A 572,429-nucleotide genomic window follows, 5' to 3' on the forward strand; every position below is an offset into this window, starting at 1 on the left:
GGATTACAAATTCGTAGTCCTGGTAATATATAAAAATGAAACCTTCATCAATCTGCATACAATTCACCATAATGTTCCAAAAGAGGACTTAAAAACGTTCGGTTCAAGGCACATGAGGATGCCTCTGATAATGCGCCCCAGCCTCTGGTCCTGCACCCCACAGGTATTAGACTCTACTTTTGAAATCATTGTCTAGGCAGCCTTTCCTCCTTCGGCTAGGGCTTTTTTCCTTTCCTAGCTCAAGCAGACTGGAGATACGCATTTGAATTTATGAAATGCTCAGATTGTTATTTTAAAATGTGAAAGGAGTTCTTTTTAATACCCAGGGTAATACAATATCCAAGATATAACATTAAGTGATAAAAAACAATGTGTATGACAGTATATATGACATCCTACTTATATTTTTTAAAGCCCGCAGATTTTATATGTATGTTTGTGCTTTACATGCCTAGAGTATCTCTGGCAGTGTGTTTAAGAAATGGATCAAAACAGTTGCCTCCAGGGAGAGGTAATGGGTGCCGGAGGAGAGAGGGAGGCTTAGGTTTTCCACTAGATACCTATTTGCGCTTTTTAAATTTTGCACCATGTATGTATTAACCATTAAAAATAACTGAGTTTAAATTAACAGAAAAGAAAACAAAACCCAGTGAGCCTATAAAGTGTTGATTCTCATTTTGGTTTCTTTTTTTCTTTTTTTTAAAGATGAAGATTAAGTTTGTTTTATTTATTGTTGATTCCTCTTTTGCCTTTCAAAGTCATGGTCATATATTAAGTAGGAGATTCCAGAGTCCAAAGTAAAATATCGAAATGAGATAACAGCATTAGAAAACCAGGCCCAGGACCTGGGATTCTGGGCTGAGACAAAGAACTCAATCCCAAAACACAATTTTCTGATAAATTAGAACTGTTATTTAAAAACTTTCCTAGTGTTCCAATGTATTATCATACTGTGTATATGTAAAATACAAAAGGAGCACTCTTAGTAAGGACACTTGTACATTTGTAACTTGAATATAAGAAAAAAAGACCAAAAAAGAGACAAAATTTATAAAGCAAAGCATGTTTAAATGAATGTATTCCTCTTACTTCATCCTGCTTCAGTATTGCTCAAGAAAATGAAGCAATTATTTATCTTGATTTGCTACCAGGAATTTTTTAAAAAGCAAAAGAAATATTACACTATTTAGTGTTTCCTAATAAAAAATAAAATTTCACTAATTATGTAAAAAATTGTATTCTTTTACATAGATCAACACAAAACAGTACATTGCCTTTGTATGTTAAATGCTCATTATGCTGAGTGACAATTCTAAGAGCAAAAACATGTAGTTATCTAAATTTTATGGGTCCTGAATTACTGCAGATAGACAGTACAGTAAGAGACAGTACAGTAAGAAATAAAAAGGCTGAAAGGAATGTTTTGGACACTATAGGAGGCCTAACTTTGGGTGGTGTAGATACAGATCAAAATGAGTTTCTCAAACCAGAGATGGGCTTTGTGGAATGGGCCTAAAGTAGTGACAAGGTAGTCACAGACTTCTGGAGGAGGGTACTTGGGCTGGTGTCTACCTGGCATATTTAGGAACATTCCATAAGGAGATGTAATATCAGCACAATTGATTATTTAGCCCAAGGTCTCAGTCAGTTGATGGCTACAAGTGTTAAGTACCACAAGCCCCACCTCTATCTCTATATGTTTAGAGTGCAAATATTTTCCCCATGCTTCTCGTCCCCTAGTCACTGCCCACCCCCCTCCACCCCTTCCCTATTCTTGCAGGACCTAGCAGGCTGGCACACTAGAGCTGTGTCTTTCAAAGTCAAGTTCACATAGAGGAGATACAAGTAACCACAAGCCCTTGAGTAACCCATGCAAAGAAACTGCTTGGCTTTGGTCTAAATGACTTACATTTTTCCTCGCCTGAATTAGCCGGTAATTACATGTGGGCAGACTTAGCCAGAATAGTCTAAATGATCAATTAGAAGGCAAAAAGAAGTTCCTTTCTTTAAAGTTCAAGGGTCCCTGTTGAAGAGCCCCACTTCCAAAGCGATGCTCACATGGGCCCGTGCCCAGCTCTCTGCGGTGCCTGAGCATATTGTACATTTGCTTAACGATAATGAATTTAGTACTTATTTTGCGGGAAAATATAGGGCATTTCCATTACATGCAATCAAGCAAAAAGGCTGCAAAGTGTGCCACTCCATTAATTCTAAACAGAATCCTTCCCAAATGTCACCCTGAAACCAAAGTACAGAGTTATTATAAATCTGAAGGAATTAAGAGTAATTTTCATTTGTACAAAGGATGTGAGGGACATGACTCCTGCCACACACACACTATTAATTGGGTTAAATGCAATTTGCCAATTTCAGTGTGAATCACTAAGCTCTGACCTAGCTTGCCCCAGTGGTGAGATCAGTGGGTTCTCGTCTTTTTGGCTCAGGTGTACATGTGCACGTGCTCAGATGTGCACACATATATACAACTTTAGAACATGCAAAGAACATAATGTAATTGGGTTGTTATAAACATGTTGTACTGTCTACTATTGAGGAATGCATACTTAGGTATAAAGAAAAGCAAAACCTTGACGATTGGACTCAGAATAGTGGTTACCTTTAGGGAGAAGGGAGAGGTTATGTTCAAAGAGGGAAAAAATGCCAACTTCTGGCAAGTCATTTAACCTCCAAGCCTTAGTTTCCTCATCTGTAAAAGGGGAATGAAACACCTACTTCAATGGGAGTCCTGAAGATTAATGGCCTTGAGTATATCAGAGCAGAGCACTTAGTGTGGGGCCTGACACACAGTTGGCACCCTTTGAATGGTAACTAGGATCTTTATTTTCATCTTGTGGGGACTCTTTTGCCTAAGCTGGTTCCCAAATCATGGAGGGAAATCTGGACCTGGCACCGGGATGGGAACAACCTTCCCAACCTTCATTGCTAGGTTGGTCCCCAGGGCCTGGGAGGGATGGGTCAGCCCACTGAGTTATTAATGATTTCCTTCCTAATTTCGGTTTCCACTATCTCTGGGTTGCAGCGGACTTGTGGGAGAGCACAGTGCAAGAGACAGGAATAAGCAGGGTAAGGCAGTTCGGAGGATGGTCCAGTACGCCAACAGCAAGAACTCCTGGGCAGTGGGGGGCCCAGGGCAGCCCCTCACTCTACGTTGCGGTACTTGGTGAAGAGGTTGTACAACACTCGTAGTGTAGATTTCAGGTCACAGTTGACTATGTCTGCGTAGAAAACAAAAAACACCAATTGTTTCCGTGGGGCCACGTGTTCCAAAACTGGCATACACTGCCCCTCCCTTCCACCCACCACCCAATCCTGTGTACCCAGCATGTTCGGGGCGGATGGGTAGAGTGGGCAGCGAGATTTCAGAGCAGGGGGCAGTGAGGGTAGAGGTGCTGGGGCACAGCATCTCCAGATAAGAAGGCCTGACCCTCCCCACAATCCCCACCTGTCCCAGGGGCTCTTTGCCCACTGCCTCCAACCTCCATCATAGCACCAACCATGTGTGGTGGAAAGGAGGGGAAGGCCTGGGGCTACAGTGGAAGACCAGGGGGTGAGTTAGGACTCAAGCTGCCTCACAGAAGCGTGCCTAGCAGGGAAGGGGGACTTGCAAGGAGTACTCAGGAAATAGGTGTCATGGGGGACAGACAGGTTCCGACTAAGAATACAGCATGGCAGAAGGGTTTGAGGTGCTAAAACTTCAGCTGAAGGTTCCTCAGCTTCTATGCCACCATTCCCTCTCTCGCTCACTTCCTCCCTCCCTCCCTCCCTCCCTCCCTCCCTCCCTCTAATCCTCCCATCCTCCCTCCTTTCCTCTGATCCTCCCATCCTTCCCTCCCTCTATTCCTCCCTTCTTCCGTCCCCCCAGATCTTCCCATCCTCCCTCTTTGCCTTCCTTCCTTTGCAATAGGAGCTTTCCAGGTACAGAAGTGGGCAAAGAATTCCATGTGGAAAGTTTAGTGTATCTTACTAAACCCAGCTATGTTGGAGAACTCCCAATAGGCTAGCATGGCTAGAGAGGTTGGGGTGTACGGGGCTGGATCCCAAAAGGCCTTGAATTCCAAGTTACAGAGCTTGCATGATTTTGTAGGCTAGAGGCTGGAAACTGGCAGGCTAGCTATGACTCACTGACACACTGTGCTTAGCCCTTCCTCCCTTCATCCATCTATTTACTGGTCACCACTTTCTCTGGCTGTTCCTCTAACCCTCTGCTGGCTCCTCTACCTTCTTCCTTCTACCAACAAGACCCCCTATCTGCTCTTGTCCCTCTGCTGTCACTCTCCTAGAGAGCCAACCTTTGAAGAGTGGGAGAAGAGAAAACAAACAAAAAAATGGAACTCTGTCTACTATTGAGGAATGCATACTTAGGTAATAAAATTACAAAGAAAAGCAAAAACAAAGCAAAACCTTGATGATTGGACTCAGAATAGTGGTTACCTTTAGGGAGAAGGGAGAGGTTATGTTCAAAAAGGATGCAGGGCAAGTTGGAGGGAGCCCTTGGGAGCCGGCATTACTTTTTTCTTTGTCCTGGGTGGTGGCTGCGTGGTGGCTCGCTTGGTAAAAGTTCACTAACCTGTACATTTATGTTTCATGCACCTTTCTGTATATGTGATATTTTTTCACAATAAAAATGATTAAAAAACAATTGTATGGGAGGTCAGATGAAGTAAGTGATTAAGAGAAGGTAATAAATGCCCTGGGATTCAAAGATGGGAGAAATTACACCAAGCCATTGGGAAAGAAGGGGTAGGGGAAGGTGTCAGGATTCTAGCAATGCTCTGGTCAATACCCACAGGGATCCTTCAAGAGTAGGCAGAGTGGGGAGCCAGGGGCTCCCAGGTCTTAGCCTTGGGACTTTTAAAAAAAAGATCTTATTTTTTATTTCAGTAGCTTTTGGGGTACAGTGGTTTTCTGTTACATGAATGAATTATATAGCAGTGAATTCTGAGATTTTAGTGTGCCCATCACCCAAGTACTGCACATTGTACCTAACATGTATTAGTTCCTTTATCCCTGTGCCCGCTCCTGCCTGTGCCATTCTCAGTCTCTAAAGTCCATTATATCACTCTGTATTTAGCCTTGGGATTCTTGCAACTGGGACTGCCACAGCCTGGCATGCTCAGGCCCCAAGCTCCAGGCCTAGGGCCCAGGGCTGGGGGGAACCTCCTTAGGTTCCCCCCACCCCAGGGCCCTTCCTGCCTGCTCCCTCCAGGCCTTATCCTGGTTATAGACCAACTCTGCTCCACCTAGCTGGGCCCAAGGTCTCCTACTGATAGACCAGGGGCTTCCAGAGACCCGTGGAGAGGCCTGGAGTGGCCTGGAGCTCACAGCTTCCGTTTCTGCTCCCATGGTGCTTCATCACATATCTGAGCCTCTACCTGGGGCCCTGGCCTGAGGCTGAGCCCTGCTACCTTGCCTTGCTAATGCTGAGCCAGGAGTCCCACCCTGAATCACCTTCTGCCAGATGGAATCCCATGCCCTCTAGGCCGATTCCTGTCCTCCCCTGACTGCTTGGTGTTGAGTGTTTCTTAAATTCCACTCAAGTCAAATACTAGGAAGTTACTCCAGGGAGGAACTGCTAGAAAGGCAGAGAGGCGCAAAGGTGAGCTTGCCAAGGGAGTGGGTGTAAAGGGGAAGGTAAAGTGGGCCTGGAGCCACTGCAACAGGCTCCTAATGAGCTCCCCTTACCCTCTCCAAACCATTCTACCTACTGGAGCCTGACTATGATAGGCCTCCAGGTATGGCTGTGCAGGATGTGCACTGCACAACTCCAAGGCACATCATTCACACTTCCAGGGCACCACTGTCATGAACTGCAAGGTAAACAGAGCCCCTTGGAGCTGTGTAGCTCACAGCTTGTATGGCCCTACAACTATTTCACTTAGAAGGTCCAAAATCCTAAATCATGGCTTTGTAAGGCATAACCTGACCCGACCTGCCTACCTTCCCACTCTCATTTGGTGCCACACTGCCTCCCTCACTATGTGTCACAGTCACTGTGGCTTCCTTTCACTACCCTCCCCATGGGCCATGCTTGGCCTCTGCCCATGCTGTTACAACATCTAGATCACTCTTCCCAAATAGCTGGCTCTAGGTCCTCCTGCAGACCTCAGCTCAAAGCACAGGCTCCTGGAGGGAGGCCTTCCTGACCCCGGCCTGGGCGCAGGGGTCCTGTTTTATGTTCTCAAAGCTCCCACATGCTTCCTTCATAGTACTCACTCCATGTGTTAAATCAGTGACTTGTATGCTTATTGATTAACATCTGCCTCTGCCCTGGACTCTAGGTTCCTTGAACACAGAGAGCACGGACCCTCCAAGTATATTAACAAATCCATGAATGAATGGTTGCCCAGTGTCTTGGAAGCCAAGGAAAAAAATTCCAGAGAGGGCGGACAAGAGGGCCACGTGCTCCCAAGAGGGTGAGGAGGTTAAGGACTGAAAAGAGTTCCCAGGGAACATAGGTCCAGCAGGTGACTTGGGAGAGAGCAAGGCCAAGAGCAGGTGGAGCTAAAATGTTAACAACAGCATATGGGCAGATCAGAAGTGGAGGCATGAGCACGGGTCACAAACAAGGAACTTGGGGGCCTGGTGAAGGACAGATACTGATGGAGGCAGGGGGATTTGTTTTCCCTTTTGAAAGGTGGGTGAGTTCTGAGGTTTCTAGAAAAAGAAAATGTCCAATATGGGAGAATGTTTTAAACTGGCCATTTTAATGGTTACTAAGTGACATTTTTATGTTCACAGAAGTTTGAAGTCCATCCCCACTACAGCTGTGTGGCCCTGGCAGTCACTTAAATTCTCTGGATCAGTTTTCTCACTGGTAAAATTGGGCAATACCTTTATGAAAAACACCCAAAATATATTAAGGGTCCCCTAAATGGTAGTTTTCTTTCTGTTTTCCCATCTTTGCCCATTAGCAGAGCTGCTATGTATAGCCATGCAGTCTGTGCACTGCACAATGCCTGCACCATTCACATGGACTAAGCCCTGCTCCTTGGAAAACTGAGTTGCTTCTTCACCACCTTCACCACTAACGCCAACAGATGGGCCGGGTGAATAGGGGAGACAGCAGTCAGAGACACTGCCTATCACTTATCTTAGGCAGTGATACCTGTTCTTATCAAGAAAGCTAAGACCTGGGCCCCCAGGTAGTCCCAGGCAGACTAGCAGGCCAGCAGGAGACTGGACTATCTCAGCCAGGAGAAGGGCTGTGGATTCCTGGGAATATATTGTAACTTCATGCCATATAAACAGAGCCACTTTAAAGCCCTGATCTCATAAATTGTATGATTAGCAACTCAGTTCAGTTCTGACAGCCTCTGTGTGCTGGCCCAGGGCCCCTCTCTGGAGGCAGACGGCCAGGACTATGGGGCTCCTGGTCAGATACACCAGAACAGAGGCTGTCTGACAGCCTGGGGCCAAGGAAGAGGCGGCTCTAGAGATAAAACAGCTTCTGGCCAAGGGGAAAGGAGCTCATTGTTTGCTCCTCCCACCCAGAGGTATTAGTGACTCTTTCCATCAGGAGAGGACCATCCAAAATGAGTTCATGAATCTCTAAATGATGCAGAGGCCAAAGGAAAGAGAGGAACTCTCTTCCCAGCAGAAACTGTCTTTGCACAAAGAGACAAAGCCCTCTGTGGCCATTTGTGACACCACAGTTTCCTTCATCCCAAGGCACTGCTGAAGGCCCTGCTCCGAAGCCTTTCCCCGCGGTCTCTGAACCTCTTGACCAAGGTGGGAGGCCCCTGCTGGCTCAGGGCTGGCAGCTGGTGGGGGCTGGAATCAGTTAGGTGGCCACTAGGTGGTTACTTATGCTCTAGCCCCCAGCCCACCTCCCGGCGCCTCTATCTCATCCTGCCTTGCGTCTCTACCTGCTCTCTATTCCCCACTGGGGCAGGATCCATGCTGTACAGATGCTCCTTTTCGTGGTGACCTACTGCCCTATCTGGTGGTGAGTTTGCCATTTGCTTTATTTATTTTTAAAAACTTTTAAGTCATTAAAAAGTTTTTTTTTAATATGACATACATCCAGGAAAAAAACCATGCAACATATATGTACTGTTTTAAATATTTGAAAATGAACTCCTGCCCATGTCAAAAATAGAACATTGTCAGTACCCTAGAAGCATCCCCTTCCCTTCTACATTCTCTCTCTCATTCCCCAAATATAACCACTGTGCTGACACTTACGATTACTTCCTTGCTTTTCTTACTAGTCCTAGCATCAACATACGTGCCCTGGAACAGCAGATTCGAATGTTGCCTCTTTTTGTATTTCACAGGATTCATCTATGTTGTTACATGAGCTGTCTGTTTTTTTAACAGTTTTACTGAGGTATAGCTATAATTATCCAACTATAATTCTATAATTGTTCAAGAATAAAGCTTCTTGGCCGGGCAGGGTGGCTCACGCCTGTAATCCCAGCACTTTGGGAAGCCGAGGCAGGCGGATCACCTGAGGTCAGGAGTTCAAGACCAGCCTGGCCAACATGGTGAAACTCCGTCTCTACTAAAAATACAAAAATTAGCCGGGTGTGGTGGTGGCAGCCTGTGATTCCAGCTACTTGGGAGGCTGAGGCAGGAGAATCTCTTGAACCTGGGAGGGGAAGGTTCCAGTGAGCTGAGACCGTGCCATTGCACTCCAGCCTGGAGAGTGAAACTCCGTCTTAAGAAAGAAAGAAAAAAAAAGAATAAAGCTTCTTGATTTGTTGTCTACCTCTGGTAGATTTTCAGTGCTTCAAAATCATTGTTTTGATCATTTTTGTCCAGTTTTACACTTGCTTTTTAGCAGAGAATAGTCACTGATCTCTTCAGGCTACAGTAACTAGAAGTTCTTCCCCTGACTTCTCAGTTCAGTCTTTTTTATCGTCATGGTTGTATCATAATCCATGATATGAATATGCTCCAATTTATGTAGTTAGTCTACTGGGAGGTACACTCCAGCCTATGCTATCATGGGTATTCTTGGGCTTGTCTCCTGGTGTATGGACATACGTACCTATGAATGGAATTGCTAAGTCAAGGAGTTAGCTAATTTCCTATTACTGCTGTAGTAAATTAGCACACATTTGGTGGCCTAATAACAACATAAATGTATTATCTCTGAATTCTAGAAATCAAAAGCCCCAAATCCATCTCACTGAGATAAAATCACAGTGTCGGCACAGCTGCATTTTTTTCTGTAGGCTCTAATGGAGATCCTTACACTTGTTCTTTCCAAGTGGGGGATGGAATAAGTTAGGTGGCCATAAGGCAGTTACTCATGTTCTAACCCTCTGGGGTTGCCTGCATTCTCTGGCTTATAGCCCTCTTCCATCCCCAAAGCCAGCAATGGTTGGGCGAGCCTTTCTTATGCTACATCACCCTCACACTCCTGCCTCCCACTTCGACTTATAATAAGGACCCTGTGATGACATTGGGACCACCTAGATAATGTCATCATCTCAAGACCCTAAATTTCATCACATCTGCAAAGTCCCTTTTGCCACGTAAGATAACACATGAACAAGTACTGAGGATTAGGACCTGGACATTTTTGGCCAGGGGTGGAGACCACATGATTTTGGCAGGGGGTGTCCACCACATTATTTTATAGCGTATTACAAATCTTCAACTATGTTAGATGAGAACAAACTGTTTTCTACTTTCAGCTAAATAAGGACTGAATAAAAATAAAATGGTTCTAGCAATTTAGAACACCAGCAGTTTTTGTTGCTCTACATCCTTGCTAACACTTGGTATGATTAGAGTTTTAAATGTTTGTCACTGTTGGCTTCTGTACACTATCTCCTAGGGGAATGGGGGAGTTGAACATTTTCCATGTTATCAGCCACTGACCAAGTCGTCCCCAAATGAAGTGATCACCTGGAACTAAGCTGCCATCACCTGCTTGGTTTTTCAGCATTGCTTGCCATCTGGTCCCAGGTATGAGACTCCTTAAATTTTAGATATTTAGTCCTACGGACTTCAATCCTGCCTGGTACTAGATGTCTTCTGAGTCCCTGCCTGCCTGTTATTCTGGAGTCTTAACCATAATTGATGATGAGTCTACTTGAAGGGTGATAACAGGGTGGACATGTGCATTTGAAGACATGTGGCACAGTGCCCTCAATAAAAAGCTGCCAGCTGCACAACAATATTTCTTTTTCTTTCCTTTTCTCTTTTCTTTGAGACAGGGTCTCACTTTGTTGCCCAGGCTGGAGTGCAGTGGTGCAACTTCCGCCTCTCAGGCTCAAGCGATCCCTTCCACCTCAGCCTCCTGAGGAGTTGGGACCACAGGCATGCACCACTACACCTGGCTATTTTTTTTGTATTTTTTGTACAGATGGGGTCTCACTATGTTGCCCAGGCTGGTCTCAAACTCCTGAGCTCAAGCCATCTGCCCACCTTGGCCTCCCAAAGTGTTGGGATTACAGGTGTGAGCTTCCACGCCTGGCCATTATTTCAACTGTTCCACTGGTTATTAACTTGATGCTAACCCTTGGCTTACACTAACTCAGGCACTAAACGGTCATGAAACCTGGGCAGCAAGTCATCTCAGATACAAACCCAGTTTCTAGGCGATTTCAAGGCACAAATGAGCTTTGAGTGTTAAACAGCACAGCGGAGAATGCATTTTCCTGACCTTAAAAACATGTTGCCATGAAAAATGCCTCCACCACAACCAGTTTGATTTTGAAATGCCCTCAAACAATTACCCACATTGGCACCCTTTGAAATGTCTGCATCATTTACTTCTGAATCTCGCTTTCCAGGTAGAAGCACAAAAACCAGACGGAATGCTGGGATTCACTTCTTTCAAAGTACGGTTTCATAAAATGCTATTTCCATTCCCCTTTACGTACTGGAAATTTGCAGCATGGGCATAATGCCCTGTGTCATAACAAATAAAACATGTGTTTTTCCATCCGCATCGGTGAGTTAGTTTCATATTCAGCAAGTTCATAATTGCATAAAAATATCACCTATATTCCAAAATATTCCTATAGATTGATTTATATTGGGAAAATTATCTGTCCCAAGGGAAAGAAATATCCCAATTCTAAAATATCAGAAGTACTTGCAATCTGTAACCAGGAAGTTTCATATTAAGCGGTTCAAGAAAATGGAAGCAAAATGATGGTCAGAACTTTCTCACTGTGTCTGTCCTCCGAGAAGCAGGGTGCTCATCATCTGCCCACAGAACAAGAAGAGTCCATTCCTAATGGCATTAGGAAGGCTGGAGTGGCCTTGCCAAAGAGAGAGCCCCAGAGGGACACCAGCCTTGCTAGAGGACCCCCCCAGGTCTCAGTTGACCAGGGGCTTAGGACAAGGTGGTAATAAATGAGAACAGGAGTTGACCTTTGTTGGCTAGAGTCAATAGATAACGAGTCTGGAAGGAGTCATGAGACAGGGTCCCCATTCTTCCCCAGGGGGGACTTTTGCTCATGCTGTCATTCTGTCTGGCATGCACACACTTCTCTCCCAGTCTCCACACACCGAAGCCCTACCTGGTCCTTATGGTTGAGCCCCACTGTCACCATCTCCATCAAACTGTTCCTCCCCCAAGACAGAAGTGGTATCACCTCCTCAGTCCTCACAGACTCTTCCTTGTACCTGTTTCATAACAGTTCCCATGACTGTCATTTCATTTTGCTAACTGGCTGCAACTTTTCTCTTCCCTAGTTGGCTACACGTACCTTGAGGTTCAGGAAGGTCTTACCCCTCTTGTTATATCATGGTCTACAGGGTCTCAAGCCCACTAGACCAGGGCATGGCCCCCACTAGGCGGGGGTTTGGATAGAGGAGCTCAGAGCAGAGGCAGGAAGGGGGCATGAAAGCCCACCATTCCTACTCTCATCCACTTGCCTATAAACTACCAGAAAAGTGCAAGCAAAAGGGCCACAACTGGCATTCTCAATGTTCCCAGGGGACATATGCAGAAGATGATCTGCAACACAGTGGTGACTTGCCAGCTCTGGTGAAATGGAATACTTCAGTCAGTAAGGGGCAGAAAGCAAACATCCGTACCAAGACTACTAAGAGAAGCGTGCCTCCTCTGCTCACGAATGCATGTGTGCACTCCTAGCATGAGTATGCAAGGGCTGCAGGAGCACTTGTTCCTTCTGTCTTTCCCCTCAGACTTATATTTACAACCCAAACCCCACAAATCATGGCCTGTCCTCAGACGGAGTCTGAGCAGGCAGAACTCCGCATCTGTCAGGAGAAGCAGTTTTGCTCAGCCCAGAACTGTCTGTGCTGCACCTTCACTCCGACTGGCAGGGACACAGCTCTTTGGCAGGTTAGCACCCTGTGCAGGGACAGGAAAACCTGGAAATTGGGCACAGGGCAGTTCCTGCAGCAGCACTTCTGCTCGGGCCCTGATCCCCGTGATCCCATGCATGGCATGTGCGGGATTTCAGATTCTTTTCTTCCCCTGGCTGTGCAGCTGGCAGCTCACAAAGGGTCTCTGGGACTGAGCAGCTGCACCGAGTCCCACCTTCCCCAGCAATGAAGTCTTCAGAAAATGCATCCCTCTGCTACAAAATCTGAGTACTCATGTGTAGGGAGAGGGTCTCACTCTGTTGTCACAAACCCAGGAAAGAGCAAAGTACCTTCTGGCCGCGGTTTTGGCTTTTCCAACCCTCCATCTTGCATGAGCTCAAAGGCAAAGGAGACATTCAAGACCTGGCAAGAGAGATGCAGACAGCATGTACCATTGCACACCCAGGAGCCCCGGGACCTGGCCCTGGGAAGTGAAGGAGCCCAGCACTGTAGCCAGAGGGACAGAGGCTGAACTAATTTCAAGGAGAAATATGGCTACCAAAATGGGCAGGCCACTTGGAGCGTGAGCTAGCTGATCCTAGCTTGCTGTTGGAGAAGCACTCCTGGAGAAGCACAAAACTCCCTTCATATCCTACTCTGTTCCTGTGTAAACTGCCAGGACTTCAAATTGGGGGTGTCAGTGCACACATCTGGAAGAATCAGATGGCAGGACATGTTCAACAGGCGGAGCAGGCTTTCTGCTGTGGACCAAATGCCTTTGTGTAGCGAGCAGGATGTGGCAGCCTACAAGAGGCCATCAGAACCAGGCTAAGCATGCGCCTCAAGTCTGACCAGCTTCACAGTCACTTTCCTTGTCACCTCTGGGGAGAGAGGAGGCTGGGCTGGGGCACTTGACAGGAACACAGGGCAGGGGACCAGGGCCAGGCTTCAGGGGAAGGGAAAGGCATTCAGGGATGCCCAGTGGTCTGCAGGTAGCTCCTTCCCAGCTCAGCTCTTATAATGGGTCCCACCTCCAGGCACTGAAGACCTTGAGCAGAGGGGAAGCTTCTGTCTTTTTTCTGGATAGCCCCAGCATGGGTGTGGGCACATGAGTCAGGGGATATGGGCTAGGGGGCCTCCCTTGATGTCCCTTCTCCTTACCTTCTGTTCAAAGCTGTCCGGGGTCAGGAAGAAGCTGTGAAGGGGCACAAAGTAGCCCTCCAGGAGCCCCATGAGCAGCACCAGGTACACCCCATCTGCAAACTGCAGGAAGAGCCAGGTGATGGCACTGGCCCCTGAGCCTCCCAGCCAATCCCCATCCAGGGGGCCCATCAACTTCTGTGCTATGCCACCTGAAGCCTACCACCCCAGGCAGGCTGCTAGCTGGGGAGTAGGGGCAGTGGCTCGAGACAAGGAGTCTGCTCTGCCCCACGTCTGGCTGGCACAGGAGCCATAAGCCCAGGCCCTGATCTCAGCTGACCCAGCATTTACTGAACAGAGGCTGTGTACCAACTCCTGGTCTAGGCATGGGGACCAGATGTCGGGGGGGTGGGGCTCAGTGTGGCTCCTGCCCTGGAGGAGTGCACAGTCTAATAGGGAAACTGGTGTGGGGGCAAGGCACAGCTGCTCTGATGGAAGGAAGCTCGCTGGCCTGAGTGAGGTTGAGAAAGGTCGCCCACAAGCACTGAAGGCATCAGAGGAGTCTTCTGGAGGGGACAGAGCCTGAGTGGAGAGCTGAGGATAAGCAGGATTGGCTAGAGTGGGGCAGAGGGAGGAGGGGGAGGTGATGTCCAAGGTGAATGGCATGAGGCTCCTGGGGTGATCTGTGCTTTCTGAACAGAGAAAGGACTAGTGTCACACAGGCCTGGGCATTCTTTCTCCCATCTCTCTTCAGTATTACAGCAGCAGAGTGCAGCTGTTATGAATGTGGGCTCTGGGGCCAGGCCTCCCAGGTGCAAATTCCAGCTCTCTCACCTACTAGCTATATGCCTTGGGCAAGTTATGTCACTTCTCTGTATCATGTGTCTTATCTGTGAAACAGGGATGGTAATAGAACAGTATCTACGTCACAGAGTTATCATGAGGACTAAGCCAGTTAAATATGCAGAGAGGGCCTGTAAACTGCTAGGCATGTAGCATTGAATAAATATTAAATATTGCTATTACTGTCTGGGAAAACAACAAAGCAATCAGGACATGACTTACTTGCTCTTGCTGGCAAAAGCAGAACTATGTGCTGAGGGCCCTGGCAGGAGGCTTGCAGCCCGGTCCCTTCCTAGGCAGAAGAGGCCAGATTGGTTGGGAAACCAGGCCCAAGGGACAGGAGAGTCCCTCGGCTAAGTGCGGAGGCTGCTGGTCTTCTGCTCAGGGCTGGGTGAAGTTAGCATACACTGAGCGCTCAGGACAGGCTTGTGGAGGCTGTGGAGGCCGGGGATGATGGACCTTGGGAGGAGTAGGGGTTCCAGGTAGGGGGGATGGCCTAGCAAAGACATAGAGGTCAGATGTACATCCGACATTCTAGAACCCTTTCAAAGGAGGCTGGGCCACCAAATGTTTATAAGTGTATATAGCTGCTGGGGTTTACAGAAGGCCACACTTCTTGGAATCACCTTAGGAGCCCAGAGTCTGCTCAGAGAGCTTTCCAGGTAGCCAGCTGGCCGGCCTGTGGCTCAGCCGTCATTAAGGGCATAAGACCCTGAGCTTGGGCTTGCCTTAAAGGCAGCTCCTGGCCAAGTGCGGTGGCTCATGCCTGTAATTGCAGCCCTTTGGGAGGCTGAGGCGGGCGGATCGCTTGAGCTCAGGAGTTCAAGACTGGCCTGGGCAACATGGTGAAACCCTGTCTGTACTAAAAATACAAAAAAATTAACCAGGTATGGTGGTGCATGCCTGTAGTCCCAGCTGCTCAGGAGACTGGGGTGGGAGGATCACCTGAGCCTGGGAAGTTGAGGATGCAGTAAGCCGTGATCGTGCCACTGCACTCTAGCCTGCATGACAGGAGTAAGATCCTGTCTCAAAAACAAAAGGGTAGCTCCTCCCAGCTTCCATCCATCAGGCCTGCAACTCAGGTGGGAACGGCCTGAGCATGACTCACCCTAGGTGGACACGGGAGAGCAGACCCCAGAGTCTGTCAAAATCAAGGCCCTTCTGGTGGGAGCTGAGCAACTGGGCTTCATTCAAGCTGTGGTGAGAAGGAGTTAGGAGTAAAAGAATCCGATCTGTGAGCTCAGGGGTGACCTTGGGTTAGGGTTGGGGTCATTCACAGCTCTGAGTGCCAGGCTTAGACTGCTGCTCACCTCCCATGGCTGGTTCCACTGACTTGGTAGGAATAGTAGATAAAACTGTAGAGACCCAAAGTGCTTGGTAGTGACCCCTGTCATAGCACTCCCTGCCCTTGAAAATGGAGCTGATCATTCCAGGGCCCGTTCTAGCTCACTCAAGGAAGCGTCACTTTTCCAGAACGTTCCTTATTTCCTACAAGAGTACATGAAGCTCATTTCACACAGTCTAGACACACTCAGGTGGAGCTCAGTGACAGGCTGGCATTTGCCTTTAAAATAAAAGGAGGTACCCAGATGACTGAAAGGGAAGTATAAGGCAGAAGCTCACCAAGAATGAAAGGAGGTGGGGAAACAGGATTCATCAGGCTCAAAATATCTCCCCAATAAAGATTAGTTAAGTATAAAGAGAGGAAAAATAACTTTATAATAGGGAAATCCGGTGAACACCACCCTAACCAAATAATCCAAGTTATCACTAGCAGTGGGACTAATGGACACAGTGCCTCCTCCTGGGATGCCCCGGGAAGAACACAGCTTTACCTGGGGAGTGCTGTTAATGAAAATGCATGACCTGAATCTAATATGCGCAGAAAAGACAGTCTATAAACCAACTGGCCTGAACACTTCAAGAAGCGTCAATGCCACGACAAGAAAGGCCGAGGAGTTGTTCTATGTTAAAAAGAGACTAAAGAGACGTGACAAGTAAATGCAGCATGTGAGCAAACTGGACACCTGGCAAAATCTGAACAGAGTGTTTTTTCCAACCACATGATGTTGCCATTTTAGTAGGTTAAAAACAGTCGGCCAGGCACAGTGGCTTATGCCTATAATCCCAGCACTTTGGGCAGCCAAGGTGGGTGGATCACCTGAGGTCAGGAGTTTGAGACCAGCCTGACCAACATGGTGAAACCCCGTCTTTACTAAATACAAAAAATTAGCCAGGCGTGGTGGCGCATGCCTGTAATCCCAGCTATTTGGCAGGCTGAGGCAGGAGAATTGCTTGAACCTGGGAGGCAGAGGTTGCAGTCAGCCGAGATCTTGCCACTGCACTCCAGCCTGGGCAACAAGAGTGAAACTCTATCTCAAAAAACAAAACAAAACAAAACAAAAAACAAAAACAGTCGAATGTCAGCAATTTCATATAATTCAATCTAAACAGATTAATGTATTATGTTAAAACTGCCTGCCTTTGATAATTGTGTTGTGGTTACCTAAGAGAATGTGCTTGTTCTTGAGAGATATATGCTCTCAAGAGTGAGAGCAGAGAAAGGGGTGCAGAGAAAGAGAGAGAGGTGTGGCCAAATATTAACAATCGGTGCATCCCAGTGAAGGGTATATGAGTATTCATTCTTGTAATTTTCACAATAAAAAGTTGGAAAAAATCCACAGAGACTCAGTCTACCCCTCAGAGTAGGACAGATTCCCATGCCCTCATCCCCCTTAGCTGGGAAAGCCTTCCTGGCCAAGTGTGGTGGGCCACTTGGAACAGGGGCTGTAGGGCAGGGCCCTGCCTCTACCTGTGCTGGGGTCTGTCACCCACCTGGGTTTCCAGTTCTGTGACCTCCAGGTTCAGTTTATTCAGGTGCTTGTTCACGAAAGTGATGAGTGTCTAAAAGAGAAGCAAAGCAGGCCCTGAGCTGGGGACTCGCAGTAATGCAGGAGCCTGCGGCTGCTCCGTGACTCCCGTGAGGGCGAGGGTGAGGGTGAAAGCAGGGTATCAGGCCCAGCCAAGAGCCCTGGGCCCAGGAGCTCTCTCTGCAAAGGCCCTTGAGTGCACAGGGAGGGCCACAGGCTCGACTTTGCAGTCCCATACAACTCAGGGTGTGTAAGGAACAAGGAGGTCCCAAGAGGCAGAATGATAGGTGGAGTGTCTGAGCCAGTGTCTGGGTGGGGGAACTGAGATAAAATGATTCCACTGGATCTCTCCTTCCTGTCCCTTCTTCGGCACAGGTGCCTAGGCCAGGAAGACAGGGAATTCTGTGAGGAGCGGGGAAGGCTGAGATTGCTGGGGTTAGCTTGGGTGGGAAGACAGGCTGCTCATGCTGATGGAGGAGAAAAGGCCCGGGTGCAACATCCAGTGAGGAACAGACAGGTACATGGATGGCAAGGGATGGCAAGGGAAAGCCCTGTGTGTGCAGAGGTTAGGTGATGCCACCAGTTCTGGCAGGAAGCTCGCGAGCTGCAGGGATGGGTTTTCCCAATGTTCTGTTGCATCTCGCTTCCCTTTCTCCATCCCAGGCACCCCTTTCCCACCTTTTTCACCACGTTCAGCTTGTCTGGGGCATGGTCAAACAAGGTGTCAAAGGCATCACGTTCTGAAAAAGAGGGAAACACAATGTGGAGCACAAGAGCTGATCCCTGGCAGGGAAGCCCACCTCGGGTCCCAGAGCCACGCGCCTCTCAAGGTCACAAGGTCAACTACCGATGGGAAGTCTCTGGGTTATAGACTGTGCTGGGAACTCTGGAATGTGATTTGGGGCTAAGATTTGGGGTGATTCTCACCCTGGGAGCCTATGTCTGTGTCCTGCATGTGTACGTTATTGGATTGGGGCAGGCTCAGGGCTCTCTTAGGTAGTGTGACCCGGGATTAGTCATTTCCCTTCATTGTATTCCATTATATCCTGACTTAGCCATTGTTCAGGTGTTTCTGAACCTCTGTAGAGGGAGAATGTTATCCAAATATTAAATCATTTCACCCCCTCCAATTTTCAAAAACAGGAGAACCATGACAAACAAGCTGGCAGAGGGCACAGAGAAGAGGGCTGGGAGCCAGGGAGCTCCAGGATGGGATATGAGCTCTTCCTCTTAAGTGATCTAGGCCACTTCAACTCTTTGTGCCTTAGTTTCCTCTTCTATAAAATGTCATTTTAAAAATAACCCTCCCTCAGGTTTGTCATGAGGATGAAGGGTGAGCACAAGCATGTGCGTGCTCTGTAAACTCTGACATGTTCTCCTAAGTGAATAATTTTTAGCATGATTGAAATATTTCAAAATATTACCCACAGTAAATATCAGGATCATAGAAAATAGCAAAGCCATGCTCCCTGCAGGGATTCTCCTTGCTGCAGCCTCCGTGTTCTCAGAACCAAGAGGTGACACAGTGGAAGGGATCTGACTCAGGAAAGGAGAAGGGTCTCCAAGGTGAACCTGGGGCTGGGAGGGTGCGAGGCCCTGAGGCCTGCCTTTTCCAACTCTGGCACCAGTGGGTAAGTCTGAGACTACCAGGAAGGGGATGGTGATCCCTAACATTCATGGACTTCATAAACAAACAAACCCAGTCATGATAAATGGAAGAGATAAGAGCTGCGATGAGGGAAGAAAGAGAAGACAGTCTCTAGAAGGACAGAGTGGGGAGAGGGGACAGTCCTTGTGTTCGTGCATGTCTTCCTTTATTTCCACGAGACAATTAGAGCAAAACTGCCCTGAAAATGCCCAGGATCCATCCAGAAGCCTCAGGTAAGCTAATGAATCTTTCTAGGCTACAGGTCTCTCATCTCTAAAATGAGGATAATTGCAGTAAATATTTCAGTGGGATGTTATGAGCATTAGATGATTTAATATATAGAAATATTTTAGCATACTTCCTAGGACATAGTAAGTGCTCAAAACACTTTTTTCTGAGGACACTTTTGGTTCTTTTTGATTGTTATATTGGTTTATCCATCTGCACACCTATCACCCACTAAATAAGCACTTGCAAGTAGTGCACTGGAAAGAATAATAAACTCGGAGTTAAGTGCTGGATAAACCAAGATCATAATCTCCTCCTTCACCCTTGGGCTGTGGGGTCCCAGGGGGTGTAATCGTGGCTTCACGTGTTTACTGTGGACATCAATAGCTACAAAAGTGCTTCGTAAATGGCAAGGTCAACGTCCTGATAACTTTCAGGATTACTGTGCAGGTGTAGGTAGTCTTCTTCCCGCCAGTAAGCTGTCCCTTCCAACCCAATTGGCCATGTCACCCAGGCTGGTGAAGACATACATCCAGGTGACAAGCTGAGAGCCTGTTCTTCCCAGCTGATGCAGAATTAACTAAAGCCCCAGTGCAGCCACCACTGCCAGGGGACAATCTTATGTGACTTACCATGCCTCCCGGAAAGAGCCCTGGAGGAAAGAGAGAAAGAAAATAGTGTGACTCTTCTCTTGTCCCTTACAAGAGGCCAATCCTCTGGAAGGACACTCCATCACTGCTGGAAGCCCACCCCATGCTGTCTGCCACCCACCTGCCCTTGGTTGAGGAGCTCAAAAAGCCTCCTTCCATTGGCATTTTATTCTGCACGGCCTCCAATTATTGAGACTTTACCACATTACCACCCATTTTTCCCCCCTCTGTTACACCCATATAGTGGTGTAATGCAAAGACTGGCATAGTGATGCCTAAAGGATCACTTTTTGCCTTAAATAAAATCATATTATTGCTTGCAGTTAAAGAATACTGGACTCAGGAGCTGAAGATTTCCAACCAGAAAATCTTAGGATTCTTACGAGTGAGCTCAAGCAACCCCTCAATGCAGAATTTTACTGCCTAGGTTGCTGTGGGCAGGTCAGCTTTGTCTCTCTCCTGTCCACCCTGTAGTACCCACCAAGATGCACCTGCCATTGACCCAGGGTAGATTTTCTCAAAGAGTGCAGGAACTGGAACCACACTCATCGCAGAGAAGCAGCATAGTATCAAGAGCACAGGCTTTAAAGACAGATCATTGAGGTTTAAATTGCACTGAGTGATTTTTTTGCTGTGTGACTGATATGGTTTGGCTGTGTCCCTACCCAAATCTCAACTTGAACTGTATCTCCCAGAATTCCCACGTGTTGTGGGAGGGACCCAGGGGGAGGTAACTGAATCATGGGGCTGGTCTTTCCCATGCTATTCTCATGATAGTGAATAAGTCTCATGAGATCTGATGGGTTTATCAGGGGTTCCTCTTTTGCTTCTTCCTCATTTTCTCTTGCCACCAGCATGTAAGAAGAGCCTTTTGCCTCCTGCCATGATTCTGAGGCCTCCCTGGCCATGTGGAACTGTAAGTCCAATTAAACCATTTTTCATTCCCAGTTTCGGGTATGTCTTTATCAGAAGCGTGAAAAAAAACTCATACAGTGACCTTGGGCAAGCTAATGAACCTTTCTGGGCACCAGGTCTCTCATCTCTAAAATGAAGATAATTATAGTAAATACTTCAATTGGATGTTGTGATTATTAAATGATTTAATATCTAGAAATATTTTAGCATAATTCCTAGTATGTAGTAAATGCTCAAAACGCTTTTTTCCAAATACACTTTTGGTTCTCATAATGATTATTGTATTGGTTTATCCATCAGCACACCTGTCACCCACTAAGTGAGCACTTGCAAGTAGTGCACTGGAAAGAATAATGAACTTGGAGTTAAGTGCTGGATAAACCAAGGGCACAGTCTCCTTCCTCACCCTTGGGCTGTGGGGTTTTAGGGGGTGTAATCATGGCTTCATATGTTTACTATCAACATCAATAGATAGGAAAGCGCCCCATAAATTGTACTGTGTTGTCATTATTAGGACATTGCATCCATGTGTACGTCTTTGTGGCAGAGAGAGGGGCCATAGAAAGCATAACATGCATCCGAGAGATTGTTCAATAATCTGAAACGTCACACTCCCTGGTTTGGGAGTTTCTCCCAGGCCATGCTCCTCTCTGCTCTGTCGTCTTCTTTCTCAAAGGTGAAATAGTGGGCACAGGCAAGCCCAGCATAGGGGAGGGGTGGTGGGCGGTGGGACAGTGAGGAATTCTCCTTTCCCAACAGGCCTGGCTCCTCCCATCCCTCACAGAACCAAGGCCAAGGTGTGCCCTATAGATCAGCTGACCCTTCAGCTACCAAGACTGGCCTCTGAGGTGATACGGAGGCTGCTTGATGGGGTCTCCATAGGCCATAAACAGGGCATCTTGGGAAAGGCCACTTTACATCTCTGGCCCCTAGTCTCAGCCTGGAATGCCCACGCCCCTTAGTCCTTGTGAAGCCATGTACACAATGTGATCTAGACAGGCAGTGCCCCGGACTCTTGTCAGCCATGGCTGGGGAGAGGGCAGAAACCTCCTAGAGACTGGATGGGCTTGGCAGGTACGGGTCAGCTGTGCTGGAGAAAAGCTGGAATAGCAGCTACAGAGGGCAAGGGAACGAAGTCACAGCTGTGACCACAATAAATCCTTCCTACTTCTCTGGGTGGGGAAACTGAGGTCAGAGAGGTTAAGGGACTCACCTGGCGAGTAAGTGGCAGAGCCTGGATTCGAACTCAAGTTGGGTTGGCTTAGCAGCCTCTGCTCTTTGCACTATGCTGCTCTTGTTCAAGGGGGACTCAGAGAAAAGCCTGGGGAGCAGGGGATGCTGAAAGCTAACTGCCTGACTTTGCGTGGGGCCAGGGCTCAGTTCTCATGATCACAAACTCACCCTACACTATCAATTTTTTTTCTGCTTGAGGAGAAAACTCCTGTTCCCCATGGCAAAATTTTGATAGGTTCTGATATCCCAATTTCTAAAAATAAATGAAAAAAAAAAAAAACCACCCCAAACCAAAAGACAAATCTAAGGTAGAGAGGCTTTCTGGGTCACGGCACACGACCAAATCAGATTCAGAAAAGGAAGAAAAACGTCCTTTTGAAGGTTAACAATTTAAATTCAACCCAGTGTTTATGGCATGACGATTTCATGCTGGGTTGGCTTTTTTTGGGCACACTTTTTCCTGGAGTGGCACAAAATTAGAATTTTTCAATCACTGCTAATTCCCTCTCCCTACTTCCCCACCCAAGTTTGTACCTTAAGCATTGAGAGGCATGTTTTGAATGCATGGAAAAGGCTAAACTATAATCATTGGCTGAAGTCTAATCCCTCCTGCAATCCCAATAAATGAAAACTAAATATCAGCAAATGGATGAATTTCGGAGAAACATCTGTGTTCCATTACAGAATCGCTGGCAACAATGGTGTTGACATACTCTGTGTTACCAGTTATTTCCTCTTGGATTTGCCGAGACTGGAGGATTCCTTCTCGTTTCTGAAATGGGGGTGGGGAAAGGGGTTGGGAGGAGAAGAGAAAACTATGCTTTAGAAAAATACAGAAACACTGATGAGCATTCCTGATAATGAGAAAGTTACTGGTGTTTAAGAAATGCACCCGAGATGAGATAATGCTGGAAGTGAAAGGAGGTCCTGATTTTCTGGGACTGGACTGAACCATTAGGACGCAAGTGCAATTAGTGTTTAGTCCAAACAAGTAGGCTGTTTCTTGGATGGTGAATCTTTCCTTTCTTTATTGGAAGACATTCTGCTGGAAGCAAACTGTTTGCCTCCTGGAGTAATCCACAATAAACCAAATGGAAATGAAGGCCGGGGTGTGTCTGCCCTCCAGCTGGGGCGTGTCTGCCCTCCAGCTGGGGCCACAGAGGGAAGCTGAGAAACACATTTAACTGGGGGACTGGGTGGAGGAACTGAGGCCAACTCAGGGAATTCAGACAAGAGGCAGAGGGTTTTTTTTTTTTTTTTTTTTTCAACTGATAAATATGGGAGCTTTTAAATAAGTAGTAAGTCCTCACTCAGGTAACTAGCTTATTCTCTGAGAAAAGGTTAAGCATGTTAGAAACTCATCCGTCCGTCTGTCCATCTATCCATCCATCTGTCCACCCTTCTCCCATCAACTTATCCTCTTTCTTGTTTATTTCATTAATCAGTGCCTTCTATGTACAAGGCCCTGTGCTGGAGTTAGAACAAATACTATGGAGTATATGATATAGTTTCTGCCCTTGAGGAGCTTAAAGTCAATCGGGATAGATGAAGCAGACACCTGAGAATGGTTTCCCCAAAACAGTCCTGGTTTATCCCTGATGTCCCAGCATATTAGTAAGATTCCCTTTCATCTCAAAAGTTTCATGAATAATAGATTACGTGGTCACCCTTGGCAGAAAGTGTTGAACACAGGCCAGGAGCAAGCACTTTTAGCTAGAATGGTCAGAGAAACCTTCCAAGGGGAGGGGGCCCTGGAGCTGGACACTGAGAAGGGGTTATTTCAATGGGAGGAATGGCCCCAGCCAAGAGGCAGAGGCAGGACGCACAAATGTGTTCCAGAGGCCATCCAGGGGAAGGCATCTGCCATCAGTCAGGGGGCAGCTCTGAGTGCCAGTTTGGAGGGTTTAAACAGCACTGTGTGGGCATGGGAGCTGACGAAGGAGGTAATGTTGGGGTGCAGGAAGACTTTCTGATGGGTGTGAGGAGGGAGATTCATTCTACTACGTCCCTCCACCACCAGCACCAGACACCTGGAGGATGCTGTGACATAGCAAGTGATTGACCAAGCAAATGCATCTTCCCCAAGGCTGAGATGAGTGTGAAGAAGGAAGGAGCCTCTGAACATGGGTGGCTCATCTGAGCCCTGCCTTCTCGAGCCTCCTGCCCAAAGTTCCACAAAGTTCCACAAACACCACAGAACCCAGCGTCCTTGCAAAATACTTTTACAGAAGAAAGGAAGAGCTGGATAAGGCCAAGAGTCTATCTGGCGTAGATTAAGAATGGACTAATCAAAACAAAAAAGGAGGTAAAAGAAAAAAAAAATCTATCATTTAAAGAGGACCAGGTGAAGATAAATCAGGACTTCTTTCCACATGCAGTTTCAACACAGGCAGTGTTTTCATGTGGGGCTAATGGAATCTGTGTCCTTGTCCTGCATGGCCATTCATAGACATAAAACCTCATCTCCAACTTTATGCAAAATTAAATGCTTCTGCATAGAATGGAAAAGAAATCTGGGTTAAATAACCCCTCACACAGCATCCTGATTCACCTCCCCCCATTATGTGTTCCCTAAAGAGTTCTCCCTGTGGTTCAGTCTGTGACTCACCACCAATTCTGAGTCTTGCTTCTGTGCCTGTTCAACTTGATAAAGCAAAAACACCCCATAAAACCTGATGTGCATTAATGCCATTTTATGAAACATGTCCTCTTTTCTCCCTCATGCTAACAAAACAGCCTACAGGAGAAATTAAACCGACAACAGGCTTCTGATGGCCTATAATTGAGCTCAAAATAAGGCAGGAGACACAGGCTTGCAATGACCATTGTTTCAAAATAGAAGCCTCCTCTCTCCTGCTCACATTTTCAGTCGTCGTTCAGTCTGTAGTAATTCCAACAGGCAGATTTTATTATTTCTGTTAGAGGGCTGTTTATTCTAGCTGATAAGAAAAGTCTTAAGATGTTCAACAAATTCATGCACAAAGAACTGGACTGGATTTGTCACAAAAGAGAAGATAAAGAAGGGCAATTTAAATAAAAGTATTTATCTCCTCTAGTGATGAGAGCTATTATAAATGAATATAACAACTGTAGGTTTACTTATGAAAATAATTTTTAAAAATTTCAATGTTAGTGATATGTGGTCACTTTTAAAGCACTCTTTCATGAACTGTTCCAGGAACCAAGATAAAAAAAAAAAGACTCTCTTTTCCAGAGCAGTCTGAGGTTCACAGCAAAATTGAGAGGAAGGTACAGACATTTCCAGAGATTTCCTATATATTCCCTGCCCTGACACATACTTGTCAGGGTGCACTTTCAATATCCTACACCAGAATGATACACCTTTAACAACTGATGAGCTTATAATTGATACTCTCACTATCACCCAAAGTCTATAGTTGACATTTAGGGTCCACTTTTGGTGCTGTCCATTCTATGGGTTTTGACAAATGTATAGTGACATGTACCAAAAAATCCTCTGTGCTCCCACCTATGGGAAACATGTCCACCTATTCATCCCTGCCTCCCTAATTGTAGTTTTTAAAAACATAAAGAATTGTATTCACACATTATTGACTGGTAAAAATAACATGATAGAGATGACCTGGACTCACTAGGAAGATGCTTGAACCTGAGTAGTCTGAGTTAGCCACATATCCATAGCAGACATAAAATGCTTAGTGCCATGTTTGATACAAGTGAAGAGCTCGATAAGGAGGACATTTAGGACCTTTTGGCCAGTGGCACTTGGTATCTGACCACACACATTCCCATTTTCTATGAGCCCTCTCTGCTTTTTATTTGTAGTCCTATCTCGTCAGCAGGCAGGGCCGAGGTGTCACATTCCTGTTATACCTTCTTGATGCTTAGTGGAGTTAAGTACCCAGAGGTGTGGAAGAAATAGTTTTTCACTGGGGCACAACTGATCAGTTGATTAGGAGGACCATTTCCTCGTCTCCTCCTGTTGACAGCTGATGTTTGAAAGTTCAACTCAAAGTCCTTTTGTCTTGGAAACTGGCCTGGTCTCATCAGGCAAAGTCTACCAGCCCTCAAGGCTTTTTCTCATCAAGGGATGGCAGAGCCACTGTTATCATTCCCTATTCCAGAGCCTGGATCGCCAGGGAGCTGCTTAGATGGCGAGCTCTCCCTTGCTGCATGGAAAAGAACAGAAACAAGCAAACAAAAGGATGACCTTTTGCTAAATGGGTATAAAGTTGGAAAATAAAATTGAATTTGGGTATTTAATGGGGTTAGGAGTGGAGTGAGATAGTCACAGGGAGAGAGCACACCCTCATTGTGGAAATTACACAGCCATATGTGAATGGAAATTCCATCCAACAATCTGGAAAAGATGACTTGAGATCCCAGCTGTGCTTCTGTGGGTGGGTGAACAGTGGCAGTGCCTTCAATACAGACATGGCCAGTTGGGGTCTCTCTCAAATGCATGCACATGTACACACACATTCCCTTATATGCACAGATATCGTTCTCCCCATACTTAAGTATCATTTGTTTAACCAAAATATTATGGTTCTCCATGGTTTGCAGGGCACCTGTACACTCCTGTACACAAACTCACACACACATCCCCCTTTCCTCCTGACCCCATGACACACAGCTCACATACATACCACACACCCTCATCTACACATTACACAGAAAACTCAGACAAAAACACATAAACCATAGGCACATACCCCACACAAAGCTATCTATACACAAGCACATGCTCTTCCATCTTGTGTACACTTACCAGGGAAGCCAACATGCAACAGAAAGCTCACTCAGTGCCTCCCAATATACTGCACACCCAGGCTCAACATTCATGCAGCCATCCTTCTAATGATCTACTTGACGCACCATAGGAACTGAACCTCCATGACTCTTTAAAGACACAGATGTTTGTAGTGTTATCTGTCTTACCTGGACCACAACCACTTGGATGGAAACGTGGTCTGGGAGTCGAATTGGTGCCCGGAAATACTGAGACAGAGCAACGAGCAGGTGTAAGATGGCCACCAGGCTCTTGGCATGAACAGCTGAAATGAAAGAAGATTGAAAAATTACAGCATCTTCTTCCAGGTTCTAGGCAATATAAGCAGATGTTCAAAGTGTAGTAGTACCCCACTGATAGAGTTTGGATATTTGTCCCTGCCCAAATCTCATGCTGAAATGTAATCCCTGGTGTTGGAGGTGGGGCCTGGTGGGAGGTATCTGGATTGTGGGGGTGGATCCCTCATGAACGGCTTAGTGCCATCCCCTTGGTGATAGTACACTCGAGCTCTCACATGTGATCTGGTGGTTGAAAAGTACATGGCACCTTCGTGTCGCCCACTCTCTCTCTTGCTCCTGCTTTTGTCATATGAAGTGCCTGTTCCCACTTTGCCTTCTGCCATGAGTAAAAGGTCCCTGAGGCCTCCCTGGAAGCCAGGCAGATGCTGGCCAATTAAACTTCTTTTATTTATAAATTACCCAGCCTCAAGCCTTTCTTAATGGCTATGCATGAACAGCCTAATATATCCACCCAATGTCCCTTTATACCATGCCTGAGGGTCGGGACACCTGTGGTCATCACAGGCCTCACTCTGGGCCCCCTCAAATCTTTCTTTTTTTTGAAGCAGGATCTTGCTCTGTTGCTTAGGCTGGAGTACAGTGGCACAATCCTAGCTCACTGCAGCCTCGAACTCCTAGGCTCAAGCAATCCTCCCACCTTGGCCTCTGTGGAGTAGCTGGGACTACAGGGATGTGCCACCACGCCTGGCCCCCTCAGTTCTTTGCCAGGTCCCATGGGGCTCCTTCTTGGGTCATATTATTGCCAGATTTCCAATGTGGCACCTCTCTAATCCCAGGTTCCCATCAGGATCCTGACAACTGCTGAGCTCTGAGCTCAGATCAGCTCTCTCTCAGTCCCACGTCCCTGCCCACTCTACTCCAATCACCATGAGCATGTCTGCTCTGCACTCCCTCTCCCTTCCCACTTAACCATGAACTCTGGATTATCACTACTACCCTTGTCTCAAGACTGCACACAAAGCACGCCCTTAATAAATAAACACTGAGTCAGGAACACTAGGTCTCTTCCTTGGTTCAGGGCTTTAAGATCCCTGGAAGAAGGCATGAGAAAGACATTCAAAGGGCTATGTTACTTGCTTGAGTGTCACTATGGTCACTGTAGGCAATGCCCTTTAAGGAGCAGCTGGGACGGGATGTTACTGAGCCAGGGGCTGCCAAAGCTGCTGAGTCATGTGCTCAAAGTCAAGCTATTTACACCAGAGAAGGCTGGGTCACACTGGGTTGTAGTTTTCTCACTAGATGAGGAGAAAAAGACTCAGTGAGGTGCACGGAGGGTCAGGCAGACTGGAGCCTGAATTCTAACTTTATAATCTACCACTTATTTACTGGCTACATGGCCTTGGATAGGGTAGGCCACCGAAGGCCTCTGAGCCTTAATTTGCTCATCTTTACAAATGGAGGTAACAGAACCTATGTGGATGTACAGGTTGTAAAGATTCCCCAAAAGACTTCATTAAAAAAAGAAAATAGTTACACTAGAGTGGATAGTCTTTTTTTCCTATTTCAAAATATTCTTTAGAATAAAAATCTGCCATCTTTTCAATTAAAACAAATTCTAGCCACTGTTGAACATTTGTGTGCCCCTATCATTCCTGCCTCTCAACATGTCTCCTGGGAGTTTTCTCTCTGATGCTCCTGGAACACAGCAGGTGCCCAGGAATGGCTGATTTTTTTTTTTATTGTTATACCTTATGTGAAATTACCTGGCACCTAGGCAACTAAAACATGCCAGCTTTCTTCCCTTTCTTTCTCATCAAAGGGAAGAGTCACCAGATATTTTGCCTACCTTCACAGTCCTACCAGTTTCATGGCTGTTTATTACAGGGGGCATTTAAGGGAATAACAAAAAAATGCCTATTTTGTGTACTTCACATGCACTAGGCCCATTATTAGGATGCCATTCTGTCTTCCCTGGGATCAGTGAGTCTGATTTAGCAGAAGCTTTGAGAAATCACCAAGAAAAGAGAATGATTCAGACATTCCTTTGTAACTCATTAGGGTTTCTGGTTATCACTGCTACTTCAAAGAAGGTTTTCTACTGATTATGAACAGCAGCTCACCATCACCACAAACAGAAGCTGAACTGCTCTGAACTCCTAGCCTTCCAGAAGGTTTCAATTTTGGGCTTTCGGGCCTTGTTAACTAAGTTTTACCCAGACTTACAGCCTCAAAAAAAGATCCTGATGTGGCACTGACCCACTGTGACCCACTGACATGGTATGGTCACCATCAGAGGCAAATCCAGGTTTGCTCTTCTGGTCAGAACTACCGGCCTACCACCTGGCATCACTGAGGGTTGTAAGAACATTTGCTACCCCTCTCCCCTTTAATAGCAAAATATAATGCTAGAAAAGTTGTGATCAAACAAGTTGTTCTTATACCTTGGTGACATTGTACACCATCTCCATTGTCTTGGTGAGCAATGCAGAGCTATACCGTAAGCATCATATAGATGTCAGACTCATTCAATGAATGCTCTATCCTCCTGGGATTTTTTTTTAGAAAGAAATTGTAGTCTCACACACATACATACTACACTACATGTACAAAGATGTTACTGTGTAATATACTATGATGTTTTAAAACCCTGGAAAACACTATGTCCAATAACAAGATGATGGTTTAGATCAGCATTTTTCAAACTTTTAAATATTAAGCATGGAAATCCTTTGTTCTAAAAGCTGATAGTTAAAACTCATGAAAAAAGTACAACTGCTCTGGTTAAAGTCAGGATTCTGGAGTCCTAACTGCACCCTACCTATGACTTCTTGTCTTCTCCTTGGTGATGCTAGAGTTTCTCCTTGCAAATCCCTAGTTTTGGACCAACCATAGTTGAATAACCACTGCTTTAAGAAGTTATGGTATATACACATAATGAATAGTTTGCATGCATTGAAAATCATAGTTAAGATAGTATAGCTATATATATGTGTATATGTGTATATATCTATATACACGTGTATATGTGTGTAATATACATGGCTATAAATATACATTTATGGATATATGCATACATAAAAGCATATACATATGTATGTATATCTACATATACACACACAAACATGTGCTTGTGGCCAACATTTGGAAAGGAATATATTTAAAAAAATGAAAATAGTTATGCTAGAGTGGAAAGATAGTTTGTTTTTTTTTTTGAGATGGAGTTTTGCTCTTGTCACCCAGGTTGGAGTGCAATGACTGGATCTCGTCTCACTGCAACCACCTCCTGGGTTCAAGTGATTCTCCTGACTCAGCCTCCCGAGTAGCTGGGATTATAGGTGCGTGCCACCATACCTGGCTAATTTTTGTGCTTTTAGTAGAGAGGAGTTTCACCATGTTGGCCAGGCTGGTATCAAACTCCTGACCTCAGGTGATCCACCCACCTTGGCCTCCCAAAGTGCTGGGATTACAGTTGTGAGCCACCGCGCCCAGCCGGATAGGTTTTTTTTCCCCCTTTTTTCTTTTTTCTTTTTTCTGAGATGGAGTCTCACTCTGTCGCCCAGGCTGGAGTGCATTGGTGCAATCTTGGCTCACTGCAAGGTCTGCCTCCTGGGTTCAAGCGAATCTCCTGCCTCAGCCTCCCGAGTAGTTGGGATTACAGGCATGTGCCACCATGCTGGGCTAATTTTTGTATTTTTTAGTAGAGATGGGGTTTTGCCATGTTGGCCAGGCTGGTCTCAAAGTCCTGACCTCAGGTGATCCACCCACCTTGGCCTTCCAAAGTGCTGGGATTACAGGTGTGAGCCACAGCGCCCAGCCTTTTTTCCTATTTTGAAATATTCTTTAGAAGAAAAATATGCCATTTTTTCAATTAAAACAGATTCTACCCACTGTTGAACATTTGTGCACCCTCATCATTGCTGCCTCTCAACACGTCTCCTGGGAATTTTCTCCCTGGTGCTCAACAGAAGCTGAGGCCAACATGTGCCCGCAGTCAAGTCAGGAGGGAACATATGGGATAAGAGTAAGCACTCAGGCCTCACTGTGCAAGACAGGAACCGCAGCTGCAAGGCTAAGAGTGTCACTCTAGGGCTGGAAAGCAGTATTTAAAACAGGGCTGCTGAGTTAGAAATAGTCTTCCAAACATGTCCTTTGGTGGAAACAAATTGGTGTAATTTTTCTGGAGGTAATTTAACATTATGTATTATGACCTTAAAAATGCTCTCACCCTTTAGCCCTAACATACACTCTTGGGTATTTATCCTAAAGAAGTAATTATGGCTACAAGCAGGGAGAATGCATCCAGCTGTATTGATATCAGTGGGAAAACAGAGAACAATCTGAAAATCCATTATCAGTTAAATAAATTATGGTAGATCCATAGAATGTCACATCATATAGTATTAAAAGTGACATACAGAAGAATATTTAATGATTTGTCAATATATACATCTTCCAAACAACATAAACAGGTTGATCTCATTTTTGCTAAAAGTTTTTTATATATACATATATGAAATATTATACACTACTTATTACACACGTATAGACACACACAGAACTTGAAGAACACAGCACAATGTTCGTGGTTCTTGTCTCTAGGTGGGCAGTGAAAAGACAAAAGTCCCTGCCCTCAATGAAGTTTACCTTCATAGTTTCTTAACCTCTCTATGCTCCGATTTTCCCATCTGTAACATGGGAATAAAAGAATTCTTACTTCAGATGAGTGAGTGAAGATTACAAAGATTAAAATACATAAAGTGTTTAGAAGAGTACAAGACATACAATAAGCATAATAAATATGTTAAATGTTAATATTTAAATTTATTTTATCTGCACTTTGTAAATTTTCAATAATGAAAATTACTGTTGTGAATTAGAAAAAAAAAAAGAAGAAATCCCTAAAGCCCCAGATCAAGGACCTTGGTAACTCAGCAGCCTGTCCCTACCACCCTCATCCTGAGCGGAGAGGTGCCACAGTGTCCTCAGGTTTACATCCAGGAAAGGTAACTGAGACAGGAGACAAAGCTTTTCCCCCAGGAGCTGAGCCTGCCACATTCCTTATGGAACAAGCCACTGTGACTTTGTAAATAAGCCCAGCTCTTCAAAAGCCCCAAGGCATCACAGGGAGCTAGCCACCGAGATGAGATAATTATTCCCTCTGACCTAGTAATCCATCTCAGTTCTGGAAATTTATCTAAGGGAAGTAATTCAAGAGAAGCAAAAAGAGGCACAAGCTAAGACATTCAGTTTGGTGCTATCTGATATTAGAAATAGGTTGGGAAACATCCTAAAAGGATAGGCATCAACCTAGGGTTTAAGTTAACTGTGGGATATCTACCCTATGAAATAGAAACAGCTATCAAAAATTTTACCTACAAAGACCACGAGGGAATGTAGAAAATACGTGTGCTGTAAGATCAAGAGAAAAATAACAAAACACAAAAGTGTATATGACTTGGGCCAGGCGCAGTGGCTCATGCCTGTAATCCTGGCACTTTGGGAGGCTGAGGCGGGCAGATCACCTGAAGTCAGGACTTTGAAACCAGCCTGGCCATGGCGAATTCCCGTCTCTACTAAAAATACGAAAGTTAGGTGGGCGTGGTGGGGCATTCCTGTAATCCCAGCTACTCAGGAGGCTGAGGCAGGAGAGTTGCTTGAACCCAGGAGGCGAAGGTTGCAGTGAGCCAAGATCATGCCACTTCACTTCAGCCTGGGCAACAGAGAGAGACTCCATTTCAAAAAAAAAAAAAAAGAAAAAAAAAGTGTATATGACCTGACCAAGCAAAATGATGCAGTGATGTAACTAGTAACGAAACAAGTGAAATGAAACAAACAAATGAAAACAGCTAGATTAGCATGGTAATAAATGATGATTTTTCTTGCACACATTTCCCTATAAGAAATTAAAGCAAGCATAAACCAAACAAATCATTCAAAGCCGCTGGAGACACTGTTCTTGATGTGGCTTTAAAAGACCCTGTTCTAGGCTGGGCACAGTGGCTTGTGCCTGTAATTTAGCACTTTGGGAGGCCGAGGTGGGTGGACTGCCTGAGCTCAGGAGTTCGAGACTGGCCTGGGCAACATGGTGAAACCCTGTCTCTAGTAAAATACAAAAGAAATTAGCTGGGCTTGGTGGCACACGCCTGTAATCCCAGTTACTCGGGAGGCTGAGGCATGAGAATCGCTTGAACCTGGGAGGCGGAGGTTGCAGTGAGCTGAGATCGCGCCACTGCCCTCCAGCCTGGGCAACAGAGTGAGACTCTGTCTCTCCAAAAAAAAATAATAATAATAATAAAAGACTCTGTTCTTCTATCTCAGCCTTTCCCAAATTGGGTGCCAGGATAAGTTAAATATGTTTGACTTGTTTTTTTTGGAGGGGTACAGGGAGGTGGTCCATATTCAAAGGAGTGGGAGATAGGACCAAACTAAACAGCAGTCTTCATTAGAGGACTTCTCAAATGTTTACGACTATTGTAGATTTTTAAAATGCAGATACATTTCCCAAATTAGTCATCAACCTCCCTGCCCTGCCTTGTTCTCCCCCATTGACAATACTAGCATTCCTGGAACACACTGAAACAGAGCCCCTCTCCTTGATAGCATCTAGGGCCCAGGGCACAGCCTCCCCTCCTCCTGCCCTCAGGTGTCTCCCTCTGCGGGCAGAGAATGCCTTGTGCCCTGTTCCCAGCGTCACTGCTGTGCAAAGCAGCTGATCACGCTGTGCACAAAAATGTGTAATTATGCTGAGGAGGCACTTGGTGTCTCAGCCCCAATGTCAGATGTTAGAGACCTGCTGGAGAGATTGTGACTGGCAGTTACTGGGTTTCTAACTTTAGAGGTGAAGACTCCATTTTCTTTCCTAAGTTTGAAAAGTATTTTTTTTTTGTAGGGGGCTGTTGATTTTAAGTTGTGTAAGTTAGACGCAATAAAGCATAGTACTTAACCCCTTAATACTTAAAGGCAAAACACAGTCTAATCTAATCTTTTATTAATCTAAATTCATATTTTTATCTATTACAATAAACTTTGGAATCCAGTTGTTACTGCTAGATTCATCTAATCCCCTGATTAATTCTGATAGGGACTCATTAAGTCTATATTAGACACCGGGCCTTTGGAGCAGCAAATGAACTAATAATTTATAAACTAATAATTATTATAAACTAATAATTTATGCTTTCTGAGGTCTCTGAGCTATGCTAGCTGTAAAAAGCTGAATTTTAACATCTTGTTTCAGTGCTTATGATCTCAGCCATATCTTTGCTCTTTCTAGAAAATGAAAGGGGATTGGAAGGGCGTCGGCTTTGGAATAGACAGAACTGAATCCTTGCTCCGTGCTTCTCAGCTGTGTGAATGTGGGGACCTCAGCTTCCCAAGCCTCTCCAAGCTGCAGACAACAGCTTTCTCAAAAGGCTGTGCTGGGACTTAGAAGAAGTAGCTAAGTGAATGAGTTTCCTTCCCTTCCCCATTTCACATGAGGTTTCTATGGAAAGCCTTTTACAGAAGAGGAACGTGAGATTTTAACATTCTGTTATTTTTCCCCAAGGGTATGGATGGAACTTCTTCGAAGTTCTAAGGAAGCGGGGCATCTTGTTCAAAGATAAATGAGTTTGACCCCCCTCCCCTGAAGCCTGCCAAGCTTATGGATGGTTTCTTGGGGAAGCCCCATGGCAGGGACCACAGGCATTGTTTAATGGTGCCACTTTCCTTTGTTCAACTCACAATCCACATTCCACTTGATGCTCCTGGGAGGAAGTTTCAGGGTTTCATTGATCTTCTCCAGGACAGTCTGCAGTTTTTGCTTCTGAGCAATCTCTGACTGGGTGACCTCAGCCACATTTAGCTTCTCACTCTCCAGTTTCTCTGAGGGTGACAAGGGAAAAGAGAACAACTGTTATGCTGGGCCCTAGACAACCCTACTGCACGCACTTACTCAGTTATTCGGTCTCTCATGCACTCATGCATGCATGCACTCTCACAACAATAGATACTGGATGCCTACCAGCAGAGGGACACGGCTGTCCCCTCATCACCTTATGGTGGCACCAGCAGCATCAGTACTGTGAGAGCCTCGTGATCATGACTTGAATCCCCAGATCCCAGGGGCATTTAACCTAGCCTGTCATATTTGAACTCTATCATTCTGGAGTTTTCTCCTTCTTTTCAATTCTACCTTCTCCAAGGACATCTCTGTGCTCCGACTGGAAAGCCTTCTCTGTAGAGTTAGTCAAGGCATTTTGTACATTCCTGTAGTACAGTCTGTGTCAGGTCCAATCATATTTATCTGTTTTAAGTACCTTCTTTCCTTTTAAACCCACCTGGAAGGCCACTTACTTAATGTGTCATATTTAATCAATTCTAAGGCATATATTTTTCACATTTTAACATCCTTAAAGTCAGGTTGTGTCTTACTGGCATCCTACAATGGCTGCCAGCTAGGTGGAAGGTCTAAGAGTTATCATTGTCTCCACGGGCTTGAACTTGCTTGTAGCTCTTCACAGTATGATTACTTACATGTCTCAATAAGCCTACATGAGCACCTTCAAAAAGTATAAAATAAAAATTCTCAGCAACAAGAAAGCATTCAGTAACAGCTTAAAGTGATCTTTCTCTTTCTGAGTGGTTCTTATATAATGGTGTGTTTTAAAATCAATGGTTTTTTTATGCAATGACATAACACCTTAATACTTAAAAAAAAGGAAAAACTCAGTCTAATCATTTTATTAATCTAAATTCATATTTTAATCTATTACAAAGAAAAAAACAACTTTGGACTCCTTAACAGGAAATTGGTTGCCTACCACTGGAACTCACCTAATCAGTTCTAATTAATTTAAGATTGACAGAACTGCACACATTTAAAATATCTTTTCTCCTAATTTTTAAGGGCTGCTATACAAGTTAAATTTTACTATGTATCAATATTTTCCCTAATGCTTAATTATTTATTTTTGAGTAACTGTGGTTTATCTAAGCCAAATGCCCCCTTGAGTCATTCTTTGAAGATAAAGTTGCCCAATGGAGAATTTATGCAGGTTCTGTGGATTTGTGAATTTTTTTAAGCACCTCAGTAAGATAATCTCAAGCTATTCTTACCTGTGATGGCCTGAAATGTTCTCTTTAGTTGTTTCAAGCCATTTTTATCTCTAAAGTTCAGAGATTTAACAAGAATATATCTAAATGTCTTCTTCTTACATCCTGAAGAGACCTTGTGTGTGCCTTATCCATTTTTAGGCTGAATTCTTATCTTGGATCCTCTCCTACTGAAAAAATGACAAGTTATTTTCTTTCACTTTTTCCCATTATTTTCAGATGTAATTGTCTCTATAGAAGCAAATTATTTTAATCTTACTTTGCAACTACAAGCATTGGATAGAGGCTGCCCAAAATGCTAGGTTAAGAACCCTCTGGTCTTATCTTGGCTCAGAGGAAAAGATTGCAGGCGAAGATTACTGATGACTGTTGTGAGAGAGGGTTGGGTGGGGAGGAGAGGAGTAAGGAGGAGCCACTTATTTGCTAGCTCTGCTGTGTTACATCATTGTCTATAAATTTTCATATTTAAAATCTGGCATTGAACAGATTTTCAGCTTAGGTCTCTGATTCTGTTTTCTAGGTCAACAACTTTTTCTTGCACAGTTGTCTAGTTCATTCTTATTTTTTTTAAAATGGTGTGACATAAGAAGAAATATACATCTTGTCTCCTTGATCTCCCTTCCTAGCACAGAGCTTCTAAAAACCTTGCAACTTTCTGAAAGATGATAGTGGCATCTTTTGTTATAATATTTTGGTTTTGTCCCCAGTTCCTGAAAAAGCTCTGAAATGATGAAGGTAAAAGGAACATCTTTTGTTATTCATAACAAGCCCCTTTCACCTACATCTGAGTTTATATTAATGAGGCAACTTTTAGAAAGCTGTGAGGTTGGGGAAGCTGATTGCTAGGAGAACCAAGCATATGATTAAAGGATTGGAACATTCTGCCTCATACCCCCCACCCATGAGAAAGGGGAAGGAAGGTGGAGGTCAACTATCAATGGCCAGTGATTTAATCAGTTATGCCTACTTAATGACACTTCATAAAAACCCTGGCCGAAAATGTTCAGAGAGCTTCCTGGTTGGTAAATATATGAAGGTGCTGGAGGGTCGTGCACATGAGAAGGCATGGAAGCTCTGTGCCTCTCCCGCAAACCATGCCCTATGCATCTCTTCCTTTTGGCTGATTTTGAGTTTTATCCTTTATAATAGACTAGTAAACCTAAGTGCCTTCCTGAGTTCTGTGTGCCATTCTAGCAAATGATCATATCTGAGGAAGGGGTTTTGGAAACCCCTGATCTATTATAGCTAGTTGGTCAGAAGTACCGGAGGTCTGAACTTGGCGAATGCCAACTGAAGTGGGGACACTCTTGTGGCACTGAGCCCTTAACCTGCGAGGGCTGTGCTAACTTTGGGCCAGTAGTATCAAAATTAAATTGCAGGACACCCTGTTGGTGTCCATAGAGAACTGGAAAGTTGCTTAGTGTGGAAAACCCACACATTTGGTGTCAGAAGTGTTAAGAGTATAGAGAAATGTGTTTTCCATTATTGGATTTCACACCTTACTTACTAAAGCATCCATTGTTTTTCTGTTTCCACTAATATATTTAACTAGTCTATGATACTAAAATTGTAGTGCATTCTTCCTAAAATTAAATTTTTTCCTTTTTTTTTTTTTAGCATCTGGTATTTCTTATTTAGGAGAAGCATTTTTGTGGCTTTGTTTTGTGTTGCAAATGTTTTATAAAATGTAATTCTGCTTTACTTCTTTCCATTTTAGTCATTATGCTTTGGGTTTATATTCTTGCTTTTAATTTTTGCTGTTGGATATTTTAGTCTAGGCATTGATATTGGTATTAAATGGATTTGCATAAAAATATATCTCGAAGTAATCCTTATTGTGTGTGTGTTAATATTCTCTTTTTTTTTTTTTTGAGATGGGGTCTCATTCTGTTGCCCAAGCTGGAGTGCAGTGGCACAATCTCAGCTTACTGAAACCTCTGCCTCCTGGGTTCAAGTGATTCTCCTGTCTCAGCCTCCTAAGTAGCTGGGATTACAGGCATGCGCCACCACGCCCAGCTAATTTTTGTATTTTTAGTAGAGATGGGGTTTCACTATGTTGGTCAGGCTAGTCTCGAACTCCTGGACTCAAGAGATCCACCCACCTCAGCCTCCTAAAGTGCTGGGATTACAGGCATGAGCCACTACACCCAGCCTTCTCTTTCTTTTTTAATAAAAATGAGATTATATTATATATATTTTTTGCTATTGGCTTTTTTCCCACTCATATATATATCATAAGTCTTTTTAGGTCAATATATGAATATAACTCATTCTTTTTCAAAACTGCATATTGCATTATATGACTTATAACTTGACATACAGCCAGGTTATAACCCACATTTTCCCTATTGGTAATAAAGTTGCAATAAACATCTTGTGTGTGTGTGTATGTATTACTAGTTGATTACTGCTGGTAAACATGAAAGCTATTACCTTACAGATTTTTTCCTTGTATGTTGTCATCTTACCAAATCCATTTATTAGTCCTATTGCGGTTTGAGTCTTCAGCATTCTCTGGGTATGCAAATAAAACATCATTATCTCTATTTTGCAGGCTTATGTGACATATTTTAATTTTCTAACATTTAAATAAAAGATTAATTTGAGAACTTCTTCTGCTATTCCTACCCCCTCCTTTATCTTTAAGGTATTCAACTCTTAAAATATAAGAGGCCCACTCAAATAATATTTCTATAGCTTAATAGTAATTTACTCAACATTACTAAGGATTTAAAGATAATGTTCTTTTGTGGGCTAATTTCAGCTAGTTCCATAAAGTTTTCTATTGCTGAAGTTTTATTCTTCCAGGAAACTATTTCTCTCATGTTTCCATAGTTACACAAATTGTTCATAACTAGTTTAACTCTTCATAAGTATTAGGCATGATTTTGAAATTGATAGGATGTGATTTAGAAAATTTTCTCAGGTGGATTATTTTGTGAATCTTTGAGTTGTTTTTGAAGGTATTACCCAAATTTGCTTTTGGAGAGATTAAATATAGAAAACAATGAAACAGTATTCAGAAGTTCCGACGCATAAAGACAAGGCAGAATAAACTCAATTACCCTGAATGGTGGGAGAATTGAGATGTTCTAACAAACACAGTTGTCATATATACCACACTATATTAATGTAACCACCCTTCAAGAACTAAAATATGTAAAATACTCTTTCCAGTATGAACAATTCCTGAGTTGTTTAAAAAATACTTTTGTCTCCAAGTATATTAGGAGAGAAACTTGCGTCAGTCAGAGAATTTGGTCTGTATACTAATTTGTTGAGATTTGCTTTACGGACATAGTCAAATTTCATAAGTGTTCCATGAGCAGTTGAAAAGAATACAGTTTGCGGGGTATCATATGCTATATGCAGATTAGTTAGAGCTGATTAACTGTATTATTCAAATATTCTTTATGAACTTTTTTCTTAATATGTTATTAAGAGAAGTATGTTAAAAACTACCACTGTGATAGGTTTGTCAAATTCTTGAAGTAATGATTATCATTTTAAATTTTTAAATATTTGATATACAAAAGTACATATAAGTTTAAAATTTCTATATTTTCCTAGTGACTTTAATTTCTTATTAATATGTAGTGACTCTCTGTAGTAATGCCTTTTGCCTTAAAGTCTATTTTGTATGATGTAAAATAGTTACCCCAGCTTTAAAAAAATTAGTCCAGTATACATAATTATTTCCACCCTTTTTCTTTCAACCTTTGTGTGTCCCTCATTTATTAAAACTATCTCAGCTGGGCACGGTGGCTCTACGCCTATAATCCCAGCACTTTGGGAAGCTAAGGCAGGAGGACTGCTTGAGGCCATGAGTTGGAGACCAGCCTGGGCAACATAGTGAGACCCTGTCTGCACAAAAAATAAGAAGAAACTTAGCTGGGCATGGTGGCACACACCTGTAGTCCTAACTACTTGGGGGGCTGAGATGGGAGGATTTCTTTTGAGCCCGGGAGGTAGAGGCTACAGTCGGCTGTGATCGTGCCACTGTATTCCAGCCTGGGCAACAGAGCAAGACCCTGTCTCAAAACAAAACAAAACTATCTCTTGTATATAGTATTTGGCAAGAATTTGTTTTGTTATTTAGTCTAATATTGAATTTACCAGTATACTTGGATTCACTTCTACCAGCTTATTCTGAACTTTCTATTTAGTGGGTTTTCCGATTCTTCTCCCCCTTCCAGCCTTGTTTTTTTTTGGATTAATGTTTTTATTCTTTCTCATTCCATTTTCTCCCCATGATTAGTAGGGAGGTTATATACTCTGTTTCTATTATTTCAGTATTTATGATAGAAAATTTATCATTCATATTTAACTTAATAAAGTCTTAAGCTAATTGGTATCTTTACCCATATACTAAACAATACAAAGACCTCAGCACGCTTTGACTCCAATCACATAATTCCTGATTTATGTGCTACGGTTGTATGGGATTCTGATTCTGTCTTGTTTTAATTATCAAATTAGACATTATTGTGATTATTTTATATTCATTTAATTATGGCTTTGATCTACCCACCATGATAATCTTTGTTCACTATTGCATTTTAGATATTTTTGGGGGGTTAATTTTCCTTCCTATTTTACATTCTTTAGAAATTCCTTTGTGGGGGTCTATTGGTAATAAACCCTCTCAGTTTGTGTTTATTGAAAATGCCTTTATTTTCTCTCTTTTTTTTTTTTTTTTTTTTTTTTTTTGAGACATAGTCTCACTGTATCACCCAGGCTGGAGTGCAGTGGCTCGATCTCTGCTCACTGCAACCTCCACCTCCTGGGTTCAAGCGATTCTCCTGCCTCAGCCTCCCAAATAGCTGAGATTACAGGTGTGTGCCACTATTGCCTGGCTAATTTTTGTATTTTTAGTAGAAATGGGGTTTCACCATGTTGATCAGGCTAGTCTTGAACTCCTGAGCTAAGGTGATCCATTCGCCTCAGCCTCCCAAAGTGCTGGGATTACAGGCGTGAGTCACTGAGCCCTGCCTCTCCTAACTTTTTTTTTTTTTTTTTTTTTTTGAGACTGAGTCTCACTCTGTCACCCAGGCTGGAGTGCAGTGGCGCGATCTAGGCTAGCGGCAAGCTCTGCCTCCCCAGTTCACGCCATTCTCCTGCCTCAGCCTCCCGAGTAGCTGGGACTACAGGTGCCTGCCACCACACCCAGCTAATTTTTTGTATTTTTCATAGAGATGGAGTTTCACCATGTTAGCCAGGATGGTCTCAATCTCCTGACCTCGTGACCTGTCTGCCTTGGCCTCCCAAAGTGCTAGGATTATAGGCGTGAGCCACTACACCTGGCTGCCTCTCCTAATTTTTTAAAGCCGCCTCTCCTAACAGTTTTTTTGGCTGTGTATGAACTTATAAGTTGATAATTTTTGTCAGCACTTTAAAGACATCAAAGTGTTTTGATATCGTCAATATTAATATCTTTTGGTTTTTTTTGTTCCTTGTGAAAGACAGCTTTCAGTCTGTTGTTCCTTTATAAATAATGGATTTTTTTCCTCTATGCTTTTAATCATTTGTCTTCAGTGTTCTTAGGTTTCACTGTAGTGTGTAGGTGTAGATTTGTCACTACTTATCCTATTTGGGTTTCACTGAGCTCTCTGAATCATTCTAGAAAATTCTCATTCATTATGTTTTCTTTAAATATTTACTATACTCCATTTTCTTTTCTTCTAGAATTCCAATTAGCTATGTATGTTGGATCTACTTAGAATAACCTCTATGTTTTCAAATTCTCTTTCTCGTTTTCTATTCTGTTGTCTCTCTATACTGGATTCTGGGTAATTTCTCTAGTGCTCTCTTCTGGTTCATTAATTCCTTCTTTAGCTGTGTCTAATCCATTGAGGTTTCTAGTTTCATTATTATTCACACTTTTTCATTTCTAGAAGTTCTATTTGGTTGTTTTTCATATCTACCTGTCCAGTCTTAATAGTTTCTTGTTCTTTTATCATTTTTAAGTCTTTAAAAACATTTATTTTGACATATTAAACATACTTATTTTATATTCTATAACTGAACACTGTTTTTCTTTTTCTTTTTTTTTTTAAACAGAGGTGGGGTCTCACCATATTGCCCATGCTAGTCTTGAACTCCTGGGCTCAAGCAATCCTCCCACCTTGGCTTCCCAAAGTGCTGGGGTTACAGGTATGAGCCACCATGCCCAGTCTATAGCTCAACAGTTTCTAATATTTATAGTATTTGTGGGATGAATCTACAGATTATTGTTTCTGTTAACAGTGCTCATGGTGGCTTACGCTCATGTCTTTGGTGATTTCTAATTTTGAGGTCATATTCCTTGGAATTTTAACTCTGGGAGTTCTTTGTGGTCTGAGTTTAGAGTTCCTTCCTCTTTAAAAGAAGGACATATGTTTGCTTCTGTCTTGGGGCACTAGTGACCTGGGACAACTTGTAACTAAAATTTCAATTTAGATTTTTTAAAGACACATAAGTACTGTGAATCCTAGCCTTAAATCTGTGTGAGTACAGACTTTTGATGAGGAGTTATCTGAAGCAGACTTCTTTTTAGTTGTTCTGTTCACATCCAAGGCTAAGATAATTTATCCTTATTGCCTCTTTCTGTGGGACAAATTTTGTACTCATTGAAAGAGTTGCCCTTTCAAGACCATGGCTCTATTCAGGGGGCTCGAATCCAACCCTCTTTCTTGCTCAGACTCTACCCAAGATTTGTCTCCTGACCCTGTATGTGTGACCCTTTAAACTTCAGGCTATAGGCCATTAGGAATGATAGGTTATTAGGAATTAGCACTTATCCCACTAGATTTATACTTCCTTCTTGTTTTTGGAATCAGAAGAATTTCCTTCCTTTTCACACCAGTTTAGCCATCCCATACAAAGATATGTTCTTAAAGGCTTATCCAGATTTTTAAAGTATGCTGTACCAATAAGATTTATCTGAACATCTAGTCATCAGCCATAATGCTAAAAATGAAAATCTATTTTCTTACTGTTTTAACTAGGACCTCTGAAACACTTGTAATAGTTGTAATAGCCATTATTTCTCATTTGTCCCTAATACCACATCTTTGATATTTCACTATTTAATATGTTCAGTTAGGTTTTATTTAGTGGCCTTTATCATATTTAAGTAGTTTCCTCTTTCTATTTTACTTGAAATGACTGTTCAAATATATATCAAATGTTATTTGATATCTACTGATGGGTTAATTCAGTTTTGCTCCTGAAATTTACATATGCACTCAACCAATTTCAATAAGACTGATAATATACAAACAGAGAAAATTCAAGCTGTGAAAACTGTCTCCTCTCCATGGCAGTCCCAAGTTCCCTAGTCCCATTCATAGAGACAGTTTATTATGACTATTACCAGAAATATTCTATGCATACAAACATTGTATGTGTACCTTGACATACACACACACAGTCGTTCTCTACCATGCCTTTTTCTATGTAGTAAGACATTTTAGAGAGCTTCTCTGTTATTTATAAAGAATAATAATAAACTTTCATCTAACTTTTGAGTTTCTGAGATGAGAAAATGCCTCTTTCAGTTTACGAATAGCAGCATATCTCAACAATCCTAAAATCAGACTATTATAGGAGGAGGATCTTCAAGCAGTGCTGTTCAACAGAACCATCTGGTATGATGGCAATGTTCATTTTTTTAATTGTCCAATATGGTAGCTACTAGCTACATTTGGCTATTGAGCACTTGATATCTAGCTGGTGTAACTGAGAAAATGAATGTTCCATTTTAATTGCTTTTAACAGCTGCATATGGCTATTGGTTGCTGAATTGGATAGCTCAGCCATAGAGCTTTTTAAGGCCACCTTCCTGACCTTACAGGAGAGTGATCGGAGTAGCAGAGGTATGTTTTAGTGGTGAAACCAAGATTGGAACTGAGATCTCCTGTTTCTTCATTCCTGCTTCAATTTTAGCATAGCTGCCACTTCAGCCCAGCATTTTGAGGCATAGAAAAGTGACCCTCAAAGTAAACAAGATCAAACTCGTCAAGATGCATCTCCTCCTGGGGATCATGAAGTCATACCCATTCAACATCCACCACATAGAATCAGCCTGGTTTACTCTGGCTACTCATTCCCTACATCTCTAGGTCCTCTTCAAGCTTTTCCCCATCCAAACTGTCACTCCTCTAGTTTGACACTATCCTTTTCTCATGAGGAGATGCTCTGCTGGAGTTCTTCCACTGTCTTTGAGCAACCCCCATACTGTTCCTATGTTATTTCCTAAAGCCCCATTTCTGACTGTGTTGTTTTGCTCATAAGGCATCACTAGTTGCCGCTACCCAAACAATACAGTCTAAAACTCTTAGTTCACGGTCCTCTAATGTGAGCTTCATCTTCTTCCTTTATTTTATTTATTGTTTTGAGACATAGTCTCACTTTGTCTTCCAGGCCGGAGTGCAGTGGTGCGATCTCAGCTCACTGCAACCTCTGCCTCCTGGGCTCAAGTGATCCTCCCGCCTCAGTCTCCTGAGAAGCTGGGATTACAGGCGCCCACAACCATGCCCCACTAATTTTTGTAGTTTTAGTAGAAATGAGGTTTTACCATGTTGGTTAGGCTGGTCTTGAATTCCTGGCCTCAAGTGATCTGCCTGCCTCGGCCTCCTAAAGTGCGGGGATTACAGGCATGAGCCACCGCGCCCAGCCTTTATTTTATTTTTATTTTTATTTTTGAGACAGAGTTTTGCTCTTGTTGCCCAGGCTGGAGTGCAATGGTGTGATCTTGGCTCACTGCAACCTCCGCCTCCCGGGTTCAAGCGATTCTCCTGCCTCAGCCTCCCAAGTAGCTGGGATTACAGGTATGCGCCACCATGCCTGGCTAATTTTGTATTTTTAGTAGAAACAAGGTTTCTCCATGTTAGTCAGGCTGGTCTCGAACTCCCGACCTCAGGTGATCCACCCACCTCGGCCTCCCAAAGTGCTGAGATTACAGGTGTGAGCCATGGCGCCCGGCTCTTTATTTTAAATAGACTTTTCATTTTAGAATGGTTTTTAGATTTATAGAGAAGTTGCAAACAGTACAGACAGTTCCTATGCACTCCGAACTCAGTTTTCCCTCCTATTGTTAACATCTCACATTACTATGGTACATATGTCACAGCTATTTATGTATGACATTAGTACATGACTGTTAACTCTATATCTTATCTGGATTCACTAGGTTTTTTCTAATGCCCTTTTTCTGTTTCAGGAAACGGTCTAGGATACCACTTCTTTTCTTCATGTCTCCTTAGCCGCCTCTGTTCTGTGATGGTTTTTCACACTTTCATTGTTTTTACCATGACCTTGACAGTCTTGAGAAGTGATGGTCAGGACTGCTTGATTTTTCCTATATTTTTCTCATGGGTAGGCTGGGGAGGAAGACCATAGAAGTGAAGTACCCCTTCATTACACCCTCCCCATACCCTGTCCCCACTTCCACACCCTAATCATGGGAAGCCTGTCACTAAATTCAGCCACTCAAGGATTGTGGAATTAATTGCCACCTTTTTTGAAGGGGTTATATCTACGCAAAGTATTTGAAATTCTATAAGGCAGAGTTGTCTTTTTGTTCCCATTTGTTTATTTGTTCAGTTATTTATTTATATCAGTATCAATTTAAGGATATTTAGACTTTGGGTTATAATCCAATACTACTATTATTAATTTTTCCCCCAAATAATTCCAGCTTTGGCCACTGGGAGCTCCCTCAGGTTGGTTTCGGACATTTTCAATGTGTGGCCCCGTATATATATTTTTTCTTAGCACTTCTTTTTGGCACTGCAAGATGCTCTAGGCTCATTTACGTTCCCTGCCCCAGGTCTAAAATTAGCCATTTCTCCAAGAAGTCCTGGTTTCTCCTGTTGGAAATGGTGCTAAAAACCACGACCTGGGAGCTGGGTCTCATTTTCTTTGTTAGCCTCATATCCCAGTCACCCAACCCTGATGGTCATCTACCCACTGGCTCCTGGACTGTACAGCATTTTCCCTCCATTAGCACCAAAATTAACAGAGGCTTCCTGGAAACTATTTTGTTGTCCTGGCTAAAGTACACTTTCTCCTTCCTCATATGGTTGAGAATCTTTTTCTGTAAGGCCCCATTCAAAATGCCCCCTCTGGCTGGGTGAGGTGGGTCACGCCTTTAATCCTAGCACTTTGGGAGGCCAAGATGGGTGAATCATTTGAGCCCAGTAGTTTGAGACCAGCTTGGGCAACATGGTGAAATCCCATCTCTACAAAACATACCAAAATTAGTTGGGTGTGGTGGCACACACCTGTGATTCCAGCTACCTGGGAGGCTGAGATGGGAAGATCTCCTGAGCTCAGGGAGGTTGAGGCTGCAGTGAGCTATGATTGTGCCACTGCACTCCAGCCTAGGCAATAGAGTGAGGCCCAATCTCAAAAAAAAAAAAGTCAACAAAAATCAAACACCAAAATACCCCCTCTTTCCTGAAACCTTTCCCAAACTCCTACTTGAGCTCTTATGGACCTATATACTACCAGGCTGTGAGTTTCCACAAGACAGCAATATGACACATTTACTTTTATATTCCTAAACTCAGCAGTTAGCATATAGCACACCAAATGGTTTTTGCCTAGTGGATATTATTATCTGACTGATTAAGATCAGTGTAAAATGCACTCTTTTGGGTCTATCAGGGAAAAAGAAAACCACACACACACACACACATACACACACATACACACACACAAAACAAAACAAAACTACCCTCCTGCAGAACTTTATTGCCACAGGGAAACTTTCGGTCTCAAGCCTGAAGAATGATATCCTGTTTCAGTCACATGTTACTGTGAAAACCAGAAGGAAGAGCCCTGGAACCTTATGACTCTCATCCCTGAAAATAGGCCTTTTCTGTTCCCAGCACATGTACATGTTCAAAGATAAGGATCAGTCAAATGAAACATACCATAAGGAAATTCACATAGATATCCCAAGCCAGGAAACCTCAATAAGAAGCAGGCAGTGGACCATGTTCAAATGAAGTGATGAATTATGTTGTGTAGGCATCTTCCTGGAATCGCTTATCCCATCTCTCACTCAGTCATGCCTACCGCCTAGGTGCTGTGAATGTAAATATAACCAGGTGACCATGGACATACCTGCATAACTGAGGTATTGGGAAACGTGTCCCAACTTTGGATGATTCTGTGACTTCTTATTGATGCCACGGAGTAAGAGTATATTCTGGGAGACCTAAGGCTCTTTCCTCCATCAATCACTCTGGAAGGGGGTAATCCTGGACAAGAAATGAGGTGACTTTTTGGCTGGGGTAGGAAGGAACTTCCTCCTCATTCTGGGGTTCAGAAACCTTTGCTCTGAGGTTTGGAAAGGGCTGGGGCTGCTCCCGTGAGAGGACGAAGTGTACGTCATGAAGAGGCAGGCCAGCGTTGCTGGCAGCTAATATTTTCTCGGCAGCAACACCAACAGCGCAGAGAAGTGGCCAGTGTCCCCACAGCGGGGTTGCTGTCCCTGTGGTCTCTCTGGATGACAGCGATGCCCCTTCCCCGAGCTCCTTGGCCCACCTGCATTCATCAGCAGCTACAGACAGCTCCTAGTACACTGATGGCCATCTCTGGCCCCAAGGCTCTCTCCTTCTCTGTCACCACAGGAGCACAACCTGGAAGTTTTTATTTCCTGCACGGGCAACCCTCAAACACAGAGGGAAAGGAGCCATAGGATAAACGCCCTTGCTACCTTACACTGGGAAGGGTGATTCTGAGATGTGTTGTTACGTGGTTTCTCAGAGGGCCCAGCTATAAGCCCTGGTTGAAACAGAGCTGCTGTTCTGATTAACATACTCGTGTTTGGCATTTCTCTCTTCCCCTCTTACATGCCCTACTCCGTTATTTGTACGTTTTAAGGTCACCTTCTATATAAGCTTCCTCCACCCACGTCCTTGTCTTGGCATCTGCTTTTGGGAAAACCTAAACTAAGATCTGCTGCCAGGGCAAGTGGGAAGACCCAGGGAATACAGGCAGCAATGGGGCAGCTGGGTTGGGCAGCTAAGAAAGAAGGACTAGGGAGAGGCTGTTCTGATAGAATCTACCAGAGATGCCTGGGGCCTCTGAGAAGGGTGATTTTCCTGCAAGGAAGGCAGACACTGCTGTGAGCAAGGGGCGTGTGGGCACACAGAGGTGAGCCAGGCATGCTATTGCTCCCCATTGAGCTTACAATTGGAGAACACCCAGCCAGTCCTTGCCAGCCAATGTCACATGGCATCTCAAGGATGCTCACCTGTTCAGGCTTTCACCACAGCAACGAAACATATACAACCCTCTGCCAAGAAGTCCCTGCCTAATACGGTTTGGCTGTGTCCCTACCCAAATCTCACCTTGAACTGTAATAATCCCCATGTGTCAAGGGTGGGGCCAGGTGGACATAACTGAATCATGTGGTAGTGAATAAGTCTCACAATATCTGATGGTTTTATAAATGGGAGTTCCCCTGCACAGGCTTTTTTGCCTGCCGCCATGTAAGACATGACTTTGTTCTTCATTTGCCTTTAGCCATGATTGCGAGGCCTCACCAGCCATGTGGAATCATGAGTCAATTAAACCTCTTTCCTTTTTTTTTTTTTTTTGAGATGGAGACTTGCTCTGTCACCCAGGCTGGAGTGCAATGGTATGATCTTGGCTCACTGCAACCTCTGCCTCCTGGGTTCAAGCGATTCTCCTGCCTCAGCCTCCCAAGTAGCTGGGATTGCAGGTGCCCGCCACCACACCTGCTAATTTTTGTATTTTTAGTAGAGATGGGGGTTTCACCATGTTGATCAGGCTGGTCTCGAACTCCTGACCTCGTGATCCGCCTGCCTTGGCCTCCCAAAGTGTTGGGATTACAGGCGTGAGCCACCACACCCGGCTGGCTTTCCTTTTTAAATTACCCAGCCTTGGGTATATCTTTATGAGCAGTGTGAGAACAGACTAATATACTGCCACACCTTCTCACACACTTCTGCCTCTAGGTTCTGGGTCTTTGCTCCACAATGTAATCAACATGGCTTCCTGGATTCCATGTCCTTTTCTTTTCTTTTTTTTGAGACAGAGTTTCGCCCTTGTTGCCCAGGCTGGAGTGCAATGGCACGATCTTGGCTTGCTGCAACCTCTGCCTCCTGGGTTCAAGTGATTCTCCTGTCTCAGCCTCTCAAGTAGCATGCACCACCATGCCCGGCTAATTTTTTGTATTTAGAAGAGATGGGGTTTCACCATGTTGGTCAGGCTGGTCTCGAACTCCTGACCTCAGATGATCCACCTGCCTCAGTCTCCCAAAGTGCTGGGATTACAGGTGTGAGCCACCACGCCTGGCCCCATATCCTTTTCTTGATGTCAGACGTGTATGCTCCTGGGCTACAAGAGGCCCCTATGCCATTTCCATCATCTTCTAAGTGCTAGTGTTTCATAGTTACTTTACTAATCTCAAACTCAGATCCCTCCAGCTTGCTGCCCAAACAACTCAGTATTAAGGAAGCTCAAGCCCCAGTATGATTAGAAGCTGGATTTCTGGGAACAATCATGCCTGGTTAATACCACCATGTAAGGGCACTGTACCTAGTAGGTACAGATGTTTGGTTATTTATGCTGCAGACAACAAGTTAAAAACATCCACTAATATGCCCAAATCTTGATATCTAAATTCCATTCTCCAATAAAATAAACCAGGGCTCGTTGGAGAAGTGATTGATTTCAGGACTGGAGTAAGAAAAATATAAGATGGTCTTGGAGTATCTTATGATGTGAGAAACAAAGGAAATGCTCAGAAAAAAAAAAAAAAAAATATGGGCAGCTTGTTGAAAGTGTCCAGGAAGCAACCTGAAAGAGCTCCCAATGGCCGAAGCTGGAGGCCAATGAGCAAAAAAGTGAACGATAAAGTAGTACTGGGTTAAACCCAAAGTATAAAATAAATATGTCCATAGTGACATAAATAAATAGAAATGACAGCTCTTCCTTTTAGAATTCCAGTTAATAAATGCAGAAGGAATACAGAGAAGAGACCATCTCTGCTAGAACACTACCATAAGAATTGCGGCAGATGCATTCTAAATGGATGCAAAAACTAGAGGGAGAAGTTTAAGGAGAAACAGGATATTTATATGGTCTCAAAGTATCTCTCCCCACTTAAATTAATTAAAAAGAGAAAAACAGAGGACCCCTGGCCACACTGTCCACCTCTGCCCATCCCGGGCTCTTTCTCGTGTTTCCCCACTTAGTTTTCTGCTTGCTTTCTTCTTCTCCAGCTCCCCATAATCTCCGGAATGAAGAGCAAGCGGTCCAGGCCAGGTGCGGTGGCTCATGTCTGTAATCCTGGCACTTCCGCAGGCCAAGGCAGGAGGATCGCTTCAGCCCATGAGTTCCAGACCAGCCTGGGCAAGATAGCAAGACCCCCCTGTCTCTACAAAAAAAAAAAAAAAGGCAGGGGGTGGGGGGATGGTTAACAAGCTGGGCATGGTGGCACACACCAGTAGTCCCAGCTACTCGGTAGGCTGAGGTGGGAGGATGGCTTGAGCCCAGGATGTCCAGGCTGCAGTGAGCCATGATCACGCCACAGCACTCCAGCCTGAGCAACAGAGTGAGACCCTGTCTGTAAATAAATAAATATTTTTTAAAAAAAGAGAAAAACAGTCACTTTATAATGAAGAAATCTGGCAGATACCACCTTGACAATGTGATTGAGGTTAACATGACCAGTGACACGAAAAATAGCCAGAGGGGAACGTAAGGTCAGAGTGCTCACTCAAAACTCTGCCTCCTTTATACTCATAGGGTCGTTAAAAAAAGAAAACAAACCAAAACATTCCCCAAAATCTCTGCTTCCAGACTGATCCCTCCCAGGAGCTCCTGATGCATATTTTGTTTTTTACCGCAAACTGGTTCCCTCCACCTGAGTATCCTACCTATAGGCTTTGAATGTGTATGCCCTGCCTCAGACCTTTGAGATTAGGGTCTAAACTTAAGTTCACAAAAGAAGCATCACCTCCCTAGTGAATCACCTTTTCAGCATGAAGGGTGAAATGTGAAATGATCTAATCTGCTTGTACGCAATGCCTAACTTGGGGTTGCATAGATGTGATGCTGGATGGTTTTGTAACCATTCCTGGAGGCAAGATTCCTCCACAACCATGTTCCATTACTCTGTGGCCATGTTCTACCTTGCTTTGACAGCCTAGCATAGAACATTTTGGCAGTTTCAGATCCTGACTAGATGTCTGCCGAAGGAGTTAAAAGCTGTAGTCACCGGAAGAGATGCATAGTGAGGCTCCCGGCTTAGCCATGTCTTCATGTGCAGAAGCTTTTTCATTTCCTCTCTGTATTCAGTTGGAGTTTACAAGCCTTTAAATATTAACACTCATTAATACTGATGTCTGAGAACCAAATCAATTTAACTTTCTAGAAATTACATTAGCTATTCATTCATTCAATACATTTTTTTTTTTTTTTTTGAGAGGGAGTCTTGCTCTGTCCCCCATGCTAGAGTGCAATGGCGTGATCTCGGCTCTCTGCAACCTCTGCCTCCCAGGTTCAAGCAATTGTCCTGCCTTGATGTCCCAAGTAGCTGGGATTACAGGCGCCCGCCACCATGACTGGCTAATTTTTGTATTTTTAGTAGAGACAGGGTTTCACCATGTTGACCAGGCTGCTCTTAAACTCCTGACCTCAGGTGATCTGCCTGCCTCGGCCTCCCAAAGTGCTGGGATTACAGGCGTGAGCCACCGCGCCCGGCCTCAATATACATTGATTAAGTGCTAGGCAACCTGATGGTGCTGGAGAAGCCTGGATAAATATATAGGACATGGCTCGTGCCCTTGGGAAGCCTATACACATTTACCTAAACAGCTACAGATGACAGGGAAAGTCTTATAATAAGGCATGTATATATACTTACATGTATGTATACAGATATGTATGTACACATTTGTTTATATCTACATACCTATACATATATGCATATATGTGCAAGTGTATATATAGTCCCTCAGAGAGAGATACATATGTGTGTGTGTGTGCGGGGGAACACACAAAAAAAGAGTATATGACTATCTTTTCTAAATGTGACTATAGGGCCAGGCACAGTGGCTCACTACTATAATCCCAGTACTTTGGGAGGCTGAGGTGGGTTGCTTGAGCCCAGGAGTTTGAGACCAGCCTGGGCAACATGGCAAAACTCCATCTCCAGAAAAAATACAAAAATTAGCTAGGCATGATGGTACATGCCCTGTAGTCCCAGCTACTCAGGAGGCTAAGGCAGGAGGGTCACTTGAACCCTGGAGGTCGAGGCTGCAATAAGCCAAGATCATGCCACTGCACTCCAGCCTGGGTGACAGCAAGAACCTGTCTCAAGAAAAAAAAAGTGACAGTACTGTAAAGGCTGTAATAGGGAGGCACATTTGATTAATTTGATTAATTCTAGAGATCAGAAGGATGAGCAATAATGGTTTGCCCTGGTGGGTAAAGGAGGAAGGCAGGCCTTAGAGGCAGAAGGACTAGCATGATCAAAAGTACAGGCATGTTAATATGTGTGGCATATATAAAAATGCAGCAATGGTATACCAAAAAAATAGTAAAACCAATGATGACAGACATTTATCGAGCATCTACTATGTGTCAGGCACTATCCTAAGCACTTCACACGTATTACCACACAGATGAGCCACATGTGTGGGTGAGACCAAGGAGACAGCTGGGGGTCATTGGATGATGGAATGCTTTGAATGTTGTGCCAAGGGCTTTGGGCTTTGTCCAGCAGGAGAGAGGCACCAAGAGTTATAAATAAGTACAGGCAAGACTGGACTTGTGATTTTAAAAGTTTCCTCTGCTAGCTGTGTAGGGAATGGGTTGGAGGAGATGAGATGGGAAGCAAAAAAGTGAGTTTGGAAGTTTTTTCAATAGTTCAGAGAAAGCAAAATGGCAGAGGATGTATTCAGGAGAGGTAGAAATGGGTCTTGCTGATCCCTGTATACATGGGGGCAGAGGAGGAAGGGAGAGGATTCTATGAACTCAGAGGGGAAGAAACAGTTTTAGAAAAGTGGATGAATTCAGTCTAAAGCAGATTCAGGTAGAGATGCCCAGAGGGCAGCTAAGAATTGAAGTCGAGAATCTGAAGGGACGGTTTGGGCCACAGTTAGATTAGGGACACCTTAACTCCATTTAAGCTGAAATTTGTCCTTTCAACACTAAGATTACCCCTGAATTCTCCTTTCTCTCCCCATTGTCCTTACATTTTCACATGAACAGCTGCAAAGTGACCCAGGGAGGAATACACACACAAGTCCACAGATGACAGAGGAACACACACACATGTATCTGAAGGTGACAGAGGTCTAAAAATGCATACTCATGCCCATGCATGTAAATATACCGACAGAGGCCACACAGGCATGCTTTTCTGGAGAGGCGGAGGTGTGCTTTCCAGTTGTTAATATACAGTGGGGTCTTTTCATCTAGCTGATGATTCTTAGCTGCTAGAAGGAGCAGGCCCACCTAGTCATGGAGACTCCCTCTACAATTCATTCATATGAAACATTCCAAGAGGACATCTAAAGCCTTCACTGAGCTGTTATTCCACGCTCCACACATTTGTAATCCATTTCCAGGTAAGCCACTGTAAACTGAGAATAACTCCTTGTAGCTACAAGTAGGTGATCCAACCACCTGCAATTAAACACACATCCACTGCAGCACTCAACTCTCCTACCGAAAAGCTTCTGCAGGACTTGTCCATCATATAAATCTTCAGCTAGGTCTTTCACAATGATTCTTTCTCCAACCAACACATCATTAATCCAGTCAATTAATACCTACAGAGAGAGAGAGAGGGAATGTGCAATAGTAAGAAAAGAGTTACGGGGTATTTTCTTACAGACCAGCTTTCTTATCCTAAACAATTAAAATCTAAATGAACTTTAGATTTTCAGTTTCATTTTATTTGAGATGGGGTCTCACTATGTTGCCTAGGCTGGACTCAAACTCCTGGACTCACGTGATCTCCCTGCCTCAACCTCCTGCGTAGCTGAGACTTTGGGAGTGTTCCATTGCGCCCCGCTTTGAACTTCAGATTTTAAAAGCAGAACTATCCACATGACCCAGTGTGTGCACAGGTAGCTGCAAGTGTGAGCCCTATTGGCCTTCTTAATTTTCAGATGTATATCCTGCTAGTGCTGGTGGCACCAGTGTCCCTGTTAATATCTATGTCCTGTATTATTCCTTACTCTAATGGCAAGCAACATTCACAATGTATGGCCATAAAAAAAATTTTAGGCTGGGCATGGTGGTTCACACCCGCAATCCCAACACTTTGGGAGGTCAAGGCGGGCAGATCACTTGAGGTCAGGAGTTTGAGACCAGCCTGGCCAACATGGTGAAACCCCGTCTCTACTAAAACTACAAAGATTAGTCAGGCGTGGTGATAAGTGCCTGTAATCCCAGCTACTTGGGTGGCTGAGGTAGGAGAATTGCTTGAACTGGGAGGTCGAGGCTGCAGTAAGCCAAGATCGTGCGACTGCACCCCAGCCTGGGCAACAGAGTGAGACTCTATCTCAAAAAAAAAGAAAAAAGTATACAGTGATACGTTTTGGTCATTGTGCACAGTAGTTTAATCCCCACCACAGTCAAGATACAGAACAGTTCCCTCCCCAGTAGGATGCTTCTGTAGGTTCCTTTGTACTCAATCCTCCTCCCTGACCACAGGCCTGGGGGAATCACTACAGTTTTGACATTTCTCCAATTTCTTATAAGTGGACATCGTCCTTTGTGTTGGACGTCTTTGCCTTAGCATAAATATGCTGCCTTTATAACACAGCAATAGCCAGACAGCATTGCCATCCCTGGGTGGGCTGATGTTGGAGTCTGGAGGCTTTACAGGACATTGTTCTGCTGTCCCAAGGCAGGAGGATGGCAACTGTAATACCTACTGTATACCGGGCACTGCACTGTATCCAGTAAAGTAAGACCCAGCCTCTGTCCTGGAGAGGCTTATGGGGGCAGAAAACCGGTCAACCAAAGGATTATAACATAAAGGGTTCAAATCCTGGGGTGGGGAGGACATGGTGCTATGAGAGAGTAGAGAAGAGGCCCCAACAGGCTGGGAGTAGGCAGGAGAGATCAGGAATGAGGGGAGGCTTCCAGAAAGCCTTGTGTTTGAGGAGACTTTTTTTTTTTTTTCCTTTTGAGGTAGGGTCTTGCTATGTTGCCCAGGCTGGAGTGCAGTGGCTATTCATAGGTGCAATCATAGTGCACTATAGCCTCGAACTTCTGGCCTCAAACCTTCATCTGAAAGTAGCTGGCATTACAGGTACATGCCACCGTGCCCAGCTCCTAAGGAGACTCTTAAAAGAATACTAGGAGTTGACCAGAAAGAGTAGGATTTCAAGGTGGTCAAAGCAGCCTAGATCTAGAAAATTGAACCTCCCTCTGGAAGTACCCTCTGGAACCTCCCTCTGGAAGCTACCTCCCTCTGGAGGTAGCTGTGCCTTTGGTCAGCACCCCAGGGCTCAGGCCTATGTGCATCTCCAATCCTCCACTCCCTCAAACAGGGCCCGAGTGCAGGTCTAGGTCTGGGAGATCAACATTGAAGCCTAAACCATTTGGAGCCCATTCTGACCGTCCTTACCCTTAGAGGTCTCCTGAGCAAGTAGCAGCATACCCATTCTAGCATGGTGAGCGCCCTCTGATAGGAGCAAGCCCAGGGCTAGCCCCTTTCCCCCTACCCTTGCCCATACAGGCCTAGCACCCCAGAGAGGTGCAGCGGCAGGCAGAGCCTACACCTCAACTGTTCCATCTTCTTCCTGAACAGAAAGGTGAGCGCTCAGGGTCTCACTGGGCAGGGGCAGTCATCTGTGGGTGCAGCACAGACTGCATCAGGAAAGGCCAGATACCCAACATGCACAGCCCAGCTGCCTGTGGGGCTCCAGTTGTGATCCAGGGGAGCAAGGGGCTGCATGGTGGCCTAGCCAAGGCTGCCTCCTTTCTCTTGAACTCTGGGGTCAGGGCACAGACTCCCTTCAGCAGACAGAAGGGACATTTATACATCTCCTCTGAGATGACTGCCCTCAGTCCTCCAGTCCCTAGTGAGATGGCCCAACCCTCACATGGGTTTGATTTTACTTCTGAATACTCCTGGCTGACTTTGAAATTCCTACCCATTCATCCACCCACGCTTCCTTTCCTCCATCCATCCTTTAATGTTTATTAAATACCTGCTATATGTGACATTCTGTGCTGGGTCCTTGGGGTACAATGATAGAAAAAAAAGACAGTCTCTAACCCCAAGAAGCTCACCATTTAGTGAAGGAGACAGAGAAGTGCATGAGAGGCTATAATATTACGTGGAGACGACAACAGAACTAAGGACAGGGCCATAGCAGCCGCAGAACAGAACTAAGGACAGGGCTGAGCCATGGCACTAGAGTTTAGAGCAAGCTTCCTGGAGCAAGCAGCCATGCTGAGACTTTCAGATGAGGGGCATGAGAGGCATTCTAGTCAGAGTGGACTGCATTAGCCAGGCTTTGGCGGTGGGGAGCGCCGGGAGCACGCATGGGCTGCTGGGAGCAGCAGTTCTGGCATCCTTGTGTTGCTGGGTAGTGGCTGATCTCAGGTTGAAGAGGCAGCTAGAGCAAGGACTCTAAACACCACCTCTTAGGAGTGGACTGCAACCTGTGGTGGATGAGAAACTCTGATAGGTCTTGCACAGGGGAACCGCGTATTCAGATTTGCATGGGGGAATGAATCACTCTGACATCCAGTGCTTTTTTTTTTTTTTTTTGAGACAGGGTCAGGCTGGAGTGCAGTGGCGTGATCATGGCTCACTGCAACCTCTGCCTCCCAGGTTCAAGCCATCCTCCCACCTCAGCCTCCCGAGTAGCTGGGATTACAGGCATGCGCCACCACACTTGGCTAATTTTTGTATTTTTAGTAGAGATGGTGTTTCACCACATTGCCCAGGCTGGTCTTGAACTCCTGACCTCAAGTGATCCACCCACCAGCTAATTTTTGTACTTTTAGTAGAGATGATGTTTCACCGCATTGCCCAGGCTGGTCTCGAACTCCTGAGCTCAAGTGATCCGCCCATCATGGCCTCTGCAGAGTGCTGGGATGACAGGCGTGAGTGCCTTTTGTCTTAAGTGCAGCTTGGTTAAGCTGAAGAGGAGGAACATAGGACAGGGAATAAGATGCAGGGGAGAAATGAACAGTTTTGAAAGGACAAGCGCACACCAGCCACTGCACAGGTACGTTATGCACATTATGTCACCTCATCTCCTTTATTTCTGCTTGAATTCCATCTCCTTGTTTATGACCACAAATAAAGCATCTGGCTTTTCTGAGACTTGGTTTTGTCATCTGGAAAATGGGGATGAGACTAATTACTGCTCCACTGCCTGCTTTTGAGGGTCCTTGAGAAAATAAGCATTTTGTGCACTCTGGAATCCTGGGCATCATGAGCTTACCTGTACTGAACTGTCTGGTGCTGTGACCAGCACCATTCACTGGGCATTTGTCACATCCCACGCTTACACGATCGGTTACGTTTTCGATGGCCATCTGCTAGACCACTCACTGCCTGAGGCAGGGGCTGCCATGACTTTTTACCTTCTCTGAGGGGCTCGTGGGGTGCCTGAACAGAGCAGGTGGCATATGGACACCTGGTGGGTCAGTGAGGCACCTGAAGCCGCTCCTGATTTCTTCTTACCTTCATCAGTTCTTGAAGCTTGGGGTCACTGCGTGAGTTTGGATCCACCATTGTTCGCACCTCATTCTCCTCTTTAAAAAGAAAAGGAATTCAGTGGGGGTGCTGGCATGGGAAAGCTTAAGCGAATTCAGAGACAAGAGCACAGTTACCCAGCATCGTGTCCTCGGGGTCCAGCTCGAAGGGAATTGGGCTGAGGGGCAGGTTAATGGCGTTCATTCCCTCCTCCTGCAGCTCGGACACTGGAAGGAAAGGAAGAGCAGGGTCACATTTCAGCTGATGGACGGCAGGGGGTTGGAGCTCTGTAACAAGGGTGTTCGATATTGACATTGAGAAAAAAACCCACTAAGGGTAGATTACAGCTGTTACTCAGCCTACGATCAATTCATGGCCTCGCCTGGCTGAAAGGACCTAATTGTCCCCTTAATCTCACCTCTGCCAGCTGTCACTTCACTTGCTTTCCTCAGGGAAGCAGGGAGGTCTCAAAAGCACAGAAATCTCCCTCCTCTCAGAATAGATTTCAGAATGAATGGAAGCGAGGTGGGCACTGACTTCTTTCTGAGTCTGTACCTCCTGCCTGTCCCTTCTTCCAGGACTTCCTGTCTGGTGCCCAGTGACTGTGTGCTGACAGGATGAATGGGGTCATGGGTTTGAGGCTATATGTACGCTGTAAGGCATTTCCACCCTCAGTTCAACCGTCCTCTGACTTCTCACCTCTCCTGGCTTCCCTGAGGTACTCTCCTGATTATCTGCCTTCCCACCTCCACCCAACCCCAGCCACTGCTCAAAATACCTCAGTTCTGGCCCTTCCCTGAGCTCTGGTCCTATCCCTTGAGATGGAACCAGCTGTGGGACCTGAGGCCAGGCACTTCATCTCTCTTGGCCCATTTCCTCAGCTGAAGTTACAGTTTGACTGGATGAACAGTAAGCTCTTTTACAGTCTTCAAATCCTAGAAATCTATAATTCCACCTTCCTCAGAAAGAAAAACAAAAACAGGTAAAAACTACCAAAGATTACCAGCCCACGCTCCTCCAAGTGCCCAGCCCCCACATGGAGCCTTAGTACAAAAAAATTCCTCCCACAAAACCAGTTGTGTGACAGACGTTTGGTGAGTGCTGACCTTGGATTACCCCTCCTAAACTCAGTGACTTAAATCCCCTTGCTTTTTGCCAATTAAGCACAGAAAGGCCATTTTCTCAGAAGGTGTTGGTCACCAAGAGGTTCTTAAAGAGCTAATACAGCAGCTGCAATCAACTTTAATAAAAGCAACGTCCCATCTTTCCATTTTATTTTTTTTATTGACTCTGGCCTCACCAATTGCCAGCACAGACTTGCAAGAAATCCTGAGCACAAGGCAGCCACTTACAAAGAGTTCTTTCACCTCAGTACACTCACTGATAGCTGCAGTTGGACTGATAGGAGACTGAGAAACAAAGGGAGTGGAACACACTCTACGCCCTAAGAGACACAACTTGCATGGCAAGGCTGGTATTTAGTACCTTTGCAGCAGGCCTTTGACATTCACATAGGGTACCAGCCAGTCACCACCTTGATCTCCACATTCACAGACACCTACTATGTCATAGAATTCTCCATAAAACATGACAGAAACACAGAGGGGCTACCTTCAAAGCTTAAATCAAGCTTGTCCAACCCACAGCTCACAGGCTGCAATGGGGCCGAGGATGGCTTTGAATGCAGCCCAACACAAATTCATAAACTTTCTTAAAACATTATGAGATTATCTGGAGTTTTTTAAAAATAGTTCATCAGCTATCATTAGTGTTTAGTGTATTTTATGTGTGGCCTAAGACAATCCTCCTTCTTCCAACGTGGCCCAAGGAAGCCAAAAGATTGGACATCCCTGGCTTAAATGATTCTGTAGGTACAGATTGTGTTTGTTTTCCAGCTAAGCACAACTGTTTCCTTAAAATTCTATAGTTTCTTCTAATATCTCCCCTAGAACTACCAGTTTTCTTTCTTTCTCAGGCTATTTCTCACAAAGAAGCACAATTTTCATTACTTTGTTAACAAGCATTGCTATGCAAGGAGTGAGCAGTGGAAATAAAGTCATGTTTAAGTGTGGCTGCAAGGCTAGGCTTACTGCCCAATAAAGGAACTTGCTCCTGCCTGGGACTTGCTCTCCTGTAGTTACACTGATCTGCACTGTCCAATACAGTAGCTACTAGCCACTTGAGCTATTTAAATTTCAATGAATTAAAAATTCCGCTCCTTAGCTGCACCAACCACATTGCAGAAATAGCACTCAATGGCCACAGGTGGCTGGTACCTACAACACCGGACAGCATGGATGTAGAAAGTTTCCATCACAAGATCATCAAGTGTGTTCTCATGATTTAAGTGAGGACATGCCATATTTGGTTTTCTGCTCCTGTGTTAGTTTGCTAAGGATAATGGCCTCCAGCTCCATCCATGTCACTGCAAATTACGTGATCCTTTCTTTATTCATGGCTGTATAGTGTTCCATGGTGTATATGTACCACATTTTCTTTATCCAGTCTATAGTTGATGGGAAAATAATCCATACAACAAACCCCCAGGACACAAGTTTGCTTATGTAACAAACATGTACCCCTGAACTTAAAGCTAAAAAATAAAATTTTTAAAAGAGATTAAGTGGATAATGTTGTCCTAGGTCATCCCATTCAACTAATGTCCATGTCCACATTTAAATCGCCAGCCTGGAGCTCCAAGCTTATGAATCTAATCGCTTATTCAATGTCTCCTCTTAAGTCTACTAATAGAGATCTCAAATGTACACATCCAAACAGAACTTGTGATTCTCAACACCCTCATACCCACCATACCAGCACTAAAATGAACCTGTTCTTTATTCTTATCCTCTTCAGTGGATGGCACCACTGTTTACACCATGGTTCACACCAAGCTCCGAGGAATCACTCTTAAGTTCTCATTTTCCTCACCTTTTGCATCTGTCCAAAACACTGGCAAATTTTGTGGGCTCCACCTCCAAACCAGGACCCAATTCCAAACACTTCTCACCATCTCCCTGCTCTACCATCCTGACTTGAGCCACCGTTATCTTTTGCCTGGCCTATCAGAACCATCTTCTACCTGGTCTACCACTTTGCTTGCATTTCCCCCACTCTCACCTACTTCCCACCCGCAGCCAGAATGTTCTACAAAAATGTAAATAGGATCATACATTCTCCCACTTCAAGCTTTCTTGTGACTTCCCATCATACTCAGGTCATAGGTAGGAGTTGAGGTTTTATTCTATCAGACTCTGATTAGCACCCCCACCTCCCTCTCATGTTTTATTTTCTCATCATGATCTATTTTCTCATGATGATCAGAAATAATAACTTATATGTCTGTTAACTCTTTCCCTCACCAGAATGTAAGTTTTGTAAGGACTGGCACTATTTCTCTTTTGTTCACTATTAGATCCCCCATGAGGCCAGAGGGCACAGTGGTAGAAGCCAAGCTGCCTACGTTCATATCCAGACTCCACCACTCACCAGCTCTGTGGCCTTGGGCAAGTTCATCAACCTCTCATGCCTTAGATTCCTCACCTGAAAAATGGGAGTGACAGCAATACTGCCAACCTCCAAGGGTTGCTGAGAAGATTAAATGAGTTAATATATGCAAAGTACCCAGAAGCATGCCTAGCAGCTGGTAAGAGCTAGGTAAATATATGCAACTATTATTATTACTTAAAACAACACCTCAAGCATTGTAAGCACTCAAGAAACATTTGTTGAATACATAATCCAAACTGTCAAGACCACCCTTCAACTGCACAGGTTATGAGTTGAGGCAGAATTTGCCAAAGCAGAGAATGGGATGCAAAGGATTTTACCTTTTTCCCAGAAAAACAGAATACATTTCCATTTTAGCTTGACTGTGTGTGTGCACATGTGCGTACGCATGCACGCACATTTCTGGGGCAGCATTTCCAGCTTACATTTTATATGGGAAGTAAAGTCACACCTGTCCCAAGACTTGTTGTATAGCCAAAGTGAGCCAATTTGTAAATAGAGAGGTATTGAAACATCTCTAAAGTGTGACTAGAAACGCAATATTTGAAGCCAGGACTCCTAAAGGTGGGTCTGAACAGGATCTCTTTTTCTGTGCAGATCGTTGTTAAAAATGTTTTCAGATGAAAAATCCCCAGTTAGAAACATTCCCCTCTTCCCTGCCTCTTTAATTCACTCACAGAGACATAACAAATCCAAGAAGAAAGGCCAAGATATGTTTGCAATTGGAAATGTTTTTTTTCAGGAAACGATTTGGTACAGGAACATCATTCCCATTCCATTAACTGCTGACTCTGAGCCAACTGTTTGTAAAAGTGAATATGCAAACTGCCCAGTGCAGGCCTGGCCCTTGCCCCATGGGGCCCCATTAGTGGCCACTTTCCCAAAACAGCCCTCCTGCTTTGGAGGTTTCATTTCTGTTAAACCAAAGCAGGACCCAGCAGAAGCCCCTTGCCAATTCTCACGCACTGAAAGAGAAAGAGCTACAACTGAATTTTCTCAGCACAGAATGGGAATCTGATGTTTATCCCCTGAACCTCCTCTAACAATCTAAAACTAGGTCCGAATGTCTCACAGCGCCATTAAGTCATAACTTAATAAACAGATCCCCTCTCCCTCTCCCTCTCCCCCTCCCTCCTCCCTCCTCCCTCCTCCCTCCTCCCTCCTCCCTCCTCCCTCCTCCCTCCTCCCTCCTCCCTCCTCTTCTCCCTCTCCCTCTCTTCTTTTTTCGGTCTCCCGCTGTTACCAAAGCTGGACTGTACTGCCATGATCCGGCTCGCTGCAACCTCCCTGCCTCGGGCTCCGGTGACTCTCCTGCCTCGGCCTGCCGAGTGCCTGGGATTGCAGGCGCGCGCCGCCACGCCTGAATGGTTTTTGTATTTTTGGTGGAGACGGGGTTTCGCCGTGTTGACCGGGCTGGTCTCCAGCTCCTGGCCTCGAGTGATCTGCCTGCCTCGGCCTCCCGAGGTGCTGGGATTGCAGACGGAGTCTCGCTAACTCAATGCTCAATGGTGCTCAGGCTGGAGTGCAGTGGTGTGATCTCGGCTCGCTGCAACCTCCACCTACCAGCCTCCTGCCTTGGCCTCTTAAAGTGCTAGCATTACAGCCTCTGCCCCGCCGCCACCCCGTCTAGAAAGTGAGGAGCATCTCTGCCTGGCCGCCCATCGTCTGGGATGTGAGGAACCCCTCTGCCCGGCCGCCCTATCTGGGAAGTGAGGAGCGCCTCTGCCCGGCCGCCCATCGTCTGGGATGTGAGGAGCGCCTCTGCCCGGCTGCCACCCCGTCTGGGAGGAAGGGAGGAGCGCCTCTGCCCGGCTGCCCCGTCTGGGAGATGAGGAGCACCTCTGCCCGGCCGCCCCGTCTGGGAGGTGAGGAGCGCCTCTGCCTGGCCACCCCTTCTGGGAGGTGAGGAGCGCCTCTGCCCGGCCGCCACCCCGTCTGGGAGGAAGTGAGGCGCGCCTCTGCCCGGCCGCCCCGTCTGGGAGGTGAGGAGTGCCTCTGCCCGGCCGCCACCCCGTCTGGGAGGAAGTGAGGAGCGCCTCTGCCCGGCTGCCCCGTCTGGGAGATGAGGAGCACCTCTGCCCGGCCGCCCCGTCTGGGAGGTGAGGAGCGCCTCTGCCTGGCCGCCACCCCGTCTGGGAGGAAGTGAGGAGCGCCTCTGCCCGGTTGCCCCATCGGGGAGGTGAGGAGCGCCTCTGCCTGGCCGCCACCCTGTCTGGGAAGTGAGGAGCGCCTCTGCCCGGCTGCCACCCCATATGGGAAGTGAGGAGCGCCTCTGCCCAGCCGCCCCTTCTGGGAGGTGAGGAGCGCCTCTGCCCAGCCGCCCCGTCTGGGAGGTGAGGAGCGCCTCTGCCCGGCCGCCCCGTCTGGGAGGTGAGGAGCGCCTCTGCCTGGCCGCCACCCCGTCTGGGAGGAAGTGAGGAGCACCTCTGCCCAGCTGCCCCATCTGGGAAGTGAGGAGCGCCTCTGCCTGGCTGCCACTCCCTATGGGAAGTGAGGAGCGCCTCTGCCCGGCCGCCCACTCTGGGAAGTGAGGAGCGCCTCTGCCTGGCCGCCCACTCTGGGAGGTGAGGAGCGCCTCTGCCTGGCCACTCCGTCTGGGAAGGGAGGAGCGCCTCTGCCCGGCCACCCCGTCTGGGAGGTGAGGAGCGCCTCTGCCCGGCCGCCACCCCGTCTGGGAGGAAGTGAGGAGCACCTCTGCCCGGCCGCCCCGTCTGGGAAGTGAGGAGCGCCTCTGCCCGGCCGCCACCCCATCTGGGAGGAAGTGAGGAGCGCCTCTGCCCGGCTGCCCCATCTGGGAAGTGAGGAGCGCCTCTGCCCGGCTGCCACCCCGTATGGGAAGTGAGGAGCGCCTCTGTCCGGCCGCCCCGTCTGGGAGGTGAAGAGTGCCTCTGCCCGGCCGTCACCCCGTCTGGGGGGAAGTGAGGAGCACCTCTGCCCGGCCGCCCCGTCTGGGAGATGAGGAGCACCTCTGCCCGGCCGCCCCGTCTGGGAGGTGAGGAGCGCCTCTGCCCAGCCGCCACCCCGTCTGGGAGGAAGTGAGGAGCACCTCTGCCCGGCCGCCCCCTCTGGGAAGTGAGGAGCGCCTCTGCCTGGCCGCCACCCTGTCTGGGGGGAAGTGAGGAGCGCCTCTGCCTGGCTGCCCCATCTGGGAAGGGAGGAGCGCCTCTGCCCAGCCGCCACACCGTCTGGGAAGTGAGGAGCGCCTCTGCCTGGCCACCCCGTCTAGGAGGTGAGGAGCGCCTCTGCCCGGCCGCCCAGTCTGGGAAGTGAGGAGCGCCTCTGCCCGGCCGCCCAGTCTGGGAAGTGAGGAGCGCCTCTGCCCGGCCGCCCAGTCTGGGAAGTGAGGAGCGCCTCTGCCTGGCCGCCACCCCGTCTGGGAGGAAGTGAGGAGCACCTCTGCCCAGCTGCCCCATCTGGGAAGTGAGGAGCACCTCTGCCCGGCTGCCACCCTGTATGGGAAGTGAGGAGCGCCTCTGTCCGGCCGCCCCATCTGGAAGGTGAGGAGTGCCTCTGCCCGGCCGTCACCCCGTCTGGGGGGAAGTGAGGAGCACCTCTGCCCGGCCGCCCCGTCTGGGAGATGAGGAGCACCTCTGCCCGGCCGCCCCGTCTGGGAGGTGAGGAGTGCCTCTGCCCAGCCACCACCCCGTCTGGGAGGAAGTGAGGAGCACCTCTGCCCGGCCGCCCCCTCTGGGAAGTGAGGAGCGCCTCTGCCTGGCCGCCACCCCGTCTGGGAGGGAAGGGAGGAGCGCCTCTGCCCAGCCGCCACACCGTCTGGGAAGTGAGGAGCGCCTCTGCCTGGCCACCCCGTCTAGGAGGAGAGGAGCGCCTCTGCCCGGCCGCCCAGTCTGGGAAGTGAGGAGCGCCTCTGCCCGGCCGCCCAGTCTGGGAAGTGAGGAGCGCCTCTGCCCGGCCGCCCAGTCTGGGAAGTGAGGAGCGCCTCTGACCGGCCGCCCTGTCTGGGAGGTGAGGAGCGCCTCTGCCCGGCCGCCACCCCGTCTGGGAGGAAGTGAGGAGCGTCTCTGCCCGGCCGCCCCATCTGGGAAGTGAGGAGCGCCTCTGCCCGGCCGCCCGGTCTGGGAAGTGAGGAGCGCCTCTGCCCGGCCGCCCCCTCTGGGAAGTGAGGAGCGCCTCTGCCCGGCCGCCCCGTCTGGGAGGTGAGGAGCGCCTCTGCCCGGCTGCCACCCGGTCTGGGAGGAAGTGAGGAGCGCCTCTGCCCGGGCGGCCCGGTCTGGGAAGCGAGGAGCGCCTCTGCCTGGGCGGCCCCGTCTGGGAAGCGAGGAGCGCCTCTGCCCGGCCGCCCCGTCTGGGAGGAGAGGAGCGCCTCTGCCCGGGCGGCCCCGTCTGGGAAGTGAGGAGCGCCTCTGCCCGGGCGGCCCCGTCTGGGAAGCGAGGAGCGCCTCTGCCCGGCCGCCCTGTCTGGGAGGTGTACCCAACAGCTCCGAAGAGACAGCGACCATCGGGAGCTGGCCATGAGGACGATGGCGGTTTTGTTGAAAGGAAGAGGGGGGGAAGTGTGGGGAAAGGAAGGAGAGATCAGATTGTTGCTGTGTCTGTGTAGAAAGGGGTGGGCATAGGAGATTCCATTTTGTTCTGACTAGGAGAAATTCTTCTGCCTTGGGATGCTGTTGATCTATGGCCTTTCCCCCAGCCCCATGCTCTCTGAAACATATGCTGTGTCAACTCAGGGTTAAATGGATTAAGGGCGGTGCAAGATGTACTTTGTTAAACAGATGCTTGAAGGCAGCATGCTCTTTAAGAGTCATCACCACTCCCTAATCTCCAGTACCCAGGGGCACAAACACTGCAGAAGGCCGCAGGGTCCTCTGCCTAGGAAAACCAGAGACCTTTGTTCATGTGTTTATCTCCTGACCTTCTCTCCACTATTATCCTATGACCCTCCCATATCCTCCTCTCCGAGAAACACCCAAGAATCATCAATAAATACTTCATAAATTAAAAAAAAAAAAAAAAAAAAAAAAAGTTAAAAAAAAAAAAAAAAACAGATCAAATGCCCAGCTGAAGGTCGGCCTAGGGAAAGCAGGGAGATTGCCTGAACCCCTGAAGTGCTCACCGTGAGAAAAGGGGCTTTTGTTTCCAGGGATATGTGGTCTGACTCTGGGGCCACATGCGCAGAAGAAAGTACCTGGATGGGCTTTGGCGTGTGGATTTGAACCCTACTTCTATTTTTATCAACTGTGGAACCTTATATAAGTAGGTTAACCTCCCTGAAATTTGGTATAAAACAATTCTGTCCATAACAAGGGTACAGCTGACACTGGTGGTTTGCTCCCCAACATTTATCCGTTTTCCCTGCTGAAAGAACCCTCATTTTGTTCCAGTATACACCCCTCCCTCCTATGCCTCCAGGTAAAGTCACTAGTGGTTTAAACGAATCATGATGATCTTGATCCCTGTAGCAGTGGTTGGCTCAAGCATCATCATGTCAATTCTGGTCAATGAACTGTGACAGGAAATTTCTAGAAGCTTCTGGAATCACTTTCCTTCATTCTAAAGAAAGGCCCAAGGAAGAGAAGGCAACCTTCTCCTTCTAATCATTATTGTGTCAGGGTATTATACCTGGATTTGTTGCAGCCATTTTGTAGCCATGCAGTGAGTAAGCTCAAGGAAGAAGCTAGTGTGTTGAGGTTGGCAGAGAAAAAAATAGAGAAAGATGGGGTTCTTGTTGATACTATTAAGCCACTACCCCTGGAACCACTCAAGCTCTATATGTCTTGTTATAGGAGATACAATAAATTCCCTTATTGTATGAGCCAATTAGAAGAGGTATTTTTCTGGGCCTCAGAGCCCAAATTCCCTAACTGATAACATGGGGATACCAAGATTCTAAAGTCAATGGGTGACTAGAGTAGGTCTGCAATGATTGGTAATTTCCCCTGATTTTTGTTCATGAAGAAAAGAAATGCTATGGCATCTCTTTTACTCCAGAATACATCTAGGGACTCAAAGAATACCAGGGGAAAAGCAAACATGGAGAGAATAGACAGAGGTCTCTAAATATGCAAGGCCAGTAATTTCATTCTTTCAACCGATAAGCATTACTGGGTGCCTCCACTGAAGCAGTCCCCATGCCAGCACTGGTGATACAGGTTTGGGGATTTGACATAGGCCTGCCTCAGTCTGCTCAAGGTGGTGGGAAAGGTAGGCCCATAGATGCAATGCACACGGTGCTACACTCAGAGGTGATAGAGATGTAAGGAGAGAGCCACAGGGGCTCATGTAGAACAAGGCTAACTTTGGATGGAGAAGATTGGGAAGGAGTCCTAGAAAAGGGAACATTTGAACTAGACATTGAAAAGGTAAATTTTCAACCAACACAGGTACACTACAAAAGGCACATCTTGTGTAAAAATAGCAAGATGTGGAAAAACAGGGCAGGTGTTGACGGCGTAGTGATCATGTGTGAGCACAGGGAATGTAAATGTGCACAGGGGAAGGGGGTGAGGAATGGAATAGCAGATAAGTAGGGCGGGGTTCCAGAGTGTTAGGGTCTTGAATTCATCTATTCTCCACACTCCCTGAACCACGCCCACTGTATCTGTACTTGCAAAAAACCATTCTGAGAGAGGGCAAGAAAAGAACCAGGATGTTCTTTCTCCTTCAGGGCCAGTGGCCCCAGTGAGATGTTTAGGCTGCTCTAGATCCTTATCAGAACTCTGATTATTAATTTCTAGTCCTCTTGAAAGTTATTAAAGCTCCCTTAATTTCTAAATAGTTCAAGGGCCTATACAGAAGCTCTTGGCAGCTAAAGACAACTATATTGTCTGGTCAGCAAGTCCCAGCAATGTTTCTCTTTGTGAAAAATCAATCTGAAAGAACATCTACAACAACAACAACAAAAAAATTAAACCCTACAGCCTAACATCATACATTATGGTGAGAAATTGGATGCTTTGCCCCTAAAAATGGGAACAAGTCAAGGATGTCTCCCTTCACCATGCCTATTCAAAATTATACTACAAATCTTAGTACAATAACACAAGAGAAGAAAATAAAAGGTATACAGATTGGGAAGGAAGAAATTGTCTTTGTTTGCAGGTGATATTTCTAAAGAATCAACCATAAAACAAACAAAACACCAATGCTCCTCACCCCTAAAATTCCTAGAATAAGCAATTCTAGCAAGGTTGCAAGATACAAGGCTAATATACAAAAATCAATTGCTTCCTATATACTAGCAATGAATGGTTGAAATTTAAAATTAAAAACACAGTATCATTTATAGTAGCACAAAAAATGCAATACTTGGGTATAAATCTAAAACAATGGGCAAACTATATCTTCTGATATGCAGAAGATTATAAAACCCAGATGACCTAAATAAAGGAAGAGATATTCAGTGTTCATGGACTGGAAAACTTAAGATGTCAATTCTTTCCAACTTCATCTATAGATTCAATGTTAATCTCAGTCAAAATCACAGAAAGCTATTTTGTGGATATTGACAAACTGATTCTAAAGTTTACACAAAAAGGCGAGAGACCTAGAGTAGCCAACAAAATATGGAAGAAAAACGAAGTTGGAGGACGAACACTACCATAATTCAAGACTACTAAAAAGATACAATCATCAATTGTTAAAATGATCACAGACCTAAGTTAAAACACAATACTATAAAACTTCTAGAAAAAAAAACATAGGAGAAAAGCTGTGTGACCTACAGTTTGATAATGAGTTTTTAGATACAACACCAAAAGGATAATCAATGAAAGAAAACTTGGTGAGTTGGGCTTTATTAATACTTCTACTCTACAGGCCAGGCGTGGTAGCTTACGCCTGTAATCTCAGCACTTTGGGAGGCCGAGGCAGGCAGATCACAAGGTCAGGAGTTTGAGACCAGCCTGGCCAACATACTGAAACCCCGTCTCTACTAAAAATACAAAAATTAGCCAGGCATGGTGGCGCATGCCTGTAGTCCCAGCTACTTGGGAGGCTGAGGCAGAAGAATTGATGGAACCCGGGAGGCAGAGGTTGCAGTGAGCTGAGATCAGGCCACTGCACTCCAGCCTGGGCAACAGAGCAAGACTCCGTCTCAAAAAAAAAAAAAAAAAAAAAAAACACTAAATAAATATTTCTACTCTATAAAAGACACTGTTAAGAGAATGAAAAGACAAGGCATAGACTGAGAGAAAATATTTGCAAAATACCTATCTGAGAAGACTTGTATGCAAGTCTGACTCAACTACAAAATGGGCAAAAGATCTGAATAAGCATATCACCAGAGAAGATGTACATATAGCAAAGAGGCATATGAGAAGGTGTTCATTATCCTTTGTGATTAGGGAATGACAAAACACCAATGAGATATCACTAGACATCAATTAGAATGGCTAAAATCCAAAAAAAAACTGACAACACTAAACACTGGCAAGGGGTGTGGAGCAACAGGAACTTTCATTTATTGCTGGTGGGAATGCAAAATAGTAAGAGCCACTTTGGTGTTTTCTTACCAAACTATAATTTTACCATATAATCCAGCAGTCAAGCTCCTCGGTATTTACCCAACTGATTTGAAAACATGTTCACACAAAACCCTGAATGTGAATATTTATAGCAGCTTTATTCATAATCACCCAAAACTGCAAGCAACCAAGATATCCTCTAATAGGTGAGTAGATAAACTGTAGTACATCTATATGAAAATTATTATTCAGTGATAAAAAGAAATGAGCTATAAAGCCATGAGGAGACATGAAAGAACCTTAAATGCATAAAAGAACCTTAAAGAACCTTAAACTTCCTAGACAAAGAAGTTGGTCTAAAAAGGCTACATGCTATACAATTCTAATTATATGACATTCTGGAAAAGGTGAAACTAGAGAGAGTAAAAAGATAAATGGGGGAAAATGCTGAATAGGCAAAGTACAGAAGATTGTTAAGGCAGTGAAAGTGTTCTGTATGATACTGTAATGGCAGACACATGATATTTATAGTATAAGAAATGTCTTAGTCCATTTTCTGTTGCTTATAACAGAATGTCTGAAACTGGGTAATTTATAAAGAAAAAAATATTTCTTACAGTTATGGAGGCTAAGATGTCCAAGGTTGCAGGGCCACATCTAGTGAGGGCCTTTGTGCTGGTGGGGACTCTCTGCAGGGTCCTGAGGCAGCACATGGCAAAGGGGCTGAGTGTGCCAACTCACATCTCTCTTCCTCTTCTTATAAAGCTACCAGTCCTATTCCATAACTCATTAATCCATTAATGGATTAATCCGGGCATCCCCAACCCCCAGGCTATGAACTAGAATGTGGACCAGTACTGGTCCATGGCCTGTTAGGAACTAGGCTGTAGAGCAGGAGGTGAGCAGTGGGTGAGTATTACTGCCTGAGCTCTGCCTCCTGTCAGATCAATGGCTTAGATTCTCATAGGAGCACAAACCCTACTGTGAATTGTGCATGCAAGTGATCTAGGTTGTGTGCTCCTTATGAGAATTTAATGCCTAATGATCTGAGGTGGAACAGTTTCATCCTGAAACTACCCCCGACCCAACCCCATGTCCATGGAAAAAACTGTCTTCCATGAAATTGGTCCCTGATGCCAAAAAGGTTGGGGAATACTGGATTAATCCAGGTAGAGTGCTCATGAGTCAATCACCTCTTAAAGGCCCCACCTTTCGATACTGCCACATTGGGGATTAAGTTTGAACATGAGTTTCAGAGGCGACAGATATTCAAACCCTAACAAGGAGTAAACCTTAATGTAAGCAAATTAAAAAATCATTTAGAAGGTTAGAGGACCCAAGGATGGAATGCAGATTGTGACAATAGAATCTAACTGTATTACAAATGTATGAGATGACCTCAATGAAAGGGGTGATGGGAATGGTACTAACTTAAGTATCTCAGGAAATGAGATGATTCTATAAGACCAAAGCCAAAAGGAACTGCATCTAGGCACTGCACTCTAGTTGATAAAGTTGTTTCCCACAGGGTATGGGTTAACAATGCCGGTACTGTTATATGTGTATACTGGAATTGAACAATTAAGTAAATGCATGGTGGATGGTAGGAGCCAGTTTTCTCACTGGAGTGGGAGGTTATAGATAAACAAGGGGAGAAAGCTAGAATGGTCCACGTGGTCATGCATTGGAGTTAGAGACATTAGTAAGCACTTATGTTTACCTTAATATAGATACAGATGGTTACAAGATATGTGTACATATCTCTAAGTATTTCTATAAATTAGTGCACACACATATATTTCCTTACTGTGTTAACTGAGAGGGCCTAGATGCATCAATACTCCAGTAGCAATGAATGTACATAGAGCCCAGATGTTCGTTTCTAGTCCTGTTCTCCAATAAAAGTAACCAGGGCTCCTTGGAAAAATGGCTGATTCTAGGACTGCAGAGAAAATATATGAGATAAGCTTGGAGCCGGAAAGGAAGGAAGTACTCAGGAAAAAAAAAAAAAAAAAGAGGGATGTCAAAGGCCCACAGGTGCTGATTGAAAGAGCTGGCCAAAGTTGGAACCATTTGAATAACAAAATAAAGTAGTATTGGATTATAATGAAGTGGATTATCATATAAATTGGACTATAATAATCTAAAGCCCACAGATAAAATAAATGTCTGTGAATCCATAGTGATATAAATAATTGAATAAATTAACACATGGAAGAGAAGAAACTAATCTGTGCAGAATTTCAAATTTACATAGATCCTCTGTTCTGAAAGAATGGAGCATAACTCCCCACTCTTTATGTGTGGGCTGCGCCTAGTGACTTCCCTTGAAAGAGTACTGTATAGGAAGGAGGAAAAAAGTATGGCTTTACAGTGGAGAAATGTGACAAACGCCACCTCAGCCAGGAAAACAAGACCAATATCCACAGTCATAAACCATGTTGATGTTATGTACCCTTGATATGATGTGATGAAAATGGCACTTTACCTCTGTGACCTTCCTTCCAGAAACCCATAACTATAGCCTAAGAATGAAAAAATGTCAATTCTAACAGGAGGGCATCCTAAAAAATACTTGACCAGTACTCCTCAAAACTGTTAAAGTCATAAAAAAACAAAGTCTGAGAAACTGTCACAGCCAAGAGAAGCCTAAGGAGACGTGAAGACAAAACGTAATGTGGAACAGATAGAGTATGTTAAGTACAAACTAAAGAAATCTGAATAAACTATGGCTTTAGAAAAAATATAGTAATATCAATAATATAACAAAAGTAATATATCAATAACTGTAAGTTAGTAATAATATATCACTACTGTCCATTAATTTTAAGAATTGTACCATACTAAGATGTTAATAGGAAAGAAAAGTGGGCGTGGGATATACGAAAACTCTGTACTCCCTTTGCAATTTTTTTTTTTTTGGTAGATCTAAAACTATCCTAAAAATATATAGTGTTCATGAAGCGGGGGTGGAAATCCAAGATTTTATGAGACACAAATGTTTCCTCCCATCACCAAGGAGATAGTAGTAACTTATCTGACTAAGCTCTGTAGAAGCAGCATTTGGACAGGGGGCAAAGCCCAAAGATCACTACAGCGCCTGAGAACTCAAAGTTGTTGGTTGTTTCCAGGGCTGAGATGAGAAAATTTAGGAGAAGACAGAGCTTCCTCCTAACTTAGGGATGCCTGGCAGGGTCATTTCTACTTTATTAAAAAGGGGTCTGTCTCACTAGTACAAGTGTCACTGAAAGTTCGGTGGTCTCTTCAATGACTTTTCTCTGGAACTGCATCTATCCATGGTCACCTACGGAGGTCTTTATACCATGGGCTTTTGTATTAGTTCTCTATTGCTGTAGTAGCAAATCACAAACTTCGCGGCTTAACACAATACAAATGTATTATCCTTGCAGACCTGTAAGTTAGAAGACCAACATGGGTCTCACTGGGCTAAAGTCAAAGTGTCAGCAGGGCTGTGTTCCTTTCTACTGGCTTAGGGGGTAATCCATTTTCTTTCCTTTTCTAGCATCTGGAGGCTGCCCTCATTCCTTGGTCTGTGGTCCCTTTCCTCCATCTCAAAGCCAGCAGTGGGGGCAAGGCTCAAATCCCTCTCACTGCATACTCTAAATCTCCTCTTCTACTTTTAAGTTTCCTGTGATTTTATTAAGCCCACCTGAATAATCCAGGCCAATCTCCCTATTTTAGGATCAGCTGATTAGCAACTGAAATTCCCCTTTGCCACATAAAGTAACATATTTACAGATTCTAGGGATTAGGGCATGGATAGCTTTGGGAGAGTGGTTATTCTGCCTACAATAGCTTTTTCTGTTAAGGGAACAAGTTCTGTTCTTAATACCCTTCTCTACAACATATGGGTTCACTTGTTTTCCATGTGAGATTGCCAGAAGAAAATGCAAAATCTGCACCCCCCGACCCAGTCCCTTAAACAAGAGAAGTTTTACTACGTTTAACTAAAAGGATACTTGTTTCAGTGGTTATAATATGTGGCTTCAGGTAAACATGGGAGCCAGCTCTTGGTGGCCTCAGCAGAATGTTGGGGTCTCACCACACTCTCTTGTACTTGACACAGCTGTCTAGTCACCAAGGTTGACATACGGCCCTTGGAGCACAGCCAAAAAAGAGAACTTAGAGGCTGGTGTTGTGATGGGAGCTGACAGCAGGATCTATAGTCCCAAGTCCTACAGTTTCCACCCATCTTTGTTTTGGTCTGTTTCATAGGCTCTGCAGAGTTGGAAGTCTGCCAAGCAAATGGCCCCTAGGCACTTATTCACTGTTCAGCCAACCGTGTGATGCGGCTGTCCTCCAATTGCTCGTAGGCACGGAAGGAGATGGAAGCACCATTGGATGGCTTCAGGCAGTCGAAACAATCTGAGTTGAAATATTATTTGAGGTCTCATGTAAGCCATGGGAGTTAAATTTAAACACAAAACAGGCATACGGGGCCCAGGGAACAATATTCATCACTGTTCTGTCTTTTGCCGTGCCATACCCTGTTATCTTTTTAGATTGAGAATGAGAACCATTTCCTTGGTTTGAAAGTCTGCTCCTACTTAGAGAAGAAGTGCCATGCCTTTGTGCATGGGTGTGCATCTGTGTGTGTCCAGATGCCCTAAGCATTTGTAATGCCCTTGGGGAGAACATAGAACTTGACCTGGTAAGCTGGCTAATTACATAGGAAATGTAAATACAATAAGCCACCTAAACCAAGGACAGCCAGAGTGGAGCTGGCATTACTTACCTCACAGATTCATAAGCATGTATGGGCATCTCTGGTGCTAGGAGATGGGTCAGGAGCTATGAATACAAAGACAAGTACCTGCCTTCCAGAGCTAGTTGGTTCCTGAAGGGCAGCCACCTTGTTGGCCCTCGGAGCCCAGCACAGTGCCAGGTACCTGATAAGCACTTATTAAGTACCTGGAGGATGTTTTAATGTGGGGCGGGGGGGGACACTGCATTCCACAAACTGCAGTGCAATATGAGGGCCCTCACACAGTCCTGAACCAAGTCCTGAGAGCAGCGTACTCTTCCAGGGCAGAGGCAGTAATAGAGGAGTGTTTTGGAGCCACAGGCTGTCAGCAGGATCCTAAGCAAAGGCCATGTGGGCACAAGAGGCACCTGGTGAAGCCTTGTCATCTCACTGGCCTTCATCTTCATGCATCACCTGAGTTAAGTTTCCTCTCTTCATCTCATTCTCTGCGGCTCTTTGACCTTCATGTCTATATCCTTCTTATTTACGAACCCTGAACAGCTAGTCATTTATTTTTGAAGTGGCTCAGTGCTGCTTAAAAAGTGCCACATCAACTACTACTCCACTGAACTCCTAAGAGGTAACCTTGGAAACAGCTCTCAGTGGGGCTAGTAAGCAAACAGACATGCTGTGTTCTGGTTGGATCGATTTGCTGGTGAGTTAATTCTGGGTTTGTCTGAAGAGTCGGTGGTTTACCCTGAAGAGCACTGTTTGTGGAAACTCTCTCCTGTCATCGATGATGATGATGATGGTGAGGGCACACACATTGTATGTCCCTTGTATCAGGTGCATCGATATAACACTTTGTTTTTTACATGTACTAACTCATGTAATCTTTGCAACAATCCAATGAGTAGGTACTATTACTATCCTCATTTTACAGACGAGGAAAATGAGGCCCAGAGAGGTTATATAATCTGAACAAGGCCACACAGCTAGAAAGTGGAGCTAAGGTCTGATCCTGAGCCAGCTGGCTGCAGAGCTCTCACATCCTTAACACTATGCTATATGTTGTCCCAGTTTTATGTAGCAACATTTGCTTTTTATACGAAAATGTTTCGTCCATTAGGTTAGGCAGAGGAAGTGCTCCCCAAACACAATGCATATCTCTAAAAAAGGCCTGAAAATACATATCGCACCATTTTTGCAAACCACATTTGTTGTGAAGGCATGGGAACACAGTCACTTCTGCATTCCCAAGTAAAGCCAGGAGAAAATTTAATGGAGAATAATCTTGCATAAGCTAAGCCCTAGGGGTTGCCTGGTCATTCTATGGAGGCTCAGCCCCTGCAAGGACAGATTAAAAAGGAGGTGATATTTGAGCAGTGTTTTTGTTTGTTTTAAATAATGGTTGATTTTTTTCTGGCTATAAAAGAAAAACATGCTCTTTAAGATAACTTGGAAAATATTTTTAAAAAGAAAATAATCCTACTGCTTAGAGTTAAACTCTGTAACATGTTATATTTTCTCACAAGTGTGTCTATGTTTTATATATAGTTTCAAAACATACTGGGTTCTATAGCCTGCTTTTTTCATGTCATATAATCTTGTTATATTTCTATATGCCATAAAAAATATCACTTTAAGTGGCTTCTCAATCTCTATTGAAGGTACACACCGTACATAACCATTCCGTAACTGTTGAACGTTTAGGTAGTTTTCAGTTTTTGGAAGGGGACAGTTGAGTCATTTCCCAGCTACGAAGGGTGAGTGGGTGCTCACAGGCAGACCAGCAAGGAATGTGGGGCCTCTGGGAACTCGTGCACAGTTCTATATGAGAGTTAGGGCACACGCTATATTCTTTCTTCTTCTTTTTTCTTTCTTCTCTTTTTCTTTTTTTTTTTTTTTTTGAGATAGGGTCTCTCTCTGTTACCCAAGCTGGCCTGCAGTAATACGATCACAGCTCACTGCAGCCTTGACCTCCTGGGCTTAAGTGATCTTCCCACCTTAACCTCCTGAGTAGCTGGGACTATAGGCATATTCCACTATGCCCAGCTAATTTTTATATTTTTTTGTGTGTGTGTGGAGACAGGGTTTCACCATGTTGCCCAGGCTGGTCTCGAACCCTTGGGCTTAAAAAGTGCTGGGATTACAGGCTGAAGCCACCATGCCCAGCTGGCACAGGCTATATCCTTTCTCTTTCATGGGTAAGGAAGCCAACATCCAGAAAACTTCAGTGACTTCCCTGAAAAGATCCCTAACAGGATGATTCTAACAGTGAGTTGTCTCCTTTCTTCACTGTCTTAGTTTGGAGTTGCTTGAAAGCAGGAAAGAAATCCCAGGAAAGGAAAGAAGAACAAAGAAAGTATGACAGACTCAAGAAGAGACAATAAAGGTGAGTTTCTGAGCTGGTCATGTGTGGGTAACTGGGGCTTAATCCCTACTGGGGCTCCCTGAGAAACTGCAGAAAGTGTCTCAAGGAGACTTTCCCACTAGTTGAGGTTACCCCCAGGGAGCTCTCTCTCTCCACACTTCCAGGCTGTGCAGAGTGCAGGCTGAGGGGGCTTCAGAAGCCAAAGCCTTGAGACAGAAAAGGGGAGGTGTGAGAAGCTGCCACCCTGGTCTGCCACTGAGAGGGTGGGATGTGGGGTGCACAAGCATCTGCTGTGCCCATCCAGAGAACTGGGGGCCAGAGTCTTTCTCCCCTTTCCCCAGGAGAGAAATCACAGGAAACTGGCGGGGAGTTAAGAGAGTATATTTTTAGGAGCAAATCTGGGAACAGAACATGCTCTTTTCCTCCAAGGAAGAAGCAACCAAGAATGAGCAGGTTGCAGAATCCTGTTCCTTGTATATGACACTAGGCCAATGCCATGCAAAAACAGACATTTCCTCAGTCCTGACTCTATGGCAAGCCCATGCTGCTGAGATGATCAGGATGTCAGTCCTGTCCCTAGCCTGGCTCAGGTCTGGTCTGAGAAAATGCAGGCCATGCTGGCTGGACAGCTCACTCTCAGTAGGGTATGGCACTGTCCTGAGAAAACTCCTGGGGCCAGGCCCTGCGCCGAGGACTGTCCATTCGTTATTTGATGCTTTACAACTCTTCTGGGAAGAGACACCTTCCTGGGAACGGGGCTGAAGTTTTGGAGCTTGTGCATCATGTTAATACAATCATGATCACAGCACTGGGGAAAGCCAGTGACCCCTTCATCTGATGGAATAGGGACTTGTAAAATGTACTCATTCCTTTCCTCCCAGTCTTACACAACGATTGAGTACCTACTGTATGCCACACACTATTCTAGGAAAGAATGAACCCTGGCCCCAGGAGCTCACAGTCACACATGACCCCAGTCTCGGTGGGCTGAGGGCTGACTCTGGTCTAGCTCCAGTGATGAAGGAGCACCTCCAGGTGAGCCTCACACTGCCAGGGGGAACCAGGGAGGGCTTCATGGCAAAGGCAGTGCCAGACCCTTTTGTGGACAGATCTCTGCTCTTCTATCTCACTCACCACAGTTTGCAATTGTGCATGTGTGTGCATATCTGAAGGACGCCTGTCTCCCCCACTATTTTGAGTGGTCCAAGAGGACTGAGGCCTTGCGCACCACTGTCCTGCCAGGACCTGACACACAACACATGCTAAATACATATTTACTGAATGGATGAGTGGTCTGTCGACGCTGGCCCTGAGCAGTCTTCCCCTTCCAGCAGAGTCCCACATCCAAATACACAGCTCTCCCTTCTACACCACAGCCAGGACGTTAATCATCAGAGGGTCTGGGCTTTAAGAAGAGAAGCTGGAATGGGGAAGGCTGAGGAACTGAGGCAGCAATGGAGGAAGCAGACAGGGCGAGCATGTGCTGGTTCTGAGAGTAGGGGTTCAGGACATTGTCTGTGAAGCATTTTTGCTTATAACTTAGGCCTCTTTAGCGTGAATGACTAAGCCCTGTCAGCAACTGGAAATCTGTGGACTACTGCATTGGAAACAGCAAAACATTGCCAGTCACTGTGCTGCACAGACCCATTGCAGCACCCTGATTTTTTTTCCTAAACCAACAATTCATGTTGACAGCAAATCTGTACAGAGAACCTATTAAAAGAAATTGTAGTAAATCGAAGATGCTTTAACTGCCTATCTGACGTTCTGCTGATTGCATGCCTGACACTTCCACTATAGCTTCCTTTTGTACAACCTTCCATTTGATTCGATTCAATGGATAATTATTCAGTGTTGACTATGGGCAAGGCAACGTGATGAGAGCCTCATTCCAGTTGCAACTTCTAGGCCTAGGGCATAATTTAGCTTGTGCACAAAAATAAATACGCACAATATAAGCATAAAGTGGCAAAGACCATAAGAAACTATAAAAACAATTTCAAAGAAGATAACATTTTACCCATGTGAGCAAGTGTGGGGTAGCTGGTACAGACTCATTCATTTAAATGTGCATTTGACAGCATTGCTGACCAATGTTCCCAGATCAGGCCCTGTGCTGTGTCCTGGGGTAAAAGGAATGAATAAGAACCAGCCCCAGAGTACAGCATAGTACTCTATGGGAGCCCGGGGGTATCACTTAAGTCATCTGAAAGTGGAAACCAGGGAGGGCTTCACGAGGGAGGACATGCTTCAGTTGCTTCTTAAAGGGGATTAGGAGTTCACCAGGTGAAGAGGGAACAAGACATACAAAAGGGCTGGAGACATGAGAACAGGGAACATTTTTGGGAAGGTTTGCTGAAGGGTAATGGAACTGTGGAGTGCTGTTAAAGAGTTAAGTCAAGGCCATACAAGCCAGAACATACCAACTATGACTTTAATCCTGAAAGCAATGGGGAGCCACGAACAAGCAGAGTTTTGCAAGTCTGTAGGCTGGCTGGGAACAGGTTCCCTAATGGATCCATTCAAGCAGAAGTCTTCATAGGGTGTACACTACCCTGATGATACAGTTTGAATTAGCCTGGGCTCTGTAGAAAGGTAGATCTTGGATTAATCCCAGCTCTGCCTATTACTTAACTTGTTCCCCCTCTAAAATGGGAATCATGATACTTAGCTCACAGATTTATAATGAAGCTTAGATGACACAGCACATATAAATGCCCAGCACAGTAGTGCATGCCTTCGTAAGCATCCTCTAACTCTTGGTTTACCCTTTCCCTGCCTTTTCTCAGTACCTGCCAACAACACATACATACTGAGAGGGAGGGAAGGACTGCCCAGTGATGACCTAGTGGAATAAGAATGACTTGGCAAGCCAGCAGAGCTCAAAAACAAAGCTGGAGAAGTCTTTAAGAAATTATCATCTATCTCCTTGTCTTGGGTTTCAAACAGATGCAAAGAGACAGCAAGGTGAAAAAGGGACTAGAAAAGGCCCACACAATGCTTCATGACATTGAAGGACATTTTGGAACAGGTGGAATGGTGAAAGTACCCAGGCAGATTGGAGAAGGAATATTTTACAGGTGTTATGGAGTCTGGAAGCTGGCCACTTGAGGAAAGATGAAGATAGTATGGTGATGGCCTGGGGGCTGTAATGGGTGGCGGTGCTGATAGTGGAAACTGTGTTGAGATGAAGTTTCAGAGGTGGCAAGAAGCAGAAAAAAAATGGTGCTCAATTCTCACAGCACCTGGACTGTGGTCTCTAAATAAATATGAATGCTATTACCCACTAAAAGCAATCAATCAGAGCTCCTTGGAGAAATGGCTGATTTTAGATCTAAAAATATATAGAGCAAAAAATAGATGAGAAGAGCCTGGAACCAGAAACCAGTAAGCAATAGATTTCTATTAGATAGGGTTGTATCAAAGAGGCTTCCAATGGCCAAAGACAGAAAAATTTGAGCATCAATAAGGATATCAACAATGGACCAAAACACATCAAAAATATTTAAATCCATGAGTTAATAATGACACTAGAAAAACAATATATAACACATTGCTAGTCACCTCTGGAGGATGCTAGGAAACCCACTCATTTTGAAAACTGGTAAACAAAGGGAAATAATCTAACATTTATCCTATTTTTCTAAATCGAAATGTATCTCTGGCTGGTCAAATACTTAATGATGAGGAAATGTTTAATAAATGATGATGGAATGCATGAATGAGAGTATTACCACTTGGAAATCCCTAATGGATTAATTATCTAGGCAATGATCATCAATAGCTCCTAACATCACAAAAAGAGAGACAACCAGAAGTAATGCTTCCCCATCTTCCCTGAAGTGACACACCACCATCAGTCCTATATCTACACATCAGTTTTTGGGAAATGCAGGGGTCAGGGGAACGTGACACCATCAAGATACAAGTAGCAAAGTCTAGACTGTGGAAAACTCTACAGGTTTCTTTAATAAATATATTTTATGACAGGATGTCCACCACCTGCAATGCATGGGCCTTATTTCAATCTTGATTCTAACAAACCAGAAAAACAATAAATAATAAGTTGGGCACGTGACTCATGCCTGATGAAACAATCAAAATTATGAGACTAATAGCTGAACATGTTAAGGAATTATTAATTTTTTTACATGAATATAGTTGTGATTTTTAAAAAGGATCCTTAAAGAGCTATAAATACATATGCTAAAATGATATATCTGGTATGTTAGAAGTTTTCCATAGTCAGAAGTTCTTCTTATTTTTTTTTTAAATGATACTTTAGAACTGGATTGTTGGGGGTAAAGCAGAAGTGACACACAGGCTTGTTTTGTAACATAAGGAGGCAGATCAAAGCAAGAAGCTTTTCAGACTCAGAATAATGTCCATCTGAAAAAAATATTCAACTAACGTAGCAAGCACAGATTACTATATTTAATATATAATGACTTTACTGTCAAAATCCATAATGAAAGTCTATCAAAGCCCCTAAGGAAAGTCAACAAATTACATTAAGTGGCAATTTGTGTAAAGAAAAAAATTATGCTATTTAGTCAATATTGGAGAAAATATCCATCTTCACTGGTCTCCACTGAAATGTAGGTGAAACAGTGAAAGGGCTCTTTTCTATGACTAGCAGCCCAGGGTCCTCTCACCACCTTCTTCCCTTCATATCTGCTCCGCCCACTTCCTGGATCCAAGGGCAAACACCGGCTCTGCTGAGGAGCCTCCAGGGGTTGCTTGTGACCTCTGGATCCCTCAAAGTCTGCTGCTTTCCCCCCAAGTTACTGTCTTCTCTGGCTGTGACCTTCAATACAAATGTCCTCCTGGAGTGGGGCAAAGGAGTGGATTTGTGGTTTATACATTCATCCGTTAGGAAGGGGCTGCTAATCTGTGATGACAGCACAAAGGACCCCAGGGAGATGCTGTGTCCCCGCAATACGTCTTCAGGGGAACCAAGAGGGTTCGCTCGCCATGGCCATCGTTGGGCTCCGCTGTGGCTGAAGGTTGCTTAGAGCCACCCTTTTTATTCCTTTATTAGTTATGTGTGTTTTCAGAACCCAATCAATGAGCCCAAACCAATGTAACCTTTAACCTGTCAAAATCTACAGGGAGGCATTTCAGCTCAGCCATCAACCCAAACATATGAATTTTCAAAACCATGTTTAACCTATGGGTGGAAGCTGAATGGAAAATCTTGCCAAAAACTTATGTGCACATCAATAAAACCCACCTCAGTTTCTGTTTTAATCTATTTATTCCAAACTATGTGGGAGAATTGGAAAGGCCTATTAGCCTTTACTGATTAGGAACTCTTACAGTAAGATACTTGTACTTTTCCTATCACCGTCACTAATCAGAACGACAACACCCTCTCTACTCCAGCTACGGAGTGGAGCTCACTGTCAGGTCTTAGGAAAAGCAAGTAGCAGGCTCATAGCTCACAAAGGCCCAAAGCTTCTTTGTATTGTTTCAGAATCCTACCATTATGTAGGAGCACAGAACAGCAAGCAATAATCTTAGGTAGAGCTTTTCTTCCATAAGTCCTTTACCCCTTCATTCCTTTGTTCATCTTCACCCCTTCCCTCCTATCTCTAAATATCAGACACCCCCACCTACCCCCCATAGCTACCTCTAACAACAGAGCCACAATAAGGCAGGTCAGGATGATATAAAAACCCTTCAAATGCAAGAGGAGGAGCACTCACCATCTCAACTCAAACCACAGAGACGAGCTGGGAGGTGGCCAGGGCGCCCCCAACAAAGAATCGCTCCCACCACAGCACGTTCAACTTTGTCCAGGCTCTGACCTACCTTGAGGGCAAAGTGCCCCGCAGCCCATGGTCTAGGATTTCATGGCGATCATGGCATCTTCTGCCCAGAGCTGACCCCCTCCCTGTGGTTTCTACCCTTCCGCTTTCAGACCAACTGGAGGTCTGTGAAGCTATAGGATCTCCTCAAATGCTTCCCGAAGAGAATGCCTCCTGCTCGGCACAACTCTCAGCTCAGTGCGTCAGTTGCAAACAAGTGGCTGCCTATATAATTTAATACGATACCACTGGAGACTCACAGACCTGCTGCAAAGCAAGCAGGATTCTGCCTCTCGCCTCTTGGCAACCTGAAATCTGAAGTGCCGGCTTGTTTCTGCTCATTCGGGGTATAAGTTACCTGTAGAGCAGGGTAGGGGTGAAGGCTGGGCTGGGTACTCAAATGCTGGGGGCTACTGAGAAATAAGTCTCACCTGGGGGATCTGAAATTTCTTAGCTGACTCACAGACTCAAGGTCATGGGGATCTGACAAAGGCAGAGGCAAGTTGTGGGTATAGCTGGGTGACCCCAAAGCCACACTGGACACAGAGTGGCTATGCTGTGCTCTCAAAGCTTTTTCTCAATTGTTGTGGGGAGAGCCTGTCCTATCAGGTGAGATAACCTAAACTAGATCACGAAGATCTAACTACTAGTTTAGGCTGTCTCATATGATAGGACAGGCTCTCCCCACAGGAAAGGAGGGCATTTACATACACTTTTCTAAGCACAAGTGTGTAATCTTAGGCATGTGTTAAGGAAAAGAAGAAAACTTTCTCATTTTTGAGTAGCTGTCATTCTGGCCCTTTGGGTTTGCTGCTTGGTTGGCTTAATGCTAAGCCCTGCCTGGGAGGCAGGCCCTGGAACCGTACACCTGTTTCTGCTTGCAGATAAGGCAGGGAGATGAGCAGCACTGGCCCTGGGCTAAATGGATTGCTTAGGTGCCAGGACCAGTTCATCTGCACCCTGCTGGAGTAGCCCTGCAGGGTGGTGGTGGCAGGAGACTATCTGGGGTACTTCACCCTTTTGGAAAAGGACAAAACTCTAAGTCTCATGCAGCGTTCCCAAGATGCTGGATCTTGGGGGACTCAGCAGATGCCCACCACTGTGGTCTGTCCCCCAGGACTCTGTGCCAAAGTCATCCTGCCGCAGGGGTGGGGAGGGACTGAGCAAGGGCACAAAAGTGGTCTTGCTGAGAATCAGACCTAGGGAGTCACTTTGAAGGAGGCACTGTGGCTAGAATCCAGCAGGGGACTCTTCCTGCTGCGTGTGACCCTCAAGACCAAGGTGTGAAGTGTTGTCAGAGGGCTGCAGAGGTGCTCAAGGACGCTCAAGAGCCCTGGAGCTACAGGTGCATTTTCCAAGGCAAGGTACTTTGTGCACCCAAGTGAAGGGCAGGGTTAGGTCTGGGGGAACTGACACATAGACCTTCCTTGTTTAGTCCTAGGAGATTGATAGCTTCCGATGACAGATGAAGGGTTTGTTTTGTTTTGCTGGAGTGGGGCAAGAGGGTAGTGGTGGCAGGAGACTATCTGGGGTGCTTCACCTTTTTGGAAAAGGACAAAACTCTAAGTCTCCACAGATCCCATAAAAGCCCTAGAAGGAGGAATCCTGAGATGTAATTACTATGCTACCCATGATCATTTGAAAAAGGGGCTCTTTCCATAACCATCGGCTTTATGATGATCATCTAAGAAGCACAATATTCTTCAAGGAGCCAATGGCTAAAAGGTACAGAGTATGCAAATTTAGCTAACATTCTTGGATTAATAACTATTATGTAACTGTTGAGCCTCTTACACACATTATCTCATTTAATCTACAGGATGCAGACTTTGTAAAAATGAATTTGTCATACCTACTGCCTAATGCATTAGAGTATGTAAAAGAGAAATCTAGAAATAGCACTGTAGGACTGAACTAAAAGGTTTTGATTCATGGCAAAGGAAATTTAATTAAAGCATGTAACGTCAATTACTGTCATTCATAATCATATTATACCTCCCCAGAAATAATACAGATATAAAAGTCTAGAGTTACCTGCATGTTTGATATAAATAGGATAAAATTATCTAGGTTCTGAAAATATCCAGATATCAGACAGAGAAAAAAAAAAAAAGCATCTCTACCTAGCCTCATGTGTCATCAAATTTCATTAGGTAGGGACGTGAGCATCCAGCAGCAGGAAAACCCTTCCCTCCTCTGAGAGCAAGTCATAAGGCTTTCGAAGGTGCCTGAAAATCTGGGGTTTAACATACTCATGAGCTTTTAGCTGCTAGAGATGAGATGCTCTCCTTGTTTTGACAAGCCCCAGGAGAAACCAGAGAACTCTCAATAAACTTCCACCAGTTTGGAGACCCTGTATAGTGATAAGGACCAGATCCTCTCATGGGGCAGTTTTGAGGTCTAGTGGAAAGGAGGAGCCACAGGAAAGCATCAGGGCAAGAAAAACACAGCACACTGACCAAGCCACAGCTAGGCCTCAACTGGTCCTTCCAGGGTGTGATGGTTAACACAGAGTGTCAACTTGAATGGGCTGAAGGATGCCTAGATAGCTGGTAAAGTATTGTTTCTGGGTGTGTCTGTGAGGGTGTTGCCAGAGGAGATTAACATTTTGAGTTAGTGGACTAGGAGAGGCAGACCTGCCCTCAGTCTGGGTGGGCACCATCTAAATAAGCTGCCAGCACAGCTAGAATAAAGCAGGCAGGAGAAGATGGAAGAACAGACTTGCTGAGTCTTCCGGCCTTCATCTTTCTCCGGTGCTGGATGCTTTCTGCCCTCAAACATCAGACTCCAGTTCTTCAGCTTTTGGACTCTTGGACTTCCATGAGTGGTTTGCCAGGGGCTCTTGGGCCTTTGGCCACAGACTGAATGTCGTGGGTCTCGGACTGACCCAACACTGGCTTCCTTGCTCCTCAACTTGCAGATGGCCTATCGTGGGACTTTACCTTGCGATCGTGTGAGTCAATTCTCCTTAATAAACTCCCTCTCATGTATGCTTATATCCTATTAGCTCTGTCCCTCTAGAGAACCCTGACTAATACACATGGGCATCCAACACCCTGAGGCTTCATTCTCTTTTCCCTTAATCACTTAGCATATGTAGTATTGGCAGACCCAGAGCTGAATGGTGGGGTTACCACAAGATCCACCAGATCAGCAAGGTCCTTGCATTCTTTGGATTACAGTGCAGTGGGGAAAACAGACATTAATCTAAGAAATACACAAATTAATAAATACAAGCAAAGTTCTACTGAGTCCTAGTTTCTGCATATCTGAAATAGATTTAGAGAATATCTATTCCATGGGGTCGTGGCAAAGATGAAATGAGTCAATATGTACAAAGATCTTGACTTAATAAAAATTCTACTGGTACTACTATTATTCTTATTACTAATGTGTAGCTTCTGCTGTTACCAGATGTGTGACCTTGGGCAAGTTACTTAACTCTCATGTCTCAGTTTTCTCATGTTACAATTTTCCCATAATGATCAGTTTTAGTAAAATGGGATAACAACAATTCTTCCTGAAAAAGATTAAATGAGTAAATATGCAGGAAGGATTTGGAACAATACCTGGCACACGGTAAGAATCTATCTGATCAATGTTAGTTGCTAGTGGTGATTATTATTTTGCAAGAATCTGGGGAGTAGAGTCCTAAGACAATACATCAGCTCATAATATGCTTACAATCTAGCTCAGAGTTTCTCAACAGAGGCACTATTGATCTTAGGACAGGATAATCCCTTGTTGTGAGGGGCTGTTCTGCACACTGTAGAATGTCTAATAGCATCCCTGGCCCCTACCCACTAAATGCCAGTAGCATTCCCCCACTCCCACAGTTGTGACAACCAAAAATATCTCCAGACATTGCTTAGTGTTCCCCAGAGGAGAGGCTGGTGGGAGCAAAGTCACCCCCATGGAGAACAACTGATCTAGCTGGGAAGTACCACATACAGAGAGGAAGAAAGAAGAATGCAGAGCTAGAACCTGTGGTAAAAGAGCAGCAGTAAGTCCATGAAAGGAACTCATTGACAGAAACAGGGAAGGTTCCTTAGAAGACAGGGCCTTAAATGGTGCTTCATGACCATTTTAAATGTATGTCCCGCCAGGTGCTGTGGCTCACACACATGTAATCCCAGCACTTAGGGAGGGTGAGGCAGGCGGATCACTTGAGGCCAGGAGTTTGAAACCAGTCTGTCCAACATGGCAAAACCCTGTCTCTACAAAAACACAAAAATTAGCCAGGCATGGTGGCGCACACCTGTAATCCCAGCTACCCTGGAGGGAGGCTGAGGCGGGAGAATCACTAGAGCCGGAGAGGCAGAGGTTGCAGTGAGGCGAGATTGCGCCACTGCCCTCCAGCCTGGGCGACGGGGAGACTGTCTCCAATAAATATAAAATAAAATATAAATAAATAAATGCCCCTTTTGGTAAACATAAAAATCTTTCTTTTTATTGAGATTGAAATTTCAAAACAAACATCATGCCTAAACCCAAATTAAAGCAACTATAATATAGTGAATATTATTTTCCATTACAAACAGTTCCTTCCTCTCACTAAGATTCTGATAAAGCTTCTTAGCTAAATGTCAACTCACAGTGGTTTAAATAAGCTGGGAAGAGATAAAAGACAGAGAGAAGGGAGAGGGGACAGAGAACCTAGGTCACCCCTGAAGAACTTGAAGAATTTTGGAGCAACGTCTGCTGATATCTCTGGAAATGAGTCTAAATTTTACCCAAGTAGTAGTGAGTCTGGTTTCAAGATAGACGATGATCCCTGGCTTCCAGCTGTTGTATTCCATTCCATCCCCTCCCCATGACAGGGACCAGCTGACCCTCAGCTGTAACTCAGTTCTGCCTCATTTTCTAAGACCCATCTTGACCTGAGGCTGACTTGGGCTCAACGGCATCACTGTCTGATCCCAGGGCACTGCTTCATTCCAATAAATGACAGTTCTAATCCATTACTCAGGTTCTTATCACTGAAGTTCTGCCTTGGTCCCTGTTGATGAATCCCTGTCCAAGAATCTGCTGAGCACCCCATCCTAGAGAATTGCCAAGCACCCTTACCCAATGTCTGGAGCTACAACTCCTGGGTGTCCTAAGCCTGCCTTTCTGGACATCTGAGCATCATCCCATCCAACTGCTGCTGCACTCATCCGCCCATGGAAACATCCTACTACTTTGTCTTGGATCCTTCTGTGTTGCTGTTGAATCTCAGAAGGATCACGGCTGCACCCATGCTGGCCAGGCTGCATCTTCACCATTAGCGTGCAGGCCAGCAATCCTAGTGCAATCCTAGCCTGGCGGAAGGGTCAGATCTCTATGACCCCCCGCCTTCCTCATTCCATTGTAGGTAACTGGCCATGCTGTAACACGACCAAAATCTCTGAGTTTTGGTTATCTCTACTGTAAGGTAGGTTAATCAGACTGCAGCCCTGCAAGTGATTCAATTGTAATATATACACGTTATAAATTGAGCACCTCCTATATGTAAGATACCCTGACAGGTGAGGGAAAGAGAGGAGAACTAATGCTGAAGGTTTATTTTGTACCAGACATTGATTTCTTGCTTTACACAATTATTTTAACTCATAACAAACCCAAGAGGTAGATATATCATCATTAACATTTTCTGTATGAGAAGATTAAGTTCAAAGAGCCAGCAAGGCATCAGGCAGGGCCTCAACAGGGGTCCTACTGACTTCAAACCTCATGTTCATTCCCCAACACTGGGAGTGGTCTTTTTGATGGGTGCCTGGAACCCTACGAGGTTTTTATCTTTTTCTTTCCTCCTTTTATGAATTTTGATAATATATTGGGCATCTACCTTCAGGGTTAGTGACTGTACTCAGAGTATTCATACAAACTGCTCTCAGCATCCTCTCCCAGTTTTTTTCTACTATTAAAATTCAGGTCACAGAGAAGATGAAATGTGGAGTTCTCCAAACTCTCTTAAGGGAGCTGAGTACAAATTAAGTATTATAACTTTATGGGAGCTGCTGTCCCAGCGAGCAAGGCATGAGTGAGACTTGGATTTCCCAGAAGGAAGTCAATGCACCCATACTGAGTGGGACCATTATCTGCAGGGCTTGGGACTCGGCAAGGCGCTCTGGTCCCTCTCTCTCTCTGCTCAAGACATGAGGTATGCCAGGGATTGCCCAGGGTGAGCTACACACCAGCCCTGATGGGCTGCTGTTTATGAAAGGGACACGGGGCAAGGTATTTGAAAACTTCACATTTGCTTAATGAATTATCTCCTTTCCTGACCCCACCCGCACTTTTAAGATGAGCATTTAAGGCTTTAAAAATACGACCAAAAAAAAATACACTAGAGATTATACTGGCTTTTCCCTACAGTGAGGCATGGTGGGGCTGTGTCATTAGATTGACCTTTATATGGGTTGACCTGAGCAATTTTACAGTCAAGTATAAACTGCTACATTACAGGGTTTGAGTAACACATAGATGGAACCTCATCACCTGTTACAGCCAGGTGCCTGGGCATTCTCATCAGTCACATTTAGGACACAGAGAGGAGACAGAGAGCCAAGCATATAACACAGGCCTGGAAGAAGTTACTCATCCTGTATGGGAATTTTTCTAAAGACACAACCAACATTTACCCTGAGACTTAACCTACAGCCTTACAGGAGTCATAGCCATGTTCTTAATTTTCTTTATTTTTATGGAAAACTTGGCTACATTGAGAATGTATGAAACCAACAATCATGAAACAATGGGCCAGAAACCACAGAATACACTTTTACCACAGGAAAGCAATGAACTGCAAAATTTAGACTCATCTGATCCTTATAATTGGACAAGGCTAGCTTTCACATGATGACAATCATTACTGCTATATTATTGTATTTTTGTCAATATTTAAAGTATATCTCTCCTCATACTTATAAAGTGAACCTATTTGATATTTTAATAATATTCATTGATCCTAGCCTATTTTAATATATTTAAGTCATCACACAATTGTTGACCATTGGGTTGTTGCAGTCTAGGTAAAACTCTCTATATAATTTTTTATTACCTTAGGATATATTTCTAAAAGTAGAATTGCTGGATTAGAGTGGAGGACTGATTTGGTTATCTTTTTTGCATATCATCACACTGTTCTTTAGGAAGGAAAAAAAATTATAATGCCTTCTTGAGTGTATGGGTGTTATCTCTGCCCATGTTAGATTTTGTAGGTTTTTTTATTTTTGACATTGTAGTAGGTGGGAGTGGTAACTCACAGTTGTTTTAAACTTGAATTTATTAACTTACCTCCCTAGGATTTGTGTATAGCTGTGTGAATTGTCTACTCATATCCTTTGACCATCCATCCAATGAAGTCTTGATTGGGACCTCTCAGATTTTTCTAAAACTCCCTCAAAGTGTTTGGATATTAAGTTTTTATATGTCATGTTTATTACAACTATTTCCCCAATCTGTTGCTTCTCTTTTTACCTTTTTGTTGATTTTCTTTGTACAAGAAAAGGTATGTATTTTTTTTTTAAAGTAATTGAACCCGTCAAACTTGTCACTGATAATTTCTTCAATTGCTTCAATAGTCAGAAAATTGTCTTTCCTCAACAATTAGGATAAGAATACTATTAAAAAAATTAGCTCTTTAAACCATCTGGCATTTGTTGTGGTATAGGGATACACTGACCATATTTTCTGAATCAAAAATTGGAACATGTGATCTGACAAATGCCAGTGTTCTCATGGGTAAAATGGGACAGAATATTTGAAATTGAGACTTTCCTGGAAAATTAAGGACATATGGCCCCCATATGCATGGAGCAAGCTGTTATTTTAAACGTCCCGCTTTTTTCAGCCCCTATCAACTCTAAGCAACAGAGCTTTTTAGCCTAAGGTTCAGTGTCACCCAAGTCCTGAGCCCAGCCTTACGAGGGCAGGCAGAACGGCAATACAGCCATTCCTACCGGAAGGAAGGATCCAGAATTAGTTATGTTGCAAAGAGCCTGGTATTTGCCCCTCTAGATCCATGCCTTCCCACCTTGTTCCCCACTCCATGTTTCAGTGGGCACACTTGCTGTCTGTCCTCAGCTCCCATTAGATCAATGGGAAGTACCCCAAGAAATCCGGGAGAGAGGGGAGAGACAATCAGGGTATTTATGTCCTGAAACCCCTGCTGTGAGGTCACCATGATCAAAGGTCATAGGCCTTGTCTGTTAGGTGGCCCTCCCCACACCACTTTCTCTATCCTGGAATTTAGTAACCATTCACATCCTTCCCGTTTCAGGCTTAGGCGCGATAACAGCTCCCCACAGTTCCCAGCCCCAGGATAGAGTATACTTAGCCCATTCCTATGTGAACAAATCCTTTATAAAACTGTAGTTATGTTAATCAATTGGAGTGTGCCATGGTGTCCAGCGGGGACCCTTCCTCATATACCCAGTATCCAGGCTGCCTCAGTGAACAAGTACATGTACAATCAGAGTTAGTTTTCCCCAGACCCCATTACAGTTGGTTCTGTGCACTCAAGGGTTAAAAGTCTAGTTCCTCCTAGAAGTACAGCCCTCCCCTAGACCACTGCCTACTTGGCTACTTTGCCAGCCCCTTCTTTATACGACAAGCCCTCTCAACTCCACCTACTGACTGCAGAATTGCTACACTCCAGATAGACCACCAGGCACAGTGATCCAGCTGCTCATGCTAACCTGAAATCCTGAATTCCAATCTTGGTTCTACCCTGTCCTAGCTGCTTTCTTTTCCCCTAGGGCCAAGGCTGAGGTCTCAGCATGCCTCTGGGTTCATCTGTGTAGTAATAACCAGTGACTTCTTCCTTCAGGGGCAACCATAATACCAGAGATTATATAATGCATTTAAGATAAACTGGTTGGGAGGCTGAGGTGGGAGGATCACTTGAGGCCAGGAGTTTGAGACCAGACTGGGCAACAACAAAAAAATTTAAAAAATAGCTGGGTGTGGTGATGCATGCCTGTAGTCCCAGCTACTCAGGAGGCTGAGGTGAGCAGATCACTTGAACCCAGGAGTTCCAGGCTGCAGTGAGTTTTGATCTTGTCACTGCACTCCAGCCTGGGCAACAGAGTGAGACCCTATATCTCTATTAAAAAAAAAAAGAAAAAGAAAAGAAAGATATACTGGGCTGAGTATTATACATAAGGATTGGTTCAGTCATCACCATGAATTAGTGAGTATTAATTGTCTGAGCTGCCTGTTCTGGCCCTCAACAACCCATCTTTATGGGCTATCCATTTCTTCTAGGCCCTTGAATTTCGCTTTTGGTGCTCTTTGGAAGACTTTGCAGTGCCTCTACTGACCCACCTCTTACCAACAGCACTGCCTGATGCCCTCCTGTGTGTTCCCATTAACAACCTGGATTCCGCTTCTGCCAAATCCTTACCATTTGGGGCCAACCTCAACATGCCCCTCTCTGTGAGGAAACCATGAGCAAAGGGATGCTGGGGGGTTAGGGGGTGGGTAGGAAGCTGCAAACCTGCCTCCCTGAAGCCACCACATGGTGTCTGAAGTGAGGACCTCAAGATCCAGCTCAACAAGCATTCATGGAGCCAGGTTCAATACTACAAAGGCACGCTGCAAACAACATGAGGCAAACAGGAATGAGATAGTAAGGCAGTAAAATGGGAGCACAGACAACAAGCAAGTGGTGACAGGACTGGTAAGGCTTTGGAGAAGAAGCAGGGCTCAACCTAGAACTTGAAGGTAGAGGAGAAGAAGCAAGCCCGAATGCAAAGTCTTCAGAGCAGGAATCAGCAATGGTGGCCATATTGCCTAAGGGTACAGGCAACGGAAAACAAAAATTATGCTACATCTGCTTCCATCCAAGCACCTCGTGTTCCCATCTGATACCCACTAAGCTGCATCTCTGAATCCCCAGAGCCTAGAAACATGGTTGAGAAAGTATCAGTAAAATAAAAGCATGAATGAATATTCTTAACTCTGTTATTGCCAAAAGCCAAGAGTTCAGTAGTTCCTTTGAATCCTACATCTGCAGGGGAAACAGGTCACCCAAGAGAAGAAGTGGTGTGTGACAGATGCTTTCAAGAAGTCAAGTGGGCCAGGTGTGGTGGCTCACGCCTGTAATCCCAGCACTTTGGGAGGCCAAGGTGGGCGGATCATGAAGTCAGGAGATCGAGACCATCCTGGCCAACATGGTGAAACCCTGTATCTACTGAAATACAAAAAATTAGCTGGGCATGGTGGCACACACCTGTAGTCCCAGCTACTCAAGAGGCTGAGGCAAGGGAATTGCTTCAACCCAGGATGCAAAGGTTGCAGTGAGCTGAGATTGCACCGCTGCACTCCAACCTGATGACAAAGCGAGACTCTGTCTCAAAAAAAAAAAAAAAGGAGGGGGGGCCGGGCACGGTGGCTCACGCCTGTAATCCCAGCACTTTGGGAGGCCGAGGCGGGCGGATCACAAGGTCAGGAGATCAAGACCATCCTGGCTAACAAAGTGAAACCCCGTCTCTACTAAAAATACAAAAAATTAGCTGGGTATGGTGGCGGGCGCCTGTAGTCCCAGCTACTTGGGAGGCTGAGGCAGGAGAATGGTGTGAACCCGGGAGGTGGAACTTGCAGTGAGCCAAAATCACACCACTGCACTCCAGCCCGGGGGACAGAGTGAGAGTCTGTCTCAAAAAAAAAAAAAAAAAAAAAAAAGGAAGTCAAGTAAGCAAACATTATAAAACACCTTGATATATAGCATCCCAAGTTGCCCCATGGCTTTTGGAAACTGCCCTTATGTCATTTATTTTATGTGTAGCAGCCTCTGCCTTCTACCCTCCTGAAGCTTCGTGGGGAGGCTCTTTTCCCCTTGGTCCTCATGGTGCCTGGATTCTCAGTGGACCTGGTGAATAGATCATAGGGGCTCTGCTCTTAGGCTGCACCCCTAAGAGCTTAGTCGATGTACCTGTGGACAGCCAAGCAATGAGGGCTTTTTGTCTTGTACCTAAGACTTCTGCCCTACCTCTCCTCCACATCTCTCTCTTTAAAGCAGCCTCAAGCTCCTAGTGTCACAGCTATTGACCTTGAAAATGCAGTCTTTTGCTGCACTCCCAACACCTGTCGTGGGCTCCACATACCTTTTCTTCAGGCACTGGCCATCCACCATCCTAGGTTAGAGTCTCACTTTCTTCCTGTTAATAGTATGAATACCATACCTTACATTTGCTTAATGCTTCCCAAAGCTTACATATGCATCTTATTTAACTCTATAGCAATCCTGCTAAGTAGGTATTGTGATCTCCATTTGATGCTGAGGCTCAAAAGAAGTAAGAAGTTTGTTCAGCTGGGCAGCAGTGTCGGGCACTGCCCAGAGGTCCTCCCTGTCCAGGACTCCTTATCCTCAATCACAGTTGCTACCTCGCTACTTCTCACTCGCTCTGAAGAGTATGATTAAGTAGAGCTGCTGGCCTCCTGCCTCCATGCTGCTGAACTGGTCCACGCATCAAGTAAGGTTTGGATTGGTAGGCTACAAGGGGCAAGGCCCCTTCCAACTCTGAGTCCCTCTGACTCTCTAACCCCACAATCCTTTGACCTGTCGGCAATTTTCCACAAAGCAAGCTTCTCCCTTCAACTCCCCCCAACTTACCGCATGCTATTTTTTGACACTCAACTATTACTATACATTTTGTGGAACTAGGCAGTGAACTGGATAGCAATTCCCTATCTCCAATTTCCTACAGCGTTGTGGAAAATTGTGTTACATTGGGCAAATGAAAGAGCTAACAGCAGCAGGGGGAAAAATCATTAAAATGTAGTCGTTTTTGTTTAATCCTGCCTCCCTCAGCAGATTTGGTTGGTGACCTCTCTCTGAGTCATGAAAAGGCTTTAAAACTTGCTCTGATTTACATCTGTAGGAAATAGAGTTTATGTCTTGCGTTTTAATTTTTTTTTTTTCATTCTCAAACCATACTTTATTCCCGTCTATGTGGAATCTCTTGATAATACCTCAGGACAAAAATATACATACATAATAGCTTTTCGGCTTCATGGTGTGGATTAACCAAAACCACTCATTTTAACAAGAGCCTGGAGGCTTTAAGCCAATTACCCCCGAATGTATTCTGTGAGATTTAGCTGGGCGGTCTTCTCTTGGTCAATTAAGTCATGGGAAAAGGCTCAGGATCACCAGTGATCTCACTTGGAGAGTGATCTGCAAGGAAAAGCAATTAAAAAAAAAAAGTTTTCTACCAGAGTATAGAGGCAAAGATTTTCATTATTTTTGGCATCTGAAGCATGGCAGATGGTCTAATCTTTTGCATCTCTATAGTCTGAACTCAATTCCAGAGGAAAAATAAAGAACCACATTTTAGTAGAGGTCAGGAACGCAAACTTTGTAACTTCAGCCCCACCTCCACCCCCAAGGCTGGGGCCTCTGTGGATTACGGGCCATTACTCTTTAGTTGTAAGAAACAGAATCCCCCTCCCCTAAGCTAATTAATTAAAGGAGATTGTTTAAAAATACAGTGGTAGGCAAAATCCTGTGCCTTAAGATTTCCTGCTCCAATCCTGGGACTGTGAATGTGATGAGATATCATGCCCTATGTTAGGTTACCTGATAGAGGGATTATGTAGATGTAATCATGGGTACTAGTTTTGATTTGAGTTACCCTAAAGGAGATGATCTGCGTAAACCTAACCTAACTATTCTTACCCTTTAAAAGCAGTAGCAGAAGAGGAAGTCGGAGAGACTTAGTATGAGAGGGATTCATTGTGTGGGCGATTCTCTGTTGCTGACATGGAGGGGCCCTGTGGCAAGGAGCTGAGAGTGGCCCCTTGGAGGTAAGAACAGTCCCTGGCCAAGGCCAGCAAGGGAATAGGGACTCCAGTCCTACAATGCAAGGAAACAAATTTTGCCAAGAACCTGAATGAGCTTAGAAGCAGATTCTTTTCCAGGGCCACCAGATAAAAACCCTGCCCAGCCAACAACTTGACGTCAGCTTTGTGAGATTCTAAACAGAGAACCCAATTGAACCCACTGGACTTCTGACCTATAGAACTGGGATATAATATATGGATTGTTTTAAGCTGCTAAGTTTGTGATAATTTGTTACGCAGCATTAGAAAACTAATACAGATCCCCAGTTCATGGGCACAGGAACCCAAATGTGGCCAGGCCCCAGTGGGACGGAGAGAAGTCCCAAGGAAGCAAAACCTCTCCACCGGTCAGGGGCCACCTGGACTCTCCCCCTCAGCTTCTCTTTTGATCTTGACCGGCTTCCTACACTTACCTGTGACGACATATGACTGCTGGCCCCAACCCTAACTGAACTCATGGGGCCAGCACCAATCACTGACCAAAAAAGCCACTGTGTCCTTAGTTCAAATTCTGAGAATTTGGAATGAATGGCCAGTTGGTCGTTGGCCATTTATTCATCCAACAAATGTTAACTGAGCATATACAGTGGTTAAGAATTGTTCCAGGTGCTGGGGATACAGCAATAAACAAGATGCCATCCTGCTCACAGGGAGTTTATATTCTAGCAAAGGAGAGAAACAATGGAAACGCAAACAAGGAAACATGCATGCTACGCCAGCAGTGACAGGTTGTAAGAGAAAACAGAACAGGGCGATGGGAATAAAGAGAACCAGGAACTGCTATATTTAAACAGGTGGTCATAGGCCTCTCTAAGAAGGGTTGTGCACAAGGAGGATTTGAACAGAGGCTGGAGTGAAGGAGCCAGTTATGCAAATACATAGGGAACATTCAGGAAGAAGAAACAGGAAGTGCAGAGGCTTTGAAATGTAAATGTACTTTGCTCCTGTAGGGAACAAGGAGGAGGCCAGGGCAGCTGGGGCAGAGAAAGCAGGGGGAGGAGGACAGGAAGTGGGGTGGGAGGAGCAGCATGGGCCAACACAGATAGGGCCAATATGGGAAAACCATCAAGGAGTTTACTGCGAGGTAGTGACATGGATTGCTGGTCTTCAGTCAGGGATCCAAACAAGGTCTCAAACATGGCAACCCAGGCCTGCCCCTTCAGCTGGGCCTCTGGGTGCCATCATTCCCAAAGAATGGGGTGATGAGTGAGTCAGGCTAGACATCTACTTCATGCTCCCATTATCACTAAGAACAACTTTGCTTAATTCAATAATGTCTCAACCGTCTTTGATTCAAGCTGGAGGACTGAATCAAACGGGCAAAGTCCACAGGAGGTAATGGAAGGTCAGTGGTAAATGAAGGGACAGCGTCTATACCAAAGGCTCCTTCCTACAGAGACAGCTGGGCCCTCTTTTCATCTCTCCTGCTGTGTAGTTTGGGGGAAGAATCAGCAGAACCACTGGCCAAGGAGTTGTCCCCTTCCCCATTCACCCTCATATTCCTAGAGAGATGCATCCAATCAAAAGAACAGTCAGCTCAGAAACCATGAGAGGGACTCCAAAAGAATTACTGTTCCTAAAGTGCCCCTGGGATCAGAACTAGTGGTCTCCTCTGCCACTTTCCCGAACGAGTCTACTGTCCATCCCAAACATAGTCTTATTCATGCATCCTCTCTTTCCTGTATCATTAGGCCCTTCTGAAGACATGAGCCATCCCGGGCACTACAGTACCTACCCTAACACCATTTTGCCTCACTCTTCCTCTGAACTGCTGGGCCAATTTTTAATCCAAAAGAGTCTCTTTCTTCCCATCCTGGTTTCCAAATTTTCCTGGAATTGATCCAGCAAATGTTTATTGAGCGCCAACCTTGTGGCATTGTACAAGGCAGGAGGGATTTAAGCCCTGGGTTCAAAACCTAATGCTGCCACTGACTATCTTAATTTGGGCAAATAACTGAACCTCCCTGAGTCTCAACTATGAATGAGAACAATAATACTTACTTTAAGGAGGTGTTTAGGGGTTAGGAACAATAAAAGTCAAGTCTCTAGCATAAAGCTGGAGACAAAGTAGGCCCTTAGTGGATATTTATTGAATAAATGAATAAACTAATGAATGCTATGTTTGAATGTCCCCTTCAAAACTCATGTTGAAATTTAAATGCCATTGTAACAGTATTAAGAGGTGTGGACTTTAAGAGGTGAGTAGGCCATGAGGGCTCAGCCCTTATGATGAAATAAATGCCATTATTGCAAGAGTGAATTAGTTATCCTGGGAGTGGACTCCTGATAAAAAGGATGAGTTTGGCCTGATTTCCTGTCTCTGGTGTGCTTGCTTGCTCTCTCATCATAGGATAAAGTAAGAAGAAGCTCCTCACCAGATGAAGACCCTCAATCTTGTACTTCCTAGACTCTACAACCATGAGCCAAAAACCAGTCTATGTATGGTATTCTTTTTTTTTTTTTTGAGATGCAGTCTCCCTGTGTCACCCAGGCTGAGGTGCACTGGCACGATCTCTGCTCACTGCAAGCTGCGCCTCCCAGGTTCACACCATTCTCCTGCCTCAGCCTCCTGAGTAGCTGGGACTACAGGTGCCTGCCACCACGCCCAGCTAATTTTTTTGTATTTTTAGTAGAGACAGGGTTGCACCGTGTTAGCCAGGATGGTCTTGAGCTCCTGACCTCGTGATCCACCCGCCTCAGCCTCCCAAAGTGCTGGGATTACAGACGTGAGCCACTGCGCCTGGCCTATGTATGGTATTCTTTTATAGAAGCAGAAGACAGACTAAGACAATGAATGACAAGGTTGGAAGTACATTTGATGATTGGATTTTGATGAAACTCCATGATGAATGCTTCAGCAGAGGTACAAAGTCACGGGGTGAATAGGAAGCACCGACCAAGCTGCCACCTTTCCTTTTTACTCTCTCTCTGCCTCCCCTGCACATTCCCCACATGGGCTGCTCAACCTGATTCTGTCTTCAGCTTCAGTGTATTCCCCACACCATCTGATTCCTTCCCAAAGGAGACTTGGACACTAAGCACAGCCTTGATGCTCTTTTATTCCCACCCCCCACCCCAACATAGCATCATCCCTATATCCACTCTCTAAGTCTGCTCTCTTAATTCAATTCATGTGAACAAACCTTCACTGAGCACCTAAGATGTGCAAGACAAAGTGGATATAGAGATGAAGAGGCCATAGTCTTTACTCACAGAGCTCACATTCTAGTGAGAAGACTGCCAAGATGGCCAGTTCATACACTGTGATGATGCTGGCAATAGAAATACGTCCAGGGCACAACAGCACCACAAAGGCTTAGGAGGCTGGGGAGGATGTAGGGAAGAGAAGGCTTCCTGGAAGGAGGGACCCAGGAGTTGGGCTTCACAGAATGAATAGGCACATGCCTGGCAAAGGCAGGGAGAGGATATCCTTCTTGTACCTCACCTCTTCTTTCTGCAGTCCTTTCTTATTCTTCTAGGAGAGGGTTCCTTAAGTTCTCTGAAGTAAAGGACCAGTTTCTTTTATTTTTCTTATTTCCAAATAATTGCAGACTGATACTTTGCAAAAATAAATAAAATAAACTACTATAAAATATTGGATTATAACACAAAATACTAGCATGCCAATCCCATGCTCAGATGTTGCAACAATGTCAAATTGCTGTAAAAGTTTCTCCCTTGGTGTTGATGGTACCATTGAACTGGGCACTTAAAGATGGTGAAAATAGCAAAATTTATGTCATGTATACTTCAACACACAAAAAAGTTTCCCTTTCATTTTCATAGTATCCCCATATTTCAAGTTTCATTGAAGCTTTGGAGTTGTTCTTAAGCCACTTTTGCTCTCATCTCCAATACCAAATTTATCATCAATACCTTTAATCATTTTTTCTTTTGAAATAGTTTGCATTTCCATCCTTTCCTTCCCAATCTAACCCCACACTTCTTCAGATCAGGGTCTGGTTCCAGCAACAACCTGCTGAACACCCTTCCTGCCCCCATCCTCCCAAGCAAAAATGCCTTATATATAAAAGGAAGCTAAATCGATCTTCCCAAAACACTGTTTCTTGGTGCTCTCCCTCAATAATATTCAATGGCTCCCTGTGGCCTCTGGCATCAATTTTAGTTCCCCTAACTTTCACAGAAGCCTTTATCACTCATTACTCACTTTATACAGGCAGCCAAAGGTCCTCCTAGGCCACTTGTCACGTGTCCCTCTACTCTGGCCCACACAGATCTCTCTCCATCTCCAGGACTCTTACTTCCCAAGGCCACTGAGACCTTGATGGGAGACTGTTACTGAATGGGCTCTAATTGTGTTGTGTGTAGTTTCTGTAGTCTGAGACCAGCAATCAGTTCTGCTAATTCTCTCCCTTCAACTCTGATACCAGTGTATGAGACAGGTTAATAAGAAATTTTTGGTGAGTTGTCAAGTTTATAATTAGTCTAAGAGAATTTCACTGTATGGGCTCAATCATCCTACCGAATTAAGTCTAGCAAATAGTATGTTCCTAATATGCACATTATCCCTAATCCTCAGAAGAGGGAAATATTGCTATCTATTTTACAAATAAAAACAGAGGCTGGGTGTGGTGGCTCATACCTGTAATCCCAGCACTTTGAGAGACCGAGGCAGGTGGATCACAAGGTCAGGAGATCGAGACCATCCTGGCTAACACAGTGAAACCCCATCTCTACTAAAAATACAAAAAATTAGCTGGGTGTGGTGGTACGCGCCTGTCGTCCCAGCCACTCAGGAGGCTGAGGCAGTTGAGTCCGGGAACGTGAACCCAGGAAGCAGAGGTTGCAGTGAGCCGAGATCAAGCCACTGCACTCCAGCCTGGGCGACAAAGCAAGACTTCGTCTCAAAAAACAAAACAAAGCAAAACAGAACAAAACAACAACAACAACAAAAAACAGAGATACAGCCAGGAGAAGTCACTTGCCCCAAAATCAGACAACTGTTGAGAGGAGAGAGGGATTCTAAATTTAATGTGTAACTCCAAACCCTACACTGTTTCCACTGCACAGCCCAGCTTTTGAAATGGAAGCTCTTCTCCAGAGTTTAGGAACCACCCATTCATCATTCCTTATGACCTATGAGAGTTTGTACACCCAACATGCAGCTCAAACCCCCCTGTAATTCCACGGGTTTGGCTATTTGGAGCATCAAACACAAGCACTTGCTTCATGACCAAAACAAGAACTCTTCGGTCCTGGGACTTAGAAATAGACCGGAAGATCTGTCACCCATCTGCGTGTTTCACATTTCATCTGCGTTGAATGACAGGGATGTTTTCAGAAGCGGCTTTGGAATGGTCAACCCTCTGTACTTTTCCCCATGTTCTGGAATCAGGATCTTGGCTGGAGTGACAGGAGAAGGGGAAGAGGATGGGAACTAAGGGAAGAATAATTTTTAGGAAGAAAAGGGAAAGTCAGTGGGGAAAATGGAACAAGTGATCAGAGAGAGGGGGGAGCCTTGAGCAACACCTGTCAGCTGAGGAAGAGGAGAGCTTCAAGAAGCAGGCAGCTGAACAGAGAGATCAAGTAAGATTAGGAAAGAAATTCTGGAAATTGGGAAGTCCCAGGTAAACTTTGCCAGAACAGTTTCAATGGGTGTACAAGTCAGACTGCAGTTTGGTGTATGAATGGAAGCAAAAAAGCAGCACCTTATCTATACGTGAGTTTTCAAGACATTTGGTGAATACGGGCAGGAAAGAAGCTGATTGAGAAGGGACTGGTGTGTGGGGTGGCGGACTGAGGACTGGGATAATGTTAGAAGCTGGGGGTTTGTAACCAAGTCACTTAGGCCGACTAAGTGATTATCTTCAGACCTGGAGCAGGCTCAGTAAAAATGCCTTCTGGGTTGATTCAAGTTGGGGACTGCTCAGTTTGAGCAGTAAGAACAAAAGGCATTGGGGATTGGCGGTGGGGGGCACTGAGGATGCTGTGAGTGTGGCTAGAATAATCAACAGATAACCAGGCTGGGTTGGGAGGGTCTGGAAGGATAGAGGCCCAGAAGCTAGAGGCTGAGAGCAAGACTTCATGGGAGTTACAGAGTAGAAGAGACCAGGAGGTGGAGGATTGTGGTCAAGAAGGGGAAGCCCAGAGGGCACTATGTGTTCAGACATAGCATGATCCAAGCCATGAACCATGGGAGCAAAGTCACATGGTTGGGGGCTGTGATAGCCAGAAAAGCTGAGGAGGAACTCCAAGGCTGGGAGACAGGTCAGCAGGGAGACTGTTAAAACTCACCCAGGAAAAAGAAGGCCTGTTAGATAGGGACCAAGCGCCAGAGTCCCTGGTAAGTACGAAAAGTACTGGGGGTCCCAGCAGGCGGGACCTGCAGCTGAGATAGCCATCAAAGCAATGGGAATGCAGAATTTATCCATACTTCTCAGGCTGCAAAATGCCACTCACTGCTCTCCGTCAGGGAGCACAGGGCTGCAAAACTCCTCGGTGTCAGTATGTGGGCCTTGCCCCCCACTGCCTTTCAAAACAGGATGGAAAAACTGCTTACATCGTATGATATTTTAACCAGAGGGCACTTGGAAAATCAGAATTCGAGGGTAGCCTGCACACGAGTCCTAAGGCCAACCTTGGATTTATGAACACGTAGAACATAGTGCTCGCGGTGCTCAGACCTGAGCCATGGAGGTAAGGCAAGCTCGTTCTCGGCTGGCCTCACATTTTTCTCCTTATTTTTATCTGTGGGATCAGGCACATTGGAGAGAAACAGAGAGGCCTGGTAACAACAGCTTCCCCGTCATTCTTGGTTACTTACATCTGTGGTCAATTTTCCACACTTTATTCCATAAAAGGTAAAGGAGGCACGGTACTTGCAACAGGATAATCTAAACAATATGAACCATGTTACTGTTAAAGACCATCTGGCTGATCACGCCCAGGCCCAGACTTTTAACTCCTTGAGGTAAGAAAGATGCCAAACCCAGAGAGGCCGGGGCCTTTTTCTGGGCTCTTACTCCGAGTCTTTTCCTTCCTCTTCAAGTCAGTTAAAACAACAACCTCTAAGGTCTCTGCCAATCCTAATATTCTCTCTGATTCTAGGCCGGCTGCTGGTGAAACTGCGAGCTTTGTGAATGAGCAACTTGCAAAATACTTCTACCAAATGCCTCTTTTATTTCTCTTTAAAAGGAAACATTAGAAGCTTAAAAAAAAAAAAAAAAAAAAAAAAAAAAGCCTTCCACACAACCCAAATTGAAATACTCTCAAGTGCTGGGATTGCTTCCTTCATTGCTGATTCTCTCACTTAAAACTAAGGTATCATTTACATAATTTTAATTTTAAGAAGCAGCTGATACCAGTGAAGAACGAGTGAAGCCCATGCTTTGCTTTTATTTGGGCTTACACATTTTGTGGCCATCTGTTATCCAAGAAAGTTGCAAACTCAAATAAGAGATGGGAAAACTGTAAATCAGATGGTGTTTTTCATCCTTTGGGTGGGGAGCTAATGATAAAAGATTCCGGGAAAGTTTCAGTTGGGTAAGGTCATCGCAAAAATGAAACTTGGCCTCCCTTGTGAGGTGCAGACTTTCCACCTGCAGAAGGAATTTAGCATTTGACCTAGAGGTTCGGGTGTATTTTATTCTTCAAATAGGTCATTAAGAACTCTAGCTTTCCCTAGCTTCCTCTATGGGTATCAAAACGATTCAAAACAATTCAATTTAATATACCTTTTAATTTTTTAAATCGTGTCTGGCAACATTCCATCAAGAAAGCATCTTTCAGTACCATGGCTACGACAGAGCCCTCATTTCTAGCCACCATCTCCTTTGTGTGCAACCACAGGACCTAAGCAATCAGTTTTCTGGGAATGAATTTTCAGAGGTCATGATAGAAAACAGGTTCAAATACAATGGCTATGCCTGGCTTCAACAATGCAGCACCAACTGTGCTAGAACGGCTCTCCACTTTTTAAAATATTCTCGAAAATCTTGATACAGAAAAAAATGACGCAAGAGCCTAAATAACGTACACGTGACAGAACGTGGTTCTTTCTTTGTCAAATTACTTTAAATTGCACAGGCCCAGATAAGCAGTTATTTTTTGGTTTGGTTTGGTTCTGTTGACTTGCCAAACAAACTTCAACATCCTTTCTTCCCCCATCCACCTTGCAAGTTACCTCTTTGGATTCACAAAGACAAGGGGTGAATGGGTTAACGGCAGAGCTGTTGGGAGACAACGCATCATATCCCATGATCATAAATCTCTTTCAAGGCAAGTTAAACTAAATTCTACAGCTCCCAAATTCAGCACTCATCTTCAATTAGATAAAATGACATTCACATCTATTTGTACTCTCTCCATTTCCCAACACATTTATCTCATGAAATAAAAACTGAAAGATACTACTGTCCTAAACATGCACATTATTTTTAAAAAGAGTTAATGAATCAGGCTAATTTAATAGGCCTTTTATTGGAATTCACTTTTAATATAAATTCTTTAACATGTGTGAACAATATTTTTCAAGAGACAGGTGAGAAAGAAAATGAGGAAAAAAAGAGTCACTACTCAACTATAGTAGTAATTTCCCAACCCAAAGCAAAGTAGGAAAAATTTTATGTTAATTGTAAAAAGAATTTTATTTTGATTTTATGATCAGATATTGGGCGTATTATAGCTCCTTTGCAGAGCTCTTCTCTTTTGGAGAAAGGAGTTTCATTTCGTTTATGATTCTGATTCAATGGACAAGCAACTCCAGTGTAAACTAGTATCCTCACCTCTATAAGGACCAAGGCTGCAGCCAGAGTAAGAAAGCTGGGAATTTCCAACAACTGCTAGATTCAAATGGTTGCTTAGATTTAGAAGCCACAGAACAAGATGAGAAAAAAGTCCCAAAGGGCAAGCAAGGCAGTGTGGCTAAGTGTTGATGGTAGCAAAAAGAGTAACATGAGTGAAGGAAGTTGGCAGGGAGTGGGGGGCCCATGGTGGCATTGGCCTCAGGGCCATGCAGATACAGGCATAAGGCCCAGCTGAGCACAGGGTCTGCATTTAGGAGGTCCAATAGATGGTTAGGCCCTAGCATGGGACAGGTGGCCTTTCAGGTCAGGTGAGAGCACACAGGTCCTTTAACCCATTTAAAGGACCTAGGATGTGGGAATGAATGAGTGAAGCCATCTGGGAACATGTCAGGACTGAAAATGTGGGGCAAGAACTTCAGAGAAGGGGCCTTGGGTTCTGCAGACTCTTGCCTGATTCTAAGCTGCTAAGTTCTTCTCTATTGAAAACCCAAAAATCAGATGGGTCCCACAGCCACGTGGTGGGCCTGAGCCTCCTGGTTTGGATTGGAGGCAGGGGCTGAATGCACAGAGTGTTAAGTGGCTCAAGGCCAAGATTGAAAGAATGGAAGCAGGGGTGACAGATATGTAACAATGCGTAACATCCAGGCACTATCCAGTCTGATACCACAGCAGGGTCTGGAAGCACTTGCTGTTGCTAGATTATGGGAGGGTCTGGCAGGCCCCAGTGGGGACGAGGCTGCCTACACAGGATGGGAAACACTGGCAGGGGTATTGGGGGATCAGCTATTTATCAACCACTGCAAAAATAAACTGCTGTGAGTCAGCCCTGGGAGCAGGGGCAGACAGGTTATTCCCGCCTTCCAGTTGGCACTATGTCCACATCTGCGTGAAAGGGATATTGCTTAAGAAAGGAAAATAAGGCTGAGGGTGGAGCCAGGAGGAGCTTGTTTTTGTCAAATTTCTCAAACATTTGCTTTGCTGGTTAGCACAAACAAAAGCTTGTGCTTTTGCAATTAGGAATCGTGTCTCTTTGTTCTTGTGGCATGGTTGAGAGAAAAGAAAGTCATAGACTTCTCCGCCCTGTCAAGCAGGTTTGGATTTCTTTTAGGAGGTGAGATCAGGACGGAACTTTTGAACACTTTAGAGTAACTAATTTGACAGCTGCCCAAGTGATATGTCTATAACTATCCTCTATTATGGCCAGGCATGGGCACTCTTTCTTATTCCTTTTTTTAAGATATAAGGGAAAATAAGTGTGAGATGGAAAGGTATTAGTAAATGCATTAAACGTCATGATTCATGTGAGTAATAAGGCTTAGGCAAGATCCATGTCAAACCCCCCACAGCATCTTGGTATGAGATTCAGGAAAGAAAGGAGCCCCTGTGTGTGGGTTTTCTGCCGGAGGCAGCGTGAGCAACCAAGACCTGTGTGTCCAGGAGGGGCAAGGTGACGAAAGGTACTCACTCACCCAAAGAGGAGACTTTTACCCTCGTTAGGAAAGAGGGCAATGGGTGTGTTGGAACTGGCTCCTACCAGCTCTCAAATGTTAAATTTTCAGGGATTCAGGGAGCCAGTTGTTAAATGCAGTTATTATTAAAATCTAAAATACAAATTTGCAGTTAAGTAAATTATACTTAGAAAGGTAATACTCAAAACTCATCACTTATATTGATGATCTATGTTCTTGAGATGATGTTCTGCATCTGTATGGCAGAAGTACTACTACAAAATGGTGTGCTGCTCTTCCCAATTCCATGTTCAGGGATACCACAAAATTGGCCCTAGTTGGGGTATTTACTTCTTGGAAATCAACCAACATTGCAAATCAGGGTTTGATTTCTCATTCTGTTGATTATCTAGACTTAAGAAAATGATGAAGGAATGTCAATGATGCAGATTAAACTTAAAGTGAGTCTGTAAAATTTACAAGTGTCTGTAGTCATTATATCATGAATAACATTAAAAAAAGGAAAATACTCTTCCAGTATTTAATACTGTTATACGATCAGCAAAGAAGGTGCTCATGCCATTGGTGAATGAAGTTATACTCAGTACTGAAGCTGAAAGAGGTTTCAGTTTATCCCAGTTATGCCTAGTGTTCCATTATTGGAACGCTAAGCTTGTGGGAGTTATTTATATCCTACTGCTCAAGGTCATCGCCAAGGTCTGATTTTTCACAAAAAAATTTGCAACCACTGGCATAAATGGGTTAATAGATGCAAAGATGAAAAATAGTTTAGTGATCACATATCAGATTTAATGACAACAAATTTATTGGGAAAAGGTTAGTGGACTGATGAAATTCCACGCATCAAATCATGGCTAACCATAGGTTAGCTATGGCTACAAGAGCTCAAAGTATCAAAAGTATTCTGTGAGAATGGATTGGCTATATGGAATTTACAATAAACAGTGTTGATATTTTATTATTATTTGTAAACTGTGTGCTATACATCCTTTATATCAATGAAGTTTATAATTAACTTATATATGCATTCGTACACACACTTTTTACTGGAAAGCTGGTTGTTAAACATTTACCAACGTGCAACTTATTGAGGGTGCTGCAAATGCAGGCCTCGGGGAGGGGTTTGTTCTCCCTATTTCTCACTGCTAAAGGGCTAAAGGGTTAGTACTTCTTTTAAAACTTTGAGCCAGGCATGCTGGCTCATGCCTATAATCCCAGGGAGGCAGAGGCAGGAGGACTGTTTGAGGCGAGGAGTTCAAGACCAGCCTTGGCAATGAAGTGAGACCCTGTCTCTACAAAAAATTAAAAAATTAACTGGGCATGGTGATGTGCACCTTTGGTCCCAGCTACTTGGGAAGAAGCTGGGGCAGGAGGATCACGTGAGCCCAGGAGGTCGAGGCTGCAGTGAGCTATGATCGCACTGCTGCACTCCAGCCTAGGCAACAGAGAGAGACTGTGTCTCAAACAAAACAAAACAAACAAAAACTCTGAACCTGATTTGATTCTAGATTAATAATACACATCATGCTTTTACCAACCCACACAATTTACCCTTCCCCCAAATTCCTGAAGCTCCTTCTGTTTTTATTCACTTAGCAAATGATACCCCTGTATTGGCTTTTCAATTTATAACATTTTTAATTTATGTTCTGTCTCGTTTTAGACAAAGGTCAGTCTCAGAAGCTTTCTCCGAGCCTTTTAAAGGTGTCTGCGTGGGGTGAGCACCAAAAAATTGTATTTGCTCAGTTAGTCAATTGGCCAACTTACCATCTTGACCTCTGCACCCGACACTGAGCCAAACCAGGGATTCAGACACGCATGAATATCTCATCATGATGGAGATGATGGTAATGCAATGATGGCCAGAGTTTACGGAGGTCCAAATAGGTGCCAGATACTATGCCAGGGACTCTGTATATACTATCTAGATACAGCGGTAACTGTGAACATGTGGCTAACTAGTCAAAGATAGTGTCTTGAAACTGGGTCTTGGTCATCTCAGTCCTCAGGCCCCAGCCCTGTCCTGGCTTAGTAATGTTGAAGCATACATGTCTGCATGAATGATTGATTGAGTGCCCTACTGTTGGCATTTAGTTATAGATCTGCTCTGTGTCTTCTCTTCTTTCCTCTTATCTTCCTTCCTTCCCTCCTTTCATATGAGTGACTCCATATGGAAAAGGAAGCTGAAGTGGCCTGCACACGATATAGAAAAGCCATACTACTTTCCTAAGACTGGTAATCCGGCAATACCTAATGCAGCACATGGCTAGAGACTCCACATTTGCCCAACTTCTCTGCTCATCATTTGCCACTGCTCTGTAAATTTCCCAGTCCCCTCACAAAAATCACATGGCACCATTTAAAATGGCTGCTCACTCTCTAAGGGAGGTCTCACAGGCTGGTAGTGAGCCCTGTCCCAATAGTGAAGTTCTCCACAAATGGGGTGACTTCTCCCAGGAGGAGGGGAGGCCTGGAGATGGGCATGCAGTGGGCAATGTCAGCTGCCCTCCAGGTTCTGCTGCCCTTTTCCACCCTGGTCAGTATACAAGCTTCGGGGACACACGCCTGGACCAGAAGCAGTTGTGTTACCTAGAAATCGGGAACAGGCTTCCTCATCTCTCAGTTTGAGAACCTGAGGGCAACTGACTTCTAACCACTGTCATTCACCTCTTCTCAAGAGAGTAAAAGTTAGAAACATAGCAGCTGTATTTGATGTTTTTACCTAAAGCTTACAACTTCAATTTGCCAACAGACACTTCATTCTGACTTTATTCAGCCCTGCTGATGACCCATAAGACAAAAGTTTCAAGATAATTGATTTTTTGTATGCCTTTAAAAGTGTCAAAACTTGCTTTAAAAAAAAAGTCTGTTGTAGATGAAAACATTTCTAAAGAAGATTAAGCCCATACTTGCTTCCATCAACAGAGAAGGCTGTACATAATTTAACCTTTGCCTCCACTAATTCAAGGCCATCCTTACTGCTGATAACTGTTGATTTGGGCTAAAATAACCATGTATTCATGTCAATGATTTTCATTTTTCTGTCCTAGGAAGGGATTTGAACAGGGTCATGAAGACTGGTCAGACTTCAACAGGCAGGGAAGGGAGAGGGGAGAAAGTGAAAGGGTAGGCCACGTGCAGGGCAGGAGACTGCATATCAGATTTTATGACAATAAATTGTTGACCAATTTCATTATCTCATGCTATCTAAGTATCTGTTTCAGCTGGGTTAGCTAATTCAGCAAGAGTTATAAATAATATGCCATACATATGACAAATTTCTTTTATAATAATTATATTTCCTTTCTCATTCAGTAGCTCTACTATATTAATTAAAATTTAAAACCCTGTCTTATTAGCCTGAGTTTTACTTCATTTCTGTTCATATTTTTATTTTATTTCTCATGCTATATGCTTTAGCTTACTACTTTGTTTCTTTTCTAGATTCTAAATTCTTTAAAATGAGACTTCAAAGCCTTTTTTTTTGGTCCAAATAAATCATGTCTATTTATTTCAACACATATTTCCCTTTCTCTCCCCCGTCCTCATTCTGCCCCCAGAATATCCATTCCTCTCCAGTCACACTGCATCCCCTGGTCCAAGCTACGGCCTCTCACCTGGACTGCTGAAAGAGCCTCCTAATTTTGCCTGCTCCTATACTTGCCCAATTCCTCCAGCCACACAGTGGCCAAGTAATCTTGTGGGGGTTAGGCAGCGGGCAGAGCTTAGTTAGGCTCTGGAGGCACAAGACAACCTGGTGATACCCTGGCCCCTTTCACAAACATACGATGTGACCCTGGGCTAGTTGCTTAACATCTCTGGGCCTTGGTTTCCTCCACGGAAAATGAGCATATTAAAATCCCATAATTAAAAGAACATATGTCATCTGGATGCTCTCAGTATTAAATGAGAGAATATATTTATTGCTTGGAGCAATAAACTGGCTTTAGGCACTTTGAAACGTCTCTGAAAATATATATCAAACTGCTTAAAACCCACTTCAACCCAAATACTCTTGAAGACCTCATAAGGGTCTTCAAGATCAGGGCCTGCCTCACCCCATGCCACTCCCCCTCCTTACTCACCACGCTCTAGCCACACACTGGCTCCTGGTTGCCTCTCAGGCCTACTAAGCTCTTTCACACCTCAGTGCCTTTGCATATGCTGTTCCCTCAGACAGGCTTCTTTACCCAGCTTCACATGGCTAGTGACCCATCCTTCAGCTCTCAGCTTAAATGTCACTTCCTAATCTGACAGAGGCCCTGCTCAACCACCCAGGCTAACTTTAATGGTCCATGTCATTGTCATTCCTTTATAGTACTTAACAAAATTTGAAGTTATACACTTATTTGTTGGTTGACTTGTTTAATACGTCTCCCCCGGTACTGTGAACACCATGAACCATGTTTGCTTTGCTTGACACTGTCTCCCCAGCACCTGGCACATGGGAGGTACTCAATCATTATCTGTTGAATGAATGGGAGTGGATGGCTGATTAATGAACTTGGAAGATGAGTTTGGTTCTTTGTAGAAACTTTTGCCTTTTTCTCCAAATAGGTTATAATAGTTTACTAAAGCTAATAAAACCTGCCCTTGGTCACAGATTTTACTGGCTCTGCCTGGTAACGAAGTGAGAATTGTTAACGTCTCAACATACTTATTCAATAAGTATTTCTTAATGTCTGCCATATATTTAGCACTGTATAGTGGACTCTGTTTGCTAAACAAAAGAAATAGAAGACTTGAGATCTCCCTCTGCCCCATCCCTATAGGGATATTAGACATATGAGATGTACATAATAACACAGGAGGTAACTAGATAATATGACAAGGCTATGAATAATTATTTGCCAAGATGAATGGCACACTTAAGGGAAACATTAAGATGAGAGCAGAGAGAAATCACTCAGGGAGAATCACAAAGACAGGAACTTTGGGATGAGTGAGAGGTGAAAAGAAAAAGGGCATTCTCTGCAAGAGAACTTTGGTGTTGGGAAGAGGCAATGAGGAGGTCAAGGTATTTTGGGGGTAGGGGCGCAACTAGAAGACTGACCTGGTAAGATTCATGTTGGGGAAACTGCGGGGTGAGGGAAGGCCTTGAGGAATCCAATGAAGAGGTGATATGACCATTCTCATTTCTTTCTGATGGCCAAAACTGTGTTCATCTTATCCTCCAGAATGTTGCCTAGTGTTTCACAGGTGGTTTACATTCAGCAGTGCTTGTTGAACTAATTATGTTGAATAAAAAATTAAAAACACAAACAGACAAATGACAGAGAAACTGTTAGGGAAAGTTCTGTCCTCTCTACACACTCCTAAAGGAAGCCCCTAATGGATTCTCAGAACATCGCAAACTGTTGAAATACCAGTTACATAAATGATTTCAAAATACAGACAAGATTATATGTTATATAAATAAGATCTTGAGCTGAAAAACCTGAGGACAACACCAATTGAAAGAGGGGGAGACAGAGCCCGTGGATTACAGGCCATTTAATTCATAAATATCGTTTAATCACAAATAATATGCTACATACAGAAAAGGGAAATGCTTCAAAAACAAACAAGTATGAGCTATCCTACAAAGACAGAGCTAGCACATAGGGAAATGATTAGGGTAGTTCAAAACTTTGATAGAAAAAAAGGGTTTTACTGTAAGAATTCTTTGGTGGATGCTGAGGCCATCAATAACGTTCAACATTAAATCTTCAAAAGAACTCAAAATCAGAAGAGGAGATTTATTCCTTAGGATAAAACAATGATTACAGACGTAAATCTGGGCTTGAGTGTTATTCTTTATGTGGAAATTCTAGAAAATTGCTATCTATTAGGACTTTCTGCAATGACAGAAATATTTATTTCTGCACTGTCCAGTACAACTGGACAACTAGTATTGGTAGCAACTAGTTATGGATGACTATTGAGACTTCAATGTGGCTAATGTGACTGAAGGACTGAATTTTTTATTTTATTTTTAAATTTATTTAAATTTGAATAGCCAGAAGTGGCTATTAGCTACTGTAATGATGGCACAGTCTTAGAGATTTCACTTTGCAAACACAGGTAGAAGCATAAGATGTTCCTCTCAGCACTCATGTTGGAGGTAATAGGAAATACTGCAGGACAAGATGAAAAATAAATAGAGAATAAATATAGGAAAGATGGGAATAGACATATCACTTGTTTTGCAGATGATAAAAAAGTGTAAATAGAAAAAGCAAGATTAACCAAATGCATACCACTGCGATAAAGTTAGAAAAGGCAATGAAAAATGGTGCTATTCACAATATTAAAAAACATCTGAGAATTTATATATCTAGATAAATATCTAGTGAGATAAAAATAATACAATTATAATGGGAAAAATAAAGGAATACCTAAAGAAACAAAGTTATATCCATTGCTCTTGATTTAGAAAATTTAGAGTAATACCAGTAACATTAATCCATAAAACAAAAAATAGATTAACATAATAACAATTATATTCCTGCAAGAATACTCTAGAATGTGATAAATGACTGGCAAAATTAATAAAGAAAAATAAGTACACAATAATTCCAAAGAAGATTGCAGGAGGATGTAATAATCAAATTTTAAGACATATTATAAAGTGATCTTCATCAAAACTGAATTTTGCTGAATCAAAGCCAAGACAAAGACTCTACTAAAATAGTGATTCCAGAGATGGATTCAAGCACTTATAAGTCCTGAGGACACAGCAAACAAAACAAAACTAAGAATCACGATAATAGATGTCGGAATCACCATTTAATAAATGCTGGGGAACAACCTGATATCAATATGAAGAAAAATATATTATATCCATAACTCACCATATACAATAGTACTTTCTAAATTGGTTAATGAACTAATTAAACATGGAAAGCATTTAAAAGAAAAAAAGGAGAGCATATTTATCCCAGCTATAGCAGAGAGAGAAATTCATGATTAAGAAACTAAATAGTATTATAAGACTGAGGTAGGTGAACTCGAATATCATAAAGTCTATTTAAAGTCTCTTTGCACTTTGGAAGGCCAAGGAAGGCAGACTGCTTGAGCCCAGGAGTTCAAGGTCAGCCTGGGCAACATGGCAAAACCCTGTCTCTACCAAAAACAAACAAACAAAAATTAGCTGGGCATGGTGGTGCATGCCTGTGGTCCCAGCTACTCAGGAGACTGGGGTGGGAGAATGGCTTGAGCCCTGGAGGTCAAGGCTGAAATGAGCTGTGTTCACGCCACTGCAGTCCAGCATGGGTGAGCAAGACCCCATCTCAAAAAAAAAAAAAAAAAAAAAATCTCCTTAATGAAAAGTAACAAAACATCTGGCTGGGCGAGGTGGCTCATGCCTGTGATCCCAGCACTTTGAGAGGCCAAGGTGGACAGATCACCTGAGGCCAGGAGTTCGAGACCAGCCTGGCCAACATGGTGAAAGCCCATCTCTACTAGAAATACAAAACTTAGTTGGGCGTGGTGGCAGGCGCCTGTAATCCCAGCTACTCAGAGGCTGAGGCATGAGAATTGCTTGAACCGGGAGGTGGAGGTTGCAGTGAGCTGAGATTGTGCCACTACACTCCAGCCTGGGCAACAGAGCAAGACTCAGTATCAAATAAACAAATAAGAAAAGTAACAAAACAAATACAAAGGGAGCCCCCCAAAATTTTAAATTATGATAAATATAATGGATAAATATTTATAATCCAAAATAATAATAAAATCTTATAGTGTGAGATAAACATATATTGTCATCAGTAATGAGACTTCATTTGACAAATGGCTAAAGAGTACAGGGCGAAAACAGGAAAGAGAAGGACACTAGCAGGTGGCAGCCCTGTGCCAGGCACTTTATAGGTGCATTACACACACTCGGAAATGTACCCTATAAGCTAACACGGGGAAGGTGTTCAGTCTCACAATTAAAGAAACATGAATGAAAATAACTGTTTACCTACTTGAACACAATAAGAGACACAATGGTAAAATACTGGGTAGAGCTGTTGGACGACAAGCCCACTCAACTACTGCCAGGGGCATTGTACATTACTCCAGTGTTTCTGTCAGGTGTCTAACAATATGGAACTAGAGCTACAAAACCATCCATATTTTTTATCCTTAATTCTCCTTTAGGGACTATATCTTGAAGAAATGCTCAAAAAAGAGACACACAGAAAGAAACGTAACCAATGTGAGCAATGTTTCTAACAGCATATTATTAAGAACTAAAATGGAATCTGTCTAAATATCCAACCACAGAGAAATGGGTTAAGTAAATTCAATATAGCAATTCAGTAGGATTTCTATGACATTATTTAAAACTTTAAGTGATCATGTGAATTGACCTATGGATAGAAATGTAAATACAAAACAATTTTAAGTTAGGAAAAAAACAAGCATAAGAACCCTAAATGCAAAACATTTCAAATTGTACATAGAAGATGATGATTATGAATCAAAGTCCTTTCTTGGCTGGAATATCCTCCAAATGTGGGGAGAAGTCAAGTTAAAGCAGCAATAACTGGCTTAGCCGCCATGGAGGCTCTGAATTCTATCAAAAGATCTTGAACTACTCAATCAAGAATGTTCTAGGCCTGACCTGTTCCATATTTCTAGAACTTAGTTCAACTCCAAAAGAACATAATCAGATAAAGATCTGATCAGCCCCAATATTTGTTGAATGCATCCTTTTGGCTTTTCCTTTTATTATGTGAATTAAGGAATGGAGTGTACAAACTATATTTGCACAATTGCAATTCAAGAATTAAAGCCATTGTTGGCCCCTGAAACACATCAATAACTAAAAACACTACAACTAGACCATTGCTGGTGAGAGCCTGGTTTGTGACAGCCCATGGTATCATCACTGATCTATCCACAGAGCATGGCCTGGACAGCTGTGATACCACCAGGTGGGCAACTGACAGATGCCCCTCTGGCTATCTTAAGACCATGTGAAGTCCACTTCGGCAAAACTGTACTCTGCAATCACTTCAAAGGTATAAGATTTTAAAAGACAGATTAAAGAAAAAAAAATCTCTTGCTGGGATTTTTCTGGAATTTAGACTTCCAGAGGAAGAATCTGATAAATGGTGTTGAGGTTACCATCCTGTACACTCTCTCTAGGAAAGTCCATCCATTCTCATGGCTTAATGGCCACCACCATTGCCCCACAACCTAAAGTCTAGTCTCATGTCTTTACTTGGATTTCCTAAGTATATAATGTAAACACTTCAGTTTTGGGCAGAGATATTTATAATCCCTCTTGGGTACCATGCTTGGATAGCCTCATCTGTGCAACTTTTTGTAGCTGGGTCAGATCCTTAGTTGCCCCTCTTACCAGTCCACCACCTTGTCCATCTCATGCCTAGCAATCCATAATGGCAAGCTCCGAGTCCACCAAGACACACCAAGTAGTAAATCACGGTAGTATCACCTTTAGAGCTGGTACTGATTGAAAAGTACAAAAAAAAAAATTCCTAACATGCTGATATAAACAGATGGTTGACCACCGTTTGAGTGATCATTGAGGGATCCAGGAATTTAAGACCTCTGGCAGCTAACTCCTTCCATTCTCGCTGGGTGGGGTGGTGTGAAGAGGACAGGCTCTGGACTCTACTGCCTGGACCTGAATGCTAGTTATGCCATTTACTAGCTGTGTGAACATGGGCAAACAGCTTCACTGGGCCTCATCTTTTTCATCTATAAATTGAGAATAATGATGGTTCTTGCCCCACAAGATTGGTAAGAAGATTAAGTGATTTAAGACCTGTAAAGTGCTTAGAACAGTGTTTGGCATGTAGTAAGCAATCAATAAATGTTAGCTATTATTATCATTCTCATCATCCACTAAAAACAGGTGTTGGGCTCTGGATCTGAGCCCAAAGGACAATCCTTACTTCCAGGAGCTTACAGAACCATACTACTTATTATTAGGTGGAAACAACCTCAGTGCTTTTAGGTATAGGTATTTTCCATGTGTCTGCTCCAATCTCTCAAGGCTCATTAGCTTCATTGTCCCTCTGTTCTAGATCTTTTCTCTATATTTAAGAATTTGAATACACTGTTTACACTTCCAAACAGAACAAAAGGTTTAAACCTACGTTTCCTCACTCTTGCTTGGTGCACTTGGGAGACATCTCATTCATGAAGTTCCTGTTCAAATTAAACACACAATAATTTGATTTAGTGTTTTTCAAAAAAAACCACAAACCTACATTCTTTGCTGAAATTAGTGCCTCCAAAAGGAATAACAGATGTGTACAATAAATGCCTATTAGGAATTTTTAATGGGTCCACATTAGAAGGTGAGTCTCCCAGAACTAACCCTTTTTTTCTCCTAGAGTCTTCATTCCTGTCTAGAGCCATGAATGCCTGATTTCCTTAGTTTTCTTTATTAGTGGAAACTCAAAGACTTCAAGGAATGCATTTTGAGAACTAGCTACATATGTATTCGGAACATTACTGAACAGAACTTACAATTAATATAGTTGATTTAACATCTGCTAAAAATAATATATTTTCCCCATAATGATGGGAGACATTCTGAACAGCAGTATATATGAATCTTAAAAGTGTTTCCGCCAGCATTTACCTAGGTTTTGCCACCACACCTTCAGCAACAACGTAAGAAGAATTCAGTTTGACATTAACCGCGGTAGGGCTAGACTCTGCTTCATATCCATTAGGATGGTTACTATTAATAACAAAAATAACAATTATAAGTATTGGTGAGGATGTTGGGAAACTGGAACCCTTGTGCCCTGCTGTGGAATGTAAAATGGTGTAACTACTGTGGAAAACAGTATGGCCGTTCCTCAAAAAATTAAACATAGAATTACCTGTAAGATCCAGCAATTTAACTTCTGCATACACTCAAAAGAACTGAAAACACAGTCTTGAAGATATATTTGTACACCCATGTCCAGAGCAGCATTACTCACAATAGTCAAAAGATGGAAGCAACTCAAGTGTCCAACAATGGATAAATGGATAAACAAAATGTGGTATACACATACAATGGAATATCATTCAGCCTCAAACAGAAAGAACATTCTGACACATGCTACAACACGGATATAGCTCTGGACATTATACTGAGTGAAATAAGTCAGTCATAAAAAGGCAAATATCATATGATTCCACTCATAGGAGGTACCCAGAGTACTCAGATTCATTGAGACATAAAACAGGATATTGGCTGCTGGGGCCTGGGGGGTGCGGAGAATGGGGAGTTGTTTAATGGGTATAGGGTTTCAGTTTTGCAAGATGAAAAGGGTTTACACCTTTTTTGTAACACTGTTGGTTACAAAACAGTGTGAATGCACTTTATACTACTGAACTGTACACTTAAAATGGTTAAGAATTTAAGTGATATGTATTTTACTAGAATTTTTTTAAGATGGCTGGAAAGACTTTTTTTAAAACCAAAAAATTTTAAAAAAGCAACTCCTTGGTCAGAGCCTGGTTACTTCATAAATTCAACCACTTAATAACTTCGGCAAGTTATTCAATCTCTTCACAGTTCAATTTACTCATCTGCAAATGGGATTGATTAGTACCTACCTCATAAACCACTGTGAGGATTAAGTAAATTACTACAGGTAAAGTGTTTCTAAGAGTTCCTGGTGCAAAGTATTGTTCAATACACATCAGTTATCACAGCAATAATGGTTATTATTGTTACAGGGTGCAAGGCAGCATTCAAAGTGCTTTCCTATGTTGTGGCATTTAGTCTTCAACCCTCCACCTCCACTCTCAATACAGCTAAATTTTACAGATGAGGACATAGAGGCTCAGAGGCATTCAGTGATCAGTCTAGGTCACAAAGCCGGTGGCGGGGTGGTAATGGGGAGCAGGATAAAGATGGAATTTGGCTCCAGTGAGGTGCAGTTGCCTGACAGAGAATCAAGCAGTCATCACGCTGGCCCAGACCATGAACTGGGTGGGGGAGGCTGTGGCAGGCACGCTGAGAAGCTGGGCTCTGCTCCAAGCCAACAACCCACCCGCTAAAGAATCCCAACTGTCTTCGTCCTCCTCCTACACCCATCCTGCCCCAGGGATGAGACCAGCTGGATCCAACAAAGAGAACACAAGCCCAAAGTGGGAAGCTGGATCCAGAGGTCACCACTACGGCCCTCAAGCAGATGGAAGGGCAAGACCCAAACAGGAAGCCACAAGAGGCCTGTGGGCGGGGCCTGCTGGGCACCATCACCCAGCCCAAACTAAGGGAACAAAACTCACATCACCCACCCAGGGACCGGGAGTGTCTGTCACAGAGTATTAGGCACAGGTAGGTGGCCTGGGCTCCAATGACCCACTTCCACCTCAGACTCTCATTGGGCCCCTTGGCCCATGCTGATTTCCTTAGAAAATTTCTGAAATGTGGCAGGAATTCGGTTCCTGAGTCTTATCTGAGCCAAGATGGGGTGCCAGCAGGAACCTTCCAATGACTTGCAGTTTCAGATGTTTTCTGTTTTTTTCTCTCAAGTGACTTCTCTTCCCCACCCCACTCCAAGCTGGCCTTAGGTGGCCTACAGGCACTCTGCATCAGCATCTGGCACTGCTGGGGTCTCTAATCTGGAGGAAAGGGTGCTTTGCAGGAGGTGCTCCCTGGCCTCGCCCCTGGGAGCTGCCCAGCTAGAAGGGGCTGTTGGCTCCAGAAGAAAACTCAGGTCAGGCCATAAGCAAGAAGGAAGGCTTGGCACCCGGGGGCCCTGAGGACAAAAAAGATCCAGAAACAGGATTTTGACATTTGGGAAAGTTTTTTCCCTTCCCAACATTGGGAGGGACTCTGTAAATACAAACTTAACTTGGGCCTTTCTCTGTGGAAAAACACTTAAATAAATCCTCTTGCATTTTTCACTCTTGCAGAGTGAAAAATCCTCCTCTCCTATTGATTGTTTTTTATATTAGGCAAGTAATACATATTCATGATAGAAATTAGAAAATGCAGACAGAAAAATTAAAATCATTCCAAATCCTAGCTTCCAGATTTAGTCACTGTTAATACTGTAGGTACACATTTCCAGACTTTATTCAATGCAAGTATAAACATATATTTTTACATATATACCCTTACAAATATATATAAATACTCTTTTTAAAAAGTTTCAGTTAATATAGTGTAAAAATTATTCCAAAAAATAATATAGAACTGCAGTATATTTTTAATGTTACAGTATTTTATTATGATACACCATAATTTATTTAACCAATCTTTTCATATTAGACTTATAGATTATTTCAAGTTTTTCACAAGTGTGAGCAATGCTGTTATCTACACAGGATTTATAACCTTGTCCAATTATTTATTAAGAATAAATTCCTACAGGTGGAATTGCTGAATCAAAATGTTTTTGTAATATGCATAAATCTCCCTAATCAGTCGATTTCATTGATATACAAGTTTCCTTACAGTGACAGACCTTGGAATTGTGCTTATAGTCTGAACCAGCCCTTGGCCTTCTCAAACACAGTTCTCCATTACAAGTAGTTCCAACAAAGTGACTCAGGGGCATTTAAAAGATACACAATTTTATTTTGACTTTGGTAATCTAAAGATTACTAGAGACCCACAAGACAGATGTCCCAGGATACTGGCCATACAAAACCCATTTGTGCAAAATTAGACTTAACGACCCACCTTGTGATCAGCCCTCGTGCTCTCACCTTCCATCTCTCTGCCCTCGTGCCCTCCCCTCCTTTCTCCCTCCCTCCCTCCTCTTCCCTTCTTTCTCCCTCCATTGCTTTCTTCCTTCCTTCTCTGCCTCCTTCCTATCTTTCCTCTCTCCTTCTCTCCCTTTCTTTGTAAAATTGCTCTCCTTCTTTCTCTCCATTCCCTTCTTTCTCTTTCTCCCCTGATTTCCTTCCTTCTTTCCTTTTCTTCCTTCCTTCCTGAAGCAGCAGGGACCCTTCATCAGGGCAGATGGCGCTGGAGTTGGCGAAGGTTTCAGCTGTACAGAGAGCCATATAAGCTGTCTGTGAAATCTTCAGGTTTTGGTATTCATTATTTAAGTTCTGTGGAAATGAGTTTGCTTTGAAGTCTACTAACTCATCCTTCTCTTCAACTTCTTATTTCCTGTAAATGATCCATTAGTTTTTGGCAAGATTCATGTCACACAGCATTTCCACCAGAGGGGCTGTTCTCCCGCTTGGGACAGTTTGAACGCTGTCTCTTGAGGTGGAACCAGATGAAAGATGGGGACGTGTAGACTCTGCTCTCTTAAAAGCTGCTTCAACCAGCTCTAACGTTGCCTCGAATTAATAATGTGAAACACATGCTCCATCTGCCTGCTAACGGGTGACAAAGCCATTTATGTTCATAATGGCCAAAATTATTCTACGGATGAAAATTTTTCTAAAACTGGGCTAGTCAATCAGTTTCACCAAGGGGGAAAATTCCTCCTCAATCATTCCACTTTCAACCTCTTTCCCAAAACAGCCAGTTCACCACAGCATTATGATGTTGAAAGGGAAAACAAATGGAGGTTATAAACAGTTCTAAGTTTTCAAACTTTCTGCCCCTAATAAGGCAAGCATAGATTAGTGCCAACAGCTAAGTAGAGAAGGCGCTACGCCTTTTCACCAAGATCCAGGGGGCTATGCGGGACTCTTGTGGGTTTCAGAGGCCAAACAAATCAATTACAAGGCTTCATCTTTAAATAAAATTGGACTGAAAAAGTACTCAGCAAAATGCCTAATCTCTCTCTCTCTCTTTCCTGGCTGGTGGGAGCAGAAAGATATCCCTTTGATATCAGAGCAAATAAAATTTGAATTACTGACTGCTCATGTTAATGCTGAATTTTACTACCACCATATTTCAAAATGAAATTATTCTAACATGTGTGCCTCAAATTAAGATCTGTGATAATATATATTGTAGTCCAGAAAACATCTTAGGCTCAGATGATGTAAAGGCTGATTCCCCTTGAGAGTAAAGTCTGGCCATTGTTTCTCATAGACTAAAGCTCTCCTGGTCCCTCCCAATAAATCTAAGTATTGATGACATCAGGGAGTGCTGCCTGGTTACTGAAGCACACGTTGGGGTGGGGGTGGGGATGGGGAGGGCAAGGCCACGCCACTTCATTGTCAAAGTGGTTGGTATGTCTTAAATGCAGGGTTGTCAACATACGGCTTTCTCCTCTGATTTACAAAAATGAAAGGCCTAGGAGAAAGCTTAGCATATGACACATGAAACTTTGTGTACTCTTATTCTGCCATGCTGGAATCCTAGTTTCAAGTTTCTCATGCCATCTTTGCTCCCATGAGCCTTATAATGTCTTTTGGGGGTATTAACAGATTTCCAGTCCCAAAACACCCATCCGTGTAAGCACAGCCTGCAGCTGACATGTCAAATAAACTCTCTCCCTAAGTCAAGACATTCTCAATATTGCCTTTCCTGCTGTTAACACATCACTTCATCAAGGTGTTGGGATGGGACGGAAAACAAGGGGTTAAGCCAGCCCACCAGTGCCCAGGCTGGTTCCTGACAGCCGACGCTAGGTCCACCCTTATATTCTGCGAAGAACGCTGCCCTTGAGACTGTGGGATGATTCCTCCTTAGGGAGGAAAGATGTCTTCACCTCCCCAAAGCCTTCTTGTCCAAAGGCTTGCCAACTTCCACCAGGCCCACTAATTAGATGTTAGTTCACATCAATCTAGGGCTGGCCGCAACCCACAGAACTCCTGGCCTAGCCCTGCAGATGGCTCCACGCAACTAATGCTGTAAGAATCTAATTCCATGTTTTGAATTACTTTTCACAATTCTTTTCACTTCATATGAAAACAAGATCAAATGTTTATAAGGACTCGTTTGAATATATTTTCACTTTCCAAGCACAAACTTAGAGACAAAAAAAAAATGAAATTTTCAGCAGCCACAAGACAAGGATGCATTTCTCCGGCTACCAAGTCAGATCATGATGCAATAAAAACATCTCCAAATGCTTTCTGATACATTCTCTCATTTAATCTTATAACTCCTTAATGTTCACATTTTAATTGCAGTTTTAGAGCCTTAAGATCCTCCAGCAGTGCTGAAAGATGAAAGAATTTAAAAATTATTTAATACTAACTCAAAGCAAAAGCGAAGGCATTTCAGGCGGCTAACACAAAAGTTTCACATTTAAACCACTCAAACTTCTCAGAATCTGCATAAAACTCAGCAAACTAAGTCTGTTGGATTTTTGACTAAGGAAGTGGGCTGTTGTAAAATGTAAACTCCTAACGGGCATCTCTAGCTCTTTTTGTTTTAATTTAAAAACTGGAGTGTAATTATCTCTTATTTACAAGAGTCACAAACACTGCCGAAGGGAAAATAAACCTCCTCTTTTGGGATGAAGTTGCTGACAAAGGTTTGACAGAGAAAAATAATTAATAGTTCTGTGCTGGCACGGGGAAAGTCCCAGAGCTTGGAGAAGTGAACTTGAAGACGTGCCACGCACGGCTGCCGTGTGGCCCTGGAATCCCAGGGGCCCGGCCAAAGGCAGAGTACACGTCTGGTCCTGAGAATCTGGGCAGCTCTGAGAGGGACTTAGGCTATGGCATGGGACAAAAGTCCAAGAGGTTTGTGAATATCCTTCTTAAGTTACTGTTTTGTGCAGAAACTGCTTTGTTCTCTGGTTACAAACTTTCTCCTGTTCAAGAAACCTGTCCATGGGTGATTAATGTCTTTCAGCTGGGGGCTCGAGTGTTCTCCAAGCTTGGTTCTGGGCTCTGCTGTTTAGAATCCCCATCTTGGGAAATAGAGGCAAGAGAGCCTTCAGGATAGGGAGCCGCCTGTGCCAGCTCCCTGGAGCCTACGGGGCACCTCACCTGACTACTGAGGTTAAAGCAGAGGAAAGGTGCACGTAAGATCATGTGCAACTGGGTCAAAACCCTTGGAAGAAAGGATCTGCTTCTTAAAAATGTGAGTGTACAGTTTCCATCATAACACTGCTTTTAAAGTAAACTACAACAATCTTTTGAATACAAACCATATCACATTCTAGCAGACATCCCGCTGTATTTTCATTTGCCTACATGAATGCTAGGAAGCTCATGGCCCAAAACAGTAAGATATTATCATCCTTTCGTCATTATTATTAATGATGGATGTACTTGTAATGCCTATACATTTCTGCCTCGTGTGATAATCCCTTCCCTTCCCCTGGAGCACAGTCATGTTTTAAGATTGGCAACTATTTTATATCCTTTTGAGGCATGTTTGGGTGATTGGAAAGGGTTCAGGTCTTGAAGCTGGACAGAATCTGATTTCTAGCCTTAACAAATCATGCAATGTTCCCGGGCCTCAATTTCCTCATCTATGAAATGGAGATAATATCTTTGTGGCAGAATGGGCAGGGGTTATGCTGGTCTAATTCCCCTTGTATGCCCAAAGACAAATGCCTGGCACAGGCAGACGCCTGCATCCCAATGCCTGGCACAGAGTTGGCACCCAATGCACAAGAGCTATTGTTATTATTACTGTTAATAACACAAACAACAAAAAAACAAAACAGTGGACATTACTGACCAGAGCAATTTCTAATTCCAGCTTCACTATTTCAAATTAACTCAGCTGTTTTCCCCTCTTCTTATAGAATTCAAAAAAAAAGCCCTGAGATTTTGGCTCCAACTTCTCAGTGATACTTTTGGCCTTAGGAGTATCTATTAAGAGTTTGCGATCCAGGGAGAACTATTAACACTGGCGTGGAAAGGGAAATTAGGAAGTCTGAATGAAGTAAAGGTCTGCTTGCACATATAACAAGACCATTTTTCCTGCAAATATTATTTCTTGGCTCTCAGGATCTTTTGTCCGTTTCTCTGTAGGCTGGGACCTCTGGGGCAAAGGACAGTGAGGGGCCCACACATGTTTGAAGAACAGGCTGGTACATCCTGTCCTTGCTACAGAGCCTGGCACATCAGTAGCAAAACAGACCTCTCTTTTGACACACTTTCTTTGAGGATTCTGCCAGACCCAGGCTTGCTGCTGAAGCCACCACTGAGCCTTCCTCTTGGCCTGGGCTGGTGAACTGCATCCCGGAGCCCCCTGGTGGCCCTTTCCATACTCACACCTCATTCCTACACCCTCTGGGGCAGGGAGAAAACGGCCTTAAAAGATCCACCCAAGGGTTAATCTCTGGTATCCATCATCCACTGGGGCACCCTATTTTCTTAGGACAAAGGCAACATGCTCTGTGTTAAAGCTGGTATAGAAACGGCACCTTTCTCTAACATCAAGAGTCATTCATTAAGTATCTCTTAAGCACCTACTGTGTGCCAGGCTCACGCTGGACATGAGGAATAGAGGATTATGACTCAGCTCCTGCTCTTAAGAAGCTTCCAGTGTACAGGAATAGGCAGACATGAGAGCTGAGAAGGACAATAGAGAGATGTGCCCAGGGAAACCTAGGGACAGTGACAGTCTCTGTGAGGAAAGTGGGAACTGCATCGGGGGGAAGGACAAGTTAAACTGGATCTTAGAGTCTTTGCATACAGACTAGAAAGAAACTAGGCAGGCAGAGAAAGGAGGGAAGGCATTCCTGGGGGATGAGTGGATATGCCTCAATGTCCGGACCTATTAGGGGAAAGCTGAGAAGCTGGGGGTGCCTGCAGCAGGAAGGAGTGATAAAGCAGGCTGGTGATGTGGGCAGGGCTTGGAGTGAGAAGGACCTTGTAGGTCACACCAGGGAGTGTAGACTTGATCTTCTCCAGTGATTTTTCAAACCATGTTTTTAGACTCCCCATAAACATCTGATTCTAATTTCATGGACGCTGAGACCAAGGGAAAACTGGAGTGGTCATCCATAATCCACTAACTTTACATTTCTGTGTTCAATTCCGTCTAACCATGAGAAGAATATCAGATAAATTCTAGTAGAGGAGCATCCTACAAAACACCTGACCAGTACTCCTAAAACGTGTCGAGGCCATCAAAAACAAGGAAAGTAAAAAAGCTATTATAGCCAAGAGGAACCTAGGGAGGCATGACAACCTAATGTACTATGGTACCTTCCCTGGTGGAACCCTGGAACAGAAAAAGAAATCTATTAGGGAAAAACTAAGGAGTTGTGAATAAAGTATGAACTTTAGTTGATGATTATGTATTAATATTGGTTCATTAATTATAATAAATGTACCATACCAATGTACAATGTTGACAATAGGGGAACTGGGTACAGGGCATATGGGAACTTTCTGCACTATCCCACAATTTCTTGTAAATCTAAAACTGTTCTATTAGGTTGGTGCAAAGGTAATTGTGGTTTTTACCATTAAAATGGCAAAGATTGCAATTACCTTTGCAGCAACGTAATAAAAAGTGAAATCTGTTTTTAAAAATCATTTGTTCATCCAAACAGCCAAATTATTGTCACTGATGGGCTTTATAACTGTTATAAGTTAGAACTTAGAAAATTAACTTATGCTCTAGTAACATTAGGTAACATTTATTTGGTAGCTGTACCAGGCCAGGTACTCTGCTAAGTACCACACTTGATCTCCACAACAGCCTCATGAACTAGGGATCGTCAGTATCACACCCCCATTTTACAGCTCAGAAAAGTGAGGTACAGCGAGGTTAGACAGCTTGCCTGAGGTTATACAGGTAAGTGGCAGAGCCTGCATTTGGACCCAGGTCTGTCTGATGCCAGAGTCCAGATGCTTAATGATGAACATTCCATGCGATACTTTATTGAAAAAGAAGGGTCCACACAAGTTTCATTTATTTCTTTCTTTTTAACACTGAAAGCCATAGCTATAGATGGGGTGGGGAGAAGAAGGGATCCTCAGTAGTTTTCCACTGGAGGAGGAACTAGGTCAGAGTTTGGTTTGGGAATGAACATTCTGGCAGCTACAGTGTGAAAGATGGGCTGGCGTAGGCACTGGGCTCCTGCTGCTGAGATTTTCTAGTGATGTCTCCAAAAGGAGGAGGAGAAGCAACCGGAGAGAATGAACTTCCCTAAAAGGATAAAGCAAAAGCCCTCGTATAGCAATCCTTCGGATCTAGCCCCAACCAATCAAACCACAGGCACTGCTGAGCCCCTAAATGTATGCCTGGCACAGGCCTGTCTCCACAGACAGGAGCTGACAGTAAAGAGAAAATAACCACAGCCCAAGAGATGGAGCAGCTGGCCTGGAGTCCCTGCTGGGGGGAAAAGCGGACCTTGGAGGGAATGCTTCCTGTGGCCTAGGGTAGGCAGGGGTGTTCCTGGAGGAGGCCTGTGGGCTGAGGCCTGTGGGCTGAGCCCTGAAGATGAGGAAAGGGCAGATAGGAGGACTTCAAGCAGAGCCCAGGCCAGCACAAGGCAAACCTGATCCCTGCCCTGCAGTCTGGGGGCCTAGGTGGCCCAGCCCAGAGATGCCTAGGGCTGAGAGCCTAATCCCTTACCATGAGCTCTGTAGTCTCTCCTGCCCTCCTGGATCAATTAAAAGTGGGAGTCACTTCACCAGTGTACTTGAGAGGCTACTAAGTGCCACCTAGAGGCACATTTGGAATTTGGTACTCCTAGAGTTTACAGAAAACAATAGCAAGTCCCCTAGATAGTCAACTCTGCAAAAGCAAAGATGCTGTCTCAGACAGCCTGGCATGTAGCAGGTACCAATCGATAGGCAGTGAACTCAAGAAAGAATTAAAACTGCATGGGTCAAGGGTAATACTGGAATGTACTAAACTGGAGTTGACAATGTTTGGTGCAAAAACTTCGTACTTGCTTCCAACTGCGGCTCTAACAAATTACTAAATGCTTAGTGGCTTACAACACTAATGTATCATTTCACAATTCTGGAGGTTAGAAGTCGAGCTAAAATCAACATGTTGGCAGGGCTGCATTCCGTTCTGAGGGCTCTAGGGGAGACTCCATTTCCTTGCCTTTCCCATCTTCTAGCAGCCACCCCTAATTTTTTGGTTTGTGGCCCCTTACTCCATCTTCAAAGCCAGTGATATCACATCTCCATGGCCATTCTTCCATAGTCACACTTCCTTCTGACTCTTTCTTCTGTCCTCTCTTCCACTTTTAAGGACACTTGTGATCACATTCGGTGCATCTGGATAACTCAGGAAACTCCCTATTTTAAGGTCAGCTGATTAGCAACCTTAACTCCATCTGCAACTTTAATTCCCCTTTACCATATAAGATAACATACCTACAAGTTCCAGGGATTAGGACATAGAAACTTTTGGGCTGCCACTATTCAGCCTACCACAACCCCAGATTTTAAGGTCAAACTGTAGGGAGATAATCATTCTGTCTCCAAAATGTGAAAACAATAATTACCTCTTCTGGCATCTCTGTGTACCAGGCACACCACTACATATTTTATATATATAATCTTACTTAATTGTATTTGATGTTTAATGAAGCAGGCACTGTTAAGAAACCAGAACTGGTCACTGACTTGCTAAAATCCTCTAATGACTTTCCATATGTCCTTGGGAAAATTCATAGCCTTCCAGTGGCCCCGCAAGGCCCTGCGGGACCTACCTTTGGCCCAACATCTAGCATCATCCCCCTTGGCCTCTCCCAGGTCCTCCGTGCTTCAGCCATGGGGGCCTCCTTTTGGTTCCTTGAACTCTCGTGGCTGTACCTACTCACCCCTCTTTCTGGAACATTCATTCCCAAGATCATATAGTTAGTCCCACTTCATTATTCCAATCTCCACTGAAATACCCTGTCCTCAGGGAGGCCTTCCTTAGCCATCTGCTCCGAAGTGACCACCCCGCTTCCCACCAAGCCACTATTATCTAAAATTATCATTATTTGTTTTATATTGCCTGTCTGGTCCATGGGGTCAGAAACCTAGTCTACCCTATTCACTGCTATATCCTCCAAACCCTAACATAGGGCTTAGTAAATAGTAAGGTCTTAAGAAATATTTGTTAAGTGAGCAGTTCTGAACTGGATAAATGAAAAAAACTAAGTGATACGGCCAACTTCCCAGAACTAGTTAGCTGGGATTCCAACAAAGGATGTACTCTACACCCCAGCCTCCGAAGGAACCATCCCTGACCTCTTCATCACAGGGTCTGGCTGAGAGGCACAGGGATGAAAACACTGGGTCCAGCTCCCAAGCAGTCCCCAGCTTTGTGAAGTGCGGTGAAACCAAGACAGAGGCCTCCTGAGAGGCTGCTGTGGCCCAAGTAATCGGTGCATCACTAGGTATGGTCTGCAGCTCAGCCAACCAAGAAGGCTAAGAACAGGAGAGGATGTGGTCACCACAAACCAGGAATGCACAATCAAGTTGGGAAAACCAACCCCAAACGTGAAACGGTCAGCGGCACAGGAGGCATATGAGCCTGGGTTCACTGCTGCGACAGGAAAGGCTGCAGGGCCAGACATGTGAGAGACAATGGGGTCACAGTGGCTGGATTTAATAAGTAGGGCCAGGCCGGGGTGGGGGCATGTGGTGACAACAGGGGAATGCCCAAGCAAAGGTGCAGACCTTAGAACTGGCAGGACACATGTGAAAAACAGTCAGTAGAAATTGCTATTATAAAGCAAAGGGAAACAAAGCCAAGTAAGAGCCAGACTCTAGAGTCCTTAAACCTGGACTAAGGAATTTATACTTCCTCTTTAAAAGGATGGGGACTCATTGCAGGTTCCTGAACAAGAGAGAAGCCTGTGTTTTAGGAAGACTTATTTTAGCAATGGAAGGCAGGATGGATCAGATGGCAGGGAGACCTACTCCTTATGAGGTGCAAAAAGGCCTCCAATCACAAAACACCTCTGCACCTCAAAGCCACCTGTCAGAGCTCTGTCCTCATGCTGAGGTCCTTCAAGAGGGCTGAGCCATGCACACCCTGAGGGTGATGCAGGGAGAACCTAATACTTCCAGGCCTTACAGCATCAAACTGCTTTCCTCTGCGCTGGTGATCATTTGAGCAGCTGGGGACATTTAGGGGGGTGTGAGAAGAGACCAACAGGAGAAAAAACTGGACACTGTAACACGTAACTGGAGCCTAAGAAATCCCTTCTCCCATGTCCCCATAGTGAATATTTACAGTTTCCTGATTTCAAAAAGCACCTTTAAAAGCTGGCTGGAAAGAACTGTTTACGGGGCATGTTTTAAATGAAACATTAAAAAACATCCTTTCATAATTTATCTCCTCTATGCTTCAACTCCAAAGAATAGCAGTGTACATGTCTATGGGCTTTCCCTAGCATCAGTTCTATCTATGATGCCTACAGTAGAAAACTAAATTTATCTACTATTTTTCCTTAAGGCACACAAGTTAGAACTGAAACATCAGAAATAAGCCTTAAAAAAGATGGTTCCGGCCTCCCAAGGAATTGATATTTCCAGATGCTAATATATCACAGATATACACATTTTAAACATCAAAACAGTGAATCTGCTTTGATACCGATGATATTGGCCCAAGGATCACACTTTGAGAAGCAACATCCCAGGGAAATGTTAGCAATGTACATCAAAAGCTTAAAATCTTCATACCTTTTGACCCAGTAATTCCATGCTAATGAATACATTCTAGGGTCTAATAAGACATACATAAGAAGAAGATGCACAAAAAGATGTCAATAAGAATGTTTATAATAAAAACCAGATACAGGCCGGGCACGGTGGCTCACGCCTGTAATCCCAGCACTTTGGGAAGCTGAGGCGGGCAGATCATGAGGTCAGGAGATCAAGACGATCCTGGCTAACATGGTGAAACCCCGTCTCTACTAAAAACACAAAAAATTAGCCGGGCATGGTGATGGGTACCTGTAGTCCCAGCTACTCGGGAGGCTGAGGCAGGAGAATGGTGTGAACCTGGGAGGCGGAGCTTGCAGTGAGCCGAGATTGTGCCACTGCATTCCAGCCTGGGCAACAGAGCAAGACTCTGTCTCAAAACAAACAAACAAACAAACAAACAAAAAAAAAAAACCAGATACAACCTAAATAGCTAACAATGTGGAAATTCTAAATAAATCATGAGAAAGCCATTTGATGAAAAGTCAATATAGTCATTAAATATCAAATTCTTGTAGAACGTTTGGTATTACGGGAAAATGTTCATAACATGTAAAGTAAAAAAAAATCAAAATACAAAAGTGGGGTATGCAGCATGTTATATTTTAGCTTTATATGTCACCTTGGCTAGGATACAGTATCCTGTTATTTAATCAACCACTAATCTAGATGTTGCTCTGAAGGTATTTTGTAGATGTGGTTAATGTTCACAATCAGTTGACTTTAAGTAAATGAGGTTATCCTCCATAACGTGGCTGGACCTCATCCAATCAGTTGAAAGCCTTAAGAACAAAAACTGAGATTTCTCAGAGAAAATGGAATTCTATCGTAAAACAATAGAATTAATTAATTCCTGCCTGAGTTTCCAGCCTGCTGGGTTGCTTATGGATTTTGGACTTCCCAGCCTCCACAATCACCTGAGCCAACTCCTTAAAATAAATGTGTGTTTGTGTGTGTGTGTCTCTTCCCTACTGGTTCTGTTTCTCTGGATAACCCTAATACACAGTATGATTTCACTTTTGTAAAAACAAAGCTAAAAACATATACATGTATAAATAACACTGAAAAAGCTTGGGTCTCATAATTGAATATATAGTATGATTCCAATTCTTTTTTCTTTTGAGACAGACTCTCTGTCACCCAGGCTGGAGTGCAGTGGCAGGATCTCAGCTCACAGCAACCTCCACCTCCCAGGTTCAAGCAATTCTCCTGCCTCAGCCTCCCAAGTAGCTGGTATTACAGGCACCTGCCACTGCACCCAGCTAACTTTTGTATTTTTAGTAGAGATGGGGTTTCACCATGTTGGCCAGGCTGGTCTCAAACTCCTGACCTTAAGTGATCCACCCACCTCAACCTCCCAAATTGCTGGGATTACAGGGGTGAGCCACTGTGTCCAGCTCTAATTCTATTATTACAATATTAGATATATGAACAATGAAACAGAAAACATATCCAAATATTAACAGCAAAAAGACTGGTTTAATTTTTGTCTTTATTATTATTTTCTTGAGACAGGGTCTCACTCTGTCACGCAGGCTGGAGTTCAGTGGTGGACTCATGGCTCACTGCAGCCTTGACCTCCAGGGCCCAAGTGATCCTCCCGCTCAGCCTCCCAAAGTGCTGGGATTACAGGCATAAGGCAACACTCCCGGCTTTTCTTTATACTTAATATATTTTTCTAAACTTTTTCCTATACACATGTGTTAAATTTGTAATCAGGGAAAACATAATTACAATGTAATTTGAATTCAATGAAGCAATTTCAATGCCCGCTCAAAGGTATATGGCGCAATTTTAGGCAATCTGAAGAAGACAGCATGCTTCTTTACCATCTCACATCAAAAATCTGATTCCTGGCCTTTCCTCTGGACCTGTCCCAGCCCCACCTTTTTGTTGTTCTTGTTCCTTTCTGCCTTTGGACTCTTTTTTCTTGCCCAGAAGGAAAAAGCCTATTCTCTCAAATGAAAAACCTGTTAGATGGGTCAGGCAGAGACTTTTATTATCTGTTTTATAAATGAGGAAACTGAGGCTAAAAAGGTTTAAATGAGTTGCACCTAGATACCCAGATGGTAGTTGATGCAGCCCAGATTCCTTCCTCTGTAAACTGTAAAACTAGACACATGTGAGTGACTTTCACTACTGCTCCCATATGGACTGTGGGAGAACCATGTCAATTACACTACAGGGTTTTCTCCTTGGCCTTCCACAGCTTTCTTCAGTGACTTCAGACAATGGGTCATTAAGCTCCAGAAAAGATGAGGATGTAAGGATGGCCAGGGTCAGGTGCCAGGACCAAAAGTGCTTTGGGCTATGCCACGTGTCCAAAGCATCTGGCCAGGACCCCTAATGACTCAAGCTCCACAGCTGGAAGTGAACAGGGCCACCCGTGCTACCCTAAATGGGGCCAAATTCAGTGCTTTCTTTCAGTCTCAGCAGCCTCTCCAGTCCCCATCTAATTATTGGCACATGGCCCTGGCCACCTGCCATCCCATGCCCATGAAGGGATAGCCCAACTGCAGAAGATTTAAGATACAAAAGCAACTCCTTCTGCCAGCAACTTCAAATTCTGCTTCTGCGGAGGCTCTGATTGGGTCCCAGCACCAAGGGCCTTCCCTCTTCCCTCCTGGGCCCACCCAGACTGAGCGTACTCTTGAATCCCTTTAGGACTGGACCCTTTTTTGGGGGCCCTCACGCTCTCCTTTGCATCCCCAAGGAACTGGGCCCTGCTCTATCAGCATCCCTGCAACAAATGGACTGATCTCCCCAAATCATAAGCCTTTCGTTCCCAAGCACTGGCACCCTGGAATATCCTGCTATAATCTGCAACCCTAAGACCTGATGGTAATGCAGGCTGGGATAACTTCCAGTATTTGCTGAAAAAATGAATAAATAGACTACACATAGGCCACACTATTGAGGTCCTGGCAAGCCTCCTATCCAAGCATTTCTCAGTGATTAAAAAAAAAGAGCTATATTAAACGGTGAGCCAACTGGGCAGCTGCCTGGGGTGCGAGTTTATAAGAAATGCTGAAATATCCCTAGAATAAATTGGAAATATGGTACCAGTTAACTCAGGTTTCTACATGCTGCTTCTTCCATAACTGGTAAAGTGTAAATTGTTTCCATTTCTGTCAAAGAAGATAGTGCATTTGGTGAGAGAGGGTTAAAAATCACAATTCTCTCTGAGAGCTACTTTGGATGAACATGTTTACACCGCCAAAAGTGCAAGGTGCAAGGTGTAACTCAGGTGCCACCAACCCCAAAACCAGCTGGCTGACAGAACCTGATGTTGGGAGGTGCAGGTCAGCTGAAAGTTTGAAACCAAACTAACCCTAGACATTAGAACTGTTTGGTGGGAATGAGCAATGTATCTTGAGTAGCTAAATTTTAACTCCTTTACTATATTTTCTAAGACGCTGCCTAGTGCAGAAAATGAAATGAAATGAACAAATCTAATCTCTTATTTTGAATATAAAGAAACCGGCTTACTGGCTTTGTTAATGTAATGTCAGTTTCTCCTCATAACTAAACATTGAGCACATACCTCAAGTATTTGACCTGCTACCTTCTGAGTCCCACTGCATCAGAACCTCCCACGCACACAGTGGAAATGCTCAGAGCACTGGCTGGACACAGAGAAGGCTGGGGACCTCCTATCATCACCATGCAAAAGCCTTCAGCTTCCCTAAAGGTTGTGTAGGCTTCCATCACCTGCTAGGGGACTAATCAGGGTACCTGTTGCTCCCCATCCTAGTGACCTCAAAACTAAGGACTCAGGCTGCTCCTGGCAAAACTGGAAAAACAAGAAGATTCCATCTCTCCCTCCTCCTATTATGATAAATAGAAATGGAAGAGGGAGGGGGACAGGAGTGGGTTAAATACAAGGCAGAGTACAGTAGGGGTTTCACAATGAAGCCTTGGGAAAAAGGGAGAGAGAAAGGAGACTGAGAAGAGGGGACAGGCCCTTCGAGCTGCCCTGTGCTGGCCCCTGTGGGGAAGGAGGCAGCGAGGCATGTGCCAGCAGGGCTGATAATATGTGCTTTAGTACCAAGATTTAATGGGCAGGGCTAACCACAGGCTATAGAGAGGGAATAAGAACGACATATTCTCAGCTGTGCCAAGTACATTACAGAAAAGTTACCATCAGCATCAGAAAAATGTATTTGGATTTCTGAGACTCATTTAGGCCCAGAATGGAGACCCAACCACTCTGAGTAAGAAAATGAGAAACTTTCCTCAACTTTCCGACAGAGGGCCAGACCCAGGAGGAAAATAAGCTCCTTCTTACGTATGTGTGCGTAGTCTCTGAAACAAAGCAGAATGTACATGTCAACATCTCTTTGAAACTGTGAAGAAGGGAAACAGCTCACTGCTTCACATTTATTGAGAGCCTACTATGGGTCAGACATTATTTGTTCTATGCGCTTGATGTGTATTAACTCATTATCTTACTTACATCATGGGAATATACTAGTAGTATCTCCTTTAGCAAGACAGAAAAAGCTTAGGCACCATGTGGTTAAGTAATTTTCAATTTTCCAAAAGTTACACATATAGTAATAGCAATCCTATAGAACTTCTTGTGACCAAGGGGGAAAAAGGAAATTAACTGCATAGTACCCATCAACCTTAGTTAACATTTACTATGCTAAATATCCACTTGCCCCTCCAGATCCACTCTGTACTGTGGTTGAGTTTGGCCAACGGATGACGTCAGGAATAATGGATGTTTATTCCCCTGGTTCCTTCCCTGCTGGGCCACACATTGGCAGTTATGGTTTTGCTCTTCTGAGGGCCACAGTTCCTGCTGAGGCCCTCTTCTGTGCCTAAAGCTTTCTCCCCAGCTGCTGGTCAATATCCGGCCCCCTCACCTCTTATCTAAGGGTAGTCACTGCTCCCTGCTGTTGCCTTGGGGCGCTTCACCCTCATTGGCTCCCTTCAAACCCACTCTTTGTAAATGGTCCCTCCACTACTCTCTTCAATCACTCCATAGAGTGTGCAAAGCGTTTCCTCCCAGGGCCTTGACTCATACATGAAGTTATAACACTTTACATGAATTTTTAATCCCTCTATCAACCCTATAAATGGGTGAAATTATTATCTACATTCTCTAGTTGGGGAACTTGAGAATTCTGATGGGTTGACTAACTGCTTAAAGGTAATTAAGTGACAAAGTCTAGATTTGACACAAGCAGTCACACTCCCATGCCTATATTACACCTTAGCTACTGTGCAGTAAGTATTGCACTGGTATTGTAAATTGTATAAAACATCCTAACGTACTAGGCTGTCTGGATTGTTTTAAAAACATTTTTTCATGCCCTGCGATCATGGTTTCCCAATCCTATTGTTCCCTAAATGTTACTGCTCTGTCACTGGACACAAAGGAAAGTTGGGGAACGTGAATGCATTTCAAATCCAGCCCTTTCTAAAGTAGGGACCATCATTCCCACTTCACAGATAATTCTATACTTCAGTACGATGTCCTCAACTTCGTAAGATTCATGACCAAGATAAACATCAATGCCACAGATACTGGGCTGGCACCAGCATGCTCCATTGTCTGTGTGTGCTGCAGAATGGTACTGTGCAAGAGGTTAGTAGGTGCTTTTTGAAAAATAGGATCCCATCGGCAAAAAAAGTTTTGAAAAAACTGCATATTAAATCCCACCTTTGCCTCTTCTTTGGAAATTGAAATAGTGTGTTAAGCCTTAGCAGGAAAAGAAGGCGCTTTAACCTTGTTTTTTCCAAAAATTTGAGCATAATACATTTTTCCTGTAGATATTTATTAACATAGCTTTCCTAAATGTAAAACAGACATCCACATATTTTAGCCACTTATAATTATTTGCCTGTGAGGTCGCTGCAGATTCCAAGTATGCTCTTTTGTCTTGCTTAAAAATATCTACCAGCCCAGGGAAAGGATCCAAGGCTTGTTAAGGTGGGAATCGACCGTGATGGAACACCCTGGTCCCACTACATGCTGCAGTGGCACACACTTTGAAAGTGTGCACTTTGGTGCATACTGAGAAATCACTGTCTTATTGATAACATCTCCTCATGTTATTAAACAACAAATGAGCCCTCAAAAAGTCTTCAAGGGAAATACAGGTCAACATTTATTGCCAGACTGCAGCCCCAACTGCCTACGTTGCTCCTCAGGCCTCCCATTGCCCACACTGCTAGCATAGCACAGATCACATGGGAATACAGTTAAATATTTGTGTTCAGGCATCTAGAAGTTCCTAAAATAACCCAGATTTCAAATATTCTTCTTGCTTTCCCTATAATTAACAAAAATATGTCAGAAATTCCATTGGATGCAAAACAGTTGCAAAAATTCATTAATTCAAACTGGTATGTAATACTTACAAAATAGGCCCAACTCACAATAAAGAGAGGGAAGGAAAGAAAAATTTTTAATAAGGCTGAAGAAATAATTGGAAAAACTCAAGAAAAGTCCCATACACTTGCTACATTATCAATACATAGTATTTGGTATGAATTCAAGTGCATTTTTCTAAAGACAAGGACCATCAACGTCATATAAAAGTACTCCCCAATTCCAAGAGCAGAGAAAAGGAGAAGGATCTAGACAGTGGAGACAAAGTATGTCCATATGCACAGACTTTCTACACACACTGACTTGCCCTCCAATCTGAAATAGTTTGAAATCTACTCAAAGTAATATATTTTTATTTTAGTGCTCAACTGATTATAAAGCAAAAGGAGAAACATAAATGGGTTTATGCACGAAAAACGTTCAACCTCACTGGTAATCATGGAAATTCAAATAAAAACAATTGAAGTTGTTCCCACAAAGCAAATTTAATAAATTAAAACAATAAATGCTAAAATTAATATAGTTAAATAGGCACTGTCATAGACTACGGCTGGGAACGTATGTTGGCACATCCCTTTTAAAAAGTAATTTGAATTTGATCAGGCATATATATCAAGTAATTTTTATTTATTTATGTTTTAATTTTTATTTTTTAATAGAGATTGGGTCTCACTATGTTGCCCAGGCTGGTCTCAAACTCCTGGGCTCAAGTGATCCTTCTGCCATCTATCAAGAAATTTAAAAGCCTTCATAATGTTTGACTCAGTAATTCCATTCTAGGAAATCTACCCTAAAGAAGTAACACTAAATATGGAAAAAATATTTATATAAAACTTAATCAATGTATTTTTATGACAGCAAATAACTGAAAACATACCTAAGCTCCAACAATGAGGGAAAAGGTTGGTAATCTATGGTACATCTTCCAAATGGCTATATTATTTACATTATAGTCATTAAAGAAGATATACAAGAATTATTTGCTGTAACATTGTAATGGGAAATGTAATGAGAAAAAAAATCAAAAAGTATATACAAGCTAAAAACAACAAAATACACACACAAAAAAACTTGGAAATAAATATGATAAAATGCAAACAGTGTTTATCTAGGTCAGTGCTACACAGAGTGTGATCTGCAGACCAGCATCAGCCTGGGAACTGTTTGCTCCCTGTCCATGATAAGACAAGAACTTATAATAAGCATTTAGAAATATTTAGCAATTTGATATTGCTATGACATTCAGGAGGGTGTACCATGGCACTGCCTAGTTGAACAGGGTATAGACCAGCTTGACTGCTGTCCAACTCCAGTGGAGAATTACAGGTTACACAAGCTGTGTAGTAGTCACACACAGTAGGACATCACAGTCCACAAAGGATTGGAAATAAAAAAGAACTGCCCCTCTGCTGTAGGTAGTAGCACTGTGGGAAAATATTGTTATATTTCCATATGTTCAAAAATTTTTATAATGCTTTATAGCTATTACAAGAAAAAACTTTTTTAATGAAAGAAAAAAGAGAAAAGTAAATGTCAGTGGACTGCTATGTTTGGAAAACTTTTCTATAGAAATGTAATATATACTGAGAGGCAGAATGACATCATGGTTAGGAAAATAGATTTTGGAACTGACAATCTTGGTTTGAATCCTGGCTCTACCATTTACTAACTATGGGCTAGTTGCTCAACCTCTCTGTGCCTCAGTTTATTCATGCATAAAATGGGGATAAAAACAGAACCTATCTCATAGTTACGTATAGGGTTTGGCAGGATTAAATAATTCAATAAATACAAGGTGATGGAACACAATAAGGTCTATGTAAGTGCCCACTATTATTATCACAAGTCATGGGCACGGGTGACAGCCACAGTCAGACCATATCTTCCAATGTCTTATTTGCAACATGGGTTAAGAGGAGTGGTATATGTGGTAATAACAGCAAATAATATTAAGTGCTTTATATGAGCCCGGTTCCATGCCAAGCACTTAACATGAATTAGCACCTTAATTATTAACACTAGAGATCTGGTACTGAGTTCTTATGCCCATTTTGTAGATGGGGAAACCAAGATTCAGAGAAACGAACTGACATGCCCAGGGTCACCAAGCTATTAGGTCTGTCTCCCTCCAGGACACTGGGCTAGGCACAGGAAGACAGGGGTCTCTAGAGGCTAGACCGTGAACCCCTTATACAAGTAGAAATGCCCTGTGTCTCATTTCTGCTCTTATAAGGGGTTCACGGTCTAGCCTCTAGGGACCCCTGTCCTCCTGTGCCTACCCCAGTCAGGGCTCTTACAATAGCCAGGGTCACCAGCCTATTCAAAAGACCAGGCCAAAATAAAAATCCAGAACTTGTTTCCAGCCAGGGCCCTCACCTGGTCCCTGTCACGCAGGCCAGCAAACAGCAGCTGGTCTTCCTCCGCAGCCTGGTTGGGGTGTTGTTCTCAGGGAGTGATCTAAGTCCCAAGGAGGGCAGCTCTTGGAATGTAACAGGAGGATGCAGGGGCTCATGAGTCATTCAACACTCCCTCCTCACCATGGCTTTGGATGTAATTTATTATCTTCATCATTTGGGTGTCTGCTCCTAGTTGGCTGGGGGTTGGTGGAGCAGTCATCCCTAAAAGGAAATCAGCCTGTTAACAACTCCCATCTCTCCCTGCCAAATGGACTGGAAGCAGAGGGAAGGACACTGGCAGGGCCCAGCTGTTCTGGGCCTGGAGGAATTCAAGGGGGCAGAGAGGCCCGTGCTGGGCTAGTGGAACACTTAGCAGCCACTGGCTTCAGACCTCCGCATGTGGATGCTCTTCCATGACTTCCTCCTCTAGTCAGAAATCTGGCCCCTCTGCATCCAGAGGAGTGTGAAATCTCTAAGTGTTTACCCTCAAAGTTGAAGAAAAAAAAAAAAAAAAAGACCTTCCCCCAGAAAACGGGGGCAGGGGACTTGGGAGTGGAGAGATGGTTAAGAACACACAGGATTTTGCCTTGAGATCCAGAACACCCTGTCTGAACCAACATGCTGAAGCTAGGAGCCTGAGAATTTGTTGCCTAAAAATGTGTGGCCAAAGAGAAGTATTTCCAATAAGATTAGAGATCGGGATAACTTTTAGTTTCCACCCTCTCTTTTCAAGACTGAATTCTTAACAAGAATAAGAGTTTTACTAAAATGTGTGTAGGTGTTTTTCTTCCCTAGCATTTCCTTTTTGGAGAGCAATGTGGTAAAATCCAGCAAAATCCAAACTTAAAAACATTTTGCCTCAGCAATTCCACCTCTAAGAATTTATTGTGCAGATAAACTGGCATAGAATGTTGTTTGCAAGCATGTTTAATGCAGCATTGTTCAGAGTAGCAAAACACTAAAATAAATTCAAGCTGGGTGCAGTGGCTCATGCCTATAGTCCCAGCTACTGGAGAGGCTGAGGCAGGGGGATTGCTTGAGCCCAAGAGTTCAAGTCCAGCATAGGCAACATAGCAAGATCCCATCTCTAAAAATAATAATAATAAATAAATGAAAGACATGATTAAATAAATTATCTTTCAGCCTATAAAAAAACTTAAATGTTCATCAATAGGGCACTTATTAAACACCTTTATGCATTGAGTGGCACATCTAAGCAATGCATAAAGCTGTTTATAAAAATGAGGTCAATCCCCATGTGAAACATACCCAGGACAAATAGGTATGTGAAAAAGAATAAACCGCTGAACACTCTTAACAATAGTATTGCAGTTGTATATAAACAAAACAAGTACATGAAAGGAAAGGAGAAAGGAAGAAAGTAAGAAAGAACAAAACAAGCATTTCTCACAGGCTACACTACTACAGTCAAAGCCTGAAGTAAGAAAGAGGGGGCCCTTACTTTTCAGTTTATATTTCTACCCTTTAAAAATTCTGTTTTCCCATAAACCTAAACAGTTTTAACTAGGTTAATACACATTGAAGTCATAATACCAACTGGTTAAACGTACTGTGAACAAGAGGAAGTTCCATGAGAGCAAAAACATAGAGCTTGGGCAATGCCTGGCAGGGGATCCTATTTCTGGAATGCCCACTGAGGGCCAGGCCCTGTTTTAAACACTTCACAAATATCAATTCCTTTCATCTTCAAGACAACCTTATGAGACAGCTGCTAGTCGTGCCATTTTGCAGATGAGGAGACTGGAGCTCAGAGAGAATGATGAACCTGTCCCAGGTGACGCAGCCAGTGTGTGCTAGGACCAGACACTTTGCTTCCAGGGCCCAGACACCTCCCTCCCAGGCTTGCCTCGCAATCAACATTTGTTGAACAAATGGACAAACTAGACAAACTGCCAGCATCTTTAAAGACTAGAGAAATGGTAAATTATTAAACAGTTTCTATTGTCACTGTTGATTTATCATTATTAATAATTATTATTGATGAATGAAAAATAAATACTTCAGAAAAGCCAGCTGTGTTATAGTGGGCAAAGAGTTAGACTTTGGTATGAAGAAACCAGTTGAAATCCCTGTTCTACCAATTAATAGCTGAGAGATCTTGGACAAGTCACTTCACTTCTCTGGGCCTCAGTTTCCTCATCTGTAAAATTGGGACCTCCCAGGGTTCCTGTAAGGATTAAATGTGATATCATATATGGAGGTCCCTAGGTGCTTGACATATGTTGGATATGTATACAAATAAAGGGAAAAGATGCTGAAGATAGAATAAACTATGCTCAGAACATTGCCAAGGATAATCTTTCTTTTTCAACCTTCTGAGTTTTAAAAGTGAACTGAAAATCTTATATTCCAATATAAGATATTCCAATGGTCTGAATAGGAAAGCAGGATTTTAATTGTTCTGATTCTGCCTCCAAAATATTGATTTAGGACATTTAATACCATCTCCAAATGCCAGGCTTAATTTGCATTGGGTCAGAAGCTGGGCTGCCAAGTGTTGGCTGTTGATTTTAGGTGGAGAATTGGGAGGTCCTCCTGGCCAGCCATGAGCAAGCTTCACCTGGGACTCAGGAGAACTAGCCAGTGGAAGAGGCCGAGTTTTTGATGGATTTTCACTGTTTAATTAAAGTGCAGCTGGGATCTGGGCTGCACCATACCTTTCAAGCAAGATATGTGTCATGGGTTGAACAACTAACCCAGGCTGAGCCAATCTGGCCAGGGCAGAGCCCAGACTTTGGCCTGGCCTCCCTGTTACCCAGGAAGCCTGTGCTTCTAACTTTTAGAGGCTCCAGGGCTCATCCGCAGCAGCCCGATTGTCGAGGCACTGACCACTACCTCCAGCAGTATCTCAGAATCAGAGTTCAAAAGCTGACCAATGGCTCCCAAACAGAGTCCCTGAAGACCTGTGTAAACCTGTTCTTCAGTAAACACATTCGGTGCTCTTAGTTTACTATCTGGGGACTACAGAAAGTCTACACTCATGATTCATTAAAGTCTTTCTTTAAAATTATACAGTTGACCCTTGAACAACAACAGTTTGAATTGTGAGACCCCCCCCCCACTCATATGTGGACTTTTTTCAACCAAATGTGAATCAAAAATAAACTATTTGCAAGACGCAAAACCCATGGAAAAACTTCCATAGGGCCTTTTCTTTCTTTCTCTCCTTTTTTTTTTTTTTTTTGAGCTGGAGTTTTGCTCTTATTGCCCAGGCTAGAGTGCAATGTCTTGATCTCGGTTCACTGCAAACTCCACCTCCCGGATTCAAGCAATTCTCCTGCCTCCACCTCCCAAGTAGCTGGGATCAAAGGCATAAGCCATCACGCCCGGCTAATTTTGTATTTTTAGTAGAGATGGGGTTTCACCATGTTTGTCAGGCTGGTCTCGAATTCCCGACCACAGGTGATCTGCCCACCTCAGCCTCCCAAAGTGCTGGAATTACAGGCTTGAGCCACCACGCCCAGCCCGTAGGGCCTTTTCATATAGGTGGACTCTGTAGAGCTGACTGCAGGACTTGAGTGTGCTCGGATCTGGGTATACACAGGGGTCCTGGGACCAATCTCGTGTATACACGGGGATGATTGTAATCATAATGGAAAATTTCAGATATACCCAGAGTAGACAGAATACTACAGCAACTCTCCACATACCCACCACCATTCTACAACAAGGAACAACTTGTGCCTACTCTTGATTCCATCTTTACCTTGACCCCTACGCTGCATTATTTGATGCAAATCCTAGACATTTCATCGTGTCATCCACAAACATTTCAGTATGTACCTTGAAAAGATAAGGACATTTTTGGTAAGATAACCAAAACATCATTCTTACACCCAGTAAGTTAACAATGATTCCTTAATATCATCGGATCTCCCATGAGTGTTTACATTTTCTTGATAGTCTCATAAGTGACTTGTAGAAGTTGATTTGTTTGAAGCAGGATTCAAAGCAACTAGCTGGGTTTTGACTTTGAATTGTGTCTCTGGTGGCTTTGGATCTTTCATCTTCTTTCTTCTTCCCTTCAATCCCTTCCTAGCACAGTAGTTGTGTGGGGGCATTCAAAGTCCAGTGATATCTCTTACTAATAATATGGCCTTGGACATGGAACCAAGCTCTCTGCTTCAGCTTCCTCACCTGAAAAATGAAAATAATAATAATTCCCTATCTCACAGGGTTTTGTAAAAATTCAATAAAATAGTAAGTATGAAATGCTTAGAACAGTGCCTGGCATAGGGCAAATACTTGATTAATACTGGTTTTTATTGTTTCTCTTTTTCTAAAAGGCAATGACTTCAACAGCATCCAGGCAACCAAATATAGTTATATGTGGGAAGAAAACTGAGTAAAAACTCGTGCAACCACACATTTTCCCCAGACCTCTGAGCTACTATTCAGAGGAAGGTAGAGAAGTGTGCCACTCAAGAGCAAGCTTCTGGAGCCAGACTGTCTGGGTTCAAATCCATGTCTTCCACTTGCTACCACTGCCAAAATGAAACATGTGTTTGCTCAAGCCCACTTCCTTTCCCCTGGGGCCAAGAACAAAACTATATTTCTCTTGCCCTTAGGTGTGGCCACATAGCTGAGTTCTGGCCAGTGGGAAGTGGCAGATGTGACATACGCCACATTCAGGCTGGTCCCCCAAGACCTCCCACTGAGTCCTTGCTTTCTTTCTCACCCACCAGCTGAGTGATGAGGATTTGAAAAACCTTCAGGAAGGTAGAGCCATAAGATGAAAGGGGCCTGGATCCCTGAATGACCATGTGGAAGACAACTCAATCAAAAACAATGCCACCAGGTTCTGCTGTAAGCAAGAAATAGGCTTATTATGTTAAGCTTCCAAGAACTTGGGGCTTATCTGTTACAGCAGCTAATGTTATCTTAACTAGTACACTAGTTTTGACTTTGGGCAAGTTACCTGGCCTCTCTGTGCCTCAGTTTCCTCATCTGTAAAGGGGCAAAGATGCTAATAACATTAATACCTATTTTGTGAGGTTGTTAGGAAGACCAAATATGTTAACAAATGTAAAGCTACCATATTACCCGGCCCATAATCGCACTTTATAAGTGCTTGTCCCTGATGCATTTACATTATTATTGTTGTTATTAATAGTAGTATTATTTGAAAAATAATGGTACATCATCGAGAATGTCTACATTTCACTTACATGTAAATCTTTGCTACTTTTCTGGGTTTTTTTTTTTTGTTTTTTTTTGTTTTTTTTTTACAGTTTGAGGTTAAAATTGTTTCCAGCCAACAATTTCCAATTTAATAATAAAAGCCAGTGATGTAATGGGATTGTGACAATTTTCTTCACAGGAAATACTTCAGGAGCACAGCCATTCCGCAAGATGAAACACCTAATACAAGATGCAGCATGTCTCTGGTGTCCCAGTCAGGGTTAAAAAATGGATGAAGGAGATCCAGTGTGCACCTTTCGGGGTTAACAGCCAGATATCTCATAAGGCTCAGGACTGAGGAGATGTGCACTGAACTCTGTAAAATTTTAAAATACACTTGAGTGTATACTCCTAGGTATATACCTAAGACAAATAAAAACATGTGTCTACACCAAAACTTGTACATGAAAATTCATAGTCACATTATTCATAATTGCCAAAAAGTATGAATATCCAAGTGTCCATCAACTGATAAACAAAATGTGGCATATTCAAATAATATTTTTTAGTCATAAAAAGGAATGAAGGGTGTGGTGGCTCAAGCCTGTAATCCCAGCACTTTGGGAAGCCAAGGCGGGCAGATCACTTGGGGTCAAGAGTTCGAGATGAGCCTGGCCAACATAGTGAAACTCTGTCTGTACTAAAAATACAAAAATTAGCTGGGCGTCGTGGCAGGTGCCTGTAATCCCAGCCACTTGGGAGGCTGGGGCAAGAGAATCGCTTGAACCCAAGAGGCGGAGGTTGCAGTGAGCTGAGATCGCACCACTGCACTCCCGCCTGAGTGACAGAGCAAGACTCCGTCTCAGGAAAAAAAAAAAAAAAAGGAATGAAGTACAGATACATGCTACAACATAGATGAAACCTTGAAAATATTATGCTAAATGTAAAAGGCCAGTCACAAAACACCATATATTATTCTATTCCATATATTATTCCACATATATTATTCCATTATTATAATAATATACATTATTTCATTTACATGGAATGTCCACAGTATGCAAATTCAGAGAAACAGAAAGTAGATTAGTGATAACTTGGGGTTAGGAAATAGGGAGGGGAGGAGTGACTGCTAATGGGTACAGGGTTGCTTTTTGGGATGATGAAAATGCTCTAAAATTGATTGTGGCAATGGTTGCACAACTATGAATATACTAAAGACGACTGAATTACGCCATTTAAATGGGTGAATTGTATCTCAATAAAGCTGCTATATTAAAAAAGTGCCCACTCCTCCAAATGGATCAGACCACCTCTCCTCTGGACTTGAGCTTCCATCAGAAGGCAGAGCACGTTCCCAGCTCATAAGAAGTCTTTGGGAATTCCGTGCTGTGTGTTAAAATCCAGGTCCATTTCTGTGCGCAAGTGACAATGACATGACACACACATGCTAATGAGTCTGAAGTGAAGATGGGAGGTCATGGCTGGAAGTGTAGCTTGGGGAGTTAGCAGCATATGCAGGAAGGAGATGAAATCGTCATCCACACTCACGTGAAAACTGATAACCCACTGATACCAACCTGCACAAACACAACTTTCCAACCCCAGAGATACAAGCAGGGGTGTTGTTTTTCTTTTTCACACATGAGCATAAGCTAGACCATGAATCACACTTCCCCAGAACCAGTAATACTGAAAGGGCTAGGTAGCTGGGAGCCCAAATTACTTAAATTGATGTCATATCATCTGAAGAGGCGACACTGGGATCTCACAAACTGAACGACAATTGCCATCTAGCCAATTCATGGCCCTGGACTCCTGTTTCCCACCTGCTCCAACACCAATTTAAGCAATTCCGAACTTTGATCTCCACAGCAGAATGTCTCAGATTTATTGAAGCGTCAGGTCCCAATTGTGCTAACATGTACCCTGGCAGGGCCATTACAAGGTGTGAAATCTGGGTGCCCATCACCCCAGCCACGTTCAGCACAGTGACAATCAGAAGGAACAAATCAATCTGCCTCTCTATAGTCATCATGAGAGCCTTGCAATTTGCTGTAATGATGGCCATGGAGGAAATGCAGGCGAAGGGATCATTCTGTTCTCTGGGAACTTGGGCATGTGCTGAAGGAGCTGCTGAGCCCACCAAGAGAGGCCTTGCAACACTCAGCCAAGAGGCAGCTGCTACTCCTTACATGGGGCTATTTCAGGACTTGCCAGTATCCTGAGAGCTGCTTTAAAATGGAATTGTGTTACCCTCCTCCTGTGTTTTGCAAACAGCATCAAAACTGTTGGTTCCTGCTGCCCCAGCTTCTCCCAGCTGTCGTTATTAATTACCTGTCATCTGCAGGTCTGCCTCACCAGGGCTGAGAGCCAGGGAGAGCTCAGCCTCATGGTAAATAGGAAAACCCCTCCCAACAGAGAGGAAAGTTTATTTTCAAGTCTCAAGTGTGGGAGAATGGGGTGAGGGAGGCAAGAACCAGGGTCCCTTTGTGAGCCTCCCCACCGACCTCTACTTTGCAGGGCCAGGAGTTCTGATTCCACATAGAGACTACAGCAGCCTCTGCCCCTTACTTACTCAGCTAGGGTCGTAACCTGCCTGCTACATTCTGCCAGCTTCTGTCCCCAGGACTCTGAATCTGACTGAGACTTCACCCTGGACTCTGAGGAGTCTCCTTGATTCAGGACTCAGGCACTCAAGAGATGCCAAGAATTTTCTGCTCAGAATCTCTGCACCCTGCCATCTCACTGCCCACCTCAACAGACCTGGCATGCCCTGCTTCCTAAAAATGGTGATTAGAACTACAGACCCCTCCTGAATTCCTCTCTCCTTCCCCATCCCCACCAGGGGCTCTCAACACATCCCACAGCCAAAACCATGCTAGCCAAGACAAAAAATGCTTTCAGAATAATCATTTTGAATTGGAAAGTCAATGTAATACTGCAATTGGCAGATTAACGACTGGGCCTATGAATGTTTCCTGGAAAGAAATGAGCACAGAGTCTGCTCCACCTGGGTTTAGGTCACCAAGGGAGGTGAAACAGGCCCCCAGCCATGCCCCTTGGTAGTTCATCATCATCCCCAAGAGATGGGCTGCATTTTCATGAAGAGCCTCATTCACAGCTCCCCAGAGCCAGGCTGCTTTTCAGAGTAGAAGAGGAGCATTGCCTCTGGATTTTAAAAGAGATAAGGGAATGAGCAAACAGAAAAGAGTATGATTCAATGATGAAATAAATGCCCTGACACATCCCTCCCAGGGAGAGCATCCACCTCCTCCAGTGACTCCCCAGAAACACTCCCTGAGGTGTCAGGTGTGATAATGACATGCTCCAACTGGCTCAGATCCATTCTTCAGAGATGCAATGAGATACCTGCCTACTGACTTCTAATGCAGGTAGAGGAAGCTGAGCCCCTGAGGCATCAGCCCAACCCACTCTGTCAAAACCAGCTGAAACTCAGGTTCCCAAAGCCCATCCCTTCTCTTGTTGCCCTTGAGGGGAAATGGGTGGGAGGGGATCCCTTTGCTGGCTTCAAGACCCAGCTTGAAATCACCATGTCTCCTAAGGGTTCCACCTAAATGCTTCTACTGCAGCACTCAGCCCACTATCTTGCAATTACCTCCCATGTGTCTGTAATTGCCAAGTTTGGGGTAAGTCCAAGAACTCAGAAGCTGGGAGGTGGGGAGAAAAGTGTGCAAGAGAAAGAGACTTCTTGACCAGACCTCCACTGGGTCTCACACAGGAGTGGCGAGGGCTCAGAGGGGAAGAGGGGATGGTGGCCGTGCTTCTCAGACAGCTTCAAGGATGGCAGTTCCCAGGGCAGCCACGCTCTGGGCTCTGTCAGAAGGGAGTAGACACTGGGGTGATATACAGGGCCATATATGGATGGAAAGATGGCCATAGAGAACGTTCTCAAATAAAGGCCTGCTTCTGAGCACGTTACTGGCCAGGCTGGAAATCTCCTCTCCCTGACCCATCATCCTCCCATCCTACCCCTTAGGTAACCCGGTCCTGCCAGCCCAAAGCAAATAGAAACTTTCAGCCTCACAATGTTGGTTTTAATTCCAAGCAACCTATCAGAGGGATCTGAGTGATCCCTCTGATAATGATTAATGGCGATCATTTCTTCTTGGCTATCAGTTCTAACCTATTGATGATAAACAAGCTAATTATCACACTCTGGCCCTGTAATTGCACTTTTAGGACTTTACCCAAAGTAAAGTACTCTGAATTTTTTTTAAAAAAGCTTTAAGTTGCATTATTTACAGAAGAAAAAAAAATGAAGACCAAAGTAAACAACAAGATAATAACTCAATGGAGTATTATGTGCCTATAAAATTGTGTTTAATAAGATTTATAACACAAAAATATTTACATTATAATAAATGAAAAAGATAAAAAAAACTTACCTTTACAACATACATAGTATACTCACAATACTAAAAAAGAAAAAAATTATAAAAAAGAAGAATACAAAGAAATGAAGCAAAACACTAATAGCAATTGCCTTTGGGAGCTGGAACTTTGCACAACGGTTTTATCTATTTTTCCATAAATCCCATAAGCATGGGCTAATTTTACAATGGGGAAGGAAAAACTTTTATTAAAAAAAATCAGATGGTAAGTGATTTGGTTCATTCTTCTTTCCCCCAAGAGAGTGTGCAGTCATTAAGAATGTTTCTGTTTAAGCTGATAAAAGTGCACTGCCTCTTCCATCCATGGCCTCTCATTGCCCTAAAGCTGGTTTGAAGCAAAGACAGTGACACTGGTCACGTGTCGGTTCACTAAGGCTTTGGCAGGCTGGCCTGTTCCAAGCAAACAGAATTATCACTTATTAAATGCTAGTAGAACCAGATTATAGGTAAGTCCTATAGTGATCCACACATCAAGCTAACATTTGTCCCAGGCCTGAACAAAAATTAAGCAGCTGCAATTAACTGAGGCTAGGCAAAGCTCACCAAAGGTGTGCCCTCCAGCCATCTTCTCCTCTTGGTGAGTTCTGTCTTTTGGGGGAGGGCTGAAGTGAGGAGACTCTTGTTGAGGAGGAATGATAGTGGCTCTGCATCTGGCTGATTTTCAGTTGCCTTCACTTTGCACTTTAGTGAGGAAATGAAGCTGAGATGGGCAAGAGGGGATGGAATAAGTAGGGGAGGGAGAATGAGACAGACTTTGGGGAATTAAGGGAACTCTGAATCTCTCCTACAGAGTTTTGGCCTGTAAGTCTCTTACGTCTCCTAAATCTTGCTATTGGGCTCTTTTACCTTAGTCCTCCTTCATATAAATATGTACCATGCCATTTCTGAAAAGCAAGCTTTTCTGGATGAAAACAAAGAAGTCAACTGGCCTTCACATTCCATCTGGTCACCCCCTGCACCCGCCCCAACCCCAACCCCCCCAACCGATGGGCCTCCTCCAGGCTCACTGCTGCCACTGGGAAATCAATGCCCATGGACTCTAGGACCCTCTGGTCTCACAGGCCTTTGTCAAATAACAGGATTAACTGACAATGTCTTCTCGCAAAAGGAAAAGAGATTCCTAGGGGTAGGGATGAGGCATTTTCATAAGCTACACACACACACACACACACACACACACACACACACACTCACTCACTCAAAAATAGAGACCTGGATAGAATCTGGGGATCAGAAGAGTCATCCAAGGTTAAAGCAGAGTTTGGGGTAACCTGGGGACTCCCTCTATGGGAATAAGATGCCCAATGACAATTCACACAGTTAGTTAAGAAGCATTTTAGGGAGCATTGGTTAAGTACTAGGTAGTACGCTAGGCACCAAAGATCCAACAACGGCTCCCCTCATGGCATCTGCAGAAAAAACAAAAAAGAAAGGATGCTGCCGAGGGCCTATGCAGGAGGAGGTCTCCTTGTGCTGGTGCTCTGGTCCTCGGACAAAGCCCTCATTGGATTTCCTACTGATTTCAGGCTGTACAACCTATTGAAAACCTAACAGAATGTGTTTACATCTACTTTTTAAAAGTATTTTATTTTTGAAATGATTGTAGGACTTTCCTCAAATGTTGTTCTTTGTTCCATGACAGTGAGTGGAGATTTTAGATGCTTACAAATGTTTACATGAGGATTTCATCTCTTCTCCTGGACTAATGGCTGGAACATAATTATGAACTGTGCTTGTTAACCAAATAGAGATATTCCATGAGACAAGAAGGCTGATTCCTAATATGGAGGTGTCCTTGGGCCGGGGCCCACTTATCCTGGTACCTATCTCCTCCTCCCGACACAGAGGTGCCTTCATTAGTAGAGGAAAGAAAGAGGTCTTTGTGATGATGTAATTCCCAGACCACCCTACACAGACAATAAAACTGAATTTGAGAGAAGCCGGGTGAAATAAGAGCTCAGAAATCATAGAATACCAGTGCAGCAGGGGCCTAAGAGGTTATTTAGTCTAATCTTCTAATGTTAGAAATGAGCAAATAACACCAAAAGGGGAAGAGATCTAAGATTACATGGCCAGTTAACAGTGGGCTATTTTCATCAGGGTAAATATGGGGAAATTCATTCCACAGAAATTCTAATAACTATGTGTTTGATGATATTATGGTAGGCAAGAGGGCTCTCACCATAGTGTGTGACAAGCAGCTGCAATGCAACATGACCAGTGCTAGCACAGAGTATAGACAAGGCACTGTGGGATCACAGAGGAGGAAGCATCTCACTCTTCCTGAGGGCACTGTGGAAGGCTTCATGCAGAAGGGGACTTCTGAGTTGGGTCTTTATGAATGAATAGAAGTTGGTTGTATAGGAAAGGGAAAAGGTCTTTCCAGAATATGGAACAGCATGTAAAGGTATAAACATGTGAAAGAAAATGACATGTTTGGGGGATAAAGAGTGGTTTCCCATGGTAAAAATGGAGATTTATTGGAAGGGAAATAGAGGAGACAGCAAAAAGGTAAGGGAAGGAGTAGCTGTGAAGGCCTTGGATGGCATGCTAAGAAGTTTGTCCTGGAGAGAAGTTATCTTTGTGCTTTAAAAAACAATGTAGTGGCAAAAGGATGAAGAATGGGTTGAACAAAAATGGACCCATGATAGGAAGCCTAGCTGGGTGGATAACACAGTATTTCAGGTGGAAAATAAGAGTAAAAATTTTGAAAATGAACAAACAATCTAGAGCACTTGTGAAGGCTGAATTAAAGCAGTGATATTTAGATATTTAGTGATGGTAGACTCAGCAGGATTTCATATAAGATGATTAGACATGGGGAATAAAATGGAGGATGGGGCAGCAAACTACTGCTCTTGGGTCATGTGCAGGCTGCCATCTATTTTGTACAGCCCGAGTGCTAAGAATGGTTTTTACATTCTCATGTACATGTACATGCTTCCTTCAATAGCTGAGAAGAAACAAAAGAAGCATCTTTCGTAACACATGAAAATCATGGGAAATTCAAATTTCAGTGACCATAACTAAAAATATATGGGAACACAGCCACACTTGTTCATTGACCTATTGTCTCTGGCAGCAAAGGCAGAATTGAATAGTGCAAACCAGGTCATAGGTCTCATAAAGCCTTAGATAGTTACTATTTGGCCCTTTCAGAAAAAGTTGCTGACCTCCTGCAGGATTCTCTGACTCAGTTAAAATCAGTTCATCTTTCTAGTTGCCCAGACCAAAACCTCTGGGGTCATCTTAATTCTACTCTTAGCTGCCATCCGATCTTTCATCAAGATCTGCTGTATTTTAAAAATATATCCAGAATTTGACCCTCACTCCTTCCCTTGCTACCACCCTGTTCCTGACCACTACCATCTCTCAGCTGGGTCATTCTAGTAGCCTTTATTTATTTATTATTTATTGAGACAGGGTCTTGCTCTGTCACATAGACTGGAGTGCAGTGGTGTGATCAAGGCTCACTGCCGTCCCAAACTCCTGGGCTCAAGCGATCCTCCCATGTCAGCCTCCTGAGTAGCTGGGACTACAGGTGTGCACCACCACCCATGGCTAATTTTTTTGTAGAGATGGGGTTTTGCCATGTTGCCCAGGCTGGTCTTGAAGTTTGCCCAGGACAAACTTCTTAGCATGCCATCCAAGGCCTTCACAGCTACTCCTTCCCTTACCTTTTTGCTGTCTCCTCTATTTCCCTTCCAATAAATCTCCATTTTTACCATGGGAAACCACTCTTTATCCCCCAAACATGTCATTTTCTTTCACATGTTTATGCCTTTACATGCTGTTCCATATTCTGGAAAGACCTTTTCCCTTTCCTATACAACCAACTTCTATTCATTCATAAAGACCCAACTCAGAAGTCCCCTTTTGCATGAAGCCTTCCACAGTGCCCCCAGGAAGAGTGAGATGCTTCCTCCTCTGTGATCCCACAGTGCCTTGTCTATATTCTGTGCTAGCACTGGTCATGTTGCATTGCAGCTGCTTGTCACACACTATGGTGAGAGCCCTTTTGCTTGAACTCCTGAGCTCAAGCAATCCACCCACTTGGCCTCCCAAAGTGCTGGGATTACAGGCATGAGCCACCATGCCCAGCCTCATTCTAGAAACCTTTTGCCTCATCTCCCTGCTTCATCTCTGCCTGCTTCAGTCACTTAACACTATCTGAGTGATGGTGTTTTAGCACCATCAGTTAAAACAGAAGTGAGATCACGCCATTCCTCTGCACAAAGTCTTCCCAAGCCTTCCCATCTAACTCTGAGTAAAGGCCCAAGTTTTACAACGGCTTCCAGGGCCCTACAAAACCTGCCTCTGCCCTTTCTCTTGTTAGGCCTGGGACCAACCCCCGTTCCACAATCACGCTCACTCTCTTCTCCAGTCACATCAACCTCCTTCTTGGTCCTCAATAATGTACCAGGTCCACACCTGCCTCAAGGTCTTTGCATCTGTCATTCCTTCCATCTGTAATGTTATTTTCCAAGGTATACATATGGTTCTCTCCCTCACCTCCTTCAGATTGGGACTCAAACCTACCCTTCTTAGTGAGGTCTTATCTAGCCATCTTACTTAATACTGACAACCATCCTCAGACCACAACCCTCCATTTCTCTTTTTCTTGCTTTATTCTGCTCTCTAGCACTTACTACCACTCAAACAAAATACATACGTTACCAATTTATCTTGTTTATTACCTGTCTCCCCTGTTACAATGTAAGCTCCAGGAAGGCAGGAGTTTTTGTTTTGTTTTCCTTTCTAGCACCTAGTACAGTGCATGGTACATGTTAGGCACTCAATAAATAGTTGCTGAAAGAATGGGAATAATGGATCAGAAAGTGACTGGGAGATAAGAAAAGACAAGCAGGTAGAGATAACTCTTTCAAGGCATCTAGTGAGTAGCTAAAGAGGAAACCAGTATCAGGAGATTTTCTCCAAATAGGAAAGACTCAAGCATATTTACAGAACGTCAGGGTGACAGAGTGGCAAAAAAAGATGGGATATGAGAAATAGCATATCTGGCTATGCCAAGTCTGGGAGGAAGCTGAAAGAAATGGAGCATGGAGAGAAGGGACCTTCTTGGAAGGGACTAGGGCAGGTGGGGAGCACAAAAAGACAGTTGCACATATGGGTGGGACTGGCCGGATATGGTAGAAAGGGAACTTGAAGGAGCTCATAGCTGGTCTCAATTTTCTATTTCAAGATCCAGGGAAGGGTTTTAGGGGCTATGGACAACAACATGGGTGCCATTGTTCAAGGCGTGCCCCTTGAACAATGCAGGTTTGAATTTCAAGAGTCCACTTATATGCAAATTTTTAAAATAAATGTATTAGAAACTTTTTTGAAAATTGCAACAATTTGAAAAAATTGCAGATGAATTTTGTGATCTAGAAATATCAAAAAAAATTAAGAAAAAGTTAGATATGCCCAGGAGTTTGAGACTCACCAGGGCAACATAACAAGACTGTGTCTCTACAAAAAAAGATGTACTTTGGAAAAATGAGAATGCACCCTGATTAGAAAAAAAAGGGTAGCTCTGCAGTGCTAAGGGTTCTACTCACTCTCACTCTAGAAACCATAAATTTGTTGCAAGGTTTGTGGATTTTTCTCCAGCAACACTGGGCAGCCAGAGAATCAAGTGGTAAGAACTAGTATTATTAGAAGAATTACGAAATTAAAGCCTTCATTGGATACTTCAGGTCCTGATCAAAATGTAAAACTCTGGGGGATAAAAACTTAAATGAGTGGGTAAACGACAGGAATGACCAGTGCTGCTGGCTAATTCGGGTGCCTTCAGCAGAGAGGTACAAGTTGGTGTTCCTTGAAAGAGCACGTCTTGAGGACAGTTTCAGAGAAAGAAAGTTGAAAAGTGGCCCTCTGGCAAGTAGACTCTGAAAGGGTAGTGAAAGAATCCACACAGGAGGGCCATGTCCAACAGAAATGGAATTGAAAACCCAAAAGAAGAAGAAAAAGATCAACAGAGAAAAACAAAAGCCACTTAAGCTACAACTCATAAGAAGGGGCCCAGATAAAGTGCTGAAATATGTCATCTTGGGAAAAGGGAGGATCTCACTTGCAAAGAAAGATCCCTTAACTCCTAAAGGGACAAAATAGTGTCCCACAGGCTCCATATAGTCATGGGCTACTAGGCTATTTACAGAACCTGAAAAAGCCAGTGCAGCCCATAATAAAAAGACTATTTCAAATTTCAAAGACCAATGAAAATTGAGTTGTCAATTTTAATAGCTACCATTACTTGTGCCATGCAATCCATTTTACATTCTCGATCTCATTTAAACCTCACAACTTCCATGTAAAGAAGGAATTCTTATTCTCATTTTATAGATGAAGACACAGAGGCTTACAGGGGTTAAGTAACTTGTCTTAAGTCACAGAATAAATAAGGGGTTGAACCAGAAATCAAATTGAAATGTGTCTAATCCTAAAGACGATGCTTTTAACCCCTGTTCTCTCTTGGACTCTAACACTGTTTTTTCTTACGAAAACACAGGAGTGATGACTAGTTGAGTGCATTCTTATGAGACTCATAGTCATTCTATGATGTAGGTTTCCTTAGGAGGACATTTTTTACATGAAATAATCAGTTGATCCTTGAACAACACAGGTTTGAACTGCGAAGGTCCACTCATACGCAAATTTTTTCAATAACTATACGTGAAAATATTTTTGGAGATCTGTGACAATTAGAAAAACCTTGAGATGAACCATGTAGCCTAGAAATATAAAAAAAAAAATAAGAAAGTTACTCATGCCACAAATGCATAAAATATACATCGATACTTGTCTGCCTTCTCATTTACTACCATAAAATATAAACAAATCTGTTATAAAAAGTTAAAACTTATCGAAATGTCAAAATGTACACATATACACAAAAACTGTGCGTGATGCCATTTGCAGCTGAGAGAAATGTAGATGTAAAGATTAAATCCTCACTGCACAAAATGAACTGTAGTACATACTGTACTACTGTAATAATTTCACAGCTACCTCCTATTGCTATTGTGGTAAGCTCAAGTGTTGCAAGTATCTGCTTAAAACACCGTGTGATGCTAATCATCTCCACGTGAACAGTTCATGTCTCCAGTAAATTGTGTATAGCAGTTAAAAGTGATCTCTTGAGGTTCTCGCATATTTTTCATGTTTAGTGAAATACCATAAACCTTGACTAACACCATGGGACTCTAACGAAGTGCCACTAGAGATGCTAGAAGTACTCCCAAGTATCAGAGAAAAGTCATGACATTATAAGAAAAGTTGAATTGCTTGATATGTACCATAGGTTGAGGTGTGCAGCTGTGGTTACCCACCATTTCAGTCAGACGACGTAAACTTACAGTATCGATAAATGCAGCACGGTTTTGCAAATGTATTTTCTCTTCCTATGATTTTCTTAGTAACATCTTCTTTTCTCCAGTTTCTTTATTGTAAGAATACAGCATATAATACAAAATATGTGTTGATTCACTATTATCGTAAGGCTTCTGGTCAACGGTAGGCTATTAGCAGTTAAGTTTGGGGGGAGTTAAAAACTATACACAGATTTTTGACTGTACAGGGGGTCAATGTCCATAACCCCCACATAGTTCAAGGGTCAACTGTATTCTAACAAGTATTATATCTTTCCATTTGTTCTGTCCTACAGTGGGGCATAGCAGGTACCAAATGAATGAATGGGAGTCCTTGGGCCTTGAAGAATGCTATACCAAAGCACTGAGATAATCTGTGGACAGACTGATGGCAGTAATCTTGAGGAATGAAGAATGAGAGGTTCAAGAACACCAGAGAGAAAGTGGAAGAAGGCAGATTCTACAGAGCACAAAGCTGTGAGCTTATCCAGGATGCACAGCAAGGCCTGGCCTTATTATTACTGAAGTGATGGTTAACGGGGCCCCACACCTACTAACCATCACTTCAGCACTGATCATTGAGATCCAGCACATACTCACTGAGGACAGTCATTTCAGACCAACCCACCGCCTTCTTTGCCTGGGCTTGCAGAAATACCATATGCCGCAGCAAGCAGCTGGAGCTGGGTGGTGGCTGGCCCTTCAGAAGAGGCTCTGTGTTCTTCCATTCACCCATTTACAGCCCCTGGATTAGCTGACAGACTGAATGATGGAATCAGAACTTTACAGTGAAATATAACAGGGATGAAAATAAGATCTTGCACTTGGTTTCAAAAACCCAACTGAGTAAATCCAAGATAGAGAAGGCTGTGATTTAGGAGCAACAAATATAAAAATGTCTTTGAGTAAGCTGATAGCAAGCTCAATGAGAGATCACAGTGCGACGTGGCTGGCAGAATAGTTAGAAGCAACCTTAGCTGCATTAAAAGAACATTGTGTCTGTGCTAGAATAAGGGAGGTGACAGTCCTAATATGGGGTGGCTGGCTTGCACTACAACTGTACTATGGTGACTTCTGGAGAGCTCACTTTGAGCGGGTCTGGTAACAGGTTGATCTGCTAGGTATTCTCCATTTCCACCATCCCCACTGTGATCTATTCTCTGCACTGCTCTGTGCCCTATGGACGCTGCCCCTATCTATTGCAGATCCCTTTCTCTGATGACTTCCCACTGGGCTCAGCACCAGTAGGTGATGCAAGGGCAAGAAGACTGAGAACATGCAGAATGTGCATTTCTTGTGCCACTCTCTCCTTGCTCTGTCTGCATATTTCTGACAGTAGCTGCATCCCTCTATGACTATAGTTCCAGTCCAGCAGCTCCTCGTCCGTAACCCCAGCTTGTAATAGGTTCCAATTTGCTTCCCTTGTCCCTCAGGCCTCGGAGTGATTAAAAGCTTCCCCCTGTTGCTAGCCCCTAGGGACCTCAGCATCCCTTCTTAGTTCCCTTAACCCTGCCCACAGCTCTGTCAATAGCCCTTTCACTAAATTATTTTCAAAATCTCAACTAAATTGGCCTTCTTTTTCCTGCAGGGACCCTGACTGAAACTAAAGAGACAGGATGCAAAAGTCCTTAAAATTATGTCTGTGAGGAATAGAGGATGTTGGGCCTGGTGGAGAGAAGACTCTAGAAAGCAGGATAGCCTACTTCAGCAAGGTATTAATAAAAGGCCACCCCAGACTCATTCTCTGGCTCCAACAGTGATAGGTACAGAGAGATAAATTTTGGGCTAAATATAAAATAAACCTTTCTACAGAGTAGGTAAAGATGGTTATCCTGGTAGGTCATGAGCTTCAATATTTCTCAGTTGTCCCATCTTAAACTGGATGAGACTATGTCAGGAATGCTGTAAGGAAGAAGTTAGAAACATGGTCTAGAAAAGAGCTTTCCAAGCCAGGGTTTCATGATTTGCCACCAACTGTACACTATTCAATGGGTTACCAAAATAACCAATGTGGGGAAACTTTCGTATGTTTTTGCTGCTTCTCGTTTCAATCTAGGGAACAGAAGTCTAGTTCTTCATCAAGTCTGATAATCCTCAACGCTGAAGATGTTTTTTTACTTTAAGATGACTTACAAACATGAAACATTGCACACAGCATCACAGCTTTCAAAAGATTATTTCCAATTCACGGAGCAATCTATTAAAAACATTTTTTAGGGAGGAAGAGAAGTTGATTAATGGTTACAAATATACCATTTGATATAAGAAGACCTAGTGCTAGATTGGTAAAGTAACTATATTTTACAATAACCTCTTGTATATTTCAAAATATCTAGAATTCCAATGGTCTAGCATAGAGAAAAGACAAATACTTAACGTGATGGATATCCCAAGTACACTGATTTTGTCAGAGGCATGTGAACCAGAGCAACTCCATCTTGAATGGGGCCAGGTAAAACAAATCTGAGTGAGACCTACTGGGCTGCATTTCCAGAAGGTTAAGGCCTTCTAACTTACAGGATGAGATAGGATGTGGACACAAGATACAGGTCATAAAGACCTTGCTGATAAAACAGGTCACAGTAAAGAAGTCGGCTAAAACCCACCAAAACCAAAATGGCGACAAGAGTGACCTCTGGTCGTCCTCACTGATACACTCCCACCAGCGCCAGGACAGTTTACACATGCCATGGCAATGTCCGGAAGTTACCCTATATGGTCTAAAAAGAGGAGACATGAATAATCCACCCCTTGTTTAGCATACCATCAAGAAATAACCATAAAAATGGGCAACCAGCAGCCCCAGGCTGCTCTGTCTATGGAGTGGCCATTCTTTTATTCCTCTACTTTCTTAATAAACTTGCTTTCACTTTACTGTGTGGACTCACCCTGAATTCTTTCTTGCGTGAGATCCAAGAACCCTCTCTTGGGGTCTGGATTGGGACCCCTTTCCTGTGCAATTTGATCTTTACAAATTATATGAATGTATTAAATTATCACATGTGCCCCAAAACTATGTACATCATGCATCAATTAAAAAATGTTTAAAACAAAAATTTTTAACTCAGCAACATCTACACACCAATCACCACAGTGCTTCTTGAGAACTGCCACCTCAGTTTTCAAACCAAAAACCAGGACGCAAAATCTGTCCACGGGGAAAAAAATATTCTACATGCAAACTACCCTGAAAAAAAAAAAAAAAAAAGAATAAGGTCGCCTCAATTCACTCTGGTGGGGAAAAAAACAAAGGTTTTTACAAAAGCCCTGAATGCCTGAGTTCACAGCAGGCCCAGAAATCTGTGTCTCACGCAGGTTTTCTCCTTTGGTGGGAGTTTATTGTGTATTACACCGAGGGCACGCTAGGTTTGCCAGTTTTTCGCTCATTCATTCAACAAACACTCGATGTCCACCTACTCCATTAACAAAGCCCTTCTCGGCCCTCGGGATGGACAAAAGATCCGAGGAGGCCAAAGCCACGACGCCGCTGCCAGAGGACGTCAGCAGGTCCAGGAAACGACCTGATTTTAAGGACCAATGAAGGCAACGATTAAGAGTGACGGCGCCCAGGAAAGTTGCAGCGGAAACTTGGGAAATGCCAGCCTTCGGGCGCAGAGGGCGGGGCAGGGCCTACTGGATCGCGCTGCCTGCGGGCTGGGGCCCCGCCTGGGCTCCGGTCCCGCCGCCTCCGGCCGCCAAGCGGCGCCCGCCCACGGCCCGGCGGGGGCGTCGGCCTGGTCCCCGGCCCAGGAGGGCAGCGCCCGGGCGACCGCGAGCGAGCGGGGTGGCCTGGATGGCCCGCGAGCCCCTGGCTCAGTGTGCGGCGCGCGTCGCTCCTGCCCGACGTACCCGGGAAGCGCGCGCACGCATCGCCGCGCGCCCCACCGCGCCGGGCACCCGCGGCGCGCTCCCACCCGGCCCCAGCGCCGCGGCCCCTCGGCCCCTACGGCACCCCCAGCTCCTACCACCCGCCCGGCCGGCCTGGCCGCACTTACCCTCCTTGGCTTTCTTCCTCCGGGCCAGGGTCCCTCCAAGTTTCCCCAAGAAGGAATCATCTTTCTTGCGGGACGGCGGCGATTTGGGAGTGGGAGACTTGGGGACAGAAGGCGACTTCTGCGGGGAGGTGGCCATGGCGCGGCGCAGGCTGCCGCGGGCCGGTCGGGACGCGGAGCTGGCGCTGGGCGGACGCAGCGGGCGGCGGCGGGACTGAGGCTGCGGCTTTCCAAACGGAAGCGGAATTATTCCAAGCATTTGAGGCAGCTCACGCTCGCCTTTCCCTTCCCTCGCTCCCTCCCTCGCTCCCTCCCTCGCGCCGCCCTCTGCCCTGGAAGGAGCTGCGCTCCCGGGGCCGCGCCCTGCGCCCCTGGGTTGCCCCAAGCAGGGAGGATGCCCCAAAACTGCCCCTTGCAGGACAGGAGACCGTGTGTGCCCAGGTTGGGAGCGGTCGAGCCGGAAAGCTTCATTTACCCAGGCTCTGCACCCACCACACAGCCTGGCGCAAAACAGATCTGAGAACCAACCCAACCCTGCTACTCTCCCAGGGTCTTCCAGCCGGCGGCTGGTGAGCTCGCTCTTCCCCAGCACTACTGCCTGTGGGGTTATCAGGCCCACGTCTTGCGCCCGCAAGACTGCAGCTCCTGGAAGAAATTATTGCAGTGAACCAAAATGTGTCCAGGCCCCACCAATGTGGGCAGAACCAATCACTCCTGAACCTATCCATGACCGTCAACCTCCTCGTCTCTACTCCCATCCAAGACTGAGAAGCTTTGAGTGCACAAGGGTAAAGCCGAGGCTTCTTATTCTTGTGAGACATCCGTGTTTCTAGCAGCTTATACAAAGGAAGATCCCATATGGTGGTGGAAACATGAATGGGAAAATCACAACCATGAGCTCCTACAGGACCTCCCGCAAAATTTATCCTGCCTAAATAAAAGCAAGAGAGTGACAACCAGACTCATTTGAGATAACAGGGGAGTCACACAAAGCACAGTGTTTGAAGGACTCATACTGGAAATGATTAAAAGGCACGTGTTATTGAGCTTGCCCATCTCAAGTTCTCACTCGGGCTCTTTGTCCCTCTGTCTGTCTCTCTCTCTCTCTCACACACAGACTCACAGCACCTTGGCAACTGTGTTTCCTCCTTGTGGCCCCTTCCCTCTAGGCTACAGCTGATTGAACCTGGGTGAACACCTAATCCAAAGGGCGCTACTGCTTTACTGAAGAGCAGCCGATCAGCTAGCCCCAATTAAGACTGCACTAAGCTGGAGAGACTATTGTCAGAAGTTGTGCTCGTGGCTGATGATAATTCGCAGTCAAAACTAGCCACGTGCATGCTGAGGAGTAGGGAAACCAAAGAATGGAGCAAAGAAGTGTGCTCAAGAAGCCACGTGGTCTGAGTAATGGAAACCGTGGGGAGTAGCTGCTTGGACCTTGAATCTTTTCCCAGACTCCACTTGCACTTCCTGCCAGGGCCAGCTGTGCTTCTTCCCAGGAGATGTTACTCAGCCTTTTATTAACCCATCCACCTTTCCTTAGACAAAATAAACTGACAAGCAACAGTTTCTGAGTAGAACTAAAATTTAACAAACAAGATAGTCAACAGATTCTCAACACCGTATAGGTTCATTTTATCTTTTCTTGAGAGTAATAATTTTACCTTTTTTTTGAAAATTCTACTTTAGCTGGTGCCTCTTACCTAACAGCAGAAAAGTCATGATGTCCGCTAGCCTGGGAAGATTACTACAACTCCTCCTAGACAATAAATCTTAAAGGGATGGTGAGAAGCCAAAATATAAGTGTGTTTTGATTACATCATTAATCATTTTTGTTCAGGATATCAAATATAGGACATCTCCAAAAGTGTTATCTCCAGCCCCGGGAGCTCTTGTCAGAGAATTAAGAGACACGTAGCTCAATAGCAGTGTGATCTTGGAAAGGTTTACTCCCTTTTCTGAGTCTCCATTTCCTCATCTACAAAATGAAATGGTTGGTACAGAACAGTGGTTCTCAAACTCAGTCGTGCATCACAGTCCCTTAGAAGTTTGTTGCATTCACAGGCCCCATCTCCAGAAATTCTGATTCAGTAGATCTCAGGTGAAACCAAGGGATAGGTGTTTTTTAAACAGACTACATCAGGTGATTTCGATGTATTAATAGCTGATTCACACCCTGATGTCTTGCCATTTAGGGCTACTTTCAGCTCTAACGGTCTGTGGTTCTTTATTCTTTCAAAAATTGCTAATATCTGTATGCAAGGCTTAGTGCTAAATGTGGCATAATCAAAATTACCCATGGAGATTCCTTCAATTGCCCATGCATGCTTTTGCATATATAATACTCCTCAGTAATTGTTATGTTCATTAAACTTGGAAAACCACTGAGGAAGGCTAAAAGGAGGAGTAAAGTCTTGATTGTTGAATGCTAGCTCCCAGAAAATATCAGCAAAATAAGCTGTGGAAGAAGGCAAAGCTGAATTTTTTGTACACCATGATAAGGAGAGCCCTGCCTTGGCAGAGTCTCAGTAGCATCTTGGAGTAGGGGAAGGGATATTTATAAGGTTTTGGAATCTTGATGAAGACAGGCCTTCCAGTGGGATGGTGCTTGATTAAGTTTGACTAAGGATCATGATATAATAGATAAGGACTGGTAGACCCAAGGTAAAGCTTTCCAAGAGTCTTGGAGAATAAATAAATTTAATGCTATCTATTGAAACGTCTAATGGGTTTATGTTCATTTCAATGAGATTTGGTGGGGAGTTCTTGAAAAGAACAAGAAAGTTATTCATAGCTTTTTATCTTCCTGGGCAAGAAATTTTTGGAAGACAGACAAGGGAACGATAAAGTCCTGTTAATGTATACAGTAACCTGCATTGGTGGGAATGGTTCCCAGGGTCTCAATATTATGCCGATACCTTGTTATTCAGGCATTTCTACTGGTAAGATCATTATCAATCTTTCTGGAAAGGCCAGTGGGAATGGGTGGTGAATTATAAATCAGTGCTACTCACAGTGTAGTCTGCAAACCAGTATTGATCTGGATACCATTATTAGCTGCCAAGACCAGCTTGGTTGGGGAGACCCTAACCCAGCAGCGCTAGAGGAATTAAAGACACACACACAGAAATATAGAGGTGTGAAGTGGGAAATCAGGGGTCTCACAGTCTTCAGAGCTGAAAGCCTCAAACAGAGATTTACCCGCGTATTTATTAACAGCGAGCCAGCCAGTCATTAGCATTGTTTCTATAGATATTAGATTAACTAATAGTATCCCTTATGGGAAATGAAGGGATGGGCCGAAATAAAGGGATGGGTTGGGCTAGTTATCTGCAGCAGAAGCATGTCCTTCAGGCACAGATCGCTCATGCTATTGTTTGTGGTTTAAGAATGGCTTTAAGTGGTTTTCCACCCTGGGCGGGCCAGGTGTTCCTTGCCCTCATTCCGGTAAACCCACAACCTTCCAGTGTGGGCGTTATGGCCATCATGAACATGTCACAGTGCTGCAGAGATTTTGTTTATGGCCAGTTTTGGGGCCAGTTTATGGCCAGATTTTGGGGGGCCTGTTCCCAACAATTAGCCAATGACATAAATGTAGAAATTGAGAGTTTTTAGAAACTTTTATAGCAATTTAACAACACTTTATGTCTGTTTAATCTAATAATAAAAATCAGAAGCTTATATTTTGAATATCTTTTCATTCTATTTTTCTAGTAATTTTTTATTTTTATTTTATTTACAAAAATATTGCTCTATGATGAATTGGTCCTTTAGCAGATTGTTTGAGAAGCACTGTTCTACCTTGCTCTTGTTTACTTACAGAGTTCATCTACTCTCATTTGATATAATGCTTTTAGAATCCTTAAGAATGTGAATTGATCTGGTTTTTGTTTAGAAGAGTAAATGAGATAATCTATGGGAAAGCACCATCTACAGGGCCTGGCACTGAAGTAGGCTGAATCTAAATCTTACTTAGAGACATGCTGCATGCTATTCTTTGATAGGATGAGAAGACCTTGTACCAGCTCCCTCCACTCTAAATTGGTATTTACAATTATGTCCCCACTGAACAGCACCCCCTCTCATGCTCGGTCATTGTTTTCATCTTACCCAAGGGGTTTGATTCTAAGGACAGATCATCAATTAAATGTGTGATATGTAAGACTCTGCTGAATCTCTAGGCTGCCTCTTCTTGAAATTGGGGCCTAGACAAATGCACTGGAAGAGAATAAACTCAGGTTCCAATCTTAGCTTAGCAGCCAGGTGATCTTGGATAAATCTCTTCCCTTTCTGCATTTATTTTTCCCATCATATATAAAATGAAGCCAAGGCAGTACCTACTAAAGCCAACCATCATACATACCTTATGATCAACAATTTCAATTATAGGTTATACCCAACAAAAATGAGTACATGCATACACACAGATATAGGCTCTAGAAAGTTCACAGCAGCACCATTCAACTGCCTGTTAACAGTTGAATTGATTGTGATAACCACAGCAATGAGAGTGAACAATTTGCAACTACAAGCAGCAGCAGGAATGGATCTTACAATATAATGTTGAGCAAAGGAAATCAGACACAAAAGACCACATACAGTATAATTGTATTCATATAAAGTTCACAAACAGGCAAAACTACTCTATAATGTTAGAAGTCAGGATATTGATTAGCCTTGGATGGTGTAGTGACTAGAATGGAGTGGGCGGCATGAGGGAAACCACTGAAGCTGCTAATGTTCTGTTTCCTGATCTGGATACTGGTTACATGGATATATTCACTTTTAAAAATCAATGAGACATACACATAGTACTTTCAGCAGATTTTCTGTATGTATTTTATACTTCAATAAAAATCTACAGCTGGGCATGGTGGCTCATGCCTGTAATCCCAGCACTTTGGGAGGCTGAGCCGGGTGGATTGCTTGAGTTTGGAATTCAAGGCCAGCCTGGACAACATGGCAAAAACCTGTCTCTACAAAAAATACAAAAATTAGCCAGGTATGATGACATGCGCCTGTAGTCCCAGCTACTCAGGAGGCTGAGGTGTAAGGATGGCTTGAGCCAAGGAGGCAAAGGCTGCAGTGAGCCGAGATTGCGCCATTGCACTCCAGGCTGGGCAACAGAGCCAGACCCTGTCTCAAAAAAAAATTATGAATTTATCACAAACATGATTAATTTTTTAAAATGAAGCCATGGGACTATATGCCCTGTAGGGTTTCTTTTATGTCTAGTCTCCTCCAAATTCCTGGGTGGCCCATGTCACTCAAAACTTCACAGTTCCCAAACAAGGCCAGTTCTGTCCCCAGCCTTTTCTTAGGCAATTACATTTCTAGATAAACTTGTCGCTACTCTCAGCCACCCAGCAGCTTTCCTACCCCGGTCCTGTCATCTTCCTTCAAGAATGCCAACAGGCAGGCTGTGTGATGTACAAGAAAGGATCACGTAGTGGTGAAGCATATGGGTTCAAATCACCATTCTGCAGCCAAAGCTGTATAATCCTGTGCAAGTTACTTAACCTTGCTGTTGCCTCACTTTTATCATAAAATGAGTGATTCCTCATGAGGTTGTTGAGAGGACCAAGAGAGTGAGAATAAATAAGCAACTCAGCTCAGTGCCTAGCAGATGATAAATTAATAAATACTGGCTATCAGTATCTCTCTTTTTTTTTCTTTTTTTTTTATTATACTTTAAGTTCTAGGGTACATGAGCACAATGTGCAGGTTTGTTACAAAGGTATACATGTGCCACGTTGGTTTGCTGCATCCATCAACTCATCATTTACATTAGGTATTTCTCCTAATCCTATCCCTCCCCTAGCCCCCCATCCCCCAACAGGCCCCAGTGTGTGATGTTCCCCGCCCTGTGTCCATGTGTCTCATTGTTCAACTCCCACCTATGAGTGAGAACATGTGGTGTTTGGTTTTCTGTCCTTGTGATAGTTTCCTTAGAATGATGGTTTCCAGCTTCATCAAAGTCCCTTCAAAGGACAGGAACTCATCCTTTTTATGGCTGCATAGTATTCCATGGTGTATATGTGCCACATTTTCTTAATCCAGTCTATCATTGATGGGCATTTGGGTTGGTTCCAAGTCTTGGCTATTGTGAATAGTGCCACAATAAACATACGTGTGCATGTGTCTTTATAGTAGCATGATTTATAATCCTTTGGGTATATACCCAGTAATGGGCTAGCTGGGTCAAATGGTATTTCTAGCTCTAGATCCTTGAGGAATCACCACACTGTCCTCCACAGTGGTTGAACTAATTTATACTCCCACCAACAGTGTAAAAGTGTTCCTATTTCTCCACATCCTCTCCAGCATCTGTTGATTCCTGACTTTTTAATGATGGCCATTCTAACTGGCGTGAGATGGTATCTCATTGTGGTTTTGATTTGCATTTCTCTGATGACCAGTGATGATGAGCATTTTTTCATATGTTTGTTGGCTGCATAAACGTCTTCTTTTGAGAAGTGTCTGTTCATATCCTTTGCCCACTTTTTAATGGGATTGTTTTTTTCTTGTAAATTTATTTAAGTTCTTTGTAGATTCTGTATATTAGCCCTTTGTCAGATGGGTAGATTGCAAAGATTCTCTCCTATTCTGTAGGTTGCCTGTTCACTATGATGATAGTTTATTTTGCTGTGCAGAAGCTCTTTAGTTTAATTAGATCCTATATGTCTATTTTGGCTTTTGTTGCCATTGCTTTTGGTGTTTTAGTCATGAAGTCTTTGCCCATGCCTATGTCCTGAATGGTACTGCCTAGGTTTTATCCTAGGGTTTTTATGCTGTTAGGTCTTACATTTAAGTCTTTAATCCATCTTGAGTTAATTTTTGTATATGGTGTAAGGAAGGGATCCAGTTTCAGCTTTCTACATATGGCTAGCCAGTTATCCCAGCACCATTTATTAAATAGGGAATCCTTTCCTCATTGTTTGTTTTTGCCAGGTTTGTCAAAGATCAGATGGTTGTAGATGTGTGGTGTTATTTCTGAGGCCTCTTTTCTGTTCCATTGGTCTGTATATCTGTTTTGGTACCAGTACCATGATGTTTTGGTTACTGTAGCCTTGTAGTATAGTTTGAAGTCAGGTAGTGTGATGTCTCTAGCTTTTTTCTTTTTGCTTAGGATTATCTGGGCTATGTGGGCTCTTTTTTGGTCCCATATGAACTTTAAAGTAGTTTTTTCCAATTCTGTGAAGAAAGTCAGTGGTAGCTTGATGGGGATAGCATTGAATCTATAAATTACTTTGGGCAGTATGGCCATTTTCACAATATTGATTCTTCCTATCCATGAGCATGGAATGTTCTTCCATTTGTTTGTGTTCTCTTTTATTTCGTTGAGCAGTGGTTTGTAGTTCTCCTTGAAGAGGTCCTTCACATCCCTTTTAAGTTGAATTCCTAGGTATTTTATTCTCTTTGTAGCAATTGTGAATGGGAGTTCACTCATGATTTGGAGCTCTGTTTCTCTATTATTGGTGTATAGGAATTCTTGTGATTTTTGCACATTGATTTTGTATCCTGAGACTGCTAAAGTTGCTTATCAGCTTAAGGAGATTTGGGGCTGAGATGATGGGGTTTTCTAAATATACAATCATGTCATCTGCAAAAAGGGACAATTTGACTTCCTCTTTTCCCAATTGAATACCCTTTATTTCTTTCTCTTGCCTGATTGCCCTGACCAGAAATTCCAACACTATGTTGAATAGGAGTGGTGAGAGAGGGCATCCTTGTCTTGTGCCAGTTTTCAAAGGGAATGCTTCCAGTTTTTACCATTGAGTATGTATGATATTGGCTGCGGGTTTGTCATAAGTAGCTCTTATTTTTTTGAGATATGTTCCATTAATACCTAGTTTATTGAGAGATTTTAGCATGAAAGGCTGTTGAATTTTGTCAAAGGCCTTTTCTGCATCTATTGAGATAATCATGTGGTTTTTGTCATTGGTTCTGTTTATGTGATGGATTACGTTTATTGATTTGCATACGTTGAACCAGCCTTGCATCCCAGGGATGAAGCTGACTTGATCATGGTGGATAAGCTTTTTGATGTGCTCCTGGATTCGGTTTGCCAGTATTTTATTGAGGATTATCACATCGATGTTTATCAGGGATATTGACCTAAAATTCTCTTTTTTTGGTGTGTCTCTACCAGGCTAGCCTCATAAAATGAGTTAGAGAGGATTCCCTCTTTTTCTATTGATTGAAATAGTTTCAGAAGGAATGGTACCAGCTCCTCTTTGTACCTCTGATAGAATTCGGCTGTGAATCTGTCTGGTCCTGGACTTTTTTTCATTGGTAGGCTATTAATTATTGCCTCAATTTCAGAACCAGTTATTGGTCTATTCAGAGATTCAACTTCTTCCTGGTTTAGTCTTGGGAGGTTGTATGTGTCCAGGAATTTATCCATTTTTTCTAGATTTTCTAGTTTATTTGCATAGAGTTATTTATAGTATTCTCTGATGGTAGTTTGTATTTCTGTGGGATTGGTGGTGACATCCCCTTTATCATTTTTTATTGTGTCTATTTGATTCTTCTGCCTTTTCTTCTTTATTAGTCTCGCTAGTGGTCTATTTTGTTGATCTTTTCAAAAAACCAGCTCCAGGATTCATTGATTTTTTGAAAGTTTTTGTGTGTCTCTATCTCCTTTAGTTCTGCTCTGATCTTAGTTATTTCTTGCCTTCTGCTAGCTTTTGAATTTGTTTGCTCTTGCTTCTGTAGTTCTTTTAATTGTGATGTTAGGGTGTCAATTTTAGATGTTTCCTGCTTTCTTTTGTGGGCACTTAGTGGTATAAATTTCCCTCTACACAGTGCTTTAAATGTGTCCCAGAGTTTCTGGTATGTTGTGTCTTTGTTCTCGTTGGTTTCAAAGAACATCTTTATTTCTGCCTTCATTTTGTTATTCACCCAGTAGTCAGGAGCAGGTTGCTCAGTTTCCATGTAGTTGTGCAGTTTTGAGTGAATTTCTTAATCCAGAGTTCTAATTTGATTGCACTGTGGTCTGAGAGACAGTTTGTTGTGACTTCTGTTCTTTTACATTTGCTGAGGAGTGTTTTACTACCAATTATGTGGTCAATTTTAGAATAAGTGTGATGTGGTGCTGAGAAGAATGTATATTCTGTTGACTTGGGGTGGAGAGCTCTGTAGATGTCTATTAGGTCTGCTTAGTCCAGAGCTGAGTTCAAGTCCTGGATATCCTTGTTAACCTTCTGTCTCATTGATCTCTCTAATATTGACAGTGGGGTGTTAAAGTCTCCCATTGTTATTCTGTGGGGGTCTAAGTCTATTTGTACGTCTCTAAGGACTTGCTTTATGAATCTGGGTGTTCCTGTATTGGGTGCATATATATTTAGGATAGTTAGCTCTTCTTGGTGAATTGATCCCTTTACCATTATGTAATGGCCTTCTTTGTCTCTTTTGATCTCTGTTGGCTTAAAGTCTGTTTTATCAGAGACTAAGATTGCAACCCCTGCTGTTTTTTTTTTTTTTTTTTTTTTTTTTGCTTTCCATTTGCTTGGTAGATCTTCCTCCATCCCTTTATTTTGAGTCTATGTGAGTCTTTACATGTGAGATGGGTCTCCTGAATATAGCACACTGATGGGTCTTGACTCTTTATCCAGTTTGGCAGTCTGTCTTTTAATTGGGGCACTTAGCCCACTTACATGTAAGATTAATATTGTTATGTTTGAATTTGATCCTGTCATTATGATGTTAGCTGGTTGTTTTGCCCATTAATTGATGCAGTTTCTTTGTAGTGTCAATGGTCTTTACCATTTGGGATGTTTTTGCAGTGGCTGGTACCGATTGTTTCTTTGCATGTTTAGTGTTTCCTTCAGGAGCTCTTATAAGGCAGGCCTGGTGGTTACAAAATCTCTCAGCATTTGCTTGTCTGTAAAGGGTTTTATTTCTCCTTCACTTACGAAGCTTAGTTTGGCTGGATATGAGATTCTGGGTTGAAAATTCTTTTCTTTAAGAATGTTGAATATTGGCCCCCACTCTCTTCTGGCTTGTAGAGTTTCTGCAGAGAGATCAGCTGTTAGTCTGATGGGCCTCCCTTTGTGGGTAACCTGACCTTTCTCTCTGGCTGCCCTTAACATTTTTTCCTTCAATTCAACCTTGGTGAATCTGACAATTATGTGTCTTGGGGTTACTCTTCTCGAGGAGTATCTTTGTGGTGTTCTCTGTATTTCCTGAATTTGAATGTTGGCCTGCCTTGCTAGGTTAGGGAAGTTCTCCTGGATAATATCCTGAAGAATGTTTTCTAACTTGGTTCCATTCTCCCCATCACTTTTCGGTACACCAATCAAACGTATATTTGGTCTATTCACATAGTCCCATATTTCTTGGAGGCTTTGTTCGTTTCTTTTCACTCTTTTCTCTCTAATCTTGTCTTTTTGCTTTATTTAATTAATTTGTTCTTCAATCACTGATATCCTTTCTTCCACTTGATCGAACTGGCTATCGAAGCTTGTGCATGCGTCATGAAGTTCTTGTGCCGTGGTTTTCAGCTCCATCAGGTCATTTAAGTTCTTCTCTACACTGTTTACTCTAGTTAGTCATTTGTCTAACCTTTTTTCAAAGTTTTTAGCTTCCTTGCGATGGTTTTGAATATGCTCCTTTAGCTCAGAGAAGTTTGTTATTACCGACCTTCTGAGGCCTACTTCTGTCAACTCATCAAACTCATTCTCCGTCCAGTTTTGTTCTGTTGCTGGTGAGGAGCTGCGATGCTTTGGAGAAGAGGCACTCTGTTTTTTGGAATTCTCAGCTTTTCTGCTCTGGCTTCTCCCCATCTTTGTGGTTTTTGATCTTTGATGTTGGTGATCTACAGATGGGGTTTTGGTGTGGATGTCCTTTTTGTTGATATTGATGCTATTCCTTTCTGTTTGTTAGTTTTCTTTCTAACAGTCAGACCCCTCAGCTGCATGTCTGTTGGAGTTTGCTGGAGGTCCACTCCAGACACTGTTCACCTGGGTATCACCAGCGGAAGCTGCAGAACAGCAAGTATTGCTACCTGATCCTTCCTCTGGAAGCTTTGTCCCAGAGGGGCACCCGCCTGTTTGAGGTGTCTGTTGGCCCCTAATGGGAGATGTTTCCCAGTCAGGCTACACGGGGGTCAGGAACCCACTTGAGGAGGCAGTCTGTCCGTTCTCGAAGCTCGAACACCATGCTGAGAGAACCACTGCTCTCTTCAGAGCTGTCAGACAGGGATGTTTAAGTCTGCAGAAGCTGTCTGCTGCCTTTTGTTCTACTATGCCCTGCCTTCAGAGGTGGAATCTACAGAGACAGTAGGCCTTGCTAAGCTGCAGTGGGCTCCACCCAATTCGTGCTTCCTGGCCTCTTTGTTTACACTGTGAGCTACTCAAGCCTCAGCAATGGCAGACGCCCCTCCCTCCGCCAATCTGCAGCATCGCAGGTGGATCTCAGACTGCTGTGCTAGCAGTGAGCAAGGCTCCGTGGGCGTGGGACCCACTGAGCCAGGCATGGGAGGGTATCTCCTGGTCTGCCAGTTGCTAAGACTGTGGAGAAAGCACAGTATTTGGTCAAGAGTGTACCGTTTCTCCAGGTACAGTCTGTCATGGCTTCCCTTGGCTAGGAAAGGGAAATCCCCTGACCCCTTGCGCTTCCCGGGTGAGGCAACGCCCTGCCCTGCTTCAGCTCCCCCTCCACGGGCTGCACCCACTGTCCAACCAGTCCCAATGAGAGGAACCAGATACCTCAGCTTGAAATGCAAGAATCACCTGTCTTCTGTGTCGATCTCGCTAGGAGCTGCAGACCGGAGCTGTTCTTATTTGGCCATCTTAAAAGCACCCTTTTTTCTTTTTTTTTTTTTAGACTGAGTCTCATTCTGTTGCCCAGGCTGGAGTGCAGTGGCATGATCTTGGCTCACTGTAACCTCTGCCTCCCAGGTTCAAGCGATTCTCCTGCTTCAGCCTCCTGAGTAGGTGGGATTACAGGCACATGCCACCAAGCCTGGCTAATTTTTGTATTTTTAGTAGACACAGGGTTTCACCATGTTGGTCAGGCTGGTCTCAAACTCCTGACTTCGTGATCTGCCTGCCTTGGCCTCCCAAAATGCTGGGATTACAGGCATGAGCCATTGGGCCCAGCCAAGCTATTAGTATGTCATTTGAGACTCATACATGATATTATCATCACCACCATTTTATAGACAAGTAATTCAAAACCCAGAATTTAAATTATGGGCTAGAGATCACATGTAGCCAATAACTGAGAGACTAATAGTACTAGCAAATCGAATCCAGCAGCACATCAAAAAGCTTATCCACCATGAGAAAAATTATTAATAGTTGATCCAAACAAGAGGAAATACTGAAGTGAATGGCAGAAGGAAAATCATCCCAAGTGAGGGTAAGTACATGGGTAAGCATAAAAGCCTATTCACTATACAAAACAACATAAATAATACAGGATTTAAAAATATAAATCAAAATAAAATACACAAAAGCAGAAGCATTCAAATCGGGAAGTGAATAAATGGAGTTAAGTGTTTTAAGATCCAGGCATTGTCTGGGAAGAAGTAAAAGTAGCAATTTCTATTGGACTCTGATAAATCAAGGATCATGTTGTAATCTCTAGGGTAACCATTAAAGGAATAATAAAATAGTAACTATAAGTACCAAGATAATGGAAAGAAAATTGGAGTCTAGGTGCTCCATTCAGATTTCATAAATTACATGTGATCTATATCTGTCATACAGAAGGAAGCTTTTCTTTTGTATTCTGTTATCTACTTATTTTACTGGGTTGCTTTTTATTGAATAGCTTAAAAACCCAGGATAGAGGTAAACCCATCATACCAAAGCAAATTAAGGCAAAATTCAAGCCCAAAGTGGCTTTCACTAGGAAAAGATATTCTTCCTAAGTGTGAAGGCCATCTGTTATGGGTTGAATTTTGTCCCCTAAAAAGGATACGTTGAAGCTCTAACACCCAGTACTTCAGAATGGGATCCTGGAAGTAGGGTCATTGCCAATGTAATTAGCTGCTAAAAATTGTATTTAGGTCATACTGGAATATGGTGGGCACCTAATCCAATGAGACTTGTATCTTTATGGGAAGAGGAAAATTTGGACACAGACATGCACAGAGGGAATGTGATGCAAAGATACAGGAAGAAGATGGCCATTGGAGTGATGCAGCCACATGCCAAGGGAAGCCTGGGACTTCCAGAAGGTGGAGGAGGCGACAAAGAATCCTCCCCTAGAGTCTCAGAGGGAACATGGCTCAGCAGACACCTTAACTTTGAATTTCTAGCCTCCAGGACTGGGAGATAATAAATTTCTGCTGTTTTAAACCTGCTGTACTTTGTGACAGCAGCCCTAGGAGACACTCGCTCTTCCAGATCACACTGACCTCAGAAAGGACTGGGGACAGGAAAATCAAGAACTTGGTGTCATCTCAGTGGCCTGGGACATGGAACACATACCATCTAAGGGACAAAATGGCATCCCCTGCAGATCAAGATGAGGGTTTTACAAAAGCTCTGGATCCCAACCAATAATCAGAGTTATTTGACTGCAGCAAAGCAAGAGGGGGAAGAGAGAAGCCAGCCAGAGCCTCTTGGGGATCTCTTTGATCACTGCAAGCAAGATGTGCTCTTAGGATGAAAGGAATGCATGAGAAATGAAATGCCTGTGGAGTGGGGGTCTTAAGGGACAAGCCTCATTGCATGTCCCCCTTGGGAACTCTGGAATATTAGTGGTGGCCTTTGAAGGTCAGCCTGCCGGTGAGCATGTCCTCCAGGAGTTCTACCTGTCTGGTAGAACTGTCCAGGTAGAACTGTCTGAAGGCTGTCCAGGTGGCAGGGATGGAGTGGGAGAATAGGAATTCTCTTGGTGGGCAGGGAAGTCACAGGACAGGAGGAAGTTGGACAACCTCAGCCTTAGTTGGTAACATGGTAGACTGAGGGCAGGGCTGTTTTTGAGGACCACATAGGATGATGCCACTCAAATCGCCTCTGATTCAGCCATGGGGGAATGAGTCCAAAGTTCTTTGAGACAGATGACCTGCTCACCTACCCTTCATGGGTAATAATGAACTACAGACAGTGGTGGAGAGATTTTCTCACCTCAGCATGATAGCTGAGGGCCAGCTGCAGAAGTGAAGGCCTAAAATCAGTAGTTCCTCCTTAGGTAATCTAACAGAGGAATGAATAACACACAGGTAAACAAGAGCACAGCAATGCTTTTAAGGGCAGAAAGCAGTAGGTGTGAGCCACTGCAGACTCAGCCAGGCAAGGGGGAATACCTGGGGCCCCAGTGATTATACTGGTGTGTGGTCCATGTCCCAGGCCACTGAGATTATACCCATGGTCTTGATTTTCCTCTCCCCAATTCTTTCCTAGGCCAGTGTGATCTGGAGGAGTGAGAGACCCTGCTTCCATCTTTCTTGGGGGGAGATATTATAGCTATTCATACGTTGGATGTTTCCTCTTAGGGAGGAAGGTTAGAAGTATTATATCTAACAATGAAATGGAACCAAATCACCAAGGCCAGATGTTGTCTGCTGGAAACACTAAAGGGTATACTTGAAGGAGTATTGGCCAAAGAGCTGTGCAAGGGGCTGGACATCTGGTCAGCAGAGGGCAGTCCAAAGAGATGATCCCCAAAGAGATTCCACGAGCACTCTAGTGAGTCAGACGAAATCAGAGAGGTGACAGACTTCTGGGGAGTGAGTTTCCTGGCCTAGTTCACCTGGTAGGTGAGAAGAGCTGAGTTCGCAGTAGCTGTTACCATTATCAGGGGCAGAGGGGCTGGGGGAAGGGTGCTGTGATGTTTGGTTTTGCTTTCTTTTATTTCTAAGTGAACTGGGAGAGGGAGTGAGCATGAAATTACAAAGTGTACCCTGAAGGCTCAGAGATGGTGAGTTGCAGCAATGGCTGAGAGTCTGCAGCTCTGTGAGCATGAGGATGTTAGCTGAACCCCAAGGAAAAACTTGCAAAGTGCCATCAGAGGTGGCTGTTGCTTGCAGCTCTTCACTCCCCACATTAGTGCTGGTAAAACAGGAGCTCTCATCTGCAGTTATGTATATTTGTTGTTGATGCTCAATGGAAAAATAAATCCTTTCAAATATTTGATCAGCAGACAAAAGCTTTCAAACAAACGGGGCACTTTCGTGTGGAATGATGGGAGCTCCTGGGACTCATGGGTTGATTACTGTGATGTGGCAATTCTGGTGTAACCTGCACTCATAGTTTAAGAATATGCATGTGCTGGGGTTAAAAAAAGAGGTAATAAGAACAAACTAAAAGAGTGTGACTTGAAGGAAGGGGCTAGTTCTGCGCAGAAGGAAGCGTTCCTGTTGAGTGAATTAAATAAAAAACCAGGTGAGAGAAAGGTGAGAGAAAGGGAGGGGCTGGGGCTACCATAAGCCTCATCCCTCCCCTTCCCCAGCCTTGAAAACAGCTTTCTTTGTTGAAGGAATACACCTGAGGTGAGGCTTCTTCGCTCCTCCTCCCATTCAAATCCAATTTGCTGGTTAGGTAAGTCCTTCCAGATGCCCCGTGGTAATAAAATCTCCCAGGTTAATTAACAGACTCCCACACAAAATCAAAGCCTTGCCCAGGCTCTTTCACTGAGAAGAAATAAATGAAATGGATGCTGCCCTCAGAGGTGCCAGACCAAGCCCACATGAAAATGTTTTGATTCCTGAGACACAAAACCATTTATTTTCGGTTCATTTCAGTATCTATAGCAGTGCACAAATAACACATTTCCATCCACATGAATAGTTCCCAATTGTTGGAGCAAATTAATCTTTTACAAGCTACTCAGCAGTGAGGTTAGAAGATAAACAGTAGATGAAATCGTACACTTTTCCCCTGTATGTGAACTTTCTTATTACAATAAACTCCTACATTTGAGCTCACCACATCCAATGACTGCCGCTCTCTGTTCATGTGGCGGCCCCGGCTGCCCCCTGCCACCTCTGCCCTGCTGAGGTAGTTCTCTGATCAACCACCTGGGTGGGGCATGCTGCCATTTTCAGTTTGGAAGGAAAAGCCTGTAAATCTGCTTCCTGGGAAGAGAGGCACAGCTGAATTGTCATTTGCCTCCAGAATGCAGAAAACATCAATTTCATTGCAGCTCATCAGGGTTGGAAACACCTGCCACTTCCTTTCTCAGTTGCAATTAACATGGTGCATCTTGGCATTGATTGACTCCAAACAGCCTAACACTGCCAAAGTCAAGGTTTAAATGAACAGTACAACCTGAGATTATTTTTCACAGTTTTAGAAATACAAACTTATTTTTATTGCCCAAGAAGGCCTGTGATAGTGGGGGATATTCTTTATGCTTGAGATAAACGTGAGTAGAATAGAATGATGCTTATAATAAAAATAGCTTTTCATCTTTGTATTTGGGAATGGTACCTATTTCTTGATCTTTGTATTTATTTGGAGGTGGAGTTAAGGACTAATATTCTTTCTGTATCTCAGCATCTGGCACAGGGCTGCAGAACCCCATGGGCATTCAGAGGATGTTAAATAAACAGACCAATAAATCAATGGTTTGGGACAGCAAGCTTAAGAAATGTCCTCTTGGCCCAACTTAGGTACAATTCTGATCTTATAACTATCATAAACATTTTGATTTAACTTAGAAGCTGTGTGAGACTGACTGTGAAATATGACCTGAGGCTAGGCTTTCTGTCCCATTCGGAGTCCTATATAGTTTGGCCTTGATCACATTCACTAGTGCCCTTTTATGGGGCACTGCAGACTCTGTGTTTTCATCATAATCCTACTCATATTGCATACAAAGAAACTGTCTTCAAAATGTACAGTATTTTACATTTTGAGAGTCTTAGAACGTTCTCTCTTGTAAATAAGGAATGGAATCATTTTAGATAGTTCAACAAACACAATATTTGTGTCCATTGGAAATGTTGAAATGGTTTTTATGTACTAGTAAAACAGAAAGACCAGTGTATGTAGAAAACTGTTAAGGATGAAGTTTATGTTTTAACTTAGCCAGATAAAACTGAGCCATAAACCACAGAGCACAGCCTGTGAAAGAAAGTGAACAAATTGCTTCTCTCATCTATTAACAGAATACTAGGGGCCAAATCACCTTCTCTCTTGGCCCTCTTGGGAGACTCATTCTTTGGGATGGAAATATAACAAATGAAAATAGGTGGCAATTAATTCTTTTGCACAATAACAACTCAAACATGACAAACTTGAACATCATCTGTTAAATGTATGCAGGCATCAAAGGATGCACCTTTATGCAACTGACAGAAAAGACTGGGGCCTGAATATTGCTGCACATTCTAGAATGAAAACTGAAGTTATAAATCTTTTTCTTATAATGAGTTGATATTCCTGTGCATCCATAATCTTACCTCTAAATGCCTGATAGCTGAAATCTTTAATACTATACAACTCACTGCCCCAAACATCTGGGTTATTTGTATATTAAATAGCTTATGTACCAATTTCTTAGTGTTAATAGGTCTTCTCCAAATTATAACACCTGAAAACCTGAATTATGAGGAAATGATATTATCAATTCTCACCAATACTCAAATAAATAAAAATAGATAAATATCCAGAAGTGGTACAGTTTTCATAGGTAGGTAGGTAGGTAGGTGCCTCCTCATATTGCCTAATAATAGAATTCAGGCACTGGAAGACCTGATTCTTATTTAAAAAAAAAAAAAAAAAAGGAAGGAAGGAAGGAAAGAAAAGGAAAAAGAACTGCAATCTTTGGAACTTGCTATAACATAGAAAAGTTGTGCTTAAATGTAACCCAAAGCATTGGCTGACTCAGAGGAAATCCAGTTATACATCTAATTTCTGGCTTGTCAGCTGGCCAGATTGGTGTGTGCAGAAAGCGTCTCTGACAGAAGTGGTTCATGGATTGATCTGAGAGAAATTTGGTCTCCAGTCAGAGCCAACTGTTGCAGAGCACCTTTTGTCTAATGACACATTTAAACACTTGCCAAAATGAGAGCGGCCAAATACACAACCAAGAGTTCTTTAGTGTTTCTCTTATCGATAATAGACTAAATCTTCAAAGAATCCCACTGAGCAAAAACAATCAAATGTTTTATGACAACACATCACCATATTAAATCTTCTCTTCTTTGGCCCCCACGGGAACCCTCATAATGCCCCAGGAATTCCAACATGTCAGCACACAAACTCCATCTTCCAGCTGTCTTTTCAAATTGAAATGTCATTAAAAAAATCCGTGACCCAGTTTGGGATTTGGTAAATAGGGTCACTGCATTCAGCCCTCCCTCTAAGTCAGAAGTGGTTTTGTCCTTGCTCTGTAGAGTTCCTGGGGAGAGGGAGAGATACTTCTCTCTTTGAGTCTAAGAAGACCACCAGCAAGAAGCATTCCTTCTCTTGTACCCTAGTGTGTTCAGTTTCAGTAGCAGCACCAACCTCACCAATATTTTATCAACAAATAAAAGAAGTTCCCCCTTTTTTTTTTTTTTTGCCATGATCAACACTTATTTAAAAAGTACTTTAAAATCATTCATTTTCTGAAAATGCTTTTCATTATTTTCCAGGGTCCATAAAAAGCATAGCACGGGGAAGAAAAGCTTTTCTAAGCCAGCAGTGTTTGGTGAACACTAACAATCCCACTGGCATAAAGTTAAAGTTTTATTTCCTTTTTTCTTTTCTTCTTAAAATAAAATTAAGGCTCAAATGTTCTATTAAGCTCTCATTGCTTATGTATATTATATTAAGGCTTATAAATGCACCTGGTAAATTAAATTCACCCTGGATTGAATTAACACCTGCTATATGAGTTATTTGCTTTATGTAATCAGTAATCTCAAGGTTTCTCCTCTTTCTCTGGAAACACAATTTAAATATTAACCTAATCTTTAAACTGCGGCTGCTTCTTTCTGACATTTGGAAACTGGTCATCCATACAAAAAAGGCAAATATGGATATATTAATGAAAAGGCAGCTTCTCAAAATCTTAAAGTATGTAACTCAATGAATTGGGAAGGAAAATGATAAAAGCAGTAGGAAAGTCAAGTCTTTGTGTCACTTCCTAGGGAAAACAATGCTGGTCATCTGCCAACAACACCTCCAGTCTGAGAGCCTGGCTGAAGATGACTGCCAATTGCCAAAGAGTCTTTGGGTTTTCTTCATTATAATCTCTGGAAGGACCTTGGGAAGCTGCCATGCATGCAAGAGAATTTTAATTTTTAAAAATGCAGTAAGGTATAACTTAAGTTCCAGCGATGATAAATCCTGCAGAAAGACCCATGAGGGTGTGCGGTGCACTTGGCCTGATCCGGTCCCAACGCGCAGCCAGGGAGAGGGACTACGGGCCTCCTCAAGTCCTGCTCAGCTGACAGCCTCTGGAGAATACGAAGCTTTCAAAGTGCTGGTCCTCGGCTTTTTCTCTGATGCGTTGTTCCTCTAAGGAATCGACGAGTTTGTCCCTTTGCTCAATCACTTGCATCAGCTCAGTGAATATTTCTTGCTCTTCATTTAGATCCTTCTCATCTTTCTGGCTCTCTAAAGAAAAAAAAGAAAACCATTGGGCTCAGAGAAGATTGGGCCCCAGGAGAGTTCTTGGCATGGACATTCTCGATTGTTATGGACTTGTTCTGCCTTTAATTTTAATGCAGAAAACAAGGAAATGAATTTAACACCAAGGAACTGCCCTTAAAGGGAGAGATGAGAAAGGTGGGTGTGGTGAAGCAGTTCACTCAGTTTTCATCTTGAAGATATGTACAAAGCGACAGGGAAAACCCCTTTGTAAGAAAAGGAATTTAATACCAGCCAAACCCTATCAAGTCCCCCAACCTTCCCTCTGCCCCAAACAGAAGCTAACAAAACAACAAAAAAGGCGGTTTCCATAAACATATCTGAGCCACAGCAAAGAAATCTGTGAGAAGTTTCTAAGTAAACCACCTGCACCAGTGGCTACCGTTTCAATGACCAGAATCTTTTTTCCTTTTTTCTTTTTTTTGAGATGGAGTCTCACTCTGTTGCCCAGGCTGGAGTGCAGTGGCATGATCTCGGCTCACTGCAACCTCTGCCTCCCGGGTTCACGTGATTCTCCTGCCTCAGCCTCCTGAGTAACTGGGATTACAGGTGCCTCCCACCACGCCTGGCCAATTTTTTTGTGTTTTTAGTAGAGACGGAGTTTCACCATGTTGGCCAGGGTGGTCTCAAACTCCTGACCTTGTGATCAGCCCACCTAAGCCTCCCAAAGTGCTGGGATTACAGGCGTGAGCCACAGGGCATGGCCAGAATCTTTTTCATGTGTAGTTAATGACAAACTAGCCTTTTGTGTAGGGACCACAGGGAAGCAAAGTGAGGCTACCACTGTCTGACAGAAAGGTGTTTTCACACTGACTTTGCTTTTCCCTTTGTCTTCTTGAGTACCTGACCTTCTCGATAATTGGCCTGAGGCATTCAGTTGCCCGGGGGAGATAGGATTGTTAGAAAATGAAAGGAGAGAGTAGGAAACAAGTAGTAATGAGCTCTGGACACAGAAAACAGGATTCTGAAGCCAGATTTAAGTCTTGTCAAGCAGACAATTGCCTTGGGAGAAGACCTTCTAAATTCCTAGAGCCCCTGTGTCTAACACACGGAGGACTGGGTGGGGAGCCTCATCCCAGAGTAGAGAGGGTACCACTGTCCCTCATCAGGTTTAGCTCTGAGGTCTGGGCCAGGAAGCAGGTAGGTCTGATGAAAGGGAGACAAAGAAACACCACCCCATTGCACCTCAAGTTTTAAGAAGAAACAAGAGAGGCAGGAGGGACAGAGGGTTAGAGCCCTATGCTCGATCTCTCCATTCTGGGCCTTGGAAGCCCCAAAGGGGACAGGAAATGTCATATCTCATTGGTGGATGGGCAAAGGACTCTTGCCCTGTCCTTGTTCGGAATTCTGGAAAGAAGCCAGCTTAAAGTGCACCCCTATGTATAAACATAGGACAATACTTCATGTCTGGGCAGAGAAGAAGGGTCTGAGTGTGGCCCCCCAGATCTTGGTGTGCTGTATGTGGCATGGGTAGAGCCTAGAAGGGTCTACTTGCCCCACTGTTACCAGAGACAGCTGGCTAGCGGACCTGTCACAGGGTTCCCCCGTGGGGCAAAGTGACCCCACAGGAGAGACTGTCTAGCCGTGCTGAATGGAGGATGTGCTGAGGTGAGGCTGGGTGAGCCAGGAATGCCCGCAGGCTCTCAGGCACCCTGAGAGAGTAGGCAGGCTACGGATGAGACCAGCACACACTTCAGCTGCAGATGCCACCAGAGAGAGTTGCAGCCCAATGATGGGGGATGCCATGAGGGGACTCAATAAGCAGAGCACCCCACACAGAGTCCTAATGCCACCACAAGGTCACACAGACCTGCCTCTTCCCATTACCTGCCAGTCACCCTGGGGAGAGGCGCAGAAGGGAGGGGTGGCATCTTCAAGACTGCACATTTTCATCCCAAAGAGACCAAGCATCTCCTACAAAGACTGTTTAAGTTATTGCATCAGATTAAGTTTACCATGGAGGGATAAAGAGTTCCTATTTTCTTTCCTTGCTAATCAGTGGGAGGATGCGTAGGCAGAAGATGAGCTCAGGTACAGACAGAATAAAGAAACTACATTTTTTGGATACATCTGAGAGGGTTGAGAAAAACCTATGACCTTCACTCCTTAGTAAGAATTTTTTTAAAAAGAATCAAAGGGTGGCAAATATTCCTGAAACAGAACAAATTAAACATTTCAAATCTGATATATAAATCAGATATCAGTTAGAACCTATGGTTTATTAAGTTAGGTATATTCGAGGATTACTATTCATTTAATAAACAGCACAGAAAAATAAAAAAAAAAATCCTCTCTCAGTTTAGGCTTGTTGTAGATGGACCCATCTGAGCCCCTCTGACATATAAAAAATGATTTATACCACTTTAGTCTGTACAGTGCTGCTGCATAAGGATTTTGTTAGAATTCTGTTGCCATAAAGAAACAGTCTGCAAATTACTGCCATATGGGAAAGAACAGGAGACCCTGATCTGTGATCTGTTCCTAAATCTTAGCCCTACCATTCACCTTGAGCATGTGATTTAAATTCTTTGAGACTCAGTTTTCTAATTTGTAAATTGGGTACAAAAATACCTAAATACAAATCAGTAATAACAATGCCTAATATTTGCTCAGTACTTGCCCTATACTGGGCAACCTCATAAGGTAGATGCAGTATTAGATCCCTGAGGTACAGACATTCTTTAAGTTGTTCTTTTAGATCTAGGTCTGAATATAGGAAGGTCATGCATGGATCTGGCACTGCAAACACACAGGCGCAAAACAGAGTGAATATGCCTTTCTGGCGGGAACTAATAAATGCATACAGCAGTATATTGTGTCAGTTGAGTTTATCTCTACTTTCCTTCCTTCCTGGTGGAATCATTTTCTCATGTGTGATGCCCTGGCCCTGCCCACGCTGGGAGGGAATGTTTCCTTTACCAGCTCTAGTGCCTGGCAGCACTAGGTCCGCCTTTCTCTGGGATCCCAAAGCCCTTCTGATGTGGCCTTCATCTCACTGAACTAGCATTACAGGACTGGGGGTGTTAGTCTCCCCAGTGAGACCACAAACTCCTAGAGGGCAGGGCTTGCTCTTCATCATAAACCAGGACCACAGTTCCCAGTAAATGTGTGTTAAATGAATGGGTGGATACGTGAATGAATAAGTGAACATAGGACTTCGTTCCTACTGCCACATGGGATGGGGGAAAGCACTGCCCTCACAGCCCAAGTGAATGAGGCTAAATGGGGCTTGTGGTGCTGCTGGTGGGAGGCAGGCTGGCTTTGCACTTTCCTCTGACTTGCAGGCTGGCAGGCAGGAAGAGCGCCCCACTCTGGGATTTGTGGCACACTCTGCTCAAGAGCCTTTCTGGGGGAAAGTTCTGAACAAGGGCCCAAGACATCAGCATACTCACCCTCCTTGAGCATTTTCTCTCTCAGTTTCTGCTCCAGTCTGCTTTGATGATCTTCTAATTCTAGTTCCTGGGCCCTGGGTGCGAAAATGTTCAAACTTTATAAATACTATAGATTTGTGAGGAAACATTGATGAATAAGCTCATTGAGAGTAGCTACAGCATTCTTTTTTCCTTATTAAAACTGGAGTTTTAGCCTATCTTTATTTTTTATTGTAATTATTTTTTTGAGACCGAGTCTTACTCTGTGGTCTGGGCTGGAGTGCAGTGGCACCAGCTCAGTGCAACCTTCGCCTCCCGGGTTCAAGTGATTCTTCTGCCTCAGCCTCCCAAGTAGCTGGGATTACAGGCATGTACCACCACTCCTGGCTAATTTTTTTTTTTTTTTTTTTTTTGAGGCAGAGTTTGCTCTTGTCACCCAGGCTGGAGTGCAATGGCACGGTATTGGCTCACTGCAACCTCCACCTCCCAGGTTCAAGTGATTTTCCTGCCTCAGCCTCCTGAGTAGCTGGGATTACAGGCATCTGCCACTGGGCTAATTTTTGTCTTTTTAGTAGAGACAGGGTTTCACCCTGTTGGCCAGGCTGGTCTCGAACTCCTGACCTCAGGTGACCTGCCCTCCTCGGCCTCCCAAAGTGCTGGGATTACAGGCATGAGCCACTGCGCCCAGCCTTAGCCTGTCTTTAAACTGAAGGTTCTGCTGCTGCTGGGATCTCTGAAGGTACCTGGAAAGATTGCTGAGATACACTGAACTCAAGAGACCAGGGGGAGCAGCTGAAGGCTGCAATGTGCTCTCAGTAGGCTTCGGAAGGCCATCCAGACCACCCTTTAGGGATGCGGTGGGGGTGAGGAGAATAGTGAAGAAATGACTAGCATAGGCCCGGGAGAAGCAATGCCAATCAAAAGCTTTTCTCTCTTTTAGGAGTAACTTGACTTAGAGCATGAACTCCAATGATGCCCAAGTCTCTGATTGTGGTACATGAGAAAACAAAATAGAGGAAACAAAAGTGAGACATTTTGTATGGGTGGGGTGGGGCCTTAAAACTCAGGCAACTCTCCAGCTGGCTGTAGGAGAGGTGGAAAGAGTCAGTGATGCTTTGGGGTGGTCAGGCTTGAGTGCTGGGGGCTCAGCATTTCCACTGAGAGGAGCAGCAAAGTCAAGAAATGAGGTGAGTCCTCAGTGAAGGCTAGATGGAACTTAAGTTTTCCATGCCAGGGGATGTCCCATTGATATCACCGTGGGTGTGTGAGCTCCCTACAGGCTAGCCCATGTGGTAATGTGGAGGCTCCCAAATGCCACTCTGGAGTTCTCAGGAAAAGGAGGACCACATACAGATGTGGCAGTGGTCAGAGGTGAGAGTTGAAGTTGTGTGATCCCTAAAAGGAAGGCTATAGAGAAACAGTTTGAAGACAGAAGCCTGGAAATACCTACATTTAGAAACCAAACAAAAAAGGTAGCCAGGGAAGAAGCCATCCAAAGGTTGGAAGAACAAAACAAGAAGTGCACCATCACAGAGACAAGCAAGGGATGTTTTGAGAGAAAAGAGAAAGGTCAAAGGTGTTCACTGCAACAGAGACTTGAAGACGGTGAGGGCCGAGACTAGGTTCCTGGGTTTGACCTGGTGGGGCCTCCTCTTCCAGCCTCCATCTGCCATCTGCATGTGTATTACGCATCGCCCCTATGGGTGCTGGGGTCACTTTGTTATACCCGGTTACTGGCGTTATTTTTACTACATCTGCTACTACATGGCCCAAGGTCCCTGCTTCTTGTTATCAACCCTGAACTTCTTGTGGCCCACTGTGGTAGCCAATGGAGATGGACTGGTCAGACCTTCCTTTAAGAGAACTTTCTGAGAGAAGCATAATGAGCTCACTGCTGCTGCAAAATCCACTTCCATGTCATGCAGACTGGGCACAGAGGAGGTGTTGCAGTTGCCCCATTCCTGCCTGTATGGAATTTCTCGATGGGCAGTCTTTGCACTGATGTTCCCATTGGCCTGGCCAAGACTTTCTCAGAGCTGCGCTGCATCTGGGGCTCCTCCTGCCCAATTCTTCTCCCTCTCCACTCTCCTTTTACAGGCATCAGAACGGCAGTGAAGTCTGAAGACTTCTCACTTCCTCCTGCTCCCTCTCCCTTCATAGGCGTTTTCCCCAATAGACCTCTTGTTCTTCGAAGTGTCTTGGCATCCAGTTCCCAAAAGCCTTGAATCAAGATACCAATAAGACATTTCTCCATGCTCATTCAGGGCTTTCTCAAAACTAAAACCCATGCTTTAGCAGAGCTCCTACTAGCCTTTGTCTAGTTCACATGCCAAAGCTTTCCTATTCACCCTCCTTTGGAGAGGAAAGTCCTTCCTACAGCGCATTGACCAGGGAAGCTGCAGTTATGGGACACAGGCAACAGCCGTGCCTCCCTGACTCTCAGGCAGACCCTTCTATCGCCATGGAGCTCTTCTGAGTTTTCTTATCACTACTGTGCTATGCATGTGCCTATGTGTTTCCCTTAAAACTACAAGATCCTAGAAGATAGAGTCTACGACCTTATCCATCTTTATTTCCACAGAACCCAGCATAGTTCCTGGTGCACAGAATGTGCTTGATAAAGTTTTTACACTTTTAAAATAATTTTTACATTTTCGTAATTTATCATTCATACCTGGCCTCAATGCAGACACAGTAGCTACATAAAAAGGGCTTTGTAGTCAGGTAGAGTGGACAAATTACTTAGTTGCCCTGAATCTCAGTATATGCATCAACTTAAAAAGCTGTAATAAGGCTGGGCATGGTGGCTCAGGCCTGTAATTCCAGCACTTTGGGAGGCTGAGGTGGGTGGATCACTTGAGGTCAGGAGTTCAAGACCAACCTGGTCACGAACATGGGGAAACCCTGTCTCTACTAAAAATACAAAAATTAGCTGGGTGTGGTGTGCACCTGTAGTCCCAGCTACTTGGGAGGCTGAGGCAGAAGAATCACTTGAACCCAGGAGGTGGAGGCTGCAGTGAGCCAAGATCACGCCACTGCACTCCAGCCAGGGCGACAGAGCGAGACTCTGTCTCAAAAAAAAAAAAAAAAAAAAAAAAAAAAAGTTATAATAAAACAAATCATCACTAGAGATGACCTCCCTTCTTCCCAATTCCTGGCATTACCTTCCATGTCAATGGAACTCAATGAATGTAACTCCGGGCCACCTCTCCCAACCCTATCCTTCCTCACTCTCACCCCAGGGGAGGTAAATTTGGGAAAAATAGACTATGTGAGCTCAACTCACTCCTCTCTTTCTCTCCCAGGCTCAGCCAGTCTTCAGCAAACATGTGTTCTCAATAAGCCTTGCCATAGTTCTAGGGCAAGGTTTCTCAACCTTGACACTTTTGACATTTTAGGCCAAATAATTATTTTTTGGTGAGAGGAAGGGACTGTCTTGTACTTTGTAGGATGTTTAGTAGCATCCTTGGCCTCTGCTCACTGGATATCAGTAGCACCCCTGCCCCTAGATGTGACAACAAAAATGTCTTCAGACATTGCCAAATATACTCTGAGGTTATTGCCCCTGGCTGAACCCCACTGGTCTAGGATAACAGCCTTGCCCCTAAGGAGCAGGTGAGTCTACTACCTTTTGTGATTAGGTAGGTATATGTCTAATTCTGGGGTTGGTTAGTGTAGTGGGTTGAATGGTGACCCCCTAAAAGATATGTCCACGTCCTACCCATGGAAACTGAATGTGACCTTATTTGTAAAGGGTCTTTGCAGATGCAATTAAGTTAAGGACCTTAAGATAAGAACATTCTGGATTATCTCAGTGGGTCCTAAACCCAATGACCCAAGTGTCTTTATAAGAGCAGAAGAGAAGACCCAGACACACAGGCAAGGCTGTGTGAAGACAGAGGCAGAGACTAGAGTGATGCAGCCACAAACTCAGGAAAGCCTGGAGCCAGGAAAAGTGGAAAGGACAAGGACAGGTCCTTCCTTGTGTTTCTGCAGGAAACATGGCTCCCCCAACACCTTGATTTTGAACTTCTGGCTTCCAGACAGTGAGAGAATAAATTTCTGTTGTAAGCCATCCAGTCCGTGGCAATTTGTTATTGAAGCCTAGGAAATGAATAAAGGTAGCAAGCCAATCTGGGCTGTCATACTTAGCCATGTACAAGCCATTATCATCTAAGCCATTGTTGGTAATAAAGCTAATATTTTGACGTTCCCTCTATTGACTTGGTTGTCTTATTTCTCACCTGGCTCAGAACAGGCAGGGAAGAGTGGTACTATTTATTACACCCCTTCAAAAGCCCTTACAATTACCTCCTGGGGTTGGGGCAAAAATGAAACGAGACAGCATAAATGGAAGCACCCAGCACAACTTGTGGCACTTCAATTGATACTAAATATTACTTTTTTCCCTCTAGAACGATGACAGGTATAGTGACCTTCAGCTTTTTCAGAGTGTGGTGACATCCATCTCCACTGGTCTCCCAATGACGCTGCAACTGCATTCAGAGAGGACAGCCAGACAGATCTCAGTCCTTCATTCTCTTAAAGCCACAGGAAGTGGTCAGGCATATGTCACTGAGTCCTTCCCAAGATTTATACTCGGAGGCCAGACACAGCCTTCCCATTGCAGGTGTGTGATCCCTCTTTTAAGATGGACCCAGGGAACAGGGATGGATTGAAAATGCCTTGTCCAAATGACCTTCAGCTCCTGACCCATTACCCAAAACCTATTTTAGCCACAGGACTCTGCAGAGAGAACAGACAGCTAAAGATTCTTTGCACTAATGCCAGCATGATATGCAAGACATAAAATATCAATTTGCCTCAATCACTATTCTGTATGCACAAGGAGAAAAAGTCCCGAGACTTCGGCCTAGGAGGGTAAGCCACCCTCCTTTGCCCCTTTGCTTTTAGGACTCGCTGGTATCTGTGTTGCCTTACTTACATGATTAGGAGCTCCGACTCATATCGCATTAATTTATTCTTCTCCAGAACCAGCTTAAACCACTCCTGCAAAAGCTGTGCTTCATCCTGTGTGCCTGAATCTGCTTAAGAAATCAACAGCAAATGGGTTAGATTGGCATTTCTCTCCCCATGATCAAACTGCTTTGAGCCACTTTAGCAGGTTATGTTTGTAGTGACAAGGGCTCTGCAGGCAGCAGCTCCCTGACACCCTGTAGGTGCCTCCAGGTTATATGACAAATAAAACCCCCCTGTGCATGCTCGGGTACGTGTATGTGGGGGTCTTCTTGGACACTTAGGGCATGACTACCCCAGTTCCAATGGTCACATAACCATGATAACATCCCACCACAGACGACCCTCCCCCTGCCTACTCGTATATTCTTTGTAAAACTTATATATGTGTATGCATCACATCCTTCACCAAGGACAACCCTAGCTGCTGGTCATCATTTTCTTCTTCTTTTTCTCCCCCAGATCAAATGCCTACTGAGTGTGGCGTGTGGCTCCTTCCATGGGGCAGGGAAGCTCATGCCACATTTGGTCACAGAGGAGTGCTGACTAGTATTTTGATTTTTTGAACAAAGACAAGCCAAATAATAATAACAAAAAAGTTATTAGCTTTGTGTCTCACGGGGGTAAAGTTATATCCATATATTCTTATTACTTAGATTATGACCTTTATTAAACAGAAGAATCACGAGAAAACTGGCACTGCTTCTTAGATATTTAATGTTAGATACTAAATATCTAGGTACTAAAATGTTAAAAGGTGGCTTTCGAATATTTCACCCCGAAAGGAGAACACAAGCTGTATGGCAAAGCTCATGGCCATCCTAGAAGGATTTATCCTGGAGGGTCCCATATGCAGAGGGGAAAACAAGGCAGACAGAAGCTTTGTGTGTCCTTGTGCAAGTTGCTTAACTTCTTGGAACCTCTGCTTCTTCACTGGTTAAAGTGGAATAATAAGACACACAGGCAATACAATAATAATGAACTGCTGTTTATTTTGTAGTGATTACATGCCAGTTGATGGGCTACGTGCCTTATATGCAGCATCTAATTTCATCCTCATAACAAACTTTTCTGTAGATACACTATTCATCACTACTTGATAGCTGAAGAAATGGAGGTTTAAAAGATTAAACTTGCCCAAGTTCGCAGTAAGCAGCAGAGCTAGAGCCTGAACTTAACTGTGTCTGATCCTAAACCCACGGTCTTCACTGCTATGTATATTTCTCCCTCTCTCCTGCTAAAGTAGTCTTTAAGGTAAATAATATGCCTAGTTCATTGCCTTGCACATAGCAAGAAATCCATAAAAATTAGTTCCCTTTTCTCCCGGACCACCTTTTTATTGATAATGAAACCAGAGCCCAGAAAGATTTACAGTCATCTCTCAGTATTTATGGAGGACTAGTTCTAGGATCCCCCTTGGATATCAAAATCCATGAGTGCTCAAGTCCCTTATATATAATGACATAGTACGGTCGGTCAGCTCTTCAAATCTGTGGGTTCCTAATCTGTGGATTCAAGCAACTGTGGATCAAAAATATTCAGAAAAAAATATTTCACCAAGTTCCAAAAAACACAAATTTGCTGCACTTCAAGTACTATGTTGAACCCATACAAATGAAGTAATTTGTAGGCATTGTGTTTGGTATTATGAACAATCCAGAGATGATTTTAAAATATAGGAAGATGTGCATAGGTTATATGCAAATACTATGCCTTTTTTTTTTTTTTTTTGAGACAGAGTCTCTCTCTGTTGCCCAGTCTGGAGTGCAGTGGCATGATCTTGGCTCACTGCAACCTCTGCCACCCGGGTTCAAGTGATTCTCCTGCCTCAGCCTCCTAAGTAGCTGGGACTGCAGGCATGCACCACCACACCTAACTAAGTTTTGTATTTTTAGTAGAGATGGGGTTTCACCATGTTGCCTAGGATGGTCTTGAACTCCTGGCCTCAGATGATCCTCTTGCCTTGGCCTCCCAAAGTGTTGGGATTACAGGGGTGAGCCACCGTGCCTGGACTGCTATGTCATTTTATATCAGGGTCTTGTGCATTCATACATTTTAGTATATGCACAGGAGTTCTGGACCCAGTCCCACATAGATACCAAGAGGTGACTGTATTTGCATATAACCTATACACATCCTGTAGTATACTTTATATAATTTCTAGATTATTTATAATATGGAATATCATATAAACACCATGTCAATATTTGCCATATTGTATTGGTTTTTCTATTTGTATTATTTTTATTGTATAATTTTAATTTTTCTCTAAATATTTTCAATTTGCAGATGCAGAAGGGTGGACTGTATATGCAATATCCCGAATTATTCACTTTATGGGCAAACTGGTGCTAGAATGCGGAGCTTGGCTTCTGTTTCATTCATTCACTTAATAACACCTATCTATCAGACACCTCCTATGTGTTGGTATTGCCTTAGGTACTGGAGATATAGTGATATATAATGTTACATTGCATGAGAAATTTGCAGACAGTAAGGCATTGTGCCTACCAAAAAGGATATCATTAGATACTCTTTGGATCACATGGACTCAAAGAGCTAGAATAAAATAGAATATTAGAAAACAATCACAATAAAGCAAGAAAAAGCACTCTGGGCACACAGGGGAGGGAGGACTTTCCTCATCAGGGTGTGGGGCTGGGCTTCCTGAGGGACTGGGGTGGAAGAACAGGTAACACTTTTGAGAGGAAATAATGAGGGTGGAAGAGGGCATTCTTCAAGATGAGGGAACAACTTGAGAAAAGATGAGGGAATGGGAAAGAAGATGGTGGAGACAGAGATTGGGAGGGGCTGAGGAGCACAGAGGGGTGGGCAAGGAGGCCTGGCACTTTATGATGATCTCATCACAGAGAGTAGTGCTAAGGCATTTGCACTTCATGCTGTAGAACACAAAGGGACATTAAAGGAGGTGGAGTAGGAGAATGATGTGTGAAGTGTCATGTGTGAAGGACTAAAGTGAGAGAGGGAGGAGGGAGGGAAATAAGGTGTTAATCTTTCTTGGGTTTCTTGAGTGAATGAATGTATGAGCAAGCAAATTTATAAACATCGAGGGCCAACATCTTCTAAGCACTGTTTGTGGTGCCGGACAGGGGAGAGTAAACACTGGTTCCAACTCTTTAGGTAACTGGGAGCTCATGGTCCATTGGGGAAAACCAATGTAGCCAAATAGAATACAACATGCCTCTTGTGAGAACACAGGAGGCAGGCAATTAATTGCGTGTGGAGAAAGTGAGGGAAAGCCTCAGAGGAGACAGCAGGTGCGCTCAGTCTAAATGGATGACAGAGTTTGCCAGAGAGAGGAGGGGAAGAACAAGGCATTCACAGACATTTGTTACTGGATGAAAGAATGAAGTATGTACGCCAGAGATAATATAGAACATAGAAGTTAAGAATGTACACTTTAAACTGAAATTTGGGATCAAAATGCCACTCCTCTACTTCCCATTGTGCGGGCTTGAGCAATTATCATGGACTTCCTAAGCCTCAGTCTCTCTATCTGCCATGCAGCTGCAGTGGGATTATGCACACAAAGCCCTTATCCCAGTCCTGGCACATAGTATAAGCTCAATAAATGGGAACTGTCACTGTTGAAATCATACAATACACATGGTAGAAGAACTCTCCGGGGTCATCTGGTCCAGCCATGAGCCAGTGCAGGAATTCCCTCCACTCCTCCCTGACAGGTGGCTGCTCTATAATTATCCATGGGATGAGGGAGCTCCCTCCTGTTCAGGAAGCCCACTGCAGGGCTGTGTACTTTAAGTCCTGAAAACTTCTTTCTATTGGCCTTCAATGGGTTGGCCGCTAGCTACCGATTCCAGTTTTTCTCCCTGGAGGAAGATGGAAAACAGTAACTGTATATTTTGCATGACAGACCTTTAGATATTTGAGGACACATCTCACAATTCACTAAGTTTGCTCTTTTCACAGCGCCTCCAGATCGTCTGTCATTTTGTCCTAGGAAGGATGCCCATTCTGCTTACCCTCTAATTTTCCAAGATATATCTTAAGGACAGTCTATAATTAAACACTATATAAACAACCCAAAATGGAGAGACCCTCTCACACCTTCATCCTATGCCCAGAGATTGCAGAAGTCTTTTTAGCAGCATCTTCACTGGGACTCTTATTTACCGGTAAATGAACTCTGGCCTTTCCACAACGGTGGTAGTTAAGTCTGATACCTTCATCTTCTACTTGTGCAACTGATCTTTTTCATAACCCAATTCAAGACTTTATATGCATCTTGTTAAATATCATCTTATTTATTTGGCCCATTATGGAGACATCTTTTGAATATTTTATCTAGCTGATACATTTCTCCTAACTCTGAAATTTCTGCAGAATTGATAAATGGGCATCCTGTACATTTATGTGATATTAGAAAGCAAAATATCAGATGCAAATGGACATAGAAGACAGCCATCTGGCCCATCATTAGGGACCTTTCTCAGCCTTTGGATGAAGCCGACTCTATATGCACCAAACTGGTATCATCCAGACAACATTGCTATGTCTTGTCTATGAGGCTGTTAGAGAAATGACCAAGGTCAAAATAATTTCCTGAACTGAAGCTCCACAATGTCTGTCATGTTCATTGGCACTACAAACCTTGCAACTCCACCCAGAAAAAGAAATGACATTTGTTTTGCACAGCTTCTCAGTAAACACGAGTGGTTCCTAGTAATCTCAAAATTCTTTCTAAATACTCACAATTTCTTTCTTTCTTTCTTTCTTTCTTTTTTTTTTTTTTTTTTTTTGAGATGGAGTCTCACTCTGTTGCCCAGGCTGGAGTGCAGTGGCGCAATCTCGGCTCACTGCAAGCTCCGCCTCCCGGGTTCACACCATTCTCCTGCCTCAGCCTCCTAAGTCGCTAAGTACCAAAAAAAAAAGTTTTTTGTACTTTTTTTCAGTAGGGACGGGATTTCACCGTGTTAGCCAGGATGGTCTCCATCTCCTGCCTTGTGATCTGCCCGCCTCGGCCCCCCAAAGTGCTGGGATTACAGGCGTGAGCCACCACACCTGGTCCACAATTTCTTTAATAATTGTTTCTAGGCTGGGTGCAGTGGCTCACACCTGTAATCCCAGCACTTTGGGAGGCCGAGGTGAGCGGATCATCTGGGGTCAGGAGTTCAAGACCAGCTTGGCCAACATGGTGAAACCCCGTCTCTACTGAAAATACCAAAAGTTAGCTTGGCGTAGTGGTAGGCGCCTGTAATCCCAGCTACTCAGAGGCTGAGACAGGAGAATCGCTTGAACCTGGGAGGCGGAGGTTGCAGTGAACCCAGATTGCACCATTGCACTCCAGCCTGGGCAACAGGAGCAAAACTCCGTCTCAATAATAATAATAATAATAATAATAATAATAGTTTCTAGAATTTTGACAAGGATCATAATTCATGTTTCTTTTTCATATGAAAAATGGAAAATGTGCTCCAAAACCTCTAGCCTTTTGGTTCCAAAATTCTCCATGAGTTTTCAAAGACTGAGGTCATATGTATAAGCTATTTCTTTTGTTTTGTTTGTTTTGTTTTTTTGAGACTGAATCTCACCCTGTCACCCAGGCTGGAGTGCAGTGGCGTGACCTCAGCTCACTGCAACCTCTGCCTCCCAGGTTCAAGAGATTCTCCTGCCTCAGCCTCCTGAGTAGCTGGGATTACAGGTATGTGCCACCATGCCCGACTAATTTTTGTGTTTTTAGTAGAGATGGGGTTTCGCTATGTTGCCCAGGCTGGTCTTGAACTCCTGGGCTCAAGCGATCCACCCACCTCAGCCTCTCAAAGTGCTGGGATTACAGGTGTGAGCAATTGTGCCCGGTCAATGTGCAAGATATTTCAAAAGCAGGGGCTTAATTCAGCAAGTTCTGACTGAGTAATGCTACATCCAAGACACTGTTCTATGTTCCATCTTTCACCTGGCCTTACAGCTCTCTCATTTTTTCTACCTATCTAGATTCAATCCCTTCTAGATATTTGTTTAATGTTTCTAGATTGAGGATCATTTTTCCTTGGTAGAGAAAACAGAAAAGCTGAGAGCTGAGAATTCTGCCTTTCCTCGTCATCTAACATTATACCATCTGCCACACGCACTGGGCCTATCCTTCCTTGTTCTCGATCCAAAAGAAGCAGTTTTCAAGACACTATTTTGCTGTCTTCAGAGCATTTTTTTGTTGTTGTTTTTCAGATTCAGCCTCTTCGCTGCATTATACCCACAGGTTCTAGCTAGACTTTTATCCGGGATTACATGTCGTTTTTTCAGTCTTATGTGTCCTAAAATCTGGCCTGTTAGAGAGTTCCCTGTGCTGCCACACTGATTCCCCTTGACACTGTGCTTGACAAACACAGGTTGAACAGAATCACTCAATTTAATTATTTTTTCAGTGGAATAACTTCTAATTTTATTGGCTACACTTTTTTTTTTTTTTTTTTTTAAATGGGATGAAGCTCTTGTCGCCCAGGCTGGAGTGCAATGGCATGATCTCAGCTCACTGCAACCTCTGCTCCTGGGTTCAAGCAATTCTCCTGCCTCAGCCTCCTGAGTAGCTGAGATTACAAGCACCTGCCACCATGCCCAGCTAATTTTTGTATTTTTAGTAGAGATAGGGTTTCACCATGTTGGCCAGGCTGGTCTTGAACTCCTGACCTCAGATGATCCACCCACCTCAGCCTCCCAAAGTGTTGGGATTACAGGTGTGAACCACAGCGCCCAGCCTATTTTTCAGAGTCTCCCTTTCTTCAGTAGTCAAAAGCACTTTGGGAGATCTTCGGGTGTGGAATCAAGTGCAGGTTTCCAGGGAATCTGCCTTCCCAAAGTATTGGGTTCAGGGCGACTGTGCCCAGTTCAACCTTGCCTTGCTCTCCACTCCAACCACGCCCCAAGAGGCTCCTCTACGATTTCCATCAGCTCCCTGTCCCCTCCCGGTCAGATTCCTTCTTGTGGGTCCTGATGAAGGCAGCATTGCCCCTCACTATAAATGCAATAGAGCAAAGTGAAAGAAGCATGGGCTTTGAAGTCAATCAGACCTTGCTCTGCCACTTACAAACATGTGACTTTGGGCACGTAACCTCACATCTCTCTGCCTGAGTCTCCTCCTGTGGAAAATGGGGATGGTGATGATAGTACCTACCTTATAAATTGGATTAAATGAGCTGATGCATGTCAAATGCTTAGCATTGTGCTTGGCACATAGTAGACACGCAGTAAACTATACCATTTTACTCCTACCTTGCCATTTCTTCCAACGTCTAGTTCTATAGTTCAATATGGATTATTTTCTGTTCACCTTTAGAATTCAGCTAGAGTATAACCCCTGCCTTGATTATACATGGCTAAACTTTATTTTGTAACTTAAAGTGAAGTTAACAAAAACTCATAAATAATAATTTTTTTTTGGCCTCATGTAAATGAAAAGGTCATGTGGCTGTGTAGATCATCCGCACTTCTTGGGAAGACACAAGCACCTGGTACCTATGTGATGGTTTGCTTATCCACATCTCCATCTGGTCCCGCAGCTGCTGGTGCATGGAAAGCCCTTTCAGGGCATGGCTGGGACTCTTATGACCAGCTAGGAACCAGGATGCAGCTGCAACGGTGCAGCCAAAAGGCAAGCAGCCTCTGGCTGTGAATAGAATGGCCCAGTTCTCCAGCCCTTTCTTCCTCTCACCCTCTGCCTGGGTCCACTGTCAACTGGCTCTTCAATTGCTCCTGTGTCCTCATCTCATGCCTTTTCCTGTGCAAAATGTTAAGTATCCCACTTGCTGAGGTGAAATGATCAAAACCCAACACAAAATGACTTTTTATTAATAGAGTCATTTATATTGACTCACTTTTGCCCAAGAGTACTCTCAAAATTGCAAAGCACACTATGTTACTTCCAACCACCAAGGCTGGTAAATCTTAGTCCCTACTTACCCTACGATGACTGGCATGTAAAGGTCAATAACTTTTTTCTTTTCTTTTCTTTTTTTCTTTTTTTTTGAGACAGAGTCTTGCTCTGATGCCCAGGCTAGAGTGCAGTGGTGCAATTTTGGCTCACCACAAACTCCGCCTCCCAGGTTCAAGCAATTCTTTTGCCTCAGCCTCCCATGTAGCTGGGACTACAGGCACATGCCACCATGCTCGGCTAATTTGTATATTTTTAGTAGAGATGGGGTTTCGCCATGTTGGCCAGGCTGGTCTTGAACTCCTGACCTCACGTGATCCGCCTGTCTTGGCCTCCCAAAGTGCTGGGATTAGAGGCATGAGCCACCGCACCGGGCCAATAACATTTTTTGGAATGGATAGTAGTAGAGAAAAAAAATGATCTATTTATTCTTTAAACTCATGTCTTTTTTTTGTTGTTTTTAACCATTTTTTTTGTAGGTAATGCTGAAGGCTTCTCTGATTATGTATTGGTATGTGTTTTTTTCCAAGTTGGGTCTTGTTTTGCCGTGTGGTTCATAACTATCTATCTCTTTTGATGTGATTTTGCACCTCCTTAGAATCTGTGAGAAGTCCTAATTCAGTGTTCGCTCCAATTTTGTTGATGTAGTCTTCATCCTCACTGATGATCTAGGGGCCTTCAAGGGGCTTTAGAGAAAGTGGAGCAGGAACTCTCAATAGCACTGTGCAGAGCCTCTCCCCTGGAATGGCTGGGTTTTGGTCCCTGCCTTTTGTCCTCTGGTCTCTGGTCAGCACTCCACTCTGGAGCTCACGCACAGACCTGTTTCATTCAAGTCTCTACCAACCTTCATACGTGGAGCTCTGGGTACATCTGTCTCCCACAGGCTCCTTACATAGAATGATGATAATGCAGAAAGCTGTGCTGTGGATCTGGCCTGATTCAGTCTTGACAAGCCCAGGATGCTAGTAGCTAGCTCACAATTCTGCTCTGGGAGTCAGAGCCTGCAGCTGAAAAATAAAAATTCTAATCTTTGCCTTTTAAATTACTTTTTGTTTTGTTTTAAACTGTATATTTTTTAGAAACAAAAAAATTAGTTTTTCTTGACTTTGGGCTTTATTGAAATTGTATTATACTGTATTCTTCCACAACTTGCTTGTTTTAAATTCAAAATTATGTTGTAAAAACGCATCCATGTGACTGATTCATTTTCACTGCTATATATAATTTTTACTGTATATATAATATTCGGTTGTATGACTATACCACAAATTATCCATTTTCCTGTTAATGGATACCTGAGTTGTTCTTACAGTTCTGTTATTATGAGTGATGCTGTTATGAGCATTCTTGTATGTGTCTTTTTAGCCATGTGGGTAAGAGTTTCTCTGTAGTATATATTAGGAATGAAATTCTTAAATTGTAGGGTATGCACATATTCAACTTTACAGCCTAAAGCCAAATTGTTTTCCAACGTGTTGTGACAATTTGTGTTCCCACTAACATTGAATAAGAGCACCCCTTGTCCCTCACCCTTGCCAAATACTTAGTATTATCAGATTTTTAAAGTTCTAATAATTTAATCGTTTTAATAGTTTCTCACTATAGTCTGAATTATTTGTATTTTCCTGTCTTTTTCATAGATTTATTGGACATTTAGTATTCTTCTGTGAAGAGAATATTTATGTCATTTGTCTATATTTATATTGGGTTGTTTGCCTATTTCTTACTGATTTGTAAGAGTGGGAATATTCTAGAATGCTGATTCTTTTTTGGTTTTTTTTTTGCAAACACAGTTCACCGTCTGTATCTGAGGGTCCTACATCCTCAGATTCAACCGATTGTGAATTGAAAATATTCTGGAAAAAAAAAGGATGGTTGTGTCTGCACTGAACATACACAGACTTTTTTTTCTTGTCATTATTCCCTAAACAATATGGTATAACAATTATTTATACAACATTTACATTGCATTCAGTATTATAAGTAATCTAGAGATGATTTCAAGTATGAGAGAGGACGTACATAGGTTATATGCAGTGACTATGCCATTTTATATCAGGGACTTGAGCATCCTCAAATTTTGGTACTTTCAGGGGTTCTGGAACAAATCCTCTGTTGATAACAGAGTGTGACTGTATATTTTCCAAATGAGTGGCTTTTCATTTCCTTTATAGTATCTATTGACTAACAACTTGAGGTCAAAAAAAGATTCTTCTTAACATCTCAAGTTTCAATTTTCACATTAAAGTCCTTAATCTTTATGGAATCGATTTGTTTGTATCGTACGAAACAAGACTCAATTTCGTTTTTTCCTCTATGGAAACCAATCGTCTCAGAATCACTTACTTCCTGCGATCTCTAATGCTACTGCTGGCTTATATCAACTTTTCATGTATATAAGATTATGTTTGGGTCCTTTGATGACTTTCAGAAAAGTATTAAAATTGGCTCCATAAGATAGTACATGTTTTTTGCTAGATTTATTCCTGGGTACCTTATATTTTTGATGTTAATATAAGTGATATCTTTGTTACTTCATTTTCTAGGTGTTTGATGCTGAGATATTGAAATGCAATTAATTTTTCTAGTTTGAGCTTATATCCAGTCACTGTTATTTAGGTCCTTATTATGCCTAATAGTTTACTTGTACATTTTGGGTTTTTTTTTATATAGACAATCCTAGCATCTGGAAACAACAATTTTTTTTTCTTTCTTTCCAAACCTCTTGCCTTTCTCTGCCTTGTCTTACCACACTGGTTGGGATCTCCTGCACAAAGTTAAATAGAAGACTTAAGAGTAGGCAACATTATTTTATTACTGATTTTTAAAGAAATGCTTCTATTTAACAGTGATGTTTGCTGCATGGTTTGGGAAAATATGTTTCAATTAAGAAAGTTCTATTCTGTTCTATTGCTTTTTTTTTGCTAAAAGTTTTTAGCAAATGGATGTTAAATTGTGTCAAATGACTTTCCTTCTTCTATTGAAAAGACCATAAGATTTTCCTCTTTAATTTTTCAATATGGTAGTTGTAAAATCACCCTTAGATTGCCAGATTTAAAAATTAATGGGATTAAATGTTCGTTATATTCTTTTATCTTTTTGAATCTTTGCTGTATCAGTGGTTGCATCTGCTGTTTCCATTTCTTCTTTATTTCTGTCTTCTGTCTTATTTTTAAAAAACAACTTGCGAGGGCCAGCTTTAGTCTCTCATTAATAAGTTTGTTCAATATTTGGCTTGCAATGATGCCATGGACTTCCTACAGAGTGGCCAGTGAAGCTGGAAACAGAGGTGAATATATAGCAAGTGGACTGTCGGTATTTGTTGAGTGAGCCAGTCTTCCATAGACTAGGAGTGGCCCTGTACATCTTTGTTGAGTGAGCCAAACTGCAAGGCCCTACCATCCTCTGAACCTGAGCCATTCCTCTAACTAGTCAGGTAGAGAATTCCGAGAAGTGGGTCAGGATACTACTGTGTGACTACTGCACAACTACTTGCTTCCTGGGAAAGGGGAAATGGCTCATTTACTGCTTGCTATAAAAGCTGCTGAGTCCTTTTCCTGGGGCTCCCTAGCTATGGGACAACTCACTGCATGCACAGGTGCCATCTGGGCTCATCATGTCACACCATGGGACTTGGGGACAGGGCAACTGGGGCTACCGTGCTGATGTTCCTGCTGTTTGCTATGCTGTGAATAATAAACTCTCTTGCTCTGAGGTACTGAATTTTGTTGTTTACTTTTTGCACCTACATAGTTGTGGCAAACAACCCAAGTTCCTTGCATGCTTAATCATCCACTTTGAAGTCTTATTACTCCTGACCGTTATCTATAAGGTTGGTGTCCTTTTCTGACAAGATCCCATTATATTATGTGACAAAATAATATTATCTGTGTTTCTGTGTTCATGGCTACCTGTATTTAGAGAGACTCCTTTAGAATCACAGAAGATCTCAACCCTTCCCCTGCTCTGCTGACTTATGAATGCACAGCAACCAGCCATGTCTAACGATGGATGAAAGGGTACAACCTTTAACTCACTGCCTTCCAGTACCTTTTGAGAACAAATAGTTATGGAAGGAAACCTAAAGAATATCTATTTCCTAAAACCGATTCCCAAATTGTGGCAGAGTGTCAGAGAGGCATGCCTCAAAACCCATAGTCTGCTATCTTTGTTGAACAGCTTTTACTGCATTACTGTTTTTTGGGGGCGGTGGTGGCGGGGGTGTGGGAGCGATAACAATGAGTCCTCATTGAGATCCTTGTTTGGACCAGGCATGCAAAATTCATGTATTACAAATATTTATAGAAACCAGCTTAAATCTCTTGCAAGGAGTATACTTACAAATGAATGTGAATGGATGAACAAACAAATAAATACCATTTGAGAAGTCATTGACCATCCAGCTGTGTTTTATAATAATAGGGATATAAAAGAAAAGAGAAGGAATATTTTTGAATACCTATTTTATCGCAGGCCCTTTTTTTGGTGCTTTACTAACATTATTTCACTTAATCTTTTCTTCATACCACCCCTGTGAGGTTGGTATTATTCATTCAATTTTACAGATGAGAAAATTTGGCAGAAAAGTAAATAATTGTATAAGGACTACATTGGGATTCAAACTCAGGAGTGTCTGACTCTAATGCCTGTGCTCTGTCCAGGACACCTCACTGTACATTATCCAGGAATTTTTATTCCTCGGGTCCTCAGCAGCAGTGAAAATCATGGAGTGTAAGCCCAGCTACTTCCCTGGTCCTGGGGAGGCTTTCGCCAGCATTTCTCACATAATGTGTGCTCCTGCTGCCACCTGCTGGCACTTCGTGCATCCTAATTTTTCTTGGTAAACCCCTCAATCTCCGGGAAGAAGAAACCATCTGGCTCCAAAAAAGGCAAGAAGCTCCATGCAGACAACTAGCTGGTAAATCTTCCCCAAAGCTGGTAAAGATATAAGGGAATAATTATTCTCATCGACCTCCCCTGGGGAGAAATCCTTTCTCTTTCGAAGTTACTCAGTTTTCATTAGATTCCAGGTATTGAAAGAAAGCCCAGATTGTGTTATCCAGACCATTTAAATTTGAACGGTGGTCTCTTGCTTGATTGGGGTATTCCATGCCCCTAGTATGTAACACTGATCATCACATTGACAAGCAACAAGCCAGTAGGTAACAAACAGTGCCTCAACCAAGAAGAATCTAAGTGGCTGCAGAGCTGGGCTTGGCCTCTTTCCAGAAGGTGGTAGGGCCCCCAGGAATGAGGTTACTGCATATCCTGGTCCTTCACCTGGGCAGCTAGGACCAAGAGGGGACTCTCTTCCCTCTGTCAAAGACATCACACACACACACACACACACACACACACACACACACACTCTCACTCACTCTCTCTCTCTCTCTCTCTCTCTCTCTCTCTCTCTCTCTCTCTCTCCACGTCCTGCAAAACATAATGATTTGTCATCTGGGGTGGATTATTAGATTTTTGTTTTCCTTTGTTTCCCTTTCCTTGACAAAATAGGGAAAAACCCTTCCCGGGGGCGGGAGAGCTTATTTCTGACTGCTGGAAAAAAAGAAAGCAGGAATTGTTGTCACGACAATGAGGAGCTCATCAAAGCCTCATTTTACTCATCAGCCATCATTGCCCTCCATCCCGCACCCCCGCATGTTCCTCTAATTCAATGCCCGCCTAATGAATAACTCCCAGAACAAAAGCCCCTTTCAGGCTGCCTACATAATTATCAGAGGAGCCTTGCATAACTGTCGCAGACTACTCATGTTTTCAGGTCTGTCTCTAAATTTGGTTATTCACAACCTTTATAGCTCAATATTATTGCCTAACTGTGATCATTTTCTAATTATCCTAATAATACCTATTAAATAATTCCCATTAAATCACTTGAACTGGAGCAGCACAGGCCAGCTCAAATACAACTTAACCTAATAAGCATTGGTCATTCATTAAGCAAGAGGGCAATCTCTTAAAGGGACTGAATAGAATATTAAACCGCCAAAGAATATTATTATTGCACAAATGTTATTACAAGTTAGAGTATATTAATTTTGGTGGCTGGTCTGCAAAACTTCCATTTGGTTGCTTTTGAGGCCACTTTCTGGACTTGACTCTTTTAGTCTCCAGCCCCTTGTTGATCTGCATCTGTCACCCACACAAGGACAATCAAGGGAAAAAGGCTCATAAACTTAACAGCGGAATTAAATTACCAAGGATATAAAGGGAATGAATGGAATCCATCTTCTGGCTGGCTTGGCACACCTCTGAAACATCACAAGCTGGCCAGATTTCTTTTGCTATAACTCAAAATAGCTCTCTTTTCTTTTCTTTTCTTTTTTTTTTCATATTTGAGGATGAGGAAGATTTTCAGAAGATGCTTTACAATTTTGGTTTCTATCATTTAAATTTCAAGCAGTAAAAATTAGACAAATTCTTTAAAAGAAGATGTGTGTGGATACTTAGTAATATTTTGTAAAATGATATGAGTAGTGTTTACTAAATGCCTACAACGTAGGCAATACTCCGGTAGAGACTTTGCCTATCAACACTCCTAATTCTCAAAATGACCTGATAATATGGGGATTATTATCTTCATTTTTCAGATAAAAAATCTAGGGCCAGAGAGGTTAAGTGATTTTCTCAGGACTATTCAGCCTAAGTGGAGTGGAACAGAATTTGAACACAGGGCTTATTGGCGCCCACAGCTCCCCACTTCCCACCATGCCACCTCTTGGCCTGTGTTGCTGGCGGCAAACTGAAGCATACCCTGGCTTTTCTGGTTTTTCCTTTTCCTTTCTAATTCTCTCACTGAGATCAGCAGATTGTCAAAGACAAGGACCAGAGCCTTCTGGACTGGGAATATGACCAAGCACCAAACAAGGGCAGTTCATTCTACCAAAAGTCCCACAGCAGCTGTAGAGACAGACAGTGACTCTCAGTCCAGGCAGCAAGAAACTCTTTATATTTGTAATAAGCCTATTTCTAATAAGCAAATTTGGGTCATCTTTGCAAGGAAATCCAGTGCATTTTAGTAAAAAAAACAAACAGGTATTGATTAATCATCTGCTTCATGCCAAGCACTGGCTATGGATATTACATAAATTATTTTAGCTACTCCTCACCACAAATACAAGTAACAAGTATTATTAGCACTCCCAATTTACCAACAAGAAGACTGAAGCACAGAAGAGGTAAAGTCTGACTCTAGCATTTTCCTAAAATCTAGTGCTAAATTAACCATGTGGTTAATGAAACTGAAACCTCAGGACCCCTTACTTGGATGGGTCCTTGCAAGGTTCTGGAAGCAGCCCTCACAATTTTACATGCATGACTTTGCATGAACTCCAGGCCTCAGGAAATCTGGGTCTGCACCTGCTAGTGTCATCGCTCTCATGTAACTGGACTTTTAAAGAATTGAAATCCTAATGTTTCACTTGTTAAGTAACAAGTAACCTGTTGTTTATATTACTGAACATTATTTCAGTGCTCAGTTTTTCACCTTTTATATCTCAAATGCTGAAGGCTGAAGACATCATATTATAAAACTAAAGAGACAATACCCCCAACAAACTCTTAGTGCCCCCCAATTCATGAGCCACACCCCTACTGGAAGATTTCCGAAAATGTAGGTTTCTTTAAGCCACTCCTTACCTGAAAACCCTTCACTAGCTCATTTGTGAAGACATTTCGTGTCTTTCCACATTTGAACTTTGCAGATGCTGTTCCCTCTGCCAGAACAATCTCCTCTTTACTGGTTAACTCTTGTTCTTCCTCTGGTTCTCATCTTATAGATCACCCCTTCCCAGAAGCCTTGCTTGATGGCTTCCCTTGCTCCAAGATCAGTTAGGAACCTCTTGGTTCTGTTCACGTTGTACCCTAATTCTTGTTCCTATCACAGCATTTGTCATACTGTATTGTGGATTACCTCTTTACCTATGTGTGTCTCTCAATGGACTATAAACTTCTCAAGGTAGAAACTGCATCATACTCATTGTTACAGACCCAGTGTTTTAATGTTTAATGCATAGTAGGTCTTCACCAGATGAGTTCTGTTTGAATCTAAGAATCTGAAGCTATTACTGGAATAGTTACCACTTGTTGCTTTACCTTGGGCCAGGCAATGTGTTAACTTAAGCATCAAATATAATTTCTCCTTTAATCCTTATATCAGTTCTATAAAGGAGAAAACCACTATTATCCCCATTTTAGATGAGAAAATGAAAAAGTATAAAGGTTTATAATGTGACTGGCCCAAGGTCATACAGGTAGTAAAGGAAAAACCAGGACATTGACTCTCAACTCTGAGTTTTGAATTACTACCAACACTGCTTCAATACCCATATATTTGTCCCGAATTTATCTTAATCCCTGAATTGCAAAGAACATTCGTGTTAGCCAGTGGAGAGGTGGGGCTGAACAGAAGCCCAGTTACAAGGCCCACGGGCTGACCAATGCTCCTGGGAATTTCAAAGTGGGCCACTAGTTTGATTTTTACATTTGATCTTGGCCAAAAGGCCGAGAAGCAATAGTTTGATGTTTAAAGTGTGCGGCAGCTGTGGATTTAGCACCATATGGCCATGCTGACAGATCCCCAGCAGGTGACAAGGTCTGTTTTCCTCAGATAGTTAGGCTAGCACTATTCTCAGACCATGCCCATTGCTCCGGATCTGCTGGGATGCCGTACCTGCTTCTCCTCGCAACGCCTTCTCCAGCCTCACACCCTGGATCTCAGAAGCCCTCTGCCGCTCCTCCACCTCCTCCAGCTGCCTCTGGATGGCCTGCAACACCAGGATCAGATGTCACACAAGGACTTTCCACATAGAGTCCCAAGAGGGGCCGATTCTGCCACTTACTTTCCAGGAGAAAGAGGCCCTTTCACTTGTGATGGTCCTGCCTTGAATAACTAGGCAAGGACCTCTGAATTCCCAGACAACTATACCCTGATGTTTCCCTTCCTTAGCATGCAACATAAAGCAAGGAATTTGTATGTGTGTTCAATTGGCCCTTAAGTAGACATTAAAACAGTCCCTTTAGACAAGGCCAATCACAGATGTCCTCCAAGACAGAGGCTGTTGGGTGAGGTGAGCAGTCATCATGGCTCCTGGACTCCTTGGAGCCCACAGCCTCTGACTATGGCCGTGGCATAATGATTGGAGCTGCAGCCACTGTTCAGAGTAGGGTAGGGGGTCCAGGGGCAAACAAAGTACTTGCATAATCTATTTTCCCCAAGAAGAACCAGCCTATACCTCCCAAGGAGTCAGTCTGGAGCAAGAGAACTGGGCCAGCTCCCGGGGTTTTGTGCTCCTGTTTTAGATTGTCCTGCTCCTGTCCTTAGCTGCAAATTGTACCTGTTCTTTCATTGCGCCATGGGCAGATGCCCAGCGTTCTTTCACTGTGGAAGTGTACTGTGGCTTTGTTACTAGCAGGTTATTAAGGTGAGACACAAGATGTTTAACTTGTTAGGGGATGACATCATACTCTCCTTAGGTTCATTATAGACACCTGTTAAGGTCTGGGGTCATGACTTTGTTTGCATTTACATATTTATTTTCCTTACTAACTATTAATCTCTTGTGTATATTAGAAAGGAGTTAGGGAAAAGCCACTCCTATATAAATTTTGTTCATCCCCATCCATTTTCTCTGCTTTCAAATACCATGCTGTCAAAAGGCACAACCCTTGGCAGAACAGACTTTGCACCTGGCAGAACAGGTATATTCAAGGAACAGTCAGTTGTTTGGGCAGACAGAATGCCTGTGTTCCTCCTCTGTTTTACTTTACTCTGTCTCACTCTCCTTCTTCCTTAACCCCACGTCTTTCTAAATCTCCCCTGGAATCACAAGCACAGCAGCCGAGGCCCCTCCAATCCTGGAAAGGGACCCAAGCAGGGAGGGGTGGGGCCTGCACAGCCACCAGGCTCTTCTTGTCCCAGCTATGAGTGCTTAAGTCCAACATAAAATCTGAAATAGATGGAAAGTCTACTTAAAACTATTTGTAATTTCATGCCCTCTTCCTGTCTCTCCCTTAAAGACAATTATATCTTTATAAATCCATCTCTTGCTGGCATGCTGTAGAATTGCTAAAGAAAAGAAGCACCTAAATGGCTTTATTACTGATCACTGTGCAGTAACAGCTATCTGGTTCTTAGAGACTAAATTGTGTCCCACCCCAAATGTATATGTTAAAGCCCTAACCCCCAATGTGACTATATTTGGAGATAGGGCCTTTAAGGAGGTAATCCAGGTGAAATGAAGTCACAGGGCTGGGGCCCTAATCCAATGCGGCTGATGTCCTTATAAGAGGAAAAGACACCAGAGATATTTTTCTCTGCTCACGTGAACTCACAGAAAGACCATGTGAGGACACATGAAGAAGGCAGCTGTCTACAAGCCAGGAAGAGAGGCCTCACCAGGTGCCAAACCCGCTGGCACCTTGAACTTGGACTTCTCGGCTCCAGAACATGAGGAAAATAAGTTTCTGTTGTTTAAGCCATCCGGTCCATGGTACTTTGTTATGGCAGCCCAAGCAGACGAATACAGTGGTCATTCTTTAGACACTAAGGATGAGGCTGGGCATGGTGGCTCACACCAGGAATCTCAGTATTTTGGGAAGCTGAGGTGGCAGGATCACTTGAGCTCAGGAGTTCGAGACCAGCCTAGCCAACATGGTGAAAACCCGTTTCTACTAAAAATACAAAAATTAGCTGGACTTGGTGGCGGGCTTCTGTAATCCCAGCTACTCAGGAGGATGAGGCAAGAGAATCTCTTGAACCTAGGAGGTGGAAGATGCAGTGAACTGAGATCACACCGCTGCACTCCAGCCTGGGTGACACAGCAAGACTCTGTCTCAAAAATAAAAAAACAACTAAGGATGAAAGTCTCAGAGATTAAAAAGGGCTGCTATGGGTGCCAGCAGGACTCAAAAGGCCATTGTAATTCGTCTCTCATCACAACCGTCTGGGATGAAAATACAAGGAAGAGGCATTGCCTAGTTTGCCAATCAATATCATAAGACTTGTCTTGTTCTTGGAAGGAAAAGTTGCAGTGTTTCAAGGAAATCTGTTTTAGAGGTTGCAAGTAGACAGAAGTGACTTTTCCCCATTCACTAGGTGAAAGAGGTAGGGTAAAGGAGGGTGGATTGAATGACATCACTTTGGTCAGAAATAGTGTGTAGGATTATTAGCCAGATACAGGGAATAAATGGAGAAAGGGATGTGAGGGTATACTGGATTAACATGAGTGGTCATTCTAAGTCCGTGTATCCTAAAACCCAACTCTTGTTCAAGACTAGGCTTGGGTTCCTCGGAGAGATGGAGGATGCCTTGAATTTCTGCTTCATTTTGCCTGTCTGTGATGGAGTTGTGGCTGAGCAACTTGGGCAGAAGTGTTTGAAGTAAGCAGTCAAGCAAGGAAATCTGTATTGGAATGCTGGATACTTATGATTTCAACTAATCTTGAAGTAGAGAAAGCCCTTAATAGCTGTCAGTTTAGTAAAGACACTGTCAGGGAGTTGGTGGGAGGTTTGCGTCCTCACAGAAGACAAAACTAAGGTCACTGCTATGTGGCAGTCAGGGATGACTCCCAAGGCTATGCGTTGGCTCTTGTTCCAGCCTCACATGTCTGCAGACGGAGGGGTAGCTGAGAATAGGCCGGATTAACACGGGGGCTCTCCAGGACCCAGAGTCCTACTGAGACTAAGCCAGAGCCTCTTTAAAATGGCCACAAATCTGGTCCCTCAGAGAACAAGACTGACCTTTCTCCAGCCTGCTTTCCCTAATACAATGCAGACTCCCAAACCTCTTTCCCATCCAGAGTCCCAGGATCCTGGACCCAGGCCCACTCACTCATCTCCAGTTTATTTACTGACCTGAGCCTTATAGAGTCTTTTCAATTCTTCTTGCTTAACCAACTGCTTCATTGCTTTTTCTAGCTTCTTTCTTCTTCTAAGTGTCTTCTTCTCCTATGAAAACCAATAGAGAAAAAAATTATGTCGGAGAAAAATGGGGTTGAAATTTACAAAATATCATTACAGGCTTCTGCCCTCTCCAACTAATGATTCCTAGCCACTGCTTACCTTCTAAAATAATGACATCTGGTAGAACTCTCTGCAATGATAGAAATAACCTATAGCTGTGCTGTCTAACGTACGGAAGCCACTAGCCCCATGTGGCTAGTGGACACTTGAAGTCAGTGTGGATTAGAAATTGAATTTTAAATTTTATTCAATTTTAATGAATTTAAATGTAAATTTAAGTAGCCACATGTCGCTAGTAGGTTCTGGATTGGGAAGCTGCTATGTGTGTATTGGGAGGGAGTGTATGTGTAGGTCTGTAGCTGGGAACTGCTATAATAGAATACTGTCTGGGTTCAGCTGAGAGAAGGAATGGTACAAGAATTATACTTTACAGGGGTGCTACGATATGGCCCAGGGATGAGGGGCCTGGGAGAGAAAGAGACAGGCAGGCAAGTAGACAGACGTACACACACATGCTCTCTCTCTCTCACTACATGAAAACCAGTTAACAACTTTAAATAGTGCTTAGGTTGAGTCTACAGTGACTAATTAAACCTGGAAATGGAGAAATGTATCATTCCAATGAAAGTGTTTTTTGGCTTGAGGGAAGCATGAGATTGCTTCTCTTCCCAACCTCACTTTGTTTATACAATTATAGCATTACTGTCACTGGGTTGTGTGTGTACCTGGGCTTGTTGAAAAAAATTTAAATTGATGCATATAAAGTAGAAGTCTAGATCTTGATAGTATCACTTCCAGGTTTTAGACACAAGAGAAAAAAGAAGTGATGGTGTGGTTAATTCCACATACTGGAAAGTTCAGGAGACACTTAAAAATGGGAGAAATAGCAGAGACTAATGGTTGAGCACTGGGCCCACAAGACAGGCAAAGCTGGCATCCAATCCCAGCTGAGCTGTGTGAGCTTCAGAATATCACACAACATTCTGAGCTTCAGTGCTCTCTTTAGAGTAATGAGAAGAATTTAGTGCCTACTTTGTAGGGATACACTAAGGACTAAATGAAATAATAAGGCTAAGCCTTTTGTAGAATACCTGAAAGAGACATGGGATGAACACTCAGTAAATACTAATAGCATAATTTTTATAGCATTCCTATATTATTATAATTAAATTATAATTTTAAATTAGCATGATTATCACTTTTTACTAAAATCTATTATGATTTTTGTGTGTAGGAGTATATATTATACATACACACACATACACACACAGACATTCTGTATCTACAAAATAAATGTTCAAATTGGGCTATTTTTACTCTGCCTTCTCTGAGCATACACGTCAACTTTCTGTATACTAGGATGAGGATTAGAGCATGCTAGATATTTCTTTTTAATGCTGGAATAAATAAATATGAAATTTAAAAATTGTTGTAGCTAGCTTGGTGCCTACAGGCTATTTTTCTGGAATTCTCCTTAGGACCTGAAATCCTAAAGATCTTCTTCATCCTTGGAAGAAAATTTTACTCTCAGAACTCAACTTATTCCATATCATATCATCTCTGTTTCCATGAGATGACTACCAGATTGACTGTCAATCACTCTGAATGGGGATTCCAGACCTTTTGCATGGGGGATTCTTCATGGGGCAGCTAGGATCTTTCTGGAAAGGCTCCAGGGAAGAGGTGGTGGGGATCAATGGTAACTGTCATCCAGAGATTGTCTAACTTAGTCTATATGGAGTCAGTTCATTTATTAACAAGTGCCCCTTGAGCTTGCATTATACTAACCTATGTAATAAATCCTCTCATTTACCAAATGCTATATGCCAGATACTATACTAATTATTTCACATGTATCATCCCATTTATTCCTCAAATTGCACTTACTTTATAAGTAAGGAAATAAAAACTCAGAGAGGAAATTAACTTATACAAGATGATGCAATTATTACTAGGCAGAGCCAGGAGTTAGGCACAGGTAGCCTGAATCTAGTATCCACATTTCATTTGGTCTGTACTGCCTTTCCTTGTGCCAAATACCATTTAGACACAACAAGGACCTACTCTAAAGTGGGACTATGGAAAAGAAATGCCAATGTTCCCCCTAAATGAAGACCACTGAATGCAATTCCCAGGCAAAAGGTGGGGGGAATTGCCTCAACAGCAACATGTGGTCTTAGTGCTTCCCAGAAGCAAAGCTATCAAACTCTGACTCTTTATCAAGAGTCAGCAAAACAGAACCCAGAGGAGGAAAGAAAGTCATTTATTGCCTTTTATTAAAAAGTTGCTGATACAGAAAAGAAGGATGCTTCATTAATAAACACACAGCCTTACATACACAAGGCACAGTTCTTATATCCTCACTGATGGTGATGATGCAGAGAGGGAAAGACGCTAAGGGCTATGGAAGAAAAGATGCAGAAACTTGGCAGAATCAAAGACAAGCTGCTGCGTCTCTTCCTGCCTTAGTCTCTTAGATCTGGGTGGTGGTGTGGGAGGAGAGGCAGTGGAGAGCAAGGGTGAAGCAAAGGGAAGAGGCCGAGAGGACACATCCTGCCTCCAGTTTCCTGTGCAAAGGTTCATTTGAGCTGTTATGGGCTCCGTGCCACCTGGCTGGGGACACACCTGCATGGGACAGAAGAGACAAAGAAACCAGAGGATGAAAATCTCCTCTCATTCCTTCAGTGTGAGCCCTCGAGAGCTTGGAAAAAAGAAATCTTCTTGCCAGCTTCCCTTCGTGTAAGAGTGGGCCAGGTCAGAAGCCAGGTGAAGCGGGCATGCTTTACCACCCGGCAAGCTGACGTCATGGCGGGCTCTGTTCTGGGCCAGCAGGAGAACAAGGAGCTGTTTGTGAGACTGGTCCTAGATACCACTGTCTTGCTATTTCAATATGTTTGGGCCATTCTATTCTTTTATTCTCCATGAGTGTCAAGATGGCTGATGCTGGGATCTCTACCTAATTTGAACATAGAATTAACTCAGGGTCATTCAAGAGGATGAGAGGGGCAGTAAGAAAACCGCAGAAATCAACACAACACACACAGAATTCATTTGTGTGGAATACTGAATTAATCAGGGACACCATTGTTAGAAATGAGAAATTCATACATCTTTCTCCCTCAACTCTCTGTCTCTCTCTTTTCTCCCTCCCTCTCCCTTCCTCTCTCCTCCCCTCCCCACGCCACACCTCCCAGACTCCTCCTGCCTTGCTCCAAGCTGGGCCATGGGAAGTTGGAACCCCACAGTGACTTGAGATGATGTCAAATCTCCTAATGCCAGATATGGAAAAGTTGAGTGTAAGTAAATAAATTTGGTTCTCCTCCTCCCTCCCCAGATCCTCACTACTCCAAAAAATAAACACTACCAGAGCAGTGAACTGCTTCTCTTTCTACCCGGGAAGCATTTTAGGTCCAACCATTAAGTAACCCCTGCCACCCCCCACCCCACCAAGTACTCTACTGTCTCAGTGAAAATGTTCCAGCTTCAGTGGATAAAGAAAACAATGGTGGGCTTTGGTTATGGGACATCTGTCTCTGTGTATGTGACATATAGACACATTTATAAACATATACAATATTTGTGTTTTTTAATCTATGGATATGAGAGTTGTTTAAAGAGTTCTCCAAAAACATTAATGTTCATTGAGAAAAGAAGTCTACCGTCTCCCCAGCTGGCACGGGGCTTGTCCCTTCCACAGCAGAGATCTTTGGAGTACCCATGTCTAGATGCAACTGCATGGTTCATTTCATATTTCTGATTAGAATAAACATAACATTTTCCATGCAATCTGCCTCTAGTGCTTCTTAAATGAAGCTGTGCTTCCCCCAGGGAAATATGCATCTGCTTGTTGTAATGTTTTCGATGGTTTGCTTGTTGGACCACATATTAAACCCACTTTAAGAGCTGCCGTCACCAAATGGTTTCACGTAAATATGTCTTTTTTTTTTCTCCCCAATTTGCATCTGAGAAAGGCAAACTTCTACAAGTTTTTTTTAAAGAAGATAATTCTTTGGGTGTTCAAGGTAAAGAGAGCACCCTGTCAGATGCAATGAAACATGATCCTCCTAAGGAAACCACTGCAGCTGGAGCCCACATTGGTTCTGAAATCTGGATGGTAAGCAGCCCCCACCAGCCAAGGCCCTCTTTGGCTGGTCAAATGTTGTTACCTTTAACTGCAAGGAAAGCTGGGGGTCAAATTCTTCATCTGCAGAGGAGGAGGAGGTTGAAGAGGCAGAAGAGGAAGTCTCTGTTACCTGTGCTCTGAGGGGAAAGTTCTTGGAGTCTGAAATGGGAACAGAAAAACTCAATGAACTGCTAGCTTCATTTCCTGCTTTATGAACCAAAGCTGCTGCCTCCTCTTCCCCCCTTACTCTCATTCCCTTCCTCCCTGCCCTCCCCTCACTGCACCTGCCGTGAGCATGAGGCAACAGTACCTAAGGGCAACTGAAAATTTGGCCCTCCACGTTAATTACATTTCTGGGTCCCTGCCAAGAGCTTTGCAGCTCTCTTTTCACATTAAAAAAAAAAAAAGAAGAAAAAACCAAGGTATTATGCAGAAATCAATTAATTCCTTAAACACCATTTATATGGTGTATTGCTCAGAATGCATTCAGAGATGAAATCTATTATTAAAATGCATGTCTGAAGTTAGTTGAGTTACCTAAATGCTTGTGTAAGGTTCGTTCTGCAGAGTAATTGAATGCAAAAAAGTTGGAGCCAGCTCTTAAACAAATCGCCCTTCTGCGGCTCACAGCATCTGGCACCCATTTTTACTACATGACATCTGCTCAGTGTAAAATAGCTGGCGTCAGAATGTCTGGTCATAGAAAAAAAAATCCCAAATGTAATCAGAAGCAAAAGGACTCTAAGCCTAAGGTTTTATCACATAGTCTCATGCAACATAAATATTTCATTAATTACGGCTAAACAAATGCCATTTTTATTTTCCCAACTTGCAGATATTATCACATCATCGAAGTGGTGACTCAAATGCCAGGAAAGCAATTTAAGATAGGGATGGCTCAACAATACAGGGCCCAAGGGAGAGCCGAAGTCGAGGAGATATGCCAATCTCTGAACAAGAGGTAGATGGTTAGAGGCAGCAAAGTGCCCACGTTAACTAGAATTGCTCTGTGATCTGGCTGGGGACCATGTGTGATAAGGTCTTCCAGGTGCCACAGGAGGCTTTTATTCTTCTCAGCAAGAACATCTGCCCCTACACATCAACATGATGCAGAGTTAATGAGTAATAGCTGGATTAACCCACTCTGATTACTGAATATCAGGACCAGCTAGGACTCCACGATAGGAAATCTACTAATCTTTATTTTGCTGTGGCTGCTTATGTCTGAATAGAAATAGGTGTTGGGTCGGGGGAAAGGAGAAGCACCTCCAAGTCAACTAACATTCTCTCCAGCCTGCCTTTTCCTCCTTAAAATTTTCAACTATTCACTCTAGTGAGAGAGGCCAAGTTTGACAAAATAAGGGTGCTTTAGCCTCCAGGAGCACATTTACATATGTTGTTATTCAAAGCAAAATAATGCAAAACATCCCTGTTTTCTGGTTTAATTTGCCAGATGGAAAGCTCAGGTAAAGATAGAATCAGAGAGCAGTATAATAATGGGAGGAAGCATTATTATTGATGAGCTGAGATTGTTTCCCACTTCTAGCCACTAAATGACCACTGAGTAATTCAGTCACTGAGTGTTCACTTCTTAGCATATGACCTTGAGGAAATAATTTTACCTCCTTGAGTTTCTCAGGATCATGATTTCTAACTTGCAGAATTGTTGTGGAAGGGTGAAGATAATCAGTGTAAAGTGCCTAGCACAATGCCGGTATATTAGCAGTGCCTAAGTAAATGTTCTTATCGTTGGTAGCAGCAAGAGCAGCAGGAACCATGTGATCATCATCACTGATCTAAAATAACAATACTGCAACATTAGAAAACTGCCTAGTTAGCCTTTGTTTATGGAAGAAATATAAACCTAAAGTTGAAACTTCTTCTAACTTTCAAAAAATAAATATTTCCATTGAAATTTCTTTCAAAATTGAGGAGAAAATGCTTCCAAAGATAAGGCATTTCTTACACTTCTGGCAAGAAAGAAGTTATATAGTTGCCACTGAGTCTTTTTCTTGTTACCCTCTCCATCACAGAACCAACCATTCTAGTAGTTTTTTTTTTTTTTTTTTTGAGACAGAGTCTTGCTCTGTCACTCAGGCTGGAGTATATTGGCATGATCTGGGCTCACCACAACCTCTGCCTCCCAGGTTCAAGTGATTTTCATGCCTCAGCCTCCTGAGTAGCTGGGATTACAGGCACCCACCAACATGCCCTGCTAATTTTTGTATTTTTAATAGAGATGGGGTTTCGCCATGTTGGCCAGGCTGGTTTCGACTCCTGATCTCAGGTAATCCACTTGCCTTGGCCTCCCAAAGTGCCAGGATTACAGGTGTGAGCCACTGTACCTGGCCTAGTACACTTTTCATTTGTAAAATCTTAAAGGCTTTGCAGCATTGTTCCACTTTGGCTGTGTTAGAATGACTGATTCTGGAATTCATCTCCCAACACAAAGCACTGAAAATTAAGACAAAATACATAAAGCATCTATTTTCAGGCACTGGACAACAGGCAGTGCAGAACTGTGATAAAGGCAAGAACAGAAGCAAATGAGGAAAGTCCTACAATCACAGTAACTTTCTGCCTAGAGGGTCTTTCCAGATCACAGTACAGGTAAGAAGAAACTAAATAAAGCATAACAGATTCATTGAGTTGAAAAGACAGATGAGAGTTTGGGCAGGCTGAGACAGCTGGAATACGTGGGGCAGAGTATTGGAGAAGAGGGAGCTATGAAAAGAAGAAATTCACACCTAAGCATAGAAATCCCCTTGAGTCTATTGCTTATAGTAAACTATAGATGCATAAAGAGAAACTCTATGAGGTTGGGCAAATAGCTGCTGGGAAGTTGTTGCCTAAACAATCTTGAAAGCTTCTTCAGGACTGAGAGATGTTCAAGTTCTACCTAGCCAGGGTAGAACAAAAATTTGAGGCATTGATAGAGACCACAGAAAAATCATGGGGAATGAATTAGCCCTAGAGTAAAGGTTATTATAGATTCACCTGAACAAAGCTTAAAAGCAAGCCTTCAAAGGAAAACAAGTGATCTGCAAGTTACCCCACTACTGCCTGCCAAATATTCTTTACTGCCTGCCAAATATTCTTTACTGCCTATTTAATTCCTTAATTAAAGAAACAAAATATAGACATGCTACAATGTAACATTCAAAGTCTGGCAGCTGGTGAACAATTACTAGAGATGTAAAAAAGCAGGACAAGTCTGATAATCAAGAGAAAAATTTGTCAATAAAAGCAGACCCAGAAATGACAGATATGAGGGAATTAGCAGATGAGAATTTTGAAATAGCTATTATAAATGTGGTCAAGAACTCCAGCAAAAAAAAAAACTATTATAATAAACCAGTAAAGTTGCAGTATACAAAATTAACATAAGAAAATTAGGAGCATTTCTATACATGAACAACAAACTATCTGAAAAAGAATGAAAAAAATCTCATTTATAATAACTTCAAAAAAAAAGCCACCTAGGAACAAATTTAACCAAGGAGGGAAAGACCTATACATTGAAAATCATAAAACATTAATAAAAGAAATTGAAGAAGACACAAAGAAATCAAAAGATATCTCATGTTAATGTATTGAAACAATTACTGTCAACATTTTCACTAAATATATACAGTCAAAGCATTGCAATTAAAAAGAAGATATTGTCAGACTGGATTTTAAAAAAGCAAGAACCTGCTATATGTTGTCTATAATAAATTCATTTTAAATATAAAGAGAAATTAAAAGTAAAAATTTAGAAAAGCTAGAGTGTGATAACTTGAATCAGTAAGAAAGATCATGCAGCTGTATCAAAGTAATTTGTGGACCAGGAATATTAACAAAGATAAAGAGGGACATTCCATAATAAAAGGTAAACCTATCAAGAAAATGAAACACTTTTAAATATGTGTGCACTTAATTAAATTAAAAAAACAAAATACAGACAGGCTTGATTAATTAAATATTAATTAATTACAGAGCTCCAAAATACATGAAGCAAAAATTGACCAAACTGAAAAGAAAAATAGACAATTCAAAAATTACAGCTAAGGGGTATTAACTCTTTTCTCTTGGAAATTGATAGAATAAGTACACAAAAGTAAGAGTATGCAACTTGTACACACTATTAAACAACTTGACCTATTTCACATCATGGAACACTTCAACAAAAAGCAACAGATTATTTGAAAGCACACAGGAAACATTTCCTAAGTTAGACGATATCCTTGGCTTTAAAACAATCTTGATAAAGTTCTAAGGAGATTGAAATAATAAAAACCATGTTCTCTGACCACAAGATAATTAAAGTAGAAATTAGAAATTAATAACTGAAAGATACTCTGGAATATCCACAAAATATTTGAGAATTAAATAACACACTTCTAAATAACCCATAGGTCAAAAAAAGAAATCACAAAGAAAATTAAAACAATGTATTTTTGAGAGAGTCTCACTCTGTCACCCAGACTACAAAGAAAATTAAAAACAATTTGAACTGAATGAAAACACAACATATTAGAATTTGTAGGATTCAGCTAAAGCAGTGCCCAGAGTGAAATGTATGGCTTTACTTTGTTTATATTAGAACAGAAGAAAGGTTTAAAATCAATGATTTAAGCATACTGTAAGAAGCTAACAAATATGAATTGATTTCAAAGAAGTAAAAATAAGACTGACAATTGACTTCGAAGAGAAACAATGGAAGCTATGAACAATGGCATGATATCATTAAATGATGAAAGACAATGCCTACTGTCAACTTGCAGTCTCTATTCTAAAGAAATATCCTTTATAAACAAAGGCAAAAGTGAAATGTTTTCAAACAAAACCTGGCAGAATTATCCTCGGCAGACTCACACTAAAAGGAATGCCACAGAGAGTTCTCCAGGCAGAAGAAAACCAATCTAAGATGAAAGTATCGTGATGCAGAAAAAGATGAAGAACCACTAAAATAGAAAATGTGCATGAATCCATGCACATTCAGGACTGTTTCAAACCATAATTATAATATCTATGGGTTTAAAATATGTAGTGAATTAAAATATATGACAGCAATCACACAAAAGTTGAAAGAAGATAAATGGAGTTTAAAGTTTTCTGAAGTCTTAGGTTATCCAGAAGGAGATAAGAGAATTAATTTAATATAGATTCATTTTAGTTATCAATTAACATTATAGTCTCTTGGGTAACTGCCAAAATAATAATGAACAAACTATACATAATTACAGGCACTACATACTATGTATTACATAAATAATAAGTAAAAGAGAAGAAATTGAATTTTTAAATTCCGGATTAATTAAAAATAAAGCAAGAAAAGAGAAAAAATGAACAAGTCAGATGAGACAAATGAAAAACAAACAGTAAACTGATAGATTTAAACCCAAATATATCAGTAATTATGTTAACTGTAAGTAGACTAAATATTCAAAATAAGAGACCATCAAATTGGATTTTCAAAAACCCAAACTATAGGTTGCTTATAAGACAGACACTTTAAATATAATAATACAGTAACATTAAAGTAAAAAGAAGGAAAATGGGATATCATGTGAAAAACAAACCAAAAGAAAGTTTGTATAGCTATCCAAAAAAAAAAAAAAAAAAATCAGACCAAGACATTAAGGCCAGAAATATAACAAAAATAACGGACATTTAATGATTATCAAAGCATCAATTCAAAAGTATACTATAACAATCAGAAATGTGTACATACCTAACAGCATAGCCTCAAACTATATAAAGCAAAAACTTACTGAACTAGAAAGAGAAATAGTCAAACCCCTCTACCATTGTTAGATATTTTAAACAAAGCTCTCTTAGCAAGTGACAGAAAAACCAGACAAAATTAAAAAAAATCAGCAAGGCTATAGAAGATATGACTAAACACTATTAATAAATTTGACCTAATTGATAAGCAAACATAGACTATCACATCCAATAACTAGAGAATATATATTAATATCTATGTACTTATACACACATATATATTATTTGAAGTACATAAGAAACATTTATTAAATTGATGATATGTCAAGCTATAAAGCAAGTATCAACAAATCTCAAAGGACTTAAGTCCCACACAGTATGTCTTTGGGTAACAGTGGAATTAAGCTAGAAATCAATACAATCATGTAGCAATTGTAGGGTCTCAGAAGCAGCTTTCTCTGACCTTCTCCTGCCCTCCTGGACTCTCATTCTCCCCCTGCGGTTATTCATAGAAACTAGACTCCCTCTTCCTCAAGGCAGGTCATAACAACCAGAACCCCTTTCCCTCAAAGCCAGATATAAAATCTAAAAATATTACTCTAACTTTCCACCCACCTTTCTGTGTAAAAACTGGCCATAAAGAAATGATCTGACTTGCCTTGTTTGACTCTAGATCTTTTTTTTTTTTTTTTTTTTTTGAGACGGAGTCTTGCTCTGTCGCCCAGGTTGGAGTGCAGTGGCGCTATCTCGGCTCACTGCAAGCTCCGCCTCCCGGGTTCACGTCATTCTCCTGCCTCAGCCTCCCGAATAGCTGGGACTACAGGCGCCCGCCACGACGCCTGGCTAATTTTTTGTATTTTTTTAGTAGAGACGGGGTTTCACCGTGTTAGCCAGGATGGTCTCGAACTCCTGACCTTGTGATCCACCCGCCTCGGCCTCCCAAAATGCTGGGATTACAGGCGTGAGCCACAGCGCCCGGCCGACTCTAGATCTTAAGACTCCTATTCCAGGGAAGATCCTGCCCCATACCCAAAATAAAGGAATGCTGTACAGAGAGGCCAAGAAAGATCTGAAGAGACAGGCCTTGCTGGGTTTCCCCAGTCTATTAGCATAAGATTTTACTCTTTTTGTCCAATTATATTTCTTCATGACAATCCATATTTTGTTGAACCTAAGCATAAAAATGAACAGTTTCCGTCTATCTTTGGATCTGAATTCTGAAGACTCCCATGTCACAAAAAACTATGATCAAATAAATTTGTATGCCTTTTCTCCTGTTAAACTGCCTTTTGTTGGTGATTTTCAGCAACCTTTCAGAGGGTGAGGGGGAAGTTTTCTCTTGGACTTGACAAAATTAAGTAACATTTTTCTAAACACCCTGTGGATCAAAGAAAAAATATAAATAAATTTAACCTGACTGATGATAAAAGTGCGTCATAACAGAATGACTGGGATGCAGTTAAAGCAGTAATTAGAGAGAAATTTAGAGCCTTACATAAAGCACACATCATGCAAAAAAAAAAAAAAGTTGAGAAATGTTGTTCTAAGATGCATTTCAAGAAGCTAGAAAAAGAACCACAATTGAACCTAAAGAATGTAAAAGGAAGCAAATAATCAAGATAAGAACAGATTATGAAAGACAATAAAAATAAAGCAGAAATAAAATTGAAAATCAACAAAGTGAAAATTTGACTCTAAAAATACAAAATTAAGAATGATAAAGCAAAAAATGGGCAGAAAGCAAAAATTACCAATATTAGGGATGAGAAGTCCTATAGAGTATTATTAAAGGAAGTTATTATATAAACTATTATGTAATAATAATTTTAAAAATTTGTTTTTATACAAACTATTATATAATAATAAATTTAAAAATTTAGGTTGAATAAATTCATTGCAAAACACAATTTGCCAAAACAAACACAAGAAGAAATAGAAAATGTGATTAGTTCTCTATTAAAGGGACTAAATTTATAATTAAAAAACGTTCCACAAAAACAGTTCTAGGTTATATGACTTCATTTGTTTCCCAATGTTTAATAAAAATGTCACAATATTAAAACAAAAAGCTCTTCCAGAGAACAGAAAAAGGACACTCACAAGTTGTGTTATGAGACTAGCATAAGCTTAATAAAAATATAAAGAAAAATTTGGCCAGGCATGGTGCCTCACACCTGTAATCCCAGCACCTTGGGAGGCCGAGGCAGGTGGATCAGGCCAAGGCAGTCAGAAGTTTGAGACCAGCCTGGCTAACACACTGAAATGCTGTCTCTAAGAAAAATACAAAAATTAGCTGGTGTGGTGGCATGCACCAGCTACTCTGGAGGCTAAGGCAGGAGAATCTCTTGAACCCCAGAGGCAGAGGTTGCTGTGAGTCAAGATCGCGCCACTGCACTCCAGCCTGGGCAACAGAGCAAGACTCTGTCTAAAATAAAATAAAATAAAATAAAATAAAATATAAAATAAAATTAAATTAAATTAAAATAATAAAATAAAAGTAAAATAAAATATAAAATAAAATAAAATATAAAATAAAATAAAATATAAAATAAAATAAAATAAATACATAAAATAAAATAAAATAAAATAAAATAAAATAAAATAAAAACCAACAACACCAACCAAAAAAAAAGAAAGAAAAATTTTAGGCCAACATCATTTATAAACACAGGTGTGAAACTCTGAAAAATAATTAGTAAATTCAATACAGTGATACATAAAAAGGTAGTACATTATGACCAAGCTGGGTTTATTTCAAGAACACAGTAATGATTTAACATTCAAATATCTAAATAGTCCTAGCCAGAGCAGTTAGGCAAGAGAAAGAAATAAGTGGTATCCAAACTGGAAAAGGAGTCAAATAATGCTTATTTGCAGATGATATGATTTTGTATTCAGAAAAACTGAAAGACTCCACACAAAAACCCTTTCAGAACTGATAAACTTAGTAAATTTGCAGGACACAAAATCAATATACAAAAATTAGTAGCATTTCTATACACTAAGAGCAATCAAATCAAGATTCTTTTCTGAAAAAGAAATCAAGAAAGCAATCCCATTTATAATAGCTACAAACAAAAAAAAACCTAGGAATAAATTTAACCAAAGAAGTGAAAGATCTCTACAAGAAAAACTATAAAACAATGATGAAAGAAATTGAAGAGGACACCCAAAACATGGAAAGAAGTCTCATCCTCATGAAATGGAAGAACATTGTTAAAATGTCTATACTACCCAAAGCCATCTACAGATTCAATGGAACCCCTATCAAAATACCAATGACATTCTTCACAGAAATAGAAAAAAAAAATCCTAAAATTTGTACAGAACCACAAAAGACCCCAAATAGCTAAAGTATTCCTGAGCAAAAAGAACAAACCTAGAGGCATCATATTCCTTGATTTCAAATTATATTACAAAGCTATAGTAACCAAAAGCATAATACTGGCATAAAAACAGATACATAGACCAATGGAACAGAATAGAGAACCCAGAAGTAAGTCCACACACTTACAGTCAACTCATTTTAACAAAGGTGCCAAGAACATACATTGGGGAATGGATAGTTTCTTAAATAAATAGTGCTGGGAAAACTCAATATTCATGTGCAGAAGAATGAAACTCGATTCCATTGTTCACCATACACAAAGATAAACTCAAAGTGAATTAAAGACTTGAATTTAAGGCCTGAAACTATGAAGCTACTAGACAAAAACACTGGAGAAGTGCTACAGGACATTGGTCTGGGCAAAGATTTTTCTGGGAAAGACCTCAAAAGCACAGCTAACAAAAGCAAAAATAGGCAATTGAGATTATATCAAGCAAAAGAGCCTATGTACAGCAAAGGAAACAATTAACAAAATGAAGAGACAACCTAAAGAATGAGAGAGAATGTTTGCAGACTATCCATCTGAAAAGGGATTAATAACCGGAATATATAAGAAACTCAAACAACTCAGTACAAAAAACCAAATAATTCAAATAAAAAATGGGCAAAAGACCTGAATAGATATTTATTAAAAGAAGACACACAAGTGGCCAACAAGTGTGTGAAAAAATACTCAACATCACTAATTATCAGGGAAATGAAAATCCAAACCACAATGAGATATCATCTCACCCCAGTTAGAATGGCTATTATCAAAAAGACCAAAAAATCAAAAATGCTGGCAAGGATATGGAGAAAGGGGAACATTTACTTATACACTGTTGGTGAGAATATAAAGTAGTAAAACCATCATGAAAAACAGTATGGCGGTTTCTCAAAAAACTAAAAACAGAACTACCATATGATCTAGCAGGCCTACTGCTGAGTATATAATGCAAAGAAAGGAAATCAGTATATTGAAGAGACATCTACATTCCCACGTTTATTGCAGCAGAATAGCCAAGATACAGCATCAACCTAAATGTCCATAAATGGATGAATGAATAAAGAAAATGTGGTGTACATATATATATATATATATACACACACACATACATACAATGGAATATTATTCAGCCATAAAAAATAAAATCTTGTCATTTGCATCAACATGGATGAAACTGAAGGTCATTATGCTAAGTGAAATAAACCAGGCACAGAAAGACAAATATCACATGTTATCACTTATACAGGAGCTAAAAATGAAAAAGTGGATCTCATGGAGATAGAGAGTAGAATGGTGGTTACCAGGGAAGCGGAAGCAGGCAGGAAAGGCTAAAGGGAAGTTGGGTAATGGGTACAAAATACAATTAGTAGAAGAAATGTTATAATATTTGATAGTACAATAGGAAAATTATAGTTAACAATGATTTATAGTAAATTTCAAAATAGCTAGAAGGAAGAATTGTTTGTTTCCTAAGACAGAGAAGAGATAAATGTTTGAAGTAATTGATATTTCAATTACTCTGATTTGATCATGACACATTACATATATGCATCAAAATATCACATGTATCCCAAACACATATAAAACAATGATTTATCAAGTAAAAAATACAAAAAAGTTACATATAAAATTGTCATTTAGCACATATTGACTAAAGTAACAAAAGCATATGATTATCCAACAGATGCAGAAAAAGCATTTGCTTACATTTATCATTACTCATGATTAAAACTCATAGCAAGCTAGGAATAGAAGGAAATTTTATTGATCTAATAAAGGACTGACAAAAGAAATCTGCAGCAAACATTATACTCAATGGTGAAATACAATCTCTCTCATATTGGGAAAAAGACAATGGTGTACACTATCATCTTTTCTATTCAGCACTGTATAGGAGGTCCTAGGCAGTGCAATAAGGCAAGAGAATGGAAAAAAAGGTATACAAACTGGAAAGGAAGATGTCAGGCTGTCTTTATTGGCAGATGACATGATTATCTTGTTAAAATTCTATTTAAAAGCTATTACAATAATAAGTGAGTTTAGTAAGGTCAATATAAAGTTAATTTGCTTCTACATATTAATAATGAACAATTTAAAAGCAAAATTAAGAAAGCAATTTTATTTACAATGGCAACAAAAACATGAAATACTTAAAAGATAAATTTAATATGTGTGAAAAATCCACACACTGAAAACTAAAAAAACCATTCTAAATTAAAGTGAAAGAAACTTAAATAAATTGAGAGATATGCCATTTTCATGGATTGAAAGACCAAACAGGTGTCAGTTTATCCCAAATTGATCTATAGATTACAAGCAAAATTCCAGTAGGCTTCTTTGGTAGAAACTGATAAGTTAATTCTAAAATTTATATGAAAACACAAAAGACCTAGAACAGCCATATTAATTTTTAAGAAAAACGAAGTTGTAAGACTTTCCCTACCTGTTTTTGAGACTTATTCTAGCTGGGCATGGTGGCTCACACCTATAATCCCAGCACTTTGGGAAGCCAAGGCAGGAGGATCACTTGAGCTCAAGAGTTCAAGACTAGCCTGGACAACATAGTGAGACCTTGTCTCTACTATAAAAAAAAATAAAATTGTTTTTTAATTAGCTGGGCATGCTGGTGTGTGCCTGCAGTCCCAGCTACTCAGGAGGCTGAGGCAGAAGGATCACTTGAGCCCAGGAGTTGGAGGCTGTAGTGAGCTATGATTAAGCCACTGCACTCCAGCTTGGGCAACAGAGTGAGGCTCTGTTTCAAAGACAAGACAAGAAAAAGAAAGGCTTACTCTAAAGCTGCAATAATCAAGAAAGTGTGCTTTTAGTGTAAAGATGATTGTATAGATCAATGGAACAGATTAGAGAGTACAGAGATAGACCTACACATATATGGTCAATTGATTATATATAAAGGTGTCAAAGTAACTCAATGGGGAAAGAATAGTCTTTCAAACAAGTGGTACTGAAGCAATTAGATACCTCGGGGAAAACAACAACAACAACAAAACCCATGACTTATATTCACTATAAAAAATTAACTAGAATCTTGCATTCATTGCAATGTAAGAAAAATTATCTAGAATCAGATTATAGGTTGAAGCTGAAAATCTGGAAACTATAAAACTTTTGGGAGAAAACATATGAGGAATTCTTAGTGACTTCGAGTTTAGCAAAGATATCTTAACTATAACTCAAATTATAAAAGAAAAAAATCAATAAATTTGACTTCATCGTATTAAAAAGTTCTGCTCTTTGAAAGATACTGTAATGAAAATGAAACAACAATCCACTGACTAGGACAGAATGTTGCAAACATATATCTGATAAAGGATTTATTTATATGCAGAACTCTTAAAACTCAATACTAAGAAACAACACAATTTAAAAATGGGCAAAAGATTTGAAAGCTACTTTACCAAAAAATATACAAATAAAAAATTCGTACATTCAAAGAAGCTCAACATCATTAGTCACTAGGGAAATGCAAATTAAAATTGCAATAAGATACTACTATAGGCATTAGGATGGCTAGAATTTGAGTCTGACAATGTCAAGTGTTAGCATGGATGTACAGTAACTGAAACTCTTGTGCATGGTTGTGTGGCATGTCAATTTGGAAAACAATTTGACAAGTTTAAAAATAAAATTCAACATGCACTTACCAAATGACCAAACCACCCCATAGCTAGGAACTTGGCTAAGGCAAATGAAAACATGTCTCTACACAGAGACCTGTACATTAATGTTCATAGAAGCTTTATTCGCGTTCAAAAACTAAACCCCATCTCGTGTCTATCAACTGGTAAATGGATAAACAAATGTTGGTGCATCCATACAATGAAATCCTACTAGCAATAAAAAGGAATGGATTACTGAAATGTGCAACAACATGCATAAATCTCAAAACCATTATGCTAAGTGAAAGAAGCCAGACACAAAAGACAACATACTGTATGATTCCATTTATATGACATTCTAGGAAAGGTAACACCATTGAGACAGAAAACAAATCAGTGTTTTCCAGGGACTGGGAATATGGAAAAGGGTTGATTCTAAAGAGGCATGAGAATACCATTTAGGATGGTGAAAATATCTCTATTTGATTTTGGAAGCAGTTCCATTACTATATACAATTGTAAAAACACACGGAACTGCACATTTTAAAAGGGTAAATTTTACTGCATGTAAATTATACCTCAATAAAAAATTACAGTTTGGTAGAGTAGATGAATTCAATTGTTTTCCTACCTAAATGACCATATAGTCAATCACAGAACTGACAGATAAATCACTGTGTATTCCCACAATGAAATATAGTTTACTAGGAGAATAATATGACCACAAGAAACAATGAGGATAAATCTCATAAAAACAATGTTGAAAGAAAAGGTTACATTTACCTAATGAATACTGTTAGAAATCAGTGGTTATCTTTGTGGTAGATGGTAGCCATGTGGGATTAGTGACTGAAAGAAACAGAGGACTTTTGGGGTTCTGGTAATGTTAAGTCTTCATCTAGCTCCTATTACATGTATGTGTTCAATTTGTGAAAAGCTCTATACTTACGAGTATTTTTCTTTTGTGTATTATAAGCAAGAAAAATGACTATCTAGAAATAAACCTTCAGAAATGCAAAATACCTTTATCAACAATACTATAAAATGTAAATAATTTTTAAAAATCTGACTAAATACAGGGCTATAGGGTGTTCTTAGATGGGAAGACTCAATATTCTAAAGCTATCAAATGTCTTCCTTACCTCACAGAATACCCAAAAATCTATCCCAGTTTCATCATAGATATGACTGTGAAAGGAAAAATAATAAGGCTTCTGTAACAGTGTTGTCCAATAGAAATATAATACAAGCCATGCATGTAATTAAAAATTTTCCAATAGCTACATTAAAAATGTTTAAAAAATAAAATTAAATTTAATATATTTTATTTACCCCCAATTTCAAAAATCTTATCATTTCAACTTTTTATTTATTTGTTTATTTGTTTGTGACCAGTATTGGTCTCTTGCCCAGGCTGGAGTGCAGTGGTACAATCGTGGCTCACTGAAACTCGACCTCCTGGTCTTAAGTGATCCTCACACCTGCTGAGTAGGTGGGACTATGAGCATGTGTCAACATGTCTGGCTAATTTTTTTAGTTTCTATAGAGACAGGGTCTCCTTATGTTGCCCAGGCTGGTCTTGAACTCCTGGACTCAAGCAATCCTCTTCCTCAGCCTCTCAAAGTACATATATCTAACAAAGGACTTATATCCAGAATCTATACAGATTACAAATCAATGACAAAAGGGCTAATAACACAATAAAAGTATGGGCAAAAGACTTCAACAGAGACTTCTTACAGAAGAATATCTAAATAAGCATGTGAAAAGTTATGCAACATCATTTGGCATGAGCCACTGCACTGAGCCAAGAATTATTAATGAGATGTTTTACATTATTTCATTCATACTAAGTCTTCAGAATCTGATGCATATTTTACACATACAGTATGTCTCTGTTCAGATGATACATTTTTAATGGTTAAAGTGAAATGTAACCCTATCAAATAAAGTTGTGTTTAATAGAAAACCATTTTACACTGCTTCAGTTTTTAAATTTAAATTAATTAAAATTTTAAAAATTAAAAATTCAGTTCCTCATTCACACTAGCTACATCTCAAGTATGAAACAGTGGCTACTGTATTTGGACCGCACAGTTCTAGAAGGTAAGCGAAAACATCTACATGACCTTGGAGTAGGGAAAGATCTCATAAACAGGATGCAAACGTCAACAGCAATAAAGGAAAGTGATATTGTTTGACTCCATGTCCCCACCCAAATCTCACCTTGAACTGTAATCCCCATAATCCCCATGTATCAAGGGTGGGACCTGGTGGAGGTAATTGAATCATGGAGGCAGTTTCCCTCATGCTGTTTTTGTGATAATGAGTGAGTCTCACAGACCTGATGGTTTTATAAGCGTCTGGCATTTCCCCTACTTGCACTCACTCTGTCCTGCTGCCCTGTGAAGAGGTGCTTTCCACCATGATTGTAAATTTCCTGGGGCCTCCTTGGCAATGTGGAACTGTGATTCGATTAAATTGCTTTCCTTTATAAATTGTCCAGTCTCAGGTATTTCTTCATATCAGTGTGAGAACTAATACAGAAAGTATTGATAAATTTGGCTTTATTAAAATAAATACTTCTGGCCGGGTGCAGTGGCATCTTCCTGTAATCCCTGCTAACTTGGGAGGCTGAAGTTGGAAGATTGCTTGAAGCCAAAAGTTTGAGGCTTCTGTACATTATGATTGTGCCACTGCATTCCCAGGCTTTTATTAGACACTGTCTCTTAAAAAAAAAGGTACTTCTGTTTATCCAAAGACATCATTAGAGAGTGAAAAAGGGAGCCAAAGAGTAGGAGAAGACAGCACAATAAAAGTATGGGCAAAAGACTTCAACAGAGACTTCATACAGAAGAATATCTAAATAAGCATGTGAAAAGTTAGGCAAAATCATTATCAGGCAAATGCAAATTAAAACCATAATGAGAGACCACTGTACACCTGTGAAAATAGCAACATCAACAAAACAAAGCAAAGCTGAGACTATCAAGTGTTGACAAGGATGTGGAGCAAGAGGAGCTCTCATTCCCTGCTGAGAGTATATACATTGGTACAACCACTTTGCAAAACTTTTTGATAGTATCTACTAAAACTATCATACATACCTACCCAATGACCTAGCAATTCCACCCCAGGTATATGCTAATGTTCTTTTCTTAACCAATCCCGAGCCAGGCTCCTCTGAATCCTCTTCGTAACTAGGCCTCACCTTGGCCTATGAAAAGAACAGACTTGCGACATAAGTGATTTTGTCCATCCCTTTTCTCTCCACATTAAAAGGCTTAAATAAACACTAACATAGTTTCTGAAAGCTCAAGACCCAATCACTAAGATGGCCATAGCCTCCCTTAAAGTTCCTGCCTAAGAAAACTCAAGGTTGCCAGAATAATGGACTGCTTGTTTTAGCTGACACGTGATGACAGGCACCACTGTCACTTGTTCTCAGAACATTTATTAAAAAGAGCTTACAACATGAATCCTTTCTCTGTCCATTTGAGACATATGTGTATCTCCTACAGCTCAGGAGTGTCTTTCTCAAGGACCTGATAAGCCATTCCTTTGAAATGTAATCATCAGGAAGGATAGGGCCACTGTCTCCCAGTCTCTGTGGAAAGACAGAATTCTGACTTTGTTGACTGCCAGCTAACAGATGCAGCTGGCCTAATCTGCATGGACACTGACCAGCTCTTTGTGATTTTTCACTTCCCTGACTCTACTGAGCCCCGGCATGACCACCTCCCTATGCCCTCCTTCTCCCTGTGAAACACTCAGTCGCTTCTGTAGAAATTGAAGTTGAGCTCAGTTTACACTGGAACCTCTATCTTATTGCAATAGCATGTTACTGATTAAAATCTGCCCTTACTGTTTTAACTAGTGTCCCCTTTATCTTTGGCAATACTCAACAGACACAAGTACATATGTACACCAAAAATACGTACGTATAAGTGTGCTCCTAACAGCATTATTCACAATCAAAACAACTGAAAACAACCTCAATGCCCAAAAACAGAAGGCACAAATAAATTGTGATATAGTCATACAATGGAATAAAATAGAGCAATGGAAAAGAACAAACCACTTCTGCACATAACAACATGGATAAATCCCCTCCAAAGAATGTGATATGGTTTGGCTGTGTACCCACCCAAATCTCAACTTGAATTGTATCTCCCAGAATTCCCATGTGTTGTGGGAAGGACCCAGGGATGGGTAATTGAATCATGGGGGCCGGTCTTTCCTGTGCTATTCTCGTGATAGTGAAAAAGTCTCATGAGATCTGATGGTTTTATTAGGGGTTTACGCTTTCACGTCTTCCTCATTTTCTCTTGCCACTGCCATGTAAGAAGTGCCTTTTGCCTCTCGCCATGATTCTGAGGCCTCCCCAGCCATGTGGAACTGTTAAGTCAAATTAAACCTCATTTTCTTCCCAGTCTTGGTATGTCTTTATCAGCAGTGTGAAAACGGACTAATACAGAATGTTTAATGAAAGAAGCCAGGCACAAAAGAGTACATACTTGCATGGGTTTTTCTATTGTTGTGGAACCAATTCCCACAAGTTTGGAGGTTTACAACAACACCCTTTTATTATCTTACAGTTCTGTAGGTTGGAAGTCCAGGCATGGCTCAATGGGGCCCTTTGCTCAGGGTCTTATAAGGCTGCAATTAAAGCGTCAGCTGGGCTGCAGGTCTCATCTATAGCTCAGGGTTCTCTTCCAAGCACATTCAGTTTGTTGGCAGAATTCAGTTCTTAGCAGCTAGAGGGCATAGGGTCTGTTTTCTTGCTGCTTATCAGCTGGAGGTCAATCTCAGCTCCTAGAGGCCTCTTGTTCATAGGCCCTCCCATACCATGGCAAATTTACTACTTCTTCAAGCCCAGGAGGACCATGTCTCTCTCAAGCTCTGAATCCATCTCTGACTTCAGGAAGTCCTTGTTAAGGGCTCATCTGATTGAGTTAGGCCCACCCAGGACAATCTCTCTTTTGATTAACTCAAAATAAATTGTTTTGGGGCTTAATTATATTTGCACAATCACCTAACTTAATCATGGGATGAAATGAAATCCATCATATTTATGTTCCCATCATATTCCAGAGGACTAGATTCTTTTTTTTTTTGAGATGGAGTTTTGCTCTTGTCGCCCAGGCTGGAGTGCAATGGTGTGATCTCAGCTCACTGCAAACTCTGCCTCCTGGGTTCAATCAATTATCCTGCCTCAACCTCCCGAGTAGCTGGGATTACAACGCCTGCCACCATGCCCAGATAATTTTTGTATTTTCAGTAGAGACGTGGTTTTGCCATGTTGGCCAGGCTGGTCTTGAACTCCTGACCTCAGGTGATCCACCTGCCTCTGCCTCCCAAAGTGCTGTGATTACATTTGTGAGCCACCGTGCCCAGTCCAGAGGACTAGATTCCACACAGCAAGCACACTAGGGAGCAGGAAGCATGGGGCCCTTTTAGAATTCTGCCTACCACAATACTGAATGATTCAATTTTTATAAAGTAAAACCAAATAAAATAAAAACTGCAAGAGTAATCTAAGATGATAAGAGGCAGATGATAAGTACCTTTGTTGGGCAGGGCATATAATGGGGAGAAAGCATGAGGGAGTCTTCTGGGTGCTGATAGCATTCTATAGCTTGATCTCAGGTGCGATTACACAAATGTGCATTTTGCAAAAATTCATCAGCTGTAGGCTTAACATTTGCGGATGTTACTGTATGTATGTAATACTGCAATAAAAATGTTTATGCAAAAAAGTAAAGGTTCTCAGGGCATGTTCTTTAATTATACACAAGAATGATAACTAGCATTAAAATTGTTTCTATAAGATGACCACTGACAAGTACCTGAAATTAGTTTATGCCTCCAAGTCATTCAAATATGCTGATAAGTTTATGTACACCATTAATTTAATTGGAAAGTTGTCTTGTAAAAATACAAACAAATAATTTCAGCCTGGCTTTTATTCAAATGATCATAAATATTAGGTACTTCAATTTGAATGAGCATGATGCTGTTTTCTCTCTCCATTGCATGGAAGTGTGCACCCCCAAGTTAAATGCAGAGGCAACATTGTCAGTGCATATATGTGAGTGTGTGTTTGGCAGACTGAGCAAGGAAACTAAAAAAAAAGACTGATGGGTCTAATCTGATAGGCTAGGTAAAATCTTTACATTCTTAGGATACTGACCTAAGAACACTTGAGAGAAACACAAGACTCTTCTAAGAGATAGGTGCAGGCACTACTTCCAGAGCTAATTCTAACCTAATTCCATTCTGTACATTCCCATTTTGTTCCAAGGCTAGGAAGTCATACTATTTTCTGATGAATATCAATGAATGTAGCTCTCCATGCTAAGCAAGCCAGGAAAATATATTTACCCTAACTTACTGTAATTAGCACATACAGAAATCATATAAAAGTGATATCAATGAACTGTAGGCCAATATTACCTATGAATTTAATGCAAAAATGTTAAATAAAATATTATCAAACATAATCAAAAAGTAATAAGACATCATGTAAAGTAATAAGACAAAGTAATAACACATCATGACCAAGTGGTATTTATCTCAGCAATGCAAGGATGGTTCAATATCCATAAGTCTACTATATAATTCATACTATAAATCAAATTAAGGAGAAAAAAATCAGACATCTCAAAAGATGCTGAAAAGACATTTGACAAAATTCAACATGCATCTGTGATTAAAAATACTCTCACCAAAATAGAACTAGATGGCTATTTCCTCCAAATGATAAAATATATCTCAGTCAACCCAGAAGCCAGTTACCATGCTTAAATGGGAAAAACACCAGCAGCATTCTCATTATGAGTAGGAATATATTAAGGAAATAATTATCACTACTTTTATTTAACACTGTTCTGGAGATTCTAGAAACAAAAGAAACCAGGGAGACAAGATAAATCAGAGGTATACAATTTAAAAGCAAAAAGTAAAGTTATAATTTGCAGGTGTTATGATTGTATATATGAGGGGAACTCAGAGGAATCCATTGAAAAACTTCTATAACAAAGAGGAGTTAATAAAATGGATGGGTACAAAATTACTATACAAAAATCAATAACTTTCATATATACAAACAACAGTAGAATGATAAACTGGAAAAGATCTTGTTGACAATAGCAACAAAAACTAATATATCTATTAATAAAATTAATAATTATGCTAGATCTATATGCTGTAAAGTGTAAAATATTCCTGAGGGTCACAAAAAACACCTGAACAAATGGAAAGATAACTCATATCATAATTTTATAAGTTCTTGCCAAGTTACTTACAAATTTAACTCAATCCCATGAGAGTATTTGCAGGACTTTTTTTTTTGGTAGATAGACAAGCTTATACTAAGTTCGTATACAAAATCAAATGAGCAAGAAGAGCCAGGAAATTTTAGAAAAAGAAAATCAATAATGGAATACTCTTCCTATCAGACAGTAAAATACCTAAAATAAAAAATATATAAATACATAAAATTAGAAATTTAAAACAGTGTGGTATTGATACATAACAGACAACTAAATGGAATATAATAGATGGTGTGGAAATAAGTCCAAGTTCAGGAATTTTATATATGATAAATATGTCATCTCACATAAGAGAGGGAAAGAGAGATTATTCACTGATTTTTTAGGGTAGCCAGGGAAACATCTAAAAAGTAATGCAGAATCCATAGCTCACATTTTATACTAGGATAATTTCTTGATGTAAATACTTAAATGTAAAAATATTGAAAACAATCAAGAAGACTAGAAGAAACTGTGAGAAAATTCTTCTACAAACTTGGAAGAAGCTCTTTCTAACTACTATATAAAACCCAGAAGCCATGCAATAAAAATGTTTCAAACTACTATATAAAGCTAGAAATTTTACATAAGAAAAGCCACTGTAAATAAAGTCAAGCACAAGCAAGAAACTGGTAAAAAGTAGTTGTAATTTGTATCGTTACAAAAAAGGGCTAAATTTCCCTTTTGATAAAGAATCCCTAAATATTATTAAGAAAAACCCAACAAACCAATAGAAAACTGGACAAAGGACAGAATGAACTGGTCACAGAAAAGGAGATGCAAATGGCTTCTCAACATATAAAAAGATGTTCAATCACGTTATTAAACAAAAAATGAAATTCAAACCACTCCGAGATCTATATTTCACTGTCAGATCAGTAACACACCAGTTAGTGCAAATGTAGCAATCGAGTTCTCATACTTTGCTGCTGGGAATGTGAACAAGCACACTGTGATGAAGGACAAGCTGACAACATCTATCAAAATTCCCAATTCACCTATCCTTTGCTCCAGCATTTCCACTTCTAAGAATTTATCCTAAAGATAAATTCACGCATATGCTTAATGGCCTAAGTTATCAGTTAATTATTGTAGCACTGTTTGCAATAGCCAAAGATTTGAAATAACTTAAACTTTGCATCATAGGGGGCTGGCTACATCAATTATGTTACATCTACACACTGGGATACTGTACAGCTATAAAACAAAGAAGAAAGTGCTTTACGTACTAATCTGGAATGAGCTCCAAAATAAAATGAAAAGTTCAAAAAGAGTGCACACAGCATGCTGCCATGCTATCATTTGCATTAAAAAAAGAAAAAATATAATATATAAATTTGCTCTTACGTGCATAAATTCTGTCTGCAGGAATGCCTAAGAAACTGATGACAATATCTATCACCAGGATAGGACCTGGATTGCTCAGGGACAAGGAAGGGAAAGAGGACTTTTTATTTTGTACCTTTTGTACCCTTTGATTTTGAACCATGCAAATGTATTATCAAAAAATGCATAACACATTAAATTTTGTGATGTGTGACATAATATACCCTTATGTCACACATCACAAAATTTAATGTGTTATGCATTTTTAATAGTTTATTAAATAATCTATTTAATTTATTAAACTAAGTTTAATAGCTTATTAATTTGTTATGCATGTTTAAGAGTTATACTGCAGCCTTTCCATGCTTATCCTGAACCTGGCTGAAAATAAAGTCTCTTGTTAATCTATATAGCTGTTTGATTAAGGTACTACTGAAGAGAAATAATATATTACTTGAAAACTAATGTTTCAAAATAAAAGTTAAATAAGAAAATAAAAAGGCTTTTTAGGAAAAAAGAAAAACAAAGTTGATCAACAATAGGGATGGTAGGATCACAGTTTGTTCAAAGCAGTCAAACAAGTATCAACAACAAAAAAGAACTCATGTGAATGTTTAGCTAAACTGTCTCTAAGGGAATAGACTAAAACTTTGGCAAGGAGGAGAGGGGGTGAGATAACACATTTTAGTTTTTATTAGATATTTCCATATTGTTGGATTACTCTATTTGATATATTAATTTTAGAATTTAAAAATTTTAATCAGGTTTAAATTATTTAAAAAGCCTACATTTTCATTGGTGGTAAGCAAATATGCATAAGTGTTTAGGCTAGGAGTTTAAAGGGAAAAACATTATATGCATAAAGATGTTCATTCAACACCATATGTAAAATATAAATATATGCATATATAACATATATACAAATATAAGTTAACAATAAGACAATAGTTCATTAAATAACATACCCACCAGACAGGATATTCAATGAAATCACATTTATGTATACTACATGGTAATTGGCATAATATCTATGATATAATGTTGACTTTCAAATGACACAAAATTTTTGGCTAGGCATGGTGGCTCACACCTGTAATCCCAACACTTTGGGAGGTCAAGGTGAGAGGATTGCTTGAGGTCAGCAGTTTGAGACCAGCCTGGGCAACATATTGAGACTCCATCTTTACAAAAAATAAAAAATTAGCTGGGTGCTTCAGTCCAGGAGTTTGAGGCTACAATGAGCCATGATCAAGCCACTGCCTTCCAGCTTGGGGGACAGAGAAAGACCTGTCTCTCTTAAAAAAAAAAAAAAAAAAAGAGGCTGGGCATGGTGGTTCATGCCTGTAATCCCAACACTTTGGGAGGTTGAAATGGGTGGATCACCTGAGGCCAGGAGTTTAAGACCAGCCTGGCCAACATGGTAAAACCCCATCTCTACTAAAAATACAAAAATTAGCTGGGCGTGGTGACACACATCTGTAATCCAAGCTACTTGGGAGGCTGAGGCACGAGTATCACCTGGACCCGAGAGACAGAGGTTGCAGTGAGCTGGGATCATGCCACTGCACTCCAGCCTGGGTGATAGAGTAAGACTCTGTCTCAAAAAAAAAAGATACAAAATTTTATGTACAACTTAGTAAAAAATATTCCTATGGAAAGAAAGAAAATAAATGAGAAAGTGGTGGTAGGGTTATGGTTGATTGGTCTCTTTTCAACACTTTCTATAATTTCAAAACTAATTTTTTCAGATTTTTTTCAAATTTTTTGCCTTTAAAGTTTTCCTACTTTTGTTAGTATTTGAGAAGCAAAATGAAGTGAAAGATGCCTGCTTGCCGATGCAATGAAGATAACTAACTGCCCGGCATGAAGGGCAGACATTTATCAGGACGGAACCACTTACCTGTACCTCCCGCTGTAGGAGGAGGAGGAGGAGGAGAAGGAGGAGGCGCTGCCTGGCGCAGGGAGGTGCTTTTGAAAGGCTGCAGCAGCTTCTCCAGGGCCTGCGCACTATCTTCAGGCAGCACCTTCCTCTTGGGGCTGCCAAAGAGGTCCCTGATATCCTTTCTTTGTCTGGATTCTTGGAGGAAACTCTCAAAAGATTTGTCTTTGAGTCTGAGGGAGGAAAAAAGTGAGATTCTTTTCTTCGGAGGCTTAGAAGCATCTGGGAAGTTCTCTTGCAAACTCACTTTCTCGAGGAGTGTGGGGACATCTTCAATCTTGCTGCAGGGTGGGGACGTAAGTGCAGGAAAGATCTTGGATGGCCGATTGGGCAAACTATGGGTGCGGAGGGCAGGGTCAGGAGGGCTAAAGGCTGAGGACTGGTTTCTCCCAGGGGAATGCTGGTCCCTCTCTTTATTGGAATTGGTTTTCCGAAGGCTGAATGAGCGAGTGCAGGCCTGTGTGGGCAAAGTTTTGGATTCTTGCTTGGCCCAGGCCTTCTTCCCACCTTCAGAGTTGGAAAGGAGGGGCTCTAGAGACCTTCGGATGGCATTGGCTATGAGCCGCAGCGGGGACTTGGGTGGAGGCACGCTTCGCTCCCCTTGAGCTTGTTCCGCAGGGGTCCCCATCTTCTCCTGAGCCCCTCTCTGGGTTGGCAGGGGCTCTCTTGCTGCCCTAGGGAGCAGCAAGGGGTGGACTGGTTTTAGCACACGGCCTCCTCTACCATTCTCAGCACTTTTCTGGGAAAGTCGCTCCCCAGCTTTGAGGTGCACACTCTCAGGGATGGAGTCATTCCAATCCAACAACATGGTCTTCTGCTCCTGAGTGAGGACTAACTTCTTTAGGCCCAACTTCTCCTTTGCCAGCACTGGCCCTCCCTCTTCTTCCTTCCTGGCACCAGTACTCCCTTTTTCCCGGTCTTCTCCAGCCAAGGGAGACAGCTCTTGGCCTGTCCAGCTCCTGTCCTTCCCCCAGATGGGGAGTCGGTCTCTGTGGTTGCTTCCGATGTCCCCAAGAGGGGCCTCTGCTGGCTGGCACTCATCAGAAGTCATCTCTGCAGGGTCTGAGAGGCCATCTTCACCAGGGCTCACCAGGCAGTACTCTGCCCACTCTGGCTTTGGGTGATGAGGCAGGTACAGGGGAATTTCCCTGGGTGCTCCTTGGGCTATGGCTCGCCTCCGAAAGGTTGGGGTGGGAGGACTTGGATGACCTCTCGAGACCTGCGAGAGGGGCTCAGAAGCTGTCATCTAGATGGGATGGGCAAAAATAGCAGTTATTTAAAAATTTTCATCATTTATTTATATGATGAAAGCAAATCTCAATCTACAACCCCCTCTCTTTTTTTTCCTTCCCATCTCAGATGCCCAAATTCAAAAATAATTTTGCCTAAGATGATTTTAAAGCGACAGTCTTTGTTCTAAGTAGCTGCCTTGGGTCCTGCCAGGATCTGCCTGGAATCCCCGAATCAGTACTGATGAAAGGCTTTTCTGAATCCCAGATTAGCTGGGTTGGAAGCCAGGGGGAAGGCAAAGGTAGGACCCTGCTGTTGATAAGCTCCTGGGCCCATGAGGGTAGGACTGGCTGGGCCTCTGTGGGTGGCCAGGCACATAGGCGAAGATAAGCTCCTCATTTTCTTGCTCAGCCAGTGTCTCTACTAAAAGGCATGATCCACCCATAGGTATGTTCCTCCAACAACCAAGAAACCAAGGCTTCTTCCTTGGAGGCCATCAAAGTAAGAAGTGACAGTCACTCTCTGGACTGAAGCTGTGGTGGCACAAGGATGGCCTTTAAGACCTTCCAATGACCCTTTTTAACCTCCCACATTGCACCATTGAGAAAGTAGCTATTTCTAGCATGCAGGAACTTGGCCCTTGGCAAAGAGGGAACATGAGTGGACTCTAGGGGTGGCTGTGCCCTCCCAAGAGCTCTGGTGCCCGAAGGGCAGGTCATAGCACAGGGGCTTCACCAGAGCACCCATCTTTTCTGTCTTGTGCATTCTACTTTCCAGAGTCTAGAACAGGCCTGGCAGGTAACAGAGGCTTGATAAATACATACAGAAGGAAAGAGTGCAGCCTGCATACCAATGATGACATTTTATATTCAAGGGAGATGTTGCTTCCAAGGTTCTTTGACGCTACCAAAGGGACCCTCACTTCTGTGCCTGCCATCCTACAGCTGCAAATTCCTCAATGCCCTTTGCAAGTTGTCAAGGGAAAGGTGTCCTAGCAGCTCTGTATCTCATGGAGACCTGGCATGGAGTCTAAACCCTGTAAAGTTTGCTGAGGGAATGACCGTGTCCTCAGGGATGGCTGTGAAGGAGCAGCAGGAGCTTTTGTGAAAGGTATACACGAAGGCAGCTGGGGTAGACCCTTGACAGAGTATCTTCTAGTGCTGGCTTTGCACTTAGGTTGACCTATGAGCGCGTGGAATCCAGAGATAAGTGTGGAAGGTGGGAAAAGTACAGGTAGCTCAGCTTCCTGACACCTGGGCAGGACCTTCAGGGACACTCACCTGAGGCGGGGAGGAACCATCTGGAGCATTCCCAGAAACACTGATTGAAGAAGATGGTGGGGAAGACGAACGAGAAGACAATGAAGGAAGAGGAAGAGAAGGAGAAGGGTCCTTAGGAGGTGACATAGTTCTTTTGTTCACTGGTGTCAAACCTACCAAGGAAAGAACACACTCTTCATTACAAAGGTGTTATTATTTTACCAAGAAAAGAGGAGGCTTTAAGTGAAGCTCTACTTCTATAAACAGTCAGAAAGAGGAAGATGTCAGAGCCTGACTCAGAGGTTCCTGGTGCCTAAGGCGTGGGACTCAGAGGAATGGGTAGAGCAGTGGCAGGGTCCCATGGGGCAAAGGAAGTCCCAGGGTGAGAAGTCTAATAACCATTGTGTTTCAGACTCATGAGAGGATGCTCTTGAGAGATGTATCAGGGCATTTCCAGAACATTTCTTAGAAATGCTCATCTGCCTCCAAAGAGCATCCTAAAACCATTGTGGTTGGGAGCTGGACTGTGTTAAATCACCCAGTCAATAAACCACCTGAGCTTTCTTCCCACGAGATGCTAGACCCTTAGCCATGGGCACAGACAGGATAGACATCCACGACTAACGAGATGGGCCCTTTCTTCTCACATGTGTGCCAAGAGGCTCTCAGACAGGAAGAGTCATTTGAGATTTTAAGAGAACACAAGAGAGGGAGGTTACAGTGAGTATCAAATCATTTGAAGGATATAGAGTGGGCCCATGCCAAGCTCCTGTTGGTCAGGGAGCAAACAGGATACAGTGTGGCTACTCAGAGATGGAGGTGAAAGGAGTGGGGCAGGGCCCTGAGGACAGGCCTGGTTCAGCGCTGTGGTGGGCTGAGATCATCTAGTCTGCTTAGAGCAGAATTCTGACAGTCATAGCCTGCTTTAAGATCAACCAAGCTCACATGTGTGCACTCTCTTCCTCTCCCTCTCCCCTCCTTCTCCCGGTCTCCCCTTCCTCCCCTCAAGCATGGTAACCTTAAATCTAAAAATCTCGAACATTTTGTCTCCATATTGGGTCATTTGAAATCACTTGTCCTCAAATTGATTCAGTAAAATGCCATGTACCTTTTCAGATCTGCCCTCTCAGTACCTACCCTCAGCCCAACCAGCTCTCCCATGAACCATGGTGGCACATAGGGATGTCCCCCAGAAACTTCCCAGGACTGCCACGTGAAACGAGTCCACCCTCTTGTTCAACTCCCTGCTTCTGGCTGCCCAGCTGACCCATTCAGATTTTCCTCCAGGGTATCTAGCCTTCAGATTTTCATCCGCTTCTTAGAGCAACACAATCCCCTGGTCTTAGCTTCCCCAAAGCTCTGAGTGATAAGCTCTTCCTCAGGGACCCACGCAGGCCAGGCCAAACCCAAGTCCCATCCCAAGAAGAGTCCCATTGAGTCCCCTCCACCCCCGGGGGGCCACACTGTTCTCGATATTCTGTTCTGCCATCCCCCATACATCAATGCTAGCATGTGTGACCGTGTGTCTCAGCCGTGGGCTCTGAACAGATGGCACCACATGCACACGGTCAGGAAGCTCCCAGAGGGAGGCCTCGCAGAAAGCTTTGGAGGGAAAAGGTAATTCTGAGAACAGATCTGATCTGAGGGCGGCAGGAAGGAGCTGCCGGGGAGGTGGCTGGCCTGCCTCCCGCTACCACACCCCCTTCGCAGCCCACGATTAGAAGGTTCAAGCCTAAAAAGGCAAAAGTTGTGAGTCAGTCCTTGCCTTGCTTCCCGTCCTTGTCCTCAGCTTGCCAAATTCCTGCCAAATTCCTTCTTCCCTTCCTCCTTGCACCCTCATTCTCCCTCTCTGCCATCTTCTGAATGAAACTCCTTCACTTGCCTTAAGTCCCCTCAGCTCAACAGACTGCCTTTTTGTTGCCCCTGAGGATCCCTCAGGGACTTCCTGACAGGAAGCCAGGGCCACCTCACGAACCAAGCCTGACAGAAACGCCTCAGGGCTCAGGAGGTCATGACCCAGAAGCTGCTCCCTTCTTCTCCTTTCTCTAATCCCCACTCCCACCCCAGCTAGGGGGTCTCTTTCTCTCCACACGTGGTCCTCATGCACTGCCTTCAAGATGGAATTCCAGCAGGGCTTGAGGAGATGGGGGAAGCAAAGCCCCAGCTCAGGCTGAGCCCCTTGTCCTTGGGGTGCCATTCAAGCTACTGCTTGGGAGGTGGGCACAGCCTGGGGAGAGAGGTGATGGGAAACCTCCCCTTCCTGATGCCCACTGTGTCTTGGGGTTCTCTCAGAAGATGGTGAAGGGGAGCCTGGAAGTCCACCCCTTCACACGCATACAGCTGCCTGGTTCTGAGCAAGTTACTTAACCCCTGTCTCCTCATCCAAAAAGTGGGCTGTCTGGTGCAGCTTCATGGGGTGGTTGAGCAGATAACATGGGCTAAAAAGAGATTGCCAGTTGGCCAGGCGCAGTGCCTCACACCTGTAATCACAGCACTTTTGGAGGCTGAGGTGGATAGATCACTTGAGCTCAGGAGTTCAAGACAAGTCTGGCCAACATGGCGAAACCCTGTCTTTACCAAAAACACAAAAATTAGCCAGGCATGGTGGTGCACGCCTGTGGTCCCAGCTACTCGGGAGGCTGAGGTGGGAGGATCACTTGAACCTGGAGGCGGAGATTGCAGCGAGCTGAGATCACGCCACTGCACTCCAGTCTGGGTGACAGAGTGAGACCCCATCTCAAGAAAAAAAAAAAGAAAGAGGTGTCCAGTGGCACAGGACACAAAGTAAAAGCTAGCTGTCGGCAAAATATGAACTCCATTAGTTTCCCACTCTCTCACGCACTCAAGCCGCGTCCAGTAAAGACATTGCTGAAGGCCTGGCCCATTCCAGAGGGAGCTGCACACTCTACCCAGCCAGGATTTCTCCAACTCTTGGGCCTAGAGCTCCTCATTGGCCAACTTACATCCCCCCCTGCTGGTCGTTTCCTTGAAACCTTGGTATGGCCCACCCGGGGCTGCCCTGCCTTCTGCAGGGGTCTCAGTCACACGTGCAGCTGGCCCTTAGGGTTGCTTTGTGCCAAGGAGGCTGATGCGCACACCAGGGCCTGAGTTTCAGCATCCAGGCTGCCTCTGGGTCAGGCGCTTGTGCTACCTCCTCTCTAGGCCCTCTGGCAGCAGCAACCTTTCTCGTAGATCCTAGAGGTCATCTGGCAGCATGATCAGCTGGGGAGGGTGCCCAGGGCAGCCACATAGCCCCTCCGGCCCTCCCACCTGGGGCTTGGGGCCAGAACCAGCTGTGATGGGGCAGTAATGCCTCTGGACAGGAGGGATGGTACCACGCATTCTGCTTCCAATGGCAAGGCCAGCCCTGCCCCCTGAGGTTTTCTTTTGGGCAAAGTAAAGACAATAAAAAAAGATGGCTCTCGTGGCTTTTAGCTCTGGGGATTTTTTGGGAGACTGGGACTCCACTGTGCAGTTTCTCAGAACTTGGAGGTTTTGCAGGGCTCAAATCCCTCTCAAAGTCTTGGAGCTCCCTCTAGGGGCAGCAGCCTGAGCAGGCCTGAATCCAAGCGCTCCCTTTGCACTCAGTCCAGCCAGCTTGCTCCTTGGTTCCTTACTTCATTCATTGATTCAGCAAACAAGGATTGGGTTCCTCCTCTGGGCCAGACCATGCTAGACACTAGGCTGATTGAAATGATCCAAACTCAAGCCCTGCCTGCAAAGCAGCTTTCGTATACTCTCGAGAAACACTGTGCGATACTCCTTGATAACTAAAGGCTGAGTTTCCCAGGCCCATCCCAGACACCATGGGGCTGTTCAGCAGTCCTCTTGTTCCTGCACCTCCCCCAGTGACCCAGCCCTACTGGGAGGGTCTCCCACCAGCCTCCCTGCTCTCACCCCAGGCTGGGAGCTTCCTGAGGAGGGACTGAGCCCCCACACTGGTGGCACACAGTAGAGTGGGCTCGAAGCCTTGGGATGGACTCTACACCCATGCAGTCTGGGCCCAGGCAGCAGGCTTCCAGGGACTTGGGGAGGGCCAGAGCAGGGCAGTAAAGGCGACGACCCATGTGTGGCAATGCTAGCTCCTCTGCCCTCTGCTGTCACCGCTGGGGGCTGTCAGAGGATTCAGGAGTCACTCTAGGCTGTCCCCAGATGAAGTGGCCTGCCCAAGAGTGCAGCCCTGGGTCCTTCTCCCAAGGTGCCCCTGTCCCAGCCTGACCTGGTGCGAGGGTGGTGGGTCTGGGGATGGTGGGGGAATGACTCACTGGCTGGGAGCCTTGACTCAGAAGGAAGGAAGACCAGGGCTGAGTTCCAACTGCAACAACATTTCTTGGTAGAAACCCCTGTCTAAGCCAAGGCCTTTCTGGGTCCTCCTCTCCTAGGGTGAGGCCGGAGAGGGAGTGGGTGTGGGGGGAGGTGGAAGGCAGCGATGAACCTGGAACTGGATGAAGAGTCTCTGCCCTCGCTTAGGGCCTGAGGAGGTAACTCTGCTCAGTAAGTGCTGCAGTTTCTGGATCCCCGGCCTGCCTAGACGCTGTGAGACTGTGTGTGTTCACTGCGCCCCCTGGCAGGGCCTGCTGCCTCAGTACCTGCCACAGCCCTGCTCTTCCCCAGGACACTGGGACCAAGGGTGACTCAGAAAAAGGAGCAGGTGTGTGTGTGTGTGTGTGTGTGCATGTGCATGGGTGTGTGTGTGTGTAGGGATGTGTGTGTGGATGTGTGGGTGTCTGTGTGTAGCATCCTGCTTTGTGTGAGGCCATTAATCTGATGCCCCAGTCTCACTCCAGTGCACAGAATCAAATCATAGAGTTCCTGAACCTCAGTTTACTCATCTGTGTTTCAAAAAGCCTAGAGACAATGATGGCTAAGGCCCTGTCTGGGTGAAACTGTAGAATCCTAAGGCTCCATAATTCCTGAGCCAGGGGTGGAGGGGGATGGGAAGATCTTGAGTCCCTTGGAAAAGGCTCCCTCTAGTCAGCAGTGGAAATAAAGTCAACCTTATATTTTATTTCTTGCCTCTGACAACCAGGAGGCCATGCCAGAGAGATACCATGTAAGGAATGAGAACAGCTGCCCCTGAGAATTAATCAGAGATCTTCTGCCCAGCCCCAGCCTCCCACCCCCAGAGAACTAGTGACTCACTCCACCGGAATTCTCTCCTCCAGTTCTGGTATTTGCTTGGGGTTGGAGACTGGAAGCTATTGGCCCGTTGCAGAGCTGCTGTGGAAAAAGAAAGGGACAGGGAAGATGGGGTGGGAGGAAGAGTCCATTAAATGTGTAGAGTAAGTAGGAATTTATCTCCTATAGCTCAATTATCATAAGTCAATAGACTAATGATTATAATAGACTGAACCCTCTCCTTCCCTCACACCATACTCCTGTCCCCACAACACACACTACCAAACTTTTCATTTGTTCACACATCAAATATTTTTGTGTTTTTGTTTGTTTGTCACCCGGGCTGGAGTGCAGTGGTGGGGTCATGCCTCACTGCAGCCTCGACCTCTTGGGCTCAAATGATCCTCCCACCTCAGGCTCCCGAGTAGCTGGGACTATAGGCATGCACCACCACACGCAGATAATTTTTTTTAATTTTTATTTTTTATAGAGACAGGGTCCCACTGTGTTGCCCAGGTTGGTCTCAAACTCCTGGGCTCAAGTGATCCTCCCACCTCGGCCTCCCAAAGTGCTGGGGTTACAGGCATGAGCCACCACACCTGGCATCAAATATTTATTGAGACCCTGCTATGGGACAGGTACCACCCTCAGAGAATGCCTCAAATTATGAACCATCATTACTAAGATCATCAGTAAGCATCTACATGCATCTATGTGTATATGTATATGTATAGACATATTTATACATGCATGTGTATATACATACATGCACATATTCATTCATGTCAGAACAGTTATTTAAAGCTAAGGTCATCATGGGCCATCAAGGTTCCATATATGTAATACATTAAAAACTGGAGCTGCTCTGATTGAAGCCAGGAAGCTGTAGGAAGTTCTACTCTCTGCCTCCCCTTTCCCCACAGAGCCCCCCAAACCCTTTGGAAACCAGGTTTAACTGAGGCTGTGGACCATCATTGGTGTGGCCCTCCCTTGGCCTGGTTCCAAGGGAAACATATTTGTGGGACATTGTACTTCCTGTGGAAGACCCCTCTGCCAGCTGGGCCTTGAGGATTAGCTGAGCAAAATGAACATCACATGCAGAAGAAAAACAGGTCTTGGTCACTTAGGGTGTGAGAGTGGGCAGTGGGGTCCACGTGTTCCCTGTTCCCACGCAAGGCCTGCAGATGCATTCTCAGGCTTCAGGCCCCTGCGCCTCCATCACTGCCGGACAGACAGGATGGGGATGGTGAACATCTGAATGTGCACACAGGCAGGGCCAGGAAGCATGAATGGAAAGGAAGCCCAAGGGCATGATGTGGGTGTGGCAGATGGACCCAGGGAGGGTCTCAATCCAGGACCCTAAATCCAAGGCCCAGCTAGCCCAGCCCTCTGTCTTTCTTTCTGTCTAGAAACAGTCCTAGATATTCTACTCCCTGCCAGGTCTCACAGTGGAACTCTTTCTTAGCATCCAGGCTGTGGAGCACAGGTGTCAATCACTACTTGGGGGCTTTCCTTCCACAAGACCAGCTCCTTCAGCTCCTCTCTCTCCCTTACTCCATTTGTGAAAATGCCTTTGCAAAAATTATAACTGAGAAAATTATGACAGTGACAGAGATCTGACTTAACCAATCCATCTTGCTTCTAACCTCCACCCTGTCTTTGTTCATTCCTGGGTGTAGGCTGAACTAACTTTGGGAGGAACTTAGTTTATAGTTTAGTTTGGAAACAAAGACGATAACAGCCCTTTCCCCAAACAAACCCCCTTCCTGCCTGGGGACAAGACTACCTTTGCAGGACTAACAAATTAGCCACAAGATTAGAAATTGTGGTTTAGGAGTCATGCAGCTGGAGGCTGTAAGATTCTGAACCTTCCCAAATTGCATCCTGGGGCTAACATCACTATTGTAAAGCCTAAGATCAGTGCTTGGGATATTTTGCAGACCCTGCACTCAGAGGATCAACTGACACCACCTAGATTGATAAACTGGCTCATTTGGTCTTTTAGCCCCCACTCAGGAACTGACTCAGTGCAAGAGGACAGCTTTGACTCCCTATGAGTTCATCTCTGACCGGACCAATCAGCACTCCCCATTTTCCGAACCCCTTCTCAACAAATTGTCTTTAAAAATCCTGATCCCCGAGTTTTCAGAGAGACTGATTTAAGTAATAATAAAACTCTTGTCTCCTGTACAGCCAGCTCTGTGTAAATTAAACTCTTTCTCTATTGCAATTCCCCTGTCTTGATAAATCAGCTCAGTCTAGGCAGTAGGCAAGGAGAACCCGTCGGGTGGTTACATTCGGAGGCGCTTCATGTCTGCTCTGTCTGGCAGGTTCCCAATCCCACAGGCCTGCTCTCAAAATCAAGCCCATGGGTTTGAGGAGGAGCCTGTGTGGATGGGCACACAGTCTTCCCAGCTCCCCATGAGATGAATAGCCCATCCTCCCAAGCGCTGGCTGGCTGGCTGGGCTTTCCAGGCTGGATGTTTTGCATAAGGAGCAAGCAGGTCTTAAGCACAGCTACAACCCGCTGGCCAAAGCTAGCCTCTTAATCACTTAATGAAGACATTTCTCAAAAAAAAAAATTGCATAAAGTTCTAGTTGCTTCTTCTTAGCTTGTAATTTTGTGGAATGGAACCTATTGGAAATGGCTAAAATTCAAGAGAGATTTTCCATCACTGGTGTTAATAGAGCACACATGCACACATTTTTACCACAATGGGAACAATAGGGTGAGTAACAATGATTTCATCTAGTAATGCTGAGCAGCATAAAGTGGGCTGATCCCTTCTTTTTAGCTTATATTCTGTGTGTGTTTATTTATTTTAAAGGAGCACTTTCAGAGATCTCAGTGCATGACCCACTGTAAAAGGAGAGGGTATTTTGCCATGTGGTGCTGATGATATCATTTTATTGTTACAAACTGATAAGTGTCCTCCATATTCCATTGGACCATCCTGTTATCAAATTATTGCCAGAAAAAAGATGGATAAATACCAATTCCTCTAAGCCAGAATAATTTGGGGCAGGTTGTTCTCCTAAATCTAATTAGTTTGTAGCCAAGAGTCCAATGCACTAGATCGATTCATTTAGTTGCTTGGGTGTGGATTTTACAATGAATTCATCTAGGCAGGCCTTCCACAAAGCTGCATTTCTGAAATTCCCAAAGTGTAGAACATGGCCCACTGTGTCAAAGCCCCTGGGGATACTTACACAGAATGCACATACTTGGCACCACTCCAGACCCACTCAATCTGAATTTCTGATGGTGAGAACCTTTTAAACAAGATTGCCTTTTAAACAAGATTGTCAAGAATCACTGACCCTGAGGTTTTAGGGGGCTTTCTGCAGCCTCCATAACATAGGGTGTGAGCTGTATTTCAGGCCATCCTCTTGGGCATGCTCTGTGAACTCTGAGGATGTAATAAGTTCCTTCATGTGCCAAGGTAGTCCCCAAAGTCTTTTTAAAAATTGTGGAAAATAATATACATAATATAAAAATTGTTACTTATACATTTTTAAGTCTAGATTTCAGTGACATTAAGTACACTTACCCTGCTGTGCAGCCATCACCACCTCACCACCACCCATCTCCAGAACTCTGCCCTCATCCCAAACTGATGTTTGTCCTTTTATGGCTGGCTTCTTTCCCTTAGCAGCATGCCTTGCAGGTTCATCTAAGTTGTAGCACATGTCAGAGTCCCTTCCTTTTAAAGTCTGAATAACATTTTGCTATATGGATATACTGCGTTTTGTTTATTCATTTGTCTGTTGAACATTTGATTTGCTTCCCCCTTTTGGCTAATGTGAATAATGCTTCTATGAGCATGGCTGGACCAACCTGGAGTCTTTTTTTTTTTTTTTTTTTTTTTTTTAACTTCACACTGCAACCAGGAGTTTTTTCAAAGCAATATCCTGGTCTTGTCTGGCATTCCCTTGGTCTACCTTGGAGGCATTTATCCAGGTGAGAATTGTGGTTAATGAAGCTCCATAAAACCCACACAAGGGGTCAACCCTGCATTATTTGGTAAAGTGATGGGGTTACCACAACCAGCAGCACAAAGCACAGCACTTAGACCTGTGCCAGAGAGCTTAACTGTACAATGTGGTCCACCTAGCAATGATAAAACAATGACTGATGAAGACTAACTCGACAAAGAATTGTTTGAGAGTCATGCATTCTACCCACTTACCTACTCTGTATTTTATTCTGGAGTTAAACTGGACTGTCAGAAACAAAATGCTTTGGCTTCACTACCCAACCCAACTAGTCTCTCAACACAACCCCATCCTGCTAAGAAAACTGCTATCGCTGAGCCATGTTTTTTTTTGTCATGCCCTCACCTTCCAGCAAGGGTTGCTGTAAGAAACAGCCTCGAGAATACTAAGGCTGCATTTTCTGAGGAACTGTTAAGACATGATCTAACACATTTCTCAATATCATCTATTTGGTACGAGCCGGACACTCTCTATAGAGTTAAACATTAGGAGAAGTTGTGCCTACTCAGAGACCTGCTGCAAACCAATATATGTTTTTCTCATAAACAATGAGAATAATGATGTTCTGTGTTTCCTTTTGAATGCTGGAAGCCAGAAAACTCAGAATCAAACTTATGATTCGACTAGAGCAACTGTTTAGGATTATGGTCTGCCTCTCTGGGGTCTATCTCTCCTAAACTGGTTTTGTTAGACCTGATTTTGAGGCTTGATCTTTCATATTTATAGATGTACAATTTTGTTTTATGTTTTTCTTGTAAGTTGCCTAAAACCCTCTGGCTATTGGAGGGGAAATGGAGGGAAGGGATGAAAGGCAGGCTAACTTCATATCTGGAAATGGGGAGCTTGAGCCCAGGGGGATGGAAGGGTACACCAAAGCCACGCAGTAACCAGAGATGGGGCTGGACCCAGCTGGGCACAGGAGAGTACTCAGTTCAGTGCCAGTGCTGAGCCTTTCTGCACGCCCCCACAAATGGTACTTAACAAATGTGTTTGGATGATAATCTGTCCTTTTCTAAAAGTGTCACTTTTTTAAAAAATGAAGGTAAAATTCAACATTTCTAGAGTAAATTCAACAATTCCAGGATTTAAAAATATCTATATGTGTTTTTCTGCCCCAGTCCTCGTCTTCCTGGGAAGCCATCACTCCTGAGAACATTTCACGGATCAGGTGGCAATTCTGCTCATGACCACCAGGTGGCGATGCAGGACAAGTTGAGCTCCGGCTCTGCCAGGGCAGCTAAGGCTGTGGGGCCATTGGGCAGCAAGTTTCCGTCAGGTTAGCCTGTTTCTTCCCAGGCTCGTCCAGAAGTTACCCATAAATCAGACGATTTGGTCCCAAGCTGTTGACTGAATCAAAACACTCAATTCCAGGTCAACTTTGTATTAAACACAAGCTGGGCTGCTAAAGACAGCTACTTCTAAGTCAGCCAGAGCTTGGGCGGTGGTGGCTGGAGGGTGTCACCAGCACTGACTGAGACTTCGGGAGACCACTCAGCCTGTTTGCTCACCTGTGAAACAGGCCTCGCACTACTTACCCCACAGGGTCATCCTGGGATGACCACACATATGGGAAAAGTCCTGGCCCATTACAGGTATGCAGTAAAAGTGCATTAATTATTGTGTAGAAGTTTAGGTGCATCCCACAAGCCCCAAACACCGGTAATGGCCCCGGTGCTGTGCAAGTGGTCCCAGGGAGATGATGCCGTCCAGGGCTGCATGTTGTCCAACAGCAGCCGGACCCAGCTCCCTTGCCTGAGGGGCTATGGGATGCTGGAGGGGCCCCTAAGGAGGTGCCCACACAGGAGGCAGGAGAGCGATCACTCCAGGCAAGAGGGACCTGCGGGCCCCTGATCCCTGCCGGCCTGTGACCAACCACAGCCGGCCAGGCCCTGTGACGTCTTCCCCACTGGGATTCCAAAGCTTCTCATGGAGAGGGAAGCCGGGCCTGGGTCCAGTCCCCTCACTGCCACTTGCGTCCCACTCCCCACAGGTCCTAGCCTCACCGCCTTGGAGCCTGAGGGCGAGGGTTCCTGTCACCTGGTCCTCCAAGACAGAAATTCAGCTGTGGGGATCTCTGTTCCCTCTCCGCGTCCCAGAATCCAGCCCGGTGGGCTCTCTGCTTACCGTGCACAGCTTTGGGCTCCTCAGGGCACTGTGGAGAGACCACCCTGCTCGGGGCCTCCCTCAGGGAGGTGTGTGGTAGACACAGGGATCCTGGCCGCCGGGGTTTCTCTTCACAGGGCTCTGTGTGGGAGGCCTCGCTGCCACCATAGTCAGACTCTGTGTCAGAGCTGGAAGGAGGAAGGAGTGGGTGGGTGAGTCAGGGGGCCTGGAACCCACGCCCCAACACACCCACACTGCGTCCTGCCCAGCACTCCTCCAGCGCACCTGGGGGGCCTGGGCTTAGTCCTGTGTGCCCAGAGCCCAGCTTCGGACTTTGTTATGGGTTGAATTGTATTCCTGAAAACTCATATGCTGAAGTCCTAACCCCAAGTACCTTCAGATGTGACTGCATCTAGAGATAAGGCCTTTAAGGAGGTCGTTAAGGTAAAATGAGGTTATTAGGCTGGGCCCTTGTCCCATACACCTGGTATCTTTCTAAGAAGAGGAAATGTGGACACACACACACATGCACAGAAGGAAAACACTATGCAAACAGGAAGATGCCATCTACAAGCTGAAGAGGGAAGCCTGGAACAGATCCTTCCCTCCAATCCCCCAGTAGGAACCAACCCTGCCCACACCTTGGTCTCAGACTTCCAGCCTCCAAATCAGTGAGAAAATACATTTCTGTTGTTTAAGCCACCCAATCTGTGGCACTTTGTTATGGCAGCCAGAGCAGAACAATACAGGCTTGGCTTAGAGCAGAAGGGGCCCAGCAATGCATGAGGAGCTGTTTGAATAAAGCCTGCTCTGCTCACCTGCACCTGCCCCGGAGCATGACTCCTAAGGCCTCTCTGGTCAGATAAGCTCATCATTAGGGACTTGGTCCCGAAACCTCAGGCATTTAAATACTGCTCTCTTCCCCATGGATGAGGGAATGGAAAATTCTACCTGGGTGGGGGTGACGGGTGGGTAGTATTTAACATGGGCCTTAAATAACTGGAATTCAAGTGGCAAAGAAGTGGAGGCAGGGTGTCCTAGACAGAGGGGCAGCCCAAGCATACACAGTTCCAGGATGGGAAAGTACAAAACTGGTCAAGCAGTGATGTGTTAGTGAAACTATATATATCCACACACTCTCTGTACATGGAAATCCAGCAGGGTTCCTTCCATGAGGTCACTGCCACTCGTCCACCTGTGTCTATGGCAGACCCCCTATCCATCAGAGTGCCCAAGTCTGGCTGGTCATGGTGCCCCAGTCCTGTTCACCGATTGTTCCCAGATGGAAGTATGTGATGTGGGAGTAGCAGTTGGAGGCCTGTCTTGGCATCCTGACCTGAGGACATGAATTTATGGATATGGTCTGGGACCCTCAGTAGCTGAGTTCCATGTGTGGAGACAGCCTTTTTGCCAATGGCTGTAAAAGCAGCAGAGAGAGAGGCAGGAAGGGAGAGTGGCTATTTGAGACTCTGGCTCCAGCCTTGCCTGAATGAGGACCACCCTTGGACTTCCCAGTCAGATGAGCCAATGCATTTGCCTTTGTTACTGAAGCTAGTTTGAGTTGGGTTTCTGCCTGTTATTATGGAAACAGGCCTGCCTACGTTGAGGCTTAGAAGACTCTGAAGGCTGTGTGATCCAGGGCAGGTCATTTCCCTTCTCTGGGCATCAGAATGAATCACCTGTGGGATGCTCAAGCCTATGTTCCCAAGCCCCATTCCAGAGTCTGCATGATCAAGACTTGATGAGCCAGTTGTCTACAACTGCAGTCCCTGCTTTCCCCTCATGTTCTCCCCACACCTCCTCCTTCACTCCACTGAGGCCACTTTGTCCAAGTTAACAATGAGCCTCCTGTTGGAAAGTCCAAAGGTCATTTCTCTATACATATCTGACTGGGCTCTCCAGCAGCCTCTGACGCAGAGAACCAAACCCTCCCTCTTGAGACACTTTCTTCTCTTGGCTTCCACCATGTGCCATCTCCTGGTTCCTTTGCTCCCCAGTGGGTTTTGCTAGCTCCTTCTCCACTTGCCTACTGAATGTTCAAATGCCCCAGAGCTCTCCTCTGAGCCCAGCTCTTCTTTGTCTACAAGAAGATATTCTTACTCTGGAAACAACCCATCAGAGCCCTGGGCTTTAATAGCCTCTAAAATCATCATCTCCAGCCATGCCTCCCAGAACACTCTCACATTCGACTGCTTACCTGACATCCACACAGACACCGGCATCTCAAACCCAACGTGTCGAAAACAGAACTCTTGACTTTCTCCACTAATGTGCACCTTCTCTGAAATCTTCCCCACCTCAAGATAACTTTAGAAATGACCATACCAGTCATTCAGTCATTCTAGAAAAATTCTGAGAGTCACTCTGAAATTCTCTTTGCCTCTCATTCAGTCCATTAGCAAATCCATCTTCACTGCTCCCATCCTGACCCCAAGCTGCAGGCTCCCACCTGCTCTTCCTGCCTTTATCCTCACACCCCACTGCCTCATCCATTCCCCAAAGCGAGGCCTGCTGATCTGTGAAAACTGTAAATGAGATGTCACTCTTCTACTTAAAAATTCTTTGAATTACAGTCATGTCTTTCATAATGATGTTTTAGTCAGCAATATAACCCATAATTGATGGTGGTCCCATAAAATTATAATGGAGCGGAAAAATTCCTATCACCTATTTATGCCGCAGCCCTTGTTAACATCGTAGGGAAAGGTGTCACTCACGTGTTTGCGGTGATACTGGTTTAAAACCTACAGTGCTGCCAGTCAGTTAAGAAGTAAAGAATAAAAAAGCTTACAGAATAAGGGTATAAAGAAAGAAAATATTTTTCCAGCTATTCAATGTGTGTGTGTGTTTTAAGCTGTGTTACTACAATAGAGTTAAGAAGTTTAGAAAGTAACAAAGGTACAGTAAGCCAATTTATTATTGAAGAAAGAAACATTTTTCAAATAAATGTAGGGTAGCCTAAGTGCACAGTGTGATAAAGTCTACAGTAGTGTACAGTGATGTCCCAGGCCTTCACACTCACACACCACTCACCCACTCACTCACCCAGAGCAGCTTCCAGTCCTGTGAGCTCCATTTATAGTAAGTGCCCTATATAGATGAGCCATTTTTTATATTTTATACTGTATTTTTACTGTACCTTTTCTATGTTTGTATATATTTAGATTCACAAATACCATTGTGTTACAATTGCTGATAGTATTCAGTACAGTAACACAGTGTGCAGGTTTGTAGTCTGGGAGCAAGAGGTTACACCATATAGCCCAGGAGTGGAGTGAGCTTGCCCACCTAGGTTTGCATAAATGCCCTCTATCATGTTCACATAATGACAGAATCACTTGAAACACATTTCTTAGAACATATCTCAGCTATTAAGCGATGCATGACTGGATACCTAGAACACAATTTAAACTCCTTACCTTGTCTTATAAGCCTTGCTCCTGCCTTCCTTCCTGGTGCCTTCTCTTATTCTTTTCCCACTCAGGGTGTACCTGCCACACCGACCTTCTCTTACCTCTGAGACATGCTCAGTCTCACCCAGGGGCCTGTCACTAGCTGTTGTCACTTCCTGAATTCCCCTTCTCCCTTGGCTGTCCTTTCTTGCCAACTAATTCTCAGCTTAAATGTCACCTCCTCCGGGAGGCTGTGGGAATTTGTCTGCAAAGATGGTTGCAATCATTCCCCTTAGATCCATGCCCCTTTGCAATGGGGGCTTTGCAGCTCTTCCCCTAAAGACAGCAGCCTATTCCCCACTTGTTGAATCTGTTCAGGCCTTGTGACATGCTGTAGCCAATCAGATGGAACTGGAATAGCACTGTGCATTGTCAAGCCTGGGGTTCAGGAGATCTTGGATGCCTCCCCTCTTTCTCTTAACAAGCCTGGGCTGCCGGTTGGAGGATGAAAGACCCACGGCCCAATAGCCCTGTCTCACCCCAGCTGATACTCAGGCTCCAGAGCAGAACCCTACTGGCCCAAACACACAGGTGAGCCCAACAAGACCAGAACTGCCCAGCTGCACCTGGCTTACTTGGTCAGGGTTGGCTTACTCTGGTCTACTTTTTTACACAATCATGGTGTAATGAATGGTGGTTGGTTTAAGTCACTCACTTTGGGGCTGGTTTGTCACTCAGCATTATTGTGGGCATCAATAATTGCTACAGAGGCCTTTTCCTGGCCACGCAATCTAAGGCAGCTGACCAGCCACTCTCTAGCATATGTGTCTATTTTATTTCTCGACCTGGTGCATATGTGATGCTTTTCTTGTTTAGCTACTTAACTTGCTTCCTAGATGGCTCCCAATGTGATGGAAGCCACGGGAAAGCAAGGACCTTGTCTTGTGTTGGCCACTGCTATTTCCTCAGAGTCTAGTAAATAATAAGCAATCAATACCTGCTGTTGACTTACCTCTTGAGTGAATTCAGTGCATCTAGGGGAGTCCTGGAGTCTGCATGTCTAATAACCACTCCAGGTGCTTCTGATGCAGGTGATGAGGACAGCGCTCTGAGAAACAGTCACCTAAGGCACCAGGGCTTCGCTCCTCATGTTCCCCACTCTGAATCCTAGCCTGCCCAGTCCCATGCATCACCATCTTGCAGTGGGCAGGCCCTAGGGACAGGTGACACCCATTCTGCACCCCTCACTACAGTCAGTATGACACTGCCTCCTGAGAAGAGCATGGGGCCAGGCCCTTTCCCTTCCCGAGAAAATAACAATTGCTAACACTTACAGTGCTTATGATGTGTGGGCACTGTTCTATACACTTAATACATATGAATTCTGTGAATCTTACCACTCCCTCTGAGATGAGTACTATGACTGTTGCCATTTTACAGATGAGGAAATGGAGGCACAGAGAGCCACACTGCAAGCGAGTAGAGAAAAGACCCAATCCCAAATGCATTTCCCTTCCTCCAACCCCTCTTCTGTCCCCATCTGGCAGCAGCCTGAGCATACCTGCTGTCCTCGCTGGTGACCAGGACACGCACAGCCAGCACATCCTGTCCAGCTGCATCCTCCCCAGGGCTGATCCTCACCGAGGTCCACTCGGAGGGCAGGGGAGAGGCGGCGTCCCCTTCCGCATCACTGTGCTGTGGCTCAGAGATGCTCTTCGGCCTCTTGGGGGAGGTGGGCTCATCTGCTGAGAGGAGAGCAGGGTCTAGAGAGATGGTGCGAATGAATGGCCTAGCAGGACCCTTCCAGGGGCTCAGGGCCCCTCTAGGCCTGGGGTCTACTCAGATACTCCAAAGTTGACCTTCTTGTCCTCTGTGCCACTGCTGGAACCCTCACCCCTGAGCCTGACAGATGCCCAGGCATTTAGGGCACATCTCCCACATGTAGGGCGTGAATGTACAGATCATCTCATTTAGTCCACAGGGAAGGTTCTGAAACGTTCAGAGGGGCCATTCTGGGCTAACCAGCCTCTGAACTGCTGCTGTCAAGATGGCAACGTCCAACATGTTGCTAAATCCAGTGGTAACATCTCAGTTCTCATCTTATTTGACTATTTGACACACCAGCAGCATTTGACCCAGCTGGTCACTCCATCCTAGAAACAGCTCTCTCAGCTTCTAGGATGGCAAGGCCTGCCCAATCCCCAGCCCCTATTTCACTGGTTATCTCCTTCATTTCCTCTGCTGGCTCTACCTTCTCCCCTTGACCTTGTAACACTGAAAGATCCCGGAACTCAGTCTCTGAACCTCTTTTCTTCTCTGTCTACACTCTTGCTCTTGATGCCCTCATCTGGTCTCATGGCTTTAAATAACCCTAGGCAACAATGACCCCCAGATTTCTATCTCCAGCCTGGACATTCCTGATTCTAGATTTATATAGACCACTGCTCACTTGCATCTCCATCTGAGTGTCTAACAGACACATCAGACTCAACAAGTCCTAACAGAGTTCTTCATCTTCTCGCCGCACCCAACATGTCTTGCCCACAGCCTTCCCCCTCTCAGTAAATGACAACTTCAGCTTCCTGTTGCTCCAGCCAACACCTCACCAGCGTCTTTGACTGCTCTTGTCATTTCATTCTTCATTCAAGCCATCGGCAAATCCTGATGGGTCTACCTTCAAAACACGTCAGGAATCCAGACCCCTCTCACCGCCTCTCTGCTTCCCACCCCCAGTCCGGCCACCATTGTCTTTTGCTTGGATCATAGAAACTGCCTCTGCCTGGCCTCCGTCCCTGCCCTCTTGCTGTGCCCCACCCCCCCAGTCTATTCTCAACACAGCAGCCAGGGTGACTCCGTTAAAACCTGAGTGAGATCATGCCACTCCTCTGCTTGAAATCCCCCAATGGCCCCTCATTCACTCAGAGTGAAAGCTGAAGGCCCTACCGAGGCCTGCAAAGTCCAACATAACGTAGTCCCCAGTGTGTCCCATGACCTTGTCTCCTAGCTCTGGCCCCAGGCTTGCCCTGCCCTCACCATGGCACCTTCATGATGCTCCTCCAGCACTCTGGGTACTCGCCCTTCTCAGACCCCTTGCACTGCTCTTGCTTCTGCCTGGGAGGTGTTATCCCCAGACGTTTCCATGCAGGCCTCACTCACTCACTGGCTGTCTTCAAGTCCTTGGTGGAACGTCACCTGCCCTGACCATCCTATTTAATATTGCAGCCCATGCCCTCAGGGCTCTCCACTCCCCTTGATTTTCATTCATAGCGTGTCTCACCCTCCAATAAACTATACAATTTCCTTTTTTCATTTTGTTTATTGTCTCTTTCTTCTATGACTAGAATGTAAGCAGTGATTTTTGTCTGTTTCATTTGTTGCTAGGGTGGTACTTGGTGAACGGTAGGCGTTCAGTGAGTGTCTGCTGAATGAGTTCATAAGTGAATGCACCCAGCTCTGTCTTGGCCACTAACTAGCTGGGTGACCTCATCTCCAGGGACAGTGTCCAGAGAACAGGTGTCATTTTTCCTCTCCAAGGTGGAGCCTTCACCTGAACTTGGCTCCCTCTCACTTCCCTCCTCCCTCTCCACAGTGTCATTCTTGTGTTCTCATTTGTCTACTGAATCTTTCCTGTCTGTATTTAAATATGCTGAAAGTCTCCTGTCTTAAGAAAACTTGTTTTAATCCCAGTCCTCACCCCCAGCCCCCAGCCTACTCTTTCTTCTTCCTTCTCAGCCAAGTTTCCTGGAAGGGTTGGCTACACTCTTCTCTCTCTCCTCTTCTTTATGAACCCCCTATTCCTATAATCCTGCCTGTGCCTCCACCACTTCCAAACTACCCCCAGCACAGTCCACAGTGACCTCCTTGTTGCTAAGTCCAATTCACGGGACTTTGGGAGTCCTCCTGCGGTCCTTGAGCCTGCCCTGTCCCTGCTCCCAGGGACACCTTCTCTCCCTGCCCCTGTGGCTGGCCGTCTCAGCTATCCAGTATTCCAGCCAACCCTTAAACACCTGGGTTCTCCATGCATCCACCTGAGCCCTCTCATCTTTTTACCCATGTGTTCTCTCTGGGAGATACAATCTCTTCCCTAACTGTATTTACCACCTGTGAAGATGACTCAAGAAATTTTTATTTTTATGTGAAATACCTCATCTTAAAATATCAGACACATCAAAAAAAAAAAAAAAAAAAAAAAACATGTCTGCAGCAGACCGAGCAAGTGGGTTGTTAGTTTGTAGCCCCTGGTGCGTGTGGATGCTTGCTGTGTGCACGTGTCCACACTTCTAAGTTAGTGTAACTGGGGATGGAAGGCATTTGAGGAATATAATCACTACATAATAATAATGACATGGCGATGGTGGTGGTGGTGGCAGCATTAGTCATAATAAAAGCAGTAGCAGCTTACTTTTATTGGGTGCTCAATATATACCAATAATTGTTTGAGCATTTGACATGTATTAAGTCTATTAAATCTCACCTGATCCTCTCAGAAAAGCATTGTTATTACCCCCATTTTCCTGCTGAGAAAACTCAAGCACAGAGAGGTTAAGACACCAGCACACGGTCATATAATCTGTCAGAGGATGGGGATCAGTCTGTGTGTCTGTGAGCACAACAGAACCATGAATGGACACTGTTGCGCATGAGCTTTGTGCTGGGAGTTTTGGCTGGAAAGCACCCCCAGTTCTTTACTCCCTCCCTATAATAGAGTTGCGCTTTGTGCTGTGACTTTGCAGTCCTTCCCGCTGGAGTTGGTGGGGTGTATAGCCCTGCCCCACGGACGTGAGGCTTGGCGGCAAGGCTCGCTTTGACCTGTGGCAACTCGTGGATGGGACGTGAGCAGAAGCTTTAAGTGGGCCTGCCAGTTGGCTGTCACCCATGTTCCTGCTAGGTTACCATGAAAAGAACTTGTCGCAGGTGGCCACTGCCCCTTCAGTCAGGGTCCCTGATTGAGAGCACATGGAACAGACCTGGAGCCGAGCTATAGCCTGGAGCCAACCCAGTCAATCCCTTGGGGCCTCCCTCGCCCTTAGAGCTACAGCCTGAAGCAGAGCTACCCAGTCAACCCACAGATTCCTGAGCAAGAAAACAGGTGCCATACCCACTGAGACTGGGGAGGCTTGTTACATAGAATGACTGTGGCAAAGACCCAGCTCCATGCCTCGCTTCTTGTGTGCCTATGAGCTGTGTGCCCAAATGCTTGTATTTCCAATAGATGCTAACTGTGTCCTCCTCAGATCCAGGCCTGTGCTAGGGGTTTGGGGCTGAACCTGCCACCACAATCCCTGCCTTCAAGGATCTCTTTCTGTCTCACAAGGGAGATAAGGCATGTTCACAAATATCTACATGATAAGACAAAGCATGTAAGAGTGAGGCATGAAGAGGCAGAAGGGGAGGGAGATCTGACTTCTATGCAACAGCAGCTTTGGGTTAAAGGCACTGCTACGACTGGGCTTGGGGATGAGGGGAGAGAGTGGTGGATCCAGGGCGGCCTAGCGGGATGAGGCGGCTGCGGGTGGCCGAGGCAAGCTCAGCTACACCAGTCTGCAGAGGTCCCAGACCCACAGCCCCCACACCTCAGAGCCCAGACCAAACCTGCAAGGAACACCCAGTGTCCTGCTTTTCTTTCCTCCTTCCATGGAGGGATGGAACAGGCCAGGGCTCAGCCTGGCTCCCTGGGCTCCAGGAGGGTGGAGGGCACGGCTGACGGCTGGCCTCTCAGAGCATAGGGCCAGGGCCAGCATTTCTCACAGTGAACCCAGACATCAGGGCAGGGGCAGCAGTGTTGAGGTAGACACTCTGTAAAAAAGAAGCTGGTACTTCCTCTGGGCCCCCTTTTGCCAATGTGCCCAGGCAAAAAGCCCCAAAGGAGGCCAGTCTCCTCCCCGACTTCTGCCGTCTAAGACTCAGGCCATGGCTACTGCTGGGTTTTATGGGGTTCAGCACCACCTCCACGAGGAAATTCCTCCAGTCAAGTGGCTACTTCCAGATATCTCTTCATTCCCAGACAGCTCCGTCTGTGTGCATATAACAGTAGTAATACTAGTGACACTAGTACCAATACTGGAAATAATACTAATGACAGTAACAAAAGCAACACTGACTCATCGAGTGCCCATATGCCTTCATCCACCTTAGCATCCCAACAGCCCTAAGAGAATGGTATTAGCATCCTCACTGGATGAGTGGAAAAGAGTGGAGTCCAGAGAGAACACCCACCAGGCCAGCCAGTGAGTGCACAGTACTGGGTGTCACCACAGCTGGGCCTCCGGCTGCTGGGCACAGAGCAGCTGCACCTGTGGCCAGCCCCTGGTGAAGAGCCAGGTGTGCTCACCTGTGCTGCATGCCCACACCACCAGCCCTCTTGCTGCCTCCCTGAGGCTGGCTGCTCTTTAAGACTTTGCCTGAAGCCATCTTTGCTCATTTGGAGAATCAAGGACTCTAATGGGGGCTGGAGGATGACAGGAGAGGAGGTACATAGGAGTCATGGGTGAGGAGAAGGACCCAGCACCCTGCAGAGCAGCTGCTGCCAGCCTGTGGCACGAAGCAGCTTTGCCCAGAACTGAGCACCTCAGCCTCATCTCAGCTCTGGCCAGATACCTGCTCCCTGACAAAAGACAAGACTCCAAAAATCCTAAGTGCTGGGTCCAAGGTCTACCTATGAGCCTGGGAAAGGCAGAGCCAGGCAGGGTCTGGGGAAATGTCTGTCCTCACACGTGGCTCCCAGCAGCCAGGTCCTGAGGCCCTTTCCTGGCCAGGCCCCTGCCGCAGGGTTATGGAGAGGCGCGGTGCTCCCTGGTTCTGCTGGCGAAATTGCTGCTGCTTTCTACTCAAGTCTGAGACTCTTCCACTCACCCCCAGAACCCAGGGAGATGATAACGCAACAGGCCTCCTGTGTGCTGCTATTAACCCCACTTTGCAGGAAAGGAAACCAAAGCTTGGAGGAGTTATCACACTTGTCCAACGTCACACAGCTCTAATGGCCAGAGCCACCTCTGGCCGCTGTCCACTGTTCTCTCCGCAGAAAAAAGTTGAGAAAGAAAGCAGCAAAACTAAGAGGATCAGGATCCAGTCAGGAAGACAGGGCCAAGCCAGGGAGTTCAACAGAAGCATCCAGACAGGAAATGAACTGCAATGGTGCTGGAAGAGCTGAAAGCCAAACAGGGATGATGAGGCAACCCAGAGAGGAGCAGCAGCAGGCCACTGTCCCTCAACAGCAGAAGGACAAGGGGAAGAGCTGGTGCCACCAGAGCCCAGAGGCCACAACACTGCTGCAAGGCAGGGAGCTGGGAGGGACACCCTGGCTTCCCCTTGGATCCTGCCCTCCAGCCCCACACCAGCGCGTCCAGCATTCAAAATTAATAGTAAGCCAGTTGCAAGGGAGCTGGAAAATGTAGCTTGCAAGGGATACACCTTTTCAGTACAGAGCCCAGCCAAAGAAGGGCGGGGAAGGCATCTGAGCACACACAGGCAGATATCTGGGATTCTGAGCAGAGCGGCCTCCCCACCCTCTTGTAAGAGGGGACACTACAAGCCCCCAGTGGGATAAGGGAGGGCCCTAGAAAGATGCTTGTGGCAGGCAGTCCTTCTACCCACTGCCAGGGTATGTCACAATTACTCTGGGAAGGAGACTTGTCAATGCCAGAGCCAAGGTCCTTTTCAGTGTGTGGCCCTTTAGAGAAAAGGCACAGGTGCCAAGATGGGCTGGCTGCCCTCATGGGGGCTTCTGAGAGTGACTCCTCAGGGTGCAGTCATGGGAATGGGCGTCCACGGATCTTCAGGGGGTGAACAAATTGATGGGCAATCCTGGGCCTCTGGCTCCTCTGCCCTGGGGCATGGCTGCCCTGCCTTGCTGTACTCCTTCCAGGAGTGGGCCTGGCCCCTGTGTGTAGGTGTGCAGATACACATGGACACACCCTCCACTGCCCACAAGCCAGGGTGGATGGCGTCATTCAAGGGGCCCTGGCTGGCCCTAGCAGTAGCCTTCGTGCAGGGACCAATAAATTAAAATGTAAACCTGAGGAAGATGCAAATTTTGACAGGTAGTGCCAAGCCTCAGCCCCTTCCCCACGGCCCTCAGCAGAGCTGAGCTGCTCCTCCCACGAAGCCTTCATCCTGGACACTGGGCCAGACACAGGGAAATGCTGCCACAGATGGCTGGCGATCTGGCACCAGCCCTCAGCACATGGCTCCCTCTGGACACCAGGACTCCTCCATTGAGGTGAGGGTTGGGGGCACACGCTGTATCTTCCCAACAGCTCTGCAGGCTCCAGAGTAAGAGGGAAGCTGAATTTCTTTGCTAACAGCAGCAGGACTGGAGCCTTCTTCTTGGAACCTGCTTCTTTTCTTCCCTCTTCTTCCGCCACTACAGGCACTGTGTCTGGCCAGCTGTGAGCCTTCAGCTTTGGGCACAGCCAGGACCTATACCCGTGTTCCTCTGAATGAGGTGGGCAGGAAGAACTCTAAGTTTCTGGAAGGCAGCCCAGCAGCAACCCTGTAAAGCAGGAAGGGAAGTAGCCTGGGGCTCACCGTCCTTCCCTCCTGTTCAGAACCTGGCCAGAGCAGCAGCAAGACCCCAGCACTGAGCAAACAATCCCCATCCAGCTGCCACATGTCCCCAAGGGAGTCACAGCCAGGGCCTGGTGTGGGTTGGGGGTGGGAAAAGAGAAAATCTGATCTTCTGGCACTTCTAGGCTCCTACAAATGAAGAGTTAGCCTTTTTTTTTTTTTTTTTTGAGACGGAGTCTCACTCGTCACCCAGGTTGGAGAGCAGTGGCACAATCTTGGCTCACTGCAAGCTCCGCCTCCTGGGTTCACACCATTCTCTTGCCTCAGCCTCCCGAGTAGCTGGGACTATAGGCGCCCGCCACTACGCCCGGCTAATTTTTTTTTTTTTTTTTTTTTTTTTGTATTTTTAGTAGAGACGGTGTTTCATCGTGTTAGCCAGAGTGGTCTCGATCTCCTGACCTCGTGATCCACCTGCCTTGGCCTCCCAAAGTGCTGGGATTACAGGTGTGAGCCACCGCGCCTGGCTGAGTTGGCCTCTTTATCTGAGGGTGGGTCCCCTGCTTCCCCAGCCCCTCTGCTGCCGGGCAGGCAGCTTCTCTTGGTGTCAGTTATAGGCACTTGCAGGATAACTGGACTCATGGGATCAAAGCCATGCTGAGCCACCCACATGCCTTGGCATGGGGGCCGCACCCTCCAGCCCAGGTTATGGCAGGTGGAGTGTTCCCTACCCCGTCCCTTGTCTCACATCTGCCACCTGGATTCCTGTGTCAGGACCCCAGAGCAAGGCACAGTGAAGAGGGGACAGAGGATGTGTGTGAGGCCAGTGGCCTGGGCCTTGATGCCCCAAAAGGGATGCTGCTGGAACTGCTCTCTGCTGCCAACCTCAGCTTGTCCCTGAGAGGATGCATCCAAGGCCCACCTGCGGCTGTGCAGAGCCAGCTCTCGCAAGAATTGTACATGACAATGATGCCCCTCAGAAGGCAAAATAGAAGCAAAATCAAAACTCCCTTCTCATAATCAGGGGGTCTGCAGTGGCAGCCAGGACACACAATGTCAGACTTCTCTTCCTCCAGGTCTCCCTCCTGAACCACGCTGGATGCCAGCCAGACCTTCCCCAGCCCGAGATGGCTGCATGTTCTGCAGTCTGAGGTCCAGGCCAGAGGGCATATAACCTAAAAATATTTTTTGAGGGCCCACTATGTGCTAAGTGCTATTCTGTCAGGGTTATACAAGCATTCAAAGGCAACCAAGACCCCTGCCCTCATGGAGTTTGCGTTCCAGCAAGGTTAGAAAACATAAATAAGCAAGACATATAATAAAGGAGTGAATTACACAATATGTTGAAGGCAATAAATGTGTGCAGTGGAAAAACTGTCTAGTAGGGTAAGGGGGAGCAGGATTGCTGGGGAGTGCAGGTCTCGGGACTAAAAGTAAACCTCACTGTGGGGATTGGGGGACACATGGACAAATTTGAATAAAGGACAGGCTCAGCCATATGAATGCCAGGGAAGGGCGTTCTTGGCAGAGGAAACAGACAGCACAAAGGCTCTAAGAGAGAATGTGGCTGGGTCAGAGTGTGTAAGGGAAAGTAGAAGAGGAGGTCAGAGTAGGGGCCAGACCCCATAGAGCCCTTTGAATCCATCATGCTTTTGGCGTTTACATGCAGTGAGCTGGAGAGCTGCTGGAGTTTTGAGCAGTGGTGAGACATAAATTCTAACAGGATCATCCAGGCCAGGCACAGTGGCTCACACCTGTAATCCTAGCACTTTGGGAAGCTGAGGCGGGAGGATCACTTGAGGTCAGGAGTTCGAAAACAGCCTGGCAAAACCCTGTCTCTACTAAAAATACAAAAGTTAGCTGGGTGTGGTGGCAGGTGCCTGTAGTCTCAGCTACTCGGGTGGCTGAGGCATAAGAATCACTTGAATCCGGGAGGTGAAGTTTGCAGTGAGCCGAGATCACTCCAGCCTAGGTGACAGAGTAAGACACTGTCTCAAAACAAACAAATAAATAAAAGGATAATCCAGCTGTTTTGTTGAGGAGGTTGAGGGGTGAAGGGAGAAGCAGGGGGCCTCAGAGTGGTGGCTGCAATCACGTGAATGACAGTGGCGGAGGTTGGTTAGTGTGGAGGTAGTGAGGAATGGAAGGTTCTGGATGTTCCTCAAATTTGCTAATGGATTTCGTGTGAGGTCAAGAGAAAGAAGAGTCAAGAATGACTCCAGGGCCTTTGGGCTGAGCAACAAGGAAAAGGGAACTGCAGTCTCCAGAAATGGGGAAGGCTAAGGGCGGAGCCTGTTTTGGGGGAAAAATCAGCAGTTGGAGTGGACATGCGCAATAGACATCAGGTGTGGAGCAAGCAGGCAGCTGGGCACAAAGTGAGAGCCTATGCCCCCTCCTTGCTGAGACTCGGGCACTCACTAAGGCAAAACCAAAGTCCACTGGCAGGTGGTGGGAGGGAAGGGGAGCTCCAGAGCTGAGGCCTGGGTGTCCGAAGGGAGGTGGCTGTTGCCTTTAAGAAGGCTGGGGAATCAGAAACCTGGAGAAAAACAGATGGTGCCACCAGTGTGAATCGGGACCGCTGTCTAGTTCCCAACCTGAAGGTGTCCTGTCAGGTGTTCTGAGCCCCAGTTAATCAAGAATGCCCAAAAAGTTTTCCTCTGGGCGCTCTATGCTGTGCAAAATCAGGAAAGTGCTATCTAGAACATGGCAAAGAGATCTTGCTGTCCTGAGGGCCAAACACCTTGGAAAACCCTATGCTAGAGGCATCCTTAGCCCCAGTTCACAGAAGGGACCTGTCTAATGCCACTGAGTCAGTACCAAGTGCTGGGAGCAAAGCCTGGTCTTTGGTGGAGCCCAGGCCCTCAGCATGCACTGAGGTTCCTCTTAGAGCAGGCACCTGAGTCCTAGCCTGGGCTGTGGGACTCAGTCCCTTCACAGTGGAAAACGTGGCTCTAGACTTGCTTCTGCCTCCCTAGTATCAGGAGCTTCTTTAACATCAGTACTGACCGCAAGGTTGCCACAAGGAGGTGAAGAGCTAATGAAGTTCTGCACTTAAAATTCTTGGCCCAGTACCTGGCACAGAGAAAATGTTCCCTATATAACAGCTGGCTGGGGGGCAGTAAAAGATGTAGTAACTTCTTTTACTTATTTAAGCCTTTTTTTTCCGTAAGTTGTAAAAATGAATGCATTTACAGAAATAAAGGGGAACAGCCCACCCACTCCGCTTGACCGACTTACACATTCAAGTTGCACAGAGATTTATTTCTTCTGCTGGATTATTTCCTCAGAATAAATTCCCTGCAGTAGAATTATTAGGCCAAGAGGTCAGAGCCCTTTTCTGGATCTTAATCAGGGTTGCCATAATGCTTCCCAGGAAAAGATTCTCCCAATTTACTTTTTACTCAATACTTGGGATGAAGTTCATATTTTTTTCTTACAGTTTTACTTTTTTCTTTACTAATTCAGTAGATGCACCATAATTTTTATTATTTTCTTTTTGAGACAGAGTCTCACTCTGTAATCCAAGCTGGAGTGCAGTGGCATGATCTCAGCTCACTGCAACCTCTGCCACCTGGGTTCAAGTGATTCTTGTACCTCAGCCTCCCAAGTAGTTGGAATTAAAGGCGTGTGCCACCATGCCCAGCTAATTTGTGCCACCATGCCCAGCTAATTTTTTTTTTAGTAGAGACAGGGTTTTGTCATGTTGGTCAGGCTGGTCTTGAACTCCTGACCTCAAGGGATCTGCCCGCCTCAGCCTCCCAAAGTGCTGGGATTACAGGTGTGAGCTACCGCACCTGGCCCATGTGCACCATAATTAATTTACTTCCTTTAAAAACCAAGTAGAATACTTTCGTAAATGCTTGCTTTTTCTTTTTAGTGTTTACTTTTAAAATTTGCTTAAGTGTAAATTGCCTATTCATAGCCTTTGCCTATTTATCATCGACTCTTTAATTAACAAATATTAACTGATCATCTACACTGTGAGAGGTGCCCAGAAACATCTGTTTTAAATGAATTTTGAAAATACCATGCAATGAACTTATTACATTTAGTTCATATTTTTCCCTAGTCTAATGGTCTATTTAATATTTGATTATTCTACATTAAGTTTTAAAAATGTATATAATCAGATTTGTGTCATGTTTTCCCTGTGTGTTCTTCTTCCTATTAGAGGATTTATGCTTAGAAGGTTATCACCCCATATCTAATCAATACTTAATTCCATTTAATATTTAATTATATGGTTTTCCTTTTAAAATTCTAAGTCTTTAATCCAATATCTCTGAATTAAAGACTAGTCTACCAAAACTATGTCTGTAGAATGCAATATTCAAAAAAAGTAAACCAAAACCAAAACAAAATGTTCACATAAGTATGGGACAGCTGACTTTCACAAAGTTGATTAAACTTCTCTACAAGGATACCTCAGAGACTTAACATGCTAATGAATCTTGTGAGTCTTCAGGGCGGGGGAGGACTGGCAAGATCAGTACAAAATATTCCTCAAATGTTGTGACCATGGACTCCTTTGTTGGTGAAGCACCTCTTGGGGTGTCACGCTTTGACAATAAAGTGACGATTTTTGTCTGCTTTACTCCCTTCTGTATTCCTAGTCCATAGTAGATGCTCAGGAAATATCACATAGTTGAGCAAACAAATGAGCACATGCACAGTTAAATATAACAGATCTCATCTAGTACAGCAATACTGAGCCACATCTCTAAGGTGCAGGGAGGTGCGGGGACTTCGCGTGGTTCCCTGCTGTACCTAGGGCTTAGAATAAGGCCTAGGACAAACATTTGCTGAATAAATGAATGCATAAAGGAATGAGTCACTTGCACAGCCCAGCACCTGACTTACAGTCCCTAACATCCCTCCTTGAATGGAAGTGGGAATATATCACCCGGGTAAGAGTACGGAACCCTTGGTCATGACCTGAGGCAGCTCTGAAGGTAGATCCAGGCATCAGAGACCAGAGCCTCAGGAACACCCATTTGGAGATGCCAGGGACCTCATGAGGTTCACAGGTGACTTTTCATACCAGTGTCAGAAGCCCAGCTACACCCAGCCAGGAAATGGAAGGCATCCCACCCAGGGGAGGCTGAGGACCAGATGACTTTGGCACTGCCCAGGATAGCCAAGTGAGGCTCCAAATCTTTCCCTTAAACACAGCCTGGAGTTGCCCGGGGCCTGCCATGAATACTATACTTAGGGTGGTGCTAGGGCAGGGCCTCACACCACAGACACTGAATACCCTGAGCCTTTGGGACAGAAAGGTCTCTTAGGATGGCAGTGGCTCTCCATCTGATGAGCACACTGCCAACTTCATTGCCATCCTAATATTGATGCCCAGTCCTTCCTCCTTACCTTCCACCTGCCACTCAGCTGTGCACCAGCGTGAAGTGTTCCAGACCAACCTTTGCTGAATAGGAACCTAAATTAGTGTAAGGTTCATAGGGAAAGCTCTCCTGTAGAGCCACGCTTGGGTGTGCGGGGGAAATGGGTACAGGTAGCCGTCAATACAGTCTGTTTCTAATCGCTGAGGGGACACTGACCCTCACCCACTATGCTCAGCATCTAGAACAGCAAAGTACAATGAGTGTTCAAGAAAGAGATCCCAAAGCCTGGCCCAGGAGCATTGGTGACAGTTTCCAAATATTACCCAGGGGTAATATTTCCTTTCAGAGTGCCCAGTGCAGCCCGAGAGAGTCCTGTGTTACCTCAAGTGCAAGTCCCGCCAGCAGTTTAGGGAAAATGAACCCCCTACACCAATCCCTGTGTGTGAGGTTTTAGAAGCTTCCACGGCAAAGAAGAGAGGAAACAATGAGCTTTATAAAGAACAATATTTATTTCCATTTACAGCATCAAATACCATAAATAAAGCTAAACATTGTTTGTTTTGCTGTGTGCAAAATACAGGGTTCCATGTGGCACTGTAAATGATTACCAAAGGTCACAGACATGCTTTGTGATGAGATGGGGAGGCTAGCTAAAGAGGAGGCTGAGAGGGGAGGAGGGCACTCTTTGGTTGACATTCTATAAAGGGAGGGAGACTCTGTAAGAGAAGATAAGACAAGAGCAACAACTTCGTACTGGCCAGGATCTGCACAAACGCAGTGAGCGTGCAGCATGCAGGGCCAGGCAGGCAGGCCCAGGGTTCAGGGTGGTCTGGGCCGCATGCAGGACAGACACCCACTGCAGCCTGAGACCGCGAGGGTTGCCTAGGACAGCTCCACTGTGCTTGGTGTGTTGTTTCTCATTAAGAGCATGTTGGTGATTATCCTGCTGCCCCAGGTACGAGAGTCAGCAGAAATGTGTGCCTTAAGAAGAGTCACAGGGGCCTGGGGCTGAACTGAGTCATTTCTCAAAGATACCCCTGCCTGGGATGATGATGGCTCTAACCGAAGCTCTGGCATCATCTGGGGCTTTATGAGCCAAGGGATATAAGAAGAGCCACAGCAAAACCCTTGGGTCTACAGTGCAGGCTGCAACCAATGCAGGATTTGCTAGAATATTTGTGATTATGTGTTCAACCTACAGAGCATGTGTCAAGCTTGGGATGAGGCCTGAGAGTAATTATGTTTTTTAAATCCCTCCAAATAATCACCTATGGTTTTGATAAATGACATTAACAATCTTTACATTAGAGCCAATTTAAGAAGTCGCTGGTATGTATGAGCTTTTTGAGGCTGCTCAAAAAGTGTTCTTTTCAAAGGTGACAGAGGCCCCCTCATGGTACTGCCTCATGATCAAGGTCGACCCTCCCAAGAAAGTAGGTGGCTTCGAAGGCGCAACTGGAGAAGCATGCAAGCAGGCAGACCCAAGGGAGAGAGGAAACACGGGGCATGCACTTGGGGTAGACCAGGCTGCCAGCTCCACGGGAAATGAACACAGACATGGGTCTCAAGCTGAACACCCACCCCATGCTGTTAGCCAACCATGCCACCAAATGAGTTCCATCAGTACGCAAGACACTCACAGTTAGCGCAACCAGTACCGCTGGCGGAGAGGACGGGGTGCGGAAAGCAGGTTGGGGGTTAGTACCACTCTTTGAAAATTGGCAAGAAAACCAGTCACCTTAGAGCAGAAGTGTGTCAGCCAAGAAGTGGGTGTAGCACTGGAAGGCTGAAATGAACTGATGGCCATGGTGTAAGATTGGAAAGAGAGAGAAAGATAGAAAAGAGAACTTAGTGTGGGGGAAAAAAGGAAATGATTAACATCACGAGAAGGCACCGGAGTTGAAAATAAGGCAACTATTGAAATAGGGAAACTTCCTCTGAAAGAGTCGTCATTTGCTTAGGAGAGATGAACCTTTCTGGTTGTGACCAGCTACTTGTTTACAAGAGTGGATGCACACAGTTTGCATCTTGCTCCCTGATATCGTCTCTGCCCCCATTTTACTCTAGCGTCTCCTATTCATTCTTGAATGTGTTGCGGAGGCCTAGAGGCATTCATCCTCTGGGGTCCACCCCTGGGTGTTGGTGCTGCCCACCAGAAAGGTTCAATATCTCAGAGCATACAAACATCTCAGATTTCTGACAGGCACACCCTGTCTCACCACAGTAATTCAAACCAGTCTCCTTATGGCTGTACATGACAGTCAGATTCCGACTCTGGCTTCATGGAACACTCCACAAAGCATCTCAGCCTATCCTGAGCTGAAGATAATCACAATAACATGGCCGTTCACATCATGACCTCGAGAATTTACTTTCTATACTCAAACAAAAGGAATCAAGGGTTCCTCCCACCACGCTGAACATTAAAATCCCAGCAAAAATTGGAGAAAACACAAGGCAAGTCATCGGACTGAGAACAGTGCCAACAAGGACAGAGGCGCCGGTTCCCACAGAGTTGGCCACGGCCATGCCTCTGTTTTTCCCGAGGATTTCAGGGAAGTGTTTGTAGAAATGTACCTCCTCCTTTCTTCCCGCCCCATAGAAACTGTCATCTCAAAGCTCTCAAAGGTTCTGGCTCCTCACCCACACCCAGGCACACCTCTTAGTTAATCCAGAGGCATCTCTAGTGATAACTGCACAGAGCTATCTTGGGCCCAGCAACTCCAGATACACTGAGCACCATAGATGGCCTTTCTCTGGCAGCCCCTTGATTGTTCAGCCAGACCCTGCAGCTGTGTATGTCTAGGCAGTGTGGAGTAGGGAGAGCTGAGGACTCTTCTAGATACCCAGAGTGAAGAATGTAGGTGGACCTGCATGCTCATTTTTACCTTCACTAATGCATATTTCCTTTGGATCAGTCCATAAATAGCTTCCACTCCCAGCCTTCCCTGCCAGTCAAGATATGGTAGAGCTTCCCCTAGAGGTCAGACCCATTCCTTTCCCAGGGCAGTGTGAAAATGGTTTCTGTTTTAACCACATATGCATGGCAGCAGAGCAGCTAAGCAGTCAGGATGTCCACAGGCAATGCTCACTGGGCAGGCCACACTTCCCAGCAATAGCCTGACGTGCTAACAAACCCCGTCAGTCTCAAAGGACACCACGTGAGTGGACAGAGTCTTCCACTCCACTCGGCCTGACCAATATGGACCCTGCACAGCCTTGGCTCAGCCTGCAGCCTGGGCTGGGGGATCTGCTGGGAGCCACAGGGGCTAAAATGCCATCAGCTGAAAGAGCTCATCTTCAGCACTGCATCAGCTCCGTGGTCAAATGCCACTGGGCTTTCACTGCAGCGCCCATTAGTGGGAAGAGGAAATGCATGTTTGTAGAATCTGTTGAAACCCCACGGTTCTTTATCATTTGGCTGTGAGTTGGTATGGGGGAGAAAGGCTTTAAGCTACTATTTAACATCAAAACAAGGGAGCAAAACAGTCCTCCCCCCAGGGGGACAGATAACAGCCAACCGCACACTACTCCGTGCTTTTGTAAGTTGAATTCTATTCTGCCCTTCTACTCTCTTCTTCTAAAATAATTATGCTTTCATGTTGTAAAAAGTATCCTGCTGCTGACAAGTGGCATCTGGGTACCTAGTCAAAAGGCACTGGTCAGGAGATGGCACACTCACTTGCATGTGTGTAAAGTCTTAAATCATCCACTTTGCTGGCAGTGGCTCTGATAACTCACTGCAATGTTCAAGGGGTTTATAAAACTGGTTATAAGCTTCAAACCCATGTTTAGAAAAATTGACACTCATAGAAAAAAATGCTTTCTCTAGGCTTATTAAAATTAAAAAAATTGAAATGTAAACCCAGAAGTATGGCTCACTTTGGTGTATATATATATATAAAAGTACAAAGCTATAGAAAAGATCCTTCATATCGTCCCTGGCCCTAGCACCATGAGTAGATGTTCACCCTGATAAGGCCAGGCAGAGGTGGCCCATGTGAAACTCTTTGGCTTTGAGCTAATTGCTTAATGAATGCTAGGCTTCCTGGCCAAAGCCTGAGCAAACTGCAAACGCACTGCCATCTGAAGCCTCCCCGGTAATGTGAAGGCACTTTGGGGCGGCCAGCCGTGTCAGCGGAGCTTGACTGGGAAGCACCTGAGCACCCAGTTGCAGATGCTCTCGAGGGAGCCCTCAGATTCCCTGTACATGGCTGCCAGGACCTCGGAGAACGCCCAGAGGAGTGGCAGCCCCAGGCTCAGGAGCTCGTACATGTAACAGTAGTTGTAAGCATTGTCCCTGATATGGAGGCCAGCGGCTTGCAGGAGTCCCTGCATCCAGTTACACAGGTCCCTCGGCAGCCTGAGGGGCCAGCCCAGCACCTTCCTAAAGAAGGAGGTGGAGATACCTGGGGGGCTGCCTTCCGGGGTGCCAATGGCGGCCACTGCGCAAGAACTTTCAGTGGGAGTGTCTCTCCGAGGGGCTTCCTGCTCTTGCCATGTCGCCTCCTCCTGAGAAAGAGATCGAAATGAGGGCATTAGTCTGTAAGTCTTCCAGAGGACTACTTCAACAAAGCAAACAGACAGCCAATACAAACTGAACTCGCCAGACCCTGCAACTAGCCCCCACAATAATCTCAGCCCCCCCCAACTCATGCTGAAGCCAGTGCTGAACACGGGCACTTTTCTAGGGACCAACTGACCATAGGAGTCACGAGCTTTCAAAAATATGCATGCCTTTTGATCGGCAATCTCACTCCTAATGATATACATCAAGTAGATAATTTGAAATATGGATAATGATATGCATACCAGCATACACTGTAAAAACATTTGTAAGATAAAAAATTCAAACGACGTAAAGATCCAGTAATACAGAAGTAGTGAAGTAAATTATTGACCATTTATAGACTAGAATCTTCCAAAGGCATTAAAAATTATGCTCCAACAGGATTTTTAATGTCATGGGAAACTATTCTTGATATACAGTTAGTGAAGAAAAGGAAGAATATAAAACCATAGGCATAGGATTCCACTTTGGTAAAAATATATTCACATAGAAAAAGCCTGGAAAGGGATGTTACAAAATGTCAACTGCGGTTTTCTCAGGGTAGAGTGGTTACAGGTGATTTAACTTTGTTTCTTGATATTCTTTCATTCCCATGTTTTTACACTGAACCTATATATTTGGGTAATTAGAAAAAAGTTTTAAGTTATGGGTTGTTGCTAGTGGTAGATGATTAATCAAAGCCCGAGAGAAGATATTTGCTAAGAGATGCCAGAAGAGATGCTTCCACAAACCATCAATGAATTCAGTGGACTGGTCACTTTGTTGACTTTGAGACCCTGGGAGAGGACTTGGAAAATGTAGAAGGGTCGGTCCTATACCAGGCATTCTTGCAAACAGCACCTTGTGGCCAGGTGGGTTCCAGGTACAGAGGGCCACGTGGCTTTTGTGTGGCTAAGCATATCACCCCATCCCTGCCACATGGGCAAGCTCTTCCAGGCTTCTTATGAGAAGCCAGCATGGCTACTGTCCTGGGAGCTCATCTGGAATGGGACACACCCCAGAGGCTGTGGAACAGACCGAAGCAAAAGAACCCTCCACACCAGGAAGCAGAGGCTTTCTTCTTTAACTGTGAGTCATCTGAATCCCTCTAGGGCCAGAAAAGCTGGCCTAACTTTGAGGATCACTGGAAACCCTTATCAAGGGGCTTTCCCCGTTTCACCAGCATGTTCGAGACAAACATACCTCTCTTTGTTGCTTCAACTCTGCCCGTCTCTTCCGTTGTTTGCTATTGGTTTTACAGTGAATGAAGTGAGGCTTGCAGTAAAATTTGCCTGTAAAAAGAGGCACGCACATACAGAAAAATTTTTATCCTGTAAACTAGAGCTAAGGAGACAAGAGCCAAGTGCCCGCCACTGTCCAAGTCAGAAAATAGTAATGATGGAAATAGCCCAGGATGGCTCAAACTTGGGAAACGGCTTCTGTCACCTTCCTTAAAGAAGTGGCACTGAGATGAGGTAGGAGGGCCCTTTGCTGCCTCAGAGACAAGCTCCAGCAATGGGGGGCTCCCGGGGATGTGGCTAAGACCTTCAAACCATGCCAGCTCCCGTAGGGTGGCATGCCCACACCCGGAGAGGCATGGGAGCTCTGAGCCCCTTCTCCCTACCATACTCCATGCCTCTTTTCCATCTGGCTGCTCCTCTGCAACCTTTATAATAAATAGGACAACATGAAAAAAAAAATCCCCAAATCAAACTGAGGCCAAGTTTCTTCATAAGACCAGTTGTCAGGCAGCAAAATGGACAGCTTCGAGTATGAACACCCTCAATCTTTCTTTGTGGAATACCTGGCGGGTGGGAAAGGCTGAGAGCAAATGGCAGCGGTGATGGGGAGGAAAAGACCCAGATGGGGCACACACTGGGAAACTGCCACTGCCCAGGCCCACTGTGCGCCTTCCAGAAAAGCCTTCCTTGCTCACTGCTACACGGGTAACAATAGCAATAGTAAAAATTGTAACAGTAGGGGACACTTACATAGGAATGACTGTATGCCAGGCATGATGCTACGAGCTTCACATGAATTAACTCGTCAGTCATCACAACCACCCTGAGAGCTAAGGACTACCGTTAACCTCATTTTACAGATGAGGGAACTGGGGGGCCAAGAGTTTAAATAACAGGCCCAAGGTCCCATGGCTAGGAGGTGGTAGAGTGTAGAGTCGAACCCAGGTACTTTAGTTTGAGGGTGTGTATTGAGCGCCATGCTATACTGCCTCTCGTTATAGATGACAGAGCAAATGTCAAGTGCTGAAAATTAGAAAATAATCATTCATTCCGATGAGCATGATTCCTCCATTGATGTCTTTGTTAGGCTGCTTATCAGAGGGAATGTCATTATGATGGTTATTTTAAAAACACATACTATGTAAGTAATATTAACATTGCATCATTTGGTGAACCTTACTGTATGCCAGGTGTGGTGCTGAGCATGCAACGGAGGGTATCAGGTTGGATTTTCTTGGCCATACAGGGACAATGGAGGGTGGTGAGGCTACATAAGAAGAGATACATAGAGCCCTGGGCACACAGGTGCCCACCAGGACCTGGTATGCCACACCACAGTGCTGATGCTACCCCTTCCCTGGGACCACAGGCAGCTTCCCCTTCTAGCAGGAGCTCCCAGTCTCCCTGAGCAGCTTTCCTGATGACATCATACTTCCTTTTGGGTATGTGTCGGGGGTCCTAGAGCCACCAGACGGACAGGAACCCGAGCCAAGGTCACACCTGAGGCCAAGGCCAGAGCCCAGTGCTGCCCTGGCCCCTGGGGTTACCTTCATCGCAGTCAAAGGTGTAGGCGGCCAGGCGCAAGGTGGTGGCACAGACGCTGCAGCGGAAACACTCCCGGTGGAAGAAGTGGCCCTCAGCGCTCAGCCGTTCCATCACATACACACGCTTCTTACAGAAGTAACACATGTCGCTGCCTCCCAGGTTAAGGGGAAATGACTTTCGCATAGATTCCTGGGGATCGGGAGAGAAGAGTGGGTGTATTAGGGCTTATCCCGAGCCTTCAAATGCCAGGCCAAGGCTTTTAGAAATTCCACACTGAATGCTGGGGACCTCGTGGGCTTCTGCTTCCTGTTCCTGCCACTGCAGCAAAGAGGGAGGGGTACGAAGATACGCCCCCAACCCAGACCCCAACCCTGCAGGGGCTGCTGTGAACTGTACTCCCAGGCAGGCCAGAGACAACAAGGTGGGCCTGGGAGGGGCTCTTCCCTAGATTGGCTGCTCTGGTTTTGGGGTGGGAGTGATCCTGGTCTGACGGAGTGGGTTTTACTCACAAACCTGTCTACCCCATGATATTCTTTCCAGGATCTGTCCTTGGGATTAAGTGTCACCTGGTTCTGGACAAAGGTCCTGAAACTGGCCCGCTGAGGATGTTTTAGGTGTCCTGTTCCCCTGCAGTAGCACAGGTTGGGTGGGGAAAGCTTGTGGCATCAAATCTGGTCAGTTATAGTCCTAATTGTGAATTGGGAGGGCACGGGCCAGGGCAGCAGTACCCCTGGGCGATTCCAGGGCAATGTGCCAAAAGCAAACAAAGAATGGTCAACTAAAATTCCTGGTGATGGCAGCGAGCAGCCTAGTTTAGAGAAAGAGAGAATTCAAATCAAAGGGATATTTTCCCCATGACTTTTTTCTCAATCCAATGCACAGTCTGTTCAGGTTGGACACTAAACATTGAAAGTGAGGGCCATTCAATTACACTCACGGCCTCACCTGGGCCTTTCTACCAGGCCGTTCTCCAAAGCCACAGACAGCAGGAAGATCTCTATTTTCAAAAAGACCGCAGGGGACCTGAGTGAGATCTGTCTTTAAGGAAATGCAGGCTCCCTTTAACTTCTGCCCTGATTCAGCTCATTCTCAGCCCCCTCTTGTTCCAAGAGAAGAGGCGCCTCGGGAGGGCCAGGGCATCCTCTCCACATCCCATGTGCCTGCCCTGGGGACGCCAGAGCCAGTGTCTGTGGGTGAAGGCTGGGGGTGCATGTCCTTACCAGGTCTGGAGAGGTGGCCTGGGCCTTAGGTCTGTGATCATTCATGTACAGATTGACCAGGACTTCAGCTGCAGCCCCTATTCCGCTGGACACTTTCCCTACCGTCAGCTAACCAAGAGCAGAGGCAGAGGAGACAGAGACAAAGGTAGAGGCCAGTTAGTACCCAGGAGGAAAACACAAGCAGGATGGATGGGGAGAGGGCTCCTCACCCACATGCAAATAGCACCCCACGACCCAGGAGAAGCAAAACCAGCCAGGAGCAGAATGTGGGGATTCTGGGGGTGGAGAAAAGAAAATAAATAAAACCCCGTGGCAGCAAAAACACAAGTACTCTAGGATTCCACTTATATGTGGTACCTAGAGTAGTCAAAATCATAGAGACAGGCAGTAGAACAGTGGTTGCTGTTGTTTAATGGGTACAGAGTTCCAGTTTTACAACAACTAAGAGTTCTGGAGTGGGAGGATGGTGAGGGTTGCACATGAAGGATGTATTTAATACAACTAAACTGTACCCTTAAAAAATGGTTAAGGCCGGCCGGGCGTGGTGGCTCACGCCTGTAATCCCAGTACTTTGGGAGGCCGAGATGGGCGGATCACCTGAGGTCCGGAGTTCAAGACCAGCCTGACCAACATAGAGAAACCACATCTCTACTAAAAATACAAAATTAGCCGGGCATGGTGGTGCATGCCTGTAATCCCAGCTACTTGGGAGGCTGAGGCAGGAGAATCACTTAAACCTGGGAGGCAGAGGTTGTGGTGAGCCAAGATCACACCATTGCACTCCAGCCTGGGCAACAAGAGTAAAACACTGTCTCAAAAAAAAAAAAAAAAAAAGGTTAAGGTGGTAAATTTTATGTCATGTATATTTTAACATAATAAAAAAATTCGAGGAAAAAAAGATTAAAAACCAAAAGCCTTTTAGTCCTGGGTGGGCCATGGGACTGTTACATCCACTGTGTGGTACAAGGACTTCTGAAGTTCCTGAGCCTCTCCTTGCACAGATGTGTACATGAATCCCAGAGAAGGGAACGGTCTATCTGAAGCCGCTTAGCAAATAAATTCAAGATTCCAGACTGTACTCTGGTCTCCTGCCCCCTAGCCCTGGGGCATTCACAGCTTCACTCAGCAGGGGCATGGGGTAAACGTGGTACTCAGACCCATCATTACCCAGAAGCCCCCAAAACCTGCGAGTTAGACAAGCCAAGGAAAGAAGAGAAGAAAATCAGGAACCAAGCCCCCTCAGACAGAAAGGTAGACTGCCAGACTGCGGCCACCCTCTTCCAGAGACCCCTTGTCTCCGGAGGGCTGCAGGCAGCTGCTCAGGGACCAGCAAGAGCAGGGGAAGGGTACAGCCCCAGCTCCACCACGGGCCAGTGCTGAGACTTGGCATAAAGCACAGAACTTCTGAGCTCAGTTCCTCATTTAGTAAAATGGGGAGAGTTATACCTGTCTCCCGAGTTTGTGGGAAGGACTGTGGGAGAGAATGTGTGTCCTATTGCCTGGCACTTAGCAGGCTCTGGGCCAGGACTACCTTGTGTGATACTGTGATATCGTCGGAAATACATATTTGGACTCTGCCCCCTGGTTCCTGAGGCAGAGCTCCTAAGACCTTTGTATCTTTCTGAGTGACAGCAGCATCTGATACAGAGATCCTAAATCCCCTGGGATTTCCTGGGTGATAGGAGCATCCTTTGTGGAACGAGGTGACTCTTGAGCTCCTGGATAGCTTCAGGATGGGGCTGGTTGCCAGGGGAACCAACCCTGTGATTAAAGGGTTGGAACTTTCAGTCCCACACACTGACCTACAAGGGCGGAGAGGCTGAAGGTTGAGTTAATCACCAACAGCCAATGATATAATCGATCATGCCCTTCATAACGAAGCCTCCATAGAAACCGAAAAGGTTAGGGTTTGAAGCTTCTGGAGGACGGACCATGCAGAGGCCCCTGAAGGGCAGTGCCCCAGAAAGGGCGTGGAGGTGCCCACCCTTTCCCACAAGCCCTGCCCTGTGCCTCTCCTCACCTGGCTGTTCCTCCATATCCCTGATAAGATCCTGTATAATAAACCAGTAACCGTGTTTCCCTCCTCAGGTTTAACTAATTTGCAAGGATGGCTCGCAGAACTCAGGGAAAACCTTTCCATTTATAGATTTTGTTGGTGGGGAGAAACATCCCCACTTTATTTGGTGACCGGAGGTGAGTGGTGTGAGAGTGGAGAGAAGCAGTTTTTTTCTTATACCTTGATTCCTCCCTCCCTCCCCTCCTCTAGATTCAGCCTGCCCTAGCCTGTCTTGAAGCTCCCAGGTCCCTCCCAGGAGGACCACAGCCCACCCTGCCAACAAGAGCAGTATGTGGAATGGGCTCACACTGGGCAGGTAGGACAGGATGGGGACTGCAGCAGGCTCCAGAGCCAGCGCCAGTCAAGGTCAGCTTGGAGACAGCAAGGTGGCAGCTCTGCCTGGGCCCTGGGGTGCATGGCCCAGTGACAGGTTGAGGGTGCCTGTGCTCCTGAGGGTACCTACAAATGCCTGGACCCCCACCAAGGTGTCAAAGAGCTGGGGAAGGGGTGGAAGCTGACAGCCCAAAGACATGGCACAATTACACATACCCTCTTCTGCAAATCCCAGCTTGCTCTCCCCTTCACCCCTCACCCCCAGCTCTGGAAGCCCGCTTTGGAAGCCCACCCTGGTATCACTGCAGTCTCTTCTTGGGGGAGGTAAATACACATAGCATGAGATTCTAGAAACACTGCTCCTGATCCCAAGATCATAGAGGGAGGGAAGCTCTAGGTCCTCCCCAGCTTCTGAACCCAGCCTCTGGGAGATGTGGCCAGAGAGAGCAGCAATGGAGGCTGCAGGGCCTCTGGGCAGGGGTTGATATCCATCACCACACCAAATAACAGTAACTTGTGTGTGGGTGAAATGATGACCTCCATCAAAACCCAAGATTGCCCTTGGGAGGCCACATCTAAACTGATAAGAGAATGCCTCAAATATAAACCAGGGAGTCCAGGGAACTGCAAAGCAGATGATGGGCTCACCACAGCTCCCCTATTCCTGGTAGCAGTGCCCATCGTCAGGGCCTAAGGCTAACTCACTGGCTTCCAGCAAAAGCACAGGCACTAAATAGGGCTGAGCAGGGAAAGAAGTGCCTGGCAGGCTGGTGCGAACAAAGCCCAGGAGCCCCTTGCTCCCTTTCTCATTAGGAAGCCCAACATTACAGCAACTTTGGAATGGTCACTCCAGACCATGTGTGTGGCTTTGGGGCCTGCAGAGGACATGGATGCAGGCTTGCTGGGGGTGTCTGATCCCTTGAACTTAGACAGATGGGACCTCATCAGAGTTTACCAAGCCTGCCACTTCTTGGGAGCAGCTGTCAGGCCTGGCTCCCCCTTCCACCCCGGCCTCTACTCTGGCCCAACCTGGGAGGGATTAGGATTCTGCTTCTAAGCATACTGTCTGCCATTTCCAGGAGGCCACAAATGCCAAGAAATTTAGCCCCTGCTTCCAAGAAAGGTTCAGGTGTATCAGCTCAGGACAATAAGCCATTGTTTGCCTGATGTTCCATCCCCTGCTGGGGCCCCCAACTTGGCCCCTCAGATAGGGCCTGTAGGATACAAAGGACTTCCTGGGCTTTGTGGGAGGAAAGGCAGGGAGGTCAGTTATATCTCAGCACTGCCTGCCCTGCGCCTTTTGTGACTGCCTCCACTGGCCCAGTGTGTGAACTGGCTCCACAGTATTCTCCCAGAAAGGCACCACAGTGATGCCAAGATACCCATGCACAATTACTGCCTCCCTTGAGTAAGCAGGGACTATACTTTTTGGAGCTTTTAATACAAATCCCTAATGAGACCTTATTAACTACTTAGCTAATAAGCACTTTGTACATGGAGCTTCTGAGCAACCCTGACTTGGGGAGGCATTACTGAAGCATGCAGAGGGCTGCGAGGTTGCTGGGAGGTGCTGCCAAAACTGAGCAGCTGCAGAGCTGCTCCATTGTCCTACAGGACAGGGCACAGTCTGGGTCATCTGCACAGGGGATCCAGGATGAAGACCACACCTGGTCCCACCTTTCATTAGGTCCAAAAGCCCCCTTTCTCCCCGTGGCACTCACACATCCACCCCGAGAGGGTGACATTCTTTTTCTTTTCTTTTCTTTTTTTTTTAAAGTAAAATGGAAGCACCCTTAAGGAAGTCAGTACTTGGTCTCCTACCTGCCCTTCCCAACCTGATGAAATGCATTCCAGAATCACCAAGAGGTAGACCAGCACTTCTTTGAGAGGCCACAGGGAAATAAAGTGATGGAGAACTTGTCTCCTGGGATGAGGGGAGAGCCTTTGAAGCCCACCCCAAAGGCCAACGTGAAGGTGAATGTTGCCCTGGGCATCAAGGGTTATCTTCTATTTCCTGACAGCAGGACAGTCTTACTGGCTCTCAGAGTGAGGATATAACTAACTAGCTGGCTTCTGCTAGCTCATTGCTCCTCAAACTATCTGTGGCTAATGATAGGTTTTTTTCTTTTTAAATATTTAATCCATTATGGCCTGTTATTTCCAGATACAATGAAAATAAACTAGAAATATGATCACACACTTGAATGTGTGGCAATATCAAATGGTTCTACAAGTTTCCAACACTTACTCTCTCTCACTTGCTATAATGATGGGATTACAGCCCAGTCCCTGCCTGTGGCCCTCACTTTGAGTAGCACTGCTCAGGTTCTTACCATCCTGAGAAATAAATGCTCGACTCATGGAGAAATCCCAGATAAGTCACCCTGGTGTGGACCTCAGGGTTAGAGCCAGTCCAGTGGTTCCTACCAAAGAGAAGCATGCATTGATGGCAAGATACCACACTCCTGGGGAGGCTGGTCAAGAGAAGAGCTTATAATTAGGCTGGGAACAATTCGTCTAAATGCAAAGTTGGGCAATCTGATGATCTGGTCAGAGATGACCATGTTCCAGCCACTGGTTTTTTAAGAATTAGTAATTTCGAAGTCCCATGGGACTGCTTTTGCAACTCTTTAAATATCTCTCAATATTCCTGTAATTTTCAAGAATTTAGGTGTTTTTCATTACCTTTTCCTCCCTTTTGAATTCTAATTACTTTTCAGCAAATTAATTAGAACATTTCAGGAGGGCAATCATCTCGCGTTACATGAGGTTAACCTCACATACACCATTTCCCTTCTGTGAGCCTCAACCTCCTCATCTGTAAAATGGAGAGACCCCCACCAACCTTGCAGGGCTGCGGAAAAGACTCCTGAAAGAACCTGGGCCATGAAGGACGCGCTCGGCAGACAGTGAGTCCAAAGCACGGCCATTGGGATAAATGCTTGAGGGAATGGATACCCCATTCTCTGTGATGTGCTTATTTCACATTGCATGCCTGTATTCAAACATCTCACGTACCCCATGCATATATACACCTACTACGTACCCACAAAAATTAAAACAAAGCACGGCCATTTGTGCAGCTTTGCATATCCATGTTCTGGGACTTCTCTCTTGTCTTAAATCACTTTCCTCTGCACAAGAGTGGCATGGCCCACACAGGATGAGCTCCCTGCCTCCTCTCCCCAGAGCCAATCTAGATAGAAACACGGCGACGCAGCTGTTGTCACACGCACCCATGCCAGAGGCTGCAGACGATGGCTAGACCTTTACAAAGAGGCATTTTCCAAGTGATCCTGTGACCCCACGCAGAATATGATGGTCCCCGCCTGGATATCAGAGCGTTCCTCACACTGCACCGAGCTGGCCCATCTCTCCCTCAGTTTGCACTCCCTGAGTGACCTGTCTTATTCACCTCGACATTCCTGGCACAAGGTAGATACTGTGAATGCAGGAAAAAGCAGGCTCCGGGCCCTGTTTGTGTGAGAACAATGGAAACGTTCCTCCCTGTGCCTGGAACTGAGCCAAGATTACCAGGTGTCCCAGCTATACTTCTCCACTGAGTTTGGCCACCTGTGGCCACACAGCCTGCCAGGAGCATCGAGCAAGCCCACATGGGTAAGGCAGCTGTGAGAGCAGAATGTGCAGGGCCTCAGAACAGAGGGCTCACAGGAAGGGGAGCTTTTGACAGGTAGGGCCAGAGGTGGTCTGCTGGATCCACTTGGGCAAGGACATCCTCACTGAGGAGTCCCTGTATGAGAAGACATCAGAGGACAGCCTGTTGGACCTGATTCCTTGGCCATATGCCCAGGGCTGGGGGTAGGAGGGCAAGCAAAGAACTGAAATCACTGTGTTCAAGGGTGTCTGGAAATTACGAGTTCAGAGCTGAGACGCAGGCAGGCTTTAGGGGCTGTGAGCTCCCAGTACGAGCACATGTCTGCCCACCTTTGTCCCCTGGTGCCAGGCACTGTACTGCTGCTGATCATATGTGCTTAACTCCCAGAGCCCTGCAGGTGGGTCTGATAATCCCCCTTTGCAGGTGAGGCAGCTGAAGTTCAGGGAGGCTCTAACTCACCTGAGGATGCACTGTTCTGAAATGGCTGGGATGAAAATGGAACCCTGAAGGTGACTTCTTTTCCTTTAGAAAGAGAGGGATCAACACGCATTTTAGGTAAAAAAAACTTTCTTTCCGAATTCTCTTCCACTGGGGAAAGAGAAGCTTTACAGGATACTTCAGGCATTTTGCATAGGTTAGGACATTGCAGTATTCCAGTTACCCTCAAGAGTAGCTGCTGTCCTCTCCATTTTATAGGTTAGGAAACTAATGCTCAGAGAGGTTCACAAACTTGTCCAAGGCCACACAGTGAGTAATTGGTGCTATGAACTCAAGTCTGATTTGAAACTCATATCCTTCTTCCACACCAGCACTCTGCAAATTAAAATCCCCCAAGCTGGGATGCACACAGGAGACCTCCAAAAGGTTGCCTAGCTCTATTCCCAGGATAGAAGGAGGAACAGTGAGGTTGGAGGCAGCCTTGAGACCTGTCCCTGAGATTTATCCTCCTACCAGGTCAAACAAAGGCAAGTTGCCTCAGACAAAACTTCCCAGCATTTCCCTGTTTCTCTCTACTATGCAAATCTCTAGAGTAAACCTTACAAATCCAGTTTTAAAACAAACACCCCAAGGGTAGAGAAAGCTCCTTTTGCAATGCTCAGTGCTCTTCTGACCCTGGAGGACTGAGGGGCAATTCCCAGCCCAGTGAAGGCCCCCACCCCGCCCACTTGCCCAGCTGTGCAAACGCTCAGTGCCTTCTTGTTCCTGCAAGAGCTCAACAGCATGGCAAACAGCCAGCAGCCAATAGCCATTCCATGGGCCAGAGCAGCACAGTGACCTCCCTTCTGGAAGAGCGAAAGTAACTAATGGCTGATAGGGAGCCGAGATCACAGAAGAGGGCTGGTTTGGTGGGATAGATGAGGAAATGGTGCTGGGGACATAAAACTGGGCATAGGTCTCACAGTCCACAGCCTGGAAAGACAGACTCTGACAAGGATCTGAGCACCCCGTGAGAGCCCTCAAGACTCCCTGTGACCATTCAGGCCAAGAAACCCACAGCATCACTCTGAATTTTAAAGTGGAATATCAATCTGAGAGGGCGGGCAAGGGGAGTCTGAAGGCAGATCCCTGGCTCCCTGCCTTGGAGTCAGCAACTCAAGTTTGCATCCCTGTGAGTAACAATTGCTCCTCATAGTAAGTTTGGCTAAGTCTGTTCCCATGAGGAGATGATTATTCATGGATCCTCGGAATTGGTGTGGAAGACCATAGGGCAGGAACAGAGACATGCTGCCTGCCAGGAAGTTGCCAAGGACTAAGCATCAGTTTCCAAGTGCATTTTTCTTCCTCTTGCTCCCCTGGATTCAGGCGAACTTGGGTCAATTGAGCAAAAAGAGCAGCCCAAAATCTGTTTGGAAGAAGCATTAAGGCCCCAGGCTCTAGGAGAGAAACTCCCTGAGCTGCACCAGGATAGAATAAATCTGTTTATCACCAAGTCATCACCTACTTTAAGGAACAGCCAGTTCTCTCCCTAGAGAAGGTTGTGATTCTGCCAAATTCTGCATGTGCAAAGCCCAGTGCTGAATCAATGGTGGGGCAGAGTTTGGGGAGTGAGGGAAGTCAAGGCAATGGGTGAGGCTGGCAATATCCTTTCTAAGACTGCTTGAAACTAGAAACTCACCACTCCATCCATAACTGTCTAAAACGGCCTCACAGTGTGACCTGCATGAACCTGCGAGTGTAGATACTCAGAGAAACTGAGGCACAGAGAGGCTAAGTGACTTGCCCAAGAGTCCATTCTAAGAGGTCCTCCATCATTCCCAGCCATACTGTAAAATAAACATCAGCCAATAATTAAGATGTTGGAAGCTGTCGAAATAGCCCAATTGCATCATCTAATGGCCAACGCTGGCTTGGGAGATAGAATTTTTTAAAAGAACAAAAATGGGGCAATTGTTCTACCACAGCTGGGGAGAAGCAAGGAACAAAGCTGTAGAGGTGGGGACAGCAGATCTGGGGTTGGCCACCCCAAAGCCCTCCCTGTCCCTGAGTGTGAGGGTTTACATGGACACAGCCTCTGGGCCTCTGACAAGGCCTCCATGCACACGTGGCTTCTGCAGGACACAGGAGAGCACTGGCCTGGGAGTCAGAACGCTGGGCTCCAGTCTCCTCCCTGAGCCTTTGCCTTCTTACCTGTGACTCTGCTCCTGCTCAGTTCTCACGATCACAGGAAGAGCTCTCCAGCCCCCACCCAACCACTCCGTTTAAAATTGCCACCCTTCCCTCCCCAGCATTCCAGGTCCCCAGCACCAGCTCTAATTTTTTCATAGGAAATATTGTCTTGTCCTCTAACACATTATATAATTTACTGATATATTGATTGTTGTAGGCTACTAGGGTGTAAGCCTCATTAGGGCAGGGATTTAACTCTTATTCATCGATGCATATCCTGACAGCCTGAAATGCCTAACAATGGATTTTCATTCAATAAATATTTGTTTACTGAGGGTGGCGATTCACGTCTATAGTCCCAGCTACTCAGAGGTGGAAGGCTGAGGCAGGAGCATCACTTGAGTCCCAAAGTTTGAGGATGCAGTGAGCTATGATCACACCACTGCACTCTGGCCTGGGTGACAGAGAGAGACCCTGTCTCCAAAAAAACAAAAAAATTAAATTTGTTGAATGAACGAATGTTCACACATTGGCTTTCAGAGTGACATTGGTGGAGAAAGCTCCTTTTGCAATGCTCAGTGCTCTTCTGACCCAGGAGGACTGAAGAGTAGCTCCCAGCCCAGTGAAGGGCCCCCCTGCCCAGCTGTGCAAAGGCTCAGTGCCTTCTTCTTCTTGCAAGAGCTCACCAGCATGGCAAATGGCCAGCAGCCATGCCACAGACTCCCTTCTGGAGATCAGCAGTGGCCTCCCTTCTGGAGGAGCAAAATTAATTAATGGCTGATAGGGAGCCGAGTCCTCAGGGGAGGGCTGCTTGAAGAGCCAGAGACAGCGGCAGGCAGGGCCTCAGCCGGTGTGATGATGATGTGATGGGGACACGCTTAGTGGCTGACAGCATCTCTGTCTTACCCAGCAGCTCTGCATGTTCCCAGCAGGCTGCTCCCTGCTCTCTCTTAGAAGGATCTAATGCCCAGCGGAAACCAAGTCAGGGTATTTGGGAGGTGTAGGAGCTTTTCTTGCAGCAGTTTTGGCCCCAACAGTGACCACGCAAGACTTTCCTGGGGATGAGAGAAAGGCAGGGACAAGAGAAAGCTTTGCCTAGCTCTACCCTGAAGGGCCCAGTCAGCTGGAGGGGGCTGGGCCAGAGAGAAGCAAGGTGTGGGCCTGGCTGACCAACTATGGGCACAAGCCACTGCCTGGTCTGTGCCCAGGTGCCTTCTCCCCTCCCACCATCCTGCCAAGGGTGCCATGACCTTTTCCCATAGTAGGGAGTATACCCTGGGGAAGGTCCCTTTCCCTAACTGGGCAAAAAGCCTACCCTGCAACCTTGCTGATGGTGATGACAAAAATGCCTGTCTCCAGCCATGTTGCTCATTGTAACATGAGCCCAGAACCACTCTTACTGAGGAGGAGGAGGCCCAGATAGGTCAGGAGACTTAAGGTCAAACAGCTGGCCTGTGGCTGACCTGGAGCAGGTGGCTGGGGATCTTGATATGCTGACCATGGCTATTTTCAGTGGCATTGAAGATCATGTTAGCGTTTCTCTGTGTTACCTGCTGCTGCCCTTTCTGGGGTGCTTCCCATTCACACTGGGGACCTCAGATGGGATGGGGCTGGTAAGATTCCTTGCTCCTTTCTTAGGGACTCTACCTATACCGTTCTCCTCACAGAGGTGGAGGCCAACAGGGGTGGGACCCCCAATTACACACCAAGAGGCAGCTTCTAATTTTTCGCTAATGCAATAGCATGGAGCTGGTTTGTGCATCAGTCTAACAGCACAGAAACAGACCAGCACTCCTTCTGGCAGCGGCACATGCAGCATGACACACAGAGCCTCGGTGGGAGCCAGACACATTGGCTGTGAACAGAGAAGCACAGTTGGCGGGTGGAGTGGGGGAGACTCCAAACCTACTCCATGAGCAACAGCTCACGAGGTAGGCTTCACGCCTATTTCTAGATTCATTCATTCCAGGGGCCAGCCTTCCCAGAAGACAGACCCTCTCCCACCCCAGCCTGGTATTGTTCTCAGCACAGGAGGTAACAGGAGGACAAGTGAAAAACATGAAAAGCACCCCAAAACCCAGTCTTAATCATTGTTTGTGAGTCCATTTCATTAACTACTTAACCAAAGTTAGCTCCCCACTCTTCTCATCCTCCATGCTGATCTCTGCACTACTATCTGAGCTGTACTTCTAGAACACAGAGTAGATCCTGCAGTGCTTCCTATAACCCAGAGGATAAAATGAAATTCCTTTATACAGAGTGTGCTCACTTCCACTCTCCATGCCCCCATAAATACTTTTATCCCCAAGTTCAAGTCACACCAGACATTCCATCTTTCCATGTCACATAAGCCCTGCCTGCCTGCCTTTGCACAGGCTAGCCCCTCTCCTAAACTTCTCTGTAGCAAAATCCCCCCATGGAACCTTCAACACTCACTCAGTTCCCATATTACCTTCTCTGCGTTACCTCCCAGTCTTCTCCCCTCTGCATTCCTACAATCTTGCCCTTTAAACCTCTTATAGAATGAATGAATAGTGTTACGTTATCATGTGAAATTGCCATCTTATTAGGACAAAACAGGCAAATATCAGCAATATGTGATGTGATATTTCATATTATAAAAATGTCACTTATTTCTATGCTAATGTGCTATTTCCCATCTCAACTGTAGTAAGGGAACTGCACCGCCCTCTCTGTTTTCTCAGCATCTGGCACAAAGGGTAGCATATGGTGGGCCCTGATTAATGCTTGCTGAATGAATGAGCCCTGTTTGGCAAGCTTTTCTACACTGCCTGTTCTGCCGTGTTGTGTGCTCTAACACAAAAACAAAATCGAATCCAGCACTGGTGTAAAATATCTTACAAATTTGTATTCCAGCCAAGCCAGGCTCAAGATGTTTGTCTGTGCAGGTCAAGTGGAGCATGAGAACATCTGGGAACATGCAGGGAATGGGGAAAGCAAATTGTTCAGGACAACTACCTTTCTGGCAGGAGAAGCAGAGTCAACAGTTGATGGAGAGGAAGAAGCAGCTGGATCAGGAGACGGAAGGCAAGAGGGAGGAGACGAAGGATGAGTATGAGACAGGCCTTTAGAGGGTAGTTTATTCTGCACAGAACAGAAATAGAAGAAACAAGCATTATCCCAGGAGTCACACATGGTGATACATGTCTCGATCATGCAGTCCCATGCCTGTGCACTCAAGAGGGCAAAGAAAGGAGACCCATGTCTCAGGACAACGCAGAAACCCCTGTCTTTGGAGCCAGAAAGGATTATCTGGCTCCTGGTTACACTGCATTCTGCTGCAACTATTCCAGCTCCCTTGTCACACCAAAATAGCTCATGCAGATTCAATCCGTTCCTGCCTACATCTGCCTCAGACACCAATGCCAATTACCAAAGCCCTCACCCTGGAGCTTGGTATGAAGTAGCAGCTGCGAGCTTAGGAGAGGAGAACCCTGGGCTGCTTTAGGGCAGGTGGCCACAGCAGGGGCCTCTATAACTGCAGCAGGCAACTGTGCTAGCCTCCTGGCAGGCATGTGGAATCCTAAAAATGAACGAAGTGTAAAGCATCCTTCCCACGCCAATGACTCCACCAAGTAGCAGAAGAGGAGACTAAGTGAAAACAGTGGAGAGGCAAGTTCTAGGGACAGGCGTGCTGTGAGGGAGGGAGGACTTTACACACACACCCACCTGTAGGATCTCATTATCAACTCTTTCATTTCCTCTTGAGCACACGCTCTTCTTTTCAGCAAATTTCCAAATAAGTACCTGGCTTGGAGGAGGCTGTACTTCCTAATTCTAAGGCAAAGCCATTCTTGTGGGCTTGACTTTATCCCCTGGGGAAGCAGAGCCCCAGTTACAGCATGTGGTTGGCCTCATCATTCAGTATCTTCCTGATCAGGGCCACAGGGAGATTTCTCTCCCACTCAAAAACATCACAAGCAACTGGGTAAAGGCACTGTGATTCTGCAACTGATGACTGTTTCCTCTTTGTGTTGACCCTTAGGAAGCTCAGAGACTGCTTGGAAAATATCTAGGGTCTACCGGCTTGTGCTTCTTATAGTAATGCCTTTCTGGATCTGAGTTTACTTTCCTATCTTAGTTTTTCCTTTCTCACGATGTATTTACTTATTTTGAATCTTCGCATTTGGGTCTTTTTTAGATGCCAGCTTGTATTATTTGGTGGCTTGAAAAATAAAGAGCTCCTCATGCTATAAAAGGAGGAAGGAGGAGAAAATTGAGCTCAGAGCCTGATTCAAGGTTACCTGGCTGGATGTCCAGCATCAGGTTCCTGGGGGCTCTGAAAGCCCCATGTTTACCTGCGGGAAATCCCCGTGTCCAAACATGGAGGCAAGGTGAGCCGCCTTCTCCTTAATGTTCTTTGTGTGAAATTCCCTGTTGGCCAAGTTCTGAGCCCTCTTCTGCAGTGAAGGTGAGAAAGGAGAAAGAAAAGAGAGATAGTGACAGAGACTGAGACAGTTGCTTCCAAGAAGTGGGTGAGGGGGGCAGCCGGGGGCCTTGCCTGCTCACCACACACAGCAGGATGAGAGACGGGGTGGCCAGAGGGAGGAGGAACCCGCCTGGGTAGGAGGAGGGAGGGGAAGAAAGGAAGTCACCCAGACACGGACAGAGACGGGCAAAAAGTGAGTCTTTCACCTGGAGAATCTTTTCCTCCACTTGCTGCAGCCGCCACAGCACCCCGGAAAGAGCCTGAGCCCTCGGGCGGGTAGAAGGCAGGGTAGCGAAATTTTCTGTCCCACCCAGCTGTAGGTCAGACTTGGCTCTGGCTCTCCAGGGCCTGCTCAGGCACTCGCTGCCGGCAGACACTTGCTTGAGCTCTCTGAGCACGTGCCCCGTCACGACCACAGAGGGGAACTGGGAAAGAGGGAAAATTAAGCTTCCTTCCCTACTGCCGCCCTTTCATACACCCTCACCATGAGGGATCCCCCATGAAGACCAGCGACAAAGGGCGCACCAGGTGCAACCCTGAGTAAGATTCCAAACTAGCCCCAGGTGTTGACTCTCCACCACCTGCATCAAAATTGCCTGGCCTCCTCATTCACAATACACGGTCTGGGGCCTCACCCCCAACCCCCTGAATCAAAACCTCTACGATGCTGGTTCTCAATCCTAGCTGCACACTGTCATTTAGGGTACTTAAAAAAAAACCACCCAAGCCTGGGGCCAACCCCCAGAGATTTCGATTGGATTGTTCTGGACTGGGCATGAGACATTGGCAGTTTTTTAAAAGCTCCCCAGGCGAGGCAGACAGACATAAAATTGCTTCATTGTATTCACACTGACCTTACTCAACCTCCACCATCTGGGAGCAACACACAAATCCTAATGCTGACCAGACAACTTTGTGGCTTATGGTCAATAATAGTGATTCGGTTCAGATTCCAAACTCAGGAGCACTACCTGCCATAAGCCACACTCCGTGACTGCCAGCTGCCTTCCTGCCCGCTATGCAGGTCCTCAGCTACTCTGGCACCGGGAAGGCCTTCACCACATCCCAGCCTTACCCCTTCAATGGGTCCAGCCAAGTGGCCACCTGGGCCCATTCCAACATCACTTTTTCATTGATATGGAAATCAGCCTATTTGAATGGTCTGCAGATAATGCTTAGTGTCATAGGGCATCATACAAAATACCCTGTGGTACAGTTTATTTTTCCCTAGCAGCACCATCGAGAGCATGGTATTTGGTCAACTGATACCTCTGACTGGCTAAGGGATCAATAAAATGTATTTTGTGATGTTGCATACTTGGTTATTCTTACCTATAAGTGTAGTGACATCAAGGAGTGTCCAGAAAATCTACAATCAGCCCTACTTGGGGTGTGGGAAGAGCCACTGACCCCACCCCTCTGGATCAAAGTCCCCTCTGGCTTCACCAAAACAGCATCCACTGGAAGGAGCCCTACCTGCCTTTTCAGAGGAGGTGATGGGCTGGGTGTGGCCTCCTCCGGCTTGGGGCAGCAAGAGTGAACAGGAGGGCCAGAGGAAGAGCACAGGACGGGCTTACCTATCCCTGAGACACGGCGTTCCTGGGAGAAGAAAGGCGAATCCAAAAAAGCAGCCACAGGAGACATGAAGGAAAAGGTGAGTCAGATTGAGAGGCTTGGAGGGAGGAGAGAAGAGGAGCAGGGAGACGAAGTCTGCAAGTGCAGAGGAAGCACTGGGCTGAGCTCCTGCAAGCCGGGCCCAGCTGGGAAACTTGAGCCCTGGCTCCCTGTCCATGTGAACAGCAAGTCCTGGAGTCCCCTTCTCATGGACAATGTGTGAAACCCAGGGTGGCTTTGCTTTTGGCTCAGACACAGGGCCTTAAGCAGGCACTGCCAGAGTCCATGCCAGGCCAGGGTGGCTGGCCCAGGAGTCCACCTGGAAACAGCAAAGCTTCCTGCCCACTCAAGGACAGGGATGCTCCAGTGCTTCTGATGGAATTGAGCCCTCATCAGCACTTGGGGACTGTGAGGGGCCAAGCCTCCAGAATGGGCAATCATGAAAATTTGTGGAGAGTTACAAGTCTCAAGGAAATGGCCCCCTTATAATAAAATCCCTTCACTTCCTGGAGAAGGTCAGTTCTCCCAGGAGGGACACAGTCCACATCAAGACTAAGGAGACATCTATGGTTGCCTCTAAAGCTAATTAACTATGAGTCTGTCCTCCCAAAAGGAGTCTCATTCTGTCATGTGACAGGTGTTCACCACAGAAAAACCAAACCTCTTTTCCCAAGCTTCTGTATTGTGACAACAGCACCCTAAAGGAAGTTCAGGGGAGCAAACGGAACCACGAGGCACAGACCTCGGAGCCGGAGTCAGGAGGAAGCCTACAGCCTGACGCAGCATTCCGCCTCCTCCAGCCTCACACTAACCCCCATCAGACAAAACAGCCCCGCCAGGCTGACCCTGGTGCAGAGAGAGAGGGGAGTGCCAGGAAACACCTGGGAGGTTGGCCTTCAATACTGTGAGCTCGGACTCAGTTCCTCTGGTTTGGATGGATCTTCTCACTGTGGACTTTGTACTTTCCCAGCCAGCCAGCCTCTCAAAGCTCCTTCAAACTGTATCATCTCAAAACTGGCTGCAAACCAAGTCATGGTTGGAAAGCAAAACCAAATTAGGGAATGGATTTATTTAATGCAGAACAACCACCAGCAAACTAGGCCCATGGGCCATATCTGGCCTGCTCCTGTTTTTTGTAAATAAAGTTTTATTGGAACACAGCCAGACTCGTTTGTTTAGGTATTGTCTACTGCTGCTTTCATACTACAATGGCAGAGTTGTAACAGAGACAGTATGGCTTCCAAAGCACTAAAAAACTGCTATCTGGCCTCTTATAGAAAAGTCTGTTGACTCCTGATCTAGAAGGAGCTCAAGTCTCCTTGGGACCAGGCCTGGCTGGCATATCTGAAGTCTATCAGCAGCCAGAACATTCCTGCTGAAAAGTCACTAGGAAGTTAGGTCCAGTGAGTATTTGACATGACTCACCTGCTTCATGAGTGAGGGGTTCCGAGTGCTCTCCTCAAACTTGGCCAGCAGCTGATTCGCCATGGACTTGACTTTATTCTGATTTCCGCCTTCCTTACTGCTCCCACACTCTTGATTGGAGCCCAAGCTAAGGCTGGAAAAGTTTGAAGGCTGCAAAGGTTGAAACGGGACACTGATGGTTCGATCCTGGAATCCGGATATCAGAAAGCAGACTTGGGGACTCAGGACGTGGGACTAGCTTCCTGCAGAAGGGCTCCCTCCATGGTCTGAGGAAGGGAGGCAGAGGCAGCAGGGCCACCCCGCAGAGGCAATGCTCACAGGAGGGATGCGTCTTGCCAAACGATGGGCACAGCTAGGCTTGGGAGCCAGGTGGTTGGGGTTTGAATCCCGACTCTCATTTCTTAGCCCTGTGATGTTGGTGATTTACTTTACTTCTCTGACATTTTTTCATGTATAAAATGAGAACAGTAATCTACTTCACATGATTACTGCAAAAACCAAATATAATCATGAAGTGTTGAACAAAATGGTTTTCAAAAATACATTACCTAGCTGAGAAGAGGAGAAGAGCAGGGGTGGGGGGCCAATGAAGGAAGCAGGGGTAGGGGTCACTCAGGCAAGGCCTGGGCTCTGGAGATCTTTCTCCTCTCTCCTCTGTACCCACCCCCAGCTTTAACCAGCCCTGCTCTAGTTTTGCTATCTTTTTAAAGAAAACTTTTAATTTAGAAACAATTTTAGATTTACACAAAAGTTGCAAAGATAGCACAGACTGTCCCTGCATACCCTTCACCCAGCTGCCCACAGTGTTAAATCTGGAATAATTGCTCCTGTCATCAAGATTGAGAAATTAACACTGGCACGATACTATTAACTAAATTATACACTTTATTCGGATTGCATCAGTTTTTCCACTAATATATATTTTCGGTCCCAGGATTCAATCCAGGATCCCACACTGCATTTCATCACCCTGTCTCCTTGGTTTCCTACAAACTGTAACAGTTTCTGTTACAGAATGACAGTTTTTGAAGGGTACTGAGCAGCTGTTTTATAGAAAGCCCCTCAATCTGGGTTGGTCTGATGTTCTCTCATGATTAGACTTTGGGGAAGGACACCACCGAGGTGAAATGCTCTTCTCATTCCAGTACAGCGGGCTGCATGATATCAACGTGACTTATAAGTGGTGATGTAAACCTTGATCATTCGGTTATGCTATTTTATAAAACAGAGTTCCATATAAGATTTCTCTAGCTTATCTGCCAACAGTAAAAAATTGAAAATGACCAGTGTTTACTAAGAACGTCTGTTCCCCCTTACTGCGAGATCTCCTCCCACAGCCCTCAGGAGTATAAATGGTGCTGCCACAGCAAGTGGGCAGTTAGTTTTCCCAAGGACACCAGGAATGTCCCTCACAGGAAGAGATATTCTCACGACAACAAAGATGTGTTCATTTAGAAGAAATTCACTGGAAAAGGCAGGCTATAGTTAATTTTTTTAAAAAAGATCCCTAGGTGTGGCAGCCCCATGGGGAACCTTATATATAGAGCCACTCTGAGTGTTGGATGAACACAGACCGAAGAGGCATACCCTCCTTCAAAGTGAAATGTAACTGTGCACAACAGCACAGGCTTGAGTGAGAAGAGGCTGTGCTTACTTGGGTGATCACTATTTGTACAAGACCAAAGTTAGCCAGGACAGTGGGCCATACAGGCTAGCACTTTCAGACATTAACGGGCCCACGAATCACCAGGAAATCAATCCTCAAAAGCAGATTTGCTTTCCGTAGGTCTGGGGTAGGCCCTGAAAGCCTGTTCTTCTAACAAGCACCCAGCTGCTGCTGCTGCTCCTGGATCTTGGATTACATTTTGAGTAGCAAGAATTTAGAAAGAATATCGCTTTGTTAAAACTGACTTTAAGCAAAACTGTTGCCCCAGGAGACTGTCCAGGGCTATCTCAGAAAGGGTAGACACAAACCAGGTTTCTTCCCACTCCAACTCCTAGGTTGCCAACAATAGAAACAACACTCACATACCCGTAAATAAGGCATGGGTGAAAGGTAGGAAAAGACTTCCACCTGAGACAAAGTGTACCCAAGGGAACCTTCTTGGGAATAGGCAGGAGCAAATCCCAGGCCCTGAAGCTAGAGAGCTAACACCCGTAATCTGGGAAATGGAATGTGTCTGTAGCCTTGTGCAGCCTCCGCTTCCTCTCTGTGTCTCTATTTGCTGGCTTCTTGCTTACACCACAGCCAAGAGGTGGAGAAGAAACACCTCTAGGAAAATGTTCAACCCAGAGTGTTTTGAACTCATTGGGTAGAATGGGTTTGTTCATATTTTAAGATGTGAACTGAACTCGTTTTTCTTTGTCAGTGCTTCCCTTTGACCATCACAGATAATGGGTTGAATGGCTGGCTGCTGCTTTCCCCAAGGTGAACCTCATGACTCTATTTATTATAAAGCTCACTGTTGTGAGGTGCAGCAAGTCAGACACGAACAACCATGCCATGCAACTATACAGCAATAAAAACTCTTTGACCATAAACAGCAGAAAAAGTCCCTTCTACCTCCTATCAATCAGATATCAATGTATTATACAGACCGTCCCTCATGCCTCTAAGTCATCATTTTGAGGTCAGCCAGTAGGCTGGCGAAAGCCGGCATCCCACACTTCACTGACAATATGCATGCTTGTGGAGTTGGAATGGCTTTTTTTGAATGACGTGTATATCTCAGGTCTCTTTTAAAAGCTGCCCAGGGAAGCAGGCACTGACACTCTTTCCCCTTGATCAATTTTTCAGAAGCCCGTGAGAGATTCAGGCTCTCCTTTGACAAAGTAACCTGTAATTTTCTTCTTTCACCAGAAGGTGGCACTTGTGGGCACCAGGACATATGCCTTAAAGGCTAAAAGCAAAGGAAACAAATGGATACAAACGATGATTGGGAGAAAAGTGGGAGTGCTGATGCCTCTTTACTATTTACTGTTAACAGTGGTTGTATATTGATTAACATGTGTCAGATACCATGTTCATCTTATTCATCTTTAAAAGTCCTGCGAAGTTTCATGTATTTCAAGTGTATCATTGCATGTTACAGACATGAACCACATCCTGGAAGGTTGTGTTTCTCAAGGTTACATAGCTAGTAAGTAGTGAAGCGAGATCCAAAACCCCAACTATTTTTCCATCACGCCAAGCTTGGAACCCAGTGGTTCATGAGAGAGGGAAGGAACAGGGCCAGGCTGCTATCACAGTGAGGCTGCCTATGGCCACTGGTTGTCAGGAAACGAGCCTCTATTTAAACCCACACTGTGTACACAAACCTCGTCCAGGTTATTGAAGCCCTTCCGCCTCCGTTTGTTCATGTCATTCTCTCCGGTTTGACCATCCACCTGCAATGGCCAAGAAAGCAGGGTGAGCTCTGGGGGCCACCAAGGGCTTCAGTCCCACTAAGATCCCTGAGGCCATAGGGCTGGCTTTGAGCTGGCGCTGAGGATGTGTCCCTGCCCACAAACAGCTGTCAGCCTACAGACAGGCGTGGTGGTAAATTACTCCGCACCGTGACAAATGCTGTCACAGAGTTTTGTTCAGGCACGGTGGAGAGAACCTCACTCCACCTAGGGAGCCAAGGCTTCGTCAGAAGGGGCTGGAATTACATCCCAAAAGATCTTCATGAAACATCAAAGCAAAAAGAATCCCGGTGACATAGGCAGGGCAGGGATGATCTCCATTGCAGTGTGGACTTGGGCTCAGAGCAGTTTAATGGTTTGCCCAAGGCCGCAGCCAGGTCTGCTGATGCTTTCAGTGTGCTGCCTTATGGAGACCACCTGGGGTCTCTCTGCACCCAGGGAGCCTCTCTCTTACAAGAAGGTGACCGGGTTCACATCATATGGACTCTCAGGGCTCAAATGAGCTGACTAGGGATTTGATGGCAAATCAAGTCTGCAATTCACTCACCATCACAGATCCTAGTAAACAATATTTTATTAACTTCAAATAAGCATTAACTATAGCCTGATGACTAGCGTGACCATACAGCCTAGTTTGTTGGAGGTGGGGGGTAGTTCTGATTTACTGCTTTTTACCCCCAGCCTGATTGTTAACAGTGCCCCCTTCACTCTCAGAAGTCTCCTGGTTTAGATGATACATGACATGGTTGCCCTACTGAGAACCCCTCACAGCCCACTCTCTGCTGCCTGAATCTGGACATTGAAATCCAGAAAGCCCTGCTCTACCCAAGCCCATTGCATCACGCTGCAAGGGCTCCCAAAGGGCACTCGGCTGTCAGGCTTGTCTCCTCAGGGAATGAGCAGAACTCTGGAGGCCGAGCTGATGCTATGGCTGGAGTGGGAAAGACTGAATTGAGTACCTCCTCCGTACCCCATGGGTAAGGCTACCCTTGTCGCTGGGCTAGGGTCCACCTAGGCTCCCTCATCCTTTTCTGGAGTAAGACTTCTCTGCTACCAGTCTTCAGCCACTGGAGCCTTCTCCAAATGGCTAGTTCTGTCAGAACCAGGGATCCATGTCCTATTGACCATAGATCCCTTCTGCAGGGAGCCTCCTACTCTCTCAGAGGGGCCCTCCATCGCAGGCCCATATTAAATCCTAGCCTTTCTACCATTTGGGATTCAGGGGGAAGTGCTGCAGGCCCCCTGCTCACCTCAAACACAGGCATACAGCCCAATCAGCCCCGTAAATCCTAATCTACCCAATCACAGGAGGATTCTTTCACCTCCTGGTTGTTCTGAAACAACATCCCTAGCTATGGGTGCCCCAACACACAACCCAGTACACACCCCCTCCCTCCAACGGAAAGCACCTGCTTCCTCATCTCTTGTCCTCTTCATCATCCCCTGCCCTCTCCCCATATTTACCAGCACCAGATTTTTTTGTTTGTTTTTAAAGACAAGATCAACCACAGTTTAGTCCATTGATATTTGTTCAAAAATTTGCCCCAGGCAGCACAAAACAACACATCAAAAGGCCCTGCCTTCTCTTGAACATTTTCCTCAGCTTCTAATAAATCATTATTCTGTGAATGGAAAAGATTTTAAGCCAAAAGCTTGGGCAAACACCAAGAGAAACAGATGACCTTATTTGCAACAATGTTGGGTCTTAGAGGAACAGGCTGTCTGGACCCCCAGCTCCACAACCTGGGAATGCTGCTCTTGCCAGCCCAAACCTGGGGCCTGTGAAAGTACAGAATGTCCTACCCAACAAGAATGCTTCATGCATAATCTTAGAGTTTTCTGTTTTTTTTTTTTTTTTTTGGTTTCTACCTTAAATGAGGATTTGGCTCTTCCTCCAAAGGGCAAAACATTTTACTCTCTTTTGTACTCAACAAGCCTAGGGTGGGACTGTTCCACGGGAGCCTATATAGATTGAAGACAGCCATATTAGCTATGGGCTTATGAAGGGCATTCCTGGGGAGGCCGTGCCCAGCCAGCAGCTCCTAAGAAGACTCCAAATCCTTCAGGGGGAATAAAGGACATGGATGGGGACAACCTCAGCCCATCTGACCCACCCTGACCCATGGGACAACCAAATGCAGTCTATGGAAAGGTTAGCAACACACATACCCAAATGGTTTCTACTCTTCCTTATGAATTTAACATTGAAGCACTGATTCTCAACTAAGAGCTAGGCTAAAATAAAAAGGTTAAGAACATTCAAACCTAGAGATTTATCTACTTTTTTCTTATCTGTATATCTATATTTGTGAACCAAAATTGCTTCAGTACTCCCTTTTCCTTGGACCCTGTTTCACTCTACAAAGAATTCAAAGTACAAGAAGAAAGAAAATACTTATTGTGCCCAAAGAGAACATGAGAATAAATAACTTATGTTCTTTTCCCATTAATGTTTCCAGCTCTTCCGCCCTAAGAATACTTTCTTATCATGATTTCCCAATGATTTGAAAGAGTCTATATACCAAAAGGCATTTATTAAACTAATTGGTTTTCCTATTAAAAAAATCAAAGACATAGATCTGCCAATCTGAACATTTATTTGATCAGCACAAGATAACCATGTTCCCATACTGCCCGAGTTAATGTGATTTTAGCTTAAAGCAAACAAACTTTATATTTAGTTAGCTGGTATAGCCTAGCCCAGGAATAATTTAGATATGGGTCATAGGAAGAGAGGTTGACCATTGCAGGCTATGGTTTTGTTGATTTGGGCAGCAGCTATGATAGTTAGGAAGATGGCCAGTGATAGCAAGAGAGCTCTTTCTTCAAGGAATCATGGATTTGAGCATTGGTACTAATTATTTCCCAGCTGTGTGATCTCAGGAAAACCATCAAACTACTTTGACTTCAGTTTCCTTAACTACAAGAAGGGATCTTATATTGTTTAGTTCATAAGCTGTTATGAGAGTAATGAAATCACAGATGTAAAACACTTCTTAAACTACAACGTGCTAGACAGTAGTCTCCCCTCATCCATGGCAGATACATTCCAAGGTCCCCAGTGGAATCCAGAAACCATGGATACTGCCAAACCCTAGATAAGCTGTTTTTTTGATCTGGTAACTGAGACAGCTAAGGTGACTAATGGGTGGGTAGCAAATACACCATGGATATGCTGGACAAAGGGATGATTCACATTCCAGGCAGGATGGAGTGGGATGCTGTGAGATTTCATCATGCTACTCAGAATGGTGTGCAATCTAAAACTGAATTGTTTCTGGAATTTTCTTTTTAATATTTTTGGACCATGGGTGAACACAGGTCACTGAAACCTTAGAAAGCAAAACTGCAGATAAGGAGGGTACTACTGTACAAGTATTAGACACTATTAGTGAGGCTAGTGTTAGTAACAGAATTTTATTTTATTTATTCTCTTTTTGGGGACAGGGTCTTGCTGTGTTGCCCAGGCTGGAGTGCAGTGGTGTGATCTTGGCTCACTGCAACCTCTGCCTCCCGGGTTAAAGTGATTCTCGTGCCTCAGCCTCCCAAGAAGCTGGGACTACTGGTGTGCACCACCACCCAGGCTAATTTTTGTATTTTTAGTAGAGACAGGGTTTCACTTTGTTGGCCAGGCTGGTCTTGAACTCCTGGCCTCAAGCAATCTGCCCACCTCAGCCTCCCAAAGTGCTGGGATTACAGGCATGAGACACCATGCTTGGCAGAGTAACAGAATTTTAAACATCTGAACTCTACTTCTGGCTTTGACATTTACCACCTACATGACTTATCAAAATGTAATCTCCCGAAGTCCAAGTTTCCCCATCTAAAAATTGGCATGAAAATATGTTCTCAGCCTTCCTCCAAAGGTGACATGAGGAGCAAATGAGATGTATATGAAAGTGTTTTGTATGCTGCAGAGGGCTGTATTGATTGTGGTTGCAGTACAGAACCAAGTGTTCAAGCCAGATCGTTTTACTCATCTTTTGAGAAAACAAGCATCTTCATTTAATCATCATTTCTAAAGGAAAAGAACTATCATTTACTAAGCACCTTCCACCTGCCAGACATGGTGCTCAGACCTGCCGCACGCATTTGCTCACCTCATCTTTGCAGCAATACAATGATGTACATGTTGTTACCCTCATTTTTCAGACAAGCAAAGGAGCTTTCTGAGAGGCTAGAACATTTGCCAGACCCCCAGCAGACGTAAATCTGTGTTTGTCTGCTTGACTTCTAACTGCATTCCCAATCTGTAAATCAGCTCTGAATCCTGGACTGAGATTGCACTGAGGAAAGGAGAGAGAGTAGCTTCAGCCATGACCTGCGCGCACCTGGAGGGGATACTCCAGGGCCCTGTGCTTGCCCAGCCTTGGAAAGCAGCACTCTTGACTCCCCTAAGCCTCCTTCAAACCTCTGCCATGAGAAGTCCTGGAAACCTAGTGGGGAGCTTTGGCTGCTGGGTGTGTGGTTCTGTGAGAGAAGTTGGGGAAGTGAGGTGAGAGGAAGTTCGTAAATCCCACTAGAAGGTAAGCTGCCTAGGCAGGGTCCTTGCTTGTTTCGTTCACTGCTCCATCCCCGGTACTGAGGAGAACTCCACATGAAATAGGCACTTAAGAAACAGTTGTTGAATGAATAGATGGAAGGAAGAGGCGCCTTTGCACGTAATGCCACCCGGCTCTTCAGAAAGTGTGCAGGTGGCTCAGGAAGAGGAGGGTTGGGGAGGGGGACCTGGACCACTCAGACCAGATATTGACAAAAATGTCAGTCACATTTTGTGAATGCCACTCTGTCAGGGACCAGTGCTGGAGGAGGAGGAGGACCTGGTTAAGCAGGATCAAACCTGGGGCCACCCATCTGGCTTCTGGGATGAGCTCTCCAGGGACAAGTGACAAGTTCTGTTTTATCCCCTAAGGAGTGGGCTCAGAATGGGACAAAAATTAGTGTTCTGCATATGTGTACAGTAATGACCGTAGTGGCCATGAGTACAGGTGTCACCATGTGTGGTAGGTCTAAGAGACTACTGGTAGGTATTGTGAGTCTGAGGGTGTATGTCTGTGTGTGTGCCCATGCACACAGGCATGATAGATGCCCTGGTTATATGTTCAAGTGTCACCTACATGCATGATGACTAGAGCCCTGGAGCCCCCAGGAACTGTCCCATGCCATGAGGCTTTTAGATGCTCACCAGGACGACAGACAGATCTGCAGAAGCAGACCAAGGGCCTTTTAAGAGGAAAATACAGTCCCCAAGCTCTCCTTTTTCCAGGCGTGGGCTGCCCAGTTTTCAGAACTAATCAACCCAATGGGTTACCACTCACAGTGGGAATGGAAAAGTTACTCTCTCTAAAAGTAAATGAGATCCTTGATGGAGAAAAAGCCTTTCATTTTGCTTGAAGTTGATACATCTTGCTTGGATTGCATGTTATCAGGAAGATAAGATTGGGGGGGAAAGAAGAATTTAACATCGTCAGTGAAAATCAGGAGGGAGGTTCTTAAGCCTGACTCAGCAGAGAACCAGTGGATCCTCTTCAGATGAAGATGCCACATTGTAAATAAATGTGCACTCATAGCTCAATTCCCATATCAATATATTCCTCTGGAAGACGGAGAGGAAGTTAGGGAGGGGCAGGGAGGAAGGTCAAATACAAATGCACCTATATGTACAGATATTGTCTGTGTTTGTGGGGAGGGCTATTGTATAGACTCGTGCAAGCATGCCTGTCCTGTATCTCCACTCCGGAAGGGCTGATGAGCAAGGTCATTGAGGGCTGCCTGTTTTGTTGTACTGATATCTTGGTGTAAATGTGAGGGAGCCTCTATGTACAGACGTGTAATTGCGTATGGATTTCAGAGTCTTATGTGCAGACATCCCCTGTGGCTGTGCAGGACCAGACTGGGGTGGACTCAGTGTTCTTTGCTAGTGGGAAATGTTGAGGCCAAAGAGCATTGCCATTAGGTTCCCCAAATCAAAAAAGCGTTCAGATACAACAAGGTAACTGGTAGGATGGTAAGAAGGTACTTTCTATGTGGCCCTGATCACTGTGCTGGCATTGAGTGGTAGACAGAATGCAGAGGTATCTCAGTGATGGCCAAGGCACAGTGTGGTGACCCAGTAGCTTTACGAAACCACCTAACTCACCCAGACGAAGTGCTCCATCACTCTGAGAGAACAAATAATGCCCATGCCAGGCACTTAACTCAATGGCCAAATATCTCTACCTATCCAAAGATGGGGTAGAGTGCAAAGATTAAATGAGGCTGTGGGAGAGAACAGATCTGTGGGCCTTGACTCTTCTCAGAATGGGCAGCCTAGGGACACACCCTGAAGAAGACTGAACAGGATTCAAAAGGGGCCAGAATTGGGCTGGGCAGAGCCCTCCACCGCAAGCATTTTCTAGCAGAGCCAGAGGGAAGTGGAGTGAGGCCCTCAGCCCTTGGGAGGCCTGGCTAGCCTTGCTGATTCCTAACTTTTAACCATCCCCAGCTCCCAAGCCAGTGCTGGCCGGGCTGTTTCAATTCTGTCACTCTGTAAATAGAGGTGTGGTGAGTGAAAGGTTGAAACATCCCTCTCCAGTTCCCTCTGTGGGCCAAGTGGGAGAAACACGGTGAATGGAGAAAGGCAGTAAATGTCTGTCTCAGAGAGCTTCCAGAAACACTGACTGGCTTGCTTGGGGCCAAACAGCCCAAGACAGGGGTCCTTGGGCTGGAGGTAGAACAAGCTGACCACTGGTATCCAGAAGACAGCCCCATTTACTCAGTGGGAACATGGTGGACAATGCAGCCCTCACACAGAGCCTCTAGGTTGGGCCAGCTCAGAGTGGGAGAGAGGCTGGGTGCAGCTCATCATTTTAACTGCTCTGTTGCCATCTTCCTTGCCCAGCTAAGGCCTTGCTAGCCCATTCCTTCCTAGAGCTAGGGAGCCACAGAAGCATGCAGCATCCTGCTCCTGGAGTTGGCAAAACAGCTGCTGCAGCATCCCAGGGAGCAGGGAGTTCAGGCCTCAGTGGAAAAAGTGACCACTGCTCACACAGCCCAGGGAAAGGAGGCTGGGTGGCCCCATCCCACCCTGGGTGGAGGGGCTGGCTAGATATGGCTGCCTTGGCCAAGCTTAAAGAGACTCTTGGTCACCTAGAGAGACTCAGAATCTTGCAGAGGCCTCCAGTCCTGTTGGTGGAGGGCACCCTGCCATCCTGGGGAGGGCAGGCAAGCTCTGGGCAGGTACTTACAACTGCCCCTACCCCAAGCCACCCCTGCTCCCACCAGTGGCTTCACTCTGGTCCTATTCTCCTCCACCCATCTTCTCTCCTCTGCTCCCACTGACCACCCCAGGAACTCCCCAGTCCAGTCCTAGAACTCTGACATTTGCCATCTGCCCCAACGCATCCACATCCCATAGCCTGTCCTCAGCCCCGACCCTGGCTGGCTTCCCTGTTGCCTGGCATGGTCTCCAGGGCCCATCCCGTAGAAGCACTCTCCTCCCTGGGCTTCCCGACTCCCTCTCTGACTTTCCAACTCTCCGTTCCCCTTCCCATCTTCTTTCCTGGCTGCTCTGCCTCTGCCAGCGCCTCAAACTCCCTTGTTCCCCAAGGTTCGGACTCTTGGTTCTCAGTTTTCTCCCTATCTTCCCAGCATCTATCTTCCTAACTGGACTCCAAGGTCAAGCCTCACATTACTTCTGTATGTCCTATAACTGGATACACAACAAATGCCTTTCAATGAGTGGATTAATTAGTGTGAAGGAAGCATGGGGTAGGGGCAAAGTAATGAAGTACAACAGAGTAGCAGGTGACCTGGCCAAGGCACCTAGCCTCTCTAGGCCTCCAATTTTTTTTTTTTTTTTTTTTTTTTTTGGTGGAATTTCATTCTTCTTATCCAGGCTGGAGTGCAATGGTGCAATCTCAGCTCACTGCAACCTCTGCCTCCTGGGTTCAAGCGATTCTCCTGCCTCAGCCTCCCAAGTAGCTGGGATTACAGGCACCTGTCACCACACCTGGCTAATTTTTTGTATGTTTAGTAGATACAGGGTTTCCTCATATTGGCCAGGCTGGTCTCAAACTCCTGACCTCAGGTGATCTGCCTGCCTTGGCCTCCCAAAGTGCTGGGATTACAGGCGTGAGCCACCACAACCATAGGCCTCCATTTTTATCTGTAAAATGTGCACATCAAGCAAGAGAACTTGCATTATGCATCCCACAGAGATGTTAGCATTCACACGAAACTGTCACTGCTCCTTAGGCATGTGATGCCCAAACTGTGTCCCACGGCAGCATGTGAACTCACAGAGGTGCCACAGAATATTTTTAATTTTCTAGGAAAACACTATCATGTCTGTCAGACACCTTGAAAAATGCTTCTATTAAGTTATTTGGTCTTAACTACTTAATAAATGAAACTGTTAGGTATTTATTTTGGTATAGGCACACTATGAAAAAAATTACAGAGACACTAAGGGTGCTATAAGTTGAGAAAGTTTGGGAACCTCTTTATTAGGCTCCGAGCTCCTCAAAGTCAAGGTCCATATATTATTTACTTCTGTATATTTGCTCCCCTCATCAGAAACAAAAAATATAGCCCTAAAGTTGACCTATAGGAGAGCCCAATATATATTTGTTGAATGAGTGAATAAATACAAATTAATGGAACAGATGTGTAAATGGAGCATCATCACCATGCACTTCTGCCACTAAACTGATGGCCATCATGTTCCAGATCTAAACTGCTCAGCACAGTGAGAAATCATTTCATCCCCATCCCTCAGGAAGCAGAGCTGATCTAATTTACTTCTAAAAGCATTCACCAATATGTTCTATCAGCTTGCTACCGTGTCCTTCCTATAACCACTTTGAAGTCATTGAAACTAGCTACACAGTGCCAGGAAGAACTTCCAAAAACACTCAGTCACTAATCCGAGTTTTACTAGCATCTTCCGGGAGCGCCTGATCCATGTAACTTACTAGCCTCAACAGGCTGAGAATGTGACAATCCCTGTTCCTCATACCCCGTCCACGTGCAATGGGAAATAAAACCAAAACCAGGCCAAAACTTACTCGTGGAGTCCTCTTCCTTGGAAATGTAAGGTTGAGATAGTTATTAGAAATGGATGATTTGGCCAAGCTGAGGTCAGCATTTTCTCCATAGTTTTTGCGCCAAGAATCTGTTGGGAAATAAAAGCGCAACTGTGATTTGGAACCTGGCTCCAGGAAGTATGGCTATAACAAGGAGGTGTTGGCTGGGTGTGGTGGCTCACGCCTGTAATCCCAGCAGTTGGGAGGCCAAGACAGGTGGATCACGAGGTCAGGAGATCGAGACCATCCTGGCTAACACGGTGAAACCGCGTCTCTACTAAAAATACAAAAAAAATTAGCCAGGCGTGGTGGTAGGCACCTGTAGTCCCAGCTACTTGGGAGGCTGAGGCAGGAGAATGGCGTGAACCTGGGAGGCAGAGCTTGCAGTGAGCCGAGATCGCACCACTGCACTCCAGCCTGGGCGACAAAGCGAGACTCCATCTCAAAAAATAAAAAAACAAAAAACAACAAAAAACAACAAAAAAACAAAAACAAGGAGGTGTCATTGTAACCAAACCAGGTCCCTCTAAAATAATTCTCTCACCCCAAACTCAAGGTGTAAATGGCATACAGATCCACTTACATGCACAGGGGCTGGGTGAGTGGAGTCACCCCTGTTTGGCCTCAAAGTCAAGGGGAACACACTGGGCAGCCCCAGAACAGACCATACCAGTGTTAGGAGCAGCCAGACTCAGAGACAAGGACAGAGTTGGCTCAAGGGGCTAAGCAAAACCTCTGTGCAGGTGCTTACCTACGGGCCTCAGTGGGGTGCCCCGGAAGAGCTCGTAGAACTTGGAGAGGTACATGACCATGCTGAGCTTGTCAGGCTCCTGGGCAGATGCCATCTCTTTGCCCGTGGTCACTGGAGGGATCCCAAACTCTCGCTCAGCCACATCAAATGCGAGCTGGTTGTTCTCCACAGCATCATCTTCATTCAAAGAGTCAAAGTTGCTAGAGAATCAAAACAAAGTAGAGAAATTCAGGGAGAGGAGGCAGAGGTGTGGCGAGCTGAGCACCTTCAGGTGGTAAGGAGCGCTGAGGGTGACACTCTGCCAGGTGTCGGCAGGGTACGGGGGAGGAATAGTGACCCCAGCCCCTACTCCCAGTTCTCACCCACCACTCCACTGGTCAGGAAGGGACAAAATCAGACTCGGGCCATGATGACATTATTGCTGCCTGGGCTAAAGCCATCAGAAAATGATTTAAACCTCTTGGGAACATTTATGAGCTGTTTTACTTTTAAATATATCCCTTACTTTTTTTCTTTTTAATTACAAAAGTAAAATGGGCATCTTGTAAAAAAACATCAAGTTATATAGCACATAAAGTAAAAAGGGAGACCAGGCGCAGTGGCTCATGCCTATAATCCCAGCAGTTTGGGAGGCAGAGGCAGGCAGATCACTTGAGCTTAGTTTGAGACCAGGCTGGCCAACATGGCAAAACTCTAACTCTACTAAAAATACAAAAATTAGCCGGGTGTGGTGGTGGGCACCTGTAATCCCAGCTACTCAGGGGACTGAGGCAGGAGAATTGCTTGAACCTGGGAGGGGGAGGTTACCGTGAGCTGAGATTGTGTCACTGCACTCCAGCCCAGGCAACAGAGCAAGAGACTCCAGCTTAAAAAAAAAAAAAAAAAAAAAAAAAAAAGGACAGTCCATCCTCCTAAGGCCACCTCGTTTCCTAAAGTACCAATTGCTAGCCCTTGGGTAGGTTTGCTGTCAGCCTTTTTTGTGATTTGCACCTGGCTGTGAAATTCTGCTGCTGCTGATTTAAATACAGATGCATCATGCTTTAGCACCACAGTGTTTCCGCAAACATCACCTGATCTCCCCAATGACCCTGCTGCTATTTCTAATTTGTAGATGAAGAATCTAAAGCTCAGAGAAGGTAAGTGGCTTGCCCAAGGACACACAGCTTATGGATCTGGGTCTCAAACCTAATTCTATAAAACCCTCAAACTAGTCCCTGGAATTAGGTCTGGCCCATACTTCTCTCTTGAGGGTGGAGCTCCAAGGTGTGAATGCTCAAATTTCCAAAGAGTGTGGTGATGGGGGTCGGGGGGGGGGAGGGTAGTGGGGGGTGAGGTGTCAAGAGTGCCATCACTAAGCCTGAGCCAATTTTTATCCTCACATATTAGGAGGAACACAGATCAAACACACTGCTGACAGAGTAATCAGTGCAAAGGGAAAAGAACAAATGTTAAGAAAAATCTCAAATCGAAACACAGAAATATTGAACCAAGTAATGAAGATTCTGCATGCAGCAGAATGGCCTTGGCATCCCTCGTCTCCAGGGGCCAGCCTGGGCCCCAGACTCACATGAGCTCAGGCCGGAAGCGGTGGATGATGGCACACAGGGCCAACCCACTGCGCCAGGATGTGGTCAGGTCGGTGACGTTGACATGCTGGTAGCCCTCTGTCTGCTGCTGGCACCAGGTTAGGAGCTTGCTGGGCCGGATATCTGACTCTGCAAGGAGAGCGCAGGCAGTGAGGCTCTGCAGGAATCTCACACAGTCTGCCCTGGCGATCCCTTCTTATTGCCACCATGGCTGGGGACCAGGAGAAGCGGCCCCAAGGCAAGTGGCCAGGGCAGGGGGCCACTGGCATGGGTGCAGCTCCCTGAGGACTGCTGTTTGGGAGCCTGGTCAGGAGTGTGGCAGGAGGGGAGAGGAAGCATGTTCTCTTCCAGTAGAGTTCCTAAGACCTACTGTGTTTAGGCCCTGCCAACAACACGCTCATCTAGTGGGGAAGATAGTCACAGAGGGGGTGACAATGACACAGTGCTGCAATGGAGGGAGAAACAGGGGGCTGTGGGAGCACATTAGCAGGTTTGCCTGAGTCTGCACTGGGAGGGGAATTCTCCAAAGAAAAGTATAATGGGGAGGTACGTTTGAGCTTGTTCTTTGAGAGCATCTAGGAACTTATCAGACGGAAGAAGTCATTCCAGGAAGACAGAAAGGACTGTGCGGTGGCAAAGAATCTAGAAAAACCTGCTATGTTTGTGTAACAGTAAAATGGTTGATTATAGTAAGTGGTTTATTACAGCAGTGGGGCATGTCGTGGTGTGTGGAGGGGAGGGAGTACAGCTGAGTTTGCCTAAGGAAGGAGAGGAGGCAAAGCCTGGGCAGGCACAGGTAGCCAAAGAGGTCTCTAAGCAGGAGAGCATCCTGAGCTGAGCTAGGTGCTGGGAGTTCCTCATTTAACCATCCCATCTCCCTGTGTTGAGCACTGGTCCTGTGTCCAGCGCACTGCTAGGCCCAGGATGATCAGGAAAAGGGTGAAGTGCATTAAGCTCATTATCTACTTAAGGGGACAAGGCCCCCATGCAGGAAACAACAGGAAAATACGAACAAGTCCCAGTGAAATAATCCCCTGGTTCACGTTTACTGTGTGAAGCTCTCGACACACACTAGCTCCTTTCATCCTCATAATGATTCTCTGGGCAGGGGTTCTCTTGGTCTCACAGAGGAGGAACTGGAGTACAAAGAGGAGAGGTGCCTGCCCATGGCCACACAGGTAAAGGGGCAGAGCCAGGCTGGTTGCACAGCCTGTGTCACCACGGTCACTGAGCAGTCCTCCTCCCCTCAAAGCTCTTCCCTGCCACCCACCAGGGTCCCAGGAGGGCCGCTTACCCTTCCTGGAGAGGTTGACAGATCTCCTCACTGAGCCCAGTCTCTCGAGAGGGTAGTGCTCCAGCTCCTTAGTGATATACAAATGCTTCACCTATGAGCGAGAGAGACAACATGCTTGCCCACCAGTTTTCCCCCAAATCCTAGTCTCAGGGCCCCTAAACTCGACCTACCCCCAATTCAGTGCCTGCCACCATTTTCCTCTATTGCTGGGAGGCATGACCTTCAGCAAGGGAACGCAGGCAACTTCAGTCATAGAGCAATGGGCCTCAATCCTCCAACCAGATGCAGGCAAACTAAGTGGGAATGTCTGTAGCTAATTTGTGTGTATGTAATTAGCTAATTTTAAAAATTCACACAATTTTCTGTTCTATTGACCAAAGAGGTTGAGAGTTTGGTGGCTTTAAATCAGTGGAAGAAGAAATGGACCCCAGGACCAAGGGTGGTATGCAGAGAGCATATTTGGCCAAGTAGATTATTTGAGACAGGTAAGATCAGCAATGCATATGCATAGTGACAATATATGTAAATATATGCACATATACATATATCTCTCTCCCCCTATATGTGTTCTAGTTCTGTCCTGTGGGCTAGAAAGAATGCTGACTTGAGTGGGGAGAAGAACTGGTCCCACCATTAGGCCAGCAGGCCTTGGTGGCCTCCGTCCCAGGAATGGACCAAAACTTAATGTGACCTCCTCCCCACCGCCTCTTCCCACTGTTCAGTGCAGAGTGATTCAGACAGGGCCCCAGCAATGGACTTGCCTGATGGGGCCTGACACAGTGTGAGTTGAGGTTTGGGTACCGTGTCCCTGGGTCCAACGTGTACTGCTCAAAGTTCTTGTTGATGTTCTCCGGGGTTGTCTGAGGTAACAGCCGGTAGAGACTTTCCCTGGAGGGAGGCAGAGCCTGGAGGTCAGGGATCACTTTTGCCACCTCAGGCCTTGTCCCCACCCTTCCCTACTTCCCCTTTCCTCTGGCTCAAGGGCTTCCTGGACATGTTTGTCTAACCCTTCCCTGAAATACCTGACACTCCTGGTTCTTGAGATCTGCAAAGTGGGGAGAAGGTCAAAGGGGCCGAGAGGAAAGGGGCGCCTGGGTGACGGGGATGCTGGGCTCCTCCACCCAGGCAGGGGGAGGGATGAAGGGCTGGCAGCACGGTGGCCTGTGGTTTTGCCATAACCATGCTCAGCCACGCTGCCTCCTGCGGCCTGCTTCCCACGACCACAGGCTTCCACACCCAAGATTGTCAGAGGCCTGCCTCCGCCCGCCAGCCCTGACCTCCCCCCGTCCACCAGCTGTCATAGCCACGTGGCCAGCAGCAGGGGTCTGGGAAGAAGCCCAGGATCTCAGTGGTGGGAAAGGCCTGGAAAGCCAGAGAATCCAACCCCCATCCAGGACAGGAGACTCAGCACTGCCCTGGAAGTTTCCCTTAAATAAACCTCTCTGGCTCTTGGGTGAATGAGCAATGCTGGGGAGCCCCAGCTGCAGGGCCAACCTAGATGAAGATTTCTCTTTGTCATCCAGGGCCCAATGTCCTGGCCCCCAGAGAAAGTCACTGTAAGAGTCAGATAATGATGGAGAAAGCATCCTTGGGGATGCTGATGATCAAATCAGGCCACACATGGGAAGGTAGAATAGAGGAGGCAGAGGCTCCAGGTATATCCAGCAGTCACCTGCGGGGTGATCTTGCCCCCTTTCCTGCCTGAGTGGCCCTGCCCCCCAGTTAGGAGCCCTGCTGTCAAAGCTCACCTTTCAGCCAGCAGCTCCAGGGGAGGGGTGCCCTGGTTCCAGCTCTTCACCATCCATGCCGTGTCAAAGGCTGCCAGGAAGCCACGGGCACAGCCTGTACCCATGGGCCAAAATGGCTGCAAAAGAAAACGTGCAAAATTCCAGTTGATTCTGATGACTCCCAATCTATGATCTCATTGTACCCAGCACACACTGATTGCCAGGACTGTGCAGGACACTGGAGGGACAGAGAGGTGACAGGGCAGGGACCCTGCTACCTATGAGGATTCACTACAAGGTCAAATAACTATAGCAGAAAGTTAAATGTAAAGGGTGCTATGACGCAGGCATAGCAAAACTGCTTTAGGGCTCAGAAAAGGCGAGATGAATTCCCATCCTGGGAGAGGGAGATGGAAATCAGAATAAGCTTCTTAAGAGTTGCATTAAGCTGATTTTAACGAATGGATGGGATTCTGATGCTGAGCTACTTGGGAATGGTGTGGGCAAAGGCATGGTGGTTGGAAAATGCTGGCGCCCGATGGAAGAACAGCCGTCTGTTCTGGGTGTAACATGGAGCATGGGAGGAGGGTAGGGAGAAACCAAGCTGGGAAAGGAGTCTGGGCCAGAAGCAGGATGGGTACTGAGGGCTCAACCAAGGGTCTTAGGTTCAAGTCCACGCACAATAGTGCCCAAGGACCAAGTCAACCAAGCTAAGTGCTGACTAATCTGCTCCATGAGCACTCAAAGCATGGTTTGGAATTTGACTCTTAACTTGGAATAAACACATAATCAGTGCTTACACTAAAGAGAAAACTTTCTCCTTTCTGAAAACATTCATTTAATCTAAGGATCCTTGCACCCTTGCAGATTTTTTGGGAAGAATTTTCAGCAGGGAAGCTATGAATGGAAAGGAGACTTTGGGGCCCATAGGCCTCTCCTGCACCCTGTGTGATCTCAAAGGCCACAAAGGGCCACCCACATGAGGAAGAAGTCTTGGCCCAGCTGAGGGTCCACACACTCTGAGAAGGATGGCTCATGTGGCCCAGACCAGGGCTGCCTGATTTTGTACTTTGTCAAAGAAGTCAGTGCAAAAGAGCCAGGGGATAGAAGAGAAGGCTCTCCTAACTACACAGAGGCAGAATAGGCTCCTCTGAATGCAGCAACAGGACAGGCTCTGAGGCCGGGACAGGCTTGGCAGAATCCTGCCAACTGACTGAGAGCCTGTCCTCTCCCCACTGCACAACAGCAGATACTGCCTGCCAGAATACAAATGTGGGATCTGTCTCGTAGAGAAACATGGGGGCTCCGAGAGCAGGCGGTACCTCAAGCAAGCTGTCACCCACGAGGGCCACGAGCAGCTGGTGCGCCTGCCGCTCCCGCACCAGGGCCGCATTCTCTGAGGCATACATGCAGGTAAAGTCAAACATGGCCACATCAGGCTGCCCATAGTGGTTCATGGCAAAGTCTAAGGATGGCAGCTGGTAGTTGGTGGCAAAGTCTGCAGCTTCCCGGGCATAGGATAGCAGGTTGTCTTGGTTCACGTTCTCCGCACACAGCAGCATCTCTGTGTCGATGTAGTCCTGGGGAAGATGAAAACACAGTGCAGCAACCTCCCCCTCTAAAGGGCTAGCCTTCATACCCACCTCTTGGCAAAAGGACTTGGAATGGGTCTATACAGTGAGGCTAGTCAGAAAAGACACACAAAAACCAGGACCAAGGGAATAAAGAGGAAATAAATCAGCCAGATGTGAGGGTTAACACGGTTGTGATTAAGCATCAAATTTGGCTTTGAGCTTCCTGGCATCCAAGGCAAAAGGGAAATGTGATATGCCCCAGAGCTCTCCTTATCAGAAAGAAGGAAGCATAGAAATTCCTCAGGGGAGGCCATTTTTCCCTGGCATTAAATTCTAAAAGATCTGTCTCACGTAGGAATTTCAACAGGGCGCGTTGAGAGTTGCAATGAACAGTGCACTTGATAATGGTCTTGGAGCAAACAACAAGCACATTTCATAGGTCTGGTTCTCATGAGAACTTTCAGTACAATAAAGAGACAAAGGAATCAAAAAAGAAAGTGTGATTTTATAATAAATTCAGCTAAGCGAGTATGATCCAAATATGCCATGTTTAGTGGTCAAACAAGACCAGAAAAAGAAAATGGGTAACCTCTCACACTTTCCAAAATCAGTGACCCCTTTACTTGATGGGCCGAGGGCTCTCAGAGCTTAGCTTTTTTTTTTTTTTTTGAGATGGAGTTTCGCTCTTGTCTCCCAGGCTAGAGAGCAATGGTGTGATTTTGGCTCACTGCAACCTCTGCCTCCCAGGTTCAAGCAATTCTCCTGCCTCAGCCTCCCCAGTAGCTTGCTTTTGGTGCTAATTGTTATGCTTTTCTCATGGGGAGTGTAGAGCCCTGAGCTGCGAGGACTGGAATATCCATCCTGGAGAGACACTAGCAATGAAACACAGGATGTCAGGATTGAAGAGAGCTGGCAAGTTTAGTGTATCCCCAGAGTCCAAGCTGCTCACCGTGTGGCTAAAGAAACTAAAAGACCACCTTTCTCAAAGGTGACACAAAAAGTACAGACACCTGGAGTGGGAGGGGACCAGTGTGTAACATGAACACAGGCTTTGGGGCCAGTGAGAGCAACGGGTCAAAGTCCACCTCTGCTGTTTACTAACTAAATCTGGGCCAGTTATTTAACTTTTCAGAGTCTCCACTCTCTCATCTGTTAAAAGGGAATATCAAAACCTACTTCACAGAGCCACTTGAGAAGACGGAATGAGTGTACACACGAAATCCCTAGCCCCATCTGGGAAGTGACTGATGAATGGGAATTCCTGTCCCCTGTAATTCATGCTGGCTCCAGATATGGCTTATGATGAAGTATATCCTGAACCCAGCCAAGGCACCCTCAGTTACAAAGGTCTTGACAATCACAGAGTGCCGCATCTACAGCCAGGGTGACCACTGCCTCAATTTTCTGCGTAGCCATGATTTCAAATACCCTGTTCTGGAAACTCATATTTCCCCATCCAAACCAAACCGCCCAAATTGCATCCAGCACTGGTCCAAGAGCTCTTTGTCAGGCCCCAGTGTCCAGGATGGAATTCCTGTTATTTGATTTCCTTTCTGATCCCTGTTTCTGCGGTCACATGATCACTTCTCTCTCCGAAGGCGTGGAGGTGAGATGGGGGAAGAGAGAAGGGAGAGGTCTCAAACACTCCCCCTCAAAACATGCCCCAAGCATCCCTAAGATGGAGTGGGTGACATTACACAATGAAGACAGTGCCTGGCGTGGATACCTCATGCAAGAGAGTGGGGACCCAGCAAAGGGAAGACATTAGGCTAGAGCTGGCTGGAAGCCTAATGGCCTAGGGCTGCTGTGGAGTCTCTTAGTGGCTGGAGGGTCCCAGATGAGTAGGGGGATAGAAGAAAGAGCAAAACCATAGGGAGCAGATGACGACAAGGCCAGGAGGACAGAATCCCAGCCCACACACGTATGGGCCAGCAGAGGCAGGGGCCCAGGGAGGCTCTGGGATGGGACATCCTCCCTGTGGGGAAGAGAAAGATGGACACAGCTGAGAGCCTGGAGGCATGGCTGCTTGAAGAGAAACTTTACTCTTCCTTCAGTAGCCATGGAAAGAAGCCCAGAGATCAGCTGGAATCAATAGGGAAGCAGGAAAACCTCTTGTCCAGAGGTCATTCATTCATTCAACAAACATTTACTCGGCACCTTCTGTGTGGCTACAGGAAGATGCGGATCCATGTAGGGAGAGGAAAACAGAAAACTTGCCATTCCTCCAGGGAGCAAGAGAAGAATGTAAATTTAACCAGCTCAGGGAAGACGGGTCGGGAACTTGGCTGGACACCTGGAGGCTCAGGCTATAGCTCTTGTTCCAATCAGGTGTCCAGCCTGTGGCCTCCAATTTCTTTCTCATCTTGCACCTTGAAGCTCCTCAGCACCAGCTCAGGAGCTGCTCCCAGGGGCCTCTGAAGGAAAAAGAAAGGCCTTGGTGAAGACAAGCATGGGCCTGGAGGGGCTTTGACAACCGCCAGGGAAGCGAGTTGCCATGAGCAATATGTTGCTGCCTGGGCAAACACCTGGGATGACCTGAGGGTGACCTTAGCATCCCAGGAGGCCAGGGTGCTCTGCAAAACACAAAACCCATCAAGCTTTGCCTGCCTGCCTAACCTCTCCTCTGCAAAGGTGCCCATTACCCCTACACCCCTGCACCCCCCAGTTTCAGACTAAGGCGGCAACTTCAGGAGGCAACTTCTGTGAGGCAGAGGGAAGAAGGGGATGCCACCACTCCCAGACTGACAGCAGTGGGACACTGCTGAGGCCCCATCTGCTGGTATGCTCAGCCCACTTCACCAAGCCCACATTCACAGCCTCCGTCCACAACTCAGGCTCTCAGCAAAGACCTAAGCTGAAGTGGAGAAGGCCAACGGGGCGGCTGGGTTACTAATGCCAGCACACACAGAAAAGAAGATAGTTGCATTCTTCTCTGACAAGCAGCGATGAATGGCCACCGTGCTGCCTGGGCTCCAGGCCGACACCCAGACAGCAGGCTGACCTTGGGCTGTGTGATCCTTATCTTGAGGTTGCAGCAGCAGCAGTGACAGCGGCAGCAACAGCAGCAGCTCTGGAAGGGTTGCACACCTGACCGAAGAAGCTTCCAGTCAGGGGCCACTACTCCATGTTTCTTCCTTCCAGCACTGCTCTGTGCTTAAGCATGAAGTCACAAAGCCACGAAGCAGAGGCCAGGAAGCCAGCAGGACAAAAAAAGCCAGTGTGCAAACAAGGCTGAGAAGTTACAGAGGGAATCTACAAACCCACCCTCTGCCGGGCACTGTGCCAGGTGCTCTGTATATATCTTCTATTTGCTCCTTCCAAGAACCCTTTCAGGCAGAAACTATCATTCCTATTTTGTAGATAAGAAGACTGAGGTTCAGGAAAGATAAACAGTTTGCCCACAGTCTGGAGGAGGTATGTGGCAGAGTCAAGATGCAGATCGAGTCTTTTTGACTACATGAATAATGAAATTCCCCCACACTGTGACAAGGGTCCACAGTATGAAATTCACAAGTCAAAGGATGCCTATGTCTCATTAGGACAAGGAGCCCCCATCTGCCTCCAAATGACATGTGACCTCCCAGAGAAGAGGCAAGGCTGGATGAGACTTGGGAAGGAAAAGACTCAGTCGATCCACATTAACACCTGGTAAAGGTCTCACAGCAGCACATGTCTCTGCAGAAAATTCTCTGTGCATATTGGCGTGGGCTCCTTTATCCAACACTCATGTAACACCAAGAAAAAGAAGGGTGTGAGCGGGTGGCACCTTCCCCCCTCCTCCCCTCACTCAGTTTCTGGCAGGACGACATCTGCCTTCACACCTGCTGATGTCACCAGCCCAGGTCGCGAAGTCGGGAAATCGCAGCCAAGAGGTACGTACGTTAATGATGACACCTTTGTCGAGCAGGCTCTGCTTCTTGGCTGTCATGACAAAATAGTGGGTGCAGTCCTTGTAGTAAACAATGTTCTCAAGATCTATGCCTGAAAAGAGAAGCATTCACAAGCTCAGCGTTACTTCCTCGGCACCAACTGTGCGCCAGGAACTGTACTTTGCCTCATTATTGGTCTTGTTATTTATCTGCAGAATATTCATGTTAGACCAGTTTTTAAGGCACACAAGGCTGGCAAAGATAAAACAGAGTGTTAGAATCTACCCAAGTCAAAGCAGCTAGCTTCTATAGTTCTATAGAGGCATTATTCCTGTTAAAACTCACTATGTCTGTAGGGGTTGTGGGCCAGTATTTATAAGTTAGAGCCCGGTAATTGTGCAGAAAAGCCAAGTGCCGGCCATGGCCACAGAAGCTCAGCAATGACACGGCTGGGATTTGAACCCCAGCCCGTCTAGCTCCAAGTCGTGTCCACTGTGCCCTCCATGCGCTCATAGCGGCATAGAGCTGTGGGAATTCTCCAATGACTAGGCCAAGGAATATTTCTACCGTTTCCCGGCTTGTATGAGAAAACCCAGCTGCAGTGGTAGGAACAACTCAGGTTAGAAGGCTGGGCTCTATCTTTTTGTGCTTTCCACCAATCACAAGACATTTTACATACTAAGTTCCTGCATTTAAAACCATGCTGTGCAATGAGAGCTTAGCTCCATGGTTCTCAAAGGGAGGTCCCTGGCCAATAGCATCAGCATCACCTGAGGACATACTAGCAATGCAAATTATCAGGGCCCTTCTTCGGACTCACTGAATCAGAAACCCTGGGGATAGGGCCAGCATGCTGTGCTTTAACAAGCTCTAGGTGATGCCAATTCATACTCAAGTGTGAGGCTGACTGGCTTATTTGAAGGGAGAGAAAGGAACAGGCACATGGCGACATATCAGCATTTACACAAGGCGTGCTGAGTAACCATAGGAACACCTTTATTACGGTTAAATAGGAAACAGGCATCAATGCAGAGGGCCCCCAGGAGAATCAGGAAGGTCACAACTGTCACTGTCTGAGGGCACTGTTGTGAAACAATGGCCGAAGGTGACAACCACAGCAAAGTTTAAAGGAAGTTCACTGAAACGTGGAAAAACACACTCAATGTCCTGCTCTCATTTATATTGAGTGACTTAAGTATTTATTTGCTTGGTTTTTTAGGGGAAGGGAGGGTTGGAGGATTCTCAAAGCATTCAAAAGAACACCATATGCTGGCAGGAAATATTCAAGCTTTTAATGAAATAATGCAATGGAAGTGAAACTGAGAGGGTTGCACAGTGAGCACATACCTTCCTGGCCAGCGAGAGGTACAATCTTGCTCAACAACTAATGCCATTCCTAGGAAATGATCTTAAAGAAATAATTTAACAGAAGCAGTGTTATCTGTAACAGTAAATAACTGGAAGGCCTAAATCAGAGGTCAGCAAGTTTTTGTGTGTGTGTGTGTGATGGACCAGTTAGGAAATATTTCTGGACTGTGGGTCCTGTGGTCTCTTTCATGACCTCTCATGGTGGAAGCAGCCATCAACAGTCATGTAAAGAAATGGACATGGCTGGGTGACAATCAGCTTTTATTACTGGATGCTGAAATTTGAATTTTAAATAAACTTCATGTGTCATATTTTGTTTTCTTCAGCCTATATATAAAACCATCCTTAGCTCGAAGGCAGTATAGAACCATGTGGCCAGCCATAGTTTGCTAATCCCTGGTTTCAATGCTTAGGCAGTGACAATACATCAATTTGATGAGCTATTCCACAGCCCCTAAAAGTGACCACCAGGAGGATGATGTTTGGAATGTGACACTGAATGAGAAAAGCTGACTAAAGAGTGTGGACACTGCGATTTAAGCTACAGTCATGTAACAAGCAAGCATGCTGGTGGAAAATTACAGAAAAGGAGTAGGTGAGTCTGAAGACTATTCCCATGTGAGGCGGTCAGATTGCGGATGATTTATTTTCCATATACAGATTTTATTTAACATTGTTGTTACATTGCTTTTCAAGGAGAAATATGTGTTTTTAATCAGGTTAAAAAGAAAGGAAAAGTATCTGGAATTTACTTAATTGGAGACAGGCGACTCGTTCCCCTTTCCCCTCACCCTATTTTTCTCTGCCGTCCTTATTACCACCTGATGAGTCACTGGTTTATTTGTGTATTGACTGTCTATTCTCGTAGAATATAAGCCCAGGAGGGACGGATTTTGTTTTGCTCACTGCTCATTCTCAAGCCCTAGAACAGCATCTGGCACACAGTAGGCATTCAATAAATATTGAGTGAATGAATCAATACCTCCTATCCTCTAGGCCCATGGCTGGGTGACAACTGGTGCCAGTACAGGTTATGTTCCTGGGCATATCCAGATGTCCCTCTTGGGGAAGGGCAGTGCTGCATTGCACAAAATCACCTGGGAACCTTTAGGTTCCCAGTCATCCATAGGTGACTGGCTCCCTCCTCAGCATTCCCTAAATATCATGCTGACCTCAGGTGTGGTGCTGGCCACCTGCCTTAGGATGGTTTATACAGATATCCCTTCCTGGACAGGGAGCCACTGTAGGAAGGATCGTGTCAACCTCTACTTTTTACCCCACAACACTGAGAATTGGCATGTAATGAGCACTCAGCAAATGTCCACTATCTCCTTTCATGTACAACATCCAGAACATTCCCTCAAGAATCTCTCCTGTCCCAGAAGGAATCCTGTCTGTATTCACTATCCTAGGGAAAATCGTTGCTTCCACTCTATCAGAGTGAGTCCCTCGAGGCCCAAGAGCCCAGAAAGCCAGCACACGCCTCTGCACACTTTAGATACTGCAAACTTTAGACCTTGGCCTTGTTGGGAGAAAGGTGAAGGTCCCACCTGTTTCTTCTTTAAGGTCCTGAAAAAATTTCTGATTGAAGATGAAAGCCACGCCACTAATCTCTTCCACCTTGGCTTCCGCTGTGCTGTTTCTGTTTATGAAGTTGGCGGTGATGGCAATCGCCAGCTTCCCACGGAATTCTTTTCTTCTGAACCCTGCATGAGGAGAAACGAAAAAGTGGGCCTATCTTCTGGATTTGGTGTGAAAACTGAAAATGATTATTGGGAGAGCTGTTCCCAGATGCCTCCCAGGCCAGTGAAACCAGGATTCTGGATCTCTAGTGGACAGGAGCGGGCAAAAATACCGAGGTTTGCTCCCAGGGCTTTTAAAAGTCAGTGAGACTTTGTCCATTTCTAAAATCTATAGGACCTGGTTAGGCTTCAATAAACAAAAGGAAAAGTGATCCTTCCCAACAGGCAGTCACAGGGTGCACCCTTTTAAGGATGTGTCAGGCATTGTTGCTAGATACACTCATGAGAGACCCACACGCACTTTGAATTTATAGGATTAAAACTACTCTGTTAGCATTTCTCATGGTGCCACTGCTCCCAACCCCCTTGAAAAGTAGATTACACTGAATTCCTGCAGTACAGGGATTTTAACAAATTTTCTTTGTATCTCCAATTTTTTGGGTTGTATTATGTCCCTCTCCAACACACACACACAAATTCATGCGTTGAAGTCCTAACCCCAGTACCTCAGTATGTGACTCTATTGGAAACAGCGTCATTGCAGGTGTAATTAGCTAAGATGAGGTCACACTGGAGTAGGGTGGGACCCAGCTTACTCCAATATGACTGGTGTCCTTTGAAAAGAGGAAAATAGTGCAGTTTCCAGTAACTGGCACTTAGTACATCTGCAATGCATGTATAAATGAATAAATTGAATTATAGCTCTCATTCGTTTTTTGTTTTGTTTTGTTTTTCAGACAGGGTCTCCCTCTGTTGCCCAGGCTGGAAAGCAGCGGTGCCAATCATGGCTCACTGCAGCCTCGACCTCCCAGGGTCAAGCCATCCTCCCATCTCAGCTGGCAAGTAGCTGGGACAATAGGCATGTGTCACCATGACTGTCTTATTTATTTTTTTAAACTGTTTGTGGAGACACAGTTTCATCATGTTGCCCAGGCTTAGTGCTCTAATGCTTGTTTTCAATGATTTACATTAAAATTGCTCTTGAATGGCAGTGCTATGGAGGATCACAGCAGCTGGTGCAGGGTAAACGCACCTGACAGCAATAACTGAAGCACACCCTTAGAATGACCCTGTATGGCTGATGCACCTGAATGTGTGTTCTGAGCTGGGGAATACAGGAGTGGCCAACCCCGAGACTTCTTCCTTGTCTATGAGGGACATTTGAGCTCCTGGCCCATCCTGTGGAACATGGACCATGCAGGCGGATCCAGGCCCTGAGTTCTGGCTTGGATGAAGGTTGTCAGGTGGAGGTTAAGAGGAGGGTGTTAAGTGAAAATGCTGAATAAACTGCATGCTGTTTGCAAACAGTTGTGGTTTTGCTGCCCAGGTTGCCACCACTGGGCTGTTGTGCTGTCCAGCCCGCTGCCATTGGACCGTTTCTGTAGGGAAGCAGGGTCTCCTGTCCAACCCACTGCCACTGGACTCTCTCCCCTGTGAATCCCTAATAAAACCCCATGACTATTTTGCTGGCTCTTGGTCTCTTCTTTGGCCTCTTGAACTTGGTACTTTCCCTATTGAGGTTAATAGGGGTTCCACACAACAGATGGTCACTTTTCAACAGTGTGTCTCCCTCCTAGTCCCCCATCTTGCTGTCATCTGACCTTTCCTGAGTGCCCCTGCCCCAGGCATGCTGTGTACTTTGTGTAACGCCAGGTGCCTGTCACACAGGTGCAGACCTCCAGACATAACCTTTCCTTAGCCACCTTTGGGAATGCCCCACACATCTGCTCACCATGTACTCCAGCCTCACGCTGATTCTCAATCATCTGTCAAAAATCCCTTTTAGTGACAACCTTGGGTTTTGTTTTTTGTTTTTTGTTTCTTGGTTTTTGTTTTTTTCTGAGATGGAGTCTTGCTCTGTCGCCCAGGCTGGAGTGCAGTGGTGCGATCTTGGCTCACTGCAACCTCTACCTCCTGGGTTCAAGCGATTCTCCTGCCTCAGCCTCCCGAGTAGCTGGGACTACAGGCACATGCCACCACGCCCGGCTAATTTTTTGTGTTTTTAGTAGAGACAGGGTTTTACCGTGTTAGCCAGGATGGTCTCAATCTCCTGACCTCAGGTGATCCACCCACCTCAGCCTCCCAAAGTGCTGGGATTACAGGCGTGAGCCACCGCGCCTGGCCAACAACCTTGGGTTTCTATTCAATGGTCCTCTTTTAAGTTGTCCTTCATTAGACCTTTGTCAAAAGGGTCAGAAGTGGCCATTATTCTCATCTAGCATTTCTCAGCTGGAGATTATTTTGTTCCCAGGGGCCACTTGGTGATGTGTGGAGACATATTTGGTTGTCACACCTGGGGGTGCTGCCAGTGTCTGGGGGGCCAGAGGCCAGGGATGCTGCTAAACACCCTACAATGCACAGGGCACTCTCTGTCACAAAGAATGGCGTGGTCCCAAACGTCTGCAGTGTTGATACTAAGAAGCCCTGCTCTAGTTTATGCATTTGGCCTTGAGTGGCTCAAATGGCTCCAGCACTTTCCACCCTTCTTTCCATGTTCATGAAATGCCTGACTATACTTAAGCTGACAATGAGTCCTGGATTCTCAAATATTCTAACTTACACTTTTACCAAGTGTAAAATTCCAACAGTACTACATCCAAGTTGGCAGCTTAAACATTCCCTGTCAGATATTGATGACCTATGGTTGGGGAGGTGGGTATGGAAAGGGAAAGGGGAGTGGCAAACAGCCCCAGTTATGTGGCAGATGGGAAGGTCCTGAGCCAGGCGGCCCACAGATCCTGAGTTTTCTAAGATTAGCCCTGTTCCTGGGAGCATGGCCCACCCTCAGAGTGATGTATCCTCTCAGTCAGGCGTCTGCAGCCTGTGGCTCTTGAGGGGGCAGGCTCAAAAAGCAGAACTGCCCTATTTGGGGCCACGTGGTTTATAACCCGCGGTCTCAATTTAGTATGGTTAATATCAATGAGTACAGCCTGTGGATGGATCAGTCTTGGTGTTGGGGTGGAGGGGACAGAAGCATTTTCTGGCAATGGGGTTTCTCTCACAAACTGACTGGATCTTACCCCACGAAAGATACTATGCTTCAGCTTTAGAACTCAGAGAAGTGTGGCCTTTGTACCTTGACAGTTTGGCAAGGCATACCTGCCTGCCCAGCAGTGGGTGTGCTTAAAAGTTACAAAAAGAGGTGAGTTCCTCCTTCAAGTATAAATAATATTACACTTGAAAGTAAGCGAATACCATTAATAGTATTATAAAAATGTTTATCTTAGCTGAAGTAAGTATGAAAGTGCTCGGCACTGTGGCTCACACACCAGGAGGTGCTCAATAATGGATGTTCATTTTTCCCCCATGACACTTTATAAAGCATTTTCACATACCAGTCCTTTCCCAGCCTGCATAACAACATTTTGAAAGGGTTCTGTGATCCACATCTTACAGTTGAGAAAACCGAGGTTCAGACGGAATGAGATGGCTGTCCCCTGAACTGCCCACCCCACAGGTGGATGGGCAGTTCTACCTCAAGAGGGACAGGACGGCCTGCCCTCCTATCAAGACCTCCATCCAGCTCTGGTATCTGCATCTTGCCCACTTTCTCCAACTCTTCCCCAGTGTACCCTCTCCCATTCCCATCCCCCCATTCCCACACCAAGAAGAAGAGTTTTCACCTTCCAGGGTGTTCCTGCGGCCATCGGCACCAATGATGACGTCAAACTCAAACTCCGACAGAGAATGGTCTGTAGGGAGAAATTCTGCCCGCCAGCCAATTTCTACCAGGACAGAGAAATGAGATGAGTTGGCAGGGAGAGGTGGGAAGAGAATGATTATACCCCCCGTGTGGTGGCTGTGAGAAATGGACAGTGCAGCCAGGTCTATGCATCACAGAGAGAGTCTCCAGGGGAAAGGCTAGAGCAGTCCAGATTCACTCTCTAATCTGGTGTCCTCTGACCTGAGTGTCAGTTCAATCCAGGATGAAGTAAACCAGCAACACCAACTCCATGCCTGGTTTTGTTGGCCTCCGCTAGGAGTCTATCCTCAATGCTCCATAAACTACTCTCATTTGCACCTTATTATTCTCAACAAAGTCCACCATCTTCTCTTCACATTCTCCCACATTCTTCAGTGCCTCTCATTGCTAAACAGACTCAAAAGGATTTGTAGGGTGTAAGGAAACCAGTTTTAATTTCTATTGTATGCTCAAAATGTTCTGTTGTACACTACACTGTCTTTTATTAAAAAAAAAAAAAATTCAGGTGAAGCCTGGATAATTAAGATTTAATGTCCACTAGAGGTCTGGAAAAGGTTAAGAGTACACAGTCTCTGAATGCCAAATAGTGAATGCTGTCCTGCTCCAAAAGCTAACTAAAGCCTCTCCTCCTAAATTCTCAAATAACCTGGGCAGAGGACAGGAGAAATCAAAAATGTACCCTAAGCAGGAAACTACAAGGTCTCTGATGCTAAGCTGGTCCCAAACTCAAAGCCCTTCCCAGGCAGTAGATAATTTTAATAATAAGTAAGATGCAGAGGCATCCTGAATAAACTTTCAGACCACGGTGTGTGTAAGGGATAAGAATTTAAACAAACATGTTAAAAGGAAAAAAGAGAAACATTATGATATGCCTATACAGGCAAATATCATAGTTTATAAATGATACCTCAATATGGTTAAGAGTATTATATACCAAATAACATCTTGAACCTTATTTCACAGTTGCTCTAGAAGCTTCACTTTACTGGATTTTAAAATGTGCCATGGGTACAAGTACAACAACATACATATGTGTTAAACACACACACAGCTTGAAGAACACGTGAATGAACCTTACCAAACAACCAAATCTATGTCTTCTGTCCTACTTATTGATTAGATTTCCTTTGCCAAAGTAGCATCCCCTTAGGACAGGGTAACCAAATTATAGGTTTAATGCTTAATCATAAATCCCCTTGGAGCCAAAGAGCAAACCTAAAGTCATAGCAATGGTCAAAAAAACAGTAAAATACCCTTCAGTGGCGTTAGGCCAACCAGCTCCCAATAAGAATAACTCTTACAGAAACACCCTCTGGAAGCAGCAAGTGGGATTTCTATTTTGTAGTATCTGCTTTCTAGGCAGAAAAGGAAAATTATACTGTACTTTGATTTTCTTGATCTTCAGGAGGCTCTAGAACCTTCACGAACTCCACATTCACATGGATTTCAACTCCCAGCATCAGGGCCACCTTGAATAGGATGAGCTGTAGTTGGCGAATACCTGTCAGGCAGGAAGGAGAGAGGAACTGTCACAGCAATGCCTGAACACCACCTATATGCAGAATGCTACATAATCACTACCGCTCAGTGACCTTTGAGCACAGCACTATACCAACAATGATCGTTACTGAGCGGGATTAGGCACCAAGAACTTTATGTTTTCTCATCTAACTCTTACAGTGGCCCTTTAGAATCGTTATTATTCTCATTCTGTAGATGAGAAATTGAGGCTTAACAAAGTTAAGTGACTTGCTCAAGGTGACACGGAGCAAAGCTAGAACATGGACCCACATCTGTCTGATCTCTAGACCCTGTTCTAGCTGCTAGATGATGCTGTAACAAGGGAAGCTCTGTCTTTCCAGCCTCCTTCCCCAGCTGGGCTCTGGGTTTGATGAAATGAAGAGTAAAGGGCCTCAGTGAAGACTGTGATCAGTGACTCATTATATGGGGCCTATGCCTCAGCTCTTAGACATCCAGTGGTGACGAGTGGGTAGGAAATTTTCCCCACAAAGCTGGGTCATGGTTCCCCATCTCTTACCCACACTTCAAAACTCCCCCAGTGAGTGGAATCTCATTTCTCTGTTTTGTCTCCTGCCATTGAGCACAAATGGGTATGCCTCCAAATACTTTTCTGGAGAGTGAGAAGTTTTAAACTTTCTGTGGGCCCTTCTGTATTTGATGGGCTTGACTTACTTAGTATTTATTGAGCATCGATACTCTGTCAGGTGCCATGCTAGGCACAGGAGATACAGAACACACCTTCTAATGGAGGGAACAGAGGTAAACAGAATGGGGCAAGACATGGTGGTTGGGGGAGGGTGGTGGTGGTAGAACAGGGCCCTAGGGGGGTCCTGGAAGCCAAGAGAGGAGGGACCAAGAATATCAAATCCCACAGAGAGATGAAGGACTGTGAAGGTGACAAGAGGCCAATGAACTTGGGGGTTTGGGAGATTTTGGAGACTCTGGTGAAAATCTCTTTAGCACACAGGTGGGGAAGACAGCAGACTGCGACATTAGAAGGTTTGAATGGAAAGTACGGACCAAGTCTATGCCCTTCTTTCTAGAATGAATACCTTATGGCAAGGAAAGGTGGCAGGGCAACAACAGGGCTGGAGGGCTGGCATGAGGGGAGGAGCAGGAAGACTCAGTGACGGGGTAGGTAGAAAGGAAGGAAGGAAGCCAGAGGGACTAGAATTGGAAAGGAGGCACCAGCTGTGACCTGGCATGAGACATGAGGAAGGAATGGGTGCTGGGGCAGCAGGGGAGAAAAGCAGGCCTAGACCAGGAGCACAGGAGGGAGGCCATCTGCTAGGAATGAGGTCACCGTGCTGGAGGTTTGGAATGGCCACAGTGGGAACTGGAAGAGGATGTTAACACAGACATAGAGAACTGCTGAGCAGTGCTGAGTATGATGATGCAGCTGGGGCTAGAGATGTGGCTGGGGTGATCCAAAGCCAATCAGCTTAAAGAGCCCAATCCACCTCCTGCCATGAACCACCCTGCCAGGGGAGGCCTGGCCTCTCCTTATAGTCCTGTGATTCCTGTTCAGTCTGGTTCCAGCACACGGTAGGCACTCAATAAATTCTCCTTGCCTCCTTTCTCACAAGTACTGGAGCTACCCTTGACAATGATCATTCTGACCGTCTCAATGTTATTTCTAGAGTCCCACCAGCACTATGGCATGCTGCAGGATTTCTAAGGACTAGGGGTTAAATGAAAGCCCCATCAATGACGGCAGAGAAGGGCTCCTGGCCAGGAAGCCAGCCCAATCAGCCCAGGGCCCCACAAAGCATCCTGGTACCCAGCTCTGCCCCCCAAGAGAACTTGATGAGAAAGTGGTGCTCAATACAGTGGTTCTAAATTGGTAACCGACATACATTCTTCCATGGGTGGGAGAGCACATCTTGAAAGCTGACACTGCAGCTTTCTGAGTAAATCCAAATTTCCACTGGACTCCTGGAATTTTCTCATCTCAAAGTGGGAATAAACTCTGGGGGCACAGCTGGTAAATTCTCCTGTGTCTGAATAAATTATACCCTATGTGACTGATAATTCTCTCCAGTTGTTCCCGCCCAAGCCTCATTCCTTTTTTCCCATCAATTCTTGTCCTCATAAGAACATGGCTCTCAGGGCCCTCCTCCCACCCACCCCTACAGAGAAAGCAGCTCTGGATTCTGAAGTCTGGGGACCATGGCTGCTTCTTGCTCACTGTACAGCATGGGATGCAAAGTGTTTTCCTGATCACTTACTATGTGCTAGGCATAGTGCTAAGCACATTACAAACTTGACCTCATTTAATCTTCTCAGCAATTCTAGGAGACAGAAATTAATCACACTTTACAGGAGATAAAATTGAGGCTTGAAGAGGGTAAGGGATTTGCCCCAAGCCAGATAGAAATGGAAGAGACATATTTTGAACCCAAATCTGTTCAAACTCTTGAGCTTTCCCCATAGTGTTAACCTCCCTTTCATGGGTCACTATTGCTATACAATCATCCCTGAGTATATGCTGGAGATTCGTTCCAGAACCCCTGAGTATACCAAAATCCATTCATACTTAAGTCCTACACTTGGCCCTGTGGAATTCAAGTATACAAAAAGTCAGCTTTCTATATAGGTGGGTTTTACATCCTGCAGGTGTTTGGTTGAAAAAACCCAGGTATAAGTGGATCCTTGCAGTTCAAACCTGTGTTGTTCAAGCGTCAACTGCATATAAAACAGCTAAAGACCTCCCCACTGCAAAGCTGCAGGAAGGAAGGCTGCCTTTCCCAAAACCTGTCTGCACAGACCTAGCCCAGAGAGCTCCAGGCTTGAGGAACATCAGAGCAGAAGGGCCTCAGCACTCATCTCTCCCTATATAAGCATTCAGGGATGCCCAGGACCTGAAGTCCACATTCTCTATTTTCCTTCCTATTCTGGCTGAAGTCCCATCATGATGTTCTCTCTCTTTTTAAAGCTCAGATTTTTAAAACTTTGGTATGGGATCCATCAGGAAACAAGGATCCAATTATTTCTTTCCTCTGCTCTAAAACTTGCCATGGCTCCCCAGCAACACCAGCACAATGCACAATGTCCAAACTCCTTTGTATGGAAGGTCTTGACTATCTGGCCCATTAATGGTTTTGTGTGGCCCCTTCCTCCAAATTCCTTTAGCAAGTGTGACTAACCCTATTAAAGCACATTACCACCAACAAAATCTCAATGAGCTCCATCAGGGTGCAGACTATGCTATTTACCTCTGCCTCTGTTTCTCTGTTTCACTCATTCATCCAACAGATGTTTATCAAGCATCTGCTATGAGTCAAGCACTCTTTCATGTCCTGGAGATAGTCTGGTGATTAAGGCATGCTGCAGTCCCTGATCTCATGATGCTTACAGTCCACTGGGGGATAACCCAGGGCCCAGAACAAGGCACAAAGCAGGCCTTTTACTAGATGTCTGTTAGTCTGATACATGGTGCCCCCAGGGACTAAGATGGAGCAAGCTGGGGACTCCTAGACCTGGAGAGATATGTCCCACCCAGGGTCAGTCCCCTCCCTTCATGGGATATCATCATAGACTCCACTCACTGATATGGTCGATGGAGCCAGCACAGAACTTCCCATAGAACTTCTTGGCTCCCAGGCCCCGAAGGTCATGGATGGTGAAAGGCCAGAGGTGTAGCACGTTGTTCCGGGAGAATGTGTCCCTCTTCTCCACCACGACCACTTTGGCTCCCAGGTAGGCAAGTTCAATGGCAGTGCGCAAGCCACAGGGTCCTCCCCCAACTATGAGACACTGCAGAGGTGAGAGAGGAGAGAGACTCTTGGTAACCTCTAGCATCACAGACACGAACCCTCAGTCAGCAGGAAAACTGAGGTGCAAATCCCACTCTTCCTGGACCAACCAGCAAGTGCAAGCTATGTACCTGTTAGAGCCTGTCATTCATCCACCCAATGTACCTTACCTGTGGGCCTACCACTCACCAGCCACTGCGCCAAGCCCTGTGAGGAGTGCAGAGGTAAAGGGACTTGGTGAGGAGGCACAGTAAGATGCACATAAACTTCAGAGTCAAAGTGAACTGGGGTTAAGTCCCAGCTCTAGCATTTGACCATTTAGTTTCCTTATCTGTGTGGGTCTACTACTCTCCTCATAAGGTTACTGTAAATAAGATCACTTTTAAAAGCATATGGTACACCTTTGTGGTCTTGAATTAGGTAATAGTGTCTTAGATATAACAGGAAAAGCACAAACAACTAATGAAAAAATTAATAAATGAGACTTCAAAATTAAAACTTGGTGCTTCCAAGACCACCATCAAGAAAGTGAAAAGACAACCACACAGAAGGGAGAAAATAGTTGCAAATCATATATCTGATATGGGACCCGTATCCAAAACATATAAAGGATGTTCACAACTCAATAACAAAAATACAAATAGCCCCACTAAAGACTGGGCAAAGGGATTTTAGTAGACCTTTCTTCAGAGAAGATATACAAATGGTCACTAAGTACATGAAAAGATGCTCAACCCCATTTGCCTTCAGGGAAATGCAAATTAAAGCCACAGGGAGAAATCACTTCACACCCACTAGGACGGCTGTGATAAAAAAGAGAACAGCAAGTGTGGTGAGGATATGGAAAAATTGAAATCCTCATACACTGCTGGTGGGAAAATAAATTGGTGCAGATACAAGAAAACAATGTGGCCATTCCTCCAAAAGTTAAACATAGAGGTTTAAACCATAGGAGCCAGCAATTCCACTCCTAGATATATATATATACCCAAGAGAAATGAAAACGTGTTCACACAAAAACCTGTACGTGAATGTTCATGGCAGCATCATTCACAATAGCCCCAAAGTAAAAGCAACCTAAATGGCCACCACTGATGAAGAAACCAAATGTGGTTTATCCATACAATGGAATATTATTCAGCCATGAAAAGGAAAGAAACTCTAATACATGAATGAACCTTAAAAACACTGTGCTAAGTGAAAGAAACTAGATACAAAAGGACACATATTGTATTTTGTTTATATGAAATGTCCAGAATAGGCAAATCCTTGAGACAAAAGTGGATTAGTGATTGCCAGGAAATGGGGGAGGGAGAATTAGGGAATGATCACTAATGGATACAGGGTATATTTTTGGGAGGTTGTGGAATTAGACAATGGTGATGTTGTATAACTTTGTAAATATGCTAAAACCACTGAATTGTGTACTATAAGAGGGTAAATGTGAATTATGTCATAATTTTAAAAAGTGCATGAGAAAAAAACATGGTACAAAGCTTGGCACGTACCGGTGTAAATGTTGTCATTCTTATTGCCGAGACCTAGGCCCTGTCTTCTAGGAATTCTCAGGCTAGAGGTAAAATACCTAACTTATAAAATAAATAACTAGAACCTCTTGTGGCTGGTTTTTTTCTGGAGCCCAGACGGAAAAGCTAATCCTGCCTGGTAGGTTGGAAGATTTTCACAGAGGAGAGTCTTTAAAATTATTACGTTAGCCTACATTTGTTGAACACTTACTGTGGGTTGAACAGTTTCAAGTGCTTTCTGTGTTTTAGCTCTTAATCCTCACAACAAATCTAAGGTACTATTATGGTGCCCCTTTCACAGATGGGGAAATTGAGGCACAAAGCAGCTGCTTAATTGGCTCATGCTTTTACAGATTGAAAGGGGGAGAGCTGGGATTCAAACCCAGGTAGTCTTATTCCAGAGCCCACCATGCTGGACTGCTTCTGGTTTGCCAGGAATAAAAAAGAAAAAAGAACATTTCAGCAGAGGTAACTGCCCTTTCAAAGAGAAAGAGAAAGCAGCTCAAGGTGGATGGAGAGAAGGATACTTTGACAGAAGAGACGGGAAGGAGAGAAAAGAGATGAGAGTTAGTCTGCAGCCAAATGGTAAAAGTCTTTTTTTTTTTTTTTTTTGAGACTCAGTTTCACTCTTGTTGCCCAGGCTGGAGTGCAATGGTGTGATTTTGGCTCACCGCAACCTCTGCCTCCTGGGTTCAAGTACTTCTCCTGCCTCAGCCTCCTGAGTAGCTGGGATTACAGGCATGTGCCACTATGCCTGGCTAATTTTTTTGTATTTTTAGTAGAGATGGGGTTTTTCCATGTTGGTCAGGCTGGTCTTGAACTCCCAACCTCAGGTGATCCGCCCGCTTTGGCCTCCCAAAGTGCTGGGATTACAGGCGTGAGCCACCGCGCCCGACCGGTGAAAGTCTTAAGTGCCAAAGGCGTATTTTATGGCCTTGGTCCTGTTGGCATTTGGGACATGTGGGCAGAAGTGACAAAACAGGATTCTGTACAAGTTCCATGCTCGGTCCTCAACGGACACTGCATGCTGAAAAAGACAAGGATCCTTCCCCACAATGACCTAGGATAGCTACATTGGGCAAAAGCCTTTTCATTCACAGAAAATCTTACGAGGAGCATCAATACTGTCTAAAACCAGAGGAAAATGGCAGTACTCTGACTGAAAGAATCAGAAGAAACTGTTTCCTAAGGCAGGAGTTTGCCTGGGGGATCTGACCACCCTCAGCAAGGCGACAGGCAAGGGAATGTGCACCCACTCCTCACTGCTTGACATTGCAGAGGCATCTGGTAACTGCCCTTCTGCTTGAGATCAAACCTTATCTTAAAAAAACACATTCCCCTTCCTCTAGCAAATGTTCCATCATCCAGTTATCACTCAGCTGGGCCTGCAGGGTCCCAAAGGGAGAGTGCAAACAAGCATATCAGGAGCTCCCACACCACAATCAGTGTGGCTTACTGGTTGGAACCTTCCAGAGAGTTTGTAGACACCTAATTAGGGGAAATGAAGTCACCACTGAGATCCAGCTCAAGACTTCAGGGAGTGAGTGGGTGTGCAAGCCCACGTGCTTCCTCTCTGGATAGAGCCACCGGGAAAGAACCAAGCCCTGCTTCCCAAGCCCAGCACTGCTCTTTATCTTACTCCACAAACAGCTCCCTGGCTTGGACATAGCCAGACAATGACAGTCATTTCAAAGCACGACTCCAAGCCCTGACTCTGGTGAGGTTTGCTTTGGGGTTAAGTCTGGATTCACTGCATTTCTTTGCAGTTAGTACATCTTTTCCTGTTTTGGAGCAGGGGTAGAAGGATGTGGAGTGAAGAGGGGCAGGAAAGAAGGAGGGGAGCCCCCTGCATCCTTCTGTCCACCAGGCCCAACCTAGCAGTGCTCCCTGGACAAGGCAGGAGACCCCTTTCCCACCAGTCAGGGAGCTGCCATGCATTTTGCGGGCAAACAGTAGCTGGTGTACAGTTTCTGATTCTCTTGGCTAAAGCTAAAATCCCATTGGCGAAAGCTCAGTTTTCCCACCATCCTGGGCCCCAGTACATATTTCAGGCCTGAAATTTCAGAGATGCCAGTCATACCGTAATCTAAAGTCAAAGCAAATACCAACGGGCCTAATTATATAAAGGGAGAAAATTTGGTACAGATGTTATCAAGGCCAGAGAGAAAGCTTGTTGGCAGGGGCCAGGTCAGGTCTTCTCTGAATGCACTTGTTGTGATTAATATGGGAACTCGGTGTTCTGACAAGAGGCCAAATACCATGGCAGCCACATGCCCGGGCAGAGGAGTGGGAGAGACGAGGACTTCCCCAGAATGCCCACTGTAGAAGCTCTGGATGCTGGATGTGGTCCAAACAGACCACAGATGCAAAGGGTTGTAATAACTTGACCCGAAGGAGCGCTTTCCTCAGACCCAGCTAGGCCTTACGTCCAAGGAAGGAAAGCTTTTCATTAAAACTCAATGAGATTGTATGCTCCTGCCCCATGCTCCCATGAGCCCTGTCCTTTCTGCTTTCCCAGAACCAGCTCTGCGGGTCATATTGTCTGTGTCTAACCCACAGCCAGTCCGAGGGTTCCTCTAAGGCTGCCCCTGTCCTCTGTATTTCTGTGTGTTCAGAGCCCAGTACCAGGCCTGCTACCTAGGAGGCCTCCAATTGACAGCTGATGAACTCTCCACACTCTCTCCACCCACCCAGTTCTGGCTCTCCATTCACAACTGGGATGTTTCAGTTCACACCAGTTGGGGGTTCACATTTGCAGATTCCCACCCAGACTCGGGGAGCCGGGGTCTGCCAGGGCCACCAGCATCACGGATGTCAGCACATCTCTGTGCTCAGGTGACATAAATTATTACCCAGTGGGGAGCAGGGCAGAGCCAACACCTGCAGGAAATCCATTGTATAGATAAGCTCGGCGGTGTTCAGGCCTCCACGTTAGCACAGACGAGAGATAAACACCACATGGAAAAATCAGCTCTTTATCAAGGGTCAGGATGGGGGGATGGTGACCAACTAGCCCACAGCCAGGACACAAGGACTGGGCAGCCCCAGCTCATGTGTGACTTCTGCTCCTCTCCAGGGGAACCTGCAAACACAACCCACTTCTTGACATGGTGCATCTTCCAGCCGCCCCTCTCGCCAGCCCACAAGTGGGCAAGTGTGCTGGGGCTGTCAGGAACGCATAAGAGATTCAGTCCCCAGAGGGAGATGTCGAGGGGACCAAGGGCTAAGCCAGGGGTTAGCAGTCTGCAGGCTTCATTTCCCCTTCTGGATCCCGCCCTTGTGTTCCTTGAGAGCTGCGTGTGCAGACACTGCAGCAAGGTGGAGTGCAGAAGCTAGCACTTGATCAGGGTGTGGCGTTCTCTAGCCCACTTACCCACCCTGCACCTCACCTAGAAAGGAAGGTTGTGAGACCTAACTGCACGGTGCCTGGCACATTCTATTTGCCAGGCACTGTCCTATTTGCTTTGTGTATTTCATCCTTGCAACTACCCTATGAAGGTAGGGTTTATAAGTGAGGTAACTAAGGCCCTGAAAAGTTAAGCAATCTGCTCCAGGAACCCTTATCAACTCTCTTTTTGAGTAAAGAGGGTAAGAAATGTCTTTACTATTGTGAATAGTGCCACAATAAACATACGTGTGCATGTGTCTTTATAGCAGCATGATTTATAGTCCTTTGGGTATATACCCAGTAATGGGATGGCTGGGTCAAATGGTATTTCTAGTTCTAGATCCCTGAGGAATCGCCACACTGACTTCCACAATGGTGGAACTAGTTTACTGTCCCACCAACAGTGTAAAAGTGTTCCTATTTCTCCACATCCTCTCCAGCACCTGTTGTTTCCTGACTTTTTAATGATTGCCATTCTAACTGGTGTGAGATGGTATCTCATTGTGGTTTTGATTTGCATTTCTCTGATGGCCAGTGATGATGAGCATTTTTTCATGTGTCTTTTGGCTGCATAAATGTCTTCTTTTGAGAAGTGTCTGTTCATATCCTTTGCCAAATGTCCAACAATGATAGACTGGATTAAGAAAATGTGGCACATATATACCATGGAATACTATGCAGCCATAAAAAATGATGAGTTCATGTCCTTTGTAGGGACATGGATGAAATTGGAAACTATCATTCTCAGCAAACTATCACAAGGACAAAAAACCAAACACCGCATGTTCTCACTCATAGATGGGAATTGAACAATGAGAACACATGGACACAGGAAGGGGAACATCACACTCTGGGGACTGTTGTGGAGTGGGGAGAGGGGGGAGGGATAGCATTAGGAGATATACCTAATGCTAAATGACGAGTTAATGGGTGCAGCACACCAGCATGGCACATGTATACGTATGTAACTAACCTGCACATTGTGCACATGTACCCTAAAACTTAAAGTATATAAAAAAAATGTCTTTAAAGTCACATAACAAATAAGTGGTCAGATCTGGATTTTAACCCAGGTAGTATTGGTCTAAAGCCTATGCTCTTACTGGCTTGACTGACAGGGAAGCTCGACCTCAGTGGTGAGGTCAGGGTGAAGTGAGAGGACTTGGCTCCTTCCCTGCATTGAGCACACTGTGGCCTCCTGAAAGGAGCTGGGGTTCAGGCTGGGTTCACAGGGGCTCTGCATGGAATGAGCAAGCCATATGCAGCCTGAGCTTCATGTGCTTCCGTAGGGTGGGAGATCATAGGCTGGACAGAGCTTGAGTCTGTGCAAGTCACACTGGCAGGTGCCACCACAGTGGGAGTTTGGGCTTGGATAGTGCAAGCCTCCTTTGGTGAGGGTGGCCCTGGCAGCAAGCTGGGCATGGGAGAGGTCATGCATGGTGTTGTCTCCCTGGTAGCCACAGCCCTCCCAGCACACTGACCTGCAGGCCAGCTCCCCGGGGCAGTGAACTGGTGCCAGGGACATGCCACCATACTTCCTGATATGGCTCTGCAGCCTCCCTGGCTCTCAGGACCAGCCATTTATCTGAATCCAGGCAGGAAGCCCCTGGCTGTTACTGGTTTACCATGAATAAGAACAGCTTGATTCAGAATCGCAGGATGGAGAGTTTTCAAATCCAAGGTGCCACCCACCTGCCAGAATGTGTGTGTTGGGGGAGGGCTTGCAGTAGGGGCCTGGCTGCACAGCCTCACCCCTGCAGGGCAGTGCTGGGGTTTACTCATGAGAGATAGGGCTACCACTTACTGCTTGCTTATAATGTACAAGAACTGTGCTAAGCATGTTTTAAGAAATGCATCTCACTTCATTCTTACAATAACCCTGAATTAGGCATATTCATCATCATTTGGCGCATAGGAAACTGGAGCTCAGGAAGGTTAAATGACATAGCCGTGGTAACAGAACCAGGGTGAAAACCTAACCTCTGATTCCAGGGTACATGCTCAAAATCACCTGAGGTTCTAGCTGTGGAGGAATCTCTGAGAGGGGGTTGGCCAGTAGGGGCTCCCCAGGGGAACTTCAAGTGTTGCTCTGGGCAAGGAGTTACATCTCATCTGACTTGACATGGCCCTGACGTCTCCAGACTCTCTTCTGGATCCAGTTATTCCTGAGTAAAAATTACACACCACTTATCAGTCTTAGAAATTTACAGAAATAAAATGGAAAAAGGCATCCTATGCTTTGTACGTTCCCTAAAAAAACCAACTAATTCCTCTGAGAAACATTCCATTTCTCTCTGTTCTTCCCTCCCATCCTGAGCCAGTGCTCTCCTCTTCCATGACCAACTGTAACCAGTAGCTGCATGGTCTGGATTTTCAGGGACAGTTTTATTTGTAGACATTCTGCCTTTTGGCTTCAGAAGTTCGTTCACACTGCTGCCTAGTTTAGAAGTTATAAGCACAATCCTCGAGGCTTGTACCTCTCTGGGTACCGGTTGGGTCTCATGGCATCTCCCCATTTAACACATAGGTTCCCTGAAGTCAGGGTGTGAGGGCCACCCCTGGACCCCTGCCAGCAGCAGAGTCAAACACCTCACTTGAGATCTGAAAGTATGGAGTGAACAGGCCAACGCAGTCCCATCTTTGTTGATGCCTGTGCATCTCTATTGGGAAGACCAAGAATAATAATAGTATTAATAATAGCAATAATGAAAACAAAGCTACCACTTATTGCCTGCTTATAATGTACGTGAAGTGTGCTAAGCACATTATAAGAAATGCATCCTGCATCGTTCTTACAATCGCCCTGAATTAGGCATGTTCATAGCCATTTGGCAGATAGGAAAACTGGAGCTCAGGAAGGTTAAATGACTTGGCCATGGTAATAGAACAAGGGGAAGAACCTAGCCTCTGATCCCATACTCAAAATTCCAATTCTATATTAATCCTTCCAGGTTTCCATGAGTGTTACGTGGCAGAGCATCTAAGATATGTAAAGGACTGGTGAGATGGCTCTGGGGATTACAGGCTCATGTTCCCAAACCTCAGGAAATTGGCTGGGAACTAGAGAAGAAGAAAAACAGATACAATGAATGCTGGATTGTTTGGTATTACCTCTGACTACTTTAGGAATTTAGAGAAGAAATAGATTAGTGACTTCAGTCAAGAAAGGATCCCTCCAGGAGATAGATCATCAATGGAGAATTGAGGCTGAAGATTTGCAGAAAAAAAAAAAAAGCAAATGGCATGCTGAGGAAGAGGGAGGTGGTTTGCAGGGCAGTGGCCAGTGAAGTGAGGGTCAGGGGTTGGTGGGGAAGGTGAAACCCGGAGAGTAGAGAAAGAAAGAGAGAAAGAGAAAGAAAGAGCCAGATCGTGGAGGGACTTGGATGGCAGACTGAAGAGTTTGGACTTTATTCCTCCCCTTTAGATTTTATGAGCTTAGAATAGGACGGAGGTGCTACTTTAGGACAATTGGTTCCAGAGCAATAACAAAGATGGTAAGAAGAGGGAAAAGAAACTAGAAGTAGAGAGGCAGTCAGGGCAGCCTTTGAAACAGTTGACCTACTTTCTTGACTCTCTCCTGCCCTGCAGTTGCTCAGGCACCCTTGCTGCTCCTCCTCATCTTCCTGTCCTCTATACCTGGGAGTGCCTGGGGCTCAGCCTTTATACCCTTCCCTTACTGACCTTGACACCATCTACTTCCATGACTTGAATTACCATCTACATGCTGATGGTGCTCAACCCTGAATATCCCGCGGAATCCAGCCAACTGTGCACTGACATTTCTATCTGCTTCAATACGCATTACTCACATAACAGATCTACAACTGAACTCTTACTCCCTCCCTGCAAAAACCTGCTTCTCCCCCATCAACACGGTCTTGGTAAGTGCTACCTACTTTTCTACTTGCTTAGACCAAAAATCTGGAATCAGTCTTGGTTCTTCTCCTCTTACCTCACAACCAATCCACCAATAAATCTTGTTGACTGTCTTCAGAACAGATATAGAATCTAATCAGTTTTCACTGGCTCACACGCTGCCTCCTTATCCAAGTCATGGCCATCTCTCCTTTGAACGGATATCAGGGCTCCTATCTGGTCTCCCAGCTTCCACCCTTGTCACTTTGCAGTCTGTCCCCACACAGCAACCAGAGCAGTCCTCCTCAAGTCAGATCATGTCACTCACTCGTAGCTCACATCCTTTCATGTCTGCCTGTGGCACTCAGAAGTCAGAATCGCAGGATGTGGCTATGGCCTTAGGACCTATATGATCTCAACCTGCAGTTTCCCTTTTGTCCTCAGCTCCCACCACCCCCTCCTCTCACACTCCAGCTGTACTGGCTTCACTGAGCCCACACATGGGCTTTTCACTCACTTTGTCTTCTGTCTAGAACACTCTTCCTCTAAAAATATATATATTGCTATTTTCCAATACAAAAAAAAAAGAAATCTATTGCAGAAAATACACGGGCCTAGTTTTATTTTTCTTCATATTCAACTCTAGTTTTCCAAATAGCATTTTAAACATTTGTAAATATTTCCAGCATCTACTTTTATATTTTTCCATTGTAATTTTTTTGTTTTTAATCTAGTAGCTTTACAACATTTTTTGGCAACATTTCATTATAACATTTTTCAGATATACAGAGAAGCTGCAAGACATGCAAATACGCACCACCTAGATTCTATGATTAGATTTTGTTCTCCTTGCTTTAGCACATATCTATTCACATCCGTCTATCCTTCTACTCACTAGTCAATTTATCTTATTTTGTGGTGCATTTCATTTAAATAGCAGAATCAATACATTTCCTCCCAAATATTTCAGCATGTATCTCATTGACTAGAGTTCAATATTTGCTCAAGGTTTTGTTTTGGTTTTGTTTGGTTTTTAGAGACAGGGTCTTGCTCTGTAGCCCAGGCTGGAGTACAGTGCCACAATCATGGCTCACTGCAGCCTCGAACTCCTGGGCCCAAGTGATCCTCCCACCTCAACCTCCCTAGTAGCTGGGACTATAGATACACGCCACCGCACCTGGCTAGTTACAAAAAAATTCTGTAGAGACAGGGTCTCCCTATGTTGCCCAGGCTGGTGGGCCCTCAAGCGATCATCCTGCCTCAGCCCCCCAAAGTGCTGCTGGGATTATAGATATGAGCCACTGTGTCTGGCCCAGGTTTAAGGTAAAATGTATATAAAATGAAATCCACATACTTTTTTTTCCTACTGCCTATATAACTGCAGAAAGGTGCACATATCTTAAACATATCATTTGATGTGAAAAATTACAATATATTTTCTTCTTATAGCCTCGGTTTTCTCCCTGTGAATGGTCATTCTTCCAACTGACCCTGTAAATTCTTGTCCCTTGGGCTCTGGTGCTGGTACGTTGTGTTTTCTTTTAATAGCACAGAGCTCCTAGTCAAGGGGTAAGGCCTGGGTCTGGCCAGCTATCTTCTTCTGGAGAACAGGAGACACAGGGTCTTCCAAGACCCAAAAAGGGGTGCCAGATAAATCTCACATTTCTTTAGGAGAAAGAGGGGAGGCTTCTGAGATGGGCTGAGTCAAGATGTATTCAAAGCTAAAAAATGTAGGGCCAGTTGTAACCTACATGTGGGGAAAAAGGCAGAGCTAAAATATATAAATAATATAACATCCAGAAATAGAGCAGTTCATTTCTGCCATTTTCTCTTTTTTAGTTGCTTAGTAACTGTTAAAGCCTATCAGTTCAGTCATGTAGGGGTCCCCACACTGCAATAATAATAGCTAACACTCTTTACTACATGCCAGGCCTGTTAGAAGGCTGTACTCACAACAACGCATATCCATCATCCACGTCTTACAGCTGTAGCTATTCAGTGGTGAAGCTAGGATTCAAATCCCGGTATCTGGTTCAGAGACCATGATTTTAACCATTGTACCATAGAGATGACAGCAGATAGTCAGGGAGAGGACAATGGCATCCACCACCTAGACTATCCTAGCCCAGAGAACTCCAGGCAAGACTGCAAGCAATGCTGTCAATCTACCCAATGACAAACATTTCCACTCGGCAGGTGCCATGGCTGGGGGCCACTTGAGGTCAATAAAGGTGTCTATTAAGTGTCTTCCATATTATTGCCAGACCTGCTTGAAGTATATTCACTCATTTAGCTCTTGCAGGAACTCCTAAGAAAATGGCATTGCTGCTCACATTTTGCATTTGAGGAATTGAGGTCCAGAGGCAAAATGATGTAACATAGCCAGCATGTGCTGAACTCTGGCTCCATGTCCAGCACCAGTTGTCACATGTATCAGTTCATTCAAATCTCACAACAAGCCCAGATTACGAAACCAAGTCATGAAATGCTCAAGTAGCACGCTCAAGGTCACCTCACATAGCATGTGGAGGAACTGGCATCTGAATCCAGGTGGTCAAGCTCCAAAGCAGAAACTCACATCCATCATGTTACACCTGCCTGGCTTCACACAGCTGATAAAGGGTGGAGCTGGGAGTCACTGCCAGGTGTGACTCCTACATTGCCCTCTCTGCCACCTTTCTTTGAAGTGTTAGGGCCCACTGTCTTTCTATCCCCTTCTCTCTCCCTCACAGGCACTTGAATCCTCTACTGGCACCACCTCATCCCATGGCCACTCATGACCACAGACAAGGCTGGCTCTATCCATGGACAACAGCTTTGTCTCAGGCTGGCCTCTATAGAAAGGCCATGATGAGGCCTGGAAGTGGATCTGTATGAGAAAAGGTCAGGTATTCCTTCAATTTCACCAATTCCTATTGCTCTAAGGTCAACAAGGGAGAGACTACTTATCTGAGCTTAGCAGCTGTTCCTGCAGCCCAGAGCTGGAGCCAAGGAGTGCAAGGCTACCATGCTATTCTACAGCCATATCTGGACCGGCTGCTATGTCCACAGCTAACCACCTTGCCAAGAACCTTAGAGTGTCCTCCTTCTCTTTCTATGAAGTCTCTCGCCCTATAGACAGGTACTGAATGAACACAGCTTAGGGGTCTAAACATGACTTAATTCAGGCCTGCAAAGAGGAAAAGACTCACCAGCCCTTGACTGAACATCACTGGGAAAATAGCGGATATGGTGGCGTAGTGAGGGACCTGAGACTAGAAGCAGGCAGCCTGTTCGCTCGCTATGTAGCTTTGAACACAGCAGCTTATTACATCTGATGTCAGTTCTCTCAACCATAAAAGAGGAATAAAGCAGTTCCTACCAGGCAGGGTTGTTATGGGGATGGAGTCAATACACTGTAGAATTGTTCATAAAACAGCCTCGTATGCATATGGCAAGCACTCAGTAAATGGTAGCAATGACCCACGGCTCCTCTCCTCCCTCCTTTCTCAGGAGGAATCGTTTATTTTATTTTTTAAGACTGAGTCTCACTCTGTCACCCAGGCTGGAGTACAGTGATATGATCTCAGCTCACTGGAACCTCCGCCTCCTGGGTTCAAGTGATTCTCCTGCCTCAGCCTCCCAAGTAGCTGGGATTACAGGTGCCCATCACCACACCTGGGTAATTTTTGTATTTTTAATAGAGACGGGGTTTCACCATGTTGGCCAGGCTGGTCTCGAACTCCTGATTTCAAGTGATTCACTTGCCTGCCTCAGCCTCCCAAAGTGTTGGGGTTACAGGCGTGAGCCACCGTGCCTCACTTCTGAGGAGAAATCCTTTAAGTGAAATCAGATTTTGACCTCTAAGAGCTCAGAGTCCAGTCCATCCCATTTGGGGACATGGACACTGTGATCCCAGCAGTTCAAGGCTGATGGCAGTTTGCATTGCTTGAAAGACACACTGCCTTTGTTGGGGTATCTCCAAGCTGGTGAGTGAGCCCCACCTAGAGCCTGGGTGCCCAGGAGGCTGCTGAGCTGACTTTTCCTGCACTGGTGAGCTGCCCTGCCCACCTGCACTTGCACGTATGTGCACTGTCCAAGCTGAAAGGGACCTTAGATCCCTCAGATTAGCACATTTTTTTCTATAAAGGGCCAGATAGTAAATATTTCAGTCTTTTCACCAAACGCAAGCTTAGATGATGCTGTCCAACGCAGCCCTCCCCATAACCCCTTGCCCTTGGTGGGTTTTGGGTGGTGGGCGGGGGTGGGGGTGGGGGTTCCAAGAAGTTATTTCAGGGAGCCTAGAGGCCATTTTTTGTACCTCTGAAAGTCTAAGGGAGCTCCTTGCTGGTCCTCCTGCCCTGGACACCCTTCCCTCAGATCTTTGAACACAGCTCCTTCTCACCATTCAGGTCTGAGCTTAAACATCCCACTCCCTGGAGATGATACCTTCTCAGCCCCACCCATTACTCTCTCACATTTCCATTTATTTTCTGCATAGTGCTTATCACAACCCAACATCTCTCTCTTTTTTTCTTTTTGGAGACAAGGTCTCACTCTGTTGCCCAAGCTGGAGTGCAGTGGTGCAATCACAGCTCACTGCAGCCTTGACCTCCCAGGCTCAAGCAATCCTCCCATCTCAGCTTCCCAAGTAGCTGGGACTACAGGTGTACACCACCATGCCCAGCTAATTGTTTTGTATTTCTTTGTAGAGACGGGGTTTCACCATGTTACCCAGGCTGGTATCAAACCCCTGAACTCAAGCAATCCACCTGCCTTGGCCTCCCAAATTGCTGGGATTGCAGGTGCATCTGGCCTACATCTTTTGTTTTTGTTTTTTTTTTTTTTTTTTTTTTTGAGACATAGTCTCTCTCTGCTGCCCGGGCTGGAGTGCAATGGCACGATCTTGGCTCACTGCAACCTCTGCCTTCCAGGTTCAAGCAACTCTCCTGCCTCAGCCTCCTGAGTAGCTGGGATTACAGACACATGCCACCACACCCGCTAATTTTTCTATTTTTTTTTTTTTTAAATAGAGATATGGTTTCACCATGTTGGCCAGGCTGGTTTTGAACTCCTGACCTCAAATGATCTGCCCGCCTCAGCCTCCCAAAGTGCTGGGATTACAGGCATGGGCCACCGCACCCGGCCATCTTTTTTATTTGTTAAATAGTTCACTTTGTTTTTCTCCCTCTAGAATATAAGCTCCACTAAAGCAGGGGCCTTGTCTCTCATTCATAGCTGTATCCCCAGAGGCTAGAGCAGTCCCTCATCCTTAGCAGGTACTGGTAAATATTTGCCAAATCAGTCAATCAAATCAAATCAAATCATACATTTACCCCAAATCAGGATGCATACTGAGGCTAACTGAAATATAATAGTCTATATTTATGAAGATACTGTCTTGGGGCTTTACATATATTATCTTATTAAATAAGGGATAAACTAACTTATAAGGTAGGAACTATTTTATCTCTTTATTTCAGGTGAGGACATTGAAGTTGAAGTCCTGCTATTTAAAGATGCTTATCTGGTAAAAGGCAGAGTTAAGTTTCAAACCCAAATCTGTTCAACTCTGGACTCATGCTATTAATCACCACTCTTGCTTAATTTTGCATGGGATTGTGACAATTTAGTGTGAACACAAATTATCTGTGGCTGATTAGAAATGCTGACAGGCAGTGATGTGACTTTACACTTTACAAAAATGGAGAGAAGATATTGTCACCTAACATATGCAACCTTGTCTGTGAAACAACTTATTCTGAAGCACAAGTTTTGGAGTCGGCGAGAAAAGGAATCAAAGCTGAAAACAGGTGGGAGTTTTACCACCTTTACCAATGAAATAACTAGCTTCAGATACAGGAAACAACTTCAGATGTCACAAAGCCAGTTAGAGGTGACAGAAAATCCTCAAGTTTCCCAAGAGAAAAGCCATTTGGTCAACTGCACCTTGATCCATCTTCTGGGGGTTGGATACACATCTGATATCCAACCCACAGAAGATGGTTATGTAGGAGAGTCCAGAACCTTGATTCTTCAAGAGACAAATCCCAGTGTGTTTGCAGAAGAAAGCCTTTCCCACCAGAGGAACTTTGAGGCCTTCCAGATAATAAGAGAATAGCGAGCCCCTTAGAGCATCTCACACATGTCTTCCAGGCCAGACAACCCATACTCACCAGTGGAATGTAGTTTTGAGTCAACTTGCAGAAAAGAAGTTAGCAAACTTACTCAGAAGTTCTTGATAACTCCAAGTGGGTCACTTTACACCATAAAGTGGTTTGTAATTAAAATGTTTTTGAAACTGTGAACGGACCAAAGTGTCTAGACATCGGGAGGCTCCAATCCTACACCATCCCAACTGCCCATCATTACTGTATGATAGATACCCACAACCTGCCAAAGAACATGTTATGTTTTCTCTATCAGAGCATCTTGAAGGGCAAATTTCTGGAAAGCCTCTCCTCACAGCCTGCTGGGAGCTGCCTGGGAAATCTTTGGCCACCAAGAGGAAGGCATGCCTGGGCATCTAGGGCTCTTTCCCTCTGGAGGCAGGCCTGGGCTTGCAGAACGTGAGCCATAGCTGGCTCAGGCTGCCTGCGGAAGCCCACATATGGAAGACAGGATTTCCGGGACCCAAGTCTAATATATCATCGCCATAACCCTTCAGAGAAAACAAACTGATTCTCCAGCTCAAAATCAGGAAGGTGGTGGAGGTAGTGGGGGTGGTGTGATAAGGTAGGTTAGGGAATGCATAATTTAAACCCTGTAAAACTATTAAAGGGAAATAGGGCATTTGGAAACTGCTACCCTAGCTCCCTGTAATACCTGATCCTACCCATGTACCAAGGGGAAAAGGATATCTATCATTTATTTATCTATGCATTCATTCAAAAAACACTGAATGAACAGCTATTTTCTAGGCATCATATCTGGTGCTAGGGAAATACAGATGGATACGTCACATTTTCTGACCATAGGTACTCACACTTTAGCAAAACAAACAAACAAACAAAAAAAACCAAACAAAAAAAACGAAAAAACACCAAAGGTCCCTGAGCAAGAGAACTTTACACATAGTGGGGACTGGGAAAGAGTAGAGGCAAGGACCTGGAAGGAAGCCACTTACAGCAGATGCAGAGGTCCCACTAGGCAAGAATGTAAAGGAGGGGTTGGATGAGACACATTTAACGTATAAAGGTTAAGAGATTACAAATTCAGGCTGGAAGGTAGAAGGAAGAAGTGAAATTGACTCAGGTTCTTAGAGTGGGAGAATGGTGATACTGTGCGCTAAGACTGAAAGTCAGAAAGGAGAATAAATTTAGGGAGTGGGAGGGGAGAGGAAGTGTAAAATTATGAATTTAGTTTTCTATTTGTTGAGTGTCAGGTACTCATTGAAAATCTAAAAGATGTGTAGAAATCCTAATAGTTGATCCAGAGAGTCCACATAGTGACACAAATTTTAACAATAATGCTAATTTCTACTTAGTAGAGGTCTACCATGTGTCAGGTATGCTATGTTCAATTTCATTGAGTCCTATCAAGAATCCTGTAAAGTAGGTATGATTGTGTCCATTTCACAGATGAGGAAGTGGAGGCTCTGAAATGTTAAATAACCTGCCCAGGGTCACAGGTATCTGACTCTGGCCATTATGTTCTTTCTACTGTGCCCTAAGACCTCCAATTTTAGTGTGGTTGTCAATGACAGAAGATTGGTTCATCAAAAGTGAGAGTAAAACAGTGCTATCCAATAGAACTGGATCTCTCAACCTCAGCACTACTACATTTGGGGCCAGATAATTTTTGTTGTAGGGGCTATCCTGTGCATTGCAGGATGTTTAGCAGCATCCCTGACCTCTTCCAACTAGGTGCTAGTGCCAACCACGCCACTCTCCCAACAGCGTGACAATCAAAAAAATCTTCAAATATTATCAAATGTCCCTGGAAGGCAAAACAGCCACCAGTTAAGAATCACTGCAATAGAAATATAATGTGAGCCACACGTCCAATTTTAAATTTTCTGATAGCCACATTTTTTCTAAAAAAGTAAAAGGAAATAGGAAGTTAATTTCAATATTCTAATCTATTATATCCAAAATATTATCATTTCAACATGTAATCAATATAAAAAGTATTGATAAAATATTTGATAATCATTTTTTATACTAAGCCTTTAAAATGAGGTGAGGATTTTTACACTTACAGCACAGCTCAATGTGGACTTACCACATTTCAAGTGCCCTAGCCACGTGGCTGTGACTCCCATAATGAACAGCAAAAAGCTGGAGAAAAAAGGAGGGAATTGCCCACATATATGGATGAGAGGAGGAGCAAAAGCAACACTGAATAGTGGACAGAGAGGGTCACAGACAACGTCTGGGGTCCTAGCAATTCAAGTTTTTCCTTCCCCACCCCACCCCGGGAACTGCCCCTCCCTATCAACAACCCGCCTACCCCAGGGAACAAGGACAAAAGACGGGACTGAAGAAAGGTGGAGGGAAAGCCCAGGGAGGGTGCCCTGGGAAGCCCACCCACACAGACAGCAGGGAGTCACCCTGGGCTTTCAGGGAGGCAGCTGCCAGCCTCCAGCAAGATAGCCGAGAAGTAAGACAGATACGGACAACTCATCCACTCTCAGGAACACCCAGTCACCTCCACCAGCAGCTGCTGACACAGGGCTGATTCCAGCCCAAGGAATCGCTAAAACAAAGCCTTCAAAACCACAGCATCTGAGTCCATCTCAAGTGAGTTCCAGAAAAGTCGAGGCCACTGCCTGAGACCACTCAGTAACAACTGACATACCCTTATGGTAACTCAAGTAGAAGGGCCAGGGCCTGCCACTGTCTGGATGCATTCAGTCCCTCATTTGCTCACTGCTGCCCCAGAGGGGGAAGTGTTGCTCTCCCCATTGTAAGGATGGAGACGCAGGACCACACCCCTAGAAACAACCCTGGCCAGGATGCTTCACTAATTATTTAGAAAAAAATATTAACTGAAGCACACATAATTCACAAATAAAGCAATCTTAGAGATGTTCTCCCTTGACTATGAAATCATTTAATGAATTAATGTTTGATGTAAGGAACAAGAAACATAAAATACAGTTAAAAACCAGTCAGCTCCATGGGATTACAGAGGAGGGAAGAAGAGAAAGAAAAGAAGAATGAGGGCAGGAAGAGGACACAGGAGGACACACAGAAAGAGGAAGAGGCAGAGCTCCACACGGAGAGAGAGCAGAAGGGACACGGGATCAGAGTCCTCGCTGGAGCCTCAAGCAGAAAGCACACCACTGCTCTAATTCATGGAGGGAAATCCTATCCATCACTCAGGGACTACACTCAAGAATTAGCACAGTCGGGGACAGGGACACAGGCAGATCACCTTGAGAACCAGGTGTAGGAGTGCAGGTGGGTACACAGTCCAGCTGCTCATGAGCCCGTGGGCCTCAGTCTCCCCACCTGGCTTCAGGAAGAGACAGCTCTGCATCCTCTGAGCTGGCAGCATCTGAAGGGGACCTCCCTGCCACTGATGTCTGGGGTTCCCACCACCTGTGCTGGGCACCCTTGAATGGCCCAATAAGTTCAGAGTCAACTCAGCTCCCACTCTCCACACTACCAGTAACTCTTGAGCCCATAAGAGGCAAACCCTCCCTGGATCCATCTCTCCTACTGTCCTCGTTTTGCAGCTGGGTAAACTGAGGCCCAGAGACTGGAAGCCTGCCTGTGTTCTTTCCACTATACTACAGACAAAATGAAGAGACTGTGCATCTTAAAAAAAAAAAAAAAAAAAAATTATCTTTTTAAAAAAATTGGCTAGGTGCCCTCAAATCATGGGATAAATAATCTTAAAGGGGAAGGTCACATATAGTATTTATATATACATACAGTGCATGTGGAAAGGGCTTTGTAAATTATGATGCCTTTTACACATGATAGTTGTCATTAAATTTACTCTAAACAGAGAACTCACTGTCCTCTACACAAGTTTATGGACCTACTTTTAAAGGGTCTAAAGCCCACTTTGAACTTTGAGAGTTCCTTCTAGCCTGTTATTCAACTAAACCAAAAAAGAAAAAAAGAAAAAAACTCCCCCAAGCCATGTCTAACGTTTGCTTCATTCCTATTCCTGCGTAGGCAAGATCTTGTTTGTTTTCCAAAACCCACTTCTTAAGCACTGGAGAGCTCTCAGCCACTTCCCACAAGTTTTCAGCAAAAGTGCAGGCGCCAGTTAATCCTATAACGGAAGACCTCCCCCTGCAGCTGGCAAGAGGGCTGTCATCTCCCTGCTAAGTGGAGAGGAAATGCTCACCAGTGCCCAGAGCTGAGGCTCCATCAGAGCTACTGGCCCAACCCTCTAGTTCCAGGACTCCTTTGCTGAGCACCTGCTATGTGCTTGGGAAGCAACGTCATATGTAGCAAAGAGAATTTCAAAGCCTCGGCAGTATTTTGAAAATATGATCGCAGGCTGGCATTGGGGTTCAATTTGAAGCAGTTTATAGGAAGCATGACAGAGTACAAAAGGGTCACTTTGGCTTCCTCCAGGCCTCCAGAGATCCTAGATCTTCTTTTTTACACACTGTATATGGGTTTAGACGTCTTTACTGCCTCTGCTGGGAGAGCTGAGCAATGAGGAGTACAGTACAAAGAACACTAAGAACTAGGGCTGAACAGAAAACTAAGCATTAAACACTGAAGTTCTCCTCCCCTTCAGGTGCCTGGTCTCCTCTAGCCACAGTCTGCTCATCCATGAAATGGTAACAGTAACACCTAACACACATCAGAGACTTGCTAGGAGGCTCAGTTTCCAGCCCCAGGCAATGCAGCAAGTGACGGCTTTGAGATGGGTAGATTCTGTCATGGGGATGGGAAGGAAGCATGAGTGGCTTGGATCAAGATGAAAGGATATAAGGAAAGAAGCTTATCTTCTTTGTGGAAAGGCATGATGGAATGGCCAATGTGTATACGTCTTCACAATTCCCTCTAGCACTGAACAACAGTAATGGTTTTTATTCCAGCAGTGCTTATTGAGTGCTTACTGCTTTACCTCCAGCATCTAGAAGAGTGCAATCATGACTCCACCCATTCATCCACTCATCTACTTACCCACCCATCCAACCATCCATCCACCCACCCTCCCACCCACCCATCCATCCACCCACCCACCCATCCCCCCACCCATCCAGCCAGCCTTGCTGAATGAAAGCTGTTATTCTAGGCATTCTACAAACACCTCATTTGAACAGGAAGAATCTTGGAGAGGGCAGATAGGGACACCCTCCTTGGGCCATCGGCCTTTTCCTAACTCACTAGGCTACATGAAGCCTTGCTTCCTCCCCTCCTGCTATGCAAACTCACAAGGCAGATAGATTCAGGAAGCCTGGCTAACTAGAGAGATTCTGAGCACAAGGCAGCTGAGCTGACAGTTCCTTCGAGCAATCTGTGTGGTGGGATAACCTCACCAACACCTGAGGCTAGACGGGGGCATTCGAAACTGTAGGGCTCAGTATGGGTCAGTTACCGCTGTTGTTACTAGCCACCAAATTAAACTCACCCAAACTCCCTCCCCACAACTGACTGAAACAATGATTCCCCCAAGCTCATTCTTGTGACAGTAAAAGTACAGAAAGGCCCAGCAGTAGGCTTGGCTTGGTGTAATACTGTATCGGGAATTTATTTATGAAATCTCTCAGAAGAGCTTAATTCCATCACAAACCTTAATGTCAGACATTCGCTGGGACAGATGACAGTTTAGGACACTCAGGAGGATGGCATTTCCTTAGTTTACCTCTCCTGGGCTGGAATTTCAGAGAAGCAGCTGACTACCACATTTTCGGCCTCTGTGGGCAGGTATGCTGGTGGTCAGGGTCTGTAGTGGAGCCCTCTCTTGGGACACAGATGCCCGTACTTAACCAGGAGAATGGTGAACAGGGAGTGGCTTGCAGGACAGGGAGGCAGCCAGATAGAGAGCCTTCTGCTCAGAGTCCTTCCAAACAGTCCTGACAAACAGTAATCATGACGAAAGTAATCATCTTCCTCTATGCTGGCCACTGTTCTAAGTGCTTTACACATATTAATTTATCCAGGCCTCACAATCACCCTCAAAGTTGGAGACTATTATCATTTTTCAATTAAGGAAACTGAGGCACAGAGAGGTTAAGTAACATGCTTAAGGTCACATAGCCAAGACCTGACGTGGTGGCTCACACCTGTAATCCCAGCACTTTGGGAAACCAAGGCGAGTGGATCACTTGAGCTCAGGAGTTCAAGATCAGCCTGGGCAACATGGCAAAACCCATCTCTGCAAAAGCACACAAAAATTAGGCAAACATAGTGGTGCACACCTGTGGTCCCAGCTACTTGGGAGGCTGAGGTGGAAGGATCGCTTGAACCTAGGAGGTGGAGGTTGCAGTGAGCTGATTTGTGCCACTGCACAACAGCCTGGGCAACAGAGTGAGACCGTCTCAAAAAAATAAAAAAAAGTCACACAGCCATAAGTGGGATGCAAACCCAGGTTGGTCTGACCTCAGAGACCATGCTCTCAGGCCCTGTGCTATGCCACCATCTCACTCTGTGGCTTGAAGAAATGAGAGCTTCGAGGGTAGTCTATGTCAACAGTGTCCAAAGCACACCTACTTCTCCTATGTCCTGTAGCAAGAGTGTCCCTCTCACCTCCACATTCCCTAGCCAGCATCCTACCAGTGATATTTAAGACCCCAAATGCACCATCCACCTCTCTTGGCTCAGTTTAGTCTCAGAAACATCTGTGCCTGAGAAGCGCACAGGCGGTTAGATTCTGGGCTGTGAGCTGGAGCAGAGGCTCTGTGTCTGAGCCAGGACAAGGGGGAGGACATGCTGAGTGTGGACAGATGTCCACCAGGCCAAGACTCTGGCAATCATTTTAACGAGCAATGCAGCGGTCAGCCGGGCACACCATACACGTTCACCCACTCTGAAAACTGAGTTGAAATACAGCATGATTCCAAGGCCCAGGTCAGTTAAATGACCAAACAAGAAAACCACAACAATGCATTACATCCGAACCCAGTGACCATAAAACTTTTCTGATTCAGGATTTAAAAAAAAAAAAAAAAAAGGAGTCAGGATATGGTTTCATGAAGGCATTAAGCCATTTCCCCCACCCCACATACTCCTAACTTCCTGAACAAAGAAAGCATCCCATCATTTTAGCGCCTTTCCACCAAGACAACAGGCTGCATTTTCCATCTAAGAACAGTTGGCTTGGAACAGCAGATAGAGAAGCAGTGAGAGTAAACGTGGGTCTGCGGGGCCACCGAGGACAATGATTAATGGGTTTCCCAGGCCTGCTATCAGCTGGGGCAGGCAGTACAGGAATAGGTCTCAGAACATGTTACCCCAAGGCCCTCTTGCAAGCACTCCAGTGAGCAGAGCATCAGCCTACACATTCCCAACTCATGAGCTCAGGCTGGAGGCGAGCCAGGGAGAGCCAAGGTGGACAGTGGGAGGAGGGTCAGGAAGGGTCTGAACGTCTCGCTGCTGCTCCAGGAAAGGAAGACTAGCCATCCATTGAGGCATTACGACACCACCTCTGACTCGAACAATGGACTGTGTGGTGTGACCTTAATTAAAGGAAAAACGTAGAATCACAATGCATTTAAAAGACCTTAGAGAGGCCATCTACTAAAACCTCTCATATCACACAAGAGGAAACAGAACAGAGTTGGGAGGAAGGGAAAGAGGAATTTACGTTTCTGACAATTTCCTATTGCTAGGAATGGTGTCATGTGTGTGCTAAAGCCGCTAAGGTGTGTTAGAATATTGCTGTTTTACAGATGTGGAAATTCGGTCTCAAGCCAGTAATTGGCCCCCAGTCACAAAACTAAAAAGCAGAAGAGCAGAGATTTGACCCAGATCCCTTCCAAGCTCTTTTCAGCAACTCCCCCACCCCTGACCCACTACACTGGCAGGCCCCACGTGGCTCCTGACCCCTCTATTCCCAGCTCTATGGCATCAGAACAGGGGTCCTTAACCATTTTTATGCCACAAACCATTTCAGTAACTTGATAAAACCTATGGACATCTTCTCAGAATATTTTCTTTAAATGCATAAAACAAAACATTAACAGATCTAGCATAGCTAACAGTAAGTAACAAGATCTAGTTGTAAGTCTAACACCTTACAATAATTTCAATAATTATTCACTTACAATAATATCTAGTTGTAAGTGTAGATCCTAGCTTGAGATATCTGCAACCACTGCAAGAAGGAATGAAAATATTTGTGATTTCTATTAGTGATGAAGTCACAGGCACTCCTAAGATGGATTTGTTGCCTACAGTGTCCCTGTAATTGGGGAATATATTACATTTCAGTTAGAGGTTAGTAAAAATAAAGGGTTTTTTCTTCATTCAAGTTTACAGACCCCTGAAAATTAAAAATCCATGTACCAGACTAGCACTACCATGAATCCCCAGCATGGGGGACAGTTGTCAACTTTTCCTTAAACCTGTAGGACAAAATAATAGCAGTTGCGATTTATTGAATGTTTTAATGTTACAGGCCCCTGTTACGCTAACTCATGTCCTACTGGTAACTATTCTTTGAAGTGGGTGATGCTGCCTTGATCTTACAAAGCAGAAAAGTTTGGTTTCAAGGTTGAATCTCAAAGCAAGTTAAACACATCTACCTACTGCATGTTCAAGTTTACAGATTATTGTAATTGAAGAGACTGTAAAGTTAAAAAAAAACCATTTTACTTGAAATTCTCTTCTTGGCTGGATGGATTTTGAGTTCACATAAACAAAACAAAATAAATTAGACATTGAAGCTGATATAAGGCTACAAATGTCATCCTTAACCCCAAATTGGAAACTACTAAATCCATCAAATTCATAGTACCAGGTCTTTAATCGAGAATTTCTAACAAACAAAGGTGAAATTCTAAAACCAGACATTCATAAATATAAAATAATGCTATTGCCCTCCTGAAATATTTCTGACAGAATTTCTTTTGAAAATAAAGGTAAGAATAGGCCAGGCACGGTGGCTCATGTCTGTAATCCTAGCACTTTGGGAGACCAAGGCGGGTGGACCACCTGAGGTCAGGAGTTTGAGACCATTCTGGCCAACATAGCAAAACCCTGTCTCTAATAAAAATAGAAAAATTATCCAGGCATGGTGGCAGAAGCCTATAATCCCAGCTATTTGGGAGGCTGAGGCAGGAGAATCGCTTGAACCCCGGGGCGGAGGGGTGCGGGGCGGAGATTCCAGTGAGCTGAGATCGCGCCATTTCACTCCAGCCTGAGCAAAAGAGCAAAACTCCATCTCAAAAAAAAAGGAAAATAAAGGCAAGAATAATTTCTGAGCCCTCTCTGTATCCTTATCACCCAAGATTAACTGTTGAAGAAATAGTGTACTTGAAAATACAATATATCTCATATCTTTCCCAGAGTCACTTTCTCCATTGAAGTCCTCAAAGGTTGAGCAACTAGATACTGAAGTCTAGGACTGTTTGTTTTGAACACTGTCACATTCTTCCATTTATCCCCAGGAAATTCTAGGCAAGTCCCTTAACCCAATGAAGCCTCAGTTTCCTCATCTGTAAAGTAGGGATAATAATCCCAGCCCTTATTACCCCACAGAGTTATTGTGCGAATCAAATGAGATAATCGATGCAAAATTCCTCTGTAAACAGAAAAGCTTTATACTATTGTGATGTTATTAAACCCTAACAAGGGATAAGTCATTCGGTATGATCAGGGGCTTCAGAATCAATGTGGGAGGCAAAAAATACAGGAGTTTCCTTCAGCACAAGAGATCATAAATCAGTGTCACCCACACCTGTGGCCGTGTGCAGCAGCACCAGAAGAAAGGCCAGTGGTGTGCCCTTCATGGGAAACCTTCCTGCCAAAAATATATATATATATATATGAAAACACTGCAAGAGTCTGGACCTCTTAAAACTCAGATTTACAGTTCCTCACAAAGGAGCATAACCCTCATTCTCCCCTCCCTCAAGGTGTCTCTTCAAGGAGAAGAGACCTCCAAGGAGATGGCAACCCACCACGTCCGATGTCTGAAAAAGGCCAAGTAGACAATACAAGGTAGTCATGGTCTTTGCTAACCCCAAGGCCTCTAGTGGCCCTGAAAAAAGCATTTCTACTAGTACAGGGGAATGAACCCTGATTTCAGTGTGTTAGGGGATAAAGGGAAGGCGAAGATATGGGAGCAAGGAGTACAGAGTTACTTGCCCCAGAAATTTGGTGGAGAACAGAAGATGAAGCAGAGCTGATAATATTGATTTTCATGAGAAGTCAGATGGCTGCTTAAAGGGAAGGGGCTGAAGAAACAGAGAAGGAGGTAAAGGATGGGAACAGCTGCTGTGGGAATTGATACAGACAGGAAACTGGCTAGATTTTCTGAAAAGGCTGTCCCAGTAGCACTGAGAGGCTCCGCATTAAGTTATCATAACTTGGTAACAACACCAACCAGCTGGGCTCTGCAGCTCTCTCTAACAGTGCCAGGCAGCCCTGGAGAGCAGGACGCAGAATTAGAGACACCAGAGTCTCTCTGGGTGGGGCCAGCCTGAAGTCAGGAGCACTGAGCAGCTGCTGAACATGATTGCAAAGGCACAATGTGGGCTCCAAGATGGGCAAAAGAAGGAAGCCCTTGGGAGGCAGGTGGATCGGGAGGACAGGGAGGCATTGGCTAAGGATGGGAATGTGGATTTGCAGCAGGTCTCATGAGAATGACATGGTAAGAGAAGCAGCAGCTCCAAGTCATGGTTAGAGAGAAGCATTTCCAGTGGGAGTTTAGGTGGGACAATTTTGGGCAGTGGAAAACTCCTAGGTGAGGCTCTGGGCTGGGCTGCTGGGGAGAAGGTGAGAGGTGGGAGGAGGTGGAGGCTGCTGGAGCTGCAAAGGTGGAGGATCTCCAAGGACAGGATTTCAGCAGACTGAACACGGAAAGTGCCTACAGTGCTGGGCAGAGGCAGGTGGAGGAGAGGCTGAGAACTAGGGGAGGAGCCTGTCCAGAAGGCGGCCTGTGAGAAGGGAGTTGTGGGAAACAGGTTGGTGAGGCAGGAGCTGGGCCGATCATGGAGCTGGAACTTTAATCCACAGGCACTGGGAGTTTTGAATTTGGGCAGTCACAATCTGAGCTGTGCTTGGGAAGAGTGACTCTGCAGGGGCCAGTACTGGACTGGAGGGGAGGAAAGGCCAAGAGAGCTCAGAGGCTGGCAGGTGTGATCACTTGGGTAAGAAATCAGCCAGTCCCTGAACCAAAGTGGGACAGTAGGGGCGAAGAGCAGGGGACAAGCACGAAGAGAACTGCAAAGGAAGGTGTGATTGCATGTGGGAGGAAGAAAAGAGATGGGCCTGGAGTCCCGGCTACTCGGGAGGCTGAGGCAGTAGAATTGCTTGAGCCCTGGAGGCAGAGGTTGCTGTGAGCTGTGATCATGCCACTGCACTCCAGCCTGGGCAACAGAGCGAGATATTGTCTCAAAAATAATAGTACTAATAATAATACAGTCTGATAAGAGACATTTACCATCTAGTTTCTCTTAAGGAGACCATCTAGTCTCCTATTACTTGGAGGCTTCATTTAGGTAACACGAACCTTAGCTTCCACAACCCCTTTTTTCTTAACTCAAACATTTCTTTATGCCAACTTCAACTCTTCAGGCAGAGCTTAACTCTTTCAACCAATTGCCAATCAGAAAATCTTTGAATCCACCTATGACCTGGAAGCCCCCATGCCTGCCCCCCCATACCTTACATGTATTGATTCATGTCTTTGCCTATAATTTCTGTCTCCCCAAAATGTATAAAACCAAGCTATAACCCAACTACTTTGGGCACATGTTCTCAGGACCTCCTCAGGCTGTGTCACGGGCCATGGTCACTCTTATTTAGCTCAGAATAAACCTCTTTAAACATTTTACAAAAGTTGGGTTTTTTTTGTTTTTTGGTTTTTGTCAGCAGCTTCCATGCCTTCTCTGAGCACACCAACCTCCAGTCACCGCTGCGTGTTCAGCTAGCGGAAGATCCCTGAACCCAGTCCTTTTGGGTTTTTATGGAAGCTTCATCATGTAGGCACAGTTGATGAAATCATTGGCCATTGATGAGTGAGTTAACCTTCAGTCCTTCTCTCCTCCTGGAAACTGGCTTGGCCTTTCAGGCAGCAGCCTTCATCCTGAAGCTGCCTATGGGCTGCCAGCCACCAAGCATCTCATTAGCATGCAAAGGACACTCTTATCACCCTGGAGATTCCAAGGGGAGAAGACCAAGTATATATATTTCACAATATCAGATTACTTCAATGGGGTCACGGGGCTCAAGAGAGAGGTACAGGCCAGAAATAGAAATGTGGAGAGTCATCTTCATGAGGGTGACAGGCAAGTATAACTGAGATTTCCTGAGAAAGCAGGCCTCACAGAAACAAAAGGAGTTGGAGACAAACCTCAGACACCAAATATGTACTACAGAAAAGAAAAATAAAGTATAAGACTCTTAAAAATTAATCAGAAAAGTTGTGCCATACCCGTACCTCACCCCATATACAAAAATTAATCAAAATGGATGAAAGACCTAATTGTAAGAGCTGAAACTAAAAACTCCTAGAAGAAAATGTAGGGCAAAAGCTTCACGACAGTAATTTGGTCAGGATTTCTTGGATATGACACTAAAGCCACAGGCAACAAATGGAAAAATAGACAAATTTGACTTCATCAAAATTTAAAACTTTTGTGCAGCAAAGAACACTATCAACACAATAGAAAGACAACCCATAGAATGAGAGAAAATACTTCCAAATCCCATATCTGACAAAGAGTTACTATGCAGAATATACAGAGAACTCTTAAAAGTCAACAAAAACAAAACAAAAAACCTGATTAGAAAATGGACAAAGGACTGGAATAAACATTTCTCTAAAGAAGACTTATGAGTGGACAATAAGCACACGAAAAGATGCTCAACGTCACTAATCATTAGGGAAATCCCAATCAAAACCACAACGAGATGCCACCTCACACCCATTAGGATGCCTACTATAAAAAACAAAAAATAAGTATGGTGAGGATGTGGAGAAAATTCAACCCTTGGACATTGCTAGTAGGAATATAAAATGCTACAACTACTTGAAAACAATAGGACACTTCCTCAAAGAAGTAAAAAAGAATTACCATTTGACCCAGTAATTTCATTTCTGGGTATACCACATACCCAAAAGAATTAAAGCATGATCATGAAGAAATAGATACGTATATCCATAGTGGCATTATTCACAATAGCCAAAAGTTAGTAGTAACCTGTGTCCATTGATGAGTGAACAGACACACAAATGTGGTCTATATATACAATAGAATATTATTCAGCCATAAAAAAGAAGGAAATTCAGACATACATTACAACATGGATGAACCTTGAAGACATTATGCTAAGGGAAATAAGACAGTACAAAAGGACAAATACTATATGATTCCACTCATATGAGATACTTAGGTAATTAAATTCATAGAGACAGAAAGCAGAATGGTGGTTGCCAAGGGCTGAGGGGAGGGGAGAATCGTCAGCTATTGTTGAATGGGTAGAGTTTCAGTTTTACAAGATGAAAAAAGTTCTGGGGATGAATGTTGGTGATGGCTGCACAAAAATGTATTGCCACTGAACTGTGCACTTAAAGATGGTTAAAATGGTCAATTTTATGTTAAAAAAAGTTGTGTCACAAAAGGCAAGGGGATAGTTTCAAGAAGTAGAAGGAGGTGATTAACAGTTGCTGGGCACTTAATATATTTTACATGTGTTTTCTCATATAGCCTTTACCCCAGTCCTGTGAGATAACAACTATCATTATTAGTACTCTCATTTCATAGGTGAAGAATCAGAGGCTCCAAGATACAAGATCACACAATAAGTCATGGGTAGTGTTAAGTGCCATGGGTACTCAGGAAGGTTTTTTCTTCCCAAAAGACTTTAAATCAGAATGGCCAAGTCTGCCCTAACCTTGGCAGTGAGGCTGGTTTCAGCCTGTCCCTGATCTGCTGGTTTGTGGTGAGAGAGTGAGCAGCTCCTCTAACACATGATGAGCACAGGATGCAATAAATTCCTTAGGCCTGAGATGGTTGTGACTCACAGATGTGAGAGACCCTAATCTTCCTTTACGTTTTTCATTCCCAAGATTTCACAGCTCCTTACCTGAGGAAGTCATGTCACTTTCCACTCAAAAGCCTCCTGTGGCTTTGCATCTCATGCAGAGTAAAAGCCCAAGTCCTTTCAAGAGTTCCAAGGCCCAACCCCACTCTCTCTCTCTGGCCCATCTCTTACCACCCCCAGCGTGGCTCCTTCCAGCTACATAGGTCTCCTTGCTGTTTCCACAACATCCTGAGCACACTTGCTTGTCAGCACCTCTGTACCTGCTGCTCCTTTGCCTAGCATTCATTCCCCTCTAAGAACTGCACACTCATCACCTTGCTCCTTTAGGTCTCTGCTCAAATGTCACCATCTTCTAGAAGCCTTCCCAGGACATCCTATATCAAACAGCAACCCACCCTCCTCTCCCTGCCTTGCTGTATCTTCCACCTAGGATATACACACACCTGACATACACACACACACTCCACACACATTTGTTTATTGTCTCTCTCTCTCTCTCTCTCACTGATAAGAACATAAACTCCAAGAGGACAAGGATTTTGTCTGTTTTCTTTTCTTCATTTTTGACCCAGAGTCTCGCTCTGTTGCCCAGGCTGGAGTGGAGTGGCGCGATCTCGGCTCACTGCAACCTCCACCTCCTGGGTTCAAGCAGTTTTCCTGCCTTAGCCTCCTGAGTAGCTGGGATTACAGGCACCCACCACCACGCCTGGCTAATTTTTGTATTTTTAGTAGAGACAGGGTTTCACCATGTTGGCCAGGCTGGTCTCGAACTTCTGACCTCAGGTGATTTGCATGCCTCAGCTTCCCAATGTGCTGGGATTACAGGAGTGAGCCATTGTGCTCGGTTTGTCTGTTTTCTTTACTGCTATGTCCCTAGCGCCTGGCATGTAGCAGGCACTTAAAATGATTTTTTTTTTTTTTTAAAGCAGAGTCTTACTCTGTTGCCCAGGCTGGAATGCAGATGTGTGATCTCATCTTGCTACAGCCTCGACCTCCCAGGCTCAAGTGATACTCCCATCTCAGCCTCCCAAGTAGTTGGGACTACAGGTGCATTCCACCACACCAGACTACTTTTTCGTATTTGTTTGTAGAAATGGCATTTTGCCATGTTGTCCAGGGTGGTCTCAATCTCCTGAGCTAAAGCGATCTACTCACCTTGGCCTCCCAAAGTGCTGGGACTACAGGAGTGAGCCACCATGCCTGGCCGAAAATGATTTTTTGAATGAACTAATAATTGTGAAAAGTTTAACTCAGGGATGGCGATTTAAAATATAAGGGTAAATGGAAACAGTTTGGTGGTTCCTCAAAAAGTTGAATTACCATATGACTCAGCAATTCCACTCCTGGTATATACCTAAAATAACTGAAAACAAAGACTCAAACTGATACTTGCACGTCAGTGTTCATCACAACATTATTCATCTTAGCCAAAAAGCAAAAAAAAAAAAAAACAACAACAACAAGGGTTCCTCACTGGATGAATGGGTAAACATATGTGGTACATACATAGGATAGAATATTATTCAGTCCTAAAAAGAAGGAAATTCTGGCATATGTCATAGATGAACCTTGAGGACATCAGGCCAAGTGAATAAGCTAGCCACAAATACTGTGTAATTCCACTTAAACGAGGTACCTAATAGTTAAACTCTAGAGACAGAAAGTAGAATGGTGGTAGGCAGGGGCTGGGGGTGGGGAGGAGAGGGGAGTGACTGATTATGGGTACAGAGTTTCATTTTTGCAAGATGGAAAACCTTCTGGAGATGAATGATAGTAATGGCCGTACCACAAAGTAAATGTATTTCATGATACCAAATTATACATTTTAAAATGGTTAAAATTTTATGTTATGTATATTTTACCACATTTTACTTGAAAAAAACCTCAAACTCAATTCAGTTACTGGAAAAGTTTTAATTATGACTGGAATAACTTGGATATGTAAATCTACTTTTTTTCAACTGTAAGTTTTATAAAATTTAAATACAGATTAAGTATTTCTGATTAAAATTTAGCATCTGAATTGAGATGCTCTATAAGAGTAAAACATATACCAGATTTCAAAAACTTAGTACAAAAAAATGTAAAATAGCTTTAAATAATTTCACAGTGATTACATGCTGAAATAATAATAATTTGGATATATTTGGTTAAATATATTATTAAGATTGAAAAAGAAAAGAATGAAATTCTGACACATGCTATCATATGGACAAACCTCAAAAATATTATGCTAAGTGAAATAAACCAAACACAAAAAGACAAAGACAATATGATTCCACTTACATGAAATATTACAAACAAATTTACACAAACAAAAAGATGAGAGGGTACCAGGGGCTGAGGGAAGAAAGGAAGAGGGAATTTTTGCATAGTGGTCACAAAGTTTCTATTTGGAGTGAGGAAAAATTTTGGAAACAGGAAGCGGTGATGGTTGTACGTCATCCAGAATGTAGTTAATGCCGCTGAATTAATTGTACATTTAGAAATGGTTGAGATGACAAATTTGTTAAACATATTTTACCACAATTTAAAAAGACACATTGGGAATGCCAGGGGCAAAGAGTAAATGCAAGAGCTCATTCTCTGAAAGCTAGAGAGGAGCAACAGGCAGCTGCAAGTAAACATGAGCATGTTCTTCTTGGCTGGAAGAGAACATGGAACTTCCCCTGGACTTAAGTCTTATAGATTTGAACTTAAAAATATCTCCCCCTATATGTTCTTCAGATTTTGACAGCTGTCCCCTGCAGAAAGGGTCCTGAGAATAAAATCTTTCCACTGCAGATTTCCCATAGACCAGCCTTTGGTATAGCTCGCTACCCTGTATTTACATCTCTTAAGACTGTAAGACCGATAGCAGGAGGTGTAGAATATGCCAGGTTGCAGTGAAATCTGTCACATACAGCCAAAGGCTCTGAGCAGCCTCTGAAATTATAATAGACTCGGTTTATCTTTCTAAGAAGCTGCATAGAAGTTTGAAATGAGTAACTTTTTAATGTAATATAATTATATATAATACATAAAAAATATATGTATATACTATATTTACAACTTCTCTTAAGTATATATTTCTATAACTATGTATGTTATATATTTCAATATTTGTGTCGGGATATATGTTAGTACATGTTACATGGAGAGCTGGTAGCTTATGGCTGACCATCCTAAGGAGACAGCCAAGTATAAAGAGGTCTCCAGAGAACCTCTGACCTGCCTGTGCACTGGGAAGATGGGGTGGGGCCTCGGGAAGTTTGCACCATTAGCAGGGGTAGGAGACTGACCTCTCCTGTTCTGGGTGGTACCTGGGATTCAATGTGTGAGATGGGGGCCTGTTAATAGGAGCCTCTCTCACTTTGCTGAGTTCGTTTTTTTTTTCCTTTTCGCCCAATACATTCCATTTTTCTCACCCTTCAAAGTGTCTTTTAGCCTAATCTTTCATGGCCATGTGACAAGAACCCAGCTTTTACCTGAACTAAGGAGAAAGTCCTACAACACTAATATCAACTGAGAACCATGATGTCTCCCACCTTGTTTCTTGCAAAACTCATTTACTGAAAGGCCAAGTAGGAAGAGAGCTAATTGCTTGAACCTGCAGACATTTGATTCTCTTGTACACAATTTGACTTCTTCCTCAGCTCAATCATCGTCTGCCCCATTCCTTTCACAGGTGTTGACTGCTAATGAACACCCTGCACTCCAAACACCTACTAAGCATCTGCATTTGAAGAACTCAACCTGAGACAAATACCTGTTACATGTCAGGCATTTTCCTAGGTGCTGGGGAATCAGCCGAGAACATATAGGCAAAAATTCCTGTGACCATGGAGCTTACATTCTAGCAGAGTTTCTGGGAACACTTTTGCCTACATGATAAAGAGATGTCTGCAGCTAGAGCAACCCCTTTTACCTTCTTCCTGCTCTGAAAGCAAATGTGATGGCTGGTGCTGCAGCAGCCACCTTGTGACTACAAGGTGACAAGCATGAGGAAAAGCTGCACCGTCCAATTTGACAGCCACTAGCCACATGTGGCTAGTAAGCACTTGATGTGTGGCTAGACTTAACTGAGATGAGCTGTAAAACACACAGTATTTCAGAAATGTAATATACAAAAAGCAAAATATCTCAGTAATCATTTTTTATATTTACTACATGTTGAAATAGTGTGGTATATTAGGTTAAATAAAATATATTATTACAATTGCAACACTTCTTTATATTTCTAAAATGTGGCTAATAGAAAGTTTAACATTATATGTGGGCTTACATTATATTTCTATTGAGCAGCACTGGCCTACAGAATCAGAGAATATAGCTACTGAACCTCCAGCCACTGCCTCTCCCCTGACTTCTCCTTAAAAACATAAGCCCCTATTTGTTTTCGCCTCTGGTCAGCATCTCAGTTACCTGCAGCTGAATGCAATCTTACAAATTCAGCGCAGGAGAACAACCTGAGAATCAGGCTCAGTGAACTGCCCAGGACCTTCCCTGTGGCAGGAGGCTGAACTGAACCTGGTACTCCACCCTGTTGAGTAGGAGATAGACAGATATATTCACATCAAGTGGGACAATTATCTGGTCAAGGAATACACTGATTGCCAAGATATTTTTAATTGTGGGAAAAAACCAAAGCAGAACAAGAGTCTCCAGTGAGCAAGGAAGAGGGAAGCCAGGGTTTACCTTTTAGTCTGGGAAGGAGAGTGTTAAACTGCTTCATGGTTTCCTTTTTCCCTGCCCAGAGATACACATTTATTTGGATAATCCTGGCCAGAGACTCCCTAGGGCCCTGTACAACCCTGGGTGGGCCAGGAGCTGCAAGAGGGTTTTCTTTTTTTCTCCAAGAAAAGGGAGGCTCAGTCTTCCAGCTTCACAAGCCTATTGGCTAACTTCCCGTCTCTTTTGAAAGCTCCACGGGCAGCCAGATGCTAGTCAAGGGCCAGACAGGGCTGTGGCCACCATCCCCGCCCTGCAGGGAAGGAATGCTCAGATGCAAACTTGGACAGATGTTTAACAAGGAAATGAAAGGATTGTCTAGTTTTGTCTTCCTCAAATCCACCATCACAGCTTGGAAATAATGGGGCTCACACAGTAAAGCTTCAGAAAGAAGCCCTTTGAGCCACAGAGTTCGCTCCTCTATCCCTGTGCAACTTCCCTTTGCCAAGCCCTGTGCTGGGGACTCGAGACCCGGGGATGAACCAGGCATTCTCCCTGTCCTTAGGGAGCTCACCGTCGAAAGAGACAAAGCCATCAATGTGGGGCACTGATCAGCAAGACAGCAATAGGACCAGAGAATCTAGGAGCCCACTGGGGCACCAAACCCAGATTGGGGATGGAATAAGAGGCGGCAATGGGGAGGAGATGGTCAGGGAAGGCTCCCAGGAGGAGGTGATGTCTGCTTGAACGGAATCATAAAAAGAACAAGTTAGCCAGGCCAGGCCCCTGTTCAGCACTAATAGGACAGATCCTCCATGGGCCAGGGCCATGAAGTCTCCCATTATTTGATGAATTTTCAAGAGAAATGTAAGTGCATTTGATTTGATACACTTATATGTGTTCTTCTCTTAAAGAACATTCACATTTACTGATACAGGAAACTTTATTTTTTTTGAGATGGGGTCTTGCTCTTCGCCCAGGCTGGAGTGCAGTGGCACAATCACGGCTCATTGCTGCCTTGACCTCCCAGGCTCAAGTCAGCCTCCCCACTCAGACTCCCCAGTAGTTGAGACTATAGGCACGCACCATCACACCCGGCTAATTTTTGTATTTTTTGTATAGACGGAGTATTGCCATATTGCCCAGGCTGGTCTCGAATTCCTGGGCTCAAGGAACCCGCCCACCTAGGCCTCCCAAAGTGCTGGGGTTATAGGAGTGAGAAATGGGGACTGACAAAGCAAACCTCTTAATGAAACGATGTATATGGAGCTGTGTTGTGAGCTGTAAAGCACCACACAAATGTTTGGTGGTGGTAATAAAACTGTTGTTGTTACAAGGATGGCAGTAATCCCTGCCACATCACTGCTGGATTGCTCTTCGCCCAGTGGCCCCGTTCAAGGTCACCTAGTCCAGGCTGCAGGACTCAGAGGGTGTCTATCAATGCCCACTCAGCAAAGCCCAGGAAATCTAAGCAGGCAACGTCTTACTGCACTCTCTTTTTAAAGAAGGACTCTTCTTGGTGCTCCCTTGCACTATTGGTGGGAGTATCCACTCCAGGGAGGAGAATCTGACAATGCCTATAATTTTTAAACGTAGCACACATACCCTTTGTCTCACAATTTCACATGTATACAAACAAGTGTGGTTAAGGAAATTCACTGCAGCACTGTTTAAAATGGCAATAGACTGGAAATAAGCTAAGCTAAAGAAATTGTGCGATAGACTGGGTGTGGTGGCTCATGCCTATAATTCTAGCACTTTGGGAGGCCGAGGAAGGCAGATCACGAGGTCAGGAGTTTGAGACCAGCCTGGCCAACATGGTGAAACTCCATTTCTACTAAAAATACAAAAGTTAGCCGGGCATGGTGGCGCACGCCTGTAGGCCCAGCTACTTGGGAGGCTGAGGCACGAGAATCACTTGAACCCGAGAGGCGGAGGTTGCAGTGAGCTGAGATCGTGCCACTGCACTCCAGCCTGGGTGACAGAGCAAGATTCCATCTCAAAAAAAAATAAATAAAAGAAATGGTGCTATTGTGCTATAGCCATAAAATGATAAACCATAAAAGACATGAATAAAAGAGTTAGATCCACACCTACTGAGATAAAGCAATCTCGAAGATATATTTTTCAGTGAAAAAAGTTCAGAACCAGTGTAGAAAAAATGTGTGTAGATTTTTTTTTCCCATTAAGAAAATAAAGGGGGCAGTGCATGCATCCATAACACACATCCACAAACATGCAGAGATTTTCAGGAACGTCACACAAGAAATGGGAGAGTACTTGCCTTTACGAAGGAAAACTGGGGGAACGGAGAAAAGAAACTTCTTCCACACTAAATTTTCTTTCCCTTTTTTTTTTTTTTTTTTTAAATTAGCTTGGCTTAGGCTCAAATCCACACTGTCTTGTCTTTTTTTTTCTCTCTCTCTCTTTTCTTTTCTTTTTTTTTTTTTTTTTGAGACAGGATCTTGCTCTGTTGCCCAGGCTAGAGTGCTGTGGTGCAATCATAGCTCACTGCCGCCTTGACCTCCTGGGCTCAAGTGATCCTCCCACCTCAGCCTCCCACATAGCTGGGACCACAGGCACGGTGGGGTGCACCACCCTCAGCTAATGAAAACACATTTTTTTCTCACTGTGTTGGTCCCACTCGCCCGGTCTCACCCTATATTTTCTTACCCTACTTGAGTTACTTTTTATCATGAACAGGCATTTTTTTCAAAGAAACCTTTTCTTTTCCTTATAAAGAAAAAACATATATATAAAGAAATATATATGGAAATATATAGATAAGTATAGGGGGCAGAAATATATATTTATATATACATATTTAAAGAAATATATATGTGTCTATATAAAGAAATAGATATGTGTGTAGTGTGTGTGTGGTGTTATGTGTGTGTGTGGTATGTGGTATGTATGCATGTATATGTGTGTATAAGTGTCTGTGTATGTATGTGTGTGTGTTGTGTATATGTGTGTATATGGTGTGTGTGGGGTGTGTGTGAATGTGTGTATGGTTTGTGGTGTGTGTAGTATGTGTGTGTATGTGTGTATTTGTGTATATATGTATTTGTATATATGTATGTGTGATGTGTGTATGTATGTGTGTATGGTGTGTGGCGTGTATGTATGTGTGTATATGTGTGTATTTGTGTGTATATGTGTGTATGTGTGTATATATGTGTGTATGTGTGTGTGGTGTATGTGTGTGTATGTGTGACTAAGTGTATGTGTATGTGTGGTGTATGTGTGCATAAGCGTGTGTGTGTGTGTGTGTGTATTTGCTGTAGAGACCAGGTCTCACTATGTCGCCCAATTTGGTTTCGAACTCCTGGCCCTGAGCATTCTTCCCAGCTTAGCCTCCCAAAGTGCTGGGGTTACAGGCGTGAGCCATCCCACCTGGCCTAGTTTTTCATAAAAAGACAAAAACGTCTTTATTTAGAAATGTATTTATAAGGTGAACTCAGTAAACCTGGATTAACAACTTCCTATGAAGACAGCTAAAAAGGAAAGTTTTTTTCTTCTCCATACGACATTGCTGTGAATTGGATTTACTCAAGCTCACATATAATGCCCAACGCACACACTCATGCAAACCCCACACATTCCATGTGCAGCTGTGGTAACAAATGCAACCATTGGTACAACCCGACTGGCAATCCAGGCTCAGAAACATGTTCAATGTTGTAGGGCCGGCAGTCTATTGTCAGGTAAGCAGACAAATCTGAGTTCTTCTAAGCTTTTTCTTCAACTCGCGCAGAGTTTCATACCCTAGAGACCATCTTCTGCTTTATCGGCTACAACTGGAACTGCTTGTATCAGGCAAAGTGGCCCTTGAAGTGTCTGAGCCAGCGCAGCTATGATGGATGACTTCAGAGGTCGGGAATGTCAGACAGGTTTATCCAGGCCAAGGGGTAGCAGCCTTTGCTCCTGGTGTCACCACTTCCACCCCTAACTCCCTCGCACCCTGCCTCGCTGCCTCCCTGTGTGATCTACGGAGGAAGCTGGGGACCATAGGGAGCACAAACCGGGGCTTGAGCTACACACAGGGGAGGGGCCCAGGAGCAAAAGGTGTGTGGTGACCCTGCTGCATACTCATAAAATAGTCACGTCCTTCCAAAAAGATAACGCAAGCGTTTTCATGACATACGCTGGCCTGATTCCTGCTGGTGACAAGAGTCCATGAGTCATTTCCTGTGAGTTTTTATGGCAACAATGTATAAATACCCCCTGGTCTGTAATGGTACCTGTGATTACTGAGCAATCCTGTGGGGAGTAGTGGAAAGAACCCTGGACAGGATTGGGAATCAGGGGCTCATTGTTAATGGTTTCCCAGGTCCTCTGTTTGAGTATGAGACCTTCTGTTCACAGCCTGGACCAGGAGGTGTTTTCCTCCAGCCTTTCCTACCATCCATCCACTCTGTTCTCTCTGGCTTTCACCCTTTCCCCACACCCTACACACTCCTCCTTTCCCATTACAGAGCAACATACTCTCCCTAGAATATATGCACTCCCTTTAGCTGTTTCCTCAGCTCTACATGGCAAACTCCTACTCATCTGCCAAGCCCCACATCAAACCTCCTCTTCCAGGAAGCGTTCCCAGACTACCCCTGTCACAGTTAGTCATTTGCTTTTCTATCCTCCTGCAGACCAGTGTACATACCTCTCTCATAGTTCTTAAGATATTAATGATAATAAGGGCTAAATGTTTACTGATCACTTATCAGAATGCTAGACAGCCTTCTACACTTTACAAAGGTTACCTTATTTAACTCTCATGGTAACTCCATGAAGTAGCTACTCTTATTATCCGCATTTTACAGAGAATGCTACTGAGGACCAGAGATATTAAGTAACTTGCCCAAGGCCACAGAGCTATTACATACCTAGACAAACGCCTGGCACATAGTAGCTGCTCAATAACTATTCACCTGATGAATGATTAATAAGTGAATACAGAAATAATTACATATCTGTCTTTACAGAAAGCTCAAGTAAGAACCGCATCTTATTCATCTTCCAAGCTATCCTCTCTGTCAAATGCCTGGTAAGGTGTAGGGCACTGGAAACACCTGCTAATGAGCAAATAAACAAAAGAATATAAGAGCAAACCAGTAAATAGAGTCCAAATCCCAGTAATGCCACTCTCTTCAGCTTTCTGGACCTCGGTTTGTGGCCTGTTAAATGCAGAGATTGCACATAACATCTGCTTAAGTTCCTTCTAGCATTAAAGATTTATATATAAAAATAACCAGAGTCCAAAATTTTGTGATTATAGCATTTCCCACACCAAATTACATATTGCAGGTTCTGCTGGGTTCTTTTCCTCGGTAACACTACTCAGTTGGGTGTGACATTCGAGTCAGGTATTACCCTAATACAGAGCCAGTATCAATCCTGAAAGAGTTCATTTGGCATGATCGTCAGTTCACCCTCATTCTTAACCAGAGTCACGCCCAGGGAAAGAATTATTAATATTCAGTGCCAATAAAACCCTCATAAATAATCATCAATAATAAACAATAATCCCAAGTGAGATTTTGTAACTGGCACCTGAGCCACTGCTCTAGAGAACTTTCAGGCCACTCTCCTTGTCCCCTGACACCTCTGTTAGAGCCCTTCCCTCTTCTCCAAATAGATCCTGGTCCCCAATCTCTCAACAGCGTCTCACGCATGTGTGTATACACACACATATGGTGGCACGGAGGCAGGAGCATGGTGCTCAGCATATGGCAGGGGCTGATAAATGCTTGTGAAATGCTTAAGCCCAGACCCACTCCAGATGGTGCTGAGATGCACCACTTCAGCACAAAGGTCGGGGTTCTGGCTGAATTACATTTATTCTTGCTCTGCCTATGGCTAACCAGGAGGTGGGCTTTATGCCTGGTACCTGACAAACCTGTGTCATCTGGCTTAGCATTAATGATCAGCCACATGTATGCAAATGCCCAGCATTTCTTCCTTGACTAATGCTCAGCATAAACCATGACACCAAAGGATGCCTGAACATGGTATGTGAGCAAGACAGTGTCTGTTCATGTTGGAAGAGGTGAGGACCCCTGTTCTGTGTTTTGACTCACAACAAGGAGTACAAGCACCGGCCTCATGGAGCTGGCCATTAACCACCCACACATGAATGTGATATGCAAGGGGCCTATATCATGGCCAGAATACAAATCAATACTCACTGTAGATGACACCCATTTTTTGTGTGATTTTTTCTTTCTTTCTTTTTTTTTTTTTTTTTTTGAGATGGAGTCTCGCTCTGTCACCCAGGCTGGAGTGCAGTGGTGTGATCTCAGCTAACTGCAACCTATGCCTCCTGGGTTCAAGTGATTCTCCTGCCTCAGCCTCCTGAGTAGCTGGGACTACAGGCACTCACCACCACATCCGGCTAATTTTTTCATATTTTTTAGTAGAGATAGGGTTTCACTATGTTGGCCAGGCTGATCTCGAACTCCTGACCTCAAGTGATCCACCTGCCTTGGCCTCCCAAAGTGCTGGGATTACAGGCGTGAGCCGCGATGCCCAGCCAAGGACACCTGTTGATTATCTGTCTCACACTCCCACATCCTTGGGGATTTGCTCCTCCCTCACATCAATCATGTGATGCTTGAAAGGGCTGCCAATCACAGTAACCAGTTCCTCTGGCTTTGGCCATAATAAATCCAGAAGTGGGCCAATCAGAATCCTTCTCTGAGGTTTTTTTCAATATTGACCTTGAAGAGACAGATTCCAGCCTTTTGGAATGGAGCTATAAAGATGTGAATGAGAGGCTTCGAACATAGAGAAAAATGTGTTTGCAGGAGGGAAGCATGGAGCCAATAGAAAGCAAAGCAACAAAGCATCCAAGTTAAGGTCAGGACTTAAAGTGTCGGGACCTTCCTGTTAATATGAGTCAATGATTTTCCTGTTCTTTGTGGTTATTTTGAGCTGGGTTTCTGAAAAGCACAGCTCAAGTAGCCTAACACAGTCACAGTTCATACTTACAATGCATTCTCAAATGTATCTTCCACTCCTCAGCATTCAGGCGGTTTTTATGAGATGGGTTATCTCACATGTGAAATGTCTTTGTTCCTCCTCACAAGAAAGGCATACAAATTCCTGGGCAAGAGGCACCTTACCCAGCATCCCTAACAAAAGGCGCTTTCTTTCCCTTTGTATCTCAGAAGCCAGTGGTGACCTGCCAACCACAAGATGTGATGACTGTTCTATTTCAAGCTACCAAAGCTTGTAAAATAGAGGCTGGCCACACCAGCTAGGCAACTGGCTAGTACGTTTTGGAAGAAGGGTCTCTTCTTGGTGGTCAGCCCTCCATTCCAGCCCTCTACTGGCTGACTCCCTGTGACAATCTGTCTTCAGATCACCAAGAGGGTCCCTCAGCAGCCACAACATGTTGGGTGTATGGGGCAATAGCATTCCCTAATAAAAACCAGAGCTCTGAAAACTCTCTGTGAGGGAACATAGTGCAACTGGGCCACCTGACTTTTATGGGACCTTTAAAAAAAAGAAGCCACCATATACAATTACTAAGAGGGATGACACTTTGGAAGCTAAAAGCTTCCCCTCCTTTAACTCTGAAGAGCCACCCAGTGAACTCTGAACCATGAAGTCACAACAACGAGGAAGGGAGGCACTGGGCAGGAGTGGCATCCAGGACATTGGTCTCACCTTCTCCTCCCCCTTCCTTTTCCCTACCTCCCTCATCTCCTCTGCCTAGCTGGAGCATGGCAGGTTATGAACAGGCACTGCCTGGATAGCTAGTCTGCTCTGGGCTGAGGCAACTGGTCTGTTTCAACCTGATGGAATGCTTTTCCTATGTCCCGCAGTGTCAGTGTGCCCCAGGCTCACAGGAGCTTGGCAGCTGTCTCCCCTGGGGCAGTGGAAAGCAGCGTATCCCATGGTGGACTCGACAACTTCTCATCACCAAAACAAAAACACAACAGTCCCGATTGCCATGGAGAGTTCAATCCTCTTGTCCTGGGATTGGCACCGACTGGAATTCCTAGGGTTCTAGCTGAGCTACCTCCTGTGAGGTCTAAATACAGCACATTCGATTTTAACCTAAACACACAGCCTGCACCAGTGCTCAGGGCTGATAGTCCCCAGTGGCCACCAGGGAAGTCAGCTGAGAAGCCTGGACTCCCACCTGCCCAGCTGGTGGTGGGCATTTCAGAAATGTCAGAGAAAGGTTGCAATAGTAAGCCTATGTTCGTCGATGCTGTCCATGGCCAAATGATGGGGGATGCAATCAGTTCGTGTAGGCTGAACTATGAGTGTGGTCCTAGGTAGAGAAATGCATTCTGAGGAAGGGAGTGGGCAGGTGGAGAATGCAGGGGTATCAAGAGGAAGAGAAAGAGACAGGGAGGAAGAGGCAGTAAGGACCTAGACCTATTTCTTAGCCAATTAATTCAAAACCAGGGGATCTTTCTGAAATGTCCACACCCAGGTGAACACAACTCTGTAACTATGCCTCTCCCTGAGATTTAGGACTTAGGCCCTAGAATCAGACGGACTGTTGCCCTCTAGTTGTGTGACCTTGGGCACAACTGACTTCTCAATTTCCCTGTCTCTAAAATGGCCTGAAGGACTACTGTAGCTGTTCATTGAAATAATGGACATAAAGTACGTTGTATCTAGAAGCTACTCAATAAATAGCAGCTACTAGAAGTAGTAGTAGTGGCAGCAGGAATAATAGAAGTGGGGGTAATATCAAGCATGGGCTTCTCTCCCTCAACTTTGCCTCTGGCTTCCCTCCCTTGGAGAGGGCACGAGTGGAGGGAACCTCCCAGCCAGGAAAAGCTGATGCTTAGAGACAAAGGAAATCTTTACCGGAGGAAAACAATGCAGCATTCACACCCACACCTAAGAACCTTAGAGTGCCAAAATGGCAACAGCTTCCTAACCTCCCAAATGTCAACCCACATGCCCTGCAAAGTCTAGGAGGGTTTCCACTTACCTTGGTGTTCGTGCACGACTTGCCTCGCTTATACTCTTTGTGGGAACCACGCTTATCCAATTTGTACCACAGGGCTTTGGCTTTCCAGGTGGTCACCTTGGACTTGAGCTTGGAATAAAAGTTTCTGTGGTCCAGAGGGTCTAGGTCCAGGTGTCGTGTGAGGATGTTGAAGGCCTGAAGGGTACCTTTGCATGTGGATGCCTGGACAAAGTTCTCAAAAACCTGCCCTGCCTGGGCCTGCTTCTCATCCTCATTTTCCCCCATGGTTCAGGAGTCGTGTGTGGCAGTGGTGTGGCGAGGACACAGGTGAACAGCATGAAGTATCTGGAGAAACGTCACACCTGCGAAAGTAGGGGGAGAGGTCAGCTTTGGACGATGAGGGTAGGGTGGGGGATGGGTGCTGAGAAGTAAAAATACAATTTCTTTAAGACATTCAAATATTAATCACACTATTTAGTGTTCAATACTAAACATAAACATTTATAAAAGATATAGAACTGTGCCTTTTGGTGTGTCAATGTGGCATTGCAGGTAATCTCTTCCCCTATGCTCTGCTCCTCTTGCTGGCTGAAAAGTGCCACAGATTGCACAAGGCTATGCCCTGGCTAATGCCAACAGTACCTGGTCAATCTTGCTCTAAGCCAAGTGGTTCTGCAAATAGTGACTAGGAAAAGGGGAAAAAAAACCCAGAAAAATACACTAGATATAGCACCATTGAAAGTCTATCATTCTCCGTGCTGCAAATTGGTTGGCTGATGTGAATATAACCCAGCCACATTATACTAAGGCACAGACAGAAAAAACTCCAGAGAACATCTCTCTAGATTTCATGACTGCCCACCTCTCCTTAGACACCCAGCTTTAAAGCCTTTCTTCATTTGTTACCAGAGAGCAGGGCTTTCCACTGTACACATGACAAACTGTCTCTTCTCAAAACTTCTGCTCCTGGTATCAGCTGGAAGCACACCTCTACCTCAGTCAGACTCACAGACAGACAGAGACACGTGGACCTCCTCCGCCTGTGCAAAGGGGGCCTGTGCTTTGTAAGTCCAGGCTGTGAGCTATTTGGAACAAGTGCTTCGGCTGATGGAAGGGAAAAATGCGATGGGTGCTCATTCACATCCCAAAAATAGCTTGCCTGGGCTTTGGCCATGGTCTTTTCTGCACCATTCTAACCTCAGACATTTCTTAGGAAAGTCATTTAAGTTTCAAAGGAACAAAAATAAAGTAGAGCTGATTTTCCAAAGCACTAGCTGTTTTTCCAGAATCCAAAGCTGGCGCAAGAAGACAAATGTGGAGGAGCTGGGGCTGACCCAGCTGTCAGGAGGGCTGGAAGGGTCTCTGAGCAAGAGAGCACAGCAGACCGAGCTCCACCGAAGAGGCCTGGTAAGAGGAGGTCAGCAGCACACAGAGCGCAGGCCTCACGGCAGCTCTGCACTCCCCAGAGGGGCAGCGTTCATCGTGGACAAGTTGGAAATATGGGACGGTTTTATAATACCAAAAGCAGAGAATGGTGTTTATCTTCCTCCTTAGTCTCTTACTTATTCACTCAGCAACAATTACTGGTGCATTAGCAAGAGTCGGGCACCACTCAAGGGGCCGGGAATACGTAGGCTCAGGCCCCGCCCACAGGGGAAGATGGATTACACGACCACAGGCAAGTGCTTGTGGGATATGAACCAAAGGCATGGAGGCCCAGAGCAGGCGGTGTCCAACAGAGCCTCGAGGAGTCCAGAGGGGCCGCAAGAGAGAAATCTCAAGAAAGCTTCAATTTTAGGAATGAGATTTTACTAGAAGACTGGGCAGTGGACATTCCAGCCGCAAGAGAGAAATCTCAAGAAAGCTTCAATTTTAGGAATGAGATTTTATTAGAAGACTGGGCAGTGGACATTCCAGGCCATGGAAATGCCCACACAGGGATGTGAGTGTGGAAAGAGCGGGACAGTGGTGGAATGACAGCAAGTTCAAGGTTCAGGATTTGTGAGGAGGTGTGGTGGAGATGTCCAGCGCACGTGGTGGCAGGTGTCCCCTCCACGCCAAGGAGGGGGTCTGGCCTCTCCAGTGGGTGGTGAGGAGCAGGAGACAGAGGAGCAGGAAGACACGAGTCTTTGGGAAGATGATAGGGCAGTGGACTGGAGGAGGAGGCGGGAGGTGAGGAGGCAGCTAAGAGGCTGTCCAGGCAGCAATGAGAGGAGCTGGAAGAGAAGGGGGAAGAACAGCACGTGCAAAGGAGCATAGGAGCCCACTGGGCACCACCTGCCAGGAGGAGCCTGCTGGGGCTGGCGAGGTCTCAGACACTGGATGCCCAGACTTGGGGGTGATGGGATCCCAGCAACTTTGTAGGGCCCTACCCGACCTTCCCTCTTTCCCGGAGAGCTTCCGAGGTGCTTGGCACTATGCTTGGCTGAAGGGAGACTAGCACTCATTCCCTGCTCAGGCCTGGCCGGCTTCCCTGCCCTACCCAGGCTGGGTCCTCCATGAGGCCTTACCCAGTGACCCCGGTCTATGACACTCAACAACTTCAGTAGACTGGGGAAGCGGGCTGTGTGCCCTGCCTGGTGCGATGAGCATGGATTCCTTCACAGATGCTCTCTGGGCTCTGTGAGCGTCCACTCTGCTTACTTGGGCATGACTCACATAAACACTGCCTCCTACTATGTCTCCACTTTCCCCATGTGCAATGCTTGCCACCCAGAGAGCATAAACAGAAGGCAGGACTCATTTGCTTTGCAGAACGTATTAACATTCTCAGTCTTTATCTATCTTTGGAATCACTTCTGTGCCCAGCATTGAACAAAGGCTGCAGTGGCTGGCCAACAAGCACAAGGCTATTTGAACTTGCCTGCTACACTACAGTCTTTTCTGAGGACACGCAAGCAGTACAGAGAAAACTGTAAGGCTTCAGCGCTATTGCCTCACACAAGCCACTTCTGATTCTCAGTTTCCTTACTGTAACAGACAAATTATAATGTCATCCTTGCAGGGTAGCTGTGAAGGGCAAGAAATGTGGATGACAGCAGAGCCGGGGCCCGGCAGGTACTCAGTAGATGTGGTAACGCACGCTGCATCCACCACAGGAGGCAGATTTGTACCTGGGGAAATGTCCCAGTTTAGAAAATAGTTTTGTAAATCAGTTCTCCAAGTTGCCAGCTCCTCCTCGTCTAAAATTATGAACAGTTTAGAGGCATTAAGCCAGACAATAATTTACAAACTGGAAGAAGCTGTCTCCTCCGCACCCCAATGGCCAACCCTCCTCCCCCAGAAGAAGAATGAACAACTTCGTCTTCGGGCTCCAGTGGAAAAAGAGCTAAAGGTGGTGCTGAGGCCTGGATAGGCGTGGGAGCTCCAGAAACCAGCCCTTATTTAGAGTGAGATAAGGGGAGGTGGAGGGAGATGGTTTGACAGGAGAAGATAAGCACAGCTTGGATATGTAGCCCAGCAGCCCGTACCAGGCTCAGACTTGCCACCCTGGACTTAAACACCCGTCTCACCCTTTACAACTGGCTTTCCAAGTTAGGTCATAGACATTAAAAATGACTCTAACACCCATGGCGGGTAGCTTTCCTCATGGGATTAACATCAGAATATTTAGAGTCAGGGCAACCTGAGTGTGAATCTGCTCTCAAGCACTTGCTAGTTGTGTGACCCTAGGCAAGTTACCTCATCCCTCTTGGCCTCAGTTTTCTCATGTGTGAAATAGGGATAATACAGGCTTCCCTCAGTAACCATGGGAGACTGGTTTCAGGATCCCATGCAGATACCAAAATCCATAGATGCTCAAGTCCCTTATATAAAATGATGTCATGTTTGCATATAACTTACATTCTCTCGTATACTTTAAATCATCTCTAGATTACTTATAATACCTAATACAAATGCTATGTAAATAGTTACATTGCATTGTTTAGGAAATAATGACAATAAAAAAGTCTGTACATATTCAGTACAGATGAAATCATCTGTTTTTTTTTTTTTCCTGAATATTTTCAATCCGCAGTTGGTTGCATCTGTGATGTGGGACCAATGGATACAGAGGGCCGCCTGTTCTCCTCACTTCATGGGGCTCTAAGGAATCAGTGAGATCATGTATGTGATAACCAATACTCATTACGATTCTTCAAACAGCCCAAACATCATCATATCAAAAGGAAGGGCAGAAGAAACATCATTCAAGACTACTGAGACTAGCTTTCTGGGTCAAGGAGTTATATACAGGTTGAGTATCCCTTATCCAAAATGCTTGGGACCAGAAGTGTTTTGGATTTCTATTTTCTTTCCTTTTTTTTTTTAGAATATGTCCATCATACTTACTTGGTTGAGCATCCCAAATCCCAAAAATCCAAAATCCAGAAGACTCCAAGGAACACTTCCTTACAGCATCATGTCAGCACTCAAAAAGCTTCAAATTTTGGAGCATTCTAGATTTCAGTTTAGGTATAGTCAACCTGTATACTTTAAAACTAGAGGACAGGGCCTTCCATTTAGAAGGTCTGAGTTCAAACTCACTTCCTCTCTGTGTAGACTTGGACAACTCATTTATCTTTTGGGTTTTAGTTTCCCATGTATAACTAGGGAACCTCATAGAAAGTAGTTTGGTAATGAACTGAAAACATACAGAATTCAAGATAGTGTTGGGAATGAACTGGGAAGGGCTGACCTAGCACTCAGAAGGACTCAGTGATTCTGAGCTTCAAACCTTTCTTCCAGAGAACTGGAGTGCAAAACCTTTGGTGGCTATCCTTCCCCTCACCCCAAAAGAAGGTAGTCAGGACTTTTTTTTTTTTTAATCAGAGGATCCTGGTAACTAGCTCTTATTAAAGTTTTCCTTGTTAACCACCACCCAGCTGTTGCCTTTTTGAGGTTTGATATGCAATAGAAATAAAACCAACTAGCCAGAAATATGAGGGTTTCTGCATTTTCTGGGAAGAAACAAGATGTGATGCTTTAAGTTTCCAAGAATAGCCTTGAAGCAATTTGGTTTTTGCCAAGTGGAGTCTCTTATTTGTGGTTCTTCTGCTCCCCTGCCTATGTGACTTCATGAGTCACAAAGCAACTTCCTTTCCCTGCCTCTAGCTGCTAAAAATTATAATTTAGGGCCCCGGATTGCAAGCAACAGCATTGGTAATGGGCTAAGCCCACAAAATCTGAGAGTCAAGCTCAAGGTTTATGCAGAGTCCCTGAGAACCTCTCCAAATGAGAGGAGGAGCCTCCCCATCCCGATCTGCAGGTGCCCTCAAATTTAGGACTCCGGTGCCTCCTGCCTTCCCCGAGCCTCTTGTCCCAAATGGCGTACCAGACAGTGCAACCAGGGTTTTGATAAATGATGGAGTTTATACAAACTTAAGGAGAGATGGGGGTGGACTCTGGGCAGAACCTTCCCACAAAGCAGCAGTTTGGCCCAGGAGAAAAGCTCATTTTTCAACCCACCCTTGAGGCTCACAGACAAAATCTGTTTCAAGGTCAATGCAATCCAAAAACAAAACCCATGTATACTGCCAAGCAGCCCTGTTCAAACTTACCCTCTCCTAGCTCTACGTCACTAAGGAGCCTTGGAGGAAGGCCCAGGTTCCTTGGCAATGAAGTGGGGTGTTCACACCACACTTGCAGGGTGCTCAGGAAACTAAAAGCTCCAGCTCTAACTCTCGCACACAGAAGACCTTCAGTTATGGTCATCTGAATCCAACACCTGAGATGAGGCAGGAGCCAGCTAGGGGCTCAGCAGTGGGAGATGCCTTCCACACCTGGTGCATCCCCACAGAGCCCACCATGGGCAGGAACACCTGGCTCCCAGGTGAGGCCTACAGACCCCATCTTCCCACCTGGCCCAGGTAGGGCTGGCTTTCCACCTATCAGGGCACTAGGCACCCAATTTAACCAAAAGGAGCACTTCCAGGGTTGGGAAGGGACTGAGAGGGCCACCTTGTCTTCTTGGTAATCTCCTTCCATCCAGGTGTCCCCAACCTTGCCTTGGTCACTTCCACAAACAGAGGAGCATGTACTGCCTCCTGGGGCTGCCTGCTCCACACTTGCCTCCTCTGAAAGACAGCCTCAGTGAAATAATTCTTCTTAGTCATTCCCCAGAGAGATAAGTTCCACTTCTCCAAAGCCTTCTCTACTGCTCCTGGGTGTTGCCTTGAGATCACCTCCAGGAAGCCAAAGCCCCTTTCCATGCACACTGAAGGCACACATGGAGAGTCCTCTTATACACGCTGTCTGAAACCCCTGCTAGGAAAGGCCAATGAAAGAGCACCCAAGAGACTCACCATGAAGCTCAACCAAGTTTCCAGGAGGTAGCAAGGGCCCAGACCTTCCCTCTTTTACCACACAGCCCCAGGGCTGGAGTGCTGGGGAGAGACCCCAGGTCCACTGCAGGCCCTGGCCTTCTATGCCTGCTCCTTCGCCGAGAACCCAAGTTCTTTGGCTCTTGCCCTTCTGGCCCCAGCCCTCTTCCCCACTCCTCTTCAATAGTTAGTGGACTCCACTGGTCTAGCTTGAAGGGGCCTCATACATTCCGTCTTCCTCACCTCATCCATTGCTTCTTATAGCCACTCAACAGTACCAGGCACCGGGAGGTCCCAATGAGGCAGCACCCACCCTCCAGGCCTCCCCTCCTGGCATCAAGAAACACCTGTATGCTGACCAGTCACAGTGCTTGGAATGGCAGAAGGAAGCCAACGTCATCAGGGCCCAGTACCACCCAGGCACTCTCACCAGTATTAACCTAAGGAATCCTCACAACACGTCTATGTGGACGTGGGGGAGGTATGACTTTTTTCTTTCTTTTTTCATTTTTATTCTGTAAAAAGCAAAGGCCTTAAAAAGAGAGAGAGAAGTAATTGCAGAACTTGCCTATCTTCCTTTTCTGTAGCACAACTATGTTTGCCATGTGTGATTATTTCATGTATGTATATATGTGTGCGTGTGTGTATGTATATGAGTGTGCATGTGTATATATGTATGAATGTGTGTATATGTGTATGTGTACATGTGTATGTTCGCAGGGGTGTACATGTGTACATGTATGTGTATATGTGTGCATGTGTGTGTATATATGTGTGTGTATATATGGGTATATGTGAGCACATATGTATGTGTATTCATGTATGTGCAAATACATGTATATATGTAGCATGTGTATGTACGTGTGTGTATGTATGTGTATATGTGCATGTGTGTATGTATATGTACATGTATGTGTGGTGTGTGTGCAAATATATCATATACATATATATATTTAAAATTTTCCACAAGGATTTCTAGCCAGCACTCCATATCTTCATCTGTACCACTAAGTCTCTCTTCAAGGACCTTCTAGAACAGGGGAAGCCTTTGAGGTGGAAAGAACTCTGGCCTAGGCATGAGGAGACCTGGGTTCAAGCCCAGCCCTCACCTTGCACCGCCCACTTGAGGACACTGACAGCTGGCACTTACAGTGTACCAGGCCTTTACCATCCTGTCTCATTTCACCACCCTTGTTTGATAGAAGACAGCTTTACAGAGGTGAGTAAATGCCTCCATATCATGCAGGTAGCTAGTAGGGGTGCTGTGAAATGAGCCCAGGCCATTTCACTTTGAAATCCATGCTCTTAGCCCCAGTCCATATGAGCCATATATACAGAAATAGTATGGTCTTCCTTTTCTGAAGCTGCTATGTAAATTAAATCAGTTAACTTCTATTGTCTCTCAAGTTATTCTGGGCTTGGAGAGTCTACAAGTATCAAATAAGGCATGGTCTTATAAGCCATGGTACAACCAAACAAGTATCAGGCAGTCCTTTAAAAATAATATTTATAAAGACATTTAATCCATGGGAAAATGCTTATGCCATAATGCAGAGTGAAAAGAGCAGGATATGGATCCAGGAAGTCAATACAATTTCAACTCCATAAAATAAGGTCTAGTGTCTATAGGAGAAGAGAAATAAGCCAGTTGTGAACAGTGGTGATGTGTGTGTAGGATCGCATTTCAGATAGCTGTTAGTATACTTTTACTCTATACTTTTCTGTATTTCCCAAAGTTTCTACCGGGAACATGCATGACTTTTACAACCCCTCTTACATACACATTCCAAGGCCAGGAGTCTTCTTTCCCTGACTGTCTGTCTCAACAACAGGAGGTGGGCTTCCTGTATCTTATCTTCTCCAGGCCTAACAAGTGCTCAGGGCTTGGTGGAACACAGCACTAGCAATGTGATCTTTCTCCAAAACAGAAAGGGTCATCCTGCATGAAACCCTGACATTGTGCTAATTTAAGGAATTAGCTTAAATGTTAACAGGTCAGGGCCAAGTTCCCCAAGGCTGTGTTCCTTCCAGCAGCTCCACTCCTGAGGGACTACAGGCCCCTTGCGTCCAGTGCAGCAGGTGTCTTCCAAAGCCCATGCTCTCCCACCCACATTCCAGAGCAGAATGGGGAAGGCATTGCCTCCAACCCAAATCTCAGCTGTGCCTGCAGAATCCCCTGCTGGTGAAGTCCCCAAGAAGGAAACATGTGTACCTGGTTGACAAAGTAACGTACATCTTACCCCACACGCAGAGCTCATCTTACCACCAAAAACTTTGCAGACACTTCTGCATGTGACCTGAATCATCTTGATCCCACATTGGGTGCCCAGGAAAACTGTGAGCTCTGAATCCCAATTTCTAGGAGGCCAGCCTATCTCAAAACTAACAGTGAGAGGTGCCCACAATAATTCATAGAGACATAAAGTAGAATGGTGGTTACCAGGGCCTGGGGGAAGTGGGGAATGGAGAGTTATTATTAAATAGGTGCAGACTCGAGGTCAGGAGTTTGAGACCAGACTGACCAACATGGTGAAACCCCATCTCTACCAAAAATACAAAAATTAGCTGGGTGTGGTGGCGTGTGCCTGTAATTCCAGCTACTGAGGAGGCTGAGGCAAGAGAATCACTTGAACCTGGGAGGTGGAGGTTGCAGTCAGCCAAGATTGCGCCACTGCACTCCAGCCTGGGTGACAGAACGAGACTCTGTCTCAAAAAAAAATAGGTGCCAACTTTCAGTTTATTCTGTGGAAGGATGGTAGTGATGGTTGCATAACAACATGAATGTACTTAATACCATTAAATCTTACAAATAAAAATAGTTAAAATGGGCCAGGCACAGTGGCTCATGTCTGTAATTCCTGCTCTTTGGGAGGCCAAGGTGGGAGGATCGCTTGAGTCCAAGAGTTCAAGACCAGCCTGGGCAATGCAGTGAGACTCTGTCTCTACAAAAAAACAAAGAAAAATTAGCCGGGTGTGGTGGGGTGCGTCTGTGGTCCCACTTGTGGTACTTGGGGAACTGAGGTGGGAGGATTGCTTAGGCCCAGGAGGTCGAGGCTGCTGTAAGCCATGATCATGCCACTGCACTTCAGCCTGGGTGACTAGAACAAGAGCCTGCCTCAAAACAAACAAACAAACAAAAAAGTTAAAATGATACATTTTATGTTATGTAAATTTTACCACAAAAACAATAATAAAACGCAAACAAACAAAAAAAACCCTACCACCACTACCACCATCACCACCTCCTATAAGTGGGAGCTGCCCAAGGCCAGGGAATAGACTCTGTGGTCCAATCAATAATCTTGCTAACTTTCTGAAATATTTTGAGTTAAAATACAATAAACAAAATAAATCATTAGGTGAATGAAAGACATTTGCTGTTTTTTATTGGTTCAATGAAATATTTTTTACCTCTTTTCTAAAAGTCATCTAGGCTTCTCTCATCCTTTCCAAATCTCATTTAACCGCAGGAAGCCCACCAAAGCTCAGCCTTGCCAAGTTCCCCATTTTTATCTCCTATTCTGTCTTCCCCAGACTCTCACCACAGGTACACTCCTCCCCCACCACTCTGCACCTGTGAAATATTCTTCAACACCCCAGGGAAGGTTGGGCACCAGTTCCCTGGTCTTAGCTCTCAGGGCCTACCATACATCGCCCTACCCAGGGAGAACACTTAGACCGTGTGTTCCAACAATTCCTATACAGAGTGGGTGGTGAGCTAAATAAGCATACCCATATTGCTCCCACACAAAGTAGATGGGGCCACAGGCACACAAGCACTACTGTCTTGCACACCACATCAGGGAATGCAGTCTCTGGTCTAGACCTTTGATTCTCTTTATTCTTTTTTTTTTTTTTTTTTTTTTTTTTTTTGAGACAGAGTCTTGCTCTGTTGCCAAAGCAATCTTGGCTTACTGCAACCTCCACCTCCTGGGTTCAAGCGATTCTCCTGCCTCAGCCTTCCAAGTAGCTGGGATTACAGGTGCCTCCCACCAGGCCCGGCTAATTTTTTTTTTTTTTTTTTTTTGTATTTTTAGTAGAGACGGGGTTTCATCATGTTGGCCAGGCTGGTCTCAAACTCCTGACCTCAAGTGATCCACCCTCCTCGGCCTCCCAAAGTGCTGGAATTACAGGCATGAGCCACAAAGCCCAGCTAAGACCTTTGATTCTTGATACTCTCCTAACCTTCTTTCATCAAACTCCAAAATGCTAGGATCTATAGATCAAATGAGAACCTCATCCAATCCACCAGTGAAAGCTAAGCTGACCAACCTTGGTGGGTGTTGTGGAGATGAGCTAGCTCACCACCAGCTGGGCCGCTCCTTCCTCCTGGACCTTTGCTTGCAGCTGTGAGTCCAGGTGACCAGGTTCTAAGTCATGGAATCCAAGCAGGAGTGGCGCATGCCATTTCTAAGACCAACCCATAAGAATCCACCATAGTGGTTTTTCGTACCTTTTCTACTTCTGCCAGGGCACAAAGACCTTGGAAACTGTGTGTTGAAGATGGTGAGCCACAAGAAGGAAGGGACCCAGTCCCCTGGATGCCTGCATGGGGGAAAGCCCTCTTTGACCAGAACACATGTTTTGGACTTTACATATGTGAGCGATAAATGTGCAGTATGTGAAGTCACTGAGAACTGGGAACTTATCTCTTAGGCAGGAGGCATTACCATAGCTAATACAGTAGGTATTAGTAGTGGGTATGTCAAATTTGGCCTGGATCAGAAGGCATTCCTTCCCAATGTGAAGGTCAACCACATGGGAATTAAGATGTCTCTTACCCAACTGTTGCAGGCCAACTTCCAATAACAACCGGGTCCGTCATTTTACATCTTACCTTCTATCAGTACCTCAGTGTCCTGCAAAAGTTGCCTGACCCCCGGAAATAAGCCTGCCCACCCCTCTACGTAGGCACTCACACATGTACACCCTATCTTGAAAAAGACATCCTTTCCCTATTTGCAAATAGCATAAGACAGGAGACTAGAACAGATAAGCTAGTTCATTTCCTTGGTTTCAGAAACACCCCCAGGCACTCAGCTCTTGAGTCCCTGGAAGCCAATGTGATGTGGTAGAAAGAACATGGGCTTCTGAGTCACTAAGTGCTCCTTTGAGCAAGTCATAAACAACATAGAGTTCCTGTGAAAATTAAATGGAGGGGCCTCTCACAGCGCCGGGCCCACAGATGAGCTCAATAAGCGTCAGTTCCCGGGAAGCTGCGTGGGGATAACTCCTACCACCTCAAGCTCTAGGTAGCCCAAGCCAAACCAAGGCAGAAATTGATACATTTTCACATAAAAGTTGAGGGTAGCTCATCCTCGCCTTAACCAACTCTCTGCTATGGTAAGACGGCTAAAAACAGATTTTCCACTAAGTCTCTGCCCGGCACCCTCTTAAAGGCACTCTCCAGGGGAACCTTTGTATCTGAATGGCACTGTGTCTGCTGACTTGCTGAAATTAGGCCTTTGGGACTTGATGCCAGTGCAGTAATTAGTCTGGAGGATATAGAGGGATGCTGGGGAAGAGGCATCAAAGTCACAGCCAAGTGAACTTGAAAGGGATTTCTCTATGCCTGTTCACTGTGTGCATGGTACCATACCTGGAGCCCAGGATGACTGCAGAGCCGCCCCACCCAGAGCAGCTCACAACCCAGCTATATCTGGTGGAGTCTGTCCCCTAAAAATCCCCTATGTTTTGTGTGCATTTTTTGTTTTTGTTTGTTTGTTTTTTCAGACAGGATCTCACTCTGTTGCCCAGGTTGGAGAGCAGTGGTACGGTCACGGCTCACTGCAGCCTTGATCTCCTGGGCCAATCCCCCTGTTCTGAAGAACTGTACCATTTGACCTCATTTTTCTCAAACACCCTTAGAAAAAGTTCACTGCTCAACAAAAGTTTATTTTTGATTCTCTGATTTGTGAATTTATCAATATGAAGTCATTCCCCAAAATGCGCACAAATCCAACCACAGTTAGATCTATATTTGCTTTTATGGGAGAAAACAAATAGCACTCTTCTTTCTTCCCCTCACAGCCTAGGTTTCCAAATGAATAGTCCAGCCTTGCAATGTGCACTTCCTCACCTCCCACTCATCCACCGAACCACCACAATCTGGTTTCTCCTCACAGGCCACCCGGTGCATCAAGCCAACGTCACCACCAACTGCTGCTAAATGCAACTGCCACTTATAGGGCCTTATCTTGAGGCCCCATAGAGAGGGCAGACCCCTCTCTACTTGCCCCTGAAAATGAAGGTTCTGGTCTTCACTGTCATGGACTGCAACACTCCTACAGTTCAACCAGTATCTGTGTCCTCATGACTCCCCAGGCTGTACTTGCACCACGCAGCTCCCTGCTGCATTTCAGGCCCTTGCGTCACCAACAATTGGACATTCTCCTCTCACTATCTTATAGACCTCACGTGTGGCCAATTTCCCTTCCAACCCCACCTGTTCCTTCTCCTGCAGCCCCAACCTCAGTGAGCAGCACCATCCTGACTCTGCAGCCAAATCCTTCGAGTCAAATTTCTCTGCCCCTTTTCCCTCATCTTGCAGAGCCAGCCAGTCACCAAGTCCTGCCTCTTCAACAGCCCCATTTGCTGCCTCCCATCCTTCCTAGGAGGGTCAGGTCTCTACCTGCTGTCACCTGGAACTCTCAAAATCTCCTCGTCAATACATTTCCTGCCTCCAGATTCACCTCCCTCCAATCCACCAGCCTAGTCCTCAAACTGTTGCCAGAGAGATCTTTATTTCAAAAATGTGCACTTAGTCAGGTTCCATTCCTGTTCAAAATCCTTCAACAGCTCACTGACAATCTGCAGGGTGAAGTCCAAACATCTTAATGGAGCAAAACAAAAACTACCTTCATGATCCAGCCCTAGCCTGCCCCTCCAGCTTCTCCTCTCATCACTTCCCCGCCCCCTCATACTCTAGACTCAGAAACCATTTGTAATTTCCCGATAAACTCCACTCCGACACACTTCCACCCACATGCCTTTGCTGATGCTGATCCCTCTGTCTGGAATGCCTACCTGGACTATGTTCACCTTGTGAAAGCCCAGTAGTCTTTAGGGCTGAAACATCAAAGGCAGCAGAGTGTCACAGGTCCCAGTTTGGACTCTGGAGTCAGGCAGACTGGTCACCAAACCCAACCCACCATTTACTAGGTGTGTGAGCCTGGAGGAGTTGCCTAACCTCTTTGAACCTCAGTTTCTTCATCCATAAAATGGGTATAATAACAGTCCTGACCCGTTGGGTGACTTCAGGATGAAACACAGTGACGCCTGGCTGGGCTGCATTCTTAGCTGCACTGTTCTTCTTTGAAGCATTATTTTGCCCTCCCTGGGCCCCCTTTTCCACACTGTACTCTGGGGAAGTTTGTGTGACGGTTTTGCACATACTCTTGCACTGATCTACTTGTGGCCCCTCCTGCCTCACCTGACTGTGCGCTCTGAAGCTGAAGGCTGCAAGCCCCAGGGCCTGGTGCCCGTGCCCCTGGCAATGGTGGGTGCTCAATAACCACCACTGGCAGATACAATCAAATCAAGAGTATCACACACAATTCAGGGTGTGTAGTGGCTAGAGTGTGGCTGCCCTTTGTCGACAACCCTGACTTCAGCTACCATGGGCCTCCTCACTGATCTCCCCCTTCCCAACTCACCAGCTTCACCTTTATCCTGTTCATAAAGCTCTCAGGGCTCCCTACAGCCCTTGTACAAATCCAAACCCTCCTGCCAGGCTCAATGGGTTCCCACCCACCATCATGCAGCTCCCTCTTCCTTGTTAGGCTCAATTCCCAAAGGCATTTGGGCTTATCCTGTGGCTGCCCTCATATCAGGTCTCTGCCTTACTTCTCAAACCTCACCCATCCTCTGAAGCCCAGTCAGCTCCATGGTGCTGATTGAAAACCTACTACGAGCTGTGACCCCTAGGAGCTTCACAGTCTATTCAGGGAATCCAAACAAACTAACAGTTATTGGTAAGAGCTGCCGGGGAGGTGAGTGCCAAGACATGTGGATGCAGAGTTGGAAGATGGAGTGACTCAGCACCTGAGAGAAGCTCCCTGAGAAGGTGGCACCAGGGCAGGATCTCAAGGGATGGGCTGGAGCACTCCACCACCCCATCCCTTACCCACCTGTGTTCTTCTAACTCAGAGTCTATGCCTAAGCTCACCAAACCTGGCTGTTGGGCAGATTCGCCCAGGAAGTCTATGAAAACTCAGTTTCATGGGCCTGTTCCCGAACAGAATCCCTGCAGCCTGAGGTCCAAGAGGAAAAGATATTTTTAATTCCCCAGGGAATTCTGTTGCTCAGCCAACTTTGGGAACCACTAGCCACATTCAATTCCATGCATTCAATTTACTGAGAACCTATATTGTGACCAGGGCCTTGCTAGGTGCTGTGGATGCCAAGGGAACAAGATGCTTCTTCCCATCTTCTGAGAAATGGGGGAGACAAAGAGTTCCCACACAGAGGTTACAGACCACGCCATTTGGCTCTTCCTTTAGCTTTGAACCTATCATGTGTTCTGTGCATTAATCTTGTCTGGACAATTTAATATGTAACCTTAAGGAAAGGCAGATTTTTAAATTTATTTTCTATTTTCCACAGTATTCACCCCAGCTCTGGGTTCTCAGTTGGTAATCAATATTTAAGATTCAAATAATTCAGCTTTCTGTATTATGGTATTTTGTAGCTAATTCACTCGTTGATGAGCTGTTGGCTGATCTTCATCTTTATAATTCCAGTGCCAATATGGTGCCTGCTCCCAGTAGGTAGTAGATGTTTGTTGAATGAATGAATGCTTACCATAGAAATCTGGCTTGGGAGGGATGGAACTGCTTCCACGGTAGCACCTTTAGAGTTCACTTAAAAGATTTCTAAATTTTTCTTTATTTTTGCTTTCTTTTTTTTTTATTATTATACTTTAAGTGCTAGGGTACATGTGCACAATGTGCAGGTTTGTTACATATGTATACATGTGCCATGCTGGTGTGCTGCACCCATTAACTCATCATTTGCATTAGGTATATCTCCTAATGCTATCCCTTCCCCCTCCCCCACCCCACAACAGGCTCCAGTGTGTGATGTTCCCCTTCCTGTGTTCAAGTGTTCTCACTGTTCAATTCCCACCTATGAGTGAGAACATGTGGTGTTTGGTTTTCTGTCCTTGTGATAGTTTGCTGAGAATGATGGTTTCCAGCTTCATCCATGTCCCTACAAAGGACATGAACTCATCTATTTTTATGGCTGCATAGTATTCCATGGTGTATATGTGCCACATTTTCTTAATCTAGTCTATCATTGATGGACATTTGGGTTGGTTCCAAGTCTTTGCTAGTGTGAATAGTGCCACAATAAACATATGTGTGCATGCGTCTTTATAGCAGCATGATTTATAATCCTTTGGGTATATACCCAGTAATAGGATGGCTGGGTCAAATGGTATTTCTAGTTCTAGATCCTTAAGGAATCGCCACACTGTCTTCCACAGTGGTTGAACTAGTTTACCGTCCCACCAACAGTGTAAAAGTGTTCCTATTTCTCCACATCCTCTCCAGCACCTGTTGCTTCCTGACTTTTTAATGATTGCCATTCTAACTGGTGTAAGATGGTATCTCATTGTGGTTTTGATTTGCATTTCTCTGATGGCCAGTGATGATGAGCATTTTTTCATGTGTCTTTTGGCTGCACAAATGTCTTCTTTTGAGAAGTGTCTGTTCATACCCTTCACCCACTTGTTGATGGGGTTGTTTGTTTTTTTCTTGTAAATTTGTTTGAGTTCTTTGTAGATTCTGGCTATTAGCCCTTTGTCAGATGAGTAGATTGCAAAAATTTTCTCCCATTCTGTAGGTTGCCTATTCACTCTGGTGGTAGTTTCTTTTGCTGTGCAGAAGCTCTTTAGTTTAATTAGATCCCATTTGTCAATTTTGGCTTTTGTTGCCATTGCTTTTGGTGTTTTAGACATGAAGTCCTTGCCCATGCCTATGTCCTGAATGGTATTGCCTAGGTTTTCTTCTAGGGTTTTTATGGTTTTAGGTCTAACATTAAAGTCTTTAATCCATCTTGAATTAATTTTTGTATAAGGTGTAAGGAAGGGATCCAGTTTCAGCTTTCTACATATCGCGATTTCTAAACTTTTCATTTGAATTACAGACCACCAATTTCAGGATTAATTTCCTGATATACAATTACAGAAGCTTTGTTGTTTATATTGTCATTAATGTTATTAACAACACAAATAACACCTTCCTGGTTCTCAGCAGGCTGCTGGCCTCTGAGATACTTGTGCACGCCTTTCATTGTGCCGTCCACCCAACTGGTAGTCCAGCTAGCCATGTCCCTCACCCCAGAGTCTGCACAAGGGCCTATACACTGCGTTCGGCCTTTATAAGCAGGTGTATACACCTGCATGGACAGGTGAGCCCTCCTGAGTCAGAAATAACTAATGGGCTATTCAAAGCCTACCAAAATGTCAACACACTTGGGAAGTCAGGATCTAAGATTTAAATGTAAAATTGCCTGTGCTGCAGACAGGCGGCATGACAGAGGAAAAGCCCCTTTATGAGGTTCCTGGGAGACCTGTCCAAGCATAGGACATTTGGCCAGCTGGGGTTGGCTAGGTATGTAGGGGTTGCCAGCAGAATGACTCCCCCTGCTTTCTCCAGGGCCAGCATTCCCAGTAGTTCATTGTTGCTATTGATGTTTGTTTGTTTTAAGCCCTGAAAACAGGACTCGTCATCTTGAGGTGATGTGGATTAAACATCATCTGTCTTTCCAGGCCCTGGCCTAGAAGATACCTTTATCGGGTAACTTCCTTTACGCCAAACACCAAAGGGTTCTTTTCTGAAGTGCATGCTGGGTCCTGATAGCATGCAGGCCACATAGTCTGAGGCCTGTTCACTTCCATTTTGTTCTGCTGGAAAACAGAAGGATTTCCTTGCTGGTCATTCATTCAACACTGATTACCATGTGCCAGGCGATGTGCTACATGAACCCAGCTCGACAGTTCTTAGGTACAACCTCAGGAGAGTGAACAGACCAGAAACTGGCAAGGTGAGACAGTTCTAAGAAAGGATTCCTTCCTTCATCAGGATGCGGCCTGAGAGGAGCTCTCTGCCCACGGAAAATATGCTGCTATCAGGAGGCATTTCAGACATCTGAACAGAAGTGAAAGATCAGGACAGTTTTGACCCAGTCCTTTACTATACAGAGGAACTGAAGTCTCTCGGGAACTTCTCCCCAGATGTCTATAAAGCCAAGTAAGGTTACAGATGGCAAATACAGAAATGCCTGTCTGAGAAGACAGGGTAGAACCAGTCCCTAATGTACACTCAGTTGCTGAACTAACTGGAGGAGGTTATTGGTCTGACAGGTTGTATTTCACCTCCCTGAACTAGGTGCACAAGCATTGAGGTTTGAAAGTCCTATAACATTTGCCTACTTGGTAATGGCTCGGAGGCTGCAGAACCATTGCAATGTATGCTTGTGAGCAATTCGCTACATTGAGAGCAACGCAGACCTGTGTGGGACAGTCTCGGGGAAGAACGCTGCCTCTCCAGGCCACACTCAGAGGCCACGTTCCTGAGAGCTCAGAGAGGCTGAGTCATAGGTTCCAGGGCCCAGAAAGGGCCTTGATCATTCAGGGGGTCAAAATGTCCCTCACTAGCCCCAAACTCCAACATCCAGAAGCCCCAAAGGAGGGGAGCCCCGAAGGTATGGCCCTGCTAGTGACTTTTCCCTGGTGGGAGGGAGACAGCCACCCATCATCCTGATGAATACATTTCTCTTGGCTGAATAAAGACATTGGACTCTTTCCTTGGTATTTGGGCTCATGCTCTGAAAAACATGTTTACTAAAATAAGCCCCAACTGTTCCACAAAAGATTTTTTTCTTTTCTCATAAAGATACAAAACCCACGGGCAGCAGATAGGGACTGTTGATACAAGACCAAGAAGTCTTAGACTCCAAATCACTCTCTGGTTTATTGGTCTGCTCCTCTCCACAGAAGACAATTCAGGCTCAAAGTTCAATTTTTGAAACTCATTTCCTGGGGCTGACCTCAGCAAGGTATTCATTAAAGTGGGGGTGTGCAGGAACAACCACGCCCAGGAGACAAGAGTTCCTGGAGCTCTCTCTCTCTCTTTCCCTCTCTCTCTCCGCCATTATTCTTTCCACTCTAATGATCTGATATTTTTTAAAATTCTGGCTCACCCTCATGACAAATAATCTACTTCCTGGATACTTTTGCCTTGCAAATGTCATCCTTAAAAACAACTATATTTTTTGTTGGTCTTTATTTTTAAGTAGCTTTCTCATCCCAGAGCCCCAGCTCCTGCAGAAATATTGTGTGACCCTGTCTGGAATGCAAAACGATCCCTGGAGAGTCAATCTGCGCAGGAACTCACAAGGGTGTTTGCTATCAGCTTGTCTGGCAAGAGGAATCTGAGACATTTTAAATATGAACTGTTGGTGTGGCCCGTCCCACCCCATTCACTTTGCCCCATCAATAATCACTTCCATTGGTGTGTGAGACACAAAATGCAGAAAACGGACACAAACTCTCTGAAAATGAGCCCCCAGCAGAAGTTCCTTTCTCTATATGGAAACATCCATCAGACAGCTGGAGAATTCATATTTGGAGAAGCTTTTCTGGTCTCTGCTGATGTTTCTTTCAATGAATCTCACCTAGCAGCAAGTGTTTTGCAAAGCCCTTGACAGTCTACTTCTGAACTCCCCTCCTCTCCTACTTCAGAGCTTATCTCTCAACTGAATGTCTCATTCCTTGCACCCTCAGCTAAGAAAAAAGCATGCACACTACTCCTCCTTACTTCCAAACACCAAATCAGGCCCTTTCACACCACCACCCAGTTTCCTTGGAGAACTGTCTGCTTCCTTTTCTGCCTGGCAACCTCCTGATCATCCTTCAGTACCCAAGTCTCACAGCCCCTCCTTGGTGCAGTCTTCCCTGTGTGCTGCTGTCTTCTCAGTGCTTCCAGAGCGATAAGGGAGCTATGACTGTCATCATATACATCTGTGCCACCACCAGGCTAGGCCACAAGTCCTAGGAGTAAAGGGACTAGGTCTTACTCACTTTTGCATCCCAAGAACCAAGCCCAGGACCTGGCATTTGGAAGTCCTATAATAAATGTTTGACGCTTCAGTCAATGCCTTGCCTATTTTTCCCCAGCCCTCCCTTCTGTGTGCAGAGAGCCATGTGAAATGTGGAACCAGGAAGAGCTTTAGAGTCATATACCTTGTGTTCGAGTCCTGGCCCTTGTGGGCATAGACAAGTTATTTAACCTGTAACTGTCTCAATTTTCTCCTCAATACAACAGGCAGCCATGCCTGTCTCTCAGAGAGCTGCTATGAGGAAAAACAAGGTAATATATGTAAACCTAGTGCTTGCCCATTGCAAAGTGCTCAAGATGCATTTCCTTGAGCTCAGCAGGAAGTGTTGGGCCAAATGGAGTTCTACAGAAAAAGTGAGTGGTTTCCACTCTGGTTTATGTGCCATCAGCATAGTGCTGGGATGGCCAGCCTCTGACCGAAAAAGCCCCTCTCAGAGCAAGCAACAGTATAATCCATGCCCTTTGCTGGAGCTTCTCACAAGGCCTGCTTAGCAACAACGCTCATGTGATTTTGATTTGAATGGCAAACTCACAAGAGGGTACTCCTGCTAAGGCTGGGCCATCTCTTATAGCCTTCATTTCCTGTCTTGAATTAATCTTTCACCCCAAGACACATCATAAAACAGAATAGCGGCAACTCAACAGTGTTAAGTCACTAAGTACAAATCAAAACAGCCTACACATGAGAAGCCTCAACCTCTCCATGCTGTTGCACCCAGGTTTTATTAGGCCTTGATAAACAATGAGGTAGGAGCAGTGGGGGCCCTGCTAACACCTTAGACATTCAAGTGCAGGGTGGAGGAGAAAAGAGGAAGACACGGTGGCTGAACCCACATGAGGAGGCAACATGGAACTGCAGAGAGAGCCACTTGCTGGGAATCAGGAGACTTAGCTTCTCTCACTTCTACCATCAGCTTGCTCTATGGGTGTGCTTGAGTCATGTCTCTGGGCCTCAGTTTCTTTACTAATAAATGGGAGAAGTGGATTAAAGTATCTGTCGTTCTTTTCAGCTTTAATACTTTACAATTGTAAATGTTAGAGACAAATCCACCTTCCCTAGCCTTTCTCCTTTTCATATTGGTTGTCCATCTGAGGTATCTCTCATCTCTCACTGAGCAACCTTCTACCAATGCTATTCCCTTTATTTCTCCAAAGTGTCTGGTCACCCCTGATCACAAGGGTTGGCCAACTTGGGGCCATATTCTTAAGCACATATTGACTACCCTCTGATCAAAAATTCAGTACAATCAAGGTACCCTGGGGCATCAAGGACTTGAAAATCCCAACAACCTTTAATCCCATTTTCCTCTGATACCAACCAACTTGCACTCCTTAGATCGGTAAGAATCTCACAAGGTTAGAATTTTCTCCCATGCTCCTTGGCAGAAGAGTAGGGCAACAACAGGGGGTCCTTATCTGCACTCTGGCATAACTCAGTGTGGCACAGGGGAGAGATGGCAAAGCTACAAAGATCAGGATGAAAGTGCTTACAGAAGCAAGCTCTGACCGCATGAGGAGGAGGTGACCTGGAGGAGAAGACAGTGCTAATCACAAGGACAAACTGAGAGAGGCACCGAGGACCAGGACCACAGAAGTCAAGGAGACTTCTTTGAGATACCACCAAACCTCCACCCCTCCCTGAATTCCTGAATAAGAAATCTGAAGGCAGCTGAGGTTCTGTGACTTGCCCAAGGCCACATAGCTAAGCTGTGGACAGTCAACACTAGAACATGGGTCTCTTGGTCTCAGCCCACTCTTATTTCTACTCTATTCTGTTGACCTCAAGAGTCTAACAAGGCCAGCTGGATCCCTTGCAGACTCTAAGAAAGATGACCCAAGTGTCACTTAGGGAAAAAGCAGACCCAGCAGATATTTTGATAACTGCCTCCCGGAGCCCATGAATTCTTTCCCATCTTGACATGGTTTTCTTCTTGTTTCTCCAGCCCTTGCCACAAAATATGGAAAAGTTCAGAGGTCAGTGAGAAGGAAGAGGTAGGCTCCTCTAACCCTACAGAACCCTGCATATCTAAGAGGGACACACCTGTCCCTCTTCCTCAGTCTAGAGAAGGTTGGTGGGGGAAGGGTAGAAGGAGGAGATGAGTGAACTGCCTGGAAGGCTGATATGTTTAGGCCACAGGTATTATTCATGGGCAATTAGATGGGTCACTGAAGGTCTGTGACAACAAACAGTAGGATCTGCTTCTGCCAAGGACCTCTCATAGAGCAATATCTAACATAGCACCTCAACGTCAGGAGGAGGAAGCTCCGAGTAAAAGTCAAGGAATTAGTTATTCAGTGTGCATGACCTAGTTCCCAGAGGTAAGGCTGGGTGAGAAGAGAGCTCACCAGTTCCTTATCATGGCAAGAAACTCAAATATTCCACAGGGTAGTGTTCTCTTTGCTGCCAAAGAGGGTCCACTTATGGTTAAGAGTGGCCAAAAAAAAAAAAGAGCCAAAGTTCACTCATTCCACAAGTGTTTATTGAGCTCCTTTTATGTCTCAGGCCCTCCAGGGATTTACTATGGTTGGAGTTTAGCAGAGGAGAGACATCATGGAATTTATAAACAGTAGGACTGGGCCATGTCCCAGCTCAGCCCTTAGACAGCTGCATTGCCTTGGGCAGGTTACAGCCTGCCTAAGGCAAATTTCTCATCTGTAAAATGGGAGAAGTCCACCTGCTTGATCGTGAAGATGAAATGACCTTTATAAAACATAAAGTGCAAAGAAATATGAAGTGTAAACAATAATGATACAACATGACACACTTCCCCTGCCCTAGAGAAGTGTATAATTTGGGAATGCTTTGGAAAATAATCCAAGGTACCTATTTGGCAAGCATCACATTCTCTGTAATTTGGGGAAATTTTATGTTTCACCCTGTCAGTGGAGATAAAGCTGGCAGACAGTCCCTGTCCTCAAGTCCAGGAAGTTGCAAGAAAAGGTGGAATGAACACAGAAGAGTAGCCAGGACCCACCTGGCCCTGGGTCAAGCCTGGATTGAATGGATGAGCCAGGAGGGACCCAAGATTCCAAGGGGAAGAGAGAACAACAGCACACGTGTTCAATCAGAAATAGAACAAAACAAAAATTCATTTGAGGGCAATAGGATTGAGCCAGCCAGAATTGCTCACACTCCCCTCCCCACACATTTCAGACAACATTGGAATTCACTGTTCATTGCCCGACCCTCCTCTGTGGACAAACTCTGTATTCTGTTTCTCCAGAGAAGGGACAGTTTCTCAGGCTGTGGCAGACTGGCCAATCAGCTCTTTGCCTGGGTCTTTCCCCAGATACTAAGAATGAGAACTCCTGGAGCAGCTTTCCCTGAGGTCCAGTCAACCCCTTGTCACCCTGCCATTCAGGACTCCCGTGGACTCCTCACCCCACAAGATCCCTCAGTGCCCACCAGGCCAGCTGCCAAATGCCCTGACACACACGCTGGCTGCCCCTCTGCCGGGGCCTCCACCCATGCCCCAGCTTCTTGGATTGGGCCCTGATGCTCTCCCCTCACCCTCACCTTCATCCTCCCTCCTCCCACAACTAAACTGAGGCCTCTTCAAGGCCCTGCCAAGGCTCACATGTCCAGGGAATCTCCCGGAGAGAAGGGAGAGTTTTATTCATCCGTATGTTCCCTCTAACTCATGGCTTTCTGTAAGTTCTTCACCCTCCTGTAAACACAGATTTATGGTCCCAACATGTTCTCTGATTGCTGAATACAGGAGCAGGGCAGAGGAGGAGGGAGGAGGGGTGCCAAAACGCCAGACAGGAAGTCCAGGGCCTGCGTTTCAATTCTCCATTGGACACCAGTGAGTCCTGTCACCTTGAGAAAGTATCTTCAGGCCAGGCCTCAATCTCCCTGTTTGGCAATGAGGGGTTTACTCTAAACAACCTCTCTAATTATAAGGTTACAGAAACCAGGCTAGCCTGGGACACAGAAAACATGAGTCCTGGGCGCTTATTAGCCTACTACCTGTGGCAGGCTATCTGACTCCTCAGACCCCAGCCTCCATGTCTATAAAATAAACAAGGATAATATGACCACCCCACCCAGGGCACAAAGGTTCCCATAGGACACTGTCTGTGATGAAGCTTTGTGGACCATAAAGCCCTGATCAAACCTCAGGGTTGAGACTCCTTGAGTCCACAAACAGCTGTTGGTCACCTGTGATGTGCCTGGTACTGTGCCTGCTGGGAATTGCTGCCTGGCTCAGACAGGAAGGCTGGAGTCTGGTTCCTTGCCCTCGAGGCTCCCATAGCCGGTAGGTGGGGCAAGCAGGTGAACAAACCTTAACTCAGTGGTGTATCTGAGGCAAAAACACAGCACTAGGGGAGTACACAGGAGGCGGTGCTGACTCAGAGGGAACAGCGCGCCCTGGGCACGGCAAGCTGCCCCAGGATGGTGGGAACATCCCACACTTTCCTAAGCCTAGGACCAGCCCCCAGGAGCTACTCCATGGTAAACAAGATCCACCACTGTGACTTACTCACTGGATTCTCAGGCATCACAGTGGTTAAAGTCTTCTCTTTCTGGGATGAGACACACACGGGTTGCCATGTTCCTTTAAAAACAAGAGCCCAACAATTAATGTCAGTGACATCATCGTAGCTTACGCCTCCTTTCTAGTCTCCTCCAAGAGGTCACGCATGCTTGTTCACTTTGCCTTGTGGGACACTTCACCCAGCAAGAGGAAATGGACAGAGAATCCCTGCCTGGCCTCCACCAAGTTTTGCACGTGAAGAAAGGAATAGCAAGATGGCTAAACAAATTCTATTGTTGGCTGCAGTCAGGGCACCCTAAGGGCTTATCAGATCTCTACACAAAGACTTTGCTGAGGAGTAGGAGGGATCCGGAAAACAATGCTTTATTCGCTGCTTTAATAAAAACAGAAAGTGTCAGAATTTCTAAGTGTGAGACACAATGAAAGTAAATCAAGCAGGTGTAAAACTTGATAACAAGTCCCCAGTGTGAAACGGGTCCCATTTTCTAACACTGAGTAAACTAGGGAGTTATGAAAGTGCACCAGCTGATCATGGCTGAGTTTCCTAAACCAATTTTTCTCTTGGCTTCCAGTGACGACCCACATTATTTCATGACATCCTATTGCTTCTGCAGAAAATTCCTCTGCACCTGTTTGGAAAACGAAGCCCAGAGTTACAAAATATTTCTAATGATTTACTTCCACATTAAAAAATAAATCAAAATATTTAAGAGGTAACCTCAAAGGGACAAAAACTAACACAGGTGTGAAATTTGACACCTATAAGAGGCAATATTCATACTCCAGGGAGGTATACGCACACTTTGCTCAACAGAGTGGTGCCCCCCCCAACACACACTCACACACACACACTCTCACTCTCTCTCTAGCACACAAAGAGCACACATCATTAGAGTGCTGGGAGATGGGACTCACTGTTCAGAATTCTCAGCCTGTTAATGGGAGAGAGCCTATGAAGTGCTATGTACTGGCCACACATGGAACCATCAAGGGTGGAGACTAGACCTGCTTTATCTCAGTGGCTCCTCACAGACAGCAAACAGAGGCTTACAGAACAGATGGCACTTGCCAAGGCCCTACAGCAAAGCAGGATTGGAGCCCAGGACTGGCTGCCCCTGTGCTCATGGTCTTTCCCACCAAGCTGAGGGAAAGGTGTACTGGACATCAACTCTGATCGTAGCCCTGGTGGGCCCACACACCGAGCGAGCCTGGCAAGCTCCAAGGGCGGCCACCTGGGCAGAAGCGGCAGCCCTGCCCGCCCGTCATCATCATTACCAAGCCCACACCCCTCGAGGCCTGTGCCAGCTGACAAACAGGCTGGCCTGCCTGGGCCACATTCTATCAGCCTGTGCGGCAGGCTCTGTGCTGCTGCTTCCAGCCAGAAGTCAAAGCGGCTAGAGGCCTTGACTTGTCTGCCCCCTGCTTCTCAAGGGGAGCTTCTGGGAGCTGTTGGTGGGGAGCTGGACATCCTGGTACAGAATTCCATCATTGGTCCAACCAGAGTTTCAGAAGCCAGGGACCCTGCCATGCTCTCTAGATCTCAGGAACAGAAGTCCCTACCCACCCTAGGGCATTACGGAGACCAGCAGCAGGGACACGGGGTTCTTTAAGGTTCCGCTTAGGCTGTCTTCATGGTAGGTTGGAGGCAGGTATGACTGGACCAGGCTACAAGGGCTGACCACTGGTCAGATGCTCACAGAGGCCTGGGCACACTGTGTCCAGCCACTCAAAGGACCAACTTGTACCCTTTGACCAACAGCCAAATACACTTGAGCTCCCTGTAATACCAACAAATTAGAAGGTCCTAGAGCCCAATACCTTCTGGCCTTTGAGGGTCAGGGCCTCTGTTCCCTCATCTGTAAAATGAGGAGCTTGATACAATTGGTGATTTGCTCACCTAGGACCCCATTCAGCTGCCCCCCTCCAGGTACTCTGACTTTTAGAGACACCGACAAAACTACTTAGTTGTTATAAGAGGGAGGGATTAACCTGTGTACAGGTATTGCCTTGGGTAGTTAACACTGCTACCTCAGCTAATCCTCCCAGCAACCCTGTAAGACAGGTAGTAGTACAGTATCATTACAGAGGGGGAAACTGAGGCATGGCACAGCAAAGTGCCTCACCCAAAGTCTCGATTAGCAGAGACCACAGCAGCCCTGGGACTCCCGATGGAGCTGGCCGGAGTCCACGCCCATGCTCCTTCCCTGACACTATATTTTCCTCTGTAATCAACCAGAATGAAGAAATGCTGTCTCTCCTTGGACTTGCCATCAGGCCAGTGCCAAGCAAAGAAGCACGAGGTCTCTGGTCCCTCGTGGGCCTGATTTGGGTGATACAGGGAAGGTTTCCTGTGAGATTGAGTGGGACATGACAGGTCCAAGTGACAGGAACTCCGGGAACCTTCCTCTTGGATGTTTTCTGAGTCTAAGCTCTTCCCTGAGGGACCCCAGCACTTGGACAGGGCCTGGAGCCTCCAGGCACTCAGTAAATATTTGTTTAATGAAGAAATGAATAAACTCAGAGTTTCAATGCACTAAAGACTTGTTCAAGAACCATCTGGTGTAGGTCAGTGTGAGATACATCAAGACCAGCTCAAACCTCACAGCCGACCCCTCAGCAGCATGCAGCAGGTAGGGGTCTCCACATCCCAACCCCTCCCCAGACTGCGGACAAAGACTCAGGTGCTGAGCCAAACCAGGGGAGCTTCAGACAGAGCAAGAGAAGTGTCTAAATGCGCAGGCTACCCAGTGAGGCAGTTAAGAACTTGGGCCCCACGATCAGGCAAACCAAGGGTCCTATCCCAGCTCTGTCACTTTAAATTAGTTGGGTGGCCCTAGGCAAATCACATCATCTCTGTGAGACTCAATTTCTTATTTTAAAATGTGGATGATGTTAGTACCCACTTCATAGGGCTTCTCTGAGGAGTAAATGAGATAATGCTATAAAGGACTTAGCCCATTGCTTGCTCAGAGCAGGTGCTTGGAGGTGATGTCTGTTATTGTCTGCATCAGAGTGGGTGGGTAACGGCACTTCTGGAGCCCTCTGCTTGGGTTCAGTTCCAGCTCTCCTCCTAACTAGCTATGTGACTTTGGGCAAACTGCTTAACCTGTCTCTACCTCAGTTTCCTGGTATGTAAAATGGGTTGACTGTGAAGATTAAATGAGTTATGCAGGTAAAGAGCTTAGAATGTGTCTTGCATAAAGTAACTCAAGAAAAGTGAGTATTATACTTAATTATTAATATTACTAGTATTCTTCTCTCTGTGTCTCTCTCCTGATAACAGACTCCACCCCATCTCCCACTCTCCAGCCAAAAAGGGGAATATAGGACTCAAGGTAGGCTCATGGGAGTATCTTTTCTCCTTAGCAAGGGTACATGGGGTGTGCACACGCTCCAGGCCAGGCCAAATTCCAATCTGAAAACTCCTGGGGAAGGCCTGGTCCTCTTAGGTTGGCGGCAGGGCTGTGTGGGGTCTGCCTGCAGCCATAGTGCACTGAACAGAGGACTCTGGTCTGGGGATGCTGGAGGTCACATGCTATCTTCCTGGGGCTTGATTCTTCTGCACCTCTTTTGAATCTTTGAGCCTCCTCGAAACCTTCCAATGTATCCTTTTTAATTTTTTTTTTTTTTTTTTTTTTTTTTTTTTTTTTTTTTTTTTTGTAGAGACAAGCCCTTGCTATGTTGACTATGCTGATCTTGAACTGTTGGCCTTGAGTGTTCCTCCAGCCTCAGCCTCCCAAAGTGTTGGTATGAGAGGCATGAGCTATGCATCCCATTTTTGCTTAAGCTCATTCAAGTTTGGTTCCTGTGCCTTGAAACCAAAAAACTCCCAAGTAATAACAGCCCTCAACAAGTGCCTGCTTTATCATCACCAAATCCCACCCAGGAAGAAAAGCCAGCTGCACACCCAGTGAGACCCAGGCAGCCAAGGGAGAGCAAATAGGTACAGCAAGGTATCTACAGACTGAAGTGAGGGGAGGCCACTGCAAGCCCCTGGACCAGGGCCCTTCCTGGGAGAAGAAGGTACCGAAACTAACAGCCAGCAGCCCAGCCCTGTGCTTCCTGGTTGAGAACGGAGCCTCAGACCCAGCCCTGGAGCCATGCCCATTATGAGAGGGGAAGAAGAGAAAGAAGGAAGCTAAAGCTGATTTTCATTGACTTTGAAGTGGTGCAGAAAAAAAATCCAGATAGCTATTTAAAACAACTCTTTTTAAAGGAGGAAGTAAGGGAGAAAGTGGGGAGCATGGATAAGGGAAGAAAACTTGCCTTGTTTGAGTACTTAAATGTGCCATGCACTGTTGGTCACACTCATTGAATTGTATGATCTTGTCTAACCTTCAATGGAACACTGGGAACTGGATGATCATCCAGCCCATTTTCCAGGTGAAGAAACTGAGGCTCATAAATGTCAATAACTAACTCGCCAAGGTCATGCCACTAGTGCCTCCTGCCTGTTCCACCCAATGCACGCCACCTCCTCAGGTACACTCTGATTTCAATGGAGCCTGAGGTCTTTTCCTCACACAGCCCATTTCTACTGTCACTCACATCTGTGCTCAGATCCCTCAGAGGTGATGGCAATGTCCTGCTGCTCCTTTATTCATAACTACTCAGAGGAAAGGGCAGCCCTGAGACACAGACAGGAGAGGCAGTATCTTGACAGCTCAGGTGCATCCTTGGGCAAGTTTCCTTTTTGAGACGTTAGTTATTTCAATCTCAAAGAGCTCTAGTGTGATTTTACTGGATGGCATGTATCAGTGGGTTTCCTGCTCTTGAGGGCAAGATTTGCCTATGCCTGATAACCAGCCAACAGGCTGTAAAACATCATCTCCTTTGCATGTTTTTTGTTTTACTTTTGTTTTTTTCTCAGTCACCTGTCCCAAGAGATTCTGACTTAATAGGGACGACTATAGTGCCTGACACATAGCATTGTGCTAAACAATATTATCTTTGCTTGTCTCACTTACTCACTACTTTCTGGACCAGCACCCAAAGATGATCTATTCCCGTATCCCATGCCTACTAATAGCATGGTTTTAATTCCCTTCAGGAAAGGAAGCTGCACCTTCAGGTGTGTTTTTAAAGGGTTTTAAATGGAAAAAAATGGCCGGGCACAGTGGCTTACACCTGTAATCCCAGCACTTTGGGAGCCCGAGGCAGGCAGATTGCTTGAGGTCAGGAGTTCAAGACCAGCCTGACCGACATAGTGAAACCCCATCTCTACTGAAAATACAAAAATTAGCCAGGTGTGGTGGCACATGCCTGTAATCCCAGCTACTCGGGAGGCTGAGGCACAAGAACCGCTTGAACCCAGGAGGCAGAAGCTGCAGTGAGCCGAGATGGTGCCACTGCATTCCAGCCTGGGTGACAGAGCAAGACTCTTTCTCAAAAATAAAATAAATAGTATAAAATATAAAGAAACAGAAAAAAAATCCATGGCCTGGTAGCAAAAACTAAGAACCAAAATATGCTGACAACTGCCCACCTCTCCTGCAGCACGGGCCACGAGATGAACACACAAATGAGCACAGGCAAGCGCCTTCTCCCACAAGCCCCAGGGAACCCAGCACCGAGGTCTGCACGGGCATAAATTAAATAACCAGTGGAGTAAGGAGTAAAGACACAAGCATCATTTGGTACAAAAGAAGACACAGCCAAGATGGAAGTGGTAGCTTCTAGCATTTGCTAGAGAATTAAACTGGGAACTATGATCTGGAATGACATGAAAATCTTCCTGACCACAATCATGTCAAGAAGAAAAGCCCTTGGCAGGGCCTTGGCTCTATCTGTGGGTATAGGGAAGATCAATAAGCCATCCCAAGCAGGAAGCCTCACCTGCTGACCCTCACAGGACACAGGCTTCATAATGCCACACTGCCCAGCGCCCAGCTGGCAGCTAATGGCTATTCTCTTTGTTTTCCAGCTGCCAGCTTCAGACAGTGGTTGCCCCAGTCATGGGGGATTATCCAGGCGGGTATTTCCCTTACTTTTCTTTTTCTTTTCATAACTTTATTCTCTGCTATTTAAAAAATAAAAAGGAACCGTCTCATTTTCCCTGAGGGCATGATTTGGTTTCACTCCTGGGTGAGATACGGTGCCACACAGCATAGCACTGCCTGGTGTTGGAGTGGCATGCAGTACACTAGCAGGGATCCATGGGCAACTTGGACCAGATAGAAATCTGAAAGAGAGTGGAATGTTCAAGGGGTCGCATTTCCTGCACTCCCGCTGCAAACCTGGTTTCCCTTAAACCAGCCAGGAAAGATTATTCAACCAGCATTTGCTGAGTGCCCTGGCTGGGACTGCGAGGAACACTAAAAAACATGGGAAACAGGGGCCAGGACTCAGGAAGCAGAGGTGGTAGAAGGATGGGTGTTGCCTCAGAGCAGCCCACCCCTAGGCTTGGATCCCTGCCTTGCTGCCTGTCTGTTGTGCGACCTCAAGCAAGTCATTTCAGCCCTAAGGCTCATTTGCTCCCCTCTGTGGAATGATGTCTTCCTTATAAAGCTAGGGTGAGGATTCAATGAGATAATACCTATCAAAGAATAACAAAAGCTGCCATATGTTAGCCATTTACTATGAGCCTGGACCTGTGTGCAAAGTGCTTTGCATGGATTATTCCATCCAGTTTTTACAACTTCCCTCTGAATAGGCATCACATCCTCAATCTCAAATGAGAAAATGAGACTCAGAGAAATGAAAACACTTACCCAAAGCCACACAGCTCATAAAAAACAGAGCTAGGACATACCCAGCCTCCATGCAACTGCCTGGAACATGGTGGGTGCACAAAACATGTTGCCTGCCTTCCCTTCAGGAAGCAGAGAGGGTGAGAAAGAACTCCCAGGAAACAGGTAAATGCTGAACTGGGGGCTGTTGATTCTCTGCCCAGCAAGCATATGGAGAAAGGAGGGGGAACTGGGTCTGAGAGGGTTTAGGAAGCCTTTCTGAAGACAGCAGGGCTGAATCCAGACTTGGGGGATGAGGGTGTTGAAAAGGCAGAGAAGAAGGAAAGTGCCGAAGAACCAAAGCAAAGACTTGGGGCCCGGGATGGCCCAGGTGCAGAGGAGAGGAGACCAGACAGCTTGGAGGATGAGAAGGGGGAGCTAGTCTGACTGAGGGATGGGCAGCCTGAGCCATTACCTTGGGGCAATTCTACTGGGATGTTTCTCACCTGCAACCCAGAGGCCCTCCTGCCTCTGCTCCTCCAGTCACGCGACCATCACAGAGGGAACTGAGAAGCAGTTCCAGATGCCAAAGCCCAGAGACCTCTCTCTTCCCGCAGCAGGATCAGGGTCCGCCTCCATAAGCAGGTGTGTTTGCCAATTCCCAGTCTGTGCTGCTCTGCAGACCTGCCAGTCCTTAATTCTAGCCCAAGTGCTGGGGTGCCAGGAAGCTAAAATGCTGCCATATGCACTTAAGAAGCACCACCCTCAGAGCCTCCGCCCAAGCCTTCAAAGTTAGCAGGAGGGAGGAGGAGGCACAGGTAAAGCCGAGGTTGTAAGACCTGAGCCCCTTGTGGCAGGGTCCCTGTCTTGCTGGACTTTGTATTCCTCATGCCTGCTGGGACACTGTAGGTACTTCCTCAATAAACTTTTGTTGGGCTGAACTAAGCAGGAGATTCTTCTGCTTAAGGAACAACTCCAAGGAGTCTAACAAGTCTGAATTAAGGGCTGACTTTGAGCCCTGGGTTTAGTCCCACCTTGGCTAGAAGGATCATTTGCCTGTTTGCCTCCCAGGGAGTAAGTACTCCCCATCCCATCCCTCTGCCCTGTGGCTTCTGATTCAGCCCCCTGCAGGCCCCTGGCCAGGCTACAGGCAGTGATTCTGGGCTCTACACCTCTGCACCTGCTCCTCCTCTTGCCTCCTCCACCTTCAGTTGCAGGGTCCCTCACAGCACATTTATGCTCAGGACAATTTCATACTCCGGCACTGCAAATGCTTAAAGCTACAGTGCTCTCCCCCATTGTCTCCCACTCCCCACCAAGTTCCAAATGCTGAGTCCCAGCCCAGACCTCAGATCCACAGAGAAGGGAAAATGGAGTGGGGATGATTTGAGCAACTCCAATAATCAGCTCTGCTCAAAGCCATCACCATGTGCTTAGTTCAGGAGTAACAAGACCTGGGAACAAAGGGTGAAAGTAGAATTGTATAGCCTGGGCACAGTGGCTCACGCCTGTAATCCCAGCACTTTGGGAGGCCAAGATGGAAGGATAACTTAGAGTCCAGGAGTTTGAGACCAGCCTGGGCAACATAGGGAGACCCTGTCTCAACTAAAAACAAAAGAAAAAATTAGCCAGGCATGGTGGCACGCACCTGAAGTCCCAGCTACTCCAGAGGAAGAGCTGGGAGGATCATCCGGGCCCAGGAGGTCGAGGCTGCAGTGAGCTGTGATCCCACCACTGGACTCCAGCCTGGGTGACAGAGTGAGACCCTGTCTCATGTAAATAAATGAATCATAAAATTAAGAGAAAAACAAACAAAAAACTGTCCATGTAATTGAGGACCACCAAAAAAAAAAGAAGAAGAAGGAGAGTAGAATTGTATAAAGGTCGGCTGGTCACATGACCTTCTCCCAATCCTCTTTAGGAAAAGGGCTAAGGGAGAAATGATGAATGGCTTTAGGGGAAGAGTCAATCTGAAACTCCAGAACAAAGCTTTCTGGGATAGGAAGGGGGGGTGCGTGTTTCATTACCTTCCACTTGCACATCTTGGAGCAAATTATTCAACCCTGAAGAGCTTCAGTATCCTGACCTGTTCAACGGGGACAGTACCCAGTAACCACACAGGGTAACTGTGAAGACCAAATGAAATATGAATGGGAATGTGTTTGGCAAACTGTAAAGCACCCTTGGAGATATCAGACATTTTCCAAATCCTGAGAGGTGGGGTCTTCAGGTCAGAATATGTGGCTTGAAGGGTAAAAGAAAACCAAGAATCACTTCTTTTGGCGCAAATCTCTATTGACAGCTTCTAGGACAAGGCACAAGTCTTCAGGGATTTTAGAAAGATGCTGATTGAATTCTATCCATGGTCTTGTAAAGGGGAGACCTACACCCACATCTATATAATAAGGCAAAGCAGAATGTGTTACAGAATGATCCTGCAGAGAGGATGGGACATTCTACTCTGACCTCAGAGATTAAGAAGGCGCTTACAATAATATTATAATATAAAAATAATATAAGAATTGTTAACATAATAATAACGCTTTCAGAGTGCTTGCTATGGGCCAGGCACTGTTCTAAGTGTTGACATAGCTTCTCTGATAGTCTCATAACAACCCTATGAAGCAAGTTTGCAGATGACAAAACTGAGGCACAAAGAAATTGACTTCTATCTTGGACTTACATGGCTGCTAAGTGCTGGAGCCAGGATTTGAACCTGTCAGGCTCTGCTCCTTTTGGGAAACCAAAATGGGTTTCAGATAAACTCCGAGAGGGTGGCAGAAAGGCTCTGCTAAGGCCTGCAGGGCTGAGTCATTGAAGAAAGGTACTGTTTCACCCACAGTGTCTCCCACCCATGCTTTCCCCACTACATTCACACTGCCCCGATCTGTCCTGGAAGTTGGCCATGCCTCTGTTCTCCCCGCACCTCTTTGTGGGTACCTAATACCAAGGGAGACTGATATGAGAACCTATATGTCAATGTTTACATTTACACAATGGACCACTCACGGATTAATCTCAGCTCTGCCATTTACCAGCTATGTGACCTTGTCAAGTCTTAGTCCAGGGCCTCTGCTTCCTCATCTGTAAGATGTGGTTAACACTTATTATCTTGGGCAGTTATTGCAAAGATGAAATGGGATATGTCTAGTGCAGCACCTGGCATGTTGCAGTCTTGATAAACAACTGTTAAATAGGAAGACTTTACAAAGGATTTCCATTGCAAAATCATTTTCTTCAACGTAAGATCTGGTGGTAATAGTAGTACTTTTAACTAGTATTCACCTAGTTTTCATCTGCCACTAACCTAGACCCACAACATGAATGATCTCATTTAATCCTGAAAAGCACCATTATTTTCTTCATTTGACTTGGCTTTAGGACAAGAAAGGATGTCCCCAACACATTAATTTTACACACACATATGTATATACAGACAGAGGGACAGATAGTAGAGCAGGACAATATTTTTAGGTACTTATTATATGTCAGGTGCTAGTCTAAGTATTCTACATTCAGTAACCCACTTCATCCTCTTGAAAACATGCCTAAAATGGTAAGTACCATTTTATCTCCATTTTATAGATGTGGAGCTTGCAGCACAGTGAGGAAAGTGTCAAATGAGTAGACTTTTTTAGTCTACAGTGGTCCTCTCCTCCTGAATCTCTGCTCCCCTGTCTCAGCCGCCAATATCCTATCCCCTACAAAGCCACTAGGGAGATCTCCCCACACATGTCACTCCTCTGCTCAAGAGCACTCAAAAACTCCCTACTGCCTAGTCAAAGACCCCCAACAGGTTGAAGAGGATCAACTGTGGGCTCAAGATCCCAGTAGGATCTGGCCTTGCCTCCTTCCCTGTGGTCCCAAAGTCCCAGTGACAGGGTGAGTCAGTGAAACCTTCCCTAACCACTCTGTTTAAAATTACAGCCCTCCCCCAGCTGCTCCCTCTCCATGCAGCACACACCATCTCCTTCCCTGCTTTGATTTTCTCCACCCTACCTCTCAACACCTGGCCTCCCACGCATTTAACTCACTTGTTTATTGTCCCTCTCCCCTTCTGGGAATGTGGCAAGGGATGTTATCTTGTTTTGTTTTTTTCCCTGCTGCAACCCAGCACCTAGAACAGTGCCTGCCACAGAGTAAGAGCTCATAAATACCTGCTGAATGAATGAATGAGCACACATGTAAAATGCCTAAGAAGAAAATGGCCCCATAGAGCAATGGTGAAAGAATGGCTAGCATGCCTCCAGCCTCCTGGAGGCTAGAGATGCCTAGACTGAAATGTCTGGGAGCTAGACCCTTTCTTGCCTATCTTCCTGAGATTTACAAGAGTTCCCTGTGAGACCCTGGGCCTTCATCCTCTCATCCCTGTTCTGAAGTTAAACACACTCCAACTCAATCTCTCTCTCATTAAAGCCTCTTTGCATCTGTCCTAAACTCACCTGCCTAGCCTCATTTCCCTCTGCCCACCTTCAAAGCAGGCAATTCCCCATTTCTCCTGGCCTCAACACCCACTAGAGATGCTCTCTTCTTACTCCCAACTTATCCATCTGCACTGCAACTACCCATCAGGATCCAGATCAAATGCTGCTGCTGCCACCACCTCCGCTCCCTCCTCCAGGAAGCTTTCCAGGCCCTCCCCAGCCCACAGAAAACACTCTCCACACCCACTGCTGCCTCCTCCAGGCAGATGGACATTAGTCATGAACTACCTTGTGGTTTTTCTTCTATGATTGAGCTGCACTGTTGCAAAAATCTCCTGTTACTTATTATTTTTTTTTTTTACACACATAAGCCTTGCTTTCCCAAGCCCACTGTAAATACTTTAGGAGGAGAAGTTGAGCCTTATGCACCTTGTTATCCCCATAGCACAGAGCCTAGGGCACATAGTAGGTGTTCAATAAATGTTTCTCAATTGCCCAGGGTAAATAAGTCACCTCCCCAATCAGGTCACTTCCTCAATTATAGTTACCTGGACTGGCCACTCCCAAGAAGCTGCATTTTTTCTTCAGAGCCAGCTGTGATCTCGGTTACCTGCAAACCTCACCATGGGCCTATGTTTTCAAAGGATGTTAGACCTATTCTAATCTCACTCCACTGCACTGGGCAGACGAGATGATTTGTAAAGCATCTCAGGTCTGGCAAAGGAAAGTACTTACTTCTTCCAGGCAAAGACAGAGATTCAGAGCTTCCAATCTCCTTAAATACTGGAGTTCACAAGAGGAAAAAACCATCGTGTAAGTTTTAAGTGATTGACAGCAGAAAACCAACATGAGGCTCAGGTGCACCCTTTGAGCACCAGCTATCACTAAACCGAGATTACAGTTTACTGTAATGGTCCTAAAATCCCACATGACTTCTGAGGGAGAGGCCCTGTTTACTGCAGACCCTCCATGTGCTGGCCTGTGCCAGGCTCCAGAGGAGGGCCTCCCTGTGTTCCCTCTGCAAGGTAAGTGGGCTGGGACCAGCCAGCTTTACACCTGAGGAGCTGAGGCCCAGGTGGGTAGGAGGCTGCAGAGCCCTGACTCAAGCAGGTGAGTCACTCACTCCACATGGCCTCACCAGTTCACATTAGCCAATCAGGCATCCCAGATTATCTGTTATTTAAAGAAAAAAAACTGAATAGGAAATACTTGCGCTGGATTCCAAAGTCAAAAGAATACAGAAGTATTCAGAAAAAGTTTCCCTCCTACTCCTGTCCCCATCTACCTACCACGTCCCCATTCTAAAACAGGTCACCACTATTATTAGTTGCTTGTGTCTGTTTCCGGACTGTGATTATGCATATACACAAAAATATAAATATGTGTCCTTTTCTTTACATTAACCGATAGCAGACTAGACACACTTCTCTGCACCCAGGTTTTATCTTTTAAAGGACTAGACTTAGGACAGGGTAGAGAGATAGAGTATCTCTACATAACAAAAACAAGATGCCAGGCACAGTGGCTCACGCCTGTAATCCCAGCAATTTGGGAGGCCGAGGTGGGCAGATCACGAGGTCAGGAGATCGAGACTATCCTGGCTAACATGGTGAAACCCCATCTGTACTAAAAATACAAAAAATTAGCAGGGCATGGTGGTGCATGCCTGTATTCCCAGCTACTCGGGAGGTCGAGGCAGGAGAATCGCTTGAACCCAGGAGGCGGAGGTTGCAGTGAGCCGAGATTGCGCCACTGCACTCCAGCCTGGGTGACAGAGCGAGACTCCGTCTCAAAAAAAAGATGTACAGCTATGTGAAAAGCCCATGAAATAAAGAGAAATATTCTGGAGAACACATGGGTGACAAGGGAAGAACTAAGGCTTAGAGATACCATGGAAATGGACCTCACTGGGCTGCTGCTGATACAGATCCCAGGCTAGCCAGAGATGAGCTCTGGTGGGTGGGGCTGAGATCAGACACCCTGAGAGCGCAGGAAGCCCCAGTGGCTAAAGGCTAAGCCTGGCCTTGCAGAGTTTCATCGTCTAGAAAAGAGAGGATGTGTCCATAGAAACAGGGACTAACCTAGTTCCCTAATTCCCACAACAATGGTGGAATGGGTTAGTGACCAGGAGGACACAGGAACTGTGGAGGAAAAACAATCATTTCCTGTGAAATTAGCAAAAGACCAAGAAGGGGAAGTTGGTGCTGGAGACTCAAAGAACACAGACTTCAAGTGGCTGGGAGATCAGAAGAGCTGCTAGACGCGAGATGGAGGAAGTTAATGACTTGGACTCTGAATGCAACTCCAGCCAAACAATTGAGGAGACCAGGACAGGGGAGCAAAGAACCAACACTGGAATAAAGAGCAGAGAGGAGATAGGGGTTTAGTTTTTTTGTTTTGTTTTTTAAAAAGGATATTTAGACATTTGCAATGACTTCAAGTCCCCTAGCCCAGGAAAGTGATCTCCCAGAGCACTGAAAACGTTCACAGATGAGATGCTAAGCGGCCTGGTGCAATCTCTGGGGAGCAGCCCAGAAACAGCTGAAAGCAACCTTGGAGCCCTCGAGGAGCTGAGAACATGTAACGTTAAGGCCGTTCATGTCCTTTTTGATGAAGCACTTGATAGTAGATGCAGAACTGCAATGGGCATGGCCTATCTAGCTTCAGAAAGGCGTCTTAGGTCAGAGAAGCAAAAGGGCAGAGACTTGGCTAGGGGCGGCTTCAATCACTCTTCCCAAAGTAAGTCGGTCAAAGATCGCAAGTCCACTGAGGGGAGGTCTCCAGGAGTGTGACAGAGGGGTCCCTTCGATAAGCATTTATCACGACTTGGGTGACACTGTGGAAGGCATACTTAAACAGGATTCTGACCAACGGAACAGGGCTGCACTGAATTTAACAAGTTGAAACTTAACAGGAACGATCATTCTGAATCAGGCAGAAGCAAAATAGGAGGCTCTGCCTTTAAATTCTAAAGCCACACAAGTTTAGGATGGGGAGAAGCAGCTTAGCAACAACACATGTTGAAAAGACCTAGTCAGCAGTAATGTCTGTGATGTGATGCTGCTGCCAGCAAAGCTCATAGAGTCTTGGGCTGCATTAAGAGAAGCAGAATGTCCTGAACTAGGAGGTGATAGCTCCCTTCTTCTGCTGTCCTCATACCATAAATACAATATATGGTCTGGACACTGCCTTCGCTGTATAAAGAGATCTGAACAAACTAGGGCATGTTCAGAGGAAAACCACAGAGAAGGTAAAAATCCTGAACCCACACTGTGGGTTGTTAATCTGGAAGAAGATGCAGGAGAGAAACAGAGGGCTGTCTTTAAATAACGTATTTCACTGATTAGAAATGCATTTTTCCCATTATAAAATGTCTGAAAGCAGAATGTGTCTTAAAACCCCCCGACACCTAACAATCTCTCCCGGGATGCAGCTGTGGCATAGCTGTCACCGCCTCACATATGGAAATTTGACTCATTCCTGGTGGCATATCTGAACAACCATGATCTGAAACATTTCAGGAGCCAACACTTTTAAGGACCATTTAAGGAAGGAATGTGAGTCCTGGTTGTTAACAAAAAAACTTTCATTGATGCCTTCTGGTAAAATCAAGAAAACACCAGAACTGACATAAGGGGTGTCAGCAACTGGAAAAAATTCCAGGGACAAGAGAGATGAAGAAATACATCCCCACTTGACTAGAAGAGAACAATGAGTCAGAAAAACATGGACATTGATGAATCTAAGTCAAAAAGTGATTGAGAAGAGTTAGATTCTGAAAGCGAAGTTTTAGAAATGCCTTAACCAATTTACTTTTGTATATATGCAAGAGTGATATAAAATAAAAAAAAGTATGTCTAAAATCTTAAAAAATTCAGAAAATATAGAATAAAAATTTTAATCAATGGCAAAGCATTGTGCCACAGTTTAATTGGCAGCTCTTTTTCTTTCTTGAGGGTACATGAAATAATGGTATATCTTTCAGTTGATGGTGTTAGAGATTTGATTTCAAAAAAAAAAAAAAAACAATTTCTGAAGAGCTATTGGGCAGTAGACAGATTAGACCTACTCTCATGGCACCCAAGAGGAAGAACTGGGACCAAATGCCAGAAGCTATAGGAAGCCATCAGGAGGAGGAGTTTAAAGACAGGATGGATCACCTCCAACCTATAAACTCAGGCTAAACCACCACTGTGGAGTGATCAAGCATCCAGTGGGGTTGATGATAAGGCTCTCCCAGACCTGCAGTTCCAAGGTTTATGAGAACTTCTCACCAGGAAGTGAAAGGTGTCCCATCTTTCTTCACTGCACACACAGGTGCTCTGACTGAGCCATTCCCTTTAAAAAGTCATTAAAGGCAGGCCAGGCGCAGTGGCTCACTCCTGTAATCCCAGCACTTTGGGAAGCTAAGGCAGGCAGATCACTTGAGATCAGGAGGTTGAGATCAGCCCGGCCAACATGGAGAAACCTTGTCTCTACTAAAAATACAAAAATTAGCCAGGTGTGGTGACATGTGCCTATAACCCCAGGTACTCTGGAGGCTGAGGCAGGAGAATTGCTTGAACCTGGGAGGCAGAGGTTGCAGTGAGCCAGGATCACACTACACTGCAGCCTGGGTGACAGAGCGAGACTCTGTCTTTTAAAAAAAATTAAAAGTTATTAAAGGTAAAAGGCACTTAGGGGCCAGTACCGAATGAGAGGCCTGCGGCAACAAGGAACCCTGCCCGCATCTGTTCTCCAAGACTCCTGTGGGCCAATTCAGGAATGAGCCAGAGGGGAAGAGGCTGCCTGCATGCCACTATGTGCCAGGCACCATGAGAGGTGTGCTACGCCCATTACCCCATTTAATCCCCACAACCTCCCTGTGAGGTAAGTAGCATCACTCCCATTTTACAGAGGACAAACCCAAGGTTCAGAGAGAATATGTGTGTGGCTTGTCCAATGTTTACAGTGACTGAAAACCCATGGTCCATCTGTGACAGCACGCTTCAAATTGAGAGTACTCCAAAAATCTTGGTTGACAGAATGAATGCACTGAGCGATCAATTTATCAATCAGTGAACAAATCAGCTTGTTCTCATATGGGTAGCACTGATCCTAGGACAAAAAAGAAAGCAAGCCAATTTCAGTGCCCCACCCCAAATCCCATCAATACCTCCCATCAATAGCACTAATCTCATTTCATTTGCTGCTTGCAGGAACAATTTATTCCATCACATAAAGCAAAAGTGTCCCTGAGACATACATGGTAGAGAACAGGTGCCAGCCCCGCTCAAATGTCAAAGCTGAAAATGCACCAGGTTGTGGTGCCTCCCATCTGCCAGGTTAACAGGGGAGCAGGCGGAAGCAGAGCTCAGCCTTTATCCACCTCCCTGTGGCCACGATGGCCAGAGGGCTGGGAGGCAACCAACCCCCTACCTGCTCCACCTGCCCAGGCCATTCAGTCCAGCTCCAGGTTTGCCAGCCTCCGCAAACTCTGTCTTCAACTAGAGAAGGAAACTCAATGTGCACACAGGAAACCCAGGACAGGATGCACTTGAAGGGGATATTCAGGTGATTGTGAGGCTGTGCAGAGGAGAGAATCAGCATCATTCCAGATGATATACAAATTCTCTGAGAGCAGCTGACTCCTACAGAGCCAGTTCTTCCAAAGGCGCTTTCTTTGGAGGAGGTGGTCAGCTGGGTTCCTGCACTACCCCAGCTTTGCTGCCTCCCTGACACACACACAGGGAACTCCTGCTCCTGCTCCAGCAGTAGCCCCCAGAGGAGCTCAGCACCTCGACTGCCCTATTTATTCCCCTCAAATTGACCTTGAGTCAGGAGAAGGATCCATGTGAAGAGCTTAGCCTGCAGCGAGGTGGTGAAAGTGAAGCAGATGCTGTTTGCTACACAGAGTCAAGAGCCACCAAAGCTCAGACAGCCACACTTGGGGGTACAAGCTGCAGAACGTGACAGATGTCCCATATCCTAAGACCCTAACCAGGAGTTCCAAAAAGGGCTGCCCTCCTGATAAACCAAAGACAACACTTTGCATGCAGACTCCCTTCACAAAGAAGGCTGTGAGTCAAAAGCCAGGATACAGACAAAGTCTTTTTGGGGGCCCAGCCTTACTGCCCCCCACCCCCGTTCCCCACAGCCCTCCTCAGTCCAGGGGAATGGCAGCTGTCTGGCAGTGTGCACCTCCCGTGAATGGAGGGCAGTGCCCTGAAGGATGACTCTGACTATCCCTGACAGCTTCCCACAGTCCACTGGGTTCAGTCCACACCCACACTGCCCCCAGAACTCAGGGCTGTCTGTGCCTCAGAGCAGCCTGATTCCAGCCTCAGCTTCTCTAGGCAGCCCTCATGTTTCTACCACATGGTACCCTGACTGTGCCCTCACTTTTCTACATCTCTTTGTGCCGTTACCTCTGCCCATCTCTGCCTATGGAAATCATACCTATCTTCCAATACCCTTCTCAATCTACAAACTCCACCTCCTCCAGGAAGCCTCCCCTGGTTCCCCTACTGTGGGACTCTGTGGACATTCCATACTCTGTCTTGGTGTTCAGCCACAGGTGAGCTTGTCTAATGCACCTCCCTCCATGAGTTAGAAGAGCAGGCAGCTTCCACCAGTCATCACAGGGACTCTAGCCCAGCAGCTGCACACTGTGAGCTCCGAGCCTGGGCCTATGGCTGTTGATACCCCCAGCACCCTATTTGCCATCTCTCAGGATTCCCTCCTCCTCCTGTTCCCAGCTGATTCATCCTATGCCCCATCCTCTTAAGGTTCAGCCCTTGGCTGACAGCTAATCAAAGATAAACTCATCTCTGTCAACATATGGTCTTTCCCAGTTAAATTCTGTATTTTTAACAAAGGGCCTCTGCAGACAAGGGCCAGGAACAAAGGTGGGAATTCTAAGCCCCAAGGCTCTGGGGAAGGTGTTTATGATAAGAAAAGATCTTGGGACCGAGACCAGCCAGTGCTACAAGTGTACAGAGCATAAATTCAAAGAATGTGGGAGGTTTTAGAAAGGGAGGATGAGGCTCTGTCCTTCAGTAAACGCAGCCAACTGTAAGCACAGCTGCCTTAGACTGATCAAGGACCACAGCCTGGTGGGAAATGGTAGATGGAAAAGAGACCTAACTCTGACCTGGCTGGGTGACCTTGAGCAAGAAACACACCTCTCTGTCCACTCAGCATCAGGAAGCATCCGAGTGTCAGTTTCTCCATAGGCAAAACAAGGTGGCCAGGATGAGAACTAGATGATCCCATGAGGCCCATCCAACCTGACATCCCAAGGCTCTGTGACTCATGGCCTCTGCGGCCTCCTCCCTCCTGGGAGGTCAGTATCATTTGAAACTACCCTACTCTCAAGCCCCACCTGAGTCCAAAGGGAAAGGGAGAGCTAGAGATCTCCCAGCCAATCCGCAGGCGGCCTATGAGGGCGGGCCTCAACCACTGCAGGTGGAAAGAAGGGGCAGAAGTGGGGGAAGGGTGTTGCATTCTATGCTCTCATTCATGCCATCTGTCTCGGCCTAGACAAAAGACAGTCAGCCAGTTGCCTTCACCTCCTTGGCCTACCTTTTTTAGAGATTACAACTGTCTGCTAAATTTAAGTACTGCTCTAAAATCAGGACATATAAGGTCTCTCAGGCTGGATTTGAAAGGTTTCATAATGGATAGAGCATAAGAGCGATGAAGAATTAAACTTGGAGGCAATCTAAGCTGTATTGTGCAGCCATGCCAATTAAAGATCTTTAAAAATAGCCTCTCTTCTCTCATGCTGTAGATGAAGTTTCAGCAATAAACAGACATCTGCTAGGAGCTTCTGAAGAGATACAACATAAACACCCCAGAGAGCAGCCATAAACAGCCCACAGCACTCTCCAGGCGGCAGGCAGCATCCTGTTCACGAGGGGAGGAGGGGGGAACCCAGAGCCAGGGAAACGGAGAGGAGGGTTCAGGGGTCAAGGGCAGAGGAGGAGGTGGTATCCAGTGGCTGGGAAGGATGGAGGTTGGCTCCCCAAAGGAGGAGGAAGTAGTGGGGCCAACTCAACTTGGTAGAAAATGGAGAACTGGCTGCCTTCTGCAGGGAAAGAAAAGCTCAGGAACCCACCTAGAGGATTTTCAGAAAGCCATCCAGAGGATTCCATACCAGTGTCATTCATTCTGGCAATGGGTCACTCGTTAAATGTGAAAAAACAAAATGACAACAACAACAAAAACCCTGACATTTTGGAGTGCATATCCAGGCAAGGTACTTCACAAATATTTTAATTTCATCTCCAGATCAAGCTCTTGTAATAAGTATAATTACCTCCTTTATGTAGACTAAAATACTAGGATTCATTAACTTGCCCGAGGCCACATGGCTCGGATTTGAGCCCAGGCCTGTCTTAGTGCTTTTTGTTTTTGCCTATGTCACCTGCATCCACAACATGCCCCTGAGGTTTATTCTCAGATTCCAGGCTCTTTGAACCCCCAAATCGAGCTCAAGGGGACTTCTAAAGGAGAGACCTGGCAAAGTAGGTTGAAAGGGGCAATTGTTAGGCCTTGGCCAAATGAGATAATGGCCAAGTCTCTGCAGCCCTGTGGGCCCTGTCTCTTTACATCCTGGTCACTTCTTCAGCAGGCCGCAGGAAGAGCAGAAGGGGAACAGGCACCAGGACATACCTAGACTATGTCTGGAAGGATCCACAGGGGGCTGGGGACAACAGCTGCCAAAGAGGTAAGAACTGAGGGCTGGAGGACAGGGAAAGAAGGGAGATGTACTTTTCATTCAATTTCCTTTGTACTGAGTGAATATCTTACCGTGCATCTATGTGTGTGTGTGAAGGTAAGTCCTATGCATCTATGTATGTGTGGGATGAGTACCACACATATATGTACGTATGTGTGGGTAAGTCACTTCTAAGAAAGCCCAAGATACAAGATAACCAATACACCCAAGCAAGACCTTCTAGGTCATCTGTTTGGGGCAAACCTGGAATCCAGAAGAAGCCTGAAATTTCACACAGTGCTTCCTCCTCCTCCTCCTTCACAATAGTAATGTGTGGCAACTCCAGGCATGTGGCCGGGAAGCTCTCCCGACATGGACCCCATGGTCCCCAAGGCTCCAACTGCATGAGTCTCACAGGGCATTCCCTGATGAAAAAGACTGAGTGAATCCTCTCCCTGAGGGTCTGGAAAGGGGTTGGAAATCCCCCTGTGTGTTTCTCTGTTCTGTTTTCCTTTCATTTAGCCATCAGACACCTCCTTCTTACAAGCAGGGAGATCCTGATCTTATTACCTTTGCATCAGATTGTGCAAAGCCTGGCTGTCCTGATACACGGAGCTGACTTGACAGCAGCCACAGACTCTACACACAGCACTCAACCCCCACTCTGCTCCTTTTGGATGAACAGTTGTCCAATGAGGGCTCAGCAACCAAGCCCCTGGCAGACTCTGGGCCCACTCTGTTTCAGAGGGCAGCTCTTGTTAGTGAGAGCTGCTTCTTCATTCTCCCCTACACCTCATTATCCTGGCTCCAACACACTATATACTGAGATCCTGCAAAGCTTCACCAGATAAGTCAGTATTCAGATAAGTGGCCAGGGCCAGCCATTCAGAGTCATGGGAGCAAAGTAGTTTCTGCACCTCAACATGTTGGTACTGCTGCAGCAAGGCCAGAACAGGGTGTTCTTAGACTCCCACTCGTGTCTCCGGCATGTGCTGGGCTTCCAGGCTGTGTGCGTCAAGACCTTGGGTCTGGAGATGTCCCAGAAACCTGCTGTTGCAGTGGCTCAGAGGCCAGGGACCACTGTCCAACCCCTTGGTGCCCTCCTCTTGCTGCCAGCAGAAAGAATATCTGCACTAGACATTCTCTCCTGCCCAGCAAAGGAGAAAAAACTGAGCCCCAAACCAGCAGGAAGCACAGCTCAAGTTCTTCTGCCTGCCCTTACCTCCGTAATTCATCAAAAGAAATCTAACCAAGCCTTGGAAGGAATGCAGATGCCATAAGGTATCAGGACAGCCACTGGGAGGTGGGGATTTGAGAGAAAGAGGAAGGCAGGGAAATTACTCTTACCCTTAGGGGAAACGTTAGCTCAAATAAAGAACAAACTAAAAATTTCAACCCTAAAAACACCAGCACTATCCACATACACACAGCTCACTGCCAGACACCACTGAGATGGGCAGTTTGTCCTGTGATGATGGTAGTGATGTTTAGACACAAAGACAGGTACAGTGCAGTGGTACTTCAGACACTATTCCATACATGGTCATCACAAAAGGCTCTTCATTTGAGACAAGAGCAGCTGACAGAGAAGGGAAGCATCTCCAAATCAGACTCCGTGGTTGGCCCAATCCTGCAATGAAACTTTGTTCATGAACAGAGGGCCGGAGTCACCTATCACTCCCACCGGCTCTGAATTTCTGAGGCCACGTGATTGATGTTTTAGGAAGAAGAAGCCTTATCAGCCCAGGCCAGCCATGCTGTCTACCTTTGGGGAGGGTGTAGGGAGGAAAACAGAAACTAGAGGAGGGAGGAGTCCAGGCACCCCAAAGTGAGGGAGCAGGGTGTTTGGCCATCGGGCACTTTCCTGAGAGGACAAGACAGGCCACTGGAGCGTGGAACTTTGCCCTGCCTTGTCTTAGCACTCTGTGTCATTTTATTTTCCCCTGAGGGCTCAACCTTCCTGAGTAAAAAAAAAAAAAAAAATGAAAATCAAGAGCCTAACATTAGAAAGATTTCATCTGAGGGACAGCAAAGGAGGAAGTAGAAAGGGAAAGAGGGGCCAGGCGCAGTGACTCACGCCTGTAATCCCAGCACTTTGGGAGGCTGAGGCAGATGGATCACGAGGTCAGGAGATCAAGACTATCCTGGCTAACATGGTGAAACCCCGTCTCTACTAAAAATACAAAAAAATTAGCTGGGCATGGTGGTGGGCACCTGTAGTCCCAGCTACTCAGGAGGCTGAGGCAGGAGAATGGCGTGAACCTGGTGGAGCTTGCAGTAAGCCGAGATGGCCCCACTGCACTCCAGCCTGGGCGACAGAGCGAGACTCCATCTCAAAAAAAAAGAAAGGGAAAGAGGGTAGTATTTTCTAACTTTCAGAAAGTCGAGATGTGTTCATCGTGAAAATAACGATCCAAGCAAATATCAAAATCCCAATAGTGCTGGGGCTTTATCTGCATGTATAACCATTCCAAATACATGTATAATTCTGTCTACCTACTTCAAATTGGTTGACAGAAGTCTTCTAAGAAAATAAATATTTGGATTTTCCTTTATAAAAATAAAATATTTGTCCTATAAAAATTTTGAAAAATAGTACCAAAAAGCAAAAAATAAAGGAAAAAATCAACTCTAGCACTGCCATCCAGAGTCAGAAGACTTAAAATTTTGTTAGATTTTGTCCTAGTGCAAAAGGCTAGGCCAGGCATAGTGGTTCATACCTGTGATCCCAGTACTTTGGAAGATCAAGGCAGGTGAGTTGCTTGAGCTCAGGAGTTTGAGACCAGCCTAGGCAACATAGCAAGACTTTGTCTCTACCAAAAATAAAAAAAAATAAAAATTAAAAGCCTGTCTGTGTTAAAAAGGAAAAACAGAAAAAAGGCCCCAAACAAACCATGTCTTCATGTTGAGTGCTGTTCACAGGGAAGGGCCATTACTGGATAGGTAAAAGACACCTATCGAGGTGCCCAGCACCCCTAAGGACATCTGGTGAGAGAACCAGGTGTGAAGTCCATTACCAAGAGAAACAGGTACATCTTCTCCTGCCCTCCTAAGCCTCCGGTCTCCTTCATTAGGTCACCCACAAATGTGCCAGTGGTGGTGCTAACTCTATAGAACAAATTCAGACAAGACACTTGAAGGTTATAAACACTTATTTTTCCACCACGACCTGCCCCAGTTGTGGATGAATAGTGATTTGAAGAAGGCACCACAACTTGCCCAAGAGTAAGGCAGGTTACAGAAGGCTCTGGAAGGCACAGGAGAAGCAGCACTGTCCAGAGACAGAAGGAAGAAGAAAAGATCAGTGGTCTCCACCAAGCCCAGGGCCAAGTTTCTGGGTCATAACATGGTCATTCCTGTGGCAGAATTCAAAGCTTGGACAGAAGTGACCTCAGTCTCTGTCAGCCCCACGTGTGACCTGTGGAGGCCGGTTGCTGATCAAGGCACAAACGCAGCTATCTCAGCTCCCCACCACAAACCAGCACAGTGAGGGGGAGCAGCAGATAGTTCATCTATTATTTTAGGATGTTTACAGACTGACACGTGCTGAGGAAACGTCCACATGTAAGCAAGTCATTTTTTTAAAACCTCTTATCTAAGCACATGCACTGGTAGTCACACAAATCCATGACTGGGTTCATTAATTCAAAGCACATTTCCTGAGTGGCTATGACACAACTGGACAAATGCTTATGGAGCCTCTGTGTGTCCCAGACACGGCGCTCAGTGCTGAGGATCCAGCAAAGCCAAGAGGTGGGCTCATCTTAAGGGGCTCCCTATGTAGTAGGGGAGATGGGTAGTTAACACAGAGGGTAATGGCTAAAGAGGGGGTGCTTCTCTAAACTAAAACCAGGCTTAAAAGGACCAATGGCCTAATGCAGCATACAAACTGGATCCTCGTTCAAACAAACCAACTCTAAAGGTCATTTCTGACACAATCAAGGATATCTGCATGTGGACAGGTGATGTCTAAGAAGCACAGTTAATTCTATTACGTGCAGTAGTGAAGTGTGGTTATGCAAGACAACGTCCTTTTTAAAAGAGTTGTATACTGGATTATAGAGAGGCAAAATGACATGACATTAGACATTTGCTTTAAAATATCTCAGGAATAAATATTCCTTTCAGAGGGAAAGGGAGAAAAAGAGAGAGAGGAAGCCAAACAGGCATAATCTCAATAACTGTGGAAGCTGAGTAATGAGTATATGGGGCTGATTATGCTATTATGAGTTTGTGTATGTGAAAATACTTGTAATATTTTTGAGAGAGGACTGCAATACATCCTGGTAGATACCCTCATGGACATAGCTCGCATAAAGGCTAAGGAAATACAGAGCAAAGAGCACAGAGGATTTGCGAAACCAGAAAATAAATCTGCCAAGTTTATGAGTGTTTTAAATGCCATTTCACAGTGAGGTGAGAAGACATGTTCATAAATAATTACAATATAGGGTGAGAAAGGGTAAGTACTGTAGCCCCCCTCATCTCAGGGAGATACATCCCAAGACCCCCAGTAAATGCCTGAAACCTTGGATAGTACCAAACACTACATATGCTGTGTTTTTTTCTATACATACAGGAGTGATTAAGTTTTCTTTACAAATGAGGTACATTAAGAGATTACAACATTAATGATAAAATAGAACAATTATAACAATATACTATAATAAAAGCGATGTGAATGTGGTCTCCGTCTCTCTCAAAATACTATAATATTTTCAGACCATGGCTGACTGTAACCAAAACCTCGAAAGGTGAAACCGCGGATAAGGGAGATGACTGCGCAGCAGAGGAGCTGTGCCTGCCAAGCCTCCAGAGTGCAGAGACAGCCACAGGCTTTTCCTGCTTCCCATAGCATTTAATTCTCCACACTCAAACCTCACTCATACATGCTGTGTGATGCAGGCAAGTTGTAACCTTTTTTGTTGTTGTTGTTACTAAAGACAGCAGTCTTGCTATGTTGCCCAAGGTGGCCTTGAACTCCTGGCCTCACACGATCCTCCTACCTCAGCCTCCAAAGTGCTGGTTTTACAGGCATGAGCCACCACACCCGGCCAAACGGTGACCTTTCTGGGTCTCAGCTTCCTCATCCGTAAAATGCAGTTAATCCCACTTCTTTAGAGGCAGAATGAAACTACAGAGTGATGTAAAGAATGAAACATCTCAGCATGATGAACAGTATTCTCTTCTCTGACTCTTTAAAGAATAGAGACTGTTAGCCCTCAGAGGACGTCTAGGATCAGCAATGTTTAACTGAGTTATTCTTTTACCCATACCACGTCCCGTCCTGCCAGAGCCAAGGCTTCCACCAAGAAGACAAGACCTCTACACTTCAGCAGTGGGAAGCAAAGGGGGCAGGCCCATGGCTGGGAGGCAAACCCAGGTGTGGATGGAGAGAATAGAAACATACCCCAATTATAGACAGAGAAGGAATCTGGGATCATATGGCTGCTCCTTGCAGCCTGGGAATGGGCCTCCAATGGCCACAGCCACAACTAGGCATAGTTCTTAAAAGCTGATTTATACTAAAGTATAATTGATTGGTATCAGTTTTCATGATTTTCATGACATCATGAAAATAAGTCATGAAAATCATGACTTATCATTATTTTCTTTTGAAAGAAGGGATGAGCAGAAAGCCAGAGCCCTAGGCCTAAAGGAAGAAGGGGGTGGAGATAAAAGTGATGTCATGTTTTTATAGAGGTATGCCCAAACTGGATTTCAATTACCCCACAACCATAACACTACACCCCAACACCTGCCCCCACCCCAAAAGCCCCACGAAACTAGAATCAGTCCTAAGGTAGAGGTTATTTCAGCTAACACAGTCCTCCTAGACTATACCAGGAGCCAGATTCTCAGAGGTGAGGCCAGGTCAATGGTAGAAGCAGGCTTCCTTCCAAAATAGCACCCAATCCCTCCCCATAACAATCTGGCCAACACTATCCACTACTCTTGACTAGGGGGAGGATAAGGGGTTTGCAGGTTGAACAACTTGGCTAACCTGGGTCACTTCAACTGTTTTGCCAAAGAAGCATCCCCTGAAATCCTGGTGGAGAGCATCTTTTCAGAGGCTGGAAGGCTCTAGTCAGCACGCTGTGGGGCCATGGTCCTGCACACAGCACACCAGTTCCCACAGCCATGAAACAAGAGCACTGGACTTACATTGACAGGGCCAGGACCTGGCTCAGACACTTGTTGTGTGACCTTGGGCACCTACCATACCTGAGCCTCTTTCCCCATCTCTAAAATGGGGAGGGCAAAACTCTCAGCGTTTTTGGAGAATAACCATGAAATTGGCTGCAAAAGTGCCACAAGACAGGACCTGTTGCCCAGTAGGCACTTAATAAATCCGTCTTCTCTCTGCATGAAGAAAGTGAGTTCTTATGGTATTAGAGTCTCCAGCGCATTGCACAGGACTGCCCTGGAGACCGGAGGCCCACTTGTTGGGTCGACTGCCACTGGGGAGGGGGAGCAGGACAGAGTAAGTGCAGGTGTCAGGGAACCCGGCACAAACGTTGGAGGGCCAATTCGCCTCTGGCTTTTCTCCCGTGGGACCAGCCCACAAGGGGCCTGGCTAGTGACTTCATCCTTCACCAAAATCATTGTAGACTGTAGTTAACAGGCGACAATCACAGCAAGAGAGCCGGCACACTGCTGTAGGCCTGGCGGGGCCCTACAGGCTTCCAAATAAAAGCTCTTTCCGCTTTAAGAACCCAAGCCTCAGAATAAACAATGTGGAAGGAGGCACACTACTCTGGTTTCCACATCCCCTCATCCCCATCCAGTAAAGGCCGTTCCCAGCTCTGCCAGTGAGGCTGGCGGTGAATAAAATTAACCCCACCTGCCCCGTCTGGCCCGGCAGCGGCTGAGACGCCGTGGGCAAGATCCCACCTCTCCCCGGGGCCAGCCAGGCACCTACAGGACGGGCGCCGCGGACACCCCGCGGGGGTGCTCCTGGGCCTGGAGCGAGAGCGGGCTATTGGGGATGCGGAAGACGCGATGCAGAGAGGACAGTGCCGCGGCCCCTCGGACCACTGCCACGACCCCATCCCGACTGCGCTCCAGCCCGCGGCCAGCCAGGCCACTGACATTTGGCCCAACTTAACTTCCTGTTACTAAAGAGGGAGGGGACAAGGGAGGGGGAAAAGGGCGCCCAGTGAAGAGCTGGAACGGGGCGTGCAAGGCTCGGAGCCCCAATCCTGGGACGCTTGGAGATGGTCTTCTGCCAGGTGACGGGCGGCACTGCAGGCGCGTCACTCCCACCCCGTTTTGGCGCTTGCGATTTTCTAGGCTTGGAACTGCAGGGTTTGGGTGTTGCGGAGCGGAGTAAGAGGTAGTTCGGCGTGCCGGTGGGAGGCTTTCATTGCGTTCTAATTGGTTCAGAGGCGGGCCAGGGCCGCCCCGGGCTTCCCCGCAGCGCCACCTGCTCACTGTGCGCCCCGCCGGGTGGGTTTCAGGCGGGGGATGCTGCGGCCGCACCTGACCCTCCCGGGCGTTGGACACGGCGCAGAGTCCAGCCAGGGCTGGCACAGTCCCCACCCGCGCCCGCCCTCCCCACCCGGAGGACAGCGCCGCCCCCGCCTTACCGAAAGTCGCGCAGGCTGCCCGGCCCCGGGTCAGCGCCTGCCTCGGCCCTGGCCGCGGGCGCAGCGATCGGGCCCCGGGGGCCACTGACAGAGCTGGGAGCAAGCGAGGCGGCCCCGCGCAGGCTTAGCCAGCCGAGCGCCTGCGGTTCTGCGCCGCGCGGTGGACCGGGCTGGGGAACGCCCCCGACAGCGGCGCGGCCAATGACAGGACAGCACGGAGCCCGTCCCGCCCCCGTGGGGCCGGCTGTCACCGCCGCTGCCGCCGGCGCACGTGGGCTGTAGCCCGGCCCAGAACGCAGGGAGTGGCCGGGCGCTCCCACCCTGACCCGCGCAGGTCGGAGACCAGGGGAGAGCTGCTGGGAGTGGGGCGTGGTGGCGCTGCGAGATGAAACCCCCGGTGTTGGTAAGCGGGTATCAAGGGAGCGGCGAGGCCCTGGGCCTCAAGCTTCTTGGTCTAGGCAGCTGGAAAGCAAGCCACCGCATCCCCTTTTGGACGTGGGGGAGCAGCATGGCACTTCTAGTACCGACTGTGTACGTCCTGTGGACCTCCCTCTTTGCTGGGCTCCTTGACTACCCTGAGCTTCCGCAAACCTCCTTGCTAGCTAATAGGATCTTCCCCTCACCTGGCCTTGCTTAGGCTAAAGTTAGTGGGAAGGGAGCGGTGGTGCAGACTACCTGTGTTACCTTGGTCAGATCACCTAAACACCCTCTACCTTTGGCTGTCAGATCCCTATCTTAATCTCTGCTCTGCCCACCTTCCCGGGTTACCCTTACCCCCCACAGCTCCAGAGAGCAACATTCACAGACAACACAGTGTGAATGGACTGGGGCCTAGTGAGCAATCGGAAGCACTCCGTAGACTATAACTACTGTAAAACACCTTGTGTTTAAACGGCTCTTGTAGCAGTTATCATGAAATAGGGATCTCCATGGGCAGGAACCATGTCTGACTCACCTCTGGAACCCAGGGCCCATCACAGGGCTTGGCCCAGTGTAAGCATCAATAAGTGTTCTTGGAACTGAGCTACCTAGGCCAGAGGAAAACAGGCAGGCTTGAGCAGTGAGAAACAGTATTGTGGCTCCAGGCTGCTGGAATTTCCCCAGCACAAGACCACCTCTAGGAGACACCATGTTCCCTTACCAGACAAGTGCAAACAGAACAGTTTGCCTCCCCAAACCTGCAGCTTATTATTTTTTTTCTCTACTCTACTTCTTATCATGTGATCTTACTCTCAGCCTTTTGGTGTTTACCAGGTATTGTCCTACCTGGCAGCTCTCTTAGCTCTCTCTTCAGAATTCAATCAAGTTCCTGTAGGTGAACTTTCCAGCAAAAGCTGTTCCTGCCCAGTTTGCAAGGCCCAGTCAGCTTGTACTCTCAGAGGGCCAGCACTCCACTCTGATGGAAATCTGCCTGTGATGCCAGCCTGGGGATTGCCCTTCACACGTGATCTCATCTAAGCCTGGCTTGACAGGTATGTATTGTATCATCATCCCATTTCACAGATGTGGAAACTGAGACCAGTGAGGTAAAGCAACTGGTCAACATCACATGGTTAGTAAGTATCAGAGTCTGGATTTGAGCCAGATCTGGTTCCAGAATCTACATGCCTAACCACTATGTGCTGGGGCCTCTACAGCACTGCCCATGCCTCTAGGGTACTTGACAGGTCAAGTCTAACCCTGAAAGAGCTGCTCTAGGCCTGACCCACTCCCAGTCTATCCAAACAGTCTGTCAAGCTCAGGCCAGGGCACTATAAGGGAGAGGAGACTCCACTGGCCTGGCCCTACCTTATTTAGAAGAGTGATATAGAAAACCCAAGGCAGTGAGGAGCTTCAGGAAGCAGTGTTAACATCTGTCCCCACCTTGACTGCACTGGACATAAAGCCTCTTGCTATTGGCCTGGACCTGAGACACCCATGTTGTGGATAGAGATGGAAACAGAGTCATTCATTCATTTAACAAACCCTACTGCGAACCAAATGTGGTTCCTGCACTCATGTAACTTATAATGCAACAGATGAATAATCAGAAGTACACAATGCTGTCCAGACATGGTGGCTCAGGCCTGTAATCCCAGCACTTGGGAGGCTGAGGTGGGCAGATGACCTGAGGTCAGGAGTTCAAGACCAGCCTGGCCAACATGGTGAAACCCTGTCTCTACTAAAAAACACAAAAAATGATCTGGGCATCATGGCACATGCCTATAATCCCAGCTACTCATGGGGCTGAGGCAGGAGAATTGCTCATACAGTGAGACTCCATCTCAAAAAAAAAAAAAAAAAAAAGGAAGAAGAGGAAGAGGAAGAAGAAGAAGAAGACCACAATGCTTTGGGAGCTGTATTCTTCATTACTCTTTTTTTTTTTTACAGTTTTATCACCTTACCAATAGCACAACATTCTCCCTTCAGATTAAAACAAGCTTAATGCTATTTCAGGAACACTGTGGGCCAACCAAGTTTAACAAAGATAGCATTGCTCAGCACAGAAGTTCAAGCAACTTAAAAATTAGAACGTACCAATGCATTCCCAGAACCTCTGCCTCCTCTCCCCTACCCTACTCCCCATCTTTTTAACTCAGGGGGCTCAGATAAGAAAGACTCTTGCTAGGTGGGTACGTCTGAGGGCTGAGAGGTGAGCTTTTCCTTGGATGTAGGGCAACCTGGGAACTGAGAAGGGTTAACTGCATGGAGGGAGATAAACCTGGGGACTTCTTGAGCCAGTGGCCAGAGCCACTCACCACCTCACACAAGCCACCCTTGCTGACCATCTTCCTGGAGAATGAAGAGGAATGGGTTAAGGATGTCACAACTCACCTTCCTCTGGACTAAGCAGTCACCATGGGATGTCCTACTGGGCTGTGACTATGTCTAGGAGTTATACAACTCAGCTTTTCAAATGAAAGATCTAAAGTTAGGGCAAACTTTAGAGGAATATTTATCTAATCCCTTACCTAGTAAATGAAAGAAAAGAAGAGGCCAGGCATGGTGGCTCATGCCTGTAATCCCAGCACTTTGGAAAGCTGAGGTGGGTGGATCACTTGAGGTCAGGAGTTCAAGACCAGCATGGCCAACATGGTGAAACTCTGTCTCTACCAAAAATACAAAAATTAGCTGGGTGTGGTGGCACACGCCTGTAATCCCAGTTACTTGGGAGGCTGAGGCCAGAGAATTCTTGAACCCAGGAGGTGGAGATTACAGTGAACCGAGATCACACCACTGCACTCCAACCTGGGTGACAGAGCAAGACCCTGTCTCAAAAATAGAAAAAAGAAAGAGAGAGCGAGAGAAAAGAAGGAAGGAAGGAAGGGAGGGAAGGAGGGAAGGAGGGAGGGAAGAAAGAATAAAGAAGAAAGGAAGAGAAAGAAAAGAAAAAGAGGCTGGGTACAGTGGCTCATGCCTGTAATCCCAACACTTTGGGAGGCTGAAGCAGGCGGATCACCTGAGGCTAGGAGTTTGAGACCAGCCTGGCCAACATGGTGAAACCCCGTCTCTACTAAAAATACAAAAATTAGCTGGGCATTGTGGTGCGCACCTGTAATCCCAGCTACTCAGGAGGCTGAGGCAGGAGAATCACTTGAATCCAGGAGGTGGAAGTTGCAGTGAGCTGAGATCACACCACTGCACTCCAGCCTGGGCGACAAGAGCGAAACTCCATGTCAACAACAACAACAACAAAGAAAAGGAAAGAAACGGAGGCCCAGAGACAGGAGGATGCTTCTGATGGTCACAGAGTGAGTGAATAAGTGTGTTCCAGGCATGTAATTTCCCTTTCTCACCCTTAGCATGACAGACAAACTAACTCAATCTCTTTATGCAGCAGGCTCAATAGTCTATATTTAATAGCCACCTCTTCCCTAGGCCACTTTTCCAGGATGCTGCTTGTGGAGGTTGTCTGGGAGATGCAGATGGCCACTTAGCATGAGAGGGAGGAAGAGAAGGAAGGCCCAGATTCATCCCTAAATATAGCTTCATCTCAGACGGAAGCAATGGCCTCCACAGCACTATGCATGCCTCCCCCTGAAAGAACCCAGCTGGTGCTCGCGGGCATCATCGGTTATCCACCTGATGGTGTTCAGAGGACTGTGGGGGTGGCAGTTCTGGCTTCCTTTTATTTCCAGCCTAGCAATATGCTTGAAGAAAGGTCAGAGTTGAACTAAGTGGACTCCTGATGAGAGATTTTCTGTAATGAAGCCAGGGTGCCTCTCAAGATGTTTGAATGGTAGAGAAGACAGTTGCACTGGGCTCTGGATCTCTTCCTGAAGGCCATAGATTCCAGAGAAGGGCAAAACAGTGAGTGTGGTTCTCACTGGCTTCCTCCCCAAGCTGCTATCAAAGTGCTTTGGTCTTTCAGAAGGAAGAGGAAGGCTGGTATCTAGACAGAGTCCAGTGACCTGGTTAAATGATGAGAAAGGGCTGATTGGCCCCGGGCACCTTGGGAGCTGTCCTTGGAGGACTCTGTAAGCCAGGAAGTGGAAACATTTGTATCTCCCGCAGACAGACTCAGCAGTATGTGAGAAGCAAGATCCCTGGGGCCTTGTTCAAGCTCTTTATCATCTTCATAGACCTCAGAACAAACCGCTTGTTCATGGATAAAACATCTAAAAGTTTTCAAGGTCACTAAAAACTCATCAGGCCTACCACACTTAAAGTGGCTTTTCCAGAGGTGGTTTAGAGAAAAATGGCACCTGTCTGGGACCTGCTGAAGTCAGTAATGCCCTCGGAGGCACCCCAGCACTTTGGGGAATGTGTGCATGTTGCCAGCAATGGTGAGAAAGTCAGTGCTGGAGAGCAAAGAGCTGTGGCTGCAGGCAGGAGGTGACATCCCAGCCAGATGCAGCAACCAGAGCAAACAGAGACAGAGTGTGTGTGCAGAAGAGAGGGGAAGAAACATAGGGTCATGTAAGCAGTCTAGCCTTAGCCCCAGATAGACTGGGGATTCACAGACAATTGTGAATTCCAGGGGCATAATATAATTCTGACCTCTAGAGATCAAACATGGCCACAAAACCCAGAGCACCCTCATGGCAGGCTGGGCCACACCTGTAGCCTGGGCAGATTCCTGTCCACATAAACCCGAAGCCCATTCCAGAACTGCTGTAACTGATGGATCTTGGGAGACAGCTTTCAACTTGTACTTCCAAACCCTTCCCAGAACAGCTGGCTAGAGGCAAGGACAGGAATATTCTTCTCTGTTCTAGTCCAAGAAGGGAACTCAATCAAGTTCATCTGTCTATCCACCCATCATGTGTCCACCCCAGAAATATGTACAGTGCAGTTAGGCTGGAGGTGTCATAGCCAAGCCATTAATAGCACAGACTCTGAAGTCAAGATGACTGGGTTTGAATCCCAGTTCTGCCACTTATTAACTGTGTGACCTTGAGCAAGTGACTTATCCTCCTTGTGCAGCAGGTAGTAGGGGAATAGTAATGGGGAGATGCATGCTAGAACAGTGCCAGGCACATAATAAATCATATGTAAGTGTTTGTGAGTAAATATACTTGGTGATGATATCACTAAGAGTATAGAGAACTAGAGTCTATAGGAGGCATCAATTCTGTAAGCAACTCCTGGTCAGGGACTTGCCTAGTCCCCAGCCTCAGACTTGTGTGTATGTTATAAAGGCAGGTACTATTTTCATCCACTCCTTAGAGATAAGAAAATGGGATTTTGGAGAAGTGAAACCACTGGCCCAGAGTCTCCTAGGGGCCAGCAGCTGGCAAAATGAATCGAATTGGTGGACTTCCAAGCCTGTGCTCTTTACAATTCCCAATACTGCCTCCCCAGATCTATCTGGGGTCTGGGGGACAGCGAGGAGGCTGAGGGGAGTGGGAAGACTTCACAGAGGTGGCATCCCTTCCACTGAGCCGTGAGAGATGAGTGGCAGGCAGATGGGAAGGAGTATGGTGAGTGCTCAGGACAGGCAGCAACTGAAACACAGAATCAGAGATGAGGGACAGAGCCAGGAACCGCAAGAGATTCCTTCCTTCATTCATTGAGCAGATGCTGACTGACTGCCTGCCACGTTCCATGCACTATTCTTAGTGGAGGGGATGCAGCAGGGAATAAAACATGAAAGTAATCCAAGATGAAGCTATAGAGGTGGCAAGAACCACACAGGGGACTGTGGAAGCTAGTTGTTGTATGTGGAGGAGGGAATTAATTGGCCAGCTCCTCCATTCCTCCTTGTTTTGGTAACATCCCTGCCTTCCTGGCTACAGAACTGGACACAGTTCCCAGGCCTGGTGAACCATCAAGCCCCGACGGTGATCAGTCCAACAGCCAAGTGCCTGGTCCAAGCAGAATTCTTTAAGACCAGTGTGTAGATACACAGTGAGAGAGGCTCTCTTTCCATGAAAGTTAGGGTGACCAACAATTGTGTGCCATGTGCAATGGAGGAAACCTGACCACAAGAAGAGAAAGAGAGAAAGAAACTCCTATAACTGAAGACTGCAGGGGTGAAAGCTCCAGTCACCCTACTCTGCAGTTGTCTCAGCTCTGCCCTCCTCTCTGTCGGCTTCTCTTCAGACTGGTTTTCCTCATGGTAGCAAGTGTCATTGCTCTCATTGCCACACACTTCCTTATCCAAAAGAATATTTCTGGCCCAGCATTCCAAGCATGGTCCTGAGCTTCATCGGATTGGAGTGGGTCACATGCCCAGTTGAACTGGTGCCATAGCCAGAGGAATGGAATGTGCTGATTGTCCATGCCAGTCAAGGCCCCCTCCTAGAGCTGGGGTGAACTCAGCTTCCCTGAGACACCTGAGCTGCATGGGAGAGGGGGAACACCTGAGTGAACGCTGAGAGCAGTTAGGAAGGGAGGAAGGACACGTGTACATATGTCAGGTAGATCTAGCACAGGCAGTTGATTTCCATATATGCCACTGGCTTTCTAATGCAAACATCTCGGACTCTGCCTGAGGGTTCTCCTCTAGCCTCAGCAGCAAGCTCAGCCAATGCATGGGGCAGACCAGAAATATAGGTGATTTAACACCACAGGGAGCAACCTTCAACACAGTGTGGGCAAGGGTTTGTGGATATATACCCCCAATTTCTCACCCCTCCAGGTGAGACATCTTAAAGGTGAGTTCTCTATCTCTAGCTCTGTCTCAGAGAGCCCCAGCAGGACTGGGCAACAAGTGTCACAGCAGTAACCTGTATTGGCTTCCTCCTGCCACTTCTCCATCACACTTCCCCGGTCCCTTACTGGTGCTTCCTGGGGTTACTTCCCAATAAACTGCTGACATTCAGACTCTTATCCCAGGGTCAGCTTTTGCAGGAACCCATGTGAAGACAGGAGCAACTCATCTGCGCCTTTGACTTTAAAACTCTTCAGGAGGCTCCTCCGTGTGGTATGCAACATTGTAACCTCAATGCACATTGCTTAAACAGCACCCAGCAGGTGGGAGGTGTCAGAAAATGTTTGTTGAAAGAATAAAAGGAAACTATTTAAAAACAAACAAAAAATAGACTAGACAAGTGCTTGTACCACCCAGCAACTATTTCGCTAACGAGCCTGAGCCCTAGTTATAGACCTGGGCCCATATGAAATTTCAGAGGAATTTATACTTTTTACCTCTGGGAAAGATACGTCATCCTGACCTCCTCCTCTATTATCCCCTCCCCACCCCTACTTTCACACATCAGCCCTCACATTAAGCTTCTCTCTAAGTGCAGTACATTTTGTAGTGGATTAATACTTTTAAATGAAAATTAAATTCCTACCAACTTTTCTCTTAAAAGCTTTCTCCTAGGAACAGCTTAGATGCCAAGAGACAACCTAGGGCAGCACTGGCTCTGATTGGTTCAGAAGGGGTGTTCTCCTTTTCAGGTGAACGAGGTCCACAGGGGCATTCCAAGCATTACTGTGATGGAACCAAGTTCCCAAATAGAAAAGCCCAAACCAGCTTCACTGGTCAAATTCCCGTGAAAAGAGTTCAGCCTCCAACAACCTGGATTCCAACATATGTGCTCCCTAATGGTGTGAATTGGAGCAAGCCAGTAGATGGAGATAATAACCCTGTGTTTGTAAGATCAGAGCATAGATCAAATAAGATGGCATATGTAAAGGCTCTCAATTAATGTTAGTTGCCTACCCTCCTATTTATAAGTGTGGTGGCTTTGTATTATAACAACTTGCTAAGCTAGACCTGTTTCCGAGAATTTCCTTTCCTGGGTGGTTCTGAATTAGGATTGGCCATAAGGGATATTTGCATGAGATCAGGAAGGATTTTTTTCTTTTTTTTTTTTTGAGACTCCATCTCACTCTGGTGCCCAGGCTGGAGTGCAGTGGTGCAATCTCAGCTCACTGCAACCTCTGCCTCCCAGGTTCAAGTGATACTCCTGCCTCAGCCTTCTGAGTAGTTGGGATTACAGGCATGCGCCACTGCACCCAGCTAATTTTTGTATTTTTAGTAGAGACAGGGTTCCACCATGTTGGCCAGGCTGGTCTCAAACTCCCGACCTCAGGTGATCCACCTGCCTCGGCCTCCCAAAGTGCTGGGATTACAGGCATGAGCCACCATGCCCAGCCGTAGGAAGCAATCGTTGTGCCAGATCAGCACAGGTTACCAGGGAACACTGCCACTCATGTGTTGCTGGCATGGGGCAGTTGCCAGGCTTCCAGCTCCTGCAGCTCACGCAGATTCTCCTCCTTCAGCTTTGCTGAATCTAGGGCCAGGTGCAGGTTCACTTATTTGGTGAAAGGTGCAACCTTCTTCTAAGGGTCACCACATTGTCCAAGTTAGAGGTGATGAGAAATAGACATGAATTCCACCTTCTCCTCAAGGGATCCATTTGTCCAAGTTTCAGCTGGCTCTTGATTTGCCCCTCTTTACATCAGGTTTTCTTCTCACCTGATAACCCTGTGGATCTACAGCAATTCAAGTAAACACTGAGGCAACAGCTTTCTGCAATCTCTGTCAGCTCCCACAATTATGTGAACTCTAATCCCTATAGTAATTCCCTCTTCTACATATTAATGATCTTGCTTCCCTGATCAAAACTTAACTGATACAATAGGTAAACAGAAACTGCCGTTTTTCAGGTGCCTACAATGGGCCCATATATTACCTTATTTATCTTCACGACATCCGTATAGCAGGCTGAGATTTTTAACCCCATTCTATACTTGGGGAAACCAAAGACCAGGGTGGTTAAGTCATAGTAACAGGCAGAACTAGGATTCAAACCCTGATCTGTCCATCTTCTGAGCTTCAGCTCTTGTCACTTAATCGCTCTGAAACTTATCACAAGCACATATCTCATTAGCAGTAAAACTACTGCAAATGTGATATATACTTATTAGAAATAGGAAAAACTTTTAGATATATCCAAAGACTTTGCCAAAGAAGTGGCAAAAACAAAAAAAAAGGAGGCCATTCCCCCCACAAAAGATAGTAAAACACAGGTGAAAGGAAATGAATTGTAGACTTGCTGGTCATCAGGTAAGTGGCAGATTGGGCAAACTGGTTTAGGCAATATCTCAAGTGCAGGGGTCTGATCCTTCTGTGTAAGGGCAAGGCTGAAAAGAAATTTGACTTCTGGCAGAAATGCAATAGTTGTTTCTCTGCACAGTTTACCACTCAGCATTCTTCCCGCTGGCCAACAATCTCTGACAGTCCAACTGGGAGAAAATCAAAGAAGCCATTGAGTGAAGGCTGCGCTGGGTCTGTGCCCGAGAGTCACAGGATCCCAGAACAAAGTGGGAAGGCACGAGCCACAGCGGCCTTCTAAGAATGCCTGAGCGGCCAGCCCTCGAGGTTTTCTATTTCCCTAAGGACCAAGGGAAGCATCTTAGAACAAGGCTATAGCTGCTGTGTTGACAGCAGAGAGCAAAGCAAATTTATGTTGCATGGCTCACTCTGGGCAGAGGAGGGGGAATGGGAACTGGAAGAGGGGTAGAGGGAGGACCAGGAAAGAGATGGCATGAAACATCACCCTATGGATCCAGCCTGTCTGTCCATTCCTCCCCCATCCCTCCTGAGCTTGGCTTCAGGCTTAGTGCTCCCCTTGTAAAAGGCCCTCCCTGTTCCTTTCCACCCAGTGAGAAGACTGTGCTACAGGTCACCACCTTGGAAAGTCTTCCTTATTGCCCCAGTTCATGCTCCTTCCACATTCTGCAAACAGACTCACCCACGTCCCCACAAAGTTTCGCATCCTCGCTAGTGGTTGCTTACATGCCTATGACATCTCCTTCAGAGAAGCGCCCTACCTCTAACATCTTTTCCTCCTTATATTAAAAATAGGCTTTATCTTTTTTATAACCAAAGCTGTACCCAATCAAAAAGGTCAATCAAAAGGAATAATGTAAAAATAAAAAAAGAGATTCTCATTATCCAGGGATTGGGGCCATTACACCTTGGAGAATATGGATCAATTCACATTATCAACATATGTACTTATGAAATCTTGTAGCTGTAGAGGCCAGATGAGAGGGTTAAGGGTTTGGGCATTGCAGTTAAACCAGCTTGGGGTGGAATCTCAAATCTAGCTGTATGACCTTGGATAAGTGAGTCTCTGATTCTTAGCTTCCTCTTTCATCAAATAGGGGTAGTGAAGTTGTTATAAAGTTGTCATAAAGTTGGCCAGGTGCGGTGGCCCACACCTGGAATCCCAGCACTTTGGGAGGCCAAGGTGGGCAGATTATTTGAGGCCAGGAGTTCAAGACCAGCCTGGCCAACATGGTGAAACCATCTCTACTAAAAACACAAAAATTAGCCAGGTGTGGTGGCACACACCTGTAATTCCAGCTACTTGGGAGGCTGAGGCATGAGAATCTCTTGAACCTGGGAGGGAGAGGTTGCAGTGAGCTGAGATTATGCCACTGAACTCCAGGCTGGGTAACAGAGCAAGACCCTGTCTCAAAATACAATAAAATAAAATTCAAAGTAAATTCGCAGTGTTGTACAACCACCACTATCTGGTTCCAGAACATTTTTCTTTCTTATATGGGAGCTGCTTCACACATAGTTTCAGAACATTTTTATCACCCCAAAAGGAAACCCACACCCATTAAACAGTCACTCCACTCCCCCTTCCTCATAGTCCCCAGCAACTGCTAATCTGCTTTCTGTCTCTATGGAAAAATCACTATCTTTTATCTTCAGACTTTCTCTCTCCTTTAGTTTTTCCTGCAGCATTAATTGTAGTCAAACTTCTGTCATCAAACTGAACTTAAAAAAGGAAACAAATCACAAAAAGAATGAAAAAAGATCTGGCACATCTACTTGAGCCACTGGCCTGTCTCTTACCATCAAACTTCTTTAAGAGTGATCCATCCATACTTTTTCTCTCTGCATCCGCCGGTTTCACTCACCCTAAACCCTATAAGCTGGTTCTTGTTAGGACGACAGAGCCCTCCTAGTGGTCAAATCCCTGTTATAGAGCCAAAAATACTTTTGGCTTTTAACTTCCTTAATTTCTTTGCATCACAGGACATAGTTGACCACCCCTGTTTGAAACTCTCTCTTCCTTTTTCTTTCTTTCTTTTTTTTTTTTTTTTTTTTTTGAGACAAGGTCTCACTCTGTCACCCAGGCTGGAGTGCAGTGGCGCAATCTCAGCTCACCCTCCCAACTCAGGAGATCCTCCTACCTCAGCCTCCCAGGTAGCTGGGACTACAGGCATGCACCACCACACCTATTTTTTTTTCTTTATTTGTAGAGATGTGGTTTTGCCATGTTGCCCAGGCTGGTCTTGAACTCCAGAGCTCAAGTGATCCTCCTGCCTTTTCATTCCCAAGTGTTGGGATTACAGGTGTGAGCCACTGCGCCCAGCCATCTTCCTTTGTTTCCCAAACATCACTGCTCCACCTCAATTTTCCATGCCATAAGAGCTTCTCTTCCTGCTCTTCTCCGTCGATGTCTCTCCTTGGGTGACCACATTCCTCATCCTTGTCTCAGCTATCATACGGGCACTGGAATTCCAGCTGTCTCCCAAATTCCAGATTCATGTTCATCTGCCCTTGGATGTTGCTTCCTGGATGCCTTCAACACATCTCAAAGTCAGCATGTCCAAAGTGAATTGTCCAAAACCCTCTTAATGATCTATATTCCAAATCTCACTGATGGTATCACCATCCACCCCATTTCCAGAACTGGAATTCTTAGTGACTCTTCTGTGGTTCTGTGGTTTCTCTCTTTGTCTAAATCTTCTTTTCCAATTGGTTAACAAATCCTTTAAATTACAGTTCAGACACATCTCTTGAATCCCTTCCCCGCTATTCATCCCTATCGTTGCTGTCTTAGTTTAGGTTCCCAATATCTCTCCTCTGAACAACTACAATTACCTTTTTAAAAGAGACTGAGTCACATTCTGTCACCCAGGCTGGAGTGCGTGGTGTGATCATAGCTCAATGCAGCTTCAAACTCCTGGGGCTCAAGTGATCCTCCCACCTCAGCCTCCTGAGTAGCTAGGACTACAGGCATGAACTACCACATCCAGCTAATTTCTCTCTCTTTTTTTTTTTTTTTTTAATACATAGGGTCTTGAACTCCTGGGCTCAAGTCACACTTAGATTGCTCCTTCCTGTTTGCTATCCCTAGCCTTTTCAAGCAAACCTCCATTTTAGCATTTGTCACAGTATGATCATTTACCTGTCTCCTATCCTCTCGCCTTGGCCTGCAAAGCACTGGGATTACAGATGTGAGCCACTGTACGCAGCCTATACACCTTTTTAAAAAATTCATGACCAGGCTCATGCCTGTAATCCCAGCACTCTGGGGCCAAGGCAGGAGGATGGCTTCAGCCCAGGAGTTCAAGATCAGCCTGGCCAACATAGCAAAATGCCATCTCTATTAAAAATACAAAAAAATTAGATGGGCATGGTGGTGCACGCCTGTAGTCCCAGCTACTCTGCAGGCTGAGGCACGAGAATCGCTTCAACCTGCGAGGCAGAGGTTACAGTGAGCTGAGATCTTGCCACTGCACTCCAGCCTGGGTGACAGAATGAGACTGTGCCTTAAAAAAAAAAGAAAGAAAAAAAGTTACATGTTTTTTCCGTAACTGGCAGAGTGGCATCTTAAAATACAAAAGTCATGTTATCATTCTCCTACTTAAATACCTCTACCTCCTACAAAATACAGCAACTCTCCTCTGTCTAGCCCTGACTACCTCCTCACCCTCATCTCCCTGCAGGATCTGTTACAAATCCTCCATTCTCTACCACGGGCTTCTAGATGAGACTGCCTCCAATTTCTGGCCCCAGAGATGGGACACATGACTAGATTAAGTCATCAGTAGTCTCCACCTCTGTGGCCCCAGTCATTGGCTCAGGCCCAAACCAGAGCCAATGAAATGCAATGCTGGGTTTTTGAGATATAAGAACCTCAGACCTCTTCTTTGCACTGGATGTGAGGGAAGCAGGAACAGAGATTGGAACTGCTGCATCTTGCAACCAATGGGAGACTTAGAATGCAACCATCACTGGGAAAAAAGGAAAACATTATCCTGGTGACATCTTTTGAGACCTGGATCAAACCCTTTCAAGAACCATATAGCCTTTGACCAACTTTTAAAAATTTAATGTAAGCAAATACACAGCTCCCCTCCGTTATGGTAGGTGCATCGGTGCATGGTAGATGCACCTGGCAGTGATAACTTAAGCATACCCTGAGAATGACCCTGTGTAACAGACACACCTGAATGTGTGTTTAGAGTTCTGAGCTAAGGAATCCCAGAGTGGCCAACCCGGAGACCCATTCTCTATCTGTGAGGAACATCTGAGCGCCCACAGCCCAGCCACAATTCCATACACAGGATCCAGGCCCTTTTGAGGGGTTAAATGAAGTTTGTAAAGTGGAGGTTGTTAGGGGGAGGGTGTTAAGTGAAAATGCTATGTAAATGCATGGTTTTGCAGCAGTGTGGTTCTTCTGCCCAGTCCACCACCACTGGACTTTCTCCCCTGTTTGTGAGCCCCCAGTAAAACCCTATGTCTCATTTGCTGGCTCTGGGTCTCTTCTTCAGCCCCTTGAGGCTGGTGCCATCTCTCTGGGAGTTGATAGGGGTTTGGCACAACACCTTACCCACTTCATTTTCTATTCTTAAGATAGTTTAAGCTAGGCTTTGTGTTGTTACAAACCAAACTCCCTACTCATTACCCTTGAAGCCAGTGTTTCCCAAATTTTGCTGAACATTAGAATCACCTGGAGAGCTTTTGAATCCCACCGTCATGTCAATTAAGTCATAATATCTTGAGGTGGGAGGCAGGAATTGGTAGTTTTGAAAGATCTCAGGTGATTCCAATGCATGGTGAAATTCAGGAACCACCACTATGAGCAAAGTGAGCTGCTTCCTCTGGGCTTCCCTGGCCCCCTTTCACCGATTTACCAGAGCTCTTCTTACGCTATATTGCAGGCCTGCCTCCCCTTTTGGACTCCGAGCATCGCAGCAGCAGACTCATGTCTCTCTCTTGTCTTGCACATGGTAGGCCTCCAGTAAGTGTTAAATAATGAAGAAATGAATGAATCGATAAATGAGACAGGTCCATGCAATGTTCTTGTGTATTTTTTCATTCACGGTACCTTGTAATGGGCATAAGGCAGGGAAAAAGGTCTAAGAGCGTACCTTTGCCCAAATCCTGGTGATCCAGGGCAAATACTTTGTTCAGTGTCTCCTTGTCCTCATCCATAAAATGTAAATAACAATAGCACTTACATCACAGTGATGTTGTCAGGCTTCCATAAGTCAATACATGTAAAATTCTTAGAACGTTGTTTGCTATGTAGAAAGCAATGAGATGGTAGAGACTGAGTATAGATGGTTCCTTGCAGAATCGCTTATGACTGGAAGGGGCACACAGTGTGGGAAGAAGCAGAATAAAGAGCAGTTTGTAGTATTTTCATTTTTAGGCTGCAAGCCTTGAGCATGTTTAGAAGCTAAAAGGAAGAGCCAGGTGAAAGGGGGAAACTGAGGTGTGGAGAGAAGCAGATTCAATACCCAATAGAGCCAGATCTGCAGTAGATGGGGAGATGGGTCTGGAGAAGAGGGGACAGGATGAACCAAGGACCAGAGGAGTGTGGAAGCCTCAAGACAAGAGGAATCACAGAGAAGACAGATGCACAATATTCACACCTGTGTGTGCTCTGGGAGTTGCTTTGCTTCTCGTGCAGTTTGTTAAATTAGGTGAATTTCATTCAGGTGGCTGGAAGTTTACTGCACTGGGGTGGAGAATCAATTACTGCTTGGTGGCAGAACAAAAGACTTGTAAAGTTCTGCTGGACTTGCCCTGCCCACAATGGCGACAGCACACAATCAGGTGCTTTCAGAGCCACCTGAATAGAGCCTGTTATTTGGACCCAGGCCAGGTGAAGGGCTTACTATTTTGTATTATTCATCACAGAGCATTTCGATCTATTTTAAAGGAACTCTTTTCCTGCCTGAGGAGAGAGGAAAGCACTTCTCTATGAAGACCACAACTTTATAACAAGATTCGTTGTCATGGAACTTTACTTGCGGAGTGTTTGTTATTCAAAGCTTATTGTGCTTATAAGTTTGTCAGCAGAATGGTTAGAGGTCTCTTTACTATTTTAGATAGTAAGTTTCCAGCCAAGGATGTCCTTGAACACTCCTCCACCCGTCCCAGCTCTGTCTCCTTATCTGTAAAAGAAGGGCATGGGCCTGCGGGCCTGCCTGCTTCCTTCCTCCCTCCCTTCCATCAACATGTATTTGTTTGAACTCCTGTCATAAGCAGGGAACAATGTAGGTACTCTGGAGAGATAAACAAAACCTGATTCAGCACTTGTCACTCCATCAGAGAATTAGCAGTTTTGCAGGGAAATTATAACCAGTCAATCTGTTGTAGCTGAGTTTTTCTTTTTCTTTTCTTTTTTTCTTATTTATTTTTTTGAGACAGAGTTTTGCTCTTTCGCCCAGGCTGGAGTGCAGTGGTGTGACCTCAGCTCACTGCAACCTCTGTCTCCTGAGTTTAAGCGATTCTCCTGCCTCACCCTCCTGAGTAGCTGGGGCTACAGGTGCCTGCCACCACGCCTGGCCAATTTTTGTGTATATATATATAAAATTTATATATAATATAATTATATATGATATATAATATAATTATATTATATATGATATATAATATAATTATATTATATATGATATATAATATAATTATATATCATATATAATTATATAATATATAATATAATTATATATAATATAATATAATTATATATAATATATAATTATATAATATATAATATAATTATATTATATAATATAATTATATATAATATATAATTATATATTATATAATATAATTATATATAATATATAATTATATATTATATAATATAATATATTATATATTATATATAATATATAATATATTATATAATTATATTATATATTATATAATTATATATTATATATAATTATATTATATAATATAATTATATATTATATATTATATAATTATATATTATATAATTAATATAATTATATATTATATATATTATATAATATTATTATATATTATATGTTATATAATTAATTATATATTATATATATTATATAATATAATTATATATTATATGTTATATAATTAATTATATATTATATATATTATATAATATAATTATATATTATATGTTATATAATTAATTATATAATATATATAATTAATTGTATATTATATATTATATAATTAATTATATATTATATATAATATAATTATATATTAGAGAGAGATAATTTTGTTTTGTTTTGTTTTGTTTTTAGTAGAGACAGGGTTTCACCATGTTGGCCAGGCTGGTCCTAAACTCCTGACCTTGTGATCCGCCTGCCTCAGCCGCCCAAAAGTGCTGAGATCACAGGTGTGAGCCACCTCGCCCAGCTATAGCTGAGTTTTTCATCACCTCTCATTTAAATCCACTTTCAGTGGATTCCTAGTCAATCGTTCTGACTTCACTCATTTTTCTGCCCACTACCTGCCAGAAGGATCTTTCTGAAGCACTTGTCCAGTGTGAATGCTGCCCTCCAGCCCACAACATGACAGACAGTTCCTTTCTTTGTTTTCTTTACTCACGTGCTGCTCTCCTCATCCTCTGTGTCTAGCAAACTCCTCATCCTTCAAGCCCAATGCCATGCTTTCCCGGTACTCACACTCTCAGCAGAATGGATTGCTCCTTCCTCCTGTGCTGTCCCTAGCCTTTGCAAGCACATCCCCATTTGAGCATTTGTCACAGTATGATCATTTACCTGCCTCCTATACTGGGGAGGGCCGGATCTTCATTAGTCTTGGTACCTCACTGCATGACCCTTAGTGGGTGATGAATTAATGATTGTGAAGTCATTGAGTGTCATATGTGAGAAATAGAAAAAAACACCCCTCCTTTTCCCCTCCCAAGCCATAACCAGGCTACTGGGGGAATCCTACAGACCAGGGACATGGGGGATTTTTTTCCCTAATATTTCATTTTCTTTCTTTCTTTTTTTTTTGGAGATGAGGTCTCACTATGTTGCCCAGGCTAATTTTGAACTCCTGACCTCAAGTGTTCCCCCAGCTTCAGCCTCCCAAAATGCTAGGATTACAGGCGTGAGCCACCATGCCCGGCCATGCTGATATTTCAAACATAAGGAAACAAAGTATGACACCGCAAACGCTCATGTGCCCTCCATCCAGCTTTCATGAATCTTCTCCATTTGCCATATCTGCTTCAAATATTTTCTTCCTTTAAAGACGTAAACATAGTTAATGCACACTCTGTGCCCCACAGGGATCCATTCCCTTTCTCTGGAATTTGGTGTTCATCATCTAATGCATGTTTTTACGCATTTACTACAAAGGCATATATTTCTAAACAATGTTTTATACTTTTAAAAATGTTTTTAAACACCTTACCTTCATGAAGACTCCTGTGTGTGACATTACAATTTGATTTTCCTGTCAACGTTATCAAGATACATATGAGCTTCTTTCTGTTCCCTGTCTTCTGCTCCGTTGTCTGTGTATTTGTCTATTTGTGTGGTGATTCTTTAACATCAGTGCCTTTATAATGGATTTTAATAGCTGGCAGGCTAAGTCTCTCCTCCTTGTTCAAAGTCATTTAAGCTATTCTCTGGCCTCTCTTCCATATGAATTTTAGAATTAGCTTGTAAAGGTTTGTGAAATTCCTTACTGAAGTAGGCATTTCATTCAATGCATATATTACTTTGAGAGGAATCCTCATCTTTATGGTACCGTGTCTTCCCCTCCATGCACCTGGCAAGGCTCTCCAGCTATGGAGACCTTTTGTGTGGGATGTGGCAGTGCACCCCAGGGCATCATTCCCAAGGCATCCCCAGCAGCAGAACAGAGAGCCTCTGAGAGACCTCTCACTGCGTGTGAGCAGAGCCCAGCCAGCAGGAACCAACTGCCAAGGTGAGGCCAACCCAGAGATGGCAAATAAGCTGAACACACGACTTCTATCACCTCCAAATTCCACTTGCAGCAGATACTGCTAATCCACCCTAGTGCTCTCTTCCTCCAAACCCAATGCCCTCAGCCTCCTTTCTCACATGGCACTTCAGGCAGTCCCCTAAATGAGTCAGGCACACCAAGTGAAACCTCTGTGCACCCAGCCTAAATCTCACGAAGCAGACAGGCATTTTCTGGGACCCTATGACAACCCAACACTGCTGGCTCTGAGGGGACTTCACGGGCCTGCACGGGGCTCTGAGCCCACCCTGTTCCACAGGCACAAGTGCAGGCACATCAGATGCATACTCCCCTCACCATTTTAAAGATTGCTTCCCCAGGGAGAAACAACTGATTTCAGGCAAACCAATGGGCTGAAAAGGCCTAATGGAGAAATATTTTGCTGGGGGAACTGGTGTTGACTTTTCATTCCAGCCACCAGCCTACTCTGACTTTTTCAATGTGCAGAAGGCCTTCACAGCTAGTGCCTGAACGCCCGGCGGTAGAAGCTATTTATGTCTCCTCCCACCTCTTTTGGAAACAAATAATTACCATGTATTACAACAAAGATCACAACAGAGGTCTGTTTAGGGATCTCTGCCTTGCTCGCTTCTGTACCTTTTGCCCCAGCACCCAGTAGACACTTACCATATCCTGATGCAGATTAGAGCTCAGCAATGTTTGATGAGTGTCATGTGTCAAGCCCTGGGTTAAAGGATACTTTGTCCTACTTTGTTTGCACCACGGTGGTGGGTAAAATCTCCATTTTGCAGGTGAGAAACAAAGGCTCAGGGAAATAAAATGACTCCTCCAATCAGGGCTACGTAGCTAGTCAATGACAGGATTGTGAGCCAAGATCTACCCACCTGTGACGGTGGAATCTAAGTTCAGTGCCACCTGCTCATTGCTGCTTGCTAAGGAAGGGAGGAGAAAAGGGAGGAAGGAAGGAAAGGAAGAGGAGACCGAGGGGCAGGGACAGATCATAGAAGGAAGAGAGGGAAAGGAGGAAGTTGAGAAAGAGGGGAAGGGAGAGAGGAGGGCGTGAGGGAAACTGGTGGTGGTGCAGGCTCCAAACCTGCCCTCCTCTTCCCTCTTCCGGAGTCTGTGTCCTGGGGGAGGTCCTATGAATCTGGAAGCCCATTCCAGACTGATCTTGTATTTCCCTTGCAGTAAGAAGAGGAGGAAGAGGAGGAAGCTTAGGAATCCTCTCTAAAGGGGACATGGTTCTTGGAGGCCTGATTTGTATTGGGGAGAATCCTGAAACCAACCACTGAGGGAGCACTACCCTTTATGATGGGGACAGAAAAGCCACAGCAACCCTATGGCCTCTAGTTTTGGAGAGGGACTCAGCTAAAGACCAAAGGAAGCACCAGAAAGAAGAACTGAAGAGTTTAATTTGGTTAAATATAAATAAAAATAAAAACATCTCTAGAATATAGAAACTATCTCTAGAAGGCCGGGTGTTGTGGCTCACACCTGTAATCCCAGCATTTTGGGAGGCTAAGGCAGGTAGATGACCTGAGCTCAGGAATTTGAGACCAGCCCTGGCAATATGTCAAAACCTCGTCTCTGCCAAAAATACAAAAAATTAGCCGGGTGTGGTGGTATGCACCTGTTGTCGCAGCTACTCGAGAGGCTGAAGTGGGAGAATTGCTTGAGCCTGGGAGGCAGAGGTTGTAGTGAGCTAAGATTGCACCACAGCACTCCAACCTGGGTGAAAAAAATAAAAGAAAAACTATCTCTAGGGGTGGAGCTCTGGGGAATGTTTTCTCTGTTCAAATGTTCTACCAAGCAGATGTATTACAGTGGATGTGATTCCCTTTATTTTGTTTGATTTGCTGGACATTGTTCAAAGGTCATCCCCAGGTATCAGTGGACACTGAGGGTGTGGCTGTAGGCCCTGCAGGGGAGGCGCCACAGGGAGGGGCTGGCACTCCTGTGGGCTCAGATGCTCAGGTGAGTTGCCCATTACATAAGGTGCATTGCTAGGGCATTAGCTCAGCCAGGAAGGAACCACGCTGGACTTGCGACTTCACTTTCCTGCCTCCCTCTCTCCTGTTCCCACCCTCAACCCGGGCTCCTTCTTTTTTTTTTTTTTTTTTTTTTTTTTTGACGGAGTCTTACTCTGTTGCCTAGGCCGGAGTACAGTGGCACGATCTCTGCTCACTGCAACCTTCACCTCCACGGGATCTCCTTCTGATAACTACTGAAGGAATTCTATGAGGCTATGTCTCCCCCAAGCTCTCTGGGGGAATGGGTTTAATTAAAAACCAGTCCAGTTTGCCCCTCAGTAGGAAACAGGGCAGACAGGATGTTGGTGCCAAAGCAAGCCAAAAACCTAGTCAGTATGGGAGGCATCTGCCTTCTTCCTGTCGTAACCCTCTGGGCTCAGCTCTGAGACCTGCCGGGACAGGAGTAGCGGGGGCCTAGGGCCCTCAGGGGGGTTAACATACTGGCTGCTGACCTGGCAGGGGCTCTCAGGCAGGTGGGCAGGGCTCTGACAGGAAGAGTCTCTGGCTTTTGCCAAAGATACTTGTTTTCAGGTGGGTAACAGCATCTAGCTTCTGAAGGAACTTCCTGTTTGAAGCAGGAAGTGGTTTTGGATTCAGGAACAGGGCGTGGTCTAAAAGGAAAAATGATAGGGGAAGTTGGCAAGACCATAGAATCCCAGCTGAATGGGGTTAAGGGGACTTCTCGCTCACTGGAAAACCTGGGGCAGAAACTCAGTTACCCAGATTGGGCTGGGGAAAGGCTGGAGCTGAGAACAGAGGTGGAGGCCCAAGGTGAGGAGCCTTCTCAGGAACCTTGGGTCATAAACGCAGATCTTTTTTCTTTTTAATTATTTAAAAATTGTTTTAGTTTTACTTTAAGTTCCAGGATACATGTGCAGAACGTGCAGGTTTGCTACATAGGTAAACATGTGCCATGGTGGTTTGCTACACCTATCAACCCGTCACCTAGGTATTAAGCCCAGCATGCATTAGCTATTTGACCTGATGCTCTCCTTCCCCCTGCCCCTGCCACAGGCCCCAGTGCATGTTGTTCCCCTCCCTGTGTCCATGTGTTCCCATTGTTTGGCTTCCACTTACGAGTGAGAACATGTGATGATCACAGATCTTAACTCTTTCTCTCCCGCTGCCCAGATGGGGTTCCCACTACCAGCCAGGTCTAATTTCAGCAGCTCCTGGGCCTGGATGAAGCTAAATAAGGCAGTTGAATATCTCTAGCTCCTGTGGGTAGGCCTGGCTGGGGAGAGCAGAAATTGATACCTTTAGTCTCACTGTGTGAGTAATAAGGTGAGAATCTCAATTTGAACCTGTGAATAATCTAATTTTTTCCTCCACAGCACCTAGTACTGGCAAAGCACTTGGCTTGCATTGCCTGGATCCACTCACTAATGAAATTAGACAATTGTATTTCCTCATACCCATACTGAAGAATCCTTAGAAAAATGTAAAAGAGGAAACCAAGACGCAGCGAGGTGAAGGGTACAAGCTCATTCATACCAGGGTTTTCCCCTCTTCTCGTGGCCCTTGAAGCAGTGATCACTGGTCAGTCACTGCATTCTTTCCTGCTGACCCCAGAGCTGGCGACAAAGTTCAGAAGGGCCCTGCAGGCCTTTCTCCCCAGCCGCTCGGTGTTTGCCATTCCCTGTGTGATGAACTGGGTAGGCAGGGAGGCTGGACAGAAAGCAGTGCTGCAAGGAAGATGGAGACCTGGAAAATAAAAGTGTCTGTCTGTGTTACTCATTGCTTCAATAATGCTATGCAACTGTGGCAGATTGTATTTCCCAAAGATGGCCCCAACAATATCTCCCATCCTATATTCTCTTTTGAAATGTGACCTTGCCATTTCCCTATCAAGATGTGACATCTATGTTTCCAAGGGTCGATGCTGTGATTGTTTTGACCAATAGAATAGAAAGAAAGTGATGCCATGCCAGCACTGCCACAACTCTTACCTGGCCTAGCAGCATCCTCTTCCTGCCTCGTGGAACCCAGTGCCACGGTGTGAACAGCCCTTGCCCATGCAGAGGCCATGTGCAGTCAACAGCCCAGCTGAGTCCAGCATGACAGCTGGCATCCGGTGCCAGCCACCTGGGTGAGCCATCCCAGGCACCCACTCAAGCTGAACCTTTCAGATACCTGCAGCCCCAGCTGACATCTGACTGTAATCATCTGAAATCCCCCAGGTGGGAATTGCCCCATGGCGACTAGTCAATGCGTAGAACCTTGGGAGATTGTAATAAATGAGTATATAATACATTGTTTTAAATCACTAAGTTTTGGGATGGTGTGTTACTCGACAATAAATACTAGAACAGAAATAGACTACCCCAAAACATACTTAAAACAACATGTATTATTTCTCGAGTCTAGTTGCTCATGCATCTCGGGTCCGCTGGCAGATTGGCTGGAGGATGGCTGGCCTGGGGTGGCCTCTGCTGGGACAACTCGGCTCTGCTCTGTGTGATATTTCATTTCTCATAGGCTAGCCCCAGCTTGTTCTCATGGCAGCATCAGGGGTTTAAGAGAGAGAGAGTAGAAGACGCAGGCTTCTTAAGACCTAAGCGTGGAGCTTGCACACTGTCACTTTCAATAAACACTGTTCAAAGCAAATTTCAAGGCCGGCCCATATTCAAAGGGTGGGGAAACGGATTCTGTCTCTTGATGGGAGGAGCTACACAGTCACATTGCAGAAGGTGTGGATTGAGGATGCAGAGGGTATGGACTGGAAGGGATAGAGGATTGTGGCTGTTTTTGCAATCAGTCTATCACAATAACTAATGAGGATATTAAGAAGTTTGCTAGGAGCCGCATGTGGTGGCATGCCTCTGTCATCCCAGCTACTTGGGAGGCTGAGGCAGGAGGATTGCTTGAGCTTAGGAGTTTGAGGCTGCAGTGAGCCATGATCATGCCACTGCACTCCAGCCTAAGTGACAGGAGGATGCTGTCTTTAAAAACAAAAAAAGAAGAAGAGGAAGAAGTTAGCTGGGGTGTGTGAATTATAAGTTCCTCCTCTGTTTTGACTGACATCATTAGTTAAGCCTCCATTGCTCAGGATTACCTTTCACTGTTTTAGCTTTCCAGCCTCTATGGAGAAAGGAAAGACAGAAAGAAACTGTGAGGAGCTGTGTTTGGGTGGCCAGCCAGACTTGCCAAGTGCTCCAGTCCTGTGGCTTTCAACAGTGCTGGGCGACGCCCTGGTGCACTGTGGCAGTTTCTCAGGGCTACCACAAGGGAAATGGTTGAGTATAAGCGTGAGAAACCCTGAGTCCCCACCTTAACCAGGGCAGCACTGTTCTTTCCTTGTGATTTCCTTTGGAGAAAGCTTATGCAGCTTTGAAAAATAAAAATATTTCAAATCCAGTGAACTAGTCTAACCTCTCAATCTTATAGAAAAGGAACCAGTCTTAGTGAAACCGAGTGTTTATTCTACATTACTCTGCCACTGAGTGTCTTGGCTGGTGTCAGACTCCAGGCTGCTGACGTGCCATCCTACCCGAGCTCATTCTCCTGTCTGACTCACCCCTCCCCTCACTGGGTTTGAGAGACAGCAGACTGCTGAAGCCCAGAGAACAGGAGAGAACTGAGGAACATCAGAAGGGATGTCCCTGACCTGTCACTGCTCCAATTCTCTACTTTCCCACCATGGTCCATAGTCCTTGAATCTTGAGCCTCAGCCACCGCCCTTCCGCACATACACACCCTTACACGATGATCCTGACAAGGCTTGGTCCCCAGAACCACAGACAATTCCAGGCATCATATTGGCTGGCAGGCTGAGCTGGCTGGTCAACCCCAGGGTGGAGCAGGGCACACTTGGGGGAGCTGATCCTGCAAGGGCAGATGGAGCTCCATCTGGGAGAAAAGCTCATTTCCCAAGAGAAAGCTTGGTCTTGCTTGGAGCCTGTGATCTCCTTGTTCTCCTCCCAGTTTGTTAATTCCATTTCTTCCCAAGTTCATTTTTTTAGGACGTGGGCTATTTATATCTCCTCCTAAGTCCTTTCCAGTCTGTTTCCTGTTCAAGTATACTGCATTAGTCACCAGAAAGTGTCTCAAGCAATCTCTGTGTCCCTGCCTGATCCCGGCCACAGGGAACACGGGGATGCTGGTCAGACTCAGGGCGGATCCCCTTGGAGAGATGGGAAGCAGGAGGCAGGATGCTGGCTAAGGGGGCTCATGGGGGCAGAGGGAGCATCTCTTATTCCCCATCCTTTGTGGCATCAAGCCCTGAGTCCTTCCTGGAGTTTATCTAGTCCTTAGAGACACAGAAACTGCAGCGGCACCTCCATTTGGCTGCATATTTTTGCCATTACTTGATGACCTATTTGCATGCAGCTCCTTGCAGAGAATTTCCTCTCAAGCCATATAAGGTGATTTCATTGCACCACATGAAGCTTTTATTTGCAGTCAGTGATCAAGGCTCCTTCCTGACTTCCTCCTGCCAGTCCCACATCCCTCCTGTCCACTGTGACCTGCCTAGGCTGCTCTGAGCTCCCTGCAAACTTGTTTCTCTCCAAGTGTGGTTGCTCCAGGAAATTACAGCTTTATCTGAAGAGAGGGTGCTAGAGATACAAGCTGAGTTTTTGTATCAGCAGGATGCCAACATTGCCCAGCAGCCCTGGCCACCTTGAATGCTTTGATCAGCCTCCACAAATCCCTAGCAAAGGAGTTGAGTGCAGGGTTTCTGACCCTGAGCTTGCTGACCCTGAAGGGTCAAAGGAAAGAAATGCAGAGGGAAGTCCGAGGTTCTGTTTGCACAGCTAGTCATCAGGCAGCCTACATCCCAGAGACCAACATTTTCCCAAACTGTAGTCTCAGTACTCCCCAGCTCCAAACAAAGGGACTTAATGTCCCTTGAACAAAGCTTCCGAGGGCCTCAGAGATAACTTGCTCTAGGCTCTTCTTAAGGGGCAATGACCGTAGTCCCAACCTCAGTGTTGCCCAACTCAAAGCAGCAAGGGACCAACTGATAACCACTGGTCACTGAGCACCTGCTTTATGCCAGGCTGCCTGCTAGGTGCTTCAGAAACAAGCCCTCTGAACCCTCCGAAATAGTCTTGATGAGAAGGTGCCTGAGCTAAACGCGATCTTCCTGTCTCACTCAGATAGCTGGCATGCACACCAGCACTCTGAGCGGAGGAGGTGGAGGAAATCGGGCATGCAACGTGGATGCCAGGTTCCAGCCCAGGCCCAGGCATCCCAGGGCCACTCCTGAGCTGTGATGCACACAGACAATCTGGCACAACTATTTTTATTTCCACTTGGTTTCCATCCGAGGAAATCATGAGAGACTGTCTCCCCACATAGCACACTCAATTACATCCTTGGGAGCACAAGAGCCCAGAAGATGCCATCAGGGATGGCTGAGTCAGGTGCAGTCAAGGATGAGTTTGCTTCTGACAGTGCTGGAGGTCTCAGGACTGATCCCCAGTGGATGGGGGATCCAGGAGAAGGGTGGGGACATAAGCACCAAGCAGGGACTTCTCTTCTGGGACCACAATGGTAAATTTGGAAGAGGAAAGAAAGTGGAGGGTGACACTGTCATCCAACCTCCTCTTAAAACAAGGCTGTCTCCCACTTCTACTTTTTAGATTATGAAAATGAATGCACATGCAGAAAAGTGCATAGAAAATTATACATTCTAATAAATAACTATAAAGCAAACACCCATGTCCTCACTACTCATGTCAAGACAAAAATCATTGGCTGGGCATGGTGACTCGCACCTGTAATCACAGCACTTTGGGAGGCTGAGGTGGGCAAATCACCTGACGTCAGGAGTTCGAGACCAGCCTGGCCAACAGGGTGAAACCCTGTCTCTACTAAAAATACAAAAAAATTAGCCAGGTGTCGTGGCACATGCCTGTAATCCCCGGTACTCGGGAAGCTGAGACAGGAGAATCGCTTGAACCCAGGAGGCGGAGGTTGCAGTGAGCCGAGACTGCGCCACTGCACTCCAGCCTGGGTGACAGAGTAAGACTCCATCTCAAAAAAAAAGAAAAAAAAAAAAAGATGTGAATCATTGCCAGCACCCCAAACCCCTTGCGTGGCCCTATCTGATCATACTCATCCCCTCTCCCCTAGAATTTGTGGTGTCTCCTTCCTTTCCCTTTAGTTTTACCACCTGAGTTTGCATCCCTAAAGAAAATAGTTTCATTTTCCTATTTTGAGCTTTACATGAATAGAATCACATTATGCAGTTTATGGGGTTTCTCCATATCTGGCTTTTTTTGCTCAATTGTGTCTATGAGATTCATCCATGTTGTTGTGGTAGCTATAGTGAATTAATTTTCATGGCTGTATAGTATTCCACTGGCTAAATATGCCATATTTATTTATCCATACTACTACTGATGAACATTTGGATTGTTTCCAGGTTTTAAGTACTATGAGTGATGCTGCAATAAGTAATCTTGGTATGTATATCCTGAAGTAAATGTGCACACATTTCCCCAGGGTTTATACCTAAGAGTGGAATGGCTAGGTCATAGGGTATGTGTTTCTTCACTTTTATCAGATAACAACACATTGTTTTCCAAGTTGTAGTGCCTTTGCTCTCTTTCTTAGACAACTGCAGCAGATACTTGGGGAAGGAGACCACAGGTCCAGAATTGCTGGACCTGCAGGGATGCTTCAGGTGGAAAAACTTCTCCAGAGAAATTAATCTGTATGCGCCTTTGTTTCTCTCTCTTCTCACTGCTGGTCCCTGCCTCATTGTTCCAGACTCTGCTATTGCAGCCCTGCATAGCGCAGCACAGTACTTCCCGACCTCGGGTTCAGTTCATTATGGTTTCCAGATTCATCTGGTTAAGGACATAGTGGGCAGTTGTCATGTGAAGGTTAGTCCAAGGGTAGTGGGACCCCAGCCATCAGACAGGAAGTCAGAGGAGACGACTAAGGATGGGGGCTTACAAATCTTACAATTAAGACCAAAAACTCACATAAATAGTTTAACAAAAAGGAGAATCTATGGGCTTGTAACAAAATACAATGATAGGCCTGCCTTTAAGAGAAGCTTGATCTAGAATCTCAAATGATATCATCAGACTCGGGTTCTTGGAATATCTTGTCTCTGCTGTAGGAGGGTCAGCAATCACCAAGAAAAGGTAAGATGAAGATGCACAGAAAAGATGAGACCCTGGAACAGGAATGGACAGCAGCAGTCCTGTCATCGGCAGGATCTATAACTGGGGACAACTCAGAAAGTGCCCCTGCATCTCTAGACACAGTGGGTGCCCCCTGGTGGTCCTAGTACCTGGGGAACCACTCTTTTAAACTTAGGGGTTGGCAGACACACACAACTCTATAAAGGCATGTTCACATCCTCAGATTCCTAAAAATGTTAATCTATTATTATTCTGAGCATTTGGATAGGACTCCCAGAGAGGAAAAAAAAGGAATGTTCTTATTAAAGAAAAATTTTGAATATATTTTCTATACTAGAAATTGGAACCTGAGGTCTGATTTAAGATTTGGCAGTACTTCAAGTTGGGGAGGAAGTTTCATTTCTAAATGCTGTTAAAACTTCTGGGATATTTCTTTAGTGTATGAGACCAAACGGACAGCATATTTGAACTCAGGGCTGTCTTGGAAAATCCTAGAAGTACAGTAGCTGCATTGATTTTTAATAGCATGTATTAGGTTTTTTTTTTTAAAAAAAGCTTATCCACCATGATCAAGTGGGCTTCATCCCTGGGTTGCAAGGCTGGTTCAACATACGAAAATCATTAAACGTAATCCAGCATATAAACAGAACCAATGACAAAACCATATGATTATCTCAATAGATGCAGAAAAGGCCTTTGACAAAATTCAAGAACGCTTCATGCTAAAAACTCTCAATAAATTAGGTATTGATGGGATGTATCTCAAAATAATAAGAGCTATCTATGACAAACCCACAGCCAATATCATACTGAATGGGCAAAAACTGGAAGCATTCCCTTTGAAAACTGGCACAAGACAGGGATGCCCTCTCTCACCACTCCTATTCAACATAGTGTTGGAAGTTCTGGCCAGGGCAATCAGGCAGGAGAAGGAAATAAAGGGTATTCAATTAGGAAAAGAGGAAGTCAAATTGTCCCTGTTTGCAGATGACATGATTGTGTATCTAGAAAACCCCACTGTCTCAGCCCAAAATCTCCTTAAGCTGATAGGCAAATTCAGCAGAGTCTCAGGATACAAAATCAATGTGCAAAAATCACAAGCATTCTTATACACCAGTAATAGACAAACAGAGAGCCAAATCATGAGTGAACTCCCATTCACAATTTCTTCAAAGAGAATAAAATACCTAGGAATCCAACTTACAAGGGATGTGAAGGAACTCTTCAAGGAGAACTACAAACCACTGCTCAATGAAATAAAAGAGGATACAAACAAATGGAAGAACATTCCATGCTCATGGATAGGAAGAATCAATATCGTGAAGATGGCCATACTGCCCAAGGTAATTTAGAGATTCAATGCCATCCCCATCAAGCTACCAATGACTTTCTTCACAGAATTGGAAAAAACTACTTTAAATTTCATATGGAACCAAAAAAGAGCCCACATTGCCAAGTCAATCCTAAGCCAAAAGAACAAAGCTGGAGGCATCACACTACCTGACTTCAAACTATACTACAAGGCTACAGTAACCAAAACAGCATGGTACTGGTACCAAAACAGAGATATAGACCAATGGAACAGAACAGAGCCCTCAGAAATAATGCCACATATCTACAACTATCTGATCTTTGACAAACCTGAGAAAAACAAGCAATGGGGAAAGATTCCCTATTTAATAAATGGTGCTGCGAAAACTGGCTAGCCATATGTAGAAAGCTGAACCTGGATCCCTTCCTTACACCTTATACAAAAATTAATTCAAGATGGATTAAAGACTTTAATGTTAGACCTAAAACCATAAAAACCCTAGAAGAAAACCTAGGCAATATCATTCAGGACATAGGCATGGGCAAGGACTTCATGTCTAAAACACCAAAAGCAATGGCAACAAAAGCCAAAATTGACAAATGGGATTTAATTAAACTAAAGAGCTTCTGCACAGCAAAAGAAACTACCATCAGAGTGAACAGGCAACCTACAGAATGGGAGAAAATTTTTGCAATCTACTCATCTGACAAAGGGCTAATATCCAGAATCTACAATGAACTCAAACAAGTTTACAAGAAAAAAACAAACAACCCCATCAAAAAGTGGGCGAAGGATATGAGCAGACACTTCTCAAAAGAAGACGTTTATGCAGCCAAAAGACACATGAAAAAATGCTCATCATCACTGGCCATCAGAGAAATGCAAATCAAAACCATAATGAGATACCATCTCACACCAGTTAGAATGACAATCATTAAAAAGTCAGGAAACAACAGGTGCTGGAGAGGAGGTGGAGAAATAGGAACACTTTTATACTGTTGGTGGGACGGTAAACTAGTTCAACCATTGTGGAATAGTGTGGTGATTCCTCAGGGATCTAGAACTAGAAATACCATTTGACCCAGCCATCCCATTACTGGGTATATACCCAAAGGATTATAAATCATGCTGCTATAAAGACACATGCACACGTATGTTTATTGTGGCACTATTCACACTAGCAAAGACTTGGAACCAACCCAAATGTCCAACAATGATAGACTAGATTAAGAAAATGTGGCACATATACACCATGGAATACTATGCAGCCATAAAAATGGATGAGTTCATGTCCTTTGTAGGGACATGGATGAAGCTGGAAACCATCATTCTCAGCAAACTATCGCAAGGACAAAAAACCAAACACCGCATGTTCTCACTTATAGGTGGGAATTGCACAGTGAGAACATATGGACACAGGAAGGGGAACATCACACACCCGGGCCTGTTGTGGGGTGGGGGGAGGGGGGAGGTATAGCATTAGGAGATATACCTAATGTTAAATGATGAGTTAATGGGTGCAGCACACCAACATGGCACATGTATACATATGTAACTAACCTGCATGTTGTGTACATGTACCCTAGAACTTAAAGTATAATAAAAAAAAAAAAAGAAAAAAAAAAGTAAAAACTAAGTGGCCCAAAGTCCCACTGATGAGAGAAACTCCTTGGCATTAAAAAAAAAAAAAAAAAAAAAGATCTCATGCATGTTATTTATAGAGAAAGGTGTAAAATGAGAAAAAGCTAAATCCTCTTCCTTAGCCTCCCTTTCCACAGGGACCCACTAATCAGAGTTTCTTACTTTCTAGAAGATTATTTCTTTAGCCACCAGACCCAGAGCAAAGGAAGATTGGAGAATTGCTCTCTTAGAGATCCCACCTGAATGGGGACAGACCCAAAGCATTTCAGGCCCTCTGACCCCCTCCCAAGCATGCCTCCCTGCCCTGGCTCCAAGTGCAATCTTGCTAATGGACTTGGGCTGCCTCCCGCTGCCCCCAGCAACTCACCAGGGCACCGCCTCTTAGGGAAGCTCAAGGCAGATGAATATTTACTGAATGAGAAAGCCCTAAAGGGAAGAATTTTCCCACTGATTACATGTCTGCTGCTTGAGAACATTTACTCTTATTTTTTCCAACAGTGATTCATCCAGGAATCATTGGAGACAGCCTGATGGGGATGATGACGTTGTTCCCTCGCAAGCTTTGATCAAGATTATATAACTTTGTGCTGGTTTGTGCTTAGAAGCCTCATTTCCCCTTTGCCACTCACTCCCAAAACTTAGGGCAGAAGACTGTATAGTACCTGGGGTTTACATTAGTACAAAATCACTTTCATTCAGGATCAAGTCCTGTATCCATAAACATGCCTTTACATGATACCGGGCATACATGACACGGGACCTGAAGAAAAGGACAACGCACTCAATAATTTTTATTTATTTATTTATTTATTTATTCATCACATATGTAGTGACTGAGAATTTGCCAATTACCAGGAACTGCCCTAGATGTTTAACACTTTTATGTGAGCCTTAAAAGATAGACACGTTCATGTCCTTTGCCTACTTTTTAATGGGATTTTTTTTTCTTGTAAATTTGTTTAATTTCCTTGTAGATTCTGGATATTAGACCTTTTTCAGATGGATAGATTGCAAAACTTTTCTCCCATTCTGTAGGTTGCCTTGTCACCTTGATGGTAGTTTCTTTTGCTTTCAGAAGCTCTTTAGTTTAATTAGATCCCATTTGTCAATTTTTGCTTTTGTTGCAATTGCTTTTGGCAAATTGGTCATGAAATTTTTGCCCATGCCTATGTCCTGAATGGTACTGACGTGAACAGACACTTCGCAAAAGAAGACATTCATGCGGCCAACAAACATTAAAAAAAAAAAAAAAGCTCAACATCACTGATCATTAGAGAAATGCAAACCAAAACTTCAATGAAATACCATCTCATGTCAGTCAGAATGGCAATTATTAAAAAGTCAAGAAACAACAGATACTGGAGAGGCTGTGGAGAAATAGGAAGGCTTTTACACTGTCGGTGGGAATGTAAATTAGTTCAAACATTGTGGAAGATGGTGTGGTGAGTCCTCAAAGATCTAGAACCAGAAATACCATTTGACCCAGCAATCCCTTTACTGGGTATATACCCAAAGGAATATAAGTCATTCTGTTACAAAGATACATGTACACATATGTTCACTGCAGCACTATTCACAATAGCAAAGACATAGAATCAATCCGAATGCCCATCAATGATAGACTGGATAAAGAAAATGTGGTACATATATACCATTAGAATACTATGCAGCCATTAAAAGGAATGAGATCACATCCTTTGCAGGAACATGGGTGGAGTTGGAAGTCATTATTCTCAGCAAACTAACACAGGAACAGAAAACCAAACACCACGTATTCTCACTCATAAGTGGGAGTTGAACAACGAGAATACAAGAACACAGGGAAGGGAACAAACACACTGGGACATTTTGGGGAGTGGGATGGGGGAGGGAGAACATTATGAAAAATAGCTAATGCATGCTGGGCTTAATACCTAGGTGAGGGGTTGATAGGTGCAGCAAACCACCATGGCACATGTTTACCTATTTAACAAACCTGCAAGTCCTGTACATGTACCCCAGAACTTAAAATTAAAAAAAAAAAAAAAGATAACCATGTTTTCCTGAGGCCAATAAGGGGAGAAAGGCAGCTCAGAAGTAAGGCACAGTGTATGCAGAGATGCAAATGTCTGAGAGGAAATGCAAATCACCCACTATGATTAGATTCTGGAGTAAGTGAGGGCCAGTGGCAAGCATGAAGCTGGAAAGGTAACTCGGGGCTGGATGATACAGGGCTTTCAATCTCAAAATCATCAATGGGGACTTGACTTTATTTAATTAATTAATTTATTTATTTTTGAGACGGAGTTTTGCTCTTGTTGCCCAGGCTGGAGTGCAATGGCGCAATCTTGGCTCACTGCAGCTTCCTCCTCTCCCAGGTTCATGTGACTCTTCTGCTTCAGCCTCCCAAGTAGCTGGGATTACAGGCACCTACCACCATGCCTGGCTAATTTTTTTGTATTTTTAGTAGAGATGGGGTTTTGCCATGTTGGCCAGGCTGGTCTCAAACTCCTGGCCTCAGGTGATCTGCCCGCCTCTGTCTACCAAATTGTTGGAATTACAGGCGTAAGCCGCAGCGCTCAGCTTGGGACTTTATTTTAAAGGCCTATGGGAACCATTGAGGGTTTTGAGTAGGAGAGCTGAATCACTCAGGGACCCAGCAGAAAGAGATGACACATTCACATGAGGGTAATTTGAGGAGTCTTATGAAGAGACTATTTACTAAGGTTTGGGCAGTGTGTAGTACCACTACTAGGTGTAATGCTCTATGCAGAGCAAGTGATGTCAGGGCTACCGAGCAGGAAGGGATTCGGAAGGAGCAGTTGCTGAAGTCATGTGAAGGTCACTTTGGAAGAAGCTGTGGCCTTTGGTTGCAGTGAGGAAGCTAGGGCATAAATACCCCAACCTCACTCTCCCCACCATCTGACCCCCTGCAGGTTCCCTAACACTGGCCAAACTGAACAGAAGCCAGAGCCAAGGGAGGCCATTGTCATGGCCCATATGGGTCAGCCTCCCAGGGCAAAAAGCAGGATAGAGAAGGGCAGAGAGTGGATCAGAGGAGCAAATGAAAGATGTCCTGCACGAATGGTGTGATCGGATGAGCTGTTCAGCAAGACCATCTGGGCAGAGTGGAGAATGAAAGAGGCAGAGGGAAGAGGACAGGAAGAGAGTTCAGGATCTGAATTAAGCATCATCATGGAAACGGGGAGGAAGAGAAGGATTCGAGGTAGAACAGGGACGAAGGAGGAGGGAGGCTGGATGGTGGCACCATTAACTAGCAGAGGGAGTCTCTAAGAGAAGGCACTGCTATTGGACAAAGAAATCACTCTTTTCCAGCCAGTAAAGGTTGCTATAAGTGGGAAGACAAATGGCTTCCCATGTCCCCGCGCTGGGCAGAATCATAGCGGTTTCTGCTGTCCTTCTCCTTCCACTTCTGTGCCTTTTTCTCTACCACTCAGCAGCTCCTGAGTACCCATGTTAGTGTAGGTCTGCCCTCCTCAAGGTTCCCAGGCTGCAGAAGGATTTCTCTGCCCCACTTCTCTCCCCTGTCCATCAGTCAAAACACCTGTTCTTGAAAGAAAAAACAATTCCAATAAAAACGAGTGACTGCTAGCTCTCTGTGGATAGAACTGCAAATTTTAAAGGATCTACTATGATGAATCTCTAAGAGTCTAAGATAAGGAGGTTTTTACTTTTAACTCTAGACATTCCCAGGAGCACTCTGAAGCCCCAACTCCACCCAGTTCCCTCCTCCTCAAAAGAACACAGTGCCTACTCAAAAATGTGGCAATCCCTAATCTGGCATTATGTATTTACTCAGGACTTTCAATGGTGGGTGCAAATTTTAAGTTTCGCTTCTTAAGAAGTGCATAGTACATTTGGAGACAGGGTAGACCTAAGCAGATTCGAAAACAAGGCAACCTCAGTAAACTTTGACAATAGGGTCTCCATGGGTGCCCTCTCCCTCCCTGAGTGAAATCGCATTGTTCCACCCACGGAGCTGCCTTAGGGTAACGGAAGGTGCTGGAGGGGGATGCTGTGTTGCTAGGTAGCCATCTGCTGTCCTGCGGTTGCCCTGGTGATGATGGTTTGTGTGTATGAGGGGATGCTTGGCAGTTACTTGCTGAGTGTCTGTATAAGCATGCTGGATTTTTCCACCACGATACATTCCTTGAAACCATGTCATAATGTGGTTCATCAAAATTCCCCAGAGGAGCAGGATTTGTTCTCCTTGAGGGGTTGCGTTCCTGCCCAAAGACGCAGCCAGAGATAAATCATAACTGTGATCAACAATCTGTCGTAAGCAGAAGGCACAAGTGCCCAAATATCCTCAGTGAGTTCCAAGGCTAAAATTATACTCTAAGGCTCACCAGAAAGCTACCACTTGACTCCATGTGAAGCCCTGTGTACCATGTTGACTCATTCACTCACTCATTGATTCATTCGGTGGCTGTAGGGGTCACCGTGGTTCGCTCCCAACATCTATTCCACCTCAGATGATTCATCTTCTTAGCCAAGATAATGGGTTGAATTGTGTTCCTTAAAAAAGATATGTCAGCATCCTAACCTCCAGTGCTTCAGAATGTAACCTTATTTGGAAATAGGGTATTTACAGAGAAGATCAAGTTGAAATGAGGTTATTTGGATGGGACTTAATCTGACTGGTATTCTTATGAAAAGGAGAAATTTGGACACAGACATGCCTACAGGGAAGCTGATGTGAAGACACAGAGGGATGGCCATGTGAAGACAGAGGATTGGAATAGTACATAAATGAGCCACAAAGGCCAAAACTTGCCAGCAAACCACCAGAAGCTAGGAAGAGGCAAGGGAGGATTCCCCTGCAGGCTTCAGAGGAGGCATGGCCCTGCTGACACCTCAAGTTTGGACTTCCAGCCTCCAGAAGTGTGAGAAAATACAATTCTGTTTCTTCAAGCCACCCAGTGCATGGTACTTTGTTACACAGCCCTGGGAAACCATGTAGCCAACCATGGTAGTCCCATCCTGTTGGCCCAGTCCTTGCCAAGGAACCATAAGAGGAAGACTGCTGGGCTGGATTTGGAGAAAGGTTTCTGCTGTTTTCCCCACCTGTGCCTAGATGTGACTCTGGTAGTTGCTGCAGTCATCTTATGAGAGCCTAAGGGACAAAGCCCTTGCCAAAAAGGACAGAGAGTGGATGGAAAGAACCTGGTGGCAGAGGACCTTGCTGAATGGCCATTTCAGCTGAGCTGCTTGTCCTGCCTCTGCGCTCCCTGTTACGTGAAACAATCCATTTCCCTGTGGTGTAAGCCAGAAGTTGGAGTGAAGCCCCCTGACACGTGTCCGTGGATCGACTGCGTGTGCTCAGCTGTTCTCCCTGCCACATCCATCTCAGGCTAACTGAGCCTCCATCGCTTCCCAACCTCTAGCCTGCCTTTCAGTTATTTCAGTTATTGGTTGTGGGAAACTGCAAAGATCACTGTAATGATTTCTCCTATCTCTGTGCACTTTGCGATATGACTTTACTGTTTCTCCTACCAAGTAGTGGAGTTTATTTCTTCATCCCTTGAATCCAGGCTTGAATCCATGTGACTTGCTGTGGACAATAGGAATGAGCAAATGAGACACAGGTAGAGGCTTATGAAGCACCCACTTATCAGGGCTTGCTCTTCTGGCCACAATGGGAGCCCTGAAGCCAGGCTGCGAATAGGCCTGAGCTAGCCTGCTGGACAGGCCATGTGGACGCCAACCAAGGCGTTCCAGCTGACAGCCAGCACTAACTGCTAGATGCGTGAGTAAAGCCACCTCGGAAGACCTAGCCTTAGCCACACTGCCAGGAACTGCAACAGCATGAATGATCCCAGGAGAGCTGAGCCCAGCTGAAATCACAAAACCCACAGCAAATAAAATGGCTGTTGTCTTAAGCCACAAAGTTTTGGGGTGGTTTGTTACACAGCAATAACTACTGGATACACTGACAATCTGACACAGCCCTCTCAAGTTCATTCACATGCCAGGCACTGTAGGAGGCACTGTGGATACAGCCACGAGAAAGAAAACACATGAGCTCTGCTGTCTTAGGACACTTATGACATTATCACATACCAGGCACTGTGCCAAAGGCTTTCCATGCTTAATCCAGATGAGAATGTTACAGTATCACCACCATCTTCCTGATGAAGAAACCAAATCTCAGAAGAGGTAAAGAAATTGCCAAATGTGGCAGACTGTATTCTCCAAAGGCAGCTGCAACAATATCTGCCAACTGATATGCTCTGCTTGGACCTTGCCAGGGCCCTATTAAGAGGCAGAGTCTGATGCCCTTCTTCAATCTGGGTGGGCTTTGACTGTAAACCAATAGAATGAAGCAGAAGTGACCTACCATGACTTCTGAGGCTTAATCCTAAGAGATGCTACAAGTTCCATCTTACGAGCTGGGGCACTTGCCTTTTTTTTTTTTTTTTTTTTTTTTTTTTTTTTTAATGGAGACAGGGTCTTGCTATGTTGCCCAAGCTGGTCTCAAACTCTCGACCTCAAGCAATCCTCCCTCCCCAGCCTCACAGATTTCTGGGATTATAGGCATGAGCCACCAAGCCCAGCCTGGCACTTACCTTTGAAGCCCGGGCTTCCAAGAAAGAAGTCGGGCGACCCAAGGTTGCCATGCTATGAGAAATCCTAGCACACACAGAGAGCTCACATGCAGGTGTTCCAGTCTAGGTGGAAATCCAGGTGATTCTAGTCCCCAGCTGTTGAGTCATCCCCAGACATTGAACCTTCCCCCTTGAGGCCCAGATATCGTAGATCAGAGAAATCCTGTCCTCACTGTGCCCTGTCCGACCCACAAAATGAGCATAATGAAATGGATGTTTACTCCACTGGGTTTTGGGGTGGCTTGTTACACAGCCAGAAGATAGAATACCTATGTTTACATTGCTAGGTAACAGGAAGGGGAGTGAAGATGCTTCAAACCCTAGCAGTTTAACTCCTGAGTCTGAGCCCCTAACCACTCTCCTGTTCTCTCCCTCTCTCCTCTGTGATCCTTCTGCTCCCACACTCCTCCCTCACCAGAAGAGAAGCATGGCTCCCCTGATGCCACCTCGTCATCATCAGAAACCACCATGCTGGCTCAAAGAGGCAGGAGGAAAGGAACAGGTGTGCTTCTTACTCTGTGGCTTCCAGGACATCACCTTCCGTGGCACCTCCTTTTTGCAAGTTCAGTCACCCTCTCTTACCTTGGCTTCGTGAAAACACTCTCCCAACCTTTAGGACATGGTCCCCACTTCCTCCATCATTTCAGTTCCTGCTTCACAGGTGCCCTTTGCTCCCCCATTGAAGCCCACATGAAAAAAATGTGCCTACTATGTGAACCTCCAATGGATCAGGCACATGGTAGGGATACAACATTGAGAGAGCTCCGTATCCATTTCCTATGGCTGCTGTAACAAATTGCCACAAACTTGGGAGGCTTACAATAGTGCAGATTTATTATCTCATAGTCTTAAAGATCAGAGGTCCAAAATGGGTCTCACTGTGGTAAAATTAAGGTGTTGGCAGGGCTGCGTCCTCCTGGGATTCATTCCTTCACCTTTTCCAGCTTCCAGAGGCTGCCTGGGTTCCTTGCCCTTTCCTCCACCTTCAAAGCCATCAGTACGCCACCTTCAAAGCCATCAGTATGGCATCTTCAAACCTCTCTCTGACTCTCCTGCCTCCCTCTTCCACTTCTAAGGACCTTTGTGATGACGCTGGGCCTGCCCAGATTATCCAGGAAAACATCCCCATCTCAGGATTCTCAGCTTAATCCCATCTGCAAGGTCCTTGTGCACGTAAGGTGACATAGTCACAGATTCTGGGATCAGGACATGGACATCACTGGAGAGACCATCATTCTGCCTACTGCAGGTTTTTTGATGAAGCACCCTCTTGGGTGAGGTTATATATTTACAGCCAAAACTGCCACTCCTCAGCTACATGCATCTTCTCTCTTTTCTGGACACACAGTTCCTTTTCTTGCAGTCAAGCACGACAACAATGCCACTGTTTATCAGAGAACAGAGTTCTGGCCAATGGGGTGTGGGTGTAAGAGATGGGCAGTGCTTGCAGGCTCACACAGGCTCACATGACCACCTCGGATGAACGCTTCCCTTTGCCCATCCATAAGTTGAGTGAAGAGGACTCAGGGGAAGGTAGAACCATGGGAATGGAAGAAGTCAGGGTCCCTGAGTGACACTGGAACAGTCTCCCTGCTGACTCACTTTGTATTTTGATATGAAAGTAAAATATTAAGACATTGACATTTGAAGGTTGGTTGTTACAGAGGTTAGTCTACACTGGCATTATACAGCTATAAAAGTGTACTTTAAAAGAATTTGCAGGCCGGGCACAGTGGCTCACGCCTGCAATCCCAGCACTTTGGGAGGCCGAGGCGGGTGGATCACGAGGTCAGGAGATCAAGACCATCCTGGCCAACAGGGTGAAACCTCATCTCTACTAAAAAAATACAAAAAAATTAGCCGGATGTGGTGGCACATGCCTGTAGTCCCAGCTATTCAGGAGGCTGAGGCAGGAGGATCGCTTGAACCCAGGAGGTGGAGATTGCAGTGAGCAAAGACTGTGCCACTGTACTCCAGCCTGGCAACAGAGCAAGACTCTTTCTAAAAAGAAAAAAGAATTTGCATAAACATACTTCATAAATGTTATATGGTACTAAATTTTGTAAGTAAATATAGCATTTGCTTATTTTCATAATAAGTTGGTCTATGACATAAACTCTATGTGAACAAGAAGTTTCCTTGACCAGCAACAAAATGAAATCAGGGATTCTGCTACTCAGCTGTAGTCCGCCCTCTGCATCTGATTTATCTCTGTGTTTTGTATTGACTGCTTTCACAGTATTGAAGGAGTTCTGATGAACATAAATTAGTAACTGCACATGGTAACAAGCATTTTTGAACTTGTTGTAAGCTCCAGAAACTCTTCAATAAACAGATTGTTAGAAAAGCTTGATTCTGAGGTCAACGCAGAAACTAGTTAACTGTGCAACAGGAGTTAATGTTTGAGAGAGCTTCTACACAGATTTATTTACTCATTGTTCACTTTCAAAAGGATCAAAGATAATTTACCCAAAAACCTGCAGGAAAAATTAAACCAAACCAGGCAAGCAAGAACAATAAGATATGAGCCCAGTGGTCAAGCACCTGGAGTTAGGGATTATGTGGGCCAAGATGCAAGAGAGAGGGAGAGAAAGAGGTAGGGTGGGGGGTGCTTGGGGAGGGGTAGGCAGAAACATTCCTTGTGTTCTTGGAAATGTCACATATTATCCAAAATGGTCCTCATAAGCAAATGACCAAAGGGCCTTACAACTAGATGATCATGTGTCTGGCTATAGTAAGAGCTGAGATTCCTACAGTTGTTCATCAGAGTCTGGGCCCCCCAGCGCTGGTACATACAGACGTGGAAAGAGAGGCTGGGGAGAGCCTGGTACCCCAGAGCAGTCACTTCAAGGCAGGGATCAGCATTGGTACAGGGACTGGGGAGAAAGCAAGTCCTGAGGAGCCCCTGTTCCCTCCGCTGCCAGAAACAGTAGAAGGTCCTGGAAGCCCTGCCAATTGCCAAGCAAGGCAAGTCTGAGAACTGGCCCCACTGTGGATCCCAGGACTGCATGAGAAGCCACTTCTCCCAGACTGGCCTGGGCAGCTCACACCTGCCGAGCATCTGCTGCACCAGGAAGGAAGCTGGTGGGGAGGAAGGCTGCTCCCATTAACCAAGCACCTATTTTGTGCCAAGCAGCGCACTATGCCCATTGCACATATTTCAGTTTGAACAGCAACACTGTGTGTGTGGTAGGTGCTTTTAACCCCTGATTTAGAGAGGGGGAATTGAGCCTCAGCAAGATTAGAGAAGTCAGCCCCAAGAGCACATGGCCATTCACGGCAGAGCTGGGATTCGAGCCCACACTGCCCGGAGCCAACACCCATGTGCTCAGACAGCTTCCAGAGGCTCCAGCTGCACCCTTCAGGCTGCACACACCACGAGTGTCAGGTCACCCCCTCTTAACTTGGCTCTGACAGAAACAGACCAGAGTGGGGAGGCACTGTGGCCCTCATGTCACAATTAAAGCTATAAATCTTCTGAAGGTGGGTGGTTTAGAACAGCCAACTTTGGCTGGGAGTGAGTGAGATGTCTGAGGGAGCTGCAGAGCCAGGGTACAGGGTATGCACATCAGCGTGGCAGGGGACAATGTGCTCCCATCTTCGGAGGCCCTTTGGTCCTCAAATTTCATAGACTCAATGACACAGACCTTCTGGAACATCAGGAGGCTCCTCAGAACACTCTGAACCTCTTATTCTTTACACAACAGCAGCTGCTATGAGATTCCCAGAGCTAATCCTTGTGCCATTACCCATGTTAGAAGTGGGGAGACTGAGGCACAAAGAGATTTGCACCTAAACTGGGATCCAAAAACTGGTGAGGGCTGATAAGTGGGTGGGCTATGGTCCCCAAGCATGTCCATTACAGGTCTGATGCTCGGATGGTGGGTTTCAATTAGTAGCAGCAGTAAACATCTCCAAATAAAATGTTGACTTTACCTCTGTGTTGTGGGCCCTGCCATTTGTGAACCAGATGGGCAGTAATGGATGGTGATGCGCAGAGTTCTAGATGCCAGGGGTTTGATGGTGGTAGAAGTGGCCATCAGAGCAGGCACCCCACATACTTGCCCAGCCACATCCATAGAATGGGGCTTCTCTCATCATTAAGACAACAGATACGCGTCTTCATAAGGCCCCCAAACAACCAGCCTTTTAAATTTTGTTATTTGTTTTGTGACAGTATATAATCCTAAGTCACCCTTCTAAGTGACACTGACACATATCTGAATCCCAGCAGCCCAACCAGGATTCCATGGATAACAAAACCCACTTTGTCCTTTTCTTTAATAAAGTTGTCACCCAATCCCTGTCCTCTCAACTCTCCACTATGAAATATGTAAGCCATGATTATTTTTCCAAATGATATTGAAGTGCGTAGACTTTCAATAAGAAATGACTCGGGGTATTTTATTCGGCCAGAAATGGATAGAAATGTGGATGTTTCTACAAAACTCTCGTTTGGGTACTTTCTTATTTAAAATTTTTTCATGAAAATTAAGCAGCATTTTTGCATGATTGAGTGTTCTTGGGCATTTAGTTTTTTATGGTTGAATGTTTTATTCGAAAGTCTCCATCAATTCCTTTGTAAAGGGAGGTGGAGCAGCAAGAAGAGGGAAAGAGGAGAGAGGAACGCGGTGCAGGGCCTGGCTGCATGGGCCCAGAGCACGTGTTGGCTGGGCAAGGGAATGGGCAGATGAATGAACGGAATGATTGTCAAGCAGGGGACATATGTAATCATTGCTCCTCCCTGTCACCTGCAAGATCATCCAGAAATCTCTGATAAACAAACACCTGCCTGTTCAGGGCTCAGGGCCCTCTTCAGAGATTGGAGACTACCTGGGACCCAGGATAGAGCAGTGGCTGATGGGTACCAGATGCCCTGAGGCAACACCTACCCTTCCCTGCTGGCCACCTGCTAGTTTATCAAGCCCTTCCACGTGGTTTCCTCCTGGGAGGAACACCCCTCCAAGGAGGCGGAGCAGGGATCATCCTGTTGTACACTTGGGTTCTGCACCTGGAGCCAAAAGGAGCACTGTGCTCAGCTGGAAGAGGGGGAAGTCAGAATCAACATGCAAGTTGGATGTCAGTGTGGTGAGGCCACTCTAAGCATAGAAGACCTGACAGGTGCCAAGTCCCAGCCAGTGTCCCAACCTTCATAAACCTGCACACTTAGATATCTCTCCCCACAAGGCCACAAAATTGAATTTGTAGATTAAATTGTGAGAATAATAAGAACATCATATGTCCATTTTCTTTTTCTTTCTTTTTTTTTTTTTTTTTTTTTTTTGAGGCGGAGTTTTGCTCTGTCACCCAGGCTAGAGTGCAGTGGCGCAATCTCAGCTCACTGCAACCTCCGCCTCCCAGGTTCAAGAGATTCTCCTGCCTCAGCCTCCCGAGTAGCTGGGATTACCAGTGCCCACCACTGCACTTGGCTAATTTTTGTATTTTTAGTAGAGACGGGGTTTCACCATCTTGGCCAGGCTGCTTTCGAACTCCTGACCTTATGATCCACCTGCCTTGGCCTCCCAAAGTGCTGGGATTACAGGTGTGAGCCACTGCATCCAGCCCATATGTCCATTTTCAAACAGCACACCCCCTTCATCTCAGACTCTGGAAAAGTACCCTATGGGTCCAAGGCCCCACATACTCCACCCCTCCCAAGTGAGACTGCCCTTCAGTGAGAGACAGAGGGCTGGTCCCCTCTTCTCTGTAGGGTGGGACCATAAAATACTTCTGGTATGGGGGAAACAATAGGGCCATTTGACCCTGAAGATCCAGGGGCCCCTACTTTTGGCTGTTGTCCACTAGAAAATTTGGGCAAAGAAACAGAGAGAGAATTGGTTAAAAGCACCAGTCCTCAATTAAACCCACTGACTGTTTTTCTACATTAAAAAATCTGAGCATGAAGAAATGAACTAAGTGTTGAGTGGGAAGTGTCTCAAAATCTGCAAACTGCCAAGACTTACTAAGAATCTCAAAGACTTAACCCAACTTATTGAGGGACAATGGCTCACTAGACCCCTCCCGAGGATGGTGAGTAGGATGACAATGACACACCAGAGACAGCTAAAAGAAACAGGGACATTCATCTTGAAAAGCATGCAGCCGCTGTTTTTGAATCTCTGGGGGGCTCCAAGAGGAGCAGTCTAGTTCAGAATGGCCTTACAAGTGAAGACAATGAAGGGGGGTACACACACGGAGACAGCAGGGAAAAATGAGGAGGGGCCAAGAGTGAGAGCCATTAGACCCAGGCTGGGCTGATCCGTAAGGTCCTGAGCTCTCTGCCCCTGGCAGAATCACAACAGTCATTAATTCACTCATTGAATCAACCTATCAAGGTGAAAATCAGTGTGATGAGGCCACCACTAAGTTTAGGAGACCTGAGCAGATACAGTGGTAAAACTGTGCATTCAATGAATGAATGAATATTTGGATACTGGAAGCAGGGCGCTCAGGACCTTACAGGCCAGCCCATCCTATGTCTGGATGTACTGAGGTCTAGCAATGATTTCAATGCCAGAGGTAAAACTGACAAGACAGGCAAGGCTCTTGCTTTTAGAAAGCTCACATTCAAGCAGGAGAAATAAACAACACACACATACACCAAAAAAAAAAAAAAAGCCATGAAAAAACTAAAATGTATACATACACAGTAGAGATAGGGTTATGCCAAAAAAAAAAAAAAAATTGAACAGGATTATGGGAGAGGGCATGCTTGTGTTTCCTTTGGATTGGGGAGTAGGCGTTAGCTTTTAGCTAGGCAGGTGGGAGGGGAGCATCAGGAGAGGACGGGAGAGAGTGACCTTTGAAATTCCTTCGTTTCTGAATCCACAATCTCACAAAATACCACCGCCCATTTGCTTACTAAGATCTGCAGAGTGACCCGTGCTGCAGTGAATACAGCTGAGGCAACTTTGCACTAAACCCCCAGTGGGTGTTTGGAGAGGGCCGGGGTCCTGAGCATGGTAAAGTGGCGCCTTTCCCTTCCTCCCACCTGCCGCCCCCTGGGCGTTCTGCCTGCCTGGCAGGCTGGGTTGTGTAACTGCTTGGGCTTGTGTTAAGAGCCTAGCTCAGCATGGAGCTTGTAAATCTTCTCTCACATCATGAAATGCCAGCAATTTCACAGCCAGGGATTCCTGTTCTCATAAAGTCCCCACACCAGCAGACTTACATCTAAAAGTGTCCTCTGGAATGACAGATTGATGTCAGAGCTGCCTGGAGCCAAACACCAGGGCAGGCAGCCTCGTGGCTCACTCGGAAAGAAGGGCTCCTCTGCAGCCCCTGGAATTGGATGTCATGATCACCAAGCCTGGTTGGTGGGGCTCTGCCTGCAAAGGGATCCTAAAACACAGCTTCCTGAGGAGAAATGGAAATGATGGCCCCACACTGAGAACCAAGGACCTGGAACACATTTGTGTTCAACACTATTTGAGGGGATAAAAAGAAAAAAAAAATGCTTCTAAGCATATATACAGTTGTAATCCATATGGGAAATACTCACTTTTGAGTGACTCTTACTTGGCTCCCATTAGAATGACCTGCAGAGCTTTTCAGAGATAAGCATACAGAGAGCTGCAGTTCTTGGGAGATCCTGATTCAGTAGAATCTAGAATCTAGAAAGGGGACCCTGCATCTGTGGAAATAGTTCCACAGGTGAAGATTTACCACCCAATACGTAAAAACAACAAAAGATGAGTAACAAGAAGGACATCGTGGCAGCCTTCTAAAACAGTCCCCAATGACCCCCACCTCCTGGTATTCAGCACTTGTGCAATCCCCTTCCCTGGAGAGTGAGCTGGACCTGGTGACTCACCTCTAAGCATTCAGCAGGGCACAAGATAAAGGGATGTCACTTCTATGAATAAGTTACAAAAAGGGGGTGGCTTGTTTGGGCATCTTCTTGCCTGCTCTTGTTTGCTTGCTCTCAGGAAAGCCAGCTACCATGTTGTGAGTTGCCCTGTGGGGAGACCCACATGGCAAGAAATTGATGCCTTCGGCCAACAGCCAGTGAAGACTTGAGGCCTGCCCACAGCCACGTGGGCAAGCTTGGACATGCACCCTCTCCCAGCGGAGCCTTGAGTTGATGGCTGCCCCAGGGGACACCTTGACTGCAGCCTTGTGAGTGATCCTGAGCCAAAGGCACCAAGAAGAGTGCTCCCAGATTCCCAATCCACAGAAGTTTTGAGATAATAAATGTGTTATTTTAAGCTGTTACATTTTGGGAATAATTTGTTAGGCAGCAATAGGTAACCAATAAAGACGTGTAACAAAACATGAATTTTGGGGCAGGGGGATTATGAGTGATCTGTAACTTCTTCCTTTTGCTGATCAACATTTTCTTTTCCTTTCTTTCTTTTTTTTTTTTTTTTGAGACAGGGTCTCAATCTGTCACTCAGGCTGGAGTGCAGTAACATGCTCACAGCTCACTGCAGCCTTGATCTCCCAGGCTCAAGCAATCCTCCCACCTCAGCCTCCCAAGTAGCTGGGACTACAGGCATGCGCCAAGATACCCGGCTAATTTTATTTTTTTATTTTTTTAGGCGGAGAAGGAGTCTCACTCTGTTGCCCAGGCTGGAGTGCAGTGGCGCCATCTCCGCTCACTGCAACCTCTGCCTCCCGGGTTCAAGTGATTCTCCCATCTCAGCCTCACACACTCACACATAGCTGGGATTGCAGGTGCCCACCACCATGCCCGGCTAATTTTTGTATTTTTAGTAGAGACAGGGTTTCACCATGTTGCCCAGGTTGATCTTGAACTCTACCTGCCTCTGTCTTCCAAAGTGCTAGGATTCCAGGTGTGAGCTACTGTGCCCTGTTTATATTTTCTATTTGTTTTTAATGTTACTATGGATTATGTTCAAAATGAAAAATTATTTTAAAATTATATTTTAAAAACTTGTAAAGGAAAACATAGGAGAAAATGTTTATGACCTTGTTAGGCAAAACTTTCTTAGACAAGTCACCAAAAAGGGCAATCTAAAAAGAAAAACAAGGTAAATTGGACTTTATCAAAATGAAAATCTTTTGCTCTTCTAGAAATACCATTAAAAATATGAAAAGATAAGGCCAGGCATGGTGGCTCATGCCTGTAATTCCATTACTTTGGAAGGTCGAGGCGGGTGGATTGCTTGAGGCCAGGAGTTTGAGACCAGCCTGGTCAACATGGTGAAACCTCATCTCTGCTAAAAATACAAAAATTAGCTGTGCGTGGTGTTGCATGCCTGTAATCCCAGCTACTTGGGAGGCTGAGACACAAGAATCGTGTGAACCTGGGAGGCGGAGGTTACAGTGAGCTGAGATCCTGCCACTGTGCACTCCAGCCTGGGTGACAGGGAGACTGTCTCAAAAACAAGCAAACAACAACAACAAAAAAACCCAAAAAGACAAGCCACAGACTAAGAGAAAAGAATTGCAAATCATATATCTGATAAAGGACTTATTTCCAGAATATATAAAGAACTCTTACAACACTAAGACAATCAACCAAATTAAAAATGAGAAAAACATTTGAACAGACATTTCTCTGAAAAAGATACATAAATGGCTAATAAGCACATGAAAGGACATTCAACACCATTGGTCATTGGGAAAATGCAAATTCAACCACGAAGAGGTACCACAGGATGTGAAGAAAGTGGAACTCTCATACGTTGCTGGTGGGAACATAAAACGGAGCAACCACTTTGGAAAACAATTTGGCAGTTTCTTAAAAAGTTAAATATAAAGTTATAATATGACCTACTCCTAGGAATCTAACCCAGAGAAATGAAAACATATGTCCACACAAAGACTTGTATGCAAATATTCACAGCAACTTTGTTCTTAATAGGCAAAAACTGGAAACAATCCAAATTTCCACTGACAGGTGAATGAATAAACAAAATGTAATAAATGCATCCAATGAGATAGTACTTAGCATAAAAAGAAAAAAAATACTGATTCATGCCACAACATAAATGAACCATAAAAACAGTATGCTAAGGGAAAGAAGCCACCCAGAACAGAATACATGTTGTGTGATTCTGTTTATATGAAATGTCCAGAAGAGGCAAATCAATAGAGGAAGAAAGTAGATTTGTGGTTGACTGGGTTTAAAGTAGGACTATATTTAACTGCAAATGAGCATAGCATAAAATGTTTGGGGTTGATAAAAATATTCTAAAACTGATTGTGGACATGGTTGTAAAAGTATACAAATTTATTACAAATACAAATCATATTTACTATAGGTGAATTTTATGTTATGTAAATTATACCTCAATAAAGCTGTAAAAAGGTTATATTCTGGCTGGGTGCGGTGACTTATGCCTGTAATCCTAGCACTTTGGGAGGCTGAGGCAGGTGGAATGCTTGAGTCCAGGAATTTGAGACTAGCCTGGGCAACACAGCAAAACACTGTCTTTATTAAAAATACAAAAATGAGCTGGGTGTGGTGATGCACACCTGTAGTCCCAGCTACTTGGGAGGCTGAGGTGGGAGGATCACCTGAGTCTGGGAGGTCAAGGCAGCAGTGAGCTGTGATTGATTGTGCCACTGCATTCCAGCATAGGTGATAGAGTGAGACCCTGTCTCAAAAGAAAAAAAGTTATGTTCATGACCTTGAACCCAGTGAGTCATGCTAAGGGCACCATTAGTAATGTATATAAAGGCTTACATCAACCGCGCTCATAAGAGTGTATGTGTGTTGTTTTTTTTTTTTTTTTTTTTTTGAGTTAATGAAAAACTGGAAACAACTTGAATGCCTGGTAATAGAATAAATGACTAATAAGTGGTGATCCACTTGATAGAGTAGAATGTAGCCATATTAAATGATACGTACAAAGAACTTTTAAGGACCTGCGTTAATGCTTAGGATAGAGTATAAAATTGTTATTATGGCCACATTTCTCCAAGAGTAAAAAGAGCTTATATATAAATGTTTATTTTTAAACATAGTTGAATTTGAGCTGTGAATGCATGACTCTCTATATATAATATAACCAGATGCATATATGAATATAGCTTTTTTTCCTTCTGGACATTTATACATAGTAAACTGCTGGTGGCTATATAAGTAATATCTGTTTTCTTCTTTGCTCTTCGTTATATTTTCTGATTTTTAAAAAAATTTTGGCCTGGTGCAGTGCCTCATACCTGTAATCCCAGCACTTTGGGAGGCCAAGGCGAGTGGATCACTTGAGCCCAGGAGTTTGAGACCAGCCTGGACAGCATGGTGAAACTCCATCTCTACTAAAAATAAAAACAATTAGCCGGGGTTGGTGGCTCGCTCCTGTTGTCCCAGCTATTCGGAGGCTGAGGTGGGAGAATCACCTGAGCCCAGGAACTGAGCTGCATTGAGCTGCGATTAAGGCACTGCACCCCAGCCTGGGCAACCAGAGTGAGACTCTGTCTCAAAAATAATAATAATTGTTTAATTTTTAAAGATAGGATATCACTCTTTCTGCCCAGGCTGGAGTGCAATGGCATGAACATAGCTCACTGCAGCTTCAATATCCTGGGCTCAAGTGATCCCCTGCCCAGGTAATAAAAAGATTTTTTTTCTGTAGAGACAGGGTCTTGCTCTGTTGCCCAGGCTGATCTTGAACTCCTGGCCTCAAGTGACCTTCCTACCTCAGCCTCCCAAAATGCTGGGATTACAGGCATGAGGCACTGAGTTCAGCCTGATTATTTTTTTCCAAAAAGCATGTATTTGTTTTTAAAAGAAATAAAAAATTTGTCTAGAGAATAAAGAAAGCAAAGAGATGGCAGATCTCCCCTCTCCTGGTCAGATGAGAGGCTGTGGTTTCCTCCACGAAGGGTACACCCTGGGCTCAGTGAAATGATGCAGAGGGCCTCTCAGCAGCTGCAGATATCAAAGGCAGTGAGCCCACCTGGAAACAGTGGCCTGAGTCCCATTCATCCCAGCTTGGACTCCTCAGTCCATTAGAGATTCTGGAACAAGGCAGCCTGATGCAAGGACACTTCCCTTCTCAATGGCCAAGGGGAAGAGAGGATCCTGCATAGAGAGGCCTCCAAGGCTGGCTTGTCACTGCAGGGTGCCAGGCAGGAAGGGGAGCAACGACTTTGGAAACAGACACCCGAGACTCACTAGAAACCACGAAAGCCCGGGTCTGCAGGATGCAACTGTGGCACCAGGGAGAGGGTTTAAACACTGCGGACGCAGGGACCCGGGTGTGAGCTCTGACACTGCTATGGCAGCCACACTCTGTGGAGCCTGAGGCAAGCTACTGATCTTCAAAGAATCTCAGTTTCCCCATCTGTAAAGTGGGGACAACAACATTGCCTATTTTCAAAGTGGTAACCTGTATCACTGGTTAATAGGATTCAAGGTATAAAGGGGTCATATTAGTTCCCCGCAGGTGCTGTAACAAATGACCACAACCCAGGTGACTTAAAACAACAGAAATTTATTTTCTCACAGTTCTGGAGCTAGATGTCCAAAATCGAGATGTCAGCCAGGCCATGCTCCCTCTGAACCCTGAGGGGAAAACTCTTTTGCTTCTTCCAACTTCGGGGGTTTCCGGCACCCCTTGACGTTCCTTGGTTTATGGATGAATCTCTCCAGTCTCTGACCCGCTCATCACATGGCCTTCTTCCCCATGTGTCTCTGTTTTCTTGTCTTCTAAGGACATCTGTCATTGGGTTAGGGCTCCCTCTACTCCAGCATGGCATCACCTTGATTAATTATGCCTGCAAAGACTACCTCCAAATAAGGCCACATTCCGAGGTTCTGGGTGGACTTGAATTTTGGGGGGACACTATTCAATCTAGTATAGGGGCATTTGGATGAAATAAATATGGGGGAAACTGCCTATCATAACCTCCCCCTTTGAGTTTCATGATGCATATTAGGCTATTAAAGGCACTGAACAAAGAACTATAGCATTTCCCAAAATTGCACACAGAATCTATTAACATCTGAAGAAAGTACCATTTCTTAGGACCCAGCCTTGGGGAGCCTGGTCTGCATCATAGGGCAGTTGGGAATTCTGTGAATGTAGCACACAATAGCAGTCACACTATAGGAGCTTCATCAATTTCCCTTTCTCCCCAGTAGCCACGAATCCAGACTTGGGGCCATGCCCTTGACTGCTAGCCATCTCTTACCAATGGCTTCTACCACATGTTGCATGCTCTGGCTTCAGGAAGATGGAAAGGGCACCACTACTCCATGGCTGAGTGGGGAAATTCCAGCCTTATGGTTGAGACGCAGAGATAACACTGCTGAAGAAGTAAGCTTCTCTTTTTTTAGGAAAAGAACTCTCCACTGCGCTCTTGGAAGGAAAAGTAGGGCAGGAAATGAAGTCTCTGGGATCCAAAAGCAAGGACCTGATGGAAGAAGCAGACGGCTTGGAGGCAGGTATTTGGCAAGTGCGCTAGGAAGCCATTGGGCTGTTCCCCCTCAGCAGGCAGCTCTGCACAAGGTCCTCTAGGAGCAAAACTCAGGAAGCTCTGGATTCAGATGCCACTACCAAAGAACAGTCCAGCTGCTTCTCCAGACCGTGAGCTCCAGGAGGACAGGGACCCTGTCTGGCTTGCTTATTGCAGTGAGTAGACTGGTAATTGGTACATACTCGGTGCTCAATAGAATTTGTATAAAGAGCTAACTAGTTAATAATCCACAAGACACTTGCCTTAGCCTGTTGAGGCTGCTATAGCAAAATATTATAAACTGGGTGGCTTAAAAACAACAGCATTTATTTATTTAGAGATGGAATCTGTCTCTGTAGCCCAGGCTGGATTGCAGTGGTGCGATCTTGGCTTGCTGCAACTTCCACCTCCCGGGTTCAAGTGATTCTCCTGCCTCAGCCTCCTGAGTAGCTGGGATTACAGGCATATGACACCACACCCGGCTAATTTTTGTATTTTTAGTAGAGACGGGGTTTTGCCATGTTGTCCAGGCTGGTCTCAAACTCCTGACCTCAAGTGATCTGCCTGCCTCAGCCTCCCAAAGTGTTGGGATTACAGGCTTGAGCCACTGTGCCCCGCCTATTTCTCAATTTTGGAAGCTGGAAGTCCAAGATCAGGGTGCCAGCATGGTTCTGATGTGGGCCCTCTATGGCTTGCAGACTGCCGACTTGTTATTGGAAAGAAAGCACAGGAACTCTCTGGGGTGGCTTTTTTGTTTTTTGTTTTTGAGACAGGTTCTCACTTTGTCACCCAGGCTGGAGTACAGTGGTTCCATCACAGCTCACTGCTGCCTCTGCCTCCTGGGCTCGAGTGATCTTCCCACCTCAGCCTCCAGAGCAGCTGGGACTATGGGCATGCACCACCATGCCCAGCTAATTTTTGTATTTTTAGTAGAGATGAGGTTTTGCCATGTTGCCCAGGCTAGTCTCGAACTCCTGGACTCAAGCAATCTGTGCACCTCAGCCTCCCAAGTGCTGGGATTACAGGGATGAGCCACCATGCCCAGCCTGGGGTCCCTTTTATAAGAGTACTCATCCTGTTTATGAGGGCTCCACCATCATAACCCAATTACTTCCCAAAGTCCCTACCTCCTAATACCATCACCTTGGGATTAGAGCTTCAACATACAAATTTTATAGGGACACAAACATTCAGTTCATTGTAAAAGTACTTTCTTTTTGTTTTATAATCTCTTTTCTCCTGAAATAAAAAAGACACGTATTCATGTTATAAAACATCAAAAACACACACAAACAGAAAACATTAAAATGTGCTAGAATCAAAAGATCTTCATGTGCTGGGTGCAGTGGCTCATGCCTGTAATCCCAGCACTTTGGGAGGCCAAGACAGAAGGATCACTTGAGGCCAAGAGTTTGAGACCAGCCTGGCCAACATAGTGAAACCTGGTCTCTACTAACAAAAAATTAGCCAGGCATGGTGGTGTACACATGTAATCCCACCTACTTGGGAGGCTGCGACAGAGAATCGCTTGAACCCAGGAGGCAGAAGTTGCGGTGAGCCAAGATCTTTTGAAGATAAAATGGTAAGCATAAAAACCTGGTTACAAAATGTGTTTACAATATGATATTACTTTTAAAAACATGAATACGTAAGTATTGATAGCTACATGCAAAAATAGCTAGGCAGGGCAAAAAAGTGAGACTGTCTCAAAAGAAAAAATATATTTTTAAAAAAAGAAAAAATTTTAAAAAGATCTTTCTGAAGATCTTTTGAATTGTTACATATTATTTGACTTCGTGGATTCCTTGGTTGCATAAATGCAAGGAATGACATTTTGAAATAGCCAAGATTCCTCCCCTTCTGTATTTCCTTCTTCTAGGACCCTTCGCCCAATCAGATGGCAGCTGGACTGAGCTGCCGCCATCACCTCAGGAAAGCCATGATGTAAGAGAAAAACACATGTGACTTTCAACTTTTCAGGTGGCAGAAAATCTATCTCTTCTCAGCGGGTATGACAGATTAAAGATGACTGTAAATTCTTCACCACTGCTCCCATTAGGAGGCAGGGTCCATGCCCCTTCCTGCTGAAGCCAGGTGGGTTCTGTGATTGCTTGAGCAATGGAATAGGGCAGAAGTAATGCTATGCCAGTTGCCAGGCCCAAGATTAGAGACTGGCAGCTTCTGCCTCCTGTTTCCAGAGCCAGGCCCCTGGGCCTCCATGTAGGTGGTCTGACTTCCCTGCAGCAGCCACACCAGGAGAATCCTGAGCTGCATGGAGAAGCACCAGAGATCAGACGTCATGTGAAGAAACGGCAGGAGGCCAAGGAGCACCCCCGGCACCCCAGACACGTGCATGAAAAGCCTCCTTGCAAGTGGATCCCTTGGCTCCCTCCAAACCCTTCCCAAACTCTTGACCCACACTGCTGCGACCAAAATAGGGTTGCCAGAGTTAGCAAATAGAACTGCAGGATGTTCAGTTACATTTGAATTTTAGATCAACAAGGAATAGTTTTTTAGTCTAGGTATCTCTCAAATATTGCATGGGACATATTTACACTAAAAAATTATACGTTATCTGAAATTCAAGTTTAACTCAGGTTAAGTTGTTATCTGTGTAGTAGAGATAGAAGTTAATTTTTTAAGCTTGAAAATAAAATATTTACAGTATTTACAGGTAAAAGATTTGCAGTATTTTATCTGGCAAGCCTAGACCAAAATAATATGTATGTTTTATACCACTAAGTTTCAGTGTTTGTCATGCAACAATAGACAGCTAAGATAGTGGGGACAGAAATGAATCTGGGATAGCTGATACACCAACTGTGGAAATATACAGTCTCTAGATAGAGCCATTTTTTTCACCCTTGGAAGGAAAAATAGAAATAAAAGACTTGGTGTCTCCTCCCCTTGCCTCCCTCTCCTAGGTTGAGTCTCTTCCTGTGGGGTGGGACACACGGCGGTGCAGAGATGTAGGGAGTGACTGCAGAAAGCAGAGGGCAGCTGGGCCTTTCAGCGTGGCCAGTGGCCTGAGGGTGATGTCCCTGCATTCCAAGAGGGCATGGAAATTCTGTTGCAGAGCCAGTGTGCCCAAAGAGGACTCAGGGCCAGGGTGAGGATGGAGGTGTGGACCATGACCCAGTAATGAACAGCAAGGAGGCCCTCTGTATTAGTCCGTTCTCACAGTGCTGTAAAGACATTCCTGAAACTGTGTAACTTATTAAGAAAAGAGGCTTAATCAGCTCACGGTTCCATGGGCTGTACAGGCTTCTGCTTCTGGGGAGGCCTCAGCACACTTACCATCATGGCAGAAGGGGAAGGGGAAGCAGGCACATATTCACATGGCTGGCAGGAGAAAGAGAAAAGGGGAGGTGCTATGCACTTTTAAATAAGCAAATCTCAAGAGACCTCTATCACAAGACAGCCACAGGTGGATGGTGCTAAATCATTAGAAACCACCTCCATGATCCAGTCACCTCCCACCAGGCCCTACCTTCAACACTGGCACAATTTGATATGAAATTTGGGTGGGGATACAGACCTAAACCATATCGCCCTTTCAGTGTGGACACCCTTCCACCACCTCACTCTCACCACCCCACCATGGTTGGTACTAAACACTCTCCTTGGCCCTGGGAAAAAGCCAAGGCAGCCTTCATATGGATTGAGATTAATTTCCTTCATTCAGTGAGGTGTGTCTCAGCTCAGGTCATAGAAAATATGAAATGTATGTTTCTAGCCCAAATGAGTTCATAACGTTTCTACCTGCCACAAACCATTTTATACCACACTGTAGTTATATTCAAATTGGACCAAAAAAATCTACATTTTTGTGCATTATTACTGACACCCCTAAATTCTCTTTCACATGCCATGTTCAGGCTTCCAAAGTCAGCTGAGGGACCATTTCAAACAGTCACATGGCCATTGCAGGGCAGGCTGATTAAGAGCGTGGACTCTGGGGCTAGACTGCCAGGCTCTGTCAGCTAATGGCTGTGTGTCCTTGAGCTAATTACTTAACCTCCCTGGGCCTCCATTTCTTTAACTGTAAAATGGCAATAACAGTAATATTTACCCCAGAGCATTGCCATTAGAATGAAGCAAACCTGGCTTATGGTATGTGTTCATAAGTCTTAGCCATTGTTTTTTTCTTTGAGCACTTACTTGGAGATAATATTTCTTATTATCTATCTAGTTATTGTTTGAGAGACTGGGTCTTGCTGTGTTGCCCAACTGGTCTTGAACTCCTGGGCTCAAGCAATCTGCCCACCTCAGCCTCCCAAATATCTGGGACTACAGGTGCATGCCACCATGCCTGGCTTCTTACAATTTTATAAAAACCAGCGGAAAATAGAAATGTAGAAATGCTGCTGCCTTTGAAAATCAAATTGTGACAAAGAGGAAATCATGCATACCAGAGGCAGGAAATCTTCATCCTCTAATGAATACCCTCTGGATTTTTCTGCCACCTGTAGGTTCAATTGTTAAGGAAAAAAAAAAAAGATTAAAGAAAAACATACAAAATCTAGAGACACACTTGTCTCTAGCTATCAGTGCCCCACCTTGTCACCTCCACCACATTCACCATTTCTGTGCACTCAAGCCTGGCCTCGGCTGCCTGCCTCTGGACTCACCTCAGGACTCCCCCTGGGCCCTGGGGCCTGCTGTGTGTGCTCTGCAGCACCGCATTGCCAAGTGGTAATTTGCTTAGTAAATCATCTTTTACTAGCTCCCTTTCTTTTTTGGGGGGTGGGGGGCAGGGTTTCACTCTGTTGCCCAGATGGAGTGCAGTGGCGTGATCATGGCTCACAGCAGCCCCTGACTCCTGGGCTCAAGCAGTCCTCCTGCCTCAGCCTCCCAAAGCGCTGGAATTACAGGCGTGAGCTACTGCACCCAGCTTATTATAGCTTTCTTTATTTCCTTATTTTTTTTTCTCTCTCCTCTACCCTATCAGCATTTCTTGGAATCACCCCAAAAATAAACTACCTGCAATCAGATTTTTGTCTTAGATGTTACATTTGGGAAAACACAAACTAAGACACATATTAAAGATGACATCTAAAAAGTCAATTTAGTGATTTGATCCTGTCATTTGCAACAACATGGATGAACCTGGAGGACATTACACTAAGTGAAAAAAGTTAGGCACAGAAAGACAGTTGAACTGGCCCTGTGTACTCATGAGTACATCCTTGGATTCAACCAATGGTGGATTGAAAATGCAGTCAGGCCTATGATGATTGTGACTTTTCTTGTCATTGTTCCCTAAACAATACAGTATAACAGCTATATACATTGTGTTAGGTATTATGAGTAATCTAAAGACGATATAAAGTTGGCCAGGCACGGTGGCTCATTCCTGTAACCCCAGTACCTTGGGAGGCCGAAGCAGGCAGATCATATGAGGCCAGGAGTTTGAGACCAGCCTGGCCAACATGGCAAAACCCTGTCTCTACTAAAAATATAAAAATTAGCAGGGTGTGGTGGTGGGTGCCCATAATCCCAGCTACTTGGGAGGCTGAGGCAAGAGAGTCACTTGAGCCCAGGAGGCAGAGTTTGCAGTGAGCCAAGATTGTGCCACTGCACTCCAGCCTGGGCAACAGAGTGAGACCCTGTCTTAAAAAAAAAAAAATAAAACAAAATAAAGATGATGTAAAGTATATGGGAGGATGTGCACAGGTTATAGGCAAATACTATGCCATTTTATATAAGGGACTTGAGAGTCTGCAGAATTTGGTATTTGCAAAGGTGGGAGTGGTATGCGGGTTCCAGAATCAGTCCTCCGAGGATACCGAGAGACAACTGCATTGCCTGATCCCATTTATATGTGGTAGCTGAAAAAGTCAAACTCAGAAGCAGAGAATAGAATAGTGGCTGCCAGGGGCTGGGTGGCAGGCGGAGAGGGGGGATATGGGGAGATGTTGGTGAAATGGTACAAAGTTTCAATTATACAGGATGAATAAACTCTGGAGAACTAATATGCAGCATGATGACTACAGTTAATAATACTGTATTGTATACTTGAAATTTGCTAAGAGGGTAGATTTTAAGTGATCTCACCACTCACAAAAAAATGGTAACTATGTGAGGTCATGGATATGTTCATTAGCTTCATTGTAGTGATCATTTTACAATGTTTCAAAATCTTTCTGTAATATCAAAACATTAAGCCACATACCTTAAATAGATACAATTTTTATTTGTCAATTATACCTCAATAAACCTGGGAGGAAAATAATTAGTGATTTAATAACGTTTTTAATTTGGGGGGTGGGAGGTAAATATCTCTAATAACTTTAAATGCTACTGTCAGTTTTTTAAAATAAATTACATAAGTTTCAAACCTCTGACTTCTGGGCAGATTTCTAGGAATGTAAAGGGCTGCTTGTGACTCAGTCACTCCTTCCCTTGATGGACACTTGGTTTATTTTCAATGGTTGCTAACACAATGCTGCAACAAACATCCTTTCGGCAAAATCTGTGCATACATCCTTGATCTCTTAAGCACAGATTCCCTAGAGGGAAATCACTATGTTGAAGGATGTGCATTTCTATTGCCAAACTGCTTATTTTCCCACTGCCTCCCTAGGCCTGCGTCAGAGTGTTTTCCCAGCTGAGTGCTCCACTTGCCTGTGTTCCTGGCTGAGGGGAAGGTAGCTAGTTCACAGGGCACACCCAGAGGGGATACCCAGGGGTGGCAGAGGTCTGTGTCCAGTCCCAGCCAGGAGAGACTAAGGGTCACATGCAGGCTGACCCTGGGAACAAGGTTCAGGCCACTAGAGAATGGAAAGTTTACCCAGGAAAACCCAGGGTGGGGCTTCACCATGCAGATGGCAGCTGCAAAGGCTGGCTGGCCCATGCAGCAATTTTGTGCAAATTAGGAAAGGTTGTCTCTTCCTCAGGTTAAATAAGAAAGGTCCAGTTAGCATAAGCAGCCTTGGCTGTGTCCACACACACCAAGGCCCACTCATGGCAGCAGCGTGCACACACACACACTGAGTGCCACCCTCCTCACCCCCCACAGCCCCTCCAGGTGAGGCAATCATGACAGATTCAAAGTCTTGGAGGTCTTGGAACCAGGCCTTAAAGGGTATCAAGCAGTTGGAGTGCAGATGGGACAGAGGCACACAGGTGTGCAGAGAGTTTGTGCACAGCCCCAAGTGCCACTGTGAATTTAGGTCAAAGGGCGCTCTCCCCAGCTACCTGCCTGGAGGCCTAGTCAATCTCCCCATCCAGTGTGCTCATGTAAATTAGCATGTCTACCACGTGGATGATAACCCTTAGATGTAGGTGCCCTTGAGCAGTGCTCAACCTGACTTCCTGAACATGGGCCACAAGGCACCATCCTTTCAAGGTCTATGAGCAACACCTGAGTGGCAGACCCCACCTGCTGGTGGGCTTCAGCTCCTCAAGCAAGACCTTCCAGCCCTGCTCAGTAGAAGCCCAGGGATGCAGCAGAGACTTCAGTGACTTGAACGGGGAGGGGCTGAGAAGGCAGGATCCACCCCAGGCCGCAGCATCTCCAGAAGTAGCTCCCTGGGCTCAGAACTGTCAATTAAAGGCATTGAAGATAAAAGAGGGAGGTTTCAGTAAGCAGCTGGGCAAGATGAAAGCCCAAGTGCTGTTTTATGGCCTCCTAATGGGAAGATTCTGATGCACCTTATTATGCACAATCAAGCGATTATAATTACAGAAACCCGGAGACTCAGAGGCGGCCTCCTGGCTTTGGCTTTCACTCCCAACCGGCCTTGACAAATCACGATTTCTCATCTCCTCACCCACAGGAATCTAGGAACATGCTAATTACCCCAGAGTTTGGCAGCAGGCCCCACCCACTCCTGGGCTAGACACCACACACCTGCCCCTCCCCAGCCCAGGAGCCAGCGAGCTCTAGCAGTGTGTGTCCAGCCAGAGCCTGGAAGCCAATGGGCAGAGGAGCCCCCGCCCTTCAGCCATGGGTAAACAGAGGGACGCTAGGAGTGGGGGCGGCCATGGCTAGCGGGATGGCCAACTTGCAAGGGCCAGCCCGACTGCTGCTGCCTGCTGCACACACTGCATTTTGTTGATTTTATTGTTGCACTCCCCCTATAAAAATATGACCTCCACGAGGAAGGGTTTGTATTTGTTTCCCATTGCTGCTATAACGAGTCCCCGCAAACCAAACTTAGTGGCTTAAAACACAGAAATTTATTATCTTACAGTTCTGCAGGTCAGAAACCTGTCTGTGCTCAAATCAAGGGCAGGGCTGCATTCCTTTCTGGAGCCTACAGAGGGGACTCCAGTTCCTTGCCTTCTCCAGCTTCTACAGGCCACTTGCTTTCCTTGGGTCATGGCCTCTTCCTCCATCTTGGAAGAAGCCAGGAATCACATCACTTAGACCCCCGTGTCCATCCTCACACCTCCTTCTCTGTTTCCTGCCTCCCTCTACTAAGAGCCCTTAGGATTACGTTAGGCCCACCTGGATAATCCAAGGCACCCTCCCTCTCTCCCAGTCAGCTGATGAGCACCTTAATTCCACCTGCAACCTTAAGTCTCTCTTGCCAGGTAACATAACATAGTCAGGATTGCAGGGATTAGGGGCATGGACATCTTTGGGGGCAGGGAGGATCATTATACCTACTACGGAGCTAGTGTCTCTTATTCCCTGCTATAGCCCCAGTGACTAGAATAGTGCCTGGCTCATAGTAGGCCCTCAAGAAAGATGTGTTGAATGAATTCATGAATAAATACATGAATAATCATTAGGAATACTATTTAAGGCTGGGTACAGTGACTCACTCTTCTAATCTCAGAACTTTGGGAGGCCATGGTGGGAGGACTGTTTGAAGCCAGGAGTTCGAGGCCAGCCTAGGCAACATAATGAGACTCCCAGTCTCTACAAAAAATCAAAAATAAAAAATTAGCCGGGTGTGGTGGAGTGCACCTCTAGTCCCAGCTATTTGGGAGGCTGAGTTAGGAGGATTGCTTGAGCCTGGGAGGTAGAGGCTATAGTGAGCTATGATCACGCCATTGCACTCCAGCCTGAGTGACAGGGTGACACCCTGTCACACACAAAAAAGAGTAAATTTAATATTGTAGCAAACTGCTATCACAGTAAGTGCCAGGCACTGTTCAAAGTGCTTTACAAATATTTACTCATTTAATCCCCAACAGTTCTATGATGTACATTTTGTTATTGTCTGCATTCTATAGATGAGGAAATTAAGGCACCAAGGAGGAGCTCACCCAAGGTGCCAGAGCTAGTGAGTGGTGAAGCTGGGATTTGCTCTCACGTTTACTGAGCCTACCTATTGTGCATCCGGCCCTGGCTGAGCATGTTACATTTCTGATCTCATTTCATCCTCAGAGAGGCCATAAGGGATGTGGGTGGACTAGGAACAGAATTAACAGGGACAGAATTAAGTCACTGGAGCAGCTGAGGAATTCTGAGAGATTCTGTGGCTCAGCTGGGGCAATGAGTTGTGTATTGCTTTTTGAGTCTCCTTTGCTAATTAGACCAGGACCCACCCCCGCAAGCAGACCACAGGTGTCTGGGTTCCCACCATGATGTGGGGCTCCTGCCCCAGCCCTTGCTCCCAGCTTCTGCCCCTAACCATTGCAACTAGTGCCTAGGCCCCTGCAGATGGCAGCAGGCCATGACCTTCACCTGAAGCTGGACCTGGCAGGTCTGCCTCCGGGAAGCCTCTTCCCCAGGGGACAGGAACTGGCTTCAAACCTCACCCAGAGCTCAAGTTGCTTTGCCCATTTCACTGATGACAACCATGGGGACCCCCATAGCTCAGCCCTATTCATATTTTGCACATCCTGGAGCTGTTTGCTCTCTAGATGCTGGCCTCGGCCACCAGCCCTGTGACAAGCTGCCCCTCTGTGATAAGCTCCCCACCCAGAAGCATGCCCCTAAGACCACAAGCACCAAAACCTGCAGGAAGCCCCTAAACATGACCCCCAGCTCCCTCCAGCTCTGCAGGGAGAGTGCTGCTCAGGCAGGGAGGGGGAACTGCGCTCTCTCACTTGCATCTTAACCTTTGCAATCAAAGCCAAGAAGAGGGAAACTCTTGTGCCTGCCAGCACCGTGGGGCATCGCATTTTCTGTTACTGCCAGCACATTTTTCTAGGTCAATGTCAGATCAGGGAAATCCAATACTGCATGTCCCAACGTTTTATTTGAAAACAGAGCAGTTGCTTTCCAAAATAAATAGTGTTTACAAGTAAAGCCTGGAGAAGCCTCCGTCAGAAATGGACTCTGGGCCCAGGCGGGATAGACGTTTCCTGGTGGCTTTGATTGATGTAAACCCAATGTCAGCCCCAGCTCCAGGCCTAAAAGGAGAGGCTGGGCTGAGGAAGAACATGTGTATATACACATACGTATTGATGTGTGCCTGTACATATGCATTTGCATGTATTCTTAAGGGTCTCTGGGTATGATTAGCATGAAGAGTAAGTTGGGGGGCTTATACGTGTGTCCTTGTATGCATTTATGTGTACAGGCATGTGAATGTGACTGTGTGTTTCTGTGTATGTGTGTGATGTGACACCCAGCCCTGTTTCTCAGACACCCAGTCCTCTTTCTAGACACTCCCTTCTTCTCCTCCTTGTACCTGTTCTTTTTCTTTCTTTTTTTTTTTTTTTGACACGGAGTCTCGTGCTGTCACCCAGGGTGGAGTGCAGTGACGTGATCTCGGCTCACTGCAACCTCTGCCTCCTGGGTTCAAGTGATTCTCCTGCCTTAGCCTCCCAAGTAGCTGGGATTACAGGCCCAGCTACTTTTTTGTATTTTTAGTAGAGACAGGGTTTCACTATGTTGGCCAGGCTGGTCTTGAACTCCTGACCTCGTGATCTGCCCGCCTTGGCCTCTCAAAATGCTGGGATTACAGGCGCGAGCCACTGCGCCCGGCCCCTGTTCTTTTTCTTAACTGATTAAGGGGCTGGGGCTCAGATCTTGACACACTGTAACAGGCATTTCCTCTGCTCTGTTTCTTCTTAGTGCCTACCCACTGCTCCCTCCCAATTTGATGTTGACTTGTTGTGTAGACCAATAGAGTTCAGTTTCTGGTTACTGCGTTAGGACCCAGCAATTTGAGCCCAGGCTATGTTAACAGCGCTCTGTAAATGGTACCATGCACTGCCCCGGAAGGCCACTGGTGTCACTTCTCGCTGATGTCACCCTGACTGCAGGATCTCCCTCACAGACCTCCGACTTCTGCCGTCGGTGCAATCCTCCCCAGGCCTTGCCAGTTTCCATGCTCAAGCCCCTGCCTGCCTGATGACTGCCTGTCTCATTAAACTTAAGCAACTCAGCCTGGCTTCCAAGATCTGAGTGATCTTAGCAAATTCTCTTCTCAGTGTGTCCCCTTCATGAGCACCTCGGCCAAGCTGCCCCATATTGTGTTAGCTCTGGCCCCTCCCTTACCCACCTCTGAGCATTTGTTTGCTCACGCTGTTCCTCTGCCCTAACACCATTCCCTGCTGCCACTTCTCTCTCATTGGCTCTGCTGGTCCAAACTCTATGCTGTTTCAAGACCAGTTCTAACCTCACCCACTTTCTCTGCGAGGCCTTAGAAGAGCCTCCCACCCCACACAACTTTCCCATCAGACTCTGGCTCACGGGATGACACACTGCCCTGTGTGTTGCCTAAGAATTGATTTCAGGTTGCTTCATGGGCCTTATCTCGCCTTCTCACCTAGATTGCAATCTCCTTCTAGGCAAGAATCAAGCCCGGTGCAAGAATCGAGCCCGGTGCTGCCTTTGAATGAGATGTGGAACCCGACACAGGTCTGCACAGAGTATAGCCAGGGGATGAGGGCTTGTGGGTGAGTGCACGCAGAAAGGCAAACTTGGCTGGGGCGGTAAGGCCGCAAAACTGTGTCCTAGGCACTGCATTTTGTGATTTATCTGCCTTAGCTCATCTAATAATAACTGTGGTGGCAGGGTGATATTATCCCCAGTTTAGAGATGAGAAAACAGAGATTGAAAGAGATTAAGTGACCTTTCTGAAGCCACAAAAGTAGTCCAGTTGTCTCTTGCTAACTGTGGGGGTTTGGTTGCCTGATCCCCTTGGATACCAAAGTCTGCGGATGCTCAAGTCCCATAGTCAGCCCTGCAGAGCCCTTGAATACAGGACACTTTGCTTGTAACCAGCAAAATCAGGGGTTAATCTTAGGTGTGTCTGACTGCCTTTCTCATAACCTTGTAACAACCATATCCGTGGGAGGCAGCATGCTAACAGTGAACTCCCTGAAATTCTAAAGCACACCCTACCCACAAGAGATCAGAGCAAGTTCTAAGGTGGTACTGTCCAACAGAACTTTCAATGATGGAAATGTTTATTTCTGTGCTGACATGAGAGCCACTGGCCACATGTGGCCATTGAGTACTTGAAATGTGGCTAATGAAGTAAAGAACTGGATTTTAAATTTTATTTTATCTTAATTTGTTTGTTTATTTGAGACAGGGTCTTGCTCTGTCACCCAGGCTGGAGTGCAGTGGCGCGATCTTGGCTCATCGTAGCCTCAATTTCCCGGGCTCAGGTGATTCTCCCACCTCGGCCTCCCAAGTAGCTAGGACTATAGGTACGCACCACCATGCCCGGCTAAGTATTTTCATAGAGACAGGTTTCAACAAGTTGCCCAGCCTGGTCTCAAACTCCTGGGGTCAAGAGATCTGCCCACCTCAGCCTCCCAAAGTGCTAGGATTATAGGTATGAGCTACCACCCCCCAGCCTGCTTATTTAATCTTAATTAAAACTTAAGTACTGTGGTCACATGTAGCTGGTGGCTTCCATATTGGACAGTGCTTCCCAACCACGTCCATGTCAAGTCAACATAGAAAATACTAATTACGCAATAATGAGGCTGTTTACTGCCAGAGGCAACTGGCTCAAGGGGTCCTGCCTTCCTAGCCCCACCTAGCCTCCCTCAACAAATCTGTAGGCCACTTTAGGCACACTAGCTCTTCACAATGGTCAAGCTTCCTGCCAGCTCCCAGCCTCTGGGCCTGGAACACCAGTCATTGTGATCATAAGAAATGCCAGCATAGGAGATGTGCAGGACCTTGTCAGTTCTTGCACGGCGTCCTTTCCTCCATTCCACACACAGTGCCTGGCCCTGGGCAGGGGCTGGGGTAAAAAGAACTCAGAACCAGCCCTCACTGAGCACTCCCACGAGGCCATCTGCTTCATATGCAGCACTTTGGCGCCCCCTCCTGGGCATCCTGCAGAGTTCAGGCGCACATAAATTTGCCAGGAGGGGACAAGGACTTGGCCCCGGGACTGACCGCAGGGCTGTCAAAGACTTCCAGCCCCCCTGGCCAGCCAAGTGAGGGAATGCCTGCCCTTTGTCCAGGCCCAGCTGGGGCAGCTCTTTTTCCTGCAGGGAAAAGGCGCTTTACCGGCAGCGCTGGGGAAGAGGCAGGAGAGGCAGCTGAGTGGAAATGGGAGCATTCCAGAGCCCAGGCCTCTAGGCCCCTGTGCACTCTGCACACTGTGCCAGCTCTGGATTTGCAGGGAGAAACCAGAGAGGATGGCTTGGCGGAGGTCCTTTCGGAGGCAACTGGGAAGCAGGCGAGGATGTGAAGTCAAGGCTGGTCTCTGAGGTGGAGGAGTTGTCCAAAGGGAGAGAGGAGATAGGAAAGGACTTTGCAGTGGAGGGGGCAGCCAGGGAAAGCCCTGGAGGAGAAGGGGAAGGTGATCACCAGGGCATTAAAGCGGTCAGGGTGGCCGGAGTGGAGAGGTTGAGTGGAGATGAGGGGGGTGGTGAGGCTGCTGAGGTGAGGAGGCTGAGGTAGGAGGATCGAATGAGCCCCAGAGATCAAGGCTGCAGTGAACTGAGATCATGCCACTGCACTCCCACCTGGGCACTGGAGCAAGACCCTGACTAAAAAAAAATATGAAAACCATTCTTAGCTCTCAGGGCATACAGACACAGGTGGCAGGCAGTTTGGCTTGAGAGCTGTAGTTTACTCACTCTCGTTCTATCAGAAGGTGCCTGGATGGTGCATGGACAGGCCAAGCCCTCTCCCACCCTCCAGCCTTTCCTCGTCGCTTCACTTTCAAGTCTCATGCAGGCAGCAAGCCGGGTTTAAACACCACCTCCGCCAAGAGGACTTTTCTGACCTTCCCAGTCCAAGTTAGCCTCCCCCACTGTATTACTCCATTTTCACTCTGCTGTAAAGAACTACCTGAGACGGGGTAATTTATAAAGAAAAGAGGTTTAACTGACTCACAGTTCCACAGGCTTAACAGGAAGCATGACTGGGAGGCCTCACGACACTTACAATCATGGCGGAAGGCGAAGAGGAAGCAAGGACCTTCTTCACACGGTGGCAGGAGAGAGAGCAAGGGATCTACCACACGCTTTTAAACCATTAGATCTCATGAGAACTCACTATCATGAGAATGGCAAGGGAGAAAACAGCCCCCATGATCCAATCACCTCCTACCAGGTCCCTTCCTCCACACGTGGGGATTACAATTCTAGATGAGATTTGGGTGGGGACAGAGAGCCAAACCATATCACCCACCGACTTTGTGCCCCTTATAAAGTGACTGACCAGTAACTTACTGACCTCTGGGTGTGTATATGTGTGTGTGTATATATGTTTGTATGTGTGTGTGTGTGTATGTGTGTATGTGCATGTGTGTGTTTGTATGTGTGTGTATATGTGTGTGTGTATGTGTGTATTTGTGTGTATGTGTGTATTGTGTATGTGTGTGTGTGTGAGCACCTTTCCTTGCACCAGCCCTGTGCTGTCCAGTGCAGTAGCCACTAGCCACGTGTGGCTATTTAGTGCTTGAAATGTGTGAGTCCAAATTGAGATGTGCTGTGGGTGTAAAACACACACAGAATTTCAAGCATCACAGAAAACAAGAATATAAAATATTTCATTAATTTTCCAGCTCTTAGGGAAGTTGATGAATTTTATTTTAATTACTGAATTTTATTTTAATTACATTTTAAAATGACAAGATATTGGATATATCTTATTAAATATATTATTAAATTTATTTTTATGGTGTTTCTTTTTACTTTTTTTTTTATTTTTTGAGACAGGGTCTCACTCTGCCCACTAGGCTGGAGTGCAGTGGCATGATCATGGCTCACTGCAGTCTCGAACTCCTGGGCTCCAGCAATCCTCCACCTCAGCCTCCTGAGTAGCTGGGAGTGCAGGGCACACCACCATGCCTGGCTAATTTTTATATTTTTTTGTGGAGACAGGGTCTTGTTAAGTTGCCTAGGCTGGTCTCGGACTCCTGACTTCAAATGATCTTCCCACTTCGGCCTCCCAAAGTGCTGGGATTACAGGCATGAGCCACCACACCTGTCCTTCTTACTTTTTATTTTTTTGAGACAGGGTCTCACTCCATCACCCAGGTTGGAGTGCAGTGGTGTGATCACGGCTCACTGCAGCCTCATCTTCCTGGGCTCAAGTGATCACTACCTTAGCTTCCTGAGTAGCTGAACCTATAGGAGCATGCCACCACACCTGGCTGATTGTTTTTTATCTTTTGTAGCAACGGGATCTCCCTATGTTACCTAAGCTAGTCTCCAACTCCCAGACTGAAGCGATCCTCCCACCTCAGCCTCCCCAAGTCCTGGGATTACAGGTGTGCGCCACCACGCCCCGCCAGGCTGTGAGTTCTGACAGCAGCTGTGCTGGGTTCATTGTTGTCACTCCAATGTCTAGTGCACAGAGTAGGAGAGGGAGGGGACAGGCACGGGGATGTCTGAGGGCTTCCCATGCACCAGGTGCTGTGTTAAGCCTCACCCACCTCGTTTTATCCTCCCAGCAACCCTGTGCCAGGGATGGTGGCGTGGCAGGGAGGCGGAGAGCAGGAGGGCTCATTTAGGCCCCAGGCTAGGGTCAGGGGTGAGGGGACAGGTGGAGTCCTCTCTGCTTTGTAGGCCTCCCGGGTTTCTAGACAAGAGGACACCACCTTCCTGACCCCACTTTGCATACTTCCTGGGTCACCGTCTTCCCAACTGGGGCTCAGCCATGGCCATTGTGAAATTTGTTCTGTCTCCTCTCAGACTCTGCCTCCCACTCCCATATCCAGATACGTTCCTGCTAGTGACAGCCACACGACCCCCCACCAATAACCACACGCCCAGCCTGGCAGCCTTCCTGGGCCTCACGAGTGTGGTAGCTTTGGAGAAGGGCTTCTGACTCAGGCTCAGCTGCCTGCTTGCTGCCAGGTGGGGACTGGCTCTGGTCTCAGTGTGTCTCTGGGCCCCTTCTCAATCCCAAAATGAAAGTCCCCTCTTCAGGAGTGTAACCATCCAGGACCTGCCCTCAGCTCAGGGAGCACCCAGTGTCTGCTCATGAAAATGGCCACAAGGTGGCACTGTTCCCACAGCCATTCCCTTCCCCCGTGGCAAGACCACGGGTCACACCTGCATCCAACAAAAATATTACAGCTTTTGGAAGAGGTTTTCCCTGGACTGGTTGGTGAATTTCATTCTCAGTCTTCAGCTGCCAAAGGTTGTTTAGACTCGGGAATTCTGCTATAAAAAATGGTCATCTCTGAGTGCACACTTAAAAGTCAAGCAGGTTATGACTCATTGTCCATCCCCCTACAAAGGAATTCTGTCCTGAGAGGCCCCGTGCACACCTGACACATACAAGAGGAATGCACACACGTTAAGCAGGAAGCACGTGGGTCCTCCGTGTGCAGACACGAAGGCCGGGCAGAATGGCCCTACAGGTGATCTAGCCGTGTTCTGGTTTTCTTTTTTTGTTTTAGCCTCAGGATTTTTATTTAGGAAAAAAACAAAAACAAAAACAAAAAAACAACCCACTGCCCTGACTATGGAGTAGCCATCTTTTATTTTCTTACTTTGTTAATAAACTTACTTTCACTTTAAAAGAAAAAAAAAAACAAAAAGACCTCACATAGAAGCCAAATAAGTAAAATGAGGGTAAAATTTGAAAAATATATGGCGGTTCTGGTTGCAGATGTGGGGATAAAAGAATCTCTTCCCAGTGAAGAATTTTCTAGAGCAGAATTTGAAATTATCCATCTAGTCTCACTGGCTTATTTTATAGGAGAATAAACTGAGACTCAGCAAAATGACTTGTTCAAGATCACATACTACTTTGGAATGTTTTAATTTTAAATGAAAGTCTCAAAAGGCAGATATTTTCACTGAGAAACAAAAACAGTTTTTATTTTCTCTGACATATGTCCAGATGCTCTTCAAGTTACAGTGACCCGGGGCACGGGAACAGTACTGCCTGACACTTCTACACAGCTCTGTTCATTTCAAATGCTTTCAGCATCTGTTGCTCTGTCTGGCCCTCACAATACCCCTGAGAGTTTGGCAGGGCAAATGGATACCCCATTTGTCTGAGGCGAGACCAAGGCACAGAGACGGAACAAAGTGCTTTAGGACACAAAGTGAGTGAGTGTCACTAAAAAATAAAATAAAAGACTGGCATCCAGGACTCCAGCGACAATCCTACACAATTGTCTAGAGTTAAGTTTATGCTATGTTTGGGGGGAAACAAACAAGCAAAAAAAACAGACGAGGCTGCTCAGTATTGGTGCTCAAGTGATGAAAAAGAAAAGTGAGGGCAGAGACTCCCTCGTTGAGAATAGAACCCTGCTTTCTTCGGTTTTACATTTCATGATGAGGCATTACAGCTGGTATATTGTAGGATTCTGAACATTCATTGAATGAATAAATAATCATGGCATGGATACACACCTAAATACATTTGGCCCCTGAGACAAGTAATTAAAATTCTGCACGAGTTAACACCATTTCCATAACCCACACAGACAGAAACTCTTGATAGATGTCTTGGAGGAAAATGGCTGTCAAGGCATGGGGAGATATGTTGGTGTCTCTCTCCTGTCTTTCTGAACAGTAACATTCGGAGAAAGATAATCTTCAAACAGTGCTGGACTCCTGAAGCATTTTTATTGTTCAAATCTTTCGTTTCTTCCCACCTACTAAGGATTTCTGTGCATTAAGTCTTGAGGAGTGTACTATAGGGAAGTCAGCATATTTACTAATATAATATTTTGGAACTTAGACTTAAAATGAGAATATTTAAAGGTAGCCTTATGATGTGGAACAAGTTCTTGTTTGTATTATAGGTGAGTAAGTGGGGAAGCAATGATTAGCAATTCAATTCTGCAAAACTTTACTAAACCCTCACATGCCCAAGAACAAGTGCTGTGTAAGTGGGGAAACAAGGATGAGTAAGACAAGCCAATGGAGCTTGACAGATAGATGGGACAAGACAGGCATGTAAATAACCACAAAGGAATGTTGCAAGCCTACCCGCTCAGAACCATTAATGGTTTGGTATGCTTCCTGTTTTTTACTCATGGTTACATCATCAAACACATTCTCTTTATACATACAGTGCATCGTTTTTCCTATGATGAAAATGCAACCATGTTATACATATCTTTCTACAATCTTTCTGTGATATTAACACATTGTGGGCAGCTTCACTCTTTTTTTTATTTTTATTTTTTTGAGGAACTTCCGTACTCTTTTCCACAGCAGCTGTAACTTTTTACGTTCCCACCAACAGTGCACAAGGACTCTCGTTACTCTACATCTCATATGGTTTGGCTGTGTCCCCACCCAAATTTCATCTTGAATTGTAACTCCCATAATTCCCATGTGTTAGGAAAGGAAACCAGTGAGAGATAATTAAATCATGGAGACAATTTCCCCCATACTGTTCTCGTGGTAGTGAATAAGTCTCACAAGATCTGATGGTTTTAGAAGGGGTTTCTGCTGTCACTTGGCTCTCATTCTCTCTTCTCTTGTCTGCTGCCATGTGAGATGTGCCTTTCACTTTCTGCTGTGATGGTGAGGCCTCCTTAGCCACATGGAACTGTGAATCCATTAAACCTCTTTCTTTTGTAAATTGCCCAGACTCCGGTTTTTCTTTATCAGCAGCATGAAAACAGACTAATACATAGCATTAGTCTGGTACTAGGAATGGGGCAGTACTATAAAGATACCCAAAAATGTGGAAGCAACTTTGGAACTGGATAACACTCAGAGGTTGGAGGAGTTTGGAGGGCTCAGAAGACAGGAAAATGTGGGACAGTTTGGAACTTCCTAGAGACTTGTTGAACGGCTTTCACCAAAATGCTGATAATAATATGAACAATGAAATCCAGGCTAAGGTGGTCTCAGACGGAGATGAGAAACTTAGGAACTGGAGCAAAAGTGACTCTTGTTATGTTTTAGCAAAGAGACTCGCAGCATTTTGCCCCTGCCCTAGAGATTTGTGGAACTTTCAACTTGAGAGAGATGGTTTAGGGTATCTGGTGGAAGAAATTTCTATGCAGCAAGGCATTCAATAGGTGACTTGGGTGCTGTTAGAGGCATTTAGTTTATTAGGGAAGCAGAGTATAAAAGTTCAGAAAATTTGCAGCCTGACAATGTAATAGAAAAGAAAATCCCATTTTCTGAGGAGAAATTAAAGCTGGCTGCAGAATTTTTTTTTTTTTTTTTTAAAGACAGTCTCACTCTGACACCCATGCCAGAGTGCAGTGGTGCAATCTCAACTCACTGTAACCTCTGCCTCCTGGGTTCAAGTGATTCTCCTGCCTCAGCCTCCTGAGTAGCTGGGACTACAGGCACATGCCACCATGCCTGGCTAATTTTTAGTAGAGGTGGGGTTTCACCATATTGGCCAGGTTGGTCTTGAACTCCTGACTTTGTGATCTGCCCGCCTTGGCCTCCCAAAGTGCTGGGATTATAGGCGTGAGCCACCACACCCAGCCCAGAAATTTGCATAAGTAATGAGGAGCTGAATGTTAATCCCCAAGACAATGGGGAAAATGTCTCCAGGACATGTCAGAGGTCTTCAAGGCAGCCCCTCTCTCACAGGCCCAGAGGCCTATGAGGAACAAACGGTTTTGTGGGCCGGACCCAGGGTCCCTGTGCTGTGTGCAGCCTAGGGACTTGGTGTCCTGCATCCCAGCCATTTTAGCTGTGGTTGAAAGGGGCCAACATAGAGCTTGGGCCATTGCCTCAGAGGGTGCAACCCCAAGCCTTGGCAGATTTCATGTGGTGTTGTGCCTATGGGTGCACAGAATTCAAGAACTGAGGTTTGAGAACCTCCACCTAGATTTCAGAGGATGTGTGAAAACACCTGGATGTCCAGGCAGAAGTTTGCTGCAGGCATGGGCGCTCATGGAGGACCTCTGCTAGGGCAGTAGGGAAGGGAAATATGGGGTGGGCACCCCCACACAGAGTCCCCACTGAGGCACTGCCAGTGGAGCTGTGAGAAGAGGTCCACTGTCCTCCAGACCCCAGAATGGTAGATCCACCGACAGCTTGCACCATGTGCCTGGAAAAGCTGCAGACACTCAACACCAGCCTGTGAAAGCGGCCAGGAGGGAGGCTGGAACCTGCAAAGCCACAGGGGCTGAGCTGCCCAAGACCATGGGAACCCACCTCTTGCAGTGTGACCTGGATGTGAGACATGGAATCAAAGGAAAGCATTTTGGAACTTTAAGATTTGACTGTCCCACTGGACTTCAGACTTGCATGGGGCCTGTAGCCTCTTTTTTTTTTTTTTTTGGCCAATTTTCCCCACTTGGAACAGGTATATTTACCCAATGCCTGTACCCTCATTGTATCTAGGAATTAATTTGCTTTTGATTTTACAGGCTCATAGGTAGAAAGGACTTGCCTTGTGTTCGATGAAACTTTGGACTGTGGACTTTTGAGTTAAGGCTGAAATGAGTTAAGACTTTGGGGGACTTTTGGGAAGGCATGATTAGTTCTGAAATGTGAGGACAGAATAATATGGTTTGGCTGTGTCCCCACTCAAATCTCATCTTGAATCGTAGCTCCCGTAATTCCCACATGTTGTGGGAGGGACCCAGTGGGAGATAATTGAATCATGAGGGTGGTTTCCCCCATACTGTGCTTGTGGTAGTGAATAAGTCTCACGAGATTTGATGGTTTTATAAGGGGTTTCTGCTTTTGCTTGGCTCTCATTCTCTCTTCTCTTGTCTACCACCATGTGATATGTGCCTTTCACCTTCTGCCACGAATCTGAGGCCTCCCCAGCCATGTGAAACTGTGAGTTCATTAAACCTCTTTCTTTTGTAAATTGCCCAGTCTTGGGTATGTCTTTATTGGCAGCATGAAAATGGACTAATACAACATCCTTGACAACACATTATTTTCTGGGCTTTTCTGATAGTAGCCATCGTAGAGGGTGTGAGGTGATAACTCATTGTAGTTTCAAATTACACCTCCTGAGTGATTTATTCTAATTTTTAACTTTTATTTTAGATTCAGGGTATGCATGCACATTTGTTATATAGGTAAACTGTGCATCATAGGGGTTTGGTTTATAGATTATTTCACCAGGTAATAAACATAGTACCTGATAGGTAATTTTTTGACCCTCACCCTCCTCCTCCCCTTCACCAACTTTCTACCCTCAGGTAGGCCTCAATGTCTGTTGTTCCCTTCTTTGCGTCCATGTGTACTCAATGTTTAGCTCCCACTTGTAAGTGAGAACATACAGTACTTGGTTTTCTGTTCCTGCATTAGTTCACTTGGAATAATGACCTCCAGCTCCATCCATGTGCTGCAAAGGACATAATCCTGTTCTTTTTTATGGCTGTTTAGTATTCCATGATGTATGTGTACCACATTTTCTTTATCCAATTTACTATTGATGGGATTTAAACTGATTCCATGTCTTTGCTATTGTGAATAGTGCTGCAATGAACATATGCATGCATGTGTCTTTATGGTAGAATGATTTATATTCCTTTGAGTATATATTCAGTAATGGGATTGCTGAGTCAAATGCTAATTCTGTTTCAAGTTCTTTGAGAAATCACCAAACTGCTTTCCACAGTGGCTGAACTGATTTACATTTCCACCAGCAGTATATAAGCGTTCCCTTTGCTCTGCAACCTCACCAGCATGTTATTTTTTTACTTTTAAATAATAGCCATTCTGGCTAGTGTGAGATGGTATCTCATTGTGGTTTTGATTTGCATTTCTCTAATGATTAGTGATGTTGAACATTTTTGTGTATGCTTGTTGACTATGTGTATGTCATCATTTGAAAAGTGTCCGTTCATGTCTTTGCCCACTTTTTAATGGGGTTGTTTGTTTTTTGCTTGTTAATTTGTTTAAGTTCCTAATAGATTCTGAATATTAGATCTTTGTTGGATGCTTACTTTACAAATATTTTCTTCCATTTTGTTCGTTTGTCTGTTTACTCTGTTGTTAGTTTCTTTGGCTGTGCAGAACCTTTTTAGTTTAATTGGGTCCCATTTGTCAGTTTCTCTTTCTGTTGCAATCAATTTTTGTGTCTTCATCATGAAATTATTGCCAGGGCCTATGTCCAGAATGGTATTTCCTAGGTTAACTTCCAGAGTTCTCACAGTTTTGTTTTACATTTAAGTATTTAATAAATCTTGAGTTGATTTTTGTGTATGGTGTAAGAGGAAGAGGTTTTATTTTCTGCACATGGCTAGCCAGTTATCCCAGCACCATTTATTGAATAGGGAGTCCTGTCTGCATTGCTTGTTTTTGTAGACTTTGTCAATGATCAGTTGGTTGTAGGTAATTGGAATTATTTCTCACTCTTTATTTTGTTCCATTTGTCTTTGTATGTGTGTTTTGTACCAGTACCATGCTGTTTTGGCTACTGCAGCCTTGTAGTGTAGTTTGAAGTCAGGTAATATAATGCCTCCAGCTTTATTCTTTTTGCTTAAAATTGTGTTGGCTATTCAGACTCTTGTTTGGTTCCACATGGATTTTAAAATAGTTTCTTTCTAATTCTGTGAAAAAATGTCATTGGCAGTTTGATATGGATAGCACTGAATCTGTAAATTGCTTTGGGTAGTATGGCCATTTTAACAATATTTATTCTTCCTATCCATGGGCATGGAATATCTTTCCATTTGTTTGCGTCATCTCTGATTTCTTTGAGCAGTGCTTTGTAATTTTCATTGTGGAGATCTTTCACCTTCCTGGTTAGCTGTATTCCTAGGTATTTTATACTTTTTGTGGCTATTGTGAATGGAATTGTACGCTTGATTTGGCTCTCAGTTTGGATGTTATTGGTGTATAGTAGTGCAACCAATTTTTGTTCTTTGATTTTATATCCTGACACTTTGCTGAAGTTGTTTATCAGATCTAGGAGTTTTGGGGCAAAGATCATGGGGTTGTCTAGGTATAGAATTATATCATCTGCAAACAAAGATAGTTTGACTTTCTCTCTTCCTGTCTGGAGGTGTAACTCCATCTGGTCCTGGGCTGCTTCCGTCTGGCAGGCTTTTTATTACTGATTCAGTTTCAGAACTCCAGGTTATTGGTCTGTTCAGGGATTCAGTTTCTTCCTGATTCAATCTTGAGAAGTTGTATGGTTCTGAAAATTTATCCATTTCTTCTAGTTGTCTGAATAGAGGTGTTTATAGTAGTCTCTGAGGTTTTTTTGTATTTCTGTGGGGTCGGTGATAATGTCCCCTTTGTCATTTCTGATTACGTTTATTTGGATTTTCTCTCTCTTTTTTTTTCTTTATTAATCTTATTTCCTTCTCTTGCCTGATTGCTCTGGCTAGAACTTCCAGTACTATGTTGAATAGGAGTGGTGAGAGTAAGCATCCTTGTGTTGTTCCAGTTCTTTAGGAGATTGCTTCCAATTTTTGCCCATTCAGTATGATGCTGGCTGTGGGTTCATCATAGATGGCTCTTATTATTTTCAGGTATGTTCTTTCAATGCCTAATTTCCTGAAGGTTTTTAACATGAAGGGATGTTAAATGTTATCAAATGCCTTTTCTGCATCTATTGAGATAATTGTGTAGTTTTTGTTTTTAGTACTGTTTATGTGATAAATCACATTTATTGATATTTATATGTGTGGAACCAGCCTTGCATCCCTACTTGAGCAGGGTGGATTTGCTTTTTGATGTGCTGCTGGATTTGGTTTGTTAGTACTTTGTTGAGTTTTTTGGCATCTATGCCGATCAAGGATATTAGCCTGAAGTTTTCTTTATTTGTTGTGTTTCTGCCAGGTTTTGGCACAGAATGATGCTGGCCTTGTAGAATGAATTAGGGAGGATTCCCTCCTCCTCTATGGTTTTTAGAATAGTTTCAGTAGGAATGGTACTAACTCTTCTTTATATATCTGGTAGAATTTGGATGTGAATCCATCTGGTCCTGAGCTGCTTCTGGTTGGTAGGCTTTTTATTACTGATTCAATTTTGGAACTTGTTATTGGTCTGTTCAGGGATTCAGTTTCTTCCTGGTTCAATCTTGGGAGGTTGTATATTTCTAGGAATTTATCCATTTCTTCTAGGTTTTCTAGTTTTTGTGAATAGAAGTGTTCATAGCAGTCTCTGAAGGTTTTTGTATTTTTGTAGGGTCAGTGGTAATGTCGCCTTTGTCATTTCTGGTTGTGTTTATTTGATTCTATTCTCTTTTTTCTTTATTAGTCTAGTTAGTGGCTTTTGATCTTACTTATTCTTCAAAATACAAACTCCTGGATTCATTGCTCTTTTGTATGACTTTTCACATCTCCATTTCCTTCAGTTCAGCTCTGATTGTGGTTATTTCTGGTCTTCTGCTAGCTTTGGGGTTGGTTTGCTCTTGTCTCTCTATTTCTTCTAGGTGTGATGTTAGGTTGTTAATTTGAGATCTTTCTAACTTTTTGGTGTGGGCGTTTAGTGCTATAAACTTCCCTCTTACTTTAGCTGTGTCCCAGAGATTCTGGTATGTTGTACTTTATTCTAATAAGTTTCAAAGCATTTCTTGATTTCTGCCTTAATTTATTGTTTAACGTCATTCAGAAGATTGTTTAATTTCCATGTAATTTTATGGTTTTGAGCATATTCTTAGTATTGATTTCTATTTTTATTGCCCCATGGTCCAAGAGGGTGGTTGGTAAGATTTTGTTTTTTTTTAATTTGCTGAGAATTGTCCTATGGCCAATTGTGCATCAGTTTTAGAGTATGTGCCATGTGATGATGAGAAGAATGTATATTCTGTTGTTTTGGGGTGGAGAGTTCTGTAGAGGTCCCTCAGATCCGTTTGGTCCAATGTTGAGTTCAGGTCCTGAATATCTTTGCTAATTTTCTGCCTTGATAATCTGTCTAATACTGTCAGTGGAGTGTTGAAGTCTCCCACTATTATCATGTGGGGATCTATGTCTGTTTGTAGGTCTCTAAGAACTTGCTTTATGAATTTGAGTGCTCCTGCATTGGGTGCATATATATTTAGGATAGTTAGGTCTTCTTGTTGAACCCTTCACCATTATGTATTGCCATGCCATTCTTTGTCTTTTTTTATCTTTGTTGGTTTGAAGTCTGTTTTGTCTGAAATTAGGATTGTAACCCCTGCTTTTTTCTGTTTTCCATTTGCTTGGTAGATTTTTCCTCCATTCCTTTATTTTGAGCCTATGGGTGTCATTACATATGAGTTGGGTCTCCTGAAGACCGCATACTATTGGGTCTTGCTTTTTATCCAGCTTGCTACTCTGTGCCTTTTAAGTGGGGACATTTAGCCTGTTTACATTCAAGGTTACTATTGATATGTGTGGATTTGATCCTGTCATTGTGTTGTTAGGTGGTTATTATGTTGGCTTGTTTGCGTGGTTCTTTTATAGTGACACTGGTCTGGGTGTTTAAGTGTGTTTTTGTATTAGCTGGTAACAGCCTTTCTTTTCTATATTTAGTGTTTCTTTTAAGGTCTCTTGTAAGGCAGGTGTGGTGGTAACAAACTCCCTCAACATTTGTTTCTCTGAGAAGGATCTTATTTCTCCTTCACTTATGAAACTTTTTTGGATTGATATGAAATTCTTATTTGGAGTTTCTTTTATTTAAAAATGCTGACTATAGGCCCCCAATCTCTTCTGGCTTGTAGAGTTTCTGCTGAAAGGTCTACTGTTAGCCTCATGGGGTTCTCTTTGTATGTGACCTGCCCCTTCTTTCTAGTTGCCTTTAATATTTTTTCTTTCATTTTGGTCTTGGCAAATGGATGACTATGTGTTTTGGGGATGGTTGTCTTGTGTATTATCTTGCAGGGGTTCCCTGCATTTGAATGTTGGCCTCACTAGTGAGACTGGGGAAATTTTCATGAACAATATCCTCAAATACGTTTTTCAAGTTGCTTGCTTTCTCTCCCTTTCTTTCCGGGATGCCAATGAATCAAATATTTGGCCTCTTTACATAATCCTTGATTTCTCAGAGGTTTTGTTCATTCCTCTTTATTTTTGTCTGAGTTACTTTGGAGAACTGACCTTTGAGCTCTGAGATTCTTTCCTCAGCTTGGTCAATTCTGCTGTTAAAACTTGTGATTGTATTATGACATTCTTAAAGTGATCTTTTCAGCTCTATCAGATCGATCTGGTTATTTCTTAAAATGGCCCTTTATCTCCTGTGTCGTTTTATTGTATTCGTTAGATATCTTGGATTGGGTTTTGACTTTCTCCTGAATCTTGATAATCTTCATTCCTATCCATATTCTGAATTCTCTGTCATTTCAGCCATTTCAGCCTGGGTAAGCACCATTGCTGAGGAACTAACATGGTTGTTGTGGAGGTAAGAAGACACTCTGGCTTTTTGAGTTGCCAGAGTTCTTGCACTGGCTCTTTCTCACTTGTGTGGGCTAATGTTCCTTCAATCTTTGAAGTTGCTATCCTTTGGATGAGAACTCTTACTTTTATCTTTTTTTGATGCTGTTGGGGGTTTGATTGTGGCATATGGTAGGTTGAGTCTACTGGTTATGCTATTGTTCCGTCTAATGATTATGCAAGATTTTAAGGGGCCAAGGCTCAACACTCCTGGCCTGTGTGCTGTAACTCTGGGGGGCTGGCACTGACCCCCCAGCTTTGTTTTCTGGCCCCTTGAGGTTAGAAACTTGCTACACTGGAGGGGTCAAGGTGTTCCCGTTCCACTGGCCACAGCATTCCAATAGGTGGTGCCAGCTAGAGAACTTCATCAGGGTGATGGCAGTAGGATCTGTGCTTGGTCGCATGTGCCAGCAGCCACAGCAGTGCAGCAGGGTGCACATGTCAGCTAGGATTGGGCACTAGTGGGAGTAGGGCTGCCGCATTCCTGCACATGCTCATTGCAACAGCAGTGGCAGCATGGTGGGAGCAGGGTGCTGGTGGGGGTGAGGTTGTCAGTGTCCACACTCACACCAGTGGCAGTGGTGGAAGGTGCAGGGTGCTGGTGGGTGTGGGGCTGCCAGGCTCCATGCATACACTCACTAGCTGCATTCATTCCAAAGATTTTCCATGCCATTCATCCTTCCAGTACTTCCTGAGTGCCCACCATATACCTGACACATGCTATGTGTCCTGTGATAGGGAATAAAATACAGTCCCTGCTTGAAGGTAGCTTAAACCATATGAATGTACCATTATTCAGTAAATCATTTTCATATTACTGGACATTTCAGTTGTAATGCTTTTTCTCTGTTGGTAACAATAATTAGAGTTAAGATTTATTAAGCACATACAGGCATTTTATGTAGATTATTTCATTAATCTTTGTAAATAGCCCACGGGGGTAGATCTATTATGGATGAAGAAATGGAAGATAACAGTTAGTCATTTACTCAAGCATATGCAGCCATTAAAGTGGCAGGGCCACGATTCAGACCTGGGCAATTTGACTTCAGAGCCCAGACTCTCCCAGTAAGAACTATTATGAATATATTTGTTCAGATTTCTTTTGGCATTTTGTAAATATTTCTCAAGAATAGATTCTTAAAATTGGGATTAGTGTGCCAAAGAGTATACAAATATATTTTAACATTTTAAGAGGAAAATGAAAACATCTGTTCTTCATTGTTGCAAGATCATTTTTGTGACCAATCAGCCCTGTGCTGTTCGGTAGGGCAACCCCCAGCCACATGTGACTACTGAGCCAGTGAGAATTGAGATATGCTCTATGTGTAAAACACACATGGGATTTTGAAGACTTAGTATGGAAAAAAAAGGAATATAAAATATCTCATCAATAATTTTTCTATTGTTTACATGTTGATAGTATTCTTTGTCCATTAGATTAAATAGAATATAGTATTAAAATTTATTATCCTGTTTCTTTACATTTAATGCAACTACTGGAACGTTTAATGTTTCATTTTTATCAGACAGCACTACTGGATAAGAGGCTGGATTCACAGTGGGGTGAGAGGTTGGAGGCCCCTTTGGAATAATTCAGGTGGCACATGATGAGGACAGGCTCAGAGCAGAGGCCTTGTGAATAGGCTGGAGATGAGGGCCTGCCCCAGCAGAGTAATGAGGTTTTGGTGCCCAGGAAGATGATGGTTGTCAGACTCCTGGTTCCCTGTCTCTGCAACAAACTCCCCTTCCCCACTTTGATTTCTCCACAGTCCCCTTTCCTCAAAGCAGAACCGTGTCCCCACCTGCAAGGCTTGGCCAGTTTCCCAGTTTCCAAGTCCAATCCTAACCCAAAGCAATGTACACCAAATTCCCACCAACCCCCAGCTACCAGGAATTTGGCATCTAGTTGTTCCCCTGTTTTTTAACCAATTCAGAAATGTTGGGTTTTTTTTTCCCAGGTCATATAACTGGGCTTCTGCTGAGATGTCTGGCTCCGAGTTGCTTTAGAGCAGCCACCTAGAGCCCAGTCCTTGGGAGGGCCAGGCCCTGTTTGCAGCCTGGAGACCAGGGCTCTATGTCCCCTGAAGGGCACAGAGTGGGAGATTTGCCCAGTGTGGAGATGCCACTGCTGGGCTATGTTCTCCTACCATCTGTCTTCTTTTTGCCTGCCAGTAAAAAGAGAAGATGCAGTCAAGAATGGTGGGCTCCCTGGAACCAGCAGGGAGGGAAAGAGAATGCGTCCTCTGCTCTCAGGAATGTTCTGTTCCCTGTTGCTCTCTCCTTGGGCTTCAGCCCTGGCCCATGCCTCTCAACCCTTAAAGACTTGGGGCTGCCTGCGCTCCTCCAGAGATAAGGCCCAGAAACAGCCCGAGGAAGATCAGAAAATGGAGAATGGCCACCTTGACCCAAAAGTGGCAGGACGTGTGTCTCTAAAAGATGTAAGGAAGGCTCATTTGAAAGTGACAGGACTTGTCAAAGAAAGAGCAGATTCAGATTTGGATATTTTCCCCACTGTTTAGACTCACTGATTAAAAAGCCACTGTAATTTCTATGGAGTATCAGTCTCTTCTTATAATAGGGACAAGGTGGTTCTTGTTGTTTTTCTCTTTCGATAGAGATGAAAAATGAAGTTTGGCTTATCTCATTCTTGTTCTCATTCCTATTCTTAGATCTCGTTGTTATTCTCAGCGAATGTTTAAGCTTCCACTGTCTGGCCTCTGTATGAGGATACAATGTATTGCAAATTTAAGCTTGTTTGTCAAAATATGGAAAGGGAAAACTATTGGGAAAATTTTTAATTGAAGGGGGAAAAAAAGCAACAAAAGCCTAGATTGTAGGCACTAAAATCTATTGCAGCAGAATTTCTGGATGTGAAGATCAGACAGTGATGGTTTAAAAGCTTCTCAGAAAATTCTATATGCATCTAGTTTTAAGAAACTGGGCAAAATTAATATCAATGACTAAGGCCACTACATATTACTTTAATTTTGAGTAATTTTTGAGTAAGACCTCATCCTCCTCCTCTTTTGGGTTACACACACACACACACACACGCACACACACACAAATGAGTTTCCTATGAAAAAAGTCACCATTTCTGTTGCATCTGTTAATGTATAGTGAAGGTTTGTGTATTAGTGTATTCTTGCACTGCTATAGATTAATACCTGAGACTGAGACTGGGTAATTTATAAAGAAAAGGGGTTTAATTGACTCACGGTTCTGCAGGTTGTATAGGAAGCATGATGGCTTCTAGGGAGGCCTCAGGAAACTTACAATCATGGTGGAAGGTGAAGGGGAAGCAGGCACATCTTCCATAGCCAGGGCAGGAGGAAGGGAGAGAGGGAGGAGGTACCTCACACTTTTCAACAACCAGATCTGGGGAGGATTGTGTCACGAGACAGCACTAGAGGGATGGTGCTAAACCATTAGAAACCACCGCCATGAGCCAATCACCTCCCACCAAGCCCCACCTCCAACACTGGGGATTACAATTCAACATGAGATTTGGGTGGGACACAGACTGAAACCATACCAGTTGGCAAAACTAAATGGCCTTTCATTTCGCTTTCTACAAAAATAAGAACTACGCTCTTTCCTCTTAGAATAAGCATGTTTAATCTTTGCTTCTGGTGTATAATTTTTTCTTGGAAGATAATTAAAAATACGGTATTGGTGAGTTTATATATGGTGACAATAGAAACTCATGAAAAGGTGGCATCATATTATTTTCTTACTTGCTGTTTTTCCAAATAATCATTGAATATATGCATTAAGGTATGACTTGTGTTCCATGAAATATTCGAAATCCACTCTAATTACACTTTATTGGGTCTGCCTTTTGCCCTTCCATGGGTAAAGGGGTGGTTTTGTTTGACAAGGCCTTAGTGTGACACAGGGGAGCTGGGCAAGCCGTGAGTCACAAGGAGGCTCCAACCACTGCCATTCTTTAGAGCTGGGAACTCCAAAAGCAGAAACAGGGAACGAATTCAGAATTCCAGCAGGGTCAAAGAGGTTATGGATGACTCACAGCTGAATGTGAAAGATCAAATAGAATGGCACCAAATTTAGGGTAGCTGGGAAAATATTTAAATATCTTGAGAACCAAAGAAAGGCAGACTTAAGGGAACACTTTCCATTATCTACACATGGCAGCACAACCAGCATCCCCAGCCCATGGCCATGTAAAGGTAGGCATTGCCACTCTCAGTTACATTCCCAACGCTCAGGAGTGGCATTGGAAACAGTGAAGCATGTCAGCTCCCATCTCCGCGTCAGGCCTCAGGCTTCCATGAGTAGATATAGTGCATAGGATAGAGCAATAACATTAGAAAGGCTTTTGAAAGAATCTTTATTCATGATTTGAATGAGACAGTGGGAAGGTTAATTGCCTATATGTTAGAGCATTACTTTGATTTAGCGAAGGCTTGGGAGCAGGGGGTGTTAAAGAAAAAATTATTCATGACACTTATTAAAAAACAGCAAGGCAGATCTAATTCAGGGGAACTATTGTCATAGGTATAGGGGCTTCTGTGGTGGGGTTTGGCAGTGGGCAGGGAGATTGGGCTCAACTCTGAATACAACAAGGAAAAGTGGGAATTTAAAGTTAAGGAGCAGGGTAGGATGTCAGTCGTGAGCAGTGGCTATGTGGGCCAGTGGTGCGGGGTAAAAGAATTTACCAATACAGTTGTAGATAAAGAAAGGCAGATTTATTACAGAAAGTAGAAAAATACTTTGCCAGGGAGCAACAGGCAGCCAGCAAGAGAGGAGCTGACTGCAAAGAAACAAAAGCTTGCTGGGGATTTTACAGAATAGTTCTTGGGCTACAGGGTGGTACATGCAGTACTGATAATGCCAAGGTTGCAGTGAATTAACTTGGAATTTTTTGTATCAGCCAAGGGTCTGGTGATAGCTGGGTGCAGGAAGATTGTGAGTTATTGATGTCCTGGAACATGAAGAAAGGCAGACTTGTAGCTTATCTGCTTTTTCTTCAGGCTTTCCCCTGGTCCCACCAGCCTGACTCCTTTTCCCTAATTAGGACTCCACATAGGTGTCACTGGATGGAAAAATATCAAGTGGAAACATTGGGGTATGAGGGAATTCTGGCTAAACAGACCCAACCCATTTCTTGCTAAAGATAGGCCAAGGTGTTTGGACATCACCTATGTGATAGTAGATGAGGAACCTGATCAGATATCGAGGGAGAAGGTTCACGTTACAATGACTTAGCCAGGATCCTTACTAAAATTGGATAATGCAAAAACAAACACAGAAACCCAAAAGTTAGAGCCTAGTTAAAAAATAGAATTCAAAAGACCGACTAAAGCTTGATCAAGGAGAGAATCTTGGTCAGTGGTGCAATAGAGTTTTTAGGGTAGGCCTGAAGCACACATCTCCAAGCTGCCTCTCACTCGTCACTCCTCCACCAAAGCCACCTCTTGGCCTTGCCACATCTGGGAATATGGTACTTCATGAGTGAAGAGGAGGAAACTGGGGTGGGGGAATGTGCGGGTGCCTGAAAGAACCAAGCTGCAGAAATAATTGATTTTGTCTGAGCTCTGACATGGAGTGATGGGGCACAGAACCAATTCACCTATTTATTCCACATCTACTGGGCAGTACTGTGCACCAGACCTTCTGCTAAATGCCAGTGCAGAGATTAATTACACAGTGTCCTGGACATCCAAAGGCTCTCAGAGAAAGATAAGATTATAGAATGGTAAGGTGAAGGGGACATGTGTAAGTCCCAGGTGCCACAGCAGCACATTTGAGGGGCTCCCAACCCAGGCTGGGTGGTGGTCAGGAGGGGTGAGGGAAGGTCCAGGGAGGCACCAGAAAAAAGGGAACAAAGGGCTTTGTGAGAGCTTGGGAGAGCTATCATGGAAAGAATCAGAATTTTTGTGTCCTTTCCAGTTCTTATTTTTAAACAGGTTGATCCTATTTGTGTTTGATTTGCATTTGGGGGCCACCATTATTCTCACCCAACTCTGCCTCTCGAAGTTAATATTTGGAAGGCCTTGGAACCCTCCTTCTGCCTACCTCACCCCTGCCCATCCTAGCTTGCACAGAGTTTGTTTTTTGTTAGTTAAGCATAAGCCAGGAATGTGAATGAAAAGTGAAACCGAGGGGTTAATTTGATCGGGTCTGCCTGCCCTGCTTGCTTTTCATTATTTTTTTTTCCCTTTACCCATTAAGCTGAAGGCCAAGGTAGCTGAAGGCTGTGCCGCTGAACGCAGAAACATAACCTTCACTAGTGACTTCCTAGGTAACATTCACAGGCCACCATGGTAACGGTTGAGTCTGTTGTTTTTCAGAAACTTGGACCAGTTTCTGCCCAGTTCAAACTGGTTGAGACCTCCGATCCTTCAACTGGGCCTGGGCACGTGCCTGAGAGGTGGCCTTTTATGTTGGAGGGCCAAAAACCCCTCTTTCAGATCATGCTAATGCTGTCATTTTCTGTACATATGTCCCATGAAATGCCATGAACTCCAGCTATGCTTCTGCAGAACGAACCTGTTACTTCATTTTTATCCACTGCCAATAGTCTTTCCCTATGCCTTAACCACCCCACTTCCCTCACCCATAAATATCCCTAAATCTTATCTTCCGGGAGGCAGATTTGAGAGCTGTTTTCCTACCTCCTGGCTTGGTGCCTTTGAGAATATATCTTTTCTCCTTTGCAAAATCCATGTTACATTGATTGATTTACTGTGCATGGGCAGGACAGACCTGGACCTGGCTGGTAACAAAAGAAGTCTCCAAAGTTTTTCTCTCTGTGTTAGCTGGGACTCTTCAGTCCTAGCTATAACATAACAAATTTGAGCTAATTTAAGCAAAAAGAAGAATTAATTCTAAGGTGGCAGGAGTGCCTCATGGATCTCGAATATGTGGGGAGGCAGGCTGCCTCTGGAAGGGCAGGAACCAAGAACAGGAGTGCCATCTCTGGGCCTGGCCTCTGCTTCCCCCCAATGTGAGGGATTTGTTCTTGCCTTCCTCTGCTGACTGGGTTTCTCTGTGTCTATGCATGTGGTCAAGCTCTAACCTGAAGCCCACACAAGAACACACTTAACTTCAGTGTGCACTGGCAGCCCAGGACACGGGCTGTGGTCACCTCTCTCAGACTTGGAGTGTTTGACTGGAGTGTCTGATGCATGTGAAACTGGCCCAGTTGTCCCACAGAACTGTAGTTTCTGTGGTTTCTATAGTTTCTTTTGAATAAACATAGAAATTGATCCCCCAATGTTAAAACGTAAGAAAGTTACATTTCTCTTATCTGAGTTCTTTTCTCAGGAAACCAACCATCAGGGCTCCCAGATGTATCAAGGAACTGAAACTTACTAGATCATCACATCTGGACAATGAGATGCCAGATTCCTCACCTCTCATAATTGCCTAAGTGACTCCTTGCTTCTTGTTGACCAACTCCTCTTCCTTGCACTTCCCTAATTCCTGTTTTCCCGCATGTCGTTACATTTCTTCTCTACCATATAAACCTCTGATTTTAGTTGGTCAGGGAAATGGATTTGAGACTGACCTCCCATATCCTCAGCTGCAGCACCCGATTAAAGCCTTCTTCGGTGATTGGCTTTCTGTGCAGTGAGCAGCAGGACCTAGATTGAACCCTTGGTGTTTCGGTAACACATGGCCTTGCTTTTACCTTTGGTTTGCAAAACCTCAGGCCTCTTACACCATTGAAAATGAAAAATCATGCATAGATTTGGGAAGCAGGGTTTAAATTGTGTTTTTCTTGCTTTCTCTTTTCTTTCTTCTTTTAAGGACCTGGCTAATAACAACCTGTGGCACAATGGGAAGTATATATTTGGTCCTTGACCCTGATTCCTGGCACACAGGTCCTAAAATCCTTGGAGTATCTGGAGTGATATGAGTGTCTTTTTTATGCTAATGAGATGACTGGTGGCTGGGGGCCACTACATAGCTTCAGGTCTGGTCACCAGAAAGGCCAAGGTGTGATTAGAGGACTAGAACTTTCAGCCCCAACCCCCAACCTTGGGAGAGGCAAGAGGGGCTGGAGATCGAGTTAATTACCAATGGGCCAAGGATTTAATTCATTATATCTATGTGTTAGAACCTCCATAAAAACCCTACACAATGAAGTTTGGAAAGCTTCTGGGTCGGTAAATACCTTGGGGTGCTGGGAGAGTGGTGCACCTGGATGGCACATGGAAGCTCTGTGCACCCCTCACCTCACACTTTGCTCTATGCGTCTCTACCGTTTGGTTGTTCCTGAGTCGTATCCTGAATCATAAACTGGTAGCGGTAAGCAAAGCACTTTTCTGGTATTAATAAGTAAAGTAAACAAATGAGCAACAATGAGTGCTTTTCTGTAAGCGATTCTAGCAAATTATTAAACCTGAGGAGGGGTCCATGGGAACCCTCCATTTATAGCCTATTAGTCAGAAGCACTGGTGACAAGCTGGGACTTGCCATTGGCCTCTAAAGTAGGGGCAGTCTTGTGGGACTGAGCCTTTAACCTGTAGGGTCTGCACTACCTGTGGGAACTGAATTGAATTCTAGAACACCCAGTTGGTAGCCAAAGAGTTGGAGAACTTGTTGCTGTGGAGAAAACCCACACATTTAGTGTCAGAAATGTGAGCAAAAACTATCCACAGCCACTTATTCAGCATTCACAGAATCCCAAGCACTGTGACCTTCACATGCACAATCTCATTAATATACTTGACAACTGGGAAAATAGGTAGAATCATCACTCCACGTTACAGATGTGGAACCCATCGCTGAGAGAACTCAAGTGACACAAGCTCATCAGCTGGGGAGGGGACAATCTGGAATTTCAACCCAGGTCTGACTCTGAAGTTAGCAGCGGTTTTTAAAAATAATTAATTAACTTCTAATGTTTTGCAAAGGTAATAGATGCACCAAATTTCATCAGGTACAGAAATATAAATCCATAGGGGAAATTTCACGCTGATATTTGCACAGTAATGTACTGCACTGTGCAGTACCCTGTAGAGTGTTTTGCAGTTTTTTGCCTTAGCAATTTGTCTTGGCATCATTCCATGCCTCACTTTTTTCTAGTAATTTATTGAGGTGAAATTCACATAACATAAATCAATTGTTTTAAAGTGAATGTTCAATGACACTTAGTACATTCACAGTGCTGTACACCTAACCACCTCTATATAGTTTCAAAATAATTTTCATCACTTCAGAATAAAACCCCACACTCATTAAGTGAACAGTTTCTCCTCTTTTCTCCCACCCCTTCCCCAGCATATGACAATCATGATGAATTTATCTATTGTGGATATTTCATATAAATGAAATCATACAATATTTGTCCCCCTATGGCTAGCTGCTTTCACTTAGCATAATATTCTGGAGGTTTACCCATATTGTAGCTTATATCAGCACTTCATTCTTTTTATGGTCAAATAATATTCTATTGTATGGATATACCACAATTTGTTTATCCATTCATCTGTTGAACATTGGGGTGTTTCTGCCTTTTGGCTATTATGAATAGTAGTACTATAAACATGTATGTATATGTACTTGTTTGACTTCCTGTTTTCAATTCTAGGAGTAGAACTTCTAGCCATATGGTAATTCTATGTTTAACTTTTTGAGGAACTGCCAAACTGTTTTCCAAAGTGACTGAACCATTTTTACATCCCCATTGTATTAGTCCATTCTCACAGAGCTATGAAGAAATACCCAAGAGTGGGTAACTTACAAAGGAAAGAAGTTTAATCAACTAACAGTTCCACATGACTGGGGAGGCTTCAGGAAACTTACAGTCATGGCGGAAAGGTCAACAGACATGTACTTCTTCACATGGCAGCTTGAGAGAGAAGTGTCAACAGAGGAAATGCCAGACACTTATAAAACCATCAGACCTCATGAGAACTTATACACTATCATGAGAACAGCATGAGGGAACCACCCCCATTATCCAATCACTTCCCACTGGGTCCCTCCCGTGACATGTGAGGATTATGGGAACTACAATTCAAGATGGGATTTGGGTGGGGACACAGTCAAACTATATCATTCCCCCCGGCCCCTCCCAAATCTCATGTCCTCACATTTCAAAACACAATGATGCCTTCCTAACAGTCCCCTAAAGTCTTAACTCATTCCAGCATTAACTCAAAAGTCCAAGTCCAAAGTCTCATCTGAGACAAAGCAATTTCCTTCCACCCATGAGCTGGTATAATCAAACACAAATTAGTTTCTTCTAAGATAAAATGAAAGTACAGGCACTGGGTAAATATACCCATTTGAAGTAGGAGAAATTGGCCAAAACAAAAGGGCTACAGGCCCCGTGTGAGTCCAATATCCAATAGGGCAATAATTAAACCTTAAATTTCCAAAATGATCTCCTTTGGCTCCATGTATCACATCCAGGTAATGCTGATGCAGGAGGTGGGCTCCCGCAGCCTTGGACAGCTCTGTGCCTGTGACTTTGCAGGATATAGCCCCCCTCCTGGCTGCTTTCACAGGCTGACATTGAGTGTTTTTGGCTTTTCCAGATACACAGTGCAAGCTGTCAGTGAATATACCATTCTAGAGTCTGGAGTATGGTGGCCCTCTCCTCACAGCTCCACTTGGCAGTGCCCCAGTGGGGACTCTGTGTGGGGGCTCCAACTCCACATTTCCCTTCAGCACTGCCTGGGCAGGGGCTCTCCATGACGGCTCTGTCCCTGTAGCAAACTTCTGCCTAGACATCCTGGCACTTCCATACATCCTCTGAAATATAGGTGGAGGTCCCCAAACCTCAATTCTTGTTTTTTGCTCACCTGCAGTTTCAACACCACATGGAACCTGCCAAGCCTTGGGGCTTGCACTCTCTGAAGCAATGTCCTGAGCTGTCCGTTGGCCCCTTTTAGCCACTGCTGGAGCTGAAGTAGCTGGGATATAGGGCATCATGTCCTGAGGATGCACAGAGCAAAGGGGCCCTGGGCCCAGCCCACAAAACCATTTCCCTCCTAGGCCTCCGGGCCTGTGGTGGGAGATGCTGCCGTGAAGGTCTCTGACATGCCCTGGAGATATTTTCCCCATTGTCTTGGTGATTAATATTCAGCTCCTCATTACTTATGCTAACTTCTGCAGCTGTCTTGAATTTCTCCCCAGAAAATGGGGTTTTCTTTTCTATCACACTGTCAGGTTGCAAATTTTCCAATCTTTTATGCTCTGCTTCCTCTTGAATGCTTTGCCACTTAGAATTTTTTTTTCCAATAGATACCCTAAATCATCGCTCTCAAATTCAAAGTCCCACAGATCTCTAGGGCAGGGGCAAAATGCCGCCAGTCTCTTTGCTAAAACATGCCAAGAATGACCCTTACTCCAGTTCTCAGAAAGTTCCTCATCTCCATCTGAGACCACCTCAGCCTGCACTTCACTCTCCAGATCACTACCAGCATTTTGGTCAAAGCCATTCGACGAGTGTCTTGGAAGTTCCAAACATTCCCACATCTTCCTGTCTTCCAAGCCCTCCAAGTCTCTAGAGTTCCAAACTTTCACACATTTTCCTGTTTTCTTCTGACCTCTTCAAAGTCTTCCAACTTCTGCCTGTTACTCAGTTCCAAAGTCACTTCCACATTTTTGGGTATCCTTATAGCAGTGCCCTACTCCTGGTACCAATTTACTGTATTCATCTGTTCTCACACTGCTATGAAGAAGTACCCAAGACTGGATAATTTATAACAGAAAGAGGTTTAATTGATTCACAGTTCAGCATGGCTGGGGAGGCCTCAAAAAACTTACAATCATGGAAGAAGGGGAAGAAAACATATCCTTCTTCACATGGTGGCAGAAGAGAGAAATGCCAGCAGGGGAAATGCCAGACACTTATAAAACCATCAGATCTTGTGAGAACTCACTCTCCATCACGAGAACAGCATGGGGGAAGCTGCCCCCATCAATCACTTCCCAAAACATGTGGGGATTATGGGAACTACAATTCAAGATGAGATTTGGGTGGGAACACAGCCAAACCACATCATCCACCAACAATGTATGAGGGTTCCAATTTCTCCACATCCTCACCAATATTTGCTATTTTCCATTTCCTTTTTATTATAGCCATACTTTGCTATTTTCCATTTCCTTTTTATTATAGCCATCCTAATAAGTATGAAGTGGTATCTCATGGTAGTTTTGATTTGCATTTCCCTAATGACTAATGATGTTGAGCATCTTTTCATGAGCTTGTTGACCATTGATATATTTTCTTTAGAGAAACAACTATTCAAACCATTTTCCCATTTTTAATTTTTTTTGGTCTTTTTGTAGTTGAGTTATAAGAGTTCTTTATCTATTCTGGATACCAGACCATTATCAGACACCATCCCCTCACTTTCTTTGTGTCTTTGCTCAAATGTCACCTTATCAGAAAAGTGTCTCCAAAGTATTACATATTTTAAAAGGCAACTTTTCTTCATTCTCCTCAGCCATTTTTCTGCTTTTTTTTTCCATAGCATTCATTACCACCTAAAGTATTATTTATTTCTCTGTGTGTGTGGGGGGGGGATGGTGGTATTAAAACAGGGTTTTGCTATTTTGTTTGTGTCTGTTCCTGCACCTAGAACAGAGCCGATGACATTTAAACTCCCAATATACAATTGTAGAATGAATGAATGAGAAGAGATAGAGCTGCCTTATTCTTTTGATAGGTGAAGACAGTATATCATTGTAGCTTGATAAACTGTGACCCTTAAAACACAATTTCTCTGCTCATCTAATGATGAGTTTTAAGTTTTAAGAGATATTAAGTCCTATTTGATCCCTTAAACTATCAACTGTCCTCTCTGAGATGTATGCAGCCATCAGCTGGCAAAGGCAGACTTCTCTTCAATATCTGCCTACCTGTACTAGTGTGTTTTCACACCTTATAAATACCCGCTGGGCACAGTGGCTCACGCCTGTAATCCCAGAACTTTGGGAGGTCGAGGCGGGTGGATCACAAGGTCAGGAGATGGAGATCACGGTGAAACCTCATCTCTACTAAAAATACAAAAAATTAGCCGGCATGGTGGCATGCGCCTGTGGTACCAGCTACTCCGGAGGCTGAGGCAGGAGAATGGTGTGAACCCAGGAAGCAGAGCTTGCAGTGAGCCAAGATTGCACCACTGCACTCCAGCCTGGGTGACAGAGTGAGACTCTGTCTCAAAAAAAAAAGAAAAAAAGAAAAAAAAGAAATACCCAAGACTGGGTAATTTATAAAGGAAACAGGTTTAACTGACTCACAGTTCCACATGCAGGAAGATTTCATGTGGGAGGCCTCAGGAAACTTACAATCATGGTGGAAGGCAAGTAGGCACCTTCTTTACAAGGCAGCAGGAGAGAGTGAGTGCAAGCAGGGGAAATGCCAGATGCTTATAAAGCCATCACATCTCATGAGAACTCACTCACTATCACAAGAACAGCATGTGGGAAATCACCACCATGATCCAATCACTTCCCTCCCTCGACGCTTGGGGATTACAATTCAAGATAAGATTTGAGTGGGGACACAGAGCCAAATTACATCACTACCCTTTATATACCTGGGCCTGAACCACTTATGCTAACATGTGTCAGGCACCATATCCAAACCACTTGCTAATCTGCTCTCTTTTTATCTCCTTGTTTCTGACCTCCCTTTGACTTGTATGTGACACTCAGCGTGTTTTTTTCAGTTCTGCTCTTTGAATATCAGTAGTGTTTTGTAAATATCGCTTTTTGTCCTCCTGTGTTTTAGAACTCTTTACATTGGTTCATTATCTTATGCAGACTTTTACCAACTTCTCCTCTCTTGGTCCTATAATTTGAGCCCAATCAAGCATGTTTAGGGGTAAACTAAAGTAGAATGTAAAGCATGGAAAACACTTCAACTTTTAACTTTATCTACAGTCAAAATCTCTCTTTTACTTGAGCTCAAATGCTACCAGAAATGCCTGCACTCCTACCACCAGGGGAAGCTCATTTCCCCAGTACTAAAGGTTGGGTCCCTGGATCAATGGTATTAGGATCATCTGGGAACTTGTTAGAACTGCAAAGTCTAGGGCTCAATCCAGAAGCCTGTGTTTAACAACCACTCCCTCTACCCCCAAGTGATTCTGACACTTGCTGAAGTTTGAAGAAGATAGATGTTGGTATGTGTTCCTGCCAGTGGTGGCCAGTGAGTGAATTTCCAAAGCAGCACAGCCAAACAGGCAAGAGGTTATCATCTTGCAGAGATATGAAGCAAACACACCCACTCCTGGAAAGGAATAAATGGAGCATAACAATGATAGAAGAATAAAAATGAGAAGATACAATTTTAGAAAAGCAGTATCTATCCAAACTGTTCCAACCCTGCGAAGTCTTTCCCTTGTCACCAGTGGGACTTTAGACAAGTCCCTTAATTTGAATCTTGTTCATATTTCATCAGAGGGCCAAGTGGAAATCATATTTCAGGGAGAAATGTGGAGCTCCTGAGATTTTGAGGAAAAAAAAGGAGTCTAAAATGTGAGCGCCTCAGCCACAGGACCTAGGCGTGGATGGGAGCGTGTTCTGGGTACAGAGCATGTTTATTATGTGAACTTCTTCTGACCCAGCCATCCTGGCAGCATTGTGCGCCGAGGCTGATAAAAGGTTTGCCTGCATAAACAGAAAGAGCTGTCGGCTCCAAGAACCTCCATAACCCTTTGAGGTCTAAGCAAAATTGCTGCGGACACTTCCCTCTCCCTGCCTTCCCATGAGCCCCAGCTGGGCACAAACAAAGGCGGCTCTGTTCCTCGCTCCCTTTGCAAAGCTTTGTTGGCTAGGCCTCATAATGATGTGGATGCTGATAGTATAATAATAGCTAACATGCACGAATGCTTACTCCTTGCCAGGCATATTGCTAAGTGTTTTAAGGAACCATTTCTTGTAAGACTCGTACCAGTCCCAGGAGATAGAGACCGTTCCTGTCCTCCTTTTATAGATGAGAAAAATGAAACTCAGAGAAGTGGAGAAATTTGTCCAAGTCACCTGGGCAAGGAGGAATGCAGAGCTGGGGTTGATCCCAAGGCCCTGAGTTTACAATTACATTGTAATTGTAATTGCATGGCCTCTCAACACGTATCTTTTTAAAGGTAGGCTTTCATTATTCTCAAAGGAGAAACTACATAAAAGATGAGAGAATCAATGTTTGGAGATATATATTAGTTTATCCAATATTACAAATCTAGAAGGTAGCAAAACCATGACTAGAACACAGTTCCTTTCCCCACAGTATGATGCCCCACTGCTTGCTTCTTTCTCTGACAAACCTGACCACAGACAAAGCTGCCTTCCCTAAGAAGTGGCCCTTCTCCCCTGTAGAGCTGACTGAAGGTTTTGAGGGGTCAGGGGCCAGGAGTTGGGAGTGAAACACACCTATTTGAATCCCTGGCTCTGATCTTGGGCAAGTAACTTTACTTTTCTTCCATTTTATTTTAATTTGGGTATAATTTATATACATCAAATTCAATATTTTTAGTGTACAATTTTACGAGTGTTGACAAATATATACCAATGTCATGTATCCACCACCACAATCAAAGTATAGGATTTCCACATGTTCCCGGGCTCCTTTGTAGTCCACCTATAAAGGACTATAGCCTCTGGCAAGCAGTGATCTATGTACAGTCCCTATAGTTCTGCCTTTTCTATAACATCATATAAATGGGATCAGTGTGCAGCCTTTTGAATCTAGCTCCTTTCACTTAGCATAATACTTTCAAGATGTATCCACAGTGTTGCGTATATAAGCGGTTCATTGCTTTTCACTGCTGACCTACAAGGATCTTAACATAGCAAAAAATCAACAGAAGCTGCCCCACCTAACTGGAAACACCCTGAGAGCAGCACTTGTGAGTTTTGGCTACTGCCGTCAAGATGGCACAACTCTCTTGGAGATAGTGGGAATGAAGGTGACTGGAAATCTTAAAGGCACAAACACATCCCATGGAGCTATCCTAGATGGCTTGAGTGACAGCTGGTGGGGGCTAGGAGCCCTGTGGTTTGAACTAGAGAGCCCTGGGATATTCAAGTCATGGTAGGTAGGGCCAGAGCCGGAACCCAAACCCAGCCATGTTTAGTCCAAGTTCAGCTCTTTCCCTTACTCCAGCAGCTTCCAACCACATCCACAGGAAGGCAAGCACTGCTGGGCCTGACCAGGCTATTTACAGGTTAGAAGAGAGATTGATAGGGTGGGAGGAGTGCTTTGTAGTGAGGCCTGATAAGAGACTCCTTAGCAAGGATCTTCCCTTATGGTCTGCAGAAGTAGGACTGGGTCACAGCGTTAAGGGGCCCCATCTCATACCTACTGAATCAGCATCTCTACATGCAGCACTCAGCCATCTGTATTTTTTTGTCAAACTTCTAAAAAGATGATGCTATTATGCAGCCAGTATCAAAAACTGTTCCAGAGAAGAAATAAACATATCATTCTGTCCCAAGTGGTAGAGATAATTGGGTAGAAACACATTTCTAGATATTCTTCCTCTGAAGTTGTCGAATAACATCAATTATTTGCTTTTCCTCTTGTGGCACTGAGTCTTCTAAAATTCTCTTGCTCCTTAGTCATCCTCCACTTTAGACCACATGCAAGAAAATACAGAGCACATGCATCCACCTGCTGAATAAAAAAGCAAGACAGCCAGGCTTGAGGCTTGTCCCCACTGTGCTGTGTTTCAAGGGTGATGGCCCGAACATGGTCCTCTGGGTCTCTTTTGCTCACCCACCCACAGAAAGTTGGCAAATTAAATGTATGTTTTGGACATTCAGTAGCTGTTACTCATGGAAACCCTGAATCTACGTGAACACTCTTTCCAAAGCCAGATGGAATTTCCACTCAGAAAATCTTGGCACCAATTTCTTCAAAACAATAGCAAGTTACAGGCAGGAACTGGGAAACCTCCATTACATTAGTGGCTGGCACTGTGGGCTAACCAGCGAGAGGTGATCCTGGTGTCTTTTCCCTGTTCAGCAGGACCTGGTAGCCCTCTGATTCTTACTCATGGGTCTCAAGGCAGGATGGCAACTTCTTCTAAAGCAGACCTTCCTCAAAGACGAATGCCTCGTTAAAATACAAGGAAATGTTAAAATATAACATTTATAAGAATGATCAGTGTCTAAATTAAGGCAGTTTGATAGACAGTATCAGAAAGCCACCAAACATAGCTCAAACCAAAAGGGAAGTACATGAGAAGAACACCAAAAACATCCTACCATCCTTCAGGGCCGATGGTGCAGCTGGATGTCAGAAAGGCTCATGCAAGGCTGGAACCAAGACCAAGAGTGACATTGTGGAATGAAACAGCTACTCTCTTCCTCTCACTCTCCCTATCCCCCACCATGCCCAGGTTCAAGGACAGCTAAGTTTTTCTCTTACTCAGTTCAATGGTTTCTCCAGTTTCAAAGTCCAAGGAAGAATCTGATGGATCAGGCTTTAGTCAGATCTTCACCCATGGTTCAATCAAGTGCGGTGCTCATCCATGCTGGTACCATGTGACTTCTCACTCCCATCATAGTGAGACCAGGGATAGGCAGCCTTCATAGGCATTCAAAAAAGAGTCCACTTTTATTATTTTCTTCACCCTCCATCTTTTAGTCGCCGGCTTCTCCTTGTTCACTCCTTCATCTTACTGTCTCATCATTGCCTATTTACCCATTTACTTGTTGCACTGTAGATTCTTTGAGGGCTGGGATCTCAGCCCCTAGCAGGCCTGCCTTATTTATCTATCTATATTGAGTGCTACTTCTCTGCAGGCCCTGCGCTGCCCTGGAGATGGCTGCAGGGACCAGCATCATTGCAATCTCACGTGGCTTACATTCTAGCAGGGACAACAGATGCTAAATAGTCGTGCAGGTGCATTATCTCTGATCACAACTCTTCATATTTTTTTTTCTCAAGTTATGGTCAGTGTAGTCAAAGATGGAAGAGAGAAAAAAAGAGACGGAAATATATAATAAACTCTCCCCTTTTCTAATTAACTATGCAGAATGGTTAAAGTTTTACAAATCAGTGAATAACAGTCATCTATCCAGACTCAGTGCCCTTATGTTCCAGATATCTGAGATTTCCTTGTTTGAGGAGTATTCCATCCTTGCGGGGCTGAGGGGGAATAGACAGGTAAGTCCCATCTATTCCTCAATCCTTACCAGCTCCCCACTCATAGCAGGAAGAACCTAACCATTCAGACAGACAGGAGGCCTTTTATTATTATTATTATTTTAATTATAGATTCAGGGGGTGCATTGCATTATGTTGGGCTTTGGTCTTCTAGTGAACCTGTCACCCGGGTAGTGAGCACAGTACCCGGTAGTTTTCAACCCTTGCCCCCTCTTTTTCTCCCCACTTTTGGAGTCCCCATTGCCTGTTGTTTCCATCTTTAAGTCCATGTGTACCCATTGTTTAGCTCCACTTATAAGTGAGAACATGTGCTATTGATTTCCTATTTCTGAGTTATTTCACTTAGGATTACAGCCTCCAGCTGCATCCATGCACACATCACAGGTGTATTTACCCAATGCCTGTACCTCCACTGTACCTTAGAAGGAAATAACATGTGCAAAGGACATGATTGCATTCTTTTTTATGGCCGTTCTTTTTATGGCTGTATGTGTGGTACATATATATATTCTATGGTGTATATATATATTCTATGGTATATATATATATGTATATTCTATGGTATCTATATATATTCTATGGCATATATATATATTCCATGGTATATATATTCTATGGTGTATATATATATTCTATGGCATATATATATATTCTATGGTATATATATATCACTTTTTTAATCCAATTATCTGTTGATGGGCACTTTTAGATTGATCCTATGACTTTGCTATTGTGAAACTGCTGTGAATGCAGGTGTCTTTTTGGTAAAATTATTTCTTTTCCTTTGGGTATATACCCAGTAGTGAGATTGCTGAGTTGAGTGGTAGTTCTATTTTCAGTTCTTTCAGAAATCTTCATACTGTTTTCCATAGGAGTTGACGTATACATTAGTCTGTTCTCGTACTGATAATAGAGACATACCTGAGGCTGGGTAATTTACAAATAAAAGAGGTTTAATTGACTCACAGTTCCACATGACTGGGGAGGCCTCACAATCATGGCAGAAGGTGAAGGAGGAGCAAAGCCATATCTTACATGATGGCAGGCAAGAGAGCGTGTGCAGGGGAACTCCGCTTTATAGAACCATCAAATCTCATGAGACTTATTCACTATCACAAGAACAGCATGGAAAAGACCCACCCCCATGATTCAATTACCTCCCACTGGATCCCTCCCATGACATGTAGAAATAATGGGAGCTACGATTCAGGATGAGATTTGGGTGGGGACACAGCCAAACCATACCATTCCACTCCTGGCCCCTCCCAAATCTCATGTCCTCATATTTGAAAACCAGTCATGTCTTCCTAATAGTTGTCCAAAGTCTTAAATCATTCTAGCATTAACTCAAAAGTCCAAGTCCAGTGTCTCATCTGAGACAAAGCAAGTCCCTTCTGCCTGTGAGCTGGTAAAATCAAACACAAGTTAGTTCCTTCTAAGATACAAATGGGGGTACAGGCATTGGGTAAATATACTCATTCTAAGTGGGAGAAATTGGCCAAAGCAAAGAGGCTACAGGCCCCATGCAAGTCCGAAATCCAATAGCACTATTAAACCTTAAAGTTCCAAAATGATCTCCTTTGACCCCATGTCTCACATCCAGGTCATGCTGATGCAAGAGGTGGGCTCCCACAGCCTTGGGCAGCTCTGTCCCTGCAGCTTTGCAGGGCATAGCCCCGCTCCTGGCTGCTTTCACTGTCTGGCATTGAGTGTCTCTGTGGCTTTTCCAGGTGCACAGTGCAAGCTGTTGGTTGACCTACTATTCTGGACAGTGCACCTCTTCTCATAGCTCCACTAGGCACTGCCTCAGTGGGGAGTCTGTGTGAGGACTCCAGCTCCACATTTCCCTTCCACACTGCCCTAGCAGAGGTTTTGCATGAGGGCACTGCCCCTGCAACAGACCTCTGCCTGGACATCCAGGTGTTTCCATATTTCCATACATCCTCTGAAATCTAGGCAGTTCTCAAACCTCAATTCTTGTCTTCTGTGCACCTGCAGGACCATCCAACACCACACGGAAGCTGCCAAGGCTTTGGGCTTCCACTCGCTGAAGCCACAGCCTGAGCTGTATGTTGGCCCCTTTTAGCCACAGCTGGGGTGGCTGGGATGCAGGGCACCAAGTCCCAAGCTGCACACAGTAGGGGTGCCCTAGGCCCACGAAACCATTTTTTCCTCCTAGGTCTCCAGCCCTGTGATGGGAGGGGCTGCTGTGAAGGTCTCTGACATATCCTGGAGGCATTTTCCCCATTGTTTTGGTGAGTAACAGTCTGCAATTCTTTACTTATGCAAATTTCTGCTGCTGACATGAATTTCTCCCCAGAACATGGGTTTTTATTTTCTACTGCATTATCAGGCTGCAAAATTTTCAAAGTTTTACGCTCTGCTTCCTCTTGAATGCTTTGCCACATAGAAATTTCTTCCACCAGGTACCCTAAATTATCTCTCTCAAGTTCAAAGTTCCACAAATCTCTAGGGCAGGAGCAAAATACTGCCAGTCTATTTGCATAGCAAGAGTGACTTTTACTTCAGTTTCCAACAAGTTGCTCATCTCCATCTGACACCACCTCAGTCTAGAGTTTATTGTCCATATCACTATCAGCATTTTGGTTAAAGCCATTCAACAAGTCTCTCAAAAGTTCCAAACTTTCCCACATCTTCCTGTCTTCTGAGCCCTCCAAGTCTCTAGGAAGTTCCAAACGTTCCTACAGTTTCCTATCTTCTTCTGAGCCCTCCAAACTCTTCCAACTTCTGCCTGTTATGCAGTTCCAAAGTCACTTCCACATTTTCAGGTATCTTTAAAGCAGTGCCTCACTACCAGGAACAAATTTGATAAAGATATACCTGAGACTGGGTAATTTATATTTTAAAAAAGGTTTAATTGACTCAGTTCAGCATGGCTGGGGAGGTCTGAGGAAACTTACAATCACGGCAGAAGGTGAAGCAAACATGTCCTTCTCCATGTGGCAGCAGCAAGGAGAAGTGCAGAGCAAAGGAAGGAAAAAGCACCTTACAAAAACATCAGATCTTGTGAGACTTATTCACTACCACGAGAACAATATGGGAAAGACCTGCCCTCATGATTCAATTACCTCCCACTGGGTCCCTCTCATGGCACGTGGGGATTATGGGAGCTACAATTCAAGATGAGATTTGGGTGGGGACACAGCCAAACCATATCAAACTAATATACATTCCCACTGATACTATGTAAGTGTTCCCTTTTCTTCACATCCTTGCCAACATGTTATTTTTTGACTTTTTAATAATAGCCATTCTGACTGGTATGAGATGGTGTTTCACTGTGGATTTAATTTGCATTTTTCTGACGAATTTAGTGATATTGAGCATATTTTCATATATTTGTTGGCCACTTGTATGTCTTCTTTTGAAAAGTGTCTGTTCATGTCCTTTGCCCACTTTTTAATGGGGTTATTTGGAGTTTTTTTATTTGTTCAAGTTCCTTATAGATTCTGGATATCAGTCATTTGTCAGATGCAGAGTTTGGAAATATTTTCTCTCATTCTGTAGGTTGTCTATATACCCTGTTGATTGTTTCTTGTGCTGTGCAGAAGCTTTTTAGTTTAATTAAGTCCCATTTGTCTATTTTTGTTATTGTTGCATTTGGTTTTGAAGTCGTAGTCATAAATTCTTTGCCTAGACCAATGTCCAGAAGAATTTCTCTTAGGTTTTCTTCTAGTATTTTTATAGTTTCAAAGCTTACATTTAAGTCTTAATCCATCTTGAGTTAATTTTTATATATGGTAAGATGTAGGGGATCTATTGTTATTCTTCTGCATATGCCTAGCCAGTTTTCCCAGAATCCTTTCCCCATTGTTAATTTTTGTTGACTTCATTGAAGATCAGTTGGCTGTAGGTGTGTGGCTTCATTTATGGATTCTTTATTCATTCCATTGATCTATGTGTCTATTTTTGTACCAGTACCATGCTGTTTTGGTTACCATAGGCTTATAGTATTGTTTGAAGTCAGATAATGTGATACCTCTACTCCGGCCTGGTGTAGACACCCCTCCTCACCTCACAGTAAAGGAGGCCACTGCTGGGCCTTGGGGAGGTCAGCATTTTGTCAAGAACAGATATAAGAAAAAAGTCTACTTGACTACAAGAGGTTTTTTTGAGTTGTTTTTGTTTTGTTTTGTTTGGAGGATGGGATGGTGCCTTCTGCTTTTACTTACCAATTTATTCACAAAATATTTTAAATATACCAAAAATAATAAAAAGAACCAGCCACATGCATACATCCTGATGTAAGTAATCATCATGGTTGATTAAACAGATGTGAGTATTTGGACACTTCTGTTTCAGAATTCCTCCATGCTGGTACACTCCTTTTCTTGAAGAAATAAAATGTTATGAATACAACTGAAGACATCCTCCATCCCTTCCTTGCCTCCTACCTCAGAGGCAGCCTGCACATTTCTATATTTTTATTATATGTGAGAATCCATAAACAATGCATGCTATTGTTCTGTTTTTCTAAGATATGCACAAATTGTATCCCATATATGTCTTTTCGCAAATTGCCTTTTCCACCTCATATTATATTTTTGAGAGTTGGTAATGTTGCTGCCTATAAATATTGTTCATTATTCTACCTGCTGTACAGTATTCTATTATTGTAGAAGCCCCAGTCTATCCATTCTCCTGCTGGAAAACACCGGCAAGTAGTTTCCACATTTTTTGCCATTGTAAATACTGCCTCAGTAAACATCTTTATACATGTCTTCTTTTGCACATGGTCATGAGTTTCTGGAGGGTGGACAGCTAATTGTGAAATTGCTGTGTGGCCACTTTCTAGGCAATTTTCAGCAAGTTATATCTGCTTTGCTGCCATTTCCTCAACCATGAAATGGGTCCCTAGTTTATGACTTGGTAGCTCCCTCATAGAGAAAATGTGAGAACCTAAAATTTTAAATAATAATTCCAGAAAGTGTTTCCAATGCCCTAAAAGAAAAAATCAACCGTTCCTAGTGGATACAGAGCTTAGCCAGTGACACAATGGGAATTGTGGAAATGTAGAATGTTCTCTACTCTACCTATGATTGTCCTGGATGGCTCTGCACTCTCTGCCTGCTCTGTGCGCCTCACCTCACAATGGCCATCCAGACTGACCCTTTCTCCAACAAGTCCCCGACCCCACTGGGCTCCCCAGTCTGAGTTCTTTGGAGCTGACACTCCCTGTCCAGATCTGGTTTGGGCTCATCTCTGTGGTGGGCCCAAGGGCTTTTCCTTCGAGCCCATGAATGTCTCAGGCTGGTGCAAGGACTGGCATGGAGCTGGGCAGGAAGGCCACTTATATTTGAGACCTGTAGATTTTCTTACCGTTTCTTCTCTCTTCCTTTTTCTTTCTTTCTCTCTCTTTCTTTCTTTCACTTTCTTTCTCTCTCTTTCTCTCTCACTTTCTTTCTTTCATTTGTAGTTTAACCTAATAATTGAACTATTGATAAATTATTACATTTGGGAATACAAAATGTAGACTCCACACAAGAAAACAAGCGTCCCTTTGCCTGACACTTGGGGCAGTTCAATATAGAGAGATTTTTAGGTTCACTCTGAAAGTCAAGACCTCCAGACCGCATGGCAAAAGATGTAAGGCAGAAGACAATTTTATCCGGGGAAATTCCTGGTCTTTAAGCCAGCAACATGAAGGACTGGAAGAGCATGATGTGCTCTGTAAACCCGCAGCACTGCATTTCCTAGCTCGGCCCCACAATATGCCCCCACAGCACCCTCCAGAGGTTCGGCAGTAGTTTCTTCCTAATGTCCACTCTGCCCGAAGTGACAAGCTGGGGCATGTGGAGACTCAGCTCCAGGTTCCTGGACGAGCTCAGCCACCCCCAGAAAGCTAATGATTGCTCAACCAGGGCTTCCAGATGTCCAGGGGACAGAGCAAGAGATGCCGGGGAAGGGGGCTTTCCTTGCAGTTCAGGAGGGCCCTGCCCCAGGCCCAGAAGTAGAAGGGAAAGCGGCTGGAAGCTGTGTTTTGGCGGTAAACAGTAATGTGGGGAGTGCTGCAGAGAAAGGCAGTCTTGGGGCTTCAAGCTGGAGAGTAGTCAGCTACACTCAGGACCTCTGGCCAGCCCTGCATTCACCTGCTGTTTGGCCTGATCGTCTAACTTCTCTGATTCTCCACTACCCACTCCATATTACGTTTTTGAGACTTGTCAATGTTTTCCATTAGGGCTAATTGGGACACATACAAATCTGGTAACTTGGCCAGGGCGGGAAGGTAGGAAGCAGCAGAGCTGGCTGCAGGTGTCTGGTCCTGACCACTCCTCTATGCCACCCTTGAGGAGCTTGCTGACTTTCTCATGACGTTCTCCCATTCCAGGAGCTGCAAGTGCGTTGTCCCGGCTGGAGCACGGTGTCAACTATGGCAGACTAAGGCCAGCGGTGACGGCTTGAATGCCAGGCTGGGGGCTGGGATTTTTCCTGAGGATTTCACAGGACAGAGGTTGGCTTGGAAAGACCAAGGTGGGACTGAGGAACATTCCCCCTACCCCCAACCTCGGTGGGCTGTTGCAAGCCTGGAGGCCAGAGAAGACAGGGGCCTGGGATGCCGCGGGGGCAGGGGGAGGCAGTGAAGGAGATGGCTGCCTTCGGTAGAGCTGGTCGCGGAGGCAGAAGAGGAGGGTGTGGGGCGTGAGGTGGCCCGCGCCCGGGCTGGCCAATGGCCGGGCTGCGGCCCCTCCGCGGGGCGGGGTGGGCCTGGTGGGCGGGCGCGACTCGGGGGGGCCTGGTGGGCGGGCGGGGTGCGTCATGCAGGCTCCCTCGGGTACCGGCGCTGCCGCACCCCGCCGCGCTCCCGCACCCGCGGCCCGCCCACCGCGCCGCTGGCGCATCTGCACCCGCAGCCCGGCGGCCTCCCGGCGGGAGCGAGCAGATCCAGTTCGGCCCGCAGCGCAACTCGGTCCAGTCGGGGTGGGTGAGGGGCGGCGGCGTGGGAGGGGACGACTCGGCTGAGCTCAGCCTCCCTTGGGCGAATGTGGGGCGGGGCGCTCGAGTAGGACCCGACGCCAAGGGGAGGGGGCTGACCTGCGCTCGGTCCACCCCAGGTAGGGGCTGAGAGAGGCCTGGGGTGGAAGTGGGGGTCGGGCACTCTGACCTGTCTAGGAGGGGCTAGGGTTTGAACCGGGGACAGAGTCTAGGTGAGCTGGGGCTTGGGAGCTATTAGCGTAGAGGATCCGGGTTCGGTTGCTCTGGCGAGGGCTCTAGCATCGCAGGTGAGGAGCAGAGCTCAGCTTGTGCTCGAGGATGGGGGTGCGGGGTCCTAGGGCGATCGGGGCTTGGGCTGGAGCGGGTGGGGTCGTGTCTTTTCGGGTGTAGGGGAGCTGCGTTTTTAGGGGCCTCGGTTTCCTCCCGTCTCCGGGCGGGTGCGAGAAAGAGGGGCGCCAGGGGCGGGCAGCGGGGCGGAACGGGGCGGGGCGGCGGGCCCGGCGAGGGGGGTGGTCCGCGCGCCTCTGATCGCGTTCCGGGACACACAGGCGGCGGCTGCGGGAGCAGAGCGGAGATGCAGCGGCTCGGGGCCACTCTGCTGTGCCTGCTGCTGGCAGCGGCGGTCCCCACGGCCCCCGCGCCCGCTCCGACGGCGACCTCGGCTCCAGTCAAGCCCGGCCCGGCTCTCAGCTACCCGCAGGAGGAGGCCACCCTCAACGAGATGTTCCGCGAGGTTGAGGAACTGATGGAGGACACGCAGCACAAATTGCGCAGCGCGGTGGAAGAGGTGGGTGCGCCCTGGCGACGCGGGGCTCTGGGAAGCGCCAGACTGGGGGCAGCGAAGGCTGGGAAGGCATGGAAGAGCGCTGGCCAGGGACCTCGGGTCCCGCACAGGGCCTGGGAAGGGCCGACAGCAGATGCGGAGTGGCCTGGAGGCAGCGCAGGGTGATCCCGACTCCCGCCTCGTTTTGCCTCCTTGCCAAAAAGTCTGGTTCTGAGCCTGTCCACCGAGAGGCTCTGCAGCTGGACCCTCCCTAGGCAGCTGGGGCCACCACCTGCCTGCAGTTGGCGTCAGGCATGCCGTTGGCCTTTCCTATTGTCAGCGGAGGTTTGCAGGGCCCCTGGTATTCCAGCACTGTGGTTTCACAGAAACCCGAGGCAAGCTCCAGGCATCGCCAAGTTCTAACTTGTCCGTTATGCTTTGAGCTTGTTAGGATACCATGCAGGGACAAAGAGGCAAAGAGCCCTAAGCCTTGCCGGCAGTCTGTCAGGGCTGTCTTGCTTCTCATGCAATGTGGGGGCAGAGAGGGAAGATGGAAATCCTAAATCTCAGCACTGTATGAGGGGCGGATGAGGATGTGAGAGGCAATCCCCCCTCCACCCAACAGTGCTTCGCAGTTGTCCTGGGCTCAAGTCCTCCTCTGCCACTCAGTAGCAGAGTGACATTGGGCAAATCACTTAATATCCTGCACTTCAGTTTCCTGTGAACACTAAATGTCATATGTGTGGGCACCTGGCAAATAATAGGTGCGCAGTATTTAGCAACTATTATCAGATACCACGTACCTTAGCAAAGCTTTGCCTAGTTTCTGCCCTCCATCACCTCCAGGTCTAAACACTGTGGGTGGCATCTTGTTCTGTCCTCTGTGATGGTCACCCATGCATGCCCAGGGCTGCCTGGGCAGGAGATGTCACTGGCCCAACCCTCTCCATCCAGGTGTGGGGAGCTGTCCTTGGTGCCTGGGTTGGGTAGGTGTGGGCGCTGTTGGGCCCGATCTGTCTGTAGCCTGTGTCTAGAGAGGAGCCAGCCATCCCAGTGAAGGAGCCAGCAGGAAACCAACGTCCAGGCTGGTTCACTCCTGGTCTGGCTTCACATCCCTGCTGTCTCCAGCTTGGTAGCCCCCTTGGGCAAAGCCTTAACTGCTGGCTCTTGTCTCCAGGGAGAAGTTGCTTTCTCCCCGCAGCGCTTTGTAGTTTGGGGCTATTTCCCCTCCCACTCCACAAACTGCCTGTGGAGTTTGCAGTGAAGGGGACACTGGCTTGTGAGGCAGTGAATTGGGCAGCTGTCCTTGAATATCCACTGGACAGGCCCAGATCCTAAGACCCATGATCTTTCTGTTTCCTGTGATTGCAAAACAATCATGGCATGGAACAATTAAAGGGTGAAGGGATTCAGATAGACCCCAATGTCTCTTAACTCTGCAGCTTCAAATTAAATGGAGTTCGCAATGCCTCTGGTTCTAGGGCAGGCCATCTGCTTTCCTTATCCAGGTTCTAGGACTTTCCCTCCTGCACACAGATTCCCAGTAAGACTGACTAAGTCACCTCTATGTTTTTGTGCCCACCACTGTTCAGAAAGTCTGCAGTGTGGTCCTCTGATGTTAGCTTCTGCTGAGGGAGGAGAGAGAGCAGCAAGGGCCTCTTCAGTCTCTTCTTGAGCAGAGCAGCGTGGGGCCCTGCAGGACCTAGTGATGGGGTCTTCTCCATGGGCATTATCCAGACTGGATTTTGCCAAGACCCCAGCTTTCCTTCCTCTAGATGTGGCTCTGTGTAGGTTGGGGGGTTGAAGTTAGCCACCAGAGGAGATGTGGGCTGTCACTTCTACCCCACTCTTTCCCAGAGGTGTCCTCGCTGGCAGTGGGTACAGGATGAGAGAGGTTGAACACCATAGCAGGAGAACAGGCAGTGGGGACTGATCTTCCTTCATCCAGTCCCTGCTTTGCCACTTACTGGCAGTGGCATCCCGAGTCTGAAGTGGAGAAATGTCCACGTCTTAGGGTAAGGTGAGAATTAAATGAGATGATGCAAGTAAAGCAAATCAGTGAGTTGGGCAGCTGTCTCTGAATATCCACTGGTCAGGTCAAGAGCCCAAGATCCATGATCTTTGTTTCCTGTGATTGCGAAACTATCATGACATGGAACAATTAAAGGGTGAAGGGAGTCATATAGGCCCCAATGTCTCTTAACTCTGCATCTTCAAATTAAATTGAGCTTGTGATGCCTGTGGTTCTAGGGCAGGCCATCTGCTGACTGCCTAAAATGGGGTTAAGTAAAACAGGTGTAATACAGGTAGCTTCATTGTGAGGTGGCTGTAAGGATGACATGATGGTTGGTTGTAAATAAGTAACAGGTATCATTATCATCATATTAATAGTAGCAGTATGAATGATAACAAAACACCGCCAGTGTCTGATAGATTCTCAATAGAATCTATCTTTTAAAATATCTTAAACCATTAAAAATTAATCTTAAAATATTAAAAGTATCTTTTAGATATCTTCAAAAATAGAATACAATAGATTGTTTATAGACTGTGGTTATTAGTATTAACTTTTTGTGGAGCATGCCAGAATGCCCCTTAAATCTCATAGACACGGTATAATTGGTAGTCATTGTTCAGGGGAAAAATCAAAAAGGACCTGGACCAGATGCATTATTTGTTTACATAGTTGCATCATGAATCTCCTTTCAAGTAACTTCCTGGCATTTTCAATGTTCCAGCTGACTCAAGCTGTTGAAGTTTCTTAAGGGGAAGGACAAAGCAGCTCTACTTGTACGGTCATTATTGGGAGAAGCAAATCTTCAAATGGCTTCAATCTGGGATATTCCTACTTTCCTGTGTTACTATTCTGTATGCTACCAATCAATGTATTCTGAAGATATAACCACTCTGTTTCTCCTCCCCTCATGGCCAGCTCTGTAACTCACTAGTTTTAGAATGTTCTTACTGCCTCATCTATTCCTAGCAAGAACTCCAATACCAAGCCTGATTCATCTCTTCGATTTTTCCTACTATACCCCTTTTGCAGACACACAGATTTAACCAACTATAAGTGCCATTTTTAATAGCACTCATATTCCTCCCCTACGAAACAGCTCCTTTTGCTTCAGACTTAAGTTTCTCTTGCTAGTGGCAATAATAGTTGCGGTTGAAATTTCCATTGTAAACTATACTTTTAGTTCACGGTGCCATTTAAGAACCATTAGCTCATTCTGTTGAAATAACCAGTGGCTGAGCTGGGGGGATAAGTTTTATAAAAAGACTATCTGCTCAGCCCAGAGCAAATTCTAGGTTTGGCAACTTGCCAATTATTTGAAAGCCAAATTGATCCCGACGGGAATTTAAAAAACACTAAAACATTCTCTTCTTCTGGGTGGGTCCTCTCCAGCACCTTCAGTCTTCTTTTCCCCGCTGGGTTTTTTTCTATCACTAACCAGAGTGGTAACTGAGGGCAAGGTCTCTTGCTTTTAAGAAAAGTCATTTTCTTGCCTATTCTGTCTTCTATCTCAGCCCCATTTCTTCTCCCCTTTGTTGGCAAGCTCTTCAAACACATGATATCAACGTCTGCTCTTCCTGCTTCTAGCTACCCATTCCCTTCAGAACTCTGGCAAAACAAACTGGCTTCTTTTGAAACTGCCTTCTTAAAGGGCAACATGATAAAAACAGCTGTGTATTTCATCTTTGCTGTGTGGCAAATAGTGTATTTCATGCCTTAATTCTTATATCTACTGCATGGTCCTTAATTCTTATATCTACTCAACAAAGTAGGACATCCCTATTTTACAAATGAGCAAGCTGAGGTTTAGTGGGATTTGGTATCTTGCCCAAAGTCATACAGCTACTTTGTGGCAGAGCCAGGACTTGAACCCACCTTGTCTGACTCCAGAATCCTGGTACTTTCCACTGTGTTCCTCTCCGAGGTTGCTGCAGGCAATGACTGGACTCATCCAGTGGCCATCTCTCAATGGCTTGATCCTTCTAGACTTACTTAGAGTCTTTCCCACCTAGAAGGTCCCTACCCAGAGGTAGCTCCCATCTCCTAGACCTAATTCTAGCCAGTTTCCTGACTCCCCTCTCTTTCTGGTCTACTCTTTATATTATTTTCCCGCTAGTCTTCTGGAACTTGCTGTAGTGCCCTATTGCCTGGAACAGAGATTCTTAACTGGGGATCAGAGGGAAGGGAGGGAAATCCTCAGAATCACCTGAGAAGCTCAGTATTATCAGGGTCTCATCTCTAGAAATCCCAATTCAGCAGGTCCATGAAGGGATCCAGATATTTCAGTTTTTTAAACTTTTGGACCTGACTCTGTAATCACAGCTTCCCCATACGGTTGCTGTGAATATTCAAGGCATCTGGTGCAACGACTCAGACATAGTCAATGCCCCAAACATGGGGGCTATTCTTAGAATTATTATTGTTATGAAGCCAGTGATCAAGTTTCAAACATCTCAGCAGCCATCTCAGAATCCAGCACAGCACTGTGTGCACTGCGGCCACTGACTAAGTCCTTGTTGAGCCTTTCTGCCTACCAGGTTTTATTCACACTTTGAGTTTAGTGTTTTCGTGTTGCATTGAGACATGAGGATTCTTTCCTCTTATCCTTCTCAGCTCAGCAAACCTGGTGGTTAAAGCAGGGGCTCATCTAGTACTTAAGGGGATAGAGGACAGTAATTTTTTTAAAATAGGAAAATACTTTTTGAGCATTCTTTTTTAAAAAATAAAAGTAGCCCATAGTCAAAAGTAGCAGTGTTGGAAAATTGCCAACTATCAAGTAGAACTTCTCTTTGTGTCTCTCATTTGAAATTCCTAGAGAGAGTATCTGATTGGCTCAATTAGTCTATGATGTGGTCTCCCTTTGGGTCCCATCAGCTGTGAACAGGTCACATTGTCAACTGCCCACTCATCAGGGCCAGGACAGGGTGATAAATCTGGAAGGGGAAGTTGGGTGCAGATATGAGGTCACTGACATATCTGGTATAGATGTTATGGAGGATCATGAGCCTGGAGGATTTGAGGACGGTGGCCACAGAAACCTGACACCAGAGAAGAACATATGTTTAAGAAGACCAGAAGGGGTGTGGACCCGGGGAACTGGTTAACTGACCCTCTACAAGGGTCCCTCTGCAAGGATTTCCTACAAGGGTACCCAAGAGGTAGGGTGGGGAAGGAGACACAGCTGTGGCCCTACCTACGGGGAATAAGTTTAGGTTCCCTCCATCCCCTGCCCCTACCACCACCACGAACAGGTCCTGCCACAAGGACTTAAGAGCAAATAGTGTATTTGGGATGTGCTCCCAGAAAACACTAGCAGGAAGTGGGAAAGTGTGATGAAAGGAAAGAAAGACAATCAGTGGTATGCCCGCAAGCAGGTTACTGCTGCGGGCATCTAGGGCTCCATCCCACTGGGGGCCTCAGAGGGAGACTACGTAGATTCTACATGCTTTAGAATTGTCTAGCGAAGGGAGAAGCTAGACTGTTTACCTCCATAGCCTGCCTCTCATTGCTAGAATGTTAACTCCCTAGCACTTGGGGCCTGTGTAGACTGAGCATACTTTGGTGACCAGAGAATGCCCTCAGAGAGAGACAGAGTTGGTTGTTGGCATGTATGGGAACTGGATGCAGGTGACCTCCAGATTAGGCCACCAGGAGATGGGCAGGGCATCAACAGCGTTTATGCAGGGAGCAAGACTATTTAATGGAAACATGTTCAAATCCCAGCTCCACCCTTTTCTGGGACTCTGGGGAATTTATCTAGTCTTCCTGAGCCTCAGTTTCCCTATTTGTAATATGAGGACATTAACACCCACCTCCCAGAGAGGTTGTGAAATTTCAGTGCTGTAATATATATAAAACATTTAGTATAATATCTTATCATAGTGAGTACTCAATTAATAGCACCTATCATCATCATCATTCTTTGTAATTTCAGAAGAGGAAAAGAGATTTTTTTTTCTAATAGCCACCCATTTGTAACAAGAGAGAATAATTTTGGTCATTAAATTCATCGATTTAATAGATGGAGGCGGAAGAAGCTGCTGCTAAAGCGTCATCAGAGGTGAACCTGGCAAACTTACCTCCCAGCTATCACAATGAGACCAACACAGACACGAAGATTGGAAATAATACCATCCATGTGCACCGAGAAATTCACAAGGTAAGTCATGGCCAGCACTTCCTCCTTTCTATAGCCTCCAGTCCCATCAGAGAACTAAGGTTTTTTTGTTTTTTTTTTTCATATGTGATATACAAGCCCAAAATACAATTGAGCATCATAAAATCAGATTGAAAACCAGAAGGAGTAATGTTGCTGTTTAAAGTGGAGAGACAATGTATCAGGATCCTAAACTGCTTTTGCATTTAAGCAATATATTTAACCCTAGGCTTCCTGCCAGTCCAGTTGCAAAGGAATGTCCAGGGATTATCATTTCAAAAAAGAAAGCCTTTTTTTGAAAAAGGTCTAAAAAGACCCTTTCCTAGCATTGAATTTGTGGAATTGATCTATCTCATAGGTTTTTATGTATGTCTCAGTAGAGATTGAACTAGAGACCATGTTATGGTGACTTGACCCTCACTTTTTTTTAGGAGGAATGTAAATATGATATACCCCATTTCCAAAAGAGAAACCCTCTATTGCTACAAAATTAAACATTCGTTTGCTGGTTGTGTGTTCAAAATTCTATAGCAGATTTTTCCCCAAACTACCACCTGTCTAAGTGCCTCTTGGTCTAACATCATGCATGAAGAAAAACCAGGTTCATTTCCATTTCTGACCTGATGAAGAAAGCTCTGCAAATCTCGAGGAACATAGCACTAGCTTGCCCCTGGTGTGCAATGTCTCTGACATGATTTGGCAGGACTCTGAGAGCAAACTGCCTAAGACTGTGTGCTGTGCAGATATTCAGGGTCATTGTTAGCACCCCGTTGTGAATATCAAGGAGCCTGCCCGCTCAGCTCATCTCAACTCCTGTATGCAAGGCCGCAGTGGCTTTCACAAAAGAGCCTCACTTTTATTCAAGTGCCCAGGTAATTACTTGCTTGAAACAATAGTGTTTCTGTGCCACAGAGCATAGGGGATCAATTTTTATGTGCCGTTGCCTTGACTATAAAGTAGCTTTTGTGTGGCACTTCTCCCACTGCATAGTAATGGGCTCAGTTGGATGGATCAGCTACAGAGTGTATCCTCCAGGTAAATGAATGAGTTTACCAGCAGAACATAATCCTTTGGCATTGCTCATCTGCGACTGAAGAATGTTTTCAAAGTGATTCTTTTATTCTTGTCAAAACCAATATCAAGCCATCCTTTCTGACAGTAACTAACCAACAGGTTTGGTTGCTTCTTAAAGTTGCTTCTTGTAAATGTCAGAATACCTGAGTGTGAGTCCTACCAGTCACTAGTGTGATTTTTGAAAAATTACTTAAATGTCCTGATTCTCACTAACTGCATTTATGAAATAAGGATATCAACATCTACATTACAGTATTGTGCAGGTCAAATGACCTAAAGTATATGAAAGCTCATTGTAAACTGTAAAGTGCAATGCAAAAACCAGTGTTCTTATTATTACTGTTATTATAATAGTTATGTTATCAACACAGTGCGTAGTTCTCAACTGGGTTTTATAGAACACTAATCTTCAGCCAGGCGTGATGGCTCATGCCTGTAATCCCAGCACTTTGGGAGGCTGAGGCGGGAGGATCACTTGAGGTCCGCAGTTCGAGACCAGCCTGGCCAACATGGTGAAACCCCATTTCTAATAAAAATACAAAAAAAAAAAAATTAGCCTTAGCCGGGCATGGTGTCACGTGCCTGTAATCCCAGCGACTCGGGAAACTGAGGTAGGAGAATCACTTGAACCTGGAGGCAGAGGTTGCAGTGAGCTGAGATCATGCCACTGCGTTCCAGCCTGGATGACAGAGTGAGACTGTCAAAAACAAACAAAAAAAGGCCAGGCATGGTGGTTTATGCCAGTATTCCCAGCACTTTGGGAGGCCAAGGCGGACGGATCACCTGAGGTCAGAAGCTCGAGACCAGCCTGGCCAACATGGCGAAACCCTGTCTCTACTAAAAATACAAAAATTAGCTGGACATGGTGGCATGCACCTGTAGTCCCAGCTACTCAGGGAGGCTGAAGCAGGAGAATCACTTGAACCTGGGAGGCGGAGGTTGCAGTGAGCCGAGATCATTGCACCACTGCACTCCAGCCTGGGCGACAGAGCAAGACTCTGTGTCAAAAGACAAACAAACAAACAAAAAACACCAGTCTTATGCAATGCTTTATAAAAGAAGAGCTCAGTAGTAGTGAAACATATTTGGAAAACATAATTCTTCTTCTGGAGATTTAAGGAAAACACAAATTGTTATAATAAAGGTTCTAATAAGTCATGCAACCCATACATACAGGCTTGTAGAATTTTTAAAAATATGACATTGGTTAATTCTATAAGAAGCTGGCATAAGGGAAGAGATCATTTCTTTGGGGGAGAGGAATTATTTAGGTAAAAATGTAAAAGCATGGTCCTTACCTTCTCAGAGCTAGAATTTGATTCCCTTCTGCAAATTAGTACTAGAGTTTCCACTTTGTCCTGGCTGCAGATTCCTGTGATATTAGAGCTGGCAGAGACCTTAAAGATGATGTAGAAGTGAGAAAATTTTGAATCAGAGAAAATATATTATTTGTTCCAAGTGACATACTAGATGGTTATTGGCGACTGAGACAGAGCTCAAAGAACACACATCTCCTAGCTCCTGAGCCAGCGTCTTTTCTTTTCTTTCTTTCTGTTTGTTTGTTTGTTTGTTTTTGAGATGGAGTCTCACTCTATTGCCCAGGCTGGAGTAGTGCAGTGGCATGATTTCGGCTCACTGCAACCTCTGCAGCCCAGGTTCAAGCGATTCTCCTGCTTCAGCCTCCCGAGTAGCTGGGATTATAGGCACTTGCCACTGTGGCTAAATTTTGTATTTTTAGTAGAGATGGGGTTTCACCATCTTGGCCAGGTGACCAAACATCTTTTCTGTCCTTCATCACCAAACCAGACATTAGACATGACCTTTCATGGGGCAGGAACAGCCTGGGTTCTATGTTAGGCTTAGCTTTGAGATGCCTGCACCTGGTTACAGAATCAGAGGCAGACAACAGATAGAGGAATATTGGAACAAGTCTCTCATTGTACTTAAGCACTTTCTTGATGAAATGAAACCATTCACTAGAATCAGGTAGGGCTGCTAGAGCTAAAACCTGCTTGCTTTTCATGAAAGATGTTCAACTAGACACCCAGACTTGTAATTTGTCAAAAATAAAGTTGACATTGAGTTTCAAGTGATGAGCCCCAAGAAAGATAGAAACAGCTGACATCTTTGAGCATTTTGCTGGGTGTCAGGCACTGTGCGGAGTGATTTTTCTGGATCCCCTCATTTCCTCCTCATAGCAACCCTATGAGGCTGACTCTGTTAACATCTCTTATCACTGTGCCCAGGGGAAGCCGTCCATCTTACAGCTGCTGGGGGAACTCAGACAGAAAGCGGGGTGGGCATTTTGACTCCTATACTGGATGCTCCTGCTTCAGAAAATGGAAAACAAAACACAAAAACAACTTGTGGAATTTGTCCAGAATTCCTCCTATTTTTACTTTCATTGTACCTATTTTACTATAGATAACCAACAACCAGACCGGACAAATGGTCTTTTCAGAGACAGTTATCACATCTGTGGGAGATGAAGAAGGCAGAAGGAGCCACGTAAGTTGTCATTTCCCCTGTACTTGCACCCCGACACACTGACTTTCATTTTCATTCAGTTTGCCAACGGTGACTCAGATGCAGACCATGGGCGGGAGGGAGTGGAGTCTCCTGACTCATTTCTACCAGGATTCCTCAATTCCTACATTTCTGACCAGACAGATGCAGTCCAGTAATAGGTTACGCCTCCATGCACTTGGCATCAGAAACAACAGAGAAATTAAATTGAGTGGTCATTTGCATGGCCCATCTCAGCTTTGAAAGGGGTACAAGCAAGCACCAGATATGTTGACTGGGACTTTGGTGACAGACCTGGTATATCAGGTGGCGAAATCCCCAAAGCCTTTGGGATGGCTACCCCTTTTGTAATCCCACCTCTGGTCAGGCAGTTTGAGAACAAGAACACCTTATGTGGAGCCCAGTGGCCTAAAGGGAAAAAGGCTGTCCGTCCATTCCAGGGCTAGGCTCTGGTCCCCTGTGATTGCTTCTGTTAGTTGCCTGTTGCTTAGTCCAGAGGAAGAATGGATTTCACAGAATTATAGAGTCATAAATTTGGAAGGGGTGTGATCTCACAGAAAGAAAACCTGGGCACAGGTTGGGGGATGACCCAGTTGGAGTCACTGGTCTCCTAACTCCCAGACCAGAGGTGGCTCAACTGCACTTCATCTTCCCAAAGATATGTTGGCTTCGGATGCACACGCCTGCTGGGAAGTGGCCAGCAGGGAAAGTGTGCCTTTTTTATGAAGACCGCAGGAAGCCAGCCCCCCCTGTATCCAGATGGCTTATGCATCCTCAGCCTTCCCAGGGCACTGAGGATTTTCCCCACCTCTTTTGGTCTGATGGCTGGAAGAGAACCAGTGTACGGATGACAGTTAGGAAGGTGGTGTTGTCTTGGTTAGTAGCTGATGGATTTTTTCCCTTGTTTTTGGCACAGTGCTCAAATGTCGGGAGCTGGCCAACATTTACAGCAGGCTGGGGGTCCAGTTGGCTGTGTGCAATGGTAGTGACCCACCATTCAAGGGAGCCTGGGGGTGGGGGGAGGAACTGTGCAGTGAAGTGGAAAGGGCACTGGCTGTGGAGTCTAGAAGCCCCACTTTGTCACCTACCAGCTAGGGCACCTCGGTTTCCCCATCTTCAAGTGAGGTAACAATGTCCATCATCTCTCCCAGCCCTGGCAGCACAGAAGCCTCTGAAACAAAGACAAGGTTAACTAAGGCAGGGATGGAAGAGAGGCCAGCTTCCAACGGTGGGAAGAGAGAGAAGAACGCAAAACAAAAACCAGCCAGCCATAGAATATGATTATGGTCCTAGAAGGAAGTGGTTTAGAGTGTTCCAGATCTCAGGCTGTGTTTGGGGTTTGATGAAGGATTGAGGCCTGAGCAGAGTTGTAGAATGAAAAGGGCAGGGGAAGCAGAACTCACAGGGCTGTGAATTAGGAAAAAAGCCTTTGTTCTCAAGTCAAAAAAAAAAAAACTTAATCTATCATTGCACAATGGTATAGCTGTGCTCTGGGGAGGGCAGCAGCCATGCCTGTGAGCACATCTGCACCTGCTGGAGGACCAGGTATACATGAGGCTGCCACATGTGCATCCCATGCTGCCCCCTCCACCCTTGCAACGAGGCAGCTGTGTCCAGTTGGTGCCTTTTAGTCAGGGGAACTGAGACTCTGAGAGTGGGATGGGGAAGAGACAAGATCTTGAACATGCCAAGGGCATGCTTGGGGCAGAAACTGGTTGCCTGCACTTTTGTGCTGTGTGTCACTTTTCCCAAGCATGCATGGCCTTGTGTGCCCCTGTGTACTCTGCTTCAGATCTCATCTAGGAGGCCCAGAATCTCCACACCTGCCCACGCAGTCTCCTGTGGCCATTGTGTGATGGAGGACACACCTTGGCCCCCTTGTGCAGGGCAGAATCCGAATCCCCACATACGACAGTCCTGAGAATGCAGGAGGTTGAGGGGAGCAGTACATCTAAGAACCCCACATGCCGGAGGCTCGCCAAGGTTGTCTTGATGCCTGCTCAGACCCTCGGGATATGAGCATATTGGATTTCTATATTAGACAAAATTCCCGTTTGATTAACTAGAAGGGAGACCTGGGGCGTCTGGTGCTTGACTGGCCAGTGTCTGGACGATCCCACAGGGCTTTGGAGAACAGATTGGAGACTTTTCAAGCCACCTGTGAGAGGGATGTCATATGGCAGAGAATGTGGCATGTGTGCCTCACTACAGAGCTGCACTCATTGTCGCAGTGGCTTGCTCAGAGTCAGGGAAGTGAGATCTAGTTTCCCATGTCCACAGAATTCTTTCATTCAACCACCTTCCTATTCCTGGGCTCACTATCGTCCTAACACAGTTGATCTAGGGCTTCAGCATCGTCTTTACAGAGACACGGAGCTCTTTTTCTGAATAGAAAGCGATAAAGACTAGTTTACTATCAAAGGAATGCAGGAGACTGTGCATTGTCACCACTGTCTCATTCTATCATTTTGCAATTTAATGATTTTTACAGTTGGTTCTGAAATGCGTTACACACTGCAGAAACTTTCTCTCAGAGGGAAAAGGGAGATTTGCCATGGCAAAGGACAAATCATATGCTGTGTAAACCTTAAAATACTGTACACAGGAGCTAAATTTTCAGGCTTTAAAATTTCCAGATGAATTCAATTAAAAGTAATCACCACGCACCCTATACATTCCTTTCTTCAAATGCTGGAATAAGTATTAATATGTATGGTAACCCAAGGAGGCTCACAGAAAGTTACAGAGAGTAACACTATATGCCTGTCTAGAAATTGCACGCAGTATGTGCAAGGCCCTGGTCTGTTTTTACACTCAAATGTGAAAGGGGAAAAGGACACCGCAGCTTGTTATTTCACCTGAGCACGTCGGCTGATGGGGATGTGGTCTGACGTCTTTGTTGTGAGACTTTTGTGCTGCACTTGCCGCCTGCCCCACTTCACAGGTCAGCGGCAGACGCACTGATGCTGTGCTGCTTTTGTGCTGGGGGTGAGGAGGAAAGCAGCATGTAGAAGCTAGAGCATGGGCAAGCCATTGTGCATTAATAGAACACTTTTATTTATGGAACTGTGTCCCCACATAGGAAGAGTCTGGCCCAATTAGCCAAGGCACCCTTTTGATGGCACACATCCTCTTTAAAATCCAACTCGCAGCTACAAGGCTTACCACATCCTGCATGTGTTGTCTTTCCAGTTTCACATTAGAATATGATGTTGAAAGTGAGCTGCTTTGTATCTAAGTGAACACATCTAGTTTGAAGCTATAAGTTCAATCACGTACAAGCAACTCCAAGATACTGGCCAAGACTTCTGAGAGGCTGGGTACAGTGGCACACACCTGTAGTCCCAGCACTTTGGAAAGCTGAGGTGGGAGGATCACTTGAAGACAGGAGTTCAAGATCAGCCAGGGTAAGAAATTGAGACCCCTCTACAAAAATAAAAAATAAAAAAATTAGCTGGGCCTGGTGGCGCATGCCTGTGGTTCCAGCTACTCAGGAGGCTGAGGCAGGAGGATCGCTTGGGCCCAGGAGGTCGAGGCTTCAGTGAGCTATGATTGCATCACTGCACTCCAGCGTGGGTGACAGCAATACCCTGTCTCTAGAAACAAACAAACAACAGACTTCTGAGGCCACAGGTGGATGCATTTTCCTGCCAAAAGCACCCAGCTTGTAGAGATTTGAGTGACCCAGTGACTTCCTTGTTCCAGTGCTGGTGGTGGCTTTTTGACTGGGACAGCAGACTGAGGACAGTGATCATGGAGTTCCTGACAAGTGTGAGACCGCGTGTTGTGAGGATACTTTGCCTGTTAAATGTATTGGAGCCTGGGGAGAATGGGGTGTTAAGCCATGGCCGTCTTTTCCCATGGAGCGGTGAGCACCCATCACCTCCAAGCCCAGAGAGACCAAGCGAGAAAGTGGGAGAGGAAAGTGTATCGAACAAGCCCTTTCTCCCTCAGGTCTCAAGTTCTTCCCTGACCCTAACTTGTTCATACACTCTAGAGTGGGGTGCTGGCTTTGTTTTCTCCCCACGCCCTGGTTTTTGATGCTGGACTCAATCCATTTAATAGAGTGTCAGAAGGTAACATGATGAGGAATCCCTGGGAGCTTATTATCTTAACAGAAGTGCACCACGGGAGGGTGCAGCACCTCTAGAGGGACTCAATCAGTTCCCAGAGGATCTGCCTCCTGGGGAGACCTGCAAGGTCCAGGGAAGCTGGGGTGGTGGCTGAGTCCCAGGAAATGCAGTGTCCATTTTGAGGCAGAATGAAGAAGTTTGAAGAAGGTAAGATGCAGACCTCAGTTCGAGCCCTGCATTGACTTTTACAAGCTCTGCCCTTTGTGACTCGGTTTCTTCAACTATCAAATGGGGCTAATAATCCCCCTTTCACAAGACTGAGTGAGAATCTAGTGTGGCAAGGTTTATAAAAGCTCTTTGTGTGAGGTTCATTATTACTGAAGGGTAATTAAAACTGGGTTCTAATTTGCTGGTTCCCAGCAACTTTACGGAAAAAAGAATGGCATGAGACTGGGGGGAAGTGCATAAGGTCTCCACAGGCACAGGCATCTTTCTTCTGACGCTTGTAGCCTCGGGCTGGTTTCATTCTGCAGCAGCCTGCCTCGCTCTCTGAGTGATGTGCTCTGCCAGAAGCTCTGTGCTCCTGGCCACGAGGCTGACTCATCCCACTGCTGTTCCTAATCGTGCCTGTCATATATGTCTAGGTTGGGGATTGGGGATACAGACAAAGGGAAGGATAGGTCATAATGAACGACCCGGGGAATAGGCGATGGTTGGGTACTGACAAGTTCCAAGTTGGGGCCCCAAGTTGGCAAGGGGTGATACTGGTTTCTGCAGAAAGAAACAGACTTATTGTCCTAAGGTTGATAGCAAAGGCTTGTGTGAATGTTCGGTTCCATAGTCTGATAACCACACAGAGTTTGGGTACATTTGTGTTTCGAGATTTATATTTTGCGTTGAGTTTGTGATTTATGGCTAAATATAAGGTCCTCTTGCATTATTCAGTAGGAAAAGATATATAAGAAAAATTGAAGAGCTCTGTCATTCTGAGACATGGGTAAATAATTCCCAAATAAATAAAGTTGATGTGGGTGAGCAATTTTTATGGGGTAGACATTTCTTTTTGTGCTGTTACCTGGTATATTAAGTTGCACTCCCCTCAACCTCAATATCTTCCAAGAAGGAATTCATTAAATAGAAGTGATTCCACATCTAAAATCAAAATACTGTGGAGTTAATACTGTGGAGATGGTATAAAAGATTGTCTTCAATCAAACATTAAGTGAAAAAAAATTGCAGAACAGTATATATAATATTTAAAGTATATAAAATATACATATATGGTATATGAAATATCTTAGTTTTAGAAAAAAGTATGCATAAAAAATCCTGGTAAAACATATATTAAATCATTAGTAGATCTTTCCAGAGGATTTTAAGCTTGCAGAGACTTTTCCTTTATAGATTTCTTTATTTTAAAAAGAGTTTGTGGATTTACAATTTTGGTCTAAACATCTCTCTATATTTTTGAATGGTTTTGCAAATACTTTCAGTGTAAATGCTAGAAATCAAATTGCTAAGTCAAAGGGTATGCATATCTAAAATTTTGAGAGATACTGACAAATTTTCCTCTAGGAAGGCTACACCCATTTTATTTTTAGCATCAACTTCTGAGGCTGTGTTTCACCAGCCCTCACCTACAGTGGGTGTTAACAGTGCGTGATCATATGATAGGCAAAGAAAAAAGATATCTTCTTTTTGTTTATATTTCTTTGATTATTAGATCAAAGAAATATAAAGATCATTTGCATTGCTGTAAAGGAGTACACAAGCCTGGGTAATTTACAAAGAAAAGAGGTTTATTTGGCTTACAGTTCTGCAGGCTGTACGAGCATGGACCTTGTTTATATTTCTTTGATTATTAGATCAAAGAACTATAAACAAGGAGGATGGCTGTTTGAGAACTGTAAATTTTATCAAATGTAGAGTCTGCAAATTTATCTTATCCCTTCTTTTCTTTGTCAGGGAGAAAGGTCAGTTTTGCATTCCAGGCCGTGCCCAAGAGCAAATACTGTCTATTCCAGTGTGAGGTGATTAGGGAGGTGGGAAGTCCTAGCAGGAACATTTGAGTGTTCAATGTCTATGTGAGGCGGCTGATGGGCTGAGTCACAGGGGGTGGGTGGTGGGGACATGCGGGCTACTGCCTCCACCCCTGCGAATACAAACAAGGTTTAAATGACTGCTGATAGAAGCAGCACTTCAGAGGGGGTGGTTAACAGCTCGGGCACACGCAGATCCAGTTCAAATGGCAATTCTATTGCTTATTAGCTGTGTGCCTTTGGTTGAGTTCCTGAACTGCTCTAAGCCTTAGTTTTCCCATATGTAAAATGGGCTTAATAACGGTACCTTCCATGTAGTATTGTCATGAAGATAAAATAAAATAACCCAGGTCAAAATATTATACAATACCTGGAACATAAAGAATAAGAAGTCAGTAAATAGCAGGCATTTGTTATGATTTGATTATTTTGGTAGCCCAATCGATGGCTATCAAAATTATCAGTATTAATTCATTCATTTATTTGCACATTCTTTGAGTACTTGCTACGTTTTTGGCAGAGAAGTGTAAAAGACAGTCTCTAACATCAGAGAGCATCCAGGCTAGTAGTGGACAAAAAAAATAAACAAGTCATTACAATATGGATGCATAATTTTGAAAGGCAAAGGTTGCACAGGGCATTGTGGGGGCATGGTGCATGGGAAAACCAGGTAGCCATGGAAGACTTGCTTGGGAGACAGTTCTCTATGGGTCTCTTGTTTCTGCTCATTTTATAAGCAAAGGCACTTCTTAGTCCATTTGCATTGCTATAAAGTAGTACACAAGCCTGGGTAATTTACAAAGAAAAGAGGTTTATTTGGCTTGCCGTTCTGCAGGCTGTACTAGCATGGCACCAGTGTCTGCACCTGGTGACGGCTTCGGAAAGCCCCCACTCATGGCAGAAGATGAAGGTGAGCAGGCATCACATTGTGAGAGGAAGTGGGGGGAGGGAGGAGAGAGAGAGAGAGAGACAGAGAGAGAGAGAGAGGAGAGGTGCCAGGCTTTTTTCTGTTTTTTGTTTTTGTAGAGGCAGTGTCTCACTATATTGCCCAAGCTGGTTTTGAACTCCTGGCCCCAAGAGATCCTCCCACCTCGGCCTCCCAAAGTGCTGAGACTATAGGCATGAGCCACTATGTCCAGCCTCTTTTTAACAATCAGAACACATGGGAACTAATAGAGCGAGAACAGCACCAAGCCACTCATAAGGGATCTGCCCCCATGACCCAGCTACCTTCTGCTAGGTCCCACCTCCAACACTAGAGATCAAATTTCAACATGAGATTTAAAGAGGACAAATATCCAAACTATATCTGACACTAATTGATCTCTTGTTCCAAGCCATCTTTTCTAGGCAGTGGCCTTGAAAAACAGAGCTAGCTCTCCCTTCTTGGCAGAGGGCAGGTTTGCTTGCAGTCCATTATCAAAGGTTTGGGTTCTCTGAGCTTGAGATCCCTTAGGTGTGATGTAAACCCAATGCATGTGTAGCATCCATCTGGACCCCTCCATGTGGCAGTGTGGAACCTGCAGGCAAGGAGAACTGATACAGACAAGAGGCTTATGCTTTTTCTGTGTTGCTGAAATAAAGTCCTTTGTCTCTGACCCAGAAGTCTCATGTCTTCTGCTAGCAGCCATGAAACTGTGGCAGGAACATGTATCATCTTGCAAGTAGAATAGAACCTTAGACCCTTCACATTTCTTGACAGGCTCCCTGGAAGAGGTGGCAGTTGAGCTGTATTTTGAATGATGTCTAGGAATTCTCAGTTGTGGGGAAGAAGGGTATTCCGTGAAGAAGTATTTCTTGTTCAAAGTCAAGGAGGCATGTGGAAATAAGAATATGTTGGAGGAACACTAAACAATTTAGAATGCCAGAGCTGGAGATGTGCTTGGGGGAGCAGCAGGTGAAGCTGGGGAGAGACAGGGATGAGATCAGGCAGGCCTTTGAGAACCATGCCAAGGAGTTAGGAATACATGCTGAGTTAGGAACATATCCTGCATCTGCAGTGCTTTACCATGTCCTGTGCTGTATACTGTAATGAGACTTCATGCAATCCCTAGAGGAAAGAGCCAGGAAGATGTGGTTTGGAAGACAGACATTAGTGGGGATGGGGCTTTGCTTAATCCTGCTGAAGCTGAAGGCCTGAGCCCCTTTGGGCTGCAAAGCCTGTACCCTGCAAAAAGCCTGGCTTCTGGCCTTGAAATCTGGAAACTGTTACTTAGAAATGGAGCACTCTGCTTTTTATTGGTGCCAGTAGACAGGACAGATAAGTGACAGTAATTGAACTTGAAATCTCATTAGGTTGATGGTGCCGGCTGCAGAACAAGCTGATTTATGTGGTCTCTGAGTAGCCTGGGCATGTCAGGGGCCCAACAGCTCCTCCATGCAGGTGTGTGGCTGTCCACTGCTCTCAGGACCTGGGGATCGTTCCAGACAAGCCTGGATAACTTTCACCATAGGGTCTTTGTATCCTGGCTGCCAAATTTGTGGCCCTGTCCTTTACCTGTTGGCATCATTCCAAAAAACTCATTGAGTCCATTTTGTTTTGTTTTTAAAATAACATCAAGGGCTACAACATGTCCCAGTATTCCCTTATTTAGTCAGGCGCTGTGCCAGGCAACTGACTTGCATTCCTTCACACGATCCACATGACAATGATACAAGGCAGACACCCAGTTGACCCCATTTTACAGATGAAGTAACGGTGGCTCAGAGAAAATTATAAAACAGAACTTGTAGGTGGCTGAGCCAGTACTAAAAAAGAGAAATAAAATGAAACACTTAGGTCTTGTGGATTCCAAAACTTCCAAGACTCATGTTCTTAATGGAACATACAAAAATTGTGATAAAATGTATATAATATAAAATACCATCTTAACAATGTTTACACATATAATTCAGCAGGGTTAATTATACTGGAGAAAAGAATTCTCCAGAATTCTTCTCATCTTGCAAATCAGAGATGCTATACCCATTAAACAATGCCCCCCTCCTCCAATCCCCTGGCAACCTCCATTCTTCTTTCTGTCTGTATGATTCTGACCACTCAAAGTACCTCATATGAGTGGAATCATACTGTATTTGTATTTTTGTGACTGGTGAATTTCTCTTAGTATAATGTCCTCAGGGTTCATCCATGTTGTAGCAGGTATCAGAATCTCATTCCTTTTTAAGGCTGAATGATAATACATGGTGTGTGTATATACATAGATATATTCATATATTCATACCATGTTTTGTTTCTCCATTCATTTGTCAATGCACCCTTGGGTTGCTTCCACCTTTTGGCTGTTGTGAATAATGCTGCTATGAACACAGGTATGCAAATATCTCTTTGATATTCTTTCATATCAAATGCTTTCAATTCTTTTGGATATATACCCAGAAGTGGAATTGCTAGATCATAAGGTCATTCTACTTTTAATGTTCTGAGGAAACACCATACTGTTTTCCATAGTGGCTGCGCCATTTTGCATTCCCACCAGCAGGGCACAAGGTAGAAGTTTTTTTTTCAACCTTTCAGTCTTCATGACTGTAGGCACTAGAGGACATAAGTGCCCAATGTGAGCTGAAGGACTGTCTCAAAATTTCTGGCCCCTGCTGTCCTTGGATAAGGCAGTGCCTTCTCCAACTCTGTTTCCAGCGGTTGCCTCTGCAGCGTGGCAACCATAGTCTCAGGGAGTGTTTTTAAAGCTTAACTGATGCCACTGACCTGAGTTTCTCACCCCTCACCCTGGTCTGTAGCCAACATGCTGAAAACTTCCCCTAGGCCTGGGCGTATGCAGGCTCAGACTACATCTTGGAGATTGTGGGGATCCAGAGATGTGATTTCCTTGACTATTCAGGAATTAACACCCACTCCACACCCTCCTTTATGAGCCCCACCCTTACCCCCTCCATGGTGTCCTCAAAGACTCCCCAGAGGCATGAGGGGCCTCCCACTTCCCTGTAAAGGGGCTCCAGACTCCCAAGAGGTCCTACTGGGGACTCAGGCCTCCAAGGAGGTTTTGTGGTGATGATGGTTGTTTATCAATTCCCACCTGTGGTAGTGAGGGCTTCCTGGGAGGTAGGCCAGGAGACAGTGCCAACAGAGGCCCCAGTCACGCCGTCTCCTCTTCCAGGGTCAGAGCCCGGAGCAGTGGAAGGGAAGTGGGTCGGGATGGGAAGTGGGGAATGCAGAAGGACATGTTTGATGCTCCCAGGGAATTCACAGTCATGCCCCCAAATCTAACAAATGAGCTGGTCTCTCAAATCAGGCAGGAAACCTCTACTCTTGGTCACATCCCCAGCAGACTGTGGGAAAAATAACGGATGGAGATTGAGTCATCTAAATGTTTGCTCAGATCTCATTGCTCTGTCTACTGTCAGTTTCATTTTTCACCTCCACCTCCTGGAAGAGAAAGAATAAACAAGATATTTGGGTACGTTTTAGGGGAGCATAGTGGTAGAATTTGGAATCCAAACTGCTGCCAGTTGAAATCCCTGCTTCTAGGGCAACTTCCCTCATGGCTCTGAGCATTGGTTCCTGCTCTGTGAAAAGAGGATTTAATGACTGCCCGAGGAGGGTATTTTACAAGTAGGAGGCCATGTCTGGAAAATGGTGTTTAATAGATGTTGAATAAGTGTAAATTCTCCTTTCTGGCCTAATTTCCTGGACCCCTTGTGGCAGGAAGCAGTAGTTTACTGAATATGAGTGTGATAAATCAGTAAATATGTTTATTTTGTTGTAAGGTTGCTGTTGCTTTGCAAGAGTAACTGAGAAGGCTTCTGAAACATGATGGTGGCTAAGGTGCTAGACCAAACAGATGAAACAGCTATTTGTGTAAAGACAGGCCTCATGCCAAAGATAAAGTAAAATAGTATTTCACTGAGTCACACAATTATAAATGGTAGAATTCACAGGGTCCCCTGAACTCCTCTGAACCAGGAAAGAACACATGTGGCCCATCCACTGCCATACCCCACCTCCGGGCACATGGCAGACATTGCTAATCAGTTGCTAATCAGTTGCTAATCAGTTGTTTCCTTATGAGCCCAGATAGTCACAGCACTTGAGGCAGCACCACACTTCAAGCAGCAACTGACAGTTGGGAAAGGACTATCCTTGAAACCTGTGTTCCACCCCTGCTTCAGACCAAACCTCCTATTTTACAGATGAGAAATCAGAGATGGGGGGGATATAATTTTCTCCAAATCATGCAGCCATCAGATCTGGAACCTTATTTCCAGTTCAGTTCAGTTTTTAGTGCATGGTGGACCTGGAATTTCCTTTTTCAGGAAGCAGGGTCTTGGTGCCCTTGTTTTTGTCATATCTCAAAAAATTAATAATTGAGAGGATGGGCCACCTAATGCTGAGAAAGATGGTGAAGACCAGCTGGGAAAGGGTGTTCTCAGGCCCAGGGGAAAAATTTAGAAGTTCATAAAGAATTGTCTGAAGGCTGAACTCTGGGAAGGCAGGGATTTCACCTGTCGTGTGCCACCTCTGTATCCCTGTGTCTGTGCTGGACATGGATAGGGGTTGAGTAGTTGAATACATACTTAGTAGATGAAAGCTGTGTGACCTAGGTGCAAACTGGGGACTAGAAACAGAAGTAAAAGTCCTTGAAGGTAAGATTCTGTAGAGAGCTGTAAGTATGTAAATGAGTCTGATTTGTTTAAAAAATGAACCTCTGTTTTTCTTGCGATTGTTCGTTCATCTACATTATTGGACACCTACTGTTTGCTGGGCTGTATACCCAGTGTTTTACATGTTTTCTAATTCTTAAAACACTACGAAGTAGATATAATATGATTTTATAGATGAGGACACTGGAGTTTAAAGAAGTTAAATTCCAGAAGTCATGGCAGATGGTAAAATGGTAGAACTGGAATATGAACCCAGTTGTAAATTTTGGCCATTTCAATGAAAAGATATATTTTTGATAAAGTCATGGTGGTTTGCAGCCATAATGTTGGGTTGTTTTGATCCCCAGCCTTCCATTCCCGGGTTACAGCTTGTGTCATTAATATCAAGAGTCATTGAGCCCCTCCCCCTTCCAAAGGCCTCAGATGGAAAACCAGCATCACAAAAGGACAACTGTATGGTTTTCCCCTCCCAGGGATGGCAGAGCCCCTTGGGCTCAGGGGAGAAGATATCAGTGGAAGATGGTTAGGAAACTGTGGAATCTCACACCTACTTTCTTTCGTTCTCACCACCGATGGGGTGTCAGACTTGCTGCTGCTGAAAAGGAACATTCTAAACCAGTAGAGGGGCATTTTAAGTGGGTGGCATGCTCCCGTGTCTGAAGAGGTTGGCCATTGACACATTTCAGTGATGCGATGTGGAAAATACAGCCACAGGGAAAACAGCCTGAATTTTCCATAGTCTCATAATTCAGGGCCTCCCTGAAAGGAGACAGGAACAAAAGAGTAGTGGCTAAGATAGAAAAACACCCTGGCTTGAAGATGGCAGAGGGGCCTGCCCTCCAGGCCCAGGGGTCCCCGGGTGGCTGGGGTGGGCAGAGGCCAGCAGATTCCATCCTTCTCTTGCCTGGCAAGCAGAAGAACTTAGGCTCAGCCCCATGTGCAGGAGATTCCTAGCAGCCTTTGCTTTTTCCATTGTTTCCAGGGTCCTCCTTTTTTGATTAAATCTATGGGGACCTCCTTCCCCAGAGAGAACATACATCCTGTAGCAGAAAGTTCAAATCAAAGGCCAGAAGTCATACTCAGTGCCTGCCTTGTGCAGAGCTGCTCTCCTCTCCCCGCACCCCCATGGGTTTGCTGGGATTTGGAAGGTGAGAGGAAGGAAAGAGAACAAACATTCATTAAGCACATACACAGATGCTGTGTGACCATTTCTTATGAGCTACTTTCCTTCACTCTTACCAAACCCACCTACAACACGGTGTACTAGCCCTGAGTTAAAGATAAGGAGTGAAAAGCTCAGAGTGACTTGCCAAGGTCACCCATCTAGTCAATGGCAGAGTTGGCATTTACAATTATTTCCAAATAAGTCTGTCTTACTCCAAAGCCTAGACTCCTTCTAGTGCACTGAACACTGCCTTGCAAAATGATCAGATGGTGGGAAGGTCACTAATAGTAATGGAATGTCTGGTACATGTCATGAAATGTGGTCATACTTATCACCCTTAATCTTTCTGACAACATAACTGGTTAGGTTTTATCATGCCCATTTTACAGATGAAGTTAAATGACTTACCCAGGCTTGCCCAGCAAGAACTGAGGAAGAGAGCTTGGGGACCTCACTGTTGGGGGAGCGGGTCATTTTAGATCCTTTTGTCTGAGTCTTGGCTTGGAGAGCTGGGGCAGCCCTGGTGGTGTGGCCGGGCTCCTTGGTGCTGGAGCACAAAGGAATCTCCTAGCCCCAGCCAGAAGCACCAAAACCATTATGAGGATGGGCGGCTCCAGGGTGTCTGGGGCAGGAAACTTGGATGTGCCCAGACCACCTTCCCTAGACCATCTGCACATGGCCTCCTCCTTGGAGCTGAATCTTTCCGTGTTTCTTGCCATCCCACAAAAGTGAAGCAAAATTTGACGTGGCCTCTTGTGGGCAAAATGAGGTCAAAGCATATGTTTTTCCATCACTGAAACATATTGAAGTTTTCCCAGGCTCATTAGCATAAAAAATTCTGGGAGACCCCTTTCCGTCCTCACTGTGGAAGAACTTTGTGGGTAGTGTTGGGGGCAAAAGAAAGAATCATTCCTCAGGGTAGGGAAGAGGCTGGAAGGCAGGAGATTGGATGCTCCTTAGAGGCTTGGCGGGGAATGCCAGGCGCCGTCCCCCACCCAGCAGCCCTGCCAGGGGCTGGGGAAGTGACTTTTTTTCTGCCCAGGGGAAAACAAACTGGTTTCTGTTTTGTTCTGCTTTAGATTTTCTTCACCTTTTCCTTCTTTTTTTCTTTTTAAGGAAATTGAGCAAATTCTTTGAGTTGTATTTATAAAGAGGGCAATGGATTAGGGACACTGAAGCAGTGGTTCTTCATCTTGGGCATACAGCAGAATTATTTTCTTAATCTGGATACAACTCATGGGAAAAGTAATGTTTTTATTTTCACTTACTTTTAAATTAAATTGGGCACTTCCTTTAATCTGAAATGTGGACAACAAACCACAGTATTATTTGCAGTACTTCGTACCAATAGCAATCACAAATATTTTTATTTTCTCTTACTGTTGTTATACATATCTTAAAATAGCATTTATGCTCAGCACTTAGAGATGAAGAGAGTTGTCAGAGTTGCCGACAAGTCTTGCTATCCAGTGTGTTCATAAGAAGCCCATAAAATACTGTCTCTCAAAATATTTTGATAACTCGATTTCAACGCAACCATTTTTCTTTGTAATCCTGTATGTTTACCTTTATTCATCTAACTCTGTTATTCTGAGAACAGGAGAACAGGCTTCATCTAGGTGTTAAAGGGGTCCCTAGTACAAAAAAAGTTAAGACCCCTTATTTTAAAAAGGCCAGTGTCCACACTGGGGCCTCCTAGTGACTCCTAGTCACAGATACAGACATGGCCTAGAAGGCAGCAGGGAGGCTGTGGAAGGATCTGTCTGTTGCCTTCATTGGAGTGACATCCCCACCATGGTAGATAAGACTTAACCCTGAGGTTCCTCGAATCATGCCAGCCTCCCCATTCAGGTGGTTTGAATCCTAAAGACTATGAAGAGCCATTTTCAAGAAACTGAAGATTGAGAAGATTCTGATTACCAGCATTGTTGTATAGGCATTGGGTGGGGGGGTGGGGGCGGGGTCTGGAAAATGCTGGGCCTGGGCTCTGACTCAGATGTAGGAGTGCCCAGCTCATCCTGGGGCGTCTCCCAGATGGACCATTTGACACCAGTGTAGCCCAGATAGGGGCCTGCACCGACTCCTGCTGCCCACAACTGCAGCCAAGGCTGATCTTCGGTGGAGAAGGCCTCTGTCCCGAGGCCGCAGCTTGGCAGCCTGAACTGCTGTGTGAAGCATCCTCTGACTCCCTCCTCCCTCTGCAGCCTGTTTTACCTGTGGCATAGCTGGAGGACGCAGACATGACATCCAGTGGAGATTTGTAATATGTCAGGAGGGATTACAGGTCACAGCCCCCGGAACCTTGTTCTTCCTGAGAGATTTCACCTGCCTCACCGAAGGCTCCAGCCCTAAGCCTTTGGGATGGACAGAGAAAATACAAAATACCATGCAGTTTTTATCACCTCCCAGTTCTCTCAAGTCCATGTGCCTAGGGACTGTGTCTCAGAAGCACTGTCTCCTGAGGAACCAACTCTTGCATAGGGGCTATCTCCAAATGCTAAGAGTGTGGAGGGACTTGGCATATTTATTACTTTCTTCCCAAGGCAAAGGAAAACCAAATTTAAGAGACTGAGCTAGGCCAAGTCAGCCCACTGACTCATCTAAAAAGGGCAAACGAGAAACCAACTGAGTCAATCTGGAGAAACTCTATCCATCCCCAAGGACGGGGTAGTGTCCTGAATGTGATCAAAATGAGGCTGGGCAGTGAGGACACTCTCAGAGCCTGCTTGGCTTTTTGTGATTACTGAAAAACAGAAGCATGCCCTTCCACCCTGTCCCTGAATCCTGCCCAATTCCTAGCCCTCATCCCCTGCATCATTCCTTCCCTTGAATGAATGAAGGAATACCACAACCATTCCCTTGAACAGTCCCAGGCTTAGCTGGGTGCAGGTAAATCATGAGATTCACTCTAAACTTAATCCCATTAATTGCCATGTTTGAGAGAAAGGGGATTTCATTAGGGCCTCCAGAGGAGTTTTCTGAGGGAAGAGACACAAGCTCTGGCCACCCCAGGAGGCCCTGCATGGACCCTGCCCACCATGGTTGTGTCAGGACATCGTCCTCACTTGTGGCCCGAGGACTGGCCATGTCTCCCTGGCCCATGGAAGTGAGAAGGCCCAGAACTCTGTGGCCACGGCCAGGTGCTGCTACCCTCCACGGCTGAACATTATTAGCCTGGGGCAGATGTCAGCTCTGAGGGGTCCGCCAATTCTGGTGTGTCCCAAAAAGTGGCTGAGACTGGAGACTAGGAGATGCAGGATATGGATGAAGCGTGAGCCAGAGCGCTATTTGTACCCCGAAGCCAGAAAAGGAGGAAACGATGATGGAGATTTGTGGAGGTAGCTGAGTGTGTGGAGAGGCTGGGGTAGAGCAGGTGCCACCCTTCAGACAGCGCCACGTGGAAGGTGATGGGACATGTTTCTGCCAACTTGCCAACTCCTAGGAGACCTGACGTGTCACCCAGACCCTTTACCCAGCAGGGCCTGTCATCTCCCCTAGGAGGGCTTGTTACGATTCCCCAGAGCTCTCTCCTCCAGCGTTTCTTTCAGGAGGGCTGTCCCCACGCCCCTGACACATGGTGATCAGGGAGCCCCCATGACTCCGACGGCCCTGGAGCGCCCACAACACTCCCCAGAGGCAGCTCCAGATGTCTGCTGTTCATTGCCCAGAACACTTATTTTTTAAAAGAGGCCCTCACCATGGACCTCCAGCATCACCAGGGGCAATGCTGGGAATGGGGGTAGTCCTTTCCTCAGAGACCAACCAGGACCATGGGGAGCACCTGCAGCAGCTGATCCAGAGACCAGGACATCCACAAGGACAGATATCTTATGAAAAGTCCTCGGGTTCATAGGAATGCTAGCTCTGCTGGGGGTAGGGGAGCTGCCTAGCCATGGATGATAATATCAAACCTGTTTGGTCGGGAGAGCAACCAAGAAGGTGCAGGGGTCCTAGCCAAGGCCAGGCAGGGTCAAAGTAGAGATGGAAAAGTTGCTGACATCAGTCACGGAGCTATAAAGTGGAGGCATAGAGAGAAGGCTAAGGCAGAGGGATATGAGACAGGCCTTTTTTCTCTAGATGGCTGTGTGTGATTGCTGAGGGCACAAACCCCACCATGATTATGCTTCTGGTTAGCCTCGCTGCAGGGGAGCAGCCCCACCCCCAGCCCCGTAGGCATTGGTGATACCTGCCAAGCCCTGAGATCATCACCTTCAAAGTGCCCAGCAGGAAGGCTGGCAAGGCAGAGGGTGAGTTTGGATGCACCGTGTTCTGGCATCTGTTACCCAAACTTAGTGGTATAAAACAACCATTTATTATGTTCCTGGATTCTGTGGGTTGGGAACTTGGACAGGTACCATGGGGATGGTTTGTCTCTGCTCCGTAATGCCTGAGACCTCTGACTTGAAGCCAGGGTACTCAATGACCAGCGCTGGAGCCATCTAGAGGCTCTTTTCACCCAAGCTCCTGGCTGTTGCCTGGGACCCTAGCCAGTGCTGTTGGCCTCCCCATGTAGCCTGGACTTCCTCACAACGTGGTGGCTTGGTTCAAAGGGCAGGCACCTGACAAGGGAAAGAGCCAAATGGAGGCTATGTTGCCTCTTAGAACCCAGCCTTGAAGTTATGCAACATTACTTCCTCCACAGTTAGTCCATTAGAAGTGAGTCATTAGAGCCAAGTGCTCTGCTAGGATGAGGACAGTATGATTGAGGGGTGGGCATGCTGCCTTCCAGCCCCCTGCTATTTTCTGTTCTAGAAGCAATCCCTTGGTCAAAGAAGCTATGAGTGCTCTGTGTGGAGAAGAGGCCAGTGATTTCAGTGCAGGTCTTGGGGGCTTTAGGGACTGAGGCATTTCCCTCCTTGGGTTGCCTGGAGACACCAGTGACCAACCAGCCACGGGTCGCCTGGACAGGGCCACCCCTCAGAGAGAAAAGCCAACTATGGGCACTTACAGCCCTCCCATCTGAATCTTGCCTTTCCCAGTATGAGTCTTGGCATGTCTTATAACCACCTGTTGGTCCTTGAACCCTGAACTATTCCTCTCTTCATCACCCCAGCCCGGAGTACCCAACTGGGGTGGGTACTCAGGACTGGGGAGCACCCAGGAGAGAGGCGCTAGCTGCCCAGTGGGAGAGTCAGGGAAGGCTTCCTTGAGGAGGAGACATCTGTGCTGCTCCCTAAAGATTAATTGACAGATAAGGGAGGTAAGGGCATTCTAAAAGCATGGGCCAAAAATCTGGGTCCTAGGGAGGTCAGAAAAATCAGGCTGGAAAACAGGTTGGGAGCTGACCAATAAGAGCTCTGTATACCATGCAGTTTGGACTCCAGGTCATGGTTGCTGGAGAAGGTGGAGAGACAGTCAGTTGTGAGGTAGAATGTGCTCAGGGTGACAGTCTTACAGGAACTCATGATCTTGGTCGGTTTTCGAGAGTCCAGAACCGGTAAGCCCTGCAGATTCAGAGACCGGACCTGCTCAGCAATCTTGCTAACTAAATTCCGACCTCACTAATGTGTAAACCAAAAGCACAGGCTATTAATTTGCAGGGTTGAGGAGCATCTCTTTCCATGTGGGGACCCCCATCCAGGATGCTCCCTATGTGGTGTCAGGGTCCTGAGGGGCAAGTCTGGTTTTCTGTAGGTTGCTGGGTGAGTGAGAATTAGAGCCAAGGGAGCTTGAGATTGTTGAAGGGACGTCATGGGTTCCAGGGTGCCTGGTGCAGTCAGAGCAGAGAGCTGCCACGGAGCTCCAGGCCTCCCTCTCCCCCGGTCACTGGGACACACCTTTTGTTCACTCCCTCTCCCCTTGTCACATTCTTTGATGATGTCAGAATCACAGATGCGGGCTGACTGTTCCCAGGGCCTGGAAGGCGGGCTGTCTCCTCCGATTATGTGTTGACTGGATTTGTGCAACCCTCAGCCTTCTCCAGGGCCCCTCGGCTGGAGCAGCTTTCTGAACAATTATGATCAGGGACGTGCATAATCAAGTTTGTTTTAGGCGGATAACTGGAGCTGCAGAAAGGAGTCTGGTGGAGAGGGAGGCAGGCTGGTGGCTGGACGCTGGCCTCCTTGCTGCCACATTGTGCATAGGATGAGGTATGACTTGGTGGGAGCACCTGTGAGGGTAGCAAAGGCCCTGCTCTGCCTGCAAGGAAACCCCAGGACAGTGAGCCCCAAACCACCAGAGTCCCTCCTCACCAACTTCCTGGCCTTAGCAGGAGCTGGGCAGGAATAGAGACTTCTCAGGAGGGTAGAGTTAGGAGTGAAGCCAGCTTCCTTTCTCTCTGGCACTCATCTCCTGGGATCTACATCCGTATTCAGTTCCTGAGAACCTGGTGAGAACTTGGCTACCCACCTGTGACCGGAAGCATTTCTCCCAGAGTCACGTGGGGGACTTCACACTGACCTGGGCTGGCTCTCTTGCACTGCATCCAGACACTGTAGGCCCTGCGGGGTTTGCAGCCTGGAGTTTGGAGCAGCTGAAAGGCCTGTGGGCCCTGAGCAGATACAGCAGCAGCTGTCAGGGGGCTGCTTCTGCCAAGGCTTCCCCGCCCAGCCTCCATTTCCTGACACAAGGGTAGGACAGTTGGAGCTCCCTGCGGGTTGAGGAACAGAGGCCAAGGCCCCTAAGTGGATGGGAAAAGTCAGGCTGCGGAGAGCCTGAGGCTCTCACTGTTGTGATTCATGCCTTGCCTTGTGTCAGTGAACCTGTTCCCCACCTCTGTAGCTGCTCTTGTTACCGTGGGATACTCAGCCTGGCCATCTTTTTGGATCCCGGACCCCATCTGCTGCCTGACCTAGCGGGAGAGCCAGCTGCTGCTTCACATCCCAGCTCCAGCACTCAATAGCTGTGTGACTTTGGCAAGTTACTCAGCCTTTCTGCACCTCAGTTTCCTCATCTGTAAAATAGAAAGGAATAATAACAGCCCTCTCTCAGTGGAGTGTTTTGGAGATCACATGAGTTAATGCTTAGGAGGCAGGACAGCTCTGGGAATAATATCTAGGAAGCAATATAAATATTGGCCATTATGGCTATGATTGTTTCATGACAATCCCTGTCATCACACACAATCCAGAGGCCTTTTCTCCAAGTACAGAAGCTGCACCTGAGCATGGTTGCTCACACCTGTAATCCCATCACTTTGGGAGGCCAAGGTGGGAGGATCACTTGAAGCAAGGAGTTCAAGGCCAGCTTGGGCAACATAGAGAGAGACCCCATCTCTACAAAAAAAAATTAAAAACAAAACCAAACAAAATGTTAAAAAAAAAAGAGAAGAAGAAGAAAGAAGAAGGAAGAAGAAGAAGAAGAGGAAGGAGAGGAAGAAGAAGAAGAGGAAGAAGAAGAAGAGGAAGAAGAAGAGGAAGAGGAAGAAGAAGAGGAGGAGAAGAGGAAGAGGAAGAAGAAGAAGAAAAGCTGCACGTGCTCACAAAGCCCCTGAAGCACAGGCCAGAATCTGGGGTGGTGAGTGGGTAGGGGGAGGAAGGGCAGTGCTTCCCGGCCTCCTCCCTGGAGTGGGGTCAGGAGCAGGCACCCTGATGTCCTTGTTGGCTTATCTTCATGGATGTCTTTGAGGCCACCTCTCTTTCTGTGGCCACCAGCCCCTCCTTCTCAACCTTCTCCTGCTCAAGGCCAACCCCACTTTCTCTCTTCCAAGAAATGCACCTGTTGAATCTTCACATTGATCGGATTGGCACATAAAATACAAGACACCCTATAGAATACTAAAATAAGTTTTGGTATTAGTGTGTCCCATGTAATAATTGAGGCATACTGTATGAAAATATTATTCATTGTTTATCTGAGATTCGACTATGGCTGGGCATCCTGTAATTTTATTTGCTAAATCTGACAAAATTTAGCTAAATAAAATTTATTTGCTAAATTTGGCTAAGTCTCCTTTAATCTGTCCAATAACCTCATGAGGTTCCCCACTTTGAGGCCCCTAAACAAAGAGGTCCCATGCAAGTGGAATAAGGAGCCATTGAGGAGGCAGCGGGTCTGGGAGACCTGGATGTGCTGCTGGACTTGTCAGTGCATTTGGGCCTGAAATGCCCATCAACCTCCTGATCTTCTGCATATGGAGTGCTAACTGTGAACTCGGTGTGTCTGGGGAAGAATAGACCCAGGCCAGGCTCAGTGCCTCCACCCACACAGCGTGCCTTTGGATAGGTGGTGGGGGCTGTGCAGACCCTAAGTCCCCGGAGAAGTGTTGGGGGGAGTGGGTAGAGAGGGCTGTCCCCACGGCTGCCAACCCAGGCGGGATGACAGGCACTTGGATGAGTAGAGACAAGCCACTTCCTTTGGAGTTAAATATGCGTCTAACTTCTCCAGAGGAAATGCCACTCAGGCTGAAAGAATGTTGGGAGGCTCTGTGTGTGGAGGGCTGGCTCTCGGTGGCCTGGCAGCAGGACAAGATTCCTGGAGGAAGGAACGAGCTTTTCCAGGGACCGACAAAGAGAGAAGGCTCCCAGAGGAGCTCTGGAGGTGGGAGCTGTCTGTATATATTGGAAGGAGAAGAGGGAGGATAGGAAGAGAGAGAGAACTCCAGGACTATTTCCTGAATGAGCAAGGCGTGACAGGCACTGAAGGGTTAGGAGCAGTGTTCTCCATACCCTAGGGTGCCAAGCTCTGCTCGGGGGTGCATTTTCCTCTTTCCTGGGCTGTGTGACTTGGGGAAGAAAATTGGTGGGAGCAGCCCCAGGCGAGCCAGGCCTTTGCAGACATTGGCACTTTAGAATAATAATAGCTGGCACTGATGGGCTCCTGGCTCCTGCCTGGGTTTTTCCACAGGGCAGTCTCTGCAGCGGGTCAGGCTAGAGCCCCTCAGTGAGGTTTGGGGCCCCCACCCCCTGAGCTGGCTGAGAGTTTCCTGTGTAGCATCCAGGAAAGACTGGAGGCGCCCTGCTGTGTTCCAGACAAATGTGCATCTTACAGGCTCCTGCGACTGGCCTGGTTTTAAGGTCAAAAAAGGACTCTCAGGAATGGGGCAAGCCTGACTTGGGAATCCAGTAGGATAAAAGGGAAGCTGCCTGCTGCCCTTCCTCAGGGCACTGTTCCTAATCCTCCAGTCACCTTGTGCCAGGGCCAGCCTTGTGGACCCTGCCCTCCTGCAGCAGGCACAGCTGGCAGTGCTCCACCTCCCTGAGAGCTCCAGAGTTCCCTCCTGCCTCACACTGCCACCTCCTGCCCCCTGGCTGGGGCCCCGACCCAGCCCAACCACTCACAGAGAGAGCTCCATAGAGCACCGGGTTGCAGTTGAGCGGAACTTGGCTTGAGTGCAGCTCTGCCACTTCTGATTTTGGCAAGTGACTTCATTGTACTGTCTCAGTGTCCTCATCTGTCAAATGGGGCTTCTCTTGTTTACTTCGGAAGACAGGATAGTGTGAGGATGAGCTGAGGTGATGGATGCTCAGGAGCCTAGCCCCCAGGGGTGATTGAATTGTGTCTGTTTTTTCTTGTCCCTTGCAGTCTCCTTGTCCTTGTTGGTAGTTGGCCCATCCTGGGCCCTCTGTTGATTCCATTGCAACTGTCCTTCTTCTTGTCTTCCCCTCCAGAGCAGAGGGCTCTAGGATGAAGCAGGAAGTTGTGCTGTTGGTAATGGGAAGGGCACTGGCTCAAGTCTGATGTTCTGGGCCTTTTCAGTAGAAATGTATTCATTAACAAACAAGACCCATTGGCCCACACTTAAGCTCAGGATAGGCCATCCTTTGAGCTCCTGCCATGAGTAACTGCAAATAGAGATCCACTCTAGGGGTAGAGTGGGTGGAGGCCACTAAGCACTATTGCATCTGTTATCTCCTTTAATCTGTCCAGTAACTTCATGAGGTTCCCCACTTTACAGATAAGACCCAGAGAGACTCAATAATTAGGCCAAGATCACCTAGCTTGTAAGTGAATATGTATTAGAACCCAGGTGTGGGCGCAAAAGCCTGTCTCAGCCCTACATGGCCCCAGATGCACTTGTGCCATATGGTCTTGACTTATGACCCAGCAGTATGGCAAGTGCAGCGACAGAGCCTGTAGAGGGGAGTGTGGGGGCCCAGTGGGGGATGGAGAACTGTGCCTGGACTCTCCCAGTGTTGGCACTGCAAGTCCTGCATCCAAGGATACCCCTAGCCCTGGGTGAACCAGGACCTTGGCCACTTCATCCACACTGCTGGCTCTTTACCAGAGGACCGCCTCTGCTCAGGTGGGGGCCTGGGCCAAGCTGCCTCCCCACCCATGGGTTCTGGGAACAGCCGCACATCCAGAAGAGGATTATTTGTTTATCTCACAAATTCTACCATCTGTTCATCCTGGGAGCACTCAGGGCCTGGCATGACCACACCACCCTCAGGGTGCCAGGAAATGGTAATCCACAGATAACATGCCCCACCCAAACCTTCAGTGACTAGAATGTGTACGGGGCTGGGGTGCCAGAGCCTGGCTCAGCCAAGAGACCCTGTTCTGGTCCCTGTGGCTCAACATCCTTTGGAATGTACCAGCACCTCCCCACTGACCACCCCTCTGTCACCTTCTAGCAATAAGATGCTGAAGGCTTAGGAACAGAGCTGACTGTGTGTGGAAGATCCGAAACAGAGGAGATTGGGGCTGCTGGCTTGTATGGGGGGAAGGTGCATGTATTAGTTTGCTAGGGCTGCCATCACAAAGTACCCCAAACAGGACGACTTAACAGAAATCTATTCTGTCACGGTTCTGGAGGCTGGAAGTCTGAAATCAAGATGTCAACAGGATTGTTTCCTTCTGAGAGCCGTGAGGGAAGGATGTGTGCTCTTATGAATGTGTGTGTAAATCTGAGCTTTTCTTCCATCAACACCATTGGGCTCTAAGGCTCTATGACCAGTGGTTCATCTACTGGTCAGTTTGTTCTTCCTGTTATTCTTTTTTTTTTTTTCAAGATGGGGTCTTACTGTCTCACCCAGGTTGGAATGCAGTGGTGCGATCTTGGCTCACTGCAATCTCTGCCTCCCAGGCTCAAGCGATCCTCCCACCTCAGCCTCCCAAGTGGCTGGAATCACAGGTGCATGTCACCATGCCCAGCTAACTTTCTGTTATTCTTTTAGTGAATGGCAGCTGCGAGTCAAGCACATGCTGGGGGAATTAGAGTCAGAGACTGCTCCAGAACTCATGTTGAAATTCAATTTCCATTTTAACAGTATTAAGAGGTGAGACCTTTAAGGGGTATTTAGATCCTGAGGGCTCCACACTCATAAATGGATTAATGCCATTATTGTGGGTGTTGGTTTCTTATAAAAGGGCAAGTTTGGTCCCCTTTTCTCTTGCCCTTTCTTGTGGCCCTTTCACTTTCTGCCAGGGGATGATGTAGCAAGAAGGCCCTCACCAGATGCTGGCTCCTCAGTCTTGGACTTTGCAGCCTGCAGAACCATGAGCCAATAAATTTCTGTTCATTATAAATTACCCAGTCTCAGGTATTCTGCTATAGCAGCAAAAATGGACTAAGATGGTGACTGACCTCAAAGGATGGCTGTGAGGATCCGAGAGGCATACTATACTTAAAGCCTGAAAGATGTGCAGGCAACTGGTTGGCGCTTTCTAAACCTCACTCTTGTCCTCTCCTCCTGCACAGTGTGCAGAGCTCTGAGGACAAGTGCATCCTATTGGTGGAGGTCCTAGGCCTCCATTCTGCATGCAGTTGACCCTCACTTCTTGCCCTGAAGATGTTCTCTCCAGAGCCATGGGCTTGAGAGGAGCTTGGGGAAGGCCCTGGCCCTGGCCCTGGAGGCATCCATCCCCAGCAGCCTCTTCCTTTGGGCCTCCGGTGAACAAGAATGTCTGGGATTCCTGAGAAGTGTGGGAAATCCAAGTGCCCAGCCAGTATGAGGAATGAGATGCAGCATCAGAAGGGTCCCAAAGAAGCGGTGCCTCTGCGGGCCCCACGCAGACTCTGGGAAAGCCTCCAGGGACTCACTTGTTGTCCTCTCCCTCCTCCAAGTTTTGACTTCTGCTCTCTCAGAGCCTCTCTCATCTGATCAACTCTAAACTGGAAAATCGAAGACTCAGAATGGCTCCTTTGCCATTTTCCACTATTTCATGATAGTGTCGAAGCACCGGGGCTGCTTCCAGCCCGACATTCCTGCCAAATCTATGCCGTGTTCCCGGTCAGCCTTCGCTCCCGCCAGCTTCTGAGCTTTCTAAATATAGTTCCCGCCTCAGGACAACAAAGAAGCCATCCTCTGAATGACTGCATTCCCCACGGCCAGCTTCTGGGCTGTTTGTCAGATTTCCCCAGTAGGATGGGAGGGAGGAGTGGGGGCAAACAGGAGTGGCCAGGACTGGAGAGGAGCTGCTGAAGTCCATGCAGCAGGGTGCTGTCTTCCAGCCATACGACATTTGGGCCCAGACGCTCAGCGGCTATGGCCTTGACCATGAGTTCCTGCCTTCTGTCTCTGGGGATGCATGGGGCCCAGAGCCCTGTCCCGGGCAGGTGCTACTAAGTTGTGACTGAAGAAGAGGAGAGAAAAATGGTGATCTCCCCAGCAGGAAATGAAAAGTGTCTGTTGACTCCAGTCCCGTCAAGCTGGGTGACCTCTCGGCAGATTCTATCCTTCAGTCTCAGTTTCCACATCTGCGAAGTAGGGATAAGAACTATGTCAAGGAGACTAGAGAGAAATTGTGCCAGGTGGCGGGCACTAGTGGTCCTATCTGGCCAGGGCTCTGTGCCTGCACGTGATGGATTGCAGGCATAGCCTTTGAAGTGCTTTTTGGTGTGCCTTTCACTTCAGGATGGAGTCCCTCTTCTGGTCCCAGGGCTAAGAGGTAGAGGCTCTGCAAGGTGCTCATTCCTTACTAAAACAAGACCCCAAGCCCAGAGCCCCCACCTTCCCTCCCAGGCCTCTTATTTCTGATCTCAGCTTCTCAGCCATCCAGAGCCCAGTTGGGTGCTGAGGCCCCTTTAACAAGCCCAGAGCCCCCGCCTTCCCTCCTAGGCCTCTTATTTCTGATTTCAGCTTCTCAGTGCTGAGGCCCCTTTAACACCTTGGCGCAAATGTGGACAGAACCCTTGAGCACAGCTAAGAGCAATTAGAATTATTGAAAAGAAAAAAACCTGGATTTCTCAGCTCGGGGCCTGGCTGTGCTTGGAGGGCACTGACACATGTCCTCTGCACCCACTCATTCAGTTCTGCTAAGGGTAGAGGGCCTGACCTCTTCCTCAGGTCTAACAAACACCGGGAAAGGTGAGGCCAGCCCCTACTGCTAGCGGTCCTCAGGAGAGACTCAATACAAACAGCTTTACTGGATGGAGAGCCTGGCCTTTGTATAACAAAAGGTCACTCTGCCCCGGGACTTGCCTGGGGTGGACATACAGGCCACTGCCCACCTGTTTGACACCCTCAGGATGTAGATAAGTCGGGACTAGATGTTTGATCCCCAAGTGCTGACCAGGACAGAGATGTCAAGTTTTGGTGGATGCCTTAGGGCCCTGTTGATTTAGACCTTCCTTTCTGCTCACAAGCTGGTCCCCTGGCAGGGGTGCACCATGGCGGGATCAGGCATTGGCAGTGTGGAGGAGCAGATGCATAGCTATCTGTTGCTATGGCCGCCGTTCACCGAGCATGAACTCTGTACAACAGCCCTGCAAAACAGCTCCTGCCTTCATCTTTGTTTTTAATAGAGGTAGAGTCAGCAGCCCAAGGTTTCACAGCTGTTAAGTGGCAAAACTAGGATTCAGTTTGTGCACCTTGGAGTCCCAAAGTTTCTAGTATGACCACAATTCTTAAAGATTGTGTTCCTGCTAGGAATGGCAGTTGCACATCCAACTAGACAAGCCAGTGGGCTTGATTATAACAAAAGTCTCAAGCTTTCTTGAGGGGAGTCATGCGGAACTAACCTATCAGCACTCCTTGCTGATACCTCAAAGGAAACCAGTAGCTTTGGTATATTTAGATTTTTCAAAGGTTTTTGGCAAAGTTCCATGCCAAAAAAAATTTTTTTTCCATACCTAGAAAAACAATTAAGTTTGAAGGGAATATGCTTTGTCATGCATAGGAGCCTGTTTAGGGAAAGGAAGATATTCCTAAGGATGAAAATGCACCCGTCTTGATGGATAATTGTAAACAGCAGGGTCTTATAGGAATTGATGCTAGAAGAGTCTTAGCTCATATTTTTAATTAAAGATCTGGGAGAGGAAATGTATAGTGAAAATCCCAAGTCTACGAAGGCCTTTCGGGGGAAGGAGAAGCCAAATTAATGGAATGTATGTTTTTTGCGCTAGTTCTCAAATCATTGCTAACGGTCAGCGTTTTGTTAGCCTGTTTGCCACAGTAAGATGCAGGTGCTTTCACCCACTCAACACATATTTATTGTGCGCCCATGATGTTCCAGCCACAGTACTGGGCACAGGCATGAGTGTGGTATTATTCTGCTTTACAGAAGGGCTTTACAAAAGCTTATGGTTTCAACATTTCCCTGCTTTTGTTTATGGTTCTAACCCTTGCTTGTTTTAGAAATCATTATGCAAAGAACAACTGCATTCTTTTTAATGTCTGCACGGAGGGATTTTTCTGTGAAATGACTGTACAATAATCAGTTCCCTCTTGTTGGACATTTCTGTTATTTCTGGATTATAAATAATAGAACAATATAGCCTTAAACTTAACCCTTGTTCTCAGATATTTACATATATGGACAAGTGTTTCTGAGGGTAGTCACCAGGAAGGGAAATGATTGGGTCAAAGGACATATACATTTAACTATTTGATAGATGCTGATGGATTGCCTGCAAAAAAAAAAAAAAAAAAAACTTCAATTTTAATTACCCCAAAGCATTTGGCAATGCCTATTTCCTGAAACTAACATTGAATATTTTATTAGTTTCCTATTGATGCTGTAACAAATTACCGCACATTTACTGGATTAAAGCAACACAAATTTATTATTTTCCAGTTCTGGAGGTCAGAAGTCCAACACAAGTCCCACTAGGCTAAAAGCAAAGAGTGGGCAGGGCTGCATTCCTCTCTGGAGGCTCTAAGAGAGATTCTGCTCCTTGGCCCCTGGCCCCCCTTCCATCTACAAAGCCAGGGATGGCCAGTGGAGTGTCTGTGACACCTTGCATGATATCACTCTGACACTGACTCTTCCTGTATTCCCTTTTCCATTTTTAAAGTCCCTGTGATAATCAGGTGCTCCTGGATAATCCAGAGTGCACTCCCTACCTTCAGGTCAGCTGATTAGCAACCTGCATTCCCTCTGCCTCTAATTTCCCCTTCCTATGTAACATAACATACCCACAGGTTCCGGGGAATAGGATGTGAACATCTTTGGGGGTGCTGTTATTCCACCCACCATGGAGACATTCATCCTTTCTAATTTTTTCCATTCTAAGTGAAAAAAATGGTATTCTGCTCTTTTAAGTTGCATTTCTTGATTGATTTCATTGGTGAGGTTGAATGCCTTTCTATTTGAAGAGGCAAAGTTCTGTTATTCTAAGTTGTCTGTTTATACCCTTTGTCTCCTTTGCTACTGGGTTGCTCTTTCTCTCTCTCTTTTTCCAATTGAATTATGAATTTCTTAAGGGCAGAGGCCTCCTCACATTCACCTTTATGTCCCCAGTCCCTCAAAATATGGCTGGTTCAGAGAAGGGATTCTGTGCCTGTTGGCCCTTCCTTTCTCCCAAATGTCGTCCCTCCCACTCCATTTTCTTGCCGTTCTGCTTTGGAAAGAATGTCAGGAGGCTTCCGGCTGAGCAGCCTGAGTTGTGTCTGTGCACAAGAGCGTGTGCTGGGCTGAGACAAAGCCCATCTGTGATTTGTTCCCAGCCCTGTTGGGACTTCTCTGGCCATTAGGGCTCTGGCTCAGACTCAGTCCCTTCACTTGGAAGGCCGTTCACCCTACTCAGAGCCTCAGTTTTCTTATCCGTAAAAACAGCGATGGTATCATGCCTGACATTTAAGGGGTGATGGGAAAGTAACTGAAACAAAGGCATCAGTGCTTTGCAAGGGAGCGCCCTGGTTGCTGGGCCGCCAGCACTTGCAGTGTTGATCAGAGCAGCAGAGCCCCTGGAAGGGGACTGGAGGCAGCTGCCGGAGGTCCAGGCCTGCCCCGCCAGGCTCTTCCAGGTGGGGCTCCACACCTGCATTCAGGATGGGAGGATGCTCTGGGTTAGAGGGGGGAGCCAGTCCTTCCCTTCCTCAAGATCCTTCCAGAAGGTCTGCTGGGCCCCAGAATACCAGGCCTCAGGAGGGTCCTTCTCACCACTGGCTGCTACATGTGGAGCCCTGAACCCCCTTGGCTCAAGGGCTGGTGGTGGAAAGAGACCCTCCACCCTGAACTAGTCACATTATCTTGGAGGGACCTCTCTGCCTCCATTTCCCGGATGGCAATATAGAGAAGACACAGTCCCTACCTGCCTTCTGCTGGGAGGAGTCACTGAACAAGATCAGGGCCGTCAAGCCTGATACCTCAAAAGGGCGATCAATGGCCATTCCTGTCATCATGTTCCCTCCTTCCCCTGCTGTAAAGCTGCCAGTTCGCAGGCCTGAGCCCGACAGCAGGTCCAGGAGTTGAAGCAGCCCTGCTTCTGCCAGTGACCGGCGACCACGGCAGGTCACAGTGTCCTCGGCCATGCCTCCGTGTTCTGTGACTCAGGCCGTGGGGTGGACAGATTCCTCTCACTCCCTCTCTCCCTATTTCTCCAGCCAGGCAGAGCTGGCAGCCATGAGGAGACAGCACCTGGGCTGGGAGGGCTGGAGTCCAGCCACCCTCCTCTAATTCATTTCCAAGCTGGCAGCTGCCTTTCCCTCTTGCAGGGACCCTAGACCCAGGACCCTGAGGGTGCTGTCTGTGGGCAGGGCTGTGGCTTTCTGGCAGGGTCCCTAGCGATGCCCCCTCTGCTGCCTCCCAGTCTTCACAGTCAGCAGAGCCCTTGGGGCCTGGCTTCCAGCCTTTCCTGTGCAGTCGGGCGGGCCTGGACCTCATTAGCACTTTTTATTAAATCCATCTGTTCTGTGTGGACGACCAGCCCTGAGTCCCTGTGCTCCCGCCCTGGGTGTGGGTGGGGGAGAACTGTGCACAGATGGCAATTGTGTGAATTTGGTATGGGATCCTCCAGGCTCTGGGCCGCCAAGCCTGCTAGGCATGGAGATGCTGAAGGGCAGTGCAGCCAGGCAGGGATCAGGAGCAACTAGAGTCTGGAGGCCTTTCCTGACCCTGCTGAGCCTGTGGGGTCAAGAGTGGGGAATGGAAGCGGGCCTGGCCCTACCTGGGCACTGTGGGCCTGCTGCTCTGCTCTCCATTGACACATCTGCTCCCTGTGCCCTTCCCCAGGAGTGCATCATCGACGAGGACTGTGGGCCCAGCAAGTACTGCCAGTTTGCCAGCTTCCAGTACACCTGCCAGCCATGCCGGGGCCAGCGGATGGTGAGTATGCCAGGGCCTCTGGGGCTGTGGCACCAGGGTCTCAGGCACCTGGGGGAGAAAGCCAGGGGCCCCAGCGTTCTCAGCTGGGCTTCCCAGAAGAGCCTCACCATGATGGGGAGGACCCAAGAGGGCTCCCCAGAGGGCTGACTCCTGGAGTGACAAGGAAATCATTCCAGTCTGGGATGACAGGAAGCCATCTGCAGACCCAGGGCCACTCCCATCCCACCCCATGTTCTCTGGTCATGTTGTTTGTGTCATTGATGGTAGAGAAGGGGAGAGACGGCCAGGCACCGTGGCTACACCTGTAATCCCAGCACTTTGGGGAGACCAAGGCAGAAGGATCTCTTGAGGCCGGGAGTTCAAGAAGGGGAGGGAAGGGAGAGGAGGTGTCCTTACACCTGTTGCTTCCCCTGGGGATGACCCATCCTAATAGACATTCAGAGACATTCCGGCAGCCCCCAGGCAGGGAGAGCTGCTCTCCTTCTGGACCTGCACCCCACCCACCAGATCTTTCTCCAATCTGCCAATAAGAGAGGGCAGAGGGACAGGGCAAGAAGAGGCCAGGGCACTGCCCCAGTGCAGGTTACACTGGGAAATGTGGAGCCAGGGCAAAGGAGACTCTTCACCCAACAGGCATTTTGGACGAAGCCACATGGACTCACAGACTTTTCCTAGTCATTTTTCCTTATTCAGACAATAACACAGCATGCTAATAAGTTTGGAAAGTCAAGCAATTCTTATTACCTTACCCGGCTGTCTGTGGTGAGGCCACTGCTGTTGCACCTCCCAGCCAACCCCACTCGGTACCATCACTGGGCACAGCCGTGGGGACCTCACTTTGCTCTCTAACTGCCATGCCCTGTGTGGCTGCAGGACCCTGGCACCCACAGACCATCCTCATCTTGGGCCAGCTTGGGCCTTAGTTTAATCGGCTCATCATTGGGCCTTGCTTCTTTGGGCCTGGACCTAGGGACCTAAGGAAAAAGGGAATGGCAAAGTCTGTGGGGACCACAAAGACCCCCTGCTGTTCTTTGCAAAATCTTAAGCTGTGGAGAAAGACTCAGATCCATGAGTCCTCCCGGTGCCATTTTTCCAGCGTTCTGACCCGCATGTCTCGCCAGCCAAGCTCCCACCTCTGTCCCATTGACTTTCACTGAAATCTCAGCCTGGTCTACCTGTCTCTACAATGGGAGGATGCAGGTTGGCCTATCTGTGGTATCTTCAGGCTGGGATCTCAGCAAGCCCCCAGTCCCTAAGCCTCTGGCTCTAGGCTCTTTCCACCTGTCCGCAGCTCTGCACCCGGGACAGTGAGTGCTGTGGAGACCAGCTGTGTGTCTGGGGTCACTGCACCAAAATGGCCACCAGGGGCAGCAATGGGACCATCTGCGACAACCAGAGGGACTGCCAGCCGGGGCTGTGCTGTGCCTTCCAGAGAGGTGAGTGGCCTCCCCTCAGATGCAGGGAAAACCCTGTCCCAACCTCCACCAGACTGGACCTCCTGGAGCCACGTCCATGCCAACCACATGGTTTCGCGTCCCACCTCTTGGATAGGCTCCCAAATGCTCATCAGTGTGTGCTGCCCTCCCACAGCCTCTGCCCGGAGTGGGAAGACCACCTCTTTTTTTTCCCCTGTTGATGCTCAGAAAAGTTAAATGACTTCAGGATGCAAAAGCCCAGTCTGGAAGGAACACCCCCAGATGGGTGGGACTAGCAGCCCCCTCCCTCCCACCACTCCTTATTTCCCAGGTTCCTTTTCCTGTGAATCACCCGCTTCCACTCCCATCTTCCGTCCTGCCTCTCCCAGGTGAGGTCTGCTCAGGCTCTCTCCGCCCCCACTAGGGTTTTTGAAAAATTCTCATTTGCTGCCTCCCCAGCTCGGCATCCCCAGCCCACTAGTCCTCCCCGTACCTGCCGCCTCCGTGATCTTCCTAAAAGGCTGCTTTTTGGGTGTTGCTCCCCTGGGACCTGCAGCAGCTCCTGTTGTCTCCCACGATGTTCAGACCCCTTAGGCTGTCTTGTGAGGCCTCATGCAGCTCCAACTTACTTGCCCTCCTTTTCTCTCCACTACTCCTTGGCCTATTTGGGAATTTCACCGGCCCTGACATTTTCCACTGAGCTCAACCCCAGGCCTTTGCTGGTGCTGTCCCTGTGCCTGAATGCCTTTGCCCCACTCTTAATTTCTCCAGACTTTCTGGCCCTCAAAATCCAGCAGAAGCCCACCTCTTCCAGGCAGTCCTGCCTGCCTCAGCCCTACCAATCATTCCCTCCTGAGCCCAGGCTGCCATTCTTGTTTCCTGTCATTCCATATCTTCAAACTAACCTGCACTTTGGGGTTGAGGGTGGGAGGTAGGAGGTTATGCTCCATTTCTTTGCCCCTCCCCTTGGAGCCCTTCTACCCTACACGGGGCACACAGGGGTGACTCTGGGCTGCTTCCAGGCCTGCTGTTCCCTGTGTGCACACCCCTGCCCGTGGAGGGCGAGCTTTGCCATGACCCCGCCAGCCGGCTTCTGGACCTCATCACCTGGGAGCTAGAGCCTGATGGAGCCTTGGACCGATGCCCTTGTGCCAGTGGCCTCCTCTGCCAGCCCCACAGGTGAGGCCCCCTCACCCTACCTCTCAGGGAGCCAAGGGCTGAGGAGGTGCCATCCAGCAGGGGCACAGGAGCAGAAGCAGGTTTTCCCTGGGGGAGATGTAGATTCCCTTTAGGATTGGTTTGAGAGGTCGTTGGGTCATGCAGATGGAAGGGTCCAATGAGCAGTCAGTTCTAGGGGTCTGGAGCCCAGGCTGCCCAGGAGGCACAGATCTGGGGCTCATCTAGCTGGTGGCTGAAGCTTCATGAGTGGATGGTCCAGGGAGAGGGCATGGAGGGAGAAAAGCCAAAAGCCTGGGCTCCCTCCCTAGACCTGTCACAATGACAGATAAGCAGAGAAAAAGGAGCTGGCAGAGAGGCCACGGGGAGGCCAGGAGTGGCCACCAAGGTGGAGGGTGCAGCCCACAGTGTCTGAGGCTGCTGAGACTCCATGAGGCATGAGGCTCAGGCCTGGCCAACTTCTCAGGGCACATCTCCCTGTCCTCCCCGCAGCCTCTACTCAATCTTCTCTCCCAACAGAATCCAGGGCTGCTGGGCAGACAGGCAGAACTCCCATTCCCCACGGCTGTGTGCAGTGGCTCACACCCGTAATCCTAGAGCTTTGGGAGGCCAATGCAGGAGGATTGCTTGAGGCCAAGAGTTCAAGACCAGCCTGGGCAACATAGGGAGATCCCGTCTCTACCAAATACATTAATTTTTTTTAAAAAAAGGAATTCTTCCTCCCCATTCCCACAGAGGTCCATGGCATCCTGCATGTGGCTAGACTACACCCCAGGGTCAGGCTGACTCCTGCCCGGAGGCCCGAATGGGCCAGGGTCTTTGAGGAGCTGTGGTGCTGCTATATAGCCCTCAGGTCCTGCCCCTGGGCTGTGGGGCCTGAGAGTCGCAGGAGGTCAGGCCTGCTCTGGAGGAGGGGAAGCTGCCCCCGGTTAGCACATTCTCCCAAAATGAGCCTAGATGTTGACGGGAAGTGAAGTGTCTCTGTTGAAGAGACAGGAGAGGAGGGGGCGTGAAGGTGAGGCTGGGAGCCCCACAGAGTCAGGGCGCCTTAGCTTTCGGCCTGGGCAGGCTCCCACGTTTAGAGCCTGGCTTTGTCCCGTCTCTCCCCAGCCACAGCCTGGTGTATGTGTGCAAGCCGACCTTCATGGGGAGCCGTGACCAAGATGGGGAGATCCTGCTGCCCAGAGAGGCCCCCGATGAGTATGAAGTTGGCAGCTTCATGGAGGAGGTGCGCCAGGAGCTGGAGGACCTGGAGAGGAGCCTGACTGAAGAGTTGGCACTGGGGGAGCCTGCGGCTGCCGCCGCTGCACTGCTGGGAGGGGAAGAGATTTAGATCTGGACCAGGCTGTGGGTAGATGTGCAATAGAAATAGCTAATTTATTTCCCCAGGTGTGTGCTTTAGGCGTGGGCTGACCAGGCTTCTTCCTACATCTTCTTCCCAGTAAATTTCCCCTCTGGCTTGACAGCATGAGGTGCTGTGCATTTGTTCAGCTCCCCGAGGCTGTTCTCCAGGCTTCACAGTCTGGTGCTTGGGAGAGTCAGGCAGGGTTAAACTGCAGGAGCAGTTTGCCACCCCTGTCCAGATTATTGGCTGCTTTGCCTCTACCGGTTGGCAGACAGCCAACATGGCTTTGATAATTGTTTGAGGGGAGGAGATGGAAAGAATGTGGAGTCTCCCTATGATGGGTTTTGGGGAAATGTGGAGAACAGTGCCCTGCTTTGCAAACATCAACCTGGCAAAAAATGCAACAAATGAATTTTCCACGCAGTTCTTTCCATGGGCATAGGTAAGCTGTGCCTTCAGCTGTTGCAGATGAAATGTTCTGTTCACCCTGCATTACATGTGTTTATTCATCCAGCAGTGTTGCTCAGCTCCTACCTCTGTGCCAGGGCAGCGTTTTCATATCCACAGTCAATTCCCTCTCTCAGCACAGCCTGGGGAGGGGTCATTGTTCTCCTCGTCCATCAGGGATCTCAGAGGCTCAGAGACTGCAAGCTGCTTGCCCAAGTCACACAGCTAGTGAAGACCAGAGCAGTTTCATCTGGTTGTGACTCTAAGCTCAGTGCTCTCTCCACTACCCCACACCAGCCTTGGTGCCACCAAAAGTGCTCCCCAAAAGGAAGGAGAATGGGATTTTTCTTTTGAGGCGTGCACATCTGGAATTAAGGTCAAACTAATTCTCACATCCCTCTAAAATTAAACTACTGTTAGGAATAACAGTGTTCTCACAGTGTGGGGCAGCCATCCTTCTAATGAAGACAATGATGTTGACACTGTCCCTCTTTGGCAGTTGCATTAGTAACTTTGAAAGGTATATGACTGAGCGTAGCATATAGGTTAACTTGCAGAAACAGTACTTAGGTAATTGTAGGGCGAGGATTATAAATGAAATTTGCAAAATCACTTAGCAGCAACTGAAGACCATTATCAACCACGTGGAGAAAATCAAACCAAGCAGGGCTGTGTGAAATGTGGTTGTAACATGCAGACTGCGAACACTGAACTCTACACCACTCCACAAATGATGTTTTCAGGTGTCATGGACTGTTGCCACCATGTATTCATCCAGAGTTATTAAAGTTTAAAGTTGCACATGATTGTATAAGCATGCTTTCTTTGAGTTTTAAATTATGTATAAACATATGTTGCATTTAGAAATCAAGCATAAATCACTTCAACTGCTCTTCTGTAGTTCTTGGATTTCTTTTCCCTTTTGACTTTGAATAAATGTAAAATCCTTTCAGCCAGAAAAAGTAAAATAGAAATGACCTGTATTAAAAATTCTTCCATAGAAGCAAATTTTCCACACAACTGAAGCACACCTCTTTCAGCATCAAAATATTTTAGAAATCTTAACTATTTTTGGATAGGAATTTGTCTTACAGAGTGTAAATGCTTCACTGCCTTCTGAAAGGACAAATGGAATATGTATGACTCTTTTTTAGGGGAGCCTTCTTTAATCAAATGCAGTTCTGGGCCATAACACGGTAAGATCCTCAAGGACCATAATATTAGAGCTACTATATTGAAGTCAGCTGCGTGGCAAATGCCAGATTAGGCAGTCTACCTATATTCATTCATTTGATCTTCACTGAACTCCATGAGCATTTTCTTCATTTCACAGATGAACAAATGGAGGTGCAAAGAGATTGACAGAGTAGAAGTCAGACAAAAACAGCATCTAGTACAGTATGTCCAGGTTATAGTGATTATTTTAAGATCAAATAGGGAGCTGTTTTCTGTTCAATGTCCAAAACCATCAGGACCACCCTACATTCTGGTTACTCAACAGATATCTACTGAGAGCCTCCTCAGAACCAGGTGCTGTGGTACGCTCTGGGGTGCCAAGCTGACCCAGATAGGGTCCCTACATTGAAGGCATCCCAGTCTAATGAGGGAGACACAGCCAGAGCAAGCAATGACAAAACAAAGACAGTCAACCCGATGTGGGAACAGAGGTGTTACGGAAGCCTCAGTGGAGCACTTGGGGATAGCTGGCATGGGAACTGGCTCTTGAAGATGATAGGAGTTTATCAGGAAGCCAGAGGGCACAGGAAAGGGCTTTCTGGGCCGTGGGCAGAGGGAGGGAGGCACAAGGGTCAGGTGCCATGTAGGGGAAACTGCAAGTCATTTGCAGTGGCTGGAAGGCAAGGAAAGCTTGAGGAAGCATTTGGAGAAGAGGCTAAAAATTATGTCATCCAAAAAATGATTGAAAACATTGTGGTATATGAGATAAAACTAGGTTCCCCATAGTTGTATATGTAGGTATAGTAGGCTGCTCCATTTTGTCATGATAGCCACAAACTTGTAAGAACATGAGAGGCTTTGCAAAATACTTAGCTGAAGCCAGCATCTGAGTAGCATCTGAGTGTCTCCTTTACTCAGTCCTGAGTGAAATGTGGGCGGCGCTGGGGGGAGGTGGTGCTTGAATACCTTGCTGCTGCTCTCTTCCAAAGCCAGAGTTCCCGCCAAGCCATGGCAGATGCTGTCAGGTAAACTGCTCAACAGCTGTTTCCCGTCCCTCCAGCAGCTAGGGCTGGCCCCATGACCCAGGAAATGTAAGGGGAGGGCTCCCAGAGTTTCTGGAATTTTTTCCCAATTGACAAAAGGAGAGTGGCAAACAAGAATGGAGCTCCTGCCCTCCATCCACTTCCCCTGCCTTTGAGTATGGTGCTCAGAAGGCGACATTTGGCTCTGGGGCAGCCATCTGGTGATCATGTGATCAACAGGGCTGCATTCCTCTGGAGGCTCTGGGGAGAGTCCATGTCCTTGCTGTTTTTTAGCCTCTATAGGTCACTGGCATTCCTTGGCTCATGGGCCCCTTCATCTTCAAATCCTGCAATGACAGTTCTGTCCTTCTCAGGTGCCAGCTCCCTGGCTTTCTACAGCTGGGAAAGGTTCTCCACTTCTGGGGACTCATGTGATCAAATTGTGCCCACCTAGATAATCCAGAATAATCTTCCCACGTCAAGGTCCTTAACCTTAATTGCATCTGCAAAATCTCTTTTGCCCTGTCAGGTAAATAATCACAGGATACAGGGTTTAGGATGTGGCCCTACCACAGAAAGAGTCTTTGAGTCCTCTTTGAGGACTCAAATTGAGTCCTCAATTTGAGGAGGAAACCAATCCTGGTCTCCATCATCTCTGGACACCTTAAGTAAACCACTGATATTATTATTGATCAAGCTGGTGTTAGCTTTTCTGTTATTTGAAGCCAAAAAGCATTTCTGACACAGGAGCTATTTGCATGATGAACCATGGCCTGCAGGAGAACAAAGCCCAACTGGTTCTCTGGGCCTGTGGGGAGGGAGGACGAGGTTGAAGCAGGAAGGGAGGGGCCTGCTGTAGTGTGAGGGATGAGGACGGGATGAGAATAAAAGGCATTAGGTATTCCTGTGGTCTGCGCATCCTCTCCAGATACTCAAGAAATGCAGTTCAACTATTTGGAGATTACTTTTTGATAGCTATGCTTGGTTTCTAAATTCAGGGCAAACAGCCATGGAGCTAGGCCCCTGCACACAGGGTTTGCGAAAGTGGCCACCTCAGCAGCAGCAGCACAATTGCCCTGTATAAAGATGACCGAGGGAGGATGAAATCCCCTTTTGGGAGATTGTGGTGTTTGGAAAACAGATTCTTCCCCTCCGTGACACTCCGTTGAGGGAGGAGAGATTAGATTTTATTCCCTTGGCTGAAACCTCTGAGGGGAACTTTTTGAGACACTCATGGAAGATCAAATTGAGGGTTGAAGACTTGGTAGGGACTAGTGCAGCATGGGATAGTGGTATTCATGGCAGAGAAGTGTCTGCCAGCAGGAGGTTGGCAAAAGACGCAGTCAGATTTCATGAGGGAGCATCAACGCTGTTAGGAGTTGGGTCCTTTGCTGATAGGACTCGCAGGGCATCTACCTTCATGTCTACAAAAAAGTTACTAGTGACCAGGCAGAAGGGGACAGTAACCTCACCAGCCCCACTGCTAAGAGGTAGTTAGCACATGTCTTTCCCCTGCTCTTCCTGGCCTCTTCCGCCACCAGTCAAGCTGTCGCAGGAATTGGCAGGCACAGCACATCTTGGAGGCACTATGGAGGTTCAGGGGAGCTTTGAATGAAACCACTGACCTTTAAGATAAGATTGTCTTAATAACACAAAATGACTTAAAAGTTACAGGATTGCACTGAGCACTTGATAAGCCCACTTCCCAGTGGGAAACTGCATACGACAAAACAATTGGCACAGTTATGAAAAAAATGTAAGCATTGAGTATTTCTATCTCCATAAATTATACTCTTCAAGCAGGTTACTTAAGCATTATAAAAGAGGCTGAAAACAGGTGGGGAGAGGGCAGGTGGGAAACATGGAAAGCAGAGGGAAGGGGAGCTTGGTGCTCACCTGTGATGCAAGGATTTAGGGTCCAATAACAATTTCTGACCTGGTGAGCTGACACAGTTGAGATCAATTCTCTTGTACAGGTGAGCTGTTGAGGAGGTGGAAAGGGGCAGTGCTGTGATGGGGAAGGGGCAGAGCATTCCTCTCAACTCTCTTTAGCCCTCCTAGCTTGACCTACTGATGGCTGCACTCTTTTCTAAATAGTAACACATGCTCCAATGCATGCTTGAGTTTGTGCATTATTCTTGTTTCTGAAAGTCAAGTTGTGACAATTAATGCTGTATCTAACCAAATGATCACAGCCTCCCTTTTCCCCATGGGAACTACAATCAAGAAGCATCTTCCAATTTCATGTACACTAAACCTAAGTGGCCACAAGCTTCACTTGGGCCATGAACTCCTTTGAAACCCTCATAAAAACTGTCCTACTATCTCCCTGGTGAATCACATGTACACACAGTTTTGCCTTTCAGGACATATGACCTTATAAGATTTTGACTACTAGTGACCAAAATGTTGATGTTTTTCAAAAATTACACAGAATTGTTAAGATGGAATAGTTTTATTTAGCAAACAAAAAACTTGCTAATTCAGAGTATCCTCTAGTCCACGTACTGTGGTTTAGACTACATTTGCAAAATTAGGGCCTGGACGCTGAACAAAATAAAATCCAGAGGAAGAACTACAGTATCCAATCAAAAAGGAAGTACTAGCAAATGAACCAGAATAAAAGATTTTATTGTATTCCATACATTCACAGGTCACTTCCAGATTTAGTAACAACACTGCAATGCTATGATGCTGTGCAGTCATTTAGCTTAAACCACAGTGTAAGTTGGTAGCTCTCTCCTGCTCTCTTGGCCTCTAGATGTATCACAATACAATTCCTAACTGTGGCCTGGCAACCAACGCTTATTTCATTGGATTATTTTCTGACTGGGACATGGGTTCATCGCATCTTCCCAGAATTTTAAAGTACCTTCCCTTACATTATAAGAGATGACCAAACACTCTAGTGTGAGGGCTGCTTCACACACTGTTTTTATCTATCATGATTGCTCTTCCTTACATACACGTCCCGTACAGACCACCTACACAGGGCATGGTCCTGAAACCACAGCTTTTGTTTCTTTGGCCAGAATGCACCCCTCACCTTGAGTGCCCGCCTTAGAAACACAGGTACTTGGTTCTCACAGGGTGTGCATGGTTGACACAAGTTCATCTGCCCCACGGTAAAAAGCGTCAAAAGATAAGAGATCATGAGGCTCCACTGCCCCTGGGCTCAGGGAACTTGATCCACATTGCTAGGGCTCTGCCTGTTATGTTATGGATGCTCACCTGACTCTCTGAAGCAGAGGGAGGCTGACACAGATTAGCTTTTATTGAAATTATTAAAGTGCAACATTGTGTTTTCACTCTATCAGGCACTGAAAAGCAAGAAGCTTTTAATTTTTTCTTTTCTATAATGAAATATATTTTCTTTACTCTTATTTGTATCTGTAATACACCTGCAATTAGAAGCAGCAGTTAAACATAAAACAAAGAACAGAGCAGAAGGCACAGTCTAAAGAGTGAGTATCAGAAGAATTTTACCATTTACGCTCATAGGAATACTAAACCAAACCCAGCAGACCAAACTCCAAAGCCCATTTTGTTTACAAGTCAGACTCTTCTGTGCGATAGCAAGTCAGTCCTTTAAAGCAGAAACCCCATTTACTAACCCTATATCCCAAGCAGGCCTGTATCAGAACCAAATAGCTGTCCTCTTACATCAGAAAATCTAAGTGATCTGAAAGACAATTCATCACAAGTGTTTCCAATTTTCTTGAGAACATCACCAATCCCACTAATGCAAACTCAGAACATTACTTCAGTCAAATTTAGCTAAATGCTATAGCTTTCTTGAAATAAAAAATAGCCAGAAAAAATACCTTAGAAAAGATTTTTTTTTTCATTGTGGATTCCAGGAGACTTTTAAGACATTATGGAATTCTCGGTGATTATATTCAAATGGCAGAGCCACATTTGCTAACAGTATTTTCTAATTTTATCTTTCTTATAAGAAAAAAAGGGTAAAAATCGGATCTGAAATACTGACGGGGTTCCCCAAAGTTAGATATTAACACATCTTTTCATTTCTCTTATGAGAACTTTACTGTAAATATGCCTTTATCATAGAAATGAGATATCCAATACACATTACAAAATGTTATATTTAAAGATGACAAATCTATTCTTAACCCAGATTCTTCATCCACAGAAGTTTAATGACTAAAATAACACAACAGAATGAACAAATGTTTTATTGGCATGTTCATTGTTGTAAACAGCATCTGGCATGAAAAAGTTTTACCAAAACCTTTTTTATTGATTTTTATAAATTAGATGGTATTTCAAAATTTATGTAGAATTGTGTTCATTGAGTACTTTTATTTAGCAAAGCAAAAACTTGCTGATACTAATAAACTCTGCAATGAAATCATGTTGACTGCATCAGTCTGTACCATGACCTAACCTCACTAGCAAGTTTATTCAGAACAATGTTAAGACGTTTCCCAAAAGTTAAACTACATGTAACTACAAATTGACTCTAAAAATTAAAACGGGACTTACAAGCATT

General features: G+C 45.2%; 3 protein-coding genes across 36 annotated transcripts; 1 reads left to right on the forward strand and 2 right to left on the reverse strand.

Moving 5' to 3' along the window:
- Positions 1-284: 284 nt before the first annotated feature.
- Positions 285-159,946, reverse strand: PARVA (parvin alpha). The gene is made up of 13 exons (XM_002822019.6): positions 158,579-159,946; positions 57,729-57,818; positions 57,580-57,650; positions 53,590-53,692; positions 34,521-34,661; positions 26,709-26,824; positions 22,499-22,557; positions 19,620-19,639; positions 17,790-17,851; positions 17,077-17,145; positions 13,420-13,521; positions 12,609-12,681; positions 285-3,236 (listed from the first exon to the last, which is right to left on the reverse strand). The coding sequence occupies exons 1-13, from the start codon at positions 158,832-158,834 to the stop codon at positions 3,160-3,162; spliced, it is 1,239 nt and encodes a 412-aa protein (XP_002822065.2). The 5' UTR covers positions 158,835-159,946; the 3' UTR covers positions 285-3,159.
- A 14,289-nt stretch (positions 159,947-174,235) lies between these two features.
- Positions 174,236-435,697, reverse strand: MICAL2 (microtubule associated monooxygenase, calponin and LIM domain containing 2). 29 transcript variants are annotated; one of them, XM_063711252.1, is made up of 37 exons: positions 435,563-435,676; positions 391,073-391,143; positions 367,180-367,520; positions 324,490-324,697; positions 320,805-320,921; positions 319,341-319,442; positions 315,526-315,681; positions 312,619-312,719; positions 308,487-308,744; positions 307,186-307,301; positions 306,199-306,325; positions 305,438-305,528; positions 304,125-304,272; positions 302,558-302,757; positions 301,789-301,895; positions 292,655-292,723; positions 289,337-289,486; positions 287,774-287,896; positions 286,504-286,722; positions 286,167-286,268; positions 284,827-284,952; positions 279,700-279,762; positions 273,236-273,343; positions 272,018-272,204; positions 270,433-270,521; positions 269,090-269,192; positions 252,401-252,581; positions 247,469-247,635; positions 241,373-241,450; positions 236,252-236,403; positions 233,703-234,987; positions 210,507-210,622; positions 206,233-206,325; positions 203,051-203,144; positions 186,430-186,529; positions 181,506-181,579; positions 174,236-178,080 (listed from the first exon to the last, which is right to left on the reverse strand). In XM_063711252.1, the coding sequence occupies exons 3-37, from the start codon at positions 367,441-367,443 to the stop codon at positions 177,896-177,898; spliced, it is 5,859 nt and encodes a 1,952-aa protein (XP_063567322.1). In that variant the 5' UTR covers positions 367,444-367,520; positions 391,073-391,143; positions 435,563-435,676; the 3' UTR covers positions 174,236-177,895. The 29 variants fall into 29 exon arrangements, with proteins under 29 accessions (XP_063567322.1, XP_054380619.1, XP_054380613.1 ...); XM_054524644.2 differs by lacking the exons at positions 284,827-284,952; positions 286,167-286,268; positions 286,504-286,722; positions 287,774-287,896 and having other exon boundaries at positions 186,430-186,532; positions 241,373-241,447; positions 391,069-391,143; positions 435,563-435,697; XM_054524638.2 differs by lacking the exons at positions 284,827-284,952; positions 286,167-286,268; positions 286,504-286,722; positions 287,774-287,896 and having other exon boundaries at positions 186,430-186,532; positions 252,401-252,602; positions 391,069-391,143; positions 435,563-435,697.
- Positions 435,698-519,937: 84,240 nt separating this feature from the next.
- Positions 519,938-566,610, forward strand: DKK3 (dickkopf WNT signaling pathway inhibitor 3). 6 transcript variants are annotated; one of them, XM_063727948.1, is made up of 8 exons: positions 519,938-520,074; positions 521,085-521,323; positions 527,335-527,472; positions 530,968-531,051; positions 561,243-561,335; positions 562,627-562,771; positions 563,773-563,929; positions 565,037-566,610. In XM_063727948.1, the coding sequence occupies exons 2-8, from the start codon at positions 521,111-521,113 to the stop codon at positions 565,257-565,259; spliced, it is 1,053 nt and encodes a 350-aa protein (XP_063584018.1). In that variant the 5' UTR covers positions 519,938-520,074; positions 521,085-521,110; the 3' UTR covers positions 565,260-566,610.
- The last annotated feature ends 5,819 nt before the right edge of the window (positions 566,611-572,429 follow it).

This window comes from Pongo abelii, chromosome 9 (genome assembly GCF_028885655.2).
Source record: "Pongo abelii isolate AG06213 chromosome 9, NHGRI_mPonAbe1-v2.0_pri, whole genome shotgun sequence".
Taxonomy (NCBI): Eukaryota; Metazoa; Chordata; class Mammalia; order Primates; family Hominidae; genus Pongo; species Pongo abelii.

What these genes read in the sequence shown, in the direction of transcription:
- PARVA (XM_002822019.6), bottom strand. Translation starts at nt 158,834, where the DNA reads ATGCTTGGAATAATTCCGCTTCCGTTTGGAAAGCCGCAGCCTCAGTCC. An exon ending in CCCCGAGGACACGATGCTGG is followed by an intron (nt 57,651 to 57,728) that starts GTAACTGTGCTC and finishes TTCTTTTTAAAG; the next exon opens with AGGAGAATGAGGTGCGAACA. An exon ending in TCACAGAACTGGAAACCCAG is followed by an intron (nt 13,522 to 17,076) that starts GTGGGTGACAGA and finishes CTCTTCCTGCAG; the next exon opens with TTTGCAGATGGGGTGTACCT.
- MICAL2 (XM_063711252.1), bottom strand. Translation starts at nt 367,443, where the DNA reads ATGGGGGAAAATGAGGATGAGAAGCAGGCCCAGGCAGGGCAGGTTTTT. An exon ending in CCGCAGGAACACCCTGGAAG is followed by an intron (nt 315,682 to 319,340) that starts GTGAAAACTCTT and finishes CTCCTCATGCAG; the next exon opens with GGTTCAGAAGAAAAGAATTC. An exon ending in CGCTTCCGGCCTGAGCTCAT is followed by an intron (nt 302,758 to 304,124) that starts GTGAGTCTGGGG and finishes TTGATTCTCTAG; the next exon opens with CAACTTTGACTCTTTGAATG.
- DKK3 (XM_063727948.1), top strand. Translation starts at nt 521,111, where the DNA reads ATGCAGCGGCTCGGGGCCACTCTGCTGTGCCTGCTGCTGGCAGCGGCG. An exon ending in TGCACCGAGAAATTCACAAG is followed by an intron (nt 527,473 to 530,967) that starts GTAAGTCATGGC and finishes ATTTTACTATAG; the next exon opens with ATAACCAACAACCAGACCGG. An exon ending in GTGCTGTGCCTTCCAGAGAG is followed by an intron (nt 562,772 to 563,772) that starts GTGAGTGGCCTC and finishes GGCTGCTTCCAG; the next exon opens with GCCTGCTGTTCCCTGTGTGC.